The sequence below is a fragment of the Podarcis liolepis genome (genome assembly GCF_965112155.1).
Source record: "Podarcis liolepis genome assembly, chromosome: 3".
Lineage (NCBI taxonomy): Eukaryota > Metazoa > Chordata > Lepidosauria > Squamata > Lacertidae > Podarcis > Podarcis liolepis.
The window spans coordinates 27,400,875-27,977,590 of NC_139557.1; the positions used below are offsets into that span (position 1 = coordinate 27,400,875).

General features: G+C 42.1%; 3 protein-coding genes and 3 long non-coding RNA genes across 15 annotated transcripts in view; 4 read left to right on the forward strand and 2 right to left on the reverse strand.

Moving 5' to 3' along the window:
• The first annotated feature begins 148,989 nt into the window (after positions 1-148,989).
• SNTG2 (syntrophin gamma 2) lies at positions 148,990-362,460 on the forward strand. 3 transcript variants are annotated; one of them, XM_083495623.1, is made up of 17 exons: positions 148,990-149,637; positions 231,593-231,730; positions 245,386-245,442; positions 245,546-245,603; positions 258,187-258,230; positions 258,340-258,381; positions 282,454-282,541; positions 286,931-287,022; positions 297,921-298,048; positions 307,839-307,968; positions 321,647-321,685; positions 328,177-328,293; positions 341,472-341,543; positions 344,666-344,875; positions 352,727-352,819; positions 355,437-355,547; positions 362,199-362,460. In XM_083495623.1, the coding sequence occupies exons 1-17, from the start codon at positions 149,566-149,568 to the stop codon at positions 362,328-362,330; spliced, it is 1,623 nt and encodes a 540-aa protein (XP_083351749.1). In that variant the 5' UTR covers positions 148,990-149,565; the 3' UTR covers positions 362,331-362,460. The 3 variants fall into 3 exon arrangements, with proteins under 3 accessions (XP_083351749.1, XP_083351750.1, XP_083351751.1); XM_083495624.1 differs by having other exon boundaries at positions 231,593-231,670; XM_083495625.1 differs by having other exon boundaries at positions 149,567-149,637; positions 245,391-245,442.
• On the forward strand, positions 357,830-468,047 carry TPO (thyroid peroxidase). 7 transcript variants are annotated; one of them, XM_083495543.1, is made up of 18 exons: positions 388,937-389,113; positions 392,655-392,748; positions 396,672-396,756; positions 400,930-401,099; positions 401,862-401,994; positions 404,272-404,401; positions 405,551-405,757; positions 417,357-417,872; positions 428,784-429,042; positions 430,727-430,897; positions 433,188-433,425; positions 435,744-435,952; positions 436,520-436,690; positions 439,858-439,989; positions 446,759-446,858; positions 465,057-465,198; positions 466,259-466,336; positions 467,871-468,047. In XM_083495543.1, the coding sequence occupies exons 1-17, from the start codon at positions 388,967-388,969 to the stop codon at positions 466,292-466,294; spliced, it is 2,940 nt and encodes a 979-aa protein (XP_083351669.1). In that variant the 5' UTR covers positions 388,937-388,966; the 3' UTR covers positions 466,295-466,336; positions 467,871-468,047. The 7 variants fall into 7 exon arrangements, with proteins under 7 accessions (XP_083351670.1, XP_083351669.1, XP_083351668.1 ...); XM_083495544.1 differs by lacking the exons at positions 388,937-389,113; positions 466,259-466,336; positions 467,871-468,047 and adding an exon at positions 357,830-358,638 and having other exon boundaries at positions 392,660-392,748; positions 464,805-465,142; XM_083495542.1 differs by lacking the exon at positions 467,871-468,047 and having other exon boundaries at positions 465,057-466,728.
• LOC310703502 lies at positions 371,600-380,793 on the reverse strand. Its single transcript, XR_014524198.1, has 3 exons — positions 380,577-380,793; positions 376,859-377,019; positions 371,600-371,741 (listed from the first exon to the last, which is right to left on the reverse strand). It is a non-coding gene; the product is annotated as an uncharacterized lncRNA (long non-coding RNA).
• An 18,986-nt stretch (positions 468,048-487,033) lies between the features above and the next one.
• LOC310703455 lies at positions 487,034-533,965 on the forward strand. Its single transcript, XR_014524141.1, has 3 exons — positions 487,034-487,130; positions 499,823-499,918; positions 532,890-533,965. It is a non-coding gene; the product is annotated as an uncharacterized lncRNA (long non-coding RNA).
• PXDN (peroxidasin) overlaps positions 525,104-576,716 on the reverse strand; it is a 74,044-nt gene continuing 22,431 nt past the window's right edge. The window contains exons 2-23 of one of the 2 annotated variants that reach the window (XM_083495414.1): positions 572,099-572,170; positions 571,050-571,121; positions 564,865-564,936; positions 560,769-560,840; positions 559,180-559,251; positions 557,624-557,793; positions 555,878-555,995; positions 555,220-555,389; positions 553,534-553,806; positions 553,293-553,409; positions 551,422-551,580; positions 549,933-550,045; positions 548,925-549,081; positions 547,455-547,563; positions 544,966-545,123; positions 540,790-542,293; positions 538,927-539,061; positions 537,356-537,564; positions 534,730-534,847; positions 531,900-532,032; positions 530,365-530,478; positions 525,104-529,417 (exon numbers count right to left, since the gene is read on the reverse strand). In XM_083495414.1, coding sequence (XP_083351540.1) covers positions 529,292-529,417; positions 530,365-530,478; positions 531,900-532,032; positions 534,730-534,847; positions 537,356-537,564; positions 538,927-539,061; positions 540,790-542,293; positions 544,966-545,123; positions 547,455-547,563; positions 548,925-549,081; positions 549,933-550,045; positions 551,422-551,580; positions 553,293-553,409; positions 553,534-553,806; positions 555,220-555,389; positions 555,878-555,995; positions 557,624-557,793; positions 559,180-559,251; positions 560,769-560,840; positions 564,865-564,936; positions 571,050-571,121; positions 572,099-572,170 — 4,243 coding nt within the window. In that variant the 3' untranslated portion in view covers positions 525,104-529,291. The remainder of the gene's footprint in view (positions 529,418-530,364; positions 530,479-531,899; positions 532,033-534,729; positions 534,848-537,355; positions 537,565-538,926; positions 539,062-540,789; positions 542,294-544,965; positions 545,124-547,454; positions 547,564-548,924; positions 549,082-549,932; positions 550,046-551,421; positions 551,581-553,292; positions 553,410-553,533; positions 553,807-555,219; positions 555,390-555,877; positions 555,996-557,623; positions 557,794-559,179; positions 559,252-560,768; positions 560,841-564,864; positions 564,937-571,049; positions 571,122-572,098; positions 572,171-576,716) is intronic. The other variant, XM_083495415.1, reaches the window with a different exon arrangement.
• On the forward strand, positions 538,932-540,408 carry LOC310703494. The gene is made up of 3 exons (XR_014524191.1): positions 538,932-539,070; positions 539,559-539,674; positions 540,177-540,408. It is a non-coding gene; the product is annotated as an uncharacterized lncRNA (long non-coding RNA).

A 576,716-nucleotide genomic window follows, 5' to 3' on the forward strand; every position in this document is an offset into this window, starting at 1 on the left:
TACCTTCCCGCCTGAGGAAAGGTTTACCTTCCCGCCTATTTATCTACTTGCACTGGCGTGCTTTAGAACTGCTAGATTGGCAGGAGCAGGGACCGAGCAACGGGAGCTCACCCCATCGCAGGGATTTGAACCACCGACCTTCTGATCGGCAAGTCCTAGGCTCTGTGGTTTAACTCACAGCACCACCTGTGTCCCATCCACTCTGGTACCTAGGTACAATAACACCAAGCATTTTTCAAGTTCTATTCCTTTTGCTGCAAAACTAGGGTTGCCAGAATTTCTGGGACATAACTGGGATTTGGCTGTCTGAAACAGTGTTCGGGTGGAAATCGCCAGAATGTCCGGGGAAATCTGGACCTATGGCAACACATGTCATAAGTGTAGATTTTTGCGAATGTCTTTAAAAATAGCTCAAAAACTAAAAAAAGCTCAAAAATATGAAATATGGCAACCCAATCATATTTCAGTATTTTGAAATATGGCAACCCTATGCAAAACAATGTTAGGTATACCAGCTGCTTCCCAAGTAAATTAACGGTAGTTAAAAGTGCCTAAATCTGTAATCCTATACTCAATTACTTGGGATCAAGCTACATTGATATCAAGAGTACTTACTTCCAAGTAGACATGTATAGGATTAAACTTTAAATCTAGCCTGATAATGTCCATATGATTAGGACGAAAGGCCTTGTGAATTGGTGGGAGTTAAAATTATTTCCAAATAATATGTGAAGATGGTTGTTTGTTCATAAGAAAGTTTTTAGGTAGAAAGATCAAGGATCAAAGTCAGTGTGCTAAGATTGAAATAGCCAGAAATATAACACCAAGACATTACTTACTGCTGTGGATAAAAACCTATAATCTTTATAATGGAATGGTGAATGCTAATGGGAAGAAAGATCAATAAGAGAGCCAAAACCAGTCATCCTTTTGAGTTATTCTTTGAAGTCTGTTTTCTAACTGGCATCTATAATTGATACTAGATAACCTTGAAGTGTATAGTTTTACTGCGTTGTGAATGTATTCCCATGAATATAAATATTGCTGAATGTTCACACTGAACACCACAAAGTTCTGAAAACTGATCTCCTTTTGAAGGACATGTCGGGAATCAGCTTCCCTTGTTACTCCATTTGTATGTGGGTGGCTTAAATTACAAAAAAGAAGGGTGCCCATATTTGAACTTCAGGGTAATAACATTTACAAAGCATTTGTGTAACAACAACAACAAAAATACAATAAATATGTCCCAATATGTTACAGATACACAATGCAGCAGGAACAGCCCCAATATGCAACAACATACACTCCACCCCAACACATAGGGGTGTGCTGGTCCCGTGGGTTATCTGAGAGGCGAGGTCCAAGTCTGGTCAAAGGTGCAATGTGGAGGCAGTCTGTAGTAGCTGAAGCTGGGTGCAGGGCAGGGAGTTGGGTGGAGTCAGGAACAGGCCTGCAAGCAGGGAGCCAGGGCGGGTCAGGAGCTCAGGCAGGAAAGCAGGACAGATTTCAGACAGGAACTAGCAACCAACAATGTTGTTCCCACAACTTGGGACTGGGGCTAGCCGGCTTTTATCTGCCCCAAGTCATAGGGCAGCCCCGATCCTCTGGTGACTCTGCTGCTCAGGAGAGGCTGGAGGGTTACCGGACACAGAGGCAACCTCAGCTTCCTCTGACGGGGCTGAGAGTGGAGCACCTGCAGGCAATGGGTCCTCCATCACCTCAGGAGCCAGAGCAGACTCAGTTGATGCCTGCACCTGAGGATCCAGCACAGGTGAGGACCCTTCAGGCTCATGCCCCAGCCCCGGCTCAGCTGGTTCTGGAGACGGGGAATCCTGTGCAGGCTGGGATCCCTCAGGTTCAGCATCCAAGTCCGAATCCCAGGCCATCACTGGGGGGGGGGGGGGTCAACCATGACCTGACCCAATGCAGAGAGATGAAGACGCAGCAGTATTGTTATAAGACGTCATGTGACTTGAGATTGCTCTCCTGCTGCACCCCTCCAAGTAGCTGCTTGTCTTGAGGGTGCACTTGTTGTGGAGCTAATGGAGATAAGCAGGTGAAGAAGCCTTTGAGATGGCCTGCTTGAGACGAACCAGTAACTAATCTGATCTGAAGCCAACAGTAGGCTATCCCTAACAGCAGGAAGCATGTCCCTTTCTTTTTCTTTTTTAAAAAAATATTTATTAAAGTTTTTAAACATTAAATTCACATATAACACAATACAACAAACGAAAAGCAACAGAAAAAGGCAAAAACAAAACAAAACAAATAATAACAAACACATCACAAAATCAAGTGTCCAACAACCATCTTTTCTTAAACTTTTGGACTTCCTCACATCTCACATTCCTGTGTTCCCAGTTATAGAGTTATAAACAGCAATTTATCACCTTATTTCAATTCTTATTTTGTAACTTTCAAATATTATGACCCCGACTTTAAACATTTTTATCAAATAGTTAAATACTTAATTTAGACATAATGTTGTTCCAAAGCTTGTCTTATTTCTCAAATCTCACTTAATCTCATGTTTCTTTTAACTAAGTTGCTGATGCCGTGTTGTTTTCAGTCCTGCATCTTTCTTAACACTCATACAATTTACAATGTTTTTGTAAATAGTCCTTAAACTTTTTCCAGTCCTCCTCCACTGCCTCTTCTCCCAGGTCTCGGATTCTGCCAGTCATTTCTTGAAGCATGTCCCTTTCTGATGAGCATGAGGGTGATGAGGCAGCAGAACGAGCATGCTCACAGGGCTGTAGCTCAGTAGTAGAAGATATCTGGTTCAGTCTTCAGCATCTCCATGTAGGACTAGGAGACACCCATTGCTGGAAAGCTGTTGCTAGTCATTGTAAACAATACTGAGCTTTGTTATCTTGTATGCTGGAAAACTCCCTTTCAGAATGCCTCAGGAGAGCTCAAGCCACCATCAGATCAAACCACTTAGCTCCAAATGCAGCAATACAAGCTGCTCCTGCTACCTTTTTTATTGCAAAAAAGCACTCATACGCTTATGCTGATGTATGAATTTAAACTCTCCAAAAATGTTCTATTATTGTTCTAACAGGGGGCAGAGATTCTTTCTGAATGTGGAAAGAGCAGCAAAGCACACGGGTTTGCTCTTTAATAAACCAGGTTTTATTGAGAAGACGGGGCAGTAAAGAACAGACCAAAGCAAAGACAAACAGCTTATGTCCCTTCCTTTGGTTACCAGGAACCCTGGCAACAGGTGTAACTCCTAACAGCCAGGGCACAGAACATGTGTCTTTAGGGATGCACAGTTCAACCAGGGTAAGTTCAACCAGGACTTACATGCTATCAGAGTTACGCAGACCACACCTGGTTATTTAGGTTTATATATCAGTGGCCCTGATAATGCTTTCCTGCCAGAGCAAAGGACTAATTAATATATGGCAAGCAAGCAACACAGATAGCGTTAAGATTAGCGGATACTCCCTACAGCAGGTCTCACCATGGGATCCTGTGGAAGCCTATTTTAAGGATTAATATTCCCACACAGTACCGTCTCAGCATGTTTCTCAGCTGTCAGAAACTAATATTTTTATGGGATAAACAAAATTAATCCCTTAAAGAGCCTGAGGCCCACAAAAAAAAAATTAGGCATGAGGGGGCACTGTTGCATGCCACCAATGAAGTCACCATTTTTAAAATTTATTTTTACTGCCTCTGTATCCTTCCTTTCTTCCAAGTTGGGATTCAAGGCAGCTTACCTTTAAAAGCATCATTATAAAATACAAAGTAAGAAACACATTCTAGATAAAAGCAACATTAAAACACATTTAAAACTAGCATTAAAGTACTGTTTGCCCTGAGAGCAGACCCGCCAAGTGTCCCTATTTTGCAGTGACATCCCTGATTTAGAGAAGCTGTCCCAGTTTCTGATTTGATCCTGGAATGTCCCATTTTTCCTTAGGGTGTTTCTATTCTCATTGGAGAAATGTTGGAGGGTATGGAGTTATCCGATCTCCGAGCCGTCTGAAGGCAATCCTGTATAGGGAATGGGTTTTTTTAATGTTTAATGTTTTATTATGTTTTTATATATGTTGGAAGCTGCCCAGAGTGGCTGGGGCAACCCAGTGGGGTATAAATAGTAAAATTATCATTATGGAATGGGATATCCCTATTTTCATCAGAGAAATGTTGGATGGTATGTGACAACCACCAAGAGGCCAGCATCATCTGTGCCATAGTTTTCAATGGTCAGTCTGAATAGGAAGGTCTTAGCCTGCCTTGGGAAGGAGAACATAACAGGAGCCAATTTAACCTCTCATGGGAGGAAATTCCTCAATACAGCTACACAAATGGCTGTCTCTTGTTTCACCACCAACCATGTTGCTGATGTTGATGGGACTGAGAGAAGGTGCTCACCTGAGGATCTTATACCAGATATAGGTATAGGGAGATATGAACTTCCAGGAGGCCTGCACCCAGTCATATTGGGCCTTATAGGCCATAATCAGCACCTGGAATTGTGCACAAAATGGATGGGTAGCCGGCAAAGTTTTTTCACCAGGGGACTAACATGCTCCCTATAACTGGCCATAGTCTGGCTGCAGCATTCTGGGCCAGCTGAAGCTTCCAAAGGCAGAGTGTGTTGCAGTAGTCAAACTGGGATGTAGCTAAGGCATGCATCACTATGATCAGATACCACACATCTTAAGGAAAAAGCACAGTTGGCGCATGAGCCATAATGGCATGCTCCTGGCCACCACCAAAACCCGGGCATCCAGGTTCAACATAGACTCCAGGAATACACACAAACTATGGGTCTGAGTCTTGAACAGGAATGTAAACCTATCCAGCACAGGGCGAATTCCCATTTCCTGACCTGCCTTCCAACAGACCAGGAGCATCTCTGTCTTGTCTAAATTAAGCATCATTTTGTTCACCCTAATCCAGCCCCATCAATGACATCAGTGATATTCCTGTGCAGCTGTACAGGTTTTTAATAAAGTCAAACAAAGTAAAATGGAAAGTTCTTTAGCACTATTATTTCACAGGCATTTGGGGGAACCAGTGAGATGACATTTTTTTTACCAAAAAACCCCCACCTACTTTGTGCTGTTTGAATATCCAGCTTTGCATTATTTCACTTTAATATTTTTTCTTCTGTGCTCTTGACCAAGAATTTTAATACTGCTAATACTGTTAATTTTTAAATATACATTTACTAAGAAAAAACTCCTAATGAAAATTAAATATGCTGTTGAATACCTGGCTGAGTTAAGTATTGCATTTTTGTTCACCGTGCTAAACGCTAAGAATTTTGAGAGTTATTGTTGACACTTGTACTGGCTGGGCTTTTATATAATAGTAATGCTTTGTTGAGCAAATAAGACGAAATCCTGGGAATGCATTAGCTGAGCAAAGAGGCTAAAAATAGTGTTCCTTCCAGCAGTAGGTTAATAGGCACACACAAATTCACTTTGACATCTGAAATGAATGTTCAGCGCTCTTCCTTTTGTCATAAATGAAACCATATTGTATCCATATATACAACCTTTTCAATTATTTGCCCTCCAGTTGTTCCAGTTGACAGAACTTCCCTAAACTAACTTAAAACGAAGAGCAAATGTAAAACCTGCCAGATCCTACAAAAAGAATGTTTTTAAAAACTATTTTGGTTGTGCTCACAGTGTATGCACATGTGTTCTAGTGGGATGCATTCCCCTTTGAAAAATAATGGAGATAAGCTCTTGCCTCACAGCCATTTGTTTCACTGGATAAAGTATCCACAGTGGGCAATACCTAATGGACTTAAATCCATTGATTACAGTCGGTCTAATCTGAGAAAGATTTAACTGGATATCAACCTACTTTGTTTGCTTGTCTTGAACACTATCGACCACGTGTGTTTGATTATCTCATTGAACTTAGTCGGAGTTAGAACATGGGTTAGTTTTAAGAAGATTGTACACTAGCTAGTTTATTTTCAGTAGCAAAGTAGTGCCGGCAAAACAAATGTCTTTCCTTGGTAGAAGGGATTGGTGTATTGCTTAAGCAGTACAGTGGTACCTCGGGTTAAGTACTTAATTCGTTTTGGAGGTCTGTTCTTAACCTGAAACTGTTCTTAACATGAAGCACCACTTTATCTAATGGGGCCTCCGTCTACCGTCGCTCCGACGGAGCACGATTTCTGTTCTCATCCTGAAGCAAAGTTCTTAACCTGAAGCACTATTTCTGGGTTAGCGGAGTCTGTAACCTGAAGTGCATGTAACTTGAAGCGTATGTAACCTGAGGTACCACTGCATTTGAAAATATTTTTTAAAAAATTGATTTCTAATTCATTATGCTTTGAGGCTGCAATCCTATACCCACTCACTTGAGAATCATACCATTAGACTTGCCATATTTACGATTCGCCATTGAATCTAATGCTCACCTTTTCTGGCCAAATTACGTTGTGAAAATTAAGGTGTGCATTAGATTCGATGGCACATTTACATTCACCAGCAAATACTTTTTTTGGTTTCAAGGTTCTGAAAATTGAAACGTGCATTAGATTCGATGGCACAATAGACTCAAGTAAATACAGTAGTGGAATTGCACTTTTAGTTTTTTGCAGATAAAGTCGCTCAGATTCAGAAGGAGGTAGACTCCACCATGGGAGCAGGGCCAAGGCGGGAGAGTGCTAGAGTCCTGTCTAGTCATGTTACATGGGATCAATTCCAATCTGTTACCTCTGAGAATGGGGACAGGCTGCTTGGACAAGTGAAACCGACCACCTGTCTCTTTGATCCTTGCCCATCCTGGCTAATAAAAGTGAGCCAGGAAGGGCTGGGTGATGGGCTCTGCAGGGTGGTGAATTCTTCCCTCTGTGAGGGAGCCTTCTCAGACCCACTGAAAAAGACAGTCATTAAACCGCTTCTTTAAAAAGCATCTTTAGACCTGGCCAATTTGGCCAACTATTGCCTAGTCTCATATCTACCATTCTTGGGCAAGGTGATTGAGCGGGTGGGTGCTGAACAACTCCAAGCACTCCTGGAGGATGCGGACCATTTGGATCCCTTCCAATCGGAATTCAGGCCTCACCATGGGACTGAAACTGCCTTGGTCGTGCTGGTCGATGATCTCTGGCAGGATGGGGACAGAGGTGAGAGCTGTTTCGTAGTTCTGCTGGATCTCTCAGCGGCCTTTGATACCATTGACCATAACATCCTTCTGGACCATCTAGAGGGGCTGGGAGCTGGAGGCACTCTTATACAGTGGTTCTGCTCCTTTCTCCTGGGCCGTGTCCAGAAAGTGGTGGGGGGAGGAATGAGTGTTCAGACCCCTGGGCTCTCACTAGTGGGGTGTCTCAGGGTTCCGTCCTCTCCCCCATGCTTTTTAACATCTACATGAAGCCGCTGGGAGAGATAATCAGGGGAGTTGGGCTGGGTGTTCACCAGTATGCAGATGGTGGCGCTGTGGGTTAAACGACAGAGCCTAGGACTTGCCAATCAGAAGGTTGGCGGTTCAAATCCCCACAACGGGGTGAGCTCCCGTTGCTCGGTCCCTGCTCCTGCCAACCTAGCAGTTCGAAAGCATGTCAAAGTGCAAGTAGATAAATAGGTACCGCTCTGGAGGGAAGGTAAACAGCGTTTCCGTGCGCTGCTCTGGTTTGCCAGAAGAGGCTTAGTCATGCTGGCCACATGACCCGGAAGCTGTACGCCAGCTCCCTCGGCCAATAAAGCGAAATGAGCGCTGCAACCCCAGAGTTGGCCACGACTGAACCTAATGGTCAGGGGTCTCTTTACCTTTACAGCTGGACACATCTCAAGAGTCATCTAGTTCAACTATGAATGTGCCCAATTTAGGGCTAGGACCAAGACAACATTCTACCAACTTCAGCTGATTTAGCAAAGAAGGATTTGAAAACGTTGTGTTGAACGGTAATAAATCTCATATGGCTTACTACCACACTTGACGGCCGTTTGAAAAGTATGACCACTCCAAAACACAGCTGCCATATTATTGTCTCACCTTCACCTTAGGGACTATATAACTTTTTCCCAAACTCTGCTGGTATGCAGTTTGTTTCCAGGCCTAATTTGTTGTGCTGGTGCACACCTTTAATATCCTTAATGGCATGTGTTCAGAACATTTGAGGAACCTTTTCCCGCTAATTGAACCTTTCCAGCCAGTAAAGGTTTTGGAAAGGAATCTTCTGGTGAGCCTGGGGTAGGCAAATCCATCAATTTTATTTTTTCTCGTTTTCTCATTTTAAATGGAAGTTTCCCACATTTCTGCATCAGCTTGCTTTTTTTTTAAAACCCCAGGAAAAAATTGCCAGTTTAGTGCTCATTTCTTCATCTGCCATTCTGCCCAATATAATGCATGTAGTATGCTTTCTTCACTGATAAAAGAACATTTTTTTATACACACTTTCCCCCCTAGCATATGAATTTTCATATACATGTGGTTTTCTTTTCTTTTTTAATGGAGAACTGCATTCAGAGAAATGGAAATCAAGAGGGATAGCTGCATTTTGGTTCATGCATTGTTTCAGAAAGTGCAGTTTTCATAGCTTTGCATTATAATGTTAACTACAATTCAACTGAATTAAATTTGCCCATCTGGAGGCTAGTGGCCACTACTGAGCAAGACTTTTAAAGGGTGGACCTAAGTGAAGTGTTCAAACAGGTGTAGGGAACCTGCAGACCACCATGTGTTTTTGACCTGCACCTCCCATCAACCCCAGCTAGCATGTCCGCTAGCCATTGGAGTTATAGTCCAGCAATAACTGGAAGGTCACAGGATTCCTTCATCCTTGCTTGTCAATCTGCTTCCAAACAGCTGTGTGATAAATCCAGGAGCTTGACCTTTTAAGCAGGCTGTGCAGATATTTCCTTTTACAGAGGTTTTCAATAACTATATGAGAGGAGATATGATGGCCCTCTTCAAATATCGCAAGGGCTGTCACGTGGAGGATGGAGCAAGCTTGTTTTCTCTTGCTCTGGAGGGTAGGACTCGAACAAATGTCTTCAAGTTACAAGAAAGGAGATTTCAACTAAACATCAGGAAGAACATTCTGGCAATAAGAGCTGTTTGACAGTGGATTTAACTCCCTCGGAAGGTGGTGGGCCTTACTTGGAGGTTTTCAAGTAGAGGTTGGATGGCCATTTACTATGGTTGCGTTAGTTGAGATCCATGCATTGCAGGGGTTGGACTAGATGTAGGGTTGCCATATTTTGAAGAGCAACTAAGAGTACACATTTGCCAACTTCTACTTTTAACTATGGATCACTACGACAATTCTACCTATGAAGAAGAGTACATATGGCAACCCTACTAGATGATCCTTGGGGTGCCTTCCAACTCTAAAATTCTATGATCTATTATCATTTTTCAGAGCCTTGGGAGAGTCTTGAGGCCAGATAGTCAGGCCTTGAGGAGCACGGTCAGTCTCTGAAGTTGCCCCACCATGTGGATAATTTGCATCCAGTGAAATAAAGACCCCTTTACTAAATAAGAATAAGGTGCCCCAGACGTCTTATTTATTTGATTGTGCCCCCTTCACTTCTGTCAGCCTGTCAAAAATTCAAGGTAATGAGGAACCTGAGGAAATCAATTCAGCTGTTGACTGTTCTATGAAGTGTGACACACGATGCTGGCACACCTGTTAGATTTTGCTTAGTTAACAGGTAGGTGCCTACGGCATGAAAATGATGTTTCTGCCACTCATTTTGTTTGCCTTCTCAGAGTGTGGCCCTACCTGTAAGTTCATTTCAAAAAAAAGTTATTTGCAAGAAGACTATGAGGAGCTGAAAAGGTAGCTGTGTGTGCCCTTTCCTTGGCAAAATCCTTTCTTGGTGTCATGAAAATATCAGACAGACACAGCGCCTTCATGCCTGCTTGCCTGCCTTCTTTTTATAAATGCTAATGCCATTACTGCAGGCCTCCCAGGATGCACTGAAAATGTGCTGAGCTTCTTTTACACAGAAGAACACCTACCTTAATTATTCATGGAGAAAAAGACTCAGCTGCTGCCAAAGATGCCGTGATGAAATAATCTGAGCAAGAAGGAACCTTGACAGCAGCATTTCCAATATATGCATCCCAATTCATGAATAATAAATTGATTTCAAGAAACACAAAATACTGCATTGTTAAGTTCCATTTTGTAATAAATAAGGGGGAGAGGAGGAAAGGCATTGCTATTTAGATGTAGGCCGGTGCAATGCATCATTGACGGCTATTACCATCTGTCTTCCTTCTCCTTCCCTTAAAACATGTGGACAAGGCGATAGACAGGATTTGCTGGGAAATGCTCAGGTCTCTGGAACCAATTTCCACCTTATCCAGTGAATTCTGAAAACAAAGCCTGGATAGCTCAGTTGGTTAGAACGTGGTGCTAATAACACCAAGGTTGCAGGTTTGATCTCTGTGGCGATCACACAGGGCCCCTGACGTTTGATGGTCTATTGACCCTGTGCCACCACTGCAATTACTTTTTCCGCTGCCACCACCCCGTATCTCACAGGGACACACGGAGTCCAGTCAGTTGTTAACATTAACAAATAATCAAGTTTATTTTTAAATGCAGGAAGAAGCTTATGGTTACAGTTAATTTTTCTTGGCAGTTTCTTAATCTTAGTTCCTAACAACTTCAAACTGATTATTCCCAACTATCTATCTGACAATTCCTCTCACTCTCTCACAATACAACTCTACCAACCCACACCTAATCCTCCCTCTTCCTTCTTCAACTCCCAAACCTCAACTGACTTTCAAAACCTCCCACTCTAACTTTTACTTCACCCCTTGCATTCCCACTGGCCAATCACATCACACTCATTTAACCCTCTCCTTATGACCCATCCTAGGAGGCAAATGCCACAATCCCCGTATGGGACACCTGCATATTCCTAGATGATCATCAGAGTCCCTTCCAACTCTGTGATTCTAAATGAATTTTATTCTGGAATCAACAGCTAATGGAAAAACAAGCCCTCCTACAAGAAGTCAACACAATTTAAGATTGCAGTCCTAAGAGCACTTAGCTGGAATTGTTGTATGGAACTAGTTAGGGGGATGCACTTTGGCGTAATCAGTCTCAGCACTGGGCACTAAAACATTCTTGAGAGATGTTGCAAAGCTCAGTCGTAAATGGTGTGGTGCTCACCTGACCTCCAGTTGGTGACATCATTGCTGCTTACCAGGAGGTGGGGGGGGGAGTGGTGGTGAGCTCATTGCGGTGCAAACACATCCATGCCATCCATGCCTGGCAAACACCATTTAATGACATAGAAGAATGACGCTTCCATTTGCTTCAAACACTTCCGTATGATCTGCAAATGAGAGGTTGCTTGTGGATTATGCCTGACACAGGAACCTAGTGTTTGTGTCTACACTGTACTACTGCTAACCTTGTTCCTATGCTTCTCCTGCTCATTGGGAGAAAGCTTAAGTTATCAGCATCTGTTTGGGACATCTGGATAGGATTGGAAGTGAGTTCCCAAGGAAGGGGAAGCCAAAACATGTCTTGTCTCCTTTCCACCCAGGTTCCTGGTCTTATAGCCATCCAACATCCATTTAGCACACATCTTAAGGCGCATGAAGCACAGAAGAGTTCAATCAGAGCATGGGGAAGGGGAAAATGTTTGGGAGGAGCCGTTCTATCACATATGAGTTTCTATTAAGTTATATCAAAGAGGCCAACTTCACTAAGTAAAATGGATCTTGATTAATTTCAGTGAACCTTCCTTCTGGCTGACACGTACACATAACAGAGCTCACACAGCTGTGCATTTTTTTTAAAAAAAGAGACTAAAACTTTTTGATATCCATCCAGCTGAAGATGTGTGCATTCACAAAGGAAATGTGTCATTAGAGAATACTGAATTTCATGGGAGATTCTGTAAAACAGAAGTCATGCTGATATCAAGGTTTTGGTTAAAGTCCTCTCCCCCCTCCGCCCTCTGCTTGAAGTGAATCAAACACAGTGAGATGTGTAAAAGTTTAAAGAACAGAGACAGAGCTCAGGCTGCGGGTGGGGGGGGGGGAGGAATGCTGTTCACAGAAACTGCTTTGCAAGTTGGAGTAATAAGTGAATAAATGCACAACAGAAGCATGCCTTAAGACTAGACTCTTTCAGTGTACTCAAGACACGCAATATGGAAAGAAACCCAAGACCTAATGCAGCCATAAGACAAAATGTGGAGCTTGGGGTGAAGCATACTTTGAGTAGTATGATGGCATTACAATATTTGCTTTATTTACCAATATACAAGAAGATAATAGTGGAATAAAACAGAGTCAATACAATACGATACAATATCTTTATTGTCATTGTCCCATACAGAACAACGAAATTGAAAAAAAAATCTACATCAGACATTCAAAAACCAACACGCCTGCTATCCCAGCTATCCCAGCCTGGTTAACCCCCTAAAAACTCTGATACCCCATAATTAAATACAATATACTTCCATAGAGACTACCTTACATTGCATTTAAAACCAAAATTGCATTTGGATAGAAACTGTTTCTCAGGCAACACAAGCACTGATTCTGCATCACATTTACAAAGAGTAAATGCTGTTGTGGCTGCCGAACTTTAGCTAATTCCATTTGAAAAGTTCTCTCTCCCTCTCCCTCTCCCCCTCTCTCATTTTCTCTCTGTTTCTTCTAACATCTATAACTTCAGCTCTGCTTATAGTTATCACTCTGTTTCTCCCCCAAACTCTGATGGTTGTCATATTCTGAAGGCTGCAGCCATACAATTCAGCTCTTTTATTAAGGTCCTGATTGTTCCATCAGGTTATCAAGCAAAACTGCAGTGAAAGGTGCGATTCACAGTAATAAAGGCCATCCAAACCACAACAGTATGGATCTATATGACCCATGCCTGAGCAAGCTAAGGATAAATTGCCCTGAATTTGTGTGATCTTTTGATATGCACAGCACAGTAAACAATTTTAGAGAGTACACTGTGGCTCCAAGCATCTTTGCATCGTGACATGGGGAGAAAATTTAATTCAGCATCTGAAATGCAAAAACAGATGTGCTCAATCAAGCAGAGAATTGTTCATAATAATATGTGTTCCATGATTTTGCACTTACTAAATATATGGTAAGTAGCCAAAGCTTTTTATCAACAGCCTTTGCACATCTCTGCGGCTGAGCCTCACCACAGATGAAAGCACTGAGGCCAAATAAAACCGTTTTACAAAGAAGCAAAGCAGCGAAGCATGTAAGTCAACTTTTTGCAGGGTGTAGTAAGGAAACCACTTCAGAGAATGTAAGTGGATGTACTCGCAGTAAGTAGTAAATCAGGGTTGTGCATTTCTACAGTTTTATGTTCCCGCTACCTTAATACTCCTCAACCACAAAGAAAGATCACAGAACTTCAATTCCCCAGGCACACATCATTATACACATATCATACCAATCTATCCCTATCCACCTTTATTTTCTCGATGAGTTGTAAGCTCAATGCGAACTCTGCAACGAGGAGCCTTGTACTGATCCGAGAGAACTTGGCTGCTCAGTAGGGGGAGGAAACACTCGCCTGCACCTTGGCAAACAGTTAAAATTTATTTCAAGAGATAGTTCCTTATATGTTTTTAAAAATAGTATCCAATTATCCATTGCAGAGCCATGGACTGTGCGCTGCTTCCCCATAAGGCACTGAACACAGATAAACAATGTACCTGCTTTAAGATGTTAGATCATTATTATTTGCCTTCCTTAGGCCATGGGGTCGTTCATCTTCATAGTTTTTACATTTTCCATGTCAGTGATTCATCAACATTTTGCTATCTTATGTGGATTATTAACATCCTTGCAGACATCTCTGTTCAGTTTGCTGTGAGTAATTTCCTCTCCCATTCCCTTTATGGGGACATGTAACATCTTAGTTGAGGGGGGGGGGCAGCCTGTAGTATATGTCTCTGAAGGAGAGAGACTGAGATTTCAATATAGGGTGTGAAGTCAGTCTCCTGAGTAAATAATTGAGAGCTTAATGCAGGTTATATGTTGTCTGCTAAATTTTATATCCGGTGGCCCTCCAGGATTTGTTGGAACTCCAGCTTCCATCAGCAGCCCAGCCACTGTGGTCAGCTGTCAGGGATCCTTCAGCTGTGATTCCTGCATTGCAGGAGGTTTGCATGAGATGACTTTTTCGGTCCCTCCCAACCCTACAATTCCAACCCTATGATTCTGTGAGGATCTGCATGGTTAAATATGCCGTGGTACTTGATTCATAGTTAAAGCTATAGTTTTCCCAGTAGTGATGTATGCAAGTGAGAGCTGGACCATAAAGAAGGCTGATCACCGAAGAATTGATGCTTTTGAATAATGGTGCTAGAGGAGACTCTTGAGAGTCCCATGGACTCCAAGAAGATCAAACCTATCCATTCTGAAGGTAATCAGCCCTGAGTGCTCACTGGAAGGACAGATCCTGAAGCTGAGGCTCCAATACTTTGACCACCTCATGAGAAGAGAAGACTCCCTGGAAAAGACCCTGATGTTGGGAAAGATTGGGGGCACAAGGAGAAGGGGACGACAGAGGACGAGATGGTTGGATAGTGTTCTCAAAGCTACCAGCATGAGTTTGACCAAACTGCGGGAAGACAGGAGTGCCTGGCGTGCTCTGGTCCATGGGGTCATGAAGAGTCGGACACAACTAAAAAAAACAACTTGATTCATCCCTAGAGACCCTGGAATATATTTCAGTTCAGTTCCTTCTTAACTCAAATTCATAACGATGAATTTTATGTTAGGGAATTTTCAGTTCCCAGCATGGTCCAAGAGCCTGTATTTTCAACAGAGTGAATGCGAGTTGAATGAAGAATGTGCAGATACAACGTCCTTCTATCACTGGATTGTGCCCCTGTTGTCCTACACATAGCTTTTCTATTATAGTGGAAGAGCTTTTGCAGAGAGGAGAACTGATTTCAATAATGAATATTTTAAAGTATGTTGACATTTTTTGAAATTGTGGGTAATTATCTTCTGCTAGATGCTGCCGTCGTTTGGGCAAAAGGAGCCTGTTTACCATCATCTAATGATGACAGACTTCCTATCGCTAGTATCAATTATTTATAACACTAATGGAAACAAAATAGACTTCATCTCTTTCAGATACTCTTCGATCATCCTGTTCTCAGCAAGGGGAGTTATCTCTTGGCCTAACGCTCGCCAGGAAGTCAGAGAGCCATGCTTTCTAACAATAACATGATTGGGGCTTATTACTCAAATGAGGTTTCCTGATCCCTGCGACTAGTCAAGCGTGGTGGCTGTGAATTGAGAAAAATGTGGTTTTAATGTGTCGTAGGAAACGGCTGTGTTTCCTCAGTGCGACTTTTATTTACTTGGAAAGAATGAATTTTGAGCATGATTAGGCAGCCTTGCAATGCAGAAAGCAGTCCTCGTTGTTAGAAGTGGCTCCGTTTCCTGATGGCAGTATAGCCCTGACATTTTCGGCTGGATAACTCAAGGGCAGAAAGCGTGTTCGGGGAGTAGGAAATACCTAGTTCCTACTTTTGAGCTGCCCTCAGTAATAGGGTACAACATAGGTAAGCACTCAGGAAACCAGCATAGTGCTCAAATATGTACATTGTGAGTCCAGGACAGACAGTGAGTTGGTTTGCTTCCTAGGATGATATCTATCAGAGAACAACTAAATGAAGATACCTTCAGATCTCTGTGCAAGAGCAGGTCTTCTGATACCTACAGCTTCCCTAACCCTGCACACCATCCCTATCAACCACTTCTCTCTCTCTCTCTCTCTCTCTCTCTCTCTCTCTCTCTCTCTCTCCTGCTCCCTTCCATGAACAGCCCTGGAAGGATATGCTTCTTTCCAATGAAAGAAATACTGTTTTCTTGTCAAATGGACACAGTAGATTGTGTTACTCTTGCATTAAGGACTACAGAAAACAGGACGACCACATGATACAGTGGTACCTTGGGTTAAGAACTTAATTCGTTCTGGAGGTCCGTTCTTAACCTGAGACTGTTCTTAACCTGAGGTACCACTTTAGCTAATGGGGCCTCCCGCTTCCGCCGCTGTGCGATTTCTGTTCTCATCCTGAAGCAAAGTTCTTAACCCGAGGTACTATTTCTAGGTTAGGGGAGTCTGTAACCTGAAGCGTCTGTAACCTGAAGCATCTATAACCCGAGGTACCACAGTATAGTGTATCTTTAAATGGAGAGTGGAGCTTGATTCTCTCTCTTGGTATGCAACTCTTGCCACCATTGAGAAATGCCGAAAGATTTCCCTATCTATGAAGGACTGAAACAACAAGAATAAACAGAAATAAAAGAGGGAGTGCAGAAAATAATCAAACAGAGGCTATAAACTTCTCTGCTTTTCTTTGATTGATTTCCTGCTTCTGAATAGCAGGTTAAATGGTAACACTTACTTGTAAGATTATTTGCATTTCTAGTTAAAGTTTACATTTCAGCCGTCTGAAGGAGATTCCTTTGTAAAACATATGTTTTACTATGTTTAACTGGTCAAACCCATAAATGTATACATCACTAAGTTCAATGGAGCTTTCTCCCAGGTAAGTATGCATAAAATCAGTTATGCCATCCAAAATTGGTCTAGAAGCTGCTGAAGAATTCTGTCAAGGAAAAAATGGCATTTGACATTCATTTTTAACATTAAATCATGTCAAATATTTTTATTTAATGATGTTGTCTATATATGAATGATTTGTTTTGGGGGAGGGAACCACATTAAAATAAAGTGGTCCCAACAATTCATTCAAATACACAAAAAATACAGAATATTTATTTATTATCAAAAATACTTGCATACTGCAATTTCACTACAAGTAAATCAAAGCAATCATATATACCCAATAAAAACAGCTTGAAGTACAGATCACCAACTATTATTTACTTATTAAAATATGCAAATATTTAAATTATCTGCCTCTCATATGAATAAGAATGGATCAAGGAAGATGGGATTCCTTTTTCTTCCCTTCTTATGAATTACAAATTATTCTCGAAATCCAGGTATTTGTAGATTAACTATAAATATGCCAGGTGATTAGAATTTAGGCATATCATAAAACAGGCGGAGGAATCCTATTGAGTTAGGAGAGGGAGAACTGAATGTGGATGAACTTGCACCACCAGGGCAAAATGTGGTACAGTGGTGCCTCGCAAGATGAAATTAATTCGTTCTGTGAGTTTTTTTGTCTAGCGAATTTTTCGTCTTGCGAAGCACGGTGTCGGAAAAGTTTTGGAAAAGCTTCAAAAATCACCAAAAACCTCAAAAAAGCCTACCACACCGCGTTCTATGAGTTGCTCCTCGAAGTCAAGTCACAACTGTATTAACGGTGTTAAGAAAAAGGAAACAAACTTGCAAAAAACGCAATACGTTTTCGTCTTGCGAAGCAGCTCAAAAACCGTAAAACCCTTTCGTCTAGCGAGTTTTTCGTCTTGCGAGGCATTCGTCTTGCGGGGTACCACTGTACTCCATTTTTCCTGCTCCTTACATTGACTTTTTAAAAAAACGATTTCCCCTCCCTTGTCATAATTGTGGGGGCAGGGGAGGGATCGCTTATAAGCCACAAAAGCACTCCTGTTTTGACCTCTCTGAAATTGGAATGCTGGCAGCAGAGGAGCAATGATGGTAGTCACTTCTGCCACACTGTTCTTCTGACAGCAGCATCACTGACTGACATAGAGCTGGGATGGAGCAATGTCAGTGCTGTGCGGATGTACCAGCAGAACCAATCTGGCACTCCCGCCTGTTCAGCCGCACGTTCAGCCTGTTCAGCAATCTCACTGCTCCTTTACGCCAGCTCTTCCCTCTAACTGGGATGGATGGGCAGATTTCCCAGGGACCATAACATTGCATCCTAAGGATGCTTTAAAGGTAAAGGTAAAGGGACCCCTGACCATTAGGTCCAGTCGTGGCTGACTCTGGGGTTGAGGTGCTCATCTTGCTTTATTGGCCGAGGGAGCTGGCGTACAGCTTTCGGGTCATGTGGCCAGCATGACTAAGCCACTTCTGGCGAGCCAGAGCAGCGCACGGAAATGCCTTTTATCTTCCTGCCAGAGCGGTACCAATTTATCTACTTACACTTTGATGTGCTTTCAAACTGCTAGGTTGGCAGGAGCAGGGACCAAGCAACGGGAGCTCACCCCGTCGCAAGGATTCGAACCGCCGACCTTCTGATCAGCAAGCCCTAGACTGTGTGGTTTAACCCACAGTGCCACCCACGTCCCTTTAGGTATACACAAAATTTCCTGGTAGTAGGTTGTGCTGACCCAGGGTTCCAGCATAGGTCAGCCAAGGGTGGGCACCTGGATAAGCGGAAAGCCGGGAACTGGCTAACTCCACCACCCAAATCTCCCCCTGGACTCAGGTATGGGCACAACCCCCTCTCAGGGGTTGACCAAACCATCGAGTCCCTGGATTCCTTTAATGGAATACCCTTCACATAGGGATGGCGAGACCGTTCTCCTATCCCTATCACCTGAACCAGAGCCTATCCCCAACTATACAAGTTGTGACAATTTGCTACGTGGCAGGTGAAACCCAAATGGCAACAGCCAATCAGCCAAGTGGGGGAAATTCCTGCCGTGCTCCTGTCCCAATGACAGAGAACACATGACGGCATAGCAAGGTTAAGTGCAAAGCCCTAAAGGTAGGGAGAGGTGGGCGGGTATTCCAAATGCACATGCCGAAAGAGGAAGCTCTGGGTCACATGCATGGGCATAAATAGGTCCCTCAAACCGTTTAGACTGCGTCCTGTTGGCCAAATTGTACCCAGCTTTGAGGGACCTACCAATCGGGTGTTGTGGCTGACTGATCGTACCCACCCACAACACAGGGTGTCGGTTTTCCAGGTCTCATCACAATATGGACCCTCTTTAAGGGAGGACCCGATTTAATCAATGTTATTCCTCTTTCAATACCAAAACAGGAAAAAAATATTTAAAGATCACTGAAGTTTTATGACTCTCCTGTATAGAAAATAATAAATTTTGTACAGGGATTTGTTAGAAGATAATTCTTGGTTGCTAAGAAACTGACTGGCTGGTGGCATGCAGCGTTAGCAAAGATCTTTAAATAAACTTTGCAGAGTGCAGACTAAATTTTGTCTAAATAAGATTTTCCTCAAAAACTGGGCAGAGGATTGTTTCCAATAATGCCATGAAGATTATGATGAGAATCACAATTCACAAAAGTTGCTGTTGCTTTTATTTATTTGATTTCCCTGGACACAAAAATCATATACAGCTGAATGTTCCCATGTACATGAGTCCAGTGAAGGGGAAATCTGAGAAATGGAAACAAGTTTCCATGATCAGAAGCATTCTTTCAATGCTGCTCATCCAAATCCTTGCCGTTTTTGAGGAAAATCTTATGCTAAATGTAGCCCTTTGGCATCTTATTGTGGCCTGCGGCATGCTTACCAGTCTCTCAGTTCTTCAACCTCAAGCAGGTCTGCATTCAGTGTGGTGGGTCACAATTTAGGAGATCTTGGATTCTTTCCCCTGGAATAATATGGCAATGAAATATTACTGAAATGGGAGCTCTGTTATCTTTCAGGTGTCTAAGATACTTTCAGAAATGAACATATGGAAATCGTATTGCCAGCAGCTTGGAACAAAAGCTGGGATTAGAACAAAGTTTGATTTCTTTCATATTTATTTATTTGATAATATATCACTTGATTGTAGAAAAAAAAGAAACCTCAAAGTGTTCCCCCCCATTGTTTATGAAATATTATGCAATTTGCTACTTTACGTCCTCGTCAGAGTGAGCACATACTGTAGAATTCAGCATGTGGTCACAGGATTACAATACCCTTGACCCCCCCACCTCAAAAAAAAATCTAATTGCTTTTGAAATAATCAGCCCTCCTTTTAAAAAAAGAAAATTGTTTTAAAAACCTGCTGTGTTTGCTTCACCGTGCACATAATCTCCATTCCCTTCTGGTGTGTAAGGGGACTGCTATTGGTCTGGAATCAAGTACTTTAATCCAAGCAATGGCTCAGTCATTTGCTCAACAAACAAACAAACAATGTTAAGTAAACAACGAATGTCTGCTCCCTCTGGCAATTTGCAAACTTTTCCACTCATGAATGAACTTCTGCCCCTTATCTGCGGATAGAATATTACCTGAATGCTATGCAGGAAGGAAAGCAAAGTTAGTACCAAAACAGTTTAAGCATCATAAAGTATTATGAAGCATTAATAAGGAGCAAGCAATACAAAATTTGGATTAGCTCAGATAACAGTCTAGGTGATGTGGTAAAAGGCAAGACACACACACACACACACACAAACACACACATTCTGCACAGTCTCACTGTAACAAATACACATTTTAGTATGTCTGTAGTCAGAAAAGTACAATTACGTAAACCAAAGCAACAGCATGAAATTGGTTGTGTAGGTGGAAATCATTTTATGAAACACACACCAAAGTTTCCAAAAGGAATTATGAAATCAACCACAAGTGAACCGCACTGGGACAAAAGAACATCAAAACTGTGAAAGAAAAAGAGCTACAAAGCGGGATGGGAGCAATAATTTGCAAAAACTGAACAAAGCGAGACACCATCTCAAATTCCATCACTGCTCAGAAACTTTCTCCCCAAAGAAAAATGACTTTACATACCCAGGACTATTTTAAGCTGGCAGCACTTTCTATTTGCTATCTATTTGCTAAATATACCCACCTTTTTTGCCAAAATTCTCACAATTGTTTACACATTCCAATAATGTGTTTCATTATTGAGGTACAAAAAGAGAAGAAAAGGAATGGAGAAGTGGGGAAAGGAAAATGATCAAATTCTAGTTCAAACTCTTCCATATTGTCACAACACAATGAAAATATTTACGGTCAGGTGGAATAGTCAATACAGGAGACAGTGTGGGGAGCCAAATGACAGGTCAGCCAAGCCAAGGAGATGGACCAGGCTGTTTTTACCTCAGGTGCAGCCAGTAAGAATGTTAAATGATGAAGAAAGTTCTAGAAGGGAAGGAGACAAATGGCAGTTAGTCCCAGGCGTCCCAGCCCAAAAAGAGGGCTTCACTGCAGAGACAATATTAAACAATCCATTAGGCAGCTTCCTATATTACTATATAGCAGCAGCTAAGTGCCACAAAATATACATATGGAAAGGCCCACAGACATCAGGAAATGGAATAGGAGAATTCTACGAGGGGCTGCCATTTTGGGAGACAGATTTATGTTTATCATTAAGTACCGTTCCATCCTCAACATCATCCTGAACTAGTTCACTTCTTAGGAACCATCTAGCCATGAAGCAGAAAAAAGGGAATGAAATGTGTTTTGATTGAACAACAAGTTTGTGTTCAGGTGGCAGAAACAAAGGGGGGGAAATCAAAAGGCTGCATACTACCTTTATCAAGGGGAAATGGCTATTGATTTGAGATCTGATTACCTGTGCTGGCTTTATGGTTTAAAAATCCCCACACATCCAGTTTGTATACACAGGGTTGTTATTCTTCCTGTTCAATAACCATAAAAGCAGGCTGTCCCAGATCCTAACACTATTAGTCAGCAAATACAAAAGGTCAGAGGAAATCTCTTCAAAATAAACAAACAAACTTGGTTATGGGAATTCAGCCTTGGCATATTTAATTAAGAATAACCTTGACTGTCAGCTGCTTAAATGAATGCTGAAGAGTTTCTAATCCATCTAAATGTTGCTTCCAATAAGCTGTAGCCCAAGAAATAATATTGCCTCATATAGGATAGCTAATGTGCCATTCCTTCCTGCAGCATATTTATCACTGCCATAAAACCATTCCGGTATCTGGTTTATGTGAGTGTGCATGCTAGCAGTAACCCTGAATATCTCTTTCCATAGATTTCCATTTCTAAATAGGATTTTTGATTCATTTTTTATTTTTTGAATCACACTATCCAATACAGTTTGACCCCCCAAAAGTATAAATCACATTTCCTTTGATGTACAAGAAATTTGATGTCCTGAATACAATATGCTTCCAGCAAAACTTCTGTGTTTGACTTTTTAGTCATGCGTCACAGGAACAGTTACTTTAAAAACATTTCTACCACTACTTGTCTGTTGAGCAGAAGTCAATGGGACAAGACAAGCCATGTCATGTGAATAGCCCATTGGACTAGGCCAGAAGCGGGGAACCACAACCATGATCCCTGGCCATTGACCATGCTAGCTAGGGCTGGTGGGAGTTGTAGTTCAACAACATCTGGAAGTCCAAAGTTTCCCTACTCATGGTCTAGGCAGACTTGCCATCATTTTAGGTCTCCTCAGAGTTTATGTAAGTAAATGGAGGGATAAGTTATTTGAGGAGAAGCTCAAAGCAGACCACAAATTTGCTGATTGGAGGCTTTCTGGTGACTTTCCCCAGCCTAGTTCTTTGGAAAGAAAATATCCCAATGACATTTGCAGAGTGCATATCTGAAGAAAACGTCTGAAGGACTTTGTTTTTATTATCCTTCAGAATCTCTAGGAGCTAAAAGCTTCTACTGAATGTCAGCTTAAGTACCAAGAAGTATTTGTTTACACAAGCAAGTCAGTCACAGTCAAATTGATACAGGTTTTCACAGAACCCACAGTTTTTTATAGAATTTGTTTTTTTTAAAAAAATAAAGACTTTGATGAATAGCATGGTGATAGTCTATGCTGTGTTGTATATAAAATTTCCTAATATTAGAGAAAGTAAGTATAAACAATAATATATAGTGGAGAAACGTAATGTATTGTACCAATAATTTGGCTTTATGGACCCTGTAGCTATGCAGGGTTGCAGAATAGATGTTTGCAGTTCTAGAGAAAGCTAATAAATTACAGCTGTTGGTCATAGCTGCCTTAATTAATGAGTACATTTCATGGGATTAATGGCTCTGAGCCATGGCCTCAGCTAATGCAGCTACAGTTTCATCTCAGTTTGGGTCAAGTAAAGTCTTTTTCCTGTAATGTTCAAGATCCGTTTTCTCAATTACAAATTATAATTTTAGGAAATGTAAGCTTTTAAGGTTAGATGATGGAAAAAATTGGCACAAGGGCTCTCAGACTTATGAGGTAGGTCACAGTCTGCGGCTACATGTCAACTGAGGGCCAGAGAACAGCCATTTTCCCCATTGTCTTTCATAGGCTAAAGTTTGAAGAAACAAGTCACACAGCAACAGCTTTTTTATCAACTCCTCTTTCTTTGTTGCAAATGTTAAAGGCACAGTTCTAGTTTCTGCCCGGGCACAGAAGCACACTGTAGTTTTTCCACTCAAACCATCCAAAACTCTCACCAGGATGGAATTTACTTGGATAAATTTATCAGGTGAACCAAGTGATTACCTATGTGTCTGGCAGCAATTCCAGCTGCTGAAAGAATGGCTACTGCAATCCAGCCGTATTGATTGATTTAATTCCTGTTAGCCACATTGGAATTTTAATTTAAGCCACTTGGAATTTTCTAGGTGCGGGGTGGGGGGGAGAGCAGGTATGATAACACTTTCAATTTAAAAGCTAAAACCAGTGATTTCCTCATCCTACCTGTTCACTGTGGCTTTTGATGAAGGAAACTTGGGACTATCTTTGAGAATTGTGTCAGCTGGTCCAAAATATCACCACACTCGCCGAGTGTGTCAGAGGCATCCATAAAGTTGAAAACAACTTAACATAAAAGTCAGGAAACCTGATCCTATAGATCTGGATCTGTTGTGTGATACCAGTAGCTGGGCATTGGGGTTTACCTTAGATGTGATGAAACAAGGCAATATCCTCCCACTGTCCTGTTTGTAGTATTAGATATGGCCATAACAGGGTTATGTATGCCTTTTAAAAAGGTTGAAATCTTGCATGTAGGTGTCTGCCAATACTGTGCAATTGCATGCTCGTTCAGTAGGTCTAAACCACTGAGCCTCTTGGGCTTGCTGATCAGAAGATTGGCATGACAGAGTGAACTCCTGTTGCTCTGTCCCAGCTTCTGCCAACCTAGCAGTTCAAAAGCACACCAGTGCGAGTAGATAAATAGGTACTGCTGCGGTGGGAAGGTTAATGACATTTCTGTGCGCTCTGACACTTGTCATGGTGTCCCGTAGCACCAGAAGCAGTTTAGTCATGCTGGCCACATGACATGCTGGCCACATGACACGGAAAGCTGACTGTGGACAAACGCCAGCTCCCTCAGCCTGAAAAACAAGATGAGCGCCGCACCCCATAGTCACCTTTGACTGGACTTAACCATCCAGGGGTCCTTTACCTTTTGCCTACCTAGGTTCAATAGGTCTTGGTTATGGGTCCATCTCAAAGTCTCCCAGTTTTGTCCTTGATTCCAAAGTCAAATTCCTTATGTGTTCTGTCAGAATAACACTGGGGCATAGGCTAGGGCTATCAGTCTTTCAGTCTTCAGGAATATCATGCATCTTACTGAATTTTCTGTAACACCTGGTATGATAATGGTCTTACGGAAGGTCTGTATTGAGTACCTGTCATTTCAGTTTAGACTGTTAATTTTTTTTAGGTTGGGCATCATAAAAAAGGAGCACACTCAGGCTATTAACAAAGAGTATGGCCATTATTCATATAGATCGGCCCCCTATTGCACCAGATTATTCTGGATGCATTAAACTATTCAACCTTCATTTTGCCCTACGGCCATAAATGCAATAATGTTTGAAACCACCTTATGTAAAGGCTGTCAAACAATACAAATACAAAAGAGATGTAACCACACATCCACAATAAGTCAAACTCCTCTCTAGTGCAACCTTTATGACTCGCAATGTCGATTTCATTGACGGACAATAGTTCATGAAGGGTAGTTTCGACAGAAAGTCTTCCTAAAGACATCTGCACAGTCTGTGCTTCAACATTAAAGATGCTATTCTATGGACCTGTGCATAATGTTTCATAAGGAAAAAAGAAGTTCAATCTGAAGTAAGGTTGAGCCAAAGGTTCTCAGAAGACGACATCTATTTATCTCCATCCCCCACCATCTCAGAAAAAGACCAGTGCAGCTTTTCACCAAATATTCTCCACTGTGTTTTTGGGTGGTGTCCTGCACTAAGTCCAGGACATTGTGCAGGACGCAAAATGGCAACCAAGAATAACAAAACAGGAAGAAAGAAGCTGTAGTGACTGCCCCCCCCCCCACCAGAACCTGTGAGAGAATTTCTCTTCCTCCTGGAGATATTCAATGGAAAGCTGAGGAGGAATATTCAAAGGCCATTGAAGCAATACATATGGTAAGAACAAAATAAAACACTGAAGCAGAAGTTCTAAGAACAATCAAATTCAACAAACTCTACAACAACAAAACCACCCACACAAATTCTAAAAACAACAAGAGCATGTCATTAAACATGAAATTAATCTTCCATAAATGATTTGGTTACAACTCAGGGCAAGATTTTCTAAACAAAAATGTCTTCCGTGGGCACCTCAACTTCATTATGCTAGGCGCTTGTCTTACTTCGGTTGGTAATTGATTTCACCTCCCCACCTCAATTTCTCTATTGACCAGGAAGGTGGAGAATTTTGAGAGACCATTTGTTCACAGCTCTAGTCTGAAGGCTCGCTATCAAATTGACTATTGAATTGAAATTAATTGACTCTTGTTATGGTGAACCCGTAAAAGTAGTAGGAGGTCTACCTTTTCAGCAAGAAACAATGGCAAATATGAAATCCTGCTCTTGCACGCACTACAGGACCGGCAAACACCTCCCATCATAGCTGTGACTTTGCCTATAGATGAGCTAGGCAGCAAGCAGCTGTTGGAGTGTAGGCCTCATTGCCACAAATCTTTTCCCAAAGACACCCATTAGCTCTCTTTGTTTTTGTTCTGGTATCCATAAATCCACACTCTCTTTATGTCGCATTGACAGTCAATGAGTCATTGGTAGCTAATAAGAACAATAACATCTCTTCAGATGCAATCCTATACACGCTTACCTGGGAATGACTTACATGAAACTCAACGGAGCTTTCTTCTGAGTAGACATTTGACAGGGTTGTGCTGTCACTGTCTGCAACTGGCAGCCAGTGGGAGCCAAGCATTTTCTTTTTTCTTTTCTTTCAAAGAAAGCTAAAGAGAGATTCTGTGTCTGCCAAAAAGGTATATTGAGTGCTAACTGGCCATTCCCTCTTTGGGGTTAAAACTTTGGAGTGATGGTTCCCAGAATTCCTGAGAATAGCTGTTGCATTTTCTAGAAGGAATAAAATCAAATATAACCCAAACTAAATATGGAACAGTCTGGATGCTTATAGTGATAGTTCTGGCTGGAAACCAGCAGTAAAGTGTTAGTATTAATATATTCCAAGTATAACTTGAACATTTGTTAGTAAGCTAGTGCCAATTATACAAATGACGCTTCAGCTCTGAATCTGCTTGTTTGCATTTTTCTTATGAAGTCAACATTATTGGATATTATTAATAGCATGCGGATGGACTTTGGTTTGCCATTTATTTAGCCCGGTAAATGACTGTTGTCAACTTGAACTGATTTTGAGATAAAAACGGGAGAACCCTAAGAGTTTGCTTCTCAAGGCAGTGCAGTCCAGGTCTTAAACTGCGCACTTCTACTTGAAATATTTCAGATAACACGATTTTAATCTTAACTAGACGTGTGTTCCTCTTTTACAAGTCAGCTGCATAAGTACTATGCAATGCACTAAGTGACAATAAAAACAGAAACAAGAGAAATGCCATGATAATTCAACAACTGTTCAGTTGTACATTTATTGTCCAACTTGTACAAGTAGGCTGGATGATGAATGTTATTACAGTGAACTTTGTAGACGGACATTTGTCATAAGTGAAAGTTTACCTTTTGTCGCAATTCTCCCTTGGTTACATCCCTGTGGTAACCCTGCTTGAGTTAGCGTATCATTTCAGTCCCTAGTAACTGGCTGTGACTTCTTAGCTTCATTACCTGCTATCAAAGAACAATTTTGTGCTTAAGTGGCAAGTTCTTGTACAGGGGTATTTCAAAATTGCTTGAGTACGTTTCCATAGTGATTAAGTAGTGTCTTTTATTAGGAGAAAGCCTGAAACCCGTAACTCAAAAAGTGCCATAGAAATGGGAATTATGATGTCGGGCGGGGGGGACTTCACCTACAATCTGTGGACTATGAACTGTACAACTGGGTTTCACAATTGTTGCAATAAAATTATAGGGTGCTGCATTGCATAATTATATGCTAGTTTTAATCAAGGATGTTTTTTATGCCAGTCTGGCTAGTATGTACAAAAAACCATGCACTTCACCCTGACTTCAGTGAGAGCGAGGAGTGCATTACTGGGATTAGGACTGCAACCAATGGGCATATTCCACCACGTGTTGGGCCAAGTTATTGTGCAACTTTCACTTTGGGGGCTCTGAGTTTACGAATGGCTAACATGTACAGCTCAGCAAGTTGAAACTGTGTTTTCTGTACTGCCTGCCCAGGAGAACAATTTGCAATCACAGCAGCAGTGCTATACTTTTGAGCCACTGGACATGGAGCTTTCAGCTCCAGTGCTAGAAATAAACATTGCACTGAGAGCACAAGGTTCCAAATGTCATTACCTTCCTCCATAAGCAATCTGTTCAGCTCAAAATACTGTCAAAAGCAATTGATGGTATATACATCAAACATCCTTATTCTATGTCTTAGCATAATGTCTTTTTCATTTAATGAGCGCTAGATGTTTCACATGGTAAGCACTAAGCAGGGACATTGTCACAGTCTAGGATATTCCACTGCTACTGGACATGTGCATAGTGGGAAGCAGACTCGTTTGGAGCTAGCCTGTGTAATGCTACTATTATGCAAAACTGTGGGATCATGGAATTGTAGAGTTGGAAGGGATCCCAGGGTTCACCTAGTCCAACCCCCTGCAATGCAGGGATTTCAACTAGAGCATCCATGACAAATGGCCATCCAACCTCTGCTTAAAAACCTCCAATGAAGCAGAGTCCACCACCTTCTCAAGGAGCCCGTTCCATAGTCAAACAGCTCTTACTATCAGAAAGTTCTTCCTGATGCTTAGCCAGAATCTCCTTCCTTGTAACTTGAAGTCATTGGTTAGGGTCCAACCTCTGGAGCAGGAGAAAACAAGCTTGCTCCATCTTCCATGTGATGACAATGCTTTAGATAGTTGAAGATGACTGTCATATCTCCTCTCAGTCTCATCTTTTCCAGGCTAAACCCAACTGCAGGGCCAGATTTAGGTTTGATGGGGCAACTTAAATAGCCCCTCAGTAGCCAATAGACGACCCAACAGGCCAAATTTCTACACCAGCAACCGAGGGGCAACCAATGGGGTGTTGTGGTTATCCAAATGGTCCCGCCCCACAACAGGGAGGCAGCTTAGGTGATCTCACCGCAACACATGCCTTCCATGATGGAGGACACAATAAATTCTATTTATTTACATACAAATCCCAAATCTCCATTCATTTGGCCTCCACAGGCTATTTAGTCATTTGGATTTAAAGGAGGCAGAAGGAGGCTGCAGACACACCATACATTTAAAGCACATGTCTTCCTCCAAGGAATCCTGGGAACTGTAGATTAACTGTGCTGGGAATTGTAGCTGTCCATGTGTGGTAGTAAAGTACAGTTTCCAGGGTTCTTTGGGGAAGCAATGTGCTTCAAATATATGGTGTGTACACAGCTGGACTCCCTCTATGAATAGAAGGGTATTTGACCCAGTGGAGGGAACTATCTGTAAATATAAGACAGGAGACAACAGGAATATTCTTTTCATGGACAGAATTCAGCACACAGGATCTTAGGATTGTAACCTGTATTCTTCCACCACCCCCAACAGAGTTGAAAATACACCAGGTTTTCTCTTTTCTTCTCAGCTCCCACCTTTGCTTTCCCTTTTCTTAAGAATGTGATGGATTGTTGTTGTTGTTTAGTCGTTTAGTTGTGTCCGACTCTTCGTGACCCCATGGACCAGAGCACGCCAGGCACTCCTGTCTTCTACTGCCTCCCGTAGTTTGGTCAAACTCATGCTGGTAGCTTCGAGAACACTGTCCAATCATCTTGTCCTCTGTCGTCCCCTTCTCCTTGTGCCCTCAATCTTTCTCAACATCAGGGTCTTTTCCAGGGAGTCTTCTCTTCTCATGAGGTGGCCAAAGTATTGGAGCCTCAGCTTCAGGATCTGTCCTTCCAGTGAGCTGATTTCCTTCAGAATGGATAGGTTTGATCTTCTTGCAGTCCATGGGACTCTCAAGAGTCTCCTCCAGCACCATAATTCAAAAGCATCAATTAATTCCACCCAAAAAGATTAGTGAAAAGAGGAAAAGTTGTGACAAGATTTTATAGGTTCAGATCTATAAAGAAAAGGTGGTTGGCTATCCATTGATCCTGACAAATTATATCATAAACCCTTCCAAATTACTTACAACACGCTATGCAAGGCAATAAATTAGGTTGACCAAAGCTGATGGGAGTGCAGGCTAACAGCATCTGGGGAGGCCAAAGGGTCCTCAGCCGTGCTGTAGAGAAAACTTCAGAGCAGCTATCAGTTAGGCCTTTTAAAACATGGATGGTACATGTTTAATAGGATCACCAGGAGTCATAATATTTGCCTTGGGGAAGTGCACGGTATATCAGTTGAGCATTCCTACTCCAGAATACTCAAAAGATTGACAGTGAAGCAAGAGGTCAGTTCAGGATTGTAGAAGCTTGCTTCTATTTCTACCTGTTATAGATGGTCTCTTGTCATTTTGACTACATCAGGTTGGTGAAGGCTTAAACTGACCAAAGTACAGTGAACATCATTTTTATGTTGCCTCTGGGGTAGGGGTGTTTTGTGGGTGATCTTGACCAGAAATGGCTTGGTAAGCAAAATGCTTTGCAGGCAAGTTCTACAGAAAAATGACCATAGGCCTAAACCAGTGGGAGATGCTGACAAGGACTTTTATTCTCCTGGTATCCAAAGAACACACAGGAAGTTAAATGGCTTTCTTCTGGAGAAAATTTAGATGAGGGGGTGTACACCTTTCCTAAAAGCATGTGTGAAATGTTTAAGAAACATCGCTCCACATAAAAATAGATCCCACAAGCCTTCATTTCTTCAGTGTTGCCCAAACTTGGGTCTCCAGCTGTTGTTGGACTGCAACTCCTATCATCCCTAGCAAGGAGGACTAATCGTCAGGGATGATGGGAATTGTAGTCCAAAAACAGCTAGAGACCCAAGTTTGGAAAACCCTGAATCTTTTTATTTCTTCACCTCTTGTATCTGCCCACACCGAGATATCTTTCTCTTGGTCACTGACTTCCAGAAAGTTTCAGTCACATCAAAGGAAATCTGGGGCCATATAATATTCAGTAGTTGAATGCACAGGTTCTTTTTAAAAAATATATATCAAAAAATCAAAGTGCCGTTCAAATTAATTTTCCAAATTCCTGATTTTCATCAGGTGCATTGATTATTCTTCAAGAAACATACCTTCAATGTAAAACGGGCATGAAGAGAATCTCTATTCCTCGCTGATTTACAGGTAGGAGATAAAAAATTCCTCTCCAATATGCTAAACGCTTCATTATATTGCTACCCCAGGCTGTGATGTGAGGTTTTAAAGAAAGCGTGCTTTGGTATCTTTTTTCATGTAATCAGCAGCTCCTCCCCTCCCCCCCTTTCAAAAACACAGAAAGACAAATCTCCTGTCAATATGAGCAGGTGAGAACTGAAAATAAATAAAATTGATCTACTGCTTTTATTTTAAATCCGCTTTGAAGCAGCTTATATCAGAATTGCATTGAAGATCCTTCCTTGAGGCTCCATCAAGACGTTTTCGGTACTGCACTCAGAAAGAGAGTGACATTTTCTTCCCGGTTCTTCTTTAAAGTACTGCCTTGCCTTTTTTTTATGAAAGAAAGAAGAAAGTTAAGAACTCGAGGACTCGCTATGCTGGATTAGTTAATTGGTCCATGCAGCACACTGCTCCGGTTTATGCTTCTTATGTAATGACAAACCGCCCTGAATGCTCCATATTGCAAGCTGCTGGCACAAGGTACCTAAGCAATCCAACTCTACGATGAATAATAAAGCAACTGGATGCATTCAGATAAAAAGTGGGGCAGGGGAAAAGTGATCCTGAGCATCCTAGACTCAGAATGATGTGTCGTCTCCTCCCTGTTAGCAACTTTGCCACTACCGTGGAAACAACCAATAAAAAAGGTGTAAGTGGACGCTCGGGTTGCGAACGTGATCTGTGTGGAAGGCACGTACGCAACCCGCAGCATTCACAACCCGCAGCGCCGCGTCTGCACACGTGCGGGTTGTGATTTGGCGCTTCTGCGCATGTGCGACCGCCGAAACCCAGAAGCAACCCATTCTGGTACTTCCGGGTTTCGGCGCATCCGTAACCTGAAAAAAATGCAACCTGAAGTGTCTGTAACCCGAGGTAAGACTGTACCAGCAAAGCACTCCACACTGCAACACTTTGTTGTGGTTGTTGATTTGTTTTCACTGAAAGATTTTCACGGAAAACAAAGGTACATGTAACATCTCTGTTAAGGTTGCCATAATTCAAACAGTGTAAATCCAGACAGAATTTGCTCAGCTTTTCTTTGCAAGATTGCAGAAGAATTTGCCGTTGTTGTTTTTAGCTGTTTTAAGGGAAGATATGCAAAATCGGCACTGTTGACACCGGTTGCCATACATCCGGATTTTCCTGGACGTTTAACCGCCCGGACGCCGCTGGTATTCCGGATATGTCCAGGAAATTCCGGACATATGGCAACCCTCAGCTCTGTTTCCAATTCATAGAGTCCTTTCTAGAGGCTAGTTACACTCGGTGTGAGACACTGTTGTCATACACACAAGATGCCTGTTTTAGCACATGCGAGATCACGGTGCATGCTAGGAAGGAAGCTGACTGAAAGGATAAGTGGTGAGATCTTCAATAGTACCTCAGCCCTGGGAAAAGCCCTGCTGGATGTCCTGATGGAACCAGCACAGACATGCTGTCTTCTGCCTTTGTTGAGTGCAAGAACCTAATGGCATAGCAAACTCTAGAAAGGAATTTAAAAGGTAAGTTTCAGGTCTGACTTGTATTTCTGGGGTAGGGGTGCATCAATATTACATTCAAACTTGAATATCCCCCCCCCCAAAAAAAAAAATTAAATTAATCTTTCACTGTTTTCCCCTGGCTTTATCTGTCTACCAGCTAAACAAGGGGCTTGTTTTATTTAATTCATTTAGAAGAATTTGACTCCCTTGGTTTCCAAGGAAGCTTCCAGGTTAGGTGCAACAATACAATAAAAGCAGTATGGTGGTGATGGTGATGTTTCTGTTAAAACAGCAGCAAGAAAGGATCATAAAACCAGGTTAATTTAATTTTAAAATGCAGTGCCAGAGCAGGAGGTTAAAACCTCAAGCTAAATTTAAAGTGGGGGAATTAAAAAATTTGTACCTCCCTCATGAAACTCAAGAATGGAGGCACAAAGGAAACCAAACTTTAGGGGGGAAGAGTATCCAGTATCATTATCAAACTCTATTTCGGTCACAGACCAGCATAAGATAAAACATACAGAAAACTGAACACATAAGACTTAAAACAGGTAAGGGATAAAAGCTAATAAAAGGTGATTATACCATACATAACTTTTAAAGATAAAAACAAGGACCAACGGTTAAAAGAGACTATAAAGGAGGGAACGTAAGGGACCATTTTGGGCCTTCTGCTTAGGCCTAGTTTGTGGCACAAACTATCCTTCGAGGAACATCCATAATGGCAGCACAAAATCTAGCAACTGAGTATGTGACATCTGGGTTTTGGGGGGAAGATGTTTCACAATTTGGTGGTTGCCGTCAACAGCAGCTGTCCTCCTCATTCTGAAGATGGAACAGAGCCAATCTGTGTGCAATTCTGACTCCATGAATGATGTTAATATACTGTAATCACTGTAACAGAAAAGTTAGGGGGTGAAACCATTCCTGTATATCCACCGAAGAACATAGGAATTTGCTGTTGATGTACCAGTTCTGACCATTGGTCCATCCATCTCAAAATTGTTTACACTGACTATCAACAATTCTTTCTGACCGGGATCTAAACCAGCCCTACCAAGAGATGCCAGAGCTTTCTTAATGCAGAACCATGACTCTACTACTGAGCTATGTCCAGTTCGCTCCTTGTGCTATTTGTCTTGCTAATGGCCAATGTATATCTGTGCATAATGATTTTGCTTGGAAAATTCTATTGTCAAGAACAATCATGACTCAGGTTATCAGAACTGAGGAGGGAATAAAAATAGCCATTTAGTTACCTCTCGGCTTACCTGATGGCTGAACTTAATACTAATCAGAGGTGAAAAATCAGTTGCTGATCACTATAATTAGATTTGAAAGGTCATTTCTATAAATAAAAACATATTTTGGACTACCGCAGCCAACAGATTGTGGAACAAAGCAGTGCCATCATTTCACCATTAATTAAACTAAAAATAGTTCAGCGAGAGGACTCTTACAGATAACTTCCTGTCAACCCCCTGGTTTATTTTCTGGCAAGTGACATGCACTTTAAAACAGCCAAATTAAGCGAAAATAATTTTAGCAAAGTAGATGGATATGATTTCACTTCAATCATTATTCTGCAACATAATATGTATTAATTGTTTACAGTGGCAAAGCTGTGTATAGCATGTAACTGGAAGTCTCTAAAGCAACCATCAAAACAGCAGTGAAATAATACAATTTGTAGGGTTGGCATATGTCCAGAATTTCCTGGACATATCCGGAATACCACAGTATGGCAGCCCATGTTGGCAGTGCCGTTGTTACCGATTTTCCATAAAAATAGCTCGAAAGCGGCATTTTTTTGCGATTTTGGATTTGGATTGGATTTGATATCCCGCCTTTCACTCCCTTTAAGGAGTCTCAAAGTGGCTAACATTCTCCTTTCCCTTCCTCCCCCACAACAAACACTCTGTGAGGTGAGTGGGGCTGAGAGACTTCAGAGAAGTGTGACTAGCCCAAGGTCACACAGCAGCTGCATGTGGAGGAGCGGAGACGCGAACCTGGTTCCCCAGATTACGAGACTACCGCTCTTAACCACTACACCACACTGGCTCTTTTGCCCGAAAACGCTCAACAACTTAAATATGGCAACCCTAAATTTGCGAGACTATGTTTATGCACAAACTTACCCAGTAATTACAGCAAGGAAATAACCTTCATTTTGAATATGACATTCTGACACCATGTTTTTAATTCATTTCCTACTTGGCAGTCCTTGATCAAATTACAATCAATTACCATATTTTTAATTTTTTTTACTGACACACACTCTCTTTCTGCCCGTGTGTGTGTCTATGAAATGGTACAGTTAGGCTACATTCACACTGTATATTTAAAGCACAATGACAGTCATGACTTCCCTCAAATAATTCTGCAGTATTTAGAAGGCCCTCATGGTACTACAGTTCCCAGAATGGCTTGACAGTCAATTCCTCTTCACAGGGAACTCTCAGAACTATAACTCTGTGAGGCATAAAGGGGAGTCCTAACAACTCAAATCACCCTAACAAACAATGCTCCCAGAATTCTTTGGGGGAAGCCATACTGTTTAAAGTGGTATCTTTGTGCTTCAAATGTGTGGCATCAATTTGGCCATAGTGAACATCCCCTTTGACTGTTTTATTCTAGTCGTCTCACAAATGTGATATACTAACAATACAATCCTTTGCAAGTTGTGCAATACTCAGAAGTAAGTCTCATTATGTTCAGTAGAATAGCAGCTTGAATCTTGTAATGACTGAATTATCTTTATTCTTTTAGTGATTTTGCTGTATTGTCTTCTATGTGTGGCCTCTATTTGTAGCATCACTTCAAAATAAAATTCCACGATAGGAAAAGACTAATTATTATCAACCAACAAATGCCGTTGTTGCCATAACAAATATAAATAGAATAACATACAAAAAGAACTCTGGGGATAATATTGAACAAGTGCTGAAACTGATAAATATAGGCAAGAGTTGGTTGTGAACAAGTCTCATTGAATGCCCTGGATTAGGATGTAGGTGTGACTAAAAGATGGCTAAATTACTTCAAGGCATGGTTAACATTTGTTGAATTGGGCCCATTTATCATTATAACAATGATAAACATTTTTGGCCAGATAGGTTTTTGAAGAATAAAGTTGGTTAACTAATAGTGCAAAAAAATGTGATTTTTTCCACTTGTAGATATGGCTTTGATAAATTGCAGCTATCCTAGCTCTGCATTTAAAATGTATTTATATAGATATTCATTCATTTTTAAATGCATGTGCCATCTGTCTTTTCTGACGAACTCAAGGTGGGTCGCAACCAAATGTTTACTTTAAAACGTCCCAATAGAAGACCTGAAATAGAGTTATGACATTTAAAATTGCCTGAAGCCACACATATCTAGTCAAATCACATAATCATCAGCAGGAAATAATAAACAGTAACAACCAACTGAATGCTAAGCAGAACAAACGCTCTTTCACAGAGTCCCCACCACCACCACCCCAGAAGTCATAAATACTTTCCATAGATGGCTCATTTCAGGAGTGAGTTCCAGAAACATGTTGAAGGTTCTGCTCGCAGGATGCTCAGTCTGGCAGTAGGCTGATAATGATGAGCAAATCTGTCACTTTTGCAACTTTTACCCATAATTTTCTTCCATTCTGGATTTTTATTGTTTTTATTTTTTTAATCTCCCTAAATATGTTTTCTAATGCATATTTAAATGCACATTTTCTCTTGAAATATATACTTAAACATGTATTTCATTTCTTTTTCTAAACTCTTTTAAATACACATTTAAACAGCTGGGAATTGTGTTGCAACACTCAGAGAAGTGTGAAATCCAGTGGATAGCTAAGTTGTCATCTGCATATTAGTTTGAGTGGAGCACATCAGGTAATTTTGTGGTGTTGTTGTTGTGTCTGACTCTTCATGACACCGATGGACCAGAGCACACCAGGCACTCCTGTCTTCCACTGCCTCCCACAGTTTGGTCAAACTCATGTTCATAGCTTCGAGAACACTGTCCAACCATCTCCTCCTCTTACAGATAGGTAGCCGTGTTGGTCTGCCATAGTCAAAATAAAAAAGTTCCTTCCAGTAGCACCTTAAAGACCAACTAAGTTAGTTCTTGGTATGAGCTTTCGTGTGCATGCACACTTCTTCAGATACCACACTTCTGCAGATATCATCTCCTCCTCTGTCGTCCCCTTCTCCTTGTGCCCTCAATCTTTCCCAACATCAGGGTCTTTTCCATGGAATCTTCTCTTCTCATGAGGTGGCCTAAGTATTGGAGCCTCAGCTTCAGGATCTGTCCTTCCAGTGAGTACTCAGGGCTGATTTCCTTAAGAATGGATAGGTTTGATCTTCTTGCAGTCCATGGGACTCCCAAGAGTCTCCTCGAGGACCATAATTCAGAAGCATCAATTCTTCGGCGATCAGCCTTCTTTATGGTCCAGCTCTCGCTTCCATACATGGATCCACAAACATCATAATCCTCAAACATCTCTGTCCCCATGTTAAGGATCTATATTCTGTTGTTCTCATTCAATGCATTCCATGTGACAGTCTTCTTTTCCAAACTGATTTGGAATACATGTTCTAATATTCCATACCAACCATAAAAAGGTTGTCTGTTGGTTTTTATTTGATAATAATAAAAGGAGAATTCCCTGGATACCTAGATCCAGGTCTGGGGCAAAAACTCTCTGTGAGAGAACTCCAGCAGAGATTTAAAATCACAAAACATGCAGCAAACTAAAGCATGGAAATATAGATGGTTAGACCTTTAAAATATCCTCTTTTAAGTTGTTTCCAAAGCTTTCCTTTCTTCCGCTTTAGCAATGAAATAAACCACACAGTGAAAATGATTTTACTTACAAACTCTTGAAAAGTCAAATTATTGTCCTTTTCCATACAGCAGCAAGAAAACACAGGCAGTTTAACAGTATCGAAATTGGTAAATGTTTCTAAATTATTTGTATAAAAACACAAAGATAGTGTGCTTAAGCCACACAGTCTGGGCTTGGAGAGATCAGCCCAGACATCCTTCCGCAGTTACATGGTGGAAAGAGGAATGACAAAGCCTATGCTAACCCTTCATCCCAAGGTGAAGGGGTGTGACCTAGGTCAGTCTGGAAGGACTGCTTATTTTATTGTCTTAACCCCTTCATGCATTAACTAAAGCCAAGCATGGTGGTTATGAGAGGCTGAATCATCCCACAAAGATTCCATATCTTGCCTTTCCATCTTGTTTCTTTATTGGTGTTTATAAAAGTTCAATCACATCTTGAATATTTTTTGTGGGGGTAGAGGAGGCTGACTAGGGTAATTTGCTTGCTCCGGTTAGGTTTTTTAAAAAAATAAAAACCTACATGTTGTCCAAATATTATGATTAGGTGTAAGGTATTTGGAAATGATCTGTCAGCTTTCTGTATTATGATTATTAGGTAGTACTGCTTCTTGTCAGGTTCTTTACCTCTATGTCAAAATCTTTAGGTGAATGTAACCAGCATTAATTTGAGCTTTTTTTCACCTTAGGTTTCCAGCTGGAAGGTAAATAATAACATCCAGGAGCCTTAGAGTTCTGATCTATCCAACAAGAAGCATTACTCCTAGGAATTTTAGATCAAGATATAAAAACGAAAAATTGGAAGTTGTTTATGTACATAACAACAGCGGCAAGAATTATATTAGCACAAGCTTGGAAGACAGAAGAAATACCAACGAAAGAACAATGGCAAGGGAAACTTATGGAATATGCAGAACTGGCAAAACTAACAGATAAACTACATGAAAAGGACAACAAAGAGAATGGGAACCATTTACAATATATATATATATATATATATATATATATATATATATATATATATGAGAAGAGACAACATAAAGAACTGGACTCATTGGAAGGATTTGAGTAAACAATCACAGTTGTATATAATAATAATAAAAATAAGATTATATGTATTGGGAAAATTTTGGGGAAACAATACACAGGGTGAACAATATGGAAATAAAACAAAATGGGAGTATGAGGAAAGTCCAGGGGAGGGGGTAGGAAAATACAGAAAACTGTTAGAGAAATATTGTTACATGATGTATATACGGAAAAACCAATAATTTATTTTTATTTTTATTTTATTTTATAAAAAATAGAGTTCTGATCTATCCCATGAATCAATCCTGCAGCAGGAGACTGGCACCTATGCTTTTCAGACATTTCAGAAATGTCACCCCCACCCCCACCCCAAGAAAACACAGTTGACACTTAATTTTTGTTTAAGGTTTTTGGCATAATTTTGGCCACAACTTTATTCAAATTACAGCAATGTGAGTGGTTGCTTAGACATTGGTAGCACTAACTGACCCCGCACTGGGACAGCTCTGACATTTGCACCCCCCGCGAAGTCAGCAAGGGTAAGTCACCTGGGGAGAGAGATGGGACTGGGAACCATGCCTCACCTCTCCCCAGCACGCTCCCAGGGGCTTGCATGGCCCTAGCCCCTTGCCAAGGGGTTCCGGACAAAAGCATGGGGAGCCCCTGGGTTCCTTTAACGGAAAACCCTTGAAGCAGCAGCAGCATTTTGGAGGGGCAGGCACAGCCGAATCCATACCCCTCCACCAACCAATTCCAAGACCAATGCCTAACCTCAAACCTTACAAGTTGTGACGATTTGCTACGCAGTAGGCAAAAACCAAGTGGCACACACTAATCAGCCAAATGGACAAAATTCCTACCAGGCCCCTGCCCCAAAGCAGACGACCCCATAACAGGCATAGCAAGGTCAAGCAAACAGCTTAAAATTAGGGAAGGGAGGGCGGGTGATCCGAAGTAAGCAGCAAAAAGTGGAAGTTCCTTGCTGCGAGCATTGTATTTAACAAATAGAGCTGTCAATCAACAAATGGCAACATCTAGATTTCCCCAGTAACAGCCCGCCCCTGCTTAAAGGATGGCCAAACCATTTGCCTAGTAACAGTGAGGTGTCTTGTCAGCCCCACCCGCAACCTGTGCTCTCCATGAGGGAGAACACACTATAGCAAAAGTCAGCACAGCAGGCAGGCAACATTGGCATCTGTTTCCACCATGCACTTCCATGATTCTATGACCACAGTTCAGTAAATCCCATGGAGATCATCAGACTATGGAGAAGTGCCATACCTCAGTGGTACAGCATCTGTTTTGTGTGCAAAAGGTCCCTGGTTCAACCCCTGACATTTCCCTTTAGGGCTGAGAGAGGTCACTGCCTACAACCCTAGAGAGCCACTGCTAATAATAATATTATTAATCATCATAATTTTATTGTGTGTATGCACACCCTGAGTGCTCACTGGAAGGACAGATCCTGAAGCTGAGGCCCCAATACTTTGGCCACCTCATGAGAAGAGAAGACTCCCTGGAAAAGACCCTGATGTTGGGAAAGATGGGGAGCACAAGGAGAAGGGGACGACAGAGGACGAGATGGTTGGATAGTGTTCTCGAAGCTACCAGCATGAGTTTGACCAAACTGCAGGAGGCAGTGGAAGACAGGAGTGCCTGAAGTGCTCTGGTTCATGGGGTCATGAAGAGTCGGACATGACTAAATGACTAAACAACAACATGCCACCCATCTGACAGGGTTGCCCCAGACACTCTGGGCATCTTCCAGCAAAATAGTCAGTATGCCAGTCAGTGTGAATGTTTGCTTGACTTACTTTTAGGCCATGTTAAATCCACTGACCAAACCCCACATATACTATTTTTCAGAAATTGTGGGGAGAACCCCGGCACCCAGGGATTTTAGGAGATCCTTGCCCCCTGCCAACCCATAACAGTATATTTCCCAAATCTTATTTGCACTAAAGGAACGTTAATTAAGAGAACATGAAGGCATGATACGAGACCTTGTTGGGATAGCTAGTTAATTAAAAAGGTGTCAGGAACTTCATGCAAAGTATGCTATGTGAAACTTAAGAACCCTCAAAGCGAAAAGTAGAAAGCAGGATTGGGCAAGATCTTTTTTAAAAATGCATTCTAGCCCCGACAACATCAAAACAGCATCTCTTTTGCAACTTGTCAGAAAGTGCTTGATTGACTTCTACACACCAGGATCACAGAAAGTTATTTCCTAGAAAATAGTGCTTTCAGCCATGAGCATTAGGAGGGAAACATCCTTTCAACCTTGCACATCACAGCATCACCTTTATAACTGACATCCTAATTCCTTCCCACAAAGTGGTGGCAGCGAAGCTGTGCGAGTGGGATTGAAAAGTCGGTTTTAATTTCAAATTTCTTCATATGCCCCAATTCAGCAATGAAGGTGGTCCTGCAGAAGGCTTTGCCATTCCCTGTGCACAAACCCACCAGGTTTAAAAAAGAGTAAACACCAACTTCTGGTCCTGCAATGGATTTGGAAAATCTTTATTCTTTCTCTCCTACTACAAAGAAGAAAGCATGGCCAGGGAAGGTATTTAAGGGTGCAATGTGTGTGTGTGTGTGTGTGTATGTGTGTGTGTCCATATAATAGAGGATTTCACTTTTTGTATATTTAGGGATTTCAGCCAATGCTGGAAGCTATTCATAATCCTAACTGATGTTGCATTTGCTACCTAAGATATATGTTTCCCAAATCTGTCAAAAAAAGTTATGTTTCATTTGGAAGTTTTGAAAAAAGTTTCTCATTGTTGATGCCTCGGTTTAAAGTAGAAAAGGCTGTGATCGCTATGCACATTAGTTCCAGGCTCTGTATATGCTGTTCTTTTATGTCTGAAGATAATTGAATCTCTGTGGGCAATTCTACATTACCATCATTAAATGCAAGTGAAGAGCTAGCACACAGGTATTTCAGATCCTTCCTATGTACATCCAACCCACAGTGTTCAGATAGGAGACAAAATTCACTGCAGAGGAGTAAAGTAAAGCTCACCTCGCTTTACTGGCCAAGGGAGCCAGCGTGCAGCTTCTGGGTCATGTGGCCAGCATGACTAAGTCACTTCTGGCGAACCAGAGCAGCGCACGGAAACTCCATTTACCTTCCCGCCAGAGCGGTACCTATTTATCTATTTGCACTTTGACGTGCTTTCAAACTGCTAGGTTGGCAGGAGCAGGGACTGAGAAACGGGAGCTCACCCTGCTGCGGGGATTCGAACCGCTGACCTTCTGATCGGCAAGTCCTAGGCTCTGTGGTTTAACCCACAGCGCCACCCACGTCCCTAGGAGTAGGCCAGCCTGATTCCACCACCCCCAGCCAGTCAAACTACCTGGATGGCATCAGGCTGAGGAAGGCTGAAACTGGCTCTACACTGGTATGGCTTTTAAGCCTTTCCACACACAATGGAAATCCATGGACATTCCTACGGAACTCTGTTACTAAAAGCTTCTGGAGCAGGCTCATTTTTGCATGGTTTTTTTTTTTTGTGGCCGACCAAATGAAAACCAGCTAGTTTCATCTTTTGCACAAATGTAATTCTTTCGATTTGTATGCACAACAAAAGTCCGTGTCATGAGCACTTTCCGCTTGCGTTTTTCACAAAAATGTGACCCGACACTCAGCATCAGTCAACAATGAGATGAAACACTCCCCACTGCTGGCAGCAATTACACCACCCCATTTAAGTCTTCTCTATATGACAAATGTGCTCAGACTGCCACTTTTCTAATAGAAGTCAGGAATGTAGGTCATTAGCACTTACTTGCAACGTTGATATTAGCACTGTGAGGAGGGTGCCAGCCAGCCCAAATGGAACATATGCTTTTGTGTTTCTGCTTAGAAATCTAAGGAAGCTTCTAAAATGCCTTTATTTTCCACTTCGTCATTCAGATTTAATAAACTGCAATGCACGTCAGTGCTTGGTATTATTTTCCCACCTCTGTGTTGGTTGGGGTGTGTTGACCTGCAACACTTGACTTGCCCATGGAGGAATGAGGAAAACCAGTTCCTCACTTCACCTCACTAGGCCAGGGGAAATGGAAATGTGAACACCTAGCTTCTAAGTCATTCTTGACAGAATAGGAAAACTGATTGTTTGTGGGGCAGTGGGGAAGAAGCAACACAGGAAATCTCAGAGGAGTGTGGTAGACTCACAACTTTGTGAGACAATGGTGATGGTGATTATCATTGATTATGTCACTCCTACACAGGTCAGCAAGCAGCAAAGTAGTCAATCAATACAATTTAAAATAAAATAAAAGCGTATTTAAAACAGCAAAATGAAAATTAAAGCATGCAGTGGTACCTCGGGTTATATACGATTCAGGTTACATACACTTCAGGTTACAGACTCTGCTAACCCAGAAATAGTACCTCGGGTTAAGAACTTTGCTTCAGGATGAGAACAGAAATCGTGCTCCAGTGGGGCGACGGCAGCAGGAGGCCCCATTAGCTAAAGTGGTGCTTCAGGTTAAGAACAGTTTCAGGATAAGAACCAATTAAGTACTTAACCCGAGGTACCACTGTATTTAAAACAGCAAAGAGTGAATGAATACATGAATGAATGCTAAAATGAACGAGAGCCAGTGTGGTGTAGTGGTTAAGAGCGGTAGACTCGTAATCTGGGGAACCGGGTTCGCGTCTCCACTCCTCCACATGCTTCTGCTGGGTGACCTTGGGCTAGTCACACTTCTCTGAAGTCTCTCAGCCTCACTCACCTCACAGAGTGTTTGTTGTGGGGGAGGAAGGGAAAGGAGAATGTTAGCCACTTTGAGACTCCTTTGAGTAGTGATAAAGTGGGATATCAAATCCAAACTCTTCTTCTTCTAAAAGATTTTTAAAACAGCTACATACCTTCACAGCTGAAAATCTCAAGGTTGCATAGAAGTGTATCTTTCAGCCATCAAAGATTAGAATGAGGGGGGCATGACTTGGAGTTTAATATTTAAATAATTTATTTTCCCTGTGAACACATGACACCTTAGCCACTAAGCCACATGGTTCATGGGATGTGCTGGTAGAAAGAAGATTCATATATTTGCATGTTGATTCCTTATCAAAGACCCTTTCGTACAGTATAATTTTCTACCTGTCACAGAACAAAAGATAATCTGATTAGAAACACTGAAGTCATATATTTAGTTTGCTTATCATTTAAATATATATATATAGAGAGAGAGAGAGGATGAGAGAGAGAGAGAGAGAGAGAGAGAGAGGTCCATATATTAAATCTCAAGTATACAAGTATCTTCCTCCTTGTTTCTGAAGTGCTCCAATCTGTTCCCAATGCCAGCAGCTAAAGCAGAGTTGACGTAACACTGCTGATGCTACCAGCACTGATAAATTGGATTAGAGGCTGGTGGTGGACTACAAAAGCTTGGTGCATCAAATCAGGATCAGGCACAAGAGCCTGTGGTTAACCCCCCTCAATCTAAGCACATGGCAGGATCTAAATTATTATCGCATGTTTAATATCCATTAATATTTATTAAAATTTATATTTTGCAGTGTAGTATTTGGGTGTAACTGTACCGTGATTCATTGAGGGCTTTAGGGTATGTCCCATGCATAATGAGTTTTTAATATCATGGGTTGTTCTATTATAGATCATCCCTATGCTTTTAATGATCTGCATTATGGTTGACGTATTTGTTTAGGTTTGTTCGTTCAGTGCCCTGAAACACGGTGGGCACCAAGTGAAACGCACTGTGCGCCTTACTGTTACAAGATTAATTTTTCCATACCGTTTTGTAGCTTTGGGAGGAATTTAACGTAGCACTGCATTCATCATTCCGTCAGGGCAAGCATTTTGTTCCCACCCTTTACCTCTTCTTTTGGTTCTTCTGGGTTTGCAGCACAGACTGTTTTGTTTTCCTTCCTAGCATGTCACCGATACTGTGACAGAACATTTTGGTGAATGTAACAGGCTATCTTGCTTGACCTTGCCAGTGGTGTGCAGTGTGAATTCACCAAGAGGCCACACGTTTTGTTACTGATGTGTTATAGGGGTTGTTTTGGCAACTACTGTTAAGTTGTGGGTGAACATATCAGAGGACACAGCGATTCTTCAAACAGCTCTTGTTTATTCAGAGGCCAGAACAGAACTCAACTGAAGGGTTCAGCCAGCCTGCTTATATAGAGCTCCAGTACCACGTAACTGTAACAACTTTCTGTAACTATCCAATCACTGAACGTCACTTTCGATCCCTTATTTGCATATGTGGACCTGAACTATCTATAGTATCCCCCTGCTGGCCCAGGGTGAGAACTTCAGTACATAACAACTACCTCTTGCCTTCTGAGACTTCTGCCTACATGAAGCATAGCTCGACAACTTTTCCCCCCCCCAAAAAAGCTCAACTTTTCTGTCTGGATTTTCACTTTTTGTAATATGGCAACCCTGATGTTAACCTTTTCAAATTATTTGTTTTGGAGGGTTACCTTTTCTCAGCTTCTTGAGCCTGAACATAGACTCTGGATTGTGAGTGAATTAGTGAGTGCTGTTGCATTTAATTAGAAATGCCCTGTCCCTAATACTGTCGCAATTCAGACCAAAAAAGTTGATGCGTAATTGTCTAATGAATAAAGTGTTGATTGGGTGCAAACTTTAAAAAAAAACATAGGTGTGTGACTGTATATTATTAGTTGCACACATATGCGATTGTATCATTCTAGGTAATTTCAATTGCACACTGCAATTTGCTGATGGATTAATTAGGCTGACTATGTTAATCTACTAAAGGAGCAATGCGTGTGAATAGTGTTGCACCAGGAATATCTCTCTGCTCATTTTCCCCATTGTGCCCTTTTTATCTGTTAAGCATCAACTTTGCTCTACTCCTATTCTGTGTAATGGGGGCTACTGTGAAAAAGGAAAGGAGATATAAACGGGAAGACTGAAGCTCAAGAGCCATGCAAGTGTGGTTTACTCCATTTCAATAAAAGAAGGCATGGGGGGGGGATGGACACAAAGGAATCAAATTATTTCATAGTTTAATTGTGGTAGAACATAAAGGAAAGGTAGCCATTATGTATGAATTATATTCATTCTCTCATTTGATGGCTTTTATGAAGAGCTTGTCAATTCTTTGTCTAGTTTCATTTATTTTTATACTAATGGAATAATAATGCTGTATACTCTCTTGATTTTGTGCAGAAACCAAAAGAGAAAGCACCTCTTTCCCCCAATTTAGTTCATTTTATATGGCCTGTTTATTCTACTGTGTTGTTGCCTGTTAATTATGCAGCTGAAGGGGAATAGAGAGGGAGGGAGGGAGGGAGGGAGGAAGAACACATATGGCATTTCCCTCCCCTCCCCAGGTTCAAAATGCTTCACATATATCATTTCTGTAATCCCTACAACAACACGTCAAGGGAGATCAATATAATCTCGACATTTCAGATGGAGAACATGGGACCGCAGGTCAATTATTGAGCTTAATGGTAGAGGCAAGATTTGAAACATGGGCTTCCTGGTTCATACCCCAAGCCCTCTTCAGATGTTTCCTTCCATTCAGATGTTTGGGGTGTGCGTTTATGTTTGCTACCTCTGCAGCCAGGATTCTGTATGCAGAGAAATGGAAAGAAGAAGAAGTTCCAACGACAGAGGAGCGGACTTTGAAAATATTGGACTATGTGGAGATGGCAAAACTGACAGCAAAAATAAGAGACCCGAAAGAAGAAACGCTTGCAGAAGAATGGAGGCCCTTTTCGGGTTTTTCGAGAAAATATTATAGTCAAATGAAATCGCAGGCAGGACTTGAAATAGAAGCAAAGGAATGAGAATGATAAAGGGATGTATTGTAGGATACATGCTTTAGAGAACTATTGCATATATGGCAGTAAATGGATGACTTGAATAGAAACATCATGGGAGTAAGGATGGAAATAATAATAATAATAATAATAATAATAATAATAATAATAATAATAATAATAGTTTCCCCAGCCACTCTGGGCGGCTCCCAATCGAGTAGTATTAAAAACAATACCGCATTAAATATTTAAAACTTCCCTAAACAGGGCTGCCTTCAGATATCTTTTAAAAATAAGATAGCTGCTTATTTCCTTGACATCTGATGGGAGGTCGTTCCACTGGATGGGCGCCACTACCGAGAAGGTCCTCTGTCTGGTTCCGTGTAACCTCACTTCTCGCAATAAGGGAACCGCCAGAAGGCCCTCGGCACTGGATCTCAGTGTCCGGGCTGAACGATGGGGGTGGAGATGCTCCTTCAGGTATACAGGACTGAGGCCGTTTAGGGCTTTAAAGGTCAGCACCAACACTTTGAATTGTGCTTGGAAACGTACTGGGAGCCAATGCAGATCTCTCAGGACCGGTGTTATATGCTCTCGGCGGCCACTCCCAGTCACCAGTGTAGCTGCCACATTCTGGATTAATTCAAAGGTAGCCCCACATAGAGCGCATTGCAGTAGTCCAAGCGGGAGATAACTAGAAAGTCTAAATCTTAAGGGAATATTGTACTGAAATTGAACTGAATTGGTTAAAATGTTTGAAAAATAATAAAAAAATTATGAGAAGTTTTTTTATGAGCTTGATGAGTGAGGAGTGAATGCATGAGGGGGAAAGTGAGAATGTATCAACTTGCCCCACCTCCAACATTGTGCATGCAGCTAGTAACAGTTTCTGTGCAGTATGTGTGTGTCAAGGCTCCTTTCCCACAGACCATTGCGGTATAAACATGGACGGCCCAGTGAGATGAGACACAAGAGATGGCAGCCCCTCTCCTCTGCAATGTGTTGCTCCAACATGTGAAGGAAATATCTGAGCAGGCTTCAGCCTCATGGACCACTGCTATTATTACAGTAGACAATTATTTTCGCCTCCTTCTGCTGCAGCATTCATTTTGCCGTCCCTTTCCCTCCACTCCCACCCTTCTTCTCACCCTCTCTGCTCCTCAGACTGTTATGAAATTAGGCTAAGGGTTGTGTGTGGCTATTGAGCTACAGCGCACCGTTTCTCTAGGAGAACTAAATGCTAGCGCTGAGGAGCAGCCACCAAGAACACCTCCCTGAGTTTAGAATGTTCTTCTTAACATATGAAATAGCTGCTGGAACATTAGGGCTGACTTTGGAATCTTAAACACATCAACCCAGAAGTAAGACTTACTGCCAGACAAGTAGGTAGGGGATTGCCTCACGAGGCGGTCTTGTTCACCCTTTAGGGTTTTAGAGGTCATCATCACCTTGAATCGAGCCAACAAAGCAATAGGGAGCCAGTTGTGGAGTGCTGCTCTAATGTGCCGCCACCAGTACTGCATAAGTCACCTTTGACAGCTAATGCTTCTTTACAGTTTCTATGCACATCCTTAGGGCTTCTGGATCTGATATTTATTTCCTCTTGCTGCCAAGTTGCAGATAAGTGGTGGGATCATGATTGGGCTCCTCAGGTCAGGGTGTCAGTCATGCTTCCAAAATGATATCTATCTATCTATCATCTATCTATCTATCTATCTATCTATCTATCTATCTATCTATCATCATCTACCTGTATCTATCATCATCTGTCTATCTGTCTGTCTATCTACCGGTATCTATCTATCTATCTATCTATCTATCATCTATCATCTATCATCTATCATCTATCATCTATCATCTATCATCTATCATCTATCATCTATCATCTCTCATCTATCTATCATCTATCTATCATCTATCTGTCATCTATCTATCTATCTATCTATCTATCATCTATCTATCTGTATCTATCATCATCTGTCTATCTGTCTGTCTATCTATCTCCAGGTTATAACTCTTTAAATGCACAAAAGGAAATTCTAAAGTGGAGAAACACAGAGGAATAACTGTTGGCACAAGTTTGGTAAATCAATTATTTAAGAAGAAGCTGTTGCAAGTGTTAAAAAACAACAAGGTATTGGTTTAGATCGTTCACATGCAAGGTCATTTCTGCTCAGTCACTGGAGATTTAAGCATCTCCTACACTCACACAGCACTAACAAAACTGACTGGAAAATGCACACATTGCTTAATGAGCAAACTATGTTTCACCAAAAGGAGAGAAAAATGTCAGCCTAAATGGCTCCTTTAATTATACATTACATAAATTCTCTTTATGCCTTGTCAACAGGATTCCTCTGCATGACAGAGATGAGGGAATACATGTAGAATATCCACAGCACAGGAGAAATTCTTTGGGGATTTTCAGGGGAAGGAGTAAACATTTCCAGTTAAGAACTTATTCTAAAGGGCTGTGAGGAGCTCTCTGTAACTTCTTCAACTTAGAGAAACTGTCACGGCCCCCAAAAAGGCATGTGATAAAAACATTAGCAATAAAATAGCAGCAGCAGCAGCAAAAGACACCTATCTGAAAACTGCATGAGGGTGTACAAATCAACTATCAGAACTGGAATGAAATCTGTATGTAATATATCCTGATTTAATCTACTGCACCAAGTATATTCAACCTTTTCGGACCCAGACCCACTTTTAACCCAAGCATACATTTGGGGAGGGGACCCATTTCACCTTCATGCACACTGCCCAGGTTTGTGCCCCAGGCAGGTCACTTTGGCGCTGCTAAAGGAGCCGTTTGACTTCACCCCTGGAAGTGCACTCCATTGTCTCTCAAGATAGCCGGATGCCAAGAAAAACGGCATTTGCATTGTGATAGTGCTCCTGTTGCAACCCACCTTGGATCAGGTCGTGGCTCACAAGTGGCCCCCAACCCACCAGTTGAAGAATTAGTTATTTCTTAAGACTAGTTCAACCATTATGGCTGCCACACGGGGACCGCTGTAAATTGATCCATCAGAATTGCACTCCTATAAACACTCTCCTGGGAGTAATTCTAATTGAACTTAATGGGATTTATTTCTCTTGCAGGTTTGCCCTGCAGGAGACTTTAAAGATATGGCCTGTGTTTACCCTGACATCATAAACTTATTGGAGCATGTTGGTAGAAACACAAGCTTTCTCTGAATATGTTTGCCCCTAACCGTCTGAGTCCAGTCCATGCATTAGCTAAGGAATCTGTCTCTGGTTTTCCATCTCAAAAGGAACAATCCAAATCCATGATGTGCAGGGATGAGCAAGTTAGTATCTTGCAGGTCCTCAGCTCAGCTGGCCAGTTTGTGATGCAGCTGGGCTATGCCAGCATAGCCTTCACATCCCAGCTCGGCTGGTGTAAGCCCCTCATCCTGGCTCAGTCAGGACTTAGGCAGATGAAGTGAGACCGTCAGATCTTACCTGGTGTAAACCCTGAAAAATGGGCATTCCAGGGGAGTGGTCAGGTTGAGAACTTGTGCTGGATCCTAACTCCGTCCCCCTCAGTCATGTGACTTGACAACCCAACAGAACTTAGCGACAGCAAAAAGGGTGGTGTAAGTCTTCAAAAAAGACTTGTTTCCCCTTTGCCAGGCTTAGACCAGAAATAGCCCAACTCCTGGATGGATTTTGGCTTAATTCAAGCTAGTATAAATTCTGCCAGTTCTGTATAGCTAGGATTGCTTTGTAATGATGCTGCCTGAGCTATGGAGCCACTCCATGGAACTGTGTGAGGTAAACAAACTGCATTTGGGAATTCTTAGCCTACACTTCACCTTGGCCATATGGCTGGGGGAAAGATCTGTATCATTTCCTGTGTGCCTTCACTAGCATTCAGTTCTAAAAAATGCATCACATCACACCAGATTTTGGTGGGGAGGGGACTCTCATTGACACAACAAGCACAGCAGCAGCCTTGGGCACTTTTTATCTGTCAAAATTTTTAAAGCACTCTTCTTAATTTAGAGAAAGTAAAGTCAAAATGTGAAGGAGCTATGGTTGCCAGATCAAAGCTTCAAAAATATATGTAATATACTATTTGACTCAACAGCTCATACATAACAGGCCGACTCTGTCCTATGCCTCAGCCCACTGGCTCAGAAACAATGAACTGTAGTTTTGTCAGCTATCATAATATGAAGGATAGGTCTTTCAGTTTTACCAAAAACAAATGATCTAAATGTACTGTAAGCAACAAGATTGGTATGGAAGATTTGCAGCAGGGTTGCCAACCCTTCAGCCAGTTTGTGTATCTTTGCATTTAATAGCAGGTGGATATACAGGAAGCTACAAACATGAGTCTGACCAAACTGCGGGAGGCAGTGGAAGGCAGGAGTGCCTGGTGTGCTCTGGCCCATGGGGTCACAAAGAGTCAGACACGACTAAACGACTAAACAACAACAACATACAGGAACTTGCAGGTTTTCATGGTCTGATAAACCTTTTTCACCTGCAAATTGCTGAAGATCAGATTTCTGTGAGAGATGGGGACGGGGTTCAATTCTGTTAACGTCTGAAGCAAATTTGCCTAATTCGCACTTTCCAGAACAACCAGAGAAGTGAATAACAGCAATACTTTGAAATTCACACTTTTCTGAATTTTTCAGTGCAGTTCTCCTGCCAAGTAGTGTGTACAAACATGCATATACTAGGGTAAAGGTAAAGGTACCCCTGCCCGTACGGGCCAGTCGTGTCCGACTCTGGGGTTGCGTGCTCATCTCGCTCAAGGTGGCGCCGTCCGAAGACACTTCCAGGTCACGTGGCCAGCGTGACGAAGCTGCAACTGGCGAGCCAGCACCAGTGCCGCAGACTAGGGTATACTAGGATAATGTGTGCATAAAAAAATATATACAGTGGGGTAAATAAAAGATCCAAATGCATTATATTACGGGGATTGCTTTGCAGAAATATGCATATCGGGGAAATTGCATATAGATTCACATTAACTCCTACAAGTATGGGATATAGTTATTAAACAATGTGAAGTCCAGGCCTGGTTAGGCCTGGTCTTGAGGTATCAAGGGAAACATTGATGACAACAAACTATTTTCTCCTCTTCTTTCACAAGCTGGAACTACATAGGGGGAGGCAAGGAGGAAATCAATGAAGAAATCAACTGCTACCCTTCGGCCAGCAGAACTCTCTAAAAGCAATAGCTACTTTGGCTCGTGGATGAAGTCTTTGTATCCAGTTCATAACAGCCACCATCTCTGCCCCTTAGAGATGTTGGTGGTAACTATTAACAAACAACACATTTCAATATAAATATCAAATGAAAAATAATGTTTCACTGGAGATGGCTGTAGGGAAATGAAGAATAACTTCACCTGAAGTTTCTATGCAATGCTTCGGGACAGACCTCGTTGCCCTTTAAATCCATCCTCGTTAAAGTCTATGCAGGATTCTGGCCCCAAATCTCTATCAGAATCTCCAGCCTGCCGATTGCTGGGCTAATGAAGTGAAAACTCTGTACAGGAGCATTGGCTCAAGTGTAAATTGAATTCCACCCTGCTGTTCTTCCCTGGCATGTTGAGATAGCTCCAAATCTATTTGCTCCAGCATTGTAAAAAATGAAGATGATAATGACGTACAGCACAGGCTGATTTCAGAGATGGGTGAGTGAGATAAGAATTCTAAAATACTTTGCATAACAATATAATTGCCTCGAAGAGGTGTACAGGCAGACTCAACATTGTGTGCGTGGGGGGGGGTGTGTTAGAAAAAGAGAAATAAATAAATTAAGACAGACGAATCCCAAGGGTGTAACAATTTTATAACTGCAGGGCAAAAGCAAATTTCAGAAGGATCTTGTTTCTCATGATCAGTATTCCATTTCCTACCTGCAGGCTGTGATAAATTCAATGAAAGAGGGGGGAAAGGGGCATCTATAGTTATCATTCCTGAAGCTCAGTTGCTATCACTGATGCTATAATCCCATGCTTCATATTATTTTTCAATCAGGACAGTTGCGGAAACCAACCAAGCTTGTCATGGCTTGTGAAAACCTAACATAAGATCCATTTAACATCTGTAAAGACCAAAGAGGAATGAAGAGTCCATAAGCAGTCTTGAAATGATGGAGCATTACTTCAACAGCACATAGCTTTAGGGCTCTCTCTCTCTCTTTGCAATCATTGTGACTTCCATGTTTCTCAGAGCCAAAGTACCTGTGACAATGGGTGAGGAAGCAATTAGGCTTGGTTCGTATTTTAACGGGAAGCTACCCAGTTTGTACTTCCCAGAACATGGAAACTCAAGCACAGCTATTCATCAAAGCTCGCTCTTCTCTTCAATTTCTCATGCCGTTCACCCAGATAATGTATATAAAATAATATTAGAGGAAAGTTTGCCAAAAATGCATATGTAGGTGAAAACAGCATACCAAAAAATGCACTTCTAATAGAAGAAATTGCTTGCAAAAATGTGTTAATTAAGAGAAATGTGTACTAAAATGATGAGCAATTCATGTGAGAAGGTGTTTTTTTTTTTTAATGTAGATGAATGTGGAGAACCAAACTTAACACTGAGGAAAAAATGAAAAATAGAGAGAAACAAAAATTGACAGATCTGCCTGTTTCTTTCTTTCCTGTGCCAGTTTCCCAATCGAAACCTCTTTACCTAAGGCAAAAAGCAAAACAAAACAGGTGCACTACAGAAATCGGTATTTTCTTTTTCCACTGAGTCTTCTAACAGCTTTGAAGGTGACATCTCTGCCCTGGAGATATGGCACATAAGGAAAGATCTAACCCTTCTTTCACATAATTTCCCATCCTATCCAACCCTCTTCTCTCATGTCCACTAAAATCAAGCTTTCAGAAGCCCTGACATTTGAAATTAATATCAGTGTGTCATAAATGACAGAGTGTATCATGGCTATCATCACTGGTCAACAACCAAGAGGGAACCATTGACCTCCTGGAAATATTTGGGTTTAAGTTGGGTGTCCTAAACAAACTTTGAAAGACAATGCTAAGACATAATGTTCAATTGTGCCATCAGAGCAGGACAGTGGGACAACTGTCCAGATCCCCACTCCATAGCATGAACAGAAGGACCCCCGAATGCAGCAAGGTTGGCTTACCACATTTTGAAATGTCATGTAACCTAATGATGACTGCTTTATGAAATAATGGAAGCCATTTTGGACTATTTGAAGATATATAGTATGATGAATTCGCGAACAGGATTTGAGCAACAGAAGGAATTAGAGATTATTGCATTATTGTTATGATATAAGAGAGAGAAGATAGGGTGCAGCAAGGGAGAGAAGTGAAAAACACAATGGAAATGGGATGGGAAGTCGACAAAAGAAAACAAAAATCTATTATCTATTGGAATGTATATGTGAAATGTCTGGAAATTTAATAATATATATTTTTAAAAATGGAATGTGATGCACATTACCATCTTTAAAGGGATCTTTAGTAAGAGCATCAAATAAATGGTCTAAATTTAGTTAACGATGCTACTGTTTGAACTTAGCAGAAATCGAAATAGAGATTGCCACAGTCAACCATAAAGCTTGAGGGTGTTGGATGTGCTGAATCAGCAGGCCTGACACACACAATCCTCTCTCTGAATTTGTGCTCTGAGTGAGAAGATAGGCACCTCTCTGCCCACATAACAAACCCAGTGATAATGTTGAAATTTCATATGCCAACTCATAGCTAGATGCTTTTGAATGACAAGTAAATTATGAAACATGATAATTATAGAGCCAGGTATCATCTAAATGTCATCATCTATGCAATTAGAAGTTAAGCTTAAATTTCAAGTCAAAAGCTGGGGGAAAGGTGTCAGAGAAGATGCTTTGATGCAGGCAGATGGATGCCTGCTAAAATTATCTGAAATTTATCACTTGCTCTGGGGTAATGTAACGAAATATTGTTAGATATTTCTATAGCACACTGTATTGTTATAAAATAGATGACCTACTGAAAATAATGGATTTCTTTAAGTACTTCAGAAATGTTCACTACTGTAGAAAGTTGCATGTAGAATTTATAGGCTGCATGTGGACATCAACCTACAACATAACAGTGGTCAGCAGGTATCCTTTAAGTGTTTGTCTGAATTTCTCACAACTAATAGAAGCTGAAAACAAGCCCATTTTGAAACTTCCTCCAGTCAGTATTGTTCTCTGAAACTTTAGAAAACGTCAGATGTCTATGCTATTCAGTTCTAGAACATAAAGCTATTTATTAGTTATAGGACCATAGTTGTGACCTTGAGTTAAGGGTGAGTTGGTTGAAGTGCCTTCTGCCATTGTAATGAAAAATTGGGGGCAATAGGTTCTAAAATGTATAGTTAGAAAACAATTCAACAGATTGATTTGAAACTTGGAAATATAGGAAAGAAATGTTTGAGGACAGTCCACACCAAATTTGGAGTAGAAACGATGATAAATGAATTATTCTGAATGAGTTCAACATTTGATCGGTGACTTTGGCTTCTTCTTCTAACAACAACAACAACAATTCATTTGCCCAGGGTCCCCAAGTGGGTTACAGCAATTAAAACTCAATGTTAAAAACAGTTTAAAACAACTTAGCAGGCATTGTGCATATCCCACCACCAGACCTACATGAGGTGGGTTGTAGGATAAGATTTCTCCATTTCTAATGTGTTTTTTAGGCCAGGTTTTCCTCACCACCAAAGTAACAACACTGGAAGAGCAAAAGCAATCTTCATAGCTGCAAATCCTTCCATATTTTAAAGAGCAATCTGAATGTAAATAGAAACAGTGTGCGCTTATTAATCCAACCAAGATGAGAATCTCCACAGGACACTGTTCGATAGGGCTAAACGGGCATTTTTAAAAAATGGATTTGATGGAAGGTGATACTGCTCAGATTTGCCTCATCGTTCCATCTGTAAGGAGAGATTTAAAGTAGCTAATGTCCATTTCTGTAACCTTTTCCTCTCTCGTTTGCCGTGCTTTATTTTGGAGCAGTCCTTCTTCCACAGGTTCTTACACAGTTGCTGCTGTTAGTGTGTCACTCTTATTGAGTCCTTTAATGCTCATGAACATCAGCAGTAAGGGGGGGGGAGAGAGAGAGAGAGAGAGAGAGGAGAGATTATGCCAGGTTCCTGGAAAGAGTTGATGGAAAACTGCCTCCCTCCATCTCTGGATGTGGGTTCCACCCAGATGGATCTCTTGACAACCCAATATCTGGATTTTGGGAAATAGTCTTTGAGGTATCATCCTCCTCAACCTCCTCCCTGAAGATGGTTCATAACCCAGGGTTCACTTTATTTCTCCATTGTCTGTACAGCTGCTGTACCCCACATTAGGCACCAGAGGGCCTCCATCTATTCCTTTCCTCGTTTACCATTCACTGGTGATGATGGTGAATATGGTGTGGCTATGGACTTCTCTCTATCCTGCCACTGCAAACTGGCCAAAGAGTGAGATCAAACTGCAGTCCTGAAACAGCTGCTGGTGGCCCCTTGTCTCAGCTGCCTCCTATAGCCAGCTGTTGTGCCAGGTCAATCCCTAACAGGGACAGGTAAGAAAACTGGTTCAGTTCACATTTTAATGTGAATCTACCTAGCTCACACTTCCTGAAACAATATGTGAATCAAAATGCAGCTGTCCTTTGAAATTTCCATTCTTCCAAATTTTTTCAATCCAGTTCTCCAGCCCCAAAGTGTGTACAAACATCTGTGTGCTGCGGGGCGGGGAAGTGTGCATTAAAATGTACATATTAGTGAAAATAACTCACAAAAATGCATTATGTGTATATTTGGCAAGACTGCATGCTAAAATGATGTTGAGTTTTCATAAGGACTTTTTTGAAAAATAGTAAACTAATATAGCAATGCAGTGAACTAAACTTATGATTGGAGAAATGAGAATCTTAGGGTGAAGGAATGGGTTTCTCAAATCTAAAACCTGACTGTGCAGTCAGTCTAAAAACGGGCCCTTTTCCATTAGCTAAAATCCATTAACTTGAGCACTGAGCCAATGTATAACAAGAACCCAGCTGTATAAACAAAGCCCTCTCCTTTATCAGTACGTGACGCTTAATGGATGGCCTTGTCAGTTCCAAAGTGGAGACGGGACGGCAGAGCTGGGACTTATCTTATCTTGTAGGTTGTAAATATCCTGACACACTGACGCACAGACTCTGCAAGACAGGGTCTGTCAGCCCCCACAGCCGGAGATGGAGATGGCGTCAAGGGAAACTCCTATAGCTGGGTGACCTCCTTGCCCCAAGATAAGAGTACCGGAACAGGAACATCTGTTTATGGTCATGGATGTCAACTTACGTACAGGAACATCTGTTTATGTTCGTGGATGTCAACTTACATCTATGAACGTCCAAGGCTGGATTCCTGGGGAAGGGGGGAGAGGGTGCCTGGAAGGGATATATACTGTGTGAAATCTCTCTTTCTTCGGGCTTGCTGTGAACTGACCACCCAAGTGCCTTTCTGCTGCTCCGGAGAGCAGAAATAAAGAACTCTTTCTCTGAACCAACCTCGGCATCTTTTGACTCTTTCCTCCCTCTCCGGGAGCAACGCTCACCCAACCAATCGGTAAAGTCTAAAAAGGCTACAAGGGAAGCCAGAACTGATAGGCTTGTCTCTGCCTTATGCCTAAACTTGTATCTACAACTGCAGGATCTATCGACATACTGATGCCTGCATGATCCACTTTCCCCCAGGGCTGAACACAGTGCCACCCCAGTTTAAATCACACTTCAGGAGCAAGTGGAAAGAACAGGATTCCCTTTTCTGTGAAGCAATGTCCCATCTCTGCTTGCTCTGTTTGTTTCTTTTATTCTCCTATGGCTGTAAATATTACCGAGAAAAAGCTCTCTATTCATGTCAAAACAAACTTTATGTTGCTAGCATTTTCCACCTTTGGAAAGAAATGTGCATGGTTATTGTATCATTTGTCATACTTGTTATTTCAGAGGTTGATTGGCTCACATAATGGGGGGGGAGAGAATGCTGCTAGGTTAAAGATTAGACAAACAAACAAACAAACAAACAAACAAACAAGAAATTCCTGATGCACAACAATGCTTCAGACTGTCTGGGTTGTTTAAAACAACAGCAACAAACAAATGATTAATAATTTGAGCCATTTTATAGACCATATTGTTGTTATTATTGGTGTAGCAAAAATTTCAACTGGTGGAGATCCTTTTGTATAAAGGGTTTATCTAACTGTAACAAACACAAGGACATTCATGGCTGGATGTAGCTACAGGGATGTTAGATAGACACATGTAGTTTCTTTCTACACACAAAAGCCTAGTGCTTTGGCTCAGTCCTACACAGAAAAGAAAGATGGTTTGTCATGCCAAATGTTGGTTTGCATAGGAAACTCAGCAGTACTTTATTAGTAGAACAATACTAATCAATGTAGGAGGTGTGTTGAGAAATACCCCTGCCACTCATTTTCAACTTGTATTGCCTTTCAGCAATAGGGCATTTATGACTTTTGCAGTTTTGTGTCAAATAAATTGAACTCTTTCTCAGAAGGACGTAGATGTGCAATTTGGATTCCACAGCTATCTTATGCTTTTCTAAAACCCATTTGTTCTGTTTTGTCCCCCAATTCTGTCTCTTATCAACAGCGGCGTGTGGTGCAGTAGCTTTAACATTCACAGGTCATAAAATGCTTATTAGATTACAGCTGAAGGCCATTTCAGGACATCTCGCCTCCCAGGTAGCTGCTCTGCACCAATCTTTTCAAAACATCACAGGGATGCTGGGATGCAATTTCATGTCGGTGATCAGCTATGTGCAAGCACTTTGCTCCAGCATTCTCAAGCTTTGTGTCATTGCAAAGGAACTGTGGGGTATGTACGTGTCTCAGAACACACATTTCTTTACTGACATGCCTAAAGCTAAAATAAAAAAATTCCTTCCAGTAGCACCTTAAAGACCAACTAAGTTAGTTCTTGGTATGAGCTTTCGTGTGCATGCACACTTCTTCAGATGCCTAAAGCTGTTGACTACCACAAGCAAATCCATGTTGTGTGTGGTTGGAATGGTCCCATTGAGAATGAACATAATGCTGGATCAAGCCAAAGTCCTGTCTAGTCCAGCACCCTGTTCACACAGTGGCCAACCCATTGCCCTGGTGATGCCTGGAAGAAGGACCTGAGATGTTAGGATATGTCTATGTAAAAGGTAAAGGACCCCTGGACGGTTAAGTCCAGTCAAAGGGCAGGCCACAGGTCTTCCTGTTATATACCTGCTGGGATTGACAAGGCATCTGACCCTCACCTGAATCTCATAGCTCTCCTGACAAGTGCTTTGGTCTCAAAACTTTCTTATTTGTTAATTTGAGCAAATAACTTTATTACAAACAGTATTTCTACCTGCAACACACTTGAGCAAACCTGCTCGTCTTCTTTTCACAGATATTTTGTTGCCATTTGCAACTGTAGCTGCCTCTGATTAGTTATCATTTAACTCTTGGGGGAAATAATTAGCATCACATGTCATGTGCATGGAAGTTGCCGAACCAATTAACCAACTAGAAGGATTACTGTTAATAGCACCAGTTTTCCTATAACCTGATATTGCAAGATAGTTTTAATGAACCGCAAAAACATTTTTAGTTTGCTTTCTGTTGCCACCTTGGAACTTTTCTTTATTAGTGCCAAATTGTTTTTTTACGATTCTTTGTAAATGAAGGAAAACAACTTTTCTGCTTGTATATGTTGATAAAGACTCTCCTCCCTGAAAGGGAGGGGAGGGGTTGTCGTCGGGGCCTGAGCTCCGGCTAGCAGGGGGCGTTGCCCCCTGCCGCCCGCTCACCTGGCTGGCGCTCACGCCCTGTCAGTGGCTATCCAATCAGGAGCCATGGAGGGGGCGTGTTCAGCAGCATTTTGCTGCAGCGCCAGCCTTCCCCGGCCTCATTCTTCCTTCGCCCGTCGCGAGTCACCCACCCTCCACTCCCTTTAGTTAGGGCTTAGGTTTTTGGCCTTGCTATGGACCTTAGGTTGGTCGCCCTGGTTGTCTGGGGGGCCTGGTAGGAGTTTTTCCATTTGGCACTAGGCTTTTTGGTTTTTTCGCCTACCTCGTAGCAATCGTCACAACTTTTGTGGTATTGGTGGGTAGGTTAGGCATTGGAATAATGTGTTGCAGTGTGTGGAAGTGCTAGGTGTGGCCATCGCCTATGCCTTCAATTTTTAGGGGTATTCCATTAAAGGAATCTGGGGGTCGTGTATTCCGTCTGATGCCTGCTTGGCGGGAGGCCTTGGCACGACCCTCGGTGACAGCAGGGGTGAGCCTATAGTTGGATTAGCATCAACAGGCTCCACCTACTGGTGAATAACCCACTTGTTTCGATCCAATGCCTAAGCCAATACCTTTTCAATTGCTGTAACCAATAAAGTTGTGGCCTTTTCTAGCCCATTAACCTTATATCACGTCTCCTTGTGTCTTTATTTCACTTCGCCTGGGTCGGGTCCTCGAACCACAATATAATTTTGGTTACTGAGGACAAACAAAATTGTACAAAAACAAGATTGGGTGCAGGCCTGGCCAGGACATAGGCATCCTGACTGTGACAAAGGTGACCTGTGTGCATGCTTGCTTGCTTGCTTGATTAACAGCTGTTGCTCTCCCTTCTTATGGTCTTTGTACTGGACCTGGAGACTCCAACAGAGAGCATTCCATGTCAAGAAGGAGGGCAAGTGGGCACTCTATCAAATGACAAGGCAGGAGCTACAGAAAGCAGGGCCTTTTCACTGGTAGTGGCCATTGTATGGCTCGCTCTTCCTAGACCTGCTCTCTTTTGGCCTGTATTTTGGAACTTTATAATCAAGGAAGACTTTGGGAAAACTGGTTGACAAGTCTTATCAGTTGCTGACGTATGAGCTGGGGAGCAGGCAGGCTGGCGAAACCCCCTAGATTTAGAGGCCCTGGGCTTCAGCCTACTTAGCCTATACATAAATCCTGCACTGGCTTTCAAACTGCTAGGTTGGCAGGAGCTGGGACAGAGCAACGGGAGCTCATCCTGCCATGAGGATTTGAACCGCCAACCTTCTAATCAGCAAGCCCAAGAGGCTCAGTGGTTTAGACCACAGCGCCACCCACACTATGATAAACTAGAACAAACCTATCACTTTAATTAACACAACAGAAGTCACATCCACACAATATATTTAAAGCACTCTTACACAGCAGCTATGTGAGAGTTGTATCAGGTCCGGCTTCCAGAGACATAGCTCCTGTTGATACTAGGCTTCCTGCAGCCTGGTGCTTCCTAATATAACCCTAGTTTCTGCGCTCTCAATAGCACCTGGTGGATTATTTTCACTCACTGATTCCAGTTACACTTCCAGCTCTGATAGCCCTCAATGGAACAATACATCCAAAGAATGAGAAGCCCTAGAAGCTGGTTTGCTGCCTATTGATTGTGTCCATCATGCCTTAAAGTTGGTCTGTTGTGCTTTTCTCAGGGTTTAGTTTTGCTTCCAAAGCTCTCACAAAAGCTGCCTAACAGATCTATAGTCAGGTCTATTTCTCATCTTTTGTTGAACAAGAGGATAGCATTGTTGGCAGCGTGTGCCATCCAACTTTATCTGGTTTGGTACATGATCATATGTCAGTAAGAGACTTTGGCAAAGTGCCAATTCGGAATTTTAGTGAGGGTTCTGCAGCCCATGTAATCCAGACGCCACTTTCAGTTTTCATTACATTATCTTGCATAGGAAAGAAAATGCGTGTTGAATGGGGCTGCTTGATAGGCTGCCTTGTGTTATCAACATGCTATAAAGCTTTGCTGAAGATTTTGCTAAGATTTTCAGAAAGAATTTATCTGAATCCATCTGACCAAGAGCTGATACAAGGTGGCCTGCTTTAACCAATGACTAGTGATGCTCTAGTCATTGAGTAGATAACCAATGACTAGGGGACGCAGGTGGCGCTGTAGGTTAAACCACAGAGCCTAGGACTTGCCGATCAGAAGGTCGGCGGTTTGAATCCCTGTGACAGGGTGAGCTCCTGTTGCTCGGTCCCTGCTCCTGCCAACCTAGCAGTTCGAAAGCACATCAAAGTGCAAGTAGATAATAGGTACCACTCCAGCGGGAAGGTAAATGGCGTTTCCATGGAAATGATGTACCGTTGGTATTTAACTCCTAGTAAATTAGCTAAAATGTACAAACATGCTGGAAATGCAAAGAGAAAGAGGGCACTTTTTATCATATGAGGTGGTCATGTAAGGTGGTGAAAGATTTCTGGGAAATGATATATAATGAACTGAAATAAATGCTTAAAATAACTTCTCTTAAAAGACCAGAAGCTTTTCTTTTGGGGATTTTAGGTACAGAGATTCTGAAGGACCAGATTAAATTATTTATGAACACGACCACAGCCACAAGGATCTCGCTAGCCCAGAGACTGAAAGATGGTACAACAGTTGGGAGATCAATTATGGCTTTCTGGCATATAATGGGGCATAGCAAGTCTGAAGGTTAGAAGTATCTAATTGAATATCTTTCTTATGTTTTCCCAATGTGCAATTGCTCAAGCTACTTGTACTTTTCAGGCAGCCAAATCATTATGAGATGATGATGGTCATCAGATTGCATTATTTCATATTTAGGTTGAAGTCTTCCTAGCTAATGGACCGGGCAAATGCTCTTTATATTGTAGTGTTTACTTAGCTACATTGTTGAAAGCAGTCCACAGTACTACTTTCACATTTGTATCATTCTTAGTGGTATTGAAATCGTTCCGTATTTTCCCATGAGAAACATTTTCTGCAGCTTCTTCCATTTCCATTTGTAATGTTATTACTCTATTTCCTAATGTATTTAATAATGCAATTCAGAGTAAAACATTCTCTCTGGATAAAAATAATTGAGAAGACAATAGGGACCCTTTTAAGCAATTGTGTTAATTAAGAAATCAACATGACAGTGCATTTCTGCTCAGTTTCTCCATACTCTCTGGATTAGAAAAGTCACTTGGTATTCAGTGTGATAACGACACCTTGAGCATAAAATAAATTAACAGGAATGCATAGCATGTCATGTCTGGTGTATAATGAAAATAACTTTGCATCTGTACCCATCATCGTTGCTATTCCTGGCATCAGCAGTCATCTCACTTACAGCAATGAGACTACTAGGTTGCTAAACAGAGAAAGGTGTACAAGTGAGTTGTGCGTCTTCTTTCTGAATTTCCCTATACAGTGGTACCTCGGTTTACAGACGCTTCAGGTTACAGACTCCGCTAACCCAGAAATAGTACCTCAGGTTAAGAACTTTGCTTCAGGATGAGAACAGAAATTGAGCGGCTGTTGTGCGGTGGCAGTGAGAGGCCCCATTAGCTAAAGTGGTACTTCAGGTTAAGAACAGTTTCAGGTTAAGAATGGACCTCCAGAATGAATTAAGTTCTTAACCCAAGGTACCACTGTAGTAAGACAAGGGTACACAAATGGTGGGCAAAGCTCACATGAATCACATGAGAAGGCTGTACAACTTCCCCCTTCTGACCAGTACTCCAGAAGCACATTAAAACAGATACACCACTGAGTAACTCACACATTTTTTTTATTCAATATTTCCTCATGTTGTCTAAAACTACTTGTATATTAGCATTATCAGATGTAATTTTTCTTCAGTAGAATTGGTCTTTCTCTGTCACTTTCAACCTTATTGCTATGACTATACCACACTCTCCAACATTTCTCCGATGAAAATAGGGACGTCCCATTCCATAATGATAATTTTGACTATTTATACCTCATACATCTTACTGGGTTGCCCTAGTCACTCTGGGCAGCTTCCAACATATATGAAAACATAATGAAACATTAAACATTTTAAAAAACTTCCCTATACAGGATTGCCTTCAGATGGCTTGGAGGTTGGATAATGCCATACCTTCCAACATTTTTCCAGTGAAAATAAGGACGTCCTAAGGAAAAGTGGGACATTTCGGGATCAAATCAGAAACTGGGATGGCTTCTCTAAATCAGGGATGTCCCTGGAAAACAGGGACACTTGGAGGGTCTGCTGCACTCTTAGGGGATATGCATTTCATACCAAAACTAGTAAGTAAGGCATTGGAAGAAAAGAGTTGGGTCTTTTTTTTCTGAGTCTGTGTTTCAAACCAGATCAAGTACATTCCCCTCATTTCACTGCTTATTTCTCATCTCAAAATCCAGAACTCCATCCTGTTCTTTTCTCATTATCAGATCTCTACAAATATGTCATTTCCTGGGCCTGTGCTAAGAAGTGCAAAGTGTCTAAAATATATGTTTTCAGTTGCCTGATCTCTAACATTTTTTTGATCAGTGCACAGCTAGTGGTGTGCAGTAATGACCTTCTGGCAGCATGTCACTGCCACCAAACAGTGAACATTAGGTGTGTGTTTTTTTGTAGAACCCCCTAAAAATCAACATAGATGACTTAATGCGGGGTATACCTTAAAATGCAATATAGTAAGCACTTAAATCAAAACCTTCGAGAATTGCATTGTGATGTGTAAACAAAACAACTCACTGGTCCCCATGTGAAAAGTTCTAAGTAAAAAAGTGCTGCTTAACTGGACCATAATTAGTGCTATGAAAGCCATCAGCAGAAGGGGGGAGGTGTAGAAATGATTGATAACTGTGCCATGATTGACTCATGCCTATTTGCCTTCCAGGTCTTGAAGGCTAGATGCCCCCGACATCCATATGAGGAGCAGAGTCTGGGATACAAGCAACACGATTCTCTCCTGAAAATAAGCTTTCCATTACTTTTTCATACTTTGAAATGTCACTGCCAAATATTCACCTTCATAATCAAGTATAATTATTGGCCTGCTGGTTGTTTTTATCAAAGCATTTGCTGCTTCCTCTAGCTGGATCCTCTTCTCCCCAGTTTTAAAGAGATTGACAGGGGTGAACTATCCTGTTCCATAGGGGTTATTCAGATGCCAGACAGTCTTTCATTTTGACATTATATTTTCTCCTTTTTTCTCTGGCTTATCATGAGCTTTGCTCTGTTTGCGTGCCCTTTATTACTCTAACCCCTCAGTCGCTGCTATCTTTCATTATCCCTTCTGTACTTGGATATGTGCAGGGTTTAATTACTGGATGTTCATTCCAAGCCTATGATGATAAAAAGGCACCCATTCCCCAAATCCTGTGTTAGAAAGCTAGTAAGATATTAGGGAAATGAGGCAAATTTTTCACATCTTGAAACCACTGATTATACCCTTTCCCCATTAGGTTGAAATGACAACCTTTACTGACATGAGTAAAGCTTCTTAAAATGAAAGGCTGAGCCTCCTAAGCCTGGCAGCCTAAAGGGACCAGGGAACCTAAACGGATTGTGTGTACAGAGGCCTGCTCGTTGTTTTCCAAGAAAAGTGGCTCTGTCCCCAGCAGGCCATGAACTAGGGCTCTGATCCCTCCTGCTCCTCAGAGGAAGAGGCACCACACAGAGATAATCTCTCTGACCAGGAAGAAGATTTGACTTCAGAAATGATCTTTGATGACACAGCCTCCTCAGATGTCCCATGACCAGAAAGGACTGTCAGACCAGCCTCCATCCAACCTGAGAAGGTAGAGCTACCATCCTTAGACTCCGGCTCCATGGCTGCGACCACGTTACATTGCCCCGAGAGGGGGCAATGACAATAAAGATATTATTATTATTATTATTATTATTATTATTATTATTATTATTATTATTACAGTTGCCTACATGAAACCACATGGGGGGGGGAATAATTCCTAAAGCAAACAAGCTCTCTTTAAGAGTAGAAGCCTCATACATTGTGGGGGTGCAATGTATCGGTTTGTTAGTGTGGCTGTTAGAGCAACATTTGGCGTTTACTTGTTTAGTTTCCAGCCCTCCACTCAGATATTTCTGTGGCACTAACAACTTTCCGGCTCCGCTTATCTTACCTAACTTTCCACTTGGTCTGGCCATGCTTATCGGAATACAATTCCTGTCCACTGAGCTGCCTTTCTGGTTTTTGATGCTGCCTGGACCCTTCGTGGATTTGGCTGCCTGGAATCAGGAGCCAGCTGTGGCCTCCCTGGCCTCCCTGCCTGAAATACAACACCGCATCAGTTTACTCAAAAGGGCAGGAAAATAGGAATGGCTATTTGTCTAGAGTGCTCCTCTCGCTGTACCAGTGGATTAGAATGGGACTGATGTCAACAAATGAAAGATCTACTTTTTCTGAAGCCTTCCTGGTGTCTGGAATGTGGAGTAAAACCAACTTGAATATTGGGTTTCAATTTATGGAGAGCTGAAGTGTGTGGGGAAGGGGGTCTCACATGTATTCTGTGGCAGATGACATGGAGGGATTCTGGTTACTGATGCTTACAATGAGGTTGTGAGGGAGGGAAGAGACATCTGTGAGGTTGGCATAGTGCAAAAGCACTGGCAGAGCCAATCTGGGGCTCCCACTGATGTTTTTGTACCATGCCAACCTGATGTCTTGCCTCCTACCCCTCTCATCTTCTGGTAAGTAAGAGTGATGCAACTGACTGGATGACAGGTGAGCACCCCCCCAAGCCCACCACTGTGTCTGCTACACAAGTGATTATTTCTTCTGGTGCACCTATACGTCTGATTGGGGAACCTGCTGCCCTGCAGATGTTGTTTGATTCACAGATTCCATCAGCCCCAGCCAGCACGGCCAATGCTCAGGGAAGATAGGAGTCTAACAATATCTGAAGAGGCGCAGTCTCTCCATCCATGCCATAAATAGCGAAAAGTAACACGTGTTCTTAAAGAGCTTTCTGCATATTGCCTTTAAATATCCAAGAAAATGGCCTTTGAAGCTTGATGTGAATTTTTCACCCATTCCTTCCATTTGGAAACCTTTTTGATTTCTGTACTAAAACAGCATCCTTTCTTGAATATGGGCCAGGCAAACATTCTTTCCATTACTCTTTCTGCTGTTCGTAGTTTCTTGCTCCATTGATGGCTCATAACTGACGCTGATAAAAGAGGTTCTGAGCCACAATGGTCACTTGAGGCTCACATTTTTCCCAAACTTTAAGCCGCCTTCTTTAGGTCAGGGATGAGGAATTTGTGACCCACCAAGTTGTTGGACTCTAATTCCCATCAGCCCTAGCCATCATGGGAAAATATCATGGATGATGGGAGTTGTACTCCAGCAGCATCTGGAGGTCCACATGCCCCCCTTTGCTGTTTTGTGAGAGTGCAACCTTATCCAAAGCAGATTGAGTTTTACCCACTTGGGCAGATGAAACATTCACCAGTGTTACTTCTGACTTTCTGGGACTGGGTTTGTTTATTGGCTCTCATCCTGTGCATTCCGTGCTCAGTTTGTGATGGCACTACCCAAGACACCGAATTAATATTTTGCTTAGACCTATATTAAGCAGATAATCTAATCCCTAGTTATGTTGTGTATGTCTATCCTCTGATTCATATATCACATCACTTGCAGCATGACACAAGACCTATCAGAGGAATTAAACTGTAGGAGTCAATCTGTAGTGCCATTCCTGAAATAAACATCTCTTGGGGGAGGAGAATGCTGTGATGTTTTGGTTGTCAATATTCCTTAGGCAATATCTTGTTACTTGATGTGATGTTGACCCCTGGAGGATACTGAGCCATGCGAGTGAGTTGACACTCAAAGGAAATGTTAGGAGCATCAATTGCACTGTGTCCTTTGATTGTCGAATTATATTAAATTGGACAGCTACTAAAGTGTTTGATTTCTAGCCATTAGACCAGAATCTGTTTTCAGTTGCACAGGTAAAAACAAGAAAGAATCCAGTCTTTATAGATGTACATGCAGCTCTCTGTAGAGTTTGTTTGTTAGATTTTTTTCAAAGCACACACACAAATGAATTGCTAACTCTAAATAGTACTCAAATCTAAGTTGAAATCTGGCAAATACATGAAAAGGGCATTCTCTCCCCCATTCCACTGTGTTTTAGACCACAGGAAGTTCAAGTTGACTTCCATTTAAAATAATGGACACAATTTATGGAAAGATTGCTACAAAGAAAGGCCATAACTCAGTGGAAGACCACACATTTTGCATGAGCAATATCCCACATTCAATTCCCCATGTCTTCTAGTAAGGCTGGGAGAAATCCCTGCCTGAAATCCTGTCGATCCACTGCCAGAAAATGTCAACAGTACTGCTTTAGATGGATCGATGGTCTGATTCAGTACAAGTTAGCTTTCTATGTTCCATTTAGGTTTTGATTAAATATTATTATCAGGGCTTTTTTCAGGGGGAACTCAGTTCTGGCACCTCTCAGGTGGGTGCCATTGCCATTCTAAGAGAAAGAGGTGTTCATAGCTGAGTTCTGGCACCTCTTTTTTTAGAAAAAAATAGCACTGATGAAGTATATTATTTTATATTTCTCTATAACCTGCCTTTTCCACTGGCAGGACTCAAGGCAGCAATGGAGACTTCCATGCACACATCAACATTTTTAAACTGGATTGCCATTACCTACACATGTGGTGTTACTGTAACAATGTCCCATGTCTTGTGGATCCTCACATAAGCACATCAACCTCTAAGACCTAACAGACGATTGATGCCCATGAAGGTTTGCATTTGAGCACACAGCCACACTCCTGGGTCAGGATTTCAAGCTTACAGAAACGTATGTGCATCACTTCTCAGCCTTTTGGCTAAGATCAAGTGTAAAAATGTATGTGCAGTACTTATTTGTGCATGCATTTCCTGTTGCGGCACCAGGCTCACTGCAACTTCCTTTTTAATTCCTAGCAGCTGTAATGGTTATCCCCCATAATATCCCATAATATGGGAAGTGCTGTAGAGCATCTGCTTTGCATTCGGAATGTCCCAAGTTCAATACCTGGAATCTCCAAGTAAGGCTGGGAGAGAACCCTGTCTGAAATCCAGTGTGGTGTAGTGGTTAAGAGCGGTGGACTTGTAATCTGGTGAACCGGGTTCGCGTCTCCGCTTCTCCACATGCAGCTGCTGGGTGACCTTGGGCTAGTCACGCTTCTCTGAAGTCTCTCAGCCACACTCACCTCACAGAGTGTTTGTTGTGGGGGAGGAAGGGAAAGGAGAATGTTATCTGCTTTGAGACTCCTCTAGGTAGTGATAAAGCGGGATATCAAATCCAAACTCTTCTTCTTCTTCTTCATCCTGAAGAGCTGCTACCAGACATTGTGGACAATACAGAGACAGATGGACCAATCTTTTGGCTCATTATAAGGCAGCTGCCTATGAGTGAGATTTTGCAATACTCTTCAAAAATTAAATGTATTAACTAGCAGAGCTCTTGTTATAAATAAGTGCAGTGTAATGTAAGGGCCAGTTTGCCTCCATTGTTTCTCTCCTAAAAATAAACACCCTATTTTAAGAAATCCATTCTTAATCTTCTATATAATAGGTTGGCTTATTTATGCTTTAATAATATCTGCAAGGCTGTTATGTTTTTTTCTGGTTATATTTTCGACGATGTTGTGTGCTGTTTCTTATTTGTGCGACAATAAACAAAAAGAAATCCCTTCCTTGCTAACGAGCCTCCCCTCTCTATCACAGAAAAAGAGTGAAGTAGGTAAGGAATTCACACTCCATTTTTTATTAGATGCCAGTCCCTCTGCCTATTTGCCCTGCCTCTAGAGCTCAATTTCATAGAATCGCAGAATTGTGGAGTAGGAAGGGAGCCCAAGGGTCATGTAATCTGACACTCTGCAATACAGGAACCACAGAGAAAGAATCCATAATGGATGGGCACCCAACTTCTGTTAATATCAACTCCAATGGAGGAGAGCTCACCGTGTTCTGAGATAGTCTATCCCACTTTGAGATAGGCTAGGGACCTTTTTTTCAGCTAGAACTCACTGGAACTCAGTTCCAGCACTTCTCAGGTGCCATTGCCATTATAAGAGAACAAGGGAGGTGTTCACAGTGAGTTAAAGGTAAAGGTAAAGGGACCCCTGACCATTAGGTCCAGTCGTGGCCGACTCTGGGGTTGCGGCGCTCATCTCGCTTTATTGGCCGAGGGAGCCGGCGTACAGCTTCCGGGTCATGTGGCCAGCATGACTAAGCCGCTTCTGGCGAACCAGAGCAGCGCACGGAAGCACCGTTTACCTTCCCGTCGGAACAGTACCTATTTATCTACTTGCACTTTGACATGCTTTTGAACTGCTAGGTTGGCAGGAGCAGGGACCGAGCAACGAGTTAGGGCACCTCTTTTTCTAGAAAAATAGCACTGGATAAGCTCATTGTGCCCATCTTCATTTGGCCCAAGGGAATGCCACCTGTCTCCTATAATGGAACCCATGTTCCTGGGGACATGTAGGAGGTCTCACCTCATGTGTAAGTTACTAGAACCAAGTTTAGACTCTTTATGAGTAAAATACTAGTTAGGCAATGCTGCTCGTGTGTGTGTGTGTGTGTGTGTGTGTGTGTTTAAATGCAGCTACCATCCTCCCTATAGCTGTTTGGCTCTTTAAAAGAACTCTGACCTGGTATTTCAGAAGAGGCTGGTCGGTGCTGCCGAGCCTCAGAGCTCAAACACTTAACCTATCATCCTCACTAAGCTTTTAAGAAGGCATGGAGTAAGTCCTTGCCCGGGTCAGAGCAGGGAGTTTGCTAAAAGATATCCTTCCTTCACATAGTATTAGAGTGTTGTAGGCCTCAAAGCCAGATGGCAACAGAAAAATTGGGGACTGGGAAGGGTGGTTGTGCTCAGTCAAATAACACCAGGCTGTTCTCACTCAAGGGCTGGAAGTTGTGAGAGTGTATAAGATGTACATAAACACCTTGACAGAAAGGAAATAAAACTGGGACTTCTCCCAACTATTGTTAGGTTCTGGAAGAAAGTATCATTCTTCATCTCATCTGAATGGAGCACGGCAAAGTGCTTCTCTGTGAAGTATATGTTTGCTGGAAAAATATGACTCTTTTGTTAAAAGAGAACATTCAGAATCTTGGCTTTAGGTGTAAATACAACAAAATAAATGGAAGGGAGTTTTCTTGTCTCTTCTCTCCCTTCTTCTGCAGTGATTTTTTTCCTTTTTCTTTTTTTTGGAGTGCCTGTAAAATATGTCTGGAGAAGAATTCTCTGCTGCTCCTGAGAATTTCAAAGGGAAAGTCTTTTTAAAATGTAAATCTGCTAGCTGTTTAAAATGAAAAAGAAAACCTGCGTATGTTTGTGTGTGGAAGGAAATAAAAAGAGAAGGATCTTATAGTATTAGTCAAGCTAGGAAGCAATAGGAATCTGTACATATGCAAATTGGCATAATGTAAATTCTTGAGCAGGTTCTTATCCTCCACTGAACAAAGAAAACTCCATGAGTTCTTTTCTTGGGGGTTTTTTGGTGGGGGTTTTTTTGGCATCTGAATAAATGAGACAGCCAGACCTATGGAAAGGCATGTGTGAAGCAGGGAAGTTGTCTAGTGGTATACAAATTAAAAATCCAGTCAGTCAAATAATCCATTCATTATTCATGACAAAGATCCGGAGCTGATCTTAGGAAGTTATTATAACATGGATATTCAGGCAAAAAAACAACAACAGATAGATAATGGGGGTGATTAACCTGGCATGTAAGTTGCAAAGGGTTTTCAAAGATCAGGTGGCTCTGAAAATCAGAACTGAGCTTCAGATCACTCAAGCTGAGACTTCCCCATTGAAAGCCATAGGGCTGAGTGATAGCTTGGACAATCTGTTTCAACAGAGGGCACATGGGGAGGAGAAAGACCAGCTATGAGCCACCGAAACTTGAACAGAAAAGGCTCAGGAAGGAGGAAGCATGCCCTATCTTAAGTCTCCCACACTGGAGGAAATTAGTTACATTATCAATCACAAGACCACATCCCCTTGCACAGGCAGAGGTCCTTGCACTAATGGGACAACTTTGTTGGATACATCCCAGTATTTCTTTTTGGATTTGCAACTGTACATATCAATTAGTATGCGCACATTTTATGCAAATCTGTGCCCTCTTTTTTTGGTGATTCCTAGTGTTGCTGCTCATTAAAAATGAAAGGTCTGAGTCTCACCTCTTCATCCTAGTGTCTTGGGCACAGAAATTCCAATGCGCGAGCTGAAAAGATACCCACGCTTTTGTAAAATCAACCTGAAATAGACCTTGCTGTTACTAATGGATGGCTAGAAATAGCCACTGATCTTGAAAATTGTTAGAAACTATGGCACTTTAATTGGAAAGAGATTATTAATGCATGGAGCAGGGCAGGGGTTTTCAATTTTTTCACCTTGATGAGGGCACAACGCCTAGCCTTTCTGCTAAGGAAACACTGAGTGTCTGTCGCAGAACAGCAAAGTGCTTCGCAAAGTACTCTGGGTGATGCTGCAGGGCACACAATCAATTCATATGAGGCACGGTGGCAAGGTTTGGGTTTGCCAAGTCTGTAATCCAGTTTTTTTCAAAAGTTTCCATCCCATGTGAAAGGGGCCTCCATTTTTCTGCCTCATTCGTAAGGTACTTGAGAATTTCTTTAAATTTGGGGTGATGTGGCCTTTTAAGTTTACTTTAGAGTTGACAAGGTGGCCATAGATGATGTATATGTTTTTCTTTTTCTTTCCAGCAAATATTTCTCCAGCACTCTACAGCCTCCCTGGCTCCCCATACTTACCGTATTTTTCACTCCATAGGACACACTTTTTCCCTCCTATAAAGTAAGGGGAAATGTGAGTGCATCCTATGGAGTGAATGGTGCTGCGCAGAGAGGTAGAGCTGCGCAGAGCCCCTTCAGCAAAGCGGGAGGAGAAACGGAGCCCCTTCTGATCCTCCTCCTGCTTCTCTGAAGGAGTGCTGCGCAGCTCTCCCTCTCTGCGCAGCGCCTTTCCTTCGCAGGAGAGGCGCTGCGCAGAGAGGGAGAACTGTGCAGCGCCCCTTCAGCCACTCGCCTGCCTGGAAGCCGGAGGAGGAACAGAAGAAACTCCTTCTATTCCTCCTCTCGCTTTGCAGCGAGGCGCCTGTCCTGCGAAGCCGGACAGGAGAGGCGCTGTGCAGAGAGGGAGAACTGTGCAGCGCCCCTTCAGTGACGCGCCTGCCCTGGCTTCTGCCTTAGCCGCGCGCAGCCTCTTCGGGCAGGGGGAGCCTTCATCCTGTTGCCCTGAAGAGGCTTGGTGCAGTTATCCCAGAAGCCCGAACAGCCACATGGTATCCCAGAAGCCAGATCCCTCTTGCTGTTCTGGCTTCTGGGATTCAAATTTTTTTTTTCTTGCCCCCCCCCCCCAAACTAGGTGTGTCTTATCATCTGGTGCGTGCTATAGAGCGAAAAATATGGTAACAACAACAACAACAACAACACATGGGAAGAATTCCTTCATGATATATTTCCCTGGGCAATTAGGAAGGCTGTTGAGAGCAGCCTGCTCGTAAGATGATGTGTACAATGGAAGCAAAGACATTCACAAACACCCCTAAGCCACCTCAAAACCATGGTAAGTGTGACAAAACACCCTTCAGAGTGTCATCAAAATTTTCTCTCCCCTTTGATAATTTCCAAAAGCAGTTTTTTGTCCCATTAATTGGTGAAAAATGGTGTCCATGTGTTATTATTCAACATAAGGGAGGCCTCGGGGTCTTGACACACAAATTGGTGAGGAAAGGTAGGAGAAATTTGGCACCGCCTTTTCAACAGATGTAGCTGTTGAATGAATGTAGAATGGTCTAATGAAACCTAGAAAGTACATATTTTTAATGTTCTAGTGCTGTGAGACATAAGCGGGAAAGAAACTTCCACGTCCTTAAAATTTCAGACAAAACATCTCTGCATAAGTGCTAAATATAGCCGTAATTAAATTTCATTTAAATTGCACAGCTTTCATTCTCCTGGATAAGAGTGCCACGTGTGATGTTCAGAGGCAGAAAGTATTTAACGCGTTTAGAGTACACCTAATTTAATTTTGTACATATCCGATGGAAACAAAGGCTCCTTTATGAATTGGTTCTTTAACATTATCAAAGGAAGACAGCATTACATTCGCATTACAGAATTTCTTGACACTGCTTGGGGAGCAGCAGATTAATGGTGGGAAATTGCTAGTAAAAACACACTTCAGATGGGCTTGCTTACAAATATCCAGCCGTTCTTTCCCTGCAGAGCCTGCCTCGCCAAATAGCCACAATTATAATGTTGTGCCTATTTTTACCATCCTGTTTACTTTTATACGTCCCATAGGATGCTTTTGATGAGTTTGTCAGACAGGAGGCTGGGGGGAACCTAGCATAATTTGAAAACCAATTGAGTGAGTGAATGAAACACTCAGGGCATATAGTCCAGATAAAGTTAAGCACACTTTGATTTCCCTTTGATTTCTCATGCTCAAATCTCCTCCATTGAAACGGATGGGATGATGGTTGAATTGTGCCTTTAGTATTTCATGGATTGCTAAAGATGGAAACTGGATATCATCAAGAATAATGTACCACTCCTCTGAGATTGCACTCACTTACTCAGGAGTAAGTCCACTGAGCACAATGAGCCTGCACCCATTTGTGGAATGCTCTCTCCAGAAAGGTTCACCTAGTCCCAGTGTGGTCAATTGAGACATTTGGAGCCTTGATCTGGTTTGATTTTGGGCCATTATGTTCTTGATGTTCATCTTTCAGTCAGGTGGGAGTGGGTATTTTTCTCATTAGCTGTTCACAGCGGATGAACACTGTTAGAATTCATTATGCTTTTAATTATCTTTCTGCTATTTATAGAATTTTTGAATTTTTAACCTGTTGTAAACGGCTTCAGGACTGTCACAAAAAGTGACATATAAATAAGTAATAATATATAATAATAAAGATGTATAGGATTGTTTTGGAATCATAGAGTTGGAAGGGACCAGGCAGGCAATCTAGTCCAACCCCCTGTAGTGCAGGAATATTTTGCCCAACATGGAGCTCGAACTCATGACTCATATTAAAAGTCTCAAGCTCTACCAACTGAGCTATCCCAGGATGCTCTTGCTACATTTCCCTGCTCAATAACATCCCCAAAGAGAGTTCGGATTGCTTGCATGTAGAGGTGCAGGAACCAATCACAGCCTCAGGTACTAATTAAGGTGGCATCTACACACATATATAAAAAAGCTGTGAAAATGCTTTTTTTAAGTTTTGAAAAATACATTGAATTTTGCATAGCTCAGTGTAGCTATCTAGTGTCACATTTGAATATTGCATTTTACAACACATATAAAACATTTTATTTGCAGCTGCGTAGCTGAGTCCTCAGTGTCCAATCACTTCAGCAATAATAAATCAGAGCTTGTTTCTTGCTCGCCATTATAATTAGATAGTAAATCCACATTTAGGTCTCTAAGGAAGACCTTCTTTGTCCATTTCCTCAACTTCTTTGCCAGTGAAGATGGGCAATGTAACCCTGTAAAATTCTGAGAAGATGGGATAATAAACTGCTCCACTGTCCTGATTTCAGCGGGACATCCCGGAATTACAGAAGACATCTCATTTTCTGATTGGATCCCAGAATATCCAGTTTTTTGGTCCAGCACTCTGATGCAAGTCAGCTGGCTCTGCGAGAGCTTGGGACAAAAAAAAGAAGCACCCAAATTTGGATCGCTCAGATGTTAAAGGGTATGAAATAGCAGAGTCTGTTGTAATTCCCCCTGTGCTCTGGAAACACCATAAGAGAGGTAAAAGGTAAAGGACCCCTGGACAGTTAAGTCCAGTCAAAGGAAGCTATGGGGTATGGCACTCATCTCCACTTTCAGGCCGAGGGAGCCGGCGTTTATCCACACAACACTATCAAACCTATAGTTACGTAAATCCAACTAACAATAACACCCACAATGTAACTGGCTGTGTTTAACTATATAGTTAAACACAGCCAGTTACGTTGTGGCCGTTTATCCACAGACAGCTTTCCAAGTCATGTGGCCAGCATGACTTAACCACTTCTGGTGCAACGGAAAACTGTGGCAGAAACCAGTGTGCACAGAAATGCCATTTACCATACCATCGCAGTGGTACCTATTTATCTACTTGCACTGCTATGCTTTTGGACTGCTAAGTTGGCAGAAACTGGAACAGAGCAACAGGAGCTCACTCCGTTGTGGGGATTCAAACCGCCGACCTTCTGATCAGCAAGCCCAAGAGGCTCAGTGGTTTAGACCACAGTGCCACCCACGTCCATAAGAGAATAGCACTGCTTTGTCCTGCTTTTGGGGAAGCACCAGTGTCCTTCATGACACCTGTAGCCTAACTACAATTCTTACCCTCATCTCAGGCCTATTTGCATGCCTAGAAACCTAACGAAGACATTTTGCTTCTTGAGGCAAAGCAGAAAACTGCACCTCCCACCACTGCCTCTGCTGCCACTTTGTCTTCCTCCATCTGCCTCTTACCTCCTCCACTGCCACCATTGTCCCCTCACCCCACTGCCCAATGGAATTCTTAGTGCGTATTTTAATTACTTGTTGAGTTTTCTTGACAGGGATACTGGAGTGGCTTGCCCGTTCCTTCTCCAGGTGGATCATGTTGGGTCAAAACTCTCCACTATGACCTGTCCATCTTGGGTGGCCCTGCATGGCATAGCTCATAGCTTCTCTGAGTTATTCAAGCCCCTTCGCCATGGCAAGGCAGTGATCCATGAAGGAAATGCTTTTGAATTATGGTGCTGGAGGAGACTCTTGAGAGTCCCATGGACTGCAAGAAGATCAAACCTATCCATTCTGAAGGAAATCAGCCCTGAGTGCCCACTGGAAGGACAGATCCTGAAGCTGAGTCTCCAATACTTTGACCACCTCATGAGTAGAGAAGACTCCCTGGAAAAGACCCTGATGTTGGGAAAGATGAAGGACACAAGGAGAAGGGGATGACAGAGGATGAGATGGTTGGACAATGTTCTCGAAGCTACCAACATGAATTTGACCAAACTGCAGGAGGCAGTGGAAGACAGGAGTGCCTGTCGTGCTCTGGTCCATGGGGTCACGAAGAGTCGGACACGACTAAACGACTAAACAACAACAACAAATTTTAGTTACATTTTATAGTTGAAGACTGTTTAGACGCTAATTTTGTCATATGAATAAATACATAAATAAAATTGATAGGCATTTTACAAGTACAAAATAAAGTGTGAGCAACAAAGAAAAGGGATGAAATATTGACACCAGAATCGAGGGTTCTGTAGTGATGGGGAATCAGTGACCTTCCAGATCTTGATGGACTCCAATTCCCATCAGCCTCAGCTGGTATGCTCAGGGGTCAAAGGTGAGGGGAATGTATTCCAGTGGCCCCTAAAGGGCCATACATTCCCCAGCCCTGGGATACTGTATGGAAAGCTCATGCCCAAACATCTGTGTGTATCCTCTGAATGTTTAAAATTGTCACCCTATTTATTCTTTATTTTATTTTTTGGTGGGGGTAAAGGAATCACTTATCACAATAAGGGGGAAAGAGAACAGATTAATTTGATGTTGTAACTCATGTTAGGCTCTCTGTAGGAGGCAGAAAATGTCAATTTCCATACCATCTATCAAAGCTAAGCCTGAAATGTGGCTGACAAATATCTGTGATGTAGGTGGCCAGGGGAAACAACTTTAAATTAGCTAAACAAATTTCCTGGATCGGTGGGTTTTCATGTCACCGTCTTACTTTTCATTGCCCCCCCCTTCCCCTACCCCTATTTTTTGTCATCTGGTCATCAAGTGAGCCCACATAGTCTGCTTTAGGTGAGCAAAAGGAAAATTTGGAAATAGCATGCTGGATTCATTACTGATTTTCTTTTGAAGTTTTTACAATGGGGAAAAATTATACGGTATCATCTATATATGCATGGCATTTTACAAAATGGGCTGTAAGCTGCCTTATATGACTCAGACCAATGGCACATGTAGTTCAGCATTGTCGTCGCTGTTAGAATTCCTGATCTATGATTGCAGTCATGGGATTTTTGTCTTTCACATGACGGTATATGTTTTGACCCCACAGAGTGGGAAGTGACGGAGACAGGATGCTTGTGTTACTGTGTTCCATGAAGTGGGGCCATTGTCCTTTTTCCCTCTTTGCTGTCTGATGCTAGAGAGAGGGGGAGCCATGTTGCAGTGCTCCATGTGTGTTTATATGTAAATAAAGTAGATTAGCCAACATGCTGAGTTGCTGAGGTCTGTCACGTGCATGCTGCGCAAACTCTGCAGATCCCTAAGTGTGCCGGTGTCGGTTGGCATCGGTCGCTGTGATGTTCGAGCTGAAGAAAGCTTCTGAAGCTCCAGAACGATCGACCAGGAAGGAGAGAACATGCCAGTTGGGCATGTGTCTCTGCCAGGGTCCTACTCGAGTGTAGGCTGAACTCCTGACAGTCACTCACTTGCAGTCTCTCCCAGCCCTGCCTGACGACACCAGAGATTGACCCTGGGACTTTCTGCATGAAAAACAGTTATTGTACCACAGAGCCAATCTCTACAAAGAACATGTTTCATGGGTTCCTACTCCAAGAGGCTTATCTAACAATATATGCTGGGGGGGGGGGAGCAGAGGAGGGAATGGTGCGAGAGTAAACAGGGGAATCATAAATGAATATTTCAATTGCACATCCATGAACTTTTTTTTTTTTAATGGGGCAGCCTCCTCCAACCTGATGACATCCAAGCCACAACATCCATAATCCCTGGCCATTGGCCACACAGTCAATAAGAACTGTGGTCCCAAAATCTGGTAGTCCGAAACCAGCTTGGGAAGACTGCAATAGGGTATTGGCTGTTCCAAAAAAGTGGTGGGCAACATCTGGCCCACAGACGTAATTCAGGTTTCAAACCACTTCTTGAAAACAGAGCAAATGGTTCCAAGGGGTGTATCTTGCAGGCTTGCACATGCAGCCTATGTATATTCATGAAAAATATATTTAGTGATTCTACTTACATCAGGTTTTACCTGATGGGATGGACTCTAAAGTAAGGTTACCAGATTTTTTTCAATGAATACGGGGACACTTTAAATAATCTATCTATCTATCTATCTATCTATCTATCTATCTATCTATCTATCTACACACTACATGTTTGGGATGTTGATGCTGCAGCAATGGCGGTTGCAGAGGGTCGGGCGCCGCCTTGACCTCAACCACCACATTTCTCTGAGGCTTCTATCTCCTTTCTCCTTGAGCCTGGGCAGCCCATGAGTTGTTGGTTCTTCGGTGGTGGTGGTGATGAAGCGGTGTGCAGTGAGTCAGGCATGGAAGGCAGAGAAGAAGGGCCGAGAGCGGCGGCAAGGCTCGGGTAGCACGATGCCTCCCTTCCCATCGGAGCAGCCCCAATCCCATTCCTACCGGAGAGATCCCTGCCCCCTCCTGCTTGCACGCAAGCTCTGATAGGCAGCGTGAAGCCTCCCTTCACAGCTGAGAGATCCCTCCCCTGCTCCTGCTTGCACGCAAGTAGGAGTTGGGAGGCTGCTCCAATAGGCAGCATGAAGCCTCCCTTCACAGCTTAGTTGCCGGGGTCAGGGAAGGTGGAGGCAGCCCGGAAGCTGCATCTTAGAGCCCCTGCACAACCATCATATGGGGACTTCTGAGCAGCTCCTGAAGCCAGCCAGAGCCAACTGCTCCAGGCTGCTGAGACTGCATTTCCCGGGGACATTAGATGAAATCCGGGCACATTCCGGGGTTGGAATTTGTCTGGGGACTTATTCGCAAATCCGGGGACTGTCCCCAGGAAATGGGGACATCTGTTAACCCTACTCTAGAGACTTTCTAATAAGTGTGCAGAGGTCAAGGACAGAGTCCTCTCCTGCATTATCCAATTCATACCTGAAATGGGCTGTTATTTTAGCTGTTGAGACTATGGTTTGCTTTTTTTAAAAAAACAAACAAACCCTTTTTCTTCCCTTTTGTTCCATTTCAAACAGTTCTTTGAAGTATATATGTTTTCAAATCACGCCTTTTGTAAACTTTATTTATAGTTTTCCTTTCAGGTGAACCTGGTGTTAAATCGATCATGTCAAGACCGAAAGCTATTCATACAACTTCACAAAACTTTTTCCGAACGTAAAACATTTTGTTTCCTGCAATTTGTGCTAACATTAAGTCTATAATACGAGCAATTATTCCTCATTACCGTGAGGATATCTACAGTACTTGTGTCAGATCTCATTTACAGGCTTTCCGATTCAGATCTCTGCTACCTAGGAGTTCAAAGTAATTGCTTGGAAAAAGCAAGCACAAGAAAAGCATAGGACATGTTTTAATTATTGTTTCTGAGCGCACTCTCTTGATTCTTTAGAATTAAAAAATAAGGAGCCTGCAGGGAAATGAGAAACCAGCTGTCAGCACAAGAATATATTCGGGTATTATCAAATGTACCTGTTGAGACCAGTTAGAGGTAAGCTTCAGAGGAAACAAAGGTTTTACAAGGCACAAACTGGGCAGGAATCACCAACCTTTCGGAGCCCATGAGCGCATTAGCAAACTGGAGATAATGTGGTCAGAACACACAAACTCCAGCCAGGCACCACAACTAGAGATAGGGAAACATTAGATTTAAGTTCCTGGTTAAAAGCAAACCTATTTAAATTCACACTTTCCAAAACAATACACAAACTGAAATTATCTCCCTGCCTTCTAGACAAACAAAACCCCCAAAAACCTTTATCATTATCTTTTGCATGGAGTGCGTAGGGAATAGGTCGTAGAGTCAGAGATCGGACTTAAGAGTGCAAGATGGAGGAGGAGGAGGAATGATGATGGAGATCACTCCCACCCCTTCTTATGAAGCTGCAGGAGAAGAGGGAGACGGCCTTGATTTGTGTGTCAAGGCCCCAAGCCCCCCCCCCCCATTTGTTGAATAAGAAAATACATGGACACCAGTATTTTAGGTTAATCGGCTAATTAAGGCCACAACTTTATTGGTTACAGAATGTGAGTGGAATTGGCTTAGGCATTGGAATTGAATCGACTATCTCTGACTCCTGCCCTCCATGCAGGTAGTCCAGTAAGGGTCAACCACCAATAGGGGGAGCCCTGTTGATGTACATCAGGGTGGCCAACTCCCAGGAGACTGCAATCTACTCACAGAGTAAAAAACCGGCAGTGATCTACGTCCATTTTAGGGGGTTCAGGTCAGAGTTGTTGAGCTTTTTGGGGGGAGGAGGAAGGCCCGTTTTTGGGGGGTGCAGGGCTACAATGTTGACCTTTTTTTTACGGAAACCAAAGCTGTTGAGCTTCTTTGGGGGGGGGGAGGCAGTGATCTACCAGTGATCTAACACAGACGTCCAGTCATCTACCAGTACATCACGATCTACCTGTTGGACGTGCCTGATGTAAGTCAACTGAGAGCTCCCTCAGGGTCCCCAATGGCATGGCCCTAGCCCATTCCTGGGCTTCAGACGAGATCCACACCCCCGGATCCCTTTAACAGAATACCTTTAAAGAGGAGGGGCATGTGAAGGCCACAACCTCCCCTCCCATAAACCAGGTTTTACCAATGCCTAACTGCCAAACCTTACAAAAGTTGTCAATATTGCTATGAGGTGCCAATTTGCCAAGTGGAAAAATTCCTACCAGGCCCCTCAATGGCGACCAACCGAGGTCCATAGCAAGGCCAATATGACAAACGCATGAAAAAAGGGCGGGAGATCCACTGAAACAGGAAACAAGAAGGCAAGCCACACACCCCCAGCTGGCCGGGGCTGTGGTGCAGCCGAGACTTCCCTATGATGTGGGGGCACTGCCCCACCCCCGCTGTGCATGGGGATAGCACAGGGCCTGCCCGCAACACTGCCCCTGGGGAGGGGGAGCAACTTTACAGCAGGGCTTTGAGGGGTTTGAAGAAAGTCACAGCTCAGAGAGAGAAGAACAGAAAAGTTGGGGCGTGTTAGAAGAAGGGTAGGGGAAACTGCGGCAGGGCAGCCAGATGACACATTGTTCACTGGAAAGTATTTCTGACCCCCCTTCTCCCAAAATACAGCACTGGTTGAGAGTACAGGGACAAAGGACTCAAAGACATTTGACGAGTGGCCACCGTAAGGGAAGATGCTGTTGCTAGGGAGGAAGGAGGAGGAGCCCAGTTTGGAACAACGCTGTTGTTGAGGCTGGTTGCGTTCTTTTGTCTCACTACAGTGGTACCTCGGGTTAAGAACTTAATTCGTTCTGGAGGTCCATTCTTAACCTGAAACTGTTCTTAACCTGAAGCACCCCTTTAGCTAATGGGGCCTCCCACTGCCGCCACACCACCGCCGCACGATTTCTGTTCTCATCCTGAAGCAAAGTTCTTAACCCGAGGTACTATTTCTGGGTTAGCGGAGTCTGTAACCTAAAGCGTCTGTAACCTGAAGCGTATGTAACCCAAGGTACCACTGTATTAGGATTGAATAAACCTCATTAAAAAAGGACTCTCCCTTGTTTCTTTGCTCTTGCTGCAACTGGGGAGGAATAGCTTTCCTGAAGCCTTGAGAGAGCCTTGACAATCATAGACTTGTAGAGTTGGAAGGGCCTTCTAGTTCAGTCTTTTGCCCAGTCTGGCGTTTGAACTGATGACACTGAGATTAAGATTCTCACTCTCTGCTGATTTGAATTTTCAGGGTGGCAATTTCTAAAGTATATGGAGTCGTCATTTGCTCTTAGCTGGTGAATCTGCAGCCTAGACTTAGGTCATTTTCAGTCTTTCATGACCTGCACAGATTGTCACATCCCCTCTCATTCCGCCCCCCCCCATCTATACATTTCTAAATGCTGGGGTTTTCAAGAGTGTCCTGGCTGTTGGACATCTTGGTTTCTGCGCCAAATGTACTTTGCATTACGATGATAAGTCAGGACTATAAGTGTAACGCAGCAACCTTAGACAACACCTCTCATCAAAGTACCATTTTAATTCCTTTAGCACCATTAAAACTTGATCTTCTACACCATTACCTCTTAATTGTTTGACTTGATTTGAGATTTCTAAAGAATTTCTTTTTTTTTATGGAGCATGAAGAATTGTTTTCAATTTAATTATCTTATTGCTATAAATATTTAATCCCATTTTCTTTTTGCTTTCAGGGGATCATGTGTGTTCCTTAAATTAGCAAATATATATCATTAAGCCACGGTACATACATAATTGATATTAATTTAACAAATACGCTAATAAGTATATTTGCGCAGCTTTCATGAGAAATATATTCTTGAGAAATCTTTTGGAGTATATTAGGCTCATAAATTGTTTTTTTTTTAAAAAAAAAAAGAATATGCACCATGGTACCTCTAGGTATTTCAGATCAAACTAATTTGTGCTATTGAACATTCAGGATGAGATCATACTACATTTTACACTATATTTATGCAGTATAAAGAAGTTGAAGATATTTATGAAGCCCAACAGCTTTACCAGAGACCAATGTCCAAGAGACATCAACTTGCCCAAATGCATACAAAGGTTTCAAAGCAGGATTTTACTATGCGGCTTCCATCTGCTAAGACTGAGAGTAAGTTCTACAGAAATTTGTGGCATTTCCTAGAATTAGAAATGCGCCAAACACATCAGGCTACAGGTATCTCAGTAGGGGAGTCTAGAGCAGGGGTTGACAATGTGTCTATTTAGGCGAACATTCCTCAGAACTTGAGCTTCTGACCTTGTTTTAACTGTTTCCATTGTTATGCTTTTTAAATGGCTTGCTTTATCGTATGTTTTAATGCTGTTTTACTCTGTACTTTTATTTATAGATTGACTTTATAGTTGTAAACCACTTAGAAACCATTTTGGCATGCAAGCAGTATATAAGTTAATTAAAATAATTTATGATTGTGAATAACTATGTTTAGCCATGTGGGCTGATGTAGGGAAACATGATTTTGGGTAGATCTGATGTGTGCACAGGTGGTCCTTTGGCTCCTAACCAAGATATTAAAACATAGGAATACTGCACACTCAATGTCTCCAGCAACCTGGCTGTAAGAGGAAAACTAAAAAACCCAAATCTTGTAAATAACCAAAATGTATGAATTTTCCTGGTAAGTTTCCATTTTGTTTGTGCATAGCCAGTGTGGTGTAGTGGTTAAGAGCGGTGGACTTGTAATCTGGTGAACCGGGTTCGCGTCTCCGCTCCTCCACATGCAGCTGCTGGCTGACCTTGGGCTAGTCACACTTCTCTGAAGTCTCTCAGCCCCACTCACCTCACAGAGTGTTTGTTGTGAGGGAGGAAGGGAAAGGAGATTGTTAGCCGCTTTGAGACTCCTTCGGGTAGTGATAAAGCGGGATATCAAATCCAAACTCTTCTAATATGGGTGGCATCCAGTGGTAGTTTTGTGCTAGTAGAAGGTGCTTCTACTTGTCTGGGGTGGCGACCCCACTTTTCACCTCTCTCCCTTACCTTGCTTTTCTCCACATACTTCTGGATCTCGCAGTCTTTGGCAGTCTTACTCTCCTGTAAGTGCCATGAATCTGGGCCCGAAACCTGTTGTTGGGATACTGCCAGGGATACAGAGGCCATCAGACAGCCTCCACGTCGTCTCTGGACGATCACTGGTCTCTTGTGGAAACAGCATCAGTCAATTAGCGACACGAGCCTTAGAGACATTCCAAGGCTCAAGCGCACCCTTTTCAGCAGTCTCTGCAACAGAAGATTCAGACAGAAGAGCATATTTACAGCTTTATTCAACGTAGATAAGAACAAAGGGAAAACATGACTGCTTACATCCGTGTCGAGGAAACAGCCGGAACAAAAGCTATATACAAAACGGAAACTCCCAGTGAGCAGGAAGTAAACAGGCATGTGACACACAACAATAATGGTTGAGTATTTAAGGTGGAATGGAACTATATCCTAACACTACAGTGGTACCTCGGGTTAAGAACTTAATTTGTTCTGCAGGTCCATTCTTAACCTGAAACTGTTCTTAACCTTAACTTTAGCTAATGGGGCCTCCCGCCGCTGCTGCGCTGCCACCGCGCGATTTCTGTTCTCACCCTGAAGCAAAGTTCTTAACCCGAGGTTCTATTTCTGGGTTAGCAGAGTCTGTAACCTGAAGCGTCTGTAGCCCGAGGTACCACTGTACAGCCACCTATGCCATATCCCAAACTGTTCAAAAGACCCTCACAGTCTGTTTTTGGAAATGGTGGTGTCTGCAGGGCTATGGGGCATTAGCAAAAACTGGATTATTTACCTTTTCATGAACAGAATTGCCTTCCACTAGCACAAAACCACAAGGAGACAGAACCCTATATATACGTGTGTAATTAATGGCTAGATAGGTACATTTCAGATAGAGATATTAGTAGAGAATAAAAAGCCCAGTAACACCTTGCTATACTGCCTGACAGGGATCAATTGATTAGTTGATTTTGGATTTGCTCACTTTCGTTGTAACAATATATTGGGCTTGGCAGGATTACAGCCTGTTCCCCTACATCATCCACTAATTGAAGGGGGAGGGAAGCGTTTACCCTGTTATCTCCCTTGTGAATAATATCCTTGAGTGTAGAATCATTAAGAGCTCCAGAGTCATCTGTGAGCAATAAATTACATGACTACAAGGTCATAAATTGTAGCTCTAGAACTCCCAATAAGGGCAAGCCTTGCCAAAGTGCTAGAAAATGTAAATTCCATTTGTTGTTGGCTTCAAAAGTAAAAAGAATTAAAGATCTGTGGCTTGGATCCCGAGGTATGTTAACTTAAGGAATTTTGCCGAAATGATGTTTTCTATGCCCTCTTTAGCTCTGTAGCCACCAATACTGTCCCCCTCACCTTCAAAAGGGTTGTGCTAGCTTCTTGGACGATGTAGGAGGAACACAAGAGGCTGATGCTTCCTTCCATGGTCGTATTAACTTATCATAGGATTGGTGTTTGTTAAAGCATTGTCACAGAAAAGCCATTCCTGATCTGGACTCAGAGTTGGCTCCTCTCCTGGATGTTTCCCAAGCAGTCTCAAACTGCATCTGCACATCTCTCATCTCTGTTCTGCGCTCCTCATTATTCTGTGCGTTCTTAGAGACCAGGGGGCAGGAGAGCTTGTCACAGTGGGAAAGGGAGACTTCCTGGATCCTTCAGCATCCTCTTAACTCCTCCTCCTCTGCTTCAGCCTCAGAGTCTGAATTGCTCCCTGCCACTGGCTCTTCCTGCTCCCTAAACCCTGTCGCCCCTTTGGCATCCAGGCCCTCCTTCCAATCTTCTCCCCCTGACCTCTCCTCAGTGTCCCACTACCAATCCCCTATATCTGAGCCTTCTTCATCTGGGTTTCCCTGGCTGGTGCCTCCCACCACTCCTCTTTGTCCAGCCAGGCCCTGACATTAGAGTCTCTAGAAGTCCTAATCCTGCCCTGCATCCACTTCTCACAGTGGCCAACAAAATGGCTATGGGAAATCCACAGGCAGGATCTAGGTACAACAGCACTCAATGTGATACCTAGCAACAGGTTTTCTGCATGTTGGATTGCCTGTGGCAGAACATAGCCATCATGGCTAGTAGTTCCTGACAGCCTTATCGTCCAAGAATTTGTCAGGTCATCTAAAGCCATCCAACTGGGTGGCCAAAATTGCATCACTACATCTAGTGGAAGCAAATTCCATAGATATATGTGCTCTGTGAAGAGGTCCATAGCAACTTTCCCCACACTGGGCACCTGTTTTAGTTATTTTGGGGCAGTGCAATGGTTAAAGTGTTGGACGAGGAAGAGGAAGAATGAGGTTCAAATTTTGGCTCAGCCATTGTCAGGGGGCTGTATGCAACTCCCACGGCTGGTTGCCAGGAACGTACAAAGACAAGGAAAAGTTCTTACCATAGGCTTGGAACACAATCTCTTGCATAATGGTGTGGTTCCGAGTGAATCTCCACCCCCCGTCTCTCCCACTTCCTCATTTGTCATTATCATCATCATCTCCTATATGCGTGCCACTAAGTGCCCTCTGTCTTTGAGCTCTTTGTTCTCCTACTTTTAAGGTTTGCCAGGTTCTGGGAGATGGTGGGTCTGGAATGCTTTCTAGTGATAACATGTCAGCCAGCTGCTGTGGCTCTGCCTGCTCCTCCTCTCCCATTATTTCCCAACTTTTCACCCATCATCTTCCTCTGAGTTGTGACCTCCCTCAAACCCCTGATGTAATTCTGACCTGTCTTCCTCTTCTCTGGAAGGGTCAGGCTGGGGGGATGGTCTCCACCACTCCTCCTCTGCCCAGCCCCTGACAGCTATGAAGTTTCTTGGAGAATACCTTGAGCCATTTACACCTGCTCAGCATTACCTACCTCACAGGGTTGTTGTAAGGCTAATGTGGTAGGGGAGAAGAACACTGTACACAGCTTTTAGTTTCTTGGGTGTGATGGCCTGGGATTCGGATTTGGAGGCTGAACCTGAGGAATCCCAGCCTGCACAGGAGTCCCCGCCTCCAGGGCCGGCTGAGCCGGGGCAGGGGCTTGAACCTGAAGGGCCCTCACCTGTGCTGGATCCTCAGGAGCAGACACCAGCTGAGTCTGCTCTGGCTCCTGAGGTGATGGAGGACCCATTGCCTGCAGGTGCTCCAATCTCAGCCCCGTCAGAGGAAGCTGAGGTTGCCTCTGGGTCCGGTAACCCTCCAGCCTCTCCTGAGCTGCAGAGGCTCAGGGCAGAAAGGCGGAGGGAACTAAGTTTTCTCAGGAGGAGTGCTTGCCTCCAGGCCAGGAGAGCCGAGTCACCTGTGGACCGGGGCCGCCCTATGCCTTGGGGCAGATAAAAGCCAGCCAGCTCAGTCCCAGGTTGCGGGAGCAACATTGTTGGTAACCTGTTTCTGCCTGCACCCTGTCCTGTGCTTCTGCCAGAGATCCTGACCTCACCTGACTCACTGCCTTGGACCCAGTTTCAACTTTGATGGACAGCCTCCATACCGCACCCTTGACCTCAGACTGGACTCGGACCTCGCCGCATGGTTAACTCTCGGGACCAGCACAGTGGGTGATATGAAAATGCAACACATATAAATGAAATACAGCAGCCAAGAAACTAAATGAGAAAGGGTCAGGGCTCCTAATCAACAGGGCATGTCTTTTGTTCCTCGGACATATTCCTGGTCATTTCCTATGATAAGGGTATAGGGATATATCATTAAAACATGCTGATGCTTGGGAACATATTAATGCTATTATCTTGAACAGGAAGGGTAGATATGCAGATCACATAACTGCTTTCAAGAAGGGGTTAACATTTGCAGAAGATCCTGTGAATTAACTGTCTTAAGGATATTAGTAGTAGCACAGTGGAAGTGTTTGCCTTATGCTAATATTTAATTGGTCTCAACTTCGTCTACTGTGTTGAACATTTGATGCCCTCCTTTATATTGAATTCTGGATTCTGCTGTGACTAATTTACTGTTTGCTTATAGGAGTGAAACATATGGTCTGCCTATTAAGCAATGGTTTTTGCTGCACCTATTGGTCTGGAATGATTTCAGTTGCCAACTCATGCAATACATTATCACTGCCAGAGGTAGATAACCTGTTTGGGGCATAATTTCTCTCTAAGAAAATAGGAAAATGGCCAGCATGACAGTAACTGTTGTGACATTAATTTGATTGTTGAACTACAGCATAATGACTTGTTTCCAACTGACCTAGAAAATGGACGTACTTCATTTGAGCATCCGTTTCAAACTGAGATGATAGCCAAGTATCCTGACCATACCACTTCCATGCCAAAATCCTCTCGACTTGCTATTAACAAAACCAGGGCAAGGTCAAACTTTGTTGCTTTAGGGTGACAATTGATTTGCTTCCCGCATTCATTTGTATGTGCTATGGTACTGCAAAAAAATCTAGCTTTTTCCAAATGAACTCACCCATTAAAAACACAAAAACATTAAGTACATAGCAACCTGCTGGATCAGGCCAACCAAATGTGCTCACAGTGATCAACCAAATGCCTGTGGGAAATCCACAAGCATGACCCAACCGCAAAAGCACTCTCACCACCTGCAGTTTCCAGCAACTGGTATTCAGAAGCATATTCATCCAGCCATGGAGGGAGATCATAGCCATCATGGCTAGTGGCCACTGATAGCCTTTAGCTCCACGAGTTTGTTTAATCCACTTTTAAAGCCATTCAAGTTGGTGGCCTGGGGGAGCAAGTTCCTGAGGGAGCAAGTTCCATAAACTCACTGGCCTGTAATTCCATTCCCTCCAACATGTCTCAGGTGAAGATAGGAACATCCTATTCCATCCCCTCCAACTTTTCTCTGATGAAAATGGCGACATCCAAAGGGGGAGTGGGACAGCCTGGGATCAAATGAGAAACTAGGATGGTTTCTGTAACTCTGGGACTGTCCTTGGAAAATCAGAATACTCTGAGGGTCTGAAATTTCCTGCATCCTTCCTTGAACCCCTTAAAAAAGAAAAAAAATGGTGCTAGATTGGCTACTTTCCAGTTCTCAGGTATGAAAAGTGATATGAGGGACAAGTTATGTATTTTCAATAGAAGATCAGCCATTTCACATTTGAGTTCATTGAGAATTCTCGTGTGGATGCCATCCAGACCCGGTGATTTTACATTTTTTTGTTTTGTCTACCAGGCCTGGAACGTCAACTCTTGTCACCACTACCTTCCTTATTTCCACAGATTCACCTCCTGTAAAGTTTAGTTTAGGCACTGGGATCTGCCCTATCTTCCAGGACCCCATAACTACATTTCCCCATATTATTTGGGTCAACATGCACCATGACTACTGACTCCTCCCCAGCACTATCAAGCAGGCTATTTAGGGGACAGGTGACATCTGCAACCTTTGTGCCAGGCAGGCAATTCACTCTGCAGTCTACTTGCCCACCCATGTATCTACACACCTGTTGCTTACATGGATGGATTACAGATTGTTGCCCCATGGTTCCAGGATAAGGGGAGGATTTTCCAGAGCAGCCTGGCACCTCTTAAATTTTGGTACTTCAGGCATGTACCATCTGCTGGGTTAGGCTGGATCTGTACTTAGCCTGGATTTTCAAAAGAGAGCTGAAGGACATTCTGATTCCAGAACTGATGTCTTCTAGTTTCCCTGTTGACATTCTGACGATCCTGATCATTATCTGTGCAATAGGTTACAGGTGGCATGAATGAAACAGGTGACATAAACTATATGGTTGAAAAGCTTCTGTAAATAGCTAATTTATATTTGTTTTCCCTATCTAAAATTTACTGCGAGGAGCAGAACAAAGGGAGGGAAGGACAAGTGTCAGAAGAGATGGATGTGCACAAATGTGGTTACTTAACTTTGTCCATAATTGGGCGTGATCAAAGTTAATAGAGCAGAGGCCTTGTGAAACCACACAATATGTAGATGTCAAAATAAAATCTATGATTCTAGAAATACGCGGAGCAAACTTTCCCTTGGATATGTGAAATTAGAGCAGCTCACCGCCCACTTTTGTTGGAAGCCTTCTACAAAGGAAGTATAAAAGCAAGTTCGTTTCCTGGGGAAACCACATCTGCAATGTATATTTGAGGGGGGAAAGAATCCCTTTGGTGAAACAGTTTCTCTTTATATGCTAATTGTCTCAGTTCAAAGAATAGCTCAGTTGCTCAAAATGTGAACAAAAGTGGGCAAGTGGGAAGGGAGAAACTAAAAAGCAAGATTTCATGGCAAGCGGCGGTAAAAGAAGCAGCAACAAGCCAGAGGAGGAGAAGGGACCCAACCATCATTAGGCATTCCTTCTTCCCCCGCCTTGCCACATCATTCTTCATAGCTGAAGGGGAGAAGCATGCATGGGAAGAAAACTAGATTATATTTTGTCACCTCAGTGATCTCTGACAGATAAGTTTGTCAAGTAAATGTACAAAAGCAAATATATCTTTAAGGGGCATAAACAATGTACAAATGGCTATTGCTGGTGATTCTTCATTCTCTCTTGGAAGTTAATTTCCTGGAGAGTTTGCTGCTGTCGTTTCAACTCAGTACATAGCAACTTCTTATTGTGCTAATGCTGAACAGGTTAGTAGAACGAATGAGAACAACAAGCCCACCCCCAACAATCCAGTGTGGCATTCCCCCCCCCCTTTGTTTACAAGTTTGACTATATTGTGTTGGGAAATGGTCTCATGGTTCTTCATAGCACTGAACATAGTGAAAATCAGCGTTCAAAACAAGGCAGAATTAGCACTGACATTTTCTGACCAGAGATGCCTGAAGAAAGGAAAGCTATCACTGATAACCAAATCAAAACTGTCATGGATCTGAATTTGTGTTTTTTGTTTAGGAAGGAGCTATCAACAGGAAATAGTTTTATATGGGCCCATAGCTCTGAAGATGCTTTTTAAAAAATGCCCCAATTATATGCAATGATATTCAGTGATGAGGCCTTGAACAGGCCTTTATTTTACTCTCACATACCCAGCCCTCCTCTCTGTTCGTTCTCTCTCTCTCTCTCTCTCACACACACACACACACACACACACACACACACACAAGTTATCCTACAGCAGTGGAGATCAGGGTCTTATCAATCACATCCAGTTTTCAGAAGAGGAAGCAGAGGAGGAGGAGGAGTTTGGATTTGATACCTCGCTTTATCACTACCCTAAGGGGTCTCAAAGCGGCTAACATTCTCCTTTCCCTTCCTGCCCGACAACAAACACTCTGTGAGGTGAGTGGGGCTGAGAGACTTCAGAGAAGTGTGACTAACCCAAGGTCACCCAGCAGCTGCATGTGGAGGAGCAGGGAAGCGAACCCAGTTCACCAGATTACGAGACTACTGCTTTCAACCGCTATACCATACTGGCTAAAGCACTGAGGCTCAAGTTAGGACTCTTCCAGAAGATCTGTTCACTGAACATTCATCCTGATTTGCTCACACAAAGCTTGTGTAGAATAGTTAGAATATAGTCTGCTAGAATAGTCTGATTTTCATTGTCCATTCATTCTGTCTTGTTTTACGTGAGTTTGTACACCAATGGATATTCATCCTGAATTCATCCCAATTTGCCTGGACAGTGGTTGTGCGACTTCATTCATCCCAAACTTTTCTGTGTATTTCCCGATCACTTTCCTATCTTCAAGAAGTCCAGGGTTCTTTTAAGTGGATTTGTTGTGCGAGGGCAACGGAACATTTTAACTGTGCAAACCTAAATTTCCAGTATGCTCTTGATGCCTCCCACAAGCTACTGACTGGAAATGACTGTAGATATCAGCTGTGTTTGTTACACATGTATCTATAATACACAAAGGAGTGCAAATTTTATGTTAAAAATGGTTTCGTTGCATAACACATGCTGATCTCTATCAAAAGCCTTTTACATTTAGAAGCTCCACTGTGCACAAAATGCTAGCTTCATGCAATTTTTATTTTATTTTAGCTGAATTTTGTGTGTAATGACAATCTAAATAAGCCATTAAAGAAGGTTTCTGTTCACTTGGGGGAGACGAGTTTAGCGTGTTCCCCTTGGCATGTTGCTGATATACAACTGCTAGGGAGCGATACGTCTCCAAAGGTAAGAAACCTGTTTTATCATTTGGGAAATAATAAACGTCAACACATAAAATAACAGGGCCATTATATTTAATAGTCTGTTGACACGGATTGGCAGGAATGGTGGCACCTTCTTAATGACCTGAAGGTTCATCGCAGAACACATCACTTCAAAGACTCAATAATTGTCATGTCACATTATAAAACTGGCAACAATGAAGGGGCCGTGGAAATGAGACAGAATAGGCTCAAGCTAAGTGACTCATGGAAAGCCTATCCCTTTGCTTAAAGGTAATTGTCACTGTGCCACTCAATCACTACTTCTCTCCCACTCTCCTCCCCTCAGAATGTTGTCTGGTTCCCGCCCTTCAACAAGTAGTTCTTTATTGATCATTTTGACATGTTTTCCTTAGTCAGCTAAATTAATTTCACATATTTGGGAGTGCATCTACAGAAAAACAAGACTAAGAACACTAGTCAGCTCTATTTTGGAGCTAACTTTTGTTGAATGAAAGATTTAGTCAGCCCTCACTGTTTTAATCAGTAACGGGGAGATGAGGGCTCCCTGTTTCCCTGAGAGATATGGTATATTTGACCCCTCAAAGTTCCAGAGATTCCTCCAATGGGGAAAGTGGATCACATTGAAGCTCTAGATGCATAACAGAGCAAACAACCCCCCTGGTTAGCGGCCAGCAGTATTGCAAGATTTGAAGAAGTGCAGCATCTGAAGGATAATTATCTTCTGGTCTGGAAGGGGCTGATTATGTCAGTTAGTTGAAAAATGCAGACCATCCATTTCCCCTCCATCTCTAGCTAAAAGGCATATGGCCAGAATCCACAGAGCAATGCACCTAGTGACATGCACTCATGGAGAGTTTGGCCTACTGTCTCTTGGAACAGGATCCTCTCGTGCAACATAGCCAACATCTTAGCAAACCAAAGAGGGGACTTTCTAAAGCAGTTTGTGATATTGCATTGAGATCTGAGGTTCAAGCTATTGAGCATACCCACAGCAACTCTTTTATTCTTGTCCTCTGTTTAGATAAAGCACTCTTCCATTATCTTCACAAGAATTCAATTTTGTTTTGTTTTTGTCTACTAACATCTCACTTGTAGAGAAGGCCCAAGATATTTTGCTGCCCAAGGCAGGGCAGCAAATGGTTTCCCTTCTCACCAAAGGGCACAATACCCAAAGCCGGTCAAGTTATTTAAGCACCTGAGGCACAAAGCCATAGGCACATCTCTCTCTTTCTCCCTGGCAGAAAAAACCACAATAATAGATCAATGAATAATCTGATGCTTTTTCATATCACTCAAGATTAGGTGGCTGAGGCCGTTGTATCACTCTGTCTGTTATGGCTGGCCTTGCCCATCAGTAATGTTTGTGGCAGGTCTCTTGTCTATGACAACATCTTTCTGTCCACATCAGATGTCAAAGAAATAAACAACTATATGACATTTAGAAGACATCTGAGGGCAGCCCTTTTGGGGGAGTTTTTAATGACTAATGTATTAATGTATTTTTAACCTTCTGTTGGAAGCTACCCAGAGTAGCTGAGGAAACCCAGCCAGATGGGTGGGGTAGAAATAATAAATTGTTGTTGTTGTTGTATATTGCGTGGCAATTCCCGGCCCCTCCCACAGATGGAATAAATAAAGACGACGGACAACAGAATTTAGGTTAATGGGCGAAAATGGCCACAACTTTATTGATTACAGGTAAGAGCAGTATTGGCTTTAGGCATTGGCCCTATCTGACTATCCGGTATAACCGGGAAGGGTTAAGCACCATCAGGGGGAGCCCCCGAGATGCACATCCCTAGGCGTTCCCCGAGGGGTTGCCACTCGGGAGCTCGCTTTAGGCCCTAGCCTCCGTAGGTTTCGGATGAGGCGACGCCCCCCGGAGTCCTTTAACGAACTACCCTTCAAGATTTGGCGGAGGTGATGGCGTTCCTCCCCCCAACTCATTTGCATAACAATACCCCTGCCAATGCCTAGCCGCCAAACCAAATGTGTTGTGACGTTTTGCTACGAAGTAGGCGAAAAAACCAAGTGGCTTCCAAAATATAGCCAATTAGCCAGATGGAAAAACTCCTACCAGGCCCCTTGCGGTGACCAGCCGAAGCCCATAGCAAAGTCCAAATGCAAACTAGAGGGTGGGTGAGTGGGTGGGTGGGAAACTGCAGCTGCTGAAGGAAAGAAAAGGGGTGAGCCAGGGCTGCCCCGACCTTAAATGCCCCCTAGTAAGCCCGCCCCCACCGCCAGCCGATTGGCTGGTGCGGTGAGTGATGAATAATAATGAGCCCAGGAATCCCTGAGTCCCGCGGGGCTGCAGCCAGCCCCGCGAGAGTGTAGATGGAGGCGTGAGCCCACAACCCCCCCTCCTTATGTCGGGAGTGGCTTTATATTCATACTAGTTAACGACAAGTAAAATGATAAAGGTATGAACCAAAGATGTAAAATCAAAGATTAAAAAACAGCTAAAAGATGAACACATTAGCAGAAAAGCAGATCAGTAAAACCCTTGACAATTTTGGCATTTCCCCAAACCCTTCTTAAAAAGCCAATTTGGACCATGTACCAGAAGTCAGGCAAAAATTGAACTAGACAGTCCCTGGCAAGGGTTTTCCACAATATTTATATTACAGAGTTTTTATGCATTAGTATATTGTATGGTGAGTGTTTTCTCTGTGAGACAAAGAATTAAAAACATAATTCGTATAAATCAAAAAGGCAATAGATGTTCTCATTTCTCTGACATATCTTTCAGCTTTTTTTGTTTGTTTGTTTGCTAATGCATATCCTCCCTATTTTTATATTCCATTTATGGTTGATGGTTGGTTGATGTTGTGCATTTTTATGACATTAATCCCAAAACTAAATTAATCATGAAAATTGAAAGGTAATACAATTTGGAAAGAATATAGGTATTGTTTGTTTTTGAAGCAGGGAATAACAAAAGTACATTACAGGAAAATTGACATTAGTGCCGCAGTTCCCCCCAATGCCATGATGCTAACATACCTACCATCACTAAGAATGAAACAAAACATTTTAAGAAACCTGGTCAAGTTCGTCCACCCTCAACCCATGTCTGATGTTCCTTCCACTGATGGAGCTGGGGGATGACAGTTTTAACCCTGCCACTCTTCCTTCCATAGTCCCTTTGGGGAAGGTCCATAGCTCAGTGGTAGAACATCCACCCTGTATGCAGAAGGTCATAGGGTATCTCCAGGTAGGGCTGGAAGAGACTCCTGTCTGAAATCCAGGTGAGTCACTTCCAGTCAGTTTAGACAATACTGAGCAACATAGATTTACCATTAGGTCTGACTTGGTGTGAGTCTGCTTCCTACGTCTCTAGCACAATTTCTGCTGCGTTGCACATTGTATCAATGCAGTGTGTACTGATGCCATGATACAGCTTAAGCAGGCACGATGAAGGAGGAGAAGGAGACTTAACATGGGGCTTAAGTTTTGGCTAGAAGCCCAGTGTTTCTTATAATCCTCTGAAATATGAGGACTATGCAAAAACTAACACAAGACAAGCAAACAGCCCTGAATTACAAAATAACACAACAGGAGATTGAAAGTGCCATTCAGAACATGCAATTAGGCAAATCTCCAGGCCCAGATGGACTTACCTCCAAATACTATAAGACATTGAAGGAATATCTGGTCCAGCCATTAATGGAGGTATGTAACCAAATTATGGAAGGGAAGGGGGCACCCGAATCGTGGAAAGAGGCATTCATCACCTTGATCCCAAAATTGGAATCTGAAAAGACTCAACTTAGGAACTATCGCCCCATCTCACTCCTAAATGTGGATTATAAAATTTTTGCTGACATTTTGGCAAACAGATTGAAAAAAGTTTTAAATGAAGTAATTCATAAAGACCAAGCAGGCTTTCTCCCTGGCAGGCACTTGTCTGACAACACTAGGAATATCATTGATGTCTTGGAGTTATTACAGACAAATTTGAACACGAAGGCAGCTTTGATCTTTATAGACGCCGAGAAAGCCTTTGATAATATATCTTGGAAATTTATGAAGAAAAATTTGGAAGGGATGGGAGTGGGAAGGGCGTTCCAAAATGGTATTGAAGCAATTTATTCAGAGCAAAAAGCTAAATTGATAGTAAACAATGTGGTGACAGAGGAGTTTAAAATTGAAAAAGGGACACGACAGGGGTGCCCCTTATCACCCTTGTTATTTATTTCTGTCCTGGAGGTGTTGCTGAACATGATTAGGAAGGACCAGCGGGTGGAAGGAATACAGGTCGGAGAAAAACAATATAAACTGAAGGCCTTTGCAGACGATTTGGTTTTGACATTACAGGAGCCAGAAGCTAGCACAAAAAGAGCTTTAGAACTAATTTCTGAGTTTGGTCGGGTGGCGGGATTCAAGCTAAACAAACAAAAAACCAAGGTTTTGGCAAAAAATTTGACACCTTCAGAAATAGATGGGTTTCAGAAGGAAACAGAATTAAATGTCGTTACAAAAGTGAAATACCTGGGGGTTAATCTGACTGGGAGAAATTTGAATTTGTTCAAAGACAATTATGAAAAATGTTGGTCGGAAATTAAAAAGGACCTAGAAACATAGTCAAGATTGAAACTTTCCTTGTCGGGTAGAATTGCAGCAGTTAAGATGAATGTATTGCCAAGAATGTTGTTTTTGTTTCAAACCCTTCAGATCGTGGACAGAGTGGAATGTTTTGGAAAGTGGCAGAGGGACATTGCGAAGTTTGTCTGGCAGGGCAAAAAGCCCCGAATAAAATTTAAAATATTAACAGATGCAAAGGAAAGAGGGGGGTTTGCCCTGCCGGACCTAAGATTGTATTATGAAGCTGCATCTCTCTGCTGGATGAAAGATTGGTTTCTGTTAGAAAACACTGATGTCCTAGATCTGGAAGGGCATAGTAATGCTTTTGGGTGGCATGCATATCTTTGGTACGACAAGGCAAAGTCTCATAAACTGTTTAAAAACCATATTGTCAGGAAAGCTCTATTCATTGTCTGGACTAAATACAAGGACTTATTTGAAAGTAAGACCCCGAGGTGGTTATCACCGGTGGAGGCTAAGGCTATAAAATTACGTAATATGGAGAGTGGCTGGTTGAAATATTGTGAGATAATTGAAAGAGATGGTGATACTTGGAGGTTGCAGAGTTTTGAAAAACTGAAAGGAAAGGTGCGAGACTGGTTTCACTATGCCCAAATCTTAGAGACTTTTAAAAAAGACAAAAAAAAATGGTTTCCAGGTGGAAAAATCAAAACTAGAGACAGAATTACTTGAACCTAAGACGAAAGTGCTTTCAAGAATGTATAACTTGCTGCTTAAGTGGAATACTCAAGATGAGATAGTCAAATCAGCTATGATAAAATGGGCACAAGACATTGGGCACAACATTATGTCTGAAGACTGGGAAAGGTTGTGGACCACCGGTATGAAATTCACGGCATGTAGTGCCTTAAAGGAAAACATTATGAAAATGGTATACAGGTGGTACATGACCCCAGTCAAACTTGCAAAGATATATCATTTGTCTGACAATAAATGTTGGAAATGTAAGGAGGCTGAAGGAACTTTTTTTCACCTCTGGTGGACATGCCCGAGGGTGAAGGCTTTTTGGGAAATGATCTATAACGAGTTGAAAAAGGTGTTTAAATACACCTTTCACAAGAAACCAGAGGCCTTCCTCCTGGGCATTGTGGGCCAGAGAGTGTTAAAAAAAGATAGAACTTTCTTTTTATATGCAACCACAGCAGCAAGAATTCTTATAGCCAAATACTGGAAGGCACAGGAGCTACCCACGCTGGAAGAATGGCATTCGCAGCTGATCGACTACATGGAATTAGCTGAAATGACAGGCAGAATCCGAGATCTGGGAGAAGACGCAGTGGAAGAGGACTGGAAAAAATTTAAGGACTATTTACAAAAACATTATAAGTTATATGAATGTTGAGAATTTGCTAAGTGTTCTGGGAAAACATGCTTCAGTATTGAAATTGGTAAACGATGGATATTAAGTTAAGACTTAGAAATGTATAAATTGTGGACTATATAACTAAATGAAAACACAAAAACATTTGAAATAAGGTATTAATTTGCTGTTTATTTTTATTGTAAAGAAAGCAGGGGATGGAGGACGTGGGGAAGTCTGGTGGATTATGAAAATTGATGTGAAAAAGTGAACTTCTTTTTTCTTTCTATAATTTCTTTTCTTTTCTGTAAAACCGCTTTTGTTGTGCTATTGATGATGTATTTTCTATCCTGGAAAAAAGCAATAAAAAAACTATTATATAAAAAAAAATGAAATATGAGGACTATAGCTTAGTGTTAGAACAACTGCCTTGTATTCCGATGGTCCTGGGTTCAATCCCTGGTATTTCCAGGCAGGGCTGGGAATGATTCCTACCCAAAACCTGAGAGTCAGAATAGACATTTAGATGGACCAATAGTTTGACTCAGTATTGGGGATTATTAGGTTGTTCTTGCTTTTGTTTTTATTATGTATTCTGTGTTTTTATACTGTGATTTTATGTTGTGAACCACCCTGACACCTGAAGGTACAAGGCAGTATACAAATTCTAATAATAACAATAAAAATAAAAATTATTATTATTATTATTATTATTATTAATAATAATAATAATAATAATAATAATAATAATAATAATAATAATAGCAGCTTCTTATCTTTCTCATTTATTTTCATGATCTAGCACCAAGGTTTCATTTCACATTAGAGAGCTCTGACAAATCCTAACTGTTTGTGACCCACAAACATCATATAAATCTGACAAAATGTGAACCACAATGGGCTGAATTTGCTTTATGGTAATGATCACAAGGTGAACTGGTACAGAATACCGAACCATAGTCATTGCAAAACAATAAAGCTGTAACAAATATTTTTGTTTTATCCAAATCAATTCTTAGCCAGTTGAGCCAAATGCACCGAGTTTAAGTGCCTAACTGAAGATAGGAGTGATTGATTTTGTTAAATGAATCAAGTTACATAGAAGTTTGATTATTTTAATTTAGTGAGGGCCTAATACAATTAATCATAAATACTCCATGTGCCAGTCCAACTATTTATAGCATCAAATCATACAGATGGTGATTTGAACCGTATCTGCAGCTTTAATTCTAATTGTCGTTTTCCTTTTTTTACCAGTTGTGGTTCCACGCTGTGAGATTCACTCATTTGGAAATACCTGGTGTTTTAGCTAACAGGAAAACAAGGACAACAGAAGCAACAGGTGATAAAACTGATAGTGTGCACTAAAACTCATGACATGAAATTATTCATCTTGCTGTATACATTCCAAATGTGGGAGATCAATTTGCCAGCTGACTGTTGTGTGGTCCCAGGTGGCTTTTCAGCCATTTAAAACCATATGCAGCCATTTGTCTATACACAATGCATCTCACAAACGAAACAGATTGCAGATATCCTGCTGTGGTTAACATGCAATCAATTATTTTGTAACTTTCTTTTTCATTGTAGGTGTTTCTGAAAATACGCTTTTAACTAGAGATGAGCCAAGCTGCTTAATTTAAACACACACAAACACACAACTTTCAATGTTTGTGCCAAGAAGAAAAAAGAGCTTCTCTATGAAAAGAAATGGGAATGCTTGGAACTTTATCAAAACTCTGCAACACTTTTAAATAAAATGAAATAAAGGTTTTAGTTGCTTCTGAAAACACCCCAGAGCTCAAAATCACAGAAGCATGGTTATCTTTGCATATGGGGGAAATAATTTGGGTTACAGCCTGCTATGGGCAGGAGTAGGGGGAGGAAATCAATTAAAATAGTGTTATAGTAGTCAAACCTAGACAATGGGAAAGAACAGACTGATGTAATGGTATAAACAGGAGGAAAACTATTTTAAGCAATATTTGACAACTGAAAATGCCAGGACATCTGAGAAGAAAATGGTAAAAACCAGAGAGGAAAATTAAAAGAACAAATAAAAAAAGAACACAAAGTTTTCAGAGAAACAGAGAAATGATAACAGCTCAGAACTTAATCATTACCTTACTATGACCCTGCACTAGTCCCTGCAGTCCTATCCCCTGAATCAAACTAGGTTTTGATACTAGTCTGGGAAAGAAAAGCACCCTGGAAGAAACACCAGAGCAGCAGCAGCTCACTCAGTGGGGCAGCAATAGCATCCTAGTTTCATGCCACTTGGGACGCGGGTGGTGCTGTGGGTTAAGCCACAGAGCCTAGGGCTTGCCAATCAGAAGTTTGGCGGTTCGAATCCCCACGATAGAGTGAGCTCCCGTTGCTCGGTCCCTGCTCCTGCCAACCTAGCAGTTTGAAAGCACGTCAAAGTGCAAGTAGATAAATAGGTACCGCTCCAGTGGGAAGGTAAACGGTGTTTCTGTGTGCTGCTCTGGTTTGCCAGAAGTGGCTTAGTCATGTTGGCCACATAACCCAGAAGCTGTACGCCGGCTCCCTTGGCCAATAAAGTGAGATGAGCGCCGCAACCCCAGAGTCGGCCACAACTGGACCTAATGGTCAGGGGTCCCTTTACCCTTACTATCATGCCAGTTACTGGTAGGGGTGCCAACTCAAATAAAATATTGTGGGGGCCTAGGTAAGCCCTGCCCCACATAATCACAGGACACAGGAACACACACCATTCAAATGGGAATGCCCATCACCTTTTGGGCCCCCCAAAATATTTTATTGTGGGGGCTGAAGCCCCCGTGGCCCCTAGGTGTTGCCTCCTATGCTTACTGGGATGACCAAGATGAAAATGATGCCGGGGTTTTGTGACTGCACCAGCTAGATACTAGATTGGTTTTATGGATGCATCCAGAAAGCCCCCACCTTGCTGGAACCTTGACCCTCCTCCTTCTAGGAAGCGGTAGTGATGCTGCTGCAAAAAGGCTATTGCTCCGGTGTGCCCCACTGCTCCTGCCCACAGGTGTGTGTGTGTGTGTGTGTGTGTGTGTGTGTGTGTATGTATGTCTGTGTGTGTGTGTGCGTGCGTGCACATGGGTGTGGTTGGGCTGTAAATCTCCTTGGACCTTTAGAATGCACCCCACTCGGCATGAACAGGGCAGGGCTCTTGGTTCACGAATGGGGCAGGCCTGCTTTTAACGAGCTTGGATTTGTTTGTTGAAATATAATCATGCTTTTCGTTGACCTACACCAAACAGTTGCTTGTTGAAAAACCTAACGGACCATAAATTCAACGCTAAGTAATTTGTTAAGATTGTATGACATTACCATCTGACATTATGTATACTCTATTACCAAAAGGAAAAAAAGAAAAAGGAAAATCCCTTTGCTTCAAGAAAAACACACGCAGAACCTAATTAAAGGGCGAAGCCATATGTGTACACTGTTTTGAATTTTAAAAGATTTATGCAAACAAGATTAACTTCAGTAATACTTGCATTGTATTGTATTTAGATGCTGGGTTGGTGATTAATGATCCCCCTCTCAACTGTAATAGATCTTTGAAGTCTATAATCCGTCCAGTTTACTTCTTCTCTGGAGATAAATAATTGAAGTTTCCTATATATGACTCATAGCAATAGTTACTTTGGTCATCTTAGTGTTAAGAGGATCAGACAAATTCATGGAGGAGAAGTGCTACTAACCCTAATGGCTGTGTTACACCTCTTCTGTTGGAAACAGTGATGATTCTCCTGGGAACTACAGGTGGGGAGGAAGCTCTTGAGCTCACGTCGTGCAAGACATTTTGAGGGACTAGACCTCAAGATGTATGCCTTCTTTCTGAATTATTTAATTTTCTCTTGTTTCAGTGGACGAAATGCTTGATTGTTCTATAAGCCACAACCGAGAAGTAGTTTTAAAAAGAAAGAGAATATCCTTCAAAAATGTTTCATAAAAAAAATTAGGGATTTTATTCCATTACTGTTCCTAGATTATCCTAGAATGTCTGATTACAAAAACAAACAAACAAACAAATGGCATGGAATCTGCTCTGTTTCCCATCTACAAAATGGAAATGAAGAAGGTTTCATACCATCATAATTCCCTTCTAATGATTGCAATTATAATATGCCATTAAACCACTTGAACCTCCCATCTCATATTTGGGATGCAAGCAGTGATCCATCGATGAGGGGTTATTGATTACTCTATTACCTTATAATTTCAAGTTAAAATGTGTATTTATTTATTTATTTATTAGTTAGCTTCATTAGTCACATCATGCTATATACATCTCTAAACAATCTTCAGCATCCCTTTAAAATAATATTCAAACACATCAGAAATACAACAAATTCACATAAAAATTCAAAACCAGTATAAAAAATAAGTAGGAAACAATTTGATCACATAAAAAGCTAAAACAACGTCACACCAGTTAAACCAATCAATCAACATCAAATGGCTGACTGAATGGTGCCAAAATAATGTTGAAATATATCCTGAAGCTGAGACTCCAGGGAAGAGAAGATTCCCTGGAAAAGACCCTGATGTTGGGAAAGATGGAGGGCACAAGGAGAAGGGGACAACAGAGGATGAGATGGTTCTCGAAGCTACCAGCATGAGTTTGACCAAACTGCGGGAGGCAGTGGAGGACAGAAGTGCCTGGCGTGCTCTGGTCCAGGGGGTCACGAAGTCGGACACGACTAAACAACTAAACAACAAATATTTATAGGCCTGAGAGAATTTTTGGTGCTAAAAGACAGGCCACTCTTTTCTCAGTTATGAAAGCCAAAGTGGGGTAGTGGTTAGTGTGTTGGACTAGTGCCTGGGAGACCAGCATTTAAATCCCCACTTGGCCATAAGGCTCACAGGGTGACCTTGGGCCAGTCACTGCCTCTCGGCCTAACCCACCTCACAGGGTTGTTGTGGGGATTTAAATGAGGAGAGGGAGAATGATGTACAGTCGTACCTTGGAAGTCGAACAGAATCCATTCCGGAAGTCTGTTTGACTTCCAAAATGTTCAGAAACCAAAGCATGGCTTCTGATTGGCTGCAGGAAGCTCTTGCAGCCAATCAGAAGCCGTGGAAGCCCCGCTGAATGTTTGGCTTCCAAAAATAGTTCGCAAACTGGAACATTCAGGAGCCAAAACGTTCGACTGGCAAGGAGTTTGACTACCAAGGTATGACTGTACAACACCTTGAGCTCCTTGGAGAAAGAAGATGGGATATAAATGTCATTAATTAATAGTTAGTTAGTTAGTTAGTTAGTTAGTTAGTTAGTTAATAACAAATGGGTTGTTCAAACACCATCCAACTGTCCATTGGGAAGACATTTTCTTTTAACTGCCTGACTTTTACTTTCCCTACATTAATTCACTACTTAACACACATCCACAAGGTTCATAGTTTGTCACTTGCTCAGCTAAGTGATGCATTCAGTGATGTTCTGAGATGAAATGCATCTGTCTCTGGGAGAGCAGGGTCTGAATTCACACTCAACCATGAAACTCACCAGTCTGGGCCAGTCACCATCTCTTAGCCTAACCTACCTCACAGGGTTCTTGTGAGGAAGAAATGTGGGGAGGAGAACTATGTACACCATTTTGAGATCCTTGGAAGATAAATTTCAGGATATGTCCTCTGCTACTCAATGTGGACAACATACACTGTTCAGTTGTCGTAGCCCAGGATTCCAACCCCCCAAATGACAGGGGAGCTCTGTGATAATTAGGTCCATGAACTTCCACAGTCTCCAAAGTAGCAGAAAGTGAGAGTTCCCTCTCTGGTTTCACAGGAAGGAGATATGGCCCCCTCTCATGTTCTGTCGCTCCTGAATTTTCAACAGCCCAAGTGGACCCTCCAGTATCACCCCACCAAGCCCCAGGGGCTACATTTCAACTCAGTCATCACTTAGCTCCAAATGAGCACATCAGCAACACTCCTAGCTTTCTGCTTCTCACTAGATCTTGTGAACCTTCTGACCTAGTTCTGGAGATTGCCCCACAGGGAGCTTTCCATGGTCCTGAACCTCAAGGTCTTGCCAAACTCAACCAAAAGAGGTTCCAGCCTGGTGCTAATGTCTAATTTCATGACTTCCTCTTCGACTGGTTTAGCTTTGGCTTGCTTAGTTGCTAATCAAAACATGAAGCTTCCGTATCAAGAATTCTTTACTAGTTTTGCTTTCAAGATTCATGTGCTCAAAATGAAATAATATATTGTTGCTGCAGCAACAAAAACGACTACAATTAAACATTTATTTAGCTCCACTAATGTGCTAGGATGATAATAGGTAAAGGTAATATATAGAACACAGAAGTTACATAAATACAGCCCAGATTGCTTATTTTCTATACTAGATAGACAGGATTTGGGTGGCAGATGATGACAGGGATTGATGAAAGACCTGTCAAGTTGGCTTTCGGGTAGAGCCAGAGGTGAAAGCAAGATTCAGAATAGACTTGAAATGCCACATTTAAGGTCCTCTTATTATCTTATTTATAACTTATTTGGGGGGGAGTGATGCAGCCAGAATTAAGCAATTAAGTCATATCCAAAAGGGGAAAACAAAGAGGGAAACAAACTTTGGCCAAGAAAAAGTGGGAGGTGGCAAGCAAACAGTAAAGGTTGCTTTAAAAAAAGGAAAAAGAATCTGAGGAAGGCATTCCTAAAAACATTAAGACCAACAATAAGTTATCTAAATACATTAGCAACAGAAGACTTTCTAGGGAGGCTGTTGGAGCTTTGCATGACAAGGAAGTCAAAGGAGTGCTAAAGGAGGATAAGGTGATTTCAGAGAATGAATGAATTCTTTGCATCTGTCTTCATAACAAAAGATGTAGGTTAGATTCCAGCGTCTGAACTAACTTTCACAGGGAAAAAGATTTTCCTCCTTAAGCCCCCCCCTCAAACGTGTGTGTGTGTGTGTGTGTGTGTGAGAGAGAGAGAGAGAGAGAGAGAGAGAGAGAGAGAGAGAGAGAGAGAGAGAGAGAGAAGTAAAATATGTATCAACACAGTTGAGGAATATTTCTTATTCACAAACAATCTGGAGTGGAATGTTCTAAAACAGATTTTTGCCAAGATGGCAAACATCAGTGCATTTGCAGGAGGGCACAGGCAAATGTGCCAAGGGGAGGAGAGTGTCCCTCAGAACTTTCTCACCATTAGCTTGAGAGACTTCCAGTGACAGAGACAAGCTTTATACTTTCGGTTTCAAAATCAGCAGGCAGGTTTGACACTGGTTTGCCCCTACACACCCTCCTAGAGTTCCGTGTTGGTGTTATGAAGGAAAATGTTGAGTCCTTCCCCGCCATAATTTGTACTTCTACAAAGTTTCAGAACGTATAAGGTGAGTATGCCTTTATTTATCGATATTGCAGTTTTACTGACAAAAGTACCAACATAGTTTCTTATTTATGGCATTCTTAAAGTACTTCTCACTTTCCAGAGGACACAGAGGTCAGAAGAGAGAGCTGCTTTAATGGGAGACAGTAATTCAGAGAACTTAAAAGTGAATTCACATTTCTGACTATCCTCTGTGCCATCAATGGGCCCTACTTCCACACAAGGTGTCCAAAATCTATGTGTAAGCTTCATAATAATCTGCTCAAGAAGCATGAATACACCTGGGTTTTTAATACCATTGCCTTCTGAAGACTCACGCTGAAAGTCTATTATTCAGCTGCGCAGTGCTGGGCTCTAGTCCAGGTTCATTATTTGTATGCTAAGGGTCTGTTCAGTAAAATATGAGATATTATGATGATCGATCGGGTGATGGGAAGTCGGCTGCAACCAGAAGTATGCACCAAAATTTAAATTAATAGCAATAAAAATATGCTGTGTAATGTACCTAAAACCATTCAGAAGACGTATATGATTATGCACTGTTATCTCAATGATACTGTGCTCTCTTTATACCTGCTTATGCGCATTGGCATATTGCTTCACTCCATTGTAGAGTCCTACTCAGAACCAGTTTAGACACCATCATGACCCCTGCATTTCAAGTCTAGCTCAGGAGCACACAATTTCAAAGAGCTCTAGCGCAGAGCTACCTGTTTCAAGTGGCAAACTCCACAGTGGCAAACTCCACAGATGAGGCCTTGCAACTAACATAACTCATGGAGAAGCGTTCGAGAATTATGATGGGTGGATGAAAAGTATCTGGCACAGAATAAACTTGCGGAGGAAGTACTGGCATCAATGCGTGAGGAGTGTAGCAGGGGTGGTGGGAATAGGCCAACCTATCAATTAAAATGATTGAATTGTTTTCCACAACCCAATGCTTGAATTGACATAACTGCTGTTATCCTCAGTTTTTATATCACCATCTCTGCCAGTCAGGTTCTCCAGATCAAGGTTACCTGGGCAAAGTCTGCCAATGAAACAGCTGGGCTTATACATCTGGAAGGAGCTCTCCTCTCATTAGAGATCCTCCTCAGATCAACAGAAAGCTTAGAGCAAGAGTAGCTAATGTGGTCCTTCCAGTTGCTTTTGAACTACAGCATCCCTGTCATCCATAACTATTGACCATTGGCCATACTGGCTGGAGCTAATGAGAGCTGCAGTCCAACAACATCTAGAGCATGCCACATTGGTTGTTTATGGCATGTTTTATCATTTTTACAGCCTCTTTCTATTGATTGGTACCAGCATGCTGCCTCAATAAAGACTGGTGTAAAGGGCCATTGCGGGTTGGCAGCATAATAGGTCTAAACAACCAAAGCACCGAGCCAGATACAGCCAACCACTCAATGCACTTCCACCTGAAATGATTTGACAGCCTCTCTTCCTTTGTACTTCAAGGCAGGCAGCAAAAATTGGAGGTTTTTCAAGCTCCATTTAGACTGGTGGGCCCCATTCAACTTGGAGCATTACAAGTTGAGCAGCCGTGGGCTATGGTATATTCGGGTTCAGTTCACCTCTCACACTGAATTGTTCAGCCTGCTGAATTGCATGATTGCAGCGCACTAAAAACTCAGGGTTTTTGTTTTTGCTGAATAGATACATGAATAAATAAATTGCTCCTTGTTTTTCTCTACCTCCCAAACATGTGTCTTTCTTGTGTCTTAGCATAGTATGAAAATGATCTCCCGGATAAATTTTTTACAGAGCGATTAAATATTTAACGCTTTGCAGCAAAGGGGACCCGTTGTATCTCAAAATGTCAGTTATGTCTCATCCCATCTTTAATTCTCAGATAGTTGAAATGTAATGAGGCACCGCAAATTTAAGGAGCACAAGTTTAAGAGACAGCTTCCTTTTTGCCACACTCCTCTTTCTTTCTTTTTTCTTCCTTTTTTGCAGGCTGTAATGAGCTACATTAACTGAACAGGGGAAGCTGAATGGGTAATTAGTGTACTAGACCTAGTGAAATTAAAGCTGTACAATTCCACTTGCATTGCCAAGAATACAAACCATGCAATTTCAGGGCAGAGAGCCCTGCTAAGATGACTGTGCTGCTTATTATGATAAAAGAGATGAAATATTAACATCCTTGTATCAACAGGCACTTAAAAACAGAGAACAATCATTTAGAATAACACAAAATTGTGAGGAGGGAGGAGAGGAAATGCCCTCAATTTCACAGTGTGTCTAAAAGAAAACCCACATAATGGTCACCCAGAAAATGTGACCGATTCACAATACAATAGTAGATACTCAAGTGCCTATGTTTGTTCACAAATCAGTGGTGAGTTGTTCGTATGTATCCTTTACCACATGGGGGAATTTGGCTTTTACCACATGGGAACATAGGAAATTGTTTTATTCAAGCTCACCCCATTTGTTCTTCTGGATCAGCATCTGGCCCTGGTTGGCAGAAGTTTCAGGTGGTCTTCCCCATCTGTATCTGAAGATGCCCTGGGATGGAACCTGGGACTTCCTGCATGCAAAACACATGTTCTACCACTGAGCCGTGGCACTTCATTTGCCAGTGACTAGCAACAAACAACAAACTCCTTTGCTAGGCAAAGAAGGCCAAGATACATGGCAAGGAGCCTACCTGCAATTTCAGTCATTATAGCCCGCAACTCCATTGCCTATTGCAGAGGTGGGGAACCTGTTGGCTTCCAGATGTTGCTGCACTACAATTCACCCCCAATCTGCATACCAAGTGGGTCGAGGTGATGTGAGTTGAGGTCTACTAACTTCTGGAAGCCCAAATGTCCCCTGCTCCTGACCTAGCGGTTGAGAGGGTGACTGCCACCGCCCAGAATGGCTCAAGCGAAGGGAATCACCTGGCCAAGAACACTGAACATGACTGAATTGGTGTCCATGTAAGGAGCTCAAGCAAGGTGAATGGTAACTTTCAAACAACTGAAGGCATTCTAAGCAAGGGACTCTCCAAGAATTCCGAAATCCTGTATCCCTTGCTCAGAAACAGGAACGTTAGTTGTCAGGCACTGCAAGGAGAGTCCCTCAAATGATCCCTATAAATATTCTTCCATTTATTACCTCATCTTCTTTGCAAAGCCAGGGATATTAACTGAAATCACTAGGGAAGGAGAAGGCAGCTATATCACCTTCAAAAAAAAAAAAAAATAATCCAGTTGTTGCCTTTGCTAGGAATAACTTTGAAAATTTCTACTCATTAGCAGTATTGAAAGAGAAGTTAAAGCTATGGTTAAAGCTATGATTTTCCCAATAGTGATGTATGGAAGTGAGAGCTGGACCATAAAGAAGGCTGATCGCTAAATAATTGATGCTTTTGAATTATGGTGCTGGAGGAGACTCTTGAGAGTCCCATGGACTGCAAGAAGATCAAACCTCTCCATTCTTAAGGAAATCAGCCCTGAGTGCTCACTGGAAGGACAGATCCTGAAGCTGAGGCTCTAATACTTGGGCCACCTCATGAGAAGAGAAGACTTCCTGGAAAAGACCCTGATGTTGGGAAAGATTGAGGGCACAAGGAGAAGGGGATGACAGATGACGAGATGGTTGGACAGTGTTCTCGAAGCTACCAGCATGATTTTGACTAAACTGTGGGAGGCAGTGGAAGACAGAAGTGCCTGGTGTGCTCTGGTCCATGGGGTCACGAAGAGTCGGACACGACTAAACGACTAAACAACAACAACAAGAGAAGAATGGGTTCGTATTATCACACTGCCCTGGAACCAATAAAAAAATGCTAAGGTTCTGGTCCATGGGGTCATGAAGAGTCGGACACCACTAAACGACTAAACAACAGCAACAAGGTCCCATAATTACAGATATTTTTAAACCCTCACAATACCAAGGCATTTTTATTTTCATTTCTGTATATACCTTTACAATGCACAACCCATCCGCCCACCCTCAAAAAAGCAATCTGCGTTACACATCTCTTCTTGAATATGTGTGTATTTTTTTGCCAGCACATTTCTAGCTCTTTTCCAAAAGCCAGAAAAGGAAACTGATTTTCAACAACTTAGTTGGTCTGCATAAAAAAAAAAGTTTAATTCTCAATATACATAAACCATTGATAGCGTTTTCAACAGGCCTGAACCAAAAATGCATCTGACTTGGGCAGCCCTGAGTATGGATGGCGAGAAGGGATGTGTTCTCTCTATTTCAAAGTAGCGCCCTGTGCAAGGGCAGATGCCTTTTGTCACAGGTAAGGAGGACGGGGGGCATGTCCCCAACTTACCACTGTACTGGAAGCATGGAAAACAGAACTGGTGCAGTTCAGTGCACTATGGAGCAGCTGTCTGGTTAGGCAACAGGGTGGCAGGTTCTCTCTCACACCAGGTTCTGCTGCTGAAGAACCCCTGCCCTCTCTCATAGTGTGATAAGATAGGTTGTGGATACCCCATTTGGTTGAGGTAAATGGGTGCCATCCTATGTTTTGTGGTGCTACACAGCAAGTAAAGATGGCACAGAAATTTGATTCAGTTTGCATTTATAGGCAAACCTACCTCATTCATGATCAGTGGCGTAGCAAGGTCAGGTGGTACCCGGTGTGAAAAATTTCTTGTCTCTCCCCACCCCCCATTGAAATCTAGTTGGACTCCCAAGAGACTGCAATCTACTCACAGTATAAAAAGACTGGCTGTGATCTACACATTGTCACTGCCAGGCGCTGTTGAGTTTTTTTAAGGGAAGGACCGATCAAAGTTGTTGAGCTTTTTGGGGGGTTGCAGGGTTTGGGTCCTGAGTTGAGGGAGCTTCTCTCCTTCTCTCCACCCTCTGCTGGTTTGCTCAACTAACTGCCATCTTCCTGTCCTCTCCCTGCATGCCTCCTCCAGCAGCCCAGGGGCGAGGGGCTGTCAAAACGAAGGGGGGAAGGCCTCCAGCAAAGCGGAGCAGCTCTCCCCAGCCCCCAACGACTCGGAGTTGTGAGCAGGCAGGGAACCAAATGTCACCCCCCTCAGAGATGACACCTGGGGCGGTCTGCACCCACCTTGCTCCACCCCTGTTCATGATTTCTAAAACAATACATGATCTGAAACTCAGCCAGCCTTTGATATTCACACTTTTTTTGAGTTTTGCAATGCAATTCTCCAACTGAGCAATGTGTACAAGCATGCACATAATAGCTTGACCATCGTTGTCTGTGCATTGACAATGTCATGGCTGGATTACTGCAATGTGTTGCATGTGGGGCTACCCTTGGAGGTGATCTGGAAGCTGCAGCTGGTGCAGAACATGACGGCGATGCTGCTTTTGAAGGCTCATTACTGCCAACATATAGCACCTTGATTGCGGGATTTGCTCTAGCTGCCAATTTTTTTCCAGGCCAAGTTCAAGGTGTTGGTGCTAACATCTATGTCGCTATGCAGCTTGGGGCCAGCAGAATTACAGTAGTTTAGATGAGAAGTAGCTGGATAATCTTTGGCACTGGATATAGAGGGGAAAGTTTGTGTGCTTCGAGAAATATGTCACTAACAAAACTGGGTGACTAATTGGATATGAGAAAGGACAAGTAATTTCTAAAAAGTTGTTCTAATTTACTAGGTAATTTTAATCACTCGCTTATTTCAGTGATTTGCCAAAAAAGTGACAGTGTTAAAGAAATCTTCTATGAAGATCTGCCTGCCAGATGCTTCCTAGCATTTCTTAAGTAGTTACAGATAATTCTTCAGAAATAACCACTTTGCAGAGGGTACTATTAAAGATTTTTGTATAAATTACCCAAACTCTAGATGTGTTTAATTCTTTCTATACAGTTTGGATTACTTTTCAGAAGTATTACTAAGTCAAACGTTACAGGGCAATTTCCTTGGCAAAACAGATATCTTTTGAGAATGAAAGCAAAATGCAATTTCAGTGTTGTCTTTCATTATGGATTTAGAACACAAAACCTTTCATTAGAGCTTTATTATTTATAGAGAAAATATTCAACAGTTATAAGAGGCTGCATGAGTTGTCCAATTGATTAATATGAAGACCTCTTATATACTGGAAGTTGGTTGGGTGAGTACATAATCTTGCTGAGTTAAATTACTTTATCAGCCCTACATTTCAGGCAAACATTTGCTTTGAAATGCTATAATGCAAAAGTCATTTCAGTCACAGAACAAAATATTTTCTGTGATTAAGACTTCCTATTTCCCCCCACGTTACAATCTAATGTATTTTAGGGAATGTATTTGGGGGGAGGGGTGAATAAATGTACAAGTATGGTTGTACTGTTTGTGCTTCTGTGTGGCCAATGAAGGAAGAGACATAGGAAAAGATAGTCCTTCATATGTGTAATCAATTCCAAGAGAATAAACTGGTGCCTACTCAGAACATCCCACATATGCCCTTGCAACACTTTTATCTTTTGCAAACACACCCTGTGTTTTATTGACAGAGATTACCTAACAAACAGTGTGCTTGCGACATGCACCATGGCAGAAATAAAAGCAGACAGTATAAAAGAAGTATAAAGGAAGATGTCAGGGCAATAAACCAGAGGCTATCTACAGGATGGTAACAATATAATAACTATCATTACAGCAATTATGTCTCATTGTGGTTGTCTTTATCTAAAGTGTGGCTCACAACTGCTCTCTCAATGTAGCTCGGTTTTGTCCACAGCAAGAGCACGCCTGAAAATGTTTTGTCACAATCTGAATTGGCCTTAAGAAATGTGGCTAAGAATGAATCAGGTCCTAGATCTTCATCTGACAACAATGTACGACAATTACGATAAGTGCCCCTGACATAATTGGTAGAACACTGCTTCCTCCATTTGCTCACTAGCAATTCTTGGTGACTAAGAATTCTTTGTCCAGTTCTGTTTCTAAATCGTTGCTCTCTGGGTAGCCATCAGGAGTGGATGGGCCATCTGGGACCCTCTACATGTTGTTAGACTCCAGTTCTAATCAATTGCAGCCAGTATGGCCAATGATCGGGGAAGATGGGAGTTGAACTTTAGCAGCATGTGAAAGAGGCAGGTTCCCTGTTGTAGGGGATATTGAAATATTACCAGCCCCAATTAAGTTTTTCAGATCTTTGAGGGGAAGGGGAAGTAGTGGCAATAGAGACAGTGACAGAAGCTTCAAATTCCCTGGAGCATTTTGCAAGTATTCACGCTGAGAATGCTCAAAACTTCAACCTTTTGTAATCATGTGCATGAAACCCCTTTCAGGGTGAACCCAAGGATGCTCATGCATCCCTAGTTTTTAAGACAAAATGAATCTTCTAATGGGGAGTTAGAGTTCCCCAAAATAAGTTCCTGAATGATCACCACACCTTCTCAGAAGACTAGCTTACTTCTGACGGAGCATAATGGTTGCTGAAGATTTAAATTTTGAGAAGGAGGTGGAATCATTCATCTCCTAAAGCTCTTTTCTATGCAGGAATCTCAATATTAGGGCTGTGGCCTTGAACTGTGCTCTGCATTTGATAAGGAAGCAGACAGCTGTCTAGAGTCATAATCATAGCAATGATAAAAACTGTCTTATGTTAGAAACCAGGTTTTTTTGCGTGTGTGTAACATCCTGAACAACCACACAGTTAAGTCATCATACCCTTTGCAAGAAAAATTATAATAAAATAGCAGATGCATCACAACCTTTACTTAGTGACGAGATATTGATTCAGTAAGCACAAGTTGTCATCTGTTGGCATCTTGCAAATCTGCAAAATATGCAATGTTTTGGGTGGGGTATCAGCACTGGATACCAAATCAAATACCAAATAGAAGCAGGTATTTGGACCTCCTCCAAAGTGAAGTGGAACTTCTTCAAAGTGGTCCAAAGTGGCCTCATCCTGAAACTTTGCACCTGCTTCAGAGGTGGTTTTTAGTTTCAGTGTGTAAGCACCCAGATTGAGATACATGTTTTGAACCCCTCACGGGAAAACTCTCCATAAACACAGAATGCCGGGCAAGGGGAAGTGGTGAGACAATTTGGGACCAACAGTTCTAGTTTCCGACCAGAGAATGAATTTGTTAAGTTGTGGGTGAGCATATCAGATGACACAGTGATTCTTCAAACAGCTCTTGTTTATTCACAGGCCAGAACTGAACTGAACTGAAGGGTTCAGCCAGCCTGCTTATATAGAGCTCAACTACAAAGCAACAGTAACCACTTTCTGTAACTATCCATTCACTCAACATCACTTTCAATCCCTTATTTGCATATGTGGACCTGAGTGAAAACTATCTACAGCAACCCCCTGCTGGCTCAGGGTGAGAACTTCAGTACATAACAGAATTTACTAGGTATCTCCAGTCACAGGGCTTTGGGGGAAGAGACACTGAAGTTGAGAATTGAGAGACTTGTGTTTAGAAACCTTTAACTTTTGCACAAGGTAGGAGTTGCATCCATTGCTCTGCCTACTTTTGCCTCTGGTCCCCTACAAAGCAACCTTTCAACCTTGGGCTGAAGGTCCCCCACGCTGGTTTATGTTAGGTGTCAGTTATGGGTATTTCAACCTGACAAAATAATTCTGCACCTAGATGTAATCCCAATGGTTGTAATCTTATAAAAGTGTCTATGTGTGTGCATACACACATGTACTTTCCCAGCAAATTGGGTAATTCATCTCTATTCCCTAAGCTAAGCTTATTCGTTCTGCACACCATGTCAATGGGAAAAATGATACCATATGGTTCCTTTCCAATCTGAACATCACCTGGACCAAGACAGATTAATGCTAACATAAGAAGGAATGGTGTGATGTGGCTCAAATGACATTGGACTAGACCACAGGGAAGTAGTTTTCATGCTGCTTTAGTAATGTATTATTTACTCCTTGCGCTGTGTATAGTTGAGTAAAATCATTATACAAGTAAACATAGATAGAATTGGGCTGCTGGCTTCCCCAAATGTATTTTTAACCCCTTCTACATTAGATCAAACTGACTAATAAGCCTATACACTCCTAGGTTATTTATGGCTCAGGTGGAGTGTAGCCATTGAATAGATTTTTTAAAATGTCTAATGTGGCAACAACTTTACTGTGAGCAAAGTAATGAATGCCATATCGGTATTGTGAATGAATGTGACTTACTTTGATTGGAAAGATGGAGAAACACTAAGTTGAATCCTGGTTTTCGTCTTGCATGGAGCTAGAAGACTCCCACTTTCTTTTCTCCTTTTCTCCTAGAAGAAGAAGGAAAAAATAATAATTTTGAACATGCCTTCTGACTAGTTATGCAGAAGAGATGATGCATCTCGCTTAACTTGTTCCCAGTAGAAACACTCAATAAGGCTTACTTGTGCACAGACATGTACAGAATTGCACTGTAGCTTTTTAAACTTGGAAACCAAAAAGGTGACTCGCATCTTTCATTTAAATTATCCCATGTAATTAACGAAGATTATAACCTACAATTAAAATGCACACGTCAAAACACTGCAATCAGACTCCTAAAAATAGCTACCCAAAACGATTAAGGAATTCCAACCACATTTTAGAAAATGGTTTCCTGAAGGATGACTTGAACAACTTTCTGAATTATATGAGTGAAATGATGAGGGAAGGTGTTTCATAAGAAAGGGGCCATTACCAAGCAGGCTGTGGACGTGGTAGTCATTAGCTGAATCTCAGGTGGCCACCTAAAGCAAGAAGAAACTCCAGAAGTTCTTAATCTGAGGGGGTACTTGTGATAATGAAAGCTAGTTGTGTCTCCATTCACCCTTCACAGTCCTTCTGGTTTGGTTCTGGTGGCACAATATGCACAATTGGCAATATCTGCCTGGTGAAACACTGGTGGAGAAGCCATGCCAAAAATTATTACTAAAAGTACAGAACAATGTGAGTGGTCTGCATGAAGCTGACTGCTTGCGAAATTGGTAGACACCTGGACTGACAGTAGCTGGCATCTGTTGAACCATTTTATATAATGGCATATATCTCCCCACTTTTGGCAACAGTAACTTTTGGCAAGAAAATAGGTCATATAATGTTGCTTCCAAAGACTGTTTGGTACAACGCACATTGATACTTATTTTCTATCTGATATGCATGAAAATGGGATTTGCTTGACTTTCAGAGTTAAGCGCTTTATCCTCTTAGTGTTAAAAAGCAAAAGTTTCACAAAGTTCAAAGACCACATGCAGACTTTGTCATATAATTTTTCAATTTCTGCCCTGCCTTAGCATTTTGATTAAATATCCTCTGTCACCTTCAGCTGTTCCCCACCCCGAAAACAATGAGTTTATAGGATGTGTTGCACCTTGTAGTGCTACTTTGACGTTATACCTAATCAGCATCTATAATGCCATTCATTTCAGCTAATATATAGCAGTTCTTAGAAAAGATTTAATGTAGTGCCTACATTGGCTGTAATTGAAATGTCCAGGAAACTAATTTGGTGAAATGGAAAGGGATAGGAGCCAAATTCTGAATTCTTTCATTCTTTAGTACAATTTGTGTTTTATCTTCCCCCCTCCCTCTGTTTCAGTTATCATCAGTAACTAATAAGAACCTATCAACAAAATATCAATAATTTAATTTCTACTCATAATTTTTATGATGGATAAGAATGAAAGTTTTACGGCAAGCAAAAATGCAATTAATAGCAGAGGGTGTGCTGCCAACTTTTATTATGTAAATTAGAGGCACTACACAATTATTTAATGCTCCTGAGTGGGAAATGTTCTGTGCTGGAGAGAGAGAAAAAAAACTGAGTTAATTCTGCCTTAACTAATAACTGTTGAGATTATGTGCAGTCTAATATATTTTTGGCTTGCACCAGATGTAGGAGGCTTGATAAAAACAGATTGGCCAAGAAATGGCTTCTCTGGGGATCTGTCATGAGAATCGAATCATGAGATGCTAATACATCTAAAAAGTCATAGTGAGGATGATAATTACAGCCCAACTTTCTGCATGAGCCTCCAACAGCTTTGCTTGGATAAGCACCTACAGAAAATATGTCATGGGTCCTTGAGGCATACTGGACCTCAAAAACTACTTTATCAGGGGTAATCAATGTGGTGCTCTTTCGATGTAGTTGGACTTTACCTCCCATCCATCATGGCCAATGATCAGAGATGATAGGAGTTGTAGTATGAAAACATCTGGAGGGCACCATTTGACTACCACTGCACCATATTGTTCATTCTCTTCCACCTGCTGACCCTAGGAGTCCTCATAAGGGAGCTGGTCCTGGAGAAAGAACTGTGAGGGGAGAGACTCCATCAGGCAAGGCCTCTTTCCAACCTGCCTTGCTCTACCCTCTAGTCTCTGCTTCTCAATGTGTATTGTATTGTTTTATGTACTGTGGCTTGCCATTGTTTTATTGATTATAGTTTAGATATTATTTATTGTAACTGTTGAGTGGATTTCTGTTTAACTTTTATATGTTGTTGTTATTATTTTATACTATTTAAATGATTGTTGGATGTTACTTTTTTGATGTAGGTGGCCTATTTTAAAGTTATGTTTTATTATCACATTTTTGTATTGCATTAGATTGTTATAAGATGTACATTTTTTGTTTCTTCAGCTTGTAAACTGCCTTAAGTATTGTAAGATAGAAAGACGGTATACAAATTAAAAATGATGATGATGATGATGATGATTGACTGTTATTGTTGTTTTATTAAAACTTTTCAATGTACAATAAAAAACAGAAACAAAACAGTAAATTAAGAAAGAAAGAAAATGATGGAGAAAGAAAATAAGGAAAGGGAAAAGAATAACAACAGATGTGCCTACAGGAATTCCTACTAACAGCCCAATGTTCAATCCAGAGTAGGATCCAGTTATTCCTTTCCTTTCCATCCAAGAAATCAAAAAGAGGTTCTCCAATTATTATTATTAATCAAACTCAACCATAATCTTCCTCCAGTCCAACTTCAAAACTTTGCCTCATTATCCAAACTGTAGGCGGTGGCCTGTCACTAACATTCAACAGCAGGAGTCAGAACAGTATTAAGACATTTTGTCAGAGCTCTTTTTCAGCTGGAACTCACCAGAATTCAGTTCTGGCACCTCTCAGGTGGGTGCCAGTATAAGGTAACAAGGAGGCATTCGTGGTCAGTTCTGGCACCTCTTTTTCTAGAAAAATAGCACTGCGTTTTGTGACTGTGGTGCAGCAGACACCCTAAATCATGGTATCTAGAACTCAGGGCTGGTCAAATTCTATTCCCCTTCCCTGCCAGTAAAAACAAAACAAATGTAATGACTAACAATTGCTGCTCTTCCATGAGACCCCAAATCAGCTGACTGAGGCAGCTGCCCCGACCTGTCTGATGGTTGGGGCAGGCCTGCTTGACATAGCCTCCTCTTTCACATTCTTCAGATAATAACTTTCCAGTATTAAACAAGCAATGCCCTGGTATCTGTAGTCTTGCCTTGGGATGTGAAATGGGACCAACACACACACACACACACACACACACCACAAACCAGCCAAATCTTTGCACTAAAAAGGTTCGTTTACGCAGTACCACCACTAATAGCAACATCTCTCCCCCAAATGCATATTCTTTCTTTGAATATGTTTAATATTAAATATTTGCTCCTCAAATGACAATTGGATGGGGAGGGGCTCTACTTTGCAGAACAGGTAGCTGAGTATCTTATTTTTCTTGCTGAGTAACTGAAATATCCATGCAGAATGTAGAAAGATCAGGATTTGTGGGTTGGTTGCAGCCCAATTTTAAAATGTCATCATGAAATACTTTTTGCAGTTGAAGAAAATCGAAATAATGCTGCTCTCTTGTTGGTGTGTGTTTGTGTACTAAATGAGATAGAGAACTAGAGGTTGGAGAACTACCAATCAGCAGCCTTGATGAAACAAGGGGTGAAGCCTTGCGAGTTGCAAGCGAACAGTATGACAGATATTGTGACAGCGACTATATTTACAAGCCACTGATCTGAACATGAACATTTTAAATTGGGTGGGGGGTGGGGACCAACTCAACAGAGATAGTTTCTCTTGGATTTGGAAGACTGCTCTGCACAGACTTGCATTCTTCCTAACATTTATTCCTCAGGAGTATTACCACGAGTGCAAAAGTGACACTTTGCTAATTAAAACAAAATGCTCTGTCCTCAGACAGAGAACTTTTTCTGAAACTCAGAGATTTATAAATAGTTCCTCTTCAAACTGGTGCAGTGAAGTCGCAAGAAAATGCAGGGTTTGGAACATCAGTGTAACAGTTTGACAGGGATATAACTTACAGCACAAACTGAACCGTGTCTATTCACAGCTCCCATTGAATCCAAGGTCTGCTAAAGCGGGATCCTTGACCATGTGGATTATACCCACGTTCAGGTGAATGCAAGTATAAGTTGCATGCAGGCCTTTCCTGTACAACACGGAAAATCTGGGACTGATTGAAGGATGAGGATGTTGGAAGTGGGGCTTTCATATACCTCTGTTTCCACCACATGTGTAACATGAAGCACAGTTGCATGTCGAAGTCCCCAGGCCACCCCAATAAAACACAATTCACACAGAATTTTAGTTTAAAGTTTTTGGCATAATTTTGGCCACAACTTTATTAAAATACAAAAAATGTGAGTGGTTGCGACTATCTGACCCCGCACAGGGACAGACTGCCATTCACACGCCAGCGAAAGTCAGAAAGGGAAAACATTTTGGGGAGAAAGATGGAGCTGGGTAACACGCTCTCACCTCTCCCCAATTGCTCCCAGGGGCTCTTGCGTGGCCCTAGCCCCTTGACAGGGGTTCAGACAAGAGCATGTTGAGCCCCTGGATTCCTTTAATGGAATACCCTTGCAGCAGAAGCAATGGAGGGGCAGGCACAGCCAATTCATGCTCCTCTACCAACCAATTCATAAAACAAATGCCTAACCGCAACCTTACAAGGTTTGCGAAAACCAAATGGCACCAGTCAGCCAAATGGACAAAATTCTTACCAGGCCCCTGCCCCAAAAGCAGACGACCCTATGACAGGCATAGCAAGGTCAATGGGAACAACCCTTAATATAGGGAAGGGTGGGTGGGTGATCCGATGCACACAGCGAAAAGAGGAAGCTCAACACTGTGCACAGGGAATATAAGACTTCTTGGCTGTCAGTCACAAAATGGAAACATCAAATTCTCCCCAACGACAAGGGAAGCCCAATCACAATGGTGGCCTTTACCCTCCCAGCAACAGTGGGGTGTCTTGTTAGACCCCACCGCAACATGTGCTCTCCATGAAGGAGAACACGCTAAATAAGATAGCATGTGAAAACCTGCGCTTTCACCCTTATGTGATTGACAGTATGTATCTGTGGGCAAGGCACCACACAGCAGTAAACCATCCAGACTTTCACTGTGACAATGGGATGCATTTCACTGAAAAAGGCAAAGTTCCTCCCCGATTTTCTTTTTAAGATGTGGGAGCAAGTTTTGAGAAAGAAACTCAGCCAATATCTTGTTCCCGAGAGATACACAAGAATAAGGAAAAGTTGTGAAGAAGAATAGAATAAACTTGAGAAGAATAGAAGATGTCAATATGAAGCTAACACCAGGGAAACTGTAAGGCAGAAAGCAGAGAGGCATAAGCTCAGAGTCTAGGTTGCAAAAGCGACATTTCTGCTCTGGAGCACCAGGGAAATAGTTGTCAGAAATCACAGGAAGCACAGAAAAGACATGATTGAAAAAATGAAGTTTCTTTGTTTCTGTTTATTTATTTTTACACTTGCAAAGTATTTTTAAAAGTTGTACTTTGAGTCACATATCAGAAAGGGGGGACAGGACATCAAACTAAGCATTCAACCGCCACCCTTACTCAACCCAAAGATATAGCTCAGATCTTAATAATAATAATAATAATAATAATAATAATAATAATAATAATTTATTATTTATACCCTGCCCATCTGGCTGGGTTTCCCCAGCCACTCTGGGCAGCTTCCAACAGAATATTAAAAAACAATAGTCTATTAAACTTTAAAAGCTTCCTTAAACAGGGCTGCCTTCAGATGTCTTCTAAAAGTCTGGTAGTTGTTCTATTTGACATCTGGTGGGAGGGCATTCCACAGGGCGGGTGCCACTACCGAGAAGGCCCTCTGCCTGGTTCCCTGTAACTAGCTTCTCGCAGCGAGGGAACTGCCAGAAGGCCTTCGGCACTGGACCTTAGTGACCGGGCAGAATGATTCCTGAAGTAGAGAGATGCTGAAAGTTGCTGGTGTCAATGTAAAGGAAGACATCAACACAGCCATAGTGTTGTGAGGTTGTGTTTTTTTTTGGGGGGGGGGCTAAATGTATGATGGCTGAGTCCTGATGAAATCTACTGGAGGATCCCATTGCTGAATTAGCCCGGCAAGGGCTATAATGGCCCCTACTTTTGGCTCATTAGTATAAGAAAGGAAGCTGCTTCGTGCCAGAGGACAAGCAGATGGGCTCTCTCTTTCACCTGGCTGGTAGTGAGAAGGACAAGAGCTAGAGTTGTATTGTGTGAGAGAAGTGGGCTGGAACTTCTGGCAGAAGCCAGAAAGGGAGAGCCATGCTTGATTTCTGCTTGAATCCAAGGCTGTGGCTATGGGGAAGGAAGACTTCTGAGGTGTTAAGGCTGTGAGCCCCTCCATCATAGGCTCAGGTTGCATATATGTGGAAATAAGCCATATATCATAAAGACAGCACAGTCTCTACTGTCTCTCATTCCAAGGTAACCGGAAGCTGGGTAAACACCTGGAACTCCTTTTGGACCGCTCAGAGATTGGGCTGGCGGGCAATGTTCTATTATGGAGTGAGGCAGGTACACTTTGTCCTGTAGAGTTTTTGTTCTTGTGATGGATAAATAGCCACCAGTCCACCATGAAAGTCTCATGTCTTTTTTTGTTTTGTTATCTAGCCACATGAAGTTTGTGCATCAGTTTTTCGACACGTGGTATTTCAGATACTGTTGTGCCCAAGCTCAAATGGACCCAGCCAAAATGGCCAATGGGATAATGGGAGTTGCGGTCCAGCTTTCTCTGGAGGATGGCAGCTTTCTCATTCTTGTAGTAGAGCCTTCAGTCCTGATCACTATCAAATAAATGCCTAGAGCTGATGAAAGTTTCTTTCCCAAAGGAAGCCTGACCTGTGCTAATTCTTATAACCCTGGAGCTTCCTTAGCTGAAGCTAAGCAAATTCATTAGCTGAGAGATATTTTTGCTTTCTGTTTATTGCATGTCGTACCCCAAAGACTCAGGGTGGGTTACAGCAATTTTCTATAAAAGACAATTTTCAGTGTTGACAAACTCGACAACGCACCCTTTCGCTGAACTTTGATGTCAAATTATCCTCTTCATTTACCTCGCTGGATTCTCTACCTTGACACATCTCCCCAGCGATTCAGCAGTTCTTTGATGTCAGCTGTGTTGCTAACTAATTATGGGTTTTGATCTTGGAATATGCTCTAAGTTTCTAATTTCTTTTCCATTAGAGGCATGGCGCTGCCTTCCCCTGCACTTCTAAGAATGAAAAGTTCGGCAAACTTTCCTGGCAGTTAATGCAATTGAAATGATTTGGTTGTGCTTCCATATAAGTAGCTTTCTGGCTGGGCTATGAAACGTCTCATACACTGGGAAAGAAGAATGCAGGAAAGTCTTTTTTTTTCCTGAACACATCAAATTCTCAAAACTTTTTGCTCCAAAAATTCTTGAAAACGGTAGATGTTTGACCTGTGCTGGCAGCACTGATATGGATATTCCTGAGGTATAAATAAATAACTGCAACAAATGCTCTTCGGATACACTGCTTGCTTTGTAACAATATAAGCTTGAATTTATCCAGCATTTATCCAAGCCCATGCCTTTGGTTGACGTGTCCTAAATCTCTTTTAACGTTCACACATGCAGACAATGGAATGCCGTCTCTGGTCCTGCACCAAATATAGTACAGTGGTGCCCCGCAAGACGAATGCCTCGCAAGGCAAAAAACTCGCTAGACGAAAGGTTTTTCCGTTCGCGATTTGCCTCGCAAGACGAATTTCCCCTATGGGCTTGCTTCGCAAGACGAAAACGTCTCGCGACTTTTTTTTCTTTGACTAAAAACAAAGACATGTTTTGTTTATAAAGTTAATTTATTTTCCCTTAAATTTTTGAACTGCTCTTTACAGTATGTGTGACTTTAAAGAGCAGTTAATAAACTGTTGTTGTACCAAATTTGGCTTTGTTTGGACTTTTTTTGACCATAGGAACGCATTAATTGATTTTCAATGCATTCCTATGGGATTTCGTGCTTCGCAAGACGAAAAATTCGCTAGACGACAAAAATTGCGGAACGAATTAATTTCGTCTTGCGGGGCACCACTGTATTGCCAGCCTAAAATCAATTGATGAAAGACCTACAGTAATGTAGCATTGTTTGCAGTTCACAAAACTTGAATTATTGCATGGTATTTCATTGACATTGGGAGGGAGCGGACGTCTAGTGCCTTTGCCTGCTGTGCAACAGGAATTCAACAGCTTAAGTCTTTTTAGTGTGGAAATGCAATTATTGTATGCATAAAGCTTCACCTGATTACATTCCATAAGTCAGACACCTTATGTGCGTTGCCCCCAATTTTTTTCTGGGGGGGACCTACTACAAATCTGCATATGGCTCAAAGCATATGCAAATATTATGCAAGTTTCTGTCCTTTTTTGTGAGTGGGGTGGAGGGCCCAACGCACATATAATGTACTGAGCCCAGAAAATTCTATTGGCGCCCCTGCTGAAGAGTCAAGGTGGGAAGAGGTGGGGTGTTCACCATGGGGGATGCTGCCAAAATGCCAAATTCCTTTGGCAAATCTTCCTCACATCCCTGTGTAATGTCCAACAGATTTTGCCTTTGGGAAGCAAGACATCATATTTTGATTATCCTCATCTTCCTGGTTGTCATCCACTAACAGGTATTAGGATATAATGGGAGGGGTCATGTTGGAACATCTGCTGTGCATGTATTGCACACCCCAAATTGTGGGAAGGAGGGCACTATTAGTGGTTGTCTATGGGCCAGAAACTTAGCTCATGTCAACAAGGAGTCATGCATTCAGTGTTATAAGGCCCAACTCTACAGAACTCCCTCCGATAAGATGTTAGATGAGTACCATCCACTGAGTTTCACACACGGGGTCAAAACTGATTTATTTCAGGAGGCCTTTGCACCCTGAAAGTTTCTCAGACGTTTTCCTTTTTAAAACAAAAAATCAAAGATATAATTCTTCAAATAAAATAAGATCTCAGGTTCGATCTCTGTCCTCTCCAGGTAGGGCTGGGAGGTCTGAAACCCTAGAGCGCACTGCTAGTCACTATGGCCAATGCTAACTTGGATGGACGAGTATTATGGGTTGGCATAAGGCAACTTCTCCTGGACAGCTCAGTTGGTTAGAGCATGGTGCTGATAATGCCAAGTTTGCAGGTTTGGTCCCCATATGGGACAGCTGAATATTTCTGCATTGCAAGTGGGTGGACCTCAGGGTCCCTTTCAATTCTATGAGTTCAGATGTGGCTGTTGCCCTTCACTGAGTAAGAACTGATAAGTCATATGTGGAGGAGAAGGGGAGAATTTGCTACTGGAATGCCTCTTTGACAGCATCTTCATGGTAGGGGGGGAACCCCTGACCATTAGGTCCAGTTGTGGCCGACTCTGGGGTTGCGGCGCTCATCTCGCTTTATTGGCTGAGGGAGCTGGCATACAGCTTCTGGGTCATGTGGCCAGCATGACTAAGCCGCTTCTGGCGAACCAGAGCAGCGCACGGAAACGCCGTTTACCTTCCCGCCAGAGTGGTACCTATGTATCTACTTGCACTTTGATGTGCTTTCGAACTGCTAGGTTGGCAGGAGCAGGGACTGAGTAATGGGAGCTTACCCCGTCGCGGGGATTCGAACCCCCGACCTTCTGATCGGCAAGTCCTAGGCTCTGTGGTTTAACCCACAGCACCACCCGTGTCCCATCTTCATGGTACAGCCATCTTTTTATACCTCTCTAGCTCTTTTAATGCAATGCTGAGGAGCCTCAGGTCCTGGAGGCAAATGCAGGTCTCCAACCCTCTTTATCTGGCCCTTGGAACTTTTCCCAGGCTACAGCCTCTCCCCCCAGCTACAAACCTCACTGGTCGAGTGCTTTTGCCGGGGTGAGAGATTGTATGGATATGCCAAAAGGCAATCTGGGCTGAATTAAGTAAGACAGAGTTGTTCTGCCTGGCCTTTGGCTTGGAATCAATTTGATTCCCTCCCCCTCTTTCTTTTTCCTTTCTCCTCCTGTGATGGAACTTCTATTTGGGGACTTCCCTGGCTTTTTTCTGGCCCATGTAGGACCAGCCTGGATAGTTAGCCTTGGTGAAGACCTGATGTTTTCATCCCCCCAAAAAGTTTTTGATTTGAGTTTCCATTGAAATGAGGCTGCATTTTAATGTTTTAATGTTGTATTTTAATCTTGTTTTTAAGTTGTATTTCAATCAATTTGTTTTTATATCAGTTGTTAGCCGCCCTGAGCCTGGTCTTGGCTGGGGAGGGCAGGGTATAAATTATTATTATTATTATTATTATTATTAATTCTGGACATCCTAGAAATAAGGACAGGAATGCCATTGCTAGGTGGCCATGAAGACAAACTCTTGTGCTTGGTATTTCGGCAGCAGAGCTCTTTAGCTGTACAAAATGTTTAACCCTCTGATCCTAAATAAATGCCCCCAATAGTAAGTTACATTGAAATCAATGGACACCACATCCAAGGAAATGAGATGAAGGTAGGCTGAGCTGCTGTCTTTGGTGTAAAGTCTAACAACCTCTGAGAACAGCCGTCCAAATATTTCCCAAGCTATCACTTACTTTATAATGGCTTGAGTGCAGTCCTTTACATCTGAGAACATAGGTTGTAAAGCCTTGAGTTCAGCTGCAAGGCAAAAATGTAATGAAATGTGTGGGCTGGCTTCAAAAAACACATCCTGAGCCATTAAGATGTGGATAGACAGGGCAGCAATTTTATACGCTTAGAGAAGTTAAGCATATGAATTCTGCTAATCAAATAGTTCTGCCAAATTCGCTTAGACATTGCTCACACTTGGTCAGTGCTGCTTTGGAGATCCATTTGTTACCAGCACTTTGCCAAGTTTTATGCTCGCCCATAAAAAAAGGGAGCTTGCATTATCTGTACAGATCACGAAAACTGCATTTGACTTTGAGAAGTTAATAGAGAGAGAAAAGAATGTTTATATGATCACTCCCCTGCTAAAAGAATAAAGACATATTCTGAAATGGCAAAGCAATATTGTTACATTATTATTGTTTTTTTAGAATTACAGCTTGTTACTTGGGTTCGGGCTGGGTGCTGCCTTCTTCTGATATAAATGACAAGGCGGGGCAGCGGGGAGACTTCAAACTATATTGGTTCCCCTGCCACGTAGGTGATAGTTGTGGCATGATAAGTGTTTTTCGAAGAAAAGAACATGAAGCCTAATAATGTGTAAAGGGGTAGGTAACAGACAAAGAGGATGATTACAACAATTTGCAAATCAATGATTCATATGCAGCAGGAGGGTGAAATTCATAATGAGCAATAAAAGCAATGTAATGTGTATGCGTGTTGCAGGAAGTGTAGATAAAAATTGTCTGGGACTTTTGGAAGTATTTCTTACTACAAACATTCGGGGCGTCTTTCCCCTGGAAGGTACACGTGGCTAATCAGTCTCACTGTATTGGCATTTTAAAATAGTAGAATCAATATTTAAAGAGAACACATATCTACTACACTGCAGTTCCGTGTAGGCAGTGATGTATCTCAGCTTGAGGAAAAGACATATAGCTATTTATTATTTACTAAGGTTGTAGTTGATAAATCAGTGGGAAGCCGGTTTTAATTGGCAAGGGCGAATTTTAATTGGTGGCAGAGCTTGAGGGTGAACTTGTTTATTTTCTGCAGCACTTTTGACTCAGATGCATATTCCTGCAACAGGGGGATGAAAAAGAAAACTACAGTAGAGTAACATTAAGTATGACGGGTGTTAAATCTGCAGGTTGTTAAAAATGAATAGATTACTGAGAGATATATGGGGCAGGGCATACCAGCATAACTGAAACTCTGCCCCACATTTCTCTTTTTTGTTACGAGACTATGTGAGCAATAGGAAGTGTATTCAGCAGCACTGTATTAAGGGATAATGTGGCTGGGTTGGGGGGTGAATCTCTGGATCCGTAGTCAGTGACCCACACCTGCAGGATGCCAATGTCAACATGGACCTCCCCAAACCTTACCTCTGCTTCACCCATGTCTCTTCTGGAATACGTAATGCTGCTGGGTGTCTTTCATTAAAATGCCAAAGGTTTGGACATTACAAGTATTTTCAAGTTAAAGAAATGTTTGTAGATCACCAAGATTAGCAATTGTTGTTTAACTTAGATAGATTGTATGCAACATCAAAACCCTCTTGCAAAGACAGTTGTGGTCTATGGGTGAGGGGAGGGGAGCTGTACCCAATGCTATTCCTTCTTGGAGGAGACCCACTGTAGTTTAGACCAACAAAGGTCCGTATAGCCAAAAAAGGTCCGTATAGTTAAAGCTATGGTTTTCCCAGTAGTGATGTATGGAAGTGAGAGCTGGACCATAAAGAAAGCTGATCGCCGAAGAATTGATGCTTTTGAATTATGGTGCTGGAGGAGACTCTTGAGAGTCCCATGGACTGCAAGAAGATCAAACCTCTCCATTCTGAAGGAAATCAGCCCTGAGTGCTTTCTGGAAGGACAAATCATGAAGCTGAGGCTCCAATACTTTGGCCACCTCATGAGAAGAGAAGACTCCCTGGAAAAGACCCTGATGTTGGGAAAGATGGAGGGCACAAGGGGAAGGGGACGACAGAGGACGAGATGGTTGGACAGTGTCGTCAAAGCTACCAGCATGAGTTTGACCAAACTGCAGGAGGCAGTGGAAGACAGAAGTGCCTGGTGTGCTCTGGTCCATGGGGTCACGAAGAGTCGGACACGATAAACGACTAAACAACAAGTTTATAGATATGCCTAACTTAGGGTTATTAATTTCAATTGGTCTGTTCTGATACAACCCTAGGTTTTCACTTGAATACGCATTGATAAAGGTACGATTTGTGTTACTTGTGGAAAATTGAAAATGTCATTTTTTTAACATGACATGCTTGATTATGTATGAAACATGCAATTAATGTTTATGGGTGCATTAGAGTTTATTTTATTTTAATTATTTAGCTATGTATTTTAAATTCATCGTTTTGCGATATTTTAAGCTATAAATGGTTTTGGGGGTTTTTTCATTGAGTTGGTGTGGGATACTTCCTTTTGCCTATGTGGACAGGCTGAATAATAAATCTAAAACCTGAAAAGAAAGCAGCTAGGATCTTCTAATATCAAAGAAATTTGAAAACACTCGTGATCTGAGATTGGCGAGTTTATCGCCTACGTAATATATTTAAGATAAGTGTAGACATCATTTGCCCAGCCTCTTGCAGCTGAATATATTCTCATTATCTACCTCAATATTTCTTCAATGACTTTGACTTCTTGACCCCAATGGAGCAGTTTCCCGGCCCCCCCCCATATTAATTATATGGTGTCCTTGTGATTCTGTTCTAATTTTATTGCTGTTCGGTGTCATTGAAGGTTCCTTGCCTTCTATTTCTGGGAAGGGATAAAAAGGTGCTCCAGTTTAGCTCAGCAAGCTTTCTCATACAAACCTCTTTAAACAGATCAATTACTTCAACCTCCCTCTGTATCATTTCAACTAGCTGCCCTAATCCAGAGTTTCATGTTTGCTCCACGAGAGCACACAGTTTCCCTACTAAACCAAGTTTTCCAGTTCACTTCACTGGATAAAGTGGCTCTACAAATATAGTCCTTTAAGTTCACTCACTGAATTAAACAGTGGTCCGTCCTTCTCTCTCAGCAGTTCTAGAAGCATCAGTTGGTTTGTGCACACAGTGCTCTAGACAGGGGGGCCTTTCTGCGAGCTCCACACATTGGTTAGTAGTCCTGTTCGTGCAAGGATGTCTCAACAGAAAGAAGGGCACAATGTGCCCATTTAATTTCCTGTGGCTACAAGAGATCACTAGATGGCAAAGAGGGTTACCTTACCAGCTGGTAGAAAGAAAGAAAGAAAGAAAGAAAGAAAGAAAGAAAGAAAGAAAGAAAGAAAGAAAGAAAGAAAGATGCTTATTTCTGTTAATTTAATTAGCCACTAGGTAAAAAGGTAAAGGACCAGTCAAAGGCGACCATGGGGTTGCAGCGCTCATCTCGCTTTCAGGCCAAGGGAGCCAGTGTCTGTCCACAGACAGCTTTCTGGGTCATGTGGCCAGCAGGACTAAACCGCTTCTGGAGCAACGGAACACTGTGACGGAAAACAGAGCGAATGGAAACACTGCTTACCTTCCTGCCACAACAGTACCTATTTATCTACTTGTACTGGTGTGCTTTTGAACTGCTAGGTTGGCAGGAGCTGGGACAGAGCAACGGGAGATCACCCTGTCCCAGGGATTTGAACCGCCAACCTTCTGATCAGCAAGCCCAAGAGGCTTAGTGGTTTAGACCACAGCAGGAATGGGAGGGCAGCATGCAGAGAAGTTCTCTCTTTCACAGTCTCCATGAAAATTGCACACTCAAGCTGATATCAGCCCTAGAAGCCAATTGTGCCAATAGAAGTTATAACAGAAGGCTAATAGCAGCAGGAGCGGGGATTTTCAGTGGGACAACAGCAGGGATTTCCCCCCCCCCCCCGCCTCAAAACTCTCGACCTATCACAGTCTCAATGCTGCACAGTTGCCCCCAAAGCTATGATTTCTTGATTTCTTGTGGGTTAAACCACAGAGCCTAGGACTTGCTGATCAGAAGGTTGGCGGTTCGGATCCCCACGATGGGGTGAGCTCCCGATGCTTGGTCCCTGCTCCTGCCAACCTAGCAATTCGAAAGCACGTCAAAGTGCAAGTAGATAAATAGGTACCGCTCTGGCAGAAAAGGTAAACGGCATTTCTGTGTGCTGCTTTGGTTCGCCTAAGTGAGCTAAGCGGCTTAGTCATGCTGGCCACATGACCCAGAAGCTGTACGGCGGCTCCCTCGGCCAATAAAGTGAGATGAGTGCTGCAACCTCAGAGTCGGTCACGACTGGACCTAATGGTCGGGGTCCCTTTACCTTTACCTTTAGCACATTTAATAATAACATGTGGTTTCACTCCAGTTCATAATTTTGAGTATCTATTCCAAACTAAGTGAAACAGGGCCCAATCCAGCCCAAAGATAAAACATGGTTAACTCCCACTGATTTGAGATCAATGGGATTTAACTGTAGCAAGCTTATACTTGTTATTTTTATGGCACAAGTTGGTAGGAAGCACCCTTGGCTTCGCTGCCTCTATGATGCCAAACTCAAGTGTTCAGCTGTAAAACACTTCTTCTATTTAATGTGTGTTGCTTTTACATAGTGCTGCTAAAGAAAAAGCCCGCTAATGAAAAACAAGACGTTGGGGGGAAAAATATTATCTAAGGCTATTAGACATCTCTCTTTTTAAACTTTTCATTACAAATACTGCTAATTACAGGGCTTCTCTTCTTGAGAGCCCAGCTGCTGTGCCTGATTAAGAAGCATTTATAAATCAGGAAGATGGGGGTGTTCTTAGTGTTTTACTTAGGGGGGGATTCTAAAAATATTTTTTTATAAAATGAGTTAAAAAACCAAATACTTAAAAGTGCCATAGTGATGGGAAGAGAGGCTGTTGAAGTAGATATAATATGTACTCCCCGTGGAAATATGGCAACCAGCATAATACACCTCTTCACTGGAAGGCAGATAGGTTTTCCAGAGTTATTTCCAACTTTTAAAATACATTGAGCAGGGGGGCTCTTTTCCACCAACTGTGCTATTTCAAAGGTTTTTCTTCTGTGGCAGGGGCAGGGTGTGGGGAAACAATATTCACAGGAAGGTACAAAGTTGTGCTGTTCAGTATTGCAAAAAACAACAACCCTTGAATGTTTATTAACACCATTATTAACATATTATGGGTTTTTAAACACACACAAATCTTAAGAGATATAGGTGCATGTCTGAAACACAGGAGGGTGTGTGTCATGCCTAATTTCCCCAAAAATAGCACCTCCTTTTTTTCAAATCAACTTTAGAAGACGTAGAGGTTTTAAGGTGCATGTGCAGTTAACATGGAAAAACTGAACAGATATTCTCTGCTGTTCCCAAGTGATGTGGGACTGAAGCATTTATATTTTCACTGAGAAATAGGTGCAAGTGTCAGCCATCTATGTGTGTGCACTGGGCAAAATCCATTCATCAATGTTATCTGTACTGCTTATTTTCTGGGCATCACTCCTATGTGGTCTCCTCTTCCTCCCTCTGTTTGACTTTTCAGAATCTTACTGGACACAAGGGTGGCGCTGTGCGTTAAACCACAGAGCCAAGGGCTTGCCGATCAGAAGGTCGGCGGTTTGAATCCCCGCGACGGGGTGAGCTCCCGTTGCTCGGTCCCTGCTCCTGCCAACCTAGCAGTTCAAAAGCATGTCAAAGTGCAAGTAGATAAATAGGTACTGCTCTGGCGGGAAGGTAAATGGCGTTTCTGTGCACTGCTCTGGTTCGCCAGAAGCAGCTTAGTCATGCTGGCCACATGACCCGGAAGCTGTACGCTGGCTCCCTCGGCCAATAAAGCAAGATGAGTGCCGCAACCCCAGAGTCGGCCACAACTGGACCTAATGGTCAGGGGTCCCTTTACCTTTACCTTACTGGACAGCAGGATTTCCCCTCCTTAGCCAGTTGTCCAAGCCCTTCAAATACAGCAGATCGCCACTGCATAGACACTCTGAGGAATCCCATCTTCTTGTTAGACATCCACAGCTCCATTGTGAAGTGGTGGCATTTCTGCCACCTTGGAAACAAGGCCTTGCTGTTGTTTCTGACTGGAAGTCTTTGCGTGGTACTCTTTGAGGCTAGGGCGGTCAATTAAAAAAACTCATCCTACATAACAGGACTAGGCAATGGTTTGGACACCACTCCAGATTCATCTGCTCCAACAGTGGAGTTTAGGTCTCAGAGGACACAAGCAATTTTATCCTCAAATTTGCAAACAAGTCACAGCAAGCTACCATCGGTTAATTCACTTCCTTTGGGACAGACTGTAAAGGGCCCCCACACTACCTAGAAAAAGCTCTGCTGGGTGGCACAATGAGGATGCAATGCAAGTCTTATTTGCTGCCTTCACTGTCACTATGTAGGCTCAATTATGAGCTCTCATCAGTATTTGATCGCATTCAACTGCATCCTTCACTTGCGCTCAAGCTATCTCCCAGCTTGTTTCCTTATCCTAAATTCTGGAATATACCAGAAGCCAAAGGGGCTCCACAAAGCTGGAGTATGAGATTATATTTTCTTGAAAGTACTTGACAAACCCATGAAAGGTGGAATCTTTTATTTCTTTAAAAAAAAAGATTTGGAGGGGAAAAACAACTTACAAAAGGCTTTGATGGAAAAATCTGAATAAATTATCTAGAAGAAGGTAGGATGAAACAACACAAGCCTAAGAGATTTATATGTCAATTTGTATTCAGCGTGTTATTTCATTTTACTTCTGCATAAAACCTTTTACACAAGGAGTACCTCAAATATTGCTATCTTCTGCTGAAGGATACCGTGCATTCAAAATCTTAAACTATAATAAAACATAGCATAGCAGTCCACTGAGCCTGTAATTTTAACTCCATTTACCTGTAAGTAAGCCCCACTGAATTCAATAGGACATACTTCAGAGTAGATACGGTGAGGATTGTGCTGTGCTTCATTTTTATTTTATTTATTTATTTACTAATTCATCTTTCAGCCTCCCTGTTTATATACAGCCTAGAATAGGCTTCCTCAACCTTGGCCCTCCAGATGTTTTTGGCCTACAACTCCCATGATCCCTAGCTAGCAGGACCAGAATTGTAGTCTCAAAACATCTGGAGGGCCTAGGTTGAGGAAGCCTGGCCTAGAACCCAAAATAGAACCAAACTCATAATCCATGTTCCGTACCTGGGCTTCTAACAAGTTTTTCTGGGTGCATCCATGCTCATTTACACACCTTTCTGCCAGTCTGTGTGCCAGTCTGCCTTATCTGTCTAAGCAAGCACCCGGAATTCTACAACACTGACGTGTGCCCAGCTAGACAGAACACAGAGAACAGTTACACAGATAGAGGCTGACTCACATCTCAGTGACTTTATATCACATTTTACAGGTCAAGAAAAACATCCACTACCATTGCAAGCAGCAAAACCTGCTCTTGCAAGAGTTTTACCATGTCACTGAGTATTACCGTGTTTGCGTGTTCAGACCTAGAGACCTCCCCTCTAAATAAATTCACACTTGACTCAAATTTTAGTTTGATTTTTGGCAGAATTTAGGCCACAACTTTATCGATTACAGAAAAGTGAGTGGTTGCATAGGCTCTGGTTCGACTAGCTCCCTACACCGTTGCAGGTAGCGCTGACTCAGAGCTCTATCATAGGTCAGCCAAGGGTGAACACCTGAGGTAGGTGAAAAGCCCAGGAACAGACTCTGTTCACTCCCCAGATGCCCCCCTGGTCTCAGGCACGGGCACAACCCCCTCTCAGGGGTTGACCAAACCAGTTGAGTCCCTGGATTCCTTTAACGGAATACCCTTCACATAGGGATGGCGAGACCGTTCTCCCATCCCTATCACCTGAACCAGTGTCTATCCGCAACCTTACAAGTTGTGATGATTTGCTACGCAGCAGGCGAAACCCAAATGGCACCAGCCAGTCAGCCAAGTGGGGAAAATTCTTGCCGTGCCCCTGTCCCAATGACAGACGGCACATGACGGCATAGCAAGGTTAATTGCAAAATACCCTAAATATAGGGAGAGGTGGGCAGGTGTTCCGTTTGCACGAGCCGAAAGAGAATCTCTGGGTCATGTGCAAGGGATTAAATAGGTCCCTTGAACCATTTAGTCTGCACCCCGTTGGCCAGATTACACCCAGCAACAAGGGACCTACCAATCGGGCGTTGTGGCTATCCAATAGACCCACCCACAACCAGGAGGTCAGTCTCCAGGTCTCACCGCAACACGTGCCCTCTTTTAGGGAGGACACAATTTAGCACTGGAAAAACAACAATATCAAAAAACTAAATAGCAGGTCTCACCATGAACAGTTATTCAGAGCTGAATAAGGGAAATGATCATTCTGATATTAATCTGCCATGATCAGTAGCACCTCATGTGGCAGGGCAGAGCTGCAGAACTACCTTTCTGTGACTGGTATTGCTGCAGCTTACCTGAATGGGATAGGGCAGAATGGCGGGGTTTGTTTTCATAATGTACCTGTAAATGTACCTGCCCAGTAAGCAGAGTGTCTTACACTATATTATACTGAACTGCTCAGCAAGTAGCCCAACAATTTGGGTATCTCCATGAGGCTGTCAACTATTGAAGCTAAATACCTATCTTTCCATCTAAAACTTGGATTGCGATGGAAGAATGAGACAGCTTCAAATGGTATCAGAGGTCCACGAAAATGAGGTCAGGTGTTTAATGTTGCTCACCTGTGTTATATATATAACACCTGCTTAATTCATTGAACTCTCTGCCTACTGAGTCTTTGTTTCACTTTGCTATTTTTTTTATATCGCTGACTATTTTAGACGTAACCTTTCTCCCACCTTTACTTCTTACGTGGTTTAAATGTCCCACCAGTGCCAATGTTCCCTGCTTTCTGAAAGAACAACTGCAAGAAATGCTTACAAGTTTTTTCACATACACTTTCAGTATTGTTTTTTAAGGTTACAGCCTTGTTTACCGGTACTAAAATCAATAGGAAAATTTCATAAAGCCTCAGTTGGGATTGTCCGTTGATGTACTTTGGCGTAGGCCTTATGGATCTGCCTCTGGCTCTCAAATTGTACCTGACATTTCTTTCTAGAAAGTTTTCGGGTTGTGAATTCTGGTAAACTGAAATGTGCTGGGCTTAGAAAAGTTCTTAATCTCTCTCCTTTTTAATAACTTTACACAAGAAAAAATAAAGCTCGTGGCATGCTGATATATCATTTTCTCACATTTTGATTATAACAATAGACACCATACTTACGCTTCAGTGCTTAGATAATGTATTGCAGTTTACTTCTCAGTGTAGTTTTTCAGCATTTCGATTCCCCCCTCCCCCCCAAAAAATGGATTTTCTATTACTGCTATCAGTTGTTAGTCTCCAACGCAGACCTTAAAGGTGGGGTCTAGGAGCCTCATCCAGCCCAAGCAATTTGTTTCTGGCACATCAGAATTTGGCAGAGGCAACCAAAAATGTAAGCGGGGAATTAAACAAGGCATGTCATTTGGGTGGGTGGAGTCGAGAACCCTGGCATATGCAGGTCACCCCTACCTCAGTCATCGTATCAACTGTTTGATGAGCACAGAAAGGAAGACTACAGTATCTGCCCTCCTCAGCTGCACATAGCAGCAGTGTCTCCAGTTTGCATGACCAAGGGTGGTGTGGCCACATTCAGCATTGGCATGTGGCCTATGGAGAGGTAGGTTATAATAAAGCTTAGTTCTTTATTATATTTGTATCCTGCCCACCCCTTCGTCATCCTCCATCACCTTGTGAGTACTTCCTCCCCTATTGCTTGCTTGCCCTTGTGTGCCCCAGTCCTGGCTGCACCCCCACCAAGATCCTCTTCGTCCTCTCCATCCTCTTCCTCCTCTCCAGTTCATGACATGTAGCCACCATGTGTTAGAAGCAAGAGGCATAGCTTTTTGCTACACTTAAATCCAGCAGGCATAGGTTTTGGTAAGGCATAGCTTACCAGAAGTACCTCAGATGGAATGTTTTCCAATGGAATAATTCATATGTTATAAGTCACTATGGTATGGCATCAGTAGATACATGTATATGTGTGAATGTCTCAAGTGTCCTGACTATTTGCTTCATATATGTGTCAGTAAGGAGGCAGAGCTTTCTTTTACTAATATTGGGACTTTCTGGGAAAGGCTACATAGGACAGCTGTAGATATCACCAATATGAAACGAAAGCCATCTCTTTAAATATCCCAATCACACATAGTGGAGTTTCTGATTTAAAAGTGTGTCACCAAATGGATTCCCCCATCCAGGTTCCACTATCAGAAATGTGCCTCTGAGAGCCAGTGTAGTGTAGCGGTTAAGAGCGGTAGACTCATAATCTGGGAGACCGGGTTCGCTTCCCCGCTCCTCCACATGCAGCTGCTGGGTGACCTTGGACTAGTCACACTTCTCTGAAGTCTCTCAGCCTCACTTACCTCACAGAGTGCTTGTTGTGCGGGAGGAAGGGAAAGGAGAATGTTAGCCGCTTTGAGACTCCTTAGCGTAGTGATAAAGCGGGATATCAAATCCAAATTCCTCCTCCTCCTCTTCTTCTTCTTCATCTCTCTGAGAGAATATCACTTCAGAGAACAAACTTTAGGGAGATAAGCTACAGTGGAAGGAGGGTTCAAAATCTCCATTGCACATATCACATTTGCTTGGGGGGAGAATATATTTCTTTCTCTCTCTCTCTCTCTCTTTCTCTCTCTCTCTCTCTCTCTCTCTCTCTCTCTCTCTCTCTCACACACACACACACACACACACACACAAGTTTAAAACACAGTTGGGAAAACACTGCTTTTAAAGAGATGGGTTAGCTGCAGTCATCATGAATACTTTGGCTGTAAGACTTTTCGATAGTACCTAAACCCACAAAGATGTGAGGCGGAATATGAATAACTCTGAATGCATGGTAAGCAGATTGCGAATTGGATGGCAACCCAAAACAAAATGTGCAGGAAAGAGGCCATGATTGTTTGTTCCTGTGAAAGTCGCAGGTCTGAAACGAAGGCCTGAGATGTAATGTGTGGGGAATGGAGAATAAATTTGCACAACAAGAGGGTTTGTATTACTTGGAGCGTGTATATGTTCCCTAATTAAATGGTTGTGTGAATACAGGCCCCTACTGCTAGTTTTAATTATAACATTTGGTGGAAACGAAGGGAAAGGTTAGCAATTTAATTTAATTCAACAACTTGTTCCATCTTGCATATCACTTGCTGACAAGTGACATTGTTCCTTGTTACTTCCCTGCGTTTAGAGGTTGTAAAGAATGCCACAATCAAAATAACTACAGGAAGGGCTATAGCCCATCCTCCTACACAGAAGATGCTTAAATGCAGTTGGAGGAAAACTGAATGAGGCATAAGGAGCTGGACTGCAGCAGGACTGCAGACAAGCTCACTTTCAGTGGTCTGTTCATACAGTGATGCAAGTGTCCAATATCTGTAGGTATCATCTGCTCATTCTCCCTTTTAGTACTTCTTGCTTTTTGATAGGCAGAGCATCAATGAGGCAATATCCCTTTTGTCAATTTCTCATTTCAGCAATTAAAATTAGCCAGCTCAGTGATCTGCACTGTACATTATGGGGAATTTCCCAAAGGTTTTAGCCAAGAATCAATCAACTTTTCCTTCAGTTGTGGTATTTTCATTACAAGACCAAAATATTGCCTACACAATCTTTCTTCCACACACACACACACACACACACACACACACACACACACACAGTATATATGTGTGTGTGTTTTCTGCCCTTATATCACTCAGTAAAATTAGTCATTAGAGATTGTCATGTATATATGTTGTTGTTTTTTTAAGGTAGATAAACAAAGATGCTAAAATACATGTCTATATATGCCTCCCCCTTCCTCTCCAGTGTTTTTTGTGAGAACACTTTCTTGCAGCCAACCCTGGCAGTTTGGATGAGAAAAAAGTTCCCTCGGTGGTTTTTCTGACAAGCCAGACTTATCCAGAAGGTGGTACGTGAATGGAAAAGCCTTTGCTGTGTTGGCCGCCCTGTGTCAGGGGCTGGACTGAGAAGGAATGGTGCCCCCCTCCTTCTCATGAACCTTCCCGAGAACAGGAGGACAGTATAGATTTAGAACAATGGTTTGCAGAAGGACATAGTTCGGAGCATAGCTGTCAACCTTCCCTTATTTGGCGGGAAACTCGCTTATTCCAGCGCTGTTTCCCGCTGCTATCCTGGATTCTTGATAGCCTGTAAATTTCCCGGATTTCAAAGGAAGCAGATCCTCTCCCTCCCTGCCGGCCAGGGAGGCTCTTCAACTGCGTTGCTCGGCTGTGTTGCTCACCAATAAGGAGTCTAAGAATGACTGGGGGTGGAGCTTGCATGCCTTGTGCCGATCAAATCGGCCGCATTGCCTGGGGACTCGCCTTTGCTCAGCGCTTCCCAGCGGAGAGGTGACAGTGTGGTTTTCCTTGATGCATCCCCTTTGCCGGGTTGCTGTGGGAACCACCACGTGAGGCTTCGTTTGGCTGCTGGCTGGGCTTTCTGCCTTTGGGCCTTTGGCTCGGAGGGGCTCTACTCTCTCTCTCTCTCTCTCTCTCTCTCTCTCTCTCTCTCTCTGTGTGTGTGAGAGAGAGAGAGAGAGAGAGAGAGAGAGAGAGAGAGAGAGAGAGAATGTGTCACTTAAGCTGATAGTAGGAAAGTTGTAGCTTCACACACTTACCTTCACACAATGTGTAATTAGCTTGGGGGATTTTTTTACTGCAGGATGTGGTGAGGTCAGTACTTTAGATTTACAAGGGGACCTGAGAGATGGATGGGAGCTACGTTTTGTCAGTATTAATGGACAACTAAATAGAAACTTAACCCCAAAAGTTAGGACCAAGATTCAAATCCTGACTGGGTAACTTTGCTCACTAGTAACATTGAACCATGAGGACGAGATGGTTGGACAGTGTTCTCGAAGCTACCAGCATGAGTTTGACCAAACTGCGGGAGGCAGTGGAAGACAGGAGTGCCTGGGACAGGTGAGGCTGCTGATCCCTTATTTTGGCTGCTGATCGCTTATTTTCGAGGCTGCTGATCCCTTATTTTCAAATCTGAAAATTGACAGCTATGGTTCAGAGAATGTGGAGGGGGAAAGCTGGGAAATATTGGAAGAGGAAGCAGAAACACCAGGGGAGACACAGCTGACAGACTCTGTCTTTGGAGAGCATTACTAAGGCCCCCTGCCCCAGGACTAGACGTGCAGTGAGAGTAGCTGAACAGAAAGCTCAGAGACTGAAAGCCCAACCGGTGCAGGGATGATGTAGGATAAGAGAAATGAAGGGGTGTATGTGGAACTTTACTTGGAGCAGTGCCATTATTAGGGAGGCTGCATTCCTTCATCATGCTCTGTGAATTATTGTATAAATTGCTTGGTGAGAACTTCTATCATTTCTCTGATTCTGGGCCTCCACCTTGGGAGAGATCTGGTTCCCTGAAGTCTTGACAGAGCCTTGACACCCTAAAATGGCGTCCTGAGGTTCTCTAGACTAGGTGTGGTGAACCTGTGGTCCGACTGATATTATTGGTCGGCAACTTCTATCAACTTCAGCCAGCGTGGCTGGTGATCAGAGATGGTGGAGGTTTTAATAGTCCAGCATCACCTGCTCTAGACCTTGGAGGTTACATGAGTGTGGTTATAACCTCCAAATTCTTCCAAAGGGTAAAAGAAATGTTTCAAAAAAATATTCTCAGTGAAGAGAAAAAAGGAAGCAACATTGCTAGAAACTTGAAACTATGTTTTCCACTCTCTTTTCATTAATACAGATGTTTAGTGGAAGTTCAGATGCTGCTGCTTATTTATCTTGGGACTCAGCTAGACTGATAAAGAAAAAGCGGTTTATATGCATTGTATGTGCAATATACAGTGGTACCTCGGGTTAAGAACTTAATTCGTTCTGGAGGTCCCGTTCTTAACCTGAAACTGTTCTTAACCTGAGGTACCTCTTTAGCTTATGGGGCTTCCCGCTGCTGCCGCACCACCACACAATTTCTGTTCTCATCCTGAAGCAAAGTTCTTAACCCGAGGTACTATTTCTGGGTTAGTGGAGTCTGTAACCTGAAGTGTCTGTAATCCGAGGTACTAGTGTATGTGTTTTTAGAAGACATCTAACTGGTGGATAAGTAAAATAACTGTGAGCTATTGAGTCTGCAATCCTATGTGCCAGGGTTTGGGGAACTTGTGGTTGTCTAGATTACAACTCAAATTAGCTGCAGCCAACAGGACTAGGGATCAGGAATGATGGGGGTGATAGTTTAGCAGCCTGTGGAGAGCCTAGATTCTGGCCCACACCCCATACTTCTCCCATGCAAACATAGAATGTTAACATTTAAATATCTGGTGCTTGTGTCTGTTAAAGACCCAGCCACTGGGCAGAAGAGTGGACACCTAGAAATTTTGCAGTTCCTGGAGCTGGCATCAAACACCTAGATATACCTGTGATATTTCAGTTCTGCTTATACCAAGTGAGATGGACCACACACAAAAAAGACTCCAGGGTGTCTCTGAATGACAGGAAATTTATGAATATGACTCTGCGGGTCACAGAGCTGCTGAGCTCTAGTTATATGGATGCAGGAAAAAACAATGTGAGAGCTTGGCCCTGTCTTGCCCTAGTGACCAATCTCCCCTGTGTAGCATTAAACCATAGTTTAGAGTTATGACTGAACACAGCCATTGTGTTTTCTTGTTGGTCTCCTTCACTGTTGAATCTGACCTCTTTCCAGCAATTGGCTTGGCAAAGTGGTATGGCAGCAATGGGAGGGCAGTGGGAAGAGCAAGCACTGGGGAAAGGCAATTCATCTCTCTACAAACGAGAAAGGATGCTTTATATAGTGCACCAAGCTAAATGGCAGAGACAACTGTCTTGAAAGGCAAATCAATCACAAGAAGGTATGTAAATGGAGTACTTAAAATAACATTAAAAATGTAAGGGTCATTTATGGTAAATCTATATATAAACTAATGCTTGGATGCTTACAGTAAATTTTTGGGTAATTTACATTGCAAATACCAACCTTTAAACCAAGATTTAATCCAGTGGATTATAATAGGCGAGTTAACAATTCTCTGAAACACAAAACATATATTTGTTTCAAATTAATTCAGCTCCTTGCACTGAACGGAATAATATAGAATGAGTAACAATGAATGATGATGAAAAATCCAAATTATATCATGTAATGAATTGCAACCCTGCCAGGAGGAACAAAGGAAAACACTCAATGAATTTTAAAGAGATGTGGCTCGTTGTTGTTTTTTTGAAAGAAAGTGTGGCAAATACAAAACAACATAAATGTCCTGATTTATCTCGGGGCATAGTGCTCAGGTATGTAGGTTTCCACATGCATATCCCCTGTTGGATTGGGGTGTGCAAATACAGAGCTGTATATGCAGAAGACAGGGATTCCTGCGCAGAAAATTCACCCTTTAGCTATTCAGGTGGAATTCTATCTTTTTAAATAATAATAATAATTAATTAAGGCTTCTTCATAATACAAAAAGATAGAAGAAACTAATGCAAATAAAAACAAGGCCTCTGAGCTCATCAGCCAAAAAAGGACTCTTCGCACTGCTCAACAAGATAGGAGGCCCACCTAAGCTTCACAAGATGTTAATGTCCTTCCACCAGAACAGGTGTGGCACCATCCAGTATGATGACTCATCCTCAGATGCCTTCCCTACAAAGAGCAGTGTGAAACAGAGCAGCGTTTCCCCCCCAACTCTCTTTGGCCCATTCAGCTCTCTTATGCCTTCAGCTCAAATGGAGACAGTGTGTACTCTTGGGATACTGCCAGGGAGACGGAGGCATCAGGCAGGCCTCAAAGTCGTCTCCAGACGATCACCAGTCTCCTGTGGAACAGCATCAGTCAATTAGCGACACGAGCCTCAGAGACATCCCAAGACTCGTGCACACCCTTTCAGCAGAGTCTCCACAACGAAAGGATGAACAGGAGAACATATTTACAGCTTTATTCAACGTAGATCAGAACAAAGGAAAAACATGACTGCTGGCCTCTGGGTCCAGGAAAACAGCCAGTACAAAAGCTATATACAAAACAGAAGTTCTCAGCGAGAAGCTGGAAGTCAACAGGAATGTGATACACAACTGCTTGTTCCCTTTTTTTAAGGTGGAACAGAACTATATCCTAACATGTACTTCCATTCAAGGAGTGACGGGGGTCTGCTCAACCTGGCAGATCTCTGTGCCAAGACAAAAGTTTTGGAGGTCCTTATCTGAGAGAAGTAGTTTGCAGAGGACGCAGCCTTGACAGTGCATTTCAAGGATGCTCTACAGAGGCATTTCAAGGATGCTCAACAGTTTTGCTGAAGCCTGCGGGGAGTTTGGCCTTACCGTTAGCCGGACAAAGACCAATATCCTGGGTCAGGACATCGCATGCATTCCACTCATCAGCATTGGTGATCACACACTTAAGGTTGTAGATGATTTTGTCTATCTGGCCTCCACCATAAACAGCAACTTCTTGACGCTGAGCTGGACGAGGGTATTTGCAAGGCATCTATGGCAATGGCTCACCTCTCCAAAAGCAGTGGCCAGAGGAGGAATGACCGCAGCACAACTGACACCAACAAAACATGTCTCTCCCATATTTGTCTCTGCAGCCACAACAGGCACTGTAATTCTCAAATAGTTTGAATTCACCCCCAAAGGTGCACTCCTTTGGGGGTCCCAAGACGCACAGATGCCAACAAAAAACAACTTTGGTAGCAGATGCAACAGGCGCCGACTTCCATGGGGATCCCCAGCCCAGTGTTGCTCCAGCAGTGTTGGCAGCTTGCCTGCCCCGGGCACTGACAACCCACACTATGCCACTGCTTAACCATATTTCTGGTAAAAGGCAGGTAAAAAATAATACTACTACAGCTACTACTAGCAGCAGCAGCAGCAATAACAATAACATGTTGCAACTAATTTGGAAATCTGAATCTATTGAATGTCTGCCAGGACATTTACTATACCTGATGCTCTGTAGAATTTTGATTCTAGTGGGGGGAAATTGCTGGTTTGTTGCAGCTCCTAACATTTGAAGCAGAACTTTTTTTAAAAAAGCACATGGTGAGGGAAGGGAGTTAAAATCTGAGTTTTCATTTCCACTGAAGATCTCCATCCATAGGATTTCCATACTGCTAGCCAGCATATGGTGGTATCTCTGTGGGTTAAACCACAGAGCCTAGGACTTGCCAATCAGAAGGTCGGTGGTTTGAATCCCTGCGACAGGGTGAGATCCTGTTGCTCGGTCCCTGCTCCTGCCAACCTAGCAGTTCGAAAGCACGTCAGAGTGCAAGTAGATACCTCCGGCGGGAAGGTAAACGGTGTTTCCGTGTGCTGCTCTGGTTCGCCATAAGCAGCTTAGTCATGATAGCCCCATGACCCAGAAGCTGTACACCGGCTCCCTTGGCCAACTAAGCAAGATGTGTGCCACAACCCCAGAATCGGCCATGACTGGACCTAATGGTCGGGGGTCCCTTTACCTTTACCTCAGACTTTTAGCTTCTTCTGCTTTTATATTTAAGTTATATGTCGGGGGAAATATAATTTTTAAACACTGTTGTTGTTTCATCTCTCTGAAATTTGGATGGCTTCTATCAAGAAATCCTCCATACCCAACCGCATACTGATTTTAAAAAAAAATCATCTTGAGTTTAAGAGGAGCTGCCTGCTCTTCGTTTCCCTTCCAAGTTCTTCCTTCATTTGTGCTGTAAATTTGATAAATAAATATAAAACAGATTTTGCAGTATTGTTCTCTCAGTAGGGTACATTTTAAAGTCAATGATACAATGACTTTTTCTAGTCCAACAAAGGGCACACCTCAGCAGTGTTCTTGGCTTTTTGGAATAACTTCAACCTCCAAAATGATAGGTTTAGCTGTTTTCTCCAACAGCAACAGTTTGGAATAAATGCCATCAGTGCTCTAGGCAAAAAAGTTAAACTTCTGTAACTGGACCAGTTTTACTGAATTTCTCACAAATATGGGCATCAGGTATGGACCTTAACAAAGGTGATGCTTTGTGCGAACATTCATACTCATATGAAAAATCATATTGGTTTAATAAGGAGCCTAAGACCACGGAAAATGCATTCCATGTTTATAAAGCTTCTGCGATTCTATAATACAATGAATGTATGCTGATCCAATTCCTTATTCCCCCCCCCCCCCGAATTTTAAAACTATATGAGAACTGAACAATAAGATCAGAAAGAATAATGTGTGCTACTAGGCTTTGATAAATGGAATGGGATTATTAAAGAGGCACTGAACATTTCCTTTTATTTGCTATTCTCTTTTTACATGGCTTAACATTAAGTAGAAAATACCCAGTATTTTGCAGACTATAAAAGTCAGCAATAAAATGGTGCTTTCTGTAAATTGTTCACATTTACAGTTGTATTAATCAAGCAGGAGCTGTTTCAAATGTAAGTATCATGATTGCTCTTCCAAAGAGAACGGACGTGGAGAGTGGTCCAAGATGTTCACATTTTAATATGAACATACCTAATTGATCCTTTCCAAAACAAGAAGCAAAGTGAAATACAGCCCTCCTTTCTAAGTTCCTCTTCTCCAAGTTTTGCAATACAGTTCCCAACTTTTAAAAAATGCATATATTAGGAGAAAGCCTGCATAAAATTGCATCTATTAGTGAACATATAAAACAAAAATCAAATTAGGGGATATTACTGCAAAAAATGTATATGTTAATTAGGCAAAATTGCATACACGAATGTATATACTGTATCAGGAGAAATGGGAACTGAAATGCTGATGAGTTTTGATGAGAACTTTTTTTAAGAAAAGCAAACTGATGCAGAAACATGCAGAACTGAGAAACTGAAACTGACAGATTCATCCAGGCGACTTGTCTATTGAGGATTGATCCCTATTTGTTTGTGCAAAGCTTGCAAAGAGGTCCACAGCGGTTCTGAATTGTTTGCATGGAGGTTTTTCAACAGCCATTATTTAATACTCATTCATCTTGATTTACATGCCAGAGGTTATATGACTTTCCATCATCCAATTCCTAGGCACACTTTCTGGTGCAGGGGTCAGCAACCTAAGGCCCATGGGTCACAAGCAGCTCATGGGGGTCATTTAACCGGCCCATGGACCCCCGCCACCCCCTCAGTCGGCTCCCATGCGCCTTGCTAAACTGATGCGGAGCAGAGGGGGACCATGTTCCACAATGCTGGCCAGCTTCCCACTGGCTGCAGGAAGCTCCTGCAGCCAATGGGAAGCTGCGCATGCCTCCTCCATGCTGGAAGGAGCGCTGGAAATAGTGTTTGAACATGCATGCGTGTGCACTCTGGCCTACTGTGGCATCTGTGGGACCACGAACCGGCCCAAGCCACAAAATCTTTGCCGACCCCTGTTCTAGTGCGTTTTTCAGTTGCCAGTAAAGGTAAAGGGACCCCTGACCATTAGGTCCAGTCGTGACCGACTCTGGGATTGTGGCGCTCATCTCGCTTTATTGGCCGAGGGAGCCGGCGTACAGCTTCCGGATCATGTGGCCAGCATGACTAAGCCGCTTCTGGCGAACCAGAGCAGCGCACGGAAACACCATTTACCTTCCCACCTATTTATCTACTTGCACTTTGACGTGTTTTCGAACTGCTAGGTTGGCAGGAGCTGGGACCGAGCAACGGGAGCTCACCCCGTCGCGGGGATTCGAAACACCAACCTTCTGATTGGCAAGTCCTAGGCTCTGTGGTTTAACCCACAGCACCACCTGCGTCCCTTTTCAGTTGCCAACCTTACCACAAAAAAGCCCAATGTTTAAAGTTGAGTTTGTTGCACAAGCTTTCCCAGATTTTAATCAACTTTCATTGAATGAACCACAGATTTGTCAGTATGTATGCAGTTCAATCCCTCCCCTCAAATAGCTCCATTGCGCAGAGCATGGTGCTGATAACCCCAAGGTTGCAGGTTCAATTCTCCTATGGGACAGCTGCATGTTCCTTCATTGCAGGGGGTTGGACTACATGATATTCTGGTCCCTTCCAGCTCTGAGCTTCTACGATTCTATGATTCCATGACCCAAGCGGGGCAGGATACACTACAAGAAGAGAATGTTGCTTGAAATAAAGCAAAGGAAAGATAATAGTTTGTGCAATCAGGCCCACAAACAAAAGTGCTTGGAAGAAGAAGGGTGGGACAAACTGATGACTATACAAATCACTCTAGTTATTACTGTTTTGAGGACAGACTCACAAAAACAGCATCGTGAGTCTGCTATACACATATATGATTCCCTGTACCCCAAGGATCCATTAATCTGTAACAATAATTAAAAGCTACCTAATCACCATTGTAGTGGAAATTCAACCTTTTCAGGCTGTGGAGTTTTGGGCCCCACATTAGTGAGGTATATTTATAGTGCAGACCTTGAAGTATTACTGTTGACATTTCATAGAGTTTACATTTATCAAAATAAATGATACAGGTTTTCTGTATGAAAATAACTTACCCTTTGAATAATTCAGAAGTATTTAGAAAGTTCCCTAAATATCGTAAAGGTTTTTTTAAAAAACTTCTTTGTTGTTAGCTGCTACTCATCCGCTGTTTAAGAGTTTCTCTTCGCAAAATTATCTGCTCCTGTTTCCTTTTACATATAGCTACCTATATCCAGTATGGATGAATGTAAAGCGAGTGAAACTTAAGGAAACTTCCACGTAAAATCTGAACACTGTAAATGTCAGAAGCTTCCAGGCTATATAAGAAATGCAAACCAATTTTCACTGAATCGTATTAACATTTTAATTAAAAATGATATAGATAAGATTCTCTCTGTGTGCGCATGTGTATGGACACACACATGCACACGTTGCTCTTATTTTTCCTTTCTTGTGACCAACTGTTGAGAAGTTTTTAAATTAAAAAGTAAATAGTATAGAAAATTAATTACTGTTCTACTTATCTCCAAGACATTTTCCATTGGAGCCCTTTGTTATTATAGCAGAATTTAATATGACCTTTATTTTTCCTATTTAAATTTTATTGACATTTCCGTGTTTTTTTTCTTTCTTTTACTCATAAGAATTATGGCATACTGATAAAATGGCAAAAAGGGAAATCTTACAAGGCAGCAGAGGCCTAAAAGTTTGGGGAAAGAGCACCATAACCGTTATGGAAATATAAGCAAATTTGCAACTCCAGAGGCATTGAGGTTTGGCTTTGGTTTTGGTTAGGGCTTCTGTTGGAAACTTTTAGCACCGTAATCTCTAACCTGCTATTTAAACACAGTAAGGTTTAAAAGTCTATTTGCATGTTTAGCAAAAGGTCTGAAGATATGGTTATGCCCTTTAAGAGAAACCGTAACGAGATGCAGGCTCCCTGGTGCCTATTTTGCATGCTCAGATAAACACTTCAGTGATTCTGCATATTAATTAGATTTTCCCATAAAACCTACATGGGTATGTCTTTGCTCCTAAACATAAGCTCCAGGACATATGGATAGATCATTGCTGTTTAGGTTGTTGGACTTGTGAAAGCCTTCCATGTGTGTTGGATTTATTTCTTCTGGCGTAAAAGTTATGAGAAGGATTTGTGGCATTATCTCACACTCATCATCTCAAAATTGTAGAGTATTGGGTATTGCATCTCACGCTATACCATGATCTATATCCTAGCACATTTTCTTTTTGTTGAGAAGAGCAGGCATGCTGAGATCTTTACATTTGCACTAAGATCAATTATCTACCGCTGGCCCAGTCACAGTGAAACCATGTGGTGTGGGAGCAGGCAGTGATTCAAGACAAGGAGTCCCATGCTGTATCAGATTAGGCCACAACTTTATTGAGTACATCAGCATTGGGTGTGTAACCATTGGGTGTACCAACCCACCTGCTGGCTGATATGCTGTCAGTTGACAGCCAGGACTGACTTCTTGTTGTGGTCCCCACACGACATGGACCACTTCCGGCAGACCTCACCTGGCCAGCGGTAAGGGGCATTTTGATCTCTCAGCTCCCAAGCTGGGCTTCTGGGCAGCAAGCACCATCCTCCAGGATCCATTAAGAGGATCCGTCCCTCCTCTGTCCCTCCCTACTACTACTGAGAGCCAATGTGGTGTAGTGGTTAAGAATGGTAGTCTCGTAATCTGGTGAACCAGGTTCGCTTCCCCGCTCCTCCGCATGCAGCTGCTGGGTGACCTTGGGCTAGTCACACTTCTCTGAAGTCTCTCAGCCTCACTCACCTCACAGAGTGTTTGTTGTGCGGGAAGAAGGGAAAGGAGAATGTTAGCCGCTTTGAGACTCCTTAGGGTAGTGATAAAGCGGGATATCAAATCCAAACTCTTCTTCTTCTACTAAGGATCCAGCCCAATGACTCTTCCACCAAAAGAGAGTTGTGATGATTGCTATGAGGTAAGCAAAAAAGACACAGGACCCAGCTAACTTGCCTGAAGGTTACATTCATCCTGAGCCCTGAAAACAGTGACTAGCTGTTGCCCGTAGCAATGCTGGACTCCTCCAAAACAAAACCTTGGCATTAGAAGGTGGGTGTGAAATTTGGGTGAAGAGTGCAGTGCTGGAGCCAGGCATGTCCACCTTTGATACTCCAGGGGCTGACTTGAAGAGTGGAGTCTGGTCCACCCTAAGTCCCAGCATGAACTCTGAATGGCTCCCAAGATCTCGTTTCAAATCTCGTCCTCCTGCATGTCCTTGAAGCACTTCCCGCCACGGGAGGATTGAGGTGCCAGCTGCTTCCCACCCCACTTGCCAATAAGATATATATATGCGCATGAGATCTGTGCACCTGAGTTTTTGATAGATACCTGTTGTACAGGAAGAAAAGCACTCATGTTGTGGCTTTTTCCCTTTGTCCCATGACTAGACACATGATCCTCATACTACTTACAGATCAGAACTGAAATGCTAATTATTATTTCAGTCATTTTGCAAGCACGGAAGTATTTTTATTTTATTTTTTAGAAAAATCTGCAGGACAGAAACACTGATATCATTGCTCCTCTGAAATAAGTACAAATGCACATTCAGAGACTCCCTCCTACATAGGCTTGCCTTACTGCAGACACAGATTCTTGAAATGTGTGCCTGCTTCCCCTGCAGTGCTCAGGAAGTGACAGAGTAGAAGAGCCTATGGAATTTCTTCCGTCTGCAACAGCTACAGCGTGAACAATCTGCTGCCTCAAGGCTTTTCATTGCCTGTTCTTTCCCCTCTTATTTCCTGTCGCTCCTGATCCCACAGCTTAGAACAGCCAGTCTGCAGAAAGGGCTGCTGCTGCTGCTCTGTTAAGTTTTGCATTGCTTACGAAGCTGCTCTAATGTTAAATTGGGGGTTGGGATTGGGAACATATTCCCAGAGAGGTTCTCCATAACTTGAACCAGGTGCTATTAGTAATTAGCACTAGTCGTCTTTTTTGCCAAGGGAGCAGCGGGTTGGGAATGGTGAAATGCATACTTGCTTATGAGAAGTATCACAAAAGCCCAGCAAAAGTTACAAGGCAACAAAAATATTTATTTATATTACGTTTGTATATTAGTAACTCTTACATAACTGAAACAGATACTGTATAAAAAAACACAGTGTTGCCATAACTTAAACATTACATAGTATTGATGCCTAATTGCAACTTCTCCCTGTCACTGGCAATGTGCCCCATTAAGGTGCAAACTACACATTACACACAGCTGTATGCAACTTCTCTCCATTTTCCTTGAAACGAAGAGCAGCTATAATAAGCTGCAGTCTGTGGAAAGTAGAAGAGTTGCATGGAAGGGTTTTGTCTACACTGGAGCAAAATGTGGACTTGTATCTACCTGCCTGTCTCCTCAATTATTCAGGAATTGTCATTCCTGGGTGTTTCAAATTTTCCAAGCCCTGCATATAAGGGGTGGGGAAAATCCAGGACAACAATGGGATAGAGAAGGTGCTACTGCATTGAGCAGAGAGGCAGGTGCAAATTTGTATTTTGCTCTGGTACAGACAAACCCATAGCTACCTTCATTCAGGCTGTCAGTATTTTGCAGAAGGGATTCAAGTGCATACTAGGACTTTTAGGTTTTCACAATTCAACTTGGTTGCAGCATTCTGCCACCCTGGGAAAACTTGTCCACTTTTTAATCACAGTGTTTTTAATTGACTTTTAGCGATTAGGAAAGTGATGAGGAAATGTACTGAAAGGTGTGGGGTGAACAAATCCTTAAGTGATTTGTGGGGGAAGAGAGATGTAAGCACAACAAAAGCAAATCAAGATAAATGTCCACTGTTGAATAACCTCAAGAACAAATGCTTAATAGACACGGAATATAGTCTAACCTCTGCGTAAGCTTTGTGCAAGTCGATCAGGACAAATGCTGAATAGAGAGGTCATCTGGAGGATCCTGGAAATAAACTTTGCAAGTCGTCCATCTCAACTTGTCTCTCTCTCTCCCCACCCCCAACTGCTTTCTTTCAGAAAAGCAACTGGGGGTGGATTTTGAGCAGGTAAAAACTGCACCTTCTCAAAAGCGCGTATGTTTACCCCCTCAGCTGAGCATATGAACTCCTGAAAAGTGCCCCATTTTTGTTGGGATACCTGTTTTCACCCATGATGCACTTTCAAAAAAATGGCGAGGATTAACTCTTCCTTAGCCTTTATGGATTATTTGTTTATATTTATATCCCGTCTTTCCTTCATGGAATTAACTCCGCCCCTCCCCTCCTTTTCATTATTTCAACAGAGAAGTCCCAATGCTGTATCCAACAAGTGTCCATCCCATTCTCCTCTCTCACAGACCACCCCTAACCTCTTTCCTCAATACTGGACCCACACGTGATGAAAAGAGCACGCTTTTTAAACAGCTTGTTACTCCATTTGCAAACACTTAGGGCTTGAAACTTCGCTCTTAAGAAAAGACAGCACCGTGGGCTTTTGGCTGTTTCTTAAATGCCCACAACGTCTCGTGGGTGGCGCGTGTGAGAGGATTGGAGAGAGGGTGGGGAGGCTTAAAAATCCCCGACAGATTCTAACTTATGAAATCGCCCAGCGTGGCCACATTTCTGCCTACATCACCCTCCCACCCTCGACAAGAGAGCCAGGAAAAGAGAGCGAGAGAGCGAGCGAGCTGCCAGCATCTCTTGGCTGCCAACGAGCGCGAAGCTGCTGCGCCCTCCTGAAGGGAGGAGAGCGAGAGGCAGCGGCGAAGTTAAAACAGGGACGCGTCCGCAGTCTCTCGCTCCCCTCCCGCGCGTGTGGACGGACTGAGAGCCAGGCAGCCTCGGGGCCAAGGCAGCCCTCAGCCCCGCGCGCCGACGCCACCCTCCCGCTCCCTCTTCCCGCCTTCAGCCAGCGAGCAGAGCCAAAAGGAGCGAGAGCTTTGGCCCCTCGACTCAGCGCCAGCGCGGAAAGCAGCACACGTCTTTCCCCGTTCGGCTCCTCCACTGGGCGCTTTCCCGCCTTGGCTCTGTTATTGCTGTTGTTGTTGCAGCTGCTGCTCTGCCTCAAAAGAACCGCCGCCTGCGGGGCTGCTGCTCCGGGAGTGAGCGCGCGCTCGCTCTCTTGCTCGCGGCTCCCGGGGATTTATTAAATGCGCGTCGCGGAGTTCGCCATTCAGAACGGACTAATCTAGCTGCATGGGAGGAGATGAATGTGGCGGGGAAGCCGTCTCCTCAGCCACAGCTCGAGCGCCCGGACAGCCTCCTCGTCCCCACTTGGGCAAGTACCGTTTTGCTTCTCACCCCTCCGGCGGCGCGCCTCCCACCCCCCACCCCTTCCCTCCACCCCCCACACAATCCTTTCAAACCAGCCTCCTTCTTTCCCTATTTCTTTTGTATTATTATTATTATGGTTGTGTATTATTATTATTATTATTCCCGGAACTTGAAGAAAGTTGCGCGAGGGGGACGGATAGGCGACGTGTCCAAGAGCGCAGAGAGTTGGCCAGCGTTTGTTTCTTGTGGCGTTTTTTATTTCTCATTTGTGGCTCAGGGTTAAGGTGGGACCCCCGCTCCCCCTGCGAAGGAAACAAAGCTTCCCGTTGTGGTACATTATAGGGAGCATCAGCAATGTGCATGTTGGGTTCCTTTCACAAGAGAGACAAGAGGAGGCGAACTGTGAAGAAAAGTTGGAGGCTTGGAAGAGGTCTTCTTTCTTGGGTCGCTCCCGGTTCCAACTGGACCCGGCGCGCGGTTGCGCGTATCTTTCCTCGGACGTAGAACTCGAGGGAGGATCCTGTGAGCGTGCAAGAAGCAGAGCGCGGGGTGGGGGGGGGGGAGGGAGGGATGACTTAACCCTTTCCTCTCTGATCTATGCTCTCCACTCTTAAACTCTTCTCCCCGAGCCGCCTCTGCGTGGCTGATGAGAGGGCAATCAGCATGGGTGTAGCCAGGATTTATGTTGGAGAGGCAGGCTTCATGTTGGGGTGGGGAGAACCCCAGTTAAGTATTTTTTATTGATTTACTTAATTTAGGAAGGGGCAAGTGCCTCGCTGCCCACCCCCACCCCTTGGCTACTCCCAGGATATTGAGCCTCAAAATCATTTTACATTATGTAGTTTTAAACCACTGCATGTTTGCAGCTCAGCATATTTAGGTTGCAATCATGGGCATGGAGGTGGGGTACAGGGGTCAGCTGTCATTCCCCCCCCCCAGTAAATAAAATAAATAAAAACAACTAAAAGTAGACATTGTAGAAAGATTTTGACAGATTTTTCCGAGTGCTTTTTTTGTGGGGGGGGGGTCCTAAAGAAATAATTTGAAATAACTGTTGCTGAGACATTGCATTCCGAGTCTGCTAGACAGAGCCAGACAGAGGATGATGACAGTTGGGTGTTTTGCACCCGCAACATAAATCCTGGCTACCTGCCCCCCCTCCATAGCTGTCAACTTTTTCCTTTTTTAAAAGGATTCTGAATAGGATTCCTCGCAAGAAAGGGGAAAAGTTGACAGCTATGGTTCCCCCACCCCCACCCCTACATAAGTCCTGGTTATGCCCATGGCTGCAGTCCTGTCCGCAAGAATACCTGGAAGCAAGCCCTGTTGAACTTAATGGGTTTTACTTTTGAGTAGACCTGAAGAGGATGGTCCTGCTCCTTCGGAGGTCACTCCCATTGGCTCCAGTGATGCTTGTTCCTAATAATAGCACAAGCATAACCATGGCTGCTCAGAAGTAAATCCTATTTTATTAAACGGAGCTTACTTCCAGATAAGTGGGGTGATGATTGCAGTCTTAGTTGAATGAGTTCCTCTCTTTAAAACAACAACAACCTGTATATCAGCCTTTCAAATGCAGTTCATTTTTAGCTCTCTGCTTCCTTAGACCCTCCAGTTCTTTCACAGGATGTGCAGCTTCTCAGGATTTTTGAATAGTGGTGAGGAGGACAAGTGGGCTGAAGAAAAGGATGCTTTTTTTGGTCACATGATGTTCCCTTATGGTTTACTCCTGTGCATTTGGAGCAAAGTGAAAGAGAATCCATATTCAGGTCAAATTGCTGGTGAAATGATCTCCCTTGCCCCATACATACAACTCTTTAAAATAACCGATATATCTCTTTTACTCAAATAAAAGTTTTAAATTTCTAGACAGTAAAATTGAATGCTGAATAAATAGATGGGGAAGACAGAGCCCCCTTAACAAGTACAGTGGTACCTCGGTTTACGAACTTAATCCATGCCGGAAGTCTATTCTTAAACCAAAACCATTCATAAACCGAGGCACACTTTCCCTAATGAGGCCTCCCGCCGCCAGTGTTCTTCCACCATTCGGCTTCTGTTCTTAGACCAAGGTAAAGTTCTCAAACCGGGACCCTATTTCCGGTTTTGCGGAGTTTGTAAACCGAATCATTCTTAAACCGGACTGTTCTTAAACCGAGGTACCACTGTAGTTTAGATATATTAGTTCCACAATAGCACAGTAGGATGCACTTAGTCAATTGATTTAGTTAGGGGCTAAGTAGTCATAACCCTACCATCATTTGTGTTTCTGGCTTGAACTGTAATAATTAGTTTTGGGAATTGTCAGTGTTGTGGCAACTTTTTGGACCATAATTCTGAAATTGCAGAGGAGTATCACTTAGGAATGTGGGAAGCTGCCTTATACCAAATCAGACTATGTGTTTATTACTTCCATATTGTCTACTCTAACTGGCAATGGCTTTCCCAAGTTCTCAGGTAAAGATCTTCTCCATCACCAATTCCCTGATCCTTTTGGTGAACATGCAACACATGCTACTGAGCCAATGCTGCAGGAACAAATTCCTAAAGACCCCTCATCTGTTCTGAGACAGCATGTCTCTATCCATATATCCCATTCCCCAACACACTTAGACTATTAGTTTGTTGAACTGCTTGGCTTAAAACTAGAGAGACATAGGATCCAAAGTGTGCTACATCAGAATTATCTCTAGAAGAATTGGATGATAATCCTAGTAAGTCATAGAATCAGTGAAACAACTGAAATCAATGGACCTGCTCTGATCACAAGTGAATGTTGGATATCACCCAATATCTCTAGGTTCTATATGACATTTGTTTTATGTGTTATAGCATGATGGCTCAGTTCAGTGATCAGTGGTTTTGATTGTGCCCTGTGCAGGAAATATGAGATAGGCACCGCTACCTGCAAAGTGTTGGGAGGATTCCACGTGCTGTTGCTCACATTTGTTATTTTATTATTTCTCAGGTCAGTTACTAAGGTAAAATTAGTCCATTAAGCCTTGGCCCTGTAAATTTTTTAATAGAAAAAGCTGTATGGGCTACTTTAAATAAAATGAGTATGCCCTGGTTCAAGGATTCTGACCTTGGTTAATCATAAGACAAAACCACCATGTTGTGATGACCACATTAAAATTCTTTACAAGCAAAATGCTCTGTTTATTATTTACTAATAAACAATACTTTGACTTGATGGTTATTTAATGTTACTATGTGTCCAAATCCATGAAAGCAGTTATGTATTCTTCAATTTTTGTTTCAGCTGTGTTAAAAGGAACTTTGCATGTACCCATCAGATGTCACATGAACATATCATAGATTCATATCACTATTCTTTTTAAAGTGACTAAATAATCTTTATTGCACTGCTAGTAGCAAGACTTATAACAAATGCAGTGCATGATGTTCGCTAGATATAGATGAAAATAGTAATTACTCCCTTTATCACTCTTAATTATTGTTGTTTGAAGTTAATTGCCTGCTTGCCTTGTCAGCTTTTCAAATATGTCAATTTTTGGAAAAGTGAGTTGCTCTTTAATCACCATGCTAATATTTTCTGCAAACAGAGCTATTCTTACCTACTTGCCATTCAGCAAGATGGGAATTTTTGAATTATTGTTAATGGAATCAGTAAATATCCTGCCGTCTTTTATAAGCTTCATTAACTTTATAAAGTCAAGAAAAGCATGAATGGAAAATGTGTGTGTATGTGCATGCATATGTGTATATATTATATATATTCAATTTATATATTGCCCTTCCTCCTGGAGGAGCCCAGAATTTTTTGAAAACCTGGTGCCCTTCAGCTGTTTTGGATTACAAACCACATCAGCCAGCTAACACCAAAAAATTAGGAAGGCATCAGTTTGGTGAAGGCATGTCCTGAAAAGTGTTTCTGTTGTGTTTAAAGTGGGTGTAGACTTATGAATCCTTCTTGATTTTCCTATGTTTAGAAGACTGGTGAATAGATCCTGCACAGAATGTAAAAATATGTAAAATAGTCATGGAAGAGTCCATTGGGCAACACTGTGGAAGAGTAAAGTACATGCCTTCTTAACTATTAAAAATAGTTTTTGAAAAACATGTTCTTGTTGTGGGTGTGCCTAAACAGACTGCTGGTTCTAGAGAGTGACTTACATAAAATCTCTTCTTGTACAATTTCCAGGGCTCAGTTTGATTCAGGGCTTGGGCATTTATATACAGTAGAATGCTAATGTGTTTACATGAATGAGACTTTTGCAGTTTTGCTAACACCTTTTTCCATATGTTGCAGCTGTTATCTACAGAAAAGTACAGAATAGCATCAGCACAACCTAAAGTTTTGTCCGTATTGGGCAAAATGTTTATTTTATTTATTCATTCCAAAATGTTTCTAAACTGCTTAATATTTAAATTGGTTAGTGTCGTACAGAAATACAAACACTAGAACAGTACGCCCAAAGTCAGAAATGTAGTGATAACAGAGCCCAATCTTATATGTCAGGGAATACTTGGAGGAAAAAGATGTCTTAACAATGCATCTGAAGTAATTGATAGATGAGACTTCAAGTCTGGCAGGGGGAAGGGGCAATGACAGAAAATGCCCATTTCCATGTGATCACCCTGGATATTCTGTAGGGTGTAGTGCCATGAGTAAAATTTCCCCAGATGATCCAAGTGACCTTGCAGGGCTATACAGGGACAAGCGCTGTTTCAGGTAGTCTGGTCTTGAGTTGTTCAGGGCTTTGTATGTGAGCAACAATCCCTCAACATAGCCCAGTAGCTAATCAGCAGCTAGTGCAGATCTCTCAGCAATATGAATCCAGGTCCTCCACTCAACAATCTGGCCTCAGTGTTCTGCAACAGCTGCGTCTTCCAGAGCACTTTCAGGTGAACCCTCACATAGACCTGGGATAGCTCAGTTGGTAGAGCATGAGACTCTTAATCTCAGGGTTCTGAGTTCAAAACCCACATTGGGTAAAAGATTCTTGCATTTCAGAGGTTTTGACTAGGTGACCAGGTAACTCTACAATTTTTATGATTCTAAGACCGCATTACTCTACTCCAGTCCAGTGGTGAGGTTACTAATATATGAATCATATTGGCAAAACAAGCCCTGTCCAGGAAAGGGCATAGTTGGTGAACTGATCTTGTTTGATAATAAGTACGAACTATTTACCTGTTGCTTCAGGGGCAATGCAATCATGCCAGGAGCTTGTAGAGTCCCCAACTCGCCACAGAGTCTCCATTTTTCCAAGATCAATTCTATTTTTTGGGCCTTCCTTCATGTAGCCTAACACTGCATCCAGGCATCGGTTCAAAACAGTCTTACATTTTCAGGCTGTTTTCACACACAGCATAAAAGCCACTTCTGGAACTATCATGTGCAAGCTGAATGCTAGTTTAGTGCTCATTTCCTTGTCATTTGCTTCCAGGGGGAAAAAATCCATTTGCAAATAATGTGAAAGTGTGTGCTAAACTTGGGCAATATTCCACTATTGTTCCTGAAGTGGCTTTTACATCACATGAAAGCTCAAATATAATGTGAGGGGAAAGCAGTTAGGAAAACATTGTGGAAATGAAGTAAATTGCCTTGTGAATGCAACCTCAGATGCAACAGAGCTGGGTGTCATCACAGCGCCATGCCCCTAACATAGCAACATCCACCTCTAGTGTCTTCATATAGTTGTTAAAGTAGGCACCTGTATGCAAATATTAAATAGAATTTAAATATTTCTATATGGAACCCCATAGCACAAGTGACGGAGGTTAGAGACACAATCTCTCAATGCCATTCTCTAAAATGGGCTCCATAACTAAGATTTGAACTATTGTAAAACAGTGCTACTAACTCCCAACTGATGGAGACGGTCCAGGAGGACACTGTGGTTAACGGTATTGAAAACTGCTGATAGATCGAGCAAGAGCAAAAAAAGGTTGTGCTCCCCCTGCCCCTCTCTCGAAGAGGGTGATCCATTAGGGTGACCAAGGCTGAGACTCTTCCAAAACTGTCCCAGACTCAGATGGGTCAAGATACCCAGTTTCCTCCAAGAATAAAAATTGTCTATGCCCTATAGTTTTCAAGTTGTTCAACTCAAATTGCGTCTAGCAGACCCAAAGTTTTAAAAGCAATGTTGATTAAAGTCACCTCTGGGGCGCCTTTGCGAATAGGGGCCCCAAAGTTTAAGCTTCATTCATTTCATAATGGCTCCGCCACTGGTCAGAGGAGTGGTGCACTCATGTCCAGCTTGCAGGCTTCCTACAGGCCACTGTGAGATGAAGATGCTGGACTAGATGGTCACTGTGTTAGATGAGGCTTATTTCCAGGAAAGTCTACACAATATGATTGCAGCTTGAGCCTCCCCAAATCATGCATTATCTGTGATGCCTTTCTCCCTCTATTTTAGGATGGAAAGAGTGCTTTGGAGCCTAATCCCTTTCTTCAGCAATGAAACACGGTAGCTAATTCTCATACATGGCTTATGGGGAATCCAGTTAAGCAGGAGATCCAGGAAGCTGTAAACCCCACTCCTACTTTATAAATATAGTAGTAACCATTTGCAGCATTGGTACACTGCTTTAGGAAAGAAAGATCCAAGTGGACCTTTCCTCTGATCAAGTATTCCAAATTATGTAACATCCCCTCTCCTCCCAATATAAATGGAAACATATACAGATAAATTAGAACCTTAGGTAAATGCAATAGATATGCTTTGGCTTAAGGCACATTATTGCAGAGCTTTAAATTTAAAAGCCCTGTTCTTAAAGTGTGAATAACAATTAGTTTTAAATGCTAGCTAATGTAGGTTGAAAATGGATGGCAATTTAGGATATTTCTTTGTGCAAGGTGAAGGTTGCTGTAGCCAGTGTTCTCTTGCAGAAATGTAGATACAGGACTGCCGGTGTCTCTATAATCACTGACAGCCAATCCTGCTGTCTCATACACAAAAATGAAGACTGCAGGAAGCCTTTTCCCCAACAATGAGCGTTTACATTAGTCAAATCCTCAGGTTTTTGCATCTGTACAAGACCAACAGAAATGAGTACAATTTGTACAGGTTAAGCTGCTGGAGGATCTAAGCAACTATTTTCATTGAATTCAACTTCAAATTAGTTTCATAATAGCTTTCTGCATGCCAGCTGAGCAAGTTCAAACCCCCTACGCCTTTCACAAGAATAAGAAAGAGCTTGCATCTCTTGCAAAGTCTGAAAAAATGGTTTTTTTGCTGAGAAGTGGTGCAGAGTTAAGGTTTTTCGTATAAATGATATGGGAAGATACAGTTTACATCATCAACATATATTCATTTAGGATCCATCTATTAAATACATTATTGTGGGGGAAAACACATTTTGTTATGTTGCAGAAGTAACAAGTTAACTTTAAGTATCTGGATTTTAAAGTAGTGGCCTTCACACCTTCCCATGTATTGATTGATGATAATCTGTTCTATTTATAAAACATTTTGCAGTATATGTGTCTTATCATACCAGTGTGAGGCAGGTTCTTTTTCTTGTTAACTCATTCACTAATTTACCTTGCAGATCACACAGTAATCCGCCTTGAGATTAAGCCATATCTGAGATTAATCATATATGTGATGGAATTGGATAACCACTTAACCAGTCCCGTATTATACAACAACCTAAAAAGCTGAGGGATTGTGATACTTCATACCAGAGATGCCTATTTAAGGTCAGACAAACCAGAGGGTTAGTCCAGGTATGCAAGGTGAAGGAAAGCTGATGTCAAAGTCCCATGTCGCAAACATGCAAGGAGGATAACACTCTGGCTTGTTCCAAGTGGCACCTAGGCTGCAAGGTAGACTGGGATGTTCCAAGAACCAGCAGACCTGAATAGCTGGGTGGTGTGGACACTCTAGTCTTAAAGAGGTGCAACCTATTTTAGGAGCTGGAGCCCTCAGCGCCTGAAGACAGTAATACAACCTCTTCACACAGGAGGGGAGTTTGAATCACATGCTCTTCTAGGGCTGGGTCTTCTGAGGAGGCAGGGATCTCACAGACTGGCCCAGAGGGCACATTCTCCCCTCCCTCAGTCTGACGTGAGTGAATGTCATGCAGATGAGTCCTCAAAATATAGAAACAAATCTCATCCATCCATCCTGTCCAGGCTCTTGAGCACACTTCTGTCTGACCCATCACCACATGTTTTTGGTTGCTTCAATCTTTCGCAATAGAGAGGACTCTAGGTTGACGTCCCATTCCCCCATAGGGGAGGGATGTTTTCAGCAATATGATAAGTAGAATGTGTGGTTATTCCATTTGAGAAGGCTGCATCGTCTCTCCAGCTAAGATGTTTTGAGGATGGAGGGTGGGTGGCAGAATCTGGCTCATGTGTGACACGTCCAGGAAGACTGTAGTGTTCCAGACTGAAGAAACTAGCCGCCGCCGCTGCACGAAAAACCACGTTTGTTACTAATTCATTATAGCTGTTCATTATTTCTGCAGAATGGTGCATCTCTTTGCCCCATTAAATTCTGGAAATTATACCATAATCAAAAATACTTTTCAATAAGCTTTCCATTTCTGCTTGAAGTAACTTGTTCTATGCATCTGTCTCCCTTGGCTTTATTATCGACTGATTGTCAGGTGGTAGTATTATGTTTTGGTTTTTTAATGGTTTGAAGGACAATTCTGAACAGAGCCCCCGGTTTTGCTTGTTTGTTAAGAAGAAATGATTTAACCTTCAGAGGGTCCGATATGCTAGCAACAAAACTTTCGGTAGTGTTGCCTGGTTTCTAGGTGGTCCCTTTCAACTCTACGATTCTACAATTTTAGATGAGTTTTGTATTCTCTGATATTAATATATATGTCGTGCACTGCTGCTTCATTATGAAAAGAATGAAAGGAAGTAAGAACCCATAGCTAAATTCCATATTAAGGTAAAGGGACCCCTGACCATTAGGTCCAGCCATGGCCGACTCTGGGGTTGCAGCGCTCATCTCGCTTTATTGGCTAAGGGCGCCGGCATACAGCTTCCAGGTCATGTGGCCAGCATGACTAAGCCGCTTCTGGCAAACCAGAGCAGCGCACGGAAATGCCATTTACCTTCCTGCTGGAGCAGTACCTATTTATCTACTTGCACTTTGATGTGCTTTCGAACTGCTAGGTTAGCAGGAGCTGGTACCGAGCAACGGGAGCTCACCCTGTCGCGGGGATTCGAACCGCTGACCTTCTGATAGGCAAGTCCTAGGCTCTGTGGTTTAACCCACAGCGCCACCCACATCCCTAAATTCCATATTACTGATATACATATTCAAGTTTAGAAAGCAGGGACATAAACAACATATGTTGGCTTCATCAATAGGTAAGTAGTGGCTGACAGGGTGTAGTAGTGTGGAGTGGGACTTAACACAGGGGTCACTGCCGGTAACTGAGAGGCAGTGGGGCAGTGAGGTCCGTGCAGTGTGGGTGCAGCATTAGAGTCAATCAAGTGCTTCCATCACTCTCTCTGGGCTACACAGACCTTTCTTATTAATATTTTTAAATAATTTTATTTATAATTTGTTTATATACATTACAGCAATTATTCAACAAGTGTTCTAACATTTCAAACTTCCCCCTCTTTCTGCATTTCTTTGCATTTATTTCCACCATGTCCTGCATACTCCAAATTATCTTAACTTATTCTTTTGTTCACCTATTCTCACATCTATCTCATACATATTTCTGAAACTGCAGGTTTTTACAATAATCCTGCCAAGGTCTTGATCTGTTTGCAGTTTGTTTGCAAATACTCAACTAAACATTTCCATTCCTTTCTAAAGAGTTTATTGTCTTGATTTCTTATTCTTCTGGTAAGTTTAGCCATTTCTGCATACCCCATTGATTTCTGTAGCCATTCTTCTTTCATCGGGACTTCTTTCCATTTTGGGGCAAATAACATTCTTGCTGCTGTAGTTGCATACATAAATAAATTTCTATACTGCTTAGGTATTTCTGATCCCATAATTCCCAAGAGAAAAGCTTCCGGGTTGTTGTTGTTGTTTTACCAATGTTATCTTAGACACCTTTTTCAATTCATAATAAAGTGGTACCTTGGTTTACAACCATAATCCATTCTGGAGGTCTGGTTGTAAACCAAAACAGGTTGTAACCCAAGGTGCGCTTTTGCCAATGGGGCCTCCCCCCCCCAAAAAAATGGTTGTAATAATTAAAAAGGGGGGTTTAATGAAAAAAGGGACACACACTTCTGGGTTTGATGTGGTTGTAATCCAAAACGGTCGTAATCCAAAGCAGTTGCAAACCAAGGTACCACTGAATGTCATTTCCCAGTAAGTTTTAGCCTTACTACAAGACCACCACATATGAAAAGGGTACCTTCTTCCTCTTTACATTTCCAGCACTTATTCATTTTATATATTTCTGCCAGTCTACTAGGTGTTAGGTGCCATCTATATAACAGCTACACAGACCTCTCTGCCTCCTCACCCCTCTTCTCCTTGGTTACCTGCAGCAACCTGTGGGCAACACCATCCCACACTGCTCTGCCCCACCAATTGCTACCAAGAGATAAAAATCCCCAGAAGGAACCATGCTTCACTAGCACACCACATATTTTGTAGAAATGAAGATGCCAGGTTCAAATAGCTGGTATCGCCAATAAGGAAGGATACCAGGTAGCAAACGTTTGCCTAAGTCCATAGGTAATCACTGATATGGAAACTATCTCTCCACCTGTTACGAAGATTATATTATTTATGGTGGCAATGAGTGTTTACATGATCTGACTCTATATATACGCAACTCCCCACTTACGTGGGGATTACGTTCTGGGCTCCTGCGCACATAAGTGAAATCATGTAAAGTGGGGAGCGCCCAGGTCTGGACACTTCTCCCCACCCACCCAATCACAATTACAGTTGTACCTTGGGTTACAAACACCTCAGGTTACATACGCTTCAGGTTACAGACTCTGCTAACCTGGAAGTAGTACCTCGGGTTAAGAACTTTGCCCCAGGATGAGAACAGAAATCACATGGCGCGGTGGCAGCGAGAGGCCCCATTAGCTAAAGTGGTACCTCAGGTTAAGAACGGTTTCAGGTTAAGAACAGACCTCCAGAACGAATTAAGTTTGTAACCAGAGGGAGCACTGTATCTGCTGAATCCCAGCAGAGGCTCCCTGCTGGATGAAGGGATGTTGTGATTTTCATCTCTTCCTCCTTCCCCCTGTATCCCTCAGTTCTACCTGGGAGATGCCATTGCCCAGTGCCATCCCTCAGGATCCCAACTCTCTAGTTCAGCTTTTCAAGGGTCTGCAGGAGGGAAAGAGAAATCAGTGAGAATTGCCTACTCATATTCTTTAGTTGTGAGTGGAGTCGAAGCATGAGTGGGATTCTGCTCATTGCATGTTTTGATCCCAGGACTCAGCAAATTAAATGTTTTAAGTGTGTTTTAAGTGCAACACACAATGTGACACTAGATGGCGATGGTGAGCCTTATGGAGAATTCAATGTATTCTTGTCTGTTGTGGGCACCAAGGGAAGGGTTTGCATCTGCTTTGGACAAAGTGTGAATCCAGAAGCGCAGTGGGCTACTTTGCAGAAACTCAGGCTTTGTTTGAAGTGAAGCAGGGTTTCCCCAAAGTAAACTTTTCCAAGAATTGCATTGCATGTCATATTGTTTCTCTGTACTGAGCTGAAATAATTATAATCTGTTTTAAATTCAGTTAGCTTCCAGTTTAAAATGGAACAATTGAAGACTTCTTTCTGGGCTCTTTAGGAAGCTAGTAAAATTAGCTTCATTTTTTTCTTTTTAACCCTGATAATTCCACAACCAGCATTACAGAATACTGCTATTTTGTACTTCTAGTACAAACTGCCAGTAAATCTCATCCCTTGTAGGCATTTATGATAGGTAAGTTTTTGAAACTTGGCAAATGGCAGAGTATTGGGCCCATTGTTGACCTCACTGAATTACCTTTACACCCCAAAACTCTCAGCACATCAGAAAGCTATTCCTAATTTATGAGGGTTCGTGGAATCTGACCCCAGTCTTCTGCTTCTTTGCTCCAGATCTGTATTTTACCAGTATTGCTCAACTTGGCTTAGAGCAAACAGTGGGCTAGTAATGAGTGTCAGCAAGTGTCAAATGCCACAACTGGGACTAATATTTTATTTCATAGTAGGAAATAACTATTTTAAGTCAATTGCAGCTAACTGATTCCTAAATGATTTCTGTGAGCAAGTAGTTCAGCTAGCCAAAAGGACAATGTGAACTTTAAAAAAACAAAAACAAATGATGCTAATTTTGCCAATTATTATTTTCATATTTTGGTGTTGTTTCGTAGTTGCATGCAAATCTTAATGACATTAAAAAGTTCATCACCATATTGTACAATCACCTGGGGGCAAATAAAATAGTACAATGATAAAGTATTAAAATATCAATGATGATGATGATGATTTATTTATACCCCGCTCATCTGGCTGGGTTTCCCCAGCCACTCTGGGCGGCTTCCAGCAGAATATTAAAATACAATGATTCATCAAATTTTAAAAGCTTCCCTAAACAGGGGTGCCTTCAGATGTCTTCTAAAAGTCAGATAGTTGTTTATTTCTTTGACATCTGATGGGAGGGCGTTCCACAGGGTGGGAGGCACTACTGAGAAAGCCCTCTGCCTGGTTCCCTGTAACTTGGCTTCTTGCACTGAGGAAACCGCTAGAAGGCCCTCGGCACTGGACCTCAGTGTCCGGGTAGAACGATGGAGGTGGAGACGCTCCTTCAGGTATACTGGACTGAGGCCGTTTAGGGCTTTAAAGGTCAGCAACAACACTTTGAGCTCAGGGGTCGCATAAATAAAGCAGCCACACATATAAAACAGCAGATAGAAAGATTACCTTAAGGCTGCGAGACTGAACACACTTTTCTGGGAGTGAGTTCCATTGAATTCAGTTCACTGGATTGCACTGTAAAACAAGACAGACTTAGGCTGTCATCTAAAAAGATAAGAGTCCTGGTGAAACTCAGGGTTGAAGTCCCATTGTGAGTAAAACAGATAGGGTAATACAGATTTGGTTTTGGATTTTTTTGTGCAAAAGCTTTGACAGATGAAAATGCAGTTCTTTACTTCTGTTGCTGTACCACTCTATAAGAAGTCTCCTCTACAACATGCTGTTTTATTTAAATTTGGTGATGACTGAGCTTGTGACATAGAATTTCTCCTTCTTTCGCTCAAAGTAACACCTTACGAAAGTAATCTCTTTTTCTACAATCTTGTTTTCATTAGTCTTGTAAAACAATTAATTTCTAAATAAATAAATAAAACCTCCAAAGGAACATTAAATTATTTCATTTCTAAGATCCAGGAGACCTTTCTGCACAATAAAATCATCTGGGTTAAAATTCCAGGTGATTAAGTAGTTTTAGTTTTATTTATTTGATTAATGCGGAGGTTTGTTTCAGGAGATCACCCTGCAGTGGGAAGCTTATATTACTGCCACATCCTCTTTGAATGTGACAGCTTATAAAGTTTGCAGCCAGCCACAGCAAGAGAGGAAGAGAAGACTCCCTGGAAAAGACCCTGATGTTGGGAAAGATGGAGGGCACAAGGAGAAGGGGACGACAGAGGACGAGATGGTTGGATTGTGTTCTCGAAGCTACCAGCATGAGTTTGACCAAACTGCAGGAAGCAGTGGAAGGCAGGAGTGCCTGGCGTGCTCTGGTCCAGGGGGTCACGAAGAGTCGGACATGACTAAACGACTAAACAACAACACAGCAAGAGAGAATTGATACTTAAGTGAGAAAAAGGAAAGGAGTCAGATAAGGGGCAAAATTTTGCCAGTGTATTTTGTAAAGACATGTGCACCACTATCACATTAGATATAATGGGAGGGTAAGGCAATAAGTATACAGTAAAGCATAAAAAACCCCATTTAAAAGCAGTACAAAATAATAATTAAAAAGAGAACGGAGGACTATTTAGTTGTCCAAAATAAAACAAAACAAAACTGCAAGTAACCCAACATATAAATAAAAATGTTTTGCTGCAGTATCTTTCCACAAAAAGTAAATAAAGGTATTGACTGTTGAATAGTGGAAGAGATGGAAGAAGGACACAGCTCTGTTGGATTCACAGCTCTTTATTGCAGCACTTAGAATTGCTCCTGGAATCAGACTGACTGCAGCCTAGCTGGCTGCTTTATATAATACTAAGTAACTTGAAACAGTCTTGGGACGCGGATGGCGCTGTGGGTAAAAACTCAGTGCCTAGGACTTGCCGATCGCATGGTCGGCGGTTCGAATCCCCGTGGCGGGGTGAGCTCCCGTCTTTTGGTCCCAGCTCCTGCCCACCTAGCAGTTTCGAAAGCACCCCCAAGTGCAAGTAGATAAATAGGTACCGCTTTATAGCGGGAAGATAAATGGCATTTCTGTGTGTTGCGCTGGTGCTGGCTCGCCAGAGCAGCTTCGTCACGCTGGCCACGTGACCCGGAAGTGTCTCCGGACAGCGCTGGCCCCCGGCCTCTTAAGTGAGATGGACGTACAACCCTAGAGTCGGACACGACTGGCCTGTACGGGCAGGGGTACCTTTACCTTTAAACTTGAAACAGTAACAACTCACAACTAGCTAACCAATCAGGAGCGACAGTTTTCAATCCTTCATTTACATACTGGTGGCCCTGAGTGAGAACTGCAACTTATGTAATGGGAGGGTAACATTGTAATGGGAGTCATAACATTGACTGAAAAACAAACCCCAAATAAAAAAACCAAAATAAATAGACCTACATTGCTGCCTCCATGGTTTCAATATTTGCTTCTGTATTGTGCTGAGCTTTCCATCTCAAGAATAGCATGGCTCTCATGGTGGAATTCTTTTGCCCCTCTCTTTATTCATATATGTCAGCAGGTAGATTTCTATAATGAGATTTACTAACTCTCCAAAGGATATAACCTTGAAATGCAGGGGCTCTTTAGCACAATCTAATCAATATTATCTCATTTATCATCTCTCGTGAAGCTTGGATTGTAGTGGGGACAAAAAATGCATTTGTAACATTTAGGGAGAAAAGTTTCTGGGCAGGAAAATCAATAGAAAAACCCAGTTGTTTTGTGTTATATCGGAGTAGTGCTGACTAGAATCCCTCAAGCCTTTTATTTAGACAGGTAATATGCTTTATGGCAATTTCATATTAATCTATACATGCTTCATTTTTCTTTTCTATATAGAGTATGGTATGTTTTCGTGACCAAATGGGTGGAATAAAAGAAGATCACCTGTTTAGAGTTTTGCAATTAGCTCAACAAACTTTCTCATACATAATAGCTTTCTAGGCGTGGAACAAGTGGAAGTGGTGATGAGCCCTTAGTTATTAGCTTCAGTGGGTCTACTCTGATTCGAGGCTAATGTACAGAATAAACATAGCTTTCCACCAGATCCTGCACTTTCCCAAAGGTTGTGATACAGTTCCCAGCAAGTTAAATGTTTCAAAATAGACATTGAAGTTTGTATTTTGAGAGAAAACGTACATCTTAAATACATACCAAACATATTAAACATATTAGATACATATTTCGAAATAAAGACATTCAAAATATAATTTCTTTTGCAGATTAACGTGGTATGGATTTTTGGATAAAAGCATATGAAAGAATCACTAGCTGGAAAAAAATATTTTTCCCATCCCTGAGGACATATAAAACATTCTAAATAGGCACTGCAGTCCGCTAGGTATTTTGAGAAAGGGCTTGGTGTGTTGTATATAGCCTGCTAGGATGCATAATTTGCATCTCTGACAACATACCAAGCTAAAAGAGGTGAATTTTTTTTAAGCAACCCTCAAATTCCATAAAATATTATTTTTGTAGAAAATATTTTACTGTTGCCACAATTATTTTTTAATGTGTAGGTAACACATTTTTGCATACCATTCCGCTATCTCTTTCTACTGTCTATTGCCTTGTTATCTCTGACAATATAGGCACACCCTTTACATAAACTTTAAATACAATGATATTGAAACACAAATGGAGAACATACAATTTTTAGCTGGTGTAAATTTAAGGCCCTGTTGTATTTAAAGTATGCAAAGAAAAACAATAAATTTACTGTGGTTATTCTTGTGTTCCTGTTTGGTGTTGCTTTTGGCCAGTATTGGTATGGTGAAATGTGTTAATGGAAATTTTGAATTTATATTACCATCAACTGAAATTTAGAGTTGCGTGCTTGTAACTCAGGGAAGCAGAGCTTTCATCAAGTTATATGCATTTGTTAACATATGGCATATTCGATTGATTGCAGCACCGCATGTGAAAGGTATTTGCAAGCATATGGATCCAATTTAAAGCATTATATCACAATGGAATAGTTGTCAGGCTTTGAGTTTAGGCGATTGCATCTTAAGATTTTATGTATGTATTCAGGCCTTGTTCTTAGATAGCTAAAAGCTGGTTTGCAAGAGGACATTTTGAACACATTGTCTTTGCTCTTCTGGTGAAACAATCAAGAGATGAACCAACAAAGTATTCTTTTAGTTTCACATATGAATTGGCAATTTATAGCATGAGCCTAACCATGTTTATTCAATAGTAAGCCCATTAGAATCACAAGGATTTACTTCTAAATAAGTGTTTTTAAAGGATTGCAGCCTTTGTTGAGAGGTAAAAGTAAATTGCATTGAACTCAAATGGACTTTATTTTAGGTGTGTAGGATTGCAGGCCTGTTGTCTTTGTCCATGGAGTAAGGAAATCAGCCCTGAGTGCTCACTGGAAGGACAGATCCTGAAGCTGAGACTCCAATACTTGGGCCACCTCAGCAACCTGAGGAGAGTACAATCATACTTTGGGCCAACCAAACCAACTTGCCCAGCAACAGGGGGTGTCTGGTTAAGCCCACCGCAACCCGTGCTCTCCATGAAGGAGAACATGCTTTGGTGCCAGAATTAAAATGGTGGCACTGGCAAGTTCAAACATGCAGGCATTGGACTCTGCTTAGCACCACTGCTGTGCCTCCTTGCCATTATGGGCAGGGAGACAGGTGACCAAGTAGCATTTCCATTAGACGTAACACTTGCCAGACAATCTTCAGCTGCCCATCATAGGGGCACAAGACAGAATGATGACCTTGTTCGCATAGAATCACTGGTGCTTTGGTTTATGAATGTGGCGGGTGGTTGCTGCTCCTGTCAATGAATAGGCATTGCCAGTGGATGGGAAGCCACAGACAAGGGAGAAGAGCCCACTGAAGGCAGCTGGTTGTGGGCATCTGAAAAAGACAAAAACCTTGGAGCCAGTTCTGCAGAATTGCTTAAGCGGTGAGCTGTTTTCAATCTGCTTCTGCAAAAGCACACAGAGGCAGAACATGTGAGAACCACAAGGAAAAACCCAGGAGAGTATTAATTTGCTGAGGAGACCTTGTAGGCGCTCCTTTAAAAGTAAGTAAGGAAAGCGTAGCTCTTCCAGAATGAACACCTAGGCCTGCATCCAAAGTTGGCCACTGTAAGAGAATGAAACTGTACTAGATGAACCTGCTGGACCAATCCAATGGCCCGTCTCCACCAGCGCAATGCGACTTCCATGCACACAACGGAGCTTCCTCTCCCTCTCCTGTCTCCTCCAGCTGCCCACACACCCTCAAAATCAGCTCCAGGGGCTTGGGGAACTTTGCATAACAGATTTTGGGGGTGGGCAGGGAGAGGAGAGGAAACAGAGTCCCGTTGTACCAGCGGAAATTGTCAGTGTTTGTAAAAGAAATGGTTCTGACCTCCTTTTTTACTTCTTTGCTTAGTCCTCAGACCTTAGTTGACACAAAAGAGTCTTTGAGAAAGAGTATTCTTGCAGAGTATTGCTGCTTTTATTCTTTAAAAGTCTTCTTCTCCAACCACGACCAACAGCTTCTACACACACCAAACACAACCAGCTTTCTACCATCCAACCAACCTACACTCAACAGTAACATTGACCACTCTATATATATAGGTACAATTTGGTGAAAGGTTGCATGAGTCATTGTAGGCCGCTGACTCATGTTGACTTAGTTCTTTTAGCATTAAAGAAACAGTGGCCAATTTTTAGCCGTGACAGAAATATGTATGTGGAACACTGGAAACGACCCCATGTCTGGTAGCCCCCATATGAAAAAAGCACATTGCCATTGTTGAGTTTACAATGCATTGCAAGATCTGATGTCTTACAAAAGTTACATTATATTAAAATAAATCAGCCATGTAATGAAAATTACATAGAGCTGCTATTTGTGCTTTTAGTGTTTCATTCAGTGGGTGTTAGCTGTAGGTCAGTAGACATTCAGGATTAGCTCTGGCTGGCAAACCTTGGTATTCATTTGTAACTTGTTGATATTTTGCAATATGTGACTACGAATGGCTTGTGCCATTATTACTGTTCTGCTAATTTTATACCACCGTTTGCCTGGCTGATCACTGTAAAAATGATTAATTATTGCAGCATCTGATACATCAATATGGTTAGACAGTGGTCCTGAATAGCAGGGTACCTTCTGGGAGCACAAGAGAGCAAAAACGGCATATGAGCAATCTGCATAGCACTATATTATATGGAAGCAAGACACAAAACTCATTATCCAAGGTTTAATGAAGCTTTGTGGGGGGAAACAAATGTTGCAGAAAGCATCTTATAGCGTTTTCAAGGAAGCAAGTATTCTCATTTCAGCTGAAATTCTTTTTCCTTTAAAATTATACAGCATTAACAAAATTCTGGTTGAGGAAATAGACTTTTTGACTAGGAATGAAACTGGAATCTCTTTTACACTACAGTGGTACCTCGGGTTACATACATTTCAGGTTACATACGCTTCAGGTTACAGACTCCGCTAACCCAGAAATAGTACCTCGGGTTAAGAACTTTGCTTCAGGATGAGAACAGAAATTGTGCTCCGGTGGTGTGGCGGCAGTGGGAGGCCCCATTAGCTAAAGTGGTGCTTCAGGTTAAGAACAGTTTCAGGTTAAGTTCGGACTTCCAGAATGAATTAAGTACTTAATCCGAGGTACCACTGTACTACTGAGCATGCAGTAGTACTGCGAAGTTAGGGATAACAGAGGCTAGCATGATCCCCTCCCCACAAGAAAACCAACCAAACAAAAACAGTTCTCTTTACTTATGGCATTTATGGCATCTCCAACTACCTTAGTTTTCTTATATTCTTTGCTTTCACATCACTGAACGCCATGTTAATTTTGCAGTGTTGCAGAGGTGCGGTTAAGCCTCCAAAATGCTTCCTAAAATCAAGTGACTGAATTGCAGACAAGCATTTTATAAATCCTAGAGACATTAATCATGTAAGTGTACTTTCACTCACTGGAAGACCTGAAACAAGCAGCATTGCTTCAGTAAACTGTCTTCAGGATCAGCCCTCTCAAGGGATAACATTTGCTCTCCAAGGGGCCTGTCTGGAGGCGAGAGAGCTGTGTGGAGGAAACAGTAAATGGGCAAAGCTTGCAGACCACTTCTGGTGCAGTGGGCTAGACTCACAACCCTCTGTGACCTTCTTAGAATTGCTCTCCCATAAGAATAATTGTTCACCACTGCCTATGCTGCTTGAAGGTCATGTGGAATGGAACAGAAAAGCAAGCAACAGCTATATGTTGCCTGTCGCTTTTTCTTTTTTCTTTTAATGCACCTAGCCTTTGAAATGGGCACCTGAGGTACACTTATACTCCAGCTTCCCTATTACATTTCAGGCAGGAAAAAGGGGAAGTAATTTGAATCCTCATTTTCAAAACAAATTTATTTATTTGGTTTTTCAGATTAAAACTTTACAGTCACATATCCAACATACAACACAGAAACAAGATTCCAAAGAATCTCCCCTTTGTGTGTCCTATTGTTAATGCTTTCCTCCTGCGTTTTTATAGTAGTCCAAATATTTTACCTCTCCATTGTGTCCAAAATTCACCATTAAACCACAAGTGTTATTCCAGCCCTAACTGTTTACAGTGGTTGAATCCCCATTTTCATTGGTTTGGCTCTACCTAGGCATCTTATTGTAAAACTCAGCTTTCCTGGTACTTGGAGACCACAACAAATAGGTGATTTTCACCAAACCATGCCAATATTATACTACCATGCCTGACCAAAGAATTCTGAGATCACCACTGGTAATTTGAGCAAGAGCAATATTTTCCTCGCAGACAACACTTACACTAGTTGTTGTTATTTTTTTAAGGATCAACATTGTAAATCTTTTTGTTACCATAAATGGGAAAATATAAATATAAAAATATAAGCAGGAGGATTTTTAAGAGACTTAATTTGTTTGTTTTCTGCCAACAGAAGTTCTCTGGGCTGCTCACAAAGCCAAAAACATACAGAACATTAAAAAAAAGAGTGTATAAAAATTAAAAGCAATAACAAATTAATTTAAACATGGAGAAATTAAAACTTAATTTCAAACTCAATTTTAAAACTCAAATAAGATTTCTGACTGTATATTGTGCATTATGAATGAAACACTGTCTTTCAATTCCTTGTGGGCTTAGATTTGGCCCCTCTTGATTTCTTAGAACTGAAGGCCGCTCACAAAACAGTTAAAATGAATTTTCAGAAACATGCTGCCGATGCTCAGAGTGGCTAGGAAAACGGATAGTGAAGATGAAATTGTTGTGGATCACATGCTAATAATTTTATTTTACAGGTGTAGTCTTTTAGTTTGTTGCAGTAAAATACGCACACAAATAGATGTCTGGGGCACCTTAAAGGCTAACAGACTTACTATGCCATAAAGGTACGTGGGCCAGATCCCATTTCATCTGCTGTTCAATGTGTGGCCTCTGACCTAAGAAAGCATAAGGAACAGTATGTTGTTTTCTCTTTAAGGTGCCATAAGACACTTGGCTTTTGTTTCATTTCATTTGCTGCCGTTTTGGTGTTTTGTTGTTGTTGCGATAGACTAACAGTGACATTTTCCATAGTGGTGGTTCTATCACAAGCACCAGATGTAGCTGGACGAAGCAGAAATCTATCAAGCTCATGAAGAAAGTAATCTTGATCCCTCCCTCCATTTCTCTGTGCCGTCTATAAGTCTGCACACGTAGGTTACTATGATGGAAAATCCCTGTTTGAGCCAAAGAGCACCATTTTATTTTATTTTATTGGAACTGCGGTGTAGCAGAGTAGAGAGTGTGACTGCAATTAATAACCCACTTTTATTTTGACAGGATATCACTTGTTTGGGGCCTTCAAGAGGTGTGTGCTTGTCAAATGTTCAGTCGTCACCTTCCACCAGTCTTGACGACATTCCTTTAAAGTGTTCTAAATGTCCTGTGTGGGTGCTTGGAGGCAGTTGGGGGTGGGGTGGGGTCAGTGGAATGAGGTTGAATCCTGACAAGACAGAAGTAGGGGGCAGGCAGGTGTGGGGGAATCCCTTTTCCTGAATGGGGTAACTATGCCCCTAAAGGATCAGGTGTGCAGCCTGGGGGTCATTTTGGACTCACAGCTGTCCATGGAGGTGCAGGCCAATGATGTGTCTGGGCTGTCTGTCTACCAGCTTCTTCTGGTACGCCGGCTGAGACCCTACCTGCCTGCACAGTGTCTCGCCAGGGTGGCACATGTAGGGTGTGTCTGGATTATGTCCAAGATCTATACAGTGGTACCTCGGGTTAAGTACTTAATTCATTCCGGAGGTCTGTTCTTAACCTGAAACTGTTCTTAACCTGAAGCACCACTTTAGCTAATGGGGCCTCCCACTGCTGCCGCACCACCAGAGCACAATTTCTGTTCTCATCCTGAAGCAAAGTTCTTAACCCGAGGTACTATTTCTGGGTTAGCGGAGTCTGTAACCTGAAGCATCTGTAACCTGAAGCGTCTGTAACTGAAATGTAGTACTTAACATTTGCTCAAAGTGTTCAAAGTACCTCACATGCAAAATCTACTTGCAATCCTGAGTCAAGTATAATTACCTCCCACATTTCCATTTGGGGGGTGGGTGGGGATTGAGGCTTAGGTAGAAAATGACTTGCTTAAGACCACCTATGAAATTCATTGCAGAGGTGAACTTGGTTTGGGAACTTCATAGTTCAGTCCTTTAGCACCATTGCTAGACCATAGGAATATTCCTTCCTAAGATAGGTTTCTAAAGAAGAGCTCCAGCTTTGGGAAAGTTGTAGTTCTTAGGAGTCTGGTGGCAGCAGATAAAACTCTGTGGTTAAGCCCAAACAAGCAGTTCCAAGTCAGAATATGCAAGGCTTGTTGAAAAGGACACATCCAAATCTTTCTCAGTTGATTAGTTCTATGACAACCACTTCATGCATTTGATGAACCGAGCACTGGCCCATGAAAGCTCTTGATACAAATACTTTTGCTAGTCTTTCAGGTGCTGCAACACTCTTTAATGTCGGTGCTTTCACATTTTAAGCTCTCATTAATTCAAGCTATGCTTCCGTGTGCCCATGCAGCAGCGTTTGTGACAATGAGACTATCATGACTGCTCAGAGTTTGAGCCATGTGTTTGAAAAAAGAATTCAGAATTTCAGACTGAAATACTAGGTCTAGGAAGATTACTCAATAGCTAAAGACATGTGATCTGTGATAAACAAAATGCGAGTATGATAACTGTAAAATTATTTATTATTTTGACAATTTATATGCCACTTTAATTACAATAATCTCTAAGCACTATACAAGTAACACAGTTTTTTAAAACCCAGTTAAAATTACCGTATAAAATCAGAATTCATTTAAAATGCCTATTTTAATTACCTATTTGGGGATCATTCATTATATAGATTAGTTAGAAAGGCTAAATTCTAAATTCTAGTATAGACGAATAACTCTTAATCAGACCAAGCCTAAATCTCACTAGTTTGGTGACTAATGGAATAATTTACCAATCCAATGTGTTGGATGTTATTCTAAGTGATGTGACCCTAAGGAGGTGCTAAACCCAAATGACCTGTTTCGTGGATTGTCAAGGTTGTAGCTGGGCATGAACCTTCTCCACATTGTCAACCATTGGGCAATATTTCTCTCCAGTTTGGGCTGTCATCCATAGAAGCTGTCACTCATAGAAGCTCTCAGACAGTTTGTTAAGGTGCATGGTGATAACCGCCATAGTTTCTTGGGGGCAGGGGGACCACACATCTTCAAAGCAGAGCATTGTCCAAAGCTAATATTCCACACTGCACCATACTCTCATTATATGATGTAATCCCTATCCTTCATATAGTGGTTTGGGCATTCACAGTGCTAGCTCCTGGGCCTGCATGCCAGCTGCTGTGATCTATGGAGGTTGTTTACTTCTCATAGTGGCTATTCTGAGTGCACTGACCTTATTCAACGCATTGCCCTTTTAGGGTCCTATACCCGACAATATTAGTATTCTACTCATAGAAATTTCCTCTTGTGAGGACTTGTGGAACCTCTATGATAAATCAGCTTTGATGTCCACATTTTTCCTGGCACACTAAATCTCAGGCAGCGCTATACATTGCCCACAAAAACCCAAAGGACTTCCGATATTCATCCTCCTAGAGCATCGTGTGAAGGTCCTCATTCTTCTAGAGATCATCCCCAATGCTACACTGGTGTAACCCTTATAAGAGGGTGGATGGGTCATACTGCCTGGAATTAGGCCAATCCACTTGGGGTTGGGGCCTTATATCCCAGCCCGCCCACCCACCCGGATTTTGCTCTGAAATCTTGTGAGACCTGGAAATGCTGGTTCTCACTTGTTTTCCAGTTTCACTTCATCTTGAGGGCACTTGGGAAGTTCTCCCAGTTGCTGTGGCCAGACTGGATTGTGGTGGGGGTGCAACTGTTCATCTCCTTTCTCCCCACCATCTGTGTGTCAGGGACCCTTAGTGGGCAGGAAGTAAATATTCCAGAAAAAATAGTTTTGTTTTGTTTTTTAAACAAAACATTGAAGGCAAAAATATGGCCTACATTCCTGTCTTTGGGTAGTATTGCTCCCACTGATTCGCATCTCATTAGGAGTATGTTGGGTCTGTTCTAAAACACTGTAGCGCTCCACTACTAACTTTGAGGAAACGTTTAATGGAAAGAAGTGGTTCAAGAATTTTAAGAATTATTAGTTATCTGTATAGCATCTCCATCCTCTTGATGAGAGTAAACGGGACAGCCAAATAATAATTTCTTGAAATTCTGTTCATTCACGTAGCGCTAGTTTTCACTGTACTTTGTCTTCTACAATCTAATTTTTAGTAATTAGGTTATTGAACGGCTATAATAGATGTCAAGAAGTGAAGTAATGGATATAGTCAGAACCATTTCATGCTTTTCAGATAAGATTATATTATACTTAGGCTGGGTCATGACTGACTTCATGACTTCACCAGTTTAATTAAGTCCAGTGTCTAAAATGGAATAAAATTGCTTGCCTAAATTGTCATTTCTTAATAATATCATGGGGTGTTTTATTTTGCCAGTCATCTAACAGAAGGTATTTACTTTATCAGATATGGCCTGACAGGTTTACTTTCTAAGAGATTCATTAACAGCACCTGTAGTGGGTTTAAATGACCTTGCACTTGTGGAAAGTGATTTAATTTCCTTAGCTTAAAAAATGCCCTGTCAGTCATTTTTATTTTATTTTGAATTTTACATTATGCAGCACCTCTGCACTCTTTATAGTCAGGCGTACACTGCAGTTGCTGAGATCTGTTTTTTCTTCCTTTAGAATTGCCAACACAGATGTTTCCCCCACTATATTTTATTTTTAAAATATTTTTAAAAATATGTTGCCATGTGACCCTTTTTGCTAAGGAGTCAAAACACTTGTTAACTTCAACCCTCTTAAGGCATTATCAAGGTGCGTTGTTATGTAGGGGTGGAGAGGAGCTGCAGGGATGAACATGTTGGCTCCATCCAACTCTCTTGTCTTCATTGCTTTTTAACTTTAACACGGCCTCAGCCCTATATACCTGAAGCCCCGTATATCCCCATTGTTCAGCCCGAACACTGAGGTCCTTCTCCGAGGGTCTTCTGGTGGTTACAAGGAACCAAGCACAGGGCCTTCTCAGTGGTGGTGCCCTCCCTGTGGAACACCCACCCATTAGATATCAAGGAGATAAAGAACTACGCAACTTTTAGAAGACACCTGAAGGCAGCCCTGTATTGGGAAGTTTTTTATGTGTGACATTCTATTATGTTTTTATATGTGTTGGAAGCTGCCCAGAGTGGCTGGGACAACCCAGCCAGATGGATGGGGTATGATGATGATGGTATGTTTTAGAACCCTGATGTTCCAGCATTATAAAATGCAGGGAGCTTCCACACATAGAGGGAGCTTTATGCAATTAGCCTCCATGAGTTGGAGGGGTATTGCGAAGCAGAGCTAGCACATTCATTCCTGCTGCCTGCCTCACCTGATAACCTTAGGGCTGCCATGTGCCCAGGTGGCGCTTTGTCCTGGATCTTAGGCAAGTTAATCGGAAAACTGTGGTTTTGTGAAAGAAAAGGGAAAAAAGCTCAGCAACTTTGGGGTGTCCTGGTTTTTATTTTTTGAAATATGGCAACCCTAGATAACCCTGCTTGGTAATACCTGAAGAGAGTTTCTCTGTGACATCATGGCAGCTCAAGCAAAATTTAGGGATTTTCCCCAGCAGGACAGTACCAGTCACAACCCTTTACAGGATAGTATTTAAAAAAATACTTTTAAAGTGATTTTGCTTGCTCACTTCAGTGGCCTGGCTCACTAGTTCTTGTTGCATTATGCATGACTTTGGGAAGAAGGAAAAACCCCGTACAGGGAGATCCCTTTGAGGAGGAGTTGTGGTTTCCCAGACTCCCCTAGACCTTAAGCTTCCTCCTGCCCTCAGCATAGAATGCTAGATGTGTTCAAGTTGACACAGGGACACATGAGGCTGGTGGAGGAGTGGCAGTGGTCCCAGCTGAGATATGGTGATGCTGCCAACCACTGCCACAGGTGAGGTATTTGGTGAGGTGAGGGGAGCCATTTCTGTACCCTGCAGATGTTTGTGCTCCTCTGGGACATCACCAACCCAGAGTTTCACCTCTTTGTCCCTTCTGTGCCCTGGCAAATGCAGCTGGGAGGACTCCGTTGTTTCTCCACTCACTCATGTTCTGCTGCTGAATGCTGAGACAAATGCGCATCAACACAGTGCCTAACCACAGTATTGATGCAAGTGCATCAGCACTGGCCATTCTGCATGCTCATTTGAAAATGTGGAAGATATGAATAGTATGTTAGTCGGGAAATACTCATTCTTATGGGCAATGTAGGAAATACTTCATATGCTGTATTATATGCTTGCAAAAAAGCAGATCTTACTAAAAATGCCATTTTAACCCCCATAATATAGGAATATAGGAAGCTGGCTGATATTGATTCAGACTATTGAGCTATCTATCCCAGTATTGCCTATGCTGACTGAGGAGGAGGAGTTTGGATTTGATATCCCGCTTTATCACTACCCTAAGGAGTCTCAAAGCCGCTAACAAGCTCCTTTCCCTCCCTCCCTCCCAATAAACACTCTGTGAGGTGAGTGGGGCTGAGAGACTTCAAAGAAGTGTGACTAGCCCAAGGTCACCCAGCAGCTGCATGTGGAGGAGCGGGGAAGCGAACCCAGTTCACCAGATTATGAGTCTGCCGCTCTTAACCACTATACTACGCTGGCTCTCTGGGCTTTTCAGAGGAGGCTGAAGGAGGTTTTCCAAGGTTACTGAACCTGGGATCATCTTTCCGCAAAGCTTGCACTCTATATCACTGAGGGGGCATTCCCCCAGGTCTGAAATTTTGAATGGAGGTCCCTCTCCTGAGACCCCAGAATGCTTGCTTATACTTTTCATCCAATGATTCAACCACAGGAGTAGGAATTAAGCAGAATTAAAAATGGATCACTCATGATGTAATATTATGGCTAATATTACTTTAAGCACAAAAAGCAACAGGTGACAGGGAGGCCTTCAGTTTTCATTTGCACGTTTATTTATGAAGATCGTTGTGATAGGTCTAGGAGCTGTTACATAAGCTAAAACAAAATGCTTTCTATTGTTTTGTGCTCTACAGCTTGTCAGCCAAGTGTGTGAGTGGTTTATAGCCCCTTCTTTTGCCCAATAATGTTACAGAGTTATTGCTAGTAAAGATGGTATTCATGGACACTCATATTAATGTGCTGTACTTTGGAATGTTCTTTGGAATTCTCTTTACGAATTTGCTTTGCCTCTAACTTTTTTATTAGGTAGATTAGCAGAACAAGCTATTTTACACCAGCATAAGCAAATGCAGTTAAAATGCTATCATAGATGGGAAGCAGTTCATACGGAGTTGGTTTTGAATTCTAAAACAGTTTGATTATGCTATCAGATCTTTATAAAGTATGCATCCCTTGGGAGTAGAGGAGAGCGAATGTACTTGTTGACAGTTTGAATCAAGTTCCCGCTGTGGCAGTAACTAGCTATGGCAAGTAGCCAATTCTTTCATTCTTTCTTAAGTTGTCGCCTGAGGTTGCATTCATTTTTGTACCAGCTGGTGTTTCTTTCTTTAGATATGAGGTATAAAATGGCAGAAAAGCAATCTTGATTTTATTTACATGTGTCTGAAGCCGATGTAAGGGGGGCGGGTGTTGTGAATGCCATTTTAGAGTGCGTCTTGCTCTGAAGAGCTAGCTCACAAAGAGTAGTTGCAAATTATTTTACAAAAAATCAAACTTTGTAGCACTCTGGAAGTGCTAAACTAAGTGTAAGTTCAGGTAACTTTGAGGAGAAAAGTATATGGATTTCTTAAATAATAATACTGGTTTTTTACCTTTTGGAGAGGATGTTCTGAAGCTGCTGGAGTGATTGCTGCCTGACATTACTGTCACTTGTTCCCTGTTAGGGCCCTGATGAATGTGTGGTGGATGGGCAAGAAATTGATCCGGGAGAGAAGGACAGCAATTCATGTGGTTTGGCTCCGCCTGTGAGGAAGGAGCCAGGGCGGGCGAAAGAGTCAGAGTCAGAACAGTCTGAGAAAGAAGGGGCACACACAGGACATGTTGGAAGTGGAGGAAGAGGCTGTTCAGGCCAGGGATAGGTCTGTTGAATCTCTGCCACCCTCTGCCCCACTGTCTCCTAGATCCTGAAAGGGCTTGAAGAGGAAAAAGCAGTGATGGCTTCCATGTAGGAGAAGCCTCAGATTGCATGTGCGCACCCCACCAGATGAGAGGCGGGGCATGGAGAGGGGCGTGGACCCACTGTTGCTGCTACCGCTCCATAGGGCACAGACCTGGGAACAGCTGCCTAGATGCTAGAAACATGTTTGCATGCAAGTGTATCCAGGGCACCTTAGGAGCTGTTGTGAGTGTGCTCTTTTGACAATAAAGAATTACTATCAGTTGTGTGCCTTCCTTGGTTGAGGGGTGCTTGGGACATTACCCCTTTTTTGGATAGGCTGTCAGATCCTTAAGTGTTGTCAACAAAAACATGGCAGCTTGCTTCCTAATTAAACTCCCCCCTCAAAAAAATAAAATAAAATAAATACTGGTTGAAGTTAATTACACCCTGCTGCTGTTTAGCATTCTTGTTTCCTGTAGTGTGATGATTAGATTAATGAGATTCATTGGTACTGATTCTCTTGTCACATTCTTTGAAACCAGATGGATTCTGAATAAAAGTCTCTTTCTTGCACAGCCTTCGTTGGCTATAATGAAAATGTTTCTGTTCCTGACCTTTCTCATGTACTAATGACATACAGATTTTACGATGAAGAGGGAAATCTCAGTGGGTGGCCTCAGGCCAGTCACTGCCTCTCAGCCTAACCTACATCATCATCATCAACAACAACAACAACAAAGAATTTATTATTTATACCACGCTCATCTGGCTGGGCTTCCTCAGTCATTCTGTGTGGCTTCCAGTGAAATATTAAAATACAATGATTCATCAAACATTAAAAGCTTCCCTAAACAGGGCTGCCTTCAGATGTCTTCTAAGAGTCTAGTAGTTGTTGTTCTCTTTGACATCTGGAGGGAGGGCATTCCACAGGATGGGTACCACTGCCGAGAAGGCCCTCTGCCTGGTTCCCTGTAAGAATAAAATAGAGAAGGTGGGGGGAAGCCATGTTTGCCATCTTGAGCTCCTGGTTCCAAGAAGTGGGATATAAATGTAATAACGACAAGGGAAAATTAGTTGTGATCTCAGAATACTGAAACAGGGCATAAAAAGTCCTTGATGTTGGAATGTTCATTGTCCATCGTTGGTTGGAAAGTACCCATGGGAGCTGGCCAGTGTTAAGGCCCAACATGGTGTAAGCTGGGCTTCTGGGATTGCACTGGGTGACTGAGGGAGCAAGGGCTGACTGCCACAAGTACTGGCCCTTCCACTAGCATTGAGGATGGGTGGGAAAACTGGTGGGTCATGAGAGCTGGCTGGGGAAGTCATAGCCCTTCCCAGAACCACTGTGTTGCCGGACAGTGGTGCCCAAATGGAATGAAGACCTGATCCTTACCTTACTGCCATGCCTACCCTGCTTACATGCTGTAGAAACCAAAGTGAAGTTTGGGCCTGTTTCAAACCACACATGTGTATTTCTTATTCCCATTCCTGCTGCACGAATGAGCCACAGTCTTCCTCACAGATTTAATGCCATTTTATTGTTTTGGTAAAGTATATTTCTAGTCTTCTTTCCTTCCAAGGAGCTTGGGGCAAAATACATAGGGTTCTCAGGTGGTTTCTCATCCGAGCACTGACCATTGACTCAGACTTGTTTTACTTTTAACAAGGTTGCTGGCTGATTTTCCTTCAGACCACCAGCACTTTAATGGGGGGGGGGGGACGACCACATGTATCTAAAGGTACATACAGTGGTACCTCGGGTTACATATGCTTCAGGTTACATACGCTTCAGGTTACAGACTCCGCTAACCCAGAAATATTACTTTGGTTTAGGAACTTTGCTTCAGGATGAGAACAGGAATCGTGCTCTGGCGGTGTGGCGGCAGCAGGAGGCCCCATTAGCTAAAGTGGTGCTTCAGGTTGAGAACAGTTTCAGGTTAAGAACAGACCTCCAGAATGAATTAAGTACTTAACCTGAAGTACCACTGTACATGGTGTTTGCCCTGTTAAAAACATTTACTACCGTTATTATTGAAGCCCAAATAATTAGAAATGTATGTGAGGCTTCTTCAGTTTTTAAGTGTGGAATTCAGATAATGTGCAGAAATCCACATATATCTCATTCAAGCGTTCATAGATGAAAGAAACACTGTTTGACTTCAAAGTGTTTTTCTCAAAAGTTTATTCTGCAATTAGATGTGATTTCTCAGGAATATTTGCACACTCCCGGAAAATATACTCCATTGTTTATTTAAAGTACTTATGTGCCACCTTGCAGGGCAAAGCTTTCCCAATGCGGCTGATAAATGATGATTAGTCTTCTATAGAAAACAGGATAATTCAGCTTCTCATAGGCATAGCAGGAACTTTGTGATTCCAAATGATTTACAGTACAATTCACTTGCAGCACTTCTAGTCCAGATCTCCAATGATCTTTTTATCAATCTACATGTTCTCCAAAATATTGCTTCTGGCCTTTATACCTTGACGCTAGTTCCTGTCCAGTACTAATGATGGAAGGATTTTGGAATCTTAATGGCAACCTCTTTCAGATGTGGTTTGGCTTTCTTCATAACATCTTCAGTGTTTTCTGCGCCTGTAATTTAGCTGAATTTAGTCTCGTAAAGGAGATCTTTGCAATTATGTAGTAATTTCATAATTACTGTTATATGAGTGATATTAACACAATTAGATAATAGTTTTTAAAAATTTTCCAATAATTTATGTTCTCACTGATTGGTTTGATAATTACATGCACTTTAGGTTCTTTGAACAAAGTAAAGGAAAAGGTAAAGGGACCCCTGACCATTAGGTCCAGTCATGACCGACTCTGGGGTTGTGGCACTCATCTCGCTTTATTGGCCGAGGGAGCCAGCGTACAGCTTCTGGGTCATGTGGCCAGCATGACTAAGCTGCTTCTGGCGAACCAGAGCAGCGCACGGAAACACCGTTTACTTCCCGCTGGAGTGGTACCTATTTATCTACTTGCACTTCATGCTTTTGAACTGCTAGGTTGGCAGGAGCAGGGTCCGAGCAACAGGAGCTCACCCCCTCATGGGGATTCAAACTGCCGACCTTCTGATCGGTAAGTCCTAGGCTCTGTGGTTTAACCCACAGCACCACCTGCGTCCCTTTTGAACGAAGTAGTGCAGTTTTAAAACTTCTAGATCTTCTCAAAACGTATGCCAAGTTTTAATTGATGCTTTTATTGTGCAAAATTAAGGCTGCTGTCCTCAAGCTCAGGTATTTTCTGTGTGTCAATGAAGCTGTTTGCGGATTTTCTTGAAGGTTCTATATTGGCTGCTCTTACTGTTGAAGCAATGAGAAGTATTTGGAATTGAACAGTGCTTATCTTCCTTTCACAGTGTGATCTGCTGCAGTCCTCTCCTCCCTCCCTCTCTGGATTCATATAGTCCCTGGTTTGCATGTCACTTTAAACCCTAGTTTAAAATATAGTATGATTCAAGATGAACCCACATTTCATTCCTCCACAGTTCCTTCCTTCAGAGCGCTGGGGAGGAAGCAAGAGAGCAAACTTTGGCTTACTGCTTGTGGTTTGGGAAAAACAAACTGGAGGAGTTAGTTTGCATGCGACAGAAAGTAAATCTGTTCTCCAATTCCTTCCCAAGAATACTGAAGGAAGGAGCAAGGTGGGCCTTCATCTTAAATCACAGTTTGTTTTAATTTGTGGTTTAAAGTGACATGCAGACCAAGCTATCATTTTCTTTGATTGCATCTGAAGTTGAGACAACTAAAGCACTCAAAAGGTATTAAAATACAATTTTTGGAAATTCCTTTCCTGGATGACTAGCATTCATTGTGCATTGCAGTATGAGAAAATAGAAGAACTGGATTACCTCTCTTACCCACCCTTCAAATGTTTTTTGAAATTGCATCCTTCTGAATGAAAATTATTATCCTGTTCTCACAGGAGATGTGCCCTTTCCTCAGTTCACTCTCACCCTTTCCTTGACCGCTTATTTTCTTTCTTGCCATTGTTGCTCCCTTCTCAACCCATGAGGAATCCTCTATTTATAATTGTACTGTTTTGATAACACATTTCACACTGGGTTTTGTTCAGGCTTCTCCAAGTTGATCTGCCTTATCATGTGAAGATGAAGGAGAGATTATCTGTTCTCTCTATCCTCTACCCCTACCCACCTCTATCCAGGCAGGCAGTCTTTGTACATATTAGCTAATGCACAGCAGCAGTTAATTCCCCAGATAACATCTAGGCCATTGATGTGCACTTGAGGCCTAGGTGTGTTGGATATTACATGCACAGGCCAACTTCAGACATACTAGCCCCACAGAGATGTTTGATGCCTGCAGAGGTGGTCCAAGTGTGCTGGGTACATGGGAAGCACAGGTGATCTATTGCTCATAAAACGTAACAAAAACATAAAACACAAACATTAGCAACCAGTGAAATGGGTTTCTATGAGGCAAGATGCAGTGATTACAACAAGAGACTTTACTGAGCTGGTGGCTAACAGAACTGTCAAGCAGGGGCAAAGCAACTGCTTATACAGTGGTACCTCGGGTTACATATGCTTCAGGTTACATATGCTTCAGGTTACAGACTACGCTAACCCAGAAATAATACCTCAAGTTAAGAACTTTGCTTCAGGATGAGAACAGAAATCGTGCTCTGGCAGTGCAGCGGCAGCAAGAGGCCCCATTTGCTAAAGTGGTGCTTCAGGTTAAGAACAGTTTCAGGTTAAGAACAGACCTCCAGAATGAATTAAGTACTTAACCCAAGGTACCACTGTATGTATTTCTGAAGACCTGGACCACTCTCACACTCAATGTGATTGGCTGTCTAAACTCCCAAGCTGCTAATCGTAACCCAGAATTTAAGAGCCTATACCAGTAGCCCAAACCCTGAAAGTGCTACGTGATTGGATATCATGTATCTGCTCAGAATCCTAGTCCAGACTCAAACTCAGACCACTGCACACTGTATATATCAACCAGTAAAACAGTGGGCTACAAGTTAGCAGTAGTAGAACAGTCTCATTCACCTTTTGTGTGTCTGCAAACTAAGATGCACACACTTGCTACAGATATGAACCAAACTTCTGTAATGTTACAGTAAACATAACACGCTTTATCTTGTTCTGTATATATGATACAAGAAAGTCACGGTATGCTTATTTGTATTTTTTGTAAAACCCAACAAAAAGTTATACAAAAGGAAGCCATTACCTAGCATTGAAAATACACAAGTTGGAGAGAGAGAGGATCACGCATCTGTTCACCAGTATTGGACAGGGGCTTGCAGAACTGGATGATAACTTTCAGAGAAGATGGTTGCATTTTATGTTTAAACGCTGGCAGTCACTAAAAGTGTTGTGCTCTTAATAAAATGACTGCCGTTGGCAAAGCTAATATTGTAGGGAGTGTGTTTGGCTTGAACGGCTCAGCCATGTAAGAAGGCTAAAGGAAACGGCTGATCTTATCAGCCTGTGTCAAAGCATACGGGAGACAGAAAGACTATCTGAGCTAGTTAATCAAGTATGACAGTAATTCTTGTAGTAAACATATCATTTAAGCAGGCGTGTTTTATTGCTGTGGTGCGATGTGAACCGTTGTGAAAGTAGAATCCTCCTGTTATCGGCAAGAAATGATAGCTGAATAGTGAAATGTAAGTGGTGACCTGCAAAAATTCACTTTGTGACAGATCCCATCCTTCGCTGTATTCTTCCCTTCTCTCCGCATATAGTACTCTCCTAGTAAGTCCCGCGGAGGACCTTAAGGTCCACAAATGATAACACTTTGGAGGTCCCAAGTCACAAGGTGGTTAGACTAGTCTCAACTAGGGCCAGGGCCTTTTCAGTACTGGCCCTGACTTGGTGGAATGCTCTGTCACAAGAGGCTAGGGCCCTACGGGACTTGACATCTTTCTCCAGGGCCTGCAAGACAGAGCTGTTCCGCCTGGCCTTTGGTTTGGACTTAGTCTGACCCTTATGTTTCCCTCCCCTTATGGTTTTGGTCTATGGGCTACTATTAAAATGAAGTTGCATTTTAAATTGTATTTTAATCCGTATTTTAAATTGCTTTCCCCCCCTTCCCCTATTATGTTTTTATTGTAATTTTACTGGTGTTAGCCACCCTGAGCTCTGGCCAGGGAGGGTGGGGTGTAAATAAAAATTATATTTACTTACTTACTTACTTACTTACGTACTTACTTACTTACTTACTTACTTACTTACTTACTAAGTGCTTTAGGGCACTTGCAGAGTCATAAGCAGGGTCCTCACTCAAGCCAGCAAATCTCCCAAAAAGTCCCGTTGGTGTGGGATTATAGGATGGCTGGGTGATGAATAAGAATAGATGATCCCTGCACTTTTGTCCCATCTGCTCTCTAAAAGCACACACATGAATGTGTACGAAAACATTCACACATACAAGTCAATGCCCACCTATGTACATACAAATTTGCATGCATTTGTGTGCATGTGCTTCATTCACAGTGGAAGGAAGAAGGAAGCAAAGAAGGAACCAGGCTCCCTCCTCCACTTCTCACAGCAGAGCCTGCTGATTCCTGGCTCTCTGCATGCTTTATTGTGTGAGTTATTCTGCAGTTTTAGGAACCGGTCCAGAATGCTTCCACTGCATGCAGGAGCCTGGTGTTGTTCAACCTTACAATGGCTGCAAAAATTATACACAGTCGTACCTCGGAAATCAAACACCTTGCGAGTTGAACGTTTTGGCTCCTGAACGCCACACACCTGGAAGTGAGTGTTCCAGTTTGCAAACGTTTTTTGGAACCCAAACATCTGACATGGGTTCCACAGCTTCCGATTGGCTGCAGGAGCTTCCTGCAGCCAATCGGAAGTCACACCTTGGTTTCCAGATGCTTTGTAGGTCGAACTTCCGAGGTACGACTGTACTTCAAATTTCCCCCGGTTATAAACCAAAGGTTGAATATATCTGTTTGTTTGTTTTATGTAAATTGGATACATATGCTTTAGTTTCAGTTCAAAATTAGAAGCACTAAGATATTTGTAGTTACAAGCACAAATAAATATTTGCAGCTACTGCTACAAATCTAAATTTAGAAGGTAAAACATTTTAACCAAATTTTGACAGATGTGTTTGGCAATTAATGATTATTAAGGGATAAGGTGAGACACTTATGAAGAAAATGGAAGGCAGAAATTCAATAATGTTCTTCTCAACATTTTAATTATCATTTTAAAATAATAATAATAATAAATTTTATTTATATCCCGCCCTCCCCAGCCGAAGCCGGGCTCAGGGCGGCTAACAACAATAAAACAGTACAAAAGTACAACATAAACAACATTCTAAAATCATTCATTATAAAAATTAATTAATTCAAGCCACTAGCAACCATTGGGCCAGAGCTCTGCGAAGATTGCCGGGGGAGGGAGTCAGGCTGTGCCCTGGCCAAAGGCCTGGTGGAACAGCTCTGTCTTGCAGGCCCTGCGGAAGGATGTCAAGTCCTGCAGGGCCCTGGTCTCTTGTGACAGAGTGTTCCACCAGATCGGAGCCACAGCCGAAAAAGCCCTGGCTCTAGTTGAGGCCAGCCTAACTTCTCTGTGGCCTGGGACCTTCAAGAGGTTTTTATTTGAAGACCGTAGGTTTCTCTGTGGGGCATACCAGGGGAGGCGGTCCCGTAGGTACGAGGGTCCTAGGCCATATAGGGCTTTAAAGGTTAAAACCAGCACCTTAAACCTGATCCTGTACTCCACTGGGAGCCAGTGCAGCTGGTATAGCACCGGGTGAATGTGATCTCGCAGCGAAGACCTCGTAAGGAGTCTCGCTGCAGCATTCTGCACCCGCTGGAGTTTCTGGGTCAGTCTCAAGGGCAGCCCCACGTAGAGCGAGTTACAATAATCCAGTCTGGAGGTGACCGTCGCGTGGATCACAGTGGCTAGGTCAGGGCGAGAGAGGTAAGGAGCCAACTGCTTAGCTTGGCGGAGATGGAAGAATGCCGCCTTTGTTATATCCCTTATTGAGGATTTGTAAAGGAAAATTATATAGCTATTCATTCAAAAGGATCCAGATTATGTTTTTCACATTTATTTCTTAAGCACTGATTAGCGAACAGAAGCTTATCATCATCATCATCATCATCAAGGAAAGAATTACATTTGATCTTTATAAATCTAATAAGATGCTCCGTTATTTGAACTGTGATCAGGGAAGGGGGAATTTCCAGTGACTACACTATTCGGCAAATCAGAAACTCTCTTATGCTGCTGGTTTAGTATGTTTCTTCTTCCACCAAACCATTCATTATTAGAAGACATTTGCTAGATACATGCCTTTAGCCTACAACAGAAGATGATTCTGTTGCTCAAGTTTTTAAAGTGGCAGCTTGTATGTTACCTGAAGTGAACAGGAGGGGAAAAGACACAACATTAGGACAACATATTGTCTCTTGCCTCCTACTGTCTGACAAATAGTGCAGAAAATGTGGCACTTGAACATTTTTGGAGAAACGCTTCTCTCCCTCTTTGACTACTTGATCTCACTCTCAAGCTAGGTGAGAAATCTATAAGAAGGTTGTCACAGAAAATGTTGATGCATTTGATCATGAAGCAGAAGCAAGGATGTGCTCCCAGAGAAAATGTACAATGCACTTATTCTCCATATGGTCGATAGTATTTTGTGGGAGTTTTCTCTGCACCAGTCTTCAGCACCTCCGTGTGGAAACCTTGAGCAGCAATATTCTACAAAAAAATATGTGCATTGTATAGAAGCCAGCAATAAAGGGTGCAGTCCAGTGCTCAAGATACACTGCTAGCGTGAAGGATACACTAAGATAATGGTCAAACAACCTGTATAGAAGAGTTATGGGCAGTATAGAGAAGGAGACCCTTACACTGGCCTATGGTGGAAGCAGTATCTGCTGTACAATTTGTCATCCACTGCTATGAGGCTGGTGCCTCTTGCAACTGCCACTGGCCTTGGAAGCTGATTCTTCTTCTTCTTCTTCTTCTTCTTCTTCTTCTTCTTCTTCTTCTTCTCTGGCTTGTGGACCTCAGGGCTTCCCTGCCCTGTTTTGTGGGGGGTGGAGCCTGCCTGCATAAAGCCACAGAGGGGCTACTCATGAGCTGAAGGAAGGAGGATGCTGAAGACCATGTCTGTATGGTACCAGTCGGGGGAAATAGGCCTTCCTGTCTACTCCCACAGTTGGAGCAAGGATAGAAATAGGGTGGTACTGAGCACCCTGTGGGACTACCAATGCCCATACTTCCAGTGGAAGCCCGTATTGTGCTTCTGCCAGCTGCAGAGCTGAGCAACAGAGTGATCATGACTTCTTCATGCCATCCTTGCCAATAATGGTGAAGATGGTGATGATGATGATAAACTGACAGGCAGCAGCTCTTCAGAGTTTCAGGCAGGCATCACTCTAAACCCCACCTTGGGATGCTTGGGATTGAACCTTGGACCTTCTGCTTGCAAGTCAAGCCAAAACAAACACAGCCTTTTAATTTCATCCTCATCACAATCTACTATATTAATCACTATTTTACCAAGGCTCTTTTTTTTTTTTTTTTTTTTTTGGTGTAATGCAAATGGAGAGCCATATGTTGAACTTGACTAATGACAAGAAGACTGAAGGTTTTTTCATTAATCTTCACCGCTTCTGTTTAATTAACTTCTTCTTGAGAAAAACAATAAAGAACATGTGTATTGTAACATTTTAATAAGTTCTTGAGTCTTCTTGTCCTTGACTGTGTGACAATGGTGAATGAACTCTGTCCTTAAAAAAAACACCCATCAGTATAATTTAAGAAAAGGATGGAGATTCAGGGGAGTATCATTCCCACCCTTTCCTCAATACTTTATTTTATTTGGCAAGGGAAATGCTAGACACAAAAGAGGATTCAATAGAAAGAAAGCAGCAGAATAGGCTTTAAAATTAATGAGAATAGCAAGCTCTTGAAGTCAGGGGTTGCTGGAATTTCAAGATGTTCTGCGTAATACTGATGTATATACAGTGGTACCTTGGGTTAAGTACTTAATTCATTCTGGAGGTCTGTTCTTAACCTGAAACTGTTCTTAACCTGAAGCACCACTTTAGCTAATGGGGCCTCCTGCTGCCACCGTGCAGCCGGAGCACGATTTCTGTTCTCATCCTGAAGCAAAGTTCTTATCCCAAGGTAATATTTCTGAGTTAGCGGAGTCTGTAACCTGAAGCGTATGTAACCTGAAGCGTATGTAACCCGAGGTACCACTGTAATACTGGGCTTTACTCCATATGAGACAGCTTCTTGTGTTCCCTATACCTGTTTCCCCCAAATCCATAAGCATAGCCATTGTCTATAGGACAATTGTTTTTAAGGGTGTGGCCAGACACAGCAGGAAATTTAGGTGACTGCAAGGATATAGAAACAGGCTCCCTTGCTCCCTCCCCCCTCCTGGGTGAATCTGTTACTCTCATTTATCATTTTTCCAATATTATATCCAGTTCTCCACATTTCCATACCAGTTTGGGATTCTTTTTTTAAACCCTCATGGATATTCACCAGCATTTTAATGTACATTTATCCAAATATACACATTTTTGTATGCAATTTTCCCTAGTAGATATACATTTTTGCAAAACAGCTTGCTCAAATATAATCCATTTTTATATGCTATTGCATGTAATATGTTCATTTTTGCATGTTATTGTATGCAATATATGCATTTTATCTTCACTTTGCCCTAGTATAAGCATTTTTTAACACATTACTTGACTGGAGAACTACTATGCAGAAGTGAGATAAATGCAAATTTCAAAGGCTAGCCTTGTTTCAGTTTGCATATTTTTTTCAGAAAGTGCAGATTTGGTAAGTTTGTCTTTAAATGCAAACTAAATTGAATTTCTTCCTACTCCATATCATACTCAGATTCTGTTCCAATAATACTGCTTATGTCTTTTAAAATATACATTTGTAGTACTGATAGAAAATTCTTTTGCTGTCTGTTGTAGAGCAAAAAAGTAGGGTTTGAAAGGCAGACTAAATTTACAAAACATTTGACAAACACTGCACTACCCACTTAGCTAAAGGATTGATGAATGCATTTGTGTGTCACAGCAATACGGAAAGATCTATATTTCTTACTTTATGAGACACCACCAACTTTGTTAAAGCTTATGGCAGCTATAAGAGCCATGTAAGGTGCTTGGCAAGAACCATATTATGAATAGATTACTATCTCAGCCCTACATTCTGTTTAGAATGCTTGTGTGGGTGGATGTAACCCATGTTTTTCATTATTGGTGTGTATAGATATATTTAGGTTATTTTAAGGGAACGGCCACATTCAGCTGAGCTTGCTTACTGATGATGAGCTGAAATTATTCTTCAAAGTTTATGCCAATTTATTTAAGTCTCCAGCTCAGCAAGAAGTCAAATGTAATCAGGAACAAAACAATGCCTTTTCGTGGAGGCGAGGAGGAGACTGGGAGCAGGCAGTCTCTGCATAATTTGTTAAATGATGGAAATATATGCACAAGTTGATGTCTGCTAATTTCCTGTTCAGCAATCTAAACAGGCCCCCGATTTGGGCAAAGACTTGCCTGGCTTTCCCTTTCTGAGGAAGATTTCACATGCTCTATAGGCCGAGGGAGCTGGCGTTTGTCCGCAGACAGCTTCCGGGTCATGTGGCCAGCATGACTAAACCACTTCTGGCGAACCAGTGCAGCGTACGGAAACGCCGTTTACCTCCCCGCCAGAGCTGTACCTATTTATCTACTTGCACTTTGATGTGCTTTCCTCCTAGCAATTCCTCCTAGCTACTGCTTAAAACTTTAAAAATTATGTATAAAGTCTGCTAACCCTAGACACTATCATATGAGCAGAGAAACAGGTTAATGTAAAAAGATGTACCAATTGATTAAGACCTAATCTAACACAATGAACTGTTTACAGATGGGTAGCCGTGTTGGTCTGCCATAGTCAAAATAAAAAAAATTCCTTCCTGTAGCACCTTAAAGACCAACTAAGTTAGTTCTTGGTATAAGCTTTCGTGTGCATGCACACTTGTGTATCTGAAGAAGTGTGCATGCACACGAAAGCTTATACCAAGAACTAACTTAGTTGGTCTTTAAGGTGCTACAGGAAGGAATTTTTTTTATTTTGACAATGAACTGTTATTGGTAAATACTGAAAATAAAATAAAAAAGCTTTAATTTTTATTTTATATAGTCTTTTTTTGAAACAGAGCCCAGAAGAGAAAGGAACACCAATTCAATGCTTTTAGATTTTTAATTAATAAAGGTCATTGCACCTCTGCAACCTCAGGATTTTAATGGCTTCTTTGTGCATTCCCACAGGAGAAGATGTCTTAGAGTCAGTTCAAATATTGAACAAGGCATGTGAAACAGCATATTCCGCCTCAGATAGGCAGGTGGGGGTCACTAGTTCAAGGCAATCCCATATCACAGAATCTATCCATGCACAAAAGTAGCACATCAGGAAGACAACGGGCTTAAAAGCCTACTTCCTCACCTGCATGGAGATTTTGACATGAAAGCCATTTTTAAACAAGCAGTCTTCCAGGGTTTTACATCTAAGCTGCAAAGTTCTCATGAAGACCGTTGTCACTGTTAAATGTTTGAACTGGTTGCCAGCATGTGCGAGATCAGCTGAATGGATTCAATAAGAAATATATTCTAACCATTTCTAAAAGGCAGTGCTTAAACTACTTCAGGTCCTCAGTTGAAGTAAAGGGCAACTAAAGACTAGTTTCTAATAAGAGCTATTCCTAGTCTTCTGTCTTCTGAAGAACCAAAGTAGCAGTTTGAAAAGCTTCTCTGAATGTCTGAAAGCTTACTGCTCTCTACTCTAAACCCTCTTTTTAAACTTCACATAAGATAATTAAACAAAAAACCATATTAACACCACACTCTGCATATTGATATAATCTGTTAATCCAAACAGAAGAATTTTCATCGCAACCTGTGTAACATTTTTCATAATTTGATGTTTATTCATATCTGCTACCCTTAACACTGTTTTAAATTGTATGTATGGGGAAGGGAGGAGAATAATAGATCCTTGTGATAGCACATGACTTTGTCACTCAGCTGTTACCAGGGCAGTGTTGAATCCAAGGTGCAACCACATCTCTTTGGTACAAATGAGGCCCGGGTCATTTGTGACCACTACATTTGCCACATTATTTAACTATGGCATCAATCTATAGTCAGGCATCAACCCAGTTTAAAGTCTACAGGCACATTTATGAGTTTCATCTGAAAATCATGAGTAGTCCATTCAAGTTAGAACGTTTTAAATGCATGAATAATTCTTCTTAAAGGTTCTTAAGAAACCTTGCTATTGGAACCCTTGCTATTGGAACTTTTGTTCAAAGTTATTCAGAGAGTCACCTAAGAATTGGAGTATGCCAGCTCCAAGATAGGTGTTGTTGTTGTTGTGTTGTTTAGTCGTGTCCAACTCTTCGTGACCCCACGGACCAGAGCACACCAGGCACTCCTGTCTTCCACTGCCTCCCGCAGTTTGGTCAAACTCACATTGATACCTTCAAGAACACTGTCCAACTATCTCATCCTCTGTCATCCCCTTCTCCTTGTACCCTCAATCTTTCCCAACATCAGGGTCTTTTCCAGGGAGTCTTCTCATGAGGTGGCCAAAGTATTGGAGCCTCAGCTTTAGGATCTGTCCTTCCAGTGAGCACTCAGGGTTGATTTCCTTCAGAATGGATAGGTTTGATCTTCTTGCAGTCCATGGGATAAGCATCAGCCTTCTTTATGGTCCAGCTCTTACTTCCATACACCACTACTGGGAAAACCATACCAAGATAGGTACTGTTCTCAAAAAGAAGCGTTGGCAGGTAGTATTAAACACTCATACAATGCTGAGAACAACGTTTTTTTCAAAAAAAGAAAACATCAAAGCAAAGATGTGTGAAATTTATGTGCAGACATCAAGGAGGCAAATACCAAACATCTATGCAGATCCTGATTTAATTGGAAATCCCTTTGAAGAAATCCTGTTAAAGTTTGTGTGTGCATATGTGTGTGTTTGTGAGCGACATGCACATATGCTACACACAGTCATGTAGAGACCTGCATTCTGCATGCTTAGATAGATAGATAGATAGATAGATAGATAGAGTCATTCTTTCTTGACGTGTGCTTGGGAATTCAGGATTGCTTTTGACAGGAAAGACTGTTTGAGTTGCTAAATGTCAAAAATATGTAGCCACCTACCTCATTTTGGCAGCACAAAATTGTATGTATGAATAAATGTCCTTCAAAAAATTGCTGTGACAATGAAGAGGAGGAAGGAGGGAAAGAGAGAGAAGAGCCCATTGTGTGCTTCACGTCTGTATCCTTGCAAAAAAAGACTGTCAATTGTAAGGCCCGCCAGTTTGAGATGGACAGCAGGCTGCTTTCATTAAATGACAGGAACATCTGTTGCCGGGAAAACACATATTCCAGCCACAGTCTGTGACTTACCAGTAATTGCAGTTGTCCTTGCTGTTATTAAATTGTCCAGCCATGCAAATACAAGTTAATTTTGCTGTACTCGTTTAATTCTCCTAAGCAGAAAGTACTGTGCCTTGTAGCAATTTCGTTGTTTGCTTTATATTTTTTGTTTGTTTGTTTGTTTCATTTAGTTGGCCTAATTTGTCTCAGTCTGTAGGCTTGTTAATTATATTAATTTCTCTTTTTCATTTTCATTTTTAAATTACAGGAGTATTCACAAGCATCATTAACCATTTGGCTTGCATGAAAACAAAACGCTGCAATACACTGAACGCTTGCAAAACCATGTAACATTTATGCTTCAGAAGAAAACTATGCTTCTATATGCACAGTGCTTCTGTGTTGACAAAGACTCTCCTCCCTGGAAGAGAGGGGAGTGGTTGTGGGCGGGAGACCGAGCCCCGCCCCTGGTAGGGGGCATTAGCCCCCTCCCCTCCTACCTGGCTGGCGCCCACGCCCACCGGAGGTGGCCAACCAGGTGCCTCCGGGGGGCGTGTGTAGCAGCTTAATGCTGTGGTGCTAGCTCCGCCTCCTCCTCATTCGTCGTCGTCCCTCAGCGAGTCACCCACCCTCCACTCCCATTTAGCTCAGGGTTCATGTGTTGTGCTGTGTCAAGGGCTAGGTGTGGCCATCGCCTATGCTATCTACCGTGGGTTATTCCGTTAAAGGAATCTGGCGGTCGTGTATTCCGTCCGATGCCTGCTTGGCGGGAGGCCATGGCACGACCCTCGGTGACATCAGGGGGTGAGCCTATAGTTGGATGAGCATCAACAGGCTCCACCTACTGTTGAATAAACCCACCACCTATAGTCATCCAATGCCTAAGCCAATACCGTTTCACTGCTGTAATCAATAAAGTTGTGGCCTTTTCTTGCCCATTAACCTTATATCACGTGTCCTTGTGTATTTATTTCACATAGCGGGGTCGGGCCCTCGATCCACAACTAAAAGATATACAGAGATACATTAGTGTTTATGGGAATATACCTAGATAACTTTCATTGTTTATAACTTTCCTTCCTTAAATTTCATTGGTGAATTATGCTTATTCTTTGAAAATACTATGTATAGCCAACCAGATGTTGTTCCCACACGCACAAGCCGCCCCAAATTGAATGAGAAATTGCATAGAAATGGTAATTAGCAGACTGGCCCAATCAAATGCTATTAATACTGCCTAAGACAGTATGTAAGGGATGTGGGTGGCACTGTGGGTTAAACCACAGAGTCTAGGACTTGCGGCAGTTCGAATCCCCGCGACAGGGTGAGCTCCCATTGCTCAGTCCCTGCTCCTGCCAACCTAGCAGTTCGAAAGCACGTCAAAGTGCAAGTAGATAAATAGGTACTGCTCCGGCAGGAAGGTAAACGGCATTTCCATGTGCTGCTTTGGTTCGCCAGAAGCGGCTTAGTCATTCTGGCCACATGACCCAGAAGCTGTATGCCAGCTCCCTCTGCCAATAAAGCGAGATGAGGGCCACAACCCCAGAGTCGGCCATGACTGGACCTAATGGTCAGGGGTCCCTTTACCTTTAAGACAGTATGTTTAGTTGTGAAGAAGAGGCTACACTAAAAAGAAAAAATGGGCGTGGGGAGGACCTATTTCTACAATTCTAGGCCAATTAAATATTTTGCTGGAATTAAGAATTGGGACTGCTCTCGGAATCTCACAGCAGCCCCCAGCACTCAATAGGTTCTTCCGTTGCATGTGTGATCAACCATCATATTCTGACATAGATCAACAAGGTCTAGGATTTTGTATCACTGTAGTGAACCCTTAATAGACAGGGCTTTATCTCTGAATAAACATCCACAGATGTACACCCCCCCCATGCTGAATCCAGTTAGAATTGGCTAGCTCTTTTGACATTAATGTGGGAGTCTTTGCCCAGTCTTTGCCTTCTTGGAAATATCTGATCACTAAAACCTTAACCATGTGCTGCCTGTGTGGTTGTCAGTGCTACCCTATCTTTTGCAAGGTTTTTCATTTGTTTATTTGTTAAATCCGAAGCTCCTTTCTTGGGTTGCTGTTTTTCGTTTTTGTTTTTAACTGGACCTGGGCTGAAGAGAAAGAACCTGAGAAGTGGGACTTAGAAACTCCCCAAGCAGCTGGACTGCTTACGATGTAGCAGAGGGTCTTGTGGCAGCCTGTTTTAATTATTCTTTGGGAAACTCTTCTACAAAATAGTGGCCAGGCAGTAAATACCCCCCCCCCACTCCAAATCCATCTCATCATGTTGTTCCTTCACTAAATAAGAACTCTCACTATCTACTGAAACAGCTCTGCCCATGTATGCTTTGAAAACGAAGCTGGAACTGTTAAGTTGTGGGTGAACATATCAGACGACACAGCGATTCTTCAAACAGCTCTTGTTTATTCACAGGCCAGAACAGAACTGAACTGAAGGGTTCAGCCAGCCTGCTTACATAAAGCTCCAGTACAACACAACTGTAACAACTTTCTGTAACTATCCAATCACTGAACGTCACTTTCAATCCCTTATTTGCATATGTGGACCTGAGTGAAAACTATCTACAGTATCCCCCTGCTGGCCCAGGGTGAGAACTTCAGTACATAACAGGAACCATGCAACATCAAAGCCAAAGGCATGGGTTCCCTTATGATTGTGAAGAACGCATGACAGAGCTTGGTGGCTCCTATTACTGAGTGTGCTGATATCGTGTTCAGAGTCTCACAAATTAAAGCCATCAAATTCATTTATCATTTATTAGTCTTATGGGACTCTGGGACATTTAGAATATGTCATCCTGAAGTTGGCTGACACTTACTTTATTTCATCCTTTTTGTTAGAAATGGTGTCTGGCTGGGTAGGCTTTGGATGAATAACCACAGTAACAAATTTTTATTAGCCTGACTTGATAATTGGTATTATTGATCTTTGTTGCGTCTAGGTAGAAATTGCTTTGAATTGCGGCAAATGTTATATCTTAAAACAAAGCGTGTGGTCTCATGGGAAGTGTGATAGCTAACATAAAGTGGCAGCATTTATCATGCTATGATATTTTTGTTGTTCTTGTTGTAGAAACGTGAAGCAAGCTGTATAACATTACCCACAATTTATTAATTTGATCCCTTTCAAGTGATACTTCCAGCTATAATTACATTTTTCGATTTCTGTAATAAAACTTATATATGGCAAACATGATTTCAAGTGACACATTAAAAATGGAATATATGCATTAAAAAGACATGGGTGGGTACAAAACATTCTTACTGGATGCAACAGGGATTTTTTTAAAAAATATTCAGTGCTATTTTAGAGTAAGCATTCTATCACTCTGAAAGTATTAAATAAGGAGTGTAAAGCAGAAAATGGTTTACAATAATGAATCGCACAAGTAACAGTTATGTTCTTGTTTATTTGTATGCCACCTTTCGGGCCCCTAAGCCCCCCACCATAGCTCACACAGAATAAACAAACAAATTTAAATACAAATAATGAAAATTGTAAAAATTCAAAACAAAATCATAATTCTTCAGAAATATTAAAAATAAATACATTAATGTTTTTTCCCGAAAAAAAAGTTAAAGTGAACAGTAGTACACAACCAAAATATACAAATAAATAAAAAAGAATTTGTCCAGTAGCACCTTAGAGACCAACTAAGTTTGTTCTGGGTATAAGTTTTCGTGTGCATGCACACTTCTTCACATACACTGAAACAGAAGTACACAACAACCACTCCATATAAGGGTCATAGAATCATAGAATTGTAGAGTTGGAAAAGACAACGAGGGCCATCTAGTCCAACCCCCTGCAATGCAGGAATCTTTTGCCCCAAATGGGGCTCGAACCCTTGACTGTGAGACTAAGTTCCTGTTCTACTGACTGAGCTAAAAGGTGGGTGGGGCAAGGCAGGTGGAAGTCTCTTCTCTGTGGCCCTGGAATGTTCAAACAGAACCATTTTAGTGCAATGCAGTCACAAGGCCATTGACTGGAACTGATCTGTATGTAGGCAAGAGGTTGCCTGCATTTCTTCAGCTGGCTTGCCCACATCCTCAGGCTGATCCAATACAGATGCTCCCAAGGTGCAGAAAATATAGCCCATAGAATAAAAATGGAAGCACTCTGGCAGCTTCTAGGAGCTGCAGGTGAGAGCAGGGTGGGAACCAAAGGTGGAGAAACTGCTCTAGAAGGAGCGTGTTCCCCACCAGAGGTACTACCTATCCCTACACCCCTCAGCAAACCTAAAATTACTGTGAGGTGCTTTTCACTTTCCTAAAAACTCTGAACTTACATTACAAAAGGCTCGGCCAGTTCATACCTGCCAACCCATTGCATAGAGGCTTAACTAGGAGATGCTTATTCAGAAAGAATACAATGGATTCTCAGTGGAACCTACCTAGTCTAGCTTAAGCCCAAATGCTGTAGGTGTCACTGTTGATCTGCATCAAAATACAGGGATTTGTAACAGAACTACATAGCTAGTAGCTGTCAATGTCCTCTGAATCTGTCCAAGCCCTTTTGAAGCCATCTGATCTAATGGGCACCACCTTCTTCATCTTCTGGCAATGGATTCTATAAAATGATTCATGTGTTGTGTGAAAAAGAAGATTTTTGCCTTTTTAAAATTATTGTGGAAAAACTTTAAAAATGCTAAATTAACCAACGGCAGTAGCAGTTTCACATAGTCCACAAGCTATTGTTCCAAACAGTGGTAGCCACCTTATTGCAGGGAAATGACAATAACCCCAAAGTATCCCTATTTGGAGACAAATAGATGAACTGACAAAGTTTTTGAATCCAGGAATACCTAAAACCTTCCAGATTAAGGTCTGAAAGCCTGGATAAAAAGAAATCTGTTCTGAAATAAGTGACTGAGAATGTGAAAGAAAATGGAGCAGCAGCATTCAAATTAGGTTTCATTTTTGTTTTATTTTTAAAATGGACCTGAGCACAGTATTTCCTGTGTACCATGCCGGGTAAATGTTTTAGGTGGTCAATAACAGAGATGTAGAGTTCAGTACCCAAACTTCAGCATAATGAATAGTCCTGAAGTGAAGCTCTTCATCCCTAAAGCAAGATTCCTCGCATAACTACTGCAGAACAATGTATCCCACCGCCACTCCCAAAGTGAGAATTTTGCCTAAAGGCGCAGTTCTGCCTTAAAGGCAATGTACTCCTAGCTTTCTCCATGTAGTGATGGAATTTTTCACTCAAAAGAGATAAAGCTGTACAGGAATGGGGGTGGGCAGGAAACAGCAAGGAAAAGTTTGTTTCTACACATTGTTCCAGTTTAAGCTGATAACATGCAGGGGTTATTTTACCCATTTCGCCCCCCAAGGTAAATTGGCCTTCAAACTAATCACAGTACTGAGGATGAGAAATCCTGATAGTATGCTTGTAGTAATCACAAGGCTTAATTTTCTTCCATGGTCTTAGGCACTGGTTTCATCCACCAGCAGAATGGAAACCATGGGGGGAGGGGAAGTTGCCTTCCCCATGCAGCTGCCCTGCAAGCTCCTCAGATCTGCTTCGGACCCTCCATAGCAGATTGGAGGGTTGCACTTTACATGTAATGCATGCCCCATCTATTAAATACCTGGCATGCAGCTCCTTTAAGAGAAATAGCTATGGCACAGGAGGCCAGCTCCTATAATGCTGACTCAAAGGTGACCAGAGAAAATAGTTACTGCTCTGTGCAGGCAACCATGCCTCATCAAGAGGAAAGTTTAATTTGCCATTAATTCAGCCCGTGAAGATAGAAGCCACTTTGAAAGAGTTTGTGCTTAAAGGCAGCCTATGAATCTTTTACGTACATAAAATATATAAACAGCAGTGGGCCTCCAAATGCTATTGAAGTTCAACTCCCATCAGCCTCTGCCAGCATAGCCAACAGTCAGAGATGCTGGGACTTGTTCTGCCCCTCCCATACAGTGGTACTTTGGGTTAAGGACTTAATTCGTTCCGGAGGTCCGTTCTTAACCTGAAACTGTTCTTAACCTGAAGCACCACTTTAGCTAATGGGGCCTCCCACTGCCGCCACGCTGCCTCCACGCGATTTCTGTTCTCATCCTGAAGCAAAGTTCTTAACCCAAGGTACTATTTCTGGGTTAGCGGAGTCTGTAACCTGAAGCATCTGTAACCCGAGGTAACACTGTAAAACCATCACCAGGTTCTCCAGCAATGATTTATAAATTTACAGTATGGTCTGATTCAGGCATAGGCAACCTTGGCCCTCAAGATGTTTTTGGGACTACAGCTCCCATCATCCCTGACCACTGGTCCTGTTAACTAGGGATCATGGGAGTTGTAGTCCCAAAACATCTGGAGGGCCGAGGTTGCCTATGCCTTGTCTGTTTATTCAGATAAGCTCCATTGAGTTCACTGGGACTTACTACCAGGTATGTCTGGGGGTGCACTGTTACTCATTTTGAACATATTTAATCATAATACATTTCCATATTAAGGAAAAGTATTAGATTTTCTTCTCAACCTTAGTGTTCTTTTTTTTGGGGGGGGGCTAATCTGTTCATCCCTGATTGCTGGGAAGCGAAACAGAACTAATTGGTTAAGATGTTGGCAGTGAATACTTAACTCGTTTAATAGCATAACAATCTAAAAACAATATAATACTTTTAACAAGAACTTTAAAATATCTGATCTCCTCCAAGTATATTTATCTGGTGTAATCAATTTTGCTTGCTGGTGGAAGACAGAAAGCCTGAATGTTTAATATTATTGCTCTGTTCCTCCCAGAGTCACATACTAATTAAGGTGAATCTATACAACTGAATTCTCATTTAATATTGTGATTTAAAAAAACAACTTCCTTTTTCTTGTTGCCAAGGAAGATCCCAATGAGGCTCAGTGATTTCCAGCAGTTATATTTGTTCTGCCTGGTATCAGTACCTGCTTTGTCTTTACTTTAGTATGGATTGCAGCCCTTTAACTTGGTTTTGGCAGAATTTTGCTTTCAGGGGCATGATCTCTTTTGTTATTTGCAAACACACATTTACACTGAATCGAAGGAGAGTTGAGATGCAGGCTAGATACAGAAGTCGGTTTGAAAGAGCCACAAAGCCTGCATGTTGTTATGGCTCCAGTGAGCACAATGGTTAAGAGTTTGGATTACCCTTTTCATGCAAGAAACTTTTGACATGTTGTACTGAGTCTTGGCTCAGTACAGGACGCGGGTGGCACTGTGGGTTAAACCACAGAGCCTAGGACTTGCCAATCAGAAGGTCGGTGGTTCGAATCCCCGTGACGGGGTGAGCTCCCGTTGCTCAGTCCCTGCTCCTGCCAACCTAGCAGTTTGAAAGCACGTCAAAGTGCAAGTAGATAAATAGGTAACGCTCTGGCGGGAAGGTAAACAGCGTTTCCGTGTGCTGCTCTGGTTCGCCAGAAGCGGCTTAGTCATTGTCGCCACATGACCCAGAAGCTGTACGCCGGCTCCCTCGGCCAATAAAGCGAGATGAGCGCCGTAACCCCAGTCGGTCACGACTGCACCTAATGGTCAGGGGTCCCTTTACCTTTACCTTTACTGAGTCTTGGCACTTACTTGCCCTTCCAGCAGAAAGATATGCAACTGAGATTCCAAATCAGTGCTCCTGGGCACCGAGGTTTACAGTTAACCAGTCAAGATTACTTTTTTTAAAAAACCTCTTTAATCTTGAAAGGGGTGGGGGGAGATTATTGGAAAAGTACACCTTTCACACAGCCCCGTTTCTGTTTTGCTTAGATTCATTGCATGGTTCAGTTTATAAGAAGACCATACATCATGTTCTGCTGGGTTTATCTGCAGACTAATACAGCAGTAGACTGTGTTCATCTGGTAAATGAGCAGTCAGATATCTACTGTATGGCTGCATCTCCTATACGCGATTCACCTAGCTTTAATGCTCCCATATATACCAAAATCTGAGAACAGAATAAACACCAATGATTACAGATTACTGGTTTTTAAGTTGCCATTGAAGGAAACAATTTTCACTATACTGTACACTTCAGTTCAGCTCTTATGAAAGAATAATGCTTACTGCTTACTGCTATTCCCAAAGCTAAAGTACAGACTGGTAAGATAAGTAAAAGTTTTGCCGAAATTTGAAATGTGACATAATCAGGGTGCTTCGTGGCCTTGGGAAGTTAATTGGTTTTTAAAGAAGTGGCACCCCACAATACCTTAGCATGGCCCAAGCCTTTTTGCATCCCACCCCCCCGATCTTCTTTGTAAATGACTGCAAAAGGCCTTGTATAGCCCAGGTTTCCATAACCATTCAACTCCCAGTACATTTCCAAGCACGATTCAAAGTGTTGGTGCTGACCTTTAAAGCGCTAAACGGCCTCGGTCCTGTATACCTGAAGGAGCGTCTCCACCCCCATCGTTCAGCCCGGACACTGAGATCCAGCGCCGAGGGCCTTCTGGCAGTTCCCTCATTGCAAGAAGTGAGGCTACAGGGAACCAGACAGAGGGCCTTCTTGGTAGTGGCGCCCACCCTGTGGAACACCCTCCCATCAGATGTCAAAGAGATAAATAACTACCTGACATTCAGAAGACATCTTAAGGCAGCCCTGTTCAGGGAAGTTTTTAATATTTAACGCTGTACTGTTTTTAACACGTGATTGGGAGCCGCCCAGAGTGGCTGGTGAAACTCAGCCAGATGGGCAGGGTATAAATAATAAATTATTATTATTATTATTATTATTATTATTATTATTATTATTATTATTACTTTCTAGGATTAAATTTTCACCATTTAATCTGGATTTATTCTTTGCAATAAAAACCCAATAACCAGAAAAAAATAAACTGTTGCCGATTATTCCACTTTTTTAATATTAAAAGTTGGTTTAAAAGTTGGTCAAAGCAGGGACAGATAAGTCAAGCTTCCATTCTCATTGATATTTAGCAGCAGGCTTTTTTGTTTTCAATTGTTCCATCAGGCTTCTGCAGGTACTATTTCTGTTTTATTTTCAGATGTGAGGGGGTCATTTTTTATTGCATGAAGTACTGTTTTACAAGCTATTCATAATTTACATACATGGGATCATTTATCATATATTGTATGATGTTGTGACCCACTCTGCAACCTTGGGGTGAAGGGTGGGATATAAATGTCAAAAATAAATGTAGCGTGAAGAAACTTCTCTCAGTAATATGCAACCATGTACTGGAATGCTTGCATTTTTTTTTATAATTCCACCCAAGGAGAAAATTATGAAGCAATCTGCCCCCATACCCCTTCCAATAGTAGTATGAATGTGTTTGTTGAAGTTTGGTGGGAATAATGTACATCTACTTTGTACTGAGCTTTCTTTATATTTGTGCTGATTGATGAGGTTACATAAGAATTCCAGATACAAGGCCAATTACCGTAAATAGCTAATAGACCTTTAGTTGGGGAAACAGCATCAATCAATGGTTAAAATGAAGTGACTGGATGCTTGGCTGCCTGCTGGATGTCAGTCTGGCTGTGGAAGTGACATCATCACAAGAGGTATTGGCAAAAAGGCAGTGAGATTGGTTCAGCCTTTTTCAAGCCAGCTGCACACGAAAGTTTCCTCTTTGTTCAATAAATAAAACTCATATTCTGTCCAATACTTTAACGTGTGGCTTATGTTTATCATTTATTATACTTCACATAGGTGAAGAATTTGATCACCCCTCTTCTTTAAAATCAAAATACAAAATTAAGACCTGGGAATATATCCTGAGATGGAATGGCCTTCACTTTTTGATATATATGAAAAATGATCAATCCGTTAGGGATATTGGTATCACATTGTTGTTCTTTTTCGACTTTTAGCTTTATGTCTGTTAGCCATCTATAAATAATTAAGACACTGCACTTTCAGAAACAGGGAGAAGCTGCAGAGCAAAGGGAAATTGAGATGTGCTAGAAAGAGTTGCTAGAGAGGCGAACCCTCAGGCAAGTTCAAGGGAAGTACATTGTAACTTTCAACTGTGATTAGCTCAAGGATGGCAGCTCATGCAGACTTCCTTTCAAAGGCAGGTGACACCATCTCCAATCTGCGTTTAAAGCTATTCAAGCAAAAGTAATGCAGGTTTGTTTAGATACTGGGTAAAACTCAGTTTACCATAATACCTTCTGGGATCTAGTTATTTTTCACTGCCTGGGCGTAGAACAAGGGTGCCTGCCAAGTCAATTGAGTTGTAAGGGTTCAAGCAGAGTGAAATTAAGATGTGAGCATTTGCTTCTCCAGGAATCTTTTCATATGAATATCCCATCAGATCAATTGGTAGTATCAAGACAGATACTGAATATATCACATAGGCAGCTTATAGGACCTTAGGAAGCTGCCTTATATAGAATCAGAGTCAGACCATTGATCCATCTAGCTCAGTATTGTCTACTCTACACTGACTGGTAGCGCTTCTCAAAAGTGCTGTTTAAATGAAGGAGAAGCAGATCTTCAAACAGTGCTTTTGAGAAGTGCTTTAAGACAGCCCCTGTGGTTCTGTTTAAGCTGAAACAGGACTGGGGACTGCCTAAAAGTGCTGCTTTTCCTGCTAGCTAGCAGAGAGGACGGTTTGAAGGAGTCAGCTGATGGGTGGGCATGGTTTGGTGGAAATGACCTCATGGACCAAATTGGAACCCCTGATGTGCTGAGATTGGTCTGTGGGTCAGATGTCTCCCACCCCTGGTCTATGTGGAAGGTGAAAGTGTTGTCCTTTACAGACCTTCACATTCCACGTAGATTGAATTGCATGGGGAGGAGATCATGTCCATTCCCTAAAGCCAGCTCTCCAAGGTCTCCACATGTGGATCAGCTTTGTGTGTACTGAGCCTACCCATGTACAAGTTGCACACAAACACACTCCCTCCCTAGAATCAGGAATTTCCTAGAATCAGGAATTCTGAAAATACAGTGTTTTCGATCTTATAGAAACAGCTTATGTATATATATATATGTGTGTGTGTGTGCACATGGAGGCTCTGGATATACAGAACTAATTACCACATGGACATTAGAGACAGGATTAGTAGGTGCAATCCAGGTTTGTTTCCAGACTGTCACGCAATCCAGGTTTGCTTCCAGACTGTCACGCAATCCAGGTTTGCTTCCAGACTGTCAACCTATACAGAATTTGGGTGTTGGGAGAGGTCTAGCAATGCTTGAGAGGCGCATGAACCCATGCTCACCCCTCCAGGGCCCATATAACCAAATGGGCATGACTGAGATGCAAAGATGGGTGTGGCAAGAACTGCAGTTCTCAAGGCAGCCTTCCAAGAGCCTTATCCCTCAGCCATTCCTCTTTGAAACATTTTTACCATTCATTATTCACAATTAAATTCATGTCCTTCTTAGCAAATTCAGCGTTAATAATATAATTGCTCCCGAAGCTTGCATGTTTGTGCCTGTATCCCTTATACTCATTAGTATATCAGGGCAGCTTCTATGGCCAAATGGGGACTCAGTACATGAATATAAATCAGATGCATGTGGTGTTGATTGTGAAAGGGCTATTTAAGTTTTTTTGTTTTGTCACAGGCCCCTTGTTTCTCTTCAAATGCAGTGGTGCCTCAGGTTACAGACGCTTCAGGTTACAGACGCTTCATGTTAAAGACTCCACTAACCTAGAAATAGTACCTCGGGTTAAGAACTTTGCTTCAGGCAAAGCAAACTTTGCTTGCCATTATGGAGGATGGGAGCTCTTTCGATTGAAAGAGCACCAGTGCACTGAAGGCTGGGGAAACCGCTAGAGCGCTGCGGTACCCCAAAAACCCCTCAGAATGAGCATTCTGAGGACCTGGTGTTCCTGCGGGTGCCCGGAACAAATTAAGTTCTTAACCCGAGGCACCACTGTATCTGGAAGTGGCAAATGGGAAAGGATGGGATCCTCCCTTATATGAGTTTTAAAGGAACAAGGAGTAAAAGTGTGTGCATGTGCTGGCATGGTGCATGCAGTTGCCATAACATGCATGCAATTGCCATAACATGCATGCAATTTGTGTACCTGTGTGCCTAGGTAGAAATAACTGCATGCGAAGCCACCTTGAGTCCCAGAGTCCATCTTTACCACTCTTCTACTGTTAAGCGATTTTAGCTCCTTATTTTTGATGGAAAATCTCAAACTCATGTTGTGCATGAAACTTTTCAGAGGTGTTGCTTATACAGGGGAAATGGGTCTGCCCCGTGGGTAAGTGGTCTATTGTGATGTGCTAAACTTTTTTGTCCGGATTTTCAGTTTCTGAACTATGGCAACCCTAGCTTTACCGTATATCATTTTTGCAAGAGCATTCAATGATGTCTATTTCTAATATAGTAGCATGCTCATTAAAACTATTTCATCTTTGTTCTGCAAGTATTTTATGGCTGCTGTACATAAGTGCTGCACATTATGTACTGTAAGATGACCAGAGAGAAAAATAATGTGTTTTGTGTAGTGCTATGGGTTAATGACACCATAAATATTATTTGTAAGATGGAAACATAATATACAACTTGTCAGTATAAATTTCAAAGATAATATGACTGTAACATTTTTATTTGTTGAATAGAACAACTTGATATGTTTACATTATCCCTTGAGGATAGGAGATACAGCTAGCAGCTAAGCATGCCTCTTCTTCCATTCTGCCTATTTTTTTTTAGGCAGAAAAAGAAAATAGAAAAAACAAAGAAAAAACAAACCACATCCAACAATACAAATTCAAAAAACAAAAATACACCGCAAACAAACAAAAATAAATCCATCATTCTCAAATCCTCAACTCTCATTACCTTCTTTCTTTGACCTCCTCCTCCTCCTCCCTTTTTTTGTATCCTGGTTAATAATTATGCAGCAAATCCTTTCCATATTTCATAGTATTCTGTCATTACATTAGCTTGATCCATTTTCATCTTATCTTATAGAAAACCTTAAAAACTTAAAACTTAAAACTTACTTTTACCAACTTCTCACAACCATAATATTCTTACCTAATTCTTTAAACATTTTTGCTAGAGCCAGGTAATTTCGTTCCAACATTTTTCTAACATTCATCAATTTTATAAAACAATCCTGATAATAAAAGGAGAAATAAAAACAATCCAATCTTCATCCAGCGTCCCTTCCTCCTGGTCCCGGGTTTTGTCAGTCCTTTTTATCCCATCAATCTAGCGCATTAACCTGGTAACCTTATATCCGAGGCCCTTAAATCTCTTCCATGTCCCTTCCGCAGCTCTTCTTCATATTCTCCTTTCACTCGTGGGAACTCCAGCTTGGTGATGTTTTTGACCCTTTTCAACAAATCAGCCCCTTTTCCATAGTCCAGACTCAACTCCATGTGGTATTTAAGAAGATGTTTCAGAATCCCTCCAAAATTGAGAGCCCCCACATCTCCAAACATCTCAGGGCCCATTGCCAGACTCAGAAAGTCCAAACATCCCTGCATAGGGGGGGTCTATCCAACCCCCCATTTCCAAACCAATCCAAACTTTATCTTTCCAAATCTGGCTTTTTCCAAGTTCATTTGTCAAATCCAAAAGCTCTTGTTCCTGCAAGGCTGCAGCTCCCTCCATCTCTGGCGCCCAAGATTCAGCAACATCCTCTTCTCTCATCTGCTCTGTCAGGACACACTCCTGATCTAATTCCTGGGTGGGCTCCACATAGTTTCCCACTGCCTGTTCAAAAATTCTGGCCGCATTAGTCATCAAATCCATCTTCTCACTTAACTGTTCCAGTAGGGCACTTGTTTTACAGAGAGCACACAACAGAGCCTCTGAATACATTGTCCTACAAGGTCACAAATCCATTCCCACGATTGTAATCTGAGACAGCTGCAAGCTCCCGGGAATTAGTTACAGTTTCACAGTCTCCCTCCAGGGGGAGAACTTCTATTTGCTCTTGCAACAAAGTATCCTTTTTGAGATATTTTGTCAATATTTGTTCCTTTAAAGTGCGAAAGGAAACAATGGAATCACTATGTTTCTCTTCCTTTAACTATCTGTCAAAAACGTTTGTCTCTCGTCAATGAGCTTCAAAACGTCAGTCCTGACACCCCGCTCCAGGATCAGGACGGTGGAAAGTTACTTTACTTTAAACTCATTTCTGCAGGTTTAAACAGTCCAAAAAAGATCCCCCTTCTTCTCCTGCTACCGAAGAGGGGTTCAACAATAAATGATGAAAGCCAATCCTTTAGAAGCGATTTTCTGAGCTCTAGTTTACGTTGTCTTTGCTTTATTCTGTCTACAAAGAAACGGAAGGCTGACTTCCTGTTTAGACCTTCCCGTTTCAGTACCAAATTAAAATAAATTTTTAAGTCCAATTCCTTTCTGCTCGCAAGTCCTTATTTAAAGTCCAATTGTTCAAAGTTTAAGTACTCACGGGTGCTTATTTTAGAAGCCAAATTGTCCCAGGAAAAAGGCAGCGCTCTCCGGCAACGGCTGTGCGGCTTCGCTCCACGGAAATAGCAGTTGACTCACAGCACCGCGCCACTTCCCCCTCTTCACTTCGGAGCCCGTTAGTGGGTTCCTTTGCGGGTTGGGGGGGCGCTAAGGGTGCCCGCCGAGTCCCATGGTCACAGGCTTCATCCGCCTGTGATTTTTAGCAGGGTCCCCGCTTCGCCGTAGCAGAAAAGACCCGTTTCACACAGAGCTAGTCCCTCCAGTTCAGAGGGAGTCCGCCATTGCCGATGGCGCCACCCCGTAAGTCCCCATTCTGCCTAATTTTTAATGAATAGCATAGAGCTATTAAATTTAGCCGTATAAAGTTCTCTGACACTATGGTTCTTCTGATGTAGCCAAGAAGCTTGGATATATTTAAAAAGCTAGGCACAGAAAGTAGGCACTCAAATAAATCATTAAGATGATGCATGCTGCTTCCAGGAAGAAATTGTAGAGGTCTGCATCTTGCAACAATCTATTTTGGTTTTATGCTTCAGGCAAGATCTGGAAAACAATCCCAGGACAGGATGGAGGGCAAGAGAACAGCTTGCAAATACATACCCATCCCTGTGCTTTGCATTGATACGGAATTTTGTGCTGATCTTCATTTTAAAGGATAAAATCTATCCCCAAAGAGGTCATGCATGTCTAAACTGTTCTGATATGCAGCTCACTGGAATGCTTTCTGAAAGTGTAGCCATCCTCATAGGTTGGACCAAAACCAAGAAAGTGTGCTGTGGCATTGAAAATGCAACAATGTGAAATGAGCTTTTGTGTGCTACAGCCACTTTGTCATGTGAATGAAATGAGTCACAAAAGTTGGATATATAGATACATACAAAGTAAAAAAAGGAGGTATATAATGAGGCCAGAAATGTGTCCCATTTCTATGACAAGAACAAATGAATACCTTACCATATCTACAGTAGAAATGAATCACTTCCAACTAATTAGCAGAGCAAAAATATGATGTAAATGCCTAAAGGGGATCAATGAATTTCCATTGTGAGAACTATAGTGAGCAACTACAGTTCATATTCTACATAGTATTAAATTTGCTAATCTGGAATCTTGTATACATGTCGGTAGGTTCAGTGGGTCTTGTGAATAGTATTTAATATTGTATTGTAAGGTTTATATAACAGAGAGAGAGAAACAGGATGCCCTAATAAAGGAGGGTTGAATAAAATCATATTTAATGGGGATTACTTCAAGAAATTTGGACCATTGATCCAGGAAACATGGGCATAGGCAGGGGGTGGCAGCTGCCCCCTCCCAAGTCAAATAAATAAATAAAAGTAATTAACTAACTAACCAATTATATCACAGATAACTTGGTTCTGTCCACCCCAACATAAAGCCTGCCCCCCTAAAATATACCCTAGCTACGCCCATAGATTTTTCTGACTTCAGTTCCTTAAAATCTTTGTCTGTGCTTTATTACTATTATCTAGAAATCATCATTTGATTGCGATTACAGTGCTTAGGTCAGCTTACAATAATTTAAAAACTCCCACCACTCCATTATTTTCAAAAGGAAACAATAAAGGCAGTTTTTGGCAATATTATAGGATCTAACCTGAAGTGTTAATTTGTGCTATACTCTGAAAAATAAATAAAGTCCGTCCCCCCCTCCCTTGGTCTGTTTAGGCAGAGGTCTTTCCCAGCCCTATAAACTAAGATTCTGGTCAGTTGAGATGCCAGGATCAGAACCTGGAACTTTATGCGTGCAAAGCCATTAGGGTTGCTCAGTTGCCTTCCCTAAAGCAAGCATTTTGCCACTTCCTAAGAAGGAGGGGTGTGAGGTGTCAGGAGCTCAGCACATGTGCTTTTAGAGATGTTAAACGCACCTCTTTTGTTGTTGAATAATTACATCACATAAACGATTTTGTATTTTTCAATGCTGCAATTCAGAATATATTGTCTTTAAACCCATACATCCGTTTCTTATCTGTATTTTGAAAATCTAGGCCACTTTCAGTAGTGAGGGCTGCACGTTTACAGCCTGTTTCAAATATGTGCATTTGAAAGTAAAGCTCTACAGAATTCAATAGGGATCATGACCCAGTAGGCATGTTTAGAACTGTGGCCTTAGGTTAAGTTCTGGAAACCTCCAGTTTGGTTCAGTGCCCAGATCCAATTCTATTCTTGGCTGAGGATACATCTTTTGTGATGACAGCAGTTAAGGCTACACAGTGAGTTCAGACTGTAGTTTGGGACTGTAGCCAGATGGCATCCCAAATCATGCCATCAGCTGTCGTCCCAAATCATGCCATGCAGTTGTTGTGTCACCTGCATGGATCTCACCAGCCCATTTGCACTACCTGTAATCAGTACAGGGATTGGCACAGTTCCCATACTGAGAAAAACAAGCAGTAGCAAACAGTGACAAATGGGTAATAATCATCCACAAAAAAATGATCTCCTGGAAATACCCTTTAATTTACTAGCCTGACAGAGTTGTCCATGGCAATTGATCTTTCTGTCTTAAATGTTCTTTTGTGTAGGAAAGGGAAATGGTGTTCCAAAAGTTCTGTGAAACATGGAGACCTTTGAGAGAAAAATGATCCATCAGTCATTTGTTCTGCTCTCCTGATAGACGCCCTTTGCTGTGGCATGGAACAGTCCCACCCCCCACCCCCTATCGCAGCAGCAGCAAAAACTACTTGCCAACTTAATGTGCTGCTATAAAAGAAAGAAAGAGATAAAAAAACAACAACAACTTTGGCTTATGAGCATAGAGGTATCCTATCCAACACAGCAGCTAGGGACAGATCTCTGAAAGCATCTTCTATTGAGTTAGTTGTGATTATTTGTCTCAAAGCAACTTAATTATTTAATGGGCAATGTGGAAGTTTTGTTAATGAAAGCACGTGCATGTGCTTTGGGCAGTGCTGAATTCCTCTGAGAAATATGAACGTGTTAAGGAAATGTTTTGTGCTTTTCGTGAACGTCTGTTGCATAAAGGGTTCTTTCTGTATATTGTAGGCTGGGGCATGCATCGCAAAAAATGCATGCATCGCAAAAAATGGTCCTCGTGGATAAAGAAGCTGGTTTAGCAGAGTGTCATCTGAATAAAGCTGAATAAAGAAGCTGGTTTAGCAGAGTGTCATCTGAGCTGTAGCCAAGCTTTGGCCTATGGTGTACAACTCTTGATTTGTCTGGGAAAGCTAAACCATGAACCTCAGTTCAAGTCACATGCTGTGCCAAACCATAATACAACGACAACAAAACAAGGGAGGAACAAAGTGGTCGCAATCACCTCTCTGGGAACCTATACTCTTGCTTGTTTGCATTAAGCCATGTTTGGCTTGGTGCTATGTTCAAATGAGGACAATATAAGACTGCTTCATCTGGACATCAATCCTTTTGTTACCACAGTTGTTTGAATTCCGGGATGTCCCAGGGAAATTGGATGGTTGCGGGGTATGCTACCAATATGAATGAGTCTTTTTGCATAGAAAAGAGACATTTATATCTTAAGATAAAACTAAGTCAAAATTAAAGAGCGTATGGAAGTAGTAAACTGAATTTTGAACTCTGTGCTTTTCGAGACTCATTGCGTTTTAAGGCTATTTACTTTAGGGCAGCTGTTGTTTATAAGAGCTCATAGTGGAGATGTTAAATGTTTTTATAAAACACTAATGGAAAAGGAAAGAGACAGATTTTTTTTCACAATATAGATGAAAATTACTTAATACCCTCAAGCCTTTATTTTAATGAAGAAAAATGAAAAGGTCCCCCCTGCCCCCTGAAGAAATCCTCACCAGAGATATATTCATAATTTTAACAGGAACAAAATAATGGATTTCTAATGGATTTTGTTATGACCACAGAATAATTGGTACTGAGAGTAGCACTTCTTTATAACCCAGCAGATGTATGGGGAAATGGTGTTTGAATATTGTTACATTTACATGCATGCTAGATTCACATAAACAACACTTTCTGATAAAAAAAAGTTCAAGTAAGACATTTATCAGTGGATTTTCCTTCATGCAGAGGTGCCTCATATTTGCTTTCATAGCATGCAGTTTAACATTATTTACTTCGTAACTGATGGCAATCCTGTCTTGTAGCTTTCAGTCTTTACTCTTTTGGGTGAGCTAACCTATAAATGTGGAACGTAAACAAAGTCGTTTCCAGTGTGAAAAAACACATAGCACGATTCTATGCCTATCTACTTAAAAGTAAACTCCTTTGAGTTCATTAGGGCTTATATTCTTAGGAAAGTGGTTATGGGATTGCGACACATACAATATATGTGCAAAATCTGTTGGAACACAGGAAATTGTCTTATAGCGAGTCCGTCTAGCTCAGTTCAGTATCATCTGTGCTGACTGGCAATGGCTCAGGAGTCTCTCTCCCTCGAGAAGCTGAGGATTAAAATTAAGACCTTCTGCATGCAAAGCAGATGTTCTACTGAGCTGCGATCTACCTGCCTGTCTATGGGTTCATATCATGTTCCCCAAGATTCTTGTACTAGTTTGGCAGCCACACTGTCTGAACTAGTATTGGCAGGTGGAAGACTGGCAGTGGTTGCAGGCACATGTCATGTGCAAGGATACTGCACAAGTTTTGGACAGACATCTCATCCTATTCAAAAGGTTCTTGAGTGAAATTAGGCAGGTGGGCTGTGACTGAGTCTCGAGCTCTACAGGGTGTCTGATGGTAAGTTGCTTTTATGGCTGCTGGCAAAAGGAACTGGCTGAATTTCACAACATGAGGTTTAGAAGTTGCAAACCTGCTGAAATGCTAATTAGCTCAGCTGAATTGAAAGAGTAAGGAGAGGAATAAAGGAGAATGATACAAGGCATTCTGAGACCAAGTGTCAGCAAAGCCTGAGATAGGTCAAAATGAAGAAGTGAAAAGGCTTGCCTGGGACCTAGGTGAGGGGGTCACTTGCCACTTCTCTGTGGTCATCGTAGCACTATTTTGAATTTAGAATAAAGAAGTAACAGCTACTGCAGGGCATGAAACTTGCAAGGCTCAGCTATAATTTTGCTTATGCCCAGAACTAGTGTGAAGTATTTTCTACATGTGTGGTTTTAGACAGAACATTGCAGTGAATTATTTTAGATACCCATACTGGGAGTGGGGGTCTCAGGAGACATTTGGGCTGTTGCACCAGGGTATGAAAAGTGGGAAGTGAAACCAGTTTCATACCATCTTCAGAAAGAGCGGTGTGTGGTCTGAGATGAGATTATGATGGGCTTTCTAAATGAGTCATTGATATGTCCAGTAGAGCTTGGCATCATAAATGGCGCTTTGGGAATGGGCCTAAGTCTGTATTGGAAAAAACAAGTCAACATGCAAAAGTAGCATTGATTAAAACAAAGTTAACCAGATGATATTATTTATATTGGGTGTATTAGCAACAGCTCTCTTTACCAAATATGTATTCTCATGTAATTTAATAACCATACTTCGGAAGGATTTGATTTCTGTTCAGTGGCTGCAGATATCACTCAAAGGAATACAATTCACAGTGCTTGTCTGAATTCTTGATTATATAAAGCATCAAGAATGTATGATAGAGAATAGATCATCTTGTCACACCATGTCATAGTAAGTCATGTATAAGAAGATGACAATGAAGATAAATGTCAGGATATTCCCAGACAGTTAAATCTTTCCACCAGCTTATATATCTATCTATCTATATATATGAAGTTGTCTGTTGAGCCATGGTAGGTATAGCCAATGGGGTGCCACCCAGATGTTATAGACAACAACTTAAATCAGCCCCAACCAAAATGGACAGTGGTCAGAGGTAGTGGGAATCGTAGGACATCATGTTATCTATACTTGAGCATAAAAAGGTAAAGGTAAAGGTACCCCTGCCCGTACGGGCCAGTCGTGACCGACTCTAGGGTTGCGCGCTCATCTCGCTCAAGAGGCCGGGAGCCGGCGCCGTCCGAAGACACTTCCGGGTCACGTGGCCAGCGTGACGAAGCTGCAACTGGCGAGCCAGCACCAGTGCCGCACACGGAAACGCCGTTTAACTTCCCGCTATAAAGCAGTACCTATTTATCTACTTGCACTTAGGGGTGCTTTTGAACTGCTAGGTGGGCAGGAGCTGGGACTGAACGACGGGAGCTCACCCCGCCGCGGGGATTCGAACCGCCGACCTTACGATCAGCAAGTCCTAGGCACTGAGGTTTTACGCACAGTGCCACCCGCGTCCCCATACTTGAGCATACCCAGATCTTATTTTTGTCTGTTCCATTCTTGGCAGCCAACTGGCTGTGGCACTGTTCACATAATAAGCAATTGTACTTATTTTTAAAAGAATAAATAGCAGGAGTATAAAGGGCAAACTTGATTGTGACTCTGGGGTTGTAGTGGTAGGGGGGCTTTAACCCTTCATCCACACAGTGGTCCTGATCTGCACGAGGACTTCTGCACCTATTTGTTATTTTAAAAAACCATACAAGTACTAATTACGTGAATGGTGTCACATCCAGTTTGGCCCTCACTGTTCTGAGTGAAATGTGGCTCCTACTATGGCATCAACAGTGATAAAAATGGTTAAGTGGGACCCACCTCAGAGTTGTGAGAGCTTTGTTGGTGGGTTCATAGGGTGAGAAAAACAAGCTATTTGACTGTAGGTATTCGTAAAGGTGATCTGAAAACTGTCCTTGATACCACTATGAAGAGTTAGGTAGATTTATTAGTTTTTTCCCATCTGCTGCCTTTGTCTTCACAAATTTATCTTTCCTTAAGTGGATGACACTGAGCGCAGATAAACCTTAGACAGGAATAAACATTCTCTGAAACAAACACTCTCTGAAATAACCCTCTGAACTTTTTGAAGTTCAACATTTTCTGGTTTATAAATAAATGAATACAGATATAATTGTATAATTGAATGTGAATTCTAGCAGGAGTTATAAGCGAATGTTGAAGATGATAGTGCTTGTGGAAGAAATATTTATAAGTCATGTGCCAAATTAATCTCACTTGGTATTCCCTTTCTCTTTTTATGCTTCACTTTGCCTTCCTTTTCCCTCTCATTATTTACTTTCACTTACATGATAGAAACATTCGTTGTCTCTGCTATCCCTATCCACAAATCTGCATTTTTTCTTCAGATAGAAGATCTAGACAAAATTGTTTTTCTTCATAAATCTTCCACTTAAAAAATCATGGCATTTCTCTCTCTCTTGAGTTGCTTATTTCTTCTTACTTGATTTAACACTTCTCTTTATTTTTTTCTAGGTTTTCAAAATCTTTTTCCGCCATGATATTTAAATATATTATTTTCTATATCATGAGAAAATAATTTCACATATAGTGCTGGTATATTTTCAGTAGTATTTCACATAGGAAGGGGAAATAGTGTTAAATTTAAGAAGAGCTCTGCTGGATTAGACGAAAGGTCCAGTAGCTCAACATCCTATTCTCAGAAGGCTCAAAGAGGTGCCTACAGGAAGCCTGCAAGCAGAATATGAGAACAGCAACACTCTCCCCACTCCTGAATCCCAGCAAGGGGTTTCGAGGGCACTGCCTTTGATTATGAAGGGAGTAAACATCCATCATAGCTAGTAGACACTGTGATAGCCTTACTGCCCATGAATTTGTCTCATACTGTCTTAAAGCATCTAAATTAAGGGCTATGCCAACATCTTGTGGTAGCAAGTTTAGCCGTGCATTCTTTCTTTTATCATCCTGAATCTTCTAACATTCAGCTGCGTTGGAAGACCCTGGGTTCTAGTATGAACTAAACTTAAAACTGTTGCAACCTTTCCTCATACAGGAGTTCCTCTGACCCCTTGATCGTTTTAAAGATAGCTCACTCTGGTCAACAGTCACAGGGAGCGTGAATTTTTCCAGTGGTTTAACAACAAGATTACCAGCTTCTCCAGCTGAGTTGCAAAGAGTGATCCAACATCATTTAGCAGAGGGTGGGAGCAAAGGCATGGGGGCTTCCCCTGTAGCACTAAGGAAGTACAGTGGTACCTCGGGTTACATACGCTTCAGGTTACAGACTCCGCTAACCCAGAAATAGTACCTCGGGTTAAGAACTTTGCTTCAGGATGAGAACAGAAATTGTGCTCAGCCGGTGCAGCGGCAGCAGGAGGCCCCATTAGCTAAAGTGGTGCTTCAGGTTAAGAACAGTTTCAGGTTAAGAACAGACCTCCAGAACAAATTAAGTTCTTAATCCGAGGTACCACTGTATGTGGCTGCTGAATGGGTAGCAGTGGCTGGTTTGGGTTGCTGTTATTAGCACCAGCCGTACCAAGGCATTGCTAGCCATTCAGCACCCAATGACCTGTATGGTTGACATGCAATATGAAATATCCTCTGATTGAAACTCTTGAGTCATCTGGCAGCATGCAGTGGGAGCAATCTGGTAACCCACCAACAAACGCCACACAAACACTGCTGCTGCTGGTGGTGGTGGTGGTTGCAATTTTGCACAGACACAGTTTCCTTTCTGTTTCCTTGGCTTTCCAACTGTGCCCTTTCAGTAAAGTGGCTCAAAAGTTAAAGGGGGACAGGTAGGGAGACTAAAGGTCCAGTGGGTTCTTGCTAAATAAAAATAATTACAGTTATCTGTTTGAAACTAAGTGTGTGGAACATAATCAAACTGATTTAGGCACCTTGCTTATCTTGCTTAATGCTATAGACAGTACATAGGATGTTAATTTTGCTCTGAGGTCACTTACCTTGACATTCTCTGATCTGCCGACCCTTCTGCTTCTAACCCAACTGGTGTGTATGTCAGGGTGGGCTGGGGGCTTTGTTAAAACTCCCAGGTCACCTTTTCAAGGTCCCTTTGCAGTGTTGACATGGGAATGAACTGTGTTTCAGTAGTTCTGACATTGCAAGGGCTTTGCAAGCTGTCTCCCCCCTATGCCGTTTTCCCCAATCCCTCTTTCCCATTGTATCGCTCCAGCACACATCTCAAGCCTTCTTTGAGGACCTTTCCTACAAAACAACACTTGAAACAAATGCTTTCTGCAATTGGTTTATATTTTAAACATACATCAAAAGTGACAAGCAGCCACATTTCAAGGAAATGGAATTTAAACCGGCAGAAGTTATTCAGATGTATTTTTTAAAAAATCCTCAGCTTTTTGATGTCTTATGTTGAAGTTTGTCTAATTTTCTCCCATTATGTTTTCCAGTGATGTGTCAACAAAGTGGCACAAAATAAGCTTTCTGTTCTATTTTATGAATGCTTCCACCAGATGGATTTTATGTCAATCCGCTATACAGTAATTTAATGCTTACAGTCAGATGCAGTTGTGTCAAACAGCTCCGGTTTTGCTCATGTAGCAATTCATTTCATGTTCCATCCGAACAAAGAGGTCAAATCTATGGACTCCAAACCAATAACATCACAAATAGCTTAATGACTCCTGGTGCCATATTTTTTCCTTAGTTTTTATATGCTTCCCTTGTTTTTAGCTCTACAAATAAATTGAAAAAGAAACTTAGCAGCAACTCAACATATTTAAATATTGTAACATTTCATACTGCTGAGGGTAACTTTAATGAATGCCACTTTCTTGAATTTTATAAGGAAAGGGCAGAATTTACCGTATTTTTCGCTCTATAAGACGCACCAGACCACAAGATGCACCTAGTTTTTGGAGGAGGAAAGCAAGAAAAAAAATATTCTGAATCTCAGAAGCCAGAAGAGCAAGAGGGATTGCTGCGCAGTGAAAGCAGCAATCCCTCTTGCTGTTCTGGCTTCTGTGGTAGCTGCGCAGCCTGCATTCGCTCCATAAGACGCACACACATTTCCCCTTACTTTTTAGAAGGGAAAAAGTGAATCTTATAGAGCAAAAAATACGGTACTTCTGTGTAGAGTGAACAGAGGAGGAATCATGCCTGTTGGCTCCACCACTTCATGTTTTCAGTTTAATATCTGCATAAAGCATGGTCTCAGTTGCATGTACAGTGTCTGTTACAGGTCAAATTCCATGTTAATTGTTTGCCTACTGAAAATGCGTGGTAAGGTGTGTGGGAGAGTCTCTTTTCCTTCCAATAAGCAGAACTGGATGAGTCAGCCTTTGGTTTTAGACAGCGTTCCGGGTGCTCAATTATTTGTAAGCAGTGTCTTGCAATCTGTGTAATACAATATTCTGGGATGTTCTGGGGTTTCCAAATGTCACCACCAGGACTGGCATTTCTGTGGAACTGAAATTCTAAGTTTAGAAATGCAGCTCAAGTAATTCCCCCCTCAGAATTTCATGCGTTTCTTTCTGATAGGTCAAACAATGCAAAAAGATTTCTATTGTTGTGAGATCTGGAATGAAACAAAGCTGACTGTGAACAGAAATATTTTGTAGTCTGAACATTCATAGAATCATAGAGTTGGAAGGGACCTCGAGGGTCATCTAGTCCAACCCCCTGCAGTGCAGGGATTTTTTTGCCCAACATGTGGCTCAAACCCACAAACGCGGGATTAGGAGTCTCATGTTCTACCATGCCTGTTTCTCTCTCCCTTGTATGATTGTAAAATACTGAAAAATATCAGAAAATTCTATACTTTGACACTCAGTATAAAGTTTAAAAACTTCAATCTCTTGGCACTTAGTAGGACAGATCAGATATTCTCTGTGCTCCCCATGTAAAGCAGTAGTTATGTTTCAGTAAGCAAAATAAATTAGGTGTTGACCTTGAATTTACTGTGATGCTTCATTATTTTTTTTAAAGAAGGAAAAAAGTCTGGACCATTTTATAAATGTTTTTGTAATGGAGGTTATTATAGAGGCAAATGCAAGTACTTAATCAGATAATTAAATCAGTTGCACTAACAGAACCCTCTACTAAGATCTCACTCACATCATACATTTAAAGTAGTATTGTATATCATGTTAACAGTCATGGAGAATACTGGAAACTGTAGTTTGTGAAGGAGCGTTGACCTCACAGAGCTACAATTCCCAGCACCCATAACAAACTACAGTTCCCGGGGGGGTCTCCATGACTGTGAAAGTGTTGTAATAGTGTTTTAAATGTATGGTGTGGATGTGACCGGAGTAAAACTGGAACAGATACTAGATATCTGAGTAGGCACAAGGAATTAATTTGATAGGCAAGGTGTGATATGTGTGAAGCTCTTATTATATAGGTATCCACAGTGACCAACACTGGATTCTGTCCACAGGGCAGTATTTAAGAACTGTTGCCACATGCCATTAAAAAGAATGAATGGGGTACTGGAACACAGTGTTTTTCTTTGCTGTAAACTGACCCTTTAAGTAGGTCCTGATCTATACCATCAGGCACCAGCCAAGCAATGGTTCCTCTGGACACCACCTGGAGGTTCTACCTGTGAGAGATGAAGGATCTCAGCTGCAATGCCTCAGGCAGAATGAATGATGGGGAAGATGTTGTTGTTGTTGTTTAGTCGTTTAGTCGTGTCCGACTCTTCGTGACCCCATGGACCAGAGCACGCCAGGCACTCCTGTCTTCCACTGCCTCCCGCAGTTTGGTCAAACTCATGCTGGTAGCTTTGAGAACACTGTCCAACCATCTCATCCTCTGTCATCCCCTTCTCCTTGTGCCCTCCATCTTTCCCAACATCAGGGTCTTTTCCAGGGAGTCTTCTCTTCTCATGAGGTGGCCAAAGTACTGGAGCCTCAGCTTCATGATCTGTCCTTCCAGTGAGCACTCAGGGCTGATTTCCTTCAGAATGGATAGGTTTGATCTTCTTGCAGTCCATGGGACTCTCAAGAGTCTCCTCCAGCACCATAATTCAAAAGCATCAATTCTTCAGCGATCAGCCTTCTTTATGGTCCACCTCTCAGTTCCATACATGGGGAAGATAGGGAAGGTATAAAAGCCTCAGAGAGAGGGAAGAGGAGGGACAAGTCCAGTGAGCAAGCTGAAGAAGCCAGGCACTAAGCAAGGCTTTTTTTGAGAGAGACTCATCTGCCGCAGGCCATATACAAGTTATCTCCCTAAGCCCTATAGGGTAGGGCCAGAGAAGGAATTCCAGCATGCTAGGTCTACCCCAGCCCCCCTCGTCCACTGGGGGGGGGCATAGGCATTCCAGACTTAAGCCTGACAGGCCAGTGCCATCGAAACAGAGAATCCTTATTCTCTTCAGTGGAAGCTTCCCCAAAACACTCTGTGAGTCACTGACTTTCCCTGTGGTATATGGGATTTACTCCTGATGAGACTGGACTGGAAAAGGGAGAATTAGAAGCTCTAGAGAACGAATTGTGGCAAGACAGCTGTCCCATGGGACAACTCCTGCTGAAAGACTTTACTTAACAGGGAAAGCAATCTGGGACACCTGGGGAGTTCATACCAGAAATAAAGCTTTATCTGTAGCAGAAGTGAGTTGGTGCCTTCTTTAACTTAACCCCTTAATCTTAACCCCATCCAATAACCATTGGATGATATGGAGTTGGCTTCTTTTGACATGCCTTCTTTCCCTGAGGTACAGCACGATTCCATATTGGTACAATGATTTTAAAAAGTAGTAAGACATGAGTTTGTGTGTGTGTGTTTAATTTAATTACTGTTTGGCACAGTGGGAAATCATCTGGTGTTTGAGAAAGGCCTGGAAAGGCTTAATTTTAGCAAATAAAAATAATCAGTTTGGCTCTTGAGGATGGAGGAAGAAAAGGTCATTGAGAAGCTTAGTTAGTATTCAAGTGTGCTTCTGCTTTCTGTGGCTTTGTCCTCTTGGCCCAGACAGTTAATATGATCTTTTTGAAGTCACTTAGACCTTATTTTGGCTTTACCATCTGCCAAGAGTTGAAAATTCTGTTATATTATATGCCAAGGACTGTAACGTTAGAAGATTGATGGGGAAACTCTATCAGCTCCTTTCCTGAAGTCTTTCCCTACAAGCTTAGTTGGCCACTTTTGCAATGTGAGACAATTTGAAAGGGGTTTGCTTGTGCAGATTTTACTCCAAGATCACCCCTCTCTGCCTTAACTTAAATAGTTAAGCCTTAAAATATACAGATAATGCATTTTATGTGCAAAAAATCATAGAGACCATTTGCAACGTTAGAGGTGAATGAAGAGCAGAGTGCAGTCTACCCAACCCCTCAACTGAACCAGCAATTAACAGCAGCATCTTTCCAACACTTCCAACACCCCTGCCCCCAGACCTGCTTCCTGAGGCAGCTTCCTCACTCTGCCTAATGTCACTGACTGACAGGGTGTGTGAAATAGCTATCCTTATTAGCAATCAACAGCTCTGCTGGGTATAACCTACTTTCACGACCCTAGGCAGCAACCCCACTCCAAGGGCCACTCTACACTTATGAGTGCTCTTCTATCCACCAGATGAACTAACCACTTGCCTTCCCAGTCTCATACCAGTGTCACTTTCCACATCTAAACAGGCCCTTCTTCCACAAGAAGGGTTCAACTCAGCTTGGTTCCCTTCCTTCCCTATAAGCCTGGGTGCTCACTTCCATGTTTCTAGAACAAAAATGGTGACACCTTTCTGGGTAGATTCTGCAACCCTTCTGAGAAAATAGGTCTTCCAAGGAACTGCCCCATGTAGCCAGCTCACATCTAGACTGACAAAGTAGCTGCACCATAAGTGGTCCTACTGCCTTTCATGGTGACTGATCAAATAATTCTGGCTGATACCAAGTGAGCATTACTCCTCTGTAACAAACATTCCCTGGACCTGAAAAACTAACGTCTTGGGGAAAATAATTTACCATAGGTTTATACTGGACATGCTAGGTTTCTTCATAAGTTGATGAGTGATGACTTGGTGCTTTGCACATGCAGTCATAGAATTGTAGAATTGGAAGAGACCATAAGGGTCTTCTAGTCCAGCCCCCTGCAATGCAATAATATTTCACCCAATGTGAGGATCAAACCCATGACCCTGAGATTAAGAGTCACATGCTCTGCCAACTGAACTACAACTCCCATCATCCCTGGTCATCGGCCATGCTTACTGGTGCTCATGGGATTTGGAGTTCAGCAACATCTGGAGGGTCAGATGTTTTCCCACACACTTGCTCTAAAAAGACCTCAAAGGCTGATCTGGAAGGAAAGCTTCAAGCAAGCTTATTAGCAATATTACAGTGGCCCACCATGCTAATAATCTATTAAAGGGAGTCAAATATAAAATAACAGATTCTGAACAAAATGGTATGGCTATTTCTGTTCTTGTCATACCTAGCAAACACTATGGTTTTCTGGCAATCAGTTTTCACCTGTGTTCTTTGTCTAAATCTTTTTCTATTTTTTAAGTTTTAAACTGGAAAATTAAACATTCCATCTGCATCACATCCACCTTCTGCATTCTCATCTGTACTGTTGGCACTTTTGACAAGTAATACACATTGTAAAAGGCTTTTTATTGAAAGAGACACTTGTCAAGTTACTCAGAATCTGATTTTTAGTAAAGTTGCCACACTATATTGAAGAAATAGTCTAAAAATGCAAACCATGGTAGGTTTAGAAATTTGTGGTTATCTTCTTATTCCCTTGCTCTATGTTTAGGTGGCTGTATACTTTTTTTAATGAGCCCACTTGTCAACAAAATGTATATAATAATATTCTTATTCATTTTCACGGCCTCTTCAAGAATTCTAAGAGAGGCTTAAATGAATTCCACTTTACAAATAGACGGGTATGATTAAATCATGCATCAAAGGCATAATTCTGCAATCACTGTACTTATAAAATTGGGTGTAGAGTGAACAAATATAGTTGCTGATTGATTGGATACATTCTCTTTTACATAATTCCTTACTATGCAACATGCAGATGTTCGCTTCTCATAATTCTTGACTTTTGTTAGCTTTCTCTTAAGCTAGAAGGTGGTAAATAAATTAAACAAAACAAACCTTTTAGTTTGGCTTTCAGTCATGACATCATAGTAGACCACTTTCCATGCAGTTCTAAAATTAGGGGAACCATCAGTGTAATTCTGTGCAGAAGTCTTAAGTCCCAGTGAGCTGCATTGCACTTACTCTTACGCACATGGCCTGCACGACGGTAACCTAAGTGGTCCATATGCTAAAAACATAGGAAGCCACCATATATCAACTTAGACAATGTCCGTCTAACTCAGCATTGACTAGCAGCTGCTGTCCAGGGTTCTGAACTTTCTTTCTGTCTTTCTTTCCCAACCTTACCTGAAGACAGAAGGGATTGAAACCTGGAACTTTTTGCATGCATAGCATATGCTGCAATGGAATTGATGCTCCAAGGGGAAACACAGCAGATCCAGGACTTTTTTTTTCTCTTCAAAGGAGGAGCGACACGAAGGAAATTGCCTGACCCTCCTTGCTCAGATATGATTAGGAAGGCTTAATGCCTGTTTGCGACAGATTAGCATACAAGAAGTCTGAGAAGGAGGAAGATAATCAAGCAAAGGCTGGGTATTTCTTCCCCACTCTTTTATGACATTCTTTTGGGGTCCAAGGGCTGGAGTGACATTCAGTCACCCTTCTGAGAGCCACATAGCCAGTCCATCCATTTATGTTCACACACCTACTTACTTGCTTACTTGCACACACATCCCTGCCATGAAGATCTTCTACTGAGGCCCTCCTGGCTGTGCTCTTGGTCAGAAGGAGGATGTTTTTGGTTGCGGTGCCAACTCTGTGGAAAAGTCTCCCTTTTGCTATAAGTATACCTGAAGGAGCGTCTCCACCCCCATCATTCTGCCTGGACACTGAGGTCCAGCGCCTAGGGCCTTCTGGCGGTTCCCTCGCTGCGAGAAGCCAAGTTACAGAGAACCAGGCAGAGGGCCTTCTCGGTAGTGGCACCCGCCCTGTGGAACACCCTCCCACCAGATGTCAAAGAGAAAAACAACTACCAGACTTTTAGAAGACATCTGAAGGCAGCCCTGTTTAGGGAAGCTTTTATTGTTTAATAGGTTATTGCATTTTAGTGTTCTGTTGGAGGCTGCCCAGAGTGGCTGGGGAAACCCAGCCAGATGGGTGGGGTATAAATAAATTATTATTATTATTATTATTATTATTATTATTATTATTATTATTATTAGGACCCTGACATTGATGATCTTCTAGCACTTACTAAACACGTATTTGCTTTCCAAAGCCTTTGCTGGGACTTGATACCAGCTTGTTGTTCCATCTCTTTTCAGTTAATTTTGGCCTTGACTTTGTGGATGCTGCAGGATCTATTGTTTTAATGTGTTGTTGTTGTTGTGAACTATGTTGTTGTGAATTATGAAGAGCAGTATAAAAATAGAGAGAGATTGAGAGATCATTCTTTCTCCCTTCCAAGGCAGGATGAGATTTCTTATAAAGTCATCCCCAACCCAGTGCTAGGGGTGGAGCCAAAGAGGACTGAAAACACTGCCATTTACTCTTCACAGCTCTTTTTGTGAGGAAGAAAACACAGTGTCCCTAACAGCTCTGAGGTGGGGGGAAATGCTGCCTTTTACTTTCCATTGGGCTTTATCTCCTGAACTCAGTGCTGTGGCACTTTAGAACCACAACATGAATTTGGGAGACAAAAGAAGCCCTCTGCCTGCTCGCTCTCCAAAGAGATTTTATTGCGGAGGGATTTCAGTGCCAAGCACCACAGCACTGAAATCGGGAGATTTCAGTGTGGGGGCAGGGAGAGTAGTTTCTTTGTCTTGCCATGATAGATCCACCCTCTGGGTTAGCCACCCCCATTTTATGTTATTCCTGCTTCAAGCTAGCAGTTTAAATGACAACACTTCTGTTGTGAAATTTAATTCTAAATGCAAACGAAGCTGAAAGCATTTAGCCCAGTGGTTTCTCTTTAACCCTTTTGTCTTCGCACATCATATTGTATGTAGCTGCTCAGAGTGGCTGGGGAAACCCAGCCAGATGGGCAGGGTATAAATAATAAAATTATTATTATTATTATTATTATTATTATTATTATTATTATTATTATTATTATTTCTAAACCCTTTTCCTCTTAAACTTTCATCCAGTGTGGTGTAGTGGGTAAGAGCAGTGGACTCGTAATCTGGTGAACTGGGTTTGATTCCCCGCTCCTCCACATGCAGCTGCTGGGTGACCTTGGGCTAGTCACACTTCAGAGACAGCCTCACTCACCTGTTTGTTGTGGGGGAGGAAGGGTAAGGAGATTGTTAGTCGCTTTGAGACTCCTTAGGGTAGTGATAAAGCAGGATATCAAATCCAAACTCTTCTTCTCCTCTTCTTCTTTTGGCTGGCTGAAGTAGTTCGCTTGTTAAAAACTCAGTGTGTTTTACAAACTGAATGTGCGGTCAGAATTCAGTGGAGCTTACTCCCAGAGAACCATGTATAATATTGCAGTCATGCTGATTCTAGTACATTGGGTATTATGCTATGCACTTCTGGTTTTTGTGTGTGCATGATAATGTATCCATACAGCTGCCTGCAGTTTTGGACTCTCTTTTGGGGCATGGCTGTGGATGTGGTCATGATAAGCCCCTGCACATCAACATCACTGACTTGTGAAATGAAAGTTGATTTTTATCTGTAGGGGACATTTAAGCAACACCTACATTTTCTCTCTGCATGTTATTTATAAAAGATTTGGCAAAAGGTTTTGTCAATTCTTCCACTGTTGCCAAGAGAGCACAGTTCAGGGATAAGTAAGCAACTGTGTATTATGTCATAACCCCGACAGTGTCTCAAGTACTGTACTATTTTCCCAGACGGACTGGGAATTGGCTTCCGGGTTTATTTTGCCTCAACAGTATCTCTATGACTGATTTTCTATTTTCATTTGCTTGATATCGATTGCCCTGGTTTTCACAACCTGCTAAGCCAAGCCTTGTGAGAGTGCAAGAAAGTTGACGTACTGTGCACAGCTAAACTAGGGTTTCAAACAATACATTTCTTGTAGGAAATACTGGTTCCAAAATTTATATTTAGACAAGAGGCAACTTCGGGGAAAATAATAATAAGCTAAACAAAGGGGATTCTATCAGAAAATTCATAGAATTATAGAAATGCTGAGTTGTTAGAGTCCACAAGGATCATCTAGTCCAATCCACTGCAATGCAGGAATCCTTTTGCAATGTGGGGCTCAAACCCACAACCCTGAGATTAAATGAATCTCTTGCTTTACCAACTGAGCTAAATTGTAATAAACTGATGCATATGGAGAAGTAAAACTGAATTAATGGGGAAGAGATTTGGGGTGGGCTATGGCGCTGTGGTCTAAATCACAGAGCCTACGGCTTACCTATCAGAAGGTCGGCGGTTCAAATCCCCATGACGGGGTGAGCTCCCATTGCTTGGTCCCAGCTCCTGCCCACCTAGCAGTTTGAAAGCACATCAAGTGCAAGTAGATAAATAGGTACCACTCCGACGGGAAGGTAAACAGGTTTTCCGTGCGCTGCTCTGGTTCACCAGAAGCGGCTTAGTCATGCTGGCCACATGACCCGAAAAAACTGTCTGCGGACAAACACTGGCTCCCTCGGCCAGTAAAGCAAAATGAGTGCTGCAACTCCAGAGTCGTCCGCGACTGGACTTAACGATCAGGGGGCCCTTTACCTTTATCTATTTCAGATCAACGGTGGGAAAATACTAGGAGCCAGGTGGAAAGGTATTCACAAAGTTTATTAATTAGGGAAACATAAAATAAATTACTATTGAGATGGTACTTAAGACCTGCAAGAATAAATGTAATCTTTTTGTGTGAATTGATTTAAATGCTGGTAATGCACAGCAGGAAATGCATATTGTTGCATGTGTGGTTGGAATGCCCAATTACAACTAATGATTAGGGGCAAAACGTACATAGGCTGTTGCTGATATACAAACCACATTGAGACCTTCCCCAGTGTTGATTCTGTTTAATATAATTAAGGGTGAAGTGGTTAGGAATCTGAAGCCACTATGTAGCTGCTAAGCTAATATGGACCATGAACAAGCTCCAGAGAGTGGGAGTGGTTAATAAAATACATGAAATTGATGGAAAGGGGCAAGTTAACTGAATTAGTTTACAAAAGAGAAGGAAGGTTATGGAATGTTGATTTTGCTGAGAGATGGAATTATTTTGTTGGACAGAGGAAATCAAGGGATGTAAATGTAAATAATAATATATTTTTTAAAATACTAAGAAATTCACATTAAGCCAAACCTAGTAAGACTATGTGAGATTGTGGGTTCCTGAAGAGCTGCTTTACTCCTCATTGGTTCTTTTTGCTGCCAAACTGTACTGAGCCAGCCAACCCACTGAGAGAGAAAGGAGTGTGTTTTCATTTAAAAAATAAAACAGAATTGGCGGGTAATTCTAGTTTTATACTTGTCTGTTCCTTCTTGCCTTTTTCCCAGGTGGAATGTCAACTGGGAGGCACCTGGAAAGGAGACGAAATACCTGTCCTATGGTTGCCACATTTCCCTAAACCATGGAAGCCTAGTTTGCATACTATGCATATTGTTTGATAATTACGCAGAACAAGCAAATTAATTGTTGAATTATCTATTAGCTGCTTTGTACTTGCTCCTGGCAAGAACCTCAAAAAAAGTTGGAGAAGCCTGAGAGGAAGCACCTCTTTACCTTTCAAATTTGCTTACAGTTTCTTCTCGGACCTCCAGCTTGTTAGGGGAGCAATGCAATAAGTTGCTTCACCTGTTTTTTCCATCAGCACATGACTCTTCATCTTTTCATGTGCAAGCAGAATTTCCATGTTTGAGGTCTCCTTACTTTCTTCTTAGCATCCACTCTGAGAAGCGTTCTGGAGAATTTTAACATGTGCTCACTGCAATGTAACATTTAAGTTGGTTCTAATGAAGTTTACTTTTTTCAATTACGGTATTCTTTTTCTAATGGGTCAACATTGCTACCTTCTGTTTTAATACCTTAGAAATATTATTTTGAGTTATAAAGATTTATATTGAACAAAAACTAGGAAAGTAGACGCCACCAATTTCCAGAGCACAGGGGGAGGGAATTGAGGGCCCAAGAAACAAAGACTTACCTATTTCCCTCCCCTTGTGTGCCTTTGCTTGGCTGAAATGTGTCCTTGAAATCTGATAATGCCTCTTGCTTGCCTGGAAGAGGTATGTAGAAATCTCTGACCTCTATAGTGTCGAATCCATTTGTCTTTCCATTAGTCTTTTCCTTTTTGCACCTGACCCCACCCACCACTGGTGTGTGCCCCTTGGCATAAAATTATACTTACAAGTCATCACAGCTGATGAAGCTCTTTGAAGCCCTGTTTGCAGGTGTTCACGTCCTAAAGCACATTCCCAGAAAGAATAATAACTGGACTAAACTTTCAGTATACTGTTTTGGGAGAAATCTTCTAGAAGAAACCCTTTCTGTTCACTTTTAATTGAAAAGATAACAATAACACTGAGGCCAATGGCTTTTTAAGTCATATTTTCGTCATGTCACAGCCATGTAAGGAAGCAGCATGATATTTTGACAACATAAGTTTGCTTTTTAAAAATATTTACTGTGTAAATAACATTGGTTGTATACTGCTAGAAGGAAAGCTCATTCTGGAAATTAATTCTCAGAAGCTCATGTATAGCAAATATACTCTTCTTGCAGTCAATGAATCGTGCCATATATATGGATGAGCTGTCTTTATGCCGTATAGTTCTGAGTATTTATGTATTGACATACTGTAATCTCTTATCTAGTATGTCTTCACGTTGCTTCCCCCCCCCCCTTAGGAATTACTGGTCTGACTTTCCTATAATCCTCTCCCAATACATAATAAGTTTTCAAGGGCACCTAGTTTTGCAGCCTTGGACTTCTAAATGCTTTCGACTCTTGTTTACCTTTGTGATTTCTGGTAGATTTAAAACAATTTCCTTAATGGCACCTGGTGTACAGAACCAGGCTGCGCTGCTGTATTTATTTATTTTCTCACCCAATCTCAGTGCTAAGAAAGGGGGCATCCCTGTGGCATTTGTGCAGATAAGGAATGAAGGCAGAGAGATTGCCATGCCAAAGATCATAAAGGGTGTGTATTTATGTGCTGCAGAAGTGAGAACAGTTTTAGGAACATGCCATTGGTCCAGCTATCTCAGTGTGGTCTACACTGACTGGCAGAAAATCTCTAGCATTTCAGATAGGGTTCTCTTCCAGCCCCATCAGGAGAGGCCAGGGATTGAAACTGGAACCTTCTGCATGCAAAGAATACCCTCTGCCACAGAGCCCTTCCCCTATGCAGATCTTGGCTTGGGTATTCCAGGGCTGTTAACCGATCAGATTTATTCTATGGTGACTCTGCTGATGGCATGGGAAAAAAATTTAAATCTTCATCTCAATGAAGAATTCAATAGAACCTTCACGTCACTGTGATTTATTCATATTCAGGATATCTAATCACACCATACTTGTCACAAATTATTAAGAGGCTATTTCTCTACAACAGTCGTATTTTAGCAATACCTTTACTACCTGCATTAATCCAGCCTTGTAAATAAGCCCGCAAAATAGCCTGGGCACACATACACACACAATGTTATTAGCATGAAATTGCAGCCTGCTAGCCTCTTAGCAGGTTTGTAAAAATATTTTGCCTTCGACCAAATGGTGTTCATCATTTACCACCATCCTGTTGCGTTTTCATTTTGGCTGCAGAGCAGGGAACACACATTTCTTTGTGACCACCATGGAAACCAAGCGGACTGATGGGAGAGGTATGGAATGATCCGTCCCTCCCATGCTGGCTGTGGACAATGAAAACAGAGGGCACTCATGGCAGAGCGACTCATTGCTCTGCCCCTCCTCTACCAACCCACTCACTCACTTGCATAGAATCCCTTGTTGCCTGTGGCAACCAGCCAAGTTAAATACAAAGGTTGGGAGATAGCTGGAATCCAAATAATTGCATGCAGTTTTCTGTTTGCATATGCAGCTTCTCAATTCCCCATTATCACAACAGTTCCACGTTGTGTAACTTGGTCATCCCCACCAAGTTAAGCTTGAGGCATGTCCCATGAGAAGAGATTGCCACCAGAAGGACATCTGGTATCTCCCCCCCCCCCTTCCATGGAAGTGTTTTCAGCTCACATGAAGGGTGTTGGTGAAGGTTGTATCCCAACCATGTTTCATAAAACATGGTGATTGTTGTCAAAACTATTCTTTTTTATGGTTCATTTTAATTAGAAGGCAGCTGTTCTTTTTGGAAACGTGCTGAAAGCTGGAAACCTTTGCAGGAAACAATAACAAATTATGCATAAGCAGAGCCTGCGGGATCAGGCCTGCATAAGGCCGGCTCACCCATGAGGCAAGGTGAGGCAGCTGCCTTAGGCGGCAGGGTCCACAAGAGCAGCAGATCCGGCTTCCGAGCAATTCATTGGCTGCTGCCACCGATGCCGCTGCAGTGCTAGCAACAATTGCAGCACACTCTTTGGAAGCTGGATTTGCTGTAAATGTTGGATTGTATTGATATTCTTAAATATAACAAGGAGCTACAACATGCCAATTGTCCATCCTAGCAACAAAGCATGTCGCTCAACGATGTTTGTACTGAGGTCAATAGGAATAGAATAATTGAGTATGGGCAATGGTGCTTCCAAAGTAGCTAGCTGTCCATTAAAAAGTAAAATAAATTTTTAGAATCTGAATACTATTAGTTACTACATCCTTCTTGCCTGTTTGTCTGCAAAGCCAAGCTTGTGAACATTGCAGCACAAAATGTAAACATGAAATTCTAAACTATTCAAAATTATTTTCCAATTTAAAATAGATGTTTTATGACTTTTTTTGTTTGTTTTAAAACTTCATTGCCTATTCAGAGTCTATTTGGAATGTCGTGGTCTCTGTTCTAGCAATTTATCTACATCCTGTTGAGTGCTGGTCCTCTCTTCCCCCACCACAATACCTGTCCTTTTACCCAAAAGGATATTCTGAAAGTTCATTCTGAACATGTATTACTGAATTCAAATGTTTGTGTCTGATGTCTTGAGCAGAGAATGAGGTTGACAACAATCAATCATATCTAATTAGCTGGTGACACACTGTGTTTACACTAATTAAACAAGCCATTACTGCTTACTTTCTCGTGATTAAGATCACACAGATTGAGAACCAGCTGTTAATCACTCCTGTTCCAAGGCTAATGTCATTAACAGAAGATGCCTACATTATAACCCAGGGCTATTTTTAACAAGGCTTTTAGTTGAGAGACTTGATATAAGTAATAAATGAGGTGCATTAGGATCCATACAGTGGAAGATTTTGGAGTGTTGTGTCATCATTAATCACAAATTCCCATTCATCCCTTGTTTTGTGTTTCAGAAAATAACCTATACATAACCTCCACTTCAGCTTGAAAGCGGACAGAACAAACATAGTTTCATTTCATCATGAAACATTGGCCCTGATATTTTGGATTATTTCTAAAAAAGGTGTTTGCATGGCATCTGATCCACAGTGTCCAGTGGTTCATTCATGGGACCCTCAGCTGACTTGTGCTTATCATGCTTATGTCTGTTCCTGAGAATTGAATGAAAGTTACAGATAGATGTACTAATACATAGCTATATGGATCATGGGTTTCTTAAGCAGTAGTAGCACTTGATATTGGTCTGTGTTTGGTTAAAAAATGTCCTCTGCTAAATAGTCGTAGCTCCATTAATTTTTCCATTGACTTCAGTGAGAAGTGTATTCCACACATAGATATCTATGAAAAATTTATCCCCTCATATTTTTTTTTAAAAAACCCTATTGCATAATGTAACTCATATGCGAATGACATTTATTGTTTAGGCTTATTGCTTATAAATACAGTGGTACCTCAGGTTAAGTACTTAATTCGTTCCGGAGGTCCGTTCTTAACCTGAAACTGCTCTTAACCTGAAGCACCACTTTAGCTAATGGGGCCTCCTGCTGCTGCTGCGCTGCCGGAGCCCAATTTCTGTTCTTATTCTGAAGCAGAGTTCTTAACCTGAAGCACTATATCTGGGTTAGCGGAGTGTGTAACCTGAAGCGTATGTAACCTGAAGCATATGTAACCCGAGGTACCACTGTACTATTTTTAAATTAATGCAAATACGGAACAAAAACAGAGTCATTTTTTTTTAACTTAATGCAGTAGATCTAAGTAAGCTTAAGCAAATGGTCCAAATTAAACTTTGTTCAACATTATTGAAGATGGAGCACTTGAATAATTTCTTGGAAGATACAGTCAGTCAGTTTCTCTCCCATATTGGGCGACTGTTTAGTTGCTTCTAAGATGTGGCTCTGTTTTGGTTTTTGAGAATGCTGGCAGATTATGCAGTAAGATAATCATTTCATTCAAATGTCTAAGATTTGAAAAGATCTACATTATGTTCCAGGATTTCAAGCACTAAACTATGGCCCTTCATCCATCACTGAGTGAATCTATGCAGAGTATCAATGAATGACTTTCCTTTTAGCAGTCTTGTGATATTTCTGTTTAATGACTTTTTAATGCTTAGATACCAATCTACTCCTGGTTTGCTTTTCGCTACAGTTTGTGGCTAGATAAGTAGTTGTGTGTGTTTTATGCCTATTTCCATCAGAAGCACCAACTAGCCTTTTACCACTTTTCACAGTGCATATTTTAAGAGAGCAGAAGGAGGGGGAGACTTGCATAAACTTTTTGTTCATCCCTAAAGACTGAGCTCCCATTGCTCGGTCCCTACTCCTGCCAACTTAGCAGTTCAAAAGCACGAAGTGCAAGTAGATAAAAAGGTACCGCTCTGGCGGAAGGTAAACGGCGTTTCCGTGCGCTGCTGTTGTTTGCCAGAAGTGGCTTAGTCCTGATGGCCACATGACCCGGAAGCTGCACGCCGGCTCCCTTGGCCAGTAAAGCGAGATGAGCGCTGCAACCCCAGAGTCTGTAGAAAGTGACTTTGCTCCTTTAGCATTGGCAAAATACTACACCAGCAGTGTTGTGTTGCAGGGGAATTTGATGACTTTTCTTAGAGGCAAGTTTGGGAGAACGAGACATGTCTGCCAAATTCTTGTGGTACAGAAAAAGCCTTCATTAGCTCACACTGCGAGACTTTGCTGGTATGCAAGAGCTAAAGTAGATGATAGGATTAAACAGTTTATGAATATTGATACAGAATGTAACTTGAATATTTTCTGCTAAAGTGTCTCCTTACTACCTCTTACCACACAGCTTTGCCTGCATAGGTGAGATAAACTGTTATTAGGACACAGAAGATACAAATTATATATCATTGTTATTTTTAAAGGCTATGCATTTGACATCTTTGATCTGTTTTCCCCCTCCCCCCCCATTACCTTGCCTCTACAGACAAAAACTGGTATTGCATTGCTATATGACGAAATATCCGAAAACGCCTATGAAATCCGACTGAAGCTTACAAAAGAGGTACTAACAATTCAAAAACAAGATGTCATCTGTGTTAGTGGAAGTGATCACAGTGCAAATGTAAGTGCTTCTCTAACTTTGTGCTCCCAACCATATGTTTTTTCTATCTTTCAAAATTACCTGAAAGCACACTGTTCTAAACAGGTAATATCAAAAGTGTGCCAGAGGATATGAATAGCTTGCCAGGTAGAAATAAATTCTTAAAGGTTTGCAAAGCGATAACAACAGCAAAGGGAAATAAATGAAAGTATGCAAGAACTGGGAAGCCCATTTACCTTCAGCAGTGTTTACCTTTCTGTAAAGTACCACCTTGGTTCCAATGAAATACTTTGACGAAGAGAATAAAGACACATTATGTTCTTCTCGGTATCAAATATTGATGCTCCCGTGACTCCTAAGCTTCTCAGGTTCTCATGGGATTTAAAATGGCGCAAGTGCTTTTTCTTTTCCATGTGCCACTGAATATCCTAAGCAGGGCTGTGTCGATATCCTGTGATTTAGCATTTGAGCAGCTCAGATTCACATGCACTCCTACACAGATATTTGTGACACTGCTCAAAGGCACAGCCCTTCTGTAAAGTTTAAACATCTTTAAACTAAATGCGAAAGGTAGTGCTTCGGGGAGATAATGAAACTTTTTTGAACCTGCCTTGAAGCTGGGAGGCTAGGACTGAATTACACTTTGAACTATTGACAGAACTAATGTTTATTTTTTATTCTTTTTTTTTTTTTAAAAAAAAAATGTCATCTGGGACCACAGCACTGCATGTTTTCCAGCTCACCTATTTTCTTTCTTATTTACTTGTTTCTGAAAGTCATCTGTAGAACAAACTTGGGATAATAGGAATAGTTTATCTTAATGTGAAAGGGGACAGCGAGATGTGACCTGGGTAAGAGACATTCAGTGAACCGTAAGGTACTTTGGCAGACAGCATGACTTGCTGCTAAAGGTTCCTTCAGCTAAATCAGTTAACAGGCACCCAACCCTTTACTGAGGATTAGATGCTGCACTCTAATTGCAGTATGTCGCCTGTCGCTATATTCAGTACCAGGTTATTAATAAATGGCACATTTTGTGATGGAAGATAATTGCCAACATGGACTTCTTAATGGTAGAAAGGTGACATCCATAATTAAGTCATTTGGCACTTTGTGGTTGATGATAATTGCCAACATGGGTTTCTAAATGTTAAAAGGGTGGCATAATATGCACACATGGATAAATGTTTAACCTGACAAAAAATGAAATTCTCATAAACTCTAATTTATTGCACATATACCCCACCGTTCCCCTCCCCCAGGAGCTCAAGATGAGAACGTGTTTCTCTCCTTCATTTTATCCTAACAATACTGTGAGTTAGGTTAAGCAGAGGGAGAATGACAGACCCAAGGTCACCCAACATAGACATATTTCCCCTATGAATTCATTGTAGAATCTTTGTTGTTGTTGTTGTTAAACAATTTCAAATTGGAACACAAAATGTAATCACAAATAAAAACCCAAACCTTTGTAACATTCTCAAACTTTTGTTACATTTTGGAAATGCTAAAATCTCCAGCCCCTTACTGCACTTCCTAAACTGTCATTGTATAACAGATAGAAAACCATATGTAATGGTTCTAGGGGTTGCTTGTGTGTAAATCAATGCCACCCTTGGCTGGTTGCCTGAATGAACCCTTTCTGTCTGGACAGCCACGCGCCCGTGACTGTCTCAATTGCTGGCAGAATCCGTTAGTGGGTGTTTCTTGAACTTCTTCCAGCAAAGAAGCTCTTTGACGCCTAGCCTCTGCCTAGGTTCCCTGCGCGGAAGCCTTCTGCGCAGGGAGGGTGTGGGCATCGGAGGACCCGTGCTCTCCCCACTGGTTCCCGGTGAGGAGTCTTGGAGCCACCTTGCTGATTCCCCCATCTGCCCCCCTTCTCCACTGGTGTTACACTGATTTCCTTCCCCAGAAGATGTGCTGCTTCTCTCCCTCCCGGGACGCTCTCCGGAATCCCTCTGGCTCCGATGGCAGTTCCCTGACACCATATTAAGTAGTTATTTTCTTTATTGTACACCTTAAAATAAAAACGGTACACTTCTATTTTGTTTTTGTTTTTTTTCATTTCTCATCTGTTCAATCTGGCTTATTTCCTTCCTGTTGCTCATCCTCTTCTTCCACCTTAGGGTTATTCCACTAATATTCCACTAATAAGGAATTCATGAGTACTCAGTGTTGAGCATTGCTCCCAGGAAATTAGTATCTACTCAGTCTTATAGTCTCCTCTGTAATCTCATCTATTTCCACCTGCTAGCCTCCCACTCTTTACTGCTTCAGCTTATTTTTGCTCATTATTGCAGACTTGTATAACTTAGGACACACCCACCCAGACAAGCCAAAGACCGCCTGCTCAGCTCTATAAGGGGCACACAACAACCCTCCTTTTCCACATGGCTTCTTGCTAACTTGTAAGGTGGTGCCTCTTTCAGCTGGATTATTGGGGACAGGTAGAGACTCCAAGTGCCAAATGGTAGGAATTCAGGATGTCCAATTAATTTCAGCAGATGGAGGTCCTGAGGAGAAATTATATGAGGTGTCCCTGTCTTTAGAGGACACAAGTCTCCTTGTTTCTCGGTACTTACCCTGCAAATCTTCAAAATCTTTAGACACTCTCTCCCTGGAAAATACTTTGAAAGAGTATTCTCCATTCTCTGAAAAGACTACTGGGTGTGTTCTCCCGTGTGCTGTGTGCCTCAGCATCAAGAAAGTCGGTTAAGCTATATTCTGAGCTGAGGTGCTTCAGTATGTGATTACTGCTCAGTTGAAAAGGCAGCTTGGCTGGTACACGATGATTCCAGATGGACACCTTTCATGAAAAGTATGGGAATGAGAGGTGAGACAGCTATGAAGACAAGGCCAGAGACAAGTGGGAGTTGTTGAGAGGTAGGTTTGAGTCCAAGCTCAGGGGCTGCTTCTGTGTCTTAGCCTTTTGGAGCGTCCCAGAAATGGCCTGTCCCAACCCCCATGCTGGCAGCAGAAGTCAGATGTGATGTAAGAAGCAAGAAGGTCATGATTAAAAAGTTGGGTTTATTATTCAGAGTAGCTAAGGCTTTTATGAAAGGATAATGACTTTCACAGAGGATGATGACAAAATGGACAAAGCTGACTCGGGGGTGGGGGGTCGTAAACTGCATGAGATGTAATTAATCGCCTAGCTGAGAGAGAGAGGGCAATTATCACCTAAAGATAAAAGAAAGCATATCATTAATGTTGCTAGCTTGTAAACCATGGAGGGAAGCATAAATCATTAATAACAGCGGAATTGATCTGTAGTGGTCTGCAGAATCTTTCCGGATCAGTAAATTACAGGCATATAGTTCAGATTCTGTTACAAATATTGATACTGGATTCTGCAGAAAGTTAGGCCTTTCTAAACAATAGGTGTCATCAAAACTGCCTTCGAACAGGAGCTTCTCATTCTCGTATTGGATAAGAAATAGTAAAACTCTCTGTATTTCACAGTGTCCAAATTACTGGGTGGGGTGTCGTGGAGAGACCAGTCCACTTACCTTTTGTAATGGCCCTTGAAGCTACTGTCATTTGGAAGGATACAGGAGGGTCGATATTTGTCTTAATTGGTGAGGGGCAGGGGCAGGGGCAGGACGTCTGCACTTCATCCTCAGTTATCCAAGCCCTGTTCTTCCATCAGGTTTTCAGTCTCAAAACTTTCCTCTAGAAACTGCAAACATACGACATTTCTGCCACTTCACATGTTATTTATAATGTTATTCTATTTAGGCACATAGACTGCAATCCTATACCAGCTTACCAGGAAATAAACTCAATGGGACTTACTTCTGAGTAGCCTGAGACACATATAGGATTTGTGCTGCTAGGCACAATTCTCTAAATACAATGTTTTGTCTCAAGAAATTCTCACATCTTCTTTCTGTCCAAGCACACTATTTTGTATAAGCACATGATTTTGCTGTTTCAGTTAAAACAAGTCAATGGTGATCATGTGTAAAACAATGTGAGTACCCTTCTTTTTTTTGACACCAAAACCAGTAATGAATTGTTACTGTTTCAATTTAGGATTTAACTTTAACTGTTGCAACTTAGGATTTGCATTTAAATGTGATTGTACCTAATTCACACTTTCTGAAACAATATGCAAACTGAAACAGAGCCATCATCCTTCCAGATTTGTGCTTCTCTGAATTTCGCAATGCGGGTTTCCAGTCAGGTAACAACAACAACAACAACAACAACAACAACAACAACAATTATACCCCACCCATCTGGGCCACTCTGGGCGGCTTCCAACAAAATATTAAAATACAGTGGTCTGTTAAACATTAAAAGCTTCCCTAAACAGGGCTGCCTTCAGATGTCTGATATGTTTTTAAAAATGCACATGCTAGGGCATAATGTGCATAAAAGGCATATATTAGTGAAATTAACATACCCAATGGATTTATTTGGGGAAATTATTTTGCATAAATGTGAACATTAAGAAAAGTTGCATATATAAAAATGTGTGTATTAGTAGAAATTTGTACTAATATGCTGATGCATTTCCATGAGGACTCTGTCTGTCTATCTATCTATCTATCATCTATCTATATACACACATTCATGTGTGTGTATAGGAAACTGATGTGGAAAACAGAACTTAAGCTTGGGAGGGGGAGAGAGAGGAAACCAAAATTGACAGATTCCCCCATCCTTAGTTTGAACATATGTCAAACTGAATGGATGTGAAGGCTTGCAAAGAATTCCACCTTTCTGGCTGTAGTGTATTATCCTGTCCTTTGCAGAGGTGATAGAAGTAGGTCAGGATTAAAGTCATGCTGTTTAGGAGATAAATGTAACCTTTCTCCTTTGTTCGTCCTTTTTTCATGATTGGTTTGCACTTCCGCTTCATGATAGTGAAAAGAAGCCTGGCAGCCTTCAGGTAGCTCAGTCATTGCTCACAGACTGACATGACCATTTCATAAGATACGCCACACTTTCTCCCTTAGTGTAGAAATTAGTTCTGCACATGGTGAAAAGGCTTCCTATTACAGTACCTAACTGAATGGTATGTGGAAGACTTCTGCATGGAGGGGAAAAAATGACCTTGGCGCAGGCTAACCTGGTCGCTTGACACATCCTCCATATAATACTTTTTGGCATGTACAAGTAGAGACAATGGACTTAATGCACAAACTGTCTTTCATTCTTTAGAAATAAGCCTCACTGTTGTAATGGAAAAGCATTCCAAAGTAATGTTTTTATGTAGGATTGGAGTGTTATTTACTTTTGCATGGTTGACAGACATTCCATTTATTACATTACGGCACTATGAGAACACGTCACATGATGTCCCTGTTACAGATCCGCTGTGAACCGCATTGATAACAACTTCCCCTGCCCTTCAAAAGAAAAATAAGATATTCCCCTGGCTTGGTACACTGACACATGCTATGTTGCTCAGAACATTTCACCAGCATATGTCCCATTCAGTTTATTGCATTGTGCACTGACACATACAGAGCAACTTCCCTTCCCAAAATAGATGAAAGGAAGCAAAACATCCCTGATGCCTTTCGACTTGTACTTTTGTAGCTGCTGCATTCCAGGTCAGGAAAATAATTTCTTTATCAATTCAGCATCCGCCATGAGTATGTCAGGGGGAAAGGCTTTAATAAGAATGTGGCTATTAGTGAATCTGATAGGAAAATCAAAATCACAAGTTGAAAACCGGGGGTGGGGGAGGGAATATTGATTTCATGTTGTGGCAGCTTTTCTGTTCCGAACAGCAATTAACATCTCTTTTGGTGTTTTTCAAGCCTGAGTGAAGTTTAAACCTGCATTACACAGTGAACTCTAGTTCAAAAGTAGTGGGTGTGGGTATGTTTACTATATATTTTTTAAAAGGATTCACATCACAATATATGTTCTAGGATAAATCAAGAGGCCAAATGATACCTGAAATAAGTCACAGCAGCAAACTAAATAATATATATTATTATTTTTTTTAAAGGAACTTGAAGTAGTTTGTCAGTTACATTTAGCATAATTGGATAGAACATAGCTAGCAATCTTTTTAAATATGGAGTGTGAATCTTTCTGCAGTAATAAAACTAATTACATGGAAAATAGAAAACTTAACCTGAGGAGGTACACTGGATCCACAGTTCTCAAAATACCCACCCTGAGCTACACTTAGTCTGCAGTGTATGCTCTGAGCTCTCCTGCCTACAAGGCTTTCTCTGTTTACTTTAATGGGGGGAGAGTGCATGCAGAGTTCCTTCTCCCATTAGAGTGACTGGGAAAGCCTTTGAGGAAAAGAAAATTCAGGCAAATTTTTTATAGATTATGATGCAGGGGAAATCCACCTGTCTCATACAACCGAATGTGGATGCAATCAAATGACGGTACGCGTTCTGTTCCCACTGAACTTGGTGGATACAACTGGGAAGGCCCATTTCCATCTAATTCTCTAGATCAGTGGTTCTCAACCTGTAGGTCCCCAAATGTTGTTGAACTACAACTCCCGTCACCCCTAGCTAGCAAGACCAGAGCTCAGGGATGATGGAAGTTGTAGTCCAACAACATCTGGGGACCCACAGGTTGAGAACCGCTTCTCTAGATGTACACAACAAAGGGTAATTACATCTAGGAAGGTTTGAAGATTTTGCTTGGTTTTCTGTACTGATGCTGACCATCATCCTGTACACAAAGGAAGGTCTGGATCATCCCAGTACGCTGCACTACTATGCAAGTCTACTCAGATGTGAATCCTGTTGAGTTCAATGGGATTTATTACCTGGTAAGTGTGTATAGGATAGTAGCCCCTATTTCATTCTGTGAATAGGAAGGTACAAGTTCGAGTTCCAATAAGTGAAATACAGTGCTGATCTCGTGTAAGCATCAATTAAGGTAGGAGAAGTGGAGCTAATTTTCTCTGATTCTCCCTCCGTAGCCCCTAACACCACTTCCCACAGTGTTCTGGAAGAGATTGTGGCGATCACGGGGTATTGATGTTATCCACAGCTGCCACCACTTTTGTGGTGATCACACAGGGTCCCTGGATGTTTAGCGGTCTATTGATCCCTGTGCCACCACTCTGCTCGCTTCCCCGCTGCTACCAACCCGTTACTCTCGGGTAAAACACTGAGTCCAGACAGTTGTTAAAAGTGAACCAAAAAACCCCCAAGTTTATTTTACAAACATTAACAAGTTTATGGTTTCTCAGATAATATTCCTGTCAGTATCTTAACTTTAGTTTCTTTACTGGCCTATACCTTCCTAATACCTTCTGACTGATTATCTTAACTGTTTGACTGACTCCTCTTAACAAATTCTCTCACTCTCTCACACCAGACTAGCCCAACCCACAGACTTTTCTTCTCTGTCTCTTCTAACTCCAGACTGTCTTCTCAGTCACCCTAATGCCCCCCCCCCCAAAAAAAAAAACCTCTGTGCTTAAACCTTATACACAGTTACCTCTGCCACTTGGGTTCCCACTGGTTAGTCATTTTACAATTAGTTAACCCTTTCCTTATGAACCCAGTATGATGTCACACACCTAGGAGGGCGAACTCCACACAGATTTACTTAATGCTGTGGCAGGAAGAAGGAGGTGGAGAAAATCAGCTCCCCTTCTCTTACATGAGTGGATGTTTCTACTTGATCAAATGCCATTCTGGAAGCTGAACAGCACTAGAATAATCATCCAGTATGATTTTTTTCCTTCTTTTAAAATGGATGTACTGCCAACTAGCCAGCAGCAGCGCTTGCGGTGGCTAAGAAACAAAATGCTAAAACGAATTGCATCATGCTTTAAAAATCATTCATCTCCTGTTGCTGCTTTTATATAGATGGTATTGAGTGGTTTGTTTGCTTTTGCATTTTTAAAAATGTATCTGCATATAGAGAGCACGGTAGAACAATGTGCCGGTGGAGTGTTTTTGTTACCAGAGGCTTCCAGCATTTGACAGCACGGAAAGATGAAGCAGAGACAGTAAAAAAGGGATTACAGTAATACCAGCCCATAATCCAGAACTTCCATTACCAATCGTCACTCATGCACATGACTAACAACTTCTGTTGCAGGAGATAGGTCTGTGGCTGGGATTAGTTTTCAGGAAATCTTCATCCAATAAAACCTTTAAAGCACAACAATCAGGTCCCGTCCTCCCACAAAATTGCCTTTAAACTGTGCATCTTGGGTATAATTTACTTCATAGTGGAATACTTTTTTAAAAATAGCATTGTATTTCTGCTATACGGTTGTGGAGGTATTTAGATGTTTAAATATATATATAATGAAATGAAACCCATGCATTCTTGGTGGACCAGAATGTGCTGGCAAGGAATAGCAGATGGTAACACTTTTCAAAGTCAACAAAAGCCAATGAGAGTCTCTCCGCTCCTTCTCCAATGGTTAATAGTAGCAGAGGGTAAATTTCCATCCAGATCACAGGAGAGTTTAAAGCTCCCCCTTGCAACATACTGTAGCCCCAATAAAAAACAGGATTTTTTTAAAAAACAAAAAACTGATGTGCTTCAAGTTTGGTATTATGTGTAGTTTGGCCCTCTGTAGAATTACTTAATATTTCAGTTAAAGGAACAGTATTCACTGTACAGGGCAGCTATTTAGACAGATGTATAAACTCTGTACATAAAACAATGTAGGAATGAATCTATGGTGGAAGAATGGGTCTATGCCTTATAGCCCTAGCTTTCACTTCATAGATCAGAATATGTGCATGGAAGGCATATCTGTATTTGCTCTGAAATCTCATTTTACAAGGAATGGATTACACACTGGATGCTGTATGGAGATAGGCTCCTGTGCACACCTGCAAATCAACATATGCAGGAGACCCAACATATGGGTCAGCAGGCACAATCCTCTCACCTAACTCATTCACTTATATTCCTGGAGCCTACTCACAGCTGATCAAACTGCCACTCACCACATGGATGGCAATGTGGGATTCTGTAAGTCTGGAGATTTTTTGAGGGTCCTTAGCTGCAATTTTATGCATGCTTCTAAGCAAGGAAGGTGAGCTGAATTCACCAGGTGTACAGAAGCAGCTCACCAGGTGGGGCAGAGCGGCTGTGCTGTACTAAAAAGGAGAAGGGCAAAGCAATGAATCAGTCGGTAAGGTGCAAACACACCAGCAGGAGTGCTGGATTGGCTCAGCTGAGGTGTTTGCACTGTGCTGACCTCCCTGCTGCCTGAACTACCCCCACACCCAGTAAGCAACAGTGACTCACCTGCTGGAAGCTCTGCCCCACCCAGTGAGTAAATACCATATTTTTCCATGTATAAGACTAGGTTTTTTCCCTAAAAAATAATGTCAAAAATTAGGGGGCGTCTTATACACGGGGCCATCTCCCCCCCCCTTTTCTTAAATCTGAGTCCCCCAAAATAGGGTGTGTCTTATACCTGAGGGCGTCTTATAGACGGAAAAATACGGTAATTTGTGAGATTGAATGGTTGCAATCACAGAGTTCTCTGTGGACCTTTCATGCTTGCCGGAATGACTGAATGCATATGAATGCTTATACTATAGCTTAAATGCAATCCAAAATAAATAACATCCTTTTAAAACATGTACAATAAACTCAATCTTTTGCAGACTTAGAAAAATTATAAGGTAGAAGTAAATACTCCTGATTTAAAAAAGGTTTGAAAGTCAACACTCATATTGCGGTTTCTTTGCCCTGTTGGGTATTTTAATTAAAATAACTGGCATTTAAAATAAGTTAAGATTTAATTGCTCATTTCCCCATTATCTGGATATATTTAGATACTAGTTAATCAACCATGCTGCTAATTAACAAACTTCAACCTCAAAATATTAAAATGCTGCAGTCCTTCTTAACATTTGATTTGATGCCTTACGAGATGATAGATTCTGTACATCTGGATTAAATATCAGCTATATTAGTTAAGTGTAGCTGGTATGCACATATTCATTAAAATTTAATTGCAGAGCACTTTCAGTGCACTACTCTTTATTATTTCTTTTCTTGAATGACTAATTGCAATTTGTCAGGCTAAATAACTATAATCTGAGACTTGCAAAATGTCCTGGTTTGAGCATCACAGTAAGCCAAACTCTGTCTCACTGGCCTTGTGCAAATGTGCTGCTTCCCAGAGCTGAGATGGAAGCTGCCTTCCTCCTCCCAAGTTCTTTTAGCTCAGTGCAGCAGCTAAGCCAAAGTTTTCCTTAGCGTGTCATCTGAACCCAGGATGGCGGTTAAGGAGAAGAGAGTTTGGCTGCCACACTTTGTTGTTGTTTAGTCGTTTAGTGGTGTCCGACTCTTCGTGACCCCATGGACCAGAGCACGCCAGGCACTCCTGTCTTCCACTGCTTCCCGCAGTTTGGTCAAACTCATGCTGGTAGCTTCGAGAACACTGTCCAACCATCTCGTCCTCTGTCGTCCCCTTCTCCTTGTGCCCTCCATCTTTCCCAACATCAGGGTCTTTTCCAGGGAGTCTTCTCTTCTCATGAGGTGGCCAAAGTATTGGAGCCTCAGCTTCATGATCTGTCCTTCCAGAGAGCACTCAGGGCTGATTTCCTTCAGAATGGATAGGTTTGATCTTGCAGTCCATGGGACTCTCAAGAGACTCCTCCAGCACCATAATTCAAAAGCATCAATTCTTTGGCGATCAGCCTTCTTTTTATGGTCCAGCTCTCATTTCCATACATCACTACTGGGAAAACCATAGCTTTAACTATACAGACCTTTGTTGGCAAGGTGATGTCTCTACTTTTTAAGATGCTGTCTAGGTTTGTCATTATTTTTCTCCCAAGAAGCAGACAGCTGCCACACTTAGCTGAGCCTAAAGGAGCAGAGCAGCTGTAAGCTCTGCTCCGGGAGCCAGCATGCTCATACTAAGCCATGGTTTGGCTTAGCATTACATGCAAACACGACAAATTTCTCAGATTCAGTAGTCCCTTAAAACTAGCGCTGAGATGATGACGTGGCCTCGCTTTTCTGATCCCCTTTGCAAGCTATGGAGGCAAAGCAGCATTTTCAACTCAGTTCCTAGGCGACTTCAGTTGCTTCTTTAAAAATATTCATTCAGAGGAAGGGGATTGGGGTGGGAATGTTACCATGTCTTGCCAGATTTCAAGCTCACTGTACTTGTAACTGAATAAAAGCCATGCAGTTGGTTTGGAATCAGTGGTGTGCAGTCAGTAGACTAGGGGGGAATATGCTAGTTCCCTAGATGTCCCTGGTAAGTTAGAGTATTAAAGCCTGACATCTCCTTCCCTAAGCCCGGGAAGCTTCTGCTCAGCTTAGAGAGGGAGGTGCAAAGCCACTTCTGACCTCAGGAGGAGGTGGTGTTGCGGGCTTCACGCCCCCAACACGAGTGCGGAGGCTGGCTTCCAGCCCCCGCACAATCTGGGGAATCCTTGGGCTGCTTCATCCCCTGGCCAGCCAATTGGCTGGCTCAGGGGGTGTGGCTTGCCTCATTTAAGGCAAGCGCGGCCCGGGATCTCCCTCTTTCCCTCTTTGGCCACTCAGCTGCTATGGTTTCCCGCCCGCCCGCCCTTCAAGATTCCCCTTCTGACCTTGTTATGGACCTCGGTTGGTCGCCGTTAAGGGGCCTAGTAGGTATTTTTTCCATTTGGCAAATTGGCACCGGCCATTTGGTTTTTCGCCTACCTCATAGCAAATTGTCACAACTTCTTCGGTTTTGGCGGTTAGGCACTGGTATGGGTATTGTTATGTCGATGGGTTGGGGGGGTGAGGAGCGCCATCAGCTCCCCCAGATATTGAAGGGTAGTCCGGTAAAGGATTCCGGGGGGCATGGCCTCGTCCGAAGCCTATGGAGGTCAGGGCCTAAAAGCATGCCCCCGAGTGGTGACCCCGGGGGAGTTCCTAGTTGATGTGCATCAGCAGGACTCCCCCTACTGGTGTTAACCCTTCCCAGTCTTCAAGCAAACAGGCTGAAGCCGGATAGTCGAATAGGACCAATGCCTTAGCCAATACTGCTCTTTACCTGTAACCAATAAAGTTGTGGCCAATTTTAGTCCATTAACCTAAAATAGTGGTGCCGTGTGTCTTTATTTCTACTGGTGGGAGGCTGGAACTCGCCACGCAATGCTCAGACGTCCAAGAGCCCACCAGCCACCTTCTCAATGCCCGCCCAGCTTTGGGAAGGAGGCAGCAGGGCTCCAGCATCCTGTCAAAAGTCTGGCGCCCCCTTTCCAAGGACTGGGAAGCTTTTGCCCAGATTAGCGAGGGAGGCGCAATGCCTTTCCTCCCACAAATTGCCCTTGTAAACTGGCACCTCTGGCCCTAACTGTTCCCTTACAAAAAATTTCACTGCACACCACTGTTGGGAATGTTGAATTTGCTTTGCTAGTGCAGCACCAAAGCAATAATGCAACAAGCTCTTTCCTCAAGCTGATGATGTCAGTTTCTTTTTCATATATGCGTCAAAATAAAACTCTGCAGAAGGCTTTGTGGAAATTAATCAGACTTACAGGTGTTTCCTTAGAAAACAAATCAAGCAACAGTTTTGGTAAAATGAAACGTAATATAATAAATATAATATAAATATCCGAACAACAATTTTCCTCTATACAGAGTGAATAATAATAATAATGATGATAGCAGCAACAACAACCTTGAAATATCCAACCATATCTGCTCCCGGTGATGAGAAAAGGCATTGCGGCTACAGCTGCACTCAGCATGTTGCTAAACAGTATTACTATGCATTTTCTGTCAATAGATAAAATGAAGCTCTTCGTGTTCCATTATTATGTCAAGTACCAAGAAAAGTGAGCATGAATAAAATGTCAAAAATGCAAGGTGCTATTAAACGTGAGATAGATTGCTACAAAAGATGTCCATAAAGATTTTATCTCACGTACCTGCTTTAAAAAAAAAGTATTGAAGAAATAACCATGAGAAATAGATTAATATGAGTGGGGTAGCTCACTGCAGGAAAGTCAGCTGGATATGGAAAAAGATTGATTTGAAAACTAAAAATGGAAATCAAGGGTATAACTGATATCAGCAAAGAATACAAACTTTTGTGCAAACATACACCGGAAGCAATGCTCTGTATTTTTAAACTTTCAGAGATTTGACAAGGGCAAACCAGAAAATTTTAAATAAAAGCTTATCAGTCCAATCAAACGTTTATATTGTTGCACCCATTCCTTTAATGAGACTTGGCATATTGTGCTCACAGTGTGGTCCTCTGCAAGTTTACTCAGAAGTAAGCCTCATTGAGTTCAGGGTGTGTATAGGATTCCTGTTCAAGTGAGTAAACCACATAAAATTCAATGGGACGTGCTTTAGAGTTGACAAGCATAGTTTTCTGCGGTCAGTGGCTCCAATGGCACAAGCTCCTGTTCATATCTGTGAACAGTGGAATAGTCTGAGCAACCGGTCAAAAATCATGACAGTCCTGTGTGCATATATCTGGATTGCATTTGTCGTAGAAGATTGTGCAACTCAAGGTACAAACTGGTGCAAAGGATTTAATTTCCCCCTTCAGTAAATGAAGAAAAAAAGCCCTTCTTTTGTGCTAGTGATAGTGTTATGAATTAAATATCATTTTAGCTTATGGAATTAAGTCTTTCAGCTTTCTAGAATAATTATGCTGAATATGAGAAGAGAGAGTAGGTGAGATAGCACAAATTCGATATGCATGCATCTAATATTGTATTTTCACCTAAATTTATTTTTTCTACCATTTTTTAAAGCACAGAACTGTTAAACTTCGTAGACAACCAGTTGGTGGCTTGGGCTTAAGTATAAAGGTATGCATAATTCTTTCTTCTCTTCTCTTTTTTGATACGTAGTACAAAAAAGTGAAGTCGATGAGTAGCTAAAACTCTTCTTCTTGTCACTTATCTCTTTCAGGGTGGTGCTGAGCACAAAGTGCCTGTCGTCATATCAAAAATATTTAAAGATCAAGCAGGTAAAGCAAATGTGTACTTGCATATGGGAGATTTTTATATTAAATGCAGTAATTAAATATGGATTCACAGGTGCAAATTCAATGTGGATGGGGAAAAATGTCCTGTTTTTATATTCAACTACTATATTTTTCGCTCTATAAGATGCACTAGACCATAAGACGCACCTAGTTTTTGGAGGAGGAAAACAAGGGGAAAAAATTCTGAATCCCAGAAGCCAGAACAGCGGAGGGATCGCTGCACAGCGAAAGCAGCGATCCCTCTTGCTGTTCTGGCTTCTGGGATAGCTGCGCAGCCTGCATTCGCTCCATAAGACGCACACACATTTCCCCTTACTTTTTAGGAGGGAAAAAGTGAGTCTTATAGAGCAAAAAATACGGTAAATTTAAAAGTTTGGCTTGCTTCATTTTCATTCATTTGAATTGCATTCGTTTTGTATTTGATCCTTTATTACTTTACCAATTTTTGTTTTTCTATTGATTTCAATGGGATACTTGGTCTTCTGCCTGTAACTTTTCTGTTTTCTGTCAACACTGGCATTATCAGGCATTCTATACTATTAGAAAGCACCTTTCCAGGTCCGGACAGACTGGACAGAGGGTCCCAATTGTATAAGCAATTATGAAAGAGCAACATCCTATAATTGCCCCATTGTTTTCATTGGGTGATCCCAGCTCCACTTCCCCTGCTTGCGGTGTTTGTGACTATTAGCATCACTGTTTCAGGCATTCTACTCCCTCTCCAAACACATTTGCCATTTATTTTTTAAAGAGAATTCACACCTCTAGCGCAAATGAAATTCATTGTGAGTCACAGTAGTACATCTCAGGGGATTCTCTGAAGATTCGGTGGCCATGCATTACATCTCTGCGTACTATTTCAGCTTCCAAAAATGTGCAATCATGACAAAGTAGGAATCTGAGCAATCCTCAGAGAGAATTTTCGCTCTTGTTGTGTTTGTATATTCCTACATGAACCTCGACTCCATTTAGGGGTGTGTGGAATCATGTTAAGAAACAGTTGTTAGCAATCTTGGAAAGGAGGTATTATTTACTAGTAGTCCATACTTATATAGAAAAGAATTAGGGAAAATATTGTGGTAAACTTCCAATAGTTTGGAAAGTGGGATAACACAGCAATGAGGCACAGACCTTGAAAGAGATACGTGGAAAACGAAAATCAAGCAATTAGACATGGGTACTTACATATAAGTTATTTAAATAAATAAATCCCAAGGAGCCTATTATTGTGAAGTTGTCTGTCTAGAGAGGAACATAGTCTTGTGAGAATAATCCTATAAAAGAAATAACTGTTACTCAAAGCAAATACATTACACCGACAGAATAATGTGATGCGTTGATGTCCATACTATGGGGGTAGGGAACACTTCTCAGTAAAGCTATACTGTCTAGGACAGTGATGGCCAAACTTGTCCCTCCAGCTGTTTTGGGACTACAGTTCCCATCATCCCTGACCACTGGTCTTGTTAGCTAGGGATGATGGGAGTTGTAGTCCAAAAACAGCTGGAGGGCCAAGTTTGGCCACCACTGTCTGGGTCTAGGACAATCTTTGCTTCTCCCCACCCCCATCTTCTAAGCAGCTTAAATTTTCTAGAAATTGTAATGCAACTGTCTTATTTTTGGAGAATTTGAAAACAGAATTAATGAATGAATATGGGACTAGAGTATATGCCTCATGTATATTGTGATAAAGGACCATATTTTGCACATGACCATAAAGCTGTGTTCATGCTCATTTGTGTCTAGGGCACTCATGTTTTCAGGTTAAAGAAGGGCTATACCTGGACCTCCATGCCCCGGTGTTGCATTGCTGTACTAGCTCTGCCTGATCTCTGGTGCTACATCAGGTTGCTAGTTCTCTGCTCCGGTGACTGCTAGTTCTCTGCAAGGCAAACATTTTTCATGAGCTACTTGCAGGGGGATACATGCAATAAGAATTGAACAGGGTTCCAGACCATACGAAGTTGCTAGCAGGCCTGTTCATGAGGCAGACTGAGGCAGCCTTTGGCAGCAGAATCCAAGGGGCACCTTCCTGCAGGCATGCCCCACCCCCCACTGCAATGTCTTCTGGGTTCTGGTGAGATCTCGCGAGAACCCCACAAAAACGTGGGGCTCTCTCAATATCTCACCAAAACCCACATCCTTGCAACCTTGGCAAGTGAGGCTTTGGCAGGGGTGGTAAAGGGGTGGGCAATGCACAGCGCATGCATACAGCAGCAGCTCCCCATTTTGCCTCAGACAAACTCTTGGCTTAGTGTATTAAGGGAGAGCATAGATATGCTTGGATGCAATGGAAACCTAGTGGAATGGAGAAATACAGTGAGACATTCCGATGCTACAGGATGGACAAGGAACAATTTACTGGAGGTGATGTTGCTCTGTACATCAAAGAGAGGCATCGAGCCCAATTAACTATGTCCTTCTTGTGGGCTTCCCATGCATATCCACTTGGCCATTAGAAGCAAGATGCTGGAATAGATGGGAATTGCTCTGATCTAGCAGGTTCTTGTGATCTTCTTAAGTTTTATGGTGCTGCAATGTGGTTTTAGTTGAATTATGGTTACGATTGTGTTGCATGAAATTTTGTGCATTGCCTTGAAAGGCCAGTTCCACCTCGTAAAGCAGTATATAGATTGGTTAATAGACAAATAAATGCCAATTTGAACATGTGCTGTCATCTGGAAATTTCTCCTCACACCACCATGTTTTGGCAACTTCTGGAACTAGTTTCCTACTCTTGCTATTACCCTTTTTCGGTGTGTCCAATATTACGGTATTTTATTTTGTTCTACCCCATTTTCCATAAGGAGGTTGAGAGATGCTTATCAAAGCTGGCCAGCACTTAAACTGGCTCTATTTCTGTGTTCTGCGCCCTTTTAAAACATCTTGTTTCTATTTGCAAATTCTGTCTGTGACTAAGGGTATACTTAGCACAGTTGCTTCAATCAGCAGTTCTTACTGTGCATTCTCAGAAACCAGAGGTAGCAAAATCCAGCACGGAGGGAAAATCTGGCACCACACTTTTAAAACCACATAGAACTTAAGCAGCTTGGAGAGATGAGTCCTTTGGGAAGGTTGGAAGCTTCATAGTACTGTTCACAGAGCAATTGTTGGGCCCTATACAAGACTGTTGAAAGGTTCAGGAGAGTAGCCCCTTGATTAGCAGAACTCCTATCTTCTACAGCAGGGATAGGAAATTCATCACTCCTCCAGCTCCCACCAGGCCCAGATGCCTGGCTAGTGGCTGGGTTGATGGGAATTGTAGTCCAACAACATATGGAGGCTCCCATTGTGCTCTTCAGCTTCTCCAAAGAAGTACTCTGTAGGTTTTTCTCTGTTCCCACTTCATTTTGTCTAGGTTTGAAGAAGTTGCCCAGTTCAGCAATCCACATTTCAAAAAAGCACAGGATATAGGAGTGGGGTGGGGGAAAGCAATCATCACAATTTCTCCAGTTCCATACCCCTGACCTGCCTTCATGATATCAGGGCTTCCCATTTTGGGGTGCCATGATCTCTACACGGCACCCAAAAATGTGCAAAATCACAGAGCCCCCAAACATCTGAGATCAATGAGTTCTGTGCTCTTGTGCAGTTGATGTGATTCACACGAGAGCACAGCGAGGAAGATGTACGGTACATCCCAGTTTTCGGTCCCAAAATGTTGAAACGTATGTAGATTCACTAAATATTTCATTTTGCTGTTAATACAGGGTTCCGGTTTAGATTCCCTTGGACATTAACTCATCACAAAACAAAAGTTTAACAGAATAAAAGTAGTACAAGGTAACATAAATATAAATTAACCCAAACACAAGTAAATGCTGATTTGCTTGCAACATGCCCCCTTTACACAAATATTAAAATAAAATGAATGTGAAACCTAAGTGAACAAAAGCATTCTTTTAATACAACCTCCACAGAGATACTGTCTTGTACATGGCATAAAAATAGCATGCGAGGGAGGAAAAAATGAATGTGTTTCACCCCCTCAGTAAATGAGCTAGGTGGAAAAGAAGGAAGAAGAATGCTTATACTGTAAGCTGACAGCGAAATGTAATAATGGAGCAGCTAAAATGAAACTGTGTGTTCTAGAGAAAAGTTGTTTTAAAAAAGAAACTGGAGGTGTTTGGATAGCCTACCCAAACCAAGCCTGAATATAGAGGGGGAAAGTCATAGCAACGTGTTGAAGGCAACTTTTTATGTGACTAAAGCCTGGTTGTTTCATTTTCCTAGTTATGTATGTGTACACACATACACACAACTATTGGACGGGCTGCAGAAATTCTTTTCCAAGCCACGCAGTCACAGAATGTTGACACCATTGTGATGATGCTCTTTTGCCCACTATCCAATTTCTGTAGAAGTTGCAGGCTTGCAACGTTCTCAACCTTTGCAGTTCCACTGTGCCCTTATCTGATACAGCATGTGGAGTCAGACAAGCAACAAAAACAATATGAAATGAATTCTGTTGAAAATGAGTGGTGAATATAGTTCACTAAACTCTGCCAGAGGCTATTTGTTGCAATGGGCACCTCCCCCACACACACACCCTGGGAATCAATTGAACATGCTGGCTTTTAGCAGAGCTGTTTCTACTGAATGCCAAAACAGATAGATAGATAGATAGATAGATAGATAGATAGATAGATGATAGATAGATAGATAGATAGATAGATAGATAGATAGATAGATGATAGATAGATAGATAGATAGATAGATAGATAGATAGATAGATGATAGATAGATAGATGATAGATAGATAGATATTAAAACTGTTATATTCAGTTTAATCTGGGGGGAAATGTCACAATCATGAAACACTAGTGCTGAATTCTTATTTACTCACTGTGGTCCTGGTCTTTTTGAGATGCATTTGTTAATTTTAAACATTTTAAAATTCATTTATGCATGGTATAGCAATACGAGAATGAGCGTACCCTGTTTGCCTGTATCCGGACATCATGGCATGTTGCTATCCTGTGGGGTTATTGTCAAGGAGAGGGTGAGATTCAAGGGGGTAGTTACCTGATCAATAATTGGAAGAGAAACGGAATACAGGCCCCAGCTGGAATAATGGGTTATTTGTAATGTTAAAGGGTACAACTTCAAGGAGCAGTTAATGGGTTATTCATACTGTTTCCAACAAGGATATTTGGGGTCAACTTACATATGTATCCATAACATAAAAGACAAGCAGGCATCATCTAATATTTGAGGGTGGAGTTTATAAACTTGGCAACTGCTAATGCCGATTTGGCCCAGTGCATTTCTCTTATGACAGTGGTGGCCAAATTTGGCCCTCCAGCTGTTTTAGGACTACAATTTCCATAATCCCTGACCGCTGGTCTTGCTAGCTAGGGATGATGGGAGTTGTAGTCCAAAAACAGCTGGAGGGCCAAGTTTGGCCACCACTATCTGATGAAATCCTACCTAATGAAAGAAGATAGCCTTTTTAATGGTTCACATGGGAAATTCTCAACAGGTGGGCTTCTCAGCTGGAATCACTCTGCCAAGTCTTCAAGAATGTAGTTCCCCACATTGTGGCCCAAGCCATTTTTGGCATGTCGCAACCACAAATCAGAAAGCCCTGATAAAACGCACTGGGGCAAACAAAATTCCCTCCCCCCCAATAAACTTGTGGCAGCTCTACTTTATAAATCAGATGTTAATATTACATTTTATCGTACAAGGAAAAAGTGTTGTTGTTTTTTTTCCTTTGTGCGTTGCACGAAAGATGCCTGTGATTAGAAACGATTTTGCATCTAAGATATCAAGGGCAAAATGTGGAGCCACAAAAATAACTGCAGGAAAATTAATGAGTTGATAATACCTGTTAATAATAAATCATGTTTTTCTTCATTTCGTCTTAAGCTGTGTAGCTCAGTAGGAAACATGCCTTCCATTACCTGATCACATTCAGTTCTACCCTTTTGTTTTTGCGTATCTCCTTCCCACTGTCTTGAAACAAGAAATAATAAGATCTCTCGTTGGCCTCCAGTGCCATCCTTTGAATAGAAAGATTGAAGACGCCAGTCTGCCTCTCTTTTATTTCCTTATAAAACTTTAAATATTCATTACTTCCGTGGATTCAGTGCCACATTATTCAGTTCAGTAAGCCTTTTACCTGTGGTATTAATCATGTCCATGTTGGTACTATCCTCCCTGTTCTCAGATATTAGAATGCATTTTAGTTGCTTGAGATGAGGTTTTCTTTCTTTGCCCAAAGTAGTGGATTTAGTACTTCGTTGAAGTAAAGGAAGTAAGAAACCTTTTTAAAAAAATAAAATAAAAGGTCCACTTCCTTGAATTGTTATGGTAAAAAAACAACAACAAAAAAACAGAGTTTACTTTTTTTCTTGTAAAGCAAAAGTAGCATAAAACCATAGTTTGACTTAAGAGAATTCTAAAAAGCTTTACATTTTGCGTAGAATTTATGGAGTCGTGTCAGCTGACTTTTGCTGCCAGCAGCTCCTCTTGAGATAAATCTCTGTGCCACTTTAAAAGAGAAGCAGTATAACACATGAATATTCTTAGCATGGAGTATGGCTTTACAAAAATGGTATTAATAGACAGTCTCCATTTTAGTTCTTGGTGTTTATCTGTTGCATCATGCGTTTTCTACGCAATGAAAGAATATGTGTGCAAGGCTGCTGTTTGTTAAATACAGAGAGCCAGCGTGGTGTAGTGGTTAAGAGCGGTAGACTCGTAATCTGGTGAACCGGGTTTGCTTCCCTGCTCCTCCACATGCAGCTGCTGGGTGACCTTGGGCCAGTCACACTTCTCTGAAGTCTCTCAGCCCCACAGACCTCACAGAGTGTTTGTTGTGGGGGAGGAAGGGAAAGGAGAATGTTAGTTGCTTTGAGACTCCTTCGGGTAGTGATAAAGCGGGTTATCAAAGCCAAACTCCTCTTCTTCTTCTTCTACAGATCTACTTATGAAGAAAGTAGAACTTTGTAATTTATATGTTATCGCCTGAGGGTACATTATGCTGTTACAGAATAACTTAGCAGGTCTTAGCCTGGCCAGTGGCAGGATAGAAGAACAGCATATAAACCGCTCTGAGCTTTCCCAAAGGAAGAGGGAAATCTATGTGTAATAAACAGTGTATTGTTCCAGGAGCCTCTAAATCATTTATGAGCTTCATTTCACACTTTGGTGTTGTCAAAGTTTATTAAGTTGGAAGACTTAAAACTGTAATCCTTTCCCCACTTTCCCCTTCAGTGCTGTTTTAAGTTAATATTGCGGGTATTGCAAATTCATACTATTGTTTCTTTATCGCCACTATAGCAAGCTTATGTTTGAGCACCATACCAATATAATAACCATGATGCGGTAAATAAAGTCTATGGAGCTGTGTTTTGATTGATGTGCCATCTGGGGGGAAAACAGAATGCAGCTACAAGATAAAATACGTTTAAGATAAAATGATCAGATTGGCAGCATGAGTTTTTCCATTATCCAGAAGTAGCAAGAAATCACAGGAGAAGCATCATCCTATTAATCCATGATAGCTTCAGCAGCAGAAACAGCTCTGTCTTCCTGGCAGGCAAACTTTAGTTTTTAGTCTAACTTGAAAAGTCAAAATTTGGATGAGATGCCATGTAAGGTATTTGGGAATGGCTGTGTATTGCTCATGCAGTGGATTTAGGGGGTGACCATGTATCTGTGTTGCAGAAGTACTCTTCTGTGGTTGCTTCTGAGTTGCAGCAGGTATACAGTGAACAAGCACTAGGTAACCATTAGAGAGTTGGATCTGTGTTCCAGTTATGGATCTTAATGTTCAGACTTCTAAGCTCTGGTGATTGCAAGGTGGCTTTTAAGACTACATCGTTCTGCACATTCAGTCATACAGAAGTAAATCAACTTGTATGTTTATAACAGTCACAAGCTGCAAGGATGGCAGCATTGGGATGAACCATTGTTGGCATGCATTCTGATCTCTCTGGTGGAAGCTATTCCATGGGCCATTTTGGACAATGCAATCCCAACTCTACCAGCCAAAGTTAAGTGCTTTGAAGGGAAAAGACTTAGGTACTGAGAGCCAGCATGGTGTAGCAGTTAAGAGCGGTGGACTCGTAATCTGGTGAACCGGGTTCACGTCCCTCCTCTTCCACATGCAGCTGCTGGATGACCTTGGGCCAGTCACACTTTTCTGAAGTCTCTCAGCCTCATTCACCTCACAGAATGTTTGTTGTGGGGGAGGAAGGGAAAGGAGATTGTTAGCCGCTTTGAGACTCCTTAAGGGGAGTGAAAGGCAGGATATCAAGTCCAAACTCCTCCTCCTCCTCCTCTTCTTCTTCTTAAGACTTAAGGCCTGATCCTATGCAGAGGTAAGTGCATTTATTGAAATCAATGAGTTTATGCACACCTGCATAGGATCCAGCTATTAGCGGCATCTGATTTTTCCTGTTGGAAAATTGGAACTAAAGGTGCTTGACCTTTGGTTATATCTTCTGGCTGAAATACGGCTCGGCTTTGGTCATTGAGAATCAGTTGCTGAAGTATTGCAAGAACTTCGTAAAATACAGGGGAGTTGTTTCCTTGTTGAGCTACTTTACACATAACCCTAAGCCAAACCATGACTTAGCACAAGCATCCAGACTCCTGGAGAGGAAATTTTGGCCACTTTGCTCTGGTCTTCCTGCCACTGAACTGCTGGGAGCTAAGCCATGGTTTGCCAGAAGAGCAATGCTGAAGGGAAAAGACCAGTGTATGACCACTGCCTGTCAAGTTGAGAGTACTTCATTAGATGGAGCAGCTTAATGTACAGTGTCTATGCAAACGGTATTCCAAAAGCAAAAGAAAAGAGCAAATTCTGGTAAGCGCGCATTAGAGTTTACTCATAACATTTCCAAAATTCTCATACTGCTTTCTTTTTGCGCTGTTGATCAGATTTTGTTTTCTTTACCATCTGTCATGCCTACATATAGTAATTTCTTGGAATGCAGAAGAACTGAAGAACTAAGCATATTGCCATGCTTTAAAATATAGCAGTGTGAAACAAAATGAGAGAAAAATATAACCTTACCAAGTGGACTACATTAGACTTTAGGAACACTCTGTATTCTTTCAGTATGGTAGACATACAGTTTTTGAAAGATGTTTTGATTCACTTTGAAAAGCCTCTGTATTCCTAATAGCACACATTTAGCACAAAAGAGTAGTAACTGTGCTTTCCTAGGGTACAATTTATGAAAAGGCAGCTTGGACTTTACTGTAGGACACTCAGTTGTATTCATTTTGCTGTGAAAGACAATTTTTTAAAAGATTTTTTAAAAGCCTTACTCATGTTGTTTGGGTTACAGTTTTTTGTGTTGTGCTTTTGTTTACCCAATAACAGAAATAACCATAATTCAGCCCTCTAGTATGTATCGGAGCCATTTTTCAAACTTTCAGAAAACCATATTTCTAGGCCACTTTATTCCATGTCTCACTTTTCTTGATCTAGAAAACCAGAATAAAAGCACCGTTATGTAGCAATCTTTCTTTTTTTTCTTTTTCTTTTTTGTAGTGGGAGCTAATCACAAACTCCTGCCAATCAAACTGTACAGAATGTACTTGTTTTCCTCAAAAGAAAAGGAACAACTCATCAATGCACGGTCACGTACATCTTAAATAAGGGATTTTTTTCCCTTCAAGTTCTTCTCATACGCCATGGAATACATCCTGGGCTTAGGAAAATTCCTGTAAGAGAATAATTCTCTTGCCATTATAAAGCAACATCAGAGCCTTCAACAGTGGCATATTCTGTAAAGTAGAGAAGTTTGTTAAAAAGAGAGAAAGTGGGACATGCTCTCAGCCATGAGATTTGCGTGGTTTCCCTAGCTCAGGCTTTTTGGATGCATCAGCCTGGTTGCCAGTGGCATAGCGTGGGCAGGGCCACAGGGGCAGTTTGCCCTGAGCGCAAAATCCTTAGGGGTGCCAAAATTTCAAAAGGAAAACAAATAGCATAGTAAAAAAATAGATAGGTAGGTAGGTAGGTAGGTAGGTAGGTAGGTAGATAGATAGATAGATAGATAGATAGATAGATGATAGATAGATAGTGTTAGAGGTATCAGTTGGTGGCTCGAGAGCAATCAGGCAATATGCCTCAATAGTCTGTTCTAAAGCTTTCTTATTAGTGATAAAAACCTTTAGAATGCAGAGTGCCTATATTCCGTGTCTTGCTCATTCACTTGAAAAATCTGAGAGTGGGCGGTCCTTAAACCTTCCCCAGCAGAGTAGTTTCTTAACGCCTAGTCTGCGCCTCTCCTCTCTGCGTGGAAGCTTACTGCGCAAGGAAGGCTTGGGTAACGGGGGACCTCCCTCCTCCCCGCTTTGCTCAGGCAAGGTGTCCTGGCACCGCCTTGCCTCGTCCACCCCCTGCATCTCCTCTCCACTAGAGGCGTGGCTACCTTCCTCCGCTGAGGAAGTGCTGCTTCCCATGATCTTTGGGGGCTCTCTGTAATCCATCCGGCTTTTCCCCTCTCGCCCCTGAGCCGATGGCAGTTCCCTGACAGATAGATAGATAATTAGATAGATAGATGATAGATAGAGATAGATAGATAGATGATAGATAGATAGATAGATAGATAGATAGATAGATAGATAGATAGATAGTAAGTACACCCTCCCCCTCAAACAGAAAATCTCCCAATGTTCACGTGGGTAGATTAAGCAGCAAATTTGGCCGATGGCCGCTTACTAGGGCACCCTCTGCACGGGTTTTAGAAAGATACCCATTCCTGACCAATCTCCTGTCCCACTCTCTGCCATGTTCGATGCTCATGGGGTGCCGTGGCTGTCACTCGGGTAGGTTGCTGAACTCCTGCTCCTTTGATCCAGTGTATCAGCGGTGCTGAGGATATTCGATTTGCTCCAGGTGCTGGCAACCCACGCTACACCACTGCTGGTTGTAGTAATTCTCAGATGACTTCAGTGCTTTGTTCCAGTTGTGGGGATGGGGTATTGCCATCCTCAAAACCTAAGAAAGAGCACAGGACCACCTAGTCCAGCATCTTGTTTCACACAGTGGCCAAACAGATACCTTTCTGGGAAGTCCACAAACAGCAAATGGGGACAATAGCCCTCTCTGACTGTGGATGCCTGGCAACTGGTATTCAGATGCATTGTGCCTCTGTTCCTGGAGACAGTATAGTCATCATACTTAGCAGCCATTCATAGACTCTTCCTCATTAATTTGCATAAATACACTTCTGGGGCTATCTGTGTCAATCCTTTCATCTGCCTATCAGCTGGTGGGAAGGAGAGCAAATGCTGGTTCACTGGAAATGAATCATGAAGCAGGGTCCTCCTCCCGTATGATTTCTATATTCGCATATTTAACAAAGCAGAATGGTAAGATACCACCAGGAAACAACTTCCACTCTGTTGGTGGTAAATCTGAATGGGGACGTATTTTCTTCCCACTCCTGCTCGACACTTGAAAGGGTCTCACAAGCTCGGAGCCCCGGATCTGCTAAGTTCCCCAGAGCACCAAATTTCCTAGGGGGAAACGCATTGGGTCTCTGGAGTTGTGGGCCTGCAGTTTCCCAAGGGCACCTGATGTTAGTATGGAAATCAGATTTCCTTGGGGTTTCTGGTGACTTGAACGTTGCCATGGCAGCATTTGATCCCAGTGACAAGCAGAAGCATGGAGAAAGAGAGAGAGAGATCCCGCCTACCATGTCTGCTGCTGCTATGACAGCCATTACAGCAGGAAGTGCCAGGGAAGAAGGTTTGGAGACTTACAGGGTGCTGGTAATTACATGAACATCCAGATTTTTGAAAGGAGGAGGGAGTCAGTCCAGAGTGAACCATCACTGTTCACTTGTAGGAAAACTGAGGGCAGCAGCACATCTCTGAACTAGACCGTAGACCTTGATTTATGCTGTTTTTAACTATTTCCTTTTTCTAATTAGAGCAACGTTCTAGGAAGCCATTGAAAATATGAGTGAAAATCAACAGTGCTATGATGAGAGACAAGGTTTTAAAAAACGTGTTTCTTAGAATAGGAGAGATTGTATGCTGCTTTAGTTATGCATGCAGCTGGCAAGGTGACATTCACATTAATTTCGTGTTGCAGAAACTTCGCAAATTACTGGTTGAAATAATATATCGGGTTACTCTATTCAGTGAAGTGGATTCAAAGTTCACACTAAATTGCTTTATTAAATTCTTTGTGCAACCTCCTTGATGAAAGCAGCCTCTGCACATCTTTTCAGGAGGAAAGAACAAGGGAGGCAGAATTCCTATTTTACTGTCCTACCAAAGCTAATGAAAAATGTGAATTATATTTCCTCCATAATTTAATGAAATCCATCATTAGTGGGAAGTGACATTTGTGTTCCATATTAAATAATCTTTTGTGACTGGAAATCAGCCCTCTTAATTTCCTTAGAATTGCTACCAATCTATTTAGCTTTGCTGGGTGATTGCTATGCTGCTGGCATTTTTACAAGAGAGGCAGTTGTAGAAGTGACTTGTACAATAACCCTGCTTAAGACAAACTGCTGCAAGAAATATGTCCTTATTGTAAGTCTCTCAATTAATGTGTGGTTTTTCTTTTCTTCAAATAACTCTACAGCGGACCAGTCAGGGATGTTATTTATAGGAGATGCAGTAATACAGGTCAGTTTACTCTACACAACTGCTTCAAAAGTATGCTACTATTTTGATGCTTGTATAACATTCTGATATTAATCCGATATTTCAAATAACCGTTTTGTGACATTTTTAGGTTAATGGCATAAACGTAGAAGGTGCCACCCATGAAGAAGTGGTAAGTTCTACTCCTTAGATTGTTTCTTTACCACTGTTTCCTGTATGTTACTTAGGATGTTAATGTTGATGTGTTGCCAGTGTACAGTTCTCAGCACACTTTTTAAAGTTACATAGCCATTTATTTATTTAATTGAATTTATATACAGTGGTGCCCCGCAAGACGAATGCCTTGCAAGACGGAAAACTCGCTAGACGAAAGAGTTTTCCGTTTTGGAGGTGCTTCGCAAAACGAATTTCCTATGGGCTTGCTTCGCAAGACGACAATGTCTTGCGAGTTCCTGCTGGTTTTTTTTCCTTCCCCCCCTTTTTCTAAGCCGCTAAGCCGCTTATCAGCTGATCTGATCAGCAGATAAGCCGCTAAAAGCGCTAATAGCGCTAATCCGCTAATCCTTCAATGGGCTTGCTTTGCAAGACGAAAAAACCGCTAGACGAAGAGAATCACAGAACGGATTCTTTTCGTCTTGCGAGGCACCACTGTACCACCCTATACCCGTCGGTTTCAGGGTGGTTCACAGGATAAAATCAGAATACCTCGGGTTACAAACACCTTGGGTGACAAACACTTCGGGTTACAGACTCCGCTAACCCGGAAGTAGTACCTTGGGTTAAGAACTTTACCTCAGAATGAGAACAGAAATCGCGTGGCAGTGGCGCAGTGGCAGCAGGAGGCCCCATTAGCTAAAGTGGTACCTCAGGTTAAGAACGGACCTCTGGAATGAATTAAGTTCATAACCAGAGGTACCACTGTATAAAACCACAAAGCACATAATCATAATCAAAAGAAAAACAACAACAACCCAATAACACACAAACACCAAACACATTTTAAAAGGGCATAGGATGTCAATCAAATCAACCAAAGACCTGGCTAAAGAGGAACGTTTTTGCCTAGCACCTGGGGAGAGCATTCCGCAGACAAGGAGCCACTGAAGAAAGGGTCCGTTCTCGTGTTGCCACCGTCTGGACCTCTCTTGGAGGAAGCACATGAAGAAGGGCCTCAGAAGGTCATCTCAGGGTCTGGGTAGATTCATATGGAAAGAGGCGGTCCTTGAAGTATTGTGGTCCTGAGCTGTTGGCATATTTCTTCACATGGATGAAGTCTACACACACACACACACACACACACACACACACACACACACACACACACACATTTATATATTTGTGCTGGCTATTCACATGTGAGACCTCTACTCTCCCTCCCCTCCATCATGGAAATTAGGTAAGGAAGGGAGGAAGATACTCCCATTAACGCCATTCAGTTGCCACACACACATAGAAAAGAAGGAGCAGGGAACCTGTAACTCCTAAGAAACTTGTAATGAAAAAACATAATCAGAACTAATCATACAAATAATTGCTTAAATCACCCCATGTTTCTTTTCCTTTTCTGTTTTTCTTTTTTAAGACAGTGGATCCACATTAGCTCATCCTGTCTAATTCATTAGCCAGTTTTGATATGCCTCTGCATCTACCAAGAAAGGCAGAACACAGAAAAGCAAAGTCTGAATTTGCAGTTAGTTGTGGCCACTTGAGAAATGGTAGATTAACTGAGGTTGGAGAAGGATATGTTGAAAAAATTGAATTTTAAACTGGGAACAGACTTCTGTGTCGTCTATCAGTCCCTCCAGTATATTAATTCATCTTCGATCTTAAGGTGCTTCTCTTGTTATTTTACCTGCATTATTTGCACTTAATACTGGTGTAGATTCGCCCTTGTCTATCTGGTACTTGGCTGCATCCCAAACTGCAAAGCATCATCACACTTTAGAACTTAATTGGTGGCTCAGCAACTAATTTTACACAGCCTGGAAGGCAAAATCCCCTCCAAGAAAAGAGGATTGAATTGAAAGCCTTTTGAACACTGCAGCACACATAACTAAATCCTTCAATCTGTTGCACTTCAATTTCTGCTAAACTCTTCATACCAATGCAAAGATCAAGAGATGCACCTGTTTGGGTGGACAACAAAACGTTCCTCAGAAGTGAGGAGACCAATGGGTTTCTCGTTCAGCTGAAGAAATCAAAGTGCAAGTCAGGTCAGGCAGCATGATGTAGCAAATTGCAATGCAAAGAAAAGACCATGTAAGCTGAAATAGGAAGGTAACACATAAAGCAAATCCAGCAATTTACAAAGCAAAGGCTTTGCCTCAGCAGAAGCAGAATGGCAAAGGACAGCTGTGGTTACTAGCAACTAAGGCCGCTTGCACAACCACCTGTTTATTAAGCATTTATTTTGACTTTTTGTGGGTAGGTTATTCCACCCTCCTTTTTAGGGTAGCATACAATGTTCCATCAATCCAGATTTTTGGGGGGGTAGGGAACAGATATTTTGCTCTACAGTTGTGTAAGATGAATTTTGCTCCCCAAATACTGATAGGCTGGAAGCGACCTAGGTCGCAAATAGTGGTCTCAGTTCACAACTGGTTGCTTGCTTGCTTTGAATTTCAGCCCCTTGTAGTAAGGTGTAGTCGTTCTATACTGAGAGAAAATTGGACACCACTCATGGGCACCCCAAATCAGAAATACAAAAAAATCTGGTTTGTATTGTGAATTTGCCTAGCTCATGGTGCTCAGAAGCCACACAATAAGAAGTTCAATGTTATTTCCTTCATTCGTCTATAAAGTTCTTCTACAAAGATTATCCAGACACATAAAATGTGCTTTTAATTTAATTTAATTTAATTTAATTTAATTTAATTTAATTGTTGTCCATTCTGGACACCAATCTCACACAGACTTCTAAGGTCTGAAGGAGCTGCAGAGAGGGAAAGCCCAGGAAGTTCTTGTGCCTTGAAACTAAGAATTTGTAAAATATCAGGAAATGTTTAGTTAGCCATAGTTTCCTGTTTTAGCCAAACTGTGAAACCATAATTATCAACTTTAGCACAAGCCATGCTATTAAATATGGTTTGAAACCGGTAACCATAGTTTCCTAGTAATGGCAAACAGCAGCAGCAACAACAACAATAACTATGGTTAGCTAAAGGTTTTCTGGTTTAATTGTTCATGCTTCAAAATGGAGTGTAACAGGTTTGTTTGTGCAGGCAAGAACCTCAATCCTATCGGTGCCAAGATTAAGCTGAGATATGATTATCCAAATCAGCTCTGAAGCTTTTCGTAACCCTTTTTTATGCATTCTATACCTATATTTATTTTACCTTTTAAGCTTAAAGTGGAAACAACATTTCTCTCTCTCAGTAGTTATAGTCTTGTTAAATGCAATTTACAGACTTCAAGAGCAACACATCCTGCTTGGAAAAGCCAAACACTCATTTTAAAAAATGCCCCTTTAACAGCACAGTTCTGGGTATGTCTGCTCAAGCCTAAATCTCATCAAGAAATGGTCAGCCCTAGTGTTAGTTAACATTTTATTTAAAGGTAAAGGGACCCCTGACCATTAGGTCCAGTCATGACCGACTCTGGGGTTGCATCGCTCATCTTGCTTTATTGGCCGAGGGAGCCGGCATACAGCTTCCGGGTCATGTGGCCAGCATGACTAAGCCGCTTCTGGCGAACCAGAGCAGCGCACGGAAACGCCGTTTACCTTCCCACCGGAGCGGTACCTATTGAAGGGGAGAGCGAAAAGCAGGGGTGACTTTCCCCACTGTTGGTTCCAGTGGGCTCTTCCCATGGGTCAGTAACCCTTCATTGAAAACTGTGGAAGTGGCCCTTTTACAGGTGCCAGTTAATATTTGCTGAGCACTTCTAAAAAATGCATTTTTAAAAGATTGTGGCTGTACCTACACTTTAGGGACACAGATGGAGCTGTGGGTTAAATCACAGAGCCTAGGTCTTGCCAATCAGAAGGTTGGCGGTTCGAATCCCCGTGATGGGGTGAGCTCCCGTTGCTTGGTTCCTGCTCCTGCCAACCTAGCAGTTCGAAAGCACATCAAAGTGCAAGTAGATAAATAGGTACGGCTCCAGCAGGAAGGTAAACAGCGTTTCCGTGCGCTGCTCTGGTTCCCCAGAAGCGGCTTAGTCATGCTGGCCACATGACCCGGAAGCTGTCTGCGGACAAACGCTGGCTCCCTCGGCCTATAGAGCAAGATGAGCGCACAACCCCAGAGTCGTCCATGGCTGGACCTAATGGTCAGCTGTCCTTTTACCTTTACCTTTACCTTTACCTATACTTTGGAGCTCTCTTTCTCTATTTACACTAGCAAGCCACTTTTGCTGTGTTCCTTTTGGCACCAACATTTTTTAGACAAGTCTGTCCAGACACGACGAGGCTACATGTGTTTTATTTCTTTTTAGCAACTGTCAGTTTTAATCATCTTCAGGATATTTTAAATACTTATTTTTTATCAATAATTTTAATGCTGCATTATATATTTTTGTAAACCACATAGAGGTTTATCACAATAAAGTGGTATATATGTTTTGCTATAAACAGAAGAAAGCGTTCCCCAGCCCTCATTTAATGCCAGTTACTGTATTTTGCGCCCCATAGGAAGCTCCGGCCCATAGGACGCACCTAGTTTTTTGGGGGGGAAATAAAGAAAAAAAAATTATTTCCCCCCCAGGTGCAGGGCTGGAAGAACCAGGTCGGGGAACAGTGGGATGGCACGCTCTGCCTCCCCGCTGTCCCCCGAGCTTGTGGGGCTGGCGATGGGGAGAAGTGCGCTGATCCCGGGACTGCAGGCAGCTCTGCACCGTCATCCGGAGCGGGGCGGAACTTAGCACCTGGCTCCCGGTGGCCGCGCAGAGCTGTGCTGATCCCGGGACTGCAGGCAGCTCTGCGCCGCCATCCGGAGCGGGGCGGGGCTTCACCCCTGGCTCCTGGTGGCCGCGCAGAGCTGCGCTGATCCCGGGACTGCAGGCAGCTCTGCGCCGCCATCCGGAGCAGGGCGGGACTTAGCGCCCCGCTCCCGATGGCCGCTCAGAGCTGCGCTGATCCCGGGACTGCAGGCAGCTCTGCGCAACCCTCAGAGCCGGTCTCCCGAGGGTTGCGCAGAGCTTCCTGAAGCCTGGAGAGCGAGAGGGGTCAGTGCGCACCGACCCCTCTCGCTCTCCAGGCTTCAGCGAAAGCCTGCATTCGCCCCATAGGACGCACACACATTTCCCCTTCATTTTTGGAGGGGGAAAAGTGTGTCCTATAGGGTGAAAAATACGGTACTAGTAAAATAATCATGTGTCTGAGGTAGGCTAATAGGACAAACACTTAAAGGTGCCCTTCTGGATCTCGTTTCCTCCCCTAAGCCTGAAAGCAGTTTCTCTCAGACTTTAGAGCAGGCATCCCCAAACTCGGCCTTCCAGCTGTTTTGGGACTACAACTCCCATCATCCCTAGCTAACAGAACCAGTGGTCAGGGATGATGGGAATTGTAATAATAATAATAATAATAATAATAATAATAATAATAATAATAATAGTTTATTATTTGTACCCTGCCCATCTGGCTGGGTTTCCCCAGCCCCTCTGGGCGGCTTCCATAGAAACAAAAAATACACTAAAATATCACAGATTAAAATTGTAGTCCCAAAACAGCAGGAGGGCCGAGTTTGGGGATGCCTGCCTTAGAGGATCTTCTGTGAAGACTTATGCCTCACAGAGAACATCTTGTGAGACTGAAGGGAAATGAGTGGCAGGCTGCCTTCAGGCCTTTGTCACATTTTCAGCAGCTGTGACTGTATATTTGCTAGCAGTATGAGAGCAATGCACGCATGGAACCTGCAGTATCCAGTGATTTAAATGGTTTAGCGTATGCGCCCTTCTTCCTGTCCTTTGATTCCTTTCATGAATACCTAAGAGGCCTAGCCTATGTGTATTGAGGGATTCGCTTCTACCATGACCTCTCCTTCTGCACCCTTCTTAGCCCCTCTACCTATTTTGCTAATGCAAGGAGCTGTGACCTAATTACATACTCTAGAGAAGTATAATCCTTCTTTCTGTTCACATTTGGATCACCGCTGAGCTTGTATGTCTGAAACAAATGTCACTGTTGAACCTATTCTTGTTACTTTGAACATCTCAAATGCCATCCTGTTGTCTATTATAACAGCATTGTTTCATAAATATTTATTTTCGTGTTTTGGATTCTGAACTTCAGTTATCAGCGCTCCTGATCTTACCTAATACAATTGCGCTCTTACTTTTAGTGCACTCACTCTCCTGTACTAATTTTCACAGAATTGTGGAGGCTGTCATTCTTTAAAATGCCAGAGTTGCATACCTTCCAACATTTCTCTGATGAAAATAGGGTTGCCCCATTCCATAATGATAATTTTACTATTTATACCCCGCACATCTTATTGGGTTGCCCCAGCACTCTGGGCAGCTTCCAACATATATAAAACATAATTGAACATTAAACATTAAAAAAACTTCCCTGTACTGTACAGGATTGCCTTGAGATAGCTCAGGGGTCAGATAACTCCATACCCTCCAACATTTGTCCAATGAAAATAGGGACATCCTATGGAAAAGCAGGATATTCTGGGATCAAATCTGAAACTGGGACATCTTCTCTAAATCAGGCATGTCCCTGGAAAATAGGGACACTTGGAGGGTCTTGAGTTGTACCTTCTAGTACCTGGAAACCAGGAAACAAAACCTATTCCAAGTTTTAAATGAAATTTGCATTTGTCTATTGCAATTTCTTTCTGGTGGATTATCTGCCACTAGTATAGTATCTCTACAATGACAACCATTAATATTATTCTGAGAAGGGAAAATTACACCGCATGACATTACATTGCAAAAAGGATTAAAGAAAATCCAATAAAAGCATTTTTTGCTTCAAATCACTTCACTTGACATGGTAAGAACTTAATAACTGAACAAAAGTCATGCCGGATTCATGATAATTTTGTCACATTATAAGAAGCTGAAATGATTATAGCGACTATTAGCAAGAATTTAATTTGAAACTTTATAGGCAATGTCCCTCTATTACCCAAGTGACTTGGATGATTTTTGTGAAAGGGGACCTAAGTTAGCAATTAATGTAAGGCCCATTCTTATGTTATCATCGTTAAACCAGTAAGAATGTGTGTGGACTCAGAGTATTGAAGTGATAAACTGAGGCTGTGCAATGAAGGAAAAAAGCAGTTAATGTAGACAGTAGAATACAACAGACAGAAGAACACTCTTGTGTTTATGCATATATTTAAGAAGGACACAAAACAGTCTGTCTAAAACCTGTTCTAAATCGAGTTTTTCTTAACTATGTATTTTGAGGGGGGGGGGAGCTCAGCACTTCTTCTTTATTCTCTATCCTATGCCTGCTAAGTTCAACTTAACTTAATGGCAGCAACCCACTGGGGCTTCAAACCCACATGTGCTGTGAAAAAGCAGAAGACTCTTTGCTCTCATATACAGGGTTCATCGTTTTCCATATTTCCACTGGCTATATTGTAAGCACCATTGAATTTCACTGAACACTTTCCTGAAAGATCCCCAAACTGCTTTTCAGAAGGTTCAAGGAGCTACAGTGAAAAGGTTAAAAACCTAGTGGGTGGCTTTTTTTGTGGAGAACTGCCATAGTTCAGTGGTAGAGCACATGGTTTCCATACTGAAGGGTTCGATCCCTGAAATCATCAAGTAGGGCTACAAAATACCATTGTCTGAAAAGTCATGGAGAGTCACTGCGAGCCAGTGTAGCCAACCCCAAACTAGACAGGCCAATGGTTTGACCTGGTAGATGCTTTCAGTGCACAAAGTATGACATTTGCTTCTGTTAAAGACCATTCCTCAATCATCTGACTTTAATTGGGCCACTCAAATAATTATCCCTCCCCCCCCCCCAAAAAAAAAAAAACCTTCCAAATGTGTCTGAACATTGAACCCATCATGCCTTGGGTTATTTAGTTGGTACAGAGAGTCATATGCAAAATATTATTTATTGCATTTATTTATTACATTTATGTCCCATCTTCCCTTCAAGGAACTCAAGGTCGTATTCAGACTTCTCCTGCTTCCCATTTTATCCTCACAGCAACCCTAAAAGGCTGAGGGGCAGTGACTGGCCCAAGGTCACCTAGCGAGCTTCAAGGCGGAGTAGGGTTTTGAGTTCTGGTCTCCCAAGCTCTCTAACCACTACATCACACTGACTCTCAAAATCAGAATCGGAATTATTATTATTGGGGGGGGGTGAAAATTAGGGAACAAATTATGTTCCTGCTGTCTTAACAGTGTTCCGTTGTCATTTTCACTTTAAATCTTGTCAGTCTCTTGTGAGCTCAAATTAGCACAGTTCTCTCTTGCAAAAAAAATTATTTGCTTCGGTGCTCATACAGAACCAACTGATCACAGTTTATCTAGCTGAAACTAACAACATCTGTTATCGCTCTCAGGAGGAGGCTCCCCCCCCCTACTTCCCAAACCCCAGCAAATATTAATTTGTATCATAAGGCAATATTAACAAATATCCATTAACAACCGTCCATTTTATAGTATTCTCCCTGAAATCTACCAAGGCTTTATTTTACAGCTACATCTAACAGGTTAGCTTTGTCTGCACCCAGAGAACTGTTGGTTTGCTTCACAGCTGCTCAAGGAGTATCTGATCTTTAGGAAGCTAGTCAAAAGCAATGCCCTATCCAAGCCCTTGCCGATAGGAAATGGCAACATTGCACCAGCTTGCCTTTGGTCCTGAAAGACCATTGTATAAGTGAAGGAAGGCAACATTGAAAGGATTATCTACACCAGCCTTCCACAACCTGTGGGTCCCCAGATGTTGTTGGACTACAACTCCCATCACCCCTAGCTAGCAAGGCCAGAGTGCAGGGATGATGGGAGTTGTAGTCCAACAACATCTGGGGACCCACAGGTTGAGAAAGGCTGGTCTACACCTTCATTCTTTCTCGTTTCTCAGCAGTACTATGCAAGTTCACTTTAATACACTTGTGTCATGTTGGAATCAGGAAACATCAGGTCCAGTGGCTGCCTGCATGTGAGAGACTACTAGAGCAGAGTTCTATTTTTGCCAGAAGCCACCCATCAAATTATGCCATATTATGGCCTCATGATGGCAAGGCATTGGGATCTTTTACCCTGAACCTTTTAGTTGCTATATCTATATGAGGGATGGGGAATTGGTGGCTCTTCAGATGTTGCCGGACCAAAATTCCCATTATCCCTGACCGTGAGTCATGCTGGCTGGGCTAATGGGAGTCTGCTGAGGTATGAATTTATTCTGTTGGTTGAAACCGCTTTTCATTTGCATTCTGATTTGATTCTCCTGTTGCTTCACCTATGCAGTTTCAGTTTTGAGTGCACTCCAGAAAATGAAAAACACTCAAGAGTGAATTGGGTTGTTTGTAGATGTCCTTAGATTTAAAATGACACTTTACCATGTGTCTACCTCTGCTGAGTTTCACATCTGAACCGACTGGTAGTTAACAAGCAGTTGTTTCACCCCTCAAGGGTGAATTGCTATATGAACCAAGAAACATTTTATGTGAACTTGTTGTCAACTTTACACCAAAAGGATGGATACAGAACAGGTCTTGTACACAAAGGGGAAAATATGAACTTCTGCAGAATAAGTAAGCCCTATGCCCAAGACAAGAAGAAGAAGAAGAAGAAGAGTTTGGATTTGATATCCCGCCTTTCACTCCCCTTCAGGAGTCTCAAAGCGGCTAACATTCTCCTTTCCCTTCCTCCCCCACAACAAACACTCTGTGAGGTGAGTGGGGCTGAGAGACTTCAGAGAAGTGTGACTGGCCCAAGGTCACCCAGCAGCTGCATGTGGAGGAGCGGGGAATCGAACCCAGTTCACCAGATTACGAGACTACCGCTCTTAACCACTACACCACACTGGCTCACCAGACAAACACAGTGGAAGCTGAATACAGATCTGTATTGCTGCAGGAAGGGAAAGTAGGCAGGAGTTTCAGCTTTGCTTGCTGTAGACTATTGCATTCTGTAAAATACTGTACAGATTCAGGCTCAGTTGTATTAGCCACTGCATTCAGACGCAGGAGCCTTTTCAGCCATTCCTGATTCAGATGCTGCAGAGAAATAGAATTTGGTATCACCAGCGTACTGATGACACCTCACTCTAAATTTCCCGGTGACCATGCCCAATAGCTTCATGTAGATTGGAAAGAGCCTGGGGGCCAAAAAAGCACACATCCTGCACTACCTCCTGGAGATAAGATTGGAACCACTGTAGAACAGTTCCACCAATGCCAGTTGCCTGTAGATGGTCCAGGAGGATCCCATGGTATCAAAAGCCAATGAGAGATCTAGCAAGAGCAACAGGATCACCCCCCCCCCCAATAAAGACCATCCATCAGGGCAACCAAAGCAGATTCAGCACCAAACTGGTGATCTGTGATGAGACTTTGAAGAACAGTAGAAGCAGCAACTGCTTCGTCATAATCTAAGGCTTGAAAGTGTGAGAGAAAAAGAAATGAGAAAATCAGTTGTGGGATTGGCATACAGTGGAGGTCACTTTGAGGCATGAACCATCCACAAAGACACTAAATCATCCACAGATAAAAATACCCACCGGCATTGGAACTTCTTGATGTGCAGAATGTTCAGCAGAACATTCCCAGTGTTTTAAGTCTTCTTTATTCCTGGATTTTTGCAATATACTCTGCAATTTTCATTTGTTGGAGTCTGGAGTGACTAACAGTGAGATTTAGGACCTTTTGCCATTGTAGCAGATCCTATCTGTGGAGTGCTTTGTCCATGGAGACTCGCATAACAGCATACCTGATGTCTTTTTAGTGCTTAGTGAAGGCATTTTTAAACTTTAGCTGGACTTCCTAAAACTTCTAAGATATTTTAGACCTCTTAGATTTTGAGTCTGTATATTGTGTGCTATGTTGTGACTGCTTGTAATGCCTTTGATTCCAAATATTTTCCTAATTTTTGTATTGTTGTGCTTTTAATTTCTGCTTTGAAAGTTTTCAGACTAAATAAATAAGCAAATGTAGCATAATACAGCGGTACCTCGCAAGACGAATGCCTCACAAGACAAAAAACTCGCTAGACGAAAGGGTTTTTTGTTTTTTGAGCTGCTTCGCAAGACGATTTCCCCTATGGGCTTGCTTTGCAAGACGGAAACATCTTGCAAGTTTGTTTCCTTTTTCTTAACACCGTTAATACAGTTGCGACTTGACTTCGAGGAGCAACTCATAGAACGCGGTGTTTTTGAGGTTTTTAAAGACTTTGGTGATTTTTGAAGCTTTTCCAAAACTTTCCCGACACCGTGCTTCGCAAGACGAAAAAAATCGCAAGACGACAAAACTCGCGGAACGAATTAATTTCATCTTGCGAGGCACCACTGTAGACTTTTTCAGACCATATGGTTATATGAAGCAGGTGTAAACTAACGTGTGTGTTTTTTCATTCCCGAAGATTGCTTCAGAGGTGTGTGTAGAAATATTTTCAGTGTTCAAATAACCCATTTAATAAATGCATACAAAATCTTTTTGGGGGCATGGGGGCAGGGATTAAATCTGTCAACACTATTTGACTTTCTTTGCAATTGGGATAAAATAGAAGGAAAAAACATCATACATATATATATACTCCCCATGTATAGTCCTATTCATACAAATTTCTATATAATAGTATTTCTATAGCTGACTCAATGACAATACTACAATTAAGTGGATATTGGCATCCTGTAGAAGTTTTCCCAGCTGTGTTCAAGCTTCTTGCCCATGAACTATTTTTACATGGGGCAGCCAGCCAAGGGGTCTGGGCCTAATCAAAAGGATATTTCCCAAGGAGTTAGCATTGTGCTGGAAGGGTAAAGAATTCCACCAGGCCCTGAGCATGTGATTGGGTCATTCAAACATTCTCATAGCTACAAAAGAATTGCGCACAGCTAAATGTCTCCCACAATGGCTAATATGTGCTATTATCTCCACCCTGTGGTGTGGGGAAATTGAGAATGTCTCTATATTCTTTGAATTTGGATGAGATTCTTCTAGAGCAACAAATTACCAGGAGGCATTGTTCCCTTTAAAAGCAAACCTAGGTGGGCAATTGATTAATATGATTGGTGACAAAATGGGGCCACTGAGAAACAACAGAGAAGTATCAGCATGCTCAAGTGACAACAGAAAGAGTAAGCATAAATCAGAATGGACATATATTTCTGTGAAGTGCCTAATTCAGCATTTCTCTTACGCCCAAGTCCAGCTCAGTAGCTAATGAATCACTTTTTCTCATTGTGTGTTAAAATACCTGATTAGTAGTGGGAAGACTTTGCTGCACTAGCTCAAACTCATAAATGAGTCAGTATATCCACATATATGGTTCTTTGTCTTAAAAGCATGGATCAGACACTATAGGGAACCATGTGAACGCTAAGTGAATGTCATGGGCCAGGAGGCAGCTTCGACCTGCTGATCAGCAGCCTGAAGGAGGAGAAGGGGGAGAAGTGACTCCACCTGAAGCTGATCAGCCTTCACAGAGAAGAAGGCACTGATGAGAACCAGCTGGGTCTGGCCTTTAAACAGAGCTCTCAGCAGCAGTCAGATGCTGGAAACAGCACCTGTAATTCCCCACTGCTTCCTGCTCTCCATTTGGATTTCTTGACCTCTGGACTGGACCCTTGGCTCTGTGATCCTCTGGATTCCCTGCCTTTGTATGTGGGTTCTACTCTCAGGCAAGACTTCCTCAGAGACTCTCAGCCCCTGTTTGATGAGCAACAGGACTTGGACCAGGTACGACAGTGAATGATTCTGCCTGCATCTTGGGATCAGATATTTCCCCTTTCCTTCTGTTCCTTCTTCAAATGGCAAAAGAGGGGATTGAAAACTTCGCACTTATGCACGATCAAGGCACACACAACTGTGCATGTGTGCATCACCATGAAACCAGAAAGGGGAGCAAAAAAATGGCCCTAAAAGAAAATGACAGAAATGGTGTCTAGCAATCCCACGAGCCCTTGCACCAACTTTTGAGTCCTATGGACATTTCGAGTTTGAGAAAGGAGGTTTGGAGAGAGCGGTTGTGGTGGAGTTTGGGGTTTTTTTTTTGCATTTTCAAAGGGTTTCCATAGGTTTAGAGCAGGAGTAGGCAACCTAAGGCCTATGGGCCGGGTGCGGTCCAATCGCCTTCTCAGTCTGGCCCACGGACAGTCCAGGAATCAGTGTGTTTTTACATTAGTAGAATGTGTCCTTTTATTTAAAATGCATCTCTGGGTTATTTATGGGGCATAGGAATTCCTTCATTATTTTTTTCAAAATATAGTCCAGCCCAGCACACGGTCTGAGAGATGGTGGACTGGCCCACGGCTGAAAAAGGTTCCTGACCCCTGGTTTAGAGGGTGTTTGCAGGCTTTTTCAATGGTTTTCCCAATATATACGATTTCACTTAAACATGCAATTCCTTGGAACGTAACCCCCATGTAAATGGGGAGTGGCCTGTACTTTGCTTTTAAACTAACCATAATTCCGTTGTCATCTGAACTTGGAGAACTGTGATTTGTTTAAACTATGATTTGAAACATGCCAGGGTCTGAATTTATAATCGGAGATGTGTTCTCACTCATGTTGCCTTCAAGCCTCTCTTCAGGCTTGCATGCTCAATTTCTTCCTCTCCTGTGGTATGTGAAAGAGGGTGAAGAGGAAGAAATCGAGCATGCAGGCCTGAATCTTGTGTAAGCTGAATCGTTATTTCTTGTTTCATCTGATTTAGCCCAATAAGGTAAAAACTCTATTGTGTCTTCCTATTCACTATGTGACCAATACATTACTGTGAACTTTTTTCTTCTGCTGTACACTAGGGTTGCCATATTTCAGCAAGCCAAAAAGACACCTTTGCTGACTTCTAACTACCAGTCACTGTGACAACTCTCATTTTAAATACTCCTAAATGTAGGCCACAGAAGCATTGATATATTGCTCATAGCCATGTTCTTGAATCTGTAGTGCAAGTGAGCATTTTTGTCAATGTGTAACCTTCTTCCAACTCTACCATTCTGATTCTATGACTGCGGGGGGGGGAGGATTTTGAGGATCATATGGATGAATTTGAATTTGAGCTGAACATGAACCATGTTGTATGTGTGTGTTACATATATGTGTGTGTCTATACCGCCATACATATGTACAGTATATCTGGTGTGCACAAACCAAACCAAAATACCCAGATCTTTTGCCCAATTTTAAAAATCTGCCTGGACAGAAATTGTGACCCTGAAAAAAGAGGATGTGTCCAGGGGAAATCGGACATATGGCAACCCTACTGTGGAGCTCATAATGGAGTTTTCTAATGCTTCAGTTACAAATCTTTAAACAAAAAATATGCAAAAACTAAATGCTATTCAGTGCTCCATGCCAAGTATTCTCAGGAATATGCCTTTCCCCTTCCCTATTTAAAAATATCAAGTATGTGTCCATAAGGCTTCTAACAGTTTCCTTCCTTATGAACCAGACTGTGAAAATTTGCCCTTAGGCTTCAGCAGAACTGTTTCGTTTTGCACTATTTCATTCATATTTGCCATTTGATGTTTAGAAGTTTCACAAATTCTTTATATTGATTAGAAAAGTATTCATTAAAATTACAGGCATCAAAAACACCTGGTTTTGATAGGGTTGGGTGAAATGCCAATTATCTTTGTCATGCCAAAAAGCCCCCCAACAAGGCTTGCTTATTTATTTATGGCATTTTAAAAGACCCTTCAATCAAATTTCCTGCGCCAATACATAAAAAGAAAACATACAGCCAAATTATTAGCATTAAGTAACATCGCAATAAACTAATAAGGTAGCAAATCTCAAAGGAGCAGCGACATAGCGTGGGTTGTCAGCACCCGGGGCAAGGCAAGTAATTTGCGCCCCCTAACCCCTAACCTGCCGCCGCTGCCAGCTTCTTCTTGCTGCTGCCTGGTCTGGTCTGGTGTGGTTCTCTCCCACGCTCAGCGCTGCGCTGGGCGGCCGCTGCACTGTCCCTCCCCCAGATAGTCCCTCGCTCACTCTCCGCATCACACGCCTGGCACCCACCCCCTCCACAGTGGGCGGCGACCCAGCAGCTCGGATCGGATTCGCACAGCCAGCACTGCAGTGAGAGAGAGTGAGTGAGCCAGGTAGGGGCAGAGAGCTGCGAGTGTGAGCGCCCCCCCCCCCGATGTTGCGGCCGGTGCGGCCGGCCCCCCCTGCACCCCCCACGCTACGCCACTGCAAAGGAGCATTAAAAAAACCCAACAGAATCAAAATTAAAGCTGAAAAGTTTGGCAAAATAAGGTATTTGGTCTTGGGGGAAAAACAATGTAAGCACCAGATGAACTTCTTATTATGTTTTTGTTTTAAAAAGGGAATTTCACAATGGGTCTCCGTACATTAGATCTAGTTTAGTCCTAAATCCTTTGCATTATCTTGGCTTGGATCACAGATACAGTGGCCATTCATTAGCTGAATATAGATCATTAAACAAACTGTTTCAGAGATATTCTTTAAAAATTGTCAAGGACACATTAAAGGTAGAAAAATCTTAAATAATAAAGAAGTATAACAAGCATTAAGTTAACTCTAAGTTAACTATAAGTTAAAACGTTAACTTAAAAATAAAGTAAAATGCTTTCAAATTCACAGAAATCGTGACCTACTCATGTTCCCCAACTGGCTTCCTTAAGGCAACTATCTCTTTTTCCTGAGTCAAAGGCTCCTATGTCATATTGCATTAAAGTCAGCAGTGAGAGTTGTACTTTTCTCTAATACATGAAGAAGGGTATATTCATAAAAGAATGAAATGAAGCAAGGAACACAAATGTGTTTTTCAATAAAATGTATAGTAAGCCTACTTAAGATAGTAGATAGAAACCAGAGATGGTTAAGCATGCTGAAATTCAGTGAAATCAATATCGCTTAAAGTACTTGAAGGCTCTTTGAATTGTAACCATTTCCTTATTGTGTTAATCAAGTCAACAGTCCAATAAACAGTATCATGCTCTTGAGACCCACATCTCCTGCTGCCCACACTCAGAGTTTTGAATTATTCAAAAGGATGGCTGAGAAATGTGTGATAGCTAGTATCAGTAATAAAGTTTTTAGACCCACAAATGCATATTCCAAAATGGAGGGTGATGATAATGTTGAGGAGAAATAATTGGAAAGACATTCTGGAGGAATCTTATATTACTCCAGCTTCTAGATCTTTCATAAATTCCTATAAAACATGTTATCCAGCAGGATGTTGAGCTTTATTGGGTATCATTTGTATATACAAAATTTCATGTGCAATCTTCCTCTTGTGTGTTTTGGCTGCTGCAGTATTTTACAGTGTACCACAATGAGTAGGGATGATATGTCAATTATGGTTTGCTTTAGGTAAAAAAAACCTCAAAGCAGTTTACAGAAAGAAGAATAAGAATAAATATGTTGAGACTGATATGACTGAAAGCCAATCAACAATTCCTGGCTAAACCTCCTTTGGGGGGCGGGAGTTGGAACTCTTGACTCATCATGTTAAGTGATAAAGGATCCCTACACACACCTCGGTAGAGCACATGTAAGCCTGCTCCACCCCTTTCCATGACATTTTGGGGCTAGTTCCAGGTTCGGCACCATGTGTATGCATGATCACATGACATTTGGGCATGCCTAAATCAGGAGTTGTGTGCAATATAAATAGTATAATTTTACCTCTGTGCTTTCAGGCTGATAGCAACCCCCTAAAAGGACAACTGATGATGAGAGAAGGACAATGATCCGTGATTGGTCCAAGACAGTCAGCAAGGGGATTAGTTTATTTACCTGAAATAATATTTATCCCACTTTCCCCATCTCCGAGACTGCCAAGGCAACAAAAAAAATGCAAAACAGTAAAAGTAATAATAGAAAAATGGCAGTCGTTTAAAAGTTCAGTGGTGAAATGCATAACCATGGCAACAAATAGCAAATGGTTAGCTCTAAAGAATCAATTCTCACAAAGCCCAAAGGCCTGTCCAAACAGCCAAATCATTACAGTGTGTTGACAGGCAGGCAGTGCCAGGTAGGCCTCTATTGGAAAGACATTCCCTATCTGGTTCATCTGTTCTTTTGGAAGAGAAGAAAGTGCGGAATATTAGAGGCCAAACTCAGGTGATACCTGTGTATAAAGCTTGCCTTTCCTTAATAATTAGAAATGCAAAAAGTGGAATAATTCCACTATTATTGATTAAGCAGATGAGCTCCCCTTTGCTGCTTATCTCTCTGCAGCCTCCCCTTTATTGCACTGCTTACTGCTAGAGAAAGTGGGACTTCTTCCTTCCCAGTAATCTGTGTCTAACTCCTTCCATATCTCTCAGTTCCATGGAAAACATGGTGATACTGGCAGCACATGCAAGGTAGCCATCTTGGAAGAGGATGGCCAAGCTGGCAAGGCAAATGATCATTCAGGGAATACAGACACCCTCGCTTAAGATGGGAACTGTGTGATCTGGCCATTATTATAGCCTGTAATTTATAGGTGTGTTATTAGACATCGTCTTGTATTCTCACAGCAGAGGTCTTAAATTAACTGTTTGTGTTAGTGCTTATGTTTAACAGCAGACAAGTATTATAATTAAGTGAAGCAAAACAAGTGGCCACTTAACCCTCGACCAGTGGATCTAAGTAGAGATGAGACATTCTTGGAAGAAAACTAGAACTTTATTTGTTTACACTCAGTGAAGTTACAGCTTAATGGTTGCTTTTGAAAGGCACAACACCTTGTTTCAAGCAAACAGTCTTTGTGGAGATATTGAAGATCTTTCTTAACCTCAGGCTTTAAAGCTGTCACTGGACACATAAATTCTTTCTAGCACGGCTGTTGCCTTACACTACCCATAAAACAGTCCCAGACCCTTCTAGAATCCTAATGGTCCCCTCAGGTAAATAGAACCTATCTCAAACTGAGAGCCAATTCACTATCTGTCCCCACTGACAGATAACTCCTATAGGAATCTATTCAGTTAGTCAGAGTCCCCTGCCCACGTATGTCTAATCTCAGCATCTAACTTGAATTCAGCTCTCTCACTCTCTCTCACTCTCACTCTCTCCCTCCGTCCCTCGTGGTTGACTGACCAACTTGCTATCTCTCCCTGGTTGGCAGACCTCATCAGGAGGCAGACCCAGGGCCTGTCCATCACAGTGGGCATCATAGCCATCAGAGATATGGTTGCAACACTCCGAAATAAAAACCTTTCATACTGACTAAATAAGCATACTCCTCTTTACTGCTCATCTATGTTCAGCCTTTCCTTCACCCCCCACTCACTCATCCTCTTTCTTTGTATGCCATTGTTTCGTAGTGTTCTTTTCCTATTCAGCACATACAAATGGGTCGACACAAGATGATTGCGTTTGGATTTGAAAATAGCATAATGCTGTTTAAGTGTTATGTCTAGACAGCAGAGTGTGAAATGGGACGTAACCTTGTTGGTTTTCCTATATTCTGCAGCAGACAGCATCATTGATTTTATTGGAAGAAGGGTGTGTGTGTGTGTGTTTAATATTTAAAGCTGTAAGTGTTTGGAGCAACCTGTGCTAGTCACAGCTGAACAAGAGATTGGTGTTCACTGCTTGCCAGCCTGCAAAGCTGATGTAGGCATTTGTTCTCTCAGGCCCTACCAATCATTCAACTTTGAAGCTACCTAATTGCTGCTGGCACTTTCAATGGAAAGGGATGTGCCGTGGTGAGAGGAGCAATTCATTTCTTTATGGACTACCTTGGTTAATAGTATCCTTAGCAAGAGATCGCAATTCTCTCTTGATTTATAATAAGAAATAAACTGAGTCTTTATGATCCAGAGGTTAATTAGGCCCATCATTAGTCAGTGCTTTAGGACATGTTATCTTTCAAAAGCTGACAAAGGCGGAGGGAACTATGGTATTATCCAAGGAAGGCTACAACTTATTGGAGCATATTGTCCAGCAGCCAGCTATTTCCCTTTCTGATAAACAGCCTCATCAACCTAGTTTAAAGTCCAGAGCAGTTCAGTGAGCTGGGCTCTGAGTTAAGTCTATCTTTCCTTAAAATACCATGGGTTTGTAGCCAGTGTTGTATGAGCTGTGGACTTAACAATGAACAAATGTCAGGTAACTTGGTGCAGAAGTAAACTGATTGATTCGCCCTAATCTCCGTGTTAGAGAACTGCACATTCATCTAGGAATCACCACAAAGGAATAGTACAGAAAGTGGTACAGGACATGGCAATATGGAATATTCCAGCTCTAGCCATGCCTTCACATCTTTCCTTAGCTTAGTGAAAAATGAATGGGCCTCTGCATATACTGAGCACTTTGTGATTGCCTGCAACTAAGTCCTACAACTGATTTGTAAAAAGGAATGGGGATTGATTAGGGTAATGTGTTTTTTCTATTGGCATAAAGGTTGCTTTTCAGAAGAATCATCAGAACAATACTTCAAAAGAGAAATCAGTCCGGAATGTAGCAACATCCGTTCCATATTTGGTGTTTCCTTTTTCATTTTCACTGTAATAATTTCTTGCTGCAGTATTTTTAGGGGTGGAAGAACCTTGTCTTTTATTTCTCCCTTACTCAGAGCATACCAAAGCACCAACAGAATGCACAAACTTAACTGCATCTTTGTTTATATATTGAATTTGTGTTAAAAGCTTCTGTTGCCATAAAGCATCTATTATTTAACGACCTTCTGTATCATTAATTCTTTCCTGTAGCAACAGAAATTGATTTCCTTCCACTTTCAGAATGTGAAGATCTGTTTGGCCTGCCTTTTAGCCATCACATGTGACTCTAAAGGTAGCACCCTATAAGATGGTGAAAAACCAGCAGCTTTTAATAAATAACATGTTGGTAACTTTTGTTGGAACCTACGTTATTTCCTTTTTATTTAAAGGTGCACTCCTATATACACTTAATTGGGAGTGAGTCCTGTTGAACTCAAAGGATTGCACAGTTATTGGATATGTTTTTAGTTTAAATAAAATTTGTTACACATTGAAGAGTAAAAACATTACGGTGGCATAAACTTTCATGGGCCTGAACCCATTTTGTCAGATGAATGAAATCTTTATTGGCCTATAACAATGCACAAGGAAGGTGCTTGCCATTTTCACACAGAGCCAAGTGCAGAGAATGTCCAGTGGGAAAAGATAAGAAATAAAATTGAAATGGATCCAGTCAAATCCATTGGCAAAGCAAAATGAACACTGATGATTACTTTTGGTAATGAGCTAGCTTTTCTTAGTCTCTGTTCAGTCCAGTCCTGTTGGTGTCGTATCTGCAAACTTTGTGGCTTGACTCCGGGAAAAAAACCCCACATGTCACAATATATTATTATAAACATATGTCATAATATGTTTAGGATGCTGCGAGATTCTGCTTTGCATTCACATCTTTCATCTTGCTGTTATTCCAAGGAGCTTACAGTGGGCACATTGAGGTTAGAAAACCTTCGTCTCTCCAGATGTTCCTGGTTGAATTGATCATTCCTGACGATTGATTGTGTTGGCTGATGGGAGCTGAAGCCCAGCAACATTCAAAGGGCCTCAGATTCTCTATCCATTGTGGACTGGGTTCTTTCCACATGGCTGGCATTTCTTCAGATCACATGACATTACATGCTTTTGCTCCTTTGAAAGAGGTGATTGATCCTTTTATCCCTGTATCTATCCCAATCTTTGACACAAATAGGTTTTAGGGGTTCGTCATGTTCGTTTTTCTCTGGCAACCTCTATTTGTCAGCCCCAATTTCCACTTTGCTACTATGAAGAGGGGTGTCAAGAAAGTCATTTTGGAAGAGATAGGTGCTGGCCAGGCTAAGGGATGCTTAACCCTTCTCCTACCCACTTTCTTTCCACCGCTTCTCTGACACTTTCCCCACTCAGAGTTCAAGTTCCATGTTTGCGACAGAAAGTTGAATGAAACATCATCCAAAGTCATGATAAACCAATCTTCTAGTCTCTCCAGAGGGGCTAAGAACACAGTAAATATTCCTAAGATGACCAGATTTGCTGACCATCCAAATATGCTATGATCATTGGATGCATCACACATCATCCTGATGTTCAGGGTCAAGAGCTACCAAATAATTAGGGTCAGAGCATTATGCTGGTAATTTGAAAATACTGCATATTGACCTCTTTTTAAACGAATATAGAGTTGTGTTTATTAATACTGCTTATACAGAACAGAGGTTGCAAATGACAAAAAAGAACTCTTCCCTATTAACTGATAAAATTGGAATGACTGACATGATTTGCCATAAAATTATAGCTCGTTGCTATAGCATGCTAACAGGATTTCCCTCCTCCATTATTACAATATTCTTGATTATTCAACAAATGATCTGGAGAGCAATTGTGAGTCCATTTACTCTTTCAGAATTAGAAACAGTTTTGTCAAAAACTTAAAAGCATCAGATGCAGCTTTGAAAGCTTCATTATCATGCAGATTAGTAGATAGGGGGCAAAGTGATTAGCTGATGTGGCTAGTCTGGAAAGAAGACATCAATTCATTCCAGACCCTAAAGTGGATATTAATAGAGTTCAGGAAGGCACGTTTGCCACCCTGAAAAAGATAAGGAAATAAATACCTTCTCATTTAAACATGGGCAAAAACTCAACCCACAATTTTGTTAACCTCTACATAGAATATTTTACACCAAATCGAATATATATATATAAAATTTCATATATATAGCATATATATAAGCATATCATTAGCATTGTCCAAAAGAGAGCATTTTAGAAACAAATAATTTTATTTCTTAATATAATTGAAAATGATATAGCGGACAAACAGCAGTTAACAGATAAGGTAATAACCTCTTTTGAAGTTATGGGAGGTTTTGGTAGTTCAAGTCTGAATCAGACACCACAACTGGTATGAAGAATGGATCCTTTCCTCCCCTCTGGTTTGATCAGTGTTTCCCAAAGTGGGCGATACCGCCCCCTGAGGGGGTGCTGGAATGATCCAGATGGCTGTAGTGGCCTCAGGTGCAATTGGGGGCGTTGAATAAAAATAAGGGGGCAGTGGAAACATAAAAAAAGAGAAGAAAATTTTGAAAAACCGTTTGTGCATGTTTCATCTGTTGTGTAATGACGTTTACTGCCAAGTCAGGCACCGTTGCGGGTTGGTGACAACGGCTCCCCTGGATCCAATGATTGTGCTGCAAGCAAAGGGGTTTATCGGGCTTGGGTGAACCCTTTTCAGCTCCACTCAGGCCCAGGAAGTGGATCACAGCTTGCCCTGGGGCAGATCAGGCTATTACTCTGAGTAAACATATATAGGATTGAGCTTCTTGTTAACTTGTTTTTCAAGAAGTTGTAGGTAGAAATACAGATAACATAAAAGAATACAAATTTGTCACTGCATCTTTCTGTTCGCTTAAAGAAGGTAGATTTCCAGGGTGTGCTGAGTATTTATTTATTTTTCTGAAAGGGGGATGATAGGCCAATGAGTTTGTGGACCTCTGGGTTAGATTACCTGGCAGTTCTAGTGTTGACCTATTGGTAAATCTCATGTTTTGCACATAGAAGGGCCAGTATTCAGTCCCTGGCCATTTTCAGTTACAGGTGTTGGAGTAACTGAACATGAGGAGGGGTTAATTTTTTTCCATGGATGTAAATCACTCCAAGGATAAGCTGATCGCAGGTGCGACGTCAGTCAAGCCAGTTGCTATGGTAATGGCCCAGTCCCCAACTATATCTGTGATTGATGCATGTCAGCTCAGTAGTGTGAGTCTGTTAGCCTATAGTTAGTTAGTTTGTATGTTAGTTGATGTTAACATATTGAATAGCTGGAGTTTATTTGGAGCAATGGCGATACTTTGTACTTGCATGTATCTGTATATATCTGTGTCTGCAAAAGTCTACAATATATACACACACACACACACACACACACACACACACACACACATCCAGAACTGCTTTACTGAGACTTGTCTTCTGCAACATTAAACTCTTTGGACCTTAAGCTTCTTCTGTGTGGTGACTGGTACTGGAAGCAACTTTCATTGTGTGGGTATCTCACCTGAGACTCCCATCAAATGGATTTCAAGTAGCAGGACTAGAAAGGCTCTCTGCTTTAGAGAATGGTCAATCAAAATAGATACTTTGTGGCTAGTTCAACCATGAGTTATATCCCTCACTTTATATCTCCTGGCATGTGCAAAAACAAGTTATGGTACTACTAACCTGATGGAGAACGTAACATTGATCACGGAGTTCAGCACAGAGTTTCAATGGCCCTTACATTATAGATATCACACTGCAAGAACCAGATATTGCATTTCTCTAGTCATTACCTTTTAGTGGTAATAATATCAGGTAATGATATCGTGTGATAGACTGGAAGATGATGCAATGAAACCATTGTGGAATCTAGCATGTCTGTACTTAAACTCAATTACTTTATAAATAATTCTGTGTGCTAGGATTCCAGATCTTCTTCCCACTGTAGCTGATCAAAGGAAATATACCACTTTTCCCATTTAAGATTGGCACCTAGGCATGCTCATGTTTCTTTTTCCCCCAAAATTTCATTGTGTAGATAATTCCAGATATTTATTGATGTGTAGATGGCAATAGTAGTGGCGAACGTGTTTCACTAGACATAGATTGTGAATTGTCTGTGGTTCTTAGACAATACATGCCTTGATAAACTCCCATTCAGATTACTCTTATACACTCTCAGGGGTTACATGAAGACATTCCTGTTTCAAATGACATTTGCTGGCACTTAAATAATACTAATTATGCCATAAAGAACATCATTTCCACAATGCAGCAAGTTAAGATTGTTGATTTGCATGGAAGAGATAAGCATTTGTTTAATTTCCTCCCCTCCACTACCAGTTTGAAATCTAGGAGATTGTTAAGTATTTAACTTTGGTTGGGTTGTGCTCTAATTGTATTATCAGAATTGTATTTGAAGGATGTCATTCCCACTCGGCCACCTTGCACTATGCAAACACAGCTCCCTCTTTAAATTTAATTTTTTCAGACTCTCCAGCTATTGTAGGTATTCTTTTCTTTGTCATTTATATTTTTGTGGTCTAACCCTCAATATATTCTTCATTCCAGCAGCAAGCATGAATATTGGATTCCTGACAAAACTACGAAGATGTGGCTTTTTTGATGTACACTATTTTGCTCTCTGTGGCTGGTTCTTCTTTGGTATAAAGTAGCTGTTATTTGTCACACTGACAGGTGCATCTACTGCGAAATGCTGGCGATGAAGTTACCATCACTGTTCAGTACCTCAGGGAAGCTCCATCATTTCTAAAGCTCCCATTGGGTAAGGGAAAATTAATGGATCTGAGCAAAACACTTTCCTCCCTGCGATATTTCTCATAACAAGCAGACAGTTGCGCACAAACAATATTTCATTCATGAATGCTTTAGTTCAGGAAAGATTCTATATGGAAATGCTATATTATTTAATGTTTATATATGTTTAGGCATGCATGCAAGCCACTTTCCTGTGATACATGTATGAATATTGTAACCCACATGGGCAGGGCTTGTGTCATGGATCTTTCTCACCCAATCACTGGCCCCTAAGAGGAAGAGCAGTATGATTGGGTAGGAAAGACTCGGAAGATAAGCCCCACCTATGTAATAACAGTAGTTATAAACATAGCACAGCCACGTGGGCCGTTGCCCACTCCTGCACACATGCAAAGAATCAGGTTGCAGCAGTGCTGCGATTTTCTGTGTGCTTTTGAAACTAACAGGAGTTATCTGCATATAGCTGAGCTCAATGTAATTATCACATCAAACTCGTGTTTTTTTTAACAAGTATGTTCTAAGAATCATAATCATTCTGTTAAATTGCAGCCAGGTTGCCATGTCAGCTATTTAAAAATGGTTCAGAATTTGATTTGTGCAGGAAGTTTCTTAGACTAGAGCCCACTAATTAGCTTTCACTGCCAAAGACTGGGAAGCTTATGAAAACAGAGAAGGTAAAAATACTGCAGTGTGTAGGCAGCGTGCACCCATAAATTCCTGATTCAACTGAAAGTAGTCAAAAGCAGACTATTGGGAAAAGTTCCATCATACCCACTGTCATAGAGAGCGAGGGAGAGAGATCATCTTCTCAGGCATATGTGTGAAACGTGTACAGGTCCTTAGACCAGAAAAGCCCTACTACTCATTGTGGGTGATGTATATATAAATTTATAGTCAGCAATCCAGGAAAGTATAGAAATTAGGGATCCAGTATAGATTTTATTGAGGCTAATGGTGTAATGTGCAAATGGAAATACTGATTTTAGTTATTGGCGTATAAATATGTGGTAAGAGGATCCCCAAGTTTAAGGAGTGGTGGAAATAAATATTTTGTTTTACAGTTATCTGTTGGACTCTAGGATTTTTGATTCTGGGCTTTGTTAATACGTTTTAAGAAACAGTGTTTTTAAGTTGTTGTTTTATTTCTATCATTGTGGTCTTGAAGTGTCTTTCATTGGAAGTAAGGTCCTTTAACCAAGTAAATGATCTTTGGATCTCAGCCAAGAGTGGACAGTTTGGTGGAGCACCTAAGCTCTGGTTGGTTGAGTCACTGCTGTTTACCAGTATCTAGATGGGGAGGAGGGAGGCAGTGATGAGGTGGGCATGGTGCAAGTGTGGAGCCAATCTAGCACCACTGATCTCACCCAAAATTGGGTACATCTAAGATAAATTCAGTATTTACTTCAATGCATGCACAATCCATCAAGAGGAACACATCCCACTAGCCATGTGTGCTCTCTACCCGGAAGTAGAGTACAAAAACAGGACAGTTGTCAAACACAGTATCAGCCCTATAGGCTGGATTGGGCTTCTTGGGTCATAAGTCATAGATTTTTGGTTTATGTGTCTTTAAAAAAAAAATCAACAGATGAAGAAACTGATTGAGTGCTAAGTTTATTTGTGTTTAGCAATAAATCATCTTTGGCTGTATCAAAGTTATTAGGAGAGAGAAGATACTTAAAGTTAAAACTGAGAGTATCACCCAGCCAGAAAGAAGGATGGAGGCAGATGTGAGCACGTTAAGATGGAAACAGTTTAGCATCTAAGACTGTTGAGATTCTAGATTTTTTTCCAGATCATTCTCTGCTTCATGTTGATTAGAAGTGTGAATATTTTTTCTAAATGTCAGGATTGTGAGGTGATCTGAAAACTACTTGAAGGGTGATGTTGTGTCTTACCATCACTGCTATTATTGCTTGGAAAATTGAAGTATCTTGCATTGCAAGCAGCTTATTTAGAGAAAAAAATTCTAAGTTCACCCTCTGTAAATGAAATACATCACTAGATTTTTTTTTTATTACTTATGCCATTCTATCTAACAATGAATAAGAAAAAATAATAATTTTTTGTGTCAGTGGTTTAGCAAAGGAAAACCAGCTTTCAAAACAATATAATTTGGAGTTTATAATATGAATGCAATTGAGATGGTTTTAAAGAAGGGATTTTAAAAAGTGTTAAGGAAGTCTATTTTGATGCCCTTCTTCTCTCTCCCACAAGTCTGTGTATGTATGAGAGTGAGAGAGATGCTATACTACAAACGTTTGAGCAGGTTATTAAAATCTATTTATTTTAGTCTCCCTTCACTTCATTGCTAGACAAGCTTATAAATCTTAAAATAGCTTTCTATGTCTGCAGGATTATTTTATTTTTTAAGTCGACTATGTTTTTATATTATTGTTAATGGTACTGCTATTGCAATATTATTATTTTTTATACTGTGTCTTTATGCTGTGCGAACCACATGGAGTGGGCTATGCCCCCCCCAAAAAGTGGCGTACAACTAATTTTTATACAGACAAATAATAGAGTGTCCGTGTGAGAATCGGAGACAGTGCTTTTTTTCCCCTAGAAAAATAGGTGTCAGTACTCACCATGAAGTTACAGTAAGTGTCACAGTTTTTAACCAAAAAGGGAGGTGGAATGAGGTGCTGGTACTAAGTACCCTTGAGTACCCCCTGGGGACCTGCCGATCAGATCCCTCTCTCTCACACACACACACACACACAGAGAGAGAGAGAGAGAGAGAGAGAGAGAGAGAGAGAGAGAGACTGACTTTTGATCCATCTAGCTCAGTACTGTCAATCACACTGACTGGTAGTGGCTCTCTAGGGTTTCAGACAAAAGTCTTTTCCCTGCCATAGCTGGATATAAAAATAATAAAAAATTGTCCAGCAGCACCTTAGAAACCAACTAAATTTGTTCTGGTATAAGCTTTCATGTGCATGCACACTTCTTCAGATACACTGAAGCAGAAGTCACCATACCCTTATATATAGTGGGAGGGTGGGGTTTTTCTCAGGAGGGTAGTAGGAGTTGGGTTGGGCTCAAACCTGAGACCTTTTGCATGAAAAGATTCATAATTGAGCTGCTTCCTTCCTTGACCGCTTTCTATTTGTAGTGTGTGCTCCCCTGCACTGTGCTTATAGGTGGGGAGCTAGAGCATGATAGGAAAGCTAAACTCTTGAGGAAAGAGTTAGAATTGGAGGAAATGAAGGGGTTATTACAGAGAGGGCACTACACACAAAAAATGGACAGGGAAGGTCATATGATCCATAATGAAGTCATTCTTGCAAGAAATAAAATACCGTGTGTGTGTGTGTGTGTGTGTGTGTGTGTGTAAATATGATTATAAATTAATGTGGAGAAGAAAAGGAAATAACTTTTAAAATGTTTAAATATACCCAGAGGCTCAGCTCATTGAGATGACAGGCTTATTACACCTCAACCTGGGGTGACTTTTAAGGTTTTGGAAAAAAGGAGTAGACTAATTAGCTTTCACATAGGAGAAGACTTCTAAGCCAATTCTTAAATCAGTTTGATGTTCCTTACATCACCAGTTGGGTTTCAGAAAACTCCTTGGGCAGTTCTTCCTTGAGAATAGTTGATCTTGGTAGCAGCTGGTGGGGCCACGTGGGTGGCGCTGTATTGCTTTCCTGACTTCAGCACAGTCTAGGCGCAGCATTGGGAGAATCACATGTCCACTTGAGCAGCACTGAATGCCATCCCATGCATTTGATTGACATGTATATCTGCTTCAAAACTCTGTGATCTCATAAGCTCAGTGAAGAAATTTAGACTACCGTCCAATTCATTTTTTATTTTATTTACTGCTTTCTCTGTCTTTAATGCTAAGAAATGTATAGAACATGGTGGAAACTATTAGAGTTAAATCATATAGATATAGATGATATAGATGATATAGATCTAGATATACTGTATTTTCCGCCCTATAGGATACACCGTCCCACAAGGCGCACCTAGTTTTTTTGGGGGGAAATAAAGGGGGGAAATTATTTTCCCCCAGGCGCGGGGCTGGGGCAGGGGAAGCCCGAGCTTCCCCCGACCCCAGCCCCCAAACAGACAGCTCTCTGCAAGCCGTGGGAGCCCTGCGCCGGGCTCCCGCTGCTTGCGGAGAGGTCCGCGAAGCCTGGACGCGCTGAGCTGAGCGCGCTGAGCTGAGCGCGCGCAGGCTTCAGCATTCAGGCAACTCTCCGCAAGCAGCGGGAGCCCAGCATCCCCCCAGAAAAAAGCACTGTATATACAGTATGGTGTACATATTTGGATGAACTCACCATTTTGTACATATACACTGCAATTCTTCTTCAGTCATATGCATTAACTTTCCACTGATGAAAACAGATTATAACACTTTTTTAAAAAATATGCTGCATTTTAGGTTCCCCTGGACCATCAAGTGATCACAGCAGTGGCACGTCCTCCCCTCTCTTTGACAGTGGTTTACACTTAAATGGAAACTCAACAAATACAGTAAGTGGCTTACATCACTTTGCCTAGTTGCACGTGTAGTTTATGTGACTTGAGTCTCAGGAGAACAAATGTGGCTTATGCCATTTAACAAATTTCAAGAATGTTTATTCTAGTACCATATAATGGTCTGAGTAGATCATGTTGGTGCAAGAGGAGAAGATTGGAGTTTACTGTATCAGGACTCTGAATAGTTGAGAAAATGTTCAGGGGGAAATAGTTCAAAGATTTGGAGTGAGGTGTCATTAAAAGAGGAGCAGAAGAAGAGGGAGAAGGAATATCACAGGGGCCAAGCATGCAGTGGAGAGATTGGGTATACTTTACCAAGGCCTGGTGATTCAGGGGTGGGGCAGCCCAGGCTGAGACCCAATTAGCAAGTGGAGAAGAAAGCACACTAAATTTAAAAGACATCGCCTTTCATATATCAATGAAAAGGAGTCTTCTGTGTTCAGCTCCATTGCATTTGAGAAGCCAGATATAGGTGAACACACACACCCCCGAGAGATGGGGGGGGGATAGAACTGGAGCAAAAATACTTCATATTTTATCTGGCCCTGTAGAAAAGTCACAACCTTCCTTCATCAGAAACAAAAAGATTTGAACAAGTGGAAGATGTCTATTTCCCCAAGATCAAAAGCCAAGATTTCAAATGCCTGGAAATGAAAGTAGCTTCAGCTTCTAAGGTGGTTTGTTGAAAGTACAAGCATGAGGCAGCATTTATCAGATTGAACTGTGATCAAATGGTCAGATAAGGAGGTTTAGAAATGTCAGTTACCAGCAATATTTTTCCCCCTAGGAAATGTCATCTGTTCAGTGAAATGGTGCAGTATCTTTTGTTTCATGTACATTCTTTCCCCCCAGAATTGACCCAGGTTTTTTAAAAAAGGAAAAAGAAACAGAGCACCTTGTTGCATTTTCAGAGTTTATCACACCAGGTCCTGTATTGACCTGATTCTTTAAGAATGTGAATATTGCTTAAGCTGTCTTTTCATTTCAACAGCTGTAACTATGATACTGATATCTATGTAGACTGGGCATATTTTTTGTCTAATAACGTAAATGTTTGATATCTGAAATGGAAATCCTCCCAAACTACCTCCCTGGTCCTGTCAGCTGAGGTAGCAACAGCTGGTGCCTGAAGAATAGCTGGTGTACTGAAATCTCACTTCAAAAATTCAAAAACAGTTGTTGTATCTCCTTTGGCATTCTAAAGACAGGCATCTGATATTAAACCACTTTGCAGATATCAGTAAGTCTAGTGAGGTTGCATCAGATAGTCATATTTGTTTTGAGCAATAATCCCAGAAGTAGGGGAAACTTCAATGGTACCATGGACCGCTCCATGGAAACCTCAAGCTGGAGACTATAAACCATGGGTAGGCAAACTAAGGCGCAGGGGCTGGATCCAGCCCAATTGCCTTCTAAATCTGGCCCACGGACAGTCCGGATATCAGTGTGTTTTTACATGAGTAGAATGTGTCCTTTTATTTAAAATGCATCTCTGGGTTATTTGTGGGGCCTGCCTGGTGTTTTTACATGAGTGGAATGTGTGCTTTTATTTAAAATGCATCTCTGGGTTAATTGTGGGGCATAGGAATTCTTTCTTTCTTTTTCAAAATATAGTCCAGCCCCCCACAAGGTCTGAGGGACAGTCGACCGGCCCCCTGCTGAAAAAGTTTGCTGACCCCTGCTATAAGCGCAGAGCTCAGATGTTGCTTCAGCAGCTGACATTCTCAGATGTAGTCTTAAATAGGAGTTGCAGCTCTACCTCAGTTGCTAACTCTGTCCTCATTTATTATTTTCAACATTTCGATAAGTCAGTTCATATAAAGGGGTCTCCCTGTCTTAGCAGTTACAGAGTGGATTAATTGTGGTTCACTAGGGCAGAGTCCTTTGAGTCAGGGACGGGCAATGTGATGCCTTTGACTGAAGTACTAACCCAGTGGTTGGCTTCCCCTGTGCTGTATGTATATGTATATGTATATGTATATGTATATGTATATGTATATGTATATATACAGACACACTCACAACATAGTTGGAGAAAACATTGTTTAGGTAGTGTACACAGTCATGAACTTAGCACAGGCAGACAACTGCCTGTACATGATGAGAGGACTACTGAGTCTAAAGCTAGGGTGTGATGCTTCTTCAGGTGGCCTGGCTACCCCATATGAATTGTAATCACTATACAGAAAACATGGTTGTATTTGTTGTGTATCACCTGCAGCACATACTACTTTAGCAGTTTATGAAAATCTTGGGTATCTTATTTGGAATTTCTACGTTATTGGCACCATAAACTTTTGTGGTTAAAGGAGAGCTTTGTCAAAGGAGTGGTTGGAGATGAAGAGCTGAAACCATGAATGATGGATTTCACTGAGAGCTGCAGTTCAGTGGAAGCGCAACTGTTTTGCATGTAAAATGTCTCAGGTGCAATCCGTGGAATCTCCAGGTAGTACTAGAAGAGACATATGAAATCTTGGAGCGCTGCTGGTAGTGCATGGAGATTAAAGAGTATGGACCAATGGTCTGCCTCAGTAGCGGGCAGCTTCCTGTGTAGCAGGTGATCACAGAACAGGTGAGGGATATAGAACTGCAAGGGAGAAGATGTCAGAGACAGTGGTAGCTCGGGTTACATACGCTTCAGGTTACATATGCTTCAGGTTACAGACTCCGCTAACCCAGAAATAGTACCTCGGGTTAAGAACTTTGCTTCAGTGTGAGAACAGAAATCATGCTCTGGCGGTGCAGCGGCAGCAGGAGGCCTCATTAGCTAAAGTGGTGCTTCAGGTTAAGAACAGTTTCAGGTTAAGAACGGACCACTGGAACGAATTAAGTACTTAACCCGAGGTACCACTGTAATGTTCTAGAAAGGAGCAAGAGTCACAAGGCTGTGTGAGGAAAGGCTGTTAAAGACATGGAACTACAGGGGGGGAAGATTGTACTGAGCATAAATTGGAAAGGATGACAATCAAAGCTTTGAAAGCTTGACATTCAGCGCTATAGCCAGTGCTATAAGCCCAGATGTGGAATGGTTGAAAGGAGTGCTGGGATCAAGATGTGAAAAGGAAAGGCCAAAGACAGCCAGATGATTAATAGCATTCAAGGTGAGAGAAGAGAGAATGAATCAAAGGGGATCATACAAAGATTTAAGGACTTGGAGACTGGTTCCCTCTCTGAAACAGGGTAGGAAAGACACCTGTGGACACAATGTTCAATGGAATTTAAAAGTAAAATGTTTATTTACAGGAAATGACCAGGATTTCTTTTCAAAAGTCCGGGGGGGAGAATACTGTTCAGGCACCGACAAACAATTATTGTGCATACCGAAGAAATGCTATGATTAACTGTATTTAAGGTTATTATCAAGAATAGGCACTGATATTCAGGATGGGTTTGTGTCTGCTACAGATGTTTTGAGCTCGATAGAAATACTGGTTTTACAGAAATGGCACAATTATAAAAAATTCCGCACTTCTGCAAAGGCTTCCACTTTTCAAGTAAAGCAAACTGAATGAATGGCTAAATTGGCAGTGAAGGCTATCAACGAAACAAAGGGGAAATATGAATACAACATAAAAATCAGTCTATATTAGCTATAGAGTTATGTGAATATTATACATATCCCTGTCATTTCTTTTGTGTTTTAAAAACTTCCTTCACTGTTTGAATTAAAATGGTTTATATTAAAAAATTAAACAGGGATTCAATCGGATTCCCCCCTTTTATAAAAAGCTTACTTTTTAATCAAGGATATTAAAGGCCAATGTGTTATCAATAATTTATTCCCCTGATCCAGAAGAAGCAGTGAACACCCAGAAGAAGGCTGTGTCTAGAAACACAGGAAACTGCCTGTGTTTCTGCTCTTAGTCCACCTGGTTCAGTGTTGTCTACACTGGTGGACAGCAGGTCTCAAAGTTTCTAGGAAGGGGACATTCTCAGCCATACCTGGAGATGCCACCTGCATTCAAAGCAGACGATCTACCGCAGAGCTACAGCGATTTCTCTTAGCAAAATTCATGGATGTAAAATAAGTCCTACATCTAGCGCTTGGGGGTTGTGAAGCTTGTCACTGCCAAATGTTAACTGTGCCTGAGGAGGAGGGAAATTCATGTAGAACCTCCCCATTTCCTCCTCCAACAGGTGAGTTCACTAGTGGAGCTAATAGAAAGCCAATTCCATCATCCAGCCACCTCCTCTCCCCCTGGGGTCCCCAAACCCACGTGAAATTAGGCTGAGGGCTGGGTGCAGACCCTGGTCAAGAGGATCCCTACTCCTGCAATAAAATAAATAGGCAAGTGTTGCAGTGGAGGGTCAGGGACTGACAAAGTTGTCTTTGGTAGGGGAATGTTTTGTGGGGAGTATGTCAAAGGGTATGGAGGGGGTCTGAGGGTGGTGCTTGCTAGCTCTACTCCTGACTTCCATTTGTTTAAAATATTCCTAGTACCTGGTACAAAACAGAGCTCTTTCCTAATCCCAATTCCACTGGCACAGATAAGAGTTTTGAGAATATAAAAAATCGTCATTGCAAGTATAAGTTGAAAATAAGCAAGAATGTGGAAGAGATCTTACAATTTCTCAGTCAATAGGCAAATATTTTTCAAGGACTGACTCCCCCTGCCCCAATGTTTTCTAATGCAGATTAGCTAATTCAGAGTAAGATTTTTGCCAAAATGATTGGGAAATGTCTGTTAGTGTTGCCTTTGAACATATCCATGGAAATAATATGCAAGCTATCTTAATTATATGCAAAGTCTCGTTTCAGCTTCCAGGTGGTAAAAGCATTTCTCATAGAATCTTAAACTTGTTCAGTCCTGTTTACAAGAAAGGATTGTAATCTTTGTATTCATTGTCACTAGACAAAATAAATATTTCAGGAATCTCAATTTTTAACCCCCCCCCCCAAATTTTCAAATTTCACATTACAAATTAAACATATTTTATACCAAACATATATTGATTTCCCTCCCTCCCCTTCCAAGGTTCATTTAACTTTCCCACCATTGCTGCATATTTTGACATATTCTTCTAATTCTGTTTTCCTATCTTACATCACTTCAACATTTATTATACTGTTGCATGTACAGTGGACACTCGGGTTGCTCTCTCTCCCGACGCGGAGCGTGGAGCCCACCGCCCGCCACCCATACCTGGCCTATAAGACGACCCCCGACTTTTGAACCTCTTTTCTGGGGTTAAAAAGTCGTCTTATACGCCGGAATCTACAGTATTTTCAATATACTCCGCAAAAGATTTCCACTCCTAGCAATCTGAATTTCTAATGTATGGCTATGTGTTGATTCTTCCATCCAGAGGCAGCCTTAATTGGAGCTTTATAAATTACTAAAAACAAGATAATGAATTTGTTCGCTTTTTTTCCTCTATAGAGCTTTACAGTCATTCACAGAACTAAAACAGAAACTTGCCCAAGTACTGCAAATCATTTGTCATAAGAATATGAAAAGCTGACAGCTCTAACTGACTGTGATCCCATGAGTTTCTTTTCTTCCTCTTCGTGTAAGCATTAGGCACATTGCAGCAGAAAGGATGTCTGATTAGTTCTGCTACTAAAAAAAAAGTTTTATTGTTTTTACAAGAACTGGTTGCTTCACCCCTGCTGAAAAACTTGTTCAGTGTTTCTCATTCTGTTTTGAGCAGTGTGCCTTTTGTTTTGTTTTGTTTTGTTTAATTGCAGGGTCCTCTTCTCTCTCTTTCTCACCCCTGCCTTGACCACAATGGCTTAATATCTAAACACAGATTCCAACTTTTCCCAATAGGCCACTGCTAGTTAAAGTTTGTATCAGAATCTGGCTGAAATTTACGGCAAGGTGGCCACCAATTGCCCATAGAAGACCCTTGGAATGAACCTGTGTTATGACCCATGAGACAACATTGCTCCAGAGGCATTCTGAGGTAGAAATGGTAGCTGCTTCAACCAAGAGAAAGTGTTCTGCCACCGCCACAAGCAGAGGCTGAATGAAGGTGCCAGATTCAGGGCAAATAAAATAAGGTGTTTCTTCATGCAGTGCACTGTTGATCTTTGGACTTCAGTGCCACATGGTGCCATGGTGTCCATTGGCCATATAAGGGAATTTGGCTATACAAGGGAATTCATAGAGGAGGTCTATTGATGACGGCTAGCCATAATGGCTAGATACATAGAACCTCCAGATTCAGAAGCTGTGTACAGTGCCACTTCCAGGTTTTGGGGGGTCCTTGGATGGCTCACCTTCCATGGATCCCTCTCCCTCAGTCTACCTTCTCACTGTTGCAAGACCAGGTGGCTCCTCCTACAGTAGGGAGCCTTGGGAGATGCCCATCCATATAAACACTTGATGCTAGCCCCAGCAGCATGGCTGAATACTAGTTGATGGGGTAGGCACCCAATGGGAATTGACTGTTGCCTTCATGTTGTGCTTGTGGCTGGTTGAAAAGCTGAGCAGTTGTGTTAGCTTTAATGTAAAGCTAAATTCAAAATAGCTGAAGATGACCCAGGCAGCCAGGAACTTCATGTGAAAAATTGTTGCCAGAAACTCCATCTTTCACTGAAGGGTGACTTATCACTCTCTGTTCCAGGGTGGTATGAGGAGAGCCAAAGAAATCTCTAGCCCTTGGGTGTATCACCTCTCTGGTCACACAGCTTTGTTGAATTGCAATTTGTATCTCCTGGTAGCATAAAATGGGGCCAAGCTGCATGTTACATACAGTTGCCTATAACTCTGTCCTGCTTTTCTGTCTGCACGAAAATACATGGGAACTGCTCACCGTGTAACCGTGGAAAAGATATCACTCTCTCTTAGCCAAACCTATCAGAGCCCTTGTTATTCTTGTGTAAATGGTGGTACCCTGTTGAGCCCCCGTCTCCAGTTTTGACAGCCAGTCATTTCTGCATGGACTGACTCTCTGGAGAAATAAAGACACTGAAAACTTCATGTTTGACTAGGTGAATTCATTTAATTTTAAGTCTGGATATTTATTTTAGCTTTACTGAGCAAAAACATTTCCCTTGACAGAAGGCGTTAGTTTCAAGGAATGACTATTGAGCATTTTCATGAGTCCTGTGTTGCTAATCGTTTAAATTCTTGTAGCAAAGGGATCTCAACTGTCCGCTTGTTATTTGGGATGTAACGTTCTGTCCCCTTTGAAATGGATTTAATTGCCTGACATGTGTATGGATATATTTCTTTCAGGCTACTTTCATTATTTCAGTGTTAATTATCTTCAGCTTGGATAAAAGTTGAGTCCAGTCTAAGCCCAAATAGAGGTTGGATATAAATATTGATTCATATATTAAGTCAGAGACTATGCCCTGCTGTTATACAAACCAAGATCTGTAATACAAATGAAGATATCTGGAACACTGTCCCATCAGATGTCAAGAAAATAAACTACCTGACTTTTAGAAGACATCTGAAGGGAAGTTTTGAATGTTTGATGTCATATTGTGTTTTGATTTGTTGGAAGCCACCCAGAGTAGTTAGGAGAATGCAGTCAAATGGGCAACATATAAATAAATTATTATTATTATTATTATTATTATTATTATTATTATTATTATTATTTTATTTTGCCTATTTCTGCTAATGTATCTGAGAATCAAAGGTGATTTAAGCTGAATGCTCCAAGGTCATCTAGTGAGCTTCATAACTGAGTGGAAATTTGAACCCTGGCCTCCAAGTTTCTAGTGTGACACTCTTACCACGCTGACTTTTTATGTCAGAGAGGCATAACTTGATCTCCCGAGCCTTCTATCTTTAAGTAAATGCAAACATGGGGGAACTCTGATTTTGAGCACAGACGCGACACACGGTCCTGTTTTCTCTGTGTTATTTCCCCTCTATCCCAATCAACTGTTAGTGGTCCCACTAAGGAAAACCATGTGTTGTACTCAAGGTAGTTCTAAAGCTACAGTTCCAAAAGCGCAAAGGTTTTCCTTCCGAGATAAAACCTTCTCCCCCGCCCCTCCCCTCACTTGCCCTCTAAATCTTTTCTGAGGTTTCCCCCATCCATCTGCAGCAGATTTGGGAATTGCGAGGAGTGGGTCCTATTGTGCCATCTTATGCTAGAACTGCAGTTCAGCTGAATATGGCACCGTGTACGTAACTCTGTGAAGCAAACAGTTCCTTCAGGTGAAGAGGCCATTTGGACCGGGGAAAATGGCAGTGTGGGGACGTTTAACACATTTTGCACATTCCTTGGCTCCTATGCTGTTAATTTAAATGGTCTAAGATTTGAGCAAGGCCAGCCCTACCATAAGGTAGGGAGCAAGGTGGCTGCCTAGACAGTTGATTGTGGGCATCATAAAAGGCTTAGTTCTTTAACTTATTAGTGTTGTGTTTTTTACTGCTAGGGAGGGGGAAAGTCACTTGTGAGATTTTCTTCTGCAAGTTCCAAATAACTTGACCGGCCCTAACCTTTGTGGGGGATGGCTCCATTTCCTGCTCCACCTCAGTCAGCAAAATGACTTGGGCTTTCCCTGGATGGGGGAGGTGCTTGAGGTGGGCTGTAGCAGCTATTAGTAGCAGCCCCCTTTGTACCATTAAAGGCATTGTTTCCCAACTAAAGATGGTTCAGTAATTGATGTGCAGGGTAAGAATATCAGAGTTGCATACCAAAGGCATTTTATGTTTGTGGCTGTCCTGTAAATCAAGTTCTGTAACTGAGTTCTGCAACCCAAGATTGAGATTTAATTTTTTAGTACAGCTTATTATTAAGGATTCTGCCCCCACCCCCTGTACAATGTATTCCATGGAACTGGGGGGGAGGGTCCCTATTGCTTCATCCAACCACATCTCCATGTTTTGTCTGAGTCTGTATATTCACATATTTTGTAGTTCACACTTCCACATTCCGTCTTGTGCAAAGCCACCATAAAAGTTTGCCACCGTAGAAATACTAAGTCATTAATAAATGTTGTTGATGTATTAGAGAATGTCACGAAAATCATTTCATCTGTGTGATGAAAGACAAACTGATAAAATGAAAGGAAGGAGCTGGTTACTCTGCAATTTAGGAGGAAGCGTTTATTTATTATTAAAGTAAATAAAAAAAAAGGTTCAGGATGGAAACTGTTAGAACAGTTGCACTTCTGTCACTGCTGATGTCATGTGAGATGCATTGTGCTTGTTTCCCAACTGAGATGGAAGAGCAGGAGTTCCTCTTAAATCATCATGGGTGAAATTCTGAAGCAGGGCAATCTGTGAGATGATGTAGACACAATGCAACACTACACTGATGTATTTGTGACATTGGGCCAGTGCAGGGTGCCTGGAGCAAGCAGATATCCAAGATCTACCAGGACAGAGGAACAAATATTAAAATTCTATAGCTGGTATAAATTAAGTAGAGGCTTGTATCCTGAGAGGTGTGTATGTTGTATTATGGATGGATTAATAAGCACGTTTATTAATCTGAAGCACAATAAGTATTTCATATTGTGCAGTTGCTATCACCTTTCTGCTTAGTACTACTTAGTGCAATTCACTGAATGAATAATACATTTCATGATGTGTCACTTTTTTCTTGCTGAGTGTCAGGCTCTCTCATGTGGCAAAGTGAAGAACAATGCAATGGCAATGACTTTTATGTAAAATGTGAAAATGTCTGCTTTGCTGCACTCCGAGATCTTTGAATATGCCACATTTCATCAATCGTCTTCCCAGCCATTAATTGCAAGACTTTTCATCATTATAAGGCTGGTGAATGAACAAGGCGATGTATGGTCCCTCTTTGAATATCGGAACTTTTAGGATTGGGCAAACTACAAAATGAAATAAATTGATGATCTGTTGTTACTGTACATTCTGACTTGTGCCAATTTACAGGACATATTGTCTGTTTCTTCAGTGGCTAATGCCAGAGTATTTCTCATGAAAACACCTTATTCGCTTAATTCTTTCTTAGTTGGCAAGCTTAGCAATACTTTTGCAATTATTTGCAAAACTTCAGGCACCAGTGGGAATAGTGCAGCTTCTTAAATTGCTATCAGCTATGAAGCAAACACATGATTAGCACACTCATTATCTGTGAGGGGGGGTGCTGGTTTTGGAGCTGGAACCACTAATTGAAAGAAAGTTTTGACTGAAGGAGCATGGGGATATTTGACCCTTGCTTTCAATGAGCTTTCAAAAATGGACATATAACATCTTGCAGGAATTGAAACAAACTCTACCAATGAAATGCCAATATTGGTGTTTGCTTCTGTGTATCTGATTGTATACTTTTGTACTAAATAGTGTCTAGTACCATGCCTCATCAGAACAAGTTATTTCAGATTTGATCTGTGCAAGTTTTGTTTATTTACAAGGCAGTTAATATGATTTGTCTTTGCAGAGGTTACATGTAGTTTCATGTTCTTAAATGCAGTAAATAAGGAAACAATAATTTGTTGCAGAGCTCATGGTGTGCCCATGAAGAACTTTGTATTCATAGTTCCTTATATCAAGATAGACATGCACATTTTCTTTTATTTATCTCTGAAATTGGGGGGAAAAAACTGACAAGGTACAGTGTTTTGCAACCACATTATCCTCTTACTTTATTGTGCTTTTGAAGTAAATAAGACTTCTGAGAGGTCTGCTACATGTAAATTAGCATTATTTATCACTTAAACATTATGTTGTCATGTGCAAGGCTTATGCTTTTAACAGAAATAAAAGCAATGTTACGACTGCACAAATAATAGGGGAGAAAATGAGCTCAGACAGCTCACAAATGTTCAATTTTTACATACATTATTGTTTTTTGTGGTTTTTTCATGCACTCTGAATTTCCCAAACAATGATATTACTCTGCCTTATTAGTTTTGAGAAAGGGCACATCCACAGATAAATATTCATGTTTCCTACACAGTGTGATCTAGTAGACTGTGCTTACTGATTCTCATTTATTCTATACAGGCGCCATCATCACCTTCTTCACCCATAGCTAATGAACCAAAATATGAGAAGCGCTGGCTGGACACCTTATCAGTTCCTTTGTCGATGGCCCGAATCTCGAGGTACAAAGCTGGAACAAATAAATTAAGGTTTGTAATCTGAAAAAGAGTTAGGTTACACGATTTGCATCCTGCTCCTCGCAGCCAAGGGACTGGCTGCTTGAAAATGCATGGAAGAGGTCTGTGGGCTGTATTCAACTAACATTTACTCCTATTGGAATCAATGGACCTAAGTTAGTCACGGCCATTAATTTCAGTGGGTCTACTCTTGAGTAAAAGTCGGTTGACTACAACCCTATGGGACATTTTTCTCTCAACAGTCATAATATGTAACGAAAAAAATATTCCAACAATTGATTCCAAGCTCACCAAGAAAAAGAAGCCGGGCTGATGGCTTGTAAGCATGGGGGAAATCCAGCTGGAGTTGATTTGTTTCTTTGTTTACATTTATGATCCTGCCACTTACTCTCTAAGCTCAGGGCAGGTAACAATTATGACCAGACTAAAACCGGCAAACTGTAAATGAGAGCTTGAAGTCCCACCTCTACCCAATTTAATCATCACTCTTCCACAACCCAAACCTTAAATGTCCATTTGTTTCTCTGCAACGGCATCATATCCCGGAATCCCTTTGGAATCTGCGATGAACCAGAAGGTGGGCAAGCTTTCATAATAATAATATAATAATAATTTATTATTTGTACCCCGCCCATCTGGCTGGGTTTCCCCAGCCACTCTGGGCGGCTTCGAACAGAGATTAAACATACATTAAAACATCAATCATTAAAAACTTCCCTAAACAGGGCTGCCTTCACATGTCTTCTAAACGTCAGGTAGTTGTTTATCTCTTTGACATCTGATGGGAGGGCGTTCCACAGGGACGTTCATCACGTCCCTTTATTTGTGATATGGGAACACCCAACTCAGACTGCGTTACCTTTGCATCAGAGGAAGAATTCCTCATAAAGTACTATCTGGAGTTTCTGGCACTATCTCCAAAATCTTTTAAAATCTCCCTTCAGTGATTGACTTTGTTTGTTTACATTTGTTGGCTCACAATGTAAAGAAGTCCCTCTGGCTTAAACTCTTTCGTAGCCCCCCTCCAACACACACAAACACATTCATTTTCCCTGTATTCCCCTCCTACTTAATAACGAACCCTTTCAACATTCCTATGAGGAAAAGTTGCAGCATTGGGGGCTTTTTAGTGGAGAGAAAAGGTAGATAAGAGCAGCAGAAGTGTATAAAATTATGCACGGCATAATAGGTGATAGCTCCCATGTGTTATGAATTATTTTGAGGGAAAAGAAGGGGAGGGGAAGCATTGTTTAGAAAGTGCAAGGAATATTTATGGAGGTTAATGAAAATGCAATCCTAACCCCTGGCCAGCAGCAGCGTTGCTTATTGGAACAGAGAAGCCAACATGGAATTCACAGTCCTGACATTTGCATTCTCCAGAAGCTTGTGGGCAGGGGGGGGGGAATGCCCCTTCACTGCACTGAGAGGTTGTGTTTGCCATCTTTAAACACTGAAAGCACACACAAAACAGCCACAAATAAAGCTTTTCTCGCTGTCTCTCTACATTAGGCAGTGAGCAAGCAACGTAAAATGACCCTACTAGTCTTTGTCATTTTTCTCATTCTGATGCCTGAGATAGTGATCTATTTTTTGGCATTCTCGCTATCTCATTCTAAATAATCTTTTATTTTCTTCAAATATTCCTGACGGGTTCCAGATTTCTGCACACAATACAGATTGCTTGTCGTAAGGTTATAGCCTTATCTGATCCCCGGTGCTCCTCCATCTCTGTTGTTCACCTTAATCTTTTCTATAAACTTACATCTTGTCAGTATCTTTGACACCATTGATTATAACACCCTACTGAACTTTCAGGACTTGTTTCTCACTGATAGGCATTATGCTGCTGAGAGGCACGTATTGTTTCTCGGACATTTGTTCAGCTAATGGGAAGATACCAGTGCATTTTTAAAGTGAACGAAACACATTATTAATTCCATGCTGTTCTTTACACATGCACCCCCCCACACACATATATTTACACCATCTATATAAACTTTGGGTGATATCCATTGGGTGCTTGTCCCTTGATTTAAATGAGCTGATCTGGTATAGGAAGGGAATACTTTGCAGTTTTTGCTTTTCTTTTGCAATGTAACTGAGCTGCATCCATTATGGTGAGATACCAGAAAGACACAAAAAAACCTTAAAGAACTTAGGACCCTCTGCAGAATCCTATGGCCAAATCCCATGTATGGCAAGGAAAAAGCACAGCTTTGGGGTCTAGTAAAAGCATAAAGAGAAGTCCATGCCACCCCCCCCCCCCTTATGGTATCTGCCTGAGGAAGATCTCTGCAAGAAAGAAGCCAGGATAGCAGCCCCCACTGCAACAGGAGGAGCATTGCTAATGAGTGATATGCCAACTCGATGCACCCTCAATCCACCTAGTCAGAGAAGCATTGAGAGTTTCTGCCCCAGTGGTGCCTTCTGGGGGAAAAACACAGGAGACTTTCTATAAGCCAATGTCCTGCAGGGAAGATCCTGTTCAAGAAAGTCTCCTGCAGCTCTGCCTCCTCTCCTAACAACCCGTTCCTCCGTAAAAGTACCAGCTGAAATGAATTATGCAGCAGGAGAGCTTACCCTAACTAGACTGTCTGTACACAGCCTTTGCACATCACTGAAGGGCTGCTTCCATGATAACTGACCTTGCATGTGTGATTTACGAATTCTGCAGCCCCACAGCTCTCTCTCCTGCGACTTTATCACACGATAAACCAGAGAGGAAGTGAAGCATAGTAAAGTGAAACTATAAATAGCAGCAATTATGCTGAAGTAATGAATGTGTGACCAAGCAAAGGTATAATTTCCTTTGTCGTTATTCATGTTATTTTACTACAGGACAAAAAGGCATTTGAGTTAAGTGCAATTTTTGCGATGATCTACCTAGAAATCAGCATGAAATAAAACAATATCCATCATTATGTACTGTTACTAAGCACAGGAATTTGTACACTTATCCATGTGCAAGTGCAGTGTTACACTTTTAGTTAGCTGTATTCCTAATTGCCATGACTATTAAGCCTGGCTTAGCTTGTTGTCCAAAGGTGGGATCACAGTTAACCTTTCTCCTGCTTAACCATGGTCTATAGCCAGAGAACAAGCATTGGCTACAGACCATAGAATCATAGTTGGAAGGGACCCTAAGGATCATCTAGTCTAACTGCCTGCAATGCAGGAATATGAAGCTGTCCCACATAGGGATCGAACCTGCAACCTTGACATTATCAGCACCATGCTCTAACCAACTGAGCTATCCTGGTTAAGGAGAAGAGAGCTTAACCACAGTCCTAGGTTTGGGTGACACACTACGTCAAAACTTGGCTTAGCTGCCCCACAGTGTACTAAACTGAATGGGTAGGAACAAAGCAAATGTCAGCCTCTTTATGAGAACCAGTGTATTCACATGGTCCCAGTAAGCCACACTTTGGGCTTGGCCACTATGAACGCTTTTTTTTTTTAAGATATCAAAAGACAATATTTTTAGAAAGTGATTGGGTCCATATTGGCCGTACTATGCCTGACTGATCTAATATCAGTAGTAATAGTAGTAGTTACATCTGGATTTTACAGGATGTGTGTTTTAGCATTGATATACAATAGTAATCTAAATCCGCTGTATGATTGTTATTCTGATTCATGTTTGTTTGTTTTTGTTTTTCTTTTACCCTCTTTCAGGTAGAAAGTTTAATGTCTCACACAGTAGATGCAACTCCTTTTAAAACGAAAAACAGTTCAGGTGCTAAAATAATCTACACCAAACATAATACAGCAAGGACAACAAATTAAATGCAGAGAAAGTAGATGATTTAGGGGAAGTATGACTTTAGGGGTAATGGAACATATGGCAAGTATTTGGGCAAAATAAGAAATGATCGCTAAGGTCACTAAGCAGATTTGAGCACATTGTGTGCAATGGTACTTACTTCTTCCTTCCCCCTTTCAGCCCCCCTATCCATCCCTACAATCTGCTTCAGAAACTTGGGGCACCCTATAGAGCAGTGAAGGGACAGAAGAAGGGGCAGGAGGGAGGAAAAGAAAGGGAAGTTTCATCATACCCGTTATGAGGATTTCACTAGAGTACATCCTTGAACAATGAGGGCCATAGGCTTTGCATTAACCAAAGTGTAGAGGGAACTCAGTAAAGCTGCCTCCTTCTGATAAGGATGCAGAAGAAACAACTTTTCCGAGCCCACGCTTAGTAGAATATTTGTCCAGCAAAATATTGCAGACTGAAACTTAACAAGAAGTTTGTACAAAAATGCATAGTGTTGATCAGTGCAGGGGAATCTTTTTCAGTCTATGGGGCACATTAGCTTTTTGAGAACCTCCTTGTGGGGAAGACAAGGTGGTAATGGGGGTGGGTTGGGGCAATAGATGAAGCTCTTTCCTTTGTACTTGGCTACTTCACAGCTGTATAACAACCAGAAGTGTCCAAAAGTATACATATTTCCAACCCCTATTCATGTAATAAGCAAGAGGCATTATGGCAGTTCCTCTATGCATCCCAGCCAAGGAATAACACTAGAAGAGGGTAAAGAGAGCAGGAGGGATGGCTTGGAGACGGAGAATGGCCCAGCGACATCGCTAAGGGCTGGACTAGATTGCTCCATTTGGCTCCCAGGCCTGACAATACATTTTATAACACTTCTTCCAATGGTGGCTTATTTCTATCATGCAAGCAGAAAGTGCTCAGCCTAAAAACTCTGAACTTAACGTTAGCAACTTGCCTTTCTTTGTCCTTTTCTAACAATGCAGGTATGTTTCTACACGCCTTTTCCCTTTCCTTTCATGTTCTGTCAATTGATACAATAAAGTGCTAGCTTAACGAAAGCTAACTTCAAAGCGAGAACAATTGTTGCAAAGGATATTAGGGTAGATCACATACAAACAATTACCATTTTGAAAAGCAGGCTTTGAAACAAATTATACGAGGCATGTTTTGATCTTAACAATTTCATAGTACCAAGGTCTAATCTGCCAATTAATGTGCTGTTTTTCATGTTCTTTCTGTGGAATAAACTGAATTTTTTCATACTGACCTGCATCGCAAAGACCTTAGATGTCTGCTTCACTTCTCCAGTTATCGTGAAGCTGAAACCTGACATTTTAAGATATGTATCTGGGCAGTAAACAGTCCTCTTGCAAGATCATGCAACAGCTCTTCTTATTACAACATTTGTGATTTGTGATTTCTCTTTGGCTAAACTGTGGAAATTCTGGTACCTGGGCTAATGTAACATTAGCTCTGAGGCAAATCAATATTGCCTGGCCTGATTTTGTAAGAAATTTTGCCATAGCACAGCATTGGGTCTCTTGCTTCCTTACTTTGACCCTGAATTTCCTTGCGGCATTTTACTGTTTTAAGTTGCATATGGACCATTTAATCAAAGCACCCAAGCTTGCTTACATGTTTGCTCAAAGTAAACGAATGAGCACTTTCATTACATGAATAAAACAAGCCAGAGTTAGAGTTAATGTTAAATATTGACTACAACCATGGTCAAGAACTCAAGGCCTGATGATAAACTATTTGAGAATTCAGCAGTTCCCAGCATAATTTGTTGAGAAAGAAGTCAGATATGTTCAGTGGTACCTCGGGTTACATACGCTTTAGGTTACAGACTCCTCTAACCCAGAAATATTACCTCGGGTTAATAACTTTGCTTCAGGAACAGAAATCGTGCTCCGGCGGCAAGGAGGCAGCAGGAGGCCCCATTAGCTAAAGTGGTGCTTCAGGTTAAGAACAGTTTCAGGTTAAGAACAGACCTCCAGAACAAATGAAGTTCTTAACCCGAGGTACCACTGTATTCTCATCAATGAAATTTAAGATACCAAGGAATGTTCTGATGAGAAAATATATATTGAACCTCTTTGGACAACAAGATAATGCTGATACTGTTATATCTGAGGGCTTTTAAGTATATTAGTGTCAAAATTTTGTTGTTTATTGGAATTGCCCAGTTTCTGCTTTACATGGGATGGTAATACCCTTTGCAAAAGACATAATTTGTATTTGTTTAATTTATTTTGTGTCCTTTGGTCCAAGATATGGTTGTATCTTCAAGGAACATTATGACCGTTGTGATCATATTTCTTAAAAAACCCAAACACACCATAAGAACCAAGCTGGATCAAATCAAGAATCCTGTTTGGAATGCTTCTTTAAGCTTTACAAGCTAGGGCATGAGGGCAATAGCTATTTGCTATAAGTTCCTTCCAATACCTGGCATTAAATTGTGCACTGCTTCCGAAAAATGGGCTGCATTTAACTGCTGGTGGTAATAGCTTTTCCTAGAATTGTTTTCAAGTTCTCTGGCTGGATCTTTCACAAGTTTAGAGTATGGTAATGAGAATAGGAAATAATATGATTATAATTGGCAGATGGAAGAGTATCTCCTTTTCTCTTTTTGTTTTTCTTATTATTTAGTTTTTGATAGTTTTTTATTAATATTAAATTATATTATTATATGGCTGATAAGATACAAACAGAGAGAACATTGATAGAAGATATCTTTGTGGCAGATAGAACAGAGTTGTTGTTTTTCCTGAATGTGAGGCTGAGAAGGATTGGAGCTGTCTCAGGTGGGAGCTGGGAAGACATAGATCTCTTTGTGAATTGAAGATTAAGATAGAAGGCTGATAGAATATAAAATTTAGTGTTTGTTTGGGTGTGGGTTTTGTTTTTGCTTTGTTTTTGCTTTTCTTCTTTTGCTTTCCTTTCCTTGTTATTATTTTGCTCTCTTTAGATATTAGCTTTGTTTGATTTTTTGATTTGATTTTTTAAAGGCAAAATAATATAATTGCCTGGCGTGCTCTGGTCCATGGGGTCACGAAGAGTTGGACACAACTAAACAACAACAATATAATTAACACTCATATTTTCTCCTTTAGTCCACTTTGATCCTTTGGACATTCACTTTACTAACAGGGAAAATGATTCTCCCTTTGACAGTCAACATGATGCAGCTGTTTCAAGTTCTTGCTCAGCTCCTGCAATCTTTCTTAAATTAAGAAATACCTGAAGAAGTGTGCATGCACACAAAAGCTTATACCCAGAACAAACTTAGTTGGTCTCTAAGGTGCTCCTGGACAATTTTTTAATTTATTTCAACTGCATCAGACCAACACGGCTACCTACCTGTTTCTTCAACTCAGTAACTCTTACCCAGTGTTATCTTTCTAGAAAAAGAGGTGCTGGAACTCACCATGAACACCTCCCTTGTTCTCTTATAATGACAATGGCGCCAATCTGAAAGGTGCCACCAGCTGAGTTGTGGCTGGGGGGGGGGGAGTCCTGCTGCTACAGGATTCTTATCCAGGTTAAGTTACATTAAAATATTTTGCAACCCATTCCAATATTTTCGCGATATGACAGAAATTGAACTGATACAGATGTTTTCCTTGGTCATGGGTTTTAAAAACATATGGCTAAAAACAACGTAGGTGCCAATGAAGGGCCAATGCAATATACTGCCACCAACAGTGGTGTGCGGTGACATTTTTGTAGGGGAACAGTTAGGGCTAGAAGCATCAGCTTGCAAAAGCAATGGGGGGGCGTGAGCATCACGCCTCCCTCCCTAAACCGGGCAGAAACTTCCTGGGCTTTAAGGAGATGCCAGGGCTCTGACAGGAAGCTGGAGCGCTCTTGCTTCCTTCCAAAAGCCAGGCAGGTTTTGGGATGGTGTTGGGAGGGCTCTTGGACCCATCAGAGCATCACACCTCCCTCCCTAAGCCGGGCAGAAGCTTCCTGAGCTTTGGGAAGGTGGTGCCAGGGAAACATTTAGGGGACTAGTCTGGTCCCGTAGCCCAGTGACCACATGCCACACTGGCCACTAATGAAAAATAAAATGGGGGGGTTTACTAGTACACTACCCTACGGAGAGTGAAGAGTGCTAAAGCCTAGCTCTGAACTGAACTGTAACCACTGTGTATAAATATAGGTCACATTCAAATGGACTTGGGTTCTGTAAGCTTACAGTTCTGTTTTAGAAATGGTGCTAAGAACAAACCCTTGAAAGTCAGGCCTTGGATCAGATGATTGACCTGAATGTTAATTATTTAAAAGCTCACATAGAGCCATAACAAAAATACAGAAATCCTTATTTCATTTTAATTAATGGTATCGGTGAGTGAATTGTGAAGATGCCCAGTGTCCCTTTTGGAATTATCATTGTGAGTACTGATGTAGTCTAACTTTTTCATGGCATTTTCCTTAGCACAGTAGGAATATGGGGAAGGAGAAGAAGGAGAAGAAGTCTTGCATAGTAACTCACCCTAATGCAATTTATTTAATTCCTTGTTGGCATGCTGCATTTATCTTAATGATAGCTTTACAACCAGCTTGATAGGTCACTGATTTCAGTATGAAGATATAACACCTTTCTCTTGGTATTTCCTGACCCATAAAATGACTAGCCAGGCCCAGATCCAGTTCAGAATTACCAGGCTGCCCAGCCATTTTACTGTCAGTTCAGATAAATTCTGATTCCATGCCCCAAGGTACCCTGTGGTGTGAACTGTACTAATATGCTTCACTTAAACACAGTAGGCCTCCTGCTCTTTATAGTTAAATTATGAAAGAACAATTACCTGCTGAAGGCTTTCATTTATCCAAGCTATCTGCATGTCTGAATCCCATACAATAATGGCTAGTCAGTTTACATATGAATAGTGCCACACTTACTCATGAAGCATAGAAAAATTTGCACGGGCGTGTGCATACATGCAAAAGCTTCTCAAGATTGCAAGACACTAATTATATTATTTTCTCTTATTTTAAAAGCACAAGATTGTAGCCTTGGTCCACCATGCACAATAGCTCAAGATGCCCCAAGCTTATGATTCATGCATCAGCTTGGTCTTCACCTCTGTTCATATATCAGGCAGTTTGACGTGACCATATCAGATAGAACGTGAGCCATGGGTACGGGAGCTGGCTAGTGCTTGAGCTGGAGGCCATGCAGTTTCTCTGCTTCATCTCCTTTTTTAGCTATTTCTGGAAGTACATTTTCTTGCCAACACTGCTCTGAACAACTTGCCACTCAATCTTCATTTGCCACTCAGCCCACTTTGGCAAACCTTTCCACACACACGATCTGGTTACACAGATGTGTAATCCAAACAGTTTGATTCTTTCATATACTAGTCATAATCTGTCTAAGTAATCTACCTGTTATTATCTCAACGGCCCTTTGATTTGCAATGTAAGGATAAGCTGTTACTTTCAACCCCACATTACAGGTGAAACAACTGAGGCTGTAAGACAGCAGGTTGGCAAAGCCCAGGCCACCAAGGGGAGTGTGTAGTGGAGCTGAGATCTGAAGCTGCAAAGGCTGAGCACAAACATTATGCTCTCAACCACCACGCTAAATTATATCACATGATCCTCCAGCTCATCTGTTGTGGGGGAGGAAGGGGAAGGAGATTGTTAGCCGCTTTGAGACTCCTGAAGGGGAGTGAAAGGCGGGATATCAAATCCAAACTCTTCTTCTTCTTCTTCTTCATCTGCACATAGCACTGCAACTGATGTGATGCAGTTCTGAGTTATCTGTCTGTGTAAAATTAGTTTGAAAACTGAAATACTACAGAATAATAGTAATAATAATAATGCTCAAATCCTGTACCTATCTCTCCACCTTGCACTGTAGTTCTGCTGTTTTGATATCTTCATCCCTACCCCCCATCCCACCCCACTCACCATTTATAGTACATGAGGACTAATTTGCAGAGACACCATAAGAAGTAAGGACTAATGGCTGGTATAGCATCCTTGATGGTGTATATATATTTCTTCTTGCTGCAGATCTAATGCATTTGAAGTACTGGCACTCGATGGAGTTAGCACTGGGATACTTCAGTATTGTTCAACCCAGGAGAGTGTTGACTGGCTGAGAGCATTATCAACTAACATCAATGATTTGACACTACAAAATGTATGTTGCTTCCTAGATACTTTCCCCCCTATTTTTTTGTTGTTTGGGTTTTGGTTTTGGGTTTTTTTTCCTTAGCAATTCAGAATGATTTTTTTCCCACCTGCCAGAGATCAGTGTAATATATTGTTATGTGTTTAAAAAGACATTGATTTCAGGGAGGAAAGGGGGAGAGAAAAGGCACACCTTGTCAAATTTGATGATGCCTTGCAAACTCTCCAAACATTCATTGTGATCAGTCACATTTTATAAAAGGGAGAATTAGAAAATAACAGCCTTTTACATTCCAGGAGGGGTGGTGGTCACAGAGTATATCAGTAAGGACCTGCCTTAAGCTTTGCAGTGCCATTAGTCCTGGGAGCTGCTGCTTTCACTTCTCACATGAATATTTTTTAAATAACAAGGTGAAACGCTTGTAGATTTATGGATGTATACTTTTGTAACCGCTGTCCCTATACTCTCTCATGTACTTAGCTTGCTCACTGATACTTTCATGAGCATTCATATTCAGGTTCCAAAACAACATACAGTATTTCATTATTCAAAACCTTAAAAAAAAATAAAAATGCTTCAATCGGCCACTTTTATTTTGAAGAAAAAACAAAAACCATGGGACCCTTTTTCTGGTATGTGCTCCCAATCCAGATCAAGATACCATGCCAATGTTCTACTGGTAAGCCACCCCATCTTTGCCTGCCAATTCCCCTCTATGACCACACCTCTAGAAGCAAAAAATAAAATAAAATACAGAAATAATAGTTGGGGTGGGGCATGGTTCCCTTATCCAAATTGGAAGCATGTTTCAGATAAGGCTTCATGGTTTCTTCCCCACCCCCACAAATTAGAAGTGTGGATAATTTAACATGTACTTTAGTCGACATAAATGCATGGCATTCATAGGCATCATCTAGCACTGTGAGAGTGTGGCCTTCCTCTACTTAACCCTTTCCCACAAAGGACTACTGTGTCAACAGCTTAAAAAATATCTGATTAACTGGAATGTCTACATAGCTATAGACGCATTCATATCAATAAACAAAAGTCACACCCAATCACTATAGAGGTTTCAAAACTGCAACTTCTGCTGACTTCAAGTCTCCTCCTTCAGTTGAAAATACTGATTTTGCAGGTAATTTTGCAAAACCACAATTTTTCGGAGAATCTGTGGATTGAATCCAGACTTTGTCTTCCATGGATAGAAAGGCTCCTTCCATCCCCAGAAGGCTTTTTACCTGGCAGAGTGATCCGCTTAGAGCCAGACTTTACTCCTGTTGATAGATATAGGGTCAGACCGCACCTAACGTACTGTGTCCTTCTTCTGGGCCTCACAATGTAAGAAGAATATTGACAAGCTAGAACATATTCAGAGCAGGACAACCAAGATGATCAAGGGTCTGGAAACCAAGCCTTATGAGGAATGGATGAGGGAGGTGGGTATGTTTAGCCTGGATAAGTGGAGGCTGAGAGGAAATATGAAAGCCATATTCAAATATCTAAAATCCTGTGACATGGAAGATGGAGCAAGCTTTTTTTCTCCTGCTCGAGAGGTTAGAACCTGAACCCAGTGGCTTCACGTTACAAGAAAGGAGATTCTAACTAAAGATCAGGAAGAACTTTCTGATGAAACAGACTCCCACGGGAAATGGTGGACTCTCTTTCCTTGGAGGTTTATAAGCAGAGGTTGGGTGGCCATCTGCCATGCATGATCTAGTTGAGATAATTGTATTGCAGGAGTTTGGACTAGGTGACTCTTAGAATACCTTCCAACTCTGCCATTCCATGACTTTTGAAGATTCCCTTTCCCCTGAAGCTCCCATTCACACTGTTCCAGAAGGTCCCCCAATGCGCCGAAATAATGTTGCAGTAATGTGGCAGGAGTAGTGGAGAAGGAGCATAAGGGACTTCCCTTTCTGATCTAGCAGGAGTAAAGTCTGGATGTAACCAAGTGTTTTATGAGCTTTAACTTGATACCTCTTTCATTCTTGTGAAATCTTAGCTAGTGCCCTAAAAGATGATTGCATTGATTTCACACAGCTCTATATAGATTTTGACTTTCACCTTCTGGTTTCACAGAATCTGCTACAAATATCAACTTAGTTTATTTGATTTTCTCTCAAATAAACAGTAAGCAGAGAGACTTTATAAAGAAAAGACTGCTCCAGGTGTTGCTAACATCTGCTGAGTTTCATGGTGCAAACACACATGGCGGGGGGGGGGGGGCGTTGTGTGCAGTCTGCTACTAACATTTGTGGAAGGACGTGGCATGGTCCACAGTGCATCTTGTGATCTGTCATTGTAGTGACTACAGATAGGGGAGGATTTAATACAATACAAAACAAAGTTCCCTGTTTCTCACCTTCTGGACTTACCTCCTGGGTTTGGATACGATTGATTGATTGATTGATTGATTGATTGATTGATTGGATTGGGTTTCCCTGCTACTTTTCATTCAAATGACTCTCAAAGCAGCTTGCAAACAATAACAATAACAATAACAGGACAGAACATAACATCACAAATACAGCATAAATCATATAAAATAACAAACCATGAATAAGACAATTGCAATCTTTAAAACACTATTAAAAAACAGCAACTAAAAAATAAGCTAAACATCACAATGTTTGTATTATATAATTTATACAAGCAAAAGTCATATTATATAATTAACAAATCTATACGGCATTCATAATATAAAAAACAATGTTTAGAACATTAACAAAATAGCAACTAAATAGGGAAAAACGCTAAGCGCTGTTAAGGTCATGCAGACAATCTCCACGCTCCCATGACTCATCATCTTTCACTCTTTTAAGTTCAATAAAATACAGTGGTACCTCGGTTTACGAACTGAATCCGTTCCAGAAGTTCATTCTTAAACCAAAGCCATTCTTAAACCGAGGCATGCTTTCCCTAATGAGGCCTCCTGCCGCTGGTGCCCTTCTACTGTTCGGCTTCCGTTCGTAGAACGAGGTAAAGTTCGCAAACCGGGACACTACTTCCTGTTTTGCGGAGTTCATATACCAAATAGTTCTTAAAAAGAGGTACCACTGTACACAAAATGCCCAGTGTTAAGCCAGCTCAGTCAGATGTTGTGCCAACTGGGGTCCTATGGTAGTGGGCCATGGTAGAGCTCTTGGGCCTACTTCCAGTGGCAAGATGGATATTAAGTCCAGGTAGTCTGCCCAGTCACCACTGATTAGGAAGTTACACACATCAGTCTTGATAATCAGGATGTCCATTTCCCACTCGAAGTCCAAGATGAGCCTGTACCTCCTGGTTCGCAAGTTGTGGCTGCACTTGGTGCAGAGGCTGGCCCGGAGGTACAACAGCACTTCCACGCTCAGGACACTTGCTGTCCTGCAGCCCATCCACCAGAAGTGGTTCCAACGTCTTCAACATGGTGGTGGAGGAGGCAGGGCGGCTACTCGAGTCCACCAGGCAAGAGGGAGAGGCCAAGATAAAGATGCTGAGGGAGCATCAGCAGGATCCTGATGGCCTGGATGAGCTCATAGCCAGGGACTTGGGGTTGTGCCTTGGTCTTGGCATCCAGGCCACTTTTCTCACATGGATCCATAATGGGAAGGGAAAGCCTTAAGCCTCATTCCTTTGCACCTTGATCCCAATCCCACCAGTCGCCAGTGGCATCTGTTATGACCTCTTCTCCCTGCTCCTTTTTCTTTTCTTTTTTTAATTTTTTTTGAAAACTGTTATTGTTAAAATAATTCAGCATTAATACACACATATTACGAATATACAAGCATACATACATTTCATACAATCCTTAAAAATATTCAAACATACCTACACTCAGTCCCACAGATAATTCCTTTCCCCATCACCATCCACCACCCCTCACCCCACCTTTGTTTTAGACTTCTAATCTACTCAATTGCAATTTCTTTCCACTTCTGTTACTTTCTTTCACACACCTTTAACCTAATTTCATGCTTCTTTTTCTATTACACATTGTTATCCATTTTATTTAGTATTTCAGTATTTAAAACGGAACTTGTTTCTTCTAATAGGAGTTCTGATTTTTCAATATGGTTTTGCAAGTATCCTTTAAACACCTTCCAGTCCCTGTCTATCTTCTCTTTTGAGATCCTTCCAATTTCTCCCATTGTTTTGGATATATTGTAGTACTCCAATAATTTGGCAAGCCACTCCCTGCTCCTTTTTCAGCTCTTCTGGCTTCAGATTGAGCTCCACACTGAACATGGAAGGTACACAAATGAGACCACATATCTATGAACTTTTCCACAGCACTGCTTGCGTACAATTTAGCTTGTATCTGAGTTATACCCAGAGAAGTCATGCCCATTAATATGCTCTGAATGTGACTAAAATTAGATGCAAACCCCTTGCATTTTTATGAAGGTGTCAGAAGATCTGCATGTAGAAATCACAGTGTTTGCTGAGCTAGTTGAAAATGTGTATAAAAGTGGTGGTGCAATTTGATGTGCTGTCCCTTCCTGTGTAATTTCATAGAAAAAAGGTGGCTGCTCCCATGTACCTAGGAGGCAGCCATATTTTCTTCCTCACAATGTCCCCGCAAGGCCATCAAGGACGTAAAACGGAATAAAAGATTACTGCCTTCGGAGTGTCATGGGAGCAGACATCTTTTTTCCTCTTACGGTTACCCAGGAAGGGATAGTTTATCATAACGGCACATCCAGGGCATTTTTTAGATTCATTTTCAATAAGCTCAGCAAGTGCTGGGCTGTCTACCTGCTCCATGGCTGAAAACTGTTGAAAGAAAGTTTGTAGCTCAGTGGTAGAACATCTGCTTTGCATGCAGAAGGTCAGAGGTTGAATACTCCTAGCTAGGGCTAGGAAATAAATAGAAACCCTGTCTGAAACCCTGGGTAGCCATTGCTAATCGATTTAGACAATACTAAACTATATAGATCAGTAGTCTGTCTAAGCGTAAGACAGCTTCCTATGTTTAAAAAAGGAAATGAGAAAAAACGGCCCTCAGACCACCTTGTAAATACTTTAAAAGAAATTAAATTACATTTTTAAAAATTGAATGCCATGAAAAGCATGTAAAAAAAATTTTTTTAGGATCCCACCCCCAAAAAACCCTGCAGGGAAACAAGACAGAAGACACATTTAAATGTGTAGCAGATTTCATTTGTTTGCCCCTTTACTGAATTCCTTTTAGTAGATGCTAAGCCAATCAAGAATGTGGCTATATCACAATCCCATATTACGGTTTCCAGAAACACACACATAGTCTATCTCTCTCTCTCCCCGCCCCTTGCTTGGTAGGCTATCTTTTTGCTAAGTTGATTGATTCAGCAGTTTGGCACCAAAGACCTTAAATGTTTGATGCTGTGGGTTTTTGGGGGTGGGGTGGGGGGTGGTATTCATGCATGCTGTTTATTTCATACGTACATACAGAGAGAGAGTGTGGGATTAATGCCCGAAGAATCTGGCATCTTTTTTAGAGTAGGAGCAGTTGGTTTAGCTCTGAGACTCTACAGCTGCATCTTGCAGAATGGCTAACAGAATGTGGTTCCAGAGGGAATATTTCTGTGACTGTCTTGTAAACTTGAATTTAAGCATGTGTGGTAAGTGGGACAAAGGCATATGGTGCCTTCCTGCTGCCTGCCAAATTCTGCTGCCACTGATGGTGAAATGTTCCTCCCTTCTTCCTCTTTCTAAGTAAGATTCACTCCACTGTGTATACATATGGTATAGTTAAAAATGCGTGCGTGGGTAAGCTTGAACAGGGGAGGAAACATTGCACGTATGCAATATGGTGCAGATCTATGCTAAAATAGGCAAGTATGAAACAGCCTTTGGTGTTAGTTCCACTACAAATATCAGGTCATAATAAAGCTGAGGCTTTTCCCTCTTTTACAGATATGGGGGTTCCAAACGGCCTTCTTCATTTCAGTTGAGGCAGTAACTCATTGTTTAAATTCCAGAACCAATGAGTGGTTTTGCTGCGCTCATTGAAATGAATGGGGGAAATCCATACATTCCAGAGCTGAATATCCACCAGTTTGGTGTGGGTTTTGTTGCTGTCCATTCTTCATTGTTGTTTTTGCACTGGAAGTTGCTCATGGGACAGGGCGGAACCTTTCAATGCCCTGCGTATCAACGTCGTGTTTCTGAGACCATTCTGAAAGGAGCGGATTCCACTTGAAAACCCGTGAATCCCGCAGTGAACTCTAAAGCAGGAGTGGGCCAAAATTCACCTGACATCACAGTGACATCAGGCAATGCTGCACTTTGAAGCCCCAGTTGTTGGGACTTAAAAGCACAGTGTGGGGCTGTTCGAAACCTCTTTCCCAACAACATTACTCAGCAGCATAAGAGTAGCGCTGGGAAGAAGAAGCAGTTTCCATTAAATGGAAAACACTTCCCTTCCTTTGAGCAAGGCTCGCTCCTTCTGCCCATAAGTTAATTGGCAGATGGGAGTGTTAGAATTCCTGCTCCGTGATTGCAGTCATGGGATTTTTGTCTATCACACGACGGTGTATGTTTTGACTCCACAGAGTAGGAAGTGAAGGAGACAGGATGTTTGTGTTACTGTGTTCCGTGAAGTGGGACTATTGTCCTTTGTTCTTTCTCTTTGTTGTCTGATGCTAGAGCGAGAGGGAGCCATGTTGCAGTGCTCCATGTGTGTTTGTATGTAAAGTAGATTAGCCAGAATGCTGAGTTGCTGAGGTCTGTCATGCAAGCTGCGAAGACTCTGCGGATCCCTAAGTGTGCCGATGTCTGTTGGCATTGGTAGCTGTGATGTTTGGGCAGAAGAAAGCTTTGGAAGCTCTGGAACAAAAGACCAGGAGGGAGAGGACATGCCAGTCAGGCATGTGTCTCTTCCAGGGTCCTACTCGAGTGTAGGACGAGCTCCTGACAGGGAGTGCACCTTGCTGCAGCAAAGGAACAGTGCTATGTTCCTGACTGCTCCTTGGATGCCCCACCCTTACCTGCCCCACCCCTGGTGTCATGTATGCCATCAGGCATAGGGCAGGTAGCAGTGGCTTCCCCAAAACAGCCCCACAGGCCAAATGGGGAGGCCTGGAGGGTGAAGTATGGACCATGTTATTGGAGGTTCCCTCTCTCTTGCTCTAAAGGGACAGGTTGACTTGAAAACAAACATGAAAAAGCAACTCTGCCCCCGTTTCTCATCTCCACTCTAAAGTCATATGAGCCAGGGAGAAGGCTTACCCAGGGTATATAAGGAGAGGCTAGCTAAGCTTCAGCTAAGCTTCAGAAGGCTGGGAAGCTTCCCAGAGCCAGACACGCAACCCGTCCTCCAAAGGCTGAAGCTGCAATAGCACTTTATGGAGACTGCACAGCCTCTCCCTTGAAACTGGGGGGTTTTTTTTACAAGCCTATCCTGGAGCTTGCACCTCTTAATACCACTTGCGTGTTGATGTCCTCCAAGCCACTCCTAAATAAATCACAATTCACACATAATTTTTGTTTAAGGTTTTTGGCACAATTTTGGCCACAATTGTATTAAAATACATAAATGTGAGTGGTTGCTTAGGCATTGGTTCCGACTATCTGTCCCCATCCAGGGACAGAACTGACTTCTGGATTCCAGGGAAAGCAAGTAAGGGAAAACAATATTGGGGAGAGCATGGAGCTGGGCACCAGACCCTCACCTCTCCCCAAATGCTCCCAGGGGCTTGCGCGGCCCAAGCCCCATTCAGGGATACGGACGAAAGAATGGCAGGCCCCTGGATTCCTTTAACGGAATTCCCTTGCATCAGCAGCATTGGAAGGGCAGGCACCACCAATCCTTACCCCTCCACCAACCAATTTTTTAACCAATGCCTAACCGCAACATTACAAGTTGTGACAATTTACAACGCAGTAGGCAAAAACCAAATGGCAGCAGCCAATCAGCCAAATGGACAAAATTCCTACCAGGCCCCTGCCCCAAAAGCAGATGACCCCATGACAGACATAGCAAGGTCAACGCAATAGCCCTAGATTAGGGAGGGTGGGCGGGTGATCTGATGCACGCAGCAAAAGAGCCCAGTCAGTGCTGCGTGACTTGATTTTATAACCTTTGGTCCATCCCTCTAAATGGCAACACCAAAATTTGCCCAGTAACCCAACCGCCCAATCACTGCGGATGGTCATCCATATTAACTCGCCCAGCAACAGAGGGGTGGCCTGTCAGACCCCTCTGCAACACGTGCTCTCTATGAAGGAGAACACGCTTTATATGAATAGCAATAGTGAGATGAAGAGTATTTATCACTGCCATGTGCCAGTGAGCTTAAAGGGCCAGAAGCAACCCAAATATTTTTTTATAACTAGTAACAATTGTAAATTTATCTTAATTCGTTGTTACACACACCCAGCAGCTTGGCTTTCTGTTTTACGAAGAGTGTCATCAAACTGCACTTATTTTTCATGATTAGATGAATTGCAGTCTGATCCTAAACATGTTTGCACAAAAACAAGTCCCTGAAATTTTCAATGAGCCTTTGTGCCAGGTGAGCACATTCAGGGCTGCAGCCGTAATCTTTTTAAGAAGGTGCTTTGGTTTCTGTGCTCATCAATTATTTACATATCTCCATAAATAATTCAGTAACTGGAGTGAGAAGGGGGGGGGGGAGAGATTTCTAAAAATATACTTTTAGCATATGTTTAAGGCGGGGGTTGTCCCCATTCAAAAAGTTTTATCCTTCCAACATACTGAACATTCGCTCATTTTATTTCCACTGGGCCTTTGTGAACTTGAAACACCACCTGGGTTGCCTCTTTGTATCTAAAAAACATCCAGCCATCTTTTTTGTTGTTGTTGTTTTGTTTTTTAAGGATAAAGTCTGCAGCAGATATGGGAGAGGCGAGGTATGCCACTAATGTAGCAAAAATGCAAAAGATAAAATCAATAGGTGGGAAAGCTGTTTTAAAAAGTTGAATCCAAACCTGTTTTTGAACTAAAAAGTTCTTCCTCCAGGGGAATCGCTCTACAGTTAGACAGATATGAAAACCACATCTTCTAGTTTAGTTTGCTATTCATAAAGGAACTACTGTCTCCAAGCTTGTCTGAGGTCATTGTATTGACTGTAACTTTGCATGCCAGCCATCTTGAGAATAAATTTGTGGCCACAGAACAGCTGAGTAAACGTAAGGACTAGGAAGAGCAATATCTATTTTTTAAAAAAATCAAGAAGAGTTCTAGATGGCGTACTTCTAGCACTTCAATAATAAAGAGCTTTAGACCGCTCAGAATGGTTGTTTCCAGTGGAATCTGAGTGCAAACAGAACAGATTTCTGCTTGCTCAGTTGAACTTTCCCTTTCTTTTCTCTCCCAGCCACCCCGGCAGCCCCTCTGCACCCAAAATCTGTTCCAGAGGGTTGTGGGTTTACAGGGGGAAGCAAAGAAGGGGAAATCCTGCTCATGTGGCATTGAATTTGATTCCCTACTATTATTATTCCCATATTTTAGCTGTAGGGTGGAGACAGTGAGCATGACAGCAAATGGCTTGTTTTAAGGCCATCTGGAGTGCAGGTGGCGCTGTGGTCTAAACCACTGAGCCTCTTGGGCTTGCCGATCGGAAGATCTGCAGTTCGGGGTGAGCTCCCATTGCTTTGTCCCAGCTCCTGCCAACCTAGCAGTTCAAAAGCACACCAGTGCAAGTAGATAAATAGGTACCACTGCGGCAGGAAGGTAAACGGCGTTTCCATGAACTCTGGCTTCCGACATGGTGCCCTGTTGTACCAGAAGCAGTTTGGTCATGCTGGCCACATGACCCGGAAAGCTGTCTGTGGACAAACGCCAGCTCCCTCAACCTGAAAAACAAGATGAGTGCCACAACCCCATAGTCACCTTTGACTGGACTTAACCATCCAGGGGTCCTTTACCTTTACCTTACCTTAAGGCCAGCTCATTTGCTTATTGCTGAGATGAGGGTTTCTTAATTTATTGTGCAGCTCCTTAGGCATTGCAACAGTTCTCAGATGCTCAACATGGAAATATTTTAGTAAGAGTTTTAAACTCTCATTTCTGTAAAGGTGTAACCTCTGTGCTGATGACTGAAAGTAATGTAGAGTGAATGCATGGAGGCAGATAGCCTATAAGCTGTATGTATTGCAGCACTGTCCACACAATCAGAAAGTTCGTAGATAACATAGAGCTTAGACATGTACAACTTGTTCTAATGTCTCTGCCCTCCATTTGTATCCAAATGTGTTCATTCAGAACATGAAAAGTACAAGTACAGGAGATTGCAAATATAGGTCAAGTAAGCCACAGTTTTCATAGCAAATATAGCTTATGTTATATACAACCAGCTTGTCTAATGGAATTTCAGAGGGTAGTCCTCTTGATGATATTCTGAAGTCATGTCATGTGGATGACCCATGCAGAAAAATGTTCACCTTTTATGAAGGCTCTTTTAGGCAACTGTTTGTGAAAGCTCTTTATGCATGCTCTTTTATCTAAGCTTTTCCATGCACAATCATCATATTGTATATAATTTGCTTTCACGTGTTTCTGAAATAAAATGCAATACATTAAGATTTTTCCTGAACACAATATGCAAGAGAAAGAGGAGAGGCAGGAGAGGGTGCCAAGCACCAGAAAAATATGCTATTGGCTATATCCACCTTTACCCTCCAGTGTAGATTTTTACAGAGTCTACGCTGTAGGGAGCAATTGTCTTTGTGTTTGGCAAGGTAATTCTCTAATTTGTGCATATTATGGTAGTATTCTCCACTGCTGATTGGTTTGGAACTGCTTACTTGGAAATAAAAATCCTAAGACTGAGTTTATATATATTTTTATTTTAAAAATATACCGTATTTTGCGCCCCATAGGACGCACCGGCCCATAGGATGCACCTAGTTTTTTTTGGGGAGGGGGAATAAAGAAAAAAAAATATTTCCCCCCCAGGTGCGGGGCTGGAAGAACCAGGTCAGGGAACAGCGGGAAGGTGTGCTCCGCCTCCCCGCTGTCCCCCGAGCTTGTGGGGCTGGCGATGGGGAGAAGTGTGCTGAGCCCGGGACTGGAGGCAGCTCTGCGCAGCCATCGGGAGCAGGGCGGGACTTCGCGCCCCGCTCCCGATAGCCGTGCAGAGCTGCGCTGAGCCCGGGACTGCAGGCAGCTCTGCGCAGCCATCGGGAGCCAGGCGGGACTTCGCGCCCGGCTCCCGATGGCCGTGCAGAGCTGCGCTGAGCCCGGGACTGCAGGCATCTCTGCACAACCCTCAGAGCCGGTCTCCCGAGGGTTGCACAGAGCTTCCTGAAGCCTGGAGAGCGAGAGGGGTCGGTGCGCACCGACCCCTCTCGCTCTCCAGGCTTCAGCGAAAGCCTACATTCGCCCCATAGGATGCACACACATTTCCCCTTCATTTTTGGAGGGGAAAATGTGCGTCCTATAGGGCGAAAAATACGGTAAATTGCTTTTTTTTTTTAATGTCACCATGACTTTCTAAGTTCCTCACAAGAAACTGAAACATTGAGCTTAAATAACCATTAAAATACAGCAATATACATCTGCAATCACTGGCCTATGCAAATGAGGATAATTTGTAGAACATTTTCTCCTTACGTATGTGATGTTGGTTATAAATTGGTTGAAAAGTTCTTGAATTCTGGTAAAATTAATGCCAAACTATACATGACACAGGAGATCAATGATCGAAACTCTCAAGGCTGTGTAATAATAATAATAAGTAGAAGAAGAAGAAGTCATTGCAGCCCTTGTGGTTTGGGATCAGCAGTGCTGAGAGAGCACTAAACACTTTCCCCATGCTACAACTACCCCTCCCACACTGGTGAAAAGGGGCAGATACAATATTAATTCAAACAGTGTCAACAACAGCTTCTGGCAGGGTGGATATTGATCAGGGGAAAGGTGTAGCTGGAAAAGGTTTAGATCCTCCTTCCCCAGTGCTGCTGCCCTGATCCAATTGTTCACCTTCCCAATGGCTAATTTCAAGTCTTTTAAAATAAATTGTATTTTAGGCTTTAGTCATATAATGAAATCATCACCATCCAGTTTTTGCTGCCCAGCAGAGGACAATTCACACAACTGATGTGAAAAAGTCAGGAGTGGCTTGTTGAAAGAGATTAAGAGATCACTTTCTTCATGTGTATATATGTGTATTCCAGCACATACCTTCCTCATTGCATACAACTTCATGTTGCTGCCAATAACGTCCCTTACTCGTAAGACGTTTGAGAATGAATTAGTGGCATATACCATACAGAAAGTTGCTGTGGGATTCATACATTGCTATCCTATGTAGATTTCCCTTGAAATCAGTTTCACTGTAAGATGAATCAGTCTATCTCCAGGCTATATCAGTCTCACAAGTTTTCATTCATAAGTCTGTTCTATCAGCTTTTACATTATATGCAATTTTTTTTAAGCAACAGGATTTTTAAAAATTTAAACAGGTGTTTTCTCAGAAAATCTGCATTTGTAAATTTATTTTACCCTAAAATACTTGTTTTAATATGCATTTTAGCAAAATAATAATGATCAAATTAACCAAGTACTGCATTGCTAAATTTGAAAAAGTGCTAAATACAAAGGTCAACTACATTCAGATCTGCACATTAGTACAGGTTAGTTCACATTGGAATTTGCAAATAAAAAATAAAAATGAATTCCTTAAGCCACCCTAATAATAGGTAGATTCTGTAGCAGTTCTCATGGTTGCGCAGCAGCAAATCTTTTTTTACATGCAACTATCTAGTGTGAGGTGTAAAACAGCCCTTCTGTGAATGGAAGATGCCCTTTTAGATGCAGAAGGGCAGTTTTGGATTTTACCTGCCAGTTCAGGTGCTCTAAGATTCTTTTCTGCATATGCCTCAACATGCAAGGCTTTTAACTAACTGGGTGATGGCTGCTTTTATTACTCTGGTCCAATTGTACTGCATTTTAGACTGCTTCTCTTGTTTTAGAGTACTGTTGTTTATATTATATTTTATGTGATTGCTTAATTGTAGACTGCTTTGGCTATTTTAATAGAAAAGTGATGTATAAATATTTAAAACACAATAAATATATAAAAAGCTGTGCAAGCATTTTTATGAAAGTGATTATTCATATTTGGCAGTATAATTATCCAGTGGTCCACATAGTACAGTACAGGTCTTACTTATTTCGAGAGGGACTCCCGAAGGCAGAAAAGTTTTAAGGATCTGATGCAAAGTGTGTTTAATGTTCCACATCACTGAAATCAAGAGGACATTTTTTTCCTTGCTCACAGAAGTTTCCAGAGGGTTATGCTTGCTGCAAATTTCTCTAGGAATTTGAGTTTCAGTACTGTACTGCTTAAAAACAAGAGATACTGATGGTTTATATACAGTTATATTGTAGCTTTCCACAGTTGAACATCAGTAATAAAGTAAAAGTAAATGAACAACCAGATGAAAGTGATTAAAAACCTATGAATACTTTATTCAAATGATTTGCTGAGCTGAGGAATGTGTGATATGAGTGAATTAAAGAATGAACAGTGCCTTTAGTCTCCCCCCACACCTCCCATCAGGATATAATGTACAAAGCCATAGGTTTGTTTGTTTTTCATTTTATGTCGCTAATGTGAATATAGTATGTTTGCATCCTAGTTTGCAATGTAGATGACACTCTACAGTCAAACTCTAGTTACTGTATATACAAAACATGTAAGATATAATGTGATTTATTATGAAATGGCAGCTATATCTCTTCTTCTTTTTTTTGCAGATGAAGATGGCAAATAAATGCTGTTCTCCCTCAGATCAGGTATGATAATTTACTTTGGTTATTGCTAAAAGTCTGCCATTTCACTTAACTTTGCTTGGACCATGCCAAAAGTTATCTTTTTGCAAGTTGCATAGCAGAGGACACATGTAACTGAAAGCTTTATATAAGCATTCCTTAAGGGAAAGCATGTTTTAGTATCTGATAGTCCATCTGTCAAAACAGATTTCAACAATTAATAGAGGACCCAGGTTAGAATTTTGGAAGTTTTCAAAATCACAGCTAACAGTGGTGATAGGGGAGCAACTGTATGATGTAATATGCAGTTAATTAGCTTGCTCTGCAAATGATCGTGTCCATTAAGGTGTTTTCAAAACATTTCTCTTCCTAGTTGCCTGGTAGTCTTCCATCCCAGTCAACCAAGCATAAACCACAACCTTGCCATTGGCATGTGGAAGGCAGGCTGCAGAGATTTTGCACTCAGGAGACCAAAAGGTGTTAAGCAAGGGCTAACAGAAAGAGGGGGACTAATAGAAAGTGGCAGCTGAGAAGAAGAATCCAGCCTACTTCTCTCTGCTTCCTAACACTGCTCTTTCTTGCAGCTTTGTGATGGCAAGATCCCCTGCTTTTCCTCCAACAACTAATAATATTTCAGAGCTTCCACCCAGCAATTTATTGTGAATTGAGTGTTGCTCATGGGTTGCAAGATTTGTGTAGCGTCCCCATTATAACTTCATCAAAATCCCATCCCATATTACTGCTTCCTAATTTAATAGAATTTTTACTAGTTTCCAAACGGCTTGTCACCCCTCAGGAGATTGACACCTAGACTTTTTGGAAAGGGAAATCCAGGGAGGTGGGAAAGAGGTGAGCACATGATGCAAAGTGTGTGAACATCTTTCCAGATATTTGTTTAATACCATGCTTTCAATGCATGCAGTTCACTTCCATAGCACACTAGGTTGATCAAGAAAAACAATAATTTCTAGATCAAGAAAATGCGAGGCTGATCTCTTATGGGTGTTGTCACCTGTAAGATTAATATGGTGTTGATATGTCTTATAATATCATATTTTAACTAAAGCAAACTATCGATTGTGAGGATTTTTGTGTGCATGTGCATGCCACCTTGTGTCTTGCAGCAGGAGAAAGGCAGGATATACTGTATTTACTCAAATCTAACGCTCACCTTTTTTGGCCAAATTACGTTGCGAAAATTAAGGTGCATTAGATTCGATGGCACATTTACATTTGCCAGCAAATACTTTTTTGGGTTTCAAGGTTCTGAAAATTGAGGTGCACATTAGAGTCAATGGCACATCAGACTTGAGTAAATACAGTAGATAAAAGGAAATGAAATAAAGAAATAGATTCAGTGAATTTGTCTACTATAGCCAACCTCCATATATAAGGAGGAAGGTTTCCAATTAAATTTGAATCCCAGCTATTTTCTTTTTAGAAATTAACTAGTGAATCTTTATGAGTGTGCTGTTAGTGCAGTTTGTGAATCGTTGATATCAATTATAGTAGCATGGGATATCCAAAGAAAGTAAGAAGGCACATAGACATGTGCAGCATGTGTCACTGACGTACCTCTACAATTAGATAACAAATGGCAGGCACTGTGAGCAGTCAGAGACATTAATGAGCTGTTGAAATACAGGAAGCAAAAATGAGTCACAGTTCTTGCATCTGTGCATACCATTAATACCAAAAGTGGGGCTCATTCGCACTGATAATACACACATCTTCCCCTAGACGGGAGATGCACGAGTCTCTGCTTCAATTAATTACATATGAAAGCACTGGAAGCAAGACTTGGAACTTGCTTTCATTCACATCAAGGCTGTAGCTTAGTGGTGAGCCTATAAGATAAGCCCATCTAATGCACCAGTCTGTTTACATAGTGGTTAGGCAGATGCCTATGAGAAAACCCACAAGAGAGCAAAGAGTGCAATGGAACTCTCCCACTCATGCTCCCCAACAATTGACATTCAGAGATAATAATACCACCACCAATACTAGAGGTGATATTACTACTAGCTGTTGATAGTATTATTATCCATAGAGTTATCTAATCCCCTTTTGAAACCATCCAAGTTGGCAGCCTTCACTATCTCTAGTAGCAACAGATCCCATAGTTTAACTACTTGCTGTGTATCCATGAGACAATGTTCAACCATTCCTGGTAAGCCTGGGAAAGACTTTGCCTAGACACCTGAAGAGCTACTGCCTGTCTGTGTAGATATTTATTGAGCAAATCAAGCGATGGTCTGACACAGTTTATTTCTTACAGGCAACATCACAGAGAATTAGGTATCAATGACTGTTCTGCTCCACTAATATAGACAATATGTCCATGTCTACTAGTTGCTAGGAATCACAAATTGGGGGGGGGGGATACTATTGCAATCAGGTCTTGCTTGGACTGATCCAGCAGTGCTCTTCTTATGTTCTTAAAACAGCTTTCTCTGTTCTTTCCATTCATATCTGAAATTACCCCTCTTTTTAATGTAACATGTGCTTTGCCTTTGCTGCAAAATTCATTCCAGACATTTGGACAGGACTGATTCAGCTAAGCTATTTTTCGTTGTAATGATTCTTTGAGACATTTGTTTGTTTGTTTGTTTGTTTGTTTGTTTGTTTGTTTGTTTGTTTGAAGGCTCATATATTTGCCTCAGTGTGAAAATGAAATGTCAGCCCCATAGCATAAACTTGTACATCATCTAGTTGGAACTTGTAGAAAGTTAACCATTCCTGCTCTCCAAATATTAGCACTTTTCGAGTCTGCCTTGTATAATTTATCAAAATGTTCAGAACACTGAAAGCACTTAACGCCGTGTTATTTTTTGAGGCAGCTAGATTTGTGACTCAATTTCTAAACACACACACACACACACACATCGATGGTTTTCTTGATGAAGCATTAAGGATTGTCTCCAACAAAGTTGTCGCCTTCACACCAGGGCTTCTGCTTGGGCAATAGAACTTCCCCTCCCTCTCCTCTCCCCATGAGTCCCATGTGACTCCCAATCTTCTCCAGAGGGTTGAGGGAACCCCAAAATAAATTTGGGGAGCGAGCGGGGGAATGAGAGAGGGGGGCATTTCTGTTGCACAAATGGGACAGCTTCATTGAATAAGTGATGGTGCTATTTGTGCAGAGGACACACACACACACCCATCTATTCTTTTAGCTTAAAATGAATTTTCCTCTCATTGCTTTATGGGAAGTCTAAAGTGAGGTTTTTAATCAACTTAATATGAACTACTAGTCTGGTGTCAATCCAGTTTTATTACTATAGTATTTTGAAGTATGTTCAGAGATTGAAAAACAGATTTGTAATGGTTGGCTGGGCACTTGTATTCTATATATTGGAAATAAGATATCTCACTGTAGAGAAGCAGATTTTTATTTTTATTTTTTTTAAAAAGCTCTTGCTTAGACCCACCTTTCATTACCAACTGAAATCAAATTCTAAGTATAATTAACTGCATTTGCTCACATTAATTGCTTTCTGTTCTTGCCTGTCCTGCCTTTGCCTGTCCACAGCAATTATAGTGGCCACTTATGCATAATAAAAAGAATGTTTCTCCATCAAAAAAGATGAATAGATGATACAGGTTTGCATAAAATCTGCATATACATACTTAGAAATTATTAATAGCATTTAAATAGAAATGCAAAACAGCTCCCATAACTAGATGACCCAAGTGCCTTTTCAGTCTGCTGCCCCTGTTGCCCCCGTCTTATGGTTCTTTAACTTCAAGCCAGGCTTGGACTGGGCAGCCCATAGATAGATAGATAGATAGATAGATAGATAGATAGATAGATGGATGGATGGATAGATGGATATTATGCAACACATTTTGATGGAGAAGGCTGGTGATAATTTATGGAGGAGCAGTTGATATGCTTTGTGTGCAATAAGTTATGTAGCTCACATATACGGATCTATGATTTTGAAGTATTTAAAATAGCCCATCATATAATTTGCATGCTAATGCAATGGCAGTCCTCACTGCCAGATGAAGATCTTGAACTCCCAGCACAGTTTCTGCCAAAGTATCAAATGCATACATCAGATGTATGTATGCATACACAGGCAAGGCACAGGTTACAAAGTGCAGCAGGTGGAGAGGCGATATAGATACATGGCTAATCACAATCTAAAGCATTGTTCCAGCAAGCAACATGTCCCCTGCACCTTCCTTTTGAAGAACAGGACCAAGGCAAGTAAGCAGACACTCCTTCAAGTAGCTTAGGCTTGCAAAGTTTGTTTGCGCTGGCACTAACACCTCTGCTTGTGGGAATTGGTGCCAATTCGGCATTCGATTTGCCAGAGGTGGTGGTGCTGGCGTGTGTCTGGTGTCACAGAGGCAGAACACTCTTTTGCCAATCTGCTTAGTCCCTCCCCTGGATCCAAATCTCAATTTCTTGGACTACTGGCCTCTTCCTCCCCAAACTCAGAGGGGTCCCAGTTTCACCACCGGCATCCCACTACGATCCTCCCCAGGGTTGTTCAGCTCTAACTCCCTAAACTCTTCCCATTCCTCATCAGGATCCAACCATCCCCCTCCATGATCTCTCCAATGGGAATCATGACTGCTAACTTTCTTTAGAACTTTAGGCAACCTGGCAAGTTTATTAGAGTAATCGCCAGTTTTAATTGCCATTTACTTATTCATGTGAGACACGCAAGATTTCAGAAGGGCAAAATCTGCTCCAGCTTCACTTTTCTCGGTTTCCTCCTCCCTTGTATATAATTGCTGTCACCAACTGCTCATTTGTATTTGAATAAATAGACCAAACAAGCAACCCTAAGATGCCTGAAGCTACAACTTTCTTTGCCTTCTTAATTTTTTATTGCAACATGACACACAATGGCATATCTTACTCCTAGTGAAGTCATTGTTCCCGTTTTCAGCTGCAACCCTGCCAGCCTACATATTATGTTTGTGAAATGCCTATTTCTTCTTCATTTTTATGCTCAGCAGTTTGCCTTCCCTCTATTTATTGTAATACTTATAATCTCCAAAATAAATTTTACATAAAATCGAGCCTCATGTTTTTGTTCAGTCTTTACAGTATCTCTATGCCCTTTTCGGTGCTTTTTTTTTTTAAAAAAAGGATAAATTGCAATTCATATGCAGAGGATGTCACTGAAGGGGTATTAACATAATGTATTGTATTGTTTAATCATGGAGATAGCAGTGCAATCTTCTACATGTGTACTCCGAAGTAGGCCTCATTGAGCTTAATGGGACTTACTTCTGGGTTAGCAAGTTTAAGATTGCAGATATCCTAAAATCTCTTCATGGAACGCCACTTTCATATTTATTTATTATTTATATAATGGATTTATACACCTTTCTTCTTGAACACATTATAAAGGAGCCTTATAAACTCCCCATAAAGCAATACTCATGGTTATTTATACCTGCAGAGTTTTCCCCTTGAAGTGTTTGCATTTCAAGCATAGCTACTACTTTGAAGAATAATGGGATTGTTGTTTTTCAGTTATTAATATGAGTTGTTATTAATAGCTGGATAAGGAGTGAAGCTTGGATCAAAAGTTGCCTTGCACCAGTGAAAATGAATTTGTGCTTGTGCAACCACGTGATCCTTACAGTTTCCACTGATTCCCCCATCCCATCCCATGCCCTGTGCCATTCTAGAGGCCCCCTACTTCTCAGGAGTGGCTTTTAAGTGTGTAGGGAATACCCTACTCTATGAGTAAAATGTTAAATGGAGTTCTCTGGACCTGACTCATAATCTTTCGGTGAGAAATATATATTTACTCCATGGTTTTATATAATATTAACTTTGTAATTTACACTTAGTTTACTTGCTGTATATTCCTTATGATCTGATAAATGTTGATGCTCTTCAGACCGCAGGAGAGCATGACATAGCAGTTGCTTTAAAATAGATAATTCTTTACAAACAAGGTTACGTTAGCGATATAGGACTTGCCCATACAGCTATCCCATGAATATATGGCATTGTCCTGCCCTTGAATCAAGAGCCATTCATCAATCCATCTTGCTTCTTTAACTGGAAGCAGATCTACCAAGTTTTGGTCAAGTCTTTCCCAGTCCTACTGTTTGAGGTGCCTAATGATAGATCTTGGAGATTAAACCTAGGATCTTCTGCATGCAGAGTATGTCCTCTGTCACTGAACGATGGCTATGACATATGTACATATTCTCAAATCCTTGTGGATATTTTTGCACATTGCTCAGTTTTTGACAGATGTGCTGCTATGCACATACATCAAATTATGTACTTTATTAAACATTGTTCAGCTTCTATGTGCAATGACTTTCAGCAGCTAGTTTTAGCGACACCAGAAAGAACCAGGATGCTCTATAGATTGCATAAGTTGAGGGTTTGCACATTAGAGACCTTAGAGCATTGGTGTGCCCATTGTGCTTTCTTCTTCCATTGTAGAAGTGATGGTCAGCAGGGTTATGTAATATATAACTTCTGGTAGACTGAGTTGAAATTCATTTTCAAATATTTTATTCTGCAGGTCATTCATATGGGGTGGGTGAATGAGAGGCTCCAGGGCGCAGATTCCCCTCAGCTCTATAAATTCAAGTTCCTGGCATTGAAGGGTTCGTCATTCTACATATTCAGCACGCCACCGGTAAGCAACCTTTTCTCATGTGATTGTTATTGAAATTCTTTTTGTTGGAACAGAAAATGACCCTTCCAATTGAATAATGAAGCACAGTGGAATTTACAAAAGGATGTTCACAACAACTCTTTCAGACACTGTTAATCTTTCTCTCCCATGCATAAAACATGGAGATCACTGGGAGCAGGACTTATTCAGGGCTTTAATAATGTCATCAGGGCTTTCTTTGCTTTTGGGGCCTAAGCTGAGGCCCAGGTGGCCTGATGCAGGTACCTAAAGCATCACTAGCTAACTAATACATTATAATTGTAGCAGGGTTTGTGGTAGATGTGATAGCATGAGATATTAGGAGCAGGAGTACAATTGCATGGTGACTGAATGAGCAGTAGGGCTTTTTGACCTTTTTCCTCTACAATCCATGTCTCTAGAGAAAAAGGTCACAAGCCTTGGTGCTCATTCAAAATCTATCTAGAACCCATCCTGAAACAAGAGTCTCTTGGACAAAATTTTCTTTCGCCACCATATTTAGAATGCAGTCTTGCATTTTTAGTTACAGCCACTTTTGACAACCAGAAGGCTACAGGTTCCCTACTTCATGCTTTAGGCACACACACACACACACACACACACACACACACACTAAGATGATACATGGAGATGGAATGGCAAACAATTTAGTGGTGTGGGATCTGGCACAAGATACTGATGTCTTTACTTAACATAAAGGATAGGGAAGTATTTAGTTACAACAATATAATATGACGCTGAAGGGAAAAAATGACCCGTGGAACTTCCACCCGCTTCTTTTTTAAAAAATCCTGGTAACAAGATTGTCTTACGAACAGTGCCAAATCCTTTGCTTGAAAAACCCAGTTTTGTTAGTTAAGGAAAATAAGGGAATTATGCAAAGCAATAATTTATAACAACATGCCTATTTTGCACATATTTATGTAACCTGCATGCTTTATTCTTAATCTAATAGTTGATATTTTGAAACTTGGAATTTGAAAGTCAGTGTGTTGTGGTGTCAGGAGGTCGAATTTTCACACAATTTGCCAATCTTGTGTTTTTAAGTGCAAGATGTTGACTGTCAAAACGTGTTGGCAGTTCCTTTGGCTCCTTATAAAAAGGTGTGCCCATCTCAAAAAGCAACATTGTCATTATCACTAATTAGCATTGCTAATTTGAAGTTGTTGTTAATCACTTCCTAAATGTGAATAGACTGTGAACACTAAAAATGAGTATGGTAGAATAAGTTTATTTGACTGGTACAAACTACCATATTGCAATTACAAGCTTTGGGCTGTATGCAGATGATTAGCATATCCAATATCTCTATTAAGACCAGGTTTCTCCATAGTTTTCAGCTTAGTGATAAGTTGTAATTCAGCAACTTCTCTTTCAAGTCTGTTTCTGAAATACTTTTGCAATAAGACAGCTGCTTTGAGATCCTGTATTGAAGGTCCTGGGAGACTGAAGTGTTCTCCTACTGGCTTCTCTGTCTTGTGATTCCTGATGTCAGATTTATGTCCATTTATCCTTTGGTGTAGAGTTTGGCCTGTTTGTCCAATATAGAGAGCTGAAGGGCACTGCTGGCATTTGATGGCATACACAATGTTAGAAGATAAGCAATTAAATAGGCCTGAGATGGTATGTTTGGTGTTGTTGGGTCCAGTGATGGTGTTGTCTGGGTGTATGGGGCAGCAAAGTTGGCATCTGGGTTTATTGCAGGCTCTGGTACCAGTGTCCATGTTAAATCTGCTTGCTGTATTATTGTGGGTGAGGAGTTGCATTTCATGTTATTGGGCAACACTACCATCTTCATTTTCTTTTCTGTGAAGAGCCTCCAAATATGTGTCTGTCTAAACTTTGTGGTAGGGCAGCAAAGGACAGTGGGCACCCATCTCCACTTAAGAGCTTCCAAGGACATTTGAGACAAAATGCATTTGTTTATTCATAGGCATTGAGAGTTGATCCTTCACCATGCTGTTCCAAGAACAGAATATTAGCAAGTGGGTAGTAGTTACCGTATTTTTCGCTCTATAAGACACACTTTTCCCCTCCTAAAAAGTAAGGGGAAATGTGTGTGCATCTTATGGAGCAAATGCAGACTCCATGGCTTCAGCGAAAGCAACGTGAAGCCTCCGGTCAGTGTGCACCGATCCCTCTTGCTCTCCTGGCTTCGCTTCGCTGGAGAGGCCCTGTGCAGCTCTCCCTCTCTGCGCAGCGCCCCTTCAGCAAAGTGGGAGGAGAAATGGAAAGGGCTCCGCTTCTCCTGCCACTTCACTGAAGGGGCGCTGCGCAGAGAGGGAGAGAATATTTTTTTTCTTGTTCTCCCCCTCTAAAACTAGGTGCATCTTATGGTCGGGTGCGTCTTATAGAGCGAAAAATGCGGTGCTTAACACTTGGATGTACTGCTATGCTGGACTCAGGACCCTGCTTATGGGCTTCCCAGAGGCATCTGGTTGGCCATTGTGACAACAGGATATAAGACTAGATGGGCCTCTGGCCTGGATCCAGTAGGTCAGAGGCAGTAACGCTTCTAAATACCAGGTGCTGGAAAGTACAGAGATTTCTCTTGTGCTCCTGTCCTTGTTGGGTTCTTCTTGTAGGCCTCTGGTCGGTGAGATCAGGATGCTGGACAAGACGGGCCATTTGTCTCATCCAGGAGACTGTTCTTATGTCCCTACTTTTTAACATTTTCATGTAACAGTTTGGTAAAGAGAGAAGGAAGCGCCCTAAGCGTTTTGAAACTTTCAAGTCCTTTCTTACCCTTCCCTAGTGAGAGGGGGAGCAAACAGAAGCCTGGCTTCACTTCTCAGCATGTGTTAACGGAGGGCAAACAGAATGCCATGTTCCACAGCTAGTAAGTCGAGACGTTTAAAGGAGAACATTGAACAGAGAATTCTTAGGAGAAACTGGGTAATTCAAGTCATACCCTTTGATTGCCAAGCATCTATGGGTGAGTGAGACAAGAGCTACCAGTGAACAGTTATACTCACTGACAACAAAAGGTAAAATATAGCAAGCCATGTGCCTCCCTTTCATAGCATATAACTGACAGAGTTCAAACAGCGATGGAAGAAATTTGACCTCTTGAACACAATTACACACTATGTGGGTTTGCAGCTTCATAGTCATTTCTCTTCATCAGTGCATACAGACACACAGATCAATGTAGAGGACAAAAACAGGATTGTGACCCAATCCTAACAGCTCACAGAACTAAAAAAAACAGGTGCTGTAGGAATTTTCCAAAAACTTTGGAAGGCCAACTTTGCTTTTGCATTGTTATATTTACATGCACATATTCCGATGAACATGTTCAGAATTGTATTGGAGCAGCTTGATTTAAAACCAGACAGTTAACAACTGTTTTCAGTCAAGATGAAAGGTTTACTTAAACCATCGATTTCATGAAGTTTCCAAACATTGGCATTCCAAGCATACAACACTGGTTGTGAAAACTATTAAAACAGCTTGGTTTGTGACTAAATAGAAAGTTTGTGAGTTTCCACAATGCACATCCCTTTTTTGAACCATCATTTTTGTAAGTTTCATGTGTTCAACCTCAGTTCTTCTAACACAGCCTCTAATACAGCTACACTCATAGCTTCAACCTTACAAAATAATATTTCTAATTTTATTAGAAGGAGACAAAGTTGTTTATGCACTGCTACCCTATTTGCCATAATAATGAATTGCTGAGTCACAAACAAATTTGTCATTTTGATTAGAATACTTGCATTAAGATACATTTTAAAGGTTTTGTTTTACTCATAATTCTTTTTTGCTATAAAAACCACAAGCACCTCAGCAGGAGGTGTGCTTTTAAATAAGGTTTTGTTGCACTGTTCATTTTGATTCAAAAACTAGTTACTTGGCATTCCATAAGACGATGGGGTTGCCTTTAGTCATGCAAAACCTTGTGCATTGCTTAGATCAGGTCAGTAATATTAAGCCGCTGATCCAAAGATTTACGTATGCTTACGATGACTATCTAAGGGTCCATTCCCCCCCACCAGACACCACTGATGTGCTAGGCAATGGAAAGTGTGGGGGTGACATTTTGGGGGCATAGGCCCAAACTCCACTTTGGACACATGGACACACTCAAAACACCCCATAAAAATGAAACAGACAACTGTATGACTGAGAAACTACCATGAATGTCAGGTCTAAACTGTGAGCCACATTTTGTTCAGCCCCCATTTTGTGGGCTGGGAAAATGGAAAATAGCTATATGGCTTTTCCCTGTGATAATCAGACCCCCCCCCTTGAAAAAGGAGAGACAAAAACACTTCAGAAAGTACTGTACCGACCCCCGTCTTTTGCCAGATGGAAAATGTGGGGTTTAATTTACTTGTTTACATATTTATAATCCACACTTTCATAAAAATGTGTCAGTACAGCATATAAGAATGAAATCAGCATAAAGCATCCGTAAAAAAACATCAATAAAACATCATTAAATGCTGATTGGTTAAAATAGCGAAAATTCATATTGCCTGTCTAAACAATGTAGTTTTCAAAATTACATGAATTTTCACAAAATGATGGTCCAAACAGTCAGAAGGCCTCTGTTGCCTAAAGAGTCCCATCCTTACCAGCAGGATGATCAGAAAAGCTCTGCTGGGTGATTACTTGAGGATGCAGTAGACATTAGGCCCCCAAATACATGTGATTTTAACCCCATGGACCCAAGATTATTGGGAGTCTTAGGCCTGTACCTTGTCTGGGTTTTTTTCTTGTACTGAACAACCAGGACACCAATCTGGTTCTAGGAGTTAAAACACCATCCTTACTATTTCAGTAGAGAAAAATTAGCAACCAGCATCCTCATATCAAGCTCCCAACCACCCAAAATAGGAGGGATCTTGCAAAATCCTCATAGATAGGTGTGCCTGCACCTAATGCTATATTGTGGAATCTGATGTGAGATACAGCAGAAGTTGCCCCCAGTTCCAGTCACTACACAGAGGCAGCTTAAGGTCCAAAATAGTTTATTGCTGCAGAAGATAAGGCTTCAGTAATACAGTTCCACATGTTGGTATATACATACAGCTTATATGTGAAAATATATCTGTTGCTTCAGCAATTCAAGACATAACACAGACTCCGACTCATGGGCCGATGAATAAGCTGGCATGCCATAATCACTTACCGTATTTTTCGTTCCATAGGACGCTCCGTCCCATAGGACGCACCTAGTTTTTTGGGGGGGAAATAAAGGAAAAAAAATTTCCCTTTATTTCCCCCCCAAAAGCAGGTTGGGGAAACCGAACCAGGTCGAGGAACAGCGGGATGGCGGCGCTGCGCCTCCCTGCTGTCCCCCGAGCTTGTGGGGCTGGCCCATGTCTGCCCGGCGCGAGGGGCGCTCTGCTTCAGGGCGCCCTGCCCACCAGGCGGCAGGCTGCTATCCGCAGCGTGGGGAGCCCTGTGGGGAACTCCTGCAGGGCTCCCCACGCTGCGGATGTCTGCCCGGCGCGCGGGGCGCTCTGCTTCAGGATGCACCGACCCCTCTCGCTCTCCAGGCTTCAGCGAAAGCCTGCATTCGCCCCATAGGACGCACCCAGATTTCCCCTTCATTTTTGGAGGGGAAAAAGTGTGTCCTATAGGGCGAAAAATACGGTATATAGATGCCACTGACCTTGCATCTATTGGCTTATCTTATACAGTGGTACCTCAGGTTACAGACGCTTCAGGTTACAGACTCCACTAACCCAGAAATAGTACCTCGGGTTAAGAACTTTGCTTCAGGAGGAGAACTGAAACCGTGCTTTGGCAGTGCGGCAGCAGCAGGAGGCCCCATTAGCTAAAGTGGTGTCTCAGGTTAAGAACGGACCTCCAGAACGAATTAAGTTCTTAACCTGAGGTACCACGGTACATGGGGTGATTTGTGCCCATGCAGAAAATTCACCCCTTCTTCCATGTCCAGTTTCTCCAACAGAATCTCTATTGCTGGAAGGGGGCCTCACCTTCCAGTCTTGTTCCAGGAGCATTTCTCCTCATTTAGACTCTTGAAGCTGCTACTCTTCCCCCCGCCCACCTCTGCACTCTGCTGAAGTTATTTGAGTTTGCTTCCTCTTCCTGTGCTTCTCTCCCCTTGACCTTCGGCCACCTTGCATTCTCATACCCATCAGGGTTACCAGCACACTGTTCCCTCAAATCCATCTTCTGCTCCCTCATTTCAGTGCAGAGGAAAGCTCTTCACTCCTATGCCTTTCCATGCATAGAATTGTGTTCTGCTGTGTATTTATATATATTCTTGAAAAATTCACTTAACATCAACATAGAAAATCTGGCAACTACATGTCTAAGAAGCCCTTCTTGCGAAGATCAGCACATTCATCAATGCTGAATTATAGGGACAAAGCAGTGTATCAGCACTGTCAATCTAGATGGGTTAAACCAAGTGTGTTTTTTTAAGCTAATCTGTTATTCAAGAACTGTAGGAAGACTTCAGCAAAAACATTCACTAGAAAGGAAAGACTTAATCCCTTGATCACAATGGTACCTTTTTAGCAAAACTGACATATCAGAAAGCTTTAATCTATTTGCTTGGGTTGTATAGACTTTGTTGGGTTTGTTTTGTTTGTTTTTATCTATGAAATCTATACTATGAGCAAGATTGCTGAATTTGCTCTTTTATTGTTGGAAATATTTGTTTGGAATATGATCAACTGGTTGGGTGTTTTGTTTTTTTCCTTTGCATTTTTCTAATGGGAACATTAGATTACTTTAAAATTCAGAGACTCTAGAGAGCTGAGTACTCCTACAAGCATCAAATCCACACACAGAGATATCTGCAACCCATTAGACACCATTCAAGTACATAAGATTGTACATCTTTAATTTCCCATATTATTTTGCTAAAAGAAGAGTACAAGCAATGAAGCTGTCTCAAGAAAACTAGCACAAGGTGTCTCATTTTCAGTGTGGAAATTAATTCCTCTTTTTGCAAGGATTATCTTTAGATCTAACTATTAGTTAGATTTAGATCTAACTATTACTTTTATTTAAAAATAGTTATATCATTTTAAGTAAAATGTTATTTATTTCACTCAGCCTCACTCAGCTGCATAGTTGTACCCCTTCAGTCAAACTTTTTGAATGCCTATGTTGTGGGATTTTGATATATGTGGTGTTCTGATATATGTGGTGTTAGGAGTACAAAATCTGTCAAGTTTAGAGATACCACAATTTTTGCTACCTTTGGGGAAAGTAGTTTAATATATGGCAGACTTCATAAATGACACCCAACAGGCCCCTGTAGGAGTTAAACAACTTTTCAAGAGTTGGACAGGTGCAGGCCTTGGCAATTATTTTGTAACTGCAGTTGCTCAAGAGGCTAATTAGGGACTGAAAATTACGTTTTTGTCTTGTTGCTGGCAAAGTCTTTTGAACTATTGTCCTCAAGACTCTATCGTGTTAAATAAAACAGCAAACAAATGTGATCACAAAAGATTCTCAATAAGCTATTACTAGGCATTTCCCACTTCTAATTCATTTTAATTATGTTTAAATAAATCAGATGGTAATTAAAGAATTCTGGGAGAGGGGCAAGTCTGTATACCAACTTTCCGTGTTCAAGAATATTAATGCTGGGTGTGTCTTGGAGGAAAACACATTTCCTGATGCAACCCTTACTCTATTCTTCCAGAGGACAGGCTCCAGAAGGAAATGGAGACATTCAGAAACACTGGGAAACTCTGGTATGCTAGGGCAGTATAGGTTTGGATGATCTGAAAGGGTACTTCCCATGCACAATTACTGTATTTTTCGCTCTAAAAGACGCACCTTTTCCCTCCTAAAAAGTAAGGGGAAATGTGTGTATGTCTTATGGATGCAGGCTGGGCAGCTATCCCAGAAGCCAGAACAGCGAGAGGGATCGCTGCACTTCCTCTCGCTGTTCTAGTTTCCATCCCTTCCCCTACCTCCCACAAAAGGCAGCAAGAGCCACGCTCCCTCTAAAGAGCCGCACGGAGTGTGTGTGGCTCTTGGGGGCTTTTCCCCGAGGAGGGAGAAGGGTGACGGGCTGCCCTTCTCCCTCCTCGGGGAAAAGCCTGCAAGCGCCACACACACGCTGCACGCGGCTCGTGAAAGGGAGCGCTGAGCAGAGCCTGGGATATATACAGGCTCTGCTCAGTGCTTCCTTTAAAGAATATTTTTTTTCTTGCATTCCCCTTCTAAAGACTAGGTGTGTCTTATGGTCAGGTGCGTCTTATGGAGTGAATAGTACGGTAAGCTAAGGTTAATTGTCTTTCTTTTAACACAAAGGAGTCAGGTTCAGTGACTGTCTGCTCCTTGCATTTTTACAGTGGCTACAGGACTTCACGTACAATGTCCTTTCCTCTTGGAGCTCTGAGAAGCCAATCAATAGGTGTATGGTGAGGCTTGATTAGACTGGAAGCAGTTCAAGATAGGTTGCTTACACTCTCAGGAGTTCCCACACTGAGGAATAACAAGTGGATCCGCTTCCTCCTCCATGATGATGGAGACGTTTGGCAGGAAATGGTCTTCATTTGCCCTATGCACTGAGTTCTGTATTAGGCTTTCCTTTACCAGGCAAACAAAGCACCTAGACTCAGTGAGCAGACACCTATAACACAGTGAAGAAACTTGGTTCTCCAAAGTAGCCAAGGTTATTAAACAGTATATGAATTCATTTGGACAATATGAATAGGGGTAGTTTCTCTGATGAACCTTAAGCACTTGTGTTCTAGGTTCAAAACAACAAACCTTTTTTAAGTCATTTTCTAATACACATTGTCCATGCAAGCAGACTTTTCTTAAATAAGCTAAATTCTATCCCATTCTTGTGCAAACAGATGAACGGGCCTTCTCTGCAGTGGCTCCCCTTCTGTGGAATGCTCTCCCCAGGGAGGTTCACCTGGCACCTTCATTATATACCTTTAGGTGCCAGGCAAAAGTGTTCCTTATTAACTAGGCCTTTGGTTGATTTGATTGACATCCTATGCCCTTTTAAAAATGTGTTGTGTGTTGTTGTTGGTTTTCTTTTGATTATGTACTTTGTGGTTTTATATTCTGATTTTATCTTGTGAACTGCCCTGAGACCTACAGGTATAGAGCAGTATAAAGGTAAAGGTAAAGGGACCCCTGACCATTAGGTCCAGTCGTGGCCGACTCTGGGGTTGTAGCGCTCATCTCGCTTTATTGGCCGAGGGAGCCAGCGTACAGCTTCCGGGTCATGTGGCCAGCATGACTAAGCCACTTCTGGCGAACCAAAGCAACGCACAGAAACACCGTTTACCTTCCCACCGGAGCGGTACCTATTTATCTAATTGCACTTGACGTGCTTTCGAACTGCTAGGTTGGCAGAAGCAGGGACCAAGCAACGGGAGCTCACCCCGTCACGGGGATTCGAACCGCCGACCTTCTGATCGGCAAGTCCTAGGCTCTGTGGTTTAACCCACAGCGCCACCCGTGTCCCTATAGAGCAGTATATGAATTCAATAAATAATAATAATAAATTCCGAAACAAGTGTGCACAGCCTGCGCTACTGGATTAAGCCAGGACCACTTTCTCCATTCACTGCCCATTAACACACACGCTGCCTTATTAATCCAGAGAAATAATAACATATGACCTTAGTGAAATCAGGGCAGCATCAACAGAATGTTAGTTTTAGAAAAAACCCAGGAGAAATAAAGAAGCATTTTTATTTTTATTTTTTGTAAAGGGAGAAAAAGATATATTACTATTTGAAAAGAGCCATTTTAAATTACTTAGTTTTCTTCAGTTCTTATTTATAAATGTAAATAGAATCATTTAGATTAGGGACACCCATTTCTTCTAAGCGCTTATAGACATTTTGGTAACACTGTTAATGTAGTTTTAAGGTCAGCAATTACAATTTTTACAGATCAGCATTCTTCATTCCACATTTGGTGTGAGTTTTGCCAGTTCATTCCTATCTACTCTTTCTCATCAAAGATTTACAGATTTTTCTTTTACTTAAGGTACTGTAATCCAGTAAATAACTTGTTGATTTTTTTTGTACTGAAAAATCTAATAATATGACGGAATAGTTGAAAGTTGATGAATGTTCACAATACAACTGAGCTTAATAGGAATTCAGCAATGTTGAAAATGACTGTCTTTTTAGGTGTATAAAATATCAATAATATGTTATGACAACATTGTTCAGTTAATTCTGGGGTAATTATTATCATGTTGCAATATTCGCCCCGATTCAGTAACAGCAACCTAATTGTCCATAGTTATAGTAATAGGAGCCACATAACTCCATGCACCAATCATAACACTGAACTTACATTCTTCCACTTGTTAGTGGTCAAAAAATTTAAATACTTAGACATTCACTTCCAACAGAATGCTTGGAAAAACCATCCCAAGTTTGCACTAAACGTGGCAGATACCTGTGCTTTGGCTATCACCTGTTTGTTTGTTTGTTTGTTTGTTTGTTTGTTTGTTTGTTTGTTTCCAATAGAGGGAACCAATATGTTCCTGCTACACTAAAGGTTTTCAATGCCAAAGTAAATCCAAAACTACTGTATGGCATACCATTATGGACTGGTGCTGTTGACCACTCACTGGAACGCAGCCAATCAAAATCCCTTCGTAAAATCCTGGGTATGCCAAACTGTATCCCATTATGCAGCCATATGCCTGGAAACTGGACAAGGGCCTATGGAAACTAGAGTGAGGTTTATCACCATAAAGTTATGGCTACACCTTCCTTTCAAGTCTGACCCCTCTTCTCTAATTTTTCATATGCTGTTGGAATCCCACCGTTCCAAATGGTTAGCTTGTATCAAGAATAAAATTTAAACCATTGGCCTATCATTTGATTTGCGACTTATTATTCCACTGTTATAAGTATTTCAAGCAATTAAGAGCATATTTGTAGTGATTGAATTCCAAATTCTGAGTCACGCAGTCAAAAAATCTTGCTCTCTGTTGGAGTTAGCGATCTTACGATGTACCAGTGGCCCGGGTACTATTTTATAGTTACAAATGGTATGACATATTTTAGGAAGAAGTCTGCAAATACTGTCAATTTCCTCTTAGATAGCATCTCATTGTATTGTGAGCATTTTGCTGCTTCAAAGCCCATAAAATGTCACTCATGTTCTAATGATAACCTTGCACACTGGGATACGCAGACAGTTTCAATATAGCTTTAAGTGTTATACTTTTGGGGTTGTTTTTTTAACACTCAGAATATACTCTGTGCCCTTTGTACCACCCCCAACAATCTTTGCTGCAAAAAGCATGGCAGGCTGCAAGAACATCAGAGAGATAAAAGGAATCCTAAACATAATAGAGGATGGTGAGGAACCCTAAGCTTTTGTTGACGGGGACAGGGAGCAGGGGGTCATTCGTGACCAATTCAGCTCTGGCACCAAGAGCTAAAAGCCAAAGCCATTTTACACAAAGCAAAGGAATGGCAGGAAAGGAAAGAACAGTGAAGCAAAAAGGAATGACAGAACCACTTCTTAATAGGAAGGCTGGCAATTCAGACCACAGTCCAGCTGATTGAAAGCAATTGGATTTAAGGAAGTTCTTTTCCCTTCACCCAACTCGGGTTAAACATAGCCCTTCAGATTCATTGGATAGCAGATTATTCTTGATAAAAGCAGTGCAAAGGCAAATAACTGGGCCTGTTTCTTTTTCTTTCTTTTGTATTGTTAGGAATTTTGGAAGGGGGTCGCCAGGTCCCTCTACTGCATGAATCCAGCACGTGTTAAAAGCTAATCAAGCCTTTTAAATCTGGGAAATAGCCAAGCTAGCTTCCTGGTGAGCTGATGGGGGCTTAAGGGGCTCTGTACAAGATAGTACAATGGGCGGGGGACCCCTCCCTCAACAGACAAAGCCAGAGCTTGGGGTTGGGGTTTTGCAGCGATGTGACCTAAAAGTAAAGCAGCAAGCAGGAGAGAAAGTCAAAGCAATATTTGAGAGCTGTGTTGAATCTGAGGCTGCTGCTATGGGAGAAGCAAGACACTTTTGGGATGTTAATGCTGTGAATCTCTCCATCATAGGCTCAAGTTGTACATATGTGTAAATAAACCATACATCATAAAGACACCACAGTATCTACTGTGCCTCATTCCAAAAGGAAACATGCCTGGAACCCCTAGAATCTCGCATTGCTCAGCGATCGGGGCAACGTGCAACAGCATCATTGGCTAAAGAAGTCAACTGTCTGTCAGAGCCAACAGTGATGCCTGTATCTGTAATAAAGATCAGATATTCAGTGAAGGGGTTGGGGAGGTTAATTCACTCTTCATTAGTTTTTTTTTTATTATTAATTTAATATATTGATTACCTACTTCATTGTAACTATAATCCCAGAGAGGGCTAAGCAAAATACTTTTTAAAAAACACATAATAATGGTATAAATATAATTACAAGGGCAAATGTGGGACTTCTAAATAGCTATTACAATATGTTTTAACTCCATGGCCTCAGCAGTGACTTAAATGGTGTTAGGATAAAAAAATTCCTTAAGCGGTTTTCCTGAGGTTTGTTTCACAGCGTCTCCAACAGATGAAATAAGCTGCTTTTCAAACAAAAGCTTGATCCTGTAAGCCTATATGGGTTTTACGGATTGCTGCAATGCCTCGATTTATCAAAATGTTTTAAGACAATGATGAGTCTCTTCAAATTTACCTCCACATTTGCTGCTAGGCATATACTTGCACTACCTGCAGAACAGAGTTCACTTTTCCCTTATGGCTTTTCCAGAGAGCACTCTATGGGCACATAGCGCTGTCACATTGTTAGATCTCAGTAAGTTACAGCCTATTCAGTGGGGAACCCAACTGGGAGCCCTACGTTAAGCAAGTCTGAGTTCCCAAAAGAAAGCAGGGTGCATGTAATGATACATATTTAAAGCCCAGATATGCTGCCTCCGTGTGATGCATGAAAAAGAGCTGCTACAGAAGGAATAGCCATTGTACAATGAATAACTGTTCTCAAATTTCCTGCTTTTTAAAAAATAAAAACAGTATCTATTCTATGTTTGTCTGTTGCTCCAGAGAATGAACACATAGCCTTCAATTAACTAAACAACCAGATTAAAAAATAAATAAATACAAGAAATTAAAAGTTTATAGAATAGTAGGAGAATATCTTTTTTTGGCAAAAAGTATTAGACCCAATGTATCTAATAATATATATTTTCTTTTTATATTGCAGGTTAGCACTCTAGACTGGGTACGAGCTGAAAAAACCTATAACCTCTGTGAGGTTCTATTTAAAGTCCACAAGGTAGGTCTCCTGTTAAGTTATGGACTACATTTGGAATGGGAGACTGTGATTTTCAGAAATTAAAATAGAATGTGTTCAGATTAATTTTCTTGGATAAGAAGTAGTTAGCCAAAACTTAATCTACATTACAAAGCTAGTTCCTAGCAATGAACTATTGCCATTATTTGTGTTTGATGATCAGGCCTTGGCTCATTCTGAACAAATGTGGACAATTCTTAAACCCAATTATCAAGGGGAGCCAACATGGTGCTCTTCAGATATGGCTGCAGTATAACTCACAACAGTCCCAGCCAGGAATAATGCGAGTGCATGTTCAACAACATCTGGAAGCACCATGTTGGCTACCCCTATTCAACACAATCCATTTCATATATAATGTATTGTGGGGGGAGTAAGATTGCCCCTTTCAGCTGATGTTCCTGTGCATAGCTTAGTGGCCTAACAACTATTTTGCATGCATAAGGTTCAAGATTTGGTGCCTAACATCTCAAGTAAAAATAATTTCAGGTAATAGGGCTGACTGACATCCAGGAGGATGCTTCCACCACAAGGCTGGATGAAACAAAGTTCTGCCAATAGAAGGCAACTTCTAAGGCATGGCTTTGTGCTGGTTCCTGTCCAGTCTTCATGACTTCCTCCAGAAGGCGTGGCTTGGGGAATGTTGCCACGCATGCTGTTTTAATACTTGAGTGAAATTATATGGAGTTTTGGAGTGTGTTGCCCTCAGTATGCTGATTATATGCAGTTCTGTTTCTCCTTTACAGTACAAGCAGGTTTGGTGCTAACTTTGAGACTTTTTTTTTTTTTTTGTATAAAGTAATATGCAGGTCTAAAACATCAAGCCCAATCAAATCACATATGCCTGAACAGTTAACTGGTCACCCAGATAAGCTCCAAGAATCAACTATTTTATGATCCTGGTGGAATGTACATGTTTTGAATTTTGCATGCATTCCCTCATTAAACATTACAGCGACGCCTGAATGTCTGATAGCCCTAGAGAAGAGGAACACACTCTGAATGACTGGAAAACTGTGCTCTTGATAGGTAGACACATTCAGTTCTTACCCAAGGACTGATGCATGCCCTTTGTTTTCTTTATTTCCCTAATATTCTGGTAGGGTTAATTTCAAGAAGAAGCCAACTTAACAGCAAATTCTGATGCTACGTTTTCATTTTGAGGTGGGGAGGGAAAGAGTTGGAAATAAGCTGCCCACGATTCAGCCCTTTACATTCCTGACATTTTAATAAATGAACACTTAATTGTCAGTCTTGATGAATACATTAACTGAAACACAAAAAGCTTCAGTGTACAAGTCTAGCCATTCTTCTGTTGACACTTCAGTATAAATGATAATGAAGGAAACTTAGAGCAAATCAATTAGGTTGGAGTAAACTTAATTTTCAGAAGAGATTAAAGCTCCTCTATTACAAATTCTAAGGCGCAGTTTGCTCTGCAGAAAATGTTCCTTTGAGTTGTTTATGCAAGCAAGTTTTTCCTTGCTGACTTTTCATGATACGAACTTTTTAAAAATGAATAACCTTTAATGCCCTTCATATATTGGGTGGTCTCAGACCTTCTGTCCGCCTGATTCTCCCTGCTCTGCTTAGGGCCAAGCATGGACAGAACCATCATCTGCTTTCAAACTCCAAGGCAGGAATGGGATTATGCACAAAAAGAGGAGTTAAAGAAGCCATTGTCCAACTACAGGCATTTGTCCCATGTTTCCATATCTGTTCTTTTCACTGTTGTACCACCATGTGGAAGTAGCATTAAAATAGTTCAGTGTGAATAAATGAAGAACCAATAGCATATGACTAATATATTAATATATATTTATATATCATACATACATAGCCCAAAATCAGATATGAATATGAAGTCATTTGGTTATTGCATACTGATGAAATACTTGTTAGGGGTTTTGTTTTTTTTTGCAGAAGGCATATCCCGTTTGATTTCTCCCCTCCCCTTGGTAGGTTTTCTGTCTGTGATTCTCAAAAACAACAAAAAACTTTACCATCATAATGTTTCCTGGCTCTACTGCTTCACAGGGATGCCATTATGAAGATATTTAAACAAAGCAATCTGTGAAGCATAAAACTAATATTATATGCTCATAATTAAAAACGCTGCTTGTTTGATTTGCATACCCTGATGTGCAGGATCTCTAAAGGGGATACCTTTTATTAAAATATATCAGCATGACAATATTGTTTGTCGCAAGCTCCAGTGTTAATTAAAACACACATGGGTGTGGATTTAGCATTTTAGCATATTAATATTGCTGTTACTTGTCATTTGAATATCATATTTTTGGGGTTCACCCCTACATTTGTCCACATATCAGATATCTGAGGGTAGATCACCACTGAGCAAGTCAGTCTGAAATACATTCCCCCCCAGCATTACTCTGGCCTAAATGCTGCAATTCATACCCTAAACTTCCAATTTATGGGGTTTCCCAGTTCACTTCAACACAGGAGTGAGGCTGTGTGACTGTACCTTATGTTGAAACAAACAGTTTGATTTTGCTTTTAAGTACTGGTTGTAAGTTTATTGAAGCTCCTCAGGGAATGTTGCGCTAAGTAAAAATATAAAGGAGATTTACACTATGGGTAGACTGAATCTCTGTCATCAAAAACAAATTGCTGTATTGAATGAGCTATTTCTATTTTCTTGATCTACTTTTGTTGTAATGAGGTTCTTTTTTTACTGTTTTGCATTGCTCTTTGTTAATTTTAATCTGTCTGTCTGTTTGTTTGTAAGCCTTCCAGGAAATAGTTGTTGATGGGCAACATTCAATAAATAATCATCATCTCATACTTTAAATTGGTTTTCCCTGGTTCACCAGTGGTAAAGCCAGGAGACCCAGAAAAATAAATATAAAACATGTATAATCATATTGCTTTGCTCCTGGTCATTGATGCTCAACATCACAATGAAACTACAGTTCCTCCTACTTTTCTGCATAACTTTAATTCTCAAAATGAAATGCTCACATTCAGCAGGTTATGTTCCTTGATAGAGGGAATTACATTAACAGGAACAAAGAGCAAGTATGTACATTTTCCAGCACTCCTTTCTGATTTAATATCGCTTGCTAAAATATGTCTTTCAGCTCTGGCTTAATGATGATTGTTGGCTACAAGCAAACTTATATCTAGGTATTCACCAAGACTATGAGCTTGAAGACCAGAGGCCATATTGTTTCAGTGTTGTGGTTGGACATGGCAAGAGCCACTATTTCAATGTGGAACTGGGGAGTGACCTGGCAGTATGGGAGAAATCATTTCAAAAAGCAATTTTTTTGGAAGTTCAGAGAACAGGGGTAAGTAATTTAAAATGTACATAGCATTGATATTTCAACATCTCTGTAAGAATAATAACTAATTTTAAAACACATGTCCCATATATATGAGCATGCTGAGTAGCAGCCAGTAGGGCAACAGCTTCCTTCTGACTCCAGTCTCACCTTAGGTTACCTGGGCATGTTCCTGTCTGGAAGTTACACTTGATCAAGGGAAGTCTCTTGAGAATCCCTCCATTTGGCTGTGATGTTCTCCCTGCTGGCAGTCCAATTTTGGAACTTCCTTCCCTTTGAAATCAGAGGGATGCTCACTGCTGCATCTTAGATGCCAGGTTAAAACCGGACTGTTCAGTCAGACTTTTGGATAACAATGCTGCTGTCATTTACAATCGTTTTAATAGTTGCTTAAATTGTTTTTTTTATTTTAGTGTTGCTGAATGAGTTGTGTGATTTAAAGTTATTTTTATTGTTAGTGGGCTAGAGATCTGGGTTGTAGTGTAGGGTAAAGGTAAAGGGACCCCTGACCATTAGGTCCGGTTGCGGACGACTCTGGGGTTGCAGCACTCATCTGCTTTATTGGCCGAGGGAGCTGGCGTACAGCTTCCGGGTCATGTGGCCAGCATGACTAAGCCTCTTCTGGCGAACCAGAGCAGTGCACGGAAATGCCGTTTAAGTGAAATTCAATAAAAATATTTTTTTTAAAAAAAGAAATGCCGTTTACCTTCCTGCCGAAACGGTACCTATTTATCTACTTGCACTTCATGCTTTCGAATTGCTAGGTTGGCAGGAGCAGGGACCGAGCAATGGGAGCTCACCCCGTTGCAGGGATTTGAACCACCGACCTTCTGATCGGCAAGGCCTAGGCTCTGTGCTTTAACCCACAGCGCCACCTGTGTCCCTGTAATGTAGGATATTAATGGTCAAAATAAACAGAAGGCAATGATTTGACTCTGTTGATGACCTATGTGAGAAGCTTCTGCTTTGATTGATTTACTTGTCCACAGCGTGGTTCGTAGTCGTATGCTTGCACTATTTACTCACTGCACCCAGTTTACTACAGCAAAGGAAGACAAATTTTAAGCCAAATCAATCTGATTGCACAAAAGTCAGTGAGTCAATGTCAATAGCGTTCTTCAACTGGACACAGTTCCTTCTCCTCTGACATTTATTTATTTTTTAGAAAATGAAAGTTGAAATTTATGCCCCACATCTTAATCTGAACTCTCCTATAGAGCAAACACAGAGGTGGCAAAAATCTATCCATATTAATATTGAGTAATGTACTTTTCCTGTAACTTCATTGGCACAGATATCACTTCCCAGCAGGTCTGCTTCAGAATACTGTTGCCAGTTTCGTTTTCTTAGCTTGCATTAATCATGTTATTCTAACCACCTACCCGATTTGAAGCACATCAGATGCTACATTATATGCCCCGCTGATGTTTTCCACTGTTGCCTATTATTACACTATCACCTAGTGGTGCTACAAATTCTAAAGTAGTCTCTATAAAATAAAATAGCTATATTTTTCTACACGCAGGTAAACATTTTAGAAGCCTTAATGTAGTTACATTCTAACAGAGAAATAATAATGGCTAACTTCATTCTATATTATAATGAAAGGCAGATTTGTGTGGGCACGCAAACTTTCTTGAAGATTCTTATAGGGTGCCACATAACTTCCAGACAGTGGCTGGGTTCAGGCATAATGTGAAACCACGGTTTGTTTAGATAAGCCATGGTTTGTTTTAATGGCACATTTTGGACTTAGTGGTTTAGTGTTATTATGTAATGAGCACAAATGAACCTTGGGTTCTCATGTTCTTCCTTCCACTCTCCTCCGCTTTGAGAGTTGTTGTTTCAATCAAGCAGTGTCTAAATTTTAGGAAGTAAATAAATAAATCACATACTTCTCTATTAATATTTTTCACATTTTAAAATAATGCAAGTTGGATCATATGAGAACTGGCTTCATCATATTTTCTACATTATACAATGACTTTTCCATCATCCTTGTGGGGAGGGGGAAAGAGAAATTTCTGTGAACTAAATTATTTGAACCCATCAAATGAGCAGCGAAGTCCATAGATAAGTATGCTAAGTGTTTTATATCAAAGCCATGTCAGTTAACGGCTGCCACTACACCACTACACCATGTAGCAATGAGTTCCACATCTACTTATGTAGTGTTACATCCCTGCTAACTTGATTCAGTAGCAGCTACCTCTCTTCTGAAGCATATAATTGCTGCCTGGCAGCTAATGCTAAATTCAGGCAGTAGCTAAAATAGTGTTATACTTTCTTTGGAAAAAAAATTCAATCATCTCCCTGGGACAACAATGCAAAATAAAACTTTCTATAATGGGCTCTATAAATTCAAATGAGATATTAAAAGCTGTTTAATTAGGCTAGATTTATGAGGTCATTAAAAGATAATTATCTGTTTGTTGCCAGAAGAATGGCTTTAATTACACAATTAAGGTTTAGATTGTTTTCATTATGTATAGTAATGTATTACACTTTCACTTTTCTTGGTCATTTTTATGTCGTTAAGTCCATTTCACTTCAAATCTAATTTTAGAAACCCACAGTCTTAAGAATCAATTGCACATCTGCCCTCAGCACTAAACTTTGGCAGTGTGTGGGTAAATTTAAGTCTGTCTGGCTTTTCCATCAGTTACAAAAACAATAAAGCAAATTCCATGAATCTAACACAGAGCGCCTACAAGTTTAAGCCCCTAACTATAGCACCCTAATACGGTCATGGGGAAACTGGAGCCCACCTAATTAGCCCTTTCATGGGTCCTAGTTTGGCCCATGAGGTTGTCCCTCCCCCAACCAGATCCACCTTCTGCACACCTGACAAGATATGTAATATCAGGTGAGGAGCAAGTAGAGGATTGCCTGCCAATATACAACAAGGCGCCTTAAAGCACACTCCCCCTTGGGCACTGGCAAGAGAGGCTTGCTGTGGCCACCAATCAGTTGACTGCAAATGAGAGCAAGCCAGTAGGAATCAGCTGTGCCTGCTGAATTCATGAGTGCAACCAATCCTAGTAGAATGCAGAGCTTGAAGTCTAATAGGCCCTGAGTGCAGGCTACCTGTGATCAGCTCCCTCTGTAGAAAGTGGATCCTGAAATCTGCATGGATTGGCTGTAAATTCAAATCCCCATGCATTCGGCTTGGCTTGGCTTTTCCTTTGTAGCGTAGTATGTCAGGTGGATGGGCCCCACTCACCTGTCAAAATGGCCTGCCAACAATGGGTGAGGGGTGGGGATCTGATCCACTGGTCCCATTCCCCACCCTTGCTCTAACGTTTCTACAATGCTATGTTCAACTGTGCAGGTGTGTCCCACAGTATTCGTCTTACATAACTTTGCAACCATACTGTTTCCTAAACCAGTGTTTCCCAACCGGTGTTCCGCGGCACACTAGTGTGCCGCGAGACGTTGCCTGGTGTGCCGTGGGAGGGAGGCGGGCGAGTCGGGCGGCGAGAGGCGGGGCGGCGGCGAGGAGAGGCCGCCCAGCGCGGGGCTCTCGCCGTCTGCCTGCCTGGCTGCCTGCGTGGCGCTGACGTCACGGGGCTGTAACGTGCCCCACATAGGCACACGCGGGGCGGCGAGCGAGCTCCCTCCCACATCCCATCACCGCTCGCTTCGGCCGGCCTACTGGGCTGTCGCAGGCGGAAGGCCTGCGCATGTGCGAGGTTTTCGCGCCTTCGGGATTCCCTTCACGCCTTCCTCCTCCCGGGTCCTTGAGAGCGCGGGAAGCGGCAGCGCGAGACCGGCGTTGAGCCTGGTAGGTATTGCGCTTGCCAAGGCAGTCATTTGGGAAATGAAAACTTGCAAAGCAAGCAACCAGTTCAATCTGAAGTACGTGTATGCTTAATATCCTGTATCTGAAACCTGTTCTGCCCCCTCCCCCACACTTGGTGCCATTTTCATCTACACATGCAGCAGAGTAAGTTGACCCAGAATAGTACCAATTCAGATGGCAGATGGGAGAATGACAGTGCTGAATGCTTTCCCATGTAGAACAGTCCCTGCAAATAAAAACCTAGCATATTTGGAAGAGGGATGCTAGCCTAACCATTACCTTCTCTGCTGTTACTATTTTTTTATTTTTTTTTACATAAGTAAAAAGTGACCTTTCCCCATCTGGCATGGTGGTGTGCCTCGAGATTTTTTTCATGAAACAAGTGTGCCTTTGCCCAAAAAAGGTTGGGAAACACTGTCCTAAACTATAACAGTGACTCTATACTATTGTGTTTTAATCAGTATGCCTCTGATTCTGAAACATATGGGGGATTATATTGGGGAATGGTACGGAAGCTGTCCAGAGGTGCATGCAGGAAGGCAATGAGATATAAGAGGCTTGAAATAGCGACTCCAATGAATAATAACTAGTGCTTGAATTACTGAGGGTGGGGGACAACCAAGAGGGTCCATGATGAAATCCACAGTCGAAACCCCTTTAATTCCATCCCACTTTTAGCTAAAACCTTCCCCTTCCTCTGTTGCTTTGCTTTGCTTTGCATTACATTGCTGTTGCTGTTGTTGTTTAGTCGTGTCCGACTCTTCGTGACCCCACGGACCAGAGCACGCCAGGCACTCCTGTCTTCCACTGCCTCCCACAGTTTGGTCAAACTCATGCTGGTAGCTTCAAGAACACTGTTCAACCATCTCGTCCTCTGTCGTCCCCTTCTCCTTGTGCCCTCCATCTTTCCCAACATCAGGGTCTTTTCCAGGGAGTCTTCTCTTCTCATGAGGTGGCCAAAGTACTGGAGCCTCAGCTTCACAATCTGTCCTTCCAGTGAGCACTCAGGGCTGATATCCTTAAGAATGCATAGGTTTGATCTTCTTGCAATCCATGGGACTCTCAAGAGTCTCCTCCAGCACCATAATTCAAAAGCATCAATTCTTCGGCAATCAGCCTTCTTTATGGTCCAGCTCTCACTTCCATACATCACTCCTGGGAAAACCATAGCTTTAACTATACGGACCTTTGTTGGCAAGGTGATGTCTCTGCTTTTTAAGATGCTGTCTAGGTTGGTCATTGCTTTTCTCCCAAGAAGCAGGCGTCTTTTAATTTCGTGACTGCTGTCATCATCTGCATTACATTACCATTACATTAGCCACGACTAACTAAAGTGCACTGGTTTTAGTTGGCCTACTCTTACTAAGTCAACTACAACCCATTGAACCAGGCATGGGGAAACCTACAGCTCTCTAGAAGTTGTTGGACTGCAACTCTCATTGGCCATGCTGGCTGGAAAGCCACTGATTCCCCACCCCTGCACTGAACAGTAGCTCAAGGGGCCATCACATTATAATTCAAGGACCAATGACGACATGGAACTACATTAAGTTCTTGCCATTGTTTGCACAAAGTGATGTGATCCTTTGCACAACCTGCTAAGTTTGGTATGCTACCCTGATCCACTCATAAATCAAGGCACTATATTGGTATAGGGGGCAGAACCTTACCCAAATTAAGGCAGAGGAAGGACCAACATAAAAAATAAGATCTCTGCAAGTATCATGTACACTTAAGCACAATAAGGAATGGAACATGCAGAGTGCTAGATGCCCCACACACAATTGTGCCAATGCTACTGCATAAATATTCAGCCATATTAGTGGTCTAAGAAATGATATATAAAAATAACTTCCTACATTTCTGTGTATTCCATATTCGTGTTTTGGTTTTAGGCTGGCAGTGGTTAGTATAGGGTTGTATACCGGTAGTTCTGATCATACTCATTACCATTTCAGAGGAAAACTGAAATAAGCACGCAGCATAGTTTTTTGTGCTGTACTAATTTTAGCAAGGTGTATGGAATCAACATGAATAAAGATCACAGAAGCTGAGTTTGAAGTTGATTTACTCTGTGATCAAGCCAGCATACTTCTAAAGGTGCTTTTAACGAGTGTACAGAAAAGTGAAATAAGGCTTTGTTATCACAAGGCAGAAGCAATACTCCCGGGGGGGGGGGGGGAATGGTACTGAAAAAATGCTGGTGCAGATTCAACTCTAGGAGCGCAGAATAATCTATAGCAGTTTCCCCAAAGTAGAACATCAGCTCCTAAAGGAGATGTAAGGTCCTATTGAGCAGAATTCCTCCACTCCACTCTAGTTCCAGTTTTTTTTTATGAAGAATGTCTGATTTCAGAACTGGTGCATGTACAGTTTTGCCTTTGTTCATTTTCCTCCTTTAAGTAATCCACATGCACAAGAGATTGTGCTTACTGAAATAATGATGTAAGCTTTTATTTATTATTTTATGGTTAATTTTAAATGAATTTATCTCTATGGTGTTTTTTTACGGGGGGGGGGGGTTACCTTATTGTACACTACTTAAGAGTCTATGGTGTTAAGCAGTATGGAAGGGCATTAAGCAGCCTGGTGTTGCATAAAGGAGAAAACCCCACAGAGTACATATATCAATAAGGTGCACATTTCTGTGTGCATGAAAAAAAAGTCACAAGCGGAGCATTACAATGAATATAGGATGTGCTTTCAAAATTTCATCTTCGACCAAAATCATTCAGTGGCCTATTTTACATGTCACTTTTAACTGTAGTTAAAATAAACTGGTTTAAATGCTGCTGCACACAGCTGAAATCATGTGTGCTTCACTTCTGCCCCACTCCTGCTGCAGCCACAGTGCTGGGAAACAACCTATAGTCTGGCCTAGCGTTACATCCAAACCTGGGCTCATGGTCTGCTTCCTCTAGACCAGGGGTCTGCAACCCGCGGCTCCGGAGCCGCATGTGACTCTTTTACACCTTTGCCGTGGCTCCGAGGTGGATACTAGCGAGGGGAGGAGGCGCATTGTGCGCCCTGACACTCCCCACTGTGGCGGGTGCTGCACTGGCTGTGACATCACATGGGGGCGGTGCGTGCGTTAGTCACGCACCGTCCCGACGTCACCTTCCCGCCCGCTGTCAGATTGCGGCTCCGGAGATATATTTGTTTTAAATGTCGCAATGGTTTTGCGGCTCCCAGTTTTTTTTTCCTTCAGAAACGGGTCCAAGTGGCTCTTTTTGTCTTAAAGGTTGCAGACCCCTGCTCTAGACAAACCATAAGCAGTAAGCTAAGAACAAACCTTGATTACCACTTGTGGTTTGATTGTATGCTATGTGTTCATGAAGTGTGAAAACTGATGTGTGTGTGTATCGATGCATGGATAAGTGTGTGCAATGTGTGAGAATAAATTGTGTAGCTGTTGTGCATGGGTGTGTATAAATGGGTTGTGCATAGAAGAAAGTGTGTGTGGGATATCCCTGCCGGCTTTTTGCATTTACCCCATCCACCACTGGCAAATAGGGCTGGGAGAAATCTGCTTGAAACCCTGGAAAGCCTCTGCATTACTGAGCTATATGGATCATCGGTCTGACTTAGCGCAAGGCAGTTTCCTATGTTTCTAACTTTCCTGAACCAGCAGTGAGCCACTGTGGTGCAGTAGTTAGAGCACTGGACTAGGACCTCAGAGACCAGGTGCTCAGCCATGGAGCTCACTGGATGGCCTCAGGCTAGTCACAGTCTTCCAGGACAGCCTATCTCATGAGGATAAACTGGGGAGAAAAAGGAACCATGTACACCACCTTGAGCTCCTTATAGGAAAGGTGGAATAGAAATGTGATAAATAATCAATATGCTTGTGGTTTAGTGGGGGGAAATATTGTGGTTATTCTGCATCGTTTTAATGGTGTTCTAGTGTATTGTTGCACACCACTTTTATAGTTTTATAAGAGTTGGCAATATATAATTATTTGGGGAGAAAATAAAAATGAAGTATGCTGGAGTTTCAACAATGCGAAAACATAATTTGCTGTTCATCATATATGCTTTCTTTGCTCTTTTCCCAGTCTAAAACCTATACATGTAGCTGGCAAGGAGAAAGCTTGTGTTTCACCTTAGACTTTGCTTCGGGATTCACCTGCCTTGACAACAAAACAAAGGTACGGGGAAGCAGAAGGCGAAATATAAGAATTTGTTTTGTTATGAAGCACCCATGCTGTTCCTTGAGAAAACAGAACTGTTGCTAATCCTTTTCTGGTGGTGGAAAATTTGGGGTGAATCCAATCAAAAACACCTTTGAGCCTATTGGGATGCCTGTTCCATGACATTGAAGCGTATTCTTTCCTGCTGCCATTCCATCAGCAGACCGCTGACCAGTGCAGCTGTTCTGGTGTGAAAGTCCTTTTACAACCATGTCTGCCCATTCCTGATGATGAACTCTTGACAGCCAGCTGTGACTCATTTGCAAGGCATTTCATTTTGCCCAGTAAATGGCTCCAGACACATTCGACACTTAGATGCTATAATCTAAGGACAGCATCTTTTATGGAGGTGTCCTGTAACTTTGCTTCCCTGGCTTCAATTATTGTTGCCTAAGGAAGTGCTAGCAGTAGGAGTCGTAACTACCTCCCTCCTCCCCACTCCGCTGTTAATCACCAAAATTAACACCTTGAGGCAGAATGACCACTATCCTTGAAGCAGGCTATGGTATGCCCCGGGTTCAAAAAGCTCTCTCAGACCTTCCAACTTTCACTTCACTGCTTTAACAGGTGTACTCTCAGTGTGACTAACATTGGAAAGAGTCCAGTACCTGCTGACAGCAGAGGGTTCTTTTAGATCTATAAATAACCTGAAATATTTTTAATTAGTTTTTAACAAACGGCTTGTAAGTCACTTGGCACATTTTGTTGTTCTTGTTGCACGTAAAAATTAGTAATGTGCCTTTCCCATCAAACTGACCTTATGAGCCACTTCACTGACATGTGAGCTCAAGGCCCTGAATATGCACACAGGGCCGGCCCTACCATTAGCCGGAGTGAGGCAGCTGCCTTAGGCAGCAGATATTTGTAGTGAAGAGGAATGCTTCTGTTTATGGGGCTGAGGGTGGGGGTGGAGAGCACCTCAAGCATTAAATGTTTTGGGCTAGTTCTGTAAACATAGCAAGATAAGTTCCAAAACCTTTGAATAGTAATTTGGTGAAATTTTATCAGCATGAAGAAGGATGTGAAGAGCGCAGAAGTAGAATTTTATATATGAGAAAGACACCAACTATATAAAATTAAGTTATTTTTGAAAGCTAATGGAATATCAAGTAAGCCCTTTGCAAACAGCTTGGATTTGAATTTAAAACTTCACGTTTGATTTAAGGGGATATGGCCTGCCTCACATCAAATTAGCCAGTACACTTTCAGTCAGAAAGAGAAGATTATTACATCTGCATTACCTGTGTCAATGTTTAATGATGGAACAGAATGCTTGATCAATGAAATACTGCTCCGACTAAATCCATTTATCAGAAAATGCTGTAAAGTGCTCCACCACAGCAGTGACATCACATTGATTCCCTAATAAAAGGACAAAACGTTAACCAACAGTAAGGGGGGAAAGTAGAAATTTCATTATGACAGTAAGAAAAGAGAAGCCGAGGCAGAGATACTGTGTACATAAAAGAACTGTGTCAGACTGACTACTTTAAAAACATTATTTATACCTTGAAGGTTTGCTATGAGACTGAACAAAGGCCTGTCCAAACAAAAATTCTCCCAAGTAGTCATGTTTGCCATCTATGGAAGGTCCCCCCCCCTCGCCACTATTTATTTTTCTGCTTCTTCTGATATTGTGTTCTCTAGGTCGATCTAAGTGACCATTCTCTCAGGCTTGTAGGAAAGGGAAATGTCTCCCTGCAACATATAAGACAATCTTAATATCACACCATAGAATTTCATGCAAGTTGGTTAATTGTGCGATGTTCCATTTCCTGTGCATCTTTTTCTTACCTACTTTAGCACTTACAGAAGCCGACCATTTCCATCCGAATTCATGCGGTGACATTCATCGTGCTTATTTGCCAGTGCCAGCAGAACAGACACTTGCGCAGTGGAGCTACTTTCTTTCCTCTCGCTGCCACCCCCTGCTCCCCAACTCCAAATCTTTTCTAGAGGGTCCCCAATCTGCTGGAGCAGATTTTGGGGGCATGAGGGGGACTGCAGTGGAGAGAGAGCGGAAGGAGAAACCCTGCTTTGCAAATAAAAATCCAGTCTGTCGGCAGATTAATACAAACGGATATCACCTGTGGAATTCAGATGGAAGTGAACAGCTTCTGTAAGTGCTAATGCAGCTAAGAGGATTATTAGAAATAGGATGTTGCACAAATAAAGAAGATCACATCAAAGTCCAAATTATGGTATTAAATAAATAAATATAATTATAACGGTAACGTTCTGCTCAGTGTTTTTAGTGAGAAAAGGTCTTCCATTTCAGTTCTGAAATTACTGAAAATTTCTTTTGAGCATGGAATTTCACCACACTGATATGAAACAAGGAAATAAAATCCACACGGAGAGAAATACTGTGAAGTAACAATATGTTGAGTGCCCTCATAAGCATGGTAAACCAACAAACCTTTAGCAGTTTTGTGTGCTGATTGGGTGTAATGCATCAGTTTCCCCCCAAAATAGCAATATACCATTTATTTCTTCTTTTCTTCTAACCCAAAATGTTCAGTTGTTTTGGGAAAGTGAATATTCAAAATGTTAACTGTCTTTCATTTCTTTGCAGAATGTCCTCTGGAGATTTAAATTTTCTCAGCTCAAAGGGTCATCAGATGATGGGAAAACTCGTGTGAAGCTGCTTTTCCAGAATACAGAAACCAAACAAATTGAGACAAAGGTTGGCAATGAATACTGCTGTGTTATATGAAACTGAATTTGTATCAAGAAAATCTTGATTCCAGTTCACCTTACATAGTCAATTATAATTTCGAGTTTTCTCTTTTCTGTGCCATGCAAGCCAGGTCACAAATAAGCATCTAGTATTGTTCATAGATTATTACACAAAAACGCCAGAAATTATGGCCACTTTTTTGTCACCCTATGTGCAATTGATTTGGCATGGATGCCTGATTTTAACATGCCACAACTGAAAGAAATAGTAAAAAAGACAATGTGGCTGGCCTACTCTAGCAACCTACCTTAAGCCTTCAACACAATACTCAAACCACTGACTATTACTTAGCTTTATTGATCAATACTCATTGACTCCAAGCTACTTTTGCCTGCATCTTTCAGAAGCATCTACTTTCATGAGAAAAATTGCCTTCTTAGGGAATAAATAACACCCTCCCCAACACACATACATGAACTTTCAATCTAAATTGCAGCCTCTCAAATCGACATTGGGTTAAAACAGTGGAGAGGTAAATAATCTGGCTGGCAGGCCTGATCCTGGTACTCCCTACCCCTTGCAGGCCACAGTCCCTGATTTTCATGTCAGCCTGACTAAAATATTAAATTGGTAATCCTGTGCAGTTTTCATAACCCACCTCACCCCATCTCTTCCCTTCTCCACACAGATATTTATCAGCTTTTGTAAAGTAATTTGAGAATTCCCCAAATTGTCATAACATTTTTGTGCTTGTACAAATCCTCGCATACGTGTAGCTTTAAGGTGTTACCAGAAGAAGGAAATGGAAGATGATTGATGGGCTCAAGGGACAGGCCAATACTAGCATTCAAGACCTGTTTTGGATTCAGAATCATTGCTAGGACACAGGAGAAAGAAAGGCTGATAACCTCAACATTTATTATTGATGCAGTTTGTAGTACAGTAGTGACCAAGTTACTGATGGGAGCGATGGATTTTCGGGAGAGGCAGATGGTGCTGGACAGGAAAGTGTAGCCAATAATGAGAAACACAAAATGTCATCAAATAATGCAAGTTTCATTCCCCTTGAGTAGATAAGCTAGTAAATGTCAACAGCAGCCTAGTAAAGAATTATTTCAGCATTTGTTGGGCAGCAAACACTATGGTTAAGTTTATGATAACGTTTTCTCTAAACGTTTTTGTTTGAATCTTTATATTAAAAATTTATATACTCAGAGGGATTCAATTTCACACTATTGACTTTTGGGCAAAGGAGCTGCCCACAGTTTTCCTGTATTAAATATTATGGGGGTTTTATGTTGCCATTTTATAGAGACAAAACAAGAGCTCCCCACAAATATGCTAGAACCGTGTTGCACACATGTCTCCTCCCTAAGCAACAAACAATAAAAATAAAAATACTGAAACAACTGAAGCAAAATTGAAAACTTAGTTTAAAACTGAGAGAACCAGACCGTGAACCTTAGTATGGGTGAGCTGAAGAAAGCATAAAGATGGCACCAGGCCAACGTCTCTGGTGCCATCTTTTAAAAACTCCTGTGCCACAACCAAAAGCCTCTCTGTCTAGAGCTGGGGTAGTCCTTCAGATGGACTGTTGAACTACAACTCCCATCAACCCCAGCCAATTGTTAGGCAGTGGTGCGACTTGTAGTCCAACAACTTCCAAAGTGCAGCCCATTGGTTACCCCTGACGTAGCAGTGACCTGACTCTCTTCATTTGGTTCAGCTACTTTAGAGCAGAGCATCTGAAGATTTCAGTACAGTGGTACCTCGGGTTACAGACGCTTCAGGTTACAGACTCTGCTAACCCAGAAATATTACCTCGGGTTAAGAACTTTGCTTCAGGATGAGAACAGAAATCGTGCGGCGGTGGTGGGAGGCCCCATTAGCTAAAGTCGTACCTCAGGTTAAGAACAGTTTCAGGTTAAGAACAGACCTCCAGAACGAATTAAGTTCTTAACCTGAGGTACCACTGTATTTACATATACAAGAAGGTGCTATTTCAGGTAACTTGGTCCCAAGCCACTTAGGACTTTAAAGAATGAAAACAGTAAATTTGGCCTGGAAATGGACTGGGAGCCACTGCAGGTGACAAAGCAAAGGCATAACGTGATCAAAATGCTATCGCATATATATTTTCAGGAGCTTGAGTTTGACAGTGTTGAGCTTCCTGTGTGCTTGTTTCTATCGATATCAACAGGATAACCTATAGATATTACTGATATTGACTGACGTCTTGCATCAGTAGCAAGCGGCATTCAAAACAGTTGAAATACAAAGTAATTTCATTGTTCTGATTGCTCTGCTGTTATACAGGGACTGTTTTCAAGGTCAATAATGTGCCGTCTGGTAGGAAAGTAGTTTGCTGATTAGTTTACTGCTCAACAAGTATCCTTGAGACACATATTTATGTGAAGAAGTTTTGTGCAGAAGGAATATGTAAAATTTAGTGGGTCCAAAAGCAACTAGCTAGCACTTTGATTTGTGCAGAAGTGTGAAGGGCTATGTTCAATAACTTGACATACCTGTTGGGAAGCCAGGGTGCTTAAAAACATTTATTGAAGCTGAACTGGTACCCCACATACTGTATTGATAAGTAAGTAAGTAAGTAAATTTTTATTTATACCCCGCCCTCCCCGGCCAAGACTAACATCAAATATCAAATACATTAAAACACAATCAAACAATTGATTAAAATACAGCTTAAAAATTAGAATCAGGATAAAATTAAATGACTGCCCATGAATTACAACCATAGGGGTCAGGAACCTCAAGTACTCATCAGGGCCAGCTATCCATGTTGGTCCCACACGAGCCAATAAACGGACCCAAGAGGTAACTTGCAGGGTCCCATAGAGGGGGGTCAAACTGAGCCCAGACCGAAGGCCAGGCAGAACAGCTCCATCTTGCAGGCCCTGCGGAAGGATGTCAAGTCCTGCTGGGCCCTGGTCTCCTGCGACAGGGCATTCCACCAGGCTGGGGCCAAAGCCGAAAAGGCCTTGGCCCTGGTTGAGGCCCGGGACTGCCAAGATATTATGATTTGCGGACCGTAAGGTCCTCTGCGGGGCATACCAGGAGAGGCGGTCCCGTAGCATATGTTATGTTATTGATAACAATAACATAAATGGATCTGCCTTTTCAAGCGGTGGGATTTTTTTCTTCAGTGTATCATAGCAGGCAGATTTGCAGGGGAAATGATGTAGGTTTAGCAGGGGGGGGGGACGCCGACTTATGAACATTGAGAAACGTCCGAGGAATGTGTACACTGGCTTTTAAAACATTCCACCAATATTTCCTTCCAAATGTAAGCATACAGTACATTTTAAATTTCTTTTTTAAAAAAATCAGAAAATCTATATACAGTACATAACCCTGGGGCTCAAAAGCTTACCACCAGCCAAGTTCAAGGTTCTTGTATTAATTCGCAAGCCTTAGCAACTAGAGACCAGGATACCTCAGGGACTCCCTGATCCCTGAGGTCTTCAAAGTAGCCACTTTAGTGGTCGCCCATGGCTTGAATTCACAAGGAGATGCATGTACAGTATGGAGGGCTCAATTTTTTGAAACTGAGATCACTCAGGCCCCCAGTGTTGAACTTCCAGTGCTTACTGAAGACTTAAAAAAACATTCCAGCAGGCTTTTAAATTGAATTCTGATTTCATACTTTTAACTCATTTCAGTCTCATTGACAAAATAAAAAAATTCCTTCCAGTAGCACCTTAAAGACCAACTAAGTTAGTTCTTGGTATGAGCTTTCGTGTGCAAGCTCATACCAAGAACTAACTTAGTTGGTCTTTAAGGTGCTACTGGAAGGAATTTTTTTATTTTGACTATGGCAGACCAACACGGCTACCTATCTGTAACAGTCTCATTGAGTTGCATTGGGACTCCTGTACAACCAGCTGTGATTGAGTGGTATACTGATTGTTGAAATAAATATTCAGTGAAAAGTATCTACAGGTAGAAAGAGACATCCCTCTCTTAAACTCCCCATGTATTTCATTGTTTCACATATTTTGGAGGTACAGATGTCTCCCATCGGCACCCTTATCCCTGACTGTACAATGGTATCTCAGGTTAAGAACTTAATTCATTCTGGAGGTCCGTTCTTAACCTGAAACTGTTCTTAACCTGAGGTACCACTTTAGCTAATGGGGCCTCCTGCTACCGTTGCGCCGCTGCTGCACGATTTCTGTTCTCATCCTGAAGCAAAGGTCTTAACCCGAGGTTCTATTTCTGGGTTAGCGGAGTCTGTAACCTGAAGGGTCTGTGACCCGAGGTACCACTGTACAAGATATCAGTTCTAGGAATCTTCATTTGAAGAAGGACACAAACTGTTGTACAAGAACAGGTTAAAGTGCACACAAAAGCAATTTAAGCATTGCTCATCGCTCAAGACATTTTCCTTGATTATGTGAAATGGGCCTCTAGTTTTTAACTTGCCACTTGATAGCGCAGATGTGTGACATTCTGGCTGGTGGCTACTGGTGGAAATGTATCAAGCCCTAGTGTAGGTTGGACCTGAAACAGGGAGAAGGAATATGGGCAGAAGAGAAAGTAAAACCTGCTGTATAAAGTTGCTAAGAGGTTTCTGGAAGGTGAAAGCAGCTTCTGAATTATAGGGAACGGCACATTGATGGTGTCTGGGGACTAGTAATGCCTCCATGGAGTTTTCCTCCCTTCTGACCAACCTCCAGACATAAATCTCCAGTACTCTCTCATTTTACAGGGAAACTTAATTCAGTAGAGAGCTGTTAACTTTGCTACAGTTCAGGGATAGAGGGAGCAGAAAGCAGTTTTTCCTGCATCAATATCCTTACAAGCCCCTAAATGCAAGTAATCCGTATTGCTTTCAGTGCTCCACAACTGTGTACAGGCCTCCAGTTTAAGCAATTTTGCAATCCCAGAAGGATTAGCTTTTAGTTATCCTTCTGTAATGTAGTGAGACAAAGTAGTAATTTGAACCACGAAGCTGAAAAAATGAGGCTGTAAGAAACCTCCCTGAGAACTTTTGCTAGCCTTGTGAACACTCTTTTTCTTTTCTTTTTTGTAGCTTCTTTTGAAATTCTTCAGCTGTAATACCAAATGAGGGAATGACAAACCCTGGCCTAAAGCTTTGAATTTTGCTTTAGGCCAGATCTGGTGACAGCTTAGAGATGTTCCAAGCACCCTAAAAAAACTTCACTAGGCTTACTAAAATGGTTCTGACTTCCTTTGAAATTCATACAGTGTTTCACCTGAGGAGGAACTTGAGCATTCATTTCAAACTTTCCCTCAGCTGACATTTCAGCAGCAGCACTAGAAATATACAAGGTGACATTCTTCTTTAATCTACAAATACCTAAAGTGGCTCCCACAATCAATCCTATCTCCAGCAACTCACACAGAATCTCTCATTTGGATCCAGACTTACTTCTGAGTAGTAGTAGTAGTAATAATAATAATAATAATAATAATAATAATAATAATAATAATAATTTATTTATACCCCGCCCATCTGGCTGGGCTTCCCCAGCCACTCTGGGCAGCTTAAAAATAAAATAAAAAATACTGTACTACATCAAACATTAAAAGCCTCCCTAAACAGGGCCGCCTGTTTAGGAGACATGGATAGGATTGTGCTCTGAGTCCTATTGAATTCAATGCAGCTTCATCGCTTAGAGTAGACCCACTGAAATCAATGGCACTTCATAAAAGGGCCAGGAAGGCTGAAAGCAATAAGTGAACCAAAACACATTCCTACTTAGTAATGACCCATTGATTGCATGACTAATACCTGAACAACTGTTGGACAAACAGCAGAAGGAAATAAGTGTTTGAGCTTAGTCTAGTGCTGGAAAACAGCACTGAGTATCTGGTAAGGGCATATGCAGTGTGTGATGCACAAATTCTTTTGCAATAGATTACGTATTACCAATAGATCTATAAGTACCATTATGTATATTTTTGCTCATGCACTCACTGGATATTTAAGGGATAAATAAAGCATTATTGAGGCTTCCGGTTCTGCTCTGCTTTAATGGAGGCAGCCCCTGTGACAGTGGGAAATTGTTGGCGAAGGAAAAACAAGGATGATTTAGAGGTAATTTAGGGGTAATCATCCTTGCATATTCCCCGCCCCCGGGACAGAGGGGGAAGGGCTTCACTCACAGTCCGCCTCAGTACCTGAGCTCTCACTCCAGCATGGAATGCAAGGGGCAAGGAGGTGCTGAGTGCAAAAGCACTTCACCTGGTGAAAACCCTCCAAGGCCACCTCCATTAAGAAGCAGAGGTTCTCCTCTTAATTAGAGCTGAATTGGACTAAAGTACATGTGCGTGCTAGAAGAGGTGAGATCACAAACAGCAGAACAAACCAACTGCAAGGACTTTAAGGGTTTAACTTGAGAAGACTTCAGAAGACTTCAGTTCAAAAGACGGTGAACCGCCCTAAGACCTCTGGGTATAGGGCAGTATATAAATTCTAACAACAACAACAACAGTGGGGGAGGGGTGCCTACCTAGAGGGGAACATTATTCTTCATTCATGAGAAAAGATGTATGTTAAAGGTTGCATTTGGCGTATAATTTAGAAGTTACTTTTTATGGTCTTGATGCATTTTGACCTGTAAAATGTGTGAAACTTTATTTCACCCTTTTTTCCTTTTGCTCTCATTTCAGGAACTAGAATTTCAAGATTTGACAGCAGTTTTAAACTGTATTCACTCATTTATAGCTGCTAAGGTTGCCTCTGTGGATCCATTATTTATTGACAGCCAGAGCATTGCAAGAAAATATACCTACAGTAATTGAAGAGATTCTATGTTGTGATTATGACAGATAAATTATTTTCTTAAAGAAAAAAATATTTCATGCACAATATTGCGATCCCATGTGATTTTATAAGAGATATATAGTTGTGTTATCAATAAAAGTTACTAGTTTTCACATTTGATTCATCATTGTTAAAGCTGATGAGTTAAACATTTATTCAAACTGAATCAGTTTGTTGCCTTGCACTTAAATGAATATTTTCACACTATGATGAATTGTAAGTCTTATTTTAAATCTTATTCTCAAGCATTACATATTACAAAATTAAATAGTAATATCAGGGGACCAGAATATTCCAAAAGGCTGAAACTGCACTTGTAGAGTAAGGTTGTAGTTTAACCTAACATTTTCATCTACAGCCTGGTTTATAATTAACTCGAATGATTATGCTAATCGATTTGAAATTCAAGATTCACTTGAAAAAAACAGACCTGTCTTATTTCTCCACTAAAAAAGCCTATTTATTTTTCAACATCAGTACTGTTTATTATTCTGAAAAGCAAGATTCTACAGTACTCTAGCACTCCACATGTATATGTTGGGCCTTGTCTATTTAAAATGCTGGCAGAGTGTACAGGTATCTGTTTTTCATTTAATTTAGTTTTCACTTATTTGGTTTTCCATACAATTTGAATAAATAGGTCTGTTTGCAGGGGGGGGAGACACTCTAGGTCATATCCCATATTTGTCATCTTGGATTATCATGTTACCTATGAAAGCAAAGACATAAGATTGCATTCAAGGTAAGTGCCATTTTAAAACTCATTCATACTATTTACATTGGTTTCTTCAAGCAATTCAACGACCTTAACTGATAGTCTAGTACAAAGTTTCCAAACTAGTTGCACTTTGAAGCCAGCTGACACCAAGACAACACCGGCTCTACCATTAGGTAGAGTAAGACAGCCGCCTCGGGCAGCAGGTACTGGGAGGTGAGAGTCTGTGTCCCATGCAGCCTGCCTTCCTCCTCCTCTTCACCTGTTCCCCAGAGATGGTGGGAGACACTGTCAAGTTGTCAGTGTTGCAGTAAAATTTAAGAGTACATGGAATGGGGTTGGGAGTGGAGGTGTCATATTCTCTTTCACCTCAGGCCACAAAATGTCTTGGGTGAGTCCTGCACCCTAATTATGCTGCTATTATTATGTTAACCCTACACAAATCCAGAGTGGAGTCCCTAAGACGGTTGCATGGTGCCTTGTACACCTCCTTCCAACAACAACTGCAGCCAAGATGGTGCCAAATATATTGCTCTGCTTTCCGTTGGACCCCATCAGTGAGGCCAAGTGGGGAGTCATGATGTCTGGGTAGCCCAGGACTTCCATACACACTGTCCATGCTTGCGCCCTGGGAAGGTCACTTCACTGCTGTTAATGCAGCAGTTTGACTTTACCCTGAAGTCGCACTCCATTGTTGCTTGAGTCATATGGATGCCAGCAACAACAATATGAACTCTAGTGCTCTCACAGTGCAACCTATTTAGAAATAAGTTCAGTGGGACTTTTTCATTAGGAACTCACTGGAACTTAGTTCCAGCACCTCTCAGGTAGGCGCCATTGCCATTATAAGAGAGTAAGGGTGAGTTCCAGCACCTCTTTTTCTAGAAAAATAGCACTGGTCCCAAGTACATCTGTATAGTATTGCAGATTTAAAGTCATATGACTATCCAGTGACGCAGCCATAGTTCAATAAAAACTGAATCAGATTTGACATTTTACCAAGATTTTAAGCATGCTTCACAAAACCAATTCAACTCTAGAAAACTTTTAAGATACATCACTGCTAAGTACTGTTTCAGGATATAAGGCTCAAAACTTTCCAAAACTGATCCTAAAGGAAAACTATGTATGCAGTCAGAACATTCTTCACCACTTTCATCGTGGCAGCTCCCACTACTAAAAAGGCAATAGGTTATGCAGCTTAAAAATGACTTGTTTCTGTCAGTGGTCAACTGCTGTAATTATTACATCTACAAGAAATACTTCATGTGTGAATTTTCCTCCTGCATACATATTACATACTTAACATTGATATAGCACTTTTCATGCCCATATACATTATTGAAGTTCAATGCATACATGTCCTAAACCCCAAATTAAAAAGGGAGCACCTTTGAAATAGTGCATTGAAAAGAATAAGGACATAATTCCACCTCTAGATGAACATGACTGGCTGTGTCAATGTGGATGGGGACAGACATTCAGATGCACTCCCAAGAGAAATTAAAAGGGCTGCTCTATATCCACTTTGAAGTAATGGGGTTTTAAGCCCACGGTTTCTGATCCAGCAAGTGACAGGCACACAGAAACCTATGTGCACATCTCTTGATGTAGTTCATGGAAAGTGACCTATGTTTTGTGGATAATAGCAGTGATCCAGTATTGAATGTTCATTTGGAAGCAAGAAATATGTTGTGCTAGAATGCAGCATAGTTTTGTTTATTGCAAATAAGTATTGGTGATATATTTGAAACAAATATTTTACTCTTATATTTATATTTTTCACAAACATACGAGTCTATTTTTAAAATATATGAAAATGCCCTAAGTAATTTTTATCTTTATATTTATTGAGTATAACATTAATAAGGCAAATTAGTGGCAGGTTTAAGCTGGCGGGTATGTGGAAATATTCTGAAATATAATGGGGCAGGCAATTTAAGCAAAGGGAAGTCTGAAGATAAAACTGACTATAGGAAGTGAGTATCATACCTCTCAAGCCGTGGCCTAGTTATGCTACAGATGTGATAATTCCACATCTATAATGGGGCAATTTATTTATTAGGCCAACTAAAATAACACAAAATGAGAGGGCAAGCTTCTAGATTCCCTAGAACTACCATCCACACACATGCCTCAGCTGATGCAAGCACCTTAATTCTTGTCATGAGAAACTCTGTCACAGATCTCCTATTGGCATAATGGGGTCATTGGATTGGGCTCTGGCTCCAACTAGGTCACAAGGAGGCAGGAAGAAAATCTTTTTGGGAAAGTGGGCGGTTCCCAATCAGTTTTGCCGACTTGCCAAGTTCCGTCATCTGAGTCACAAACTGTAAAGGAAAAGAAAGGTGCCCACTTTCCCCCAATATATCTAATGGGAACCAATTGCCAACAGGGCATAAAAACATGTGTCAATATTAGAGGCAAGTTGCAGTCCATATAAAGGAGCAGCTCTAGTGACCCCATGATGCCCTCAGAAATCTACAGTACTGGTGAGTACGAATCGTAGCGTACTACTGGCATCATGGGATCTCTAGATTGGGACATATCAGAGCTCACCAATTAGGGCAGGTCCCAACCGCAACCTAAGACCTACACTTCAGGTATTTGCCAATCATACTATCTTCAAAGAGCATTCATGATATGGTCAATGCCATTTTGCAGCAGAGGGGCTCCAAGATGGCCCTGCTCATTAGTGATAGCTGCAAGGATGGGGCAAAATACTGAGGGACCACCACACCTAATTCACCTGTAATATTAATCAAAACACCCCTGTTCCTCACCTATACTGCTTAACACTTACAATTTCTATGAGAGGCTTCATTCACAGTCCCAGTCTGCTACAAGGGAGTTGAAGCAGTGCTCCTACAACAAGAGTACCAATGACCCATGCAGATTGCAACTTCTTCCAAAACAACAGAATTGCACTGAGGAAACCTAGAATGTTCTTGTTGCTTAACGCTAAAGCATTACTGTTGAATGGGGCTTTTACCAGGTAAGCATAATTCCTATTATTTGAAAGGCAGATCTAAACTTCTTTACACTGCACTTCCTTTCATACAACGAGTTAAGCACTAGCACAAATTCTAGGGTTTCCACATGTAACAGGTGAGTACGTAGAGTCAGTAGATTTGTGGCTGTGGATCAAACTACGTAAGATGCAAAAGGTATTTTAAATGTTAAATAGAATCTGCTGGGGGCTCCAATGAGAATATGAACCGTGGTACATGGGGGTTAACTCTTTTCTTCCCCACTACAGACTCAATTGACATCCTGCCCAGCTACTGCTATCCAAGAAAGGAAGCTCCCATTGCTACCAGAAGGATTTGTGTGTTTAGCATCATGGAAAACTTGATCCACAACCACAAATCTTCTGACTATGAGCAATGGCCTGAATATGTTTTTTCTTTTGCATTTTGGAGTCATTAGCATTATGTGTTGTTTGGCCATACTATAACACCCACCTGGAGCTAAAGCCTTCCTACCAAAGCAGTAACTGTGCTCATAGGAGCCAAGTCCTAAAATATTTGAGGCACCACCCCACACCACCACCCACCCCCAGTTGATGGACATTGCCATTCAAATGGTGTGTGCGCACTGCATCATGGGGTCGATTATGCAGGACAGGGCTTATCTGGGCCCCCCAATATTTTAATCAAGTTGGCACCCCTGATTGTGCTGATTTATTGCTTGGGAAGAAAGAAGCAGTGTCAGGCAGGGAGACTCCTAGCTCCCCACTGACAGACTGGCTGATCACTGCTTATCTTCATTTTTAAACTTCTTTCTCTATATGCTCACCTGGGACAGGCAAGCTCAATGAATTCACAGCTTGTACATGTGTTTCCTCGTTTAGCAAGGAAGCCCCATCCAGTTCCTAATATAGCATGGAAGTGCTTGTTTTTAACCTTCAAAAACCTTCAAAAACAGAGAAATGTTCTGTGCTGCTTGGCAAGAAGAATAAAGCAAAATATGTCAAGCATTTGGCCTCTAGAATTAAATCTCCCGTCCCCCATTAACATTTATGCCTATAATAATAATATAATAAATTTTATTTATACCCCGCCCTCCCCGGCCAGAGCCGGGCTCAGGGCGGCTTGCACCAATAAAATTTCAGTGAAAAAATAATAAGAAGAAAAAGAAAAAGAAAAAAAACAATTTAAAATACAGGTTAAAATGCAATTTAAAATGCAGCCTCATTTTAAAAGTCAAAACTATAAGGGGAGGGAAACATAAGGGTCAGACTGGGTTCCAAAGCAAAGGCCAGGCAGAACAGCTCTGTCTTGCAGGCCCTGCGGAAAGATGTAAAGTCCTGCAGGGCCCTAGTCTCCTGTGACAGAGCGTTCCACCAAGTTGGGGCCAGTACAGAAAAGACCCTGGCTCTAGTTGAGACCAACCTAACCGCCTTGTGACTTGGGATCTCCAAAATATTGTCATTTGTGGACCTTAAGGTCTTCTGCGGGGCATACCAGGAGAGGCAGTCCTGTAGGTATGTGGGTCCTAGGCCACATAGAGCTTTATAAAACCCTAGTGGAATAATTAAGTGCAAGTAAGGGGACAAATGGTTTTAAACTGGTTTTTCTTTTAGATCTTGCCTGAAGAATTGGGCTACGAGATCCCAGTATCTTCTTCCACATGTGGCATTTGCTTAGCAGCTAATGAAATAAACTTGTGCAAGGCAAATAGATCCTTAGTTGGATAATCTGGTTCACGTGTGCAAGCTCTTCCTAATTCAAAAAGTAGAAGTTATATATGCTCTGCTCTGTCACATATAACTTGCTCTGGATGTTCATATCCTAATGGCCTTCAGGGTTCTTGTATTAATTTACAAGGCCCTTAACAACTTGGGTTCAGGATACCTTAAAGGACCACCTGACTCATTATAGCCCTCCTCTTTGTTGAGGGAGTCTCTGTTGGTGCACCATGGTTTGGATCAACAGCTTGCATCCGTCAGCAGCCATGCATTGAGTATTGTAGGCTCAATTATATGGAACTTCCCTCCTGTTGAGGTCAGGCAGGCCACTACCCTGTTGATCTTCCAGAATCTACTGAAAGCTTGTTAAATTCAGCAAGCATTTAGACTGAATTCTGATGTCTTCGCTTCAACTGGTTTTCATTCTTATTGCATTGAATTACTTGTACATGGCTTAGAGATGACTGCAATTAAGCGGTATAAGAATTGGCGAAACAAAACAAAAATGCTCACACATCTGCAAGGGAACTGCACAGCAAGTTCTCTTCCCTTCAGGGATCCTGCCATCAGTGTTTATACTATACTTATTTTCTGTAATTTTGGCCACAGTGATCATTGTGCAACCAAGCCATCATCTGGAAAATCATGTATTTGTCCTCATCCATCAAGAAATACCCATACATATCACCCATCTAGAGACCTCCCTGTGCACAGATGCATGTGTCAGGGAATGGAAAGCCCTTCATCCGACCCAGGGGTGTGGAGTGGAAGATGCTCTTGCACCTCACCAGCACCACCAAAGAGATGATCCGCATTGCCTAGTCCTACAATGCTGATTGCTTTTTGGTGAGGAAAGGCTCATTCTAGCAGTCAACGGCTATGTGTAAGCATCTGTGCAATGAGGCCCTCCAAACACAGATTCAATGTTTAACCTGCTTTTCATCTTAAAAGCCCTTTTCTACACGGTCTTACCAGTAAGGTTCAAAATGCAATGTATTTTTTAAAAAAATTCACACAGAATATCTTTCCTATTTCTGGCTCATTTAAAATATTGATCCCCCCCTCCCCATTTGTTGTAATTGGCTATCTTTTATTGTTTCTCCGGTATCTGCAGAAAATCCTGTAACATTGTTTACTAATAAAGAACTTTTGTATATTGAAAGCAAATAAAAACGCCAATATGTTTTTGCACAAAACACCAGGATATGTTCCATCTATGCAAGTCTGGTCTTCTATTGTTAATTGATTGGGTTAACGATGCTGCCCCCTGCCTCCAGTAAATGTATTCGCTTCAGTTCTATCAACATTATTTTATTGGACAATATCTAATGTGAAATACTTAGGATTTCAGCAATTACTATAAGTAATGGGCTATATATTGGCCAAAAGACTGCGACTGAATTATAGCAAGATGGAGATACTGTGAAGAGGCTGTTCTGGATGAGAATACACTCCCCTTGAAGGAGCAGGTAACACAGTATGGGGGTATTGGGAGATTCACAATTTTCACTTGAAACTAAGTGGTGGTGATGAGTACCTTCTTTCTACTTTCAGCTGGTCTGCCCAGTTACAACTGTTTATTGATAAGGGCAGTGGACCGTGCTCTGGTAACCTCTCGTTCATATTATTGTAATGCATCATATATGAAGTTGCCCTTGAAGACAATTCAGAAGCTTCAGTTGGTGCAGAATGCAGAATGCAGATGCCAGAATGCTGACTGGTAAAGCAAGGAGAGATCATGGTCACCCCTAGATGGCCAGTATTTTGTGGGAAGTATTCAACAACATGCCAGAAATTTAGGTTTGCACAAAGGAAGTGTACTAAAGCACTCTGGTGCAACAAAAAACAACTTTTTTTAAAAAAAGGAGGGCTTTTGTGTTAGGAAGGTGATGAGGAAATGCACTGAAAGTGTGGGATAACAATAGATTGGCAGGAAGTCTTATAAACCTCCATGCAAGCAAATCAAGATAAATACTTGAGTCTCCTATAACCTCACAGCAGACAAATCATAATGAATGGCTCATATAACCTCTGCAACTTTGTGCAAGTGAATAAGCAAGTTGTCTGAAGGAGCCCTAAATTTCACCAATCTTCAAGCAGTGCGTTGGTCGCCTATTCACTTCTGAGCCCCATTCATCATGCTGGTTGCTCACCTTTGAATCCGTAAATGGTTTGGGAACATGTCTCTTATATCAGTCTACCCTGTTTTTAAGATCAGAAGGAGTGGGCTTCTTCATGTTCCACTGCTAGGGGAGGCTTATTCAGTAGTGATACAGGAAAGAGACTTCTCTGTGGCAATGTCACATTTGTGGAATGCTCTCCTCTTACAGGTGAGCATTGTTGTTGTTTAGTCGTTTAGTCATGTCTGACTCTTCGTGACCCCATGGACCAGAGCACGCCAAGCACTCCTGTCTTCCACTGCCTCCTGCAGTTTGGTCAAACTCATGTTCATAGCTTCGAGAACACTGTCAAACCATCTCATCCTCTGTCATCCCCTTCTCCTTGTGCCCTCCATCTTTCCCAGCATCAGGGTCTTTTCCAGAGAGTCTTCTCTTCTCATGAGGTGGCCAAAGTACTGGAGCCTCAGCTTCACAATCTGTCCTTCCAGTGAGCACTCAGGGCTGATTTCCTTCAGAATGGATAGGTTTTATCTTCTTGCAGTCCCTGGGACTCTCAAGAGTCTCCTCCAGCACCATAATTCAAAAGCATCAATTCCCAAAAACTCCATGGACATAGACAACAGGTGAGCATTAGGTACCACAGTTGCTTTGTTGTTTTTTGGCAACAGGAAAAGACATTTGTTTAATCAGGCTTTATAGGATTCTAATGAGAGACTATTTTAGCCTTTTCTCTTTAGCTGGTTTTTTTTAAAAAAAAATATTTTCTTGGTTTACAAAAGTACATGTCTTATCTGCTTTTTCAAGTTTTACAGTCTTTTATACAGATCAGTTATATTTGTTATGAGACATTAGTGTGGAGTACAGTATGAAGTCAGGAAGAAGAGGGCAGGGAGAGGAGGTGTGGTGGTGAAATTTGTGGGGGTTTTTTACAGTGTATGTGTGGGATTTTGTGTCAGCGTCAACTAGATAGGTTCTCTTTCTATTCACTTGTCACATTTCCTTGGGAGTGAGAGAATTGGGGGCCCAGGGTATGGTTGGTTGTCTGCAATGGGGTTTGTTTGCATTTGTGGAGGGTGGGCGAAAGGCTTGTTGGGTCAAGTAAGACAGATTGATTTGTAAGCTGTTGGTGGATTCTTGTTGTTGTCTTGTTGGGCTGTGTATGTGACAAAAGGGGAGCCATACTGGGGTGAAGGCGTTCTCTTCTATGTGTCCCCTCTTTAGCCATTTTTAATTTTGGTTGCTGATGTTTTAAGGCCAGTAATCAATCAATCAATCAATCAACCAATCAATTGCATTGATATTCCACCTTCTTCTCTGAAGGAGCTCAAGGTGGCTTTCATGGTTCTTCCCCTCCTCATTTAATCCTCACACCAACCCTGTGATGTAGGTTAAACTGAGAGGCAGTGACTGGCCCAAGTTCACAAAAGTGGAAATTTGAGCCCTGGTCGCCCTGATCCTAGCCCAGTACATAAAAGAAGCATTATTTTATGTTTTACCTTGCCCTGGTATCGGTATTATTGAAGGGCATATGTCATATTCTGCACACACAGTCCTAAGTTAGCGCAGGATGCTGCCAAAAATAATTGTGCAGTTATGTATGACCATCCAGAGGCACATGGATCATTTTTACACATTGCATTATTATTTTTCTTAGTTTCCCTTCTGGCAACTCCCTCCATCCCAAAACTAATATTAAAACTTGCCAATGTGTCAAATGTAGCTTAGAATTCAGCACTAGAACTGCCAGAAGGAGGGGTGGGAATCCAGTCCATATGAGCAATTGCTTGCATGAATTCTTACACCGCCTTCCTGAAACAAGATATTTGCCCTGATCTACAGGCCTGGTTGTAGCAGCATCTAGGGTCTAAATCAGGGGTCAGCAACCTTTTTCAGCCATGAGCCAGTACACCATCCCTCAGACTATTTTTTTTATTTTTTTTTTGGGGGGGGGGAAAGAACGAATTCCTATGCCCCACAAATAACCCAGAGATGCATTTTAAATAAAAGTACACATTCTACTCATGTAAAAACACCAGGCAGGCCCCACAAATAACCCAGAGATGCATTTACAATAAAAGGACACATTCTACTCATGTAAAAACACACTGATTCCCGGACTGTCCGCAGGCCGGATTTAGAAGGCGATTGGGCCGCATCTGGCCCCTGGGCCTTAGGTTGCCTACCCCTGGTCTAAATCCTGAGCTGGTGCCTGGACCCACCAACTCCACCTGCTTCATTGGTGGTCACCTTCATTATACGTCTGAAAAAATGGGGAAGAGGTGAAGGATCTGGACCAAGGTAGAAAGGTTAATGTTGGAGCTGGACATCTGTTATGAACTGCCAATGAACTGATGAGTGCTTGATTTATCAGCTAGATGCTCAAGTAGTTTGGCGGCAATCTCCATCCTATCAGGGCAGCTGCTTTTCAGTCACAACAGTCGGCTGCTATATGGGAACACAAGAAGCTGCCAACTCAGACCATTGATCTATCTAGCTTAGTCTGGTCTAAGTTGGTTGGCACTGACTCTCCAGGGTTTCAAGGCAGGAATCTTTCCTAGCCCTGCCTGGAAACACCAGGGATTAAACCTGGGAGCTTTTGTGAGCAAAGCATTAGCTCTGCCACTGTGCTACAGCTGTGTAATGGTGCTGTAAAGGAACTTGGTGTTTAGGGCGCAGAACAAGATTTGTAACATACACAAACATAGTCTGGCCCTGGGGATTACATTTTCATTTGATTTGGAACTGCTGGTAAAATAACACCAGTTTGCAGCTCAGCTCACAAAAGTGCAACCGCTTTCAGCAATGGATGGAGACTGTTGTGCAAGATTAGACTGGAAGATCAATTGTAGTCTTGTTGTACTGTTTGGGGGGCGGGGTAGTATACAGATGAATCTTTTCCTGATTAAATACCAGTCCAAATCCTTCTAAAGAGAAAGAAAAAGCAGGAAGGGATTTTGTTTCGGATACTAAATTATACTACAGTGGTACCTCGGGTTAAGTACTTAATTCGTTCTGGAGGTCCGTTCTTAACCTGAAACTGTTCTTAACCTGAAGCACCACTTTAGCTAATGGGGCCTCCCGCTGCTGCCGCGCCGCTGGAGAACGATTTCTGTTCTCATCCTGAAGCAAAGTTCTTAACCTGAGGTACTATTTCTGGGTTAACAGAGTCTGTAACCTGAAGCGTATGTAACCTGAAGCGTATGTAACCCAAGGTACCACTGTACTGTCCTACAGCTAGCTATGCAAAATTGTAGTGGCATCCAGAATGGCTTGCCAACGTGAGATAGCAACATCCACTGTGGCACTTCTGATATATTGTCTTGGAATGGCTGGATGCAGAGGGATGAAGGGATCCAGGGTACTGGTGGTGGGATGATGATGAGTGGTCAGAGGGAGAAGATTGGGAAGAGGAGGTGTCAGAAACTGAAGAGGTAACAGGGCTTAGTGAGCACGAAGAGGTTGTGGCAGAGAGCAGTCCAGAACCAGAGGCATAAGAGGAGGCTGGAGAGAAGGGGGACCAAGAGGCAGAGGTGAGGGAAGCTGCAGAAGAAGCCAGGGAGTCTCCCCCTCCTGCTGAGACAAGCTTCATTCAGAAGATCTGCTGTTTTGATTTTAAATTGTATTTTTATTGCTTCTTTTATTTCTTATATTGTACTTTATTTTATTGCAATACAATACAATACATACAATAGAAGAGATAGAAGAAGCAATTAAAATACAATTAAAAGCCACACAGCATCTAGCACACTGTATTACCATGGGTACAATAGGCAGAAAAATCATTAAGTGGTTCCCCAAGCCCTCAGCAATTTTCAAGTGTTCCTTGGAGGACACAGTCTGAGAACCACTGAGTTAGGTAGGTATGTTTTTCAGAGAAGTGCAGAAGCCTGCAGACAACTGTATCTGATCCAAAGTTCAGAAAAGGCGAAGCAAGGTCATTTCAGCATGAAATTTACAAAATTTAAATCCATCTCTCGCTTGAGTCATCACTGGTAAGTAAAGCCATGAACAAGACAGTTCTTTTAGGCCTGGCCAGTGAGAACATTAACCCTTTTGTTCTTTTAAAAGCCCAAAACATTGCAGATGAATGCACCAGCTGCTTACACAGACCCACAGGGAAGTAGAGATAAGAAAGTGCTTTTTAAAAGTGAGAAGCACCGTTAGATAAACAAAGTTCTGTGTGGCTCCCTGGATTTTGTCTATCAGATTACAAAACTGAGAAACAGCCTGAACCCGTGACAATTATAATCTATGGTGTGTTGACTCTTGCAATTTATGACAGATGGAGGGTGGCAATGGCCACAGTGTGTCAGTGATTGGTCTGCTGTAAAACATATTTTATTATCCCATAGATTTCCTTTAGTGTGAAGAAAGTGGATAAGTAAAGAGAGGAAGAGAGAGTACAACACTCCAGGGAAGTATGGGTTGATTGGGGAGGTTGGGTGATGACTCTCTAAAATTTACAGTCTAAATGGAAGGGCAATTGCATTAGATTGGGTGTTTATATCATCTCTCTGTTGCTTTTTTTAAAAGGCTACTTATTTTCCATGACTCAGTCAATACTATTGAATGAAAGAAAGCAGAACATTCTCATATACCTAGTTAGCATAAAAGGGTATGACAGTAATGTTGCTATAAGAAAGAAAGATTGCCCATTCCAAAGGAACTCTAAAAATAAAATGGACCAACAGAATATTGATTAGTGTGTCATTGGGTGCCCTTTTTATTTTGTCATTTAGCCTAGTGAAGAAGACAGAGAGGGAGGGGGAAAGAGTGCCCCTGGCCTACTTTCAAATAATCTACTATGAAGTGCTGAAAATTATTTATTAGAGTTTTTTTAAGAAGAATTCACATGGACTGCCTTTTCCTTTATAACTCAGGGGATAACTTAACTTTTGCTACTTATATCCCGAAATAAATGACATAATAAAGCATTTCGGTGCCCTTTGTTCAAAGGAGATTCCAAACTTTCTCACACCTCTTTAATTAACATTATAACAAATCCAAAGACAAAATTCATATACTTCCACGATCTGCATTCATGCACACTACACTCCCAGTCCCATTTTATCAGCATCTCATTTCATCAAGAGTCAGGTGCAGATGAAAGCAGGCACCTGTACAAGCATCCCTTGCTTGGGTCCAAAAGTGCACCCACAGACATGGTTCCTGTGTTCAGTTACCCCATCCAACACTTAATGTATGACTCTCATCGCTATATCAGGAACCAAAATCACATGTAGCCTCTAAGCTGGTTTCAGATTTTCAAGACACATTTCTCCTCTAACATGATTGAGCCATGTTAGTCAATGACTCAGTCTGACACGAGTGATTCGAATATCTCGTGCAATTGAAAGACTCCCAGTATACTATGTAACAAGGTGCTAATAAACTGGTAGGAATGGAATATAAAAGACCAAAATACAGTTTGGGAAGCACATTCGCAAGGAGTTCGTAATGGCTGTGGAGGATAAGTATTTGACATTGATAATGGTTTCAGATACCATCAAAGAAAAGTCAATGAAACCAGTTCATCTTGGTACCAAATCAGCCACTAAATCAGAGGTGAGTTCCTGCAGATGCTATTGAACAATTCCCATCATCCCTGGCCATTTGCCATGCTGGTTGGGACTGATTGGAGTTGGAGTCCAATAACCTCTAGAGGGCCACAAGGTTCCCCAGTCAGGCACCAGTTCTTCACTGTGTTCATATTGATGTTTGAATTGAAAACCTATGATGTCCCATTACAGCAACTGGCAACATAATTTCCTACCCCATGTTAAGTCATTGTGCAAGGGATTCACCATTGTGCTATTATGATTATTCCATCAGTGCAAGCATTTTGGCTTCTCAGACGGAATGACTGTCCCTCTCCTCCCTCTGTGTGCTGTTCTGAGGGTTCTCCCAGTTCCCAGAGCCCATTTGATGGGGGCATAGGGGGAGGACAAGGGGAAAGCTCCATTGCTAGCGGGATTTGTTGTGCTGAATTGTTGAACTGAATCCAAGCCTCTATATATTTGTGTTTGGTTTCTTTATTTTCATACACACCTAAATTCTTTACAAAAGTGATTTAACTTTGCCTACCCAACAGTACTTTGGGCTGGGGGGCAGGCAGCAGCCCGATCGTGCTGTGTAACAAACACGTTTTGAAACTCAGTGTACAGTGGTACCTCGGGTTAAGTACTTAATTCATTCTGGAGGTCCGTTCTTAACCTGAAACTGTTCTTAACCTGAAGCACCACTTTAGCTAATGGGGCCTCCTGCTGCCGCTGCACCGCCGGAGCACGATTTCTGTTCTCAACCTGAAGCAAAGTACTTAACCTGAGGTACTATTTCTGGGTTAGCGGAGTCTGTAACCTGAAGCGTATGTAACATGAAGCGTATGTAACCCGAGGTACCACTGTATTACAAAGACAGTTTGCAATGCAGCATGGCAGAACTAAAGCCTGCAATCCTATACCCATTTACCTGGGAGTAAGTCTCATTGAAATCAATGGACATTACTTCCAGGTAGGTATGTCTAGGATTCCACTTACTAGAAGATCTCTGGGTTTTGGGATAAGACCAATTAATGTGTGTTTGAAAGTCACGCAATCATGCACACACGCACGGTGCCAACCTGAAAACGTCACACAATGCATCATTAAAAGGACGGAACCAGGCTGAAATGGGAGCGGGACCCAAAATGGAACCCCCCACATGAAATGGCCAGCAACTGTACTGTAATACTGACCATGTAGTAGCCATATGTAGCTGTGCTACATGTAGATATTAGATGTGCAATTCACACAAGTACATATAGGGTAAAGTAAAGGTAAAGGAACCCCTGACCATATAGGGTACTTGATATGTATTATATATGCCTGGCAATGTCCTTGGTTTCTTTATTTAAGGCACATATGCTTCAGTAAATAATCCTCCCACATAAATTCAGAGCAGGTAAAAAAACAGGTAAATTTCTTAAAGGGCAAATTCACTTACTTGGCTGCATGGATGAGCACACTAGGAAGATGAGCTGAACAGGAGGTAGATGTGATTAGCAAATCTCCTGGAGTGGAAAAGGTAAGGTGATTCACTGCGTGGCCTCATCTACTGCCATAATTAAAGAAAACAAGGTGCTGCCTCGTTGAAGTGCAGAAACCCTGGGAAAAAGAAGACGCCGCAAACTGAACAGAATATAACTTTTTGAAAGAAAGTGCATCGCTCATGCATTTTCTAAGGAAATTGATTTTTCAACTTCTTCAGTTAAACTCTGAATTCATGAATAAGGTATAACAGACCACCTGCAGAGAGAATCATAAATGGAAAAAGGAACAGATAAGCTGGCCATTGGGCTCCAAATCTCTGAAATGGGGACAGAGATTGAAAGGCGAGTTCTGAGGTGAAAGCTAAGCAACAGCAGATCTCGAGCTTGTTTGCTCAGAGCAATCTGCAACCTTTTCAAAATCCAACACAGGGTCCCTTTAATGGTGTGGGAGGCTGTGAAACAGCAGCTTCTACACTTGGCCCAAAAGTGATGTTGTTAGAAGGCCCTGGCCACACGGGAGGATAACACACTGCACAACCTTCGTAATGTCAGCACTGCCAACACTTCTGGAGGTTTCACGCTATCCTTGGCTGATCTGCAGCCCATGTCCCTCACACTGCCTGGGCCATTGGGCATTAGTTGAGAAGCATGGGAAGAGATCTACTGAGCAGTTTCCAGGCCACCAAGACAACGTGAGATGGGGCCAAGAATTATACAAGATTAAAATGATTGAGGTTGGCAAACTTCAGCATGTGTGACCACTATGTTTAATACATGGAGGCCATGGAGAATGGTATCTGTATACTTATTACTAAAACACACACACACACACATGGCTTCACAGTTCTTTATCACACTGCTGACATAGCAATGCCAAAACTATTAACATCCATGGGAAGAAGAGGCAGTTAGATATGCAGACACCAGCATTATGTATCAGGGCAGGTGTGGGCAGCATAGCCTGATTTCATGTGACCATCAGTTTAATTTCATGTGGTTGGCAAGGAGGGATAAAAAATGAGAAAGGGGGTACCTTCACCCACTTTGGCTGCATTCTGCCCAGCATCAGCATATAGCGCTCAACAGATCATTCCCCCCCCCCAAAAAAAATCCCCAAAAAATACAGCCACAGGTTCCTCACCACCTACAGTGGTACCTCAGGTTAAGTACTTAATTCATTCCGGAGGTCCATTCTTAACCTGAAACTGTTCTTAACCTGAAGCACCGCTTTAGCTAATGGGGCCTCCTGCTGCCACCGCACGATTTCTGTTCTCATCCTGAAGCAAAGTTCTTAACCCGAGATACTATTTCTGGGTTAGCGGAGTCTGTAACCTGAAGCGTATGTAACCTGAAGCGTATGCTACCCGAGGTACCACTGTATAAGTCATTCCGGCGATCTCCTGCCTTATAACGCACAACAGATAGGCAAGCCCTTATATTTGTCTTTTAACATCTATGTTCTAACCTTCATCATATTAGAATTCATGGTTCCACACAAGCAGAAAAGAACAGCACAAAAAAATAAAAGCAAAAGCAGCCGGCAAAGCTATGAGACTACATATGCACTCCTTGGGTTTGACACTAGTTGACAGTGTTGTGGGTCTCTCAACTTATCCTTCTTGAATCAGGGCAAGGAACAGACCTCCAATCTACAACAGCCTCACCCAATCTGATAGTAATTGTAGTCCAAAATGTCTGGAAGGAGTCTGAGAAAGCAAGTCTAGAGCCCTCATTCTCTTCCTGTGAGCCACTGTTTCAGTCTCTCCTTCCCTCTCTTTCTCATTCTCTCTGACTCACTAAAGGCCCAGCTCAATCTTCCTGAGCCATAACCAAAAGTTATTCTCTCAAACTGATGCTTAGTAACTCAAAGGGTAAAGAGGGCAGGTCTACTGAAGAGAGAGGATCTGTATTTGGCCATGCACTCCCCCCCCCTCTTTTTTTTTACAACCGATATCAAGGCTGTTTTCACCAGGTTGGCCCTGGTTGATCAAACAGCCCAACAATGCCCTGGCTTCTCAGCAGCTTGTGGTTTTGAAAATATGACACATGTTTTGACTGTGATGATGGCAACTATGGAAGATCATGGAATTAACCATGCCAAATACTAGCAGTGTAGAAAGGAATCTATCCTTTGGGATGTTCACACATTACATCCAACGAGTATACAATATGTGCATACAAATAGTACCCATGTACACTACAGTCCATATGTTACGTACAATCTGTATCCATGTGCACTATAGTTCCGTTGTACAAGTGAACAAATGTACAATCTTTCACACAAACAATTCTGCATGTGTAGGGACAGCTTATACCTATGCTCAGTGTAGTGCGCGAACAACCCTCGTTTCCCCTTAGTAACGCCTATCCTTTCTACAGTAATTGTCATACAGTGGTGCCCCGCAAGACGAATGCCTCGCAAGACGGAAAACTCGCTAGACGAAAGAGTTTTCCGTTTTGGAGGTGCTTCGCAAAATGAATTTCCTATGGGCTTGCTTCGCAAGACGACAATGTCTTGCGAGTTCCTGCTGGTTTTTTTTCCTTTCCCCCCCTTTTCTAAGCCGCTAAGCTGCTTATCAGCTGATCCAATCAGCAGATAAGCCGCTAAAAGCCGCTAATAGCACTAATAGCGCTAATCCGCTAATAATAATAATAATAATAATAATAATAAATTTTATTTATATCCCGCCCTCCCCAGCCAAAGCCGGGCTCAGGGCGGCTAACAACAATCAAATAATCAGTCAAATAATCACACAATCTAAAATATTTCATTATAAAATTGATTAAATCAAATTGATGGCAACCAATTATGCAGAATTATGTGCAGGTAATCCGTCAATGGGCTTGCTTCGCAAGACGAAAAGACCACTAGATGAAGAGAATCACAGAATTCTTTTCGTCTTGCGAGGCACCTCTGTAATTAGGAGAGTCAGTGTTGTGTAGAGTATTGAGCTAAGACCTGGGAGACCAGGGTTCAACTCCCCACTTGGCCATGAAGCTCCCTGGGTGACCTTGGGCCAGTCACTGCCTCTCAGTCTAACCTACGTCACAGGGTTGTTGTGGAGATTAAATGAGGCAAGGGAGAACCATGTACGCTACCTCAAGCTCCTTGGAGCAAAAAGTGGGACGTCAATGCACTAAACAAATAAAATAACCAGGCTTCTACATTTCTGTTCATCATGCTAGCTGGGGCAAGTACTCATTTGCCTTCTGGCTAGCAACCAGATTTCCTGCCAGCCTTGGAGCTACAGAAGTGGGTGGGCATTGTTCCTGGGAGTCAGTTCATCAAGCTATCCCCAGTCCCAATATTGGAAATAAGGCTGGGGGTGGGGGATTGACACCTGCTTTAATAAGATACTCAGAGTGGCTTGGTAGCACAGGGCCAAACTGTTAAGCCCAGTGCTATTTTTCTAGAAAAAGAAGTGCTGGAACTCACCATGAACACCTCCCTCGTTCTCTTAGAATGGCAATGGCGCCACCTGAAAGGTGCCAGAACTGAGTTCCGGCAAGTTCTGGCTGAAAAAGTCCTAGTTAAGGGCACCCTTTCTTGCTCTCACAACCTATCATTTAAAATAATAATAATAATAATAAATCCAAAGTTTGATTTATACATTATTGACCCAACATAAGGTAAAGAAGAAATGTTCAATAAAACATCATAATAAAACACACCACAAGCTTCTAAGCTATTTTATTCAAGTGCCTCATGAGAAGAAGCGGCTGGGCGGTAAACACGGTTGTCTGGAGTTAATTCAAGCAGGTGCCTCCTTCAGCCAGTAAATATAAACTTAATTAAAGGACTAAACGATTCAGAAAGAGTACGGGTGGGCGGCTTTCAACAAAACGCAAGCTAGAAAAGCAACTTTGTGGGGGAAATGAGAAAGAGGGAATTGAGTGTTTGTCTCAAGTAAAAAAAGGGGGGGAGGGGAAGAATGTTTGAGGCCTGATGAATGGCATAAAAAGCACACCGAACAGATGAAAGGCTTTGAAAGCTAGGAAGTATATCCATAGCTACCGGCACATTTTAATTCAAGCTGAAATAGGCGGTGGGAAAAAAGCAGGTGGTAGAAGCCTTCGTTTTAAATAGGATGTGGATTTCTATTATACATGCCTTGTGGCCTAAACCAATGTTGCTCCAAAGCAACCACCAATGTAGTAATTGTTCTGCTGTAGATTCTTCTTTCTAAACACTGTTTTCTTTAATATGCAACTGAATGCCAAGTCACACTGGGCATAAATTATGGAGAGGGGTAGAAAAGCATATTCATAGAACTAAATCAAATTTAACCCATAATCAGAACACTTTTTAAAAATGCCAGGGGGTACTTTTTCAAAATTGTTAAAGCACCCTAGAATACGGCACGAAAGCCAGGGGCTTAAACTGCACAAATGGGCAGCGTGTCAAACTATTTAACTTTTTTGCTTGTTTAGGAGGATCAGGGATGACGGAAATTATTCTAGTTCAGTCTTTTAAAAAAGGTTAAGTATACTTGTAGCTTGAGGGGGGAAATGAAACATCATTTATATGTTCTTGGTCGGTGTGTCTTAAGTGATAAGGTCATTCATACCATTGGGTTGCAATGCAACTACGGTGATCGTGTGTCCTGCCCAGAAGTAGATTTCTGTTTGAAGGACTGTCCTCTATTATTTGAAAAGCCGTCTGATCCAAGCCCAGTTTCAAGATAAAGAAGCATCACGCAGGAGAGCGGAGGAGGCCTTGAAGCTGCCCATCAACAGTTGGCAGCACCTGGGTTACCTGAAAACAAAACAAAGCCACAGTCATATTTAATTAATATTTCAAAGATCTCTAAGTGGCTTTTAAAGGAACTTTGCCTCAAAACAGACCTCACAGAAATTAAGGGACTTAAATTAGTCGTGGCTATTCATTTCAATGGGTTTCCTTTGAGTAAATGTTAGCTGGCCATACAATCCTTACAAATATATTGTTTTTTGTGGGTATGTGGGTGCCATGGGCCCCTAAATTCCTGGGTCCTCTTGGTAGTTCTCTGCCCTCAGAAGCTGGGTGGGGAAGAGGGCATTCTCTATGGTAGCACCCTAAATTGTACAACTCCCTCCCAAAATGCATCTGGCACCTTCATTATACAGCAAATGTTGACGATGCACCTCTTTACCCTGGCTTTTGGCACTTGAGGTGTACAGTTTTAGGACCCACTTTATTTCTATTATTGTTTTTAAGCTGTTTATAATATTGTGTTTCAGTGTTGTCACCTGCTCTGGGACCTTAAGGTGAAGGATGGGTAATTAACAGTAGCAGTCTTCATGGACTCAAATCCATTTCACAGGATTTAATTTAAATACGTACCTGCCAAGTGAAAGCTTAGTTGACAGGCATGCCGTTAGGTTATAATTACTATAATTATAATTTACTATATCTAAATTAGCATTTTCCCGTGTCCTATTTTATCCATCTTTTGGAAGATGATGGATAGGTGACCAAAGAAGTCTACAACCTGCACACAAAGTTGTTGTGGGAAGGGAAACGGACAGAGAATGCAGTATGCGCATCACTATTATTACCATCTTTTGACACTAAAAGGTGCAACGAGGTGTTAAGAAATATCGTGTTGACGGTAAAATAAAGCCACTACCCCAGGCATCCCCAACCTCTCTCTTGCTGTGCTTTTCTATCTAAATCTACCTATTTCTATCTAAATCTTTCTTTTCTTTTCTTTCAGCTGACTCATTCAAAATCAGTAACCTGAAAAAAGTTTTGGGGGCAATGGGGGAGAGATTTTTACACCAACCGAGGTTTAACTCAGACTTCTAAGTAATGGCTTTGTTTCTTTTCAAGTTAGAATAACATGAAACATTCAGGTTTGATACGACTCCTCGGTTTTTAAATATATAAACTGCCTGCATAGAATTTACAAGGTCCTTGTTTACAAAATACCTCACTTGCCTCCCTGTGGCCTGGCCAGACCAGGGCTCACCTCACATTGTCTACCAAATAACACCACAACAAACCCCAAAATGGGAAGTGTGAGGGGATTCAAAACAATGAAGAACCACAAATATAAATCATCTGCTTGAAAAAAATGTCCTCAGGTTTCTGAAGTTAGCTTGGGCTGTGATAGAAAACATTTACAAACCACCTTCCTTGTTTAATTATTTTATTATTCTAGTCAAAACATCTACCACTTGTTTACTGCCCTCTAGAATAGGTTCTTATCATGTTCTTTATACTTTTTTGTTAATAGTTTTGCTCTGTGTGGTAAATCATTTTCATATTTTTAAAATAAAAAGAACAACATGTCAGACAAACTACTACCACTTATTCACAGTGGGAGACTAGAAGCAGCAAGGATTTCAAACCCAGCAGAGCATTAAAGCAATAATCCTGGATTTTGGAGATGTTCATGACGTCAATTATCCAAACTATTTTGTTTACTCTATCCGAAAGGCCACTCTAGCAGTTAGTGTTCCAAAGACTGCCAGTGATGTACTGTCCTAAGCATGAGAATACTGTTACGTTTCCACTTTGCTTCCAAACACCTCAGTAAGTGTGTTCAAGTTGTACTGTCCAAAGCATACTTTACTGTGTGCTAGACGAGACCAATAACGCAGGTGTGCATTCCATTGATTTAAACAGAGTTTTCCTCCAAGTCATTGCACTTCGGACTGTGGCCTCATCTTTTATAGATCCCTTGCAGCCTTATATAGTAAATCTGACAGAACAAGATTGCAGAAAGGTTAACGACAGGGTTACTTGGCTTTCCTCTGAAGAAGCAATCCAGCATCTTTATTCAGTTATAGTACTACAAAGCCTTTCGACTGAAAGAGGATTATGCACAAATGTTCACTTTCACCTGGCTTTTGTACGACTCCCTATCCCCTGGAACCTTGAACAGACAGTACAAAAAAACCCCGAGGAAAGGAGATTATCAGGGATCAGCCTACATATTATGTCTAACATCTACGGCAACTGCTGAATCCCTGCCTAATATTGTAATAGGGTGTGATTGGATTTAAAGCTTAATTCTCAAACTGCGGGTCTGCCTCAAAGCAAGAGACTTTGGAAAACCTGGATATGAATTCAGACTTTAACTTCTACACTTTATATTGACTGACCTCTTTAAGATGCCAGTCTCTCATTAAATACCAAAATACAGCTCCTGTTTTAAAATGTACTCGCGTTCAAGGATGAATAGGTTTCATGGTTTTGTTTGTTTCTGTTTTGCACACTGAGGGCCTCTTTGCAGCAAGACCACCAGCAGCAAAGCTCCCTGCACCACAAAGCAAATACCATCTACCAAAGGCTAGATGGGATGTGCACATACCGGCATTGTCACAGAGACCACTGCAGGAGCTAAGTCCATGTGGCCCTGTTCATGATGTGGGAAGGAGCTGCTGAACAAGGGAAGCAACAGTTACAGGTTGGGAGCTGTGTTGGTCTGCCATAGTCGAAACAAAATAAAAAAAATCCTTCCAGTAGCACCTTAAGGTAAAGGTAAAGGGACCCCTGACCATTAGGTCCAGTCGTGACCGACTCTGGGGTTGTGACGCTCATATCGCTTTATTGGCCGAGGGAGCCGGCATACAGCGTCTGGGTCATGTGGCCAGCATGACTAAGCCACTTCTGGCGAACCAGAGCAGTGCATGGAAACACCGTTTACCTTCCCGCCGGAGCGGTACCTATTTATCTACTTGCACTTTGACGTGCTTTTGAACTGCTAGGTTGGCAAGAGCAGGGACTGAGCAACGGGAGCTCACCGCGTCACAGGGATTCGAACCACCGACCTTCTGATTGGCAAGTCCTAGGCTCTGTGGTTTAATCCACAGCGCCACCCGCATCCCTAAATAGCACCTTAGAGAACAACTAAGTTTGTCATTGGTATGAGCTTTCATGAGCATGCAACAGTACCACTCTATTCTGCCTTGGTCAGACCACACCTGGAATACTGTGTCCAATTCTGGGCACCGCAATTTAAGAAGGATGTTGGTAAGCAGGAACATGTGCAGAGGAAGGCAACCAAGATCATCAAGGGTCTGGAAACCAAGCCTTACATGGGAGGAAGCCATGGTTGCTAAATCCACTCACAAGCCATTTGGGTTGTATAAGTCTCTATACATTTTAAAAATAGCCATAAATAAAAAGTGGCACAAGAATGCTCTACAAAAATGGGACAGATGGGCCCCTTTTGTGTGTTTTTTTAGTCTTTAGGCAATGTGGTATTGATTTACATAGGAGGCTTCTCCTCCCCACAAACTTTCCACTGAAGAAAAGCTGCAAGAGTTTGTGCTTTGTGAATCAATGCCTTTCAATTAAAGCACAAAGGGCAGAAGAAAAGTGGTGTTGTTAAAAAGAAAAACAAAGGGCTCCAAACTAAATTGAGTCATTAGCAGAGCAAAAGAAATTACTTAACCTACATAAGGGAAATCTCAATTCTTAAGAAACTCCATGGCTTTGGGTTTTTGTTTTTTTAAAAGCAATTATATGTTGAGAAGTTTCAGGTTCTTTCAGTCTGCCACGCTTCTAATGCAAACCAAGCGGGGGGAAACGCAGCTATAAATCAGATAATTTGCAAAATGCGATTTCTCATCCAGCCATAGAAGGTCTGCAAGAAAAATAACACCACAGCCACACAAAATAACAGAGAGAGTGGGAAGGAAAAGTTAAATCTAAGTAGTAAAAACAGCTTTTCACCAATGCTTAACAGCTTCTAAATGTTGGAGATAGAGACAAAAGCTAGCAGAGCACCAATATGACCACCTCCCCTTAGCTACTGGGGGGGGGGCATGATTTGGCTAAAATGGCAATGAGCAGGAGGTGGTGGTTTTTATTTTTTTTTACAAGCCCTCATCCCTTTCCTCCCATATATTCAAGCATCTTCTAACCTTGAATTTCCTAACGCTAACCCTGGCATTTAACTTATAATGATAGTATCTACATATGAAAGACAGCTGCTAGTATTCTGTCACACTCTGTAGGTTATGGCTGGAGTCACCAGGCATAGAGGAGTAGTTGTAGCTGCTGCCCAGTGGTGTTCGTGAATCCACATGTTGACTTTCTCCCAAATAAATGAGTGGCTTGACACTCAGTGCTGCAGGGGAAAGCAGAGCTCTATGCTTGGGAGCAGCACTGCAGTGAGAACAAAACTAGCCTTCCACAGTTTATAGAAGCCCAGTTTCTACATACCACTAAGCCAAACCATAGCTAAGCACAAACGTGGGGAACTCACAGCAGAAATCACTGCCATTTCACTCCTCCCCTGGTCATCCTGCTACCACGCTACCTGGAGCCAAGCTATTGTTTAGATTGGCATTGTGTCCAACCCCGGGCTCATGGTTTGTCTCCCTCAGACAAACCACAACTGGTAAGCCAAAAGCAAACCTTGACTACAGCTTGTGGTGTGTCTGGATTTAGACATGATGCCAAGCCAAACCATGGTAGTGCAGCAGGAGGAGGGCTGAAATTTCTTCTGTAAGTGCTCATGTGTTCACATTTAAGATTGGAAAAACGAGAAACTAAGAGAAACATACATGGACAGGTGCATCCATCCCAAGATTGTATTTGGTCATCTCTTCATCTCACACTTTTTGATGCATTTCCCCATTTCTTTCTAAGTGGATTTGTTGTGCCAGGGTGACAAGAGTGCTTTAATTCCTTTTAATTGAACAACCTAAATTTATTAGTATGCACATGAATGATCCCTCCCACATAATACTGACAGTCTGAAGGTATTCAGAGATATGGCAGGGTCTGCGTCTACTGAAATTTGTTAAATGATAAATTAAGTGTTTCATGTCTTCTCTCTGAAAGGTCCTAATATTTGAAAATGAGCAGCTAGGGTCAGGTTCTCCCAGACAGCCTTTCCATTTTGAAGCAGGCCTAAACCTGTGCTCAGCCTAGGTTTGACTTTCAGTAGAAACTAAATGTGGGGGTGGGGAAAAGGCTTTCTGTTTCTCAAAATTAATTAAAAACAGGTACAGATGGCTGTCAAGTCAAAACTCCCCTCTTGGATGCTGTTTGAACTGATAAACACTTCAGCCTCAAACACTGAAGAGGTTGAGGTGCTTTGTAAACAAAAATGTTGACACAGGGGAAATTCTCCTTTAGCTTAATGGGAATGCTTTGATGCAGCTTTGAGGAGAGGTTTTCTTTCTTTTGGGGGCAACTATAGATGGGAGGTTGCCTTTTTAAGAGCCCAACAAAAGTATATCTGACATGTTTCAGCCCTCACTGAAAATGCAAGAACAGCTAAAGCCTTATAAGTATATAACTGTGCTTACAACCTATTTGAGAATGCATCGTTAAAGCCTTTTATTTAATGAGTTAGCTGAAATGAAACTGCTTTCCCTATTTTGTTCATCTAGAGGAGAAGCACATTCATCTATCTAATGTTTACTTCTGATAAAGCTAGCCTGCTGAACTATAATATCCAGGGATGGGTCCAAGAAGCAGAAACAGCTGACAAGCATGGCTTTCTGAAACATTTACCTGATGTATTCTTGCCTTATGCCATCTCCTTTTTCAAGGGAGGGAAATAGGTTTACTTGCCCCAGGCCTCTCACTTCAACTCTGACAAAGTATTAGGTTGCAATGCCTGAACTACTTTCCCTTCCAGAACCAATGTAAGGGGTCAGCATTTTAAGGCCCAGTCTGGCAGAAGATCCATCACTGAGCCAGCATGCTGGGCTAGACTCTCGTTTTTCAATGCAAGAGGGAGCTAGCAGCAAAGCAGCACAAAGGACTTGCCCTCTGCTATCTCTTCTAGGCACCCTTCTCAACAGGAAATTAGATATTGGTCTGCAACATCAAAGGTGTCTTGGGGTGATTGTCCATTTCCCAGTGGGAAAAGTGTCTGCAAAGAATGGAGCAGCTATGCACCTAAAAGCTAAAAAGAATCATTGCTCCGTGGCTTTGCTATGTATAATTGTTTAATTGCACACTGAAATAGAGAATGCCTGTATGTTGCTAAGGGTTTATCACTGGAAAATTCCACTGGAGTATACTAAACTAGAAAGAGCTTTCTGAGCTTTTAGCTGGCTTAATGATTAACTGTTGGTGTTCTCTGCTAGCTCTCGTTTGAGTTAGATCATGCAATAAAGGTAGGGTTTGTTTGTTGCAAAATCTCAGAAAAATAGAGATTTCGAGATATTTTTTTAAAGGAAATTCAGCAAAAAAAAAATTCAACACTTCCAAAATGGGTTGCCATACCCAGACATTTTAACCTCCCGGACGCTATTTCCAATGGACATATCCTGGATATGTCCAGGAAATTCCAAACATGTGGCAGCCCTAGATTAAGGAGTTAACTTGCAAATCTTCATTCGTTCTTTGTTCCCAGGCACACTGGGAGAAGGATCTGATAATGGCACCTCTTCAGGAGCTGTGTAGCCTTAGGCTGGATGCAGGCTAAGGGAGAGACAAAGCTTTGTTTTTTGCTCATATTGTAGTTAGGTTATATATTTAAGAAGACGACCCTATGCTTGGATAAGCATATGCTTTGTGGAATTATTCTGGCTGTATCATTGATTGTTTTTGTACCTATTTTGAAGAAGTTCTGGTTAGTACAGTTTTAAATCATAATTATGGGTCTGGGCAATTATTGTTCCAAAAGGAGTCAGCTTTTATGCATCCAATTGCTTCATGCTGCGCAATCTGCCATGGGCTTCTGGGAAGGGCCTGTCAATTTCAGTTATTTCATTTGTTCATTTTTTTTCCCAATTTGAAATTCAGTTCTCCACATTTCTGCAGCAATTTGTGATACAGGCATACATACTCATCAGCAGTTTTGATTAATGTACACAGTTATTCAAGCAATCCGCCCTAATACAATGCATTGCATTATTTTTATGCCTATGCATAATCTCCCCCACTCTGCCCCAACCTAATCTAGGCTGATTTGGGAACCATTTCCCTACCTCAGCTCCTGAACTCTGCCTCCCAAAATACATCCCTGCCAGGCCTCATGACCTGTTGCCAAGCGACCGTTATGGCAGCCAACCAGCACTACCTCTGCCACTGAAGGTTCCTGCTTTCTCCTCCCCAGTGTCATAAACTAGCAGGACAACAAGGAGGAGAAAGATGATGATGACAGATGATGGTGAGGGGATGGAGGTCAGTTCACAGTAGCCAGAGCTGCAGGACCCATTCACCAGAGCCAGAGGAGCCCCTGTTTCCACAAACATGGCTGGCTCTGAGATGTAAGGAGCAGCGGGAGATATGCTGTAGGAGGCTGAGGCAGGTAAGGGCCCTCAGCTCAGGTGGAGCTCGTTAGCTCGGGAAGGAGGTGTGTGATTCGTCAGCTGGAGTATGCTCAGGACAGGTGAGGGTCACCTGCCTCGTCAAGCCCAGATTCTGCAATCAGCATGCAAGGTGTAAAAGGGGAGCAGAGGTGAAGTGCTGGGTCTGCTCAACTTCCTATATTGGTTGAACCATGGCTTGGCTGCTCCGGGGAGCTCTTGGAATCTGTGCTTGTGCGGGACTGACTTCCAGGTGCCCTGACCCCTGGATTGGCTGTAAAGGCAGGAATCTGGCCTGGCTGGACTTTGGACCCGTTGACCTGCTGGATTACACACTAGTATCCACCTTGGGATTGTGTACACCAGCTGGACTTGCCACCAGGTACCCCGTGGTTCACAGCACACTTTGCTTTTTGCTCTGATTCTAATTTTGTTATATATTTAAGAAGAAGAATTTATGCTTGGATAAAGCATATGCTTTGTGGAATTATTCAGGATGTATCATTGACTATTTTTGTACCTGTTTTGAAGGTCTTCTTGTTAAAGCTTTGAATCAGAATTATGGGTCTGGACAATTTTTTTATTCCAAAAGGAGTAAGCTTTTGTGCATCCAGTCGCTTTATGCTGCATAGTATCATTTGCCATGGGCTTCTAGATCGGGATAGAAGGACCTAGCAATTCCATTTCTTTCAATGTTTCCAATTTGTAATTCACTTCTCCACGTTCCTGCAGCAATTTGCTATTCACACAGTCATATGCACATCCTCTCCCATCCTCCCCCAACGGAATCCAGGCTGACTTGGTAACCACTGCCCTACCCCAGATCCAGTCCTTCATCAACTTGTAGGGCAGGGCTAAACTCTAATTAAACATCCGGTCAGGATGTTAAATGCTGCATCTCCTCCCTCTCTAGTGACCAACCAGGAGCAGGAGGGTTTAATCGTCCTGTGGGATGGAGGGAATTCCTTCACTGCTGCCATGCAGAGGCCCCCTTCACACAGCTCACACTGGGGCAGCTACTGTGGGTGGTGTTAAGTTGTGGGTGGACATATCAGACGACACAGCGATTCTTCAAACAGCTCTTGTTTATTCACAGGCCAGAACAGTACTGAACTGACGGGTTCAGCCAGCCTGTTGCCACTACAATGCAACAGTAACAACTTTCTGTAGCTATCCAATCACTGAACGTCACTTTCAATTCCTTATTTGCATATGTGGACCTGAGTGAAAACTATCTACAGTATCCCCCTGCTGGCCCATGGTGAGAACATCAGTACATAATAGATGGCACATGGGGCACCCAACCAACGGTGATGCAAATGCCACTCTCAGCACTTGTGGCCCTGAGCCAACCACCTTGCCTGCTCCTCTGCAAATACCGTATTTTTCACCCTATAGGACGCACCGTCCCATAAGACGCACCTAGTTTTTTGGGGGGGAAATAAAGGGGAAAAAATTATTTCCCCCCCCCAGGCACGGGGCTGGGGCAGCCCGAGCTTCCCCCGACCCCAGCCCCCAAACAGGCAGCTCTCTGCAAGCCGTGGGAGCCCAGCGGTGGCTCCCGCTGCTTGAGGAGAGATCCGCGAAGCCTGGACGCGCTGAGATCAGCGCGCGCAGGCTTCGGGATGCCGGCAACTCTCCCCAAGCAGCGGGAACGTTCCCGCTGCTTGTGGAGAGATCCGCGAAGCCTGGACACGCTGGGATCAGCGCGCGCAGGCTTCGGGATGTCTGCAACTCTCCCCAAGCAGCGGGAGTGTTCCCGCTGCTTGAGGAGAGATCCGCGAAGCCTGGACGCGCTGAGATCAGCGCGCGCAGGCTTCGGGATGCCGGCAACTCTCCCCAAGCAGCGGGAGCGTTCCCGGTGCTTGAGCAGAGGTCTGCGAAGCCTGGAGAGCAAGCGGGGTCAGTGCGCACCTACCGCTCTCGCTCTCCAGGCTTCAGCGAAAGCCTGCATTCGCCCCATAGGACACACCCAGATTTCCCCTTCATTTTTGGAGGGGAAAAAGTGTGTCTTATAGGGCGAAAAATACGGTACATCTCAGGTTAAAATGTAGTCCAAAAATCTGAAACTCCAGAATTCCAAACTAAAAGGAAGTGGGCCATGCAATATTACTGGAGTAGAATAAACCCATTATTGGATCGCAAACCATGAAGATGAAATGCTGCTTTATAGGCGCAAAAATAAAAAAAAGATGGGCCAATGGCAGTGCATCAAATCACTTTCGGTAAGAACGTAAGAATAGCCCTTCTGCACCAGGCCAAGAGTGATGTAGTCCAGCATCCAGTTCTCACAGTGGCCAAACCAGATACCCATGAAAAGCCTACAAAGCAGGACTCGAGCAGAAGTATACAACTAGTTCATACTGAAGACTGGCAGGCTTATTCGTGCATAGAGCAAGTTTATACTGAAGGCTGGAGCCTTGGAAAGCATTTCACTGTAGTGTTTCAGGAGAATTGGTGCCAGTGATAAACAACACAGCTGCAGAACTTCAGCAGGAAAAAAAGGTCAGATTCTAAAACTTTTGTTTCTTGGAGCCCATACTTTTAGCTTGAAATACGTAAAAACACTTGCCTTTGTTGTGTGTTTTTTGTGGGCACTATTTCATGCAGGGATTTTCGAATCATACACACACAAGCAGTGTGACAATTAAATATGCATGCAGGATTTTTCATCCGCGTATTGCAAAGGTAAAACCAAACTTTTAAGATGGGTTGAGTAGTTCCTCTACTCCTGAACTGGTTACCATAGACTTGTTGATTTATAAGGGCATAGGAGTGCTCCACTGAAAAGCATTGAAGTGATCTTGAAATTTTGTCTTTGGTACTAGATCACTGATAGCAGAGACATATGTAGAAGTTGATGTTGAGGCTGATATGGAGGTTGATGTTGCAGTTATCAAATGATGAAAGGGCATATATGAACCACGGTTAAGCTCTGTTCCAAAAGCATGTGCCTTTAGGTCTAATTATGTAGTGTAAATTATGTTCATCTATAAAATATGCATTTCCCCCCTCCAGCTGCAACCAACAACCAACTTCCTACAAACAACATGCATTGACTTTAATGTGATTCGTCTGAATTACAGTGATTTCAATCTAGAAAGTTTTCAAGGGTTTTTTTTTTAAGCAAATAAAACATAATAATGTAATTATGTGTACTGTTTTGAAGTTTAATTGGAATATGGGAGGCATTTTATTTGAAATGTTTATTTTAAGCAAACCTCTGCCATCTCATTTCACTCTGTGCCCGTTTTCCTTTGTTAATTAAACTCTATGCAAAATAAGCTGTTTATTAATTTAACAAAAAATGTGTCACTTGATTGAAAGAAAAGCTTTAAGCAGTTTGTTTCAACTTTTGTATCTCATTTTATTTATTTTTACATAGATTGGATGGTGAAGGTTAAACTTTTGATTATTTGAATCTTTAAAGAGACTGAAATAGGATCAAATTGTGCAGAGCTAGAAAACTAATGTACTGTATATGCTGCTTTTATAAACTGTAGTCCTAGTTTCATTCACTGTACTGCTTTCATTATTTTTCAGATGAGAGTATTCATTTTCTTCATAATTTTAATAACAATGGTCAGTGTGGCTGTTTTCCTTGCTTTGGTCCAATGGGGCAGGAATGACTTATTCAGTAAGTAAAAATGAAAACATTCTTTACAATACAGGGGGAAGAGGGGCACACATAATGCCCTAAGTATCATTTGATGTATTTGGAGGGGGGAACCCTAATATTTTTTTTAGAAAAAAAACCTCTTTGTTTACTTTATTGAGAATTTTTATAGGATTTTATTCCCCTGTTTGGGGTAAAGAAAAGTCATTCACCTTTTCTAGGAACTAGGCAGGGCTGCCCGCTCTCGCCATTGCTATTTATTATGGTTTTGGAGATTCTCCTGAATTCGATCAGAGAAAATAAAAAGATAAAGGGGGTGACAATAGGAAAAAATGAATACAAGGTGAGAGCTTTTGCGGACGATTTGGTGATAATGGTGGAGGAACCGATGAACAATGCAACTGAAGTCTTAGAGGAAATTGAAAAATTTGGTGAGGTGGCTGGCTTTATATTGAATAGGGGGAAGACAAAAATTTTGACAAAAAATATCGATCAAACAATGATAGAGGCGCTACAACAACAAATAGGTATTGAAATTGTTAAAAAAGTTAAATACTTGGGCATATGGTTAACAACTAAAAATATTGACCTATTCCAAAATAATTATGTACCGGTATGGCACGGAATTAAGAAAGATTTGGAGAGATGGGGAAGGTTAAAATTATCCTTTTGGGGTAGGATAGCAATGATCAAGATGAACGTGTTGCCAAAGATGATATTTTTGTTTCAGATGATCCCAGTATTAAGAGGAGTTAAGATCTTTAAGGAATGGCAAAGAATGATATCAAGATATATCTGGCAGGGCAAAAAACCAAGAATTAAATATAAACTGTTAACGGATGTAAAGGAAAGAGGAGGTTTTGCCCTGCCAGACTTGAAGTTATACTATGAGGCATCATGTCTTTGCTGGGTAAAAGAATGGATAAGATTAAAAGACACAAAATTGCTGGATTTGGAGGGATTCGATAATCGATTCGGGTGGCATGTTTATCTATGGAGAGAAAAGAAAAAAGGCCACAAATCGTTTGAAAATCATATCTTCCGGAAATCTTTAATTGAAGTTTGGGACAGATATAAAAATATATTGGAAAGGGGAGTGCCACACTGGTTATCTCCACTAGAGACCATAGCAATTAAGAAAATTAATATGAGGAGTAATTGGATTACATATGGTGACTTGGTCATGAAAGAAGGGGATAAATGGAAAATAAAACCATATGAGCAAGTAAAAGAACAAGTATATGACTGGTTGCAATACCTTCAGATAAGGGACATGTTTAATAAGGAGGTCAAAGAAAGAAGATACAATGAAAAAGAATCGAGATTCCAATTAGAAATTATTAATAATGACTGTAAGATAATATCCAAAATGTATAAAATCCTATTGGAATGGCAAACAATGGATGAAGAGGTGAAAGAGGTAATGATCCATTGGGCCAGGGACTTGGGATATAGTATAGAATTGGAGGAGTGGCAAAAAATATGGACTGAAAATCTGAAATTCACGGCATGTATAACGTTGAAAGAAAACACTATGAAAATGGTGTACAGATGGTATATGACACCGGCTAGGCTCGCTAAAATGTATAAAGTTTGTAACAAATGTTGGAGGTGTAAGGAGAAGGAGGGCACATTTATGCACATGTGGTGGGAATGTAAAAGGGTGAAGGGGTTCTGGGAAACAATATATATTGAGTTAAAGAAAATATTGAAGTATAACTTTGTAAAGAGACCAGAGACTTTTTTACTGGGAGTAACTAGAAATGAAATAAATAAGAGGGATAAAAAGCTTTTTCAATATGCAATAACAGCTGCGAGAACCCTATTGGCTCAGAGATGGAAAAACGAAGAAACACCGACTTTGGAAGAATGGAGAGCAAAATTAACAGATTACGCAGAATTGGACAAATTAACCGGGAAAATCAGATTTCAAAGAGACCATAAGTTCCTGGAGGACTGGGTAAAATTTAGGGAATATTTGAAAACTGTATGTGAGGATCATACAACGCTAGTGTGTTTTAAAGAAGCTTTGTGAAAAAATAAGGAATATTGCAAGAAAGAAAATGAAGGTAGGAAAATGTATCTAAAGGTGATATCATAATTAAGGAATGCGTAGGTAGAGGAACAACTATGGAAGACTACTAGAGGAATTGAGGGAGGTCCAATAAGTGTAACTATGTGATGTGGAAATTGATTCTTTGAAGATATTAAGAAAACTTTCAATAAAAAATATATCTGAAAAGTCATTCACCTTTTCTGTCCCCATAAAGTTCTGAATGTGTAGTTTTATAAAGTTCTGAATGTGTAGTTTTAAATTATATTGTATCTCATGGCATGCTATTTTTTGGGAATTCACACTTCATTTATTACTTCCATCTTTAGAAAGCCTTAACATCAGGGTCTCATTCCTAATTGTGTATTGATATGGTCCACTAGTTGCAGCAGTTAGGAGTCTTACAAAACGTTCCAAACCCTAGATCAGGCACCCCCAACCTTCGGCTCTCCAGATGTTTTGGCCTACAATTCCTATGATCCCTAGCTATCAGGACCAGTGGTCAGGGATGATGGGAATTGTAGTCCAAAACATCTGGAGGGCCAAAGGTTGGGGGTACCTGCCCTAGATCCTCATTGCTGGCTCTGCTGTTAGGGAGTTTCCATTGCTGCAAAAATCCCTGCTGTATCCAGCAAAAACAAAAAACAAAATACACACCACCCCAATCTGTAAGGTACTAATCAGCCAAAGGCCTGGTTGCAGAAGAACATTTTGCTTAGTGCCTAAAAATATATAATGAAGGCTCCATGTGAACTTCCCTGGAGAGGGCATTCCACAAATCGGGTCCTCCCTTAAAGAGGGCACGTGTTGCGGTGAGACCTGGCATCCTAACCCTGTGTTGTGGGTGGGTATGATTGGGTAGCCACAACACCCAATTGGTAGGTTCCTTGATGCTGGGTTTGATCAGGCCAATGGGACGCAAGCTAAATGGATCAAGGGACCTATTTATGCCCATGCACATGACCCAGAGCTTCCTCTTTCGGCTTATGCATTTGGAACACCCGCCCACCTCTCCCTACTTTTAGGGCTTGTGCGCTTGACCTTGCTATGCCGTCGTGTGTCATCTGTCATTGACAGCAGGAATTTTCCCCACTTGGCTGATTTGCTGGTGTCATTTGGGTTTCGCCTGCCGTGTAGCAAATTGTCACAACTTGTAAGGTTGTGGATAGGCTCTGGTTCAGGTGATAGGGATGGGAGAACACTCTCGCCATCCCTATGTGAAGGGTATTCCGTTAAAGGAATCCAAGGACTCAATGGTTTTGCCAACCCCGAGAGAGGGTTGTGCCCGTGCCTGAGTCCGGGGGGAGATTTGGGTGGTGGAGATAGCTTGTTCCTGACTTTCCACTTATCCAGGTGTTCACCCTAGGCTGACCTCTGCTGGTGCCCTGGGTCAGCGCTGCCTGCAAGGGTGCAGGGAGCTAGTCGAATCAGAGCCTATGCAACCACTCACTTTTCTGTAATCAATAAAGTTGTGGGCTAAATTCTGCCAAAAACCAAACCAAAATTTGAGTCTCGTCTGAATTTATTTAAGGGGGAGGTTTAAAGGTCTAAACACACAAATGGGGAGCCACTACAGAAAAGGTGGGCCGCCCACAAACTAATGGGAGGAAGCTGCTGCTGGTGGTATCTCTGCTGACAGTAACCAGTGTAAATTTTGAAATGGGACATTGTACTGTATTTTGGTGATGACCTCATGAAGGGAAAGCAGAAGAGGCATTGTTCCCTGATGTAGCTCACAAAAGTGAGCCTGCATGTTGTATAGCTCAAATGAAGAGAGGTGATGTCTTCTCTGTCCCATTTATGGCATGTTGCATGCTTTTGTGTATTGCTATTACAAATTATGTCAAATTATGCTTTGGTCCTGTGGTGACTCTCTTTTAAACATGTATAGGAAAAGCAAAAGAGCATGGAATTAGGAGAACTCTGCAGGAAACCACTTCCATCCAAGGTGAAGAAACAACCAGAAGAAGAGAAAGGTGAGATAGCAACCTCATACCTGGCCTTGCTCAGTGATCTTTTGCAGGTCCTGCTTACAGAATTTCCTGTCTACATTCACCTTACAATTGCATCAAGGCAGGACAGAATAATAATAAAAAGCCTTCTGCACATCATAATTTACATATGGGACTCTGGATTACAATAATAGGCTTAAAGTGGAGAAAAAGATTTATACTGATTAAAGCACTGATTCCAGATCATGCAGGCACAGAAACCACAAGGGTGGTAGAAAATGAGCAACTTATGGATGATTAGAATCTATGCTCGTGGCAAGAAATTCTGTTAAGTATTCTAATTCTTCTTCCAACTTTGTAACTGCAACTTGAAGCAAAACAAGGCCCACATAACTTATAACAAACTATTAAACTGTGTTGTGGTTGGGGTTCCAGAGGAGAGCTGGAGGAAACCCAGGTACAAAGCCTAAAGCTCATTGGATGATCTTGGGCCAGTCCCTGTTTCTTAGCCTAGCCTATCCCATAGGATTGTTGTGAAGATAAAAGAGTTGAGAACCACACATGCCAACTGAGATGCCTGGAAGAAAAGCAGTTTTTAAAGGCAATATATAAATAAATGGGATCAACGTATTATTTGTACACTCAGAGGAGGTATAGAAAAATTGGGGGTGGGCTTTTGCTGCCCAGCTCCCCAAGGGACTCTGGGTCCCCTCAGTCCATGATCAGTCAGAGAAGAATGGATAGAGGCAAGCTCCAGTGAAAAGCAAGACAGATCTTTATTTTTCTGTTGCAACAGAGTCCCCCCTCCTTGCAAGGAGGTAAGACAGAAGCAGAACAAAATTGTACAAGCCCCTTTAAAGACTGTATATGTTGCCCAACCCCTTGGTCAAAGACCACCCTAAAAGCATCATACATACATCACAACGTCTTGGGCAATCACTCGTAGCTGAGTGAGATTGTCTCCCATGAACATGGTCTTAACAGTGAGTCTTTAAGTGACTGTAGAGGCCAATTCTGGATCCACACATCCTTCCACAGTGGGGACATAGGTTTTTGGGTAGGAGTTGTTCTTGGTGAGGGTTTGCCAAATGTGCCTTCCTCTTGGCACGTTTCTCCCTTTTGTCCTGAGTTCGAGTGTCTTCAAAGTCCATGACACCTTTGGTAAAGGTTGTTCTCCAATTGGAGCACTCGCAGGCCATTGTTTCCCAATTGTCAGTTTTCATACTACATTTTTAAAGATTTGCCTTGAGAGAGTCTTTAAACCTCTTGCTGACCACCAGCTTTCCATTTTTAAGTTAGAATAGAGTAGTTGCTTTGGAAGACAATCAGGCATCCAGACAACATGACCAGTCCAACTAAGTCGATGTTGAAGAATCATTTCTTCAACACCGGTGATCTTTGCTTCTTCCAGTACACTGGCATTAGTTCACCTGTCTTCCCAAGTGATGTGTAACATTTTTGGGAGACACCGTTGATGGAATCTTTCAAGGAGTTGAAGATGGTATTTATAAGTGGTCCATGTTTCACAGGCATACTGTATAGCTGGTAGTACAATAGCCTTGTAAACAAGCATTTTGGCTCCCCTGCAAATGTCCCAGTCCTCAAACACTCTGCACTTCAGTCGGGAGAAAGCTGCACTTGCAGATCTCAGGCGATGCTGGATTTCTTGTGGAAATATAACTGCCAAGGTAGGAGAAGTAATTGACACTTTCCAACATTACACCATTGAACTGGATTTATGGCATTGCAGAAAGGTTGTTTTGTGCTTTTTGGTGCAACACTTGGGTTTTTTGAATGTTGAGCGATAGGCCTAGCTTTTCATAAGCAGTAAAGCTCTATTCCAATGGCATGAGTATCATGACAACCGGTGGATTCTTATCTGCTGCATCCTTCATCTGCCTTCATAGCCGTCGTAACATACCGCTTGTTATTTTCCACCTGTTCTGCCGTTGAGGACTTTTTGGACCATTCTTTGCCTAGCTTCCTCCCCTATGACCTTACTGCCTTGGGTGACCCTGTTGGGAGTACGAGACTCCCAATGGCTTCACTCACAAGGGTCATAAAAGGTAAAGGTAAAGGACCCCTGACAGTTAAGTCCAGCCGCAAAAGACTCTGGGGTTGCAGCGCTCATCTCGCTTTACTAGCTGAGGGAGCCGACATTTGTCTGCAAACAGTTTTGCCGGGTCATGTGGGCAGCATGACTAAGCTGCTTCTGGCAAAACCAGAGCAGCGCATGGAAACGCCGTTTACCTTCCCGCCGGAGCGGTACCTATTTATCTACTTGCACTTTGATGTGCTTTCTAACTCTAGGCTGGCAGGAGCTGGGACCGAGCAACGGGAATTCACCCCATCTGACCTTCCAATCAGCAAGCCCTAGGCTCCAAACCACTGACCTTCCAATCAGCAAGCCCTAGGCTCAGTGGTTTAGACCACAGCGCCACCCATGACCCTCACGAGGGTCATAGGAATGTGCAAACCCACTCACCACAACAAGGTGATGATCCATTGAGTGAAATAGATCACATAAGTAGGTGGTCTACAACAAAAATTTGAGAGTGGCTCTCTCCTGTCTGTCAAGGTACCTAATAATGTTTTGCTGATTGCATTACCTGGGCAGCCTGGCCATTCTTTTGAGATGGTAAATACTGCAGTTCTTGCAGGCACACCTTATTCATACACAAAATGTGCCCTTAAGACAGGATTTGTAAGTGAAAAGACCTACTAGGAAAGGTTTCTCCAAGATATTTCCTTCTGCAGAGGAAATACTTGAGTAATTAGAAGGGCCAAGGTTGCTTATGGGATTGTTGTGTGCGCTAAAATAATGTGTAATTTTCTCAAGGAATATTTCCTAAAATTTGAAGGGTGAAGGGTTGGTTTTCTGTGGAGAGTGTGTCTGCTATGCGTATGCACCTTGAAATTTTTCTAACAGAGGCATGTACAGGTGTAAACTTAATATCGCAGCTGTGTGGGAGCAACAAAAAACATTGCACTGAACATTCACTAAATTGCGTGAATGAAAATAGAAATTTGCACTGTTTTAAGTAATCTACAAATCATTAATTTTGTAACCTGAGAGTGTGTTCCAAATTCTCAGCAATGTTTGGGGAGAGCATGCTGAACAATGTTAATTCGTGCCCTGAAGGGGTGTTCTTTACTAAAGTTTAATAATCCTTGATTTTGAAGCATCAGTGGTGCATTGAGACCAAGAACTTTGAAACTATGAAAGGGTGGGGGGCGGCAGAGTGGGAAACAATGAAGGAAGGAGAAAGTGCATATTTCAGATTTGATCTTCAGAAAGTAACAGGGTGCACAGCACTGTGAAAACCCAAATGTTTAGCTCGCAAATAACTGAAGCAAGAGGCAGTACAATACAAATTAGTTTCAGCACTGCCCTTGAGGATGAAAAAGCACTCCTGGGTTGAAGAGGCAGTTTCTCATCCAGTTTCAGATTGGGAAGCTCTTAATCATTCCATAGAAAGGATTTCAGGGTTATGTTTGCTGATTTAATGAACTAAGTTTTGGAAGAACTTGCGCTGAGTGAACAAGTTTCATTTGTGACCTCAGCTTGAACTTGAATCCTAATAGGGAAATAGATTTCTTTTGTAGTTTTTCTTCCTTTCAGATTGCATTATTTTTACTGGGTTCCCCCCCCCCCCAATGTAAAAGGGGTTTAAACACATTTGTTTACAATTAACATTAACACTGCCAATCATTACTGGCACAAATGTCCCTCTAGAAATACTGTTTCTATGTAATGTCCAGTGTCTCGCATATCTAACTGTTCTCAGATTTAATTAATTGAACCAAATTGTGGATTTAATAATAATAATAAATAGATTTTTGCTATCCATCTCACTGGGTTGCCCCAGCTACTCTTGGTGGCTTCCAGCAAATTAAAACATTTTCCATCATTTGTGAGTTCTTGGATTATATATGTTAAACAGAGTATAATAAATGCGTACAATAAACATAGCATGAACAGCTTTTGCAGTCTATGATAGGAAGCACAGACTGAAGTAGAAATAGAACTCTTGAATCTAAAAGGCCAGGAATGTGCTTGAACAGAGAGAAAAAATTATATTTAAAATACCCACAAAGAGAAACAATGATGGAGAAGTAAGCACACCCATGAAAATCCTAAGAGATGACAGCATAATTAAAGGGTTTTTTAATCACCATTATTTCTTTCTTGTGTAGGCTTCTCGAAAGACATGATACAATGGCTCCTTCACAGTTTTTGGCATTTTCCAAATATTCATATCAAGAGACTCAAGCTATCTCTCAAGCGGCCGAAAGCATGGAAGCTTCGATGCAGGTTTTGAAAGGAAAACTTCACCAGAAGCATAAACGTTCATTGCTTCCAAGTGGTAAGCACAGGCAGATGCTCACAAGAATCCCTTGTGGCTGCTTAAGGGTTGTGCTTCTTAGATTAAAGCAGTATTGACTTCATTCTAGTCTTATTTTGCTGCAGGTAGAACTTAAATTCATATCTGGGCTGTGCACACAATTGAACACAATTGAAAAGAGGCCGCTTTTTGTGCTCCGGGGAAGAAATTCAGATACTCCAAATAACAAAGAACACTTGTATCAATGTCTGAGATCCTGATGCGAAGTTCATCTCAGGAATGCTTTAAAATGTTTCTTTTTGTTTGGCTTGAGTATACAGTTTACTAATGTTTCTGGACATTTAAAAAAAAAACAATAAGCCCTTAAGAAAAATATTTGCATTTTATTGCAAGCATGCAACTGGCATTCAAACTCTGTGGGTGGGTGTGTACTGTGATTCTTGCATCAGTATTTTGAATGGTGCTGCACCAGTAATTGCAGTATTATTAATTTGAGTTGTTACCCAAAGCCTTTCGAGAGACAACATTTTAAAACATTAATATTCTACCATTTAAAAGAGAATAAAACAACTTCCAAAACAGACACAGGAAGTTTAGGCAGCATACTAGCAACAAAACAATGTAGTCTATCAAAAACATTGGGGAAAAGATTAGATTTTCTGTGGCAACGAAAATATGTCAAAGAAGGTGCCAGGCAGGTATTGCTGGGGACAGCATTCCACAGATAATGAATGGTAGTCAAATGCTGTGCACAAAGAGTGAAGCCGTGTTTTTAATTTGCAGATGTGTTACCTGCTGATGTTCTCATGATGATTACCAATGTATCTGGATGTCTGCCTTACATGCTGCCACCAAAATGCCCAGACAATTGTATGACCAGGAAATACAGACATATCACCGGAGCTTGCCAAAACAGGTAAATCTTACAGCAAGAAGTATAATTATGTTGACGCTCCCCCTTGTAGTGCAAAACAGGCTGGCCTCCCTTGTTTTTCCTCGGGCTTCCATACCTAGTTTCACATTGAAACTCTCTGGATTTGCTTCATTTGCGAAGCCTTAGAATTTTTTACAAGCTCATTTGAAAAATGTAGTTGTAGCAGTTACTTGTGATTATGGATAAATGTTTGCTGTTTAGCCCATTATGGATGCATCTGTTGGCTGTAGATGTTTGTGGGAATGTGCAGTATCATTTAAACCCTGAACCATCTTTGGGGAGCCCCAGTAAGTGCTTTAATGTTACATGTATATTGAATCTGGCAGCTCGGTATTAAGATATACAGTGGTACTTTGGTTTAAGAACAGCTTAGTTTATGAACAACTTGGATTAAGAATGCTGCAAACCCGGAAGTAGGTGTTTTGGTTTGTGAACTTTGCCTTGGAAACAGAACATGTTCCACTTCCTGTTGAGTGTAAATTGAGTCCCCTGCTGCTATGGGAAAGCACTCTTTGGTTTAAGAACGGACTTCCAGAATGGATTAAGTTCGTAAACCAAGGTACCAGTGTAGTTAGATTAAGCAACCTTGCATATAAAGAAATATATAAAGTGTAGATTTGCATTCACGCTGTGAACCGGAGCTTTATATGAACACAGGTTGCCCTTGGCAGATGATGGACTGTGTCAAAAAAAATGTACCCTACACTTCACTATGGATATTTCTGTGCATTCTTCCTTGAACACAGCACTCTTGCTCATGTTGCTGAAGATTCGGGTTTTCCCATTTATTTCAGCTGAGGGAACAAATCCACAAGGACACAGAATGTGCTTTCAGTTCTGTTTGCCTCCCCACCGCTTTTGAAAAGAAAGGTTTCTTACCCCAGTAACATTCCAGTGATCTACTAAAATATTAAAGCAATCAGGAAGAAAATCACTGGTTAAGCTGTTAAATTAACATATCATTACTTTTAATTGAGTGAAATAGCACTATGTGCAGTATTTTATGCCATTTCAATAAAGACAAATCAGCTGTAACTAATCTGAATGCTTTATTAAGGCGTACGTCAACCTTCAAATGTGAATTATCGCAGTTAATTAAATGTATTACTGTCCCACATTGCTTTGCAAATTGAGCCCCTTTGTATACTGAAGATCAATGAAGTATTACTAAAATAATTGTTCCTGTTAAGTGTCCCTACAGAAACAAGTGTATGACTAACTTCGTGTAGATCATCTGTGTCTTTCTGTACAGTTGCACCTTGCAGGGACTCCTATATGGAAGGAACAGTCTTTTTTGTTTGGTGCTCCAGTAAATATCTGTTCTTCTTCCTATCATCATCATTCCTTGCTCATTCTTTAGAGCAGCCTTCCGAAGCTCCAGAAGCTGTTGGTCTGCCACTCCCATCTGCCCCAGCTAGCATGGGCAGTGGCAAGGGATTGCGACAGCTCTACTACAAAACATCTGGAGAGAAAAAGATTGAGAGAGCTGTTTGGGACACTCAGAGAAGCTTACTTGGGACTTTGTGCTTTCACCTGTGCTTTTTGCACAAAGAAAGAATCAATTGCCCCCGGGTTTGGGGAGCTCTGAAAATAGCAAAGGGCTTGCCATAGCCCACTAAACCCATGCAGTTGAGTGTGCATGGACATGAAATTGCCCAACATTCAACATTTCAACCTCTTTCCTTCCTTATTCCCAATAATCACATGGCTTTGGGTGATTTCCTTGAGATCTTAGTTTTCTTTCTTGCTCTTGAGCCACATTCTAAGAGGTCATAATAACATGAGTTGTGTTTACAGGCCAGGATCCAAAGAGTTACTACTTCAGGAGTGTTGAAGGACTTGGGCACGCCAAGCAAAATGTTTGACATCTCCCCTTCCCCTTTCCTTATGCCATACTGCAAATTCCTTTGAAAATCCCCTCCAGATTCAAGAGAGGTATATCACGTGGTATGGAGTGCTGCCTGTTTGATACCCACAAGTTCAAAGCTCCATTGAGGAAAGTGGAATTTGTTCCATGGCACTTTGGATCCTGACCACAGCCTCCAGCTATAAAAAGTTTTACAGGGGATAGCTGACTTTTAAAAACAAACCTTAAACTTGTTCCATACTTATCTCAAGATTGAGGAGTTGCATATGATTGCTTTTCATAAATCTGTCACTGAATTGAACTCGTAAATTTTGAATATTTGCCCACATGCCTGCTGCAGTTAATGTTGCTGGTTATATCAAAATGTATTCTAAAACATTTTAATTGCATAGGGAGCATCCTAGATGGGGAGCCTCCAACACAGCTCTGGCTAGATGGCTTCCTCCAGTTTATGAAGATGGACTAAGTCAGCCTAAAGGATGGAATCACGGTTTCCTACATAATGGATTTCCATTGCCATCGGTTGGTACTCTGTGAAATCATTAAAATGTGTATTTTTTAATAAGAGATTTCTATACCGTGCATCAACAAAGTTTCCAGGCATAGAGCAACAGCACAAGAGAGAATGTGATGAAGGGAAAAATAAAACCTACCCACTAAACAGTAACAAATGAGACTTGCTTCTAAGCAGACTTGCACAGGATAGCAGCACTAATGTAGCTACCACACAATAAGGTCCTTTGTTTCTGCCTAAAGATGATTAGGAGGATGCGGGTGGTGCTGTGGTGTAAACCACAGAGCCTAGGGCTTGCCAATCGGAAGGTCGGCAGTTCGAAACCCCGTGACGAGGTGACCTCCCATTGTTCGGTCCCAGCTCCTGCCCACCAAGTAGTTCAAAAGCACGTCAAAGTTCAAGTAGATAAATAGGTACCGCTCTGTCAGGAAGGTAAACGGTGTTTCCATGCGTTGCTCTGGTTCGCCAGAAGTGGCTTAGTCATGCTGGCCACATGACCCAGAAGCTGTCTGCGGACAAATGCCGGCTCCCTCGGCCTATAGAGCGAGATGAGCGCGCAACCCCAGAGTCATCTGCGACTGGACCTAATGGTCAGGGGTCCCTTTACCTTTACCTAAAAATGATTAGAGACAAGCTTCTTGTGGCAGCTTGGCCCTGTGACCATGGCTGCGGGTGCCGTGCAGCATGTGTGGCCCTGGCAGTGAAATTTGTGGGTGCCTGGCCCCTTCATGGGGAATTTGTGGGCGCTCGAGCACCCAGGGCCCCAGGGAATTGGCACCTATGGTTTCTCATTTACCGCTTAGAGCAGGACTGCGAAACCTATGGCTCTTCAGATATTACTGAACTATAACTCCCATCATTCCACACCGTTGACTAGGCTGACTGAGGCTGATTGGTTTCCAACAATACAGAGAGCCGCAGTTTCCCTATCCCTGCCTCAAAACAACTTTGCCAAGAGAGAGAGGGTGTGTGTGTGTGTTAAGTTTGTTTAAGTTGTACATGTTTAACTGAAATATGTTTTTAAAAATAGAACAACTTTGTGACTTACATTATTTTGGCTAAAGTGGTACGTTCTTGGTTGCTTTCACCTCCTTTGGCTATTGAATGAAAAGTAAATAGTGTCTCACGTGCCAACTCAGTTAACTCTTTTTCTCCAGGTGCGTGAAGTGACAAGAAACATTATCGAGGTATCTAATGAGGCTGTTACTGAAGATGAGCGACATTCTGATATGATCACTGTGTGGGGGCAATACATCAGTCATGACCTTGCATTTACGCCACAGAGTGTAAATCGACTTTCCTTTCTGGGAGAAGCAGACTGCCAACGGACCTGTGAAAACAGGAGTCCATGTTTTCCAATACAGGTATCCTTTCGGTTTGTTTTCTTTAAAATATAATGGTTGATAAAAGTAGTTAAAATATGAGAGAATAAATAAGGCCATGTTTATATTTTGTTGCTAAACCAAGAGTTTTATCAGGAGGGGGGGTTACTATGGTCTTCTGCATCAAGTTTTTCATTCCAGTAAGGAAAATAGAAACAAATAATTCTGTTTTAAAGGTTGTCATTCAGTTTAAATTTTCCTATGAGGGCAAAGACAGCGAAACACAAAATCTAGAAAGCCATTATTTCACAGGGGATGAACTGATTTTCAGAGTGTTATCAAAATTCCCAAACTTTGAGTTCCTTTTTCAATTAGTTTTTGTTGGCCACAATAATTTAGCATTACAGGTACGCTATTCCATAGGAACAAACCCAATAATGAAGTCACTATTGTATACACCGACTGGCAGTAGGCCTCCAAGATTTTAGACAGTGGTTCTTGACCATCCCTCCCTGGAGATGCTGGGAATTGAATGTGGGACTTCCTGCATGCAATGCAGATGCTTCTACCACTGAGCCACAACTGTTCTTGATACTTGTTGTGCTCTAAGAAAAACATCCTTATGTCCATATCTATTGCTATGAAGGGCTATTATTATTTTAGAGTGACTGTGGACCAGTGACTTTCCAGTGTTTCGGGCACTGCCTGGAGATGCCAGGGACTGAACACGAGACATTATGCATGGAAAGCAGATACCGTACTTTTCCTTGTATAAGACTAGGTTTTTATACTGTAAAATTATGTTCAAATTATACACATAGTGCATAGGGGGGGACATGGGATTGGTTAATGCTGCAAGCCGGAGGTTGTCAGCAGCGTGTTATTGGTGGCTGCATCAAGGGGTGGTGTTGATTGACTGTTGCTGCAGTAATTGGGCGGGCAATTGGCTGCTTCTACCAGTGAGGGGACAGACGTTAGCAGGCTGTTGCGACACGCACGAGTGTTAGAGTAGGTCTGGCGGGTGAGTGTTTTTTGGCAAACCCCCCCCCCCCAAAGCTCAACAACCCTAGGCAATCTCCCCCATTTTCTTATTTTTTTTGTCCCCCAAAATAGGGGCATCTTATACACGGGGAGTGGGGGGGTGTTAGGCACGGAAAAGTACGGTACTCTACCCCTGAGCTATATAGCCCTTCTCTGAGGATATATGTGAGAATATATATGAGTCTGTAATTCTGCTGCATGTTTTTAGTATGAGCTTTCTATCCTTGAAAATGTGTGTTTGTCAAAAGCAGTATGATCCCTAGAATTAATGAATGCAATAATTTGCTGTTCTGTGGGAGATTTTTTCCCTCCTTCTCCTCCTTCTCCTGGCAAAAACTGCTTGAAAAGCAGAAGGCACCTTTGGAAGATACTTTCTACTGATTAGCACCTTCCCCTGAAGAATACAAAAGCTCTTAAGCACAGAATTCAGTGTTCAGTTACTCCTTCGCTGGCTTAACAGTCCCCTTACAGTGCCTTCACTATAGCAAGCCTCCCTATTGCCAGATTATTCATTCCTGCTAGTCATTGTTTGTTTTGACATGAAGTCTTTCCCGTTAATTAAAATTCTTACTCCATTTTAAATTTCCCTTTCTGTATAATGCAAGTCAAGAACAACACAGAATATTGCCTAATTTAAAGGCCAAATTATAATCCCTTTGAACCAGGAGGTGCACCTACTGAGACTCCCATTTATATAGCTATTTCAGAAGCAACAGAAACCTGATACTGCTTAGGATGGACAAGGACATGAAACCTACCCTGGATGTACCACGGGCCCTTGCGAAGAACGTGAACATACTCAACAGATCTGGCATAGCAGTTAGGGACCCAGCCTTTACAACCTACAAGCAAAGTTGCTTCTACAGTTCAGGATTTCTATTGGGAACAGGGGTAGGAAGGTGACAGTTGCTTCTCCATCTCTTATCCCATTGCACCTAACAGCTAGGAGCATGGGCTAGTTTTCCCTTCCAATCCAAAATCACTCTGTGAAATCTTAAACGCTGTGCAGCGAGCCAAGAGCAATCTGTGTGGAGTTTGCTTCCGCAAGAGGAGGTGATGGCCACTAGACAAATTCAAGGGGGCTTTGAAAGAGGATTAGACCAGTGTTTCCCAACCTTTTTTGGGCAAAGGCACACTTGTTTCATGAAAAAAATCTCGAGGCACACCACCATGCCAGATGGGGAAAGGTCACTTTTTACTTATGTAAAAAAAAATAAAAAAACAGTAACAGCATAGAAGGTAATGGTTAGGCTAGCATCCCTCTTCCAAATATGCTAGGTTTTTATTTGCAGGGACTGTTCTACATGGGAAAGCATTCAGCACTGTCATTCTCCCATCTGCCATCTGAATTGGTACTATTCTGGGTCAACTTACTCTGCTGCATGTGTAGATGAAAATGGCACCAAGTGTGGGGGAGGGGGCAGAACAGGTTTCAGATACAGGATATTAAGCATACACGTACTTCAGATTGAACTGGTTGCTTGCTTTGCAAGTTTTCATTTCCCAAATGACTGCCTTGGCAAGCGCAATACCTACCAGGCTCAACGCCGGTCTCGCGCTGCCGCTTCCCGCGCTCTCAAGGACCCGGGAGGAAGGTGTGAAGGGAATCCCGAAGGCGCGAAAACCTCGTGCATGCGCAGGCCTTCCGCCTGCGACAGCCCAGTAGGCCGGCCAAAGCGAGCGGCGATGGGATGTGGGAGGGAGCTCGCTCGCCGCCCCGCGTGTGGGGCACGTTACAGCCCCGTGACGTCAGCGCCACGCAGGCAGCCAGGCAGGCAGACGGCGAGAGCCCCGCGCTGGGCGGCCTCTCCTCGCCGTCGCCGCCCCGCCTCTCGCCACCCGACTCGCCCGCCTCCCTCCCACGGCACACCAGGCAACGTCTCACGGCACACTAGTGTGCCGCGGAACACCGGTTGGGAAACACTGGATTAGACAATTTCATGGAGGCTTTCAATAGCAACTATGTACCACCTGGGAATCACAAGTCGGGGCCTGCTTGGGGGTTCTTCTCTCGTAAGCATCTGGTTGGCCACTGTGAGAACAGGATTTTAAACTAATGGGGCTTTGGCCTGATCCAGCAGGTGTCTTCTTATGTTCATATGAACTGGAATTAACTGTTGAAGAATCAAAGAACACGATGTAGTGGTGGTCAATATGAGGTCCTCCTTTCCTATGGCAAGTGGTCAGGGATGACTTGAGCTGTAGCCTTATGAACTGAGCCATTTAGTTTGTTTAGTTTACTTTTAGTTGAAACTGAATACTTTTTAAGAACATTTTGATCAGACCTAGGTTTTACTGCGACAGCAGGGATGGACCAGACGAAAATGCAAACTCTCACACTTGGAGTTACTCTGACATTTCTGATCTAGATCTTTGTTTCATTCATTTGATTGAGCTAAAGTCGTGTGTGGAATTAAGGTGATATTATCTGGCAAGCTTCTTGCAAATTGGTAAATAAGTACTTATTTGCAATGTGCTTCTCTGGCCATGTTTTTGAAATGCCACCGAGGGTATTTTGCAGAATAAGAATTGTCAAGGAGAGAGTTATCCTGGCTAGGTTTTGTTTTGCTGCTTCTTCAAACAAGAGGGCTCCATAGAGAGATATTTTTTATTATCCTGGACTTACTTCTTCCTGTGGAATATCATCATGCTCTTCCATAGCACACATTCTGGCAGATGAAAGTACCACGTCAAGCGCTCCACTTGGGAAATGAGCTACAGAACTGCATCCTGTTAACAGTACGGTTTCAGAATATCTAAAGATTGTTTTGTTTTGTACTTCTTTCCCCCATCAGTGGACACTGTGAAATTATGGAGCTGGAAAATGGGCATTCTTCCAAACCAAAGTGTTGCCCTTTTCACCCTTCAAAAAGTAGCAAACAAACATTTATTTAAAACAGATGGGGGGGGGGAAATTCCTAGGTTATAGTTGGCTACAGTAATACACAAGACTCGCTCCTGGAAGCTCACCCTGAGGGCTTTTTGCAGTCAGGCAAAACTCACTGTTTGAGGTTCCTTCCTCAGGGATGTCAGTCAGCAATTGATGGTGCCTCTGCTGGTGTCAGGTGTGGCACCCTCGCCGTCCTGATATTTGTCTTTCTTCCTTTCATCTTAGGTTTTAAAATTGCCTGGAAACTTTGATTGCCTATGCATTTTGAGAATCTACTGTTGTTTCCCATTTCCAATTTTTAAACAATTGTTTTAATACCTTTTTTGTAAGTATAGTGAGAATGTTTATTGCTGGTAAAAAACTTTACTATGCCAGATAGCTTAGGGAGGAGTCTATGCCAGATGATGATGATGATGATGATTATTCTACAGTGGTAAGGTACCCCTGCCCGTACGGGCCAGTCTTGCCAGACTCTAGGGTTGTGCGCCCATCTCACTCAAGAGGCCGTGGGCCAGCGCTGTCCGAAGACACTTCCGGGTCACGTGGCCAGCGTGACATCGCTGCTCTGGCGAACCAGAGCCGCACACGGAAACGCCGTTTACCTTCCCGCTGGTAAGCGGTCCCTATTTATCTACTTGCACCCGGAGGTGCTTTCGAACTGCTAGGTTGGCAGGCGCTGGGACCGAACGATGGGAGCGCACCCCGCCGCAGGGATTCGAACCGCCGACCTTTCGATCGGCAAGCCCTAGGCGCTGAGGCTTTTACCCACAGGGCCACCTGCGTCCCTATTCTACAGTGGTACCTTGGGTTAAATATGCTTCAGGCTACATACGCTTCAGGTTACAGACTCCGCTAACCCAGAAATAGTACCTCAGGTTAAGAACTTTGCTTCAGGATGAGAACAGAAATTGTGCTCCGGCAGCACAGCGGCAGCAGGAGGCTCCATTAGCTAAAGTGGTGCTTCAGGTTAAGAACAGTTTCAAGTTAAGAACAGACCTCCGGAACGAATTAAGTACTTAACCTGAGGTACCACTGTACATTAAGGTGTTGTTGATTTTTAAAAGAAATATCACGTCTAATTGTACCATAAACTATAAATTATTTCCCCCATGCATATAAGGATCTCCTGCACATATAGGTTGTCCCATTCCTTTCAAAGCAGGTAGCACATAAATGAATATCACTCATTTAAGAAATAGCTGCATGGATTCCTTTCAAAGCACAGCTTTCAAAAATCCACAGATGGATTTTTTAATGCAGTCCCAGTAAAGATGGAAATAACTTATTGATGGTTATAAGGTGTTTCAAAGTGGAAGGGACTGTCCTAGAAGGTGATGGACTCTTCTTTGTGGGAAGAAGCAGGTAGCACACACATGAATATCACTCATTTAAGAAATCGCTGCATGGATTATTCTCCTACCTTCAGTATGTTGTGAGATTGAGTATTACAAAATTACTGTCCATTTAAATAGGCTCATACGAAGTCTGATGGGTGTGAGCTTCCGCTGTGTAAAATGTAGCAACTGTACTGTGCAAGAAAATTACAAAAGCTGTTGCTGGTGGTCATATATCTATAGCTTATATGCCCCCTACTTTGCACAAGGAAGACTTGACTCCAAGGCTAGCAAGGCTGGCTTCTCATTGTGCTGCCACCTGTCCAATAGGAGCATCCAGAAAATTTTTTCTAAAACATTTTGGGAGGTGTTTTTGTCTCCTTCATAGGCAGTGTGCTATCCTGTTGGGTGGGTGGGGGGGTCAAAATGCACGTGACCATTCTCAGTTGTGTATTGTGACTGTCGTCGGCATAATAATATTGACTGCAAATTCTGGCTGCTTTTAATACGAAACACAGCTTCTAAAACAAAGGCAGAGGAAGTTAGATGAACCTATTGCAATGGAAAAAGTGTATAGGAATGTGTATTTATGAAACTTTGTGGAGCAATTGTGCCACAGGACGTTCACAAGAATCCTTTGTATCTTAGGTCAGGCTAATTTTTGCTAGTCGCTTTCAACACTTGGTACACTAATTAAAAGATGGATTTTTTAATGCAGTCCCATTTAAGATGGAAATAACTTACAAGGTGTTTCAAAGTGGAAGGGACTGTCCTAGAAGGTGGTGGACTCTTCTTTGTGGGATGTTTTTAAGCAGAAGTTAACTAGCCACCTATCAGAGATGATGTTGTAGTGACTTTTCTGTGCTGTGCAGGGAGTTGGATGACCTTTGACCTCCATTCCAACTCTCCAGTTCTTGGGAGGGAAATGAGCCCTACGCTGGCCCCTTTGTGTCTTGCAAAAATCCTGAAGGGGGAAGATTTTTGATATGATAATGAGAGTGAACAAGCGGGCAGAAGCAGTTTTCACTCTTTCTGAACTTGAAAGCTGAGCCAATGCTACATCAGGCACTCATCTGAGCAAAGCATGATGGGACATTGCTTGAGGAAGGAGCGGGTGGATTTGAACTATGTTTTCAGGACAGAGGAGATGAGCTCTGAGGGTGAAGAGCCACAGAATTAAGGACAGCAGACGGCAAACATACAAATGGTCATCTGTCATGTGTGATCTAGTTGAGATTCCTTCAATACAGGTGATTGGACTAGATCAGGCATCCCCAAACTCAGCCCTCCAGATGTTTTGGGACTACAACTACCATCATCCCTAGCTAACAGGACCAGTGGTATGGGATGATGGGAATTGTAGTCCCAAAACATCTGGAGGGCCGAGTTTGGGGATGCCTGAACTAGATAACCCTGAACTAGATGACTAGATGTGTCCCTTCCAACTCTCCAATTCTATGATTCTATTATTCTATGAACATTCATCTATCAGATGTGGTGACAATTTATTTATTTGTTTATAACAGAGAATCCTCGGAACTGTTGTTTAACCCTCATAGAGCTACAATTCCCAGCACCCTTAACAAACTATAGTTCCTGGGATTATTTGGAGCAGGCATCCCCAAACTCGGCCCTGCAGATGTTTTGGGACTACAGTTCTCATCATCCCTGACCACAGGTCCTGTTAGCTAGGGATGATGGGGGTTGTAGTGCCAAAACATCTGGAGGTCCGAGTTTGGGGATGTCTGATTTGGAGAAACTTATGACTGTTAAAAATTGGTACAAGACTGCTTTAAATGTTTGGTGTGGATGTGACCTAAGCCACTTTTCAAAGCTGCAACTGTCCCAAGGCAATTTACCTTATTAACAAATATTCTATCTATCTATCTATCTATCTATCTATCTATCTATCTATCTATTTATTTATTTGAAAGCATTAAAACATATGATTCAAATCACAAGAAACCAGCCCATATGATTCAAATCACAAGAAACCATTAAATGTGCCCAATGCAATTAAATGGATTATCTGCCCCTTTGAACAATTTGTGTTTTAGGGTTTGTTTTTCAACCTCGATTTATTTACGTTCCTTTCTTAAGGATTGAGAATAAGAAACATCCCTCTGAGCAACGGATTTCTTTTCTCAAAATAGAAGAACCCTCTTGAGTATGATAATTACAATTCAGAGAGAGATTTTAATAGCTGGTAGCTATTTGATGGCCTCTGCAGTAATTAATAAAAAAAAGTCAGCATCGTAATTATATTTTATTTAAAATAGCCTTGGTGATAAATACAATTAAATAGCTGGAAATATTTTCTTCTAATGATTCAGAATGAAACTTCCTGTGCCTCTAATTTTAAGCAGAGGATCTGCTCTCTAACTCTTCAATGTGAAAAGCTAAGGTCAGGTGGGTCGTTTTTAGCAGATCTAGAATCCTGTTCTAGAAGTATTTCTTTATTGATAGACTTCATCATATAACTGAGGTGGGTTGTGATCTTCCTGCCAAAGAAGGAGGCAGGAGGCACCTAGAAGGTCACTAGTTTAGGCAAGGTACTGCCCTAGGATCCATAGATCATGTGAGTGTCTGCAGAGGTCCTCTTGCATACAGCTGTACTTGCCCAGGATGGGGAACCTGTAGCCTTCCACGTACTGTCAGGCTCCAACTCCCATCAGCCCCTGACAGGGATGACTTAGAAGTCCAGCAAAATCTGGAGGGCCACAGATTGCCCATCTCTGGTCTACACAATTGGTAACTTTGTGTTCTCAATGACAATTGTGTGGACAGAGCCCCCATGTGTATAGTTATATGTATTAGGGCTCTGTTCAGGTATTCAGATGAAGGTATGCAGGTTGAAAATATAGCCTGATACTCCTTTCCACGTGCATCGAAGTCTTTACATTCATTTAATCTTATCCAGCAGAGCTTTTCTTCTGAGTTAGTGCTGGGAAATGAGGTGAACTACAAAGAAGGAGCCCAGTTCATTTTGGTCCTGTAATTTCTCAGAGCACATTTTTTGGAGAATTGATGATGACTCCTAGGTATTATAAAAGAGCACATATGATTGTTGCAAGCATTGGTGTTACCCTTACAGATCACATAGGATTTGGGGTCTATGTAGCATGATGTTTCACAGTGGTTCTGTGATTGGAACGCCACATCTGTTTTTCTTTCCTAGAAAAAAAGAAGTATCCAGGGGAGGGGCTTATTTGGGTCAGGATCATTGAGGGTGGGGAGAAGAAGGCATCTATGTTTTGGCTCCAATGCACCATCTCTAACCCAATTTGCCCAATGAACTGCAATGAGCCACAGAAGGGAAAACTTTCAGGTATAAAATTATGCCCCTATATTTTCCCCTTGTAATAGACAAGCTGAACTTTCCTTCTGGCATGGTACTGTGCAAAGGAAATGGCTTCATGTAAATACACTACAGTAAGATGTTATAGGTTGCAAGAACAAGAAAACATGAGGCATGTTTGATGTCACTTAAAAAGGAACATAGTAAGGACATAAACAAATACATTAAAATAATGAAGGGGCAATAACATGCAAAATGCATTGCATTAGGGGAAATTGCTTTGCAGAAATGTGTATTTGAGGCAAAATTGCAAACAGAAGTATGTACATTAGGAGAAATCCGCACTAAATTGCTGGTGAGCTTTCAGGTGGACTTTTAAAAATGTAGAGAACTTAAGAATGGGGAAACGAGAAATGGGGAGAAACAAAAACTGACAGATTCCTACCCTGCCACCGCTTGGTGTGTTGCAAGAACCTTTTCACCTTAGTTCACTAAGTAATTAAATGCCTAGTGAATTTATTCAGATTCTACTTCACAAACAGCGTTTCAAAAGAATATAGGATCCAGTATTGTCATACCAAGCAACAGTAGGAACAGTGTTGCCATAGATTCACTTGGTGCTCTGGCCCTGAGGAATTTACAGTTTAAATTGGGAAAGGCAAGAGAGGAAAGGAAGAGAAGAATGAAAGAGGGGTGGATATGAGCAATGGGAGTTACCTGGGTTTAGGCTTATTTTCAGGGGGGGAATGGAGGAACATTGGATCCTAAAAATTCCTTCCCTTCAATTGAAAGGGAAAATAAGATGCATCTAAATGACCAAATTAATAAAGGAGGCAAACACTGCATCAGGGGAACATCAAGCAAAGAAAACACTTGATTACACAACAGAGGCAATAAAGGCCACGATTAACCAGAGAAATATTCATTGTCAAAATAAAGGATCACTCCTTGGAACAGTTTCCACTAAACTAATGAGCAAAGAAGTGGGAGCATTTATTAATCAAACAAGTTTTAATCAGCTTAGAAGATAAGCAAGTATTTAACATAATAGCCTCCTTGATAGCATTCCCCACAGTAATGAGTTTTCAGTGCTATTTTAGAAAAAAAAAACCAACACGGCCTATTGAATAATGGGGGGGGGAAATGTCATTAAGCCACAGATTTTAAAGCTCCATTACAAGTATCCTTCAGCCCTCATCATCTCATTTAAATCTCAGATTTCCTCTCTGTGTACCTGGCATTTCCCCCATTCAGTCTGTTTTTTTCTCCACCTGCATTAACACAAATTTAAAAATCCCCTTTTTGTTTGTTAATAGCACCTTGAACATGGAGCAGATTTGATGCATTTATAATGTAATATATGATACCTGCAAGATTAATATAGGGGTTTATAGAGCTTATCTTGACTTCTAGAGTATATGCTTTAAAAAAAAAAAGAACTACTCTCAACAGCAAACAGAAGAAAAGGTGGATTAGGTCAGCAATCTCTACAAAGCTGGTGCTTTTTTCCTTTATCAAAGCACTGCAGAGGTTTCCCTTGAGGGGTTATTTTAGCAAACTGTATTGAAAAGTACCAGCCCTTCCTTAACAATCGTACATGATGGCAGAGAAAATTTGTTCTCTTTCCAAAGTTTGGTTATCTTTTGAAATTCACAACTGAGAGTTCTCACTGAGGACTGCCCCATGAGGGAACGGCCCGGTTTTCTTATCCTGCCTTGTCATGGTTCATTACATTAGGTGATGTGTTGCTAAACTTCAGACAAAATGGGTAGGGGCAGCAGGGTCTCCCAAAGACGATTTGATTCCTTTGTAGGCAAAGGACAAGATGGAGTTCCATCATCTCCCATTCTGTGCACAGAAGCCTACTTCAATACCGGTAGCAGAACAACAACCTTCCCTGCAGCTGAGGGCACCAGGTTAGCTTAGGGGTTGTAGGACGGCCATGTGTACACACAGGTCTACCCTCCCAACACATTCTCTCCTTTCCAGCATCTGCTAAGTCAGCTGACCCTCGTTTTGTCTAATCATAGGCCCTGGCCTGGCGGAGAAACATATTTCTAAGTCGTATTTTCTTCTAGGTATGTCAGGTAAAAAAATGTGTAAGTGGATTTTGTCCATCCTTTATTTTCAAATACTGCACATACACACGCACACATATACCTTTATTCTGGTGGGCTACTGAAAACCTCCCATCATTCTTACAAATATCTGAGAAACTGGCCAATTGCCTGCCCTGGACAGGATTGCACTTCCTCTGAAGGAGCAGGAATGCAATCTGCCTTCTGGTTCCAGCTTCGTCCCTGGAGACCTAGGTAGCCTTGGTGGTAGCCGAGACAGGTGTCAGCATAGTGCACCTCTGCTCAGAGATCGACACTGGCTGTCAATCTGTTACTGGGACAAATTCAAAGTGTTACTATAAAGCCCTTAGCAGCTTAGGAACAGTTTACTTGAAGGGCCGCCTGTTTAACCACTTTGTCATTCACATGAGTAATACATGTATTTACAAGACCAACACGCTATGTATTCTCATATTTTAACTCTTCCCCTTCACCCCACAAAAAACAGTTTTTAAAAACAGAGCCCATATGTTGTGAAACTGCAAACGATATCTGATATCTGAGTGATTATGTATTGATGGCGTATTAATTGATGCCTAATTGAAACTCTGCAGATTTCCCACTGAATAAATTTCAAATAAAGACATGGAACTGTAAAATGGAACACAATCAAACCAGCAAAACAGCAAAAAAAATTATCAATATATTCCTTTAATTTGCCTATAGAGCCTCCGTAGATTGGCAGGGGTTTCTGATTCCCAACTGTTTAACAGTAACGAAAAAAGGATTTGTCCTTTCTAAACAAGGGCATTAAACTGCTTTATGCCAAGTGCAAGGGGAAAGGTGTGATTTGTGCACATGCCCCTGTTCCCTTGACAACTGATGTTTTCCACTAATCCACTGTGTGCATGATACACCATAAGAATCAGCCCTAAGAGTTCAGCCACACGTGCATCAGCAAGAGTTGTGTCATAGTTGTGCAGTATGTTCCCTAACAAAAGGTATTTTACCTAATCCGCAGGTTTTTGCCAATGATACGTTCTCTACGAGCCTGAGCTGCCTGCCATTTTACCGCTCGTCCCCTGCATGTGCCACTGGCCACCAAGGATTTCTCATAGGAAACCTCTCTGTCTTAAATCCAAGGCAACAGATTAATAGCCTCACCTCCTTCCTTGACGCATCGACGGTTTATGGCAGCACGCCCACAGTAGAGAACAAACTGAGGAACCTGACAAGCGAAGAGGGCCTCCTGAGAATGAACACGCAGTATTTTGACAATGGCCGCGAATACCTTCCTTTTGTGGCCCAGGTGCCTTCCCTTTGTGCCCAAGACCCCAAGGCGGACAAGGAAGAAAGGATTGAATGCTTCATGGCGGGAGACAGTCGAGCTAGTGAAGTCCCTTCACTGGCAGCTATGCATACACTTTGGTTGCGAGAGCACAACCGCCTGGCAAAAGCGCTGAAGGAAGTCAACCCTCACTGGAGTCCTGAAAAGGTCTATCAAGAGGCCCGCAAAATCGTTGGCGCGCTGCATCAGGTAAGCTGACACTTACCTGGATGTCATTGCGCGTTATACTTTTTGATTCTGGCGCTATACAAATAACAAAGTGTGTTTGGGTAAATAAACATGGGAGGGGGTGAGAATTGCACCCGCTATTCCTGCCCTTGTTCAATTGGAGATGCAAGTTGGGCCATGCATATCAACTGCTCTTTTCAGGGCCCCAGAGCACTGAGCCTATGCACAAAAGACATGGGTTGATATGGGTTTGGACCAGTAGGCATTGATCCCAGCACTGCGCCCTCTCTATCTGCAAGCTGCCTGTTATCCCAAGTCACTCTGCACACACACACACCCTGCACTCTATTGGCCAACTCCTAGGGGCAAGGTCCCTTCAGGCCCCACAGTAAAATATTTGAGGGGGCCAGACCCCCAAAGTTAATGAGCATTGTCATTCAAATAGTTTCTGTGTGTGATTGATACAAGGCCGATACAAGGCACCTCCAATATTTTATTCAAGTTGGCACCTCTGCCCTCCACACGGACAACTTGTATGCATAATGATTCTTCCAACTGCATTGTGACCCTTTCCCCTTTTATGTAAGAAGACACATGATGATTCAGGTCAAAGTCTATTCTAATATAGCATCCAGTCCTCACAGTGGCCACTTAGATACTTCTGGGAAACCCAAATGCAGCACCTGAGCACAACAGCTGGCATTCAGAGGCCTGCACTAACTTCAACGCTGGAAATAGAACCTAGCTAGTGTGGGTGGCGCTGTGGGTTAAACCACAGAGCCTAGGACTTGCCGATCAGAAGGTCGGTGGTTCAAATCCCCGTGACGGGGTGAGCTCCCGTTGTTCGGTCCTTGCTCCTTCCAACCTAGCAGTTCAAAAGCACGTCAAAGTGCAAGTAGATAAATAGGTACCACTCCGGTGGGAAAGTAAATGGCGTTTCCGTGTGCTGCTCTGGTTCACGAGAAGCGGCTTAGTCATGCTGGCCACATGACCCGGAAGCTGTACGCCAGCTCCCTTGGCCAATAAAGCGAGATGAGCGGCGCAACCCCAGAGTCGGTCACGACTGGACCTAATGGTCAGGGCAAATCGTCCATGAGCTTTATCCTCCTTGTCTACAGAGTTTCCAACTATTTGAAGATGGGTGGGGAGTACTTACCTTGTTTCATCTCAAGTCTATGCTTTCGTTTTTCTCTCATTCTTTTCCGGCAAGTTCTGCTGCCCTGTGTGTTTTATCCTGGATAACTTCTCTTTATAGTTCCACTTTATAGTTCTTCCTTACAGTTCTTTGGGGGCATGGTTTGCAAAATTGCATTTTGTAGGCATGTAACTGCACTCCTTGAAAGAGATTAGAGATTTACGGTGCACAAACACTTTGCCTCTAACGCCCTTTAACCACATGAAGCAAGATGAAAAATTATAAGGGTAGATTACACACATATACATATGCCACTTTGTGAAGGAATCCTATTTCTCTTTCCAGCTACTTACATGGGCCTAGAGTAGGGTTGTTCAACAAGGGGGAAGTTTCATTTCCCCCAATAAAGCTGAACAACTTTTGTGTCTGGAATTTTACTTCTTGGAATATGGCAACACTAGCCTGGAACATGAATAACTTACAGAACATGGGTGGAATCCAGTTCTTCAATTTACAGGGCCTTGAAGTTGATGGTCTACATTTTGCATCTAGACAGTGGACTGGATACAGGTCACCTGGCCACAATCTTTTTCACTATTTTTGGATGGCTTGTGTTTCTATTTAAATCGTAATAATTGTTTCTAAATTTGCACCTATACATCTAAATTAGCCTGTGCAAATCTTATGCAAATCTGATTAATATTTTGTCCTCTTCTAATAATGCACTTTCTATTTGGGGGCAATGTGCAAGTAGCTGCCCTACCTCTTATACAAAACCTATACAGTCATACCTTGGATCTCAAATGCCTTGGCTCCTGAACAAATCAGCTCCCGAACGATTGAAACCCAGAAGTGAGTGTTCCAGTTTTCGGACGTTCTTTTGGAAGCTGAATATCCAATGGGGCTTCCGCGGCTTCCGATTGGCTGCAGGATCTTCCTGCAGCCAATCAGAAGCCACACTTTGGTTTCTGAACGTTTTGGAAGTCGAATGGACTTCCGGAACAGATCCTGTTTGACTTCCAAGGTACAACTGTAGTGGGTAATGCTCAGGCCTGGCTTACACACGCACTAAAATGAGGCAGTTGAATCTTAAAGTGATAGAGAGGACTGTGCCACTTCAGGGAAGAGGTTTTTCAGGTGACCTCAAGTGTGAAAAGTTCATTTGCAGATCAGAAAGCAAGGTTTTCTATTTGTAGAGATGGTTTTTCTACACAGAGGATCATGTGGAGCATGTGACTGTGCACCTGTAATTCCAAGCAATAGTTGTGCTTCCACCTCAGAAATCTATCAGCTTATTCTGGGGGTATCTATAGACAAGAACTAGTTCATCCTGGGCACATGGACAGATAGATCAATAAAAGCAAACCCACACATAGCATCCTGGTAGAGCTTTCAAGTGATCAGTTATTTCTTGAGAAGAAGAAAAAAACAAAGTCTAGCATGCATATATATATATATATATATATATATATATATATGATAATATATAGAGAGAAAGAATAAATGTTCTTTTAGCTTCCTATGTCTAAGACGAGAAGTTCAGTGGTCTGCCTACTGATCCAATAACAGCATGCAACATTTAGATGGACTGGTCAGGTGCATATACCTGCCATTCTGAGAAACTGCTCGTACTCACCAATGGCGAGTTCAGCACACAGTAGTCCTGTTCAAGTGTTCAGAAGAGCAGGGTGTGCCCACAAAACCTGCCCCTCCGTCATTTCACTGTCACCACCACTCACTCATGGAGTCCTCCACACAATGCAGACTAAGCTAGATGATCAGGGCTGTAAATGGCATAGGTATCCTCTACAAACAGAAAAGGGTCTGCAGTGCAGAAGTTCTGCACCTCAACAAATAGAGGACAGTGGGAGAAGAAATAGTGTTGCAACAGGAAGAGGAATGTTCCTTCCATCTTACAATGATATACAGGAAGAGAAGGGTGGAATCTAGACACATATGAAAAACATTGTGAAATTCTTTTTTTAAAAAAAACGGTTTGAAAAAAATATATTGAATTTGCCATAGCTCACCATCGCCATCTAGTGTCAAATTTGTATAATGCACTTTACAACACACTTAAAACGTTTTATTTGCTGCTGTATAGCTGAGTCCAAGATCAGAATGCGTGGTTAGGCCTTCTGGCAGCCCGATTCATGTTCCCAAAAGCAGATTTTTACTTTGGGCAACTGGACTATAGTTGCCTTTGTGAAGAGAAATATGCCACCTAATGGCAAAAAAATATATAGCAAAAGTTATTCCTGCATCTCTCATTTGGAGCTGGGCATCAGACCGTCTAAGTTATGCTCTTTATGAAGCTGTTCACATTTCTATGTGAGAATTCTAATTAGGATACAAAAAGATTGCACACTTCATTTAATCTTAAATAAAAATCTCTTAACGACCCTGAACATTAGTCTTCCTTATAGCTTCCTCGCACGCACTGTGCAAGTCCCTCTGTCTTAAATGTGATGTTTGCTTTAAAATAATTGCCTTGAAAGGCTCAGAATGGCTTTTTGGCACTAGTTAGCAGTGAACAAATCTGGAAAGAAAAAGAAAAAACCCAATACACACTAGGCTTCTGGGCACTCAAATGTTAGTGTCTTGGAATCAGACACGTTCTGCCCTCAGACAAAATAATTTCCAAAAGGCATTTTCTGTGTATGACTCTGGGCTACTCATCATCTGTCTGAGTATCAGAGATTAATGAGATCAGCCTGTGGCACATTAGAAATGATTTGGAGTGGATTTACTCAGTTCAGGGACACACATGCCAACTCTATATGCAACTCGGCTACTTAGAGCGTCAGCAGCCTCCACAGTTGAGGTTGCCCATGCGTTTACACTCCAAGAGTTCTTTCTGAGCAGCTATAACCTTGGGGGGGGGGGGGAATATTGCAGGAGGCTGAGAAAGAGAGAGCAGATATAGCAAAAGGGCGAGGAAAAGGAAAGCCCTTGTTTTGTTTGGTACACTAATACGCCTGCTTCTTGGGAGAATAGCAATGACAAACCTAGACAGCATCTTAAAAAGCAGAGACATCACCTTGCCAACAAAGGTCCGTATAGTTAAAACTATGGTTTTCCCAGTAGTGATGTATGGAAGTGAGAACTGGACCATAAAGAAGGCTGATCGCCGAAGAATTGATGCTTTTGAATTATGGTGCTGGAGGAGACTCTTGAGAGTCCCGTGGACTGCAAGAAGATCAAACCTATGCATTCTTAAGGAAATCAGCCCTGTTTGCTCACTGGAAGGACAGATCATGAAGCTGAGGCTCCAATAGTTCGGCCACCTCATGAGAAGAGAAGACTCCCTGGAAAAGACCCTGATGTTGGGAAAGATGGAGGGCACAAGGAGAAGGGGACGACAGAGGACGAGATGGTTGGACAGTGTTCTCGAAGCTACCAGCATGAGTTTGACCAAACTGTGGGAGGCAGTGGAAGACAGGAGTGCCTGGCGTGCTCTGGTCCATGGGGTCACGAAGAGTCGGACATGACTAAACAACAAAAATATGCAAAACTGGAAAGTCAAAGCTTTAACAGTGAACTTTTGTAGACTTTTTAAAGGCAACTGAAAATAATGTTTTACTCTGGGAAAATATCATTAGCAAGGATTTATGCAGCACTATTGTTTTTTCCCATCCACACACCCACACATAAACAAAATACCTTGTGAAGGCAATATCACTATTTTCTATATGGGGACATTAAAATGGAAAGATAGCAAGTGCCCAGATCTCTGTGTCACACCCAGTTAGACACTCCCCATGCTGTTAAGACAGGCAACGTAGTACTAAATCAGAAAAGTGAATCACAGAGCTGGAAGGGACCTCAAAGGTCATCGAGTCCAGCCCACTACCAGTGCAGGGCATTCACTGCTAAAGCACTTCTAAAGAATCACAGAAAGGATTTGAATCCAGGTCTCCCCACTCTGTGTCCCAGACTTTAGGCAGTAACCTTATTGTCTGCTTGCATTTCTTCTCATTTGCACAAGGCTTCCAGTTCCTGAAGGAAGCCACCTTGCCTCTAAAAGCTTCCTTGCCTCTGCTCACTAACCACGATGGCATCCTCTTGGGCTTGGTGTTTCCTTGGAGGCCTGTATCTGCATTGAGCTCTTGAGGACTGCACTGATGCCGATGTTCTAGCACGGAGCTCAAACTTAGTTTACACATTTCCATCAGGAAAGACATCTACTGCAGATGCAATCTTAGCTTCATTCTCGTATCTCATTTCTTTTTTTAAAAAAAACAACTCCAAACCAGTCCTCTGTTTGCTCTTCCTGCTCAGACATATTTAACTTCCAAGGCACTTCCACAGATGATACCCCTTGAAGCGGAGGGCTGGCTGCTTGTAGACTTTCAATTTCTATTCCTTTTGCCTTCTTTTCAGTAGATCTGCTCAATTCAGGTCACAAAGCTATATTGTTAAGGTGAAAGTTGTGTGTTTCATTTTATTTTTCTTAGCTGGACTGAATGTCTCCACTGCACAATACAGGCCATTTCTCGCAACAAAGGCTGGCCGAATACAGATGTGTCCTTTTCCTTCCCTTTGGTAGTAAGGCACAGTCTTAAATTGTGCCCAGTGCGGGTAGCTCTGCACTGTAGGGACTCTGGGGGATCTCGTGTTGAAACGCAGACATCTAATTTAAAGGGACAGCGAGATCATGCTAGTGATGCATCCAGTTGTTCAATTTCCTGCCACGCCAGGAGCAACTGGTGCCATATATGATAGTGATTACCCCATCAGTATTTGAAGCCTTTTTTCAAGCTGCAGAAAGTTATTATATGTGGGATATGGAAGGTGCCCAGAATTGAAGGCAGGTCATTCTGCTCTAATTAGTTTGAATCCTGCTTTTAAAATAACAGCAGATTACCAGGGTTTCTGATGGGATTGCGGCCTGGGGATTGAACCAATTGCTACTCCAGTTAGATACAATTCATAAGTGTTAAATATTACCAGTTCGTTAAATATCATTGATGAGCTCCTGGAAGGAGAACGTGCCCATGTACTATTTGCAAGTAGGACTGCAATCTAAACTCACTGCTGCCAAGGGCACTCGTGGCAGTGGTGTAAGGGGTGGGGGCAGGAAGATGGGTCCTGATCCTTGTACCAGCCTCAGATTACGCTGCGGCCGGGCTCGGATCAGGCCGGATGCCAGCCAGCGCCAACTGTGAGAGCTGCTCAGGATCTAGTGGATCCCAGGCTGGCTCAGCCCTGCCCCACCTTGGAATGCCTCATTACAGGACTGTCTGCTTGGTTTTACCAATGCAGATACCAGTGTAAGCCTTCCACTTGTACATGCTGCGGGCAGAAGAGTGATGCAGGCATCAATCCATTGGTGGTGGGCAGGGGTATTCTGGCTCAGCTGCTGAAAGCAAGTGGAGGGGCTCCTTGACTCAACCCAAACCACCTACAGCCCAGCAAAGGTGGGGGTGGATTGTGGCCTGCACCAGCAACTTAAAATAATGGCAAACATCCCCCCCCCCGTTAAGTTTTTGACAAGTTCGTTATTACCCAGACAGTGGGAAACTGTACAGTGGTACCTCGTGTTAAGTACTCAATACGTTCCGGAGGTCCGTTCTTAACCTGAAACTGTTCTTAACTTGAAGCACCACTTTAGCTAATTGTGCCGGAGCACAATTTCTCTTCTCATCCTGAAGCAAAGTTCTGAATCCAAGGTACTATTTCTGGGTTAGCAGAGTCTGTAACCTGAAGCATATGTAACCTGAAGCGTATGTAACCCGAGGTACCACTGTATTGGCTTCAATACCTAAGCTGTCATTTGATTTAAGACCAATACAACAGTAAATAATATTTAGAGTTTATTGGACCCCTTTACGGTTGTATAAAAAAGGGATTAGCTAAGACAGCTCAGTGTTGTGGATGTGGCAAGGACAATGCCTCTCTGAAACACATCTTTGTACCTTGTTCTTTACTTAACACAGTCCAGCACTTTCTCCCAAAACTTGTTAACTATGACTGTGCAGAAAAAGTTAAATCTTTAGGTGGATAATATTTTATTGAACTATATACCTGCAGTATGGTAATTATCAAAGGGGCAACGGAAGTGGATCTATTCCGTGCCCTAATGGTGGCCAAGAGGAATTGGAAAAATAAAAATATGATACCCTTCAATCAATGGACTGACATCATTGGCAATTTATGAACAGGCTGCTTACAGGCGCAGGCTTTGTATGGATAAATACGATAACATTTGGAATGAATTTATACCGAATGTAGTAGGCTATTAGCCTTTCCATAAGCACTAGGACAACATGAGATCATGCAGGGCTGAACCTGCCATGGATCAGGGTGAAGTGAGCTGCTTCAGGTGGCATCTGATAGATAAGAAATGAAGGTACCCAACTGAGGGTACACATTGGCTGTCAAAAACCATAGGACTGCTGGGAAAATTTCAATGCATTCGAAATATTGCTGGGAAACAGAATGCATCATAGCAACAGGACCAGCAACAATGTGTTGGATTGCCCTCCACAAATGAGTCTCTGTGACATCTATGCTCCTACCTTCCAGCAGGACTAATGACCTGGCAGCCATTGTGTAGGAAAGCCGAACCTTAAAATCCAATGGGCAGCCTCTTAATAATCTATCATATTTCAGGCTTTGCCGTCTGAGCACTGTTAATTTGCAAAGAGCATAACTGAAAGCTAAAGTAATGAGGCAAGGAAGCCAAGCTTAACTGCTCTGGAGTGAACACCGAGGGCTTGGAAAGAGCCACATCTTTTGTAGTTTGTCTGAACTTGCCTTTTCAGTGTTAAAAAATAAAATAACCCCCCTCCACCCCCCAAAAAGAGTGAAACACATTATCTGATGAAACTACGTTATCCCTGCCTGAATTTTTCAATATGCACTGTATCAAAGCACTGGGTGCATTTGTCCATTCAGTTTATTGCATATTATATCAAACCTATCATGTATTTTATTAGTTCTCTATACTTCATATTCATCCCATTATGCTTTATTAAGTCCAATGTAATCTTAAATCTGCAATGCAGTTTTCATATTTTCCATCGCAATGTATCATTTCCTCTCTTTTGATCAGTGTTTCTTATAAGCTTTCTTTCTATATGCTTCAATAAGCCTATTACATTATCAAAAGAATTTGCCAGGGGAACACTTATCAGCATTTCTATAACAAACTGTGTGGTTTTTGGGTTGTTGTTTTTTTGAAGATAACTATGAATTGTCTGCTGATAGACCCATTTAGACCTATCAAATGGATTCTGTGACCAAATAGTCTTTAAGACATGGACAGTGTTACATACAGGAAAGAAGATTCCTATGAACAAATAGATTTGTTTAAAGCATGAGTATTCCTTGGCCTGTACAGCAATTAAGCTACAGAGCGGGAAATGGGGTGCGTTGGGGGAGAGAAACAGCCAGCCACATTTTTGGGACCTGTTTTCCTAAGCCTAAGAATGGACCTCCAGAACAAATTAATTTCTTAACCCGAGGTACCACTGTCCTGTACAGAGTTTTCATATTTTCATAATACATTGGTACCTCGGGTTAAGAACTTAATTCATTCTGGAGGTCTGTTCTTAACCTGAAACTATTCTTAACCTGAGACTCCACTTTAGCTAATGGGGCCTCCCACTGCCGCCAAGATTTCTGTTCTCATCCTGAAGCAAAGTTCTTAACCCAAGGTAATATTTCTGGGTTAGTGGAGTCTGTAACCTGAAGCGCCTGTAACCTGAAGTGCATGTAACCCGAGGTACCACTGTATCTCTTTATATTCAACTATATACAGAATGAGCATGCAGGGGGCAACAGGACTGGCACAAGAATTAGGGCACCCTACACTCACCGACCCCCCACTGCTGTTTCCCCCTGCCATTGCTAACTCCTCCTCCTTTATCTCCTGGTTGCTGCCACCCCTTTGCTCTTCCCCCTTTCCCCCGTATTTACTCCCCCCCCCAATATTTTGCTGCTGCATTAAAAGCGCTGGCAGATTCTCAGCCTGCCCCTCCCCTTTTGTCATGGCCTGGAGAATACTTGTTCTGCTGCAGCAGCAAATCACAGCAGCTGCTGTTCTGGTCACCTCACCCAGAATGCCTCATTCTGAGGAAGGACCCCTCTTGCCCCTTCCCCAGACCAAAGCAGAGATAATTTAGAAGCTGCAGGTAGGTGGCCAGTGTTAGCAGCAATAATGACAGCCAGGCGATAGCGAGACAAACAAATATGGTATCTGAGGATGTGGGTCCCAATTCACTGCCATGCTAATACCTGCTACCTGAGACAATTTTCTCAGTTTGTGCTACTCTAGCACTGATCCTGGGGAGCAAGAAGGCTCATTAGTAGTCACTTTTCCTCCCACAGTAGCACCAGCCACCCAGAGGAACAGACACGTTTCCCCAAGGGCTTTGTTAAAGGTAAAGGGACCCCTGACAATTAGCTCCAGTTGTGGCCAACTCTGGGGTTGCGGCGCTCATCTCGCTTTATTGGCCGACGGAGCCAGTGTACAGCTTCCGGGTCGTACAGCTTCCGGGTCATGTGGCCAGCATGACTAAGCCCCTTCTGGCGAACCACAGCAGCGCACGGAAACGCTGTTTACCTTCCCGCCGGAGCGTTACCTATTTATCTACTTGCACTCTGACGTGCTTTCAAACTGCTAGGTTGGCAGGAGCAGGGACCGAGCAATGGGAGCTCACCCCGTCGCGGGGATTTGAACCGCTGACCTTCTGATCGGGAAGACCTAGGCTCTGTGGTTTAACCCACAGCGCCACCTGCGTCCTTAAGCGCTTTGTTAGGCAGCTTCAAAAGTTTGCGTCTTTCCCTTGTCACTTTCAAATGGCACAAACAGTTCCCTTGCAGCAGAATCCTAAACAGGTGCATCCAAAAGCAAGTCCCATTAAGTTCAAGGGAGCTTACTCTCAGGTCAGTGTATGTGGGATTGCAGCCTTAAGCTCTTAGCCTACACAGAGAGGTGGATTCGGATATCGTTATATAAAGGTCATTGCAAAAGGTTAGTCTGATGGACTATTAGGTCAATAATAGAACACTTTCTGTTTAATGTCAGCTAGCAGGCTATAACAAAATAGAAAGACAGTTATATCTTTGTTGGATGATCCATCAGCATGGAGACAATATTATTTCATTGCCAGTAAAGAATGCTGTGAAACACCCTTAACATTCTGAGACTACTGAACACCCCCGGTCCAGATTGGCTGTGGCTTAATTTCCCCGTCCTATTAGAAAAGTTCCAGCTGAACTAATCTTGATCTGGGGAAACCACTCCCACAATTCTCCATGGTAGGGAAGGGGCACTGATATTAATGCCCCCCCCCTCAATCCCCAATCAACGTTCGAAACTCGCCAGGCGGATTTTGCACGGATTGTGACCAAGTGAAGATGCCCAGGTGCCAGGGTGACGTCTGACGTCTCTACCATCTGGAGGTGCATGCCTGGGAATCCTTGGATCTTGACTATTTTCACACACCAGCCACACATCCTATAGAATTCTACCCGTTATGTTTTATCTGCACAATCAAAATGAATTTCAGGAACCAAAAAGTCGTATTGAAAAATACAACTTTTGAGCTGTCTGGTCCAAAAATGGCATCTAGGCATTCTATTTTGGCAATTATAACCCTGGTTTAAGGAGTCATTTGGCACCTAGCTTATATAAATATGACTTTGGCTCTTGTTGCTAGTGAATGTCCCTATATCTAAGGAGTCCAGACCAACATCTGGCAAGGCTTTGTCTTGTTCAAACACACAATAGGCTTCCTACAACATTGTTATTAACTGAAATATTCTGGTTTCCCTTATTTCCACCCCAGATTATTACCCTAAGAGACTACATACCAAAAATCATTGGACCAGATGCTTTTAACCAATACATTGGTGTTTATAAAGGCTATGTTCCCACAATTAATCCTTCAGTATCCAATGTATTTACTACGGCAGCTTTTCGCTTTGGCCATGCTGCAATTCATCCAGTCATAAAGAGACTCGACGTACAGTATCAGAATGATCCAAATCTTCCTAATCTTCAATTGCACGAAGCTTTTTTTACCCCGTGGAGACTTATTAAAGAAGGTACTTTGTTTAATACTATCACATCTTCTTGCATTACTGCAAAGTTATTAGCAACTTGTAAAACAGGGAGATTTTGTCTTGATTTCATCATTGTTCAGACTGTTAAACAGACCATGAAGAGCAAGTGCTGAGGTGTTTTTCTCTTCTTGACTAGCATTTACAAAGTCATATAAAAAAACCAAAATAAATTGAAATATTCAGTTATTTTATCTGTGTGGAATGAATTACAGCTTGGAGGGACAAGAGTGAAAGGTTTGTGCAGCCTTACTGTTTTAATAATTATAATTATTGTACCCCACACATCTGACTCAGTTTCCCCAGCCTCTTTGGGCAGCTTCCAACAAAATATAAAGGAGCAAAACATCAAACATTAAAAGCTTCTCGAAACAGGGTTGCCTTCAGTTGCCTACAAAAGGTCATAAAATTGTTTAACTCTTTGACATCTGATGGGAGGGTGTTCCATAGGGTGGGCACAACTACCAAGAAGGCCCTCTGCCTGGTTACCTGTAACCTCACTTCTTGCAATGAGGGAACCGCCAGAAGACCCCTCGGAGCCCTGTTGTTGTTGTTATACATAGTATTGTGCTGTAAAGCTAATATCTAGTCAGAAATAAGCCCTATTAAATGAGTCTTACTCCCAGATAAATATGATAAGGTTGTAGCCTTATCTTAATAACGAGTTTCCATATGATTGCATCCAATCAAATCAAGATAAAAGTAAACCTGCTGCTGGACTTAAATTAATGACATCTAACTTTACCATTCAGTCGAGTGGGTCTACTCTGAGTATGGCTTAATTGGCTGCAACGCATTAAAAATTGTACACAGTTGAAAACGCTGGCAGTATTAAGGTAACTTCAACAGTATTACATATCTAAAAGGGTGTTAAATGAGGATGGAGAAAAGCGATTTAGATGGATATACAAGAATATGCAGGAATTATGGGTAAATTAAAAGAACCTTGGAAGGGGAAGGAGGGAAGTCGTTGAATGTATGGGTATAATAAAATATGCTAATGTGGAAATGAAAACCTGAAAATAATAATAACAATATTATTTTCATTATTTTTCTTTATCAAATGTATAAATAAGCTAAATATAATTCTCTAGAGAAAGACAAGTACTATTTATAACATGTTTTTTAAACTTGAATTTTTTAAAAATATTTTTTATTAATATTGTTATTATTTGCCTAACACTACTCAGTGGAAGATGTTAATATCTTTACATCATTGTTACTTGGTTGTTTTTTTGAAAACTAGAAGAAAAATGCATACAAAGCTGTTAAAGCACAATTCATAGTTAGTGAAGGGTCCTTAGCTGGCTGGATGAAAATCAAGGACTTTTGCACTTATCTTAAGACAGTGCTGGATTTGTGGCTGCATACATTTATTTAAAGCATTTTTATCCTGTTTCTCACTCCAAAATGCCCATGATAAGACAGACGCTTTCAAATGTCAGTGATAAGACAGTCCTTGCTCTGAGGCCTGCAATCTAAAATACCGTACGTGACACACACAAAAATGGACTGGGAGGGAGGGAGATTTTTGACAGAGGTTTTGTAACAACCAGCTGGGATGGAAATATTTCAAGGGCAGCAGGAACCCAAAAGCTGTTGGTCTTTCAGCAGAGATGATGGAGAGGCCCGCCTCTTCCCCTCTGTAACCTTCTCTTTGTACTCTTAGGTGGCTTGGATCCCCTGCTAAGAGGAACTTTGGCAACTGCTGCAAAACTTCAGGTACAGGGTCAGCTGCTGAATGAGGAGCTAACGAAGAAGCTATTGGTGTTGTCTCATAATGGCTCTTTGGATTTAGCATCATTAGATTTACAGCGGGGACGTGATCATGGACTCCCAGGTATACTGCGTTCTTTAAAAATACATCTTGTCGTAGTAGTAGCAGCAGCAAGATTTGCATGTTGCCTATGCCAAAGCCTCTAGGCAACTTATAACATATTATAGCACTGGGCAATAGGGCTTTGCAGGTAGTGCTGATCTGAAGTCTCTGCAAAGCCCCTTTTGGCCAAGCCCCACCCATCATATATGATATCAGGTGTAGAGCAGGTGAGTGTGGATTGTTCAAAACACCCTCACTAGCCAAAGTGGGAGGCCTAGCCAGATCAATAGAAGAGACTTCTGTGTGTGCAAAGCAAAGCCTCGATTTTGTTGATCCCTCTTACCTTCTTAACCACCCCACCAGCTGTTCTTGAGGGGTCTGGGATTCTCTGGAACAGAATGGGATGTGGTGCAGAGGGCGACAGTAAATGGTTGGGGTTGTCAGCCAAAATAAGGTGGCCTGACTTCTAGAAATGGAAGTGCTGTCCTCTAAGGCACCATTGGATACAACCCAATGAATTTACTGGAATGGTAGCGCTGTGGGTTAAATCACAGAGCCTAGGACTTGCCGATCAGAAGGTCGGCGGTTCGAATCCCCGTAACGGGGTGAGCTCCCATTGCTCGGTCCCTGCTCCTGCCCACCTAGCAGTTCGAAAGCACGTCAAGTGCAAGTAGATAAATAGGTACCGCTCCAGCGGGAAGGTAAACGGTGTTCCCGTGCGCTGCTCTGGTTCGCCAGAAGCGGCTTAGTCATGCTGGCCACATGACCCGGAAGCTGTACGCCAGCTCCCTCAACCAATAAAGCGAGATGAGCGCCACAACCCCAGAGTCGGTCATGACTAGACCTAATGGTCAGGGGTCCCTTTACCTTTACCCAATATTATTGTATTAGCAATCAGTGCACTGTGGTTGTTTATTTCATTTTAATAGCAGCTGAGCATAGTTTTACTTTCGCACACTCTTTCCTGCTTAGTTAAAGCCTTTAAGAACATTTTGATCTACAACTTCAGTTTGTCTTTATCAGCAGCTTCCACACCTCCTTACAAATTAGGTATGTCATGTTATTAACATGGTATACGTTGTTATCTTAATTAGGAGAACACAGCCTATTCTCCCACTTCAAGCCAGGCTACATTTAGTCCTTAAAAGAGGCATGAATGGTCCACAGACAGCTTCTCATCATCAGCCACCCATTCCAAAAAAAGAGCTAGAACAGATCTATTGGCTGGTTTGTGCATTGGACTGAATAACACCAAAGTGGGTTTATTACAAATCCCAGTACTCAAGAATTACAACCTGTATCTACATTTGTCTTATTATATTTTCCTATGGTACCAGAATCACTTGTAGGCAATGCTGGTATATCATAATGCTGTACTGGTGCAAGCATAAAATACACCCTATATAGAGCATCCACTTACTGCCTCAGAGCTTAATTTGAAGCAAGACACCAGTCTGGTGTGGCTGTGTGGATAGGGCACTGGACTTGGATTTGGGAGACCTCTCTCAAATCCCCACTCAGCCATTAATGGCCTTCTTGGTAGTAGAACACCCTCCCATCAGATGTCAAGGAAATAAACAACTATCTGACTTTTAGAATACACCTGAAGGCAGCCCCTGTAATGGGAAATTTAAATTGTCTGATGTTTAAATATATGTTCTGTAAGCTGTCCAGAGTGGCTGCGGAAACCCAGTCAGATGGGTGGGGTATTAATAATAATAAATAATAAACACATTTCATGATTTCCCTCACCCCCGCCTGCAACAAATCATTGTCTCTCAACCTAGTCTACTTACAAAGTTGTTATGAAGATTGCATTCGATAAGCACCCTGAAAAGATGGGTGGAATATTAGTGTGACAAATACATTTTTCAAAAGGCCAGCAGACCACTAGTAATAATTTATTTTATTATTTGCTATTACATTTCTTGTTTCCCCCAAAGACCTCAAGGTGTCATAAACCCTTCCCCCCCCCTCCAGCTTATCTTCACAACAACTCTTTGAGGTAGGTTAGGCTGAGAGGCAATGGCTATGGTCCAAAGTCACCCCACAGGCTTCATGGCTCCCAGGTACTCCCTTCTCAGGTACTAGTCCAGAACTCTAACCATTCCTCCACACTGTCCCCATTTACCTCTAAGGATCATGCCTCGCATATTTCAGATCAGAGTGAAGGGATTCCAGGTTCAAGAGTATCACTGCAGGTAGGCTTGCATCAAGCACTTTAGGAATTGGGCAGAGCTGTCACAGGAAGCCATCAGGGCTCCTGCTGGGAAACCTTGTTTGATTTGTTCTACGAATGCCGTATTTGTAGGCTACAATGACTGGCGAGAATTCTGTGACCTGCCGAGGCTAAGGACGGAAAGCGACCTGGCAAAAGTGATACAGAACAGGAAGACAGTGGAAAAAATCATGGGACTGTACAAAAACCCTGACAACATAGATTTGTGGCTAGCGGGCATAGTAGAAAGCATGCTTCCAGATGCCAGAACAGGTCCACTGTTTGCATGCATAATTGGAAAACAAATGAAAGCATTGAGAGATGGTGATCGGTAAGTTTACTTGTATTGTTCCTTTCATTAGCCATGCTTAGGCATTACAGTGGTACCTCAGGTTACAGACGCTTCAGGTTACAGACTCCGCTAACCCAGAAATAGTACCTCGGGTTAAGAACTTTGCTTCAGGATGAGAACAGAAATCGTGCGGTGGCAGCAGGAGGCCCCATTAGCTAAAGTGGTGCTTCAGGTTAAGAACGGACCTCCGGAACGAATTAAGTACTTAACCTGAGGTACCACTGTATTCGCCATCACATGATGAGGGAGAGTGAGCTGTCTCTGTCCCTTCCACCACCCCCCTCCTGTCCCTGTCAACCTCCATGAGTAAAGAGGTTAATTTCTGAAGGAGGGAGGGTTTTATTTTCATTCATGTAGGCTTCCAGCACAATGTTACAAACCTGCTCTTCTTCCTCGGCTCTAAATCATGCAGGGCACCTACATGAGTAGAGTAGGGACTGTGCTTGAAACATCTGCCTCCAACTCATGGAAGGTGATGACTCATAAAATCATAGAGTTGTAGAATTGGAAGGGACCTCTGAGGGTCCCTGCAATGCCAGAACCTCAACTAGTTCATACATGACAGATCCTGTCATGGCCTAAAAATGTCCTAGAGTGTTTCATAGATGTACTATACTGGCTCAGCAGCCTGTAGTGGCTCAGTAATCCTTTCTCATTAGTATTTATTGTTGATCGGAAGGTTCCAGGCTGTGTGAGCCCTCCTTATATGGCTGCATGCAGGTGTGACAGTCCGTCTTTCTTTCTTTCTTTCTTTCTTTCTTTCTTTCTTTCTTTCTTTCTTTCTTTCTCTCTCTCTCTCTCTCTCTCTCTCTCTCTCTCTCTCTCTCTCTCTCTCTAGCTATGCAGTTCACTGGCGTCTCTCTGAAACTGTTTTTTGAATCTATGCACCCAGCCAGGGATTTGGCTGAGGACTTGTAACCACTATGCTTATTGAAATGCTTCAGTAAAGCATATTTGCTGATGGAGTGAGCTGTTCGTGTACTTCATTTGCTGCTAACACTCTGCTAAACTCTTTGCATGCCCTGGGGTCTGAGAGACCAGGCAAGCATACCAGGAAAGTCGGGGGGGGGGGCATTAGGACCCTAATCCTGACAGATCCAAGTTCTGGTTAAAAACCTCTAATGGAAGAGTGTCTACCATCTTCCGAGAGAGTCTGTTCCACTGTTGGACAGCTCTTACTGTCAGAAAGTTCTTCCTAATGTTTTGTTAGAATCTCATTTCTTGTAACTTGAAGCCATTGGTTTGAGTCCTATCCTCTGGAGCAGGAGAAAACAAGCTTGCTCCATTCTCCATGTGACAGCCCTTTAGATCAGGGGTCAGCAAACCTTTTCAGCAGGGGCCCAGTCCACTGTCCCTTAGATCTTCTGGGGGGCCGGATTATATTTTTTGGGGGGAAATGAATGAATTCCTATGCCCCACAAATAACCCAGAGATGCATTTTAAATAAAAGGACACATTCTACTTATGTAAAAACAAAACTGTCCACGGGATGGATTTAGAAGGCAATTGCCCGGGCCTTAGTTTGCCTACCCATGCTTTAGATATTTGAAGATGCCTATCATAGCTGCTCTCTGTCTCTGCTTTTACAGGTCAAACATATCCAATTCCCTCAACTGTTCCTCGTAAGGCTTGGTTTTCAGACCGTTTATCATTTTGCACACATTCCAGCTTGTCAACATCCTTCTTAAATTGTAATGCCCAGAACTGGACACAGTACTCCAGGTGTGGTTTGACCAAGTCAGAATAGAGCAGGACTATTACTTCCCTTGATTGGGACACTATATTTCTGTTGATGCATCCTAGAATAGCATTAGCTTTTTATGCTGCTGCATCACACTGCTGACTCATGATAAGCTTGTGGTCTACTAAGAACCCTAGATCCTTGTCATGTGTACTACTAGTAAGCCAGGTGTCCCCCATCTTATATTTATGCCGCTGGTTTTTTTCTGCCTAAGCGTAGAACCTTACATCTGTCCGTATTGAAATTCCTTTGGCCCAGTTCTCAAATCTGTTAAGGTCATCTTGAATCCTGATTCATTCTTCTGCAGCATTATCTGCCTCTCCCAGTTCAGTGTCACCTGTAAATTTGATGAGCAAATTTGAGGATGGCAGCTAGCACACTTTAGAATACCTGAAAAGGATATTTATTAAACTGGATTTGGTAAAAAACAAACTTTGAAACAGGATTGCCAATTGTTTCAGAAGTTTGATATCTAGGTGGGGCCAAGTGGTGGAATATAATACACTGTGGTTTACACTCCTGTCTTGCAATATTTTTTTGTTTTGTTTCTACATAGATTTTGGTGGGAAAACGACAATGTTTTCACTGAAGATCAAAGGCGAGAACTCAGAAAATATTCCTTATCCAGATTAATCTGTGATAACACAGGTCTCACTGAAGTACCCCTTGATGCCTTCATACTTGGGAAATTTCCTAAAGATTTTAAGCCTTGTGAAAATATACCCAGCATTCATTTAGGAGCTTGGCAGGAGACGTTTCACCCAGGTAATTCAAAAAATGAATATCCTCGCTTTTGTCAAATATTTGGAATGTTTAGAAATGAGGAATGTGCTGGAGGTTTTGACAGCTGGGATAAAATGGTCTGAGTATCTTCTTGCCACCAGGCAAAGCCATGTTTCATTCCTGCATTTGGCAAAAGGAATGAAAGGGTATGAGAGGGTACAATTGCCCAGACTCTGCATTTATCATCTGAGGCCTTTGAACAGGGATAGAAAAGCTACAGCTCTCCAAATGTGGCTGGACTTATAATGATAATAATCTTATTATTTCTACCCTGTCCTACAGCGGGGTCCAGCTCCCATAACTGCTGACCAGGAGTGGTTGTAGAATATCTTCACTCAAGATTAGTAATTTCAGTTCTCCGAGTTGCTCATTTTTCCACACTTATATTTAGTACTCCACATTTTGCAGCAATTTGTGTTTTAATTCTCATGAAAATTTATCAGCATTTTGGTGCAAATTTATCTTAACAAAAACAGTATATGCAGTTTTGACTAATGTGCACTAATGTATTATGTTTACTTTTTTAAAATGTTGTGTTTTTGCTTCTAGAGTTGAATTGTGCTTTCCCAACAAGAGTGGAACATGGTGATTTTGTCCATTGTTCAGAGCCAGGGAAACTCGTTGTTACCTACTCATGCCACCAAGGATATGAGCTATTAGGAGAAGAACAATTGTCCTGTATACAGGGGAAATGGAATTTGAAAGCACCGGTCTGCCAAGGTGCCTATGATTTTTAGGTTTTGTCTGATATCTTCTAGCAAGAATGGCATTGCCACATTGTAATGTTTAAACATGAATAACTTTAGAGGGCTGAATAAACTTGGATCCTGTAGTCTATTGTGAAAATTCATTTATCTTCTGAGGTCACTCTTGATGCTGCCATCAATAAATTTCTTTGTCAGCTTACTTACAGTTTCTAGCTGTAGTGCCTGAGAATTCACACGTTCCAGGGCTTACTGAGACAAAAACGTGAAACAAATTGCAAAGAGATTTGAAAAGATATAAGTGTACTCTTCTTTCTTCGCTTTACTCTGATCTCACAAATCATCCTTGGTCCCTTATTTTAAGAAGACGTGATCGTCCCCACAAACCATTACTCTGTTCCATATATTTCTGAGTTACACAACAGACTGAGCCAAGTCTCCCAGAATGCAACTAAAACATAACCCAAACTGGGCAGCTTGCCTGACCATGCTCTTTCTTGCTCTCAGTGTAAAGGAATACAGATCAAAAGGAAGCAATAGGATTCACAGAATCATAGGATGCTTTAATGCCCATGGAGAGCCTATGTGCATATTGAAAAACTAAAAAGCTTGTAGGATTTAATTAGCAGCAGGCATTAACAGGGTTTAGCCAGCATATCCATATCCATAGCCAAGTTTTTTGCCTGAGAAATAAAATAAGACTGCATCTGATCAGCTCGTTCTCTCCTACGGGAAGAAAAAGCTTTCTGCTGCTAGCACCTTTTTCAAACATATATTGCTGCATTTTTATTTGGTTGCACCAAAAATATAGAACAAAATGCATTGAGGCATGCCCAGGGATGTGGGGGTTCTTTCTGCAAAGAAACACTCCCCGCCAACTATAATATTATTTGTCTCTTCATTGCCACAGTTGGGAAAACAAACAAACAAAAAAAGTAGTGCTCAAATTGAAGAGTATATGCTTCCAGGTGGTCAGATATTTTACTACACCAGTATTTTGGGGGCAGGGGCACTTGTCCCACAATTAGGCAGAGTGAGGAGGCCCTCCCAGGTGACTGATCCTTGGGTGGGGAAGCTGTTGCAGTGAAATGTTGGAGGACACGGCCAGTGGCGTAGCGTGGGTTGTCAGCACCCGGGGCAAGGCAAGTAATTTGCGCCCCCTAACCCGTAGATTTGCGCCCCCTAACCCCCAGATGTTGCGCCCGGTGCGGCCGGCCCCCCCTGCACCCCCCACGCTACGCCACTGGACACGGCTGTTAGCTATTTGTGATTTTTAAAAAAGAAGCCTTACGCAAGACTTGAAATTCATTTCTCTCCCTTGAGCCCAAGAGAGTGTTTAGTCCCGTATGTTTTCAAAACTTCTTCATAGCAGCGCATAAGTTATTAATCCATAGCTTGCCTTTTCTCACAAACTCCTCCAGACAGCATCTGCTTGAAGTCACCACTCAATGTTCATAATCAAAGAATCAACCAAGAAAATAACCAACCAACTGCCAGCGCCCTAATTTCCCCAATACCATTTATTCTTTGTGAAATACATTTATAACTCAAATACAATATAAATACTAACAACCTCTGCCTGTGTCCTGTGGCTTGCACCGCACCTGCTCTTTCAGATGTGGTAGGAAATTATTTCCTATTGCCAATCCAAAGGCCAATCCAGTTGACTTCTGTACATGGACAAGGAAAGGACATGATCAAGTCTGGTTTCGGAACTGTGAAGGAGATAGAATGCCTTAAAATGTGAGCTGAACAAATTTTTCCCCATCTTTAACACTAGGAAGGCCCAGAAAGAGAGATTGTCTTCTTCTTTGAGTTACTATCATGATCCCCTCCTTCACATTATAAAAACTATTAGCACAGATGGTTTCCTACTGGATCCAGTAAATCAAGCACCACAGGCACTCAATCCCCCTTCCAATGCCTTGAAAGTGAAGAACTGCATGAGTTCATTTCAATGCATTGCATCAATTTAGGACTTCGCTCTCACTTACATTACATTTCTACAAGTCACCGTACGTAGCATTTCCCAGCATGTCTGTGCACATGCATATTCAACCTTCATTAAGGGGGAGGAAAGCATCAGGAGAGAAATTTAACAAGCTCATACTGAGGAAGACATTACAACAGGTGAATTCATTTGCATGCAGGAGCTACAGTTGGTACTCAGTTAGGCCCGCTTATCAACATTGCTTGGAAGAGACAGTGATTCAGATAATGGTACACTTGAAATGAAATAGGGATAGGGAATTGTAACTCTCTCTTTTAGTCCAGTGAGTCCCCTGAATTTTTTCCACCTAGTTGCGAAGCAAAGAAAGAGATGAATTGTAATAATATTTTGCCCCCTAGCAGATTAATATTCTGGCAACAAGCTGAATGGAAAAACTTGCGTGAACCAATCGTTTATTCTCCAATAGGTGGTTAATATGTTAAACTATGTACGGCAGGCTATGGAAACAAGCAGTAGAATGGGAAGTGCACTAAGTCAAAAGAAAAACACAATCCTAGGCTGCTTGCATGGCTGTTAGTTCAGTTAGCTCTTCCTTTGCTCCATGTGTGTTTATACAATGTATTGCACACACAGGGCTCAGCTAGGACTCAGCCAGAATGGTGAAGAAAATGTGATTTATATGCGTTCTATGTGCAATATAACATTGTGCCATCAGGTGGTGACATGGAGCCCCGTTTTTCTCTACCTGTTTTCCCTGTTTAAGTTTACAACACTTTAAACTGAAACATTTCTTTCATGTGTCTAGATCCAGCCACAGTGAAGCAAATTATGAATAAATTAATTAAAAAGTATCTGGTTGAACAAATCTTGGTTGTTTTTTTCAAATGCTTTACAACAGCAGCTCCCAAACCCTTTCAGGCTTGAGGGCCCCTTTGAAATGTAAGAAACTCAAGAACTCAGTTTCCCCTGCCTCAGAAAGAGGCAAAACACCCAAAAAAGGAGGTTTGATTTCTGTTCTGGAAAAATAAGCAAACAACAGCAGTTTCTAATACTGTTTCTATTTCCATCAGAACTCTCTTGGTGCCAGTGCAGACTGCCCATGCATATCTGGGTTTATTAAGCCAGAATTAGTAGCTTATCTTTTTGTGCAAATGCAGCATATTTTAGGATCCGCCTTCTAGAAATACACTTTGAGTTTATAACTTTGTTTTAACGTTTGTGTTTCTCTTTAGACATCAACGAATGTGAAAATAAAACCAATCCCCCATGCCACTCCTCTGCTCAATGTGTCAATACCCAAGGCTCGTTCCAGTGTCTTTGCACAGATCCCTATGAACTGGCAGAAGATGGGAAAACATGCAAAGGTGAGGTGACTGCACTGCTTTGCTGGTTAAAACTTAGCAACATAAAACAATGAGGCAATCTCAAAGTCATTCTCTGTCATTCACACATGCTGTAGTCATTTATGTGAGAACCATTCTAATTATCTTCCGCTGTTTCATACTTATCAACACTGAATGATCACAGCAGACTTCTAAATGTAAGGGTCACTGTAAAGAACACAAACCAACCACTGTGTGTGTGTGTGTGTGTGTGTGTGTGTGAGAGAGAGAGAGAGAGAGAGAGAGAGAGACTGGCTTAAGTCTGCTTCCTGGCTAAGTAGAAGTAAGAACTCAGGTGTTGAGAGTCCAAGGAGGCAGTCTTTGTAGTTTTGGATAGTGTAACAAAGGCAGGGGTGCCAATAAAATATTGGAGGGGCCCAAGTGAGCCCTACCCCACATAATTGATTACATGACACGGCACCAAACCCATGTCCATTAACTTGGGGGGCCCTCAAATATTTTTTTGTGAGGGGTGAAGGGACCTCGGCCACTAGGAGTTGGCTCCTATGAACAAAGGTGTGGGAAAACATGTCTGAAACATGTTTTCTTCTTCTGAACAACAGCAGCAGCAATAACTCTCACTGGTGGGATTAGAGAAACTTCCTCATTCCCTTTTATGTCATGTACGTATGGTAATTCCAGGACTTGTGCTACCATATGAAATTCAGTATAATCCTTGGATAGTTAATAACAATTTTTGAACCAGCGGGTGGCCCGCACAGCCAGGCTGCACTTATGTTCCTTTACATGCCATAAATCCTTTTGTGCTTGATTAAATGCCTCAGTCTTAGCTTTTCCAATCAGTAAACAGATAGTTATTTATTTATTTTTACACTCAAAGGGAAAGGGTTTAGGCCCAGGCAGTTATTATGGTTCTAAACTGAAGTTAAAGAAGTTTGGGTGTCTGATAAGCATAACTGCCATGCCCATTAGAGGCCTCTGAAAAGAACTGTCTGCCTACAAGATGACTGCAATCTGGCCCACAGAGAGCTGGTGTGTGGAGCAACACTCCTGTGGTTCTCTCCAAAGGAAGAGTGTCAAAAGTTATTTCCTTGAGAGAACGATTTGTAATAATTTGGAAAATCAATAAACATAATTGTCAGGGAGGGAGACTTAGGGTGGCAATGCAGACTCCTCAGGCCAGAGGAGCACGGACACCACACCCCAGGCATGTCTGCTGGAAGTGCTTCTGGGGCTGACCCTACATGCTCTCCCTCTTCCGCTTCAGAGTCCTTATTCTCATTTCTTGAAGTGAAGGGCTCTGGCTCCAGGGTTATGGCAGGCCTTAGGTTTGAATTCTAAGCAGGCATTTATAAGAAAGGTCACAGGGATCAAGCTGCATTCAGCATGTCTGTCTGAGCTGCATTCATCCTGGTGGGCCACAAGCTATACAGGTCTGCATCATAAGCAGATAAGTCACGTTCACCAGCCTTTCTCTCCAAGTAAACTTGGGGAATCACTGGCAGTTGCCATAATAAAAATACAGAACTGTGAAGGCAGTCTGGATGAGATAACTAAAGCAAATGTTGAGCTGCCTGTGATTTGCTTGTTAGCCCAGAAGAGCATCCCAAGTTGCAAATGATTGGTACGGTGGTGTTGTAGAGCAATTGAAAAATGATTAGCTTGAATTACATTATTCCAGCAACTTCAGACTTCTAACTAAAATGCTCTTAACATCTGTAAGAGGTCTAATAATATTTTATGCTGTGCACTCATATAACCTCCATTCATACTTGGGACATTATTCTTATTTATTACACTTGAATGCTGCTTTCTCCAGGCAACTCAGGGCAGCTGACATTGGTATCTTCTCATCACAACTACCCTTGTGAAGTAGGTCTGAGATTGTCCAAAGCTATCTAACAAGCTTTATGGCCAAATGAGTTTAGAAACCAGTACTATTTGGTCCACATCTAACATTGAGACCACTACTGCAGACTGTCCCTCATGCTTGGATTTTGTTTTTAATCATTCTGAAACTGACAGTTCTAAGGCATACTGTATCTTAGTTTTGTTGCAACCCAGTTTGCCCTAGGAGGAATGCTTTACCTCACAGACCTCTTCCTGGATTCCTGTTCCAAATTAAATGGAACGTGTGGAAGCTGGAGTAGAAGGGAGGCTACTGCAAACCTGTGAAGTTTGTTGTCTGAAGGCAACAACTCTGCTAATCTGTCAAAAATAAGCCTATTGCTGTACATAAAATGTGAAGTAGAAATCGTTGGGTCTTTTTTGGTGTCTTGTTTCTTTTGTCCTTGGTTTGAAGCATGATAGTTGCTTTTTCCATTAAGTTGTTAAAAACCTTTTGATGACACTGTTTTAATTATTCCTTACTTCATTTGTCTAATGTGCCTAATAACCATTCAACCTGTAACAGATAGCTTGCAGTTCTGTTCCTCAGATGACTCTGTTCCTAACACTTGTTTGGGAATTAATCTCCTTAATCGTCTTCTTCTAGGGAGGGAAAAACCTCTTGATTGAATTTTGCTTTGCTTTTAATTATTGTTATATGCTTACATAATACCAGCACTTTTGCATGGGTATTTTCATTTACAATATAGACTGTTCATTTCACTGATCTTTGAAAGAATCTTGATAGGCCAACAAGCAGGGCCCTGCATCAAAATGTTGCAGTGTATTCCTGGCAAGCCTAAGGCTGAGGGGTTGTTTATCCAAGGATCTCCACAGCTAAACAAGGCAGAAATTATTCTCAACTTTGGCAATGGTGGGGACAGGAACAGAAGTGTGACTTTGAGGGCAGCCCACACTTGCCCTGTACATGGGAATAATGTATGACCATCAGCTTGGATGGCTTTAAAAGAGGATTGGACACATTCATGGATGGCAAGGCTATCAACGACATCTTGCCTTTTAATACCAGTTGCCGTGATCACAGGTGGGCAGGGTGCTGTTGCCAGCATGGTGTAGAATAGATTCTTTATTGTCATTACACAAGTGCAACATTGCACAAAGTGCAACGAAATTGGATGCCATCCCTTAAAACAACAAAAGCAAAACAACAACAACAACCAAACAAACCACATTCCAGCCACACCCACACCACACCCATCAAACTCCCAGGTCACACTATCGAGTTACAGCATTCAAAAAGGCCACAGCTCTTGGATAGAAACTGTTTTTCAGTCTATTTGTCTTTGACTTGATGTTTCTATATCTCCTGCCAGAAGGCAGTAGTGCAAACAGACCGTGTCCCGGGTGAGATGAATCCTGCAGGATGTTATTTGCTTTCCTAAGACAACGGGAACCGTACAGTTCTTCCAAAGATGGGAGAGGATGACCAATAATCCTTTGGGCTGTGGTTATGACCTTCTGGAGCACCTTCCTCTCCCTAGCTGTACAACTGGAGAACCAAGCACAAATACAGTATGTAAGAATGCTCTCTATGGAGCCTCGGTAGAAGGACACCAGCAGTCTCTCACTCAGATTGTTCTTTTTTAAAAGTCTGAGGAAATAAATTCTCTGCTGGGCCTTCTTCACCAGAGCAGTGGTATGTGCGCTCCAAGTCATGCCCTGATCGATAGCTACTCCCAAAAACCTGAATTCCGCCACCCTCTCCACCCGTTCCCCGTTGATATACAAGGGCTGAATGTCCGCCTTTTTTTTTCTGTAATCCACCACCAATTCCTTGGTCTTAGCCGTATTAAGAGCCAGATTGTTCTCTCCACACCAAACACAGAGCCGCTCCACCTCGTCCCGATAGGCGGACTCATCCCCTCCTGAAATGAGCCCTACCACCGTAGTGTCATCAGCAAACTTGATGATTTTGTTGCTGGAATAGATGGCTGTACAGTCATACGTATAGAGAGTGTAGAGCAGGGGACTCAACACACAACCCTGTGGTGAGCCGGTGTTAAGGCTAAGGGCTGTGGACATGTGTGACCCTACTCTAACCCTCTGAGAACGTTCTGACAAAAAATCCAAAACCCAGAGACAGGTGGAGTTGGAGAGTCCAATCGCCTCTAGCTTGGACACCAGTCTATGGGGGAGGATAGTGTTAAAAGCAGAGCTAAAATCCACAAACAGCAGCCTCACATAACTCCCCGGCTGCTCCAGATGGGACAGAGCAGCATGGAGAGTGGTATTGATGGCGTCTTCTGTGGATCTATTTGCTCTGTATGCAAACTGGTAGTTGTCAAAAGTTGATGGAAGACAGGAAATAATGTGACGGCGCACCAGTTTCTCAAAACACTTCATGATGATTGGAGTCAGTGCAACTGGTCTATAGTCATTCAAACTACTGATTGTGGATTTTTTAGGCAGAGGGACAATAGTTGACGACTTCAGGCAGGGTGGGACAATAGACTGGTGTAAGGACTTATTGAAGATCTTAGTAAAGACCCTCGCCAGCTGATCCGCACAGCCCTTCAACACCTTTCCAGTGATGCCATCAGGTCCAGCCGCCTTCCTCGGATTCGCCATCCTCAAAACCTGTCTCACCTCATGTTCCTCTACCGTGAATGAGGGGCCCCTATGGGCTGGTGGCTGTAATACCGGCGTCTCAGGTGGCTCCTTCTCGAAGCGAGCAAAGAAGAGGTTAAGCTCCTCCGCCAGCAAGGGGTCACCGTCGACAGCACCAAGGTTAGGTTTGTAGTTGGTAATATGCTGAATCCCCTGCCACATCTGTCTTGTGTAGTGGTTAAGAGTGGTAGTCTTGTAATCTGGGGAACCGGGTTCGCGTCTCCGCTCCTCCACATGCAGCTGCTGGGTGACCTTGGGCCAGTCACACTTCTCTGAAGTCTCTCAGCCCCACTCACCTCACAGAGTGTTTGCTGTGGGGGAGGAAGGGAAAGGAGAATGTTAGCCGCTTTGAGACTCCTTCGGGTAGTGATAAAGCGGGATATCAAATCCAAACTCTTCTTCTTCTCATGTCCTGCTTGCAGGCATCTGGTTAGTCACTGTGAAAACAGGATGTTGGACTAGATGGGCTGTTGACCTGATTCAGGAGGCTGATCTTAAATTCCTATGAAGGGAGCTGCAATCTTTCAACATTCATTGCCATTGAGTTCTTATGTTTTAGAGTTTCCCCTCCACCCTTAGTTCTTTTCATTGCAATTTTTCTGCACACATGCATATATCTCTGAGTCACCCTAAGTATGCTGATTCCTTTGCTGTTCTGGCTACATAAGCACATGGATGGGCAGACTTGGATCAGTATTAGAAGGAATGATTTCCTCAAGGTGCACCAACATAAAAAAAAAACCTGCTTCTGTGATGTTTGGTCCCACTCTGTACCCATAATATGCAGTACCATTATTGGACCATGTGACCTGCCCACCTCCTGTGGCTCCTATGTACTGGTCAGAGCCAGCCCAATATATTTTGCTACATGAGATGAAGGCTAGGGATGGTGCCCTTTCCCATTCCGTGCACAGAAGCCAACTGGATTGGCAATTAGATTATACTTAAACATTGGCAATGGGACAGCACAATCCATCGCACCTGAAAGAACAGTTTAACTTAGGAGGTGCAGGGCAGACCACGTGTAACTGTGTGCTCCCAACATTTCACTGCCCAGCTTCCCCACCTGTCACTTTGCCTAATGGTAGGGCTGGTCCCCATACTGGTGTAGCAGAAGATCTGATCCCTGGAAACATGTGCTCCAAGAGTCCTTGGTTTCTAGTACCTGTCCCTGGTATGTCACAGTCTCCTTTTTATCTTTTGTAGAAACTTTGGGAAGACAAGCAGTGTAATTATTCTGGTTTCAGACACTCTTTCTGTCTATGCAGAAAAGGAGCTGAAGTGCTCAATTTAATGGACATGGCAGAGGTGAAGCCTACAATTAAGTGTGTGTGTGTGTGTGTGTGTGTGTGTGTGTAGTCCTCAGGCAATGATCCTTGCCATGTGAACAGGTGTGTTACAAGTACAAGCCAATGTCTGTTTCTGTGAAATGTTGGATTATGATGGAAGTTGCTTCCAAATCATTGTCAAATTGACAACATCAACTGGTCTTTAGTTGTCAAAAAGTTAGCAAGCAAGACTTGAGATTGATCTGCTGTTATTGTCCTGTGGTTTGACCTGCAAATTGAATCCACATATTGGGTTTCTTTGGGTGGAAAGGCAAAATATAAATGTGATAAAATAAGTATTTTCACCCATTCACTACTCTCCTCCTCTCCTCCCACACCCTAGCAAGGCAAACCAATAGCTTGGCTGAGACCCTGGATAGAGAGAGGGGCGATAGAACATTTTTTACAGACAATAGCTGCAACAAACACTCTCAGTCTCAGTCATATAACTCTGTATTTGATCTTTATATTATTTAATGAAATATGAAAAGAAAATCTCATTTGCAGGAGGAGTGATACACTTTGCAAGTGAATTCCATTGCTTGTGGGGGGTTGTCTTTCAATTTTCAAGGCATAAAATATTCTGGTGTCAAATATAGATAGCCTTTGAAAAGATTATATACATTAGAAAGAAAGAAAGAAAGAAAGAAAGAAAGAAAGAAAGAAAGAAAGAAAGACTAGCGTTGTTACATGGTGCAGATTGAAGGAAGGCGAGACCCTCAGCCTGCATAAGTTGGAGATCATATACACTGCAGATAGAACAGTTCTGTAGCTTGCCACCAGCCATTGCTACCTAAATCCAAAATAGCATTTCCATTGGTAACAGTGGCAGAGGAGAATTATAAGATGAGTTGTGTGATGACAGCAGACCTCTGAAGTCTCATTGGAAGCATAAAACTACCTACCCGCCTAGTTAAGAAGTATAATTTAACATTTCATTGTTTCAGATTCTGGAAGGCTTTCCAAGGGTTCTCTAGTCTCCATCATTTTAGGTGTAATTGTGTTCAGTTGTTTGGCAGTATCAAGCTGGTTTGTGGTTTGCCGGTGGTAAGTATCAACTGCTTATGGCCTTTCTACCTAGTTGGGCTTTCCCCCACTCCTTCCTTCATAGAATTTTCCATAAGACGTGCTTTCTGCCTAATGACCAAAGTCCTTTTTGTACAACATGGAGGGCAGAAGAATGAACATGCATAGGAGATGGACCCAGGATCCCATTCAAGTAAAGATGTCCCAATGTTTGAACAGATGTGTACACCTTTGACCTAGCTGTATCATCAAATGAACATGTATAGGCTGAAGGCAGAGCTTGCCACTACAATACTCTCTTCTCCACCTGCTGTTCATAATCTCCACAAATGTACTCTGAAAAGGGCTTCTATTTTAGGTGATATTTAGGTGATGTGTGTATATAGCTCAAGATTTTATACATATATATGTATAAAATCTTGACCTGTATTTAAATATCAACAGTGCTATTTTTCTAGAAAAAGAGGTACCAGCCAGAAATGTTTTAAAACTTAGACTAAAACACTTTGAACAAGATTGGCTGATATCTTGTGCTTTGTTATTTTAAATTTAAATCAATGCACTTGCTATTTCATGGACAGTAGAAATGTTTGGCCAAGATAAGAAAAAGAGGAGACATAAAATGTGTACCCAAATACGAATAGCTTTCGAGAGAAGATTTTGCATGCTTCCTGCTATTCTCTGTACTCGTACTGCAAGTACACCCAAGAACAGAATTAAGGCTCTGGACTACTTTCACACACACCCCCGCCTTATCCAAAGTTAGACAAATGTTGAAAAGTAAGAGCATGTATCCTGCCTTCACTTAAACCTGCCCATCAGCAAGGGTAGCCGATACAGTACCCTCCATATGCTGTGGACTACGATTCTCAATAGCTGCAAATAATACAAGGATCTGAAATGATGAGGGTTGTCATCCAAAACATATGGAAGGCATCACAATGGCTACCCCAACTCATTAACATAGAGGCCTCTTCCCTTTGGTGCTGCTCTAGGGAGAGTCTGTGGGTAGTATAGGAAGCTGACTTATTCAGAGTTAAATCATTAGTCCATCCAGCTATGGAGGACAACAGATTGGAGAAAACAGGTCTATACTGTTTGGCAGCAACTTCCCAGAGTTGGGCAAGATTGTCTCCTAGGTTTGCCTGGAGATGCTGGGGACTGAACCTTTTGTTTGCAAAGCATGTGCTCTACTGCTGAGCTTTGGCCCTGCAAATTAGAAAATTGTAAATCAAAACTAGGATTGGTGTGCTGAACACACCCTGGTTCAAATTCCTACTCAGCCATGAAGTTCATTGACTTTGGGCCAGCCAATCTCAGTTTCTCTCTCTCTTAGTATCTCTTATTGTAAGGGGAGACGAATTCCCAAAGCAATAAAAATCCAAATAAATAAATAGGGGAAATGGAATAAACTAATGTATTAAGCTCCCTAGGTGGTTAGGTCCAACTACAAAAAATAATTCACAGCTGTTTTAGGAGTCTTCAACCACACTGGCTAGCTTTTTGAATGATAGCAACACAAGACTGAAAATCCAACCCAAAATGATTACAACCCAAATTTTAGACATAATTCAGCAAGTAACTGGACTTCTGCACATCTGGACAGATTGCAAAAGGTGCCTAAGGAAAACATACTGACACTGTAGTTTCTAATTCAGGGCAGAAGAGAAATTATAAATTTTTGGAGCCACTTCAGACAAAGCTAGTGGCATTGGCAAGACTGTCCACACTTGAAAGTTAAAGATATAGGACAGCAGGCTATTGCACAAATGGAGCCATACAATGGATCAATGGCACATTTTTTCATCTGGTGGAGAATGTGGGCCATGTAAAATGCTTGTATTAAAACCAATTTAGTCTTACTGACTTCAGTAGGGCCAAGTCCTAAAACCAAGTGCTTCAGCATAACTGAGCTGTGGAACAGTCTATTAAGCTGCAACCCCAAACCATTTATTTTGGAGTAATTCTCACAAAGGAGTCTCACTGAAGTCTATGAAAGTAATTCAGGACTGGCCAAAGAGCATGTGGCTTGCTTACTTGAGACCCTAGCATTTAGATGCACCTTGTTGTATGCCATTCAAAGACCCCAAAATGCTTTCCTTTAGCTCAGCAGGACTTTTCTGGTTCACGTCAATATCTCAGCCGGGGAAATGCTATTCTGGTGGCTCCCTGTTGCTTTTAATGTTATGTCAAAGGACCTTAAAGGCTGATCATACAGTTCTTTAAAAGCTGCTGTAAAAGGTGTGGGGGGGGGAGGATTTTCTCTGTGAGCACAGCGAGTGGAACATGGCAAGGAGTGCATTACCTACAGTACTGACTTATCACAGCAGGTGGCTAGCTTAGCCACTATTATGATGTCTTGACTCTGTGCCCTGCCAGTGTTGGAAAGCCAGTTAACTGGAGAGGACACACAGCCTGGCTTTTGACACAACTATCAAGGAAACTACAAATATCCAGCTTTAAAGTTAGCAGTCCTGCTAAATGCTTTGTGGGAGCAGCAGGCATAGCTTTCCAGTTCTCTAGGAGAAATGAGGATTTGGACATGTTAAGGATTCCACAGACCCCTATCTGTTTGTGCGATGGTGACAGAAAATCATTGTTGGAATTACCTGCACTGTGAAGCTCCACTAGGGGAGAGGGACAGGGGCCTCTTGAAACTTTATAACAGGGGAGGGTCTTGGCACCAATCCTGCCCTGCCACAAAAGATCAAATCAGTGCAGTCTCAGTAACATCTGCTACTCTCCCCTATAAGGAGGCAGGTCTTTATGGTTTGAGTTCAACAAACAAAACTTGCATACAATGCTTGACAGAGAAACCTTATACAGTGGTACCTCGAGTTAAGAACTTAATTTGTTCTGGAGGTCCATTCTTAACCTGAAACTGTTCTTAACCTGAGCAGGGGCGCCGACTTATAAAAAATATTGGGGGGGCCCATACCGGGGTCCTGCCGCTGGTTCGCTCGGGTAGCCGGGAGAACGCAGTTCGAGGTGGCGGTGTTGGGGAGAGACCCTCGCTCAGGGCGCCACTAGACTTGGCGGCCGGCGGCCTATCTGGGGGGTTTTGGAGCGTATTTCGGCGGAGCGATTGGGGAGGAGGGGGCTTGTTGCCGGATTCTTCAGCTGAGCCGGAGATCCACTGCTGGGGGTCCCTGGGCCGAGTTGTGAGCACGGCCTGCTGAAGGGAGATCCAGCTGATTGCGCGACGGGGACGGCCGGGGCTCTCCGTCTAGGGCGCGCGGCTGGCTGGCTGGCGAGGGAGCAGATGGGGAGGAGGCGGGGGTCCTCACTCTCTTAGGAAACGCACCCGCGCGCCCGATTGCCACGAAGTCCGAAGGGTGCGTGTGTGGAATTAAAAAGCAAAAACGAGATAAGGGCAGGGCAGGCAAAGAGTTTTCTGCAAGAGGATGGAGGGCAGGTTGAAGAGAAAATCACTCAGGATGAGACAGTCAAATCAGCCGTGATAAAATGGGCTCAGGATATTGGGTATAACATCAGGTTTGAGGACTGGGAAAGGTTATGGACCACCGGAATGAAATTCACGGCATGTAATGCCTTGAAGGAAAATATTATGAAAATGATTTATAGGTGGTACATGACCCCAGTCAAGCTTGCAAAAATATATCACCTGTCTGATAATAAATGTTGGAAATGTAAGGAGGCTGAAGGGACATTCTTTCACCTCTGGTGGACTTGTCCAAAAGTGAAGGCCTTCTGGGAAATGATCTATAATGAGTTAAAAAAGGTATTTAAGTATACATTTCCCAAGAAACCAGAGGACTTCCTCTTGGGCATTGTTGGCCAGAAAGTGTTAAAGAAGGATAGAACTTTCTTTATGTATGCAACTACAGCAGCAAGAATACTTATCGCAAAATATTGGAAGACACAAGATTTGCCCACACTGGAAGAGTGGCAGATGCAATTGATGGACTACATGGAACTGGCTGAAATGACTGGCAGAATCCGAGATTTGGGAGAAGAAACAACAGAAGAGGACTGGAAAAAATTTAAGGACTATTTACAAAAACAATATAAGTTGTATGAATGTTAAAAATTTACACGATTCGGAAACTATAGCTTCGGCAATTAGATTTGGGAAACAGGAAATTATATTTTAAGTAAGAAAAGGTCAAAATCTAAGGTAATACTATGTTTAATTTAAGATATAAGTAACTGATGAAAAGTATGTTAAATTTAGAGGTATAGTATTTGAAAAGTACAAAATAAGGTACAAAACAAGGTAATAATTTGCTGATATCTTTATTATAAAGAATGCAGGGTAAGGGAGATGCGAGGAAGTCCAGTTAGTTATATAAAAAATGTGTTGAATGGTTGGTTTTCTTTTCTTCTTTTTCTTTTTTTCTTTTTCTTGTTCTTTTACTTTTTTCTTCAGTGTATGTTTCTAACTTTGTATTTGAAAACTTAATAAAATATTTATAAAAAAAAAAGAAGAGAAAATCCTTTCGCTTTTCTGGGGCGCAGGGAAGTCTCAGAGCCGGAGGTTGGGGAAAGGACCCCCTTTGCTCTGCCCTCTTCTCCCGTCTTAGATTTGCATGGGGGTCCCCGCCCGAGCTTGCCTGGCCACCGGGCCACACAAGGGCCGCGCTCTACGCGGCGCACCTTGCTAGCCGCGCAGCTGTCCTCCGCGGCTGCGGAGCGGCCCTGCACCGGTGCCCAGCCCCTCTGGGCGCCCGCTGCACTGCCAATGACAAGCGGGCGACGTCGCGGGCGGGGAAGGCGTCGCTTTCTTTCCCGATCCTGCATCCTCCCAGTCTTCCAGCCCTTTTTTGGGTTGGAAGCTCGTCTCGTTCGCCCTTCTCCTTTCTTCACCCTGCGCGCAATTTTCCTCCCTTGTCTCCCTCCCCATTTCTCCTTCCTTCCTTCCTGACTGACTGACTGACGGGCTTGGGCTCGGGCTCAGGCTCCGGCTCTGGGTCGGGCTCGGGCTCGGGCAGCCACAGCGTCGGCGGTGTTGGCGATCGGCGGCGCGGGGGGATGGCCCTCCCGGGGGAGCCGGCGCTGCTCAATGGGGTTGCCAAGGAGACAGGCCGGCCGCCCCCCGCCGCGCCGGTGCCCGTTATCGAGCTGGTGCGCGCCGGGCGCCCTATAAAAGCCGCGGACGCGCCCACCGCCACCCGAGATTATTGGGGGGGCTGAGCCCCCCCAAACGAATTTTTGAGGGGGCTCGGGCCCCCTCAGGCCCCATGGAGTCGGCGCCTATGAACCTGAGGTACCACTTTAGCTAATGGGGCCTCCTGCCACCACCACCGCACGATTTCTGTTCTCAACCTGAAGCAAAGTTCTTAACCTGAGGTACTATTTCTGGGTTAGCAGAGTCTGTAACCTGAAGCGTCTGTAACCTGAGGTACCACTGTATCCAAAAATAGTCACTCATGTAATATCCGCTCACCTGGGGCATGTTTGGGGTTGTGATGGGGCACTGGGAAAGACTTAGGATCCATCAGATCCCAGAGACACTTCCCATAATGCCCCCCCTTTGCCACCCCCCATCATGGTCAAGGGTCAGGGATTATGGAAGTTGCAGTTCAAGGCCACTTAGAGGGCCACAGTTCCCCATCAGTATTCTAGGATATTGAGGACAACTGAACCATTGAAGCTTATGTTATGATTCCATAAAATCATAGAATTCTAGAGTTGGAAGGGACCCATCTAATCCACTCCCCTGCAAGGCAGGAATATGCAGCTGCCCCATACAGGGATCGAACCTACAACCTTGGTGTTATCAGCACCATGCTCTAACCAACTGAGCCATTACAGGAAGCAATGGAAACCGGACCAGCTCTGGTGCAGGAGTATAGATGAAGGCAGGCATTTGTGTCTGCATGCAGCAGCAAGATTTTTTAGGCATTGGGCCTTAGAAGGAGGAGAGGCACCATTTGGACTCCAACTCAGGCAGCAAAATGCCCTGGGTCCTTCTAGCACCATATGGAAAGCAACTTGTCTCTTCTAGTTTCCTTTATGAAAGTTATTTAAGCAAACTCCATAAATAGTAGCAATGAAAGCAGCAACAGAGAGGCTGCCAAGCACTGGCCAAAAAGAGCAGTGTGTTGGAGGCTTGAGGGAAATCTGTTAGCATGCGGTGAAGCAAAGCATAGACAAATGTAGATGTCAGGTGTGCTGGGTACACTGTACTGTCATAGCAGCTGTTGCTGCTAAGAGGCTTTGAAAAATAATTCAGAGTTTAAATGATGAACGTGCCACAGGTTGTATGCTGGATCTTGAGACACTCATCAAATCACCAGGAAAGCCTGCACTACACAAGGATCTGCATTGGGCCAAAGATGTAGCACTCCAGCTGCTTAAGGGAAAAAAGGAAAGGGAAACAAAAATAGCTGAAATGGAAACACTGACATTTTACTTACTTGGTTATCCTGATTTATTACACACAGAGAGAAAGAAAAAGTATTAGCTAGCTTTGCTAGCTTACGTATACCAGTGTGGTCATGAAGTACATAAAATAAGAGCTGGAGATTGAAAAAGAGGATATATTAAATGGTGTTGATACATCGCTCCCTCCGAAAATCTGTGAACTATTTCCTAATACTATTTTTCTTGGTGTTTCTGCTATTTGCTTATATCAATGCTTGATTTTAGGGCTGCTTCTGATATGTAGGAAAAGACTGGAAACTTTGCCAAGTTGCGAGAATATAATTGTGTGTCTGTTACACAGATTTCCCAGGCTGTTAACCTGCAGATAAGGCTATTGTAATGTGGGATGTGTAGGGGGGCCCTTGAGAACTGTCTGAAGGTTACAACCTTTGCAAAATGCCATAGCCAGGGTGCAAATGGGTGCTCCTGTTTATTCGGATATAACACAAATTCTAAGAGTTGTATGGTTGTCAGTGGTCTTCTGGGTCTGGTACAACTCAAGCCATCTGGTACAACTGAGCCATTACAGGAAGTTATGATGGTTATAGTGACAAAGCCCTAAAAGACTTGGAGGCTAAGCATCTGAAAGAACACATTAAGATCTGCAGAGGAAATCAAATTGGTGATACACTTGCTGAGCAAGGCTTGCAAGTGCAGGGAGGTGAGGTAGGACTTCCATTGTGATGGCCACACAATATCTCCCCGCAAGATGTGTCATGCCCCTACCCTGTTTTCATTCTTATGGCAGGCAAAGACATACCTCTTTCCTCAGGCCTTTGCGGAGGGATGAAATACATGCCTGAAGGAGCGTCTCCACCCCCATCATTCAACCCAGACACTGAAGTCCAGCACCGAGGGCCTTCTGGTGGTTCCCTCCCTGTGAGAAGTGAGGTTACAGGGAACAAGGCAGAGGGCCTTCTTGGTGGTGGCACCCACCCTGTGGAACACCCTCCTGTCAGGTGTCAAGTAAATAAACAACTACAGTGGTACCTCGGGTTACATACGCTTCAGGTTACAGACTCCGCTAACCCAGAAAAATTACCTCGGGTTAAGAACTTTGCTTCAGGATGAGAACAGAACTTGTGCTCTGGCGGTGCAGCAGCAGCAGGAAGCCCCATTAGCTAAAGTGGTGCTTCAGGTTAAGAGCAGTTTCAGGTTAAGAACGGACCTCCGGAATGAATTAAGTACTTAACCTGAGGTACCACTATATCTGACTTTTAGAAGACATCTGAAGGCAGCCCTGTTTAGACAAGTTTTTAATATTTGACATTTTATTGTGCTTTTAATTTTCTGTTGGGAGCCTCCCAGAGTGTCTGGGGAAACCCAGTTAAATGGGCGGGGTATAAATAAAATTATTATTATTATTATTATTAATTATTATTATCATGGCTTCATATTTTATTCTGCTTGATGCTGCCTGTTTTATCCATAACTGCTATTGAATTATATATTGAAGAATAATGATGCAACCATTAGTCTTTGGTCCTTGCAATATCTTGCAACCAAAAACCCTAATGGAGAAGCATCTTCTGGTGGTTCCGTAAAGGTCTTCATACTAGACCACCACTTTGTGGCCATGATTAAGCTAATGGGTGGATTTAACCATAAAGATTGTTGTTTTATGGTTTTAGCTTTAAGAGTTTGTGTAGGTTTTTAAGATTTAAAATCACTATTATTTATACTGAACCTTCAGGAGAAGTTTGGTGGGGCAGGGAGGGGTGGAATCTAAGGGCAGAATCCAGCCAAAGTCAAGCATGTTTAAAATGTATGATCCATTAATTATAATGCAAGTGTGTTAATGATCCTATTAAAATCAAATTAACATGTAATGCTTAAATTGTAACCTTTTATAAATAATCCAGTAAACAGCACACCAAGAATATACGTTGACAAGGAATATGTACTTTAAACCAACCCTTTGCAAACGTTATTTCCTATAATTTCCTTGCCACATATACATATCAAAATGTATTAATCTCCCACCTTTGCTATAGAAAAAAAATGAAAATGCTTAGATAGCTTTAGGATATTTTGAAGAGGGTGTCTTTAATAAGATATATTACTTAGTATAACGTTCATTCCCCTTCATGGATCACTGCCTTGCCGTGGCGAAGGGGCTTGAATAACTCAGAGAAGCTATGAGCTATGCCGTGCAGGGCCACCCAAGATGGACAGGTCATAGTGGAGAGTTTTGACCAAACGTGATCCACCTGGAGCAGGAACCGGCAAGCCACTCCAGTATCCCTGCCAAGAAAACTTCATGGACAAAGACAACAGGCATATAAAAGTTATGACGCTGGAAGATGAGCCCCTCAGGTCGGAAGGCGTCCAACATGCTACTGAGGAAGAGCGGAGGACAAGTACAAGTAGATTCAGAGCTGATCAAGCGGCTGGGCCAAAGCCAAAAGGACGCTCAGCTGCGGATATGCCTGGAAGTGAAAGGAAAGTCCAATGCTGTAAAGAAAAATATTGCATAGAAACCTGGAATGTAAGAACCATAAACCTTGGTAAGTTGGATGTGGTCAAAAATGAGATGGCAAGAATAAATATTGACATCCTGGGCATCAGTGAACTAAAATGGATGGGAATGGGCGAATTCGGTTTGGATGACCTTCACATCTACTACTGTGGGCAAGAATCCCGTAAAAGAAATGGAGTGACCCTCATAGTCAACAAAAGAGTGGCAAAAGCTGTACTGGGATGTAATCTCAAAAATGATAGAATGATCTCGATACGAATCCAAGGCAAACCTTTTAACATCACAGTAATCCAAGTTTATGCACCAACCACTGGTGCTGAAGAAACTGAAATTGACCAATTCTATGAAGACTTACAACACCTTATAGCAATGACACCAAAAAAGGATGTTATTCTCATTATAGGGGATTGGAATGCTAAAGTAGGGAGTCAAGAGATAAAAGGGACAACTGGCAAGTTTGGCCTTGGAGTTCAAAACGAAGCAGGGCAAAGGCTAATAGAGTTTTGTCAAGAGAACAAACTGGTCATCACAAACACTCTTTTCCAATAACACAAGAGATGACTCTACACATGGACATCACCAGATGGGCAGCATCAAAATCAGATTGATTATATTCTCTGCAGCCAAAGATGGAGAAGCTCTATACAGTCAGCAAAAACAAGACCTGGAGCTGACTGTGGCTCAGATCATCAGCTTCTTATAGCAGAATTCAAGCTTAAACTGAAGAAAGTAGGAAAAACCACTGGGCCGGTAAGATACAATCTAAGTCAAATACCTTATGAATGCACAGTGGAAGTGAGGAACAGGTTTAAGGATTTAGATTTGGTGGACAGGGTGTCTGAAGAACTATGGATGGAGGCTCGTAACATTATACAAGAGGCAGCAACTAAAACCATCCCAATGAAAAGGAAATGCAAGAAAGCAAAGTGGCTGTCCAACGAGGCCTTACAAATAGCAGGGGAGAGAAGGCAAGCAAAATGCGAGGGAGATAGTGAAAGATACAGGAAATTGAATGCAGATTTCCAAAAAATAGCAAGGAGAGACAAGAAGGCCTTCTTAAACGAGCAATGCAAAGAAATAGAAGAAAACAATAGAATGGGAAAAACCAGAGATCTGATCAAGAAAATTGGAGATATGAAAGGAATATTTTGTACAAAGATTTCCATAATAAAAGACAAAAGTGGAAAGGACCTAACAGAAGCAGAAGACATCAAGAAGAGATGGCAAGAATACACAGAGGAACTATACCAGAAAGATATGGATGGCTCGTACACCCCAGGTAGTGTGGTTGCTGACCTTGAGCCAGACATCCTGGAAAGTGAAGTCAAATGGGCCTTAGAAAGCATTGCTAATAACAAGGCCAGTGGAAGTGATGATATTCCAGCTGAACTATTTAAAATTTTAAAAGATGATGCTGTTAAGGTGCTACACTCAATATGCCAGCAAATTTGGAAAACTCAGCAGTGGCCAGAGGATTGAAGAAGATCAGTCTACATCCCAATCCCAAAGAAGGGAAGTGCCAAAGAATGCTCCAACTACCGCACAATTGCACTCATTTCACACGCTGGCAAGGTTATGCTTAAAATTCTACAAGGCAGGCTTAAGCAGTATGTGGACCGAGAACTCCCAGAACTGCAAGCTGGATTTAGAAGAGGCAGAAGAACCAGAGACCAAATTGCAAACATGCGCTGGATTATGGAGAAAGCTAGAGAGTTCCAGAAAGACATCTACTTCTGCTTCATTGACTATGCAAAAGCCTTTGACTGTGTCGACCACAGCAAACTATGGCAAGTTCTTAAAGAAATGGGAGTGCCTGATCACCTCATCTGTCTCCTGAGAAATCTCTATGTGGGACAAGAAGCTACAGTTAGAACTGGATATGGAACAACTGATTGGTTCAAAATTGGGAAAGGAGTACGGCAAGGCTGTATATTGCCCCCCTGCTTATTTAACTTATATGCAGAATTCATCATGTGCAAGGCTGGGCTGGATGAATCCCAAGCCGGAATTAAGATCGCCGGAAGAAATATCAACAACCTCAGATATGCAGATGACACAACCTTGATGGCAGAAAGTGAGGAGGAATAAAGAACCTTTTAATGAGGGTGAAAGAGGAGAGCGCAAAATATGGTCTGAAGCTCAACATCAAAAAAAACGAAGATCATGGCCACTGGTCCCATCACCTCCTGGCAAATAGAAGGGGAAGAAATGGAGGCAGTGAGAGATTTTACTTTCTTGGGCTCCATGATCACTGCAGATGGTGACAGCAGTCATGAAATTAAAAGAAGCCTGCTCCTTGGGAGAAAGGCGATGGCAAATCTAGACAACATCTTAAAAAGTAGAGACATCACCTTACCAACAAAGGTCCATATAGTTAAAGCCACGGTTTTCCCAGTAGTGATGTATGGAAGTGAGAGCTGGACCATAAAGAAGGCCGATCGCCGAAGAATTGATGCTTTTGAATTATGGTGCTGGAGGAGACTCTTGAGAGTCCCATGGACAGCAAGAAGATCAAACATATCCATTCTTAAGGAAATCAACCCTGAGTGCTCACTGGAAGGACAGATCGTGAAGCTGAGGCTCCAATACTTTGGCCACCTCATGAGAAGAGAAGACTCCCTGGAAAAGACCCTGATGCTGGGAAAGATGGAGGGCACAAGGAGAAGGGGATGACAGAGGACAAGATGGTTGGACAGCGTTCTCGAAGCTACAAACATGAGACTGACCAAACTGCGGGAGGCAGTGGAAGACAGGAGTGCCTGGCGTGCTCTGGTCCATGGGGTCACGAAGAGTTGGACACGACTAAACGACTAAACAACAACATAAAGTTCATTGGAATCAATGTTAATTTATTTCTATACAAATGGGTTAAGCTGCAATCCTATACACGCTGACCTGGAAAGACATCCCTATGAACATGTATGGCTGTGGATGGGATTGCATTGTTAAGATTAAGGGATAGAATAGCTCTGGTTTTGTCCTTCAAGTTCCCACCCACACCCACCTCCACTCAGATACCTAGCTCATTGCCTTGGGTTATTAAAATTGCCTTTCTGAACTCTCTAAATAGACTTTAAATAGCGTAGACCACCAGAGCTCCATGCTGCTGACCTCTTAAGACTACTGAAATTCAGATAATAGAGATCAAAACACCCAGTTAGATTAACACACAAAGGCTACAAAAATTTGCTTTGATTAATACCCTGAAGCACACCGCTACGTTGGCTGGTCTAAGTCAAACTGAAATCTTGCTTTTCAGCAGAACAGAACAATTGACATAATAATGTTAATGAGAGAATGAGAAGACATTCCATTAAATTTTAAAATCAGGCAGAAGGACTGCTTGCCTGGTTTCATTATACCCCTTCACTTACCATGACTCCTGAAATTCACATAAGAGCTTTCCCTCTATAGTGCTGAGGTATGGAAATGTCTTCCCCAGAAAACGGTTGCACAATGCCCTTAACTACCACTCTAATGGCCTAAAGGTCTTTGAGTTCCAGATTTCGCAATTCCATCTGCTTTTACAAGAGAAGGGAGCTTGATTTCTTTCTTAAAGGCAAAGTCAATAGTCAGGAGGGAATTCGACAAATGAAATCTGACTGAGAGGGGCAGATTTCTCTCATGCAAGGTTATATGCATTCTAAGGCTTCTCTTTGCTCATTCCCCTCAAATTTTATTCATGTTTCACATGGAGCCTGAAGAGGATGTCCTCTTTGGGCTTCAGAGAGGGTCTCCTTCTGAGCCAGGTGGATTCTCCCTTTCCGGGTACCACTTTCAGGTATCTGGCCCCAGTGGCGTAGCGTGGGGGGTGCCAGGGGTGCCAGCCGCACCGGGCGCAACATTTGGGGGGGCGCGTTTGGCCGGCCCTCCTTGAGGAAGCAGGAACCCCACTGTCCAGGCAGAGAGACCTCCTCCCGCCGCCAGCCTTCGGAAGGCTGCTCCGAAGCCTGGCGGTGGGGCAGAGAGCAGTGGCGTAGGGTGCAGGGGGTGCACGCCGCCTGCCATGCCGCCCTGGCTGCTTCAACCACGTCCGACAGCCGGCTCGAGGCTCCTTCCGGCCGGGTCTCCCGACGGGCGCTGCGGGCGGAGGCTCCGGCACCAAGCGCCACGCCGCCCAGGCTCGGGTCACTGTCTGGACGCGCGCAGCCCGCCAAACGCACCATCGGCGGCGCTCTAGTGCCTGCGCGTCAAGACCGCCCACCCGCCCCGACGGGGCCCCCCCTCACCCGCGCCGGAGGCCAGCCGACGCACTGGCCCCAGAGCTGCCCCCTCCCCGCGCCAGAAAGAAGCCGCGTCGGGACTAGCCGGGCCGGGGAGGGAGACTGAGAAGGCTGCACCGCGACGCCCAAAGATGCGCGTCTTGGTGCAAAGGGGCCCGCGGCACCCAGACGCGGAAGGGACCCTCTCCCCCTGACCCGCCACTGAACTGCAATTTCCAGCTCCCTTGGCAAATCCCAGTCCCCAATCCCCAAGATGCTTTATTTGAGGCAGGGGTCCTTTAATTGCAAAAACAACACCACGGAGGGCAGTAGTCACCACGACGTTTGCCCCAGAGTAGAGCCGTCAGTATTAATGACCATGGTTAGGGGTTAGGGGGCGCAAATTACTTGCCTTGCCCCGGGTTTGGGGGCGCAAATTACTTGCCTTGCCCCGGGTGCTGATAACCCACGCTACGCCGCTGTCTGGCCCTGTGTGTAAATGAGGAGTTGTCTATACTCACATGTGAAGCCTGAAGGAAAGTTGCAACTTTTCTTCCTCAATTAAACATAAAAGTAAATTGTTATTTTCCGAAAAATCGAGAAGGGGACCACCTCCCCCTGTGCATTGGTTAGGTACTCAAACAACTTGGAACCCAAACACCGCAAACTGGGAAGGAAGTGTTCCAGTTTGTGAACTTTTTTCGGAAGCTGAACGTGCTCGGTTTTGATTGTTACGCTTCCTGATTTGAGTTTTACGCTGAGGTCTGTCTGTTTTTGTTATTTATTTTGCATTTTTGTGGCATTTTTTTTTGTTTTGTTTTTGTGACTGTGTGGAACCCAGTTCAGCTACTGATTTATTGATTGATTGATTGATTGATTGATTGTGTGACTGCAGTATACTGTTCATTGCTTTCATTTTATGGATCAATGGTCTTGTTAGATAGTAAAATTCATGTTAAATTGCTGTTTTAGGGGTTGTTTTCAAAAGTCTGGAATGGATTCATCCATTTTTCATTACTTTCTATGGGAAAGCCTGCCTTGGTTTTGGAACGGACTTCTGGAACTGATTAAGTTTGAGAACCAAGGTACCACTGTAGACCAGTTTCATGATAAGCAGTCCATGAGGCTATCTACACTTGATCTCCATTTTAGGAGCAGAGTGGAATCCCAACGTAGCAAATGTTCCATCAGGGCAAGGATCTCTGCTTGTACAATGGAATGCTATCCTCCTCCCTTCCCCTGCCCCACATTTCGCTCTCAATCTAAGTGTTCCTCTAACCCTCAGCAGCAGATTTGGAGAGGGTGTGGGGCAAATGCAGAGGAAAGAGAGAGGGAGAAATCTCACTGTGCAACTGACAGGACTCATTGGTAGAATACTGCCCATAATCCAAAGGACAGACAGACCTAGGAACTTATTGCAATACATTGAAAAGTCACCTGATACTATTTTTCTTGCACCGTCTCACTTACATAACAAGAAGTCACATAGAGTAGGCATGCAGACATATTGTCTGTTCTGTGTTCATGACACACCACTCAATTCACCTATTTGGCAATCAAAACAGATGCCTGTTGAGTATCCATTAAATGAAAGGATTGAGAATTGTGAAAGGACTCAGTGATGGCGATTTCCTTTGCAATGAGGAGAGGCCAAGGCCAGTATCACATGGCTAACACCCTACAGCCGTCAGACTACCGGTGCAATAAGCAAAAGCTGCCAAGGCTACAAGATTACTTTTCTTATTCTTTTTTCACTGAATCAACTTGTGCCATTTCTGCCTGTAATCACCTTCCCGACCTCATTCTCCTCCAGCTATTGTACAAACCATCTTTTTTCTTACATAGCAGCCATGAAAGCCTTTTGAACGCCAGAAAGTAGCTCTGAAAATGAATGTTGAGCAAGGCTGGGCAGCTGGGGCTGAATGAAGTTTGATTTCCCTGTTAACTTTCGTACCAATACAAGTCTTTGTGCCTACAGCTGCATTTCAAATATATAGTCATCTGAACACTACCAAAGGAAGGGGAAAAAATATTCACCTTTGAAGGGGTGGTTGTTGTATTTTTCATGTATAATAAATCACTGTAACTGAAGCACTACATGCAGGGGGGGGTTGGGGGGGAGCAATCTATTTGTAATGTTGTTTTGGCAGACTTCATAGGAAAGGGGTTAAGTACGTAAGTTGCCAGGGAACGAAAAAGAAAGATGCATATGCTCAGGTTTGGTTAAATGATATGCAAGAAGATTGCATTCTCCATGGGGTAATACGATAACAAAAGTTAGAAATAAAACAGAAAATGAGTTTTGACGGGTAATTTGGATGTGAAACAGAGGCCAGGGTGTTTTGATCAGTGTTCGAAACTCCCACTGTTATAGGCACATTTTGCGACAAGGAATTTCATTAGCGCAAACAGCTTCTGAGCTCTGGGCGCAGAACTGCACCCATGATTTCAGATTAAAACTGCAGAGTGGAAGGAAAGGAGGGCTTTTTTCCTGCCTCCCCACTTCCAGCTACTTTCTGAAGACTGGAGAAGAGACCCTCTTAAGCATATTAGGGGGGTAGGGCAAGGGAAGGATTAGACCATGTGACAAATGAACATAACATTTTAGCTGCAGTTCATTCATTTTCCGCTTTGTATTATTGTTAAATAAAAAAAAAGCACACCTAGACATGCCATTTAGCTCCTAGCTTTCATATCTCAGTTTCTAACACCCGTTTTGATAATATAAACCTAGAGTGGGTGGGGAACTGGCATTTTTGTTCTCTTTAAAAGAGGTTCTGCCTTTAGAAAATCCTGTCACCAAGTGATTAGAAAGGCTTCACCCAGTCATTGGGTGCACAAACCTTTGTTCTGCAAAGTGGCAGAATGTCAACTCTTAAAAACCACAGTAACCTTGGTCTTAATGCCCTTCAGAAATCATGCCCACCTTTTGTCATATGCAGGCAACTGGGTGTATTCCTTTTCCTTTGAAGATCTGCAATATAGCATAGAGAATCATTCTGAAACCAGGACCTTCCTGGTATGAGGTTGAGGGCTGCAATTCTGTGACATCTACTTGGACGTAAGCCCCATTGAACTCAGAGTAAATGTCCATGGAGTTGGGCTCTAGTTTGTGTAAGTGAAGAAATATTTGAGGTGTTTACCTCCCCCCAATTACCTACCTTCCTTCTTCTAACTTGCACGAATAAGGATCATGTGCAGTCCTCCATCTGATCTGTTACCCACTGAAACTGAACAAAGTCCATAAGCAAGAAATAGGCTCCTATTATGCTTCTGTGAAGCAGCACGTTCTTTGGAGGAGAAAAAGGGCATTTGCAGAATACAGTTGCGCTAAATTGATTTTGATGTCTTGAGTCACTTGAGATGGCTCACACATAAAGGTGAAAACAGCTGTCATGCTCAGCGTCCGTCTCGGGGACATAGTGATGTACTTTTTGTGTGTGAACGTGCCGTTGGAGGGGGGAGTGATTTTAACCTTGCATCTGCTCCTATCCCATCTAATGTGAATACATCACATGGCACGACTACTAAATGAATCTCTTTAACGTCCTCTGCTAAGTGTGCGCTGCCTGATTGAGGTTCATTATATTATTGCACCTGTCAAATAATATGTAATTAGTGAAACTTTCCTGAGACTAAAATCTATCTGTTGCCCTGTGGATAGTCTAAAACTTATCTCCATTGGGAGGGTTCTGAGGGAAAAAACAAGGAAACACCTATCTTGAACTAATTTATATGTTTGGCCTCTGTACCTGAGCGCAATGATTAATAACATCATTGCAGTCTCAAAGCTGGGCAAGCAATGAATTAGCAAGGCTTTGTCAGTACTCACACTAATTAGATTGCAGTCCTATATCCACCTACTTGGAAGTAAGCCTTGCTAAAATAAATGAGGCTTACTTCTGAGTAAACATGTATTGGCTTGCAGTGTACAGGCAATATATTAAATTCCACTAAGCCTTCTTAAAAGTTTCATTTTAGAGCTGCTCTTTACTCACGGCTCTATGGCTTTTAGGCGAGTCTGAGTTCTAATACATAGTTAAGGACGAGGTCCAGGTTTGCACATAATGCTAACAATGGTTAACATAAACCAAGGCTGGTAAACAACCAACCAACCATGGCTTATGAGTGTGGTTTGCTTATGGCTAATACAGTATAGTTAAACTGCAGGTCAGATATAGACAGTCAACCTATGGTTTACTAAACTATGGTTTATAAACCATGACATGGTGTTACATGTGAACTCAGCCACCTTCATGACTTTCTTAAGGAATAATTTACACTTTCTTACAGTTTCAACTGCCACATTAAATAAACATACAATAAAATTTATCTATGTAGTATGAAGAACAATTAGGGATGTCAGAGAATTCTGACAAAAACTGGAAAATGAAGCAGAAATTGCTGCAGTTTACATGTTTCTAGGCAGCAACAGTTAACCGACTATGATTGGTATTTCTTCACATCATTATTGTGTTTTAGTCCACAACTGATAACATAATAGCTTCTTAAACATTATTTTAATGCTTCTTTTACATTGAAATGAATGTCAATTATGTAAGTTACATATCTTAAAAGTTAAATAGCAGACAGGGAGGCAAATAGCATAGAACTTGGCAGAAACCAAACTGCAACAGAATGGAAACTACATCAACTGTGATGTATACAGGTTGGAGACGAAATTGCTGCCTTCTTGCATCCCTAGCAACAAAGCAGGACATCACCCCAAACACTATTCTCAGTTTTAAGGCATTGCTAAAGTAGTGCGAAAGATGAAAGCTTGTCACCTTCTGAAAGCTACACCTTTTAGGCTACACCTGATAAATTCTCTATTCAGCACAACTGTTTAAAGGACCCCACTTTTGCATCTGACCATCCCAGTCATGCTTTAAATTTTAGGTCACTTCATGGGCTCATAACTCAATGGTATCGCACATGTTTAACACGAACAAGTCTCAGGTTCCATCCCTGGCCTCTCCAGTTAAGAGGATATTGGGGGCAGTTCCAGGAAAGTCGTGAGTCCTCAGAGAGCCAATGTCAGTCAAAGCGGACTAAGCAGTACTCTGCTAGAAAGATCAATAGCATAACTCCACATACAGCAAATGTGCATGTTCATTTGACAGGTGGGTGATGACTGTTTGTATTTAATAGGTCCTGCTCGGCTAGAGGCTCAGTTAATTCACAGGTGTTAAATGATGAAAAGAATCTGTCTCCTGAAGAAAACTGCCAAAACAGCTATGAAATGAATATATCACAAACACAGTCAAATATACTAGTTAAAGCAGTTGATAAGGTATGGCGTGCCTTAAAAGCTTCTGGAATATTGTCCTTTAAATTAGTACAAGTATTTTTCATCTAGCAGCATATTTAGCTTTGTAGTTCAGCTAGACAACTCCAAAATATTTGTTCCTAATGGGACTGATCATGCATATAGCAATGCAGAAAGTCTTTACTAGGCACAACTTCAGCAGGGTTATTGTAATGGGAAATTGTTCAGTAAGAAATAATGAAAACACAAGATGAGCAGGGATATCGGAAAGTAAACAATAGAAAGGGTTTTAAAAGAAGAAGGTGATGTGAACTGTCTCATCAAAATACTGTATTGTGGATAACAGACCCAGAATGCTGCTGAACAACACTACTGGATAGTCACAGTTATTAGCTTTTAAAATATTTATCTGATTTCATTATTTATTACATTTATCCCCCACTTTTCTTCCATGAGAGCCAAGATGGCATACTTGGAGATCCTGACTCTCATCCCCAAAAGCCAGACATCTTAGAATGAAGAAGGTGGCTTCATGTCATGCCCAGGAACCTAGAAATAAAGCTGCAATATACTGAATTTTTTGAAAAGCACCTAGATATTTCAGGACGTATCCAATTCAGATTCATGGGGTGGGGGGAGAGAAACCAGGGTTGGTGCTTAATTTTTTAATATGGTCCAGCTTTTTCTCTTAACAGAAGCCACTTGTTTTATTAGTAAGATTTCCATTCCTGGCAGAACACCAGGATATCTTGCCATTTCCAACACACGATGATGGCCTTCTTGCCAATACCTTTGAACACAACACCCATGGCATTGCCCATTTTTCTCTATGGCTAAGCTCTCTGGCAGCTCTAGTGCTCTGCTGCAAAGCTTCCTTGTGTTAGTTGCAACCAGTTTTGAGCTCATTTTAACACTACAGAACAACTGCTATGAAGAAAGGGAAACTATATTCATAGCATAATGGCCTTGTGAGTTATGCCCATTTTGTTTTTGTTGGCGCTGTTAATTGATGATCAGACAAACCCATACTTATGAATGCAGTCCTTTGTTGTCCTGATAGATGTGCTTTTTAATTTTTTTGCAGGGATGTGGTGAGACAGGCGAAGTGAGACCATGTTGACTCTGCTTGACCTTTCAGTGGCTTTTGATAGCATCACCCATGGTATCTTATGGGATGCCTCTGCAGGTTGGGTGTAGGGGGCACAGTCATGCAGTAGCTCCATTTTTACCTGCAGGGGCAGTTTCAGAAAGTAGCATGGGTGGGTTCTGTTTGACCCCATGTCTCTTACATTATAGGGCTTATATAAGTTCCATAGTATCCCCAAATTTCTTGAACATTATATGAACACCACCCACATGACCCCAGAAGGTGTGGTGATATAGGAGTTTGGAGTAAGATACCGTATCTTACTCCAGGCATCCAGCTCTTTCTCTCTGTCATCGGGGTCAGATGAGGCTGAGCCAATGTACTGAGTTCAGTAACAGGCTGGATAAGGATCAATAATGTTGAATTCTGACAAGATGGGGGCGGGATTATGCTCAGCCTGTTCTGGATGGGGCTACACTCCCCCTAAAACAGCCTTTCTCAACCTGTGGGTCCCCAGATGTTGTTGAACAACTACTCCCATCACCCCTAGCTAGCAAGGCTCAGGGATGATGGGAGTTGTTGTCCAACAACATCCGGGGACCCACAGGTTGAGAACCACTGCCCTAAAAGATCAAGGACACAGCTTCTGGGTGCTTCTTGAAACAACATTGTCATTTGAGGCCAAGGTGGCATTGAGTGCCTTCTACTGGCTTCATCTGATTTCCCAGCTGTGGTCATTTCCCAGACAAGGCTTACCTGGTCACCATGCTTCATACTGAAAGAGCTATACTGGTTGCCTGTTTACTTCTGAGCCCAGTTCCTAGTGCTGATACACACCTTTAAAGATCTAAATGGCTTGAGACCCAAGTATTTGAAGGCACACTCCTTCCCAACCCTGCCTGCCCATCCCTAAAGGAGGCTGTGCTATGTAGCTCCAAAGGAGAGGGCCCTTTCTGTGGCAATGCCCCAGCTCTGGAACACCTTCTCCCAAGAGGTATGACCGACACTGACATTACAATATTTTTGGCACCAAGTTAGAACATTTTTTATTTGCCCATGCAGCATTAAATGGATTTGTTTAGCCTACACAATAGTTTGGAAGTGCTGTTGCTCCTTCTCATTTTGCTAATGCATTAGGAATGTTTCATCTGTTGAATTTCTATCTGGTATTAATAGTTTTATTCACGTACATTGCACGCCATCCTAGAGCAGGCTCGGATGAAGGGTGGTGTGGGAATCTTTTAAATAAATAAATTTAAGAAAAGATCGCTATCGCAGACTGTTTCTGATGAGGACAAAGACAAGTCCACAATCTGGATTATTTGTGCTCATGCTGTCAAAATGAATGAGCCCAAACAATGAAATTGGGTTGGATCAAAACACCCTGGCATCACAAAGCAGCAGTTAAAGTGTAAAAGCGTCTTTGGATTTGGGGAGGTAAGAGGAGTATGATTATGCTGGATGAGTGATGGCTCAGCCAAGGTGCTACAGACAAACATTATCATTAGGGCTTTAGCCCAGTAGCCAAATGCATTTTGGTGTTTTTGCTTATTTGGGCCAGATTTAAATGGGAAATTAATGAGTGCCTTTGTTTTCTTTTTCCCTTTAGGATCATCCCAGTAGTCCCAGCATTCTACTTTGCATATGAATGATTACGAAACATTTGTAGAAGATCCCATCAGGCTGTGCTTTGTAACAGAAAGCAAAGAGAACTTCAATCAGAACTGAATAAATGATCTAAAGATATATCGTTGCCAGGCGTCTCTACCCTTAGTAAAGATCCCACAACAACCGTAATCTTTCTTCATTCGTTTTGAAGTTGCCATTATCGCACAGTTTCCGATAATGTTCTGTTTCAATCTATCAGTGTCTCAAAACAAATTTACATGTCCGTTCTCTGTTCAGAAAGTTGCCTTTCAAAATGCCAAGAGAACTTCCTTTTATCTCTACTTTCGTGCAGCAGGACATTTCAACAGATATAGAGAAGAGAAGGAGATTGCAAAACCCTCATAATTCCAGGAAGGTCCTCATCATTAAGCGAACAATCCCAAGGAAGGGAAAACAGCATAAATTACGCCGGGTTAAATTAAGCTAGCATAAAGTACTTGTACTTGGTGCTTGTACCTAGAGCTTGCTGTGCGTTCCATATTGTCTTGGGACAGTCAGTCCAAGTTTCAAGGATAGTTTCACTGAGTTTGGATTTGGTAAATCCTGGGCTTTGCTGGTTGAGCCCGTGAGGCCTATGCAAACCTGCGTCCCTCACCTTGACTGGCCAAGGCTCAGCCAGGAGAAATTAAGGCTCCAAATGGGGATATGGTGGTGGCAAGGAGAGATTTACAGTTCTTTTAGCTCAGCCATGTGAGGAATCCAGTGGAATTTAGCTGGCAGTAAGGGTGATGTAAGTCAAATTCCTCCTGAATGGATTTTGGAATAGGAGCAACTAAGCCGGCATACGTTACGCCAGCTTTCTATAGTTATGATTGTTCAAGTAAGTGGTTAACCTTACAGAACTTTTACAGATGCAGCTACAAAGCAGCTTGGTCAGACTGAATACTAAGCACTCATGTGCAGAATAGCATGTTACATTCTGAACCGAAAATGGTGGTCTTGAGGAAATGAGTCTCAGTTCATAATACACTGGAGCACTGCAGACTGAACTGATTTGCATTTCAAACCCAGCAACTGAAAACCAGCAAAAATCAGTAGAAGCACACTGTTTAAAATCCATGGCTAAGTTTATCATCTGCAAAGGTGGAATGCTTTGTGTGCAAGCAAGGCTATTAGTTGTTGTTGTTGTTTAGTTGTTTAGTCGTGTCCGACTCTTTGTGACCCCATGGACCAGAGCACGCCAGAAACTCCTGTCTTCCACTGTCTCCCACAGTTTGGTCAAATTCATGCTGGTAGCTTCAAGAACACTGTCCAACCATCTCGTCCTCTGTCGTCCCCTTCTCCTTGTGCCCTCCATCTTTCCCAACATCAGGATCTTTTCTAGGGAGTCTTCTCTTCTCATGAGGTGGCCAAAGTATTGGAGGCTATTAGTAGTGCCTTTTATTTATTCATCTTATTCCTTCTTCGAAATGCTTCATGTCTAGCCATTGACCCACCCACTTCAAACAGTATTCTGTCCCCAAACTACTCATCAGAATGAATATTATATGTGGCCTAATAAAACAAATTTGTGTCCAAAAAGTGCTGCTATCTGGAATGAGCACTGAGTGAACAAGAGCATATCTAGGGCCAGGGGTCAGCAAACTTTCAGCAGGGGGCTGGTCCACTGTCCCTCAGACCTTGTGGGGGGCCGGACTATATTGGGGGGGGTGAATGAATTCCTATGCCCCACAAATAACCCAGAGATGCATTTTAAATAAAAGGACACATTCTACACATGTAAAACATGCTGATTCCTGGACCGTCCATGGGCTGGATTTAGAAGGCGATAAGGCCGGATCCAGCCCCCAGGCCTTAGTTGACCTACCCATGATCTAGGACCTTGGAAACAATTTAAATGAAACCTAGAAGTGCACACAGTATTGCAAAGCAAAAATAAAAAACAGAACAAAAAAATCCACACATAGCACAACACACAGGCATTTCTAATTACTTGTCTCCATTTTGAAACCAAGGCCCTAACCCTACATTTCCAGAAGGTCTTTGAATCTTTCCTGTAATCAGATCAACAGTTACTATGTGTGGGATATTTTAACATGGTTGACAGCTCAGTGCCGTGCCGTACCAAAAGGATGGCGTCTCCAGTAAGGCTTATTTTAAACACTGCACTGCAGCAGACTGGTTTCCAAATGTGTGCATATTTAAGAGGGGAGCATCTTTGCACACTATCAATCTGAAGGGATGACATTGCATCAGTAGAGTTGCTCTCTGATCTTTGTGCATTCATGGAGCATTTGAAATGAGTCTATCCACATATACACAGAGGTTCACTTCAGATATTAAAATAAACACATGCTTTCAGGGGCAGAACCTGCCTCCATGAAGCCAGGCTCCATACCCTGTTAATTCTACCCAGTTAGTATGTCCAAAAGAGGATGGAGATAAAGGCAGCCTTGGTTCTCTGATGTACTTCTTGTACACATTTCCAGGCACATGTTTACATTACATTACATTTTAAAGTGTTCACAATAAACAGGAGCACCATTCAGCCAAACAAAATAATTTTAAGTCTCGTTTATTTCAAACCAAAAAACTGGAAAATGTGATTAATGATAACTCAAAGAGCTAGTGGCAATAAAAGAACACACCCAACACATACAGGGTGAGGTAATACAAAACTGCATCTCCTCAGTTACATCTGCTTTTACAGGAGCAAAATTTAGCAAAGTGTGCATGCATGTTTAAAAACTCAAAACAAAAATTGGCTTGACAGGCCTCATTTTCAAAAGGTTCTGTTTGGTTTTTTAACTATCCTGAGTAGTTCTTTTGAGAATATTCCATCATGAAGGCAGGAGGGGAAAAATGGGTCTAAGAAAAACTCAGCCAGCTTGGATATCTTCATGCATACAGAAACAAACCAACAGAAGTGTAAGCAATTGGTTGTGAGTACTTGATCAGAAGCGTTGCATGTTTTCGTGGTGAGAACTATCAATGTCAGATAACTTGAGGGATCTCCGATAGTGCAATTCTCTACCTTATGTCTCTGTTTTATCCGGAACAGATATTTTAATATTTTAAAAAATGAGCTCCTCATTCTTCCCCCCATACCACTTATAACAGGGTTGCCAAGAGCAGTAAAGGATAGTAGACCAGAGACCACATCTGGCAATTGGGTGGAGTCCAAGCCAGCGGTTGGTTGGGTTCCCCCTCCCCCTTTCATTCGCTTCCACACACAGCCTGCTCAGAGACACAGACTTTGGTCACCACAAACGGAGCTGTTAAGGTTTCACACCATTCCCACCATGTCAAATTTTAACTGAAGCTGGAGTTGGGAAGGAAGAAGTCTTTGCTCAACATAAGGGAACAATGAAGTTGAACATTTACTGCTTCCTGAAGAAAATAGTATTGACACCTTGCTTACTCTAGAAGGAATGCCTACTGCCAGCTGAGGTCTATCCTTTTCAGTTGATCTCCCTGCTCCCCAACTGACTTCCTCCTCCCTATTGTCCATCTCATTAGCACTGGGAACAGCTTTGGAGAGTTCTTATCAAAGCTTTCAGCCATTCCCAGTGCTGATCAGGTGGGCAGTGAGGGCAGGGAATCCACTAGGGACTGCACTTGCACACAGAGGTCAGCAGAGGGTTGCAAGCCATGAGTTGTTTCTTTGTGTCTTGTAATTTAATAACCTGGTTATCAATTGAAAGAATGAGCTTGATAGTACTTCATTCTGGATAGAATGCCTTGCATTTCCCTTTATCATGTTTTGGTGGGGACTTAGGGCTGCCAAAGGAAGGTTTGTGCTGAATAGGGCAGAATCAGGTGGGAATATATCTAGTTCACTCAAGTAGGGCAAGCAATGGTAAAGTCAGGAAAAATAGACACGTCATGGTGGGTCAAGTTATAGTAAGCAACATCTGGTTAAGTAGCTCAGGTCAAAGTCAGCCTGGTTGAGATAAGCCAAGGTTTGTTTAGTCAGGTCAAGGCAAGACAAGTCGCAGCAGATTCTGATGAGCATTGATCAGGACCATGGATAGCTCCAAGTGAGGCCAACTACTTCAGTTGCAGAAAAATGTCTCTGCAAAGGTTTGGACTGAGTCATAGAATCAGAGTTGGAAAGGGACACTGAGGATCATCTAGTCCATCCCCCTGAAATGCAGCTGTCCCTTATGGGGATCAAACCTGCAAGAAGAAAAGTCATCTCAGAATCAGAAGAAGATGGGAGAACTATGTCCTCAGGCTGAGAAGCTGTAGGAGTAGCAGCTGAGGGCTTACTGGGGTGACTAGCCATGTGTCAGGATCTGACAGCACTTTGAACAGAGGACTGAAGCAGGACAACTGGCCACCCTATCCCCAAAAGCCTTAAAGCACATGTCAGGGAACTGCCATCGGAGCCAGAGGGAGAGGGAGAAGTCCAGAGGGATTCCAGAGAGCGTCCCGGGAGGGAGAGAAGCAGCCCATCTTATGGGGAAGGAAATCAGCGTAGCACCAGTGGAGAAGGGGGGCAGATGGGGGAATCAGCGAGGTGGCTCCATGACTCTTCGCCGGAAACCAGCGGGGAGAGCACTGGCCCTCCGCTGCCCACACCCTCCTTGCGCAGAAGGCTTCCACGCAGGGAGAGTAGGCGGCGACTAGGCATCAAAGAACTTTTATGCTGGAAGAAGTTCAAGAAACGCCCACTGACGGATTCTGCCAGCGATTTAGACAGCCACAGGTGAATGGCTGTCCAGACAGTGAGAGTTCACCCAGGTAACCCAGCCAGTGGTGGTGCCGATTTACGCACGAGCAACCCCTAGAACCATTACAGCACATGAAGTGGAGACTGAAAAACTTTTCCAACACCTATGCACAAATAGCTGTAAGCAGTAGAATTAACTGTTCCATATGGAAGTGTCTGAGAGGGAACTTTTTTTGTCAACTGGTAGCAAGCAGAGCCGTTGCTTTTAAAGGAGTGCTAAACTCTGTTCTCAAGCGGCTTCCTTTAACCAGATTAAATTGTAATACTAGGCAGAAGTACTCCCAGCCTCTACATGTGGGTTGGGAGAAATTAGCTCCACTTACGTCTTTCTAATAATGGCAATGTTGAAAATGGGGGGGGGGGGGATCACAAGCTACCAGAAGGAAAACAGATTTTGTGTTTCACCGGAGGAATGACTGGGGACAGGAGTGGGAGTCAGTATTACCAGCTTTGCCATGGTACGTGTAAAACTGGAGGAGAAACAAGTCCCCACCACCACCACCTTCAATCGTCCCACTTTTTCTTACTATTTCACAAGCCTGTTTTTTTTGGGGGGGGGGGAGTTGAGCAATGATTATCTCCAGCTCCACTCCAATATAAAAAGGCCACATAACATACTGTGTGGCAATACTAATTTATGAACGCTCCCTGGTGCTCACAACAGTTAAACCCTTTAAAATAACAAATGTCCCTTCCTGGCTGAGGAAGAAAAATGTAACAGGCCCGGCACTGCCCACCCTCCCCAAAATATATACACAAGGATGTACAACAAAGTAAGCCATCACCATCCACAACAAGACAAGAATTAACTTCATTTCCCCTTAGAGATTTTGGTGGTTTATGAATTTGCAGAGCTTAGAGCTAATCTCAGATAAATCCAAACTGCCCCGTTTTATGAAGGCAATGTTTCTGCTATAAATAAGCAAGAGCGTCAGAACCAAATGCATTTTTATACGTGGAGCTGGAGCACTCCAACTTATCTTGATGCATTATCTATTTCACCAAAGAACACTTTTCTTCTTTATATATGAAGGTATATTATTAGTGGTTTAGTACCAGTGCTTATCTAAAGCCGGCTGACTTTTTCTACCCACTTTTCCTCTCACACAAATAGAGGTGATGGGATGAGGAGGGGCTCCACTCTGGACTCAAATTTATAGCCTAATGTAATCTGCTAATATGCCTCTCCCAGCTCCCTTTAAAAATATGTCTTACTAGTGTGGGTGCCCCAGGCACTGAAATTCTCCCCATGGCTGCAGCCAACACAGACAGGCTGGGGGAGAGGTGAGTTACTCTAAATTACTCAGGAAGCCATCAACCCAGCCAAGGTTTCCACTACCTGGGGCCATCCGCTCAGAGCCCAGCAAAACCTAACCCCAAATATATCACCAGCTCTCCAAAACCCCTCATTCCTCTGTCCTGCTGTGCAAGTCCAATCATGTTTACTCAGAAATGAGTCCCATTAAAAGTAAAACTGCAATCTAATGCTAATGTCCTGCAGAAAGCTTCCTGTGTCATCCTAATTCTTGGGGGGAGAGAGGACGGCAAAGGAATGGGCTGACATTACTGGAATCAAACTCAAACCAGGATGCTCTCGAGATGAGCAAGCTTTGGGAAGTAGCAACTGACCCATCTTAAGGTACCTTCACCTAGCAAGGGTTATAGCAGGTCACAGTTGGTTGGAAATTAATTTCTGGCTGTTTGGATTCTAACATGCCACAAGTAAGCCTTATCACCAAAGAGATAATGCACACCGATTCTTATTTTCCACTTAATCCTAGAACAGCATTGGGTCCATATGGAGCTGAACTGTGAACATTGATTCTCTTGGGTGCCTGAAATTCTGTTCATGCACAAATATCAATCATTTATCTGGGGCTTGCAGAAGCTTTACAAGGGACAACAAAGGAACCCAATCAGGCAGCACACACCATGCTGGCAGTGACAGTCTTACTGGCTTCTGCATATAGAATGGGGAAGGCGCCATCTTGTCCTTTGCCTCAGGCAGCAAAATGCATTGGACCAGCCCTGGCAATACCTCCACCATCACTCAGTCAAAGGAGTGAAGGCAAAGGACTTTCAGAAGCCAGCTCAGCTCCTACTGTCACTGGATACTGCCTTCGATTCATAGAATCATAGAGTTGGAAGAGACCACAAGGGCCATCGAGTCCAACCCCCTGCCAAGCAGGAAACTCCATCAGAGCACTCCTGCTCTGTTTCGCTGGAAACTACTCAAGCATCCACAGATGAAATGCCACCTACATCGCAACTCACTTTTTCTTGCTTTTAAAACTTATCAAGAGAAAGAAACCAGGAAACAATTCCCTTACAAATACAATTATCATGCCTACTCAGAAGAGAATTAAGTTATACGAGTTCTGTGGGACATATAGTTAAGGAACACTCTCTCGAGGGCCCTATGAACTTAGTATGAAGAACACTTAAAAGCTTCCCAGGAAACTACAAGTCCATAAAGCACCATATGCATGGGTGCTATTGTAACTAACAATAACAAATGATTTAAAAAACTAAGTTTCTAAACAACCAAATTGGGACTAACCTTTGCATCTTTAGACATTCTCTCCCTCAATATGCCAACACACACACACATCTTACTAATATTGTACTTTTAAGCAGAGAAGAGATCTAATCTGAGCTAGAAAGTACTCTATTGAAATACCCCTGTTATGCCATTGATTCCTGTCTTAATTAATGAAGTAGTTAAAAAAAAGCCCATTGTTCTTTATGGAATATGTTCATGTATCATCCTACATGGGAAGGCATGGATTAGTTCACTGGAGCAACATAGTTTCAGATGAGGTTGGTAATGCTTGTGTAAACCAGAATGCTATTACTTCTGGGTGTTAAACTAGCAAGAGATCTGTTGGAATGTTTTAATTCATTCTTTTGTGTCATCCATGTTGTGCCTTGTACACTGCCTGTGGAAATAAACTCCATCCTGGGCTTGCAAACCTGTGAACTCAGACCTGATTTCAGCTGTTTTAGAGATGGGGATAGCCAAACACTAAGATTCATAGACTATAGAAATCAGAGCAAAATGTGGTAATTACTAGTCATGGCAATAAGGCAGGTGCATGAATAAATGCAAATTTCGAGTGTCATCCAGATAAGATTAAGCACACTTAAGTACCTTTGATTGCGATGGGACTTCACTTGGGTGGCAGCTTTGAGTGTTCTGTTGATTATTTCCATAGCAATGATGAAGAAAACAGAAAAGCCATCATAAAGGACTGTACTCTATAAGAAACAAAACTGATCTCTGGGAATTAAAAAAGGGAGAGATGCAAAGCTGACCACGCTAAAATGAGAGCTTTAAGCTCATGAAGCAATGGTGTAACTGCACTATAACTGCTGGAGACATTGCAAGAAAGCAAACCACGCAGCCAGTAATGTATGAAACACTGTATACATAGCATACATAGATAGTAGTTGTAGTAGTGAAAACAACATCCAGCCCGTATATATTTCCTTAAAACAACTTCCAGAAATGAATTCACAACTTGTCCTGTAGCAAGTTCAGCAGATGGCAAAACTCACTCCAGATTCTGCAGAGTGAAAATCAGCCTCTTGCTCAATGTTTGGCCTCATTTACTGAATTTACATATCCTGAAGTGTTGTATCAATACAAAACCAGGGGTGTGATGTGTCAAAACTGAATTCTGACGTAATTTGTGTGTCTACATGCACGTGTGCATATGAATGTGCATCAGTTTGCCTCTATTTTCTTTTCACTGTGATGTTATTCATCCAAGTGAATGTATAATGATGCATGATTTTGGCATCTCACAAAAAAGGGAAAGGTCATTATTTGTCCAACAGTACCACCTTCTGTGAAAACTGAGAAGTGCAAGCATGTCATTAAAGCTCAGTCAAAGCATGAATGTGCTTGGCTATGAAGTTTCAGCTGCTTTATGTTCTTAATAAATTTCTTTTGAAGGATCACACTAATGATGCAACTCAAACAAAGTTAGTAACTTTCAAAAACTGCAGTGTCAAGCTTAGCACGTGTTTAACTTTCTGCAGCTGGGTTCAGCAGGAGAAACGTCTCTGCCATATACAATTTTCTATTTCTTTCAGGTGAGGCAAAAACGGGGGGGGGGGGTGTTTTGCAAGTCTGTTTTATTTCAGCATTCGATTAACACAATTCCACTCATCTTTCCATCTGATTCAAGTACTTTGATGACTTCACACACATACACATGCTATTTTTGTTTTAGTATTTATCACTGGTGGCAAGAGCCCTCCAGGATGGAAGGCACGAACACTAGGTGGAGCTGGAAGCAATGACAGGCAGAGCCAACACCTTCTTGACTGTTGAGCCCACTGATAAGTCTTGTCTGTTCCACCAACCAGAGTCTTCACACTCAGGGGAAGTCCCTAACTCACTGATGGTTTGAGACCAATCAGCTACTATGCCCTGTTTTATCCAGCCAGTCAAAGCCATTTTCTGGGATATGGCTGCTGTCGCATGCTGACAGCATCTAGCAACCACAGGTGAGAGCTGAGTGCAGGGTGGGGAAGCAAGGTGGACAAACTACCCCCAGAATGAGCACAACATGTCCCCCACCCAAGGTAATACCCCTCCCCTCACATCCTATCAAGCAAAGAAAACAGTTTATGCTGTAACTAAGAAGTTAAAAATGAGGATGGAGCACTGGGAACAAACTTGAGGGAACATCAGTCCTGTCCCAAATATCAGCCCTCTGTCCAAGCCTGCCTACCACTGGCTAATCAGGCCAGCAGGCTTGGATCCAGCACCTGACAGACAGAGGGGGCATTATACTCCCCTTGCCTGCTCAGATAGGATTCTAGCACCCAGATCCCCCTTGCTGGGTCCTGCGAGAGTAGCCGCTGGCCTACAATCCCGCGATGCCACCACAATGAGAAGGTGAGCGGACCTGTTCACTTCAAAGTTTGGTTTTAATTGTGTATCATGACAACGCCAATACTAAAATACTAAAAACCAACACCAATACTAAAATACTAAAAACAACAGGTTTAGAAACAGAGTAGGAGCACATCACAAGGCAACCACAGTCAATCATTTAGGAAGAGAGGGGCTGACACTTGCATGCATAACTTTTTTTGTCAAAGTCAATAAGACTGACTCCTTAATTTTGTCAAACATTTACTGCCTAACAAACTTCCTTTCGTAAATTATTAAAAATGCTTGATAAACATGCATGAAAGCTTTCTGGACGGTAGCTTCAAAATACACATTTTCAGCAATACACATCCAACCCTGCTCTACTCCCATTAAAAACTTATTGCCGGCAAACAAACAAGCTTCTTTGTTGTCTGCTGTGTAGAGAACGCAACCTAGAGCAAAACTGAAAAGCAGAGCAAAGGAAAGGTCAAGAGATGGAGCCAAAATTTAGCTCATAATACAAAGTTCTGAGATTTAACTCCTCAGATGTTATTATACAAGCTGCCCCCCCCCCATCTCTTAAGTAATTATAGGGTGATTGTGATCACGAAAAATCCACCCTCAGGCAGGGAAAGTCTTGAGTGAGCAAGGTTCTTCCAAATAAGGCTTTTGTCAAGCATTTTCCCTGCCTTATGCGCCCAATTTCTCAGACTCCTATTCTTAAATTGCTCCTGTTCTTAAAACACGCTGTCATGGTCTGTCACGTCACAAATTAAAAAGACAATTCTCCCAAAACAAGATTCCTGGATGGGGAAGTGAGTGGAACCACAGAGCATGCTTTAATTGTGCCGGGGGGGGGTACATGTACACACACTGGGGGGTGGCATAGAGGGCGAAAGGAGCCTACCATGTGCACTCGCTGCCAACACAAAACCAGCTTCAAGCCGCTTTGTGAGGCTGGGATCTGATCAGCAAAGTGACGCAGAGTTGGCTTGGGGAGGGCGGCATGAGCTGTGCGCCCCCCAGGAAAATGTGCCCGGGTAATTGCAACTGCACCAAAATGAATTATTGCGAAAACAACAATGGGGGGAGGAAGAGAACCAAATTTTGTTATCGCTCAGGATGTCATATTACCAAAGTCAGCACCTGATCATGACAACGAAGGTTAGGCTGGCCCAAGGTCACCCAAGGAGCTACGTGACCAAGTGAGCATTTGAACCCTGGTCTTTGAAATCCCAGTCCGACTCATGACCACACTGGCTCTTTCTTCATAGCATGCAGGAAGTTCTCTTTATATTCCTTCTTTCTTTTTAACAGCACAATGCTCCCACCACACACCATAGCAACGTTTTCTGTATTTTTAGCATCTCCAGCAAATATTTAGATAGTTTTCGTATTTTTTTTCGGGGTTTGCTTTTAATGTTATTTATTTTCTGTGTGTCATTATTTTAAAACAACATCCTCTTGGGGCTGGATTTAATAAAAATATATGTGCTTTCCTGCTCAAACTCTCCCAAACTTCCCAAGGGATAGTCTTCCCTATGGCTAATTAGGGCATTTTCTTGTCTCTCTCTTTTTATCCTGAGTACTGGCTAGAAAGCAAAGCGAAGGCCTCCAGCTGCCTCGCTCTCTTCTTTTGCTTGGCTCAGAATTGGAAAGGAAGAGAGCAAGTCTGCTGGAGGTCTGCACTTTGCCATGAAGCCTCCTGCTGAAAATTCAGATGCTTCCTCATTACATTTACAGCATGGGTAGGCAAACTAAGGTGCGGGGGCCGAATCTGGCCCAATGGCCTTCTAAATCCAGCCTAAATCCGGGAATCAGCACCATTTTACATGAGTAAAATGTGTCCTTTTATTTAAAATGCATCTCCGGGTTATTTGTGGGGCACAGGAATTCGTTCATTATTTTTTTCGAAAATATAGTCTGGCCCCCCACAAGGTCTGAGGGATAGTTGACCGGCCCCCTGCTGAAAAAGTTCGCTGACCCCTGATTTACAGGATAGGAGAACAGAGACAGAGACAGAGACAGAGACAGAGACAGAGAGAGAGAGAGAGAGAGAGAGAGAGAGAGAGAGAGAAGTCTCAGCTACATTTGTCACAATAATGCGACTTGAATGCGTTTTAAACATGCAACACCAGATGGAGCCAGAGAGTGAGAATTGTTTAAAACAGGCTCTCTCAATGGAATTGTTTCTTTTGGTAAAAAGGATCTAATTTCTGGCTCATTTACAGCGTTGTATTCTTGTGTTTAGAAAGAGAGATTTGGCTTCCTAGTGAGGATTTGCTGAACTAAATATTTGAAATTGGAATGCAGAAAGGGGAGGTATGAGGAGGTCGGTGAAGTAAGTTTCAAGAAAATAAGGTTTTGAAACTATACTTGTTCTTTTTTCTTGTTTGTGTTCGTTTGTATTGTTGTGTTTGTTTATATAATTTGCGAAACTTTAATAAATAGCTTATTAAAAAAAAGAGATTTGGCTTCCTAATTTCCCGGTTCTTTTGTTTTGTCCTTTTTTATTTTCTCTGCATTGCTGAGACTTGAGTTTTGTTTTTCCCTTTCCTTTCTTTTCCTTTCCTGGAGGGTGATTTACATGGCTTGGGTGTTTGTGCATGTTTAGTTTTACCCATTTTTTATGTTGCTGGAGGGGTGCTTTGCTTAGTTTGAGTGCATGTGTTTTGCCTACTGTTTTATTTCCTTGTCTTGTTGGTTGGTGTGTGTGTTTCATTGGGCATCACCAGTTCTCATTGCTGTGAAATGGGTATTTTGTGAAGAAGAAGAAGAAGAAGAAGAAGAAGAAGAAGAAGAAGAAGAAGAAGAAGAAGAAGAAGAAGAAGAGTTTGGATTTGATATCCCGCCTTTCACTCCCCTTCAGGAGTCTCAAAGTGGCTAACATTCTCCTTTTCCCTTCCTCCCCCACAACAAACACTCTGCGAGGTGAGTGGGGCCGAGAGACTTCAGAGAAGTGTGACTAGCCCAAGGTCACCCAGCAGCTGCATGTGGAGGAGCAGGGAAGCGAACCCGGTTTCCCAGATTACGTGACTACCGCTCTTAACCACTACACCACACTGGCTCTCAGTACCCAACACATTTTTTCAAACGGGCCTGAAAAGCTTGGGGATCCACGCCCTACAGGACCAAACACAGGTTATAATTGTACATAAGTAAACCTCTTCCCACATAATTGGGAATCTTGGAAAAGGAGGGCCCCCAATCACACAAAGGTAAGTATTTGCATGCATGTAGACCTCAGAGAAATGCATGTTGGTTGAGTGTGGCCACAATCCTCTCTCACCTGTCTCCACATATGCATTCACACACAATAAGAGAGTATACTATAACAAAATGTTATAGTAACATTTTAATTTGTAGGGTTTGTTGGTTTGTTTTTGTTCTTATTTTCATTATGTATATTGGGGGTTTTTATATTGTAATTTTATGTTGTGAACTGCCCCAGAGAAATGTTGGAGGGTATGTACTCAGTGTGGGAATTAAATTCTAGTTCCCATTTATAGAGTTATGGTCATTTGAATTAGTTCCCTATAGAACTAGTTTCTATAGAACTGTGCAAGACACTCTTTTAAAGTTTAAATAACAAAACACTTTAACTTAGTGTACTTGCACCTGCAGTTTAAAATATATACAATGCAGGTAGGTGTCTATGTTGCTAATACACTTTGCATAGATTTGTATTTAAGATAAATGCTGTTACAGACTGACTAACTCTGAGGCAGACAGCAGTGTAACAGAAAATACCTGCTGCTCTAACTGTTAAGACTGTTAATAACTGCCATAACTGAACCAACTGAAATAACTGCCTCAGGCGTATGACATCACAGAGTTCTACAGCCTTATTTTCCTTGGAGAAATGTTGGAAGGTATGGAGTTATGTGACCCCCGAGTCAAGGAGATAAGTAACTATACAACCTTTAGAAGACATCTGAAAGCAGCCCTGTAGAGGGAAAGCTTTTTTATTTTTATTTTTTTAATGTTTAATGTTTTTATGTATGTTGGAAGCCACTCAGAGTGGCTATGGCAACCCAGTCAGATTATCTATTACAGTACTACCTCGGGTTACATATGCTTCAGGTTACAGACTCTGCTAACCCAGAAATAGTACCTTGGGTTAAGAACTTTGCTTCAGGATGAGAACAGAAATCGCGCGGTGGCAGCAGGAGGCCCCATTAGCTAAAGTGGTGCTTCAGGTTAAGAACAGTTTCATGTTAAGGACGGACCTCCAGAACGAATTAAGTACTTAACCCGAGGTACCACTGTACTATTATTATATTATTATTATTAAATAGGATGTCCCTATTTTCATCAGAGACATGTTGGAGGGTATGATATTGGTAAGGTCTTGTGTGCTTTTCCATCCCCACCAAATCTATTCTTACCAACTGCCCTATCTAACCCCATTATTTAATTTGCTTGTTCTGAGCCTCGTATGGCTGTTCTGAATCACACAACTAGAGTTGCCTGCTGCAGACCTGGTCTCCACCATCATGTCTTTGTCAGCCTTGCCATCCAGTGATTGGAGGAAGGTCTGCTTTATAGGCCTAGACTCCTTTCAACATACTGGGTACCAATTCATGGGGGTAGGGGTGAGCCTAGACACACATAGCAGGTTCACAGACCTTCCTCTAATGCAGGGACAGTTTTTGTGTGTACACCAACAGGAGGTGTTATACCATGGGTGGGTCCAATAGGTGTATCCCCACTCCATGTGATGGTTATTGCAAGACTCAGAAATCCCAAACACTCAGGCACATACCTCCACATGTGGTGGGAGTGTCCCAAAATCCAACTATTCTGGACAACAGCCATACAAGAAATATGTAAAATAACCAAGCAAGTAATAGACATCACCCCAGAATTGGCCCTACTAAACATCTTCCAAGACAACAATGCCCATTTACACCACAAAGAACTCATAACCCACCTGCTCTCAGCAGCCAGAAACACCATAACCAGACACTGGAGAGACCTGTCAGGAGTCAGCATGGACCAATGGTACCAAATAGTATGGGAAACAGCCCTACTAGAAAAATTAACTAATAAACTGAAACTGACACGGGGACAAACAGAAGAAGACGCCTTCACCCTGGTATGGCTCCCCTTTATCACATACACAGCCCAACAGGACAGTGACAATAATCCACCAACAGCATACAAATCAATATGGCTAACCTGATCCAAAACACCCACCCACTTCACCCACACACGAAAACAAAGATCACCACAGCCAATCACAAGCAAACAATCACACCCTAGGCCAACCCCAACCTCTCTCACCACCAAAGGAACACAAGTGAACAACACAAGCAACGCTGACACCAAACTCAACATACATTAAACATAATAGAAACACCGCCACCCGACCCCACCCCTATCCATCTTCCCTCTCTCCACCCCCCCTTTCTTTTTTCTTTTTTCTTTTCTTCTCCCCCTAATGCCTCAACAAATGAAACGGATTTGTAAAAATGTTACATGGGGGGAAAAAATACGAGGCACTACACTTCTGTAAAACAAGAAAATCCTGAATAAAATTTTTTTAAAAGCCAAAAAAAGAAAAAAAGAAATCCCAAACACTGCTTTGGTGAGAATTTTTTTTGCAGGAGCAACAGCACCACCTTGATGTACATTTTTTTCCCTGACCACAAGGCGGTAGTGTTACTCTATTCCTTTTGCTATATAGTGGTACCTTGGTTCTCAAACTTAATCCATTCCAGGAGTCCATTCATCTCCCAAAACAGTTCGAAAAGCAAGGAGCTGCTTCCGATTGGCTGCAGGAGCTTCCTGCACTTGAGCGGAAGCCACGCTTCTGAAAAACGTTGCAAACCGGAACACTTCTAGGTTTGCAGCATTTGGGAGCCAATTTGTTCGGCAACTAAGCCATTGGAGAGCCAAGTTACAACTGTTCTTTCATTATGATTAATATTATTAGTGGAGGTGGTAGTGGGATTGTAACCCAAGAAAAAGAAGAAATATATATACTGTATTGAGGAAACTGTTAAAACTATGAATGTGTCAAAAGAACTTCAGGCATCTCAATTCATGTTCAGTTCCCTCCCTCCCACAGTCTACTCAAAGGAAAATCCCACTAGAAAGTTCTCCTACTTAATTCTACTGCAATGGATAGGAAATTTACAAAAGCCCAAGTGTTGTTTCATTCATTTCTATGGTGCTTGAGAGTGATCATTTCTAAAGGATTGTACCCAAAAACAATGCTGCGTTTTGGAGGTAGAGTTCCCCTGGTTTTCAAAATTGTTGTGTTCTCTGGTGTCAAAGAGAATACATGCATGAGGAGGTCTGAGGGCATAAATACATTCCAGTAGTTTGTTGTCATCTGTTTGGGTGGGTTGTTTCCCAATCTGTTCTCCCATGGTGGGGTCAGCAGCAACATTGTGTTCCTTGCACACCAGTCCCTCTTTGGCGGTCACCAGACATCCATGTGTGGGCGCAATGTTTGAACAGGGAGTTATGCTTTGACAATCCAGTGTGTTTAGGCCAAGATTGTGAAGCCAGGTTTTTTTATTTTACGTGGGATGTCTACCGAGATACTAGAAAGAAGCCTCCTTCAGGAAATGGATGGCTGGACAACAAGAACGTTAAAGATGTCTAAAGGAGGGGGGAGAGACAGAAAAGAACATTTCTCTGCAGATTTTTAAGGGAAAATGCTACATTTAGTATTGTGCTATGGCCATCATTTCGGCAGGGCAAGCATTTTAGTCTGCCAAATGGAGCAGTTTCCCCTTTCCCTCCGCCCTTGTGTGTTGTTCCAGGGGTTTTGTCTACCTCCTCAGCTAATTTTGGGGGTGCAGGGACACATGGGTGGGAGGGGGAAGCCCTATTGTGGAAGCGGAAGTCCTTTGCTGAATCTCTCCCTAAATTGTTTTCTCCACACTAGCATCAGCTAGAAAGTGCTGTTAGGAGACATCTATCCCCACCACCACTTACATATACACAGTTCCCAGAATGATTTAACTCTGGCAGTTAAATCCCAGGGAACTCTGACAGCTGTAGCTTTGTGAGGGGAACTGGAGTGTCCAAACAGAGCTCGGCACCCTTAACAAACTACACTTCCCAGCATGCTTTGGGGGAAGCCATGGCTGTTAAAGTAGTGTGTTTAATGTTTGTGTGGCCTCAGTCCGGCTGGCATCTGTATGTGGAATTGGAAGGTTGCCCCATCTTGTCCTCCACCTCAGGCAACAAAATGCCCTGGTCCTCCCCTGACACAGACATTCTTCTTACAAAATGAATTTTGTTTGAATGACTCCTTTTCCGAACCTCAGTATTTTCCTTGGCTTAACTGTCCCTCTAGCAGCCAGGATAATTAGGGCAACAGGTTTAACCTTACCGGCTTTATGACAGTTCACTGAAGTTCCCCTATACCCTGCTTTTTTTCAAATATTCCGTATATAAACATACCATTTGATTCTTCAGATCAGGAGTTTCCACCTTTCAAATGACAGAGTGAATCACCATCCCAGGACACTATAGAAAGGCCATCCTAATAGGCTTTCAAAGTCATGTGGTGGATGGCTTGCTCTGGGATTGAAGGATTCCCACAAGTCCTGCCAGACATTGTATTTAATCACTGACAATGAACTAGTTCATTATACATAATAAACACTGTGCCAATTTTTGAGAGAGCTGAAGAGGGGAACTGGGAGGGCTTGGGGTGGAGGGGTTGTGTGGGAAACTATGAATGAGAAGATTTTGCTGACTCTTGCAGATGCACGACTCGACGCAGTGTATATTAGAATGTTTCCCATACCATTTGTTGGCGTATGGAAGCATTGCTCAGTGATAAGGGCATGTTTCAGGAGGCTGTCAAAACACCAAGCTGGATTGAGTGAGGGGCAGAGAGGGAGACTGATTAAAACATTAGCAAAGAAAAGCATTGCTCATCACAAAAGATGCTGTCTCTCGCACAAATCCAAAACATTTGCTCTTTGAAAAATCTCGCCAAAGTGGGAGCATTAACACATTTGCAGCATTAGTCATGTTTTCTAATCAGCTCCTACGATGTTGCCAAAATACCTACTTATGTCTGCAAACAGGATTTCTCAATTTGTAAGCAGGAAACACATGCGCATTCAATTCACAAAAAACCAAAAACCTTTTGTGTTTAAGATGTTGTGTAAAGGGCTTTCCACAATCCATCAAGCTCCAAAATGCTAGGAAACAGCAGCAACTGATGTATTACTTAGGCAACATGGAACTGGTTCATTACATCTCTATCACTAGATTAAAAGGTAAAGGTAAAGGGACCCCTGACCATTAGGTCCAGTCGTGACCAACTCTGGGGTTACAGCGCTCATCTCACTTTATTGGCCGAGGGAGCCAGAGTACAGCTTCCGGGTCATGTAGCCAGCATGACTAAGCCGCTTCTGGCAAACCAGAGCAGCGCACAGAAATGCCATTTACCTTCCCGCCAGAGCGGTACCTATTTATGTACTTGCACTTTGACATGCTTTTGAACTGCTAGGTTGGCAGGAGCTGGGACTGAGCAACGGGAGCTCACCCCGTCACAGGGATTTGAACCTCCGACCTTCTGATCGGCAAGCCCTAGGCTCTGTGGTTTAACCCATAGCACCACCCGCGTCCCTATCACTAGATTACTGCAATGAATTGTACATGGAGCTGCCTCTGAAGATCGTATGGAAACTTCAGCTGGTGAAACTTCAGTGTCCATTTTGCTCACTGGGGCAGGATGGTTTGAGATATTACACTGATCCTGGTCTGACTGCTCTGGCTACCAAATAGATTCTGGGCCCAATTCAAAGTGCTTGTTTTGAACCATTAACAGCTCAGGACCGCAATACCTCATGGACCACCCCTCCCCATATGAACTGCCCCAGACTCTGCGATCATCATCTGAGGACCATCTTTGTGTGCCTCTTCCATAAGAGGTCCAGAGGGTGGCAACACAAGAACAGGCCTTTCCTGCAGTGGCTCCCCACTTGTGGAACACTCTCCCCAGGAAGGCTCACCTGGCACCTTCATTACATATATTTAGGCACTAGGCAAAAACATTCCTCTTCTCCCAGGCCTTTGGATAATGTTTGTTGTTTGTTATTATGGTATGTATTTCTGTGTTTTTATATTGTAAACTTCCCTGTGATCCTCAAATGAAAGGCTTATACCATACCCTCCAACATTTCTCTGATGAAAATAGGAGTGCCCCATTCCATATTGATAATTTTACTATTTATACCCCACACATCTTACTGGGTTGCTCCAACCACTCGGGGCAACTTCCAATGTATATAAAAAACATAATAAAACATTAAAAAAAACCTTTCCTATACAGGATTGCCTTCAGATGGCTTGAGGAGTCGGATAACTCCATACCCTCCAATATTTCTCCAATGAAAATAGGGATATCCTAAGGAAAAGTGGGACATTCTGAGATCAAATCAGAAACCAGGATGGCTTCTCTAAATCAAGGATGTCCCTGAAAAATAGGGACACTTGGAGGGTCTGATATAGAAATTTTATAATAATAATAATAATAATAATAATAATAATAATAATAATAATAATAATAAAGTGCACAGAAAAAGCACAAACAAATCAAGAAATCATGGGTGCAAGTATGAGGCATAATGCAAAGGCAGGTTGAACCCCAGCAATAAATGGTAGGCAAATAATGCCCTTGGCAATCAGTGCATATAATATCAGCTTCTAGATTATGCAGTCTAAATCCAATTACTGTTAAAGTCAATAACCTGAAAGCACTACTACTAATTTGAGAAACCAGGCTATAGTCAGTTCTTTTAGGTCTCAGACTCCAAATTATGCTTCAGTCACATGTCTGTTTTCAGCAGAACTGCCAAACTCCTGCTCTTGTATTTCAGCCTAAAAATACCAGCCCACACTGCTCGGTTCAGAAGTCTTTTGCAGTTGGTGCATGAGAAATCCCAAGTTGGTTCCCACAGGTTTAAGAAATTACACACCCAGATATATCTTCAGACAATCAGGTATTTACTTCCATCTATTCTTCAATCACTATAATTGTCAGAACCATCCACCTTTGAGACAACATCCTTCTTCCCATAAAGTAAAATAAATTCAGAATCCAAAGTATTAGGGTTTAATCAGCCATGTGCTGGTTTAGGTAACTGGTCCTCCCACACTTGGGTTTTAGCCACATAAGCAACAGAAGTTGACTGATGAAGAAGCAGCTCAGAAGCAATTTATCACTAATCCCTCAGTCACGCTGAACAGGAAGCCACAAAGCAGGCTGAATGGGCAAACAGGAAGATATTCATTTTTAAATGGACACAAGCTCTTAAAAGCCTCAGCAACACTTTGCCTGTCTATTCTGAACAGGCTGGTGCTGTGATTGCATTGGGATCCCCTCTGCCACAACCATGTCAGAACAGATCTGAAAAAAACACGAATGGACAGCAAAAAAAACACTGGAATTCAACAACTTGGCAGTGACATCACCTGAATTTTCCATCTGCTTTGCATGCTGTAAGTCACAAGTTTATCCCTGGTAGGCTTTGGAAACACTCTCTGCTGGAAACCCTGGAGAACTGCTGCCAATCAGTGTGGACAATACTGAGATGGATGGACCAATAGTTTGATAAAGCAGGTTCCTATGTTCCAAGAGAATCTGCTAAGAGTAGCAGCAGCTCTCCAGAGTTTGAGGCAAAAAGTCTTGTTCATGTCTGCTCATCTTTCAATGATAATTCTAGTTATACTCCAGTCAGTATAAGCAGCTTCCTCTTTTCCTATGAAGTGAACAAAGGATAGCAATTCCAGGGGGAAGGAATTTCAGTGAATTCCATCCCTTATAATCAAACAATATACATGTTCTTAACATATGAAATCACATATGCCAATCTACAGCTGTGATCTTTATCACCAAAGCCCTAAGGTTGATAATTGTATGGCATCTCTAATAGTGAGAGGGAGAGAGGCTCAGGGTGTAAACTAACAGAACACAGGTAATTCCACAAGGAGGAATAGTCTCCAAGCATAGTTGTCAACTTACAGATTCAAAAATAAGGGACCAGCAGCCTCGAAAATAAGGGATCAGCAGCCAACATAAGGGATTTTCCTAGCACAGGTATGTTCAGCTTCTGAGCCCCTCCAAGCCAAAGGCAGAAAGCCCAGCCAGCAGCCAAACAAAGCCTCAAGCAGTGGTTCCCACAGCATAGAAACCCAGCAAAGGGGATACAGCAAAGAAAACCACCGTCACCTCTCCGCTGGGAAGCACTGAGCAAAGGCGAGTCCCCAGGCAACGTGGCCGATTTGATTAGCACAAGGCATGCAAGCTCCACCCCCCCCAGTCGTTCTTAGACTCCTTATTGGGTGAGCAATGCAGCCAAGCATCACAGCTGGAGCCTCCCTCCTCCCTGGCTGGCAGGGAGGGAGGGAGAGGAGCTGCTTCCTTTGAAACCCGGGAAATTTAAGGGCCATCATCAATAAGGGACAGCAGCGGGACACAGCGCTGGGATAAGGGACTTTCCCGCTAAATAAGGGACGGTTGACAGCTATCGTCTCCAAGTCCTCAGGTCATTAGTTTAGTAAACCTGGGAGAATGCAGCTACATTCTTCACCTGCTCCATTCCACTTCACTGCTATCCAAATACATGTTAACACATGATCTTGAAAGGAAAACATGACCAAATATGACAGTATGGAACTGCGAGTTACAGCTGGGACTCTTGGTATCTGTCCTTCTAATTAGAGATAATGGGCTAATCAGTAGCAGAAGGCAACTTCAGGAATGGAACTCCAGGAATCAGAAAGATTCCGCCTAACACATCACAAAATGGAAGCAGATTTCTAATGCTGTCTGACAGCAGCAAATGCAAAGAGAATGGCATTGAGGCTAAGGAACATCGAGATCCAAAACAGCAAATTCTTGGCTTTCCCAAATCATTTTCCTAGGACTTATCCTCCTCGTCTGCAAAAAAAATTGATATTCATTTTGTCTGTTTATCCTGTGAGGTTTTCCATATCTAACAGAATGGTTTCTCCTGGGACTGACTAACAGCACAGCCGTTTTGTCCGATAAGGCAAACAAAGAGATGCTGTTATTCTGTTTGCACAGAAGCTTTCTGGGAAAACGGAACAAAACTTGACAGTAGCAATAAAGGGAGTTTGGAAACCAGCATCAGCAGAAGAATTACAGAAGTGTTTACTTCTGCGAAAACAGAACCTCAAAAGTCTCCATGTAATACAGTGCACCACAGCATATATTCTTTAACTGAAGGGCTCACAGGATTGCTACGGATTAACCCTGATGCAATGCTTATAATGGACCTGGTACCACAGAGAATGTAGAAATGACAACTGTTTATGCCTCAAGAGCTGACATCTCTTAGGATCTATCTCTGGTCTATGACTCAATAAGCAAATGGAATAAAAGGCTGACCATCAATTCAATAATTCCCAGGAGCCCATTTTCCTTAATTGTCCACAGATTTGAAGTAGTCACAAACCATAGTCTTACACTCTTTCTGAGTACAGCTGAAGGAGCCACACACTAGCTGAAAATTCTTTACCAAGATGTAGGCCAAACAACTCTCACCTGCCCTGCTTCATGCACTCCTTGAGTGCTCTTGCCTAACTGGAAAATGTTCTTGAACTGTGTGCCTACCTGGCAGCAAGTGGGTATGTCAAGTCCCCAGTCCAGGGTCAATCCACAAGTCCAAAGTCCTGCAGAGATCCCGGAGCATCCAAGCTGAGGCCCACCAACACGGGCAGTTGAGCAGACATAGCACCTCAGCTCTGCTGCTCTTTTGTACTTTGCCTGCTGATTGCAGCATCTGGGCTTGATGAGCCAAGTGACCCTCACCTGTTCCAATCCTCCTCCACAACTCCTCCCAGAGCTAGCGAGCCCCACCTGGCCAACTAGTAAGCTAGGCTGTGGGTCCTTCTAGAGAGTATCCTTTCCACTGCTCCCTACGCCTCAGAGCTTGCCATGTTCAGGGAGACTGGGGTCTCTCTGTGATGGGTCCTGCTGCCTTGGTTCCTATGCCCTGACCCCCATCTCCTCATCATCCTCCATCACCCTGTGAGTACTTCCTTCACCAACCTCTCCCTCCCCATCCCCAGCTTGCCCCGGTGTGTCCCAGTCCCACTACATTCCTTGCTGGGATCCTCTTCCTTTTCCCTATTGTCCTGCCAGTTCATGGCACTGTGCTAGTGTCTACTGCCACTTTTGCCTCTGGCCTATTCAACCACCAACCAGGGCTAGATTTAGGTTTGATGAGGCCTAAGCTACTGAAGGTAAAGGGGCCCTTTATATGTCCAGCTGTTCTTTGTCAACGACAAATTGTCAATGTTTTTGTGTTGAATATAGGCTATATGGTAATTTATGGACCTAATAGGTATCTAAAGCCATTTGCACATAACAAAATATGTATTTTAATATTAGATAACAGGTACAACAGCTTGACCTGTTTAGCTGTGGGAGGAGCTTATCAGAGCTTGCAGGGCAGCAGTTGAAGAAGGAGCAAAAAGGGTTTTCTTGTGTGTGTGTGTTTCTTTGTGGCTGATTAGCTGCTCTCCCTGTGCAAAGGTCAGAGGGGGCAGGGTTTCTGTTGAGGCAGGTGATTAACTGTGGGAGGAGCTTATCAGAGCCCCTCAATTCCATCCACACTATTATTATACAAGACAAGATCTGAACTTTTCGTTCTAAGTCAAGGAACACTATTAAGTATTGGTTTAATGTGCCTCCGACGTGCAGTTCACAAGAAGTTAGAAATATGCTCCTAATGTGTAGAAAATGTTTTCCAGACAAAATTAGCTTTCTGCATGGGTCTGTCTAGGCATTTTTAAAGATTACAACATCTGGGAAGTGATTTCAATTCCCTCTTAACCACAAATCTCTGGACATACTACTGGCTTACAGGAGAGAAATGTGGAAAAATTGCAAAATCCAACTCAGAGCTTAATTTGTTAGGATGCGAACACTGATATTATTTACACTTTTTTATACAGTAGTGGATTGTCATTACCTTTACAAAATGAATTAAGTTTTATCTTCTTTTGAGGCACATTTGCTGAGCTATCAATATTTAGTCCCTATGGATCACACAGATAGTGAAAAAAAGACTTTTTTCCAAGTAGCATAACATATTGGCTGCGCCATCTGAGTTCCCCTCACCCCAATTTTCACTGCTTGTACTGTCATCTTGGCATCTTGATGTGCATCGTGTTCAGTTGGTGAGACTTTATGTCCACCATTAATACGTAGCCATCCAAATTGTTTTGCAAAGGTGGCAGCCTGCCAAGAGGCAGCACTGAGATACAAGACGTCATGTTTGAAAAACACAAGATATTCTAGTCCAACCATTTGGCAGACTGACAACAGCAAGAGGCCAAATTCTGATGTTAAAGCACCTGTTTCTTTAAACACCTTTCAACCCCCTTTTTTGGTGCTGTGCCTCATACAAGAATTACAGTTGCAATTCGCTTCATCGTCAAGTCTTTTAAAAAAAGGCAATAATTTTATGACCCTCATCCTATGAACCAAGAGCAATGGAACAATTACTAGTGTGAATCGGAATGTTCATTTAAAAATCAACATGCAAACATTTGGTAGGTGCCTTCAAGATGATAAACTGGGGGGGGGGGTGAACTGTGCCTAAATAAATATTGACTAGCTCTATACACTACAGTGACGGTTAGTTGTTTATATGTGATTCTGACGTTGTACTCTGCAAATCACAGAAAAGCAGAATTGACTCCTTTCCCTCTACGGTACAGTTGGGGAACCTGTTCCTCCAGACATTGTGGGACCACAACTCCCAAGATGGTCAAAGGTCAGGGATTATGAGAGTTGTAGTCCAATGACCACTGGATTCCCCAGTCCTGCCCTCAAGGGAGAGATGATTAGGATACAGAAGGGTCATACTTGAAGGATGCCAGTCTGAAAGTTAACTCTGCTTCTGCAGGTCTTAACACTGCTGCAGCTGCACTTGACAGAAGTCCTGTCTTATTAAAATACAGGCTTTAATTGTAAAACAAAGGTACATTCTCTCATTCGCTTGCACGCAAAGGCAAGAACTCCCCAAACAGGAAGTTGCTTCTTATGCGGACCATCTGGCAAGTTTATCCCATTATCCAAGCAGTGCAGGAGCAACATTCCAGAGCAAAACAGGAAAGGTCAAAGAAAGTCGGAGCCAGTGGTTTGCCATGATTATAAGCCCACTCATTAAAATATTGGGAATTGCACACTGAAATTTTAGGACTCTTTCTACTTTGACCTCTGTCCCGTGAACACCTCTTGGTGACATTGTTTTGCAGGAAAAGTCTGGACAGCAGCCCTCTCAATTTGCTCAAAAGTCAACCCCACACTCTGCAAAATTTATCAGCAGCACTATTCTCATGTCGTCAAAAGAGACAAGATTTTATAACTGATGGACCGTTCAGTTTGTGACTTTATTTGAGCAAATAATTTTTTTCAGTTTATTTGAACAACAAAATTGCTGTAGTGACATTGTTGCTTTCGTAACAGAGGCGATGTGGTAGAGGCAATGGGGTGTTGGACTAGACACAGCAGACCTGGGTTCAGAGCCATGATTGCCCCCGGGCCTAGTCTTGCATGAGCCAAATCTTGAGAAATGTGGTTTGTTAAGGATGCTGGGTACTGCAGCTTTGTTAGGGGGAAACTGCCACCCCCAGGATTTGTGGAGTACAGGGAAGTCATGTGTTTCAAAAGGAATGTTGGCTTTGCTTCAAATGTATGATGTGGATCTGCCCTCTAGTACCTCATTTAAAGTGGAATAACTCCATGTATGCTGACTCAATGTTTTGGCAAGATCTTCTGAATGAATCACCATGTTCTTAGTCAGTAACAAATGGAACAGTCCCCAGGACATAGACATATGGTCCAGTTTGCAGCAATTAAAATAACAGGGCATCCTTCACTGTATTTTGAAGCTTATAGAGACAAATCTGGATACACTGGTAATCAGTTATAAAGATACCATTAATACTTCTCGAGATTTTAATCTTCAACCCACACCCTCACCCCGTACCCACAATTGTTGCTGGTTATGCTCCCAAACTTCCCTGTATTGCTGGATGTGATAAAACAGAGATGCAGTATAGGCTATTTAAGTAGGAAAATAGGGTTGCCACTCAAACCAGGTGTTTGAAGGCCCGGCTCATTTCGGGTATTTGGTAGATACTTTATTAATGTATCTGCTTTGTCAGTCTATCCTTGTGACACACATTGCCAGGTGGCTGATGATATGGTTAAATATCACTGCAGCCAACTGGCTGAACATCTAGAAGGCTCTCCTGCTGGCAGTGATTAGAATGGAGAGACAAGAGGATTTCAGCAGCAATGATTTACAATGCTCCAAGGTTTGCTAGTTCCCAAACCAACTGAGCTGAAAATTCCCAGACTTCCAAGGCATCTGATAATGGAACAAGCATTAGTAGCAAGACATGACCACATCTGTAAAAGGAGCTCAGCGACGCGACGCACTCTTGTCATAAAATCCACATATCTTCTTTAACTACCAGATACAATGCTGTCAAATCATCTAAATCAACATGCTGCAGGGAAATATTTCTGAAACAATAAACCTGCTGGAGGAAGCATAAAAGGAGGCAGGAAATACAGATGGACCCCAAAAATCAGCATCTCCTTTAAAAAGTATTAAAAACAAGATACTGTAGAATTGCAGGCACCTTGTATAACTATTTCCCCTTCCATTATCAAGGTTGAGTTTATATGAATTCTATGAACTACAGTGGTACCTCAGGTTACATACGCTTCAGGTTACACACTCCACTAACCTAGAAATAGTACCTCAGGTTAAGAACTTTGCTTCAGGATGAGAACAGAAATCGTGCTCTGGCGGTGTGGCGGCAGCAGGAGGCCCCATTAGCTAAAGCGGTGCTTCAGGTTAAGAACAGTTTCAGGTTAAGAACGGGCCTCCGGAATGAATTAAGTACTTAACCAGAGGTACCACTGTACAGTCTAGTAAAGGGCTGGAACTCTCCTCTTAGAGATTTTAGAACTACAGTTGTGTACACACAACATTATATTCTACATTCTACTTAAGATGGGGGGAAATGAGAAACTGAGAGAAACTGAAATTGATAGATTGGTCCATCCCTTGTGTTCAGTGAGACTTGCTCCCAGCTAAATAAGATTGCTGCCTCACTTTCATTTATTTCACATGGTTTCACTTGGATGGCATTGTACCTTTTGTCTGTGCAAGCAATAGTGTCAACTTTGGGAGAGTTTTAGAAAGTACATTTTTGAAATGTGGCATGGGAAAGAGTAATCCTATAGGAAGGCTACTGGATTGGAGTCTATGAACTATGAATGGAGCTTGTCTTGTGAAATGTGACTTTTTCACTTCAGCCCTGCTGTAAGGTAAAGGTAAAGGGACCCCTGACCATTAGGTCCAGTCGTGGCTGACTCTGGGGTTGCAGCGCTCATCTCATTTTATTGGCCGAGGGAGCTGGCGTACAGCTTCCAGGTCATGTGGCCAGCATGACTAAGCCGCTTCTGGTGAACCAGAGCAGCACACGGAAACGCCGTTTACCTTCCCACCGGAGCGGTACCTATTTATCTACTTGCATTTTGATGTGCTTTCGAACTGCTAGGTTGGCAGGAGCAACAGGAGCTCACCCCGTCGCGGGGATTTGAACAGCCGATCTTCTGATCGGCAAGTCCTAGGCTCTGTGGTTTAACCCACAGTGCCACCCGCATCCTGCTGTAGCCACCCCAAAAAGTGACTCCTGGTGGATCAGGCAACCCACTGGAATGGTTTGGGACACAGAGCTGCAACTGGAATCACTGGATAAGAAGACCCTGCTTGCACAAGCGGGTTTCTGCCTTTTGGATTCAGCTCACTGAAATGGAGCTTGGGACAAAAATGGAAAATGCAATAGCAGTAATGAGTCTTGCTTCACAGATATCCAGGACATAGTGCTATCTGATGACTATGCCATTGTAATGATGGAGCCATTCCCTGTAAACTTTGCAGACATCATCCCAACATGAAATTACTTTGATCACACTCTGTCTTGTTTACTGAGTGTTCATTCTGATTTGCTCACACACATTTTCAGGAATTTTTGACCACTTTGGCTATTTAATAAGCATTCGTTTTGATTTTTTTTTTAGTGAGGAGGTTATGTGATGGTGTGTCAAACGAGTGCTACCCCACAGTGCTGGAAGGTACATGCGCCAGTTTTGGAAAGTCACATTTCCCTCTTTCTAGAAGGAAAAGAGTATATTAATAAGCCAAGCACGAAAAACAACCAGGGGTGTTAGAGGAGGGGTAGCACCCCTGGTGGGAGACATGTTCTTCTGTGCTCCTTCTTGGGTATTTTTGTCCACCTATGGTCCCACCCAACACTCAACTTGCTCCTGTGGCTGCTAGAAGCTGTCAGCATGTGACAGCAGCCACACCCCGGGAAATGGCTTTCAGTTCAGGCATGGCCAAACTCAGCCCTCCAGATGTTTTGGGACTACAATTCCCATCATTCCTGCCCACTGGTCCTGTTAGCTAGGGATGATGGGAAATGTAGTCCCAAAACATCTGCAGGGCCGAGTTTGGCCATGCCTGATCCAGTTAAACGAGGTGAGGGTGGTCTCAAACCTTTGGTGAGTTTGGGGCTTCCCCTGCATGCAAAGACAGACTCTGGTGGATTGAGCAGACAAGACCAACAGTGGGTCCAACAGTCAAAATGGCGGTTTCTGGGAAGTGAAGAGCAAATGGGGCTTGTCAACCTAGGAAGGTAGTCCACCAAGGAAAATTCTAATCCTAAACCTCTGCTGTCTTGTGGGATATCAGAAGAAGAAGAAGAAGAAGAAGAAGAAGAAGAAGAAGAAGAAGAAGAAGAAGAAGAAGAAGAGTAGTAGTAGTAGTAGTAGTAGTAGTAGTAGTTTGGATTTGATATCCTGCTTTATCGCTACCCTAAGGAGTTTCAAAGTGGCTAACAATCTCCTTTCCCTTCCTCCCCCACAACAAACACTCTGTGAGGTGAGTGAGGCTGAGAGACTTCAGAGAAGTGTGACTAACCCAAGGTCACCCAGCAGCTACATGTGGAGGAGCGGGGAAGTGAACCCGGTTCACCAGATTACAAGTCTACCGCTCTTCACCACTATACCACACTGGCTAAGGAGTGAACCCTGTACAAATCTGGAGTGGAGCCTGTACGGTGGTTGGGTGGTGCCTTGTACACTGCCTTCTGGCAACTTGAGCAGCCAAGCTGATGCCAAACTTATTGCTCTGCTTTCCTTTGGACCACATCGAGACTTGACATCTGGGCAACCCAGGACCTCCATACACACTGCCTAGGCTTATGAGCCCGGGAGGCCATTTTGGTGCTGCTAATGCGGCGGTTTGACTTCACCCCCAGAGGCACATTCCATTGTGTCTTGAGACAGGTGCCAACAACTACAGCTCCACTTCATGTATTAGTGTGGACACATCATAGTGATATAAGCGGCAGGCTAAATTCTTATCTCCACGTGCACCAAAGGGCCATGTTTGTGAATCTCCTGACATCACAATGACTTCAGGTAACCTGTTTTTACCTGCAGAGTTTGAATTTGCAGCACCTGAATTTACTAGTATGTAAATTTTTGAAGCAGGAAGAGGGGTTGTTGTGCAAAAGTGCAAAATCTACTTTAATTGTACAAACTGAAATTTGCCAGTATGGGATTGAATCCCACTTGCAAAATAGTCAAAATAAAAAAATTCCTTCCAGTAGCACCTTAAAGACCAACTAAGTTAGTTCCTGGTATGAGCTTTCGTGTGCATGCACACTTCTTCAGATACATGCACACGAAAGCTCATACCAGGAACTAACTTAGTTTGTCTTTAAGGTGCTACTGGAAGGAATTTTTTTATTTTGACTATGGCAGACCAACACAGCTACCTACCTGTAATTGCAAAATAGTGTCAGTCTAGAAATATCCCTAGTAAACATTTTGCCACCATATACAACACAGCCAGAATTTGGCAAACTAATAATCCATAAAGGATTAAAATGCAGTGGGATGGATCTGCTTTTAGATGCCAAGTGACTTCCTGTGCAGCTCTATACTTATCTACTCAGAAGTAAAGTCCATTCATTTCATTGTGGCTTGCCATCAGGTAATAGGGTCTATGATTTCAGCCTCAATCCTCCACATAATTTTGACATGTATAAAGGTTGCAAACTCTTGCTCAGGCAGGTGCATTGATGCACACCAGCTGGCCTAACATCTGGAAATGAGCAAATCTCATTGTTCCCCAGATAACATTAAAATGTTGCACTATCAGCAAATACCGTATGCCAGTATTTCAATTTTTATTGCATTCTTTTAAAAAAAACCACAAAAAGCACACACCCTCTGTTGCATAGTATGTCTCTTTGGTACCTCTTAAAACAGGCGTTCCTGCTTGTAATTTAGAAGTGGCCCCTAGTATATGTGTGCAAGCAGTTGTGTGTACAAGCATGTATTCAGTGCAGTAAGGTAAAGGTAAAGGTAAAGGGACCCCTGACCATTAGGTCCAGTTGTGGCCAACTCTGGGGTTGCAGCGCTCATCTCGCTTTATTAGCCGAGGGAGCTGGCGTACAGCTTCCCGGTCATGTGGCAGCATGACTAAGCGGCTTCTGGCAAAATAAAGCAGCGCACGGAAATGCTGTTTACCTTCCTGCTAGAGTGGTACCTATTTATCTACTTGCACTTTGACGTGCTTTCGAACTGCTAGGTTGGCAGGAGCAGGGACCGAGCAACGGGAGCTCACCCCGTCGCGGGGATTTGAACCGCCGACCTTCTGATTGGCAAGTCCTAGGCTCTGTGGTTTAGCCCACAGCACCACCCATGTCCCATTCATTGCAGTCCTTGAGTTTAAATTAAAATAGATGTTTTTCTAAGTATGGTCTTGGGGGGAAATATAAGAACCCCACAGAGGCCGTGTTTTTCCCATAAGAAATGCTACATACTTTATTTATCATGGCCTTCGGAGTGCTGCATTTCTCTTTAAATTACAGTAGTTGCAAAGGTGTGTATGGTCCAATTACCGCAGTCAGTAGTAAACAAAAGTGTTCTTTGTCCCAGAGACTGCTCTTCATTAGGGCAACATGGGGCAGTGCCCTTTCTGCCAGAGTTCTCCCTCACACCGATATAATTCACAGCATCCTTAACCAACAACAGTTCCTGAGATTCTTTGGGAGAAGACATGCGCTCTAAATGTGTGCTGGGGTGTGGATCTATGAAAGCTGTTAATCTATGTTAGTCTGTTAAAAGGTGCCATAATTATTGGGGTCTTTTCTTTCCCCCCTACAACAATCTAACAAGCCTGTCCTTCTGGATTTTCTTGCTTAATTATTGGCTTCCTCCTGGGAGAAAGACTGCCAAAGATCATTCTCAGACATTTTAGGAGCAATAAATTGCACAGTAGGAAAGCTATTTCCCATTGTTTAATCCAAAATACGTGCAGCCAATTGGAAAGCGAGTGCACGGAGGAAAAATATGAATTCACATGCAGACTGCCCTGCTTTTGGAGATGCATACTTTGAGGTTCAGCAATGAACAGAGAGTAAGTCATTCAAAAGCTTTAGCGAATGAACTGCACTAACCAGGCCATTCCAGGATTGCTTTCCTAAAACAGAACTGCACTGACGCTGATCAGGTTCCACTGTCACTGCATTAACTGTGACCGAGGAAGCCTCCAGCCCAAATCTCACCTGCTTCCCCAACCTCCCTGCCATCCCATCCCAATCCCAACAGAGGCAGTTCCATCACCAAGACAAAACTGCCTCCACTTCCATACAAGGTATTGCTGCTTTTCCTTTACAGAGGGAAAGAGGGAGAGAATGAACAATCTAGATGACATCATCTTTAGCTGGGGGGAAGGAAAGCTATTCCTCTGTTCAGAGCCCTCAAGGATGTTCTAGCTACTTCCTGGCTATTGTATCTTATTAAGAAGAATTTCTCTGTCCGTTGAGCCATTAGCCAGTAATTCCCCTAACTAAAGGACCATTGTTCATAAAAATATGAAGTGCATTGAATGCTGGAAATGCAGTACTGTTAAATCCATTTTTAATTCTAAGAACATTTTAATTCTATTAATGCTGAATTGCTTTTTAATTATTGTCCCTCCCCCCGCCCATCATTTTGGTTGTTCTTATTTTATTTGTAAGCCGCCTTGAATCTCTGCTAGGGACAAAGGCGGGAGAGAAATAAATATACAACAACAACAAGCAAACAACACAAACTAGTGTTAGCTCAGTTAATTCTGTGGGGTTGTGCCTTTAAATCAGGGGATGGTTGTGGAAAAGAGGAGTGGGAAGGCCCTTTTAAGACACAACACCATGTGAGAGGGTCTTCTCTTGTCCCCAGGCTATGGAATGCCCTCCCCTCCGAGGTGTATCTTGCACCAAGATTGTTCAGGTTTCGCCATCAGATCAAGACTCACCTCATTACCCAGGCGTTGGGGTAAGTGAATGCTTTCTTCTTACTGTGCTACCCTCACTCCTGCTTTGCTGCTTTTGTGACTTTGCTTAGTCTTGTGGTTTAAATTTAATGGTTTTATTGTCCGGTATATTTTGTTTTCAATGGTGATATTTTGTGCAACCTGCTATGGGTCCATTCTGTGAAGGGCAGGCTGTAAGTATAGATAATGTTCTTATTTATTTTTTAAAGATAAATTAGGATCTCACAGTGTAGCAGTAAGAGTTCCTATCTCCCAGGAGTTCAGCATTAGCAACAGCTGAAAGCTACACACATGCCCACCCCTTAAATTAGACTCCTAGAGTGGAAAAATTATTATGAGGAAACCAAGAGTGGATTTGTGAGTGCAAAAGACTGCAAACTCACGAATGCCTGGACTGAACATATGCATGTTCCTTAATTCTAATAACATATCCTCTTCCTCTTCCTTCTCACCCCTATTTGGTACCTGGTGGACCTCAAGGTAATAATAATAATACAATATCAGGTTTCTAGGAAGCTTGTTATATATCCACCCCTGCCTTAAAGGACAAGTCTTCCTTCTCTCCCATTGTTAAAGGATTGTGATCTTCAGAAACTTAAGACAACTACTAACTGAACAACACTGGGGAAAAGACAGCTTCTTCAATCAATACCAGCTGTGGGGACATGTTAAATAGGGAATTCCACAGCTGCTTGAACATTTTAGGACAGAGGGAGTTGTCTCTTTAAGAGTAATTTACACAGCCCACTTCAACTTGCCTTGATTGAAGAAACACTTCCAAGTTACATACACCATATATTCAAAGTTCATTGCTTTGCTCAAAGAATCATAGGAGCTGCTGTTTACCCCTCACAGAGCTACAGTTCCCAGGACCCTTAAAAACTACAATTCCCAGGATACCATGTGCCTTTATGTTGGTATAAAAGAAGAATTCCTGAATCCCAAGATCCAAGTCTGGGGCAATTACTCTTGGGTGAGAGAACCTCCAGCAGATATTTAAAACCATAAAACATGCAGCAAAGTAAAGGATGTACAGGCTGTTAGACCTTTAAAAAAAGACCTTTCCGAGTTCCAAAACTCCCCTCTTCCCCAGGCATAGGAAAAATACCATACATTTAGTAGGTTAAAAATTGGTTAACTTACAAACTCTTCAAAGGTCAGGTTCATGTGTTTTTCCATACATCAGTGTAAAAGGATGCACAGGCAGTTGAACTTGGCTTAGTTCCCAAGTGGTGAAAGTTCCTAAATTATTGGTATAGGGACTGAAGAGTGATGTGTGAGAGCCACACAGACTGAGCTTGAAGCAACCAGCTCAGACCCCCTCATAAGTTGAGCTCCCCAGATAGACTGAAGGGGAAGAAAGGTTTGATTATCTACTTCCTCCCAAGGTGAGCTAAGCCTGGCCTGGCAGTTTTATGCATTAAGCATGTTGGTTATATGAGGCTCTAATTATTTGGTGTCTTTTTATGCTTAACAGTTAATGAGTTTTGCTTCAGATGTGATCTTTGTCTAGCAGGCCCTGGATGGAGCTTCATTATTCCTTTGCAAACTAGTCATATCTTTTTTTAGGAAATAAAAGAAAGACAAAAAGATCCAAGAAACAGCTTTCAGTTTTGAAGCACAGCCTTGTGTGGGAGTTGACTAATTAATGCAAGGCCAGTTCAGGAGAGCCAAATCCTCAGTCAGAGGGAATAATATAAATCCACATAGGCACACGCTTGGGACTGTGTTAGCACACATCCTGCATTCTAACTTTCACATTGCTCTTCTAGGTCCACTTGCTGTCATCAAGTTTCTTCTCACCCACATTTGTCCAGATTCAACCTTTGTTTTGTTTTTTTCTTTAGCCAGCTGTTTGCAGTTCTCTGTTTAGGATAGAGACTGCCTTGCTCTGTATAAGTTGTCCTACAGAAGCTGTGCTTTTGGGCTGCAGTCCTCAACACCCTCAAATACATCTTCAGGGCATTTCAAAGAGCATATTTTGCAGGATCGCAGAATGCTGGATGGGATCTTGGAGGTCACCTAACTTAACCCTGTACTCTAGGCAAGAGCTACACTGCAGGATGCAGCTACAACTTCCCTGAGAGTTGGCTGTGCAGGCCCTGCTTAAATACCTCCAGTGAAAGAGAGCCTACCATTGCTGAACAACTCTTACTCTTACTCTTACTCTTAGGAAGCTGAGGTTTACCTGAAATCTGCTTCCAAGCAATTCCCACCCTTTGGAGCAAGAGCACAAATCTGATCATCACCAGCATGACAGCCCTTCATATCTTTGAAGGCTCATATCTCCTCATGGGTTGCCCTCTTCTGGACACAGCCTGGTTGGTCAGTGTCCTTAAAATACGGTGCTCAAAAGTGGGCACAATCAGTTCCAGGGAACTGATTTGGAAGTATGTAGAGCTTCAGTTTTGAAGCACACATGTGCACATAAATCAAAACACTGAAGTCACCAGCTTCTGTATAATGCAATACTGTTCAGCTAGCCTGCTTTTTGCCATGATGGAATAAATATATAATAATAAGACAAGAAGCATTCAACATGACCTCCAGTAAGCCCCCATAATTTTTGAGTGTGTGTGTGTGTTTTTGGGGGGTGCTGCTTGTTTTATTTATGACTGCTTTTCATCCATATTATCAAGATAATTATTTTACTGATTTAGAAGTATTTATAGGTTGCTTAATTGGGAAACTCTAAATGGTGCACTTGGTAACTGCTTTGCACTGAGCTGCTCATAGGGAGGGCCAGGAAACTAAGTGCTCAATGTCAAGAGGGGGAGCTGTGTTGAACTGTTGCAGCAAACACACAGAGAAAAGAGTCTTGGCACCTACATGGGACAAAGGGATTTATAAACATGTATTAAGCATAGGCTAAGCCAGCTTCATATAACCAATATGCTTGAGTCTAAGTAATGCATGAAGGGGTTAATACCATAGAGTAAACTGTTCTGTTAGGCTTAGCCTATGTCACTTCCCCTCACCTTGGGAGGAAATAGGTACTGTAATTAAACCTTTGTTCCCTCTGTCTACAGGTGAACTTCTCTGAGCTGCTCTCTCCAGCCCAACCAACCTCTTTTGTTCCAGACAGGAATGGAGCCTGAAACTAGCATTTCCCTAAACCAATAGTTTAGGAACTTTAACCATTTTGTGACAAAGCAGTGTTTCCCTGCCTGTGCAACTTTTTGTGACTGCTGTATGGAAAAGGACACGACTCTTTGGAGAGTTTGTAAGTAAACCATTTTTATAACTTACCAAATGTGTGGCCTATCCGATTGCTAGGGAAGTGGAAAACTTTGGAAGGGGATTTAAAAAAAGATTGCTTTGGAATTCAGTGGAAAGGGCATATTTTAAAGGTTTTACAATCTATATTTTCCATGCTTTCTTTGCTATATGTTTTGCCATGTTAAATCTGTGCTGGGGTTCTCGCACCAAGGAGTACTTGCCCCAAACTTTGATATTGGATTCCAGGGATTTTCTAACATTAAAGATGCCAGGTGCAACCAATATTTTGTGAATTACACAGTTGTCATTACCTCTATACTTCCCACATTTTGTTTCTCAGTGTTTGCAACTCTCGCCTGCCTCAACTGCCCCTGCCCAAACTATGTGTATATATAAACATGCAATTCAGGATGCTTCTTGTATCTCATGAAGTTCAGAATAGCACTGCTTGTAATCTCATGAAGTTGCCTCTAGTCACCAAAAGCTTAGGTTATATTTGTTAGTCTTTGTGTTCTTCCAGGCTGCCACTATTTGAATCTCACCCCCCAATCACATGCCAGCAAAATCAGGTTGTGCCATTAGAGCTGATATGGATGTCTTGCGCAATAAAGCCACTTTCCCAGAAGATCATACTTTGTGGGATAAAGGGATGGGTAAAGTATGGGGTAACACTTGCTTTGAAGCAGCAGCAAACAAATCAGGATAGATGCTCAGTAAAAGGTGGTCTGAAAGGACCCTTTTGTCCTTTTTAAAGGCAGGTGTTGTTGTTCAGTCAGTTGATGGGAGCATGTTTGAGATCTCTTTCAGAAACTGTACTGCTCTGTTAGCTTCTGGAAACCATTCAAGGTGTCAACAAGGTAACCCCTGCTGGTCAGGCCCTGCATCAGGTGCTATAGTGTGTGAAGTTAGGGCATCTCAGCAAGAAGCAATGCCATTACTGCAATGGGCCCAATGAACTCCTGCATGACATTCAGAGTTGATCAAAGGCACCTGTTCCAAGCAGTTTTCAGCCCCAAAGTTTTAATGAGAGCTTGCTGGTGCTGTTATGAACGTTACAGGCTTTGCTATATTTATATTTTATTGGGAGCTTGCTCTGCGGGTTTATTGCTTTCATCTTTGTTGCCTGGAGCTTTGGAGAGGTGGAATGGAAATGTTTAAAATAAATAAAATAAATGTGCACATAAAACAGGCTTTTAAAAGAAATTCTCTGATTAGTGGAGTTCCTCTCTGTCCTACAAAGTTCAAAGAGGGGAAGTGAGCACTTAAAAGTGAATTCAGCCAGTTTTGTATCAATCAGAATTGGTATACTTTTTTTATAAAGGATGCCCTCTTTTGCCAGGCAGGTTTCGTCATCAAGGTTAATTCTACCTTTGTACAGTTGGCTAGCTACTAAACATTCATACACCTCTCTCTATCTTTCATCCAAGCAAGCAAGAAGCATGATCAGAATTCAAGGACACATTCTAGCCAAGCAAAAACCCTTGGGTTGCAAAACAGAAGCACTGAAGTGTGTGTGGCCTGGAGATAGTTATGTGGGCAAGATAGAGAGGTCTTGAGATCTTCTGGGGCTGAGATTCTCTAATCTTGTATTCTGTATTTAAAACTTCAGGTGGCCCTGGAGAATATTCAGAACCAAAAAGCACTTCACTTCACCAAAATAATAATATTAAAAATTCCACCAAGCACTAATTTGCCTCTTTCCTTTTGCCAACAAAGAGGACATATTGTGAAATAGAAATTAAATATTGTTAAGATTCTTTGTAGAAACCTTTTGCTATCGTTTAATTTTCCCAATGCAGAGAATTACGAGAAGTGAAAACGTAAACAATCAAAGCAAATAAAGGTTTGAAAACCATAGAGGCAAGGCTATGAAATGGCTGACTTAGTCGTTGCTATCTGTGGGGCTCTCCAGATGGTTGTTTGATTGCTGGTGAATTCAACATGTTCTTGATGCAATAAGAGTGCCTTGGTGGTGGATTTATTCTGCTTTGTGAGCCGTTCTGCGATGCTTCCCCGGTGCTGCCATTATTGCTGTCCAGAGGGGCTATAGCACAACAAAAGTGGGGGTGGGGGACCAGAACTTTTGCGGTATGAACAGTTAATGGGATTTCAGCAGGGAGTTTGGGGGCATGCACTGATTGGAAATGAAGTGGTGTGACCACCCCAAAACTTTTGCATTCACAAATGGTGTTGAAAGCAGGACCCCATGTTACTGTGTTCATGATACTGTCAGGGCAAATCATCATGGAAGTACAATAAATAGTTTGTCTAGAGAGATGTGGTCTGCAAGTAGCTTTTCTGGGTGGACATTTCACGCAGAGGTTATTTTCCATCATGTGAACTGATCCACATGTAGCTGTTGCTTCGCTGCTGTCTACACAAGCCTCACGTGTGTGAGAAACAACACCGTTCCTGTGGGATATATTTGTCTAATGGTGGCACTCAGTCATACAATTCCTTCAGATCCTTCTCATTCTTTCCCGTCTAAACAGAATAGGTCATCTCAATGCTTTCTTTGTAATCCATAATGTAAATCAGGGTTTCTTCCCCCACCTCCTTTTTCTACTTTTCTCCTGCGAATGCAAGAATTGTACCTTCGCCAGAGCTTGGTTGTTCTTGTTGTTTTATTTGTTAAGCTGGATTTAATTTGTGCACAGAATAACCCCTCCCTTACGTTTCATTTTCAGTAATAGCTGGCTTGCTGAGGCCACAGCCTGTGAAAGTAGCTAGGGAAATTTACTTGACATTATGTGACCACCCCTACCCTGGCGTTAACCTGTTATTTCTGTTTTGTTTCTGTTTTGTTTTTTGTTACAGAACATTGCAAGGAATCCCCATATAGTCTGAAATACACTAATATTCTGGAATACAGTAACAGCCTGCTCCCACAAGCTACTATGGTGGTTAGTGAGTAGCCATGATGGGAGAGCTTACATACGTTCTGTGCACAGTGAAAGGAGTCTAAGCACACTTTCTAAACTGCTCCCCCCCCCCCCAGCAGGATATTATGCCTGTCTTCACCCTAAGACTGCTCTTCCAGAATTGCTGCTGGAAGTCTGATGCTTGCTATAAGGCCTCAGCAGAATAGCAAAAGGTAGACTGTGCATTGTTAGGGACAGGTTATCCAAAAGGCACGGTAAAGCTGCTACAGAACTTGCAGTATCACCCTATGGGTAAAAACATTTTATTTCATTGTATATGGACCAGCTGTCCTTATTTAATAGAGGCCTTCTTTATTTTGTGGTACCCACCGCTGGTAAAACTCCAGGAAAGGGATGTATAGGCAACAATTGATTTGTAGGGTTACATTCCTGACCTCTTTCGTTGACAGAGCATGCATAAGCTTATTGCACCTCCATTATGCCCCATTGCGCCCCTGCCCCACCCCTTTTTCGGCCGCTTCTGGGTCACCACGATGCATGTGCATGCGGTTGTGTATAAATGGGACACGCATAAATTGGTCATTGCCTGTACTCAAATGGTGGAGCAGCTGCTTTGGTTTCCCAGCTTCAGTCCCAGAATCTCCAGGTAGGACTGGGAAAGGCTGCCTGCCTGAAACCCTGGTGAGCAACTGCCACTCAGAGCAGATCTACACTCATGGTTTTTAACGTTAAGGAATGGTTTTGATAACGTCCTACTTTTAACGTCCATAATGTGTTATTAAAATGTGACACCGGAGGGCGCTGCAGAGCAACCAGCAGCAGGGAGACAGCGTTTTGACAGGGGAAAAAACAAGGTAAAAAAATGCTGTAATTAACAAATATGCCCTGTGACGTTTTAGAATGGCATATGTAATATTGTTCTAATAACGTTAAACAAGTCAGTGTAGATCCAGCCTCAGTGACCAGTGACCCAGCAGCTTTCTCTGTTCTGTTCCTAATACAGTAGTACCTTGGATCCCAAATACCCTGGAACTCGGATGTTTTGGCATCTGAACACCGCAAACCCAGAAGTGATTGTTCCTGTTTGTGAACATTCTTTTGGAAACCGAATGTCCGACGGGGCTTCCTGCAGCCAATCAGAAGCAGCGATTTGGTTTTCGACCATTTTGGAAGTCGAATGGACTTCCAGAATGGATTCCGTTCGACTTACAAGGTACGACTGTATTTCTTTGGGGGGGACTTCTTGCAAAATATTTTGTTACAGCACCTTCCTAGCTTTGGAACTGTTCAGGTTTCAGCAAATCCACCAAACCTCCAGAAAGCTGCATACATGTAACAAAAAAAATCCCTCAAAATCATTTTAATATCTTCAAAGATATTTGTCTTGGCTGTCTTTGACTTCCATAAATATGAATGCAGTTGTGCTCTCGCCTTGATGTTTATGGAAAATACTCAAGGGGACCCTTCCTGGAATTCCCGTCAATAAACCACCAGCCAGGAAACCTGAGAGCAGAAGTTACCTCCGTTCAGCTGTGCTTCAGGGGAAAACAGTTCATGAAGATTCTGTTTTGCTTTTATTAAGTAACAGAGCAATAGCATTTCCCCTTCCAAGCCATTGTAGTGATTAAGTGAATTTATGCTGAATCATGTCAAATATATCCTCTGATGCATTTGCAGTTTACTTATTTGTTGCTGCTAAAGATTGCCCTCATTACAGAAGCACAAGCTTTCACACAATCAATCTGGTCAGCTGAAATATACTCAGAGTTGAGAGTGGATTTCATGCTCTTTATTCAGCTCATAGTGGTGAAGAGGAATGGAAGTTCCCCCACAATATCTGCTTTATATACATTATTTACACAATGGGCTGCACATGATTGGCTAATTCCGGGATTATCCTGTAGGCCGATCAGGTTGTGGATTCACTTCCACCTGGAGCTGGATTGGGTGGCTCCTGCGGACCAATCATACTGCTGCATTGTTCTAGGACCAATCAGACTGCTGCATTCTGAATCCTATTGTTCTAGGACCAATCAGACTGCTGCATTTTGGATCCTATTCAACTCAGTACATAACACCAGCTTGCCTTGTTTTCTGCTCATTGTCTTCTCCTTTTTAGGGAAGCTCTTTATATTAGCACTGATTCATCGTAATGAAAATAGTGCCAGCTTTCAGCCTCTTCTCTTGACATGCAGTAAAAAAAAAAAAAAATGACACCATTTTTAAAATTTATTGTTGCATTCAGATTTGCAAAGTGCACCCACTGCCACCCAAACCAGCCAACATTTCCTGTTTAAAACCCTAAAACATCACCAGAAATATTCTATGCTCTGACGGCTCTCAGTACAAATGAATAATAGCAGAGCCCTGAGCCAAAAATGAGAACGGTGGGGATTTAAGAAATGTTTAATGAGCAGGCTGCAAGAGGGAAAATGCCATGCAAATGAGAGAGCCAATAAGCTGCTCTGCAAGTTGGGAAAAATAAAATGTTGGGGGCGGGGAGCTTCTCATTGGGAAGCGGAACAGTCATCATTGTCGCCTCAAGCATTGCCTCTTTCTTGATCCTGCTGGATTTTTTTGTTGCAATGTGCTCTTTACATTCACAGGGGGCACACCCTGAATTCTAAAATGGTTAGGATGTTGGGGGTTGTTGGTAGTACAGTGGTACCTCGGGTTAAGAACTTAATTCGTTCCGGAGGTCCGTTCTTAACCTGAAACTGTTCTTAACCTGAAGCACCACTTTAGCTAATGGGGCCTCCCACTGCCGCCGAGCGATTTCTGTTCTCATCCTGAAGCAAAGTTCTTAACCCGAGGTACTATTTCTGGGTTAGCGGAGTCTGTAACCTGAAGCATATGTAACCTGAAGCGTATGTAACCCGAGGTACCACTGTAGAAGGTAATAGATGTCTGAACTTTCACTGCTAGAGGCAGTTTGCCTCTCTTCACGTGTTGCTGGGGATCACAAGAAAGATGAGTGCTGCTGCACTCCTATCATACTTGCAGGCTTCTCAAGAACAGGGGTGAAACTAGGCTTTATTGCACCTGGGACAAAGACTCAGTTTGGCACCCTCCATGCACATTTGCGTACACACACACACACACACACACACACACACACAGGCTGTGAGCCTCAATGGCACCCCTCTGGACAGCAGCGGACCCTTGCCCACGGGGCAGGGCTAGCTGGGACAGGACGATCTGCTGGGCCTCTGAGGAGTCTGCCTGCCTCCTCCCACTAAGCCACCCTATGGGGCGAGGCGGTGGGTAGATCGTTTGGGGGTAGCGCAGAGCCTGTGGGTCCTCAAGCCACCACATCACTCCCAGGAGACGCATGGCTTGGGCATACAGCAAGCCACCCGGCATTTTGTCACGCCCCTCAGTGGTGACACCCAGGGTGACATGCCCCCATGGCACCCCCCTTCCTCCACCCCTGCCTCTGGAAGCTTCACCTGGGGCAAAAGACCTGGCTACCCCCCCATAGCTATGGCTCTGCTCAAGAGATATCTGGTTGACCACTGTGAGAGCAGGATGCTGAAGGATGAACCTTTGGCCTGATCCAGCAAGGCTCTTATATTCTTCTACTATGCACAGACACCCAGTGGAGGTTGGTCCACTGGTAGGAGCATTGCCCCACCAAGCCCAGTCTCACACCTGCCTCCACCCTTACTTACTTAGACTTATGATTAGTCTATACGCAGCCTTTCTCAACCTGTAGGTCCCCAGATGTTGTTGGACTACAACTTCCATCATCCCTGAGCTCTGGCCTTGCTAGCTGGGGATGATGGGAGTTGTAGTCCAACAACATCTGGGGACCCTCAGGTTGAGAACCACTCTAGAGGGTGGCCCTGCCTGTCAGCTTCCTCCTCGTAAAACTCAGCAGGGAGGAGGATGGGGACAAAACCAAAAGTAGTTGGCTCTGTCAGTTTGGGGCTCTAGTGCCACCTGCTGTTGGGCTCCCGGCCTTCTTGCCCAATGAGCAGCCACCGCCGCCACCCTCACTTACTATGTCCCCATTGCTCATTGTTGTTCCTACCACGTGTAAATAATTATAGGATCAAGCTGGTAATGGCACAATGAAGTCAATTTTGTGCAATGCCAGGTCTTTGGCATGGGGCAGGGAGTGGAGTAAGAGGTAGGATGATGTTGTTTAGTCGTTTAGTCATATCCGACTCTTCGTGACCCCATGGGTCAGAGCACGCCAGGCACTTCTGTCTTCAACTGCCTCCCGCAGTTTGGTCAGACTCATGTTTGTAGCTTCGAGAATACTGTCCAACCATCTCGTCCTCTGTCGTCCCCTTCTCCTTGTGCCCTCCATCTTTCCCACCATCAGGGTCTTTTCCAGGGAGTCTTCTCTTCTCATGAGGTGGCCGAAATATTGGAGCCTCAGCTTCAGATCTGTCCTTCCAGCAAGCACTCAGGGCTGATTTTCTTAAGAATGGATACGTTTGATCTTCTTGCAGTCCATGGGACTCTCAAGAGTCTCCTCCAGCACCATAATTCAAAAGCATCAATTCTTCGGCGATCAGCCTTCTTTATGGGAGAGGTAGGATAGAATCATAGAACTGTAGAGTTGGAAGGGATGCCAAGGGTTGTCTTGTCCAACCCTCTGCAATGCAGGAATCTCAACTAAAGCATCTGTGACAGACGACCATCCAACCTCTGCTTAAAAACATCCAATGAAGGAGAGTCCACCACCTACCCAGGGAGTCAGTTCCACTGTCAAACAGCTCTTACAGTCAGAAAGTTCTTCCGGTTGCTTAGTTTTGACTGATGCACCACATTTTAGGAATGTGTGGGAATTCTGAATTAAAAATTAGGAACCAGCGGGTGGGCAGATGCTTTGCATGAAGAAGGTCCCATGTTGAGTTAGAGATGAGTTAGAGTTGGGGAAGACACTTGTCTGAAGGGCAGTGCCCGTCCCTGTAGACACAACACTGAGCTAGATGGGCCTTCAGTGTAAGACGGTGGCCTGTGTTCTTAACCTGACAGCATGAGTGCTCAGATCGACTTCCTTCCCTGTATGATAAATGGAGGAGATGCCAGATGGAAGCCGTGAAAATTCTTCATTGCTCTGGTCCAGCTGCTCAGTGGGGAAAGAATAAGATAGAGAGGGAAACTGCTGTGGATCTGGTTGCCTGTGGGTTTGAACTAAGAAGTATCCGTTGATGTAAATGCTAGGTAGAGAACAGGAGAAACCGCTATATGAGAAATTCTAAAAATAGAAAATCCCAGGGGATGAAACAAGAGTGCATTGTGGCTTCTGAGACTGGGAAGTGTTTTGTTTTATTTTCCAAGCAAGGCCAAAAGAGAACACCAGGGTCACATTGTTATATTCCAAAGGGGGTTGCTATCAGGGCTGTGTGCAATGGCTAGTGTTTAGTGTTTGTTTAAAGAAGGAAAAAAGACCTTGCTGAAGTGCATGGTTGAGCCACTGGCTTGATAGACAAGCTGGAAACACACCTATAGCAGGCTTAGCAATTGTCCACGTCTGTGCTTTGCAACTGTTGAACTATCCCATAAATCAGGCAAATGCTGTTCTCTCATGCCCCCACCCCCAGTATATTGCCTGCAGCTGATTCTGTTCCCTATATCACCCCATTCCCTTTCCTGGTGGATTGTTGTTGTTTAGTTGTTTAGTCATGTCTGACTCTTCGTGACCCCATGGACCAGAGCACGCCAGGCACTCCTGTCTTCCACTGCCTCCCGCAGTTTAGTCAAACTCATGCTGGTAGCTTTGAGAACATTGTCCAACCATCTCGTCCTCTGTCGTCCCCTTCTCCTTGTGCCCTCCATCTTTCCCAACATCATTATGAGTTTGTGGGGTGGGACAGATCCCCATAAATTCTTAAATCTAGTAAAAAATTAGCTAATATTTGGAGTATTAAGGGGAGATGCCAGGCACAGGTGACACCATTTTTCCTGTTAGGAGACAGAGGCTGATAGAGGTGCCATTAAGAAACAAAGAGAGCAGAGCACCAGGCCATTAAGAGTGATTGACAATGCAAATACTTTCCTTCTCCTAGCTCTGAGTAGTGGACAGAGACAGAAGAATTGGGAGTGGAAGGTTGCCAGGGTTACAGGGGGAGTGATGTCACCGCAGGAAAAAGTGTCCAGTTGCAGGAGGTATTTGAAAGTAAGGCAAGGGCAGAAATCCATGTGGAGAGGCTGTACCCAGAAATGGGAAAGGGGGCTGGCTTCTGCTCTGAACCCAAGGTTGTTGAAACCTTGAGAGAAGCAACAAGAGAGACGCTTGGGATGTAATGTTCTGCGCTGCCCCCCCCCCCATCGAGGCTCAGGTGTGTCTACATAAAACCATCTATCTTAAAGATGGTTTGTTTTTCAGCTATGCCTTGTTTTTCCAAAGGAAACATGAACCCTGCTTAAGTGCCAAGGCTTCTGGAATCTCTCACCGCTCAGCAGGGGTTGGAGTGGCCAATAACAATATACAGTGGTGCCTCGCAAGACGAAATTAATTCGTTCCGCAAGTTTTTTCTTCTTGCGAGTTTTTCGTCCTGCGAAGCACGGTTTCCCATAGGAATGCATTGAAAATCAACCAATGCGTTCCTATGGAAACCGCCTTCAGACCAGGTCCGGGGACAGTCTGTCCCCCGACCTCTTCTGAAGGCTGGGGGGGGGGGGACAAGGGCTTTTCTTCCCACCGCCAGCCTTCAGAAGCCCCCGGGGCAGCGGAGACTTCTCTGCTGTCCCGGGCGATCTTAAAATGCTGGCGGGCGGCAGCGAAGCCTTCGCTGTCGACCCCCAGCATTTTAAAATCGCCCCGGGACAGCGGAGGCTTTTAGAATGCTGGCGGTTGGCAGCAAAGCCCTCCTGTCCCTGGAGCAGCCTTCTGAAGGCTGGCGGTGGGAAGAAAAGCCCTTCTCCCCACCTCCCACCCCGCAAGCTCCGGGGACAGGAGGGCTTTGCTGCCGACCGCCAGCATTTTAAAAGCCTCCGCTGTCCCGGGGCGATTTTAAAATGCTGGGGGTCGGCAGCGAAGGCTTCTGAAGGCCGGCGGTGGGCAAAAGTCTTTGCTCCCGACCGCCAGCATTTTAAAAGAGGTCCCCGGAGATTCCCTATGGGCTTTCTTCTTGCGAAGCAAGCCCATAGGGAAATTCGTCTTGCAGAACGACTCAAAAACGGAAAACTCTTTCGTCTTGCGAGTTTTTCGTTTTGTGAGGCGTTCGTCTTGCGAGGCACCACTGTATTTGGTTCTAGGAACATGGGAATTCTCCAGGGCTTCATAGAGGTCTTTCTCAGTCCTACTTCGAGATGACAGGGATTGAACCTGCGACACACCTGAATCTAAAGCATATGCTCTAGCTGTGCGCTGTGACCCCATCTATGTCCGGAAAATGCCAGGTTTAGTTTGTAGCTATTTGCAACACATTGGAACACTCCCCTTGCCTGAGCCCTAGTTTGCACTTTGAAAGTGGATAGAAGATAGAGAAAAGTTGGCTGGAAAAGACTGGTAAAAAAACTTTCTGACCTGGCACAAACTTCTAGCCAAGATATTGGGAGGCCTTTGACACTGCCTTTATAAACCATTGTTTGCCATGCGCTGAACCACGATGAACTAGAGCTGAATGAAATATTTTCCTGCACATATTTCTGGCACAAAAATAGTGCTTTCGAGGCAGGAGGCTGAAATGCCCCCCCCCCAACACTGCCTCTGCTTATTGTAATTCAGTTTTTATTTTATTTTCAGGGCTGGCTCTCTGCTGCATGACTGGAAATTGTTTAGGCACAATTTCCCGCTTTTTGAGCCAAGCTTTCTCTTTTAAAAGGAAATGGTCACAGCCAATCAGGGATCCCATAGTGAGCAGGATGATGCTACAGTGCCAGTTCAGAGCAGGGGCCTTCTAACTGTGTCAGCATTGTTCTTTTTTGAATGGGAGGACATATTCACCGGCTCCACTTTCTGCAGGTGAAGCACCTTTTTATGAACAGCTCATTACAGGTGGCACTATGAGTCTCCAATATTCAGGCCACAAGGAAAGTGTTCCTGAAAAAGGCTATCCTTGACTGCTACGCACCACACATTTAAAGCACCCCTTCATGAATCCTGGAAACTGTAGCTTGCTACTTACAGAGCTACATTCCTAGCACCCTTAGCAAACTAAGGTTCCCGCGGTTATTGGGTGGGATGTATGTTTTAAATTTCCACAGCCATTTAAATCCCCTAGTACATCCCCTTACCCCAAAACAAGCACCATGCTAAAAGTCACAAACTTGTAAGTTTAAATATATATTTTTTTCTTCCAAACATTGCTTTTGTGTAGCTTGTGCATGATCCAAAGCTAGAGTTCATTTTATTAGCATCTAAAAACAACATTGTTTTGGGGGGAAATTTGGAACGCTGCTTACATTTTTTATTTTCGTGAATTGTTACCATTAGCCTTCTCGTAGTCAGGTATAATACAGCATATTTTATGCGATATGGTCTGAAGACAAAGTTGTGGGTTGTACTGTTGTGTGATCTGCAGGGGTTTCTCCCACTGCTAGTCCCTAACTCATCACATCCTTTTTGGCAGCGCAAGTTTCTTTGGAAACGCGAGACAGTTGCCAAATGCTCAGGCTGCTCCAAGAGAGTTGCGTTCTCTCCCCCCCCCCCCGCCATATTGGGCAGCTGTTTCCAGTGAGTGTTTATGTAATGTTCTGGCATTCTAAAAAAACACAAGTTCTAGACAAAGGAGCTGAGATTTACTTATTTTTAAAGGCTAACGCCACCTTAGGTTTGCACACTCCTTTCGCACGTGAAGTATGAAACTGTCTGCTTCAGAGAAAAAGCAGTGACTTTTGTTGTTGCTGCTGCTGCTGTTCCTTTCTAAAATAGAAATCTAGCAAGTTAATACAAAAATACTAGGCTAGCATAGCTTCCAACATTTTTCCGATGAAAATAGGGATGTCCTATTTCAGAATGATAATAACAATTTTATTATTTATACCCCGCCCATCTGACTGGGTTGCCCTAGCCACTCTGGGCGGCTTCCAACATATATAAAAACATAATAAAACATTAAACATTTTTTTAAAAAAACCCTTCCCTATACAGGGCTACCATCAGATGTCTTCTAAAGTTTGTATAGTTACTTATTTCCTTGGCTCGGAGGTCGCATAACTCCATACCATCCAATGTTTCTCCAGTGAAAATAGGGATGTCCTAAGGAAAAATGGGACAAATAAGAAACTGGGAAAGCTTCTTTAAATCCAGGACTGTCCCTGGAAAATAGGGACACTTGGAGGGTCTGCTAGAAGCTGAGTTTTGCCTGTTAGGGGCTCTGCGTTTTTCATGACAAATGGTGTATGGCAGGGAGGGAATTAAGGACTGGGTCCACCAGTTTCACAAGTGCCAGAGTCACAGATGGCTCTTGCGTTCTCTTATATTATGTTCTCTTTTCATTTATAATTCTTTCAGAACTGGTAAGTTTCATTAACCACCAGCTGATCTGGTCCAGCTGCTGGGGTTAAGAAGAGATAGCGAAACTAATGAGTTCCATAAGAATTATGAAGGAGGAAAGGAGAAATCAAGGAAAGGGAAGCTGATGAGCCTGCAAATTGTCTTCCACTCGTTTTTTGCAGAAGTTCCCAGCACTCAGTGCCAAGAGAAGGGGGATGAATGAGCAAGTATATTGAGGAAGAGGAAAGCTAGATTGTTGCTTGAGACCTTTCTGCTTGGAGATCGATCATTTACTGCAGGTGGGAGGAACCTTTGGCGTGCCAGATGTTGTTGAACTACAGCTTCTATCCTCCCTGGCCACTGGCCATGCCTGCAGGAACTGAAGGGAGTTGCAGTTCTGGAGGGCCAAAGGATCCCCAAACCTGGCAGAGAGGTTCCTCTGTTGGTGTCTTCTTTGTACAAAGACAGTTTTCCACTTGGGGTATGTTCACATTAGTGGTTTAAAAAGAGGAGAGGTTGTCCCCCCCCCCCCTGAATTTCAAGCCATGTTTACACGGCAGTGTTGTTCACATCAGAGTGAGAGCAGGGATATCTACACCCAATGCTCATGACCTTTTTGGTTTCCTGGATAGCTCAGGTGGTTAGAGCTTGGTGTTGATAACCATTTGGAACAGATGCATATTCCAGCCTTGCAGCCAGTTGGACTAGATGTTCCTCAGGGTCCCTTAGAACTCTATGGTTTTATGATTCTCTGTTCCTTCACAAAGCCACCCCAGAACTTCTATCCATGAAGCTGCCATCTGGGCAGCAAGAAGCTAGGAGAGGAACGAAGTCAAGGCAGGGCCCAGAACCAAGGGGCAGAAAGTGCAAAGACAAGAGACAGCAGAGCAGGGTGAGGCTCAAAAGAAAAGACACATATAGCCTAATGACCCAGAGGGCTGTTTGCTAAAGAGGAATGAATTGTCACTGGAACTTTGGATGAAGAAGCTAGTGAGATAACCAAGGCAAAGAGGTAGTGTTTGCCTGTCTGAATTTGTCCTACTGATTTGAACTTAGCAACCAAAAGTTTGGCTAAAAATCTTTACTAAAGATGTTCCTATTGTTTGTTTTAACACATCTACATTATTCAGTTATTTAATCCTGACAACTAGCCAGCCATGGTTCTACTTCAAATGCTACAATGCCATTACAAGTGGAAATAGTCCTGCAATGAGATTTATTAATATTTTTCAGCTTGGCACGTCTCAATCATAATTGTAAATTGCTCTCCTGAGCACAATGTACAGACATATTAGAAGCTATGCCTCTTTATGTTATCACTGGGCCTTGAATGACTGCAGGTGCGATAATATCACACTCTTGGGGCCTGCTTGGGGGGAAAACACACACATTAGAAATCTCATAAGGATAGAAGCTCTGGTTAAAATGTGACTAACACATCTGCTGCCTAACAGTGCTAGCCTCCTCTCTCTATCTGAGATCTTAGCAGAACTTCAGAAAAACTCACATATTAACCAAGTGATGAATTATGTTCTAAAGACCCAGCAGCTTTGGTTCAATTCAGAAGCAAATTTCTGGATACTGGATTGTCAAGAATTATTTGTTTCTTGATTTCTGAGCCATCTCTTCTCCCCAACCCACCAACCCCAGCCAGGCATTAAGAGTGGAGAGGGAGAAACCAAGAGGCTTGTCATGCAATCCTGAAAATGTGCCATCCCATGCCAGCCAAGAGGCACTATGGCACCTCTAATAATAATAATAATAATAATAATAATAATAATAATAATAATAAAATTTTATTTATACCCCGCCCTCCCCAGCCAAGGCTGGGCTCAGGGCGGCTAACAAGCAATAATAAAAACAAGTTGAATGAATACAACTTAAAAACAAGGTTAAAATACAACATTAAAATATTGAAACATTAAAATATTAAAATGCAGCCTCATCACAGGAGGAGAAAGGAAAAAGGAAAAAGAAAGAGGTGGAGGGAATCAAATCTAGGAATTATACAGTGCATGGGAACAAGATGAGACAGGAGATTCTTCTCTTCCCTTTTGCCAAGGGTCAGGCAGGAATGTGTCAGAGGCAACAGATTTGATCTTTGCAATCTGAGAAATCATTTTTAAATGCCAGGGTAATTTAAACGAGTCAGCCCCTCTGTACAGGCACGCAATGATACCCTTGATTCTCTCTGCCTCCCTGCAGACCTCACACAAAGCCATTCATCATGTATCCCTCACTTCATTGTACTGGGTGACAGCTGTGCGCTCATGGATGATTTCAGGCCTTTTGGCAGCTAATGCTGACTGCCAGCCCCGTACAGCTGTAACCTTGGCCCGTAATGCTGATAAAAGCTGTGCCCCCAAGAATATTAAGAAGAAAACAAATGCCCTTTTGTCCATATGGATGGCAGGGAAGAAGATCCAGTTATGTTTTTAACAGCTATGGCTTTGACATCCCTCCCTCGCCTCTGTCACTGTTTTTAAAAACAATAACTGGTAGTTCTAGGAGCCTAGTCCCAGTGAAGTGATGGAAAATATTATTGGTTTTAATAGACAAGCCTAGTGTGACACAGTAGATTCACATGGCTACTTGTTTTTTTTACTTACTTTGGTATTTTTTCAAGCTTTTTCTTTGCAACTTCGAGGACTCAAACCTTATTTTACACATCGTATTTCTCTTTCTCTAGTCCACCTAATTCTGCACAAAGTCCCACATCTTACAGGTATATGTAATTCACAGGATCCCGTCAACAGTTCGACATTTCCAGAGGCTAATAAGAGACCAAACTTATAGATGCTTGGCAAAGGCAGTCATTGCTTATATGACTTCCTCTTATAATGGATAGGATAGTGGGAGCTAAGTATTTTAGACTGTATAGAAGCATAGTTCAATGCCCACACTTCAGGGCAGTGAGCTGAAACCTGTGGCCTTCCAGAAGTTCTCAGACTGCAACTCCCATAAGCCCCCAGTTGCATGGCAAGTGGTCAGGGATGATGGGATTTGTCATCTGACAACATCTGGAGGGCCACAGCACAGGAAATAACAAAAATATTTGCTGCGTCCTGGTTGCAGATAGTTTTGCTACACCCAGGAAAACTGCTTGAATAGTTAAGACAGGTCTGTACAACTTGCAATGCACCAAGTTCAACACAAGCTGCCAACTAAGTATGAGGGCTCAGTGCAAGATCCATAAAACTTCTGTTTTTACTGTCTCTCTGGGACTACTGAGCTCCCGTTGCTCGGTCTGTGCTCCTGCCAACCTAGCAGTTCGAAAGCACCTCAAAGTGCAAGTAGATAAATAGGTACCACTCTGGCGGGAAGGTGAACGGCATTTCTGTGCACTGCTCTGGTTCGCCAGAAGCGGCTTAGTCATGCTGGCCACATGACCCGGAAGCTGTACGCCGGCTCCCTCGGCCAATAAAGTGAGATGAGCGCCGCAACCCCAGAGTCGTCCGCAACTGGACCTAATGGTCAGGGGGTCCCTTTACCTTTACCTGGGACTACTAAAAAACAACCCCAGAGGTGTCAAGTACCTGGCAGATTGCCTGATTTAGGAGATACATATTCCATCCTAAGAGACTGGGATGTACAAATTTTAGAGAACTTTAAGGAGACTGGAAACTGTCTGGAACTGAAGTTCGGAAACAAAAGAGCAAATACTATGAAGAAGTACAGAAAAAGGGGAGAAAAGACTCGGGATCATGATTAGACTCCAATAGCTGTGTGTAGGCAGTAGATGAGTCACGTCATATAGCAGGGATAGTCAACACAGTGCTCTTCAGATCTTCAGCTCCCATTAACCCCCCAGGCAGCATGGCCAGCGCTGAGGAAGGATGGGAGTTGGAGTACCATGCTGGTACTATCGATTCTGTATTTTCATTACGGGGGAGTGAAAGTGCTTTTTGAAAACTAGGAGCCAGTTCAAAAGGTCAAAACTGGAGAATAATTCAGCTCATTCCTGTGTTATTTCAACAGAGCTTTTAAATACCATTTTCAAACAATTATTTTTATTTTCCAATATCTCGGTATCTCCCAATAAGTGCAGCAGCACTTATTGACACAGGTCAAACAGCCACTTCCACACAGAAATCCGACAACAGAAATCCTGTCTGCCAGGCTAGGATACCTGGCAATGGTCATTGATTGCTTTACTTGGGCAGCCCGGCCATTCTTTTGTGATGGTAAATACTTTAATTCCTGGATCCTGGTCACAGGCTCACCCTATTCATACACAAAGACGCCCTAAAGACAGGTAAGCAAAATACAATGGAGAGGCTTTCCTTGCAGAGAAACATTTGAGGTCAATTTGGGAGAGTCAAAATGGTTTCAGGATTGCTCTCCTGTACTATTTCAGACACATGGTTTATATACTTATGTGTTTGCCTTTTAAATTTATGAACATTTAATTTATATATTTGAGACCTTAAATTCTTATAATTCTCTGTTGTCCATGTGACTTTGTCCTCCAAATCACTGCTTTCCTACACTTTCCTCTGTCTCAATCTGGATTTTCTCATATCCGCTCCCCTTTTGGAGCATCCGTGGTATGAGAAAGTCCAGATCAAGGAAGGTCAAAAGTGTGGGAAGGCAGTGATTTGGAGAATCACTGCAGCCATATGGACCGCAGAGAATTAATGGGAAGCTTACTACCCACATTAAACAACAGTGAGGTTGAGTCCTTAGTGTCTCTTTGTGGGTGCTTCCCTTCTATTGCATTCTGCTTAAATTGGAAACTCATAGCTTAAGCTATAGCTGTGTGTGTGTGTCCGTCCCTTTGATCTATTTTAATGGATTACTTGCAGCAAGGGTTTTTCCCTGCTTCAGGGCTCCTGACACACAAATAAAGAGCCTTTTGTGTTGACTTGAATTAAAGTTGAATAAGCCTGGTAAACATCTGGTAGATCTTACAGGAACAGCAGGAGACACAAAAGCTGACAAGAGTAGCTGCCCTATGGGAAATCTCAGCTTTCAGATCTGCATAAGGAAGAACAATGCCAAAGTTGTATTTCCTCAAAGCGCCTTGACAAAGGCTGGAAAGAACAAGCCAGTGAAGTGATGTCCGACGCTTGCCAATTTTGGCAACGTGTCCGAATGTTCACGGAGGCAACACCTTTAACAATAAAAACAACTCTGCGTCCATATGGTGAGGAATATCATAGCTGCCCTCATGCAAAACGAAAACCTGCTACAGCAAGAGTCTGTTGAAAGTCTTTCGTTATCCCTATGGCAACAGCTGAAGCAAAAAGCTGATCTCGGGACAAGTGGAAAATATGTTATGAGAAAACCAGACATTCCAAAGGGGAGGCAGAGGAAAAGGATCTCTGCGATTTACCAGGAAAAGTATGCTGAAGTTACCGTTCAAAACATGTGGAAAGAGAGCCAAGTAGCACAAAGGGAACGATAACAAAGGAGGGGAAAGGTAAACTAGCTGGCTCTGGTCCTTGCGAATTCTGTGGAGAGTAAAGGTAAAAAGGGGACAACTGAGCAGGCTAGCCATATCTCATGGCCAAGCTAGCCGTATCTCGCATTTCTAACCACACGCTCCAAAGTAATTACAGTCTAATCTAGATGAGGGTTCTTTAGGGTGTTTCTGCGTATAAAGGTAAAGGTAAAAGTACCCCTGCCCGTACGGGCCAGTCGTGTCCGACTCTAGGGTTGCGGCTCATCTCCGTGAGCCGGCGCCGTCCGAGGACACTTCCGGGTCAAAGATTTGATTGAGGTTCTTCTGATAGGAGCAATTCAGCTGGAGAACGGCTTGAAAGAGCATCTCCTTTGCATGCAGAAGGCCTCTAGTTCCATCCCTGGCATTGCCAGATAGAAAGAACCAGATGGAAATCTGAAATCTTGGAGAGTCTCTGCCAGTCAGGGCAGATAATGCTGAGCTAGATGGAGCAGTGATCTGACTCGGAATAAGGCAGCTAACTGGATTTTCCTTCTCTCCCCCCCCCCAGCCCTTGGAGAGTTAGAGTCAATGCTTACTATGGCCCTGGGGACCCCCTCCCAGGGACCACAGGATTACAAATAATTATTTCAAAAATGACTGGCACATCACTTATGCTCAATACATCTCACTGTGTCAGTATAGATCAGTACATCATAGGTTTTCTCCAGATAGTTCCTGCCTCCTTATTTCTATTTACATCTATAGTGCTTTGGGTTTGTTTTGCTAGTGTTGCTCCTTGCACGCTGTCGGCCATTTTGTATTACATGCCTTTTAGGCAGCTCCACAATCACAGAGAACGTGCTTAGTTAGGCTTTCTCCTCCATGGCCTGAGGGCAGTGGGGATGCTTTAGGTCAGATCTATGTGTTCGAGTGAAGTGTGTAAATCCAGCATGCTCTGAGCCAGAGTTGTTCATTTTGTCTTCAAGGTCAGCCACAATGGTGATAGTAACTGATCAGCTTTGCTTCTAGAAGTCCAATGGCTAAAGAGCAGTGGTAATTTCCCAAGGATGATTGTTTTCTCTTTCCACAAAAGCCAGGATTTTCTCAAGAGTTTCTCTCTCCTGCTGTTTCCTCCAGGTTTTCTCACCCCTTCCAGAGCAGCCTTTTAAAGCCTCTTCTATTTCCTGTTCTTCCTCCTCTCTTGGCTCTTAACAGAGTGCATCTGTTTTCTCTGTTTAGGTTATTGAAACTGTCTACTAATCTAAGATATGCACCTTTCAGTTTATGCTCCTCAGTGTTGTTTTTAATCCAGCAATTGCTTTTCTAGCAGCTGACCTAAAAGCACCTCACCCCCCAAATAGGCCAATATTTTCCTGGCCAACTGTTACATGCACAAAGGGCATATAGGATGTGCCAAAAGTGGCAATTAATGACATTGCTGTGCGTTAGGAATGGGGAATCAGCCCTAGGGGCAGCATTCTATCCTGGACAACCTTCTAAGGACTACATGCCAATGGTAGATGGGATCCAATGGCAGAAGTGGGTGGAGCACTGGATGTGGCACTTACCTTTGTCCAATAGGCCAAATCTCTCCATTGCCCATTCAAACAAGATGAAATATCATAGTCCAATGACACACGCCAGCCAGGAAAAAGTGCTTGAGGATGACATGGAGCAGGGTCAGTGAGGGGTATAGACAGTGGAGAGTGGTGTGACCGGAGGAGGAGTTGTTTGGCTCTGGAGATTCCTGCATTTGTCCCCCCATGCGTAAGGTTGCCCTCCTCTGATTTACACATATTTTGGGTAAGGGGAACTTGTAGTCCAACAACATTTGGAGGGCCACAACTCCCATCATTCCTGACCCATGGCCATACTGGTTGGGGCTGAAGGGACCCAGAATCGAAGCACATCTGGAGGGTCACAGGTTCCCCATCACTGGTATAGTAGTAATCTCAGAATGAGACACCCAGAAATATGTTTTAGAGGGCAAAATCCTTGAAGGATATCCCAGCTCTGTCTGCAGTGTATGTTTAGGCAATGTGATTGCGTTGGTATGGCGGGAACAATACTCATATCTAAACTGATTAAGAGGTTTGGAGAATGTTTCCATGGGAGTAATACATCGCAGATAAGCAGTATCTAGTGTGCAGGCCCAAACCATGAAATGGAAAATATGAGATGACAGAATGTCTTTTCAGTATGCCACTCATCCTTTTACATGTTCTGAATTTGTTTCTTGGGTGAAATCTATGGTGTCTTGGGCTGTTTAAAAGACTCTTACACCTGTCTAGGTAAGAAGAATGGGTAACTATAGTTTATGAATAACTAGGAATTATCCTATGTAATATTTATATGAACATGATATTAGCAAGAGGAAACTAAGTCTGGAAAACATAGCTGAAATGTAGACAATGGGGGTTCTGGTCTATTACCATACCAAAAGATCTTCACATCTGTGAAAGTTGAAAGTGTACAGAATTACAAAGAACAATGCTGATATGTTTCCGGAGTACAAGCTGTACCTTGATAGTTCTTGGTGTGAGGCACAGGATCAAAACTCTGGGATGGTGCCCAGAGAACATCTGATTCATCCCTCAATATAAAGTTAGCCTCTCATAATACAATCTAAGTAATACTGAAAGGGGCTTAGAAGTAGAGAGCTGGTGAAGAAGCCTTCAAAGTTAGGGCTGCCATACATCCGTATATTACTAGGATTTCAAAGGTGGAATTGACGTGTGGGGTGAATTTCCGAGAGGTGGTGCTGTGTCCTGGATCTTCGGCAAGTCAGTTGAAAAAATGTTGTTTTTTGCATTAGCTCAACTTTTTTGGTGTCCTGGGCTTAACTTTTTGAAAAATGGCAACTCTAACAAAGTGAAGAGTTCACTTTCCACATGATCTAGATGCCCCTGAGGCCTTGTTTTGTTGAACGGTCACTTTGAAATGTGAAGGTTCATTGTTGTTTCACTAGTTGTGTATGTCTTTAAGGGCCAGGGCCAGGGCAAATAACGAGACCCAGTCTTACAGCTGTGAAACATAGCAGGTGCTGCTAGGTTGTGTTAATCAAGCTGTGTCAGCAATTGGGTATAGTATATACGGAGCAGCACCTAGCTCTCCCATTACCCTGGGGGATGGGTTGGTGGTTGGGTCTGGTTTGGTTTGTTGATGTATTTAGTGTATAAGGAGTTTTTGTTTTTGTTATTAAAACCTTGTTTAAGTTATTTTTGAGTCCCTTTTTAATGCATGGTCTCCCCAGCAAGCTCTCTGCAGCGCTACTAAACTGCAAATAGCCAGCATGTTCATGTGTGTGCAACTGTTGAAGCCAGGCAGGAATGCCATTAACTCAATGTCTGTGCGTGTTATTGAGTGAATGTGTGGTCCCTGAAGCCGACAGTCCGGAGTGGAGGGGCAAAAATCAGATCGCGCGTCTAGGAGAAGGGAAACCTGAAAAGAGGAAGCTGCTGCTTTCCTGCATTCTGCCTCAGGGTCTTACTGCCCACCCTCCTCTGTTTCGTTGCTGTGTTTGCTCAAACGGAACAAAGAGCAGGGAAAGCCCCTCCCCTCCAGGCAAGCAGAGGGGAAAGCAGAGCGTCCTTCCTTCTAATTCCTCTCCGTGCTCCAGCCGGAAAACATGCAGGTGGGAGAGAGAGAGAGAGAGCGAGCTGGCTGGCTTGGGTGGGTGGGGGGGGGGAAACTTTTGCCTTCCTTTCCTCCCTCCCGTTATACCCCACTCCTGCATTCTTAGCCAGCTGCTTCTCTGCACACCCCTCTCGTGCTCCTTGTCCCTTCTGTGTTTTTCCTTCCCTCCCCACTTAAAATGTGGTTAAAAAGCGTGGATCCACATGGATCCTCAGGATTTTTGCACTGGGTCACCCCAAATTCACCATCAGAGCACATAGCATGTCCATGGCTACAGCCTGCCCCCCAAAAATCACGCACCCACTGTTGCCTGGGGCTGCAGTGGTGCAAAAACGTGGTTACAAAGCATGGATCCACATGGATCCTCAGGATCTTTGCATTGGGTCAGCCCAAATTCACCATCAGATCACATGTCTGTGGCCACAGCATGAAGCACAAAAATGATACATCCACTGTTTCATTCAGAATGTTTTTTCCCTTGTTTTCCTCCTCTAAAAACGATGTGTGTGTTATGGTCAGGTGCGTGTTATAGAGCGAAAAATACGGTAATTGGTAAATGTGTGCCTGGTTACCTGTAATTAGTGATATTGTCCTACATCAACAGGGCACACCATGCACTGACAAACTGACATGCAAGCAGATTCATTTAAATAATTACCCATGACTCTTTTAAAAAATGTGACCTGTTTATTGTAACTGAGAAGCATTCATAACAGTGCAAACAATTCTTTGGTAAATTTATTTAGTACAATAAAAATAACTAAGACTTCACTTTTGGTAGGAGTTTTTTTTTATAAAAAAGTAAATAAATATGGAACAATTGCAACTGAAGAAATACTGAGAGAAATGATCATTCGGCCATTGGCCACTGTCTTAAAATGTTACATAGGCTTTAATCAGCAGAAAATGTAAAAAGAAAAAGGAAAACATATTCATTTGTACAATGTTTGAATTTTTTTTAAAAAAAAAAAAATTAGAATGAGACCTATTTCCTAATCCAGTTTACCACCAGAGGTTTAGTGGTAATAAATGCTGGAATCTGTATAATTTTACATACTAATTTGGCAAATACTGATTAGATATCTGCTTTATTTAACAAGGGAAAACAGAGGTATATTTGGTTAATGAATACATGGAAAATACTAAAGTGGCCGACACTACAATTGTATACAGAAGTAGGACCCATTGAATTTAATGGGGCTTACTCTCAGGTATGTGGTTATAGCATTACAACCTAAAATACCTGAGCAGGTTTTTTCCCTCCCCTCTTTTAAAACAATACAGAATTGAAAATTAAGGGTGATTGGTAACATTAAAAAACTTCCTCTAGCCACCACTATGCTTGTTATCGTTCTAGCCCTTGTTTCGAAATCTGTCCAAGTTTGTAATAATTTTAGATAGCAGCTTGGAAAGCACAGCTGGGACCTGGATTTTCAATAAAACAAAATATTTTCGTGCACTGAAAGACCTTAAGAATTAAACTCCAAATTTAAATATAACACATAAAAATAGGTATTTTGCTGCAATGGCACAAAGCCAAATATTTGTGTGTGAAATTGCCTCACAGTACAAACCTGTGCATGTTTACTCAGAAGTAAGTCCCGCTGTGTTTCATGGAGTCTTCATAGACTGCAATCCAATCCCATCCCCGTTAGTTAGCGATTTAAGATAGAGTGCAGGGCTCTGTCCACTTATGTTGTGTGTATGTCCATTTGTAGCAGAGGTTGGTATGCTGCCAACAAGTCCTGAAACAGGGAATTTCAAAGCAAGGTGCCAGAAACTTTGAATCTTTGGGATCCAAAGCCCGCAGAACCCTCAGCAGCCTAGCTTTAAGCTCCTCAGCTATTCCAGCCTTGGCAGTGGAACAGCAAAAAAATGTAAAAAAAAAACCAACCCCATCTTCAGCTTTTCATCCTGGCTGGTAGGGCTTTGGCTCTCAGGCTCCTATTGTCCCTGATCTTGTTATGATTGCTCTGTAAGTGTGTTTAGGATTGCAATCATGATGCTGTATGCACTCCATTTTGCTTAACACCACCATATAGAGACACAGTTGCTGTCTCCATCAAACAGGTTTCTTGGCTAACTTGGCAATGCACAATATGATAGATAGCAAATGATTTATGTGAGGGAGCTGATGTACCAAAATATTATTAGACTGGCTTTATTTAATGCACTTCTGTGTTATCAAACAAAATTATTAAGCAAGTTGAAAAGGTTCCTGTATTTGCCCCCACCCCTCTTTTTCGATATGGCATTGCTTTTTTAAGTCCCTGATCCTTAAATCCTAATGATTTAACTTAGCAATCAGTGACTTTGTCTTTAGCATTGGTTAGAAAAGAGAGTGAGTGTGTCAGGACTTGAAGAACACTGCTATATTCCAGGGAATTAAGACTTGTTTTCTGGAAAAGCACCATTTAAGAAACCAAACATGTCTGTCAAATGAGGTATGAGAGTTTTCCTTCACTGTATGTAATAATACATGTTGGTTATAAAGAGGCAAAGTTGAAAATACAAAGGTAAACAATGGCAAGTTAATGTAGACGTACATTCGACAGTGCTTTTTTTTACCTCTTAACTGGGCACACAGATTCACAAAAAAGTAATCATTAACATGATTTTGACACAAGGACTATGGCGGGAAACAGGTACTATGCATTATGGAAAAAAACCCTTAAATGAAACCATATTTTTAAAATAAAGTTTGTAAAGGAACAGCTAATCTCTATTTGGTAGGCCTTCTGTCGGATGGGTTTTTCACAAATCACGCCATGGTACAGCTTAGGAACAGATCTACAGGAGCAAGTTTTTTAGAACAATTCAGTAGGTAGGTGTCATTTAGTGCCCTTCACTAAGCTGTGCTTCACTATAATTTCTCCACCCTCTTAGTTTAAATGGGCCTGCCCTTTTCTATCTGCACACCTTTTTTTTACTTTCACATTCCATGACAATACCATGGAGTACTATACTAGAAGATAGAAGAGGCAGCTTCAGGCACAATGCAGGACCTAAATCGAGAGTGAATCTGACATAGGTCTAATTCTTGGGGGTGGGGGGAGGGGATGCCCATTCAGCTATGCTTTTTAAGAGCAAAATGACTCCAAAATTAGAGGGCATCATATTAAAAACAAAAGGTTGCAGCATGGAGGGCTTCTGTTCACTGTTGCCAGTCAGTTAGACATGCCCCACACTTTACAAAAGTCCCATTTTATTTCCTCTTGCACATGATTTTTCTATCACTGCAACGGGAATTTAGTATTCTGTGGCAAGTCAGGATGCACAGACCCCATTGGGCAGTCTTTGCCTTTCATCCCAATTTCAGGGATTTCCCCTTAATATTAGTGTATGTCTCCAAACCTTGGGAATCCTCCAAGCCAGCTAAAAACTCTCTCTCGTGCGCGCATGTGTGGTGCCATTTTCACAATATAAGCTACAACATTTCCATCATAGCATCAGAAATAGAGGGAATTATATCTGCTAGAGCTCACCAAAGTTCAGCCCTTGCATCCATTCAAGCAGCAGCAGGGTATATATGAAGTATTCCAGGGGTAAGCAATCTTGAAAAGGTGGAAATGCTACCACTGAGTAACTACAGAGAATTTCTATATGTAGGGGTTTTTTTCCCCCAGCTGGAACTCAAGTTCCAGCACCTCTCGGGTGGGTGCCATTGGCATTTTAAGAGTAAAAGGGAGGCATTCATGGTGAGTTTTGGCACCTCTTTTTCTAGAAAAAATATCCCAGGCATTAAATGTTCCAGATGGGACGATGGTGCTTTTGGAAATCTGAGTTCTAGAATGTATTTCCCCACCCCTAGAAATTAAGCTCTGATAAGAGGATTTGCTATTACTGTACTGCTTCAGTGTCCTATGGTTTGCAGTGCTGGAGGGGTAGGGCATTTTATCCCATTTATTACATCAGATAAGCAGTAGGAACCCTCTATGGTCCAATCCAAACAATATTTTCTCAAGGGCAAACACTGCAAATGAGGCCAGAAGTGTCCAGAAAAGTCAGGTAAGTCCTATCTCAGGTTTAGCTCAATGTGCAGTAGTCAGAGCAGCCTCTTTTTTGTTATTGCTGTTGTATTGCAGCAGTGCCTTTTCTTTCATGAGTACACAGACTTTTGAATTACGTTACACAGTGCAAGGCGGAACACATATTTTATGTCTATGATTTCTAATCATCTCCTAGGTATTGAACAGAGAAATAAAGAAGGGCAACTGTGGACAGTGGATAGGACAGAATATTAATACTGCAAAGAGATGCGGGAGAAAATCACAGCAAAATTTGTGTTCTCCACCCTCATCCTCCTTTAGAATTGGCACTGCCACAGAATATTGAGTAAATACTGAGTGAATGCTGTAAAGACATGATGTGAGTAGCTAAATAAGTAGACTATGGGTCTCAGAAAGACAAACTAGCTCCATCAAGGTATTTGACAGAAGGCAAGCTAGACTATCAACACTGAGCCACACAGTATTTTAAAAACAAAAGCTGTGGCCCTCTTCATCCTAATAAATGGCTCCTGACTTCCTTTGGCCAGTGTATGGAGAAATAAAAGCCAGCCTAATAAGACTCAAAACCACTTGGCAAAGGAGTCTTTAAAAAGTAGCACCAAGTTTTCAGTTTGTTGAACCTGAGAAGATTGTCCTGTCCTGTCCTGTGTATTCCCTTTCAATACTTTTACACGGTGGTTTTTCAGTGGGCAAGCATGTAAAATAATACATTTCCTTACATTGTTACACCATCATTTGAATGCTGTCCTGCAAACGTCCTGTTGTGGTTTTATGCCTAATGTTACCTGTATTTTGCCATCAGCAGATATCCATATGACTTGTATTGTGACCATTGCAAAGCAGGCTTAGAGCTTATTTTCCTTGCTAACAGTTTGTTTTAAGCAGACAGGACAGCAAACTCCTTTAAGCTTCACAGGTGTTGCACAATCGTTCGGTGGACACGATTCCACGTAACAGGTTATCTGGCCAACCTGTGTTAGGAAAATTATAGCAACAGCTTAGCACACATCCTAATAAAGTGTTCAATAGCCAGTGACATTATTCAGCAAGTATCCCCCCACAACTGGCATTATGCCATGAGCTACCAAGATCACTCATTTAATCAGTTTTCTACCACAGAACCCACATTTAATCTAATGGTTATTAATGTCAGCACTGTTTAAAGTTATTGTCCCTAACCCACACTTCAATGTATTAGACTCTCTTCAGTCCAATGGACATAGAGATAATAGGTAGCTTATCCTGAAAAATCTTCAAAAGTTTGAATTGTATGAATTGTGTAATTTGAGTTAAATTGGAAGAAATTTCAGGAATCTTCTTCTGCACTGTTTATTCAGTAATCTGCATTACCAGATTTCACAAGTTTGGGGAAGGGGTAGGAAACAGAACTCCTCTAGCCAGGCCCTACCCAAACCACACTAGCAAATTTCAACCATGCCTTTGGTTTCTGAAACATTAGCAGGCATTGCTCAAAACATTTTGCAGCTGTAAGAACTAAGGGCTGGCTCTTCAAAATAAAATAAAATAAAGCTGGGATTCTTAGGAAGCCAATTTCTGTGCCCATTTCCATACTGTTCTGGCAGTAGCTCCTTTGGTGAGAAGACAAGCCAGTAGACTGACTGAACAGAAGCTTGTCTTGCTGGCAGTGAAAACTGTTGAGGCCAAAACAGCAATCAGAGTTCCAGCTGTATTCATTATTCACTCCTGCATGCACAAATCACTTCTTCGGTTTGCAAGTGCAAAAACTGCAATGGCAATTACCTTTATTTACAATTGAGCACACTGCAAAATCAGTATGATGTTGGAACCCTATTCATGCTTGCTTGGGAATACGCCCCACTGAACACAGTGAGCCATGTCTAGGTAAGCATGGAGACGCCATATTAAAACCATGAAAATGAATATTCTGATTACTCACTTTGCATTCACACGTGGTGCACGGGTCTTTTTTCCAGGTTTCGTTACTGGAATAAGATTTACCCTTTTCGTCAGTGCATTCAGTTCTACTGAGCCGTGATTCAAGTTTCTTTATCTGAAGAAAGGCAGGAAATCCTTGTTTAGCTATCTGTATACTAAAAGCGTTCCCATTACCTTTTGTAATCAAGCCAGTAAAACCACAGAAACACAGCCTTCTCTTAAGTACTCAAATTGTATCTAGTTTGTTTTACTGAGAGATGCAATCCAATAGGGTTCCTGGCTGGTTGTGGAGGCTAAAGGTCTGGCTTTAATGTCACATTTCATTTGACTGTCAAAAAGCTCTGCTACTGGAGGGAATGGGGTCAAGCAGACGTTACAGTCTGGTAGTTTCCAAAGTAGGTATTTCTGGTCTGTGATCGTAATAAATCAATCCATTCATTCAAAGTGGGTGGTACTGCCCCCTGGAGGGCAGTGGGGTTACCTAAGGGGGGTGGGCTCTAAGAGGTGTAAATGACTATGATACTTTGAAAACCTGGTATTACTACATCAAGTTCATCAATTTTGTTAAATTTTTTTGAACTATATTGGATTTTGGATAAATGTGCAATTAATTGCTACTGTTTTGAATTTTGCTGTGGTATCATATGCAAAAGGCCATTCTGAACAATGCTTTTTATAGGGTAGGGGGCACTGGGGGGATGAGTTTATGGAAGCAAGCAGGTGATGGCCTGAAAAGGTTTGGGAACCACTGTTCTAGGCCCAATATTTGCTGCTTGTTGATGGCATGTATTCACACATGAAAGGGCATGTGTGTGTAATCGAGGATGTCCTACTCACTTCAAGAGATGGAAGCCAAGAGATGGATTTGAGATGTCCAGTGTTGTGCACAATGAAGTTACATATTTATTGTATGTATATCCAGCCTTCATTATGAGGAGCTCAAAGCAACATTCATAGTTCTCCGCCACCCTCACAATAGCCCTGTGGGAATCCTTTTCTCTCTCTCTCTATTTGCACTTCCCTGTATCTCAACTACAAGTGCTAGACTTAATGCACAAGTATTCCTTCTCTCTCTCTCTCTCTCTCTCTCTCTCTCTCTCACACACACACACACACACACACACACTCACACACACCTGGATCTTAAAAATGCTTCCACTGCCACAAGGATTCCTTCAATGAGTGGAAGGGCCTTTAATTCAGTGGGGGGGAAACTGTGCTTCTTTTACCAGTTCCTTTCACCACTCTCGTGCCACCTTCTATGCCATTCCAGAGGGTCAACCAGACCACCAGTAAATTGTTTTTCCTGTGTGCAACTCCCAACCCATTCCGCAGTGGGTGCCAATAGCATATTTTCAACCCATTACATGCACTCTTTCATACAATGAGCAGGGTGCTTAAGACAGTGACTCTCCCCCCACTTACCTGGGTGTAAGCCTCATTGGACTCATGAGACTTACTTCTGATCAGACATGTATGGGATTATACTGCTGAAACACTTTCTAATATTATCTGAAGAACCTTTTTTATGTTCACCTGTTTTCTGAGGTCTGTGATAGTTTTTTGCATGTCACCAACAAATTCTTTGAAGTCATTCATGACAGGTGCTTTCTTGCGCTCGTCAAAGGATGAGATGGTGAGGTTAGAAAATTTATTCTCCCTTGCAGAACTGCAACGACAAAAAGTTAACCAGTATATTAAGCAGGAGGGGCAACCCATTTCTTTTTTGAAACATAGACGTTCTATAAAGAAGGTTAGTTTATGAGTATGCTTATGCTGTACAAATCAGGCTTAGGCATTTCAATCCCTTGCAGACACACAATGGAGGATCTAGCAATGGCAGAAAAGAATTCGGAACTTTCCACAACGGTTATGATTTCCAATGGTGACCCTTTGGTCTGAATGAGATGCAGAGTTGATGTAGTCATTAAAAGTTCTTAGACTCCACATAGTGAAGACCAGATGGCAACTGCTTTCTCCTCAAGATGTTTTTGAAATAGGTGTTGCTGCTGTAACAGAATTCCTTCACGATGTGAAACTTGGCATAAACTTTACCGCATGCAGGAAAAAAAGAGTATGCTGATTGGCAGGTGTTCCCTTTATTGAGCTTTACATTCTGCAGACTTAAAATAAATGCCAGTAATACATTCCAAAAAAATCAGAAGGCTAGCAGTCGTCCCCCCTCTAATAAAGTGCTTTAATCCTCTCTCTCCTCCCCATGTTACTTGAGATAAGGATGAGAAAGCCAGCCAAGATCAGGAAAGAGAATGCAGATTTAAAAGTCTACAGCTACAAGTGAACACATGCATTATTATTCTCCAGTGTATAAAATGTGACCTACGTAGCAGAATTACTATTTCCTCTTCCAACAGAATCTCAGTTTTACTTATAAAGAAAACTTAAGCAACACTTAATGAAAGCAGGAGAGATTGGCGCTGAAGGGAAAAACAGCTCAGTGTATGTAGGATGAAGTCCTAACATCCCCATTGTACTTGAATGCTAAAAACTGACCCCTTTGTATTGTAGGAGGATTGGAGAAGAAGAGCATAGGCTTGAAACAATCTGAAAAGGTTGAGCAAAGAGACATCATTTCAGCCATTACTACTACGTCTTTACACTTCACCATGAAAAGATGTTACATCATTAAGGTGTAGAATGACCCTATTATTCTTTAGAAGATATATGGATATTTAATTTTATATTCCCAGTCACAGAATAGTGTATCCTGGAAACAGCAGAGCAGGAATTTCTACTCTGAGAAGCATATTTGCTTCTAAAGGTAATAATCAGTACAACGAAGAACTTGATCTCTTTCCATCTCTTTGCAGCTGATGGAAGTATATAAAACGGTAGCATTTAAAAGGCAAAAACCAGGGTTGTTGTTTTTTGGTGCATTCTTGGTCTTCCCTGCTTTTTTAATAAAATTGTCAATTATTTAATAGTATTTTTATCACATGTTAAGAAGTGCATCATATTAATTTTAACCCTTGTTTATTATTGTTTCATAGTGCTGAAACATGCACAGCCCCTTTTTATTACCTTTGCAATTTTTTAAAAAATGCCTCTCACTGGAAATAAGCATATGTTAAAAGACTGACTCATAAACAAATGGAAGATTAAAGACTTGGTGATTGTCTTGGATCAGGGTTTTTAAATGATAAAATATGAAACTCTAACAAACATTCGTACTGGCTAATTTCCAAGCGTGGTATCCCATTACAGGTTTTGCAAGCTACAGACTATTTTACAAATCTGAGACTGTTGCAGTGTGTACTACACACATTTTTAATCATCTCTCCCACCTACCATGCAACCATAGCCAAAATGACAAGAACCATACACTTCAACTTCCTAAGATATTTACATCATGCTCGCATCCTCCTGCTCAGGGAAAAAAACCAGGAGGAGAGAAGGAAAGGCCAAAATGTAATTTAGGTGTGTTGTTGATGCAGCTCATAAATTACTTTGCCTATGCACTGAAGGCATGATGTCATAGTCCTAGGAAGGCCCATCTATCATCCTAGGTGGAAAAAGTACACTTGGATTAGTAAAGCTGCTCAGGATTTTTATGATTAAAAGCCCTAGGACATAGAAGATTCTTAAAAAAATAAATGTTATTTGCTTTAGAACTGAGATTGTATTAATTAAAGAATCCAATAATCCTGTTCCTAACATGATACTCTGACATGTTTGTTGCTCCGCATTACCGAGGCTTCCCCAGTTATCTCCCTTGTAAGATGCTATGGATAACTAGAGCCAAGTGTCATCAGCATACTGACGACACCTCGCTCCAAAACGCCTAATGACCGCTCCTAATGGCTTCTTGTAGATATTAAACAGAACTGGAGATCACCTTTGTTGTATGATTCATAATCCACTTGGTCTTATCAAAATGATTTTGAATGGTAGTCTGGCACTCAGTGCATGAATCTCTGGAAGGATAGCAACCCATAAAAAATACAACAGCACAGAAAATGGCCGTATTTTGGATCACACAAGGTAGCCAACCTTGCAATCTGAATAATCATGTATTTGCCCCGAATTATTTTTCCTATGTAAGATAAAACAAGTCTGGGATTCTGAATGATTGCTTGTGATGCATTTGCCAAGAAAGAGTTCTTTCTAAAGCTATTTAATTAGAAAGCACTAGAAATAAATGGAATGCAACTTTTGGAAACGAGCAAGACATACGACCTCCTAGCTGATAAGATACGGCCACATTCCTAAAATTCATGTGCTGAAGGACAAAAGTAAATAAAGACTTGCAGCTGAATGTTTGGGAGGTGTCCAAAGACTTCTGTGCCTCAGTAATAACATGCATGTTTCGATATTGTCATTTTTATAAATAAATAAATCCATTCTTTACCTTGTTTTTGACATTTTCATGTGCTTTGATGGCCTGTCTTCACGGAAACTGAAATCAAGGGAACGTCTTCCTCGAAAGTGGTAAGAGAATGCATTGAACTGTCCTCTAGTTCTACAGTCTGAAATTGAACAGAATGTTATGGGGTTTATGAACAAGTTTTCGGATTTTAAAGACATGTATTGTGCCCAGTAAATTGTAAGTGGCTTTATAATTTTCTGGCTTGGAAAACTGTATGGAAAGGCTCAAAATAACCTCTTCCCTAAAATATCAAGTATCTCTGTGAGAGACATACAGAGAGAGAAACTTCAGTCACAGTGAAATTAAACATCTACGGGAAGTTTGGTTATACATTGGAGGCCGAGGAAGGCAGCTGTTTGCAGGTGCTATATACTTTACCCCTTAAGAGATGGGGAGACAGGGGTGGTGAATAGTATGGGAACTCACAGCTGTGCACTAGGGTTGTGGAAAGCTTTCCTACAGTAGATTTGCTGGCTGAGAGTGGAAGAGAATGTTAGTGATGTGCTATTTACTGTTGAGAGGAGGTTTGTTCATCAAAGTTCTCTGCCTGAAAGATTTGAACAGATTCCTTTTTCAGGGGGCATCACTATGGAGATCTGTGGTTTGAGAGGGTTGGCTTATGTTGATGCTTTAAGATCTGCATTTCAGGAAAGCTCAAAAGGGCAAGAAAGCTGTCAAGGGTATTGGAAGAAAAGGAAGACGAAATATTAATCACTTTTGAGAGAGACACACATGGAGAGAAACTACTTTGCTTACCAGATTAAAACAGTAATTCTGTGGCGGCAATAGTTTGTCAAACAAGTATCTGGGTTTTGTTATTATGCAGTGGAAGAGCTACTTTGTTTTTCTTTTTATTACACTGTTTTTACTACTTGTTAAACGTTCCAGGAAGAGATACATTTCAGTAACAAATATAATTTAAAATCTATCCTGGAAAAGTATTTAGGAGCAAGGAAAACAGGAAGGATAATAAAAACAGATACATTCTATTATGTAGTGTTGCAATAATAAAGACTCAATAAAAAGGCCAGCTTTTTATAGTATACACCTTGGCCAAACTGTCAAATTTTGATTGAAAAGTGCTTGTTTGCAGAATAGGAGCAATGTTTCTCTTTTCAAGATATATAGAGGAACAAAATGTCTGTAAGTGTAATAGCCTCTTCTTGCTTTGTCTGAAAATAGTGAAAGCTTCCATTAGCTGCTGAGGAAGAAAGGGGTGAAATGGAAACAAATTTGGAATTGGGAGAGCCTGAAATATAAATACCCACGGTTTGAAGATCCTCACTCCCTTTAGAGGAGGGTCTAGGCCCCTCAAATTCAGCTGCAGCTCAAAGTAGGACTCTGCTAGTGTGTCACCCTTGCCAGTTCTTCCTAAACCAACAAAAACCTTAAACTTTGGGAGAGGGGTAACCACCTGTGGTGAAGGTTCATTAGAGATAATGTAGGCACTGGTGACCTCTTCTTGATGGAAAATGGAGGTCCTGATCATGTTGAGGACTGTTATTCCATTGGGGCTCATGGGATTTACATTTCTTTCTGCCTTTAAAAGTGAAGGGGTTGGGGCAGGAGGAGACTACAAACTTCATGCACGCCAACTAAATTCCAGTGCAGAAGAGACAGAGTCCTGTCTTGTTCCTAGTGAGCTTTCACAACTGCCACTTCCTCTCCTTCCCAACTGCTGTTATTGTTTTGTCTGGGAAGGGACCGGGGGAATTGACCAGGATGACTGTCTAAGAGATAAGGATAAACTTTACTGTAAACAGTGCTAGCTATAGACTTCTCTTGAGGAGAGCAGATGAGGTTCAGGCAAAGTGAGCCAATGCATACTCACATGCTACAGTCCAAACTGAACATGTATTAAGCATAATGAATACGACGTCTAGGTTTTGCCAGATATGAGCCACTAAAACACAGTGCTTATTAAATACTTGTATATCACATGGATACTCCATCTTTCTTCAAATGTCCTTATTGGGGAGGGAGGGCATGCATGGGTATTTTAATTTTCACCCTTTCTCACCAGCCTTTTAAGATTGGGTTAGAATGGTCATTCGAGGGGAGAATGCTCACTTCTCAAAGATCTCCCGACAGGGCAGGGATTTGAACCCATGTCCCTAGAGTTCAATTTTAAGAAGTTTTGCGCTATGCCACCACATTCAGCAGGATTTGTGCAAGAACAACTAAAATCCTTAGAACATCTAAACAGCTGCTTTGAGAAAGGAACTTGATAACCTATTTTCCTCAACTTGTTTCCCTGCCTAATATCAATGAAGTTATTTCAGAGGTCCAGAGGGTGGCAACACAAGAATGGTCCTTTACTGTGGTGGCTCCTCTTCTGTAGAATGCTCCCCCGGGAAGGCTTGCCTGGTACCATGATTATATATATCTTTCAGCACCAGGCAAAAACTTACCTCTATAACCAGGCCTTTGACCATTAACTATCTGTAGCCTTTTGGAAGTGGAGGGATGTTTTTAATGTATCTACGTGGTGGTTTTTTTTTTGTTTGTCTGTTAATTGCTTTATCAACCCAAAGCAACTTAGATGCAAACAAATTCAATAAATAAATAATTGCCTTTTCAGAATAATTGTGTGTGGGTGTCTACCTACCTTCACAGCAATCTTGCCACATCCTGAGATCTACTTTAGGAATTTCATCACAGCTTCCATATCCATGTGGGAACTCAGCCACTCTGAAAACATCACGTTGCACTCTGGTTATGTTGTCGCCATTGTCACACAGAATTCTGGCAAGGGATGCCTGCTTGATCTGAGTCAACTGAGATGGAGTAAACACACCTGGATTCTCATGCCATAACCTATAGTCTCACATAAAGTAAGAATAAATCATTAGACAAATCTCAATTAAAAAAAATATGGATAGAACATTCCATCGGAAGATAGGATTAAACTCTGCAATTATCAGGACTGTGGGTGGGAGTCAACTAAGTTGTTGCATGCATGGAACAAGGTATGCTTGCACAATGGGACTCCATCTCCATGAATCACCACTGCCTGATGGCGAGTATTTCTTAGCTCACCTGCCATTTCGACCCTTAAATGAAAATCCAATGTCAATATATTAAAATACTCCACCACACCAGGACTAGTCTGTCCTTTGAGAAGATAGGCAAATTGCCTTGAGCATTAAAATAACTGCAAAATGGTGGTCAGTTACTTACTGTTCTTTGTGAGACATACACTGAAATGAGCTCACAGTCTTTCAATAAAAACCCACTCCATGTTTTACTTCCCTTCACTTACATGGTGGGAGAGGGGAGGCAAGCCCTTTTTTTGGTGTTCCTATTAAACAGGGACACGGGTGGCGCAGTGGGTTAAACCACAGAGCCTAGGACTTGCCGATCAGAAGGTAGGCGGTTCAAATCCCCGCGACGGGGTGAGCTCCCATTGCTTGGTCCCTGCTCCTGCCAACCTAGCAGTTTGAAAGCACGTCAAAGTGCAAGTAGGTAAACGGCGTTTCTGTGCACTGCTCTGGTTTGCCAGAAGCGGCTTAGCCACATGACCTGGAAGCTGTATGCCGGCTCCCTCAGCCAATAAAGAGAGATGAGCGCCGCAACCCCAGAGTCAGCCACAACTGGACCTAATGGTCAGGGGTCCCTTTACCTTTACTGTTAAACAAGTCAATCAGACTTGAGAAGCTATGTTATACTGTTTAAGACAAGGGCTATTTTTTTCAGCTGGAACTCAGTTCCGGCATCTCTCAGCTGAGTGCCATTGCCATAAGAGAGGCGTTCATAGTGAATTCCAGCACCTATTTTTCTTGAAAAACAGCACTGTTAAGACCATGGGCCCATAGCACTAGGCCACATTAAATGGCAGTGGCTGTCCAGGAAAATGCTATCTGGCAATGCCATGGATGGAATCTGTTGCTTCTGCATGCAGAACAAATGCTCTACTGCACATCATTCTGAGATCTAACAGCAGATTCTGATCTATATTCTGCCTGCCTTTCAATTTTCCTGAACATGCCTCCCCCCCCGCCCACCAATTCCTACATTTTTACCACAGGGTACTCTTCCTCCTATACTAGCCAGTTATGGTAACTGAAAAATTAATTAAGCATAATAAAGAGGATACACAGCCACTATCGCTGATTACTGTTAAGATGGTGAAATTATTAATTTTGAATTATTATTTTTTTGTTTTCTACCAAAACTTACCTGTCCCCATCTCGGAGACGCTTAAACTGTGTGCTCAGGAGACACATCAGTGTTGGTCCCAATCTGCTACCAGGAATTAAATCTTCCACCATAAGAGCAGGAAACAAATCTATGTTCAGTGGTGAACCATATAACCTATTACAAGTAAGATGAATGATTGAGGATTTATAAAAATGAAGTCCAAATACAGTGGTACCTCAGGTTACATACGCTTCAGGTTACATACACTTCAGGTTACAGACTCCGTTAACCCAGAAATAGTGCTTCAGGTTAAGCACTTTGCTTCAGGATGAGAACAGAAATTGTGCTCCGGCGGCGCGGCGGCAGCAGGAGGCCCCATTAGCTAAAGTGGTGCTTTAGGTTAAGAACACTTTCAGGTTAGGTACAGACCTCCGGAATGAATTAAGTACTTAACCTGAGGTACCACTGTATTGTTAAATATACCATATTTTATAAATATTATATTAAGGACTGGTTAACTTCCATAGGAAGCCCCCCCCCCTTTTTGGTAATGTATACAATATCTTTTTTGTTGTTGCTGTGTTTTGTTTTCTACATATGTACTATTTCTTGTTTCTTCTGTTTTGTGTCTTATCTTACTGTGTGCACCTAAAATTTTGTATATTTTTCAGTAAAGAATATGAAATAAAAAGTAAAAAAGGATAAATGATTGAAGATCATACAGTACACACAATTTCAGCCTTATACCACTCTGAAGAATGACAGCTGAAATGTCACACAGTTGGAGGTAGAAGGATGGCAGTCTGGTTTTTACTTTGGTTGCCTCCCCCTTGTGTGTTTATGTAGGACTTAATTTGAGCCAATGCTCCCATTCCCCTTTTTTCTGCACTCGCTGACTGCTTGGATGTGTACAGTGTCTTTCCTTCCCCAGGAGGGGAATGAGGATGAGATCACATCTGTAGGATTAGTCAGCACAGCTTCCAGGCAGGTTTGAGCCCTTATTTCCATTTGACTTCTGAAAGCTGATTTCTAAAGCAAGGTAATGTAAACCTTTGCTGTAACTCAGAAGGTAACCTCCAACATTTTAAACATTAGTTGGTTCAGCAAATCTATCGAATAAATCCATCTATCTAGATAGCACAAAGGCATTCTTAGTTTTGTCTAAGGGCAGTAGTGTCATATGCAAGTTTAAATATGTGTATATAATATATTGACAGACTGCCATGAAATTAAACATTCTGGGTTGTATCCAATGCTGTTGGTTCCTCATCCTCTTCTCTCTCCTATAGCCCAACCAGGCACCCTCAAAAGCTCTTCTAAAGAATCAGGAGATCCTCTGGAGCAGATCTGGGGAGCATGCAGAGGAGGAGGAGGAGGAGAAGGAAAAGTCCTGTTGTGTGAGCAGAAGTATTGGATACAACCCTCTGAAAACAACTTACAATTGAGAGTTTTATTGTTTTTTTAAAAAAATAAGAATGTTTAGTTCCCACCAAATAAGTACATTTTTATTTTAAGTCACATTTATCTAACACTTGGGGATGCGGGTGGCACTGTGGGTTAAACCACAGAGCCTAGGGCTTGCCGATCAGAAGGTCGGCGGTTCGAATCCCTGTGACGGGGTGAGCTCCCGTTGCTCTGTCCCTGCTCCTGCCAACCCAGCAGCTCGAAAGCACGTCAAAGTGCAAGTAGATAAATAGGTACTGCTCCAGCGGGAAGGTAAACAGCGTTTCCATGCGCTGCTCTGGTTTGCCATAAGTGGCTTAGTCATGCTGGCCACATGACCCAGAAGCTGTACGCTGGCTCCCTCGGCCAATAAAGTGAGATGAGCACTGCAACCCCAGAGTCAGCCACGACTGGACCTAATGGTCAGGGGTCCCTTTACTTTACCTATCTAACACTTACCTCCTGAGTTTCTCTCTGATGTCAGGATTCTTGATTTCATTTTTCAAATCTTCAAACGTGTGAGCCGAAGAAAGGTTACAGTAAACTCTAAAATCGTGGTAAGGTGGTACTCCGTGATCTCTACCTCTTTGAATATTCATTGCGGCCAGATCTAACGCTACTGCCCGAGCCATGGAGAAAAGCCTCTCTGTCAATTCCGTATTAAGCAACTGCGACGTCACACGCATCTTACCAGCCACACCAAATAAACCCCTTAGAAGTGGATCAATGCCTCCTTCGTTTACAATCCGAAACGGGGAGAAGAACGCTTTATGAAGAGGTATGTGGCCTTGTGGAATAGTCTCAAAGTTTTCATCCAACCGATACAGTATGGGATTGATCAGCGTGTGACCAAACCTAAAAGCGGCAGTTGCAAATTCATTAGTTATTCCAGAATTAATATTGGGGTCGTAACCTTTATATTCGCCAAGCATCTTCAATCCTACCTCTCCCAAAATCTTAGGCAGCCAGTGGCTGTACGTTATGTGTTGCATTTCTGCACCCACAATCTTGCGTGTTTCGTGATAAATTGTATCGCCGTCCCAGTGTGGGTTGAGTTTCAGCAACTCTGTGGCAATCCTGTTGTGTTCTCTGAACCACAGGGTATGCATGCTGGTGAGTCCCAGCTGTTCATTGGCGCGATGGTCGCCGGCTAAGAAGCAAGGTATCGGGCTCTCATTCTCATCCCGCATACATTCAGTTGGTGGGCCGGTAGCAAATGGGAGAAGAGGCTTCCCAGATCTCTGCACAATGCCCTGTCTCAGAAGCCCCCTGTGGCTTGCCAAGTCTCTGATTTCTTGTGCCTCGTGATCCGAACTGCCGTACACATTGGATGCATCGATATAGGAAGTCAGCTGGTTGATCTGTTCTCGTGGGTAAACCGAATTCATGAGAAGGGAAGTCATGCCGCTTCCGCACACCGGGCTGGAACGCACAAAAAACATGCACCGCGCTCCGTTCCTGACTCGAGGGTCGTTGGGCGGCACCATGATGGAGAAACACGGGGGGTCGTTTGTACAAACGGAGCTGCAGTGCTGGCCATCAGAAAACCTGGCTTCACTCAGAGCAGCAACGGTGGAGTCCAGGTCATGGTCTAGGAACTGGCCCCATTGCATCAGCATATGGCTAAACTGGTCGTCAGGGGTTATTGTTTCCGTCCCGATCAGCGTGGTTGAAACCAAGCGTGGCATTGGGAGTGTGTGTCCATTATAACGCCGGTTAGCTCCAATGCCCCTTGGCAAATTAAATCCGTTTTCGTAGACCGACTTCAGCAAGCGTTCAAAGGCTGTTAGGGAGGCTCCCCACATCGGATGCTGCAAGTTATTGCAGGTCCCATCATGTGTTCTGTATTTCTGGTGATAGCACATATCTGAGCAGTTATTCACACGCCTATGGGCCGTGCAGCCTGAGAGGTTAGCTATCAGATTCAAATACTGTGGAGACACAAGGTCATTATAGTGATAGCCTGAAACAGATAAGAGAGAGAGAGGGACGAATCAAATACTTTTTAAGTCCTGGAAACAAAAATGCTTTAATCAGTTTTAACCATGTAAAATCTACAACACTGATAAACTAATTAGTTGGGGGGCATTTTAAATCAGGGTACTGTGAGTTAAGGGGCACAGTTCTTTACCTTTTGAGGCTCTTTTGGTTCTGGTGTGTTACTGCAATAGGGAACGGGAAAGAAAATATTAAAGATAGCCATTTTCTTTCGGAAAGAAGGCACAGGAGCTATGATGAATGATAGCTTCTGTTTATTATATCATAAGCTAGAATGCTCCCTCTTTCGATATCTCAAAAGGTGTGACATTACTTGATCTATTAATCAACCAGTTGACTTCACACACAGTCATTACTGAGAATACAGCCCCCCTTGAGTACAATGGGGCTTGCTCACGAGGAAGTGGGTGTAGGGTTGCAGATCACCTTTAGGAGGTAGCACAAAAATTATTCTTTTCCTAGTAGTATTTTTTTAAAAAACTTACTTAAAGTAATAAGGGACAAGCTACAAATAACTCAATCACAAACTTTTTTTTATTTTAAAAAAACTGATCCACCAGTGCCCTTGGTTGCACATAATGCTGGCATAATACAATGCTATGGAAATTAATTTGTGCATGAGCTGCAGCTTCCACAATCCCTGTTTTGCTTCCTTGGTAGGGCAGCAGCTTAGGGGTTATGTATTTTGTGACCTGTTTCTCTCAAACAGACATCTATTAGAAGCCAAGGCTTATTCGTAAAAAGAGACAATAAGAAAAAACTAAGATCATTTCAGCCATATCCAGTATGATTGTATTATTGCCAGAATTGTTTGTGAATCACTTTTTAAGAATGATTAAAATTGTTTTATATAATATTTAATCTAGAAATGTTAGGATTTTATTCACAACTATTCTTGAAAATGATTTGTTTCGACAAGACTGCTATCAAATATATCACAACAGTTCCACACAAAAAATGTACATTGTCAAAGTCATGATCTGGATTTGGACAATGCGACAAGACAATAAACGACTCAGTATATATTATCTGTTTAGTCCGAATTATGTGGAGAAATCTGGGTAGTTGAGTTACTCTGGTAACATTTCAAAACCATGAAGCATAGAACCTTGTGCTGAGTTCAGGGTTTTGAGTTGAAGTTTTTAGTATACTTTAATAAAACTCACAATTACTCAAAACAGAAGAACTATCCTAAGGAAAAGTATTTCCTTTCACATGATCAACCTGGCTGCAGCAGTTCATTACCTGCCAAGTCCAAGCTGTTCTGCCTTTCTAAGATTTTAGTATAGCTTCCAACTACTTTGCAACATGCCTCAAGCACAGATAACTGCCAAAAACAAGGCCTTGGAGGGATTATTAAATAATTGCTTTACAAATGCCAATTTAGGTTATGCTGATACATTCAGACTAAGGATATGGGTATTCCACCGGGGCAATTATTAGGCATTGTCAGAAAAGGTGATTACAAAACACGCTTTAAGCAGTGTGGATATAGAGTTGCTCATATCCTCAAGCACACATTCCACACTGGAGCGAAAGAAGTAAAGAGTCATATGTGTTTCATTTGTGAAACCCTCGGATGAACCTTTATGGTGCTAAAACATCTTATTTGCATTTTGCTTTCAGAATAAAGTATGCAGTTTGAGAGAAGAGAGACACTTCGAAAGAGAAGAATGACGGGAGGGAGAGAAAACATTTTTTAAAATCCCGCTATGTATTAATTTTGAATTTAACCTGTTGTGTAGGTGCTATTTGAGGCACTTACAAAAGTTTCACATACTTCATTCCAGCTCATGGAGTCTACACCACTCTTTTCAGCTGTTCGGTGTCAATGCCATGTGTCAATGGCTATTCCTTCATTTGGGGCACAAACAATCTGAGCCCCAGCCGGCAGTTCAAGAACCCTAGCTTCAAATTCCTAGCCTGTTCCTTCACCCACCACAACTTTCTTCCCACCCAAGCGCTTTATGTTTGTGATGAAACATTTAATTTTACCCCCAAAGCACCTTTTCTGGAGGGAAAATGAAACCAGGTTGCTCACCACCATTGCTTTTCACTTTGCCGGAAGCAGTTTAGATCAGAGACATTTTCCTGGCGCAAGACTTTTTTAAAAAAGAAGGTTTCAGATGTGCATTTCATTTATTATATACAGCTAAAACCCTACGCTCAAGATACAGCAGCCGAGAGGACAGAGGAGGTGGAGAAGGCCCACTATGTCAAACAAGGAGCACAAGGCATGCCACTGTCACAGGTGGTACACTGGCAGAGATGCTCAAATCTAGCAATGGAGCTGGCATAGCTGGGACTGGCATGTCTACACCTGCCAAATCCACCTTTAGAATCTGGCCCTGATACCAACGATGGAACTCACAGGAGGGATATGTTTGCCACTAAACTGATTTGAAAACAAAAACCACACAACCCACAACTGACCACCAACTCCTAGTCCCACAACAAAACACAGGACATAGCATAACACACATGACGTAACTCTACACCCAGTGACAGCACACAACATCTGTATACAAGCTTCTGACAAACAGGCCAAAACCTGGACGATAAGGCACACAGCACTGGACTATGCCACTCCAGGCTAATGTCATGCATAATTAGAGCACACAAGGCAAAAGCACTGACTTGTTCCATTTAGGTCAACCATCAGACCATCTTGCACATGTTCTTGAATTAGCTGCAATGTTCTTTCGAATATTTCTCCAGCTCTTGCTTGCTCAACAGTGTAGGGATCTCTTGGGTATCGAAATAAGGCCAGCAGATCATTTGGAGAACGAGGGCGGCTAATAGATGAAAACAGGAAGAAGATATAAAAGTAAAAGGGTAAACAGAGCCATCCAAATGTGTGCGATAAAGCGGCTGTGCCCTTAACACTATGTGCTGACTGGTTACTAATATGAAGACTATGATCTATAAAAGCTCTAATTGTTATATTAAATCGTCGGCAACAAGTCGTTCATAAATACATACCTTGACTGCTTATCCCCCAAATGGCAAGCAATAAATAAATAAATAAAGTATCAGCAGCTGACAACTTCACATGGTTTGTTGAGTAAGGACTGTCAAGCATGCTGCACAACCACAAAACGAAACAAGGAGAAAAGAACCCCTTGTTGACACATTTCACTAGATTCACTGTGGACTGGAGTATACAAAATCTAAGAAAATGTCTCCCATCACATGTATTGGGCAGGACTCAACTAATGAGCCCCATCAGCGAGAGCCTTTCATTTGTGCAACGGGGCTTTCCCTTCTCTTCCCTCCCCCAATGTGGCCCACAAAATTGGGTCTTTGGGAGGGGAGAGGTCAGGAGAATCCCCAGAACAGCTCGCTGGGGTGGAAGGAATAGTTCCAAAAGACTTGAGTGGAAAGCTATACATGTGCACAACTGGGATCCTGAAATTATGCTTCAAAACTTGAGAGAGTTGTTTCCAAAGATAAGCTAGTGTTGTTTCAAAAGGGGACAATTGTACTTTGGCATGAGATCATAGGGACACAAGGAGAGCCCTGATGGGATGGAACAGTGGTCCATCTACTCCTGCATCCTGTTGCCACGGTGGCCAACCAGATGCCTATGGGAAGCCCATGAGCAAGACTTGAGGACAGTAGCACTCTCCCATCTTGGGAAGTATACTGCCTCAAACTATGGAGGTAGCGCACACCAATTGTGGCTAACAGCCACTGATGGCTTTGTCCTTCATGAATTTGTCTCACCCTACTGCAGCCGCTGGAGTGAGTTCTCGATGTGTGCTGCATGAAGAAGTACTTTTGTTATTTAATAATAATAGTAATAGTTTTATTATTTACACCCCACCCATCTGGCTGGGTTTCCCCAGCCACTCTGGGCGGCTTAAAGGGATAAAGGGGACCCCTGATCATTAGGTGCAGTCGTGGCCGACTCGGGTTGCGGCGCTCATCTAGCTTTATTGGCCGAGGGAGCCGGCGTACAGCTTCCAGGTCGTGTGGCCAGCATGACTAAGCTGCTTTTGGCGAACCAGAGCAGCACACGGAAACGCCGTTTACCTTCCCGCCGGAGCGGTACCTATTTATCTACTTGCACTTTGAGGTGCTTTTGAACTGCTAGGTTGGCAGGAGCAGGGACCGAGCAATGGGAGTTCACCCCATCACGGGGATTTGAACCGCCGACCTTCTGATTGGCAAGTCCTAGGCTCAAGCGTTAAAAACCTCCCCATACAGAGCTGCCTTCTAAAAGTTGTGTAATTCTTCATCTCCTTGACATCTGAAGGGAGAGCATTCCACAGGGAGGACACCACTACTGAGAGGGGCCCTCTTCCTGCTTCCCTGTAACTTCTCACAGTGAGGGAGCCAGCAGAAGACCCTCGGAGGAGGACCTCAGTGTCTGGGCTGAGCGATAGGGGTGGAGACGCTCCTTCAGGTATACTGGGCTGAGGCTGTTTAGGGCTTTAAAGGACAGTACCAACACTTTGAATTGTGCCTGGAAACATACTGGGAGCCAGTGAAGATCCTTTTGGACCGGTGTTATATGGTCCCGGCAGCCACTTCCAGTCACCAGTCTAGCTGCCGCATTCTGGATTAGTTGTAGTTTCCAAGTCACCTTCAAAGGCAGCCCCACGTAGAGCGCATTGCAGTGGAGAATAGTAGTACTTCCTCTTTTTCCTCCCTCAAATAGTTGTACAGCTTCTATGGGGAAGATTTTGAACTGGTTGGGCTTCTACAATTACTTGGAAACTGGAAAAGCCACATGGCTCTGATTTAGGGAATGGGATACACAGCTTCTGCACTTCCAGTCTCCAAAGAGTCAGCGGGCCTTAGACTAAGTGCTCCCCATCCTCCAGTCCATACAACCAGTAGAAATATCCCAGAAGCTTAGTTATGCCTCAGTGGGAAAGCATTTTGTGCTACACCACCCACTGAGATTGCAGGCAACTGATGCGTGGATATGCCTATATAGGATTACTTGTGAAGAGAGGGGGATTTATCGTAGCTAAAAGAATTACAAGATGTAGAATATCCAGTTGATCTTTGAGCAAAACTGTCATGTCCCCTCAAGCTACTGTTACAAAACGAACAAGTAATAAACCAGTACACTGTCATGATGAAATAAAATAAAAGTAAAACCCTCCAGACAATACCTGTCAAACAAATGTGTACGGGTTGAGTTTATTGCTCTGTCAACAGTAGCAATTGCTTCAACAATTGAGCTTGCTACAAACTGATCTCCATTTCGACTGACATCAGGAACTAGAGAGAGGGGGGAGGAAAAAAAGCTGCAAATTTATGCACATACAAAAATGACTCACTATAACCAAAGTCTAGACACGACATCATTTTTGTATTACAAATCAATCTCTTTTTTTCTAAAAAGTTTTACTTTTACAGCTGAAAATTTTCAATATATTGAGAACATCCTTAAAGAAAAAACAGATTGCATTGGGAATGCCTCCATTCTTCTACAAGTTCAATGAAAAGGTATAAATTACCATTAGTATTTGTTCTTTGTTTTGTAATACAAAGGTGTTAAAGAACCCCAAACCACAATGCCATATAAGCCAAAGACACACTTAATATATGTGAGCCATGATAGATTCACACTGTCTAAAAGGCTCTGGGCTTTTTCTTGATCCCTTGACCCCATTACCTTCTAAAACAGATAGGAGTTTCAAAGGCAGTGCATTGGAAGAAAGCAAGGAAGAAAGAAAGCCATCTCTGACTCTTTAGGTCTTCCTAAAGCAAATTCAGGGTTCTCAGCTGCAGCATGTAATCTTATCTGTATCTTAGCAACATTTCTGATCTAGAGGGGGGAAAGGCTGGGTGGTCTCTAGGAAAGATGAAAGACTCCTATTTCTTCTCCAAGCCCTGGAAAGCATTTTATCTCTTCAGTATTCTCAGTCTCTTGAAATTCTGCCACAACTTCCCTGCACACCTTCCTCCTAATAGTGAATGCAAGTGGTGAGTGTCAACAGAACTGTAGCCATAACAGCCACTGAGAAATAAGGAGGAGGTATCAGCAAGCTTGTGGAAACTCTGAGGTTTGCAGAAGTACAAAAAACCCCACAGCCCAACCCTTTAAAATAAGCCAGGTGGAACAAACCTCGCCAAAAATAGCCCATTCCAAACTCTAGATTACCTTTCTAACGGCATCCTCTGAAACAGGAGACAATGATGTATATTCTTCTTATTAGTGAATTTGCTGGCGGACACCTTATTATCGAGCCATCCAAAGAATAATTAAATATGCAGTAGAAATTATCTTCCCTTGGTGTGCCTGACACCTGTGTTTCAAAATACCTTTCCATTTCCCTCATTCCCTGCAACCCTTCCTTTTAAAGTAAAGGTAAAGGGACCCCTGACCATTAGGTCCAGTCGTGGACGACTCTGGGGTTGTGGCGCTCATCTCGCTTTATTGGCCGAGGGAGCCGGCATACAGCTTCTGGGTCATGTGGCCAGCATGACTAAGCCGCTTCTGGCGAACCAGAAGTTTTTATAATTTCTACATTCTACCACCAGTTACTGCATTGCCAGTGAAGCCTCTTCTCTTCTGAAGATCCTGGTAATTTTTTTAGAGAGAGACTTCCACACCAACTGCAGTTTATAAATCTTACCATTTACACTTAGTACCATACTAACTGAAGAATATCCAATTGTATTCCTTGCAACACATTCGTAACGGCCTTCATCCGCTGGTCCAACATCATGAATGGTAAGAAATCCCTCAGGGCTAACGTGAAATTTTCCACTTTCAGTAACTTGAACACCATCCTGCAGCAAATCAGAAAGCCAATTTAATTTACTGTTTTAAGTCCACCTGCTGGTGATAATCAAACACTAACAAACTTAAATAAATTAAAAAATACATTGTATTAATAACGAGAGCTATGCATGAGAATATAGGATGGGATTCAACTGTAAGCAGAAGTCTTGTGTGCCCCTCAAAATTGGCTCCAGAACCCCCCAGAACAGCATGCAGGGAGAAGGGAGAAGGGATTGTTCCTTTTGCAAGTTGAAATGTTTGCCTTTGGCTGAAGATGAATTCCTTCCATACTATTACCAAGTAGGAGGGCAACTTTTGAGTCTCATATATTCAGCATTTCATTTATAAATTACAGTGCTTTGTATAATTTTAAAATTTATAAGCATGGAGATTGGAGGATGGGTCATAGCCAAATCTTTTCACAGAATTGAGAAAGCATCAGAACTATTATTCCCCTCCTGCTTACTGTTCCAAAGCTCTCTTCGACCATTCTTATTCAAATTTATTTGTCTTCCTTCCCTTTGTCAAAGGCTTTGCTACACATTGTCACTTCCTACAGTTTAATATTCCAGGCTCTCAAATGAGGAATTTCTCTTTTTTCCAGTATTTTGCATATAAAGCCCTTGCTGCTAATATCATGTATATAAGCTCTTTGCCTTTAGGAAGCATATTTTCCAGATTAATTGCATTGTTAAGTACCTGCAGTTTGAATAACTTTTCCAAACACATGGTCTCAGAAAGAAGTGAAACTAATAATTTATACCAAGGCGCCACAGCTGTCAGCTACCATATGATTTGTAAAGAATGAACTACACAGGAGTCTGAAAACCTATTCTAATTATAAACACGAGTTTATTACCTTATTCCATGTTATTACTGGCTCAGGCTCTCCTTGAGAACTGCATGGAATCTGCACATTTGTGCCAACTACTACTGTCATATCACTTGGAACATTACCAAACACGGGGGTTACTAAAAAAATAAATAAATAAAATAGGTTGCACAGAAGCAATGACAAGTGGGTCTTTAAACAGAAACATTCACATTTATTGAGGCTACAGTTGTACGCCCACAAACCTGAGGCTAAGCCCCACTTAACTCAAAATTGCTTAAGTCTGAATAGATATGTATAAGATTATATTACGGTAGTACCACGGAAGTCAAACGTTATCCACTCTGGAAGTCCATTCAACTTCCAAAACGTTCGGAAACAAAGGTGTAACTTCCGATTTGTTGCAGGAAGCTACTGCAGCCAATTGGAACTCGCACTGGACTTCGGGTTCAAAAGAACGTTCACAAACCGGAATACCCACTTCCGGATTTGTGGCGTTCGGAAGCCAAAATGTTTGACCGGCAAGACTTCCAAGGTAAGACTGTATAAGAGGGCAATCCTATGAATGTTGACTAGAAATAAGTCCCTTAGAGTTCAATGAGACTTAGCTCCAGGTGTGCAGAATTGCATTATAAAGTACAGTGGTACCTCGGTTTAAGAATGATTTGGTTTACGATCTCCACAAAACCCGAAGTAGTGTCCCGGTTTGAGAACTTTACCTCAGTCTAAGAATGGAATCTGAATGGTGGAAGGGCACCGGTGGCGGGAGGCCTCATTAGGGAAAGCACACCTCGGTTTAAGAATGGTTTCGGTTTAAGAACGGACTTCCGCAACAGATTAAGTTCGTAAACCGAGGTACCACTGTCAAGGTTTTTACCTTGAAAACATCCCTCTCACTTAAGAACATTCCTGCCAGTAGGAGGTTACTTCATGTTAATACTTTTAAAAAATTGGGCCTGATTTATGTACAAAATAATAATTCAGTATCATTCAACAATTATTTATGGAGGCTTCAGCAGCAATAGACAGAAAAACAAGCAATGTTGCCCCACCCTCCTCCTGAGAGGGGTATCACTGCTGCTTAAGGAGAGCAGGCAGGAGGATGGCCAGGGCAGGACTCTGCGGGCGCACTGGCAGTGCCAATCTGCTGCTCCCCCTGGGACACCCCTACAGCCCTTATTTTTCCACTTGCCCTGCTTCTCAAATTTGAGAAACACTCTATTCAACTTTAAAATTCTGGTGATGAAAATATTCTGTATTTCATCACTATCCTCCCTATAAATGTGTCAAGCTTTATCTTCCTAGCTTGTCTCCAATAGAGAGATTACATATCTCTCCCCCCCCCCTCTGTTTGTGTGTGTGAGAGAGAGATAAATTGAACCGTATATCAACTGTATACTTAATGGTTCTTAACCTGTGTATGCTCAAAACATGAAAAATCTAGTCTGACTTCAAACCAAAAGGTGGTTTAAAACATACTAACAATCTGGATGAACATGAGTTCTGGTGAACCTACCTCTAGGCTGTACGGTCAGATGAACAGCAACTCTTTGAGATCCTACAATGTTAACAGCTTGACATTCATACTGGCCTTGATCATGTAAAGCAACTCTGGAAATCCTCAGTGTTCCAGATGATAGGACTAAGTGCCTTCTGTCTACAGAAAGTTGGCTTCCTGAAACACACAATTATTATTTTTTTCAAAAAAAGGAAATTATTGCACCACTGATTTGACACTGGACCAACAATATTTCCAAAGCATTCTTCGTTCTGTCAACCTCATTCTTACAAAAAGAAGATGGAAATAGGACAATTAAAAGGGACAAATTTTACTTGGTTCCTGTTAATATCATTCCCCTCCCCAGCTTTCCCAGAAAATGCAGCATGGCGAGGGAATGTACTTTAAGAAAATATTTATATATACATTCTCAAGCCTAAAACAACCCTGTTTTGTCCATCTCATATTTGTACAGGTCTGGGTTCAGGCCACTGAACCCAGCTCATATTTTGCATTCTCCCAATTGTGGATTTGCCTTCTTCATTAAGCTTAGCCAAAGAGATTTTAAAGCACTAAGAATGATACCAGAAATGATTATTGCGAAAGAATAAGTCAAAACTGATTTCCTCTTACAATTGTATTGTCTTAATTCCATTGCAGAAACAGTAAAACACTTTTGAGATAATGGAAGATTTTTAAAAAGTGAAGATTAATATCAAATATCATCATGTACTAATACAGCAAATGTTGTCTACTATACTTTTTACATCTTCTTCTGTGCCTGCTCTATTTTAATAAATATATACAAATTTTGAAATAACAGGAGTGCTCTGACGGTGTTTCCTGCTTGGCAGGGGGTTGGACTCGATGGTCCTTGTGGTCTCTTCCAACTCTAGGATTCTATGATAAAACAATAAACTCTAGCTTTTCACCTTGATCATGAACAAATTACTTGGAAGCATATCCTAGTGAAATCAACAGAACCCAGCTCAAAGTGATCAACACAATTCTGCAGGTTCTTTAATGCAAGTGTAAACAGTAACATGTGTGTATTTGAGTTCTTCCACCTGTTTCCTCTGCAGCAGCTGCAGAGGAAAACAAGAGGAAAAATCTGTGAATGGCTGAAACTTCTGCACCTTCATATAATATATTTAGAAGAGGAATATCTTCACAATCATGTAAACATAAGTTGCTTGGACTTCAGATTAACTAATAACATGTATCTGAAGGAGGTTTCAAGTCATTATCAACTAAGAAAAAAAGCTCAAATCTTGTCTCTATTTCAGATACATAAATTATAAGTGATTAGTGCCTACAATTCAAAGCATATGTAATGGTCACATAACATGTGTCATGCAAAATGTGTTAATAACCTGTTAAGGAAAAAAGGAAGGAGATAGGGTTAAAGTTGATGGTTGTATCAAGTCAAGTTGTCCCATTAACACAAGAGCATCCATTTATGCAACTGAACCTTGGGGGGCGGGTAGGAAGAGAGATTCAGAGGTAGGAGAGAGGTGGGAAGTTCTGTTGTACGAGGGAAATCTTCCTTGGATAAAGTCCTAAGCCTAGAAATCCTCCAAGTTAATCAAAAGACAAGAGCAACATGTGGGACAGAGGTAACTGATAGAGCAGCCAAAGAATGGAGACTATCTGGCCATACCCAATAATGACCAAATTCTCCTGAGCTAGACAGGGGCTCTTAAACCCCAACTCAAATGAGAGGTGAATTTTTGAAACTTTCTGTCACCAAGAACAACTGTTACTAGCAAAATCAGGGAAACTGAAATAGACATAATTTCTGCAAGATCACATAATGGCTTGAATTTTGCAAAAAATGTATTAATTTTTTTCCAAGGTGTACAGATTTCTCCCCAAATCTAAATTCTTACCTCCTTTAGTCCAGGCAATGACTGGCTGTGGATATCCCTGGGCCTCACAAGGGAAGTCAACAGTTTGTCCCTCAATTACTATTCTGTCTTGAGGAGTCACAGTAAACTGAGGTACGGCTATGTGATAAAGAGAAAATGGAAAAAGAGTCAGAATATATATTTCGGACTACCCCCCCCCCCCAATAGCTCATGGAACCACAGAACATCGGTACTTTAGATTGTAGATCTAAACGCCACGTACCTTGAACAATGATAAATGCAGTTGCATGGATGCTATCAATGCTGTTGGTTGCAAAACAGGCATATTCTCCACCATCTTCCTGCTCCACGTTTTGGATGTAAAGCCCTCCTGACGGAGTTATGGTGATGCGAGGGTCACTTGGGAGAGGAGTTCTGTCCCCTTTAGTCCATGTGATCCGTGGCTGGGGGTGACCAGTTGCACTGCATTCCAGGGTGACACTTTCTCCAACCAGTACCTCTGTATTTTGGGGGTGAATCACAAAGCTTGGCCTAGCTGTAACAAATGAAATAATGTTTAAGATACCCTCTGTTAACACCAGTATTCTGGCATTTAGAGAAATGAAATGAAAGAAATGTACACCCTTAAAAAGAAGTTGCTGTGTCGTATTGTTTTTCAGCGCCTTATTAAAATAAGGACATGGCTAGTCAACTTGGGTCATGTTCATTCCACATATAAAAGCTGAGAAAGGAGAAATTTCAAGCACAACATGAGCGGACAGGAAAAAGCAAACTGAATTTTCCCTTGATCACAGTACAATGGTAGCTCGTGTTCCATACCGTCCCTTTGCGAACACTTCGGGTTATGCGCTCCGCTAACCCGGAAGTACGTCTTCTTGTTGTGAACTTTGCCCTGGGATGTGCTGTGGCAGCGGCGTGCGCGCAGCGGGAAACACCATTAGCGAAAGTGTACCTCATGTTACGAGCGGTTTCTGGTTACGAACAGACCTCTGGAACCAATTAAGTTCGTAACCGGAGGTACCACTGTAAAACTAGCAGTAGGCAATGTGATGGGGCCATAGGAGCCAACTCCTAGGGGCCATGGGGGGGGGGGTTCGGCCCCTGCATTAACTGACAAGTGAGATGCTGCTGCTTACTGAGGAGAGGGGGAACTGAGGCGTGACACAGAGACTGACAAAGTGCAAATATAGCCACAGAAGCACCAGATTGATCCACCAGTACATTTCTATTGCCCCAACATCCCTGCCACCTTGGTCTCTCCTCCTCCTTCTCTGGAAGCAGTAGCAACACAGTCATCAGGAGGTCAGATGAGCACCGTTTCCCTGCCATACCTTCTGCAGTTGACTACAGTGGTGCCTTGGGTTACATAAGTTTCAGGTTACAGACTCTGCTAACCCAGAAATAGTACCTCGGGTTAAGAACTTTGCTTCAGGATGAGAACAGAAATCGTGCAACGGCAGCACAGCAGCAGCAGGAGGCCCCATTAACTAAAGTGGTGCTTCAGGTGAAGAACAGTTTCAGGTTAAGAACAGACCTCCAGAACAAATTAAGTTCTTAACCCAAGGTACCACTGCACAGCTGTTTATCCCTGACTGTTTTTTCTTCCTGCAGCAGTTGTTCCTGGCAACTGAGTTCCACCAGGAGAAGTGCTCAGCTCCCACTCGCAACTAATGCACTTTAAATCTCATCCACCTCCTGTTATATAGGCCATATATCATAGGGATATTATTATATTATAGGGAATCTGGTGTGGCCCTAAATATTTCTGATTTCACACGACTTCTAAATTTACAAAATAAAAATAATAGGAAGACCCTGGTCAGGCTGTTTTGTGTGTTCTAGATCTTCAATGGGTCATGCAAATTATATTGTACTATTAAGCTTATCTCTTTGATTAAGAGGTATGCAACATAGTATTTTTAAAAAATGGCATTAGAAATCTACACACCTGGTGAACCAAAGTAGCGTAGAGTAACTTCTTGAGTTTTCACTTCTCCTGCCACATTTTTGGCCATGCACTGGTAAATGCCCTGGTCAGTCTCTTGAGTGTTCTGAATCATGAGCGTGCCATCATCGAGCAAGTTCAAACGGGAATCCGTTTTCATACTGAGCTCATTACTATGGAGAGAGAAAACTGTGGGACTAAGAACCTTTAATTTATAAGTATTCTAAAAAATTACCCCCAAAAAACTGAGCATGAATTTGTTCAGTGTGTTGTGTGTGCAGGCCCTCACAGAACTGTATAAAAGGAAAAGATTCCAAGGGTCATCTAGTTCTGCAGGAATCGCAGCTAAACTCAAATGCAAACAGTTTTTGCAAGTGATCTGATGTTGGTCAATGAACTCTTAAGGTGAGTCTACACAGAGAAAATTATTTTCTAATAATAATAATAATAATAATAATAATAATAATAATAAATGTTATTTATACCCCACCCTCGGGCTCAGGGCGGCTAACACCCGATATAAAAACAAATTGATTGAAATACAACTTAAAAACAAGATTAAAATACAACATTAAAACATTAAAATACAGCCTCATTTAAATGGAAATCAAAAACTTTTTTGGGGGGATGAAAATGTCAAGTCTTCACCAAGCAGCCTTACTTGTTTCGAAGCCATATAATTTCTGGTTTGGGATTGCCTTCAGCTCTGCAAGTGAAGTAAACGGTATTCCCTGAGGTAACATCCACATCCTGAGGCTCTGACGTAATTCTTGGTCTCTCTGTATAATCAACAAAGCAATTTTTTTTTATGTGACTGAAAAATAAACTATGAATAGGTTAGCTCTTCCATTTCAACGTAAGGTATAAAAGATTAGTTCTCACAGATGAAGTTAGGTGCTGTGAACCTAAACACTATTAAGCATAACATCAGTTATTATTTTAGGCTAATAATAAAGTTTTAATATATATTAACAAAAAAGTTTACAGTACGAAGATCAATATGCCATGCATTGCACAATTTCTTTAATGTCTCCTTCTAAGAACAATTTTAAAAATGCAGTGTCATACGTAGTACAGCTGTCTTAAATAACTGTACCACCAAGAGTTTTCAGACTTTCAATGCAATGACAGAAAAACCGTCGAGGTAAAAAGAACCACATGAGGCATCATTTAAAACACATAACAGTAGACCTTCACAGCTTGCTGAACACAATACTTTGGAGCAGAACAAAGGCCTAACTCGCTGTTCTCATTCTGTTCTCACAGTGCCGAAGCAAACGCTTATGGGTAGCCACAAACTCAGACATCAACTATGTTATGTCAGGAGCCTGACAATACTCTTGTTTTTGCAGTCCCAAGCAGGCAGCCAGAACAGGTTGTTTATTAAGTCCAACGGGCCACATGGCTGGCTTGGTTTGATGGTTCAAGAGTCACGCAGGACTGGCTTAAAAGTATCCTGTATCTCTTTCAAGGGTTTTAATTTCAGCTCTGTCGTGTTATGTGTATCAACGCCACATGAATGTTTGGCTGCTTGCCTAGAATTTCTATCCTCACATTTACTCAGCCGTCACACGACACGTGCAAATTTCCAAGCAAGATGCCCGAATCATATTTTCATTATTATAGGATGAAGTAGTAATCCACGGACATTTAAATACCCTTCCAACAATCCTTTCTGTTTCAAGACTTTTTTTAAAAAAAGGTTTATTACATTGGGCAGTATCCAATGATGTACATAGTTCTGTTGACACAAGGACCTCTGGCTGAGCACTGGCGTTTCCACCTGACTCTCTACCCTCTGTGCATGCCCCCTCAATCTGCTCTTTGGTCTCTCCCAACCATTTGGAAGGGAGGTAAGTCAAGCTCAGGAAGACTCTGTCTCTGGCTAGGGGACAGCCAGGAGGGGAGGAAAAGCATACTTTCAGGGGCCAGTGACTTGAAGGCATTCCATGCCTCATGAAAACAAAGAAGACATTGGAAGAGCAGGGTTGGACCAAATGACCCTCAAGGTCCCTTCTAACTCTACGACAGTATGATTCTATGATTTGGGGAGGGTGTGGGGGCACAAAGGGAGAGGAGATGGGGGGAAGTTCCATTGTCCAAACAGAAATAGCAGAACCACTTTGTTGGAGACTGCCCATACCTTTGTGGATTATTGCTAACAAATGCCAAGAAAGGGCTGCCATACCGAATGGCGCACTTTTATAATGCAAAAATAAATAAATATGAGTCAGGAAATCAATGGAGTAGAGAGATCCCAGGAAACAATTAAATCGTTTATTGTTAATATGAAGTGCACATGGGCAAGATGTACTTCTCAACAAAACTTAGATATCATTCCCACCCACCCTGGAAACAGACAGATGGAGGCAAATTTACACACACACACAATAACAATCCATCTTACCACAGTTAAGTTCTTCTGGTGTTATTGTGGCCACTGATCTTCCCTGGATTCTCCTTGGATATTCACAAGTAGCTGCAGCTTGCGCATTACCGGACTCTGCATATGTCTTCAGCAAATCTGCTAGCCACAGTATTTCACAGTCACAGTGAAGTGCATTTGAATCCAGACGCCTGGACAAAACAACAAACTGTACATATTAATGAGATCAAGCATGACACGTACGTACTGTGAGATGCTGTAACATTATGCAGAATGCTAGTGGGAAACCTGAAAGCCAGGAGATCCTAATTTCATTGGAGCCAGTTAAAAGTGAATTCAGCTACGAACCTTGTACTGAACGAAGCAGTCTTTACTTGGAAGAAAATTTGAGAGACAGACTAAGGTTACTCTGCATCAGACTTCAGTCAGTTGCTACAACCCGAGTGCAATTAATCAAGGGGTGTGTTTAGTGAAGGATTGGAAGCGGGGGCTAAGAGACAATTTGAAAGAATAGTATTTAAAACTCTGGTGTTGCTGAGGTCCACCTGGGATAAAATAAGTTAAAATGCTGCCACTGATTCCAAATCTCCTCCCCACCTAACTCCATTTTCCCATCAAATGACACACAGATATTATTACTTGTTATTTCTCTTAAGATTAATAAACTGTGCTTTTATACTAAATTTCCTTTTTTTCCTGTGTATATTGTAATGTTTTATTGTTGCTATGGCCATCGGCTGATGCGAATAAAGTTTTATCTATCTATCTATCTTAAGATTAATAAACTTAAATGGTGCAGTTTTGTGATACACGAAGAAACCACCTCCTTCTGTTGTTATATTAATAAAACACAATGTGGTGAGTGACTAAAATAATAATAATAATTAAAAAAAAGAGGATCCGCCAAGATTTTTAAAAGCTGTCATTATTCAGTCTACACACTAGAAGCTCATAATTGTCAAGATAAAACATGTAAAACTAGAGGTTAATTTATTTCCTTCTCCAGATGAAGCAAGGTGAAATGAAGATACGATAGGAAGAGTTCAGGCTAATGTTTAGCAGTGACTCCTGTAAAAAAAATTACGACCCTGGTCCACAGTTTACTCAACTAATGGCAACAGCACCATTACTCACTGCACTGGAATACAGGAAATTGGTTTTGGGAAAGAAACAGATGTGATGAGAGAGAGAGCAAGTTACTGTGACAGATCTGCAATCTTTATATTTACCAGGAATCTGTGCTAGTGGTCGTGAATGAATTGTCAATTACAACAGGTATTCTCTCTCTCTCTCTGTTTAAGATAATAGATACCTTTCCTCGTTTGTAGCACCAAAGGTCAGAAAAACAGGAAGGGGCTTGCTCAGGAGCCAAATGTGTATTATCTGCTGAACACTGAGATTCTGTACCTAGCACAAATCTAGCTTAGAATACTGGCAGGTCAACAATGAGGTAGATACTGCCTCTATCAATAGTTACCACCTGAAAATGGCATATAAATACAAGAGCTTTAAAGAGTATAGAGTTAGTTGACAGAAGATTAAGTACAATTTTAAAGGGGGAAAGGAAATTTACTTACAGTCGTTTCATAGATTCCAAGTGACTAAATGTCCCAGGAATTAAATGGGATATTCTGTTGTTATGCAAAAATCTGTTGAAATATTGCATTTACTAATTAGCGGTTTGCATGCCTTATACCACTCTTTCCCCAGTCTAGCATGCTTCCTATGTACTCCTTTTTTTAAAAAAACATGTTGATGTATTTGTTGCTGCATATCATTGTATTTTTATAAGTAATGACCCAATATTCCTGTTAATGACTATAAAATACGTTCGAAAGCTGAGGGCATCTGGAAAAAATGTAAGTGATGATGCAATTCAATCTTATGGAAGTTTTAACTAGTAAATTGAGATTTACCCTCAAGTGCAGGGCTGTTGCCAGATTTTAGGGGGCTTTGGGCAAGGTATCCACCAAGTGTGGTATCTAGCAAAGTAGTTCTGCTAGCAAAAGGACTTCCACTTGTGCAATGGAACTTCCTCTCTTCTCCTCAGGCACCCTCCTCAAAACTGGTTTGGTGGGGTGAAGAACTCCCAGAACAGATTTAGGGGGCACACGGAAATCCTTACTTCTGTGCAGCCAGAAGCCCTTACACTACCTTGTCTGCGCACAAGGGCACTGCTTCTCAATCTCTTGCAGCCTCCGTTTCTCTCAGCCTTGTTCTTGCAGTTTGTTCCCTGTCTCTCTGCTCCCACTTCCAGCTGTGCCCCTCACCCCCGCCAGTTTCTCCCACCCTGCCAACCAGGCATGCTGCGCCCTGCCAGCTGGAAGACCAAGCCGAGAGGAAAGGGAACTAGGCTGCGTAATCATAAAGTGCAGTTCCTTTCTCACTTCCTCTCAGCTCCATTTTCGAAATGGTAGCCGATTGCCTAGGCAGCGGTTGCCAAGATCTCAACAGAAACTGTGCTTGGAGATACTTGAGTGGATTTTAAACTGCAATTTATTTCCTTTGCACTGAAAAATCCAAATTGCACTTTTGCCGCGAGATTAGCAGCAGGCTGGGTGGCCAGCCTAGGGTCAACCCAGGTTGGTGTGTGTGTGTGTGTGTGTGTGTGTGGGAGAGAGAAAGAGACCAATTTGTTCACATCCTATCTCAAGAACAGTGGCTACAGGGACTTGGACTTCAGTTCCAATGTCCAAGCACAGCAGTGCTATTGCACAGAATTTCTTCCCAGGGAAAACTATATATACTGAGGCTACATTTTACTTAGGGCTTATCCAGATGGCAGCTTCCTTACTAGCTAATTCAGCACGGAGTAAAAGAGAGGTTCGAAACAGCATGGCGGCCTTGTGCTTTGAACTTGGGCTGTGTACACACTAATGGCTTGAAACACAGCCAGGTGGTTCTTTTTCTCAAGCCAGATCAGTGCTGCTTTAGGTAAAAACGCATCGAAATGAAGCCTTTCTTAAGAGACAACAAGACAAATATAGATTGCGGCTAACGTCATGCGTACACCGCTTCCCAAAGCAGAAGTGAGAGCACCTGGATGTTGAGTAAATGGGGCTGTGTACGCTGTCTAGGATTATAAGGAGTCGCCATGGGGACAGTCATCCTCCATGTGAGGGGAAGCTGCCATCTGGAAGAGGGAGGAAACAAAAATAAAACTTACAATCTTTCAAGTTTGGGAAGATGGGTAAAGGATTCTGGTTCCAATGTTTCAATTTGATTAAAGTGCAGGTACCTGTTGGGGAAGAGGAAGGGAAGTAAGACAACACAGAAACACAGTGTGCTTCATAAAGGGTCCCAAAGCAGCTGCTTTAAAAATAAATAAATGTGTACAAGTACGGTAACTTGGATCCTATGGCCATCCTGCATTAAACAGAAAGTCCAAGCCTTTATACAACAGGTGGTGCACATGAGCCCCTAATGCAGTACAAATTATCAGGTAGGATCAATATATACATATCTATATCTATCATCTATCTATATAGATATAGATATATCACGGAGATTCAGAACATTTCAGAACACGCCTATGAATAACATTATATTAAAGGATAAGGTTTGGACGCGATGTCATATTTTCGTTTATTAAGCATAGGGAGCTGGATTCAACCAAGTTGTTGGGCAACAAGTCCTGCTAACACAGCAAAACTTAACCCCTTTCCCCCTCCATGCACCCTCTCCAAATCTGTTTGCTTTTGACGGCATTCCCATATATATGAGCTCTTAACTGATTCATGAACTTACTAGTCCTCAAATCAGAATGAAAGAAAAAGGGGGGAAAAGATGATTGCTTTGTGATTAATGTTTCCATCCACGAAATATAACATATGCTTTATCTACAGCAGACATCTTTCTCCTGTAAACAAACTACCACTTACCTTAGCATACATTGTTTACATGAAATAGTTAAGAAATACAATTCTACATTTGTTCTCCAATGAGAAACTTTCAGCTCAAATTTAAACCTAAAAAAATAAATGCGGTCATTATGCACACATGCAGCAGACCCACTTATGATCATGTGGCACAGCAATGCCTGGGATACAGAAATAGGGCCATTTTAACCTTCTACAAAACACTGATACAGGAAATAAATGTTTACGTCCAATATGAGCTACGGCATGCAGTTCAATTTCACATTACATGCTTCTTCATTCCTATTTTGGTGAGCACTAGAACAGGGTAGTACCTGACATCCATTTCCAGCACCGTCACTTAAATGATCTTTGGTCACAAGACTGGGATTAAGGGTAACTTCTCTGTTTATACTAATGACTAGAGTAGGAATGTTGTCCTTACAAGTATGGAAAAGGCAGAACATTCTACTAGTCATATTCTCAACCTTCAAAGTTACACAAAAACACACCCAGAAGTAATGACAGCTGTTTGAAAATATCTGTAAGCCTTTTAAGCTATTTTATATACATTTTACTACTACTTTCTTTTGAAATATTGCACCCCTAAGAATTTTGCACCCATGGCAATTGCTCTCGTGACCCCCGCCCACACTACGCCACTGGACACAGCTACTGTGAGCAAATGTGTTATTCTGTGATTAATATTCTACCAGTAATGAACCAAGGATATGTTGCAATAACAGAGAACAATAAAAGTTACATCATTCTTTGTACAGTGAAGAATCATTTTGCAGAAGAACAGGCAGAATCTACAGAGAAATGCTTCCACCACCAATGTACCTCCACCTGATATGTATGACAGTAAAAGCATGCAATTTTTAAAAGCATCATCATGCACCTTAAAACAGAAAAAGTTCAAAATAAAAAAAAAGAAAGGTGTGTGGTTCTACTTGGAGTAACAAAATCGTATGCTGTTCTGTACTTCACAATTAGGTACAACACTATTGATATAGGTAGTTAGCATCTGGGATCCCACTGATGTCACAACAGAAGTGCTTAGGAAATGGGAATGATGGTCTGATGTCACTTCTTAAATGAATGTCTGGGTGTAACTCTACGTCATGCTTGCAACCATACATCAAACTGCTGCATCAAATTTCATCACCAAGCTACAGCAAAGCTTCCTATTAAGCAGCTTCTGAAAAACCTTAGCACACCACAGGAGTATGGCTATTATGAAAACTGATGTGTGCGTGTGTTAAAGAAAAGTTAATATATTAAAATCAGACAACAATTTTGTCAAATTGGCATCATTTGAAATTCATGGAGAATATATCTATGGATGATGACCAGCTATGATAGCTAAACTGGAACCCTTATAATCAAAAGAAGTATCCTTCTGATTTAAAGATGAATAGGCAAATGGGGAGGCTGCTTCCAACACATCTTGCTGACAAGATTCCCAGAGGTTTTGGCAGGCTACAATGACCCTTGGTCTGATCCAGCAAGTCAATTTCCTTCCTTCCTTCCTTCCTTCCTTCCTTCCTTCCTTCCTTCCTGTGCATAGACTCATGCACTAAATTATATTGACTTATGTCAATGGGATCTGAGTTGGAAGATTCAATCAATGTGATAAAACCCATTTTAAAATGAAGATATTTTCCTGCAACCTACTTCAAGATGCTGTAAATTGTGTCTGTACAGCTTGACTTTCTTACTTTAACCACCACTAAAATGTCATTTAAAAGCATAACTATTTTATTCATTTATTTAATATATTTCTATACCACCCCTTCAAAATACATAAAAATAAGAACAAAAATGTGGCATTAGGCATTCGTACAAACAAATACACACTGACAAAATATTTAACTACCACACCCAACAATTCTTTATGAGTTATTCTGCAGAAATTCAGCTATATCTGATGGCATACTAATATAGCAGAATCATGCTGTTGTCTACTGCACAACTGAAGTTTAAAATGCTATGGCAGGGATGGGCAACTTGTGGCTTTCCACAAATCATTGGATTGTGGCTCCCAACATCCTTGACCATTGGCCATGCTGCCCGGGACTGATGGAAGCTTATCAAACATACTGTACATAGTTAAATCTATAACTGAATCTATCACAGCACTAAGGACTATTGTGGTTTCACACACCCACAGCCAAAATGTACTCTTGTCCCCTTGAAATCCATAAGGAGTTTAGTTTTCTGCAGGTTACAGGGTGTGCTCCCCAGCCATATTTTTCCGTATTTTGAGTTTTCCTCTGTTTGATGCAGGGTGGATAAAAATCAATGATTTTTTAAAAGATTTTTTTAAAATTTAAGTCAGTTTTTTTAAAAAAATTAAATTGGATTTTTAAAATAAAACGCTTCGGGAGGAAAAATCTTTCTAAAGATAGTTTTCTATTTAAGTTACATTATAGTCCAAAGGCTATATATCAGCAAATAAGAATTTGTTTTAAGTTTTTCAAGTGTGCTAAAACTCAGTCTGTTTTTTTAAAAAACAACAACACGTTTAACCACATCAGTTAACAAACATGGATACATATGCTATAATGTTATTGTTTTAAATAAATTGCTTAAATTGTTATTAAGGAAATTATTATTTTTCTCCTTCCAATAAAGTACAGCAGAAAAGTTGTCCAAATATAAACTGTTAACTTATTAAACCTCACTATAATCTCATAATTATCTGTCTATGTATTTCTAATAGTATAACCAAATCAGTAATTTTTGATATAACTGTAAAAACTACTCTGATAATTTATTACTCCAAAAATGAAACCTACATCTGGTTGTAAATATTAAGATTATACCAGCAAGAATGAGTCTTTCTGTTAAAAAAAATTTAAATCAAGCCTTAATGACTAGTGATTTAAATCAAGTCTTACAAATTAGTGATTTAAATCAATTTGATTTAACTCAAATCCACCCTGGTTTGATGAGCCAAAAGCATACCAAAATTAAAAATACTTTAATTGCAAAAAGTATAGGCTGGGGAAAAAATCAGAACATAAATTCTACCTGGTTACATTGAGGCAATCAGAAGTTAATTCCACAAAATTCAAAACTGTAAAGTATTTGTAAGAAACAGAAGAAGTGGATCCTAATACATGTTTTAATTCTTGTTGCTATACTTGAGTCTGCTCACGTTAAGTCATTATAAAGTGAACGGATAGCCTTGAGATGTAAATCACAAATACAATATGAACACAGACAGAATGAATTTCACAGACACGTTTTCTGCGTACCACTAATTGCAACCACGTTGGACTAGAAACCCATTCCGTGCAGACATGCAAGGCATGCAGGCAAGAAATGTCGACCCAAAACGTGCACTTTTTCTCTGAGGCAACCAAGCAGATGACAGCACAGAAGAGAAAAGGCACTTACAGTTGTTCTAGAGAGGCAAGTCCTTTAAATGCTTGCCTGTCAATTGACTGGATTTCATTCTTGTACAAATAGCTGAAACAAGAAACAATCAGTAATATTAGTATACACAAACGAGAGCTACATTAATGTGGGATGGAATTAAGGCAACACGTGAGGACAGTTTTCCAAATACATATTAGAAAGCAACAAAACAAGACATGTATACACACCAAAAGCACTTCTCTTTTTAACTTGAGCATCTGCCTGCCATGGTCTCTGGAAGCCAAATAAGATTTTGCGCAGGATTTACGATGACACACCAAATAGATTTTTGTTCTTTTTGCTCTTCTGGAAATGTATCTCCACAGAATTCAATTGGCAGATCTGTGGAGCATCTTTAAAGGCATGAAATACAGCAATTGTATTCTTCTCTATAGGACCACAGAAGTCTTGAGTGAAGCTAGAATGCATGGAATTATTGGAGAAGTATTTTTTTATTTTTACTGGACTGAGATAAACTATTATCGCAATTCTAGTTCAGTAATGTTTCTACTGATAGTCGATTATCAGAAAGTGCTTCATCCCAGCCAAAGGATCATTGCTCCATTCTCACAAACACATTAGCAGATCAAAAATTATAGCCAAATGAATATACAACCCAAATGTATGAAACGCTGGTTCATCAGACTTTAGTTAATTTAGCCCTTAAAACTCTCAAAAGCTACAAAACAAGGTAAATGTTACTGGGGAGGGGTTTTATAAGATCACTAACAAATTTGCTGGTACAGAGACCTCTTTATTTAACGATTAATTTCGAAAAGATTTTAAAAAGCAAAGCTCCTGCACCTTTGAGAGTTGTGTAGAAGAGATTTCAGCAGGTACACCTGCTTATTGTTCTACACAACAAATAAAGGTGTAGCAACCCGATCCTCTTTTGCATCCAACCACCCTAATTTGTAATAGAATACATCGCAGGGATATGTGCAAACCTCTTGCTAAATAGCCACAGACATGAGATGGAAACTGACAGGTTAAAAAATGTCACTCCAGACACAGAAAAGAGGACAGCGCGACTGAGACTTTCACTTCATATGTTAACTTGAGCCATTGTTCAGACACCAGAGAATGATTCTCACACCCACACAGAGAATGCATAAAACTACATAAAAGCTGCATGCCATCTTACATACCAGTACACTAAACTGTACTTTCCAGAAATGAAAGTTTTTGTTAAGCTTGTGTCTTGCTTCTTGAACACTTTCAATACACTCACAGTGTGCTTTTGGGGTGGGGCACAGCATGTATTTTTCAATCTCCCTCTTCTCTTAGGCAGGTTATTAAAATGCTTCTGTCTTAAGATAGTTAATTAAGCATTTAACTGAAGGGGCTTTTCTCTTCAGGCAACTGGGATACAGCAGTAGCTCCTATTTAAGCCTCCATCTAAGAATGACAGCTGCTGAACCAACACCTGAGTTCTGTTCTTATGGAGTCTCCAGCCTGAGCCCTTCACAGAGCTGTCCAGGGTACCACCAAAGCCTTGTCTTGTCTCTGTACTCTTTAGGATATTGCTCAAGAGAGAACAGTTACCATGCATAAAGCCCTAGCCAGGGCTTTTCCCCCCAGCTGGAACTCACTGGAACTCAGTTCCAGCACATCTCAGGTGGGCGCCATTACCATTATAAGAGAAAAAGGGAGGCATTCATGATGATTTCTGGCACTTCTTTTTCTAGAAAAATTGCACTTTATCATTTCTATAACATACTAAATTAGCAACATACTTTATCTTACTTGTGATAAGAACAGCCCTATGAGTTGGGTCACTATCAGTTCAACCATCAAAAAGATTTTAAATTTCCTGATCACAGAACTTTAAAAGTCTCATTTGCAACAGAACCTTGAGTCGTTCAGCTGTGTCCTTAGGCCTTTCAACAGCTACATGTTTCCTAGTGTTTTCAAGTTCTATCAATCAAACAAATTTTACAGGTCGGTTAGGTCATAGCAAGGAAAACAAAGCGATGGCTAGTCCTATGCAATGATCTTTGTCACTAATAACTGCTTCTGGATATCTTATGGACAGTAACCCGCAGGATAAGCTATCCTCTGTTTCTAGATCTGACACTGACTGCCACAGGGCTAAGGGGGGGGGGGATATTAACTGCCACCTTCACAGTTGCAACCTTAGCTTCATTGGATAATTGACTAGGGTCAAATAACAGGCACTGACCGGTACGATAATCCTATTTGTACTAGTTTCTTTGTTATTTCACAGAGGAAGCCAAACCTTTGCCAGTTCACCGTTCTTCTAATATTTAACTAGCAACATTATGGGTGCTATGAGTATATTAATACACAAATATTTCTTGTTTCACAGAACTGCTACCATTCAAGAAGAGTAATCAGGGTGTCAAAGGTACCTAAGAACACAATACATAATTTCTTTCCCCATCTACTAAAACAGGGATGTCCAACAGTTAGATCGCAATATACTGGTAGACCCCCGGGAAGTTTTGGTAGATTGCGGTCGATTGCCAGGTCCCTTTCGGGTCCCACCCCTAAGAAAAGCTCAACAACTTTGCCCTGCTTCCCCAGAAAGGTGGTAGATCGGTAGATCACTGGCAGTTTTTAATTCTGTGAGTAGATAGCAGTCTCTTGGGAGTTGGCTACCCCTGTACTAAAACATTGGAATGTCCTTACAACACTACAAGGAACGTACATGGTCTGTTTCTTTTGATTTATACCTCCAGTAGACAAATTACGTTATTTAACAATTTCCCACAAGTAGCTTGCAACCCACTATTTGTAAAGGAATGTGGTCCTCAGTGGGAGGTTCCCCATTCTTGCCATAAATAACCAGGAATGCAATAATTTCAGCTTGCAGATTTCAGCTATTTCATTAAATGTGACTTATTGTTGTATAAGGGGGAGGTGGGAGGTGGGTATGGTCACCCAAACTCTCATACACACCTGACTCCCATCTATCCAGTCACACTCACATAAACACACACTGCTCATCTCTCCACCCATCTGCCACCATTTATTCTTCTTCACAGACACAGATATGTACATCTATCCATTCAGTCATCCATACACAAACACAGCCTTCACTACAACCTGCATTAGAGCAAAACCTCCCATTGATTTCAATGGGAGTTCCTCCCCCACCACAATACAAATGCCAACCATCAGGAAAACTCTCTCTGGATCAAGCCCCCGACATAGAGGTAGAAGGGACTTTAAGCCTTTGCCCCTCACCGTGTTCTGGATCTGGATCAGGCCTCCCATATCTGCAGCTTGTGTGTGCACGTGTGTGTGTGTGTGTGTGTGTGTGTGTGTGTGTGTTGCAAAGTGCAAGTGCCAGGGGCCCAAACTGGACCAGGGCATCCCTAGGAGACATTAAGGGACTCTGTCTTTGCTCCCCCCCTTGTGATCCCGTGGCCCCCCAGAAACAGAAATCCGTGTTGCCAAAAAAAGTTTCCCATCAAAATAATAGATTGAGGTTGAATCCTGACAGGACTGAAGTACTGCTTTGGGGGGGACAGGGGGCGGGTGGGTATGGGGGACTCCCTGGCCCTGAATGGGGTAACTGTGCCCCTGAAGGACCAGCTGTGCAGCCTGGGGGTCATTTTGGACTCACAGCTGTCCATGGAGGCACAGGTTAATTCTGTGTGTCCAGGGCGGCTGTCTACCAGTTCCATCTGGGTAGGCTGAGACCCTACCTGCTCATGGACTGTCTTGCCAGAGTGGTGCATGCTCTAGTTATCTCCCGCTTGGACTACTGCAATGCGCTCTACGTGGGGCTACCTTTGAAGGTGACCCGGAAACTGCAATTAATTCAGAATGCGGCAGCTAGACTGGTGACTGGGGGCGGCCGCCGTGATCACATAACACCGGTCCTGAGAGATCTGCATTGGCTCCCAGTACATTTCCGAGCACAATTCAAAGTGTTGGTGCTGACTTCTAAAGCCGTAAACGGCCTCGGTCCTGTATACCTGAAGGAGCGTCTCCACCCCCATCGTTCAGTCCGGATACAGATCCAGCGCCGAGGGCCCCGCCCTGTGGATGGCCCTCCCTTCAGAGGTGAAGGAAATAAGCAGCTATCTTCTTTTTAAAAGACACCTGAAGGCAGCCCTGTTTAGGGAAGTTTTTAATATTTAATGCTGTATTGTTTTTAACACTCGATTGGGAGCTGCCCAGAGTGGCTGGGGAAACCCAGCCAGATGGGCGGGGTATAAATAAATTTTATTATTATTATTATTATTATTATTATTATTATTATTATTATTATTATTATTATTTGTATTTGGGCAATGCAAATCGCAGATGCGGCAGGCCCAGTCTGGACTGGGACTGCAGTGCAGGGAAAAAGTTTATGCTTCTACACTCACATCGGGGTCCTGGATCTGGGGTGGGTGTCAGCAGCTGCAATTCTTCCAGAAGACTAGGAGGAAATAAGGAAAAGGAGGAGAAGCCCCAGATGTGAAGCCTCCAAGGGCCGCATACAGTTTCCCAGGTGCAAGTTCCCTAGTCCTACCCTATAGCCTCATTATGAGCCCTTTCCCGCTTTGACTTCTATTCACAATGCTGGTTTATCAGTACTGCAGACACTATTGAAAGAATCAGAATCTGTCAAATTCTTTCTGATATCATAATATGTTGGATTTTTTTGGTCATCACATTTACACCTACTGTTCTCTTCAGTGCAGATGTTAGTAATGTATTTGTGAATTATGAATATTCACAATACTATCGTGTGTATTATATTTAAGAAAATGCTTCAAGGTATCTCTCTGCTGTGCAACTGTATTAAATAAACCAAAGTGCTTTAACACATGTATAATTAAAATAAAATAAAATAAAATAAAAATAAATAAATAAAAATAAATAAAATAATAATAATAATAATAATAATAATAATAATAATAATAATAATAATAATAATAATAAATTTATACCCCGCCCATCTGCCTGGGTTTCCCCAGACACTCTGGGCGGCTTCCAACAAAATATTAAAGTACAATAGTCTATCAAACATTAAAAGCTTCCCTAAACAGGGCTGCCTTCAGATGTCTTCTAAATAATACACAATTCTAAAAATACACAATTCAACCCAATTCTTTTCTTAAGGAATTAGGACCGCTCAACACTTGCCTGAATTTGAAAGATTCATCACCGAAAGAGAATTTTTACAGGTGCTAAGTAGTTGGTGGTCCACAGTATTAATTGTTATTAAGGATTTCATATGCGCTTGTGACATTTTCACTTTGCTTATATTTTGTAATATTTTAACAAAGATTCTATTAGCATATATCTGGGTCTCTATTTAGCATGCAAATTGTTGTGAAACTCCGATTTTTATATATGCTCTGACAATATTGTCTGTATGAAGATACACCATGGTTGATGCAGATTTCTAACCCCAAACTCACACAAAAACCCAAAACCCAAAGCGAAACAACAACAACCCAAATGGAGGCTAAAGCACACACACAAAATATGGAAAGTAAGACTCCACAACTTGTCAACAATCCTCAAATGGAATTCTGTGTAACCTGGTATTTTCTCACAACTACTCACAATGGGAAGACAAATCTCACCCAAGGCTGAAACATGTTGGCTAAAAAAAATACATACTGAACCATAAAGTTATCAGCTTGAATCAGGCAACACTTTACAGGACATAAAATTTAGCATTCACACTGAAAAAAATTGAAGATCCCCACGCTTCTTTGGTATTCCAGGAACACTACAATAATCTAGATTTCTTACTTATAATCATGACACAAATGGAGACTTTGCATCTCTTACACACAACTGACTGAAATACCGTAAAGCTTTAAAATGCACTTGCAGATGCCAGCACAATGACATGGTATGTGATGCTGCGATAGCCACACTAACATTAAAATTAAGTACTTTCTTAACACCTGTTGGTTGGTGTGGTGTGTCTTGCGCTGTTATGGTGCACTGGAAATTCTATGTGTAAAATATATTTTTGAAGTTCATAGCAATTGTTTCTTAATACTAATAAACTGAGGTGTTTAATAGTTAGTCCTGGATGAAGTGAAATAAGTAGCACAGACACTGCTATCATTTTCATAATCCTATCAACTTTCTAAACACATTAGAGATGAAAAAATAGCATTTTTTTCCATACTGTGCAACACATACATCGTACCTACTTTCTTTATAAAAGCATTTCAACTTACAGATATTTTAGATTTTCAAGGTCTTCAAATGCTCCAGTAGGTATTCTTTTAATGTGATTGTTGTTCAGAAGTCTAGAAAATAGATGAAAATAGTTGTTTACTTTTTTTCCTCCCTCAGAGTACATTTTTCTGAGAAATTGCAACTGCACCACACAGAAACAAAATCAAAACGAGCTTAAAGTGATTTCTTACAACTGTTAGTTGAATTTCATTATCCTTTTCAAAATCTTTCTAAACTGTCTGGGTTCAACTGAGACAGCTGTTTAAATTACTGAGAAAGGAAAAGATCGTTCATCATCATGCACTGCAATAACATTCAGCAATTTGGAATAAATTTAAGAAGTTCTCCTACAAACCAGACCGAAGCAGGCAACTGACAGCTTACTCACTACTGTGTGACATTTTCATGGAATCACACGATTGGAAGAAACTTCGAAGATATTCTATTCTAATCTGCTGCCAATGCAAGGATTCACTAAACTCAAACAGCATCTCTCTTGGGTTGCAATCCAGCATTTACTTAACAGCCTCTATTAAAGGATAGCCAAGCACCTTGTGAGGTAGTTTGTTGAATGTCAAACAGCTCATACTGTCAGGGAGTTTGTCCAAATGTTTAGTTTATTTTTGTTGGTGTTGTTGAACCTAATCAAAGTATTGCCTGCTTATAGATTGTGGATTTTTTTCTTAAGGACCAGCATGATGTCCTTTGTGTGCTCTCTCTCTCTCCCCACCCCCCAGTGTGTGTTTGTTTGTTTGTTTGTGTGTGTGTGTGTTCAGCTTGAGAATACTGAATTTACTGTTCCAGAACACAATCTTAAAACTAGAAGATGACTGACTTTCTACCACCTGAAGGCTGGAATGGCTTTTTGTGTCCTGTCACCAATTTGGCTTCTATTGAAATTTCTAACTGGGTGTATCACCTAAACTTTTTGACGGGAGTCTAGTAGTATCTGGGGGGCCACAGGTTCCCCACCCCAGCTGTAAATATTATAATAAATTGTTAAACTGTTTACAAAAGGAAAGTAGGTTTTATAAGGGATGAAACTTACAAGGTGTTCAGATTCTTAAGCCGTCTAAATGCACCAGGCTGGATTTCTTTAATCCTATTAAACCGCAGGTCCCTGTTGATGAAACAAATTAGACTCGTTAGTATAGAGATTACCATTTCAGGTCAGCATTTCAATGATCTTAAAACAAAAAACTTTGCTACCAACTTTGCTATATGTATATATTTCTCAATCTGCCTTGCTCTAATCAAAAGAGTACAGTGGTGCCTCGCAAGACGAAATTAATTAGTTCTGCGAGTTTTTTCATCTAGCGAATTTTTCGTCTTGCGAAGCACAGTGTCGGGAAAGCTTTGGAAAAGCTTCAAAAATCACCAAAGTCTTCAAAAACCTCAAAAAAGGCTACCACACCACGTTCTATGAGTTGCTCCTCGAAGTCAAGTCGCAACTGTATTAACGGTGTTAAGAAAAAGGAAACAAACTTGCAAGACGTTTTCGTCTTGCGAAGCAAGCCCATAGGGAAATTCGTCTTGCGAAGCAGCTCAAAAACCGCAAAACCCTTTCGTCTAGCGAGTTTTTCGTCTTGCGAGGCATTCGTCTTGCGGGGCACCACTGTATTCTTCAAAGAAAATGAAGCCTGTTTTGTAAACAAATACAGTGGACACTCGGGTTGCGAATGTGATCAGTGCAGGATGCACATTTGCAACCCGCAGCGCCACTTCTGTGCACGCACTGGTTGCGATTCGGTGCTTCTGTGCATGCGCAAAGTGCAATTTAGCGCTTCTGCGCATGCGCGACTGCCCGTTCTGGTACTTCTGGGTTTCGGCAGTCCGCAACCCAAAAAAAATGCAACCTGAAGCAGCTGTAACCCGAGGTTTGACTGCAATCAAATTTCAATTTCAGTAAGAATTTAACACTCAGCCTGAATAAAACTGGTAACATGAACAAATGTCACTTTGCTCAGGTGGTATAAAATAATTAATTGCTCCAGTGTTGAATCACAATAAAGCCTAGCCAACACTACTGATAATTAGTTAAACACTTGATGATAATTAGTTAATCACAGCAGCTGTCAACTGAAGAATGCCTTTGTTTACTGCTACTAAAACAGCATTTCCCTCTCCAAATACCTACTGAGCTTTGGAAAGTTCAGTGTGTTGAGAAAGAGTCTTCAAGGTCTCTTGCTTTAAAATGGATGTAAATATACTCACACTTGCATAATAAATGCAAGGAGATAAAAACATTGCACATAGTTCTGTGACTAGAATAGTTCACATATGGCCCCTCGAGCAAAAAAATTAGACAATCTTAATACTTTTCATATCTGAAAAAGTTTACATAATTCTGGTTTAAATAATCTAGAGTGAGCCGAATGAAACCTATGGAAATTCTGTCCACGTCTATCTATATGACCACTCGTCTACAATTGCAACAACACCCCACACAACATGTTGGTGCACAGTGATGCATGTTGTGAAGAGTTCAGCAACCACAACAACCCATCATTTCACAAACTTGAATACTAAAGCATTTAGAGCAGGCATAGGCAAACTGAGCCCTCCAGATGTTTTGGGACTACAACTCCCATCATCCCTAGCTAACAGGACCAGTGGCCAGAGATGATGGGAATTGTAGTCTCAAAAACACCTGGAGGGCTGAGTTTTCCTATGCCTGATTTAGAGAGATAAAATATGTGTTGGGCATGGATGTGTGTTGGCTGCTTTACAAAATAAGGATTTTGCACATAGTTGGCTGAAAGTAACTCAAGTCTTGGATGGGGGAAAGAGGTCCTACGAAAGTGAGTTTCAAATAAACAAAGAAGAACATGTTCATATTGTAAAAAAACAAGACACAAAGTGATACCTATTTGATCTAATTAGTCCATCTTTCAGTTAAAACCCTGAGCTTAACACCACAAAATGCAGGGGAATATGTATAGCTCTCGGCACTAACAGCTGGAACGCACCAGCATACTTTCCATATAATGATATCTTCAAAATCTTGGAACTGAGTAAATCAGGGAGCTTATGTTTTCTTTGGACACTCTTTGTTCTTCCATTAAAAAAAAACTGCCCAGAGGGCAAACTTATCTTTCAGCATATGCCAAGTTTTCAGACATGATATGCAATCTCTTCTCTTTTGTTTCTGCTTTTGCCCTGTTTCTGGGGGGTCAACACGAAAATTATCCTTTACAAATTCTTTACTCACGGATGGAGCAAATTTTAAAACAATTGTTCCACAGTTTTATGTCATATTTGGGAGAAAAGAATGAACACAGGGGTTTCCATTCAAGAACCACAATAAACAGGAAGAAAAGTTGCTTTAAAGGGAAATAAGATTTTGAACACCTAAAAATAGGGTAGATAGGAGATATAGCTGTTATCGCCACCAATTTAATGAGAAGCACCTAACACAAGACAATGGTTAATTTTCCACACAAATAACAAAAGATCTGCAAGCACCAGCAAGACTACATTGTTTGTGTTTACTTTATTCTTTTTAAATTCTTATTCAAGGTCACTGAAACAGGAAACAGTGTATCTGAAGAAGTGTGCATGCACACGAAAGCTCATACCAAGAACTAACTTAGTTGGTCTTTAAGGTGCTACTGGAAGGAATTTTTTATTTTGACTATGGCAGACCAACACGGCTACCTATCTGTAACAGGAAATAATAAAAAAGTCATCCACACAGCAAAAATGACAAACGGAGAGGGGGGGAGGAATCATATAAAATATGTTATATAAACCAAGGGTGGCTAAGTGTTGCTTGTTCCACTGCAACCAGTTAGAAATAATGTTATGCCTGTATGTGGTACCTCTGAATGCGAATGGGATCCGTTCCGGAGCGCCATTCACACCCTGAAGCAAACGCAACCCGCGTCTGCACGTGCCGCGATTCACCGCTTCCACGAATGCACGTGACGCCATTTTGAGCATCTGCGCAAGCGGCGAAACCTGGAAGTAACACGCTCTGTTACTTCCAGGTCACCGCGGAGCGCAACCCGAAAACGCTCAACATGAAGCTACTTCAGCCTGAGGTATGACTGTAGTTATGAAGACCACCTCCCTCCCTACAGGCCCTCTTGGGTTGTAGTATCCTGTGAGTTTGGGAAGGCGGCTCATTGCAGGAAGAAGCCTAGCACTGAGTCTGCCCTAAAACCAGGAACAAAGAAGAGTCATGGGAACTTCTACAGCGGCATCTATCTGTGAACGGCAAACCCAGCATAGCTGCTAGGACTCCTTCCACTGGCAAGACTAAGACTCCATCTAGTCCCCTCTGTGCTATGGAAGGAATCACCCAGAGGAGTGAGCTTCTATTACTGGCTAGGCTTGTCTCTTAGAGACAGATCCCGCACACTGCAGGGTGCTAAATCAGCAGAGGGGCTACTCTTGGGAGTTCCACAGCTTTCAGAAGTTGAAGGCTGGCAGCCCAGAAGACAGCATGCTCTGTGGCAGCCGTTCAGGAATTCCCTCCCCATAGAAGTGCATCAGCCAATCATTGGGAACAATACTAACAATAATAATGAGACCGGGTACAATGCAGCCTCCTTAGTTCAATAGCTTTAGTTGTTTTTGAATTCAGATATTCATGAAACTGTAATAAAATATATATCATTCCAAATGCTGAGAAGTGTTGACTACATTTCACCGTATTTCTAATACATTACAATTTTTCAACCAATGCTATGCAAGTTAGTTTTTGGTAACCTACCAAACCCTGGGCCACCTTCTCCTTTAATTCTGCAGCTGCACTCGCTTTTCCAATTTCTGGTACAGGTGATTGTGGTTGCTACCATGAAGCTCTTTGGCATTTATAGCTTACCTAATACTTACAAAGATTATTTTTGTTTCTTTCTGAAGCCTTTGTCCAGCTGATTCTTCTATAAGCGCTTTGCCTATCTTTAGACAGTTCCACCAGATAAGCGAAACACATAATTATGTGCACGGCCCATTCCCAATAAATAAATGCATTAACTTTGTGGATTCTACTTTGTTTCTATAGCATTGTATAAAGAATGTTATATGGAAGCTCTTTTAAATTTAAACGCGATGGAAATTCATCTTCTGCTAGAATATTAGTTTCCATTTTTGGACAGACATATCATGCCCTATTTCTCTATTCCATTAATGCTTAAAACGGGTCTTCTCTGCTCTGGGTTATTTCCAGTACTGTATTTTTGCAAGTTTTTTTTTTTTTTGGGCATCCCTTCTACTAAATAGCTTTCCTGTTAGCAGAACGATGTCTTATTGAATTATTTTCTCTCAAATAATTATCTTTATTCATACATCAATTGCATGAAGGAGCTTTACCCAGTGACTGAGGAGCAGGGCTTAGCCCCCATATGTCCATCTGTTGGCATGGATTTCTGACTGTGCAGAGGAAGCCTATATCTGAGCAGATGCAGGGAGAAAGGAAATGGAGAGGAGTCCTAGGAGTCCTCATAAGGGAGCTGTTCCTGGAGGAAGAACTGTGAGAGGAGACACTCCATCAGGCAAGGCCTCCTTCCAAGGCCTTGTCCCACCCTCTAGTCTCTGCTTCTCAATTTGTATTGTATTATTTTATGTACTGTGGCTTGTTTTATTGATTATAGTTTAGAAATTATTTATTGTAACTGTTGAGTGGATTTCTATTTAACTTTTATATGTTGATATTAATGATT

Excerpts from the sequence above, each read along its gene's own strand:
- TPO (XM_083495541.1), top strand. The coding sequence starts at position 388,967 with ATGATGGTGAGGGGATGGAGGTCAGTTCACAGTAGCCAGAGCTGCAGG. Across the intron at positions 401,100-401,861 it reads ACGTTCATTGCTTCCAAGTG|ATGTGTTACCTGCTGATGTT; the intron begins GTAAGCACAGGC and ends TTTAATTTGCAG. Across the intron at positions 429,043-430,726 it reads GTGGAGACTTATTAAAGAAG|GTGGCTTGGATCCCCTGCTA; the intron begins GTACTTTGTTTA and ends TTGTACTCTTAG.
- SNTG2 (XM_083495623.1), top strand. The coding sequence starts at position 149,566 with ATGAATGTGGCGGGGAAGCCGTCTCCTCAGCCACAGCTCGAGCGCCCG. Across the intron at positions 245,443-245,545 it reads GCTTGGGCTTAAGTATAAAG|GGTGGTGCTGAGCACAAAGT; the intron begins GTATGCATAATT and ends TATCTCTTTCAG. Across the intron at positions 321,686-328,176 it reads GCTGTTCTCCCTCAGATCAG|GTCATTCATATGGGGTGGGT; the intron begins GTATGATAATTT and ends TTTATTCTGCAG.